We start from the raw sequence: 576,716 nt of genomic DNA on the forward strand, positions 1-576,716 counted from the left end.
TTTACGCAGGAGGACAAGTGACCATTGCAGTTTGCATTGCATAAATGCAATCTTTTATAGAGCTGGCATATATAACCGTGTTCAAATTTTATTTATATACACACACATTCATGAAAAAAACTGTAGGGAGCAATGAAAACCATCTACGTAACATTTTAGACTAAATTAATATTTTAATATTGATTATCAAATATAAAATTATAAATGTTAACATTTAACTTAAAATAATAAAGACATTCTTCCAAATCAAGCAAGAGGTTCTGAGCATGAAATACATTACAGTATAAAACGCTGCTGTGTCACTATAATGCATATACTGGGTGGCATTGCCTGTCCATTTTGTTCTGAATAACCGGATGGAAAGAAGGATGAGGAAGAAGGTGCTGATGGTAGTAGGGCAGTTCATTTGCCACAAAGTGGTAGGTGCTTTGCGGTGCGTCGTATCTGGGAAAGGAGAACCCAAACTGCACAGCAGGCATCGGGGTGAAAGGCAGGAGTCTCTGGTGCTGGGCAGCAAAGGGGTAGTGAAGACCATCCTGAAACAGAGCTGGTGAGGTCCCGGGGGCGTAGCTGTGGAATGGAACGGGGGACACGAGGCTGTGCTGGTGGTCCTGTATCTGTCTCTTCAGTTTCATCCTCCGGTTCTGAAACCAGGTCTTAATCTAAACAAGAAAAAGAAGGGGGGATGCAGGAGACAAATCAGGGACTTTGCCTAAGGATAATGTGCAAAGTAATGGCTTTTGCCGTTTTGCTTCAGATGGAATTGACACTACGGGACTGATGCTTCAGCCCTACTTAGCGAAAGGCAGAGGATCTGCGGGATGCAGAGGAAAGATTGGCTGCGTTCAGGGATTTTACAGTAATCAATTAGAGTCTTAAAGACCAGTTTTGAGCTCTGCATGGTGTACACGCAGATTGCCGTATATCCAGGACAGTTTATCTTACTAAGAAATAAAAACCTTGATAGCTTCCCGATAGAGAGTGCCGCAAATTTCCCGGAGTGGTAACTCGTTAATAATCCCCGAGGGATCCCACAGCCCCTACTAAACTCAAGAGTCTATTCACCGCAGGAAAGACAGATGTGGAGCCGCCGACCCTGGCTGCTGCCAAACGGGGCCGGGAAAGATCCGCTTCCTCCGGGACTAACCTGGATCTCCGAGAGGTGCAAGGCAGCCGCCAGCTTCCTCCGCTCCGTGGCGCCCAGGTACTTCTGTCTCTGGAAGGTCTTCTCCAGGCGGCAGACCTGCTCCGAGGTGAAGGCGGTGCGCGCCCGCCGCTGCCGCCCGCGGCTCCCGCCCGCCGCCGCGGCCCCGCCGCGCTCCGCGCCCGCGCTCTCGCTCTCGTAGCCCGAGGACTCGTCGGCGCTGAGCCAGCCGCCGTCGGGGGCTGCACGGGAGGAGGAGGAGCGGCGGTGAGGCCCCTGCCCCGGCTGGGGCAGTGCCTCCGCCGCCCCTCAGCCCTGCCAGGCCGCTGCAGCGGCGGGAGCCTGGATCCCGGCGTGTCCCCAGCCCGCTCCCCTCTTCTCTCGGCCCCCCAGTCTCGCTCCTCACCCACCTGTGTCCGACGGGCAGGGGTCGGTGATATCCCGGGAATCGCCTCGGCTCCGCTCCGCCGCGCAGGGCTCGCTGTCCGCGGGCTGGCCCGGCCGGGGGCTGCTCCGTCGGGGCTTGGCTCTGACCAGGAGGGTGGGGCTGCCCAAGGAGCTGGGGGCGCGGGGAGGGGGCGCACAGCAGATGTGGGGCCTGACCCCATTGGGCTTGGTTTCTGCCGAAGGGATCTGGGCCTGGTTCACCTGATCCATGGCGGAGAGGGGCTGGGCGACCCACGGCCGCGGCCCGCTCTTATATGGGCGCTCCGTGCCGGGAGGGGTCGTTTGTAAGTGCGAACACACATCAAAGTGGGAATCGAGCAGAGATAACAGCTAGCAGCGAGGAGGAAAGTTCACACGTCTGGCAAACGTCTACAGCCCTTGGCTCCAGCGTGTCTGCGGGCCCGGGGAGACCCCCTTGAAGTGCAAAGCTGCCCCTCTCCCCTGGAGGGCAGGGCACGGGCAGCCCCAGCCCTGCAAACGCTTCCAGAGACACCGTGGCTGCCGCTGGCAGCGCGGGTCTACCGCTCCCTTTTCAGTCGCGGCGTCCCACACGGCACAGATGCCTGAAACCCAGCCCCGAGACCCCCACCCACGGGCCCGGGCAGGGATGAGGGATAAGGAACCTCGAGTACAGCCTGCCAGTCCCGCCGTCCTTTTCCCTCCCTGGGAAAAGCCATGGGGGGCCAATGTCAAGAAGTCCCTATCCACGGGGCTCAACCCTCGCTCTCCGGGCCGGAGCCAGGCCGGGGGTGAGCAGAGCCTCGGGCCCTCTCAGCTTGAACTTGGCGCCGTCTGTCTAGCCAGAAAACGCAGCCCATCTCCCCAGTCGTTTAGCGATCAAAGCGCTGAGCGAGCAGCGGAGCTCGCACCTCATCAGCTTCATACTACCCCAATCCATATGCCGCTTCTAGAGAAGGACGGTGCCCTTGTAATGCAGGGAGGATACCAAGACACCTCCCAGCACAGCTTGGTTGGGGGAAAGGGGCATCTCAGCAGCTCAGCCTGTCTCCAGGTTCTTCTTTTGTTCCGCTTCACCGGGTTTTTGGTCACGATAGTAAAAAAAAAATCCCACACCGAGGACGAGCGCGCCGGCAGTAGCGATACTTGAATTACCCCATTCTAACCATCGCTTAAAGGAGGATGGAAGCGAGCGCAAATCCCTCTAACCGAGTAAATGCACTGATAGGACCTCAATTTCAATGACGATTCCAAAATCCTCAGAGTTCCTGCTCGGATGCACCACCGGAAGAAGTGGACACCATAAACCTGGGTCTAACGGGGAAGTAGTTTGTTTCTTTCTAAAACACAGAAATAGTCTAAGTTCCCACACACGTGCAATGTGAGAAGGAAAAAAGAAGTCAACCAAACCCCAACTAAACCACCTCCCCAGTTTATTATGAAAATCATTTTGGGAAAAAAAAAAAAAAACAAAAAAAACCAAAACAACAAAAACTCTTATTCGTGCTATTAATTTTCATTGTCTCAGGTGTTCCCGTAACTCCGTGGCCGCGGGAATGTGTAGAGGGTTATGAACCCTCCCGATCCCACAAAGTCGGCTTATCCCCGCACTGGCCCCGGGGGAGGGATAAAGGCCAGGCACCCGAGCAATGCAAACACCTTACCAAGCCCCCAGAGCCCAAGCGCTGCATGCCTCCTGAAGCTTTGCTTGCAACACCATCCCCTCAGGGCAGGGATGGGAAAGGCTGTTGTTGCCTCGGCACAGCCCCGACAGAGAGATCGCCCTGTTCTTTGAGGGGTGCTGGGCGCAGCCACTAAAGGAGTTTCACTTACTGCTGGCACAAGCCTCATTTTGGCTGATATGCACAAGCCAATGCAAAGGTCCAAGCACAGCTGGATCCCACTCTGGATCAGAACCGCACACCTGTGAGTGCCACTGACCCAGCCAAAACCACTGTAACACGAACCGTTAAATCCCAGACACACTGCGGTCAAGCAGGGATAGGCTTTGTTCCCCAAATGAACTAAGAGCCTGCACATTAATTTAAATAACTTCAGGGTTTAATAACTATTCCTTAACTATTCCACTCGTGTTTGGTCCCTCTTTTTCTGAAGCAAACACATCACTTTCTTATCTGTGATCTTATTTCAGAACAGCAATTTCTGAATAACCTCATATGTGGACAAATCCAAGCAGAAAAACCCATGTTCTGCCACGTAGAAACTCATGCACAGCAAGTTGTCCTTGGTAAAGCAGTGAGTGCTATCTGCAGATCCTGACCACCTCACCAAAAAGAAGTTCAGACACAAGACATGAAAACCAGTGGTATTCAGGGGCTCCTAAACGGAGCACACACCTACCCAGCAAGCAGCATGCACTCTGCTTCCAGCAGGGCAGCCTCCCCCACCGTTTCTCCAGCAGAAGAAATCTGTGCCAAGCCAGGCAGCCTTGGGTCCCCCATGCCCTGCAGGCCCCTCACCCAAGCACACAGAAACACGCAGGGACTGCCCTCTAGGAGAGACATTTCGTCCCCAAAACTGATTCAGACACGAGAGGACCACGCAATGCTGTGCCCAAAGAGACCAACATTTGCACTGATACATTATGTGTGTCTTATAGAAGGCAACTACTATTAACCCTGAAGAGCTGCTGCCATTTCCTCCCTCTCATTTGGCTGGGAATGCAGGGAAGCAGCTAACCTGTCACACAGTTTGCTGAAAGTCCACAAAAACTGTTTTTTTTAAAAATTAAACTCCAATCTGAATTGCCTATTTATCAGGATATTTAAACGAAACACTAGGAGCCCTCCAACTCCAGATGAAAGTAGCTGCATCTGTGGACCACAAAACCCTGGAACAGATGGGAAAAGTGTGGAAGGTGTTATGTGGCTATTGTAGTTCCCATCAGAAAGAGGTGGCAGCTTGAGAAACTTGAAAACTTTAACGACCCTGGGTGGACAGAGGTGCTGCATCTGCAGTTAAATCTTCCCTCACCTTGCAGTAATAAGGGGCTCATATGAGACACAAATTTACTTCCATTCAATTCTTTCCTGTAATGCAAAATTTTTACAGCATTCAATTGATTTGATATGTAAGCATGATGGAAAACAAAATCTAAATTCTCAGGGAAAATTTTGTATTTTCCTATAGAATTCTGCATACTCAGAACTTCAGACATTGTATAATATTGAAAAATTGATGGATTTTTCTTACATGTGTTATATTAAGAACATAGAGGACCCATTTCTCCAAATCACATCTCAAAATATTTATTGTTCTGCCTTTGTATGTAAGCCTTACAACCACAAGAAACATGCTTGCTGCTTCAGGAAATGTGCTGAAAGCTTATGCAGTCTCGTAACTTGGTATGATATCCCGAATGTCAGTGCAGAGGTTCGTGCCAGGATGTGATAATTACAGATACGGCTGTCAGGACAGAGTGCTCTTCCTATGTGAGCTCTACAAGGCTTCTAAGGACAAATGGTAGATTTCTCTCACCAGTATGCCTGGGAATATTTCATCTGGGGCTTTGTGCACACGTGGCACATGAACCCATGGGAACAGGCAGGACTGCAGCAGCTCTACAGCATGAAGGTATTGCCTGAGGAGGTCCAGCCCATCGTTTAGGCTGCAGCATCTCCTGCACAAGACACTAGATACTCATCCTTTGCCAGCTGCTGAAGCACTTTTGTTGCCCAGGGATGCTGTTGGTGTGCCAAGGCCACCTTCAGCAGATCATCACATCGATTTTGCATGAAATCATAAAGAAAAAGTGGACATATTTTGCCAACAGAAAAATAGTCCTTCTCAAGGGGAATGATAATTGCTAGCATAGTTGGGCAAATCTTCATGATGCAAACTTCCTACCTGCTAGCCATGTCTGTATGTAGACCATGAAAAAAAAAAAAACCAAAAAAACCAAAACAAATAAAAACCCCAAAACTATATACAGACTAAACTATCATAGCATTTATCATAGATTGAGAGTTGATGTGCTAGGCCACCAGATCTAGGATAGTAGCTCCATCATAGCCAGATCCTAATTACATTTATGTAAAGCACCGATTTTCAATGTATTATTGACAAAAGTGGAGGAGTGGAGATGATAGGAGGTGCAATGCCACCCACTCCACTATGAGAAAGCGAAAAACCCAACAAATCCAAAGCAAAAAGACTCTAACATTGGAACACCACAAAAACCCCCCATGTTAGTTGCACAAATGGGCTGGAGGAGAGAGCCTGGGGAAACGTATGAGCCCTTCAGAGGCAAGTAAACTTTTTAAGGAACGGGGTTTTAAAACGGTTAAAAGTGTTGTCAAGACAGGACAGCTTGTTCTGGTTCCGAAGGGGCCCCAGGAATGCCAGGCCCACAGGCAGCCGCAGGGCCCGGGCTGGGCTCCTGGCCGGTGGGACAGCTGATGGCTGTTTGTACCCTCCACTGCTCCCCTTTGGAAATGCTAACTTGGTTATTCAGCGTCCCCTTTGATGTCCTGATAGGTGCTATTAGAGAGTCAATTAGGCATCAACGAGATCGATTGTTTGGGAATAGATGCTTTTCTGTTTGAAGTACCCGTGAACACTAACAGTGCCATCACCCCGCCGCTCCTTCGCCCACGGGAACAATGCGGGCTAACACGCAATAAATGACAAATGCTACTGACTCAGCCGGCCGCGCTTCGCCCTCTTCCCTCCCGACTCACGCTGCAAGCCCAGATATCCCCATTCAGCGACTGTGGGAGCAAACACGCACTTTGCATTAAAAACGATTTATCGGGGAAATATTTCTGTGTGCTTTGCAAAACTAGCGGACAAAGTACCTAGATACGTTAAATACAAGTTAGCTCGAAACAAACTAGTACTTGAATTTCTACGCGCGCCATCGCCCCAGTGCCTGAGGACTTATGACACCTCCACAGTTGTTCAGAATTGCCCGGGCAGAATAACTTGGAGCTGAAATAAGTATTAAAGCACTTAGCCTACCTGAATACCGAAGAGACACTGGGATTATCTCCCTACTAGGTGCTATTAGAGGATAACACTAGGTCGAAGCCTAGGAGTTTAAGACAAAAATATGAAGAGTAATAAAATCTACACAAGGAACATGTCGAGACCAAGAAATCTCTCCTCTTTCTTCCCCCCTCCACTTCGGTGGGATTTATCAAGTTAATTGTCATCTAATTGAGTATCAAAGAGAGAGATAATGGGCAGCAATTAGATGTAATGGCCTAACAGTGCGAGATCTCTCTCGATTAGCACACAACGCCGAATAACTTCACCTAGTTTGTAAAGAGGTCCCTGGAGTGGCTCCACCATGTCTAGGAGCTGCAGGGGGTGATACACCCCGACCCTATTCCCCGTCCCCTGATGGCTGCTTTAGCCAAATTGGGACGGGCGGTTCCGAGTGCGGTTGCTGGCGGCTCCCCCGCCCCGCGGTGTCAATTCAATCAGCTTTCTCCCCCTCCGCGCACGCACTGCAGGGGAGAAGGTCTTTGAAGTGAGCGCTCTGGCAATTTTCCCCTCCCATCCCCTTTTCCTCCCCGGGGAGCCCAGTTTCCAGATTATACAGCCTCTTCCTCGAGAGCCGCCGGGCCGGGGGGTTCCGACAATTTCACCCCACGAGCATTAAACTACTCCTCCCCAGCTAATCGACCCAGCTTTTTTTTTTTTTTTTTTCCCTCTCTTTTCCCCCTTCCCATTTGTAGCTGACTTGCCCACACCGCTTTGTGCTGCCGGAGAGCGTTCCGGTGCTGGGTTATTGCGGTGCCATTGAAGGCACAAAGGCGGGGGCTCCCCGCCGCGCTGCCCGGGCATCGGCTGCGAGGCCGTGCGGCCGCTGCGGTGCCGGAGTCGGAGCGCTCTCGTCTCCTGCGAGGGGCTGGTACCGTGCAGGTATCACTGACGCTAGTGCCCCTTTACTGCTGACAGGGCTAAAACACAGTGAAGGAGAAATGCAAACAAGCAGGAATAAAGCATGAAGCCCGAGTTTCTTTCTCTCAGATCAAAGGAAAAACGTGCATTCCCGTTTTAATGCCACAGTTGGACAGCTTCAGCAAAAATGAAATTACTTCACATAAAGCTTTCTAGACAACTGGGAGTTTATTGTAATTGCCTTCTAGAGAAAGCCGATTTTTGCAGGTCGGAGAGAAATTATCATGTAGACATTAGGAGGAACCTGATATCATTAGGGACTCAGCCAAGTGAGCATCACCTCTCGCGTTCATTTGAGCAATTACCGGGAAACAGAAGAGTATTTGCCAGCTAGCCCAGCCAAAACACTGGCCAGGTATTTCATGTGCTTGCTGTGGCCAAGGAGTCATTATGTTAAGTGACCATTAGCACCCTTTCGAACAGAGATGGGCTTCTGCCTCGCCAGCCGCTCTGCATGCAGCTCGTACGCCCAGAGCTGGGATGCCCCGTTACTCCCGCGAACCAGCGCTCACACCTGGCACGAAAGCCGCCGGGCTCAGCCAGAGCAGGAGGGGAGCCGCACACACCCCCGGGCACGCTGAGCCTCCATCCCCGAGACCGCCCGGGGCTGGCGCCGCTCGGCCTCGCAGCCGCGCTTGTCCCAGGGCGGTCCCCACGAACCCCGCGGGCTAAAGTCACGGCAAGGACGGCAGCACCGCTCTCTGCCCGCCTCTAAACCTCTGCACGGAGGGGAAGCTGCTGCCCCGCTCCGGTGCCGCCGGACGCGGCGGAGCCGAGCCCGGGTGCGGGCAGGGTGCGGACAGAGCAGGACAGGGCCGGCAGGGCAGGGCAGGGCAGGCTGGGCCGGCAGGGCAGGGCAGGCAGGGCAGGGCAGGGCAGGCTGGGCCGGCTCCGAGCCGCTCGCCCCTCGGAATGGACAGCCCAGCCAAGCGGCTGCAGCCCCGCGGTACGAGCCCGGGAGCGGGGAGGGCAGACCCAGGGAATGAGGGCTCGTTCAGAGACTTCTCCACGGGGACATGGGGACCCGATAAGGGAGTGCTCCTGCCTCTCCCTTTTTAGCATTGGGGTGTGGGGGCACGATGACACCCTCCTCCCCTGCACAAACTCCATCCCCTCAGTTCCCCTTCCAGGAAGCAGCGCCCCTCGGCAGGCGGGAGCACTTTGTTCTCCCTCTCTCCTCCTGAGTCTTTCCATCTGTCTCTCACTTTCCCCGGGCCCAGGTGCGGCGCTGTCCATGCCCACTTCCCTTTCACCCTCCCCCATTTGGTCCGGGCTGGGGCGCTCCCGGAACGCTGCGGGTAGTCCCGGTGCCTTCAGAGCGCTGCGTCCCTTCACCCCCAGCTTCCCATACCGCCGCTCTGGCCTCTGAGAGCAGGAAGGGTTATTACCATTTATTCCTGTCGTACGAGCTGAGCAGAGCATTTGGAGGAGGGGTGGAGGCTCTCCTCCGTGGCCACACGAGATTATAAAGAGAACTCCTAACCCTTCAACCATTACTCCCTTGAAAACAGAATAGCCACATGGAGTCTGATGCCTATTTTTTTTTTTTTTTTTTACGGGAAGTTGTACTTTTATTGGCCTTGACTGTTTTGTTATTTTTAACATGACTGCTTTAGAGCAGAGGAAAATATTCACGCATGCAGCTCTTTCTGGAGACACCCCAGTTATCCAATGATGTTTGAAAGAGTCAGAAAGATTTCTTCAAATCACTATTACCGTTTAATGATGCCTGACTTTGAGAAATGAGCCTCCAGCGAATGGGAATTTTACTTACGTGTCAACAAACTTCCTTAATCCATAACTGCATGATGTTCCTGAGATGTCAGCAAGATTGATAGCACTCGAGCCCCTTTTAATTTAGCTGAAGCACTTGCATTAGAGACAGACAATTTGTGCAATTGCAGACAAATAATGCTATCTCAAAAGACTAGAAAAATACAGCATATTACAAAAAAATCAAGACTTGCAGAAGTGACTGCAAAGCCCACTGCCCACAGCAGCACATAATGTTGCTGTTCACCAGGCAAGGGTACTGGAGAGGGAGATTGGCCTCTGTATACAAAAGATATTCAAAGAGGCTGACAGAGAACCCTCAGACCATTCATTACAGGAGTTTAAATTACCAGTGTGCCGGAAATATCCTAGCAACCCCCCAGATCACCTCTAAACTAATGGAAATTTTTATTGCTCTTTTCATGTTAGTTGACAATTGACTTTGAAAGATTTATGTCAACTTACAGTCAAAGATCATTTCTCAAAGCCCTTTTCCTGGCCTGAAATCAGGCCGTTTTGATCATCAGTTTACTAGCTAATTATCCAAATTTTTAAAGTGCATAGCACAGTGGTAAGGAATTTTACTGCCACTTATGGAAAACCAGCTTTGGAATGTTAAAATTCTTTTGATCATCACCCTTTTACCCTGATGCATGTGAGATGACTAGATATTGTTTTGTAGATAAGAAATTTCAAGATCCTTTCTAGGATCTATTTAGGTAAGAGGTTCTTACTATTCTACTGAGGCAGCTCATAAAATCGTGAAGATATAGTATCATACTTATTTAGAAAGTAATTTTTTAAATCTTAGAAGCATCTATTCTTCTACTATAGCAAGCCCAGTATTAACTAACAGGTGTATCCACATATTTGACTAAAAGCCCAGTTCCATGACAGGGTTGGATACCTGCTTTAGAAGGCAGAGGGAAATTCATGCTTTTTTTAGCATTCAGCGGCAGAATACTTGCAGGTGGGGCAGAACAAATATAGATAAGAAGAAGTCTATGCTTCCTTCAGTGAAGAGGAGCTTTCTTTTGGGGCAGGATGAATAACTCTGCAATCCATGAGAAAGGAATTCACATGAAAGCTGGAAAAAAATTAGGTTTATTAAAAGATTCCATTTATATTATTGTTTGTCCCACCCCGTTTATATTTTACATTTATCAGTTGCCTATAAATGCAAGGGCCTGAAGTCCATGATTCAGATTGTCCAGCATGTCTTTGTAAATGTTTAGATCGGTGCTGCATCATAACTCCACCAAGCAGTTACGGACGAGGGCAGCCCAGCTGTCTGTCAGTAGTGCAAATCCTCTTTAGTCCTAGTTGGTATCGGAGGGTCAGACACCCAGCAGGAAGCCCCTGGGGTCCCGGTACCCCACGAAGCAGGGTGCTGCCCAAAAGCCAACTGGCTGTGCTCTGCAGGCGCTGCTGATGTCCAGGGCGGGTGCCGGCAGGGCCGCCAAAGGGAAGCCCTCAGGGGCGGCCCCTTGCCGGGGCAGAGGCGGTGGCCGGGCCACGTATGTGAGCGGCAGGGGCACCACAGCGCCCTGAGGTCCGTAAGGGAGAGCGGGGCTACAGAAGGGCTCCGTCCTCAACTCCTGCAGCTGCCGCTTGAGCTTCATCCGGCGGTTCTGAAACCAGGTCTTGATCTGGGGGAAGAGCATAGAGGAGGGAGAAAAGACGGGGTTACAACGCGACCCAGGCTTGATTATCTCGTTATTTAGAGCCGCGCCGCCGCCAGCACGCCCCGCTCACCTGCACCTCGGAGAGGCGCATCCTGCCCGCCAGCTGCCGGCGCTCGGCGGCGCCCAGGTACTGCTGCCGCTGGAAGGAGCTCTCCAGGGTGCTGATCTGCTCCGCGCTGAACGCCGTGCGCAGCCGCCGCCCGCCGCGCCCGCAGGGCTCCTCGGGACCCGCGCACTCGGCACCCTCTTCGGGCACCGCTCCCGATGGCCTCCCGCCTGCTCCTGGGGACAGGGACGACGAGGGGGAAAGGGTCAGCCAGGCCCGGGCACCGCGTGGGGAACCGCCGCCCCCTCCGCCCCCGCGCAGCGGTGCCTTCCCGGGCAGGCCCGGGGGTGTCCCAGACCCGCCGCCCCCGCCCGGGAGCCCCGGGCTGCCCCGCGGTACCTGCGGCGGGAGTGGCCGCCCCGCGCTCCCCGCTCCGGCCGCCTGCCCCGTCCCGCGGGCCTGCCGCCTGCTCCTGGCTCCGCTCGCTCGGGCCCACGCTGGAGCCGGAGCCGGGCCGGTGGCCCGCGGACGATGCTCGGTGTGGGGAGCCCTCGGAAGGGCTCTTGAGAGCTTGGCTGCTCTGGGACAACCATTCCACGGAGAAAGGGGCCTTGGTCATCGTGCCTTGTTCTGGAGACGCCGGGAAGGAGTGTTTCGGGGAGCACGGGCAACTCCCTTTATAGCGCAACTCCCGGAGGAAAACGTTGTTTGTGTAAATACACATCAAAGGGCCAGATAAGTATCATCTAATTGCTATCAGACCTCCCCCCCAACAAAAGATATCGTTCACACATTGCCCCAGCTCGTGGAGGCTCGGCTCCGCCGTGTCTGCCCCTGAGGAGTTCACTCCGCCGTCAGTGATTTACAGCTCTTGTTACATCCTATCCCCATGCAAATGGCATTTATGGAGCTGAGCAGCCTCAAACGGCGCTGGGGAATGTACCCCCGGGGGAGCGCAGCGTCCCCGGCCGCTGGAGGGAGAAGGGACGCTGCTACTTCCGATCTCCCTTCCCCTGGAGTTGCTTTTCCATTCCTTTTCAAGCACCAGGGCCACTGTTCTTCTCAAGCCTGCTCCTCTCTGGGCTGAGCACTGCGTTCCCGAGACAGCCTCAGCCAGGCTAGCGAAGAAACTCACTCACTGGGTTTTGCAGCATCACGTTATAAGCACCAGACACAGGCTGAGGAGTTTGGAGGAGAATGTTGTGAAACAGAAAACGGTAAATGTCAAGGTCATTGGATTCTAGGAATCGACCGACTCCTCGTCTTCTATATAAAATTATGGTTTCTGAACTAACGAATCAGAAAATGACAATCATTGCCTTAGAATTCACATTCTGCTGAGAGTTCTGCTGAAATTACAGAATTCGTGTCATATCTTCCCTCCCAGAACTCTTGCAGCTATGCAGGTCATCCAAATTTCTCTGCTATTTTTCCTTTTTCTTTTTACTACCTTATGTGCATCTTTCAGAAAGGTTCCCATTCATCTTTGGGTTTTGTGTGCCACAGGAACACTTGGCTGCTGCAGTAAAGCCTCTGTAGTAGTACACTGACAAAAGCCTCTTGGTGCTTTATGGGCACTTTTTCACCGCAGGGTAGCCATGAATTCCCTCCCCTTTTCACCCTCCTGTCCTGTGCAAGAACAGAGTGGGACTTGCACTGCATTGATAATTCCTGTCACAGCCCTGCTTGGTCTCAGTCTGTCTCCAGAGATCATGATTGCACATCTCATTCATCTGTCCTTGTTCTTGCCTGCTGCTTTACACTCACCCGCCACCTGCGCACAAACCCAGCGCTCTGCTGTCTGCCTACCCTGTGACTTGGCCAACCTGCTTTTCTGCCACTCTGGCTGCATTTCTCAGCCTTCACTTTCTCTGTGATAACAGTTACTGTAACCACAGTTCCAACTCTTTCTTAGACTGTTGGTGAGGCAGAAGACTGAAAACCCTCCTACTTAGTTTATGTCTTAATCTTCCAGTGTATTCAATTTTAATATTTTACCGATATATTTTTTCTTTATGTTAACCCAGTAAAGGTTTTATTGAAATCCTCTTTGTCAATCTTTTCCTAAACCAAATATTTCAACCTCTTGTCCACTCAAAATACAGTTGCTATATCCATGCATCAAGAAATCCTACAGTTTTTTGTTCACCAGAAAATTGTTTCATTTAAGTATATTCAAGTTTGACTTGTGAACCCATTTTAGGCTCTGTCGTTGATTGTTCATTTTCATGGCATAGTGTGAGTCCTACTTTGCTCTACCAGAGATGACACTGTTCAAGAGTTTGTCTCTAACCAAACAAAACCAAGAAACAAAATTGTCACCTTTATGTAAAGGTGTTAATAACCAATCTAGAACCACAACATACATGATCAGAGCCCTCCTGAAGCCCTTCGTTTCTGGCCTGTGCAGGTAGGGACTGACATTGCAGCCTGAGCCCACTAAACAAGCTTCCTGGAGGAAAAAAGGTGAAAAAATACGTAAATAAACATTCAAGCATTAATACCTCCCATATATCTATATCAAACATTTCTAGTATGGACAAAGCCTGTCAGACACACACTCACACAGACATATATATATATATATATATATATATATATGTGTGTGTGTGTGTGTGTGTGTGTGTTTTTACCAAACAAGTGTAATTGTTTGATATCTAATTACTTGAATCCTCGTCCATTTATCATTCCCTTTTTCTGATTAACAGTGGAAAGTTTAGAAAGTTTGTTTGACCTGACAGTACAAAATCGCTTATAAATTTCCTGTTTTATAACATACACCCCACCAATCCCCCTACCCCACCTTTAATATTTCAGGTTCTTAATTATTCTTTTCTTTGGGTAAATGTGAAGACTTCCCCCACCACAGACCTGAGGATAAATTTCAAAATCCCAGAACTTCTGAGCATTAGACAGTTCTGTTGGCAATATATCTCACAGAGCAGACCAAGCAGGCAGGAGATGGAGAGGAGACAGACAGGAATGTGCTCTGTTCACTGAATTACTGAAGGACAGGTCTCTTGACTCAGCTCTATTTAACTTGCCTGGCAGCAAGCTCTCCAGTCAGAACTGGGAATATCAGTGCCACTGCCTGCTTGCAGAGCCCTGCCAAGCCTCCCCTGCAGTCAGGCAAAATGCCATTCTCAAGGACTAATTCTCATGAACATCAGAAGAACAAAGTGTAACTTTTCTGCAAGGTTTCTTCTCAATTTAAGTATTTCTGATCACTGTAACCACATTCTGCATCACAGATGGGGCCCAATCCCATCCCAATGAGATAAATATGTCCCATGTGCCCAGAATTATTTCCAGTCTTAGTTCTTACTGAATATTATGCATAAGTATAAACAATAGACTGATATCCTACTTATGTTCTTCTATATAACATATATATATCTCTATACAAGTACTTCAAAAAATATGAGTCTATTTCTATGACATTACTTTTTCCAGCTTTATGTCAACAAATAAAGACACTTGGCAAGCTGTCATATAGGACAGAAAAGAATACACGACCTACGATGGAGCACTAAAAATAGAAAAGATTGAATTTTATCATCCACTGATACATCTGCCTTTACTGATTTGAAGACTTTTTACCATCTGAGCTGCAAATTACATCTTTATACACTGCTGGTTTATTAATTGCATTGCATTGAAGCAAATGGCACTGCAGAAAGATGGTGTCAAATGCTGAGCTCCCAGAGACACAAATTGATCATGGTGTGACAAGATTAACCCAAATCTCATTTCCATTACACATAAAATGTGTAAGTCTCCTGGACAGGTAGCAGATGACTTCTGAATGTAATGACTGCTACAATATTTAACAGCTGCTAGTTTCATTTTATCTAAAATTTTTAAGCTGCCTTCTTTCTGTTTCTATCTATTATTCATTAAATGCTTGCTTGAAAATCTCCTGCTAAACTGTGATTCAGAAATACCATGTTTGAAATCAAGTGATATTACCAACAGCATGCAAACCTGCTCACGCTAATGAAATTTGTCAGAGTAGGGCAGGGACAGGGACAGGCAGGGGCTTTTACTCTGCTGCTACAGGGGGCAGAGACAAAGAGCTCAGACATACCAACATGATTGCCACTAGCAGGAGTCTGGAGATCCATTACCATAGATAATGGCAATACTCTATGCAGATGTTTGCAGAATACACAGCTGCCTTCTCTGGGGAGGCAGAACCTTCCCCTTCAGCTTTGCAGAAATCTTCACGCACAACACTGGTCTCATGTTGAGGAGGTTCTGCACAACTTCCTACTTGGCTGCCTACTAGACAGTTGATAATATTTAGAAATATTGGATAATAGACAATAAATAGAAATATGTTTGGATTACATCTCAGCCTTTGAGAATTAATTGTGGCTCCACATCTTGCAGCCCAAAGCTCAGCTGTGCCCCAGAAAGCCAGCTCAGTGCCCTGCAGGGTGGCAGGATTGTGCTGAGATGTCCCCTCGCTGGTGGAGCTGCTGAGGAACTGAAGGGAGCAGCTGAGGGTGCGGCTGCCTCGGGTTCCCCTCGGGGACCAGGGAGAGCTGCCACACTTGGCCTTGCCACAGGCCACAGCGAGGGACTGTCGTTTTGTACCAGCAGGGGACCCTTTGCACTGGAGGGTCCTGGGAGACTAGAGCAGAGGGAATTTGTGGTTCTTAGGAGTAGCTAGCTGGTCATGCAACTCAAAGAGTAAAATCCATTTGAGCCACACAGGGGCCGTGTGCTCACCTGTGGACACAGATTTCCCATGCAGGTCTGCCCAGGGAAACGAGGCTGCTGGCATCTGCTATGCAATTTACACGGTCTGTGCCCTGATGTGCTCATCCAAACATTCCATTTCTGAGTAATCACTATTTAGGACTTAAAAGCATTACAAATGGCCTCCAACCAATCTCTTAATTATCAATTATTATCATTATCTTTCCTCTTTGACAAAATAAGAGCTACTTTTCCACGAGGCATTTAAAGACCATATGTGCATAAATACCAGGAGGGCCTGGTATAAACATAGTGACAATGCACAAATGAAAATTTAATGTCTCATCATGTTTGGAATTGATCTAAATCAACACAGCACTCAAAATGCCAAGAGCTCCCATGGCTCCTTAACACAAGGCTGCCACCAGCAGCTAAAAAGAATCAGTGAAATGTTTAAAAATATATATATTCTGCAGAGACATGCTGCAAATATTAATAAAGAAAACACTTGTTTCAATGGCTCCTTACCAAAATTTAAGCTTATTAAAGACAGGTCAAATTCAGTATGAAGCAGGACCACATTTAGAACATGTACTGCTCTTGTTACAGAAGCAAGGTACAGAAGCAGAGTCTTTTGTTTATTTATCTATTATTAGACAAACGATTACAGTTGGAAAACCATCCAAGTTGCAGGAATGTAAATCCTACTTCAGCACTCATTGCTATCATATTGCCAGAGGGAGATCTCTATGGATACTGCTCAAATGAAACTGCTCAGATATCTGTAGTTCCTTTAATTCTGTTTAGACTAGAAATTAGACTTTAAAAACAATTAGACACCCTTAGACACCTTGCAATCTTTTCAAAACCTAACAGAGAGTCTAACTTCACATTTTACATTAAGGACTTTGTCAGTCTTTGCTGAAAGATATTTTTTTTCATGATATTTACTTCTAAAGTTACATTTAGCAATATATGAGTGCATTCAATCAGAAATTTTCCATTACATTCATATTTCCCACAAATACTTTCTAAAGAAATTGAAAAAGAAATGAAAGAAATTATACTGACCAAAGCATTTATTATTCTTGAAAGCAGCTTTTCAATTTCAGTTATTAAAGAAGAAATAATTTCCCCCCTTGATTCTTGAGGTAGCATTTGAGCATGATGAGTCAGCCAGCAGGAGAATGAGCTATCACAGCTGGCAGCCCTGGGACATCTATCAGCTCTGTGCCCATCCTGGTCTGTGCCATACAATGCTGCTTTGAAATGCATTGGTCTCAGCAGTGTAAATGTTTTACTGTCTCTTCCTTCCCCCCTAACTTACACCTAAAATAAATCAAGTCTTTGTATTGCTCCAAAGCCAATCTGTTCAAATTAAATGGAAATAACCTTTATCTTTTTTTTTTTTTCTTTACTGACCTCAAAGGTCTTCTCCATTTCACATTTTTCGTTATGTTTCCCCTTCATCCATATTCCTCACTATACACAATTTCTTCCTATTTCCTTTATTTCAGTCACTTCCATCAAGTATCCTGCAAATGTTACTATTGCCTGGAGAACTTCGGCAGGATATAGAACTGTAGCAACAGAGCATAAATGACACTGTACATCTGCCTTTACTTATCCCAAACATGTCCACAGACACGTCCTGACATTCCCTTGGTTTACTAATAAGGGAAAAGCTGGGCTCAGTGGGTGAGGACAGGAATGGAGTTAGGTTAAGATGCTTAACACTGCCCCTGTAACCTGCAATTCGATGTTTACGTTTCCTCCAGACAGTGCAGTGTAATTCTTTAGCCAGGTTTTACAGAAATGAGTGTATTACACATGGCTAGAAGGTAAACAGCATTTAAGACTATGATGATGTATGTGCATGTTCTCTAAAAGATTAAAGGGAACAGCTGAACGCTGACTATAAATACATGTTCATTTTACAAATGGAATATTAAAAAAAACTCTGCCGTTTCGTGTTTGCATGTTTCTAATAGCCAATGTTTGGGCAGACATCCGAACAGCCGATGGTTTTTCAGCCTCCCTTTGCTCCCGGGGCAGCAGCAGCATCTAAAACACTGCAGACAGCCTCGTGTGCCATCTCCTGGTTGTGGAGAGACTTCACAGCCAGAAAGCTGCCACAGAAGGGAAGGGAAGCAGCAGAAGTTTGGTTGAGCAGTGATAGAATCAGGGAATCTTTCAGGTTGGAGAAAACCTCTAAGACCATCGAGTCCTGCCCTTAATTCAAGTTCACCACTGAAGCATGTCCCTGAGTGCCACATGTATGCAGGAACACTCCCGGGATGGTCACTCAGCTGCTGGCAGCTGAGAGGACTCACCCAGCACACTGATAGTGCACGGCAGGCTCGGCCTCTACTGCCCCTGCTGCTGCTTTTAGCATCAGGTCACTTTTCCACAGCGTTAGCATAGGCATAGAAAGGAAATTCAGCATCCCTCTATAACATCTCTGACATCAGTTCTAGTAACTCATCCCACAGCATCACCTACTTTTGGTATGTATCAGTGAAAGAATGTAAATAAAACCCCAAAAATTGAACTGACTGGAATACAATTAAAAATTAATAATCAAATTAATATAATTCCCTGATTGCAGGTAAGTATTTGAATTGGTGCCCAATTTACTTTACTGAAGATCCCTACTGAGTCCCTCTCTCTTCACAGGAACAAGGAGGCCTGTGCACTTACAGAGTTTTATCACACTTGTTCTTAAGAATTCACAGGAAAGCAGATCTCAGAGGTGTGTTACAGATGAGCAACCTATTCCAGTGCTTCACAGGAAACTTTTCAATGTAAAAATTGAAACAAAATCAGCCTTGTTTCAAAATCAAGTGCTTAAGCTTCACAGAACACCAAAAACCCCTCAAAACCCCCTGCAGCTACAAAAAAAATTTACAGCAACATTTTGCATTCACAGGTCTGCTCAATCCAATCTTGTCTATGTAAGTCCAATTCTTTCAGTCTTTCTCAGTTTATGTTTCTAAACATATACTTATTGTGGTCCACTACTCTCTCTCATTTTGGCTGTATGTATCCTAGCTGCAGTGCCCAAATGGTAAAGTATTCCTGCTGATGCTTCTCTATTGCCAAACAGAGCAAAATAATTACCTTCTGTCATGTGCAGTTCTCGTGTAGTACACCTCAGGTCTTCTCCCCCCACCTTCTTTTCTTTTTGCAAACTACACATGGATTCATATTCAGCTTGTGATCTGTTATGATCCCCAGAGATTTTAACTGAAGCTCTGTGCTGATTTTTCATTTAATATTTATCCTCCAAAACCGTAAGACTTGAAGGTGAAATTTAAACTATTATCATGATTCTTGTGAGTTCTAAGCTTGTATGTTGTATAAGTGTGCTTTCCATCCTACATTATATTTCAGCAGTAAAATTCACAGACATTCCTACATGTTCCATGCAGTGTAGGCTAGGAGAAGACTGCCTTATGGTAATCCTGGATAGTTTGCCTCCCTCATCAGAGTATGCAGAGTCCCAAGCAGGTCCTTTGTTACTGTGACAGTTCCTTTCTCACCACCCGAGTGTGTTGAGCACCAAGCATGTTTTACCTCATTACTGTAAGGCAGGATCGTTTGCTTCCCCCCATCTGCATGGGTGCCAAGGTGAAGGCCAGCTGCAGATCTTGGAATTCAAACAGCAGCACCTGCATTACATGGGGCAGCTAATGAGCAAAACAGGACATTGCATATGTATGAAACGTAATTAGCACAGATTTCTTTACTCACCCCCACAGCACTTTCCCTGGAGCTTCACTCCTGAGCAGGGCTCCAGTACCATGGGTCCTCGTTTGATTGCTGTTCCAGGATTCCCACCGTGGGAATGCTACACTTTTGATAAAGCCAAAGCTCTCACTTATTTTGTGCCTTGTCCCCGAGGGATCTGCACCTGCTTTTCACTCATAACATCTGCATAGTCCTAACCCCACTCAATTCACTTTCACAATTCAACAAGCATGTTAATTACCCTTTGAAATGATTTATTAACCAGTTGTGTATTCACCTTAGAGGCCCATCATCTGAATCTAAGCAACCAAATATATAATCAGGCCAGGAAGAGCTGTTGTCAAAGCATTTATTGACTCCAACGTACAACATGCTGGTTTTATCTCTTGGGACAGTTACCTTGACCATTAAGTCATTTAAAAATTACTTCATGGACAAAAACATGTCAGTCTTTTCAATTAGTTTCTACACTTGCAGATTTTCAGACAGCTTTTTCAGTAACCCTTCTAGTGCCAAAGTTTTCCTGGCTGATTCTCTGTCATTCCCTTTACCTTGCCTTTTCACTCATTCCTGTGGTCTTGCCCATTCTTAAAAAGTAGTATTATTTTCTGGTTCTCTGGGAACTCACTTATTCTTCTTCAATCAAAAATACAGTAATTCCAAGACTATTTAAATTTTCCTCCTTATTATTATAGAACAGATTTAATCAGAAGTTAATGTAATGGTACATCTAATTAGCTCGATAGCCTCTGACCTGCATTCCTGGTTAACTTTGATTATGACAAGCATTGTTTAGAGGGGAGGCAGTGGAACAGCAAGCACTCCAGGCTTTTGTACCATCTGATACTTACCTCTTCTGGTAAGCAGAGGGCTCTTATTGCATAGTAGAAAAATATTTAAAAATCCATTTTTATTGTTTTGCTTTTCCCTTGGTGATAAAATTTTTTTGTCTGTCCAGTTTTGTTCCCAACCTGCTGTGCTGTTCTTTTATATTTGTTCTTGATAATGTAGCTGTCTTGTTTCTATTTTTTTCCCAGTATTCTTTTTTGATTTTTTCAGGTAATTGATGAGCCCTAACGCAGCCACACTGCTCTCTGAGTTTTCTTTCCTTTGCATGTGGATAGACTGCTGTTACACTTAAATATGGCCCTAAAAACTCTTCTTAGAAACTCTTAGCTCTCTTGAACTTTTCTGTGTTTTGACTCCTTCCCCAGTACTTCAATTCAATTCCTTGAATTTGTTGAAGTTTGCTTTTTTGAAATCCAGTGTTATTATTCTGCTTCTTTCATCTTTTTTTGTCCTTCGAATAATGAACTCTGTTGTCCCATGGTTACTTTCATCTTGATTGTTTTCCACATGCAGATTTTCAACAGTTTATCTATTAAACACAGTAAAATCTTAAACAATAAGATTATTCCCTATGGTTCCAGCACTAGCTTATATACACAAAGCTGTATCTGAAGTGTGCTCACACCAGGCTCAGAGCAAATCGTATCCTGGCTGTCATCAGAGGGATAAGAAGGTGGTATGGGCAGGGATGTGAGCACAGTGTTCTTTGACACATCCCCTGGTCTGGAGAAACAATAAATGAGAGACTATTTGTGACATTTCAAATGCAATTTTCAGATGCAGCCTAGGATATTCAGTATTTCATCAGCTCAGTGGATTAAACATCAAAACACAGCTGTTTCGCACTCTATTGAGTTCTTCATATATTTCTCTAGGTTTCAGTCCATTATCTTTTATTTAAATAAAATAATTTTAGCAGATTTTTTATTCCCAACAGAGAATTATCCGACCTTTGACCTGTAGTTTACTGTCATGGAGAAAAGTTACTTTGCTCATGTCTGTGGATCTGTACTCTCATCTCAGGAATTATCTCCTCTTTTCCACCTTTTATTTTCAAGTCCTTTGCCCTTTCACTTCCTTGCATTAAGAAAATGAGAACTTGGAGATATCTTGAAGGGATATCAAGACACTTCTCCCTCAGAAAACCCAAACTTTTTCTCTGGGAAAACTTCTTCCCTTATCCCCAGACAATCCAATAATCCTAGTCTATGACTGTGCAGCTGGTTATCCTGAATTTTGCTAATTAGGTGAAGAATTGACTACTGTTATTGTTTATGAATTTTATCACATGTGACAGCAAATAAGCATCTATTTGCAGAGTTGTTGTCATTCATTGATGGATTAAAAACAGCCACATTAATAGTTTCTTCAAACTTGCTTGCTGCAGGAATTTTAAAGTAGGAATTCATAACACGAAATCGTTCATTCTCACATGTATTTTAGAGGGTTATCAGACTATGAAACCATATAAAAATCTCCAATGGAATATTCCACCACAAAATAGTAATTTATTGGTATGTAATAATTACAAGATCTCTTGGGGAGAAAAGACTCCCAAAACACCTTTATAGTCCAAACCATCATGAGGGCAGTGTCTTACATTTATACTAACTTATTGAAGGGAAAAACATTTATAGGTGAAGAGTATCTCCTAGTCAGTCAAATCCCAAAGATGACCTCTCAACTAAGTTTGATTTATAGGACTTTAGTTTCCAAATATTGTTCAAACCTGCATTTCCAATGCTTTGAGGGTCTGTCAAAGCTCAGCATTCATTTAAAACTAATTATTTATAAAGGATATTTCGAGACAAAAAGACTTTCTGAAAAAAAGATAAGCTAGCTCTAACAGAACACTTGGAATTTAAACAAGGTTATGCTTTGGATTGAATTTAAACAAGTATGAGGGAGAAAAATAATTTATCTGCACTCTTTCCACCATCAAAATATCAAGGATTGAAACAATCAACTGTATGTTTAACACTGAAAAAACTGATGGCTTCCACCCATTTCTAACTATAGTTTATTTATTTTTTAATTTACAAACTTTCCTCAAGTTTTAATCCTTTGCAAATCACATCAAGTACTCACAGAAATGCTGAGTCTCAGCAACACTTAGGAAACCAATCTAATACACAAAGCCCAGTCTAGAAGTGGTTGAAAATTTTCTAAGGAAATTAATTTGTCAGGATCATGAATCAGCATTGATTCATTAATTATATGTCAACTCCTTTGGTTTGGGATTCTACAGAATGGTTCATAGGCTCCAATTGAATTCTATCCCTGTTTCCTGGCAGGCTTCTTGAGGTACTGAAGCTGGAAACCCGATTTCTAATGGAGCTGGTGTAAAAAGGACACACTTCCCAGCTCTCTCAAAAGAGGAGTGAAAACCACAGGGATCCTGAAAGCAAACATATGCCTAGAGCACCAATACACAAAGCAGCTGTAAAGTCTCCCAAGGAGCAGACTTCATTTCAGAACTTTATGGCTTACTGTTTGAAAAATAAACCTAAAAGCAAGATGAGGGGAATGTGGGAAAAAAATGAGGAAGTGCTAGGACAGCTGGTGGGTATTGTGGCTTAAAGAACAAACTCAAATATTTTTCCCCAAAAATTCTGGTTTGGTATTGGAACAGAAGCACAGGGCCAGACTGCAAAGTCCCTCATTCATGCAGTATGGTTACTGATGCCAATAATATTTTGCCAACTAGATAAAAATAAGCTTTTTTCTTTGTTTTGTCCCATTTTTTTTCTTAAAGGACATTCCTCACAAAGAGAAAAAACTTTAGCTCAACCCTTACTGCTTGTTAGTAATAAATAATAAGCAGCATAGTTATATGCTAGATGCAACTTTCTTCTGAAATCTGCGTCATACAAGATGCACATACCTCAGTGTTCATAGACAAAACCAAACCAATTTCTTTGTAAAGGAGTGTTTTTTTTTTTTTTTTTTCATTACCTATTTGTTGCTGTTTTTGTTGTGGGGTGGTGCCTAAACACAAAATCTGAAATGTCTGATTGATGGAAACACCCCAAAGTAGTACCATGACTCAATACTATGCATTAATACCAATATAAAGTTTGATACACTGAAGCACTTACAGAGGACATGAGCTGATTTTTAAAATCTTGTATAGCACCAGTTATTGTCATAGAATAAACAATATTTTCTAGATGTAGCAACACAGAACTAAGAAATACATAAGCTAATTCTCATGAGTGCAAAATATAAATTATAAGAAAATTCACAAAAGCAATTTCAAAAGTCTCACTGGTAACTGTATAAAATGAATTTATTAAGATCATGTGATTAGCAAGTCTTGTGGAGTATTTTACATTAGTAAAACTTATGCTACTTAAAATTTTACTGTCATTCAAAGGCAAGGTGTGGGTTTAAGCAAATGGCAATTTTTAATTGACAAAACCCCAAATAACTACTAACAAAACCAATTATTTAAAATAAATGCATATAGATAAAATATGTGAAATGTATGTCTGAAGATAACATTATTAACATTCTTAAATCATAAAGGTAGAGGTAAATATTAAATGTTTTCACATTTGACAATCTTTAGAGAAATAGCAACACAATTTACTTCCCTAAGGGTAAGTCAGAATACTATAATTAATGACATGTTAAACCTACATATGGTAAATAACATAAATCATATTAAAAGTAGAACAAAAGCAAGAAAACCCTGTTGAGGACTGAGTTCTTCAGTGTTTAAACCAATAAGAGCCACAAGTTAGTGGTATTGTATTAGTAAGAAAATGTAACTGAGTATTTAAAGGAAAGTATGGACACACTGTATTTTTTCTGAGGAACATGAGAGAGGGTTGAGATGTTATATTGCTGTTACTAACAAAGAAAAGGAGAAGCCTTCCTCTTACACATTAAGAAAGCTACAGTTTAGCATGTGCACATGCATTTCTGTCAAACACAACAGTACAACTGCAAAACATCAGACATGTACACGCTCCCATTTCTGACATCATTATCCCTCTCCATCACTAACACCTGATGAAATACTTACTTCACATCTGCCCTTCACTTCTCCCAAAACATTTTCTTTTTAATTTTTAGAACAGTTCTAAGCAGACAGTTCTAAGCAAATCACTTTCAGAACAGTGTTTCAGTGTTTCTTGCCCTTCCCTACTTCTCATTCAGCACTACCATTGCTCCCTCTGGTAGAAATACTTGTATTTTTAACTAATTTTCAGCCTTAACATTCTGGCCCTGCATAAACCTGGGTAGCTCAACAAATTTTCTAGCAACAGCAACATATTTCATGGCCATTTAGAAGGTCTTGTAAGTATAAGCTCTATGAATAGGTTAGCACCACAGTTTTACAAGTTGCAGATCCATATTTCACATGGTTATCTCCTACTGGATGCTGCTGGAGCACTGTGATCTACAAAAACAATCTCAGGAGCAAAAGCCATACTCAAATGTGCAGACAGACATAAACTGGCAAAGTGACTTGTGCCAAATACAGATGAAAAGAGCAATTTCACATTTACTGTCTTCACAATGCCAGGAGTGCAAAGCAGAGCAACAAATTGGTAATACTTACATTCAGATCTTTCATTTAGAAACAGGTTAGTCTGATCATTTTAAAATCAAACTAAAAAAAATAGTTGAACGATAGCATTCCTCTCCTTCCTTGGTAGGAGAAATAGACAGCCAGTTATTTATGTCAGTTACAGTTTTCATAATACACAGCATAAAAGCAAGACACACCAACAGTTAATGAATAGCAGAGGATCTGTGTTTCTGAATTATATGCACAATGTGACAGGATATAAGTGTACCGTGTTTATATAAAAATAGATTCAACATTTAATGAACTATGTTTTGAACTCTCCTAGGCCAACTTGGCAACAGAAGCTGTAATTTTAACTTTTTTTTCCACAGTATTTTTTAGATATTGGTTTTCAGGCTTATTAATTATTTAGGCTAAAGAAGAGTAACAAAATTAATAAGGCTTTTCATCTATACTCTCTTAAATTTTATCTCTCTTTTTATTCTTTTGATCTGCCATTCAGTTGCCAGTGATTCAAATTTCATTAGTCAGCATTTTATAATTCCACGTTATGAAATATAATAATTTCAACTTGAGAAAGTATCATATGTTGCTTCATTTAAGTATTTTCTTGGAAGTAGATCCAGTAGATGAAGTCAACTTAATCCAGTTTTACAGTCTAGACCCAGAATAGAACAGATGAAACATAAATAATTACTGAAATGTTGCTTTCATCCTGCGCAGTGTGTCCTGAATTTTTCGAGAATGTTTTTCTGCTGGTATCTGATGGAAGTTGGCACAGTTGTCAGCTGCTAAGGCAGAAATGTCTGCATCTTTAAAACGAGTTATTCTTTGTCTGAGGTAAGACTGCAGCTTGAAATCTGGTGCATATGTATAAGGATTCTCTTGAAAGGCATGAACTTGGCTCACGACTTTTGCAATATTTCTTGTAAGAGAATATGGTAAAAAAGATTAGTTTGTTTTGCTGATGATAAAAACAAAAGCATAAACCAAAAAACAAACCTTAAAGGAAATTCAAAGGCATCCAGCACTTTATTCTATTGTTTATACACCTCTAGTTACATGTGTAAACAAATGGAACTATTTGAACTGTTAATTGTGAAATGCTGCATTAGCTCTCATTATCGCATTAGACAATAATAAAAAACATAGGTGATATATGCACATAATTAAAATAATTACCTAAGTTTAGTCCACTTGTGAGCTCCATTTGTCATTGTGAATCCTCCAGTTTCAAGTTGCTGGACATGCATAGCCAAAACATGGGCTGATGGAATTGTTGGAAGAGTTTTGAATCTGTCTCCTTCCATCAGACATAAGCTATCACTTTTTAAAAACACCTAGTTAAGAAATGCCCACAGATTAATCTCACATTAAGTCTTGGGCAAAGTTTTTCAAGTTCCCCATGTACTTAACACTACCTATTTATTTGTCATGAATATTAACTTCTGGCACTGAAGTTGAAGACAACACTATGAATTCATCTGGTGGCAAACTTTTTAAAGTACACAAATAAAGTAACTTTAATCAAAAGATATTTCATACATAATTTCTATTGTTCTAAATCACAGGCAAAACTGCATTTTAAAACCCCACTATGTTTCAAAATCATACAGATCAATAAAAGAATGCCTATAATAAAATAGGCACTTAAGATTTTTCAAAACACATTACAGCTGCGAAGCTTCTGCAGAAATCTTCTAATGCAGTGTAGCATATCTAATGTTTTAACTTGCTTTTGAAATTTTCATTTGTCACACAGGACAAATGTTAAAGAAATACAGAGACTAAAATTTATGTAAACTCTTGGATTAGGAGTAAAAGGTCTTCAATCAAATAAAACTCACAATTTAAAGTAATAATTATGGTTTTCACTCTGCAGAGACACCCATTTAAGCAGATCTTACACCTTCTCCAACCCCAAAGATGTAATTTTGCATTAAGAACTTTATACTATACCTCAACAGCCTTGAGCTCCTCCATTATCTCAGCTACTTTTGCAGGTAGAATTTTCCAGGCCTTACAATAAAATAGAATATATATATAGTTTTCACATTAGTTTCTATATTGGAACAAGATTATATTAAGCAAAATGGTTAGAGAACAGAGCCCCAAACTTACTGGCAACTGTCGTACAATAAGATTTTCCAAGCCTGCTAGTATTTGCATTGCAGTAGCAAAATTTCTTTGTTCATAGCAGCATTTTGCTATAAGAAGAAATTTTGATAACAAGCTCACCTGCCGCTGGAAAAAAAATGAAGATTATTATATATACATATACGTAATAAATCTACACAATAAAATTAAATGAGTAGGAAGAAGAGGTATTTCCTTTTCAATTTCTTATCAAAACTGCTGCCTGTAGAAACATCTCCCTTTACAATGTCGCTTCCTGTCACTCAGGTGTCCTTGAAGAAAGTTTGACCCATATTCCCCTCAGACAATCCATTTCTTACATTCTGTTAGATTTTGACACCTGCTACTAAATAGCATCCAAGACCCTCCTTGTGACAACAAACCAAATTGTTAACTGCCCACTCACAGGTGCATTTCAGACTATTGCTTGCAGGTGTGCTACATAACAAGTCATAGATAATGACAAGTACATAGCTGTTTTGTAGTTAATAGTACAATAAACAACAACAAACCTTAGTTGTGTGACATGTTACAATTTCAGCAGCAACCCAGGTGCTGATACTGTCTGCATTTTTCAATAATTTCAGAAGGTACTGGTCTTGTATGCACTTCGACAGAAAAAGATTACAGACTTTAAGGGAAACTGTCTCAGCAGAAACTGCCCTAAGGAAAATACAGAAAAAAAAGGCAAAAATAATTCTGGCTGATATTGGATTTTTAAAGAAAATCTTGATTGTGAAGATGTCAACTTCTAACCATTTAATATAATTTTGCATTGCTTGGCATCTTGATTTTATACTTCATGAACATGTAGTGAGCCATGTTACTTTTTCTTCCTTATAATTACAAGGTAAGTGTATCTGATCAAAAAAGTTAAGCATATACAGGATACATTTCTGTACATAAAAACACTTACACCTCTCATTAGTGCACAATAAAACCTCAGCCAATTTGACACAAAATAACAGCCAGAAACCCAAACTCAAGAACCACAGCCACATAAGAAATTGAGCCTGATACCGAGTGGCACCACTCATGTCCTTTCCCATGACTGAGCCCCAAAATCTGTATAAACCAGGTGATCTATCTTGGCCATTGAACAACCTGAGTTGCTTTAGATGTTCATTCCCTATCCTTAGAAGCAAAAATCTACCATAGGTAGTGCAATTAACAACACAACTACTAATTAGAAGCTAACTGACTCCACTGAGTATGTAAGAAGCAGACCATCATAAAAATAATTAGGTCTGTGTGGCTGGATGAAAACATTAATTACTGATGAGCAAATAATTTAGCTAGGTTGGTAATTACTCCAGTAATGACAGAAAAATTCCTGTATATCTCTAAATACCAATAATTCATCTCCCTAACATACAAACATACAGAAGGGAGATGAGTACAGAGAAGCATTGGAGTACATTGTACAGAGAAGGTGTGGAGTCTCCATCCACCTTGAAAACCCAACTACACAGAGCTCTGGGCAACCTGGTCCAGCCGACCTTGCTCTCAGCAGGGTGATTGGACTACATATCTTGAGAGGTCCCTTCCAACTTCAACTATTCTGTAAGACTATAAATGTCTTTGAGATTTTATGTACATAAACATATTCATGACCACAGATCTACTTCAGAATCCATGACATTTTTTCCCTGCCAAAAATGAAATCTTTCAAGCAACTCACAAAACAAGTTCTTAGAAATAAGAACTTTTGACCTGAACTCACTTCAGATTTCAAAGAAATCACCCGGCAAATGTGGCCTTCTACATACATGCATGTGCATAGGTACATACCTGTATCCACACCTGAAATCTCCTACAATTAAATAACCCATATAAACAGGCTATCTAGTCTGTAAAAAACATACTAAGTATTTAAGTAGTTTCTCTGTTTCTGGCTGTATTAAAAGTGTAACACTCTAAGTTATTGTGCATCAATAGAATCAAAGGGCAGTTAAAGCAAGCAACTTACTTTGGCACAGCAACACATTTGTCTTTAACGCCAAGTGCTCTGGAATTTAGGAAGTGTACTGGATGACATTTATTAAATACTTCCTAAAAAAAAAAAGCAAGATGTATCTGCTGTTAATTCTAACAGTTCTTTTAAAAAGCTCAGGAATAAAAATGACAGAGTATGGTCCTCCTCCCCCCACACCTGCATGAATTATGAGAGGGATCACAGCCTAAGAATAGCATTAGATATTCTAAATTTCACTGTGGAGATTTCAAGAGAAAAGTTTTAATTAAAAGTCTCATAAAATAGTATGAAATAAGCTTGAAACAAGGTTAGGAAATGATAAAGAAAGAAGAGAAAGAATAAGAATATAGATATTATTTGTACTTCCAAATAAGCATAGACCTTTGTACCTGTTGCAGTAGTGTCAGCTGCCAACAAAGCTGCTGGGCACTGCACTCAATCAAGAGAACTGGTCCCACTTCATCCACTCTGGCTAAGGAGACTGAGGATTCTTCTGTGAAACTGCTGCAGCAGGGCTTGGGCAAAACTGCTGAACCTGTGTGCAGTCGCTCTCTCTGATACTGTGCAATTGGTCCCACACCTTTGGATAGCTTCCAGTAGAAGTTCTGCAGAAAAAAATAAATGTAAGGTTACAACTTCTCTAAAACAAACACTAAATCTCCTCTTGATGTAACTTTCAAGAAAGTGTGAAGAGAAACACCTTTGTGTATGCAAAACTCTTCAGCTAACCTTCAAGATTAGCCCAGCACAAACTGGTTTACTCAACACTGCTATTTTAAGCTAATATAATATGCACAGTGGATGAGTCTAAGCAGGAGGCTGCCAGATCACAATCAACAATCAGTATTTAAAACAAACCTCTGTGTATTCAAGCTTGCTGCCATAAAATATTTTACTTCTTTTTGCTTAGAATCAAACATCCCTTTTCAAGAAAAACTTGGTTTTTCATTCTTTTCCCTTCTTCCATTGTCCATTATCATTATTGTGCAGTGACAATAAAAAAAGTCCATGTTCCTCTATTCTGTTTGCCCTTTCTTGGCTGAATCCCCAGTATACCCATGGAATTGTGCACCTTTATCACAAGGCTGATGTTTAATTCAGCTTGCAAATTATTGATACATTTGACTTCCACATGTTATTTTGGTCACTCTGTAAAGAGATCTGTTTTTTGGGAAAAGCCTGCAGTATGTTCTAGTTTCTGGGGCTGTAGAACACAATAAAATAATAAAGACAGACAAAAGTTCAGACAAGTTCTTGCTATAAGCTTTGAAGTTCCATCAGGGAACCTCGTAGCTCCTGCTGTTTTCTTGTATTTATAGTCTTACAAAGATGCCTAATAAAAAGCATTAATGGTTGACAAGAGGGCAAAAGTTTCCTAATAATTATGAGTCACATGCTAGTGTCAAGAATGAAGAATTCTACTCCCATAATTTTGATTATCTGATCTGTGATTACTGAAACAGCTGTCAGGAGTTAAAACAAGATTATTGTAATGGTTACAGAACTGTCTAAATCTTACATACTTTCAAAAGAAAATTTAAAATGCAGGTACATAATTCTTACTAAGTAGTTCTGGACTCCAAGTTGGACACTTCTGTTTTTGTCAAAACATAATATATGGAAATGTGCTCCATACACTGCAGTCTGAAGACAAGACACACCTTTCTGGAAACATCTTCTGAGAGCTTTTTACATAGGGAATGTAATGTTTTTCTGCCTTCCTCACTTTCCTCTTTACATTTATCCACACCAGAGCACAGATCAGCACTGCCACTTTTCCTGGCAGAGGCGTCCTCGAGCAGAGACAGCAAGCGCTCCCCGTAGCCATTTAATGAAGCAACCTGGGAATGCAAAAGAGGCTAACAGAACACAGAACTCAACTTCCCAGAAATTACAAGCAAGTTACAATACAGTTGTAAGATTCTTACCCGTCCAAAACCATACATACTGAACATAGCTGTCAAACATTGCATTATTTTCTTTTATTAACTTTAATTGTACTTAGGGCAGCTTTTTGTAATAACTATGTTACATATCCCATAACTGACTTAATTTTTCTTTTTCTTAAAGGATCTACTGAAATTCTGAATTACCTTAGAAGAAATAAATTCTTTTAGGGTACCCAGAAGATCAGTATTTGTTGCAAAGTCTACACTGTAACAGTCTTCAATCCATGCCTGCAGGATGTAGAAACTGCGGTTACATATTTTGGTAAGGGATGTGGATGGATCCAGGCTTGCACTAGTGAGAAGAAAAAGAAACTTATGACGCCAAAACTGATATCCAATTCCAATTTAAAAATAAGCATTGACAAAGCCCACAAGTTTTATTTGGTATTTAATGTAGTATCTTAAATTCCTATTTTTCATGTCTCTAGAATCCATGGCTCCGTGGAAACAAAGCTGAGGTTGTAATTACAACCCATTAGTGGATCACTGGTGAAAGTGAGAAGCAGAACTGAGAAGTAAGCACATTGTCAGATGCAGCTCATGCTCTCATTTTGCTCTCACTTCTTAAGAGAATCTTGCAAAAACAAACTTAAAAATTCATTTTAATTAAGTAGGACTTTTGAGAAACAGCTATTTGTTATTGGGAGGAAAGTCAATTGTGCTTTGATAATGTTTTTCACGAGAATTTACTGTACCTGGATAAAGTGCTGCTGATTCTATCAAGAAGAAACTGCAAAAATTCTTCTTGTGTGCAGAAATAGCGAAATGTGTAAAGAAACTGCTGTACGTAACCTTCTAAAAAGGCATTTCTGTAAAGCACAAGAAAAACTTCAGACAAGCCAGAATATATCTTCAACTTGCATTCAAGTACAGCAACAGCAAAAAAAATCCTCAAAATATCAAGAATAGGCATTTTGAATTCTCAACCTCTTCATAAAACTTTGGTTCTTTTGAAAATTATTTTTACACATCAAGTACTGTAATTGCCAGCCCTGAAAGCATAATTTGTTTTATAAAGAGTTTCTCTACTTTCAATCTTGTGAATAACCACTTTGACATTTCTATTATTAAGGCAAGTTGCAATGTAAATAGTATGGAAGAACTCATTACATTTTCTTTTTTCTATCATCTAACTTGATGCTGCTTTAAAGCATTTTTATTATAATGACAGCATAAGAAGTAGATACATTAAGCAAGAAAATATTCCCTGTAGCTCTAATTAGAGGAGTCATTACTTTAACAACAGAATATGCTTATTATACACACATTAAAAATGAGGGCATTTTATTTTTTTATACACACACACACTCTCAAGGTCTTAACACAGGTTAATTGTCTCTTCCCCCTACTGGCTTACAGCTGACCATGGAAATTTGGGTTTGATGAATGTGGAAAGTCTGATTCCAAAACATTGCCTTCACTTTGTGCAAAATGCTGGTAGTGACTAGGAAAAGCAGCACTCAGTGTAAATGGGTCTCAAGAGTCAGGATGAACTGGAAGAAGTAGTTGGGAGGAAGCTGCTCCCTCTAGAGAAGCACAAGTCTGATGGAGCTTCTGGCAATTTCCATCCTTCACACTATTACAGCCTAGGTACTTTAAAACCCTGCACTCTGCCCTCACCAGAGTTGAAGGACACCTCTGTTCCCATTTAAACCCTGAGATAAGCCTGCATCTTCATGAGGGCCAAGGACTGATTACTGGGGCAATAATCTGTAGAAACGAACCTAAACATTTTCACTTCCAGACCTTATTAGTAAGAATTACCAAATTATATGATTATATGATCATTTGAAGAATTGCTGTACTGCTGGCAGTAACTTAAAGCCTTGATTCCATGGCAACTATCAGAGAAAGCCTCAAGTAAGTCAAAGATGAAAAAGTTTAAAATTGCTAGTTTTTTATTTATTATCGAACACTTTTAATGAAAGCCAGCTGATCTTTTGACATTTTCATCTCCATTTCTGTAAATGAGTGTTCACAGAAATAACACAAACTTGATAGAAGAGAGGAGAATTTATTAAATGTTGAGTAACTAGGATTCATCACAGAAACAAGTTTTTCCTGATTTAGCAATTATGCTTCAACCGACTCCAAATTTATGCGTAAAATATATTATACCTAGAATATAAATAAGCCATTAAACCAAGGGGTGTACCAGCCTGCAGAACTCTCACTCCATTTTGATTGTTACACTGGTGTTTCTCTGTGTTATAGTAAAGCAGCAATGATGATTCATCCATGGGTGCCTTGTCCGTGGTGTCAGCTTTCCCATTGTGAATGACTGTAGGCAGCACATAGGATTCCACACCCCACTGCTCTGCATACATCATCTGCTCAAAGAATCAAGGCCATGATAAAACAAGAAATTAGAGAGGAAAAGTCACAAAAAATGCAACCAATTTAAAGACAAATTGCATTCTGTACAATTGATTTTTTTTCTTTTTAAGCAATACTAGTAGCAATTACCTTTAATAATTCTTTTGGATCTTAATGGCAGTTTGACACAAACCATTTCAAATTTCATATAGTGATCTGAGCAGCCAGTTACACTGATGCAGTAATGAAATGACAAAAGAAGCACAAGTGAAATAAAGTCTGACTTGCCTGCACATATTTCTTCACCAGTTCAAGAAACTGCACTTTTGATTTCATCTCCTGTAGCTGTCCTCTCAGTTTGGGCAACATAGATTTAGTTACAGGACCTTTAGATTTAAAATATATGGCATAGGAACATCAATGATTCAGATGTACAGAGCAAGTCCTTAAAAGTACCATGCAGCTATTTTATTACTGGCAAGTTGCTATAATCTTACCTTTGCTTCTTCTTTCTTTCTGCAATAGTTTCTGGTAAAACTTTATGGTCTTTCTGTAATTTTTTGTCTCCATCATTAGTAATTGTTCTAGTTCCTATTTAAAAAGAAATAGCATTCTGATCAGAATTGTAAGCAGAAGGCAGTTCAAGAAAGTGAGTTTTAGAAGAGAATTATTTTGTACGAAGAAAAAAGAACTTCCAAACAGACAAGAATATGTTATTAACAATGAAAAACTACCTTTCACATCTGTGTTTACAGGCAAGATACAGCAGGAGTTACCTGTTCCCAGAAAAGCATTATTGATGTCACAGTTCTACAAGTTAAGAACTGGAGCAGGTATGTGTATGATCCGACTGTGTGGAAGTTTGTCTGAATTTGTTCACATAAATATGCCTTTAGTTATAATTGCACTTATCTGGTTGTTTTCAAGAGCATTTTTAAAACTTAAAATCAGAAGTAATCCAGAATTCAAATTTGTATGTTCTGAATTTAGTGCAGGCCCTAGAAACACTTTAAGCAGCTGACCTACATCTGCAGCAAGAACTGAAAGTCTGACTGAAGTCAATGGCTTCCAAACAAGTATAATTACATGATATTAAACAACCAGGTCAGAAGGCAGACAAGAAAGCTGCTCTAGAAATAAAGGACATATAAATTTCAAAGTTCAACTTTCACATTTTCTATTTATGTATTTCACAAAATTGAAAAAATGGAACTAAATTTCTATAGAATTATGTAACTTAAGCAATGAGTAGAAATGAAAGTATGTCAGGCCCCTCAAAATACATAAATTTAAAAGTAAACATTTACATTTATGATTGCTTGCATATCAAAGGTTTCATTATTTTATCAGCCAGTAAAAATGGGCCATCCACTTTGGGTTCAGCTTCTGACTTATTATGAAACAACAAACATGATGTACATTGTGCTTTATAGAAGAGGTGACTTTTACATTTGGGTCCTAAGTTAACTACCAGTGACCCAGTTACATGAAACAGCATTTCAAATGCAGTAAGCTCATGGAATGCAGCAGACAACTCCCACAAGCAGAGTGATCGGAAAACACGCAGCTCAGAGCTAACATATCAAACAACAGATTGGTAAATAGGTTAGCTTTAATGGGATGGACTTGCTAGAAATTAATTTGAGCTTAAGAAAAACCTGTCAATGTTTTTCAGAAAAGCTCAAAAGGTTTAACAACATAGTTCATTAGCATAAAGCCATAAAAGTCCCCTGGATTTTTAAGAGGTACTCCTACAGAGGCATTACATGGAGAACAGGGAAAGCACAGGAAAGCTATTACTCAGATTCTAATTGGAAGCTGCTTGCTTTTACTTCCAAGGTCTGCTTTTGCTTCGTCAATTAAAACAAAATCAAGGTGATCAAGAGACTATGTAAACAGAAAGGGAATCAGAAGGAGTGACTATTTGGAATCTGGTGGACAAAGTAGTTTGTCCCCTAAAAAATCTGGGGTGACTAGTAATGAAGTCAGAGGAAAATTCCCTGTCTATTCCACAACATTTTCCAATTCAGGTAGGTCTAGAGTATAAAAACTTTTGATGAAGTTCTATGCCTGTGATGTGTTCCAGCACAGTCATTCTTAGCTCTTTCCTACAGTATCACCACCATGGGGCTGGTGCAAAGGGCAGACAGTGCTTTTCCAGTCAACTTTAAGAGCAGAAAATGGGTTGTAGATTGGTGATTGCACATTTGTGTCAGCGTGCTTTATTTTGGAATACTACACCTCTCCTGTGGTTTATCACCAAGACATTACAAATCCTGAGGACTTTAAACTGCTTAAGAGTCAATTTTTAAAAAAAGAAATGGTGTTTTGATTCACTATAACAGAACAAATTTTATCACACTTTTAACCAGCAAGATTTATCTTAATTATTTAAAATCAATGTACTCACCACTTTTTTAGCATCTATATTTTGTGACTCACTTGATTTCTGCTTTCCAAGGTTTTTCAAGTAACTATGAACTTCTGAATCGAAGCATTCAGCTCCATAAAATGCACTGCTCCAACCAGGACTACAGCCACAAAAGTCAGGTAGATTGGGAGATGCCAGGTGGCTGTTTCCAGCTGTCTTTATAATGGTCTGTTCCTCTGAATTTGTCTTTTCTTCTGCAAAGCCTGGACCACAGCCGTTACTTTGCAAATATTCTTGCTCTTTTGCTGTGGGGATTGTACTCTGCAGAGTCAATTCTTTTTTGATATTGTCCAAAGATGACTGATCAAAATCAATTTCAACTAATGATGTTTTTATCATAGGCTCAGCCTTCACATCGAAGTCTGCTTCCCCTTTTCCTAAAGAAGTTATGTAGGGGAAAAGAAATAATGGTCATGTGCTGTAATGCATGCTTTGTTGAACTTAAATATGACACATACAAAACACTATTATGAGAGCACACTACCCATGTGCTCTAACAGTGGGTTTAGATGCTTATTGTGACTTTGCATTTTTTTTCTCAACTACACATTGTAAAATGATAAAGGTCAAAAACATTTCAGAACTATTAAGCAATAGTTAAACAATAAATTTCTGAAAAGTACAAAATATTTTCCATTCATATGCAACAAGCATTTAAACAACACTGAGAAACCTTAAAACAGAAGTGAAATATGTCAGACTTAAGTGCACATTAGTAAAATGTTTAGCTTTTGAGGGTTTTTTCCATCCGTAAGTCTTGAAGGTTTTATTTCATACAGAGAGGACAAGAATACTTGATACAGCCAATAGATGTTAAACTTTCTACTCCTACAGGACTCCACTGAGTTATGATGGGACTTTTTTCAGTTGTAACAACTACTACCAGCCTTCAGAGGCTGAGGTGACAGTCAAAGGTTGGTATAATATTGACAGGAGCATTTATACCTGCCAGAAGTCCCCCTTTTCACTTGAGCAACCCACCAGGGCTTAGATATGCCACCTTGGAGTCAAACAAAGCTAATTTTCTGGTGCAAAGAAATCACACAGTCCATGGTAAAGTCTGGCTCTATGCTTGCAATCATTCTGAGCCAAAATGGAAAACTGCAATATTGAACAACAGCAGCCAAGTGAAAAATGACTAATTTATGTTTTGCTATAAAAATGAACAATACAAGTATATAAGCCCTTCTGTAAAGCACACACATTTTCACTTTACTCAAAACAGAGAAGTAACCAAGTTTAAATGCTGAAATTTGGATGAACTATCTTGAAAAAAACTTCACACTGGAAAAACAGCAACCAAATAGAAGCTGTCCATCAATGCACCAAGCCTAGAAAGGGTAATGGTTTTGTTATAATATTAGGATTCACTAGTCCCAGCTGAGTTTTGAGTTCAGTTACTGAAAGACAGATATTTTGTAAACTTTCAATCACAAAGTGTGTCAGGAGAAATGTAAAACCCAAACTGAAGAAGTATAAATAAACAATCCACTTTTATAGTAGATACTAGAATATCTACTCAAACACAAGAAAACCACACACAGCAGTTACCATCCTTAGGGTTTTCAACAGAGACATCTGTTTAAATAAAAGTAAGTAAAAGTAAATGACATCCCACAAAATAACATTGGGTCATATGTAAGCTTTATATAAAAGATATTTATGTCCTTAAGGCATTGATAATGTTCAGATTCAGTGAAAATGTCTGTAACTGTTTAAGCAGAGTGCTTTCCTGAAGACACAAGCAAAGTGTCTCAAAGCTTCTGACACTGACAGATTCCCAGCACTCACAAAGATCTAGAAACATGAAGTCCCTTCTCACCCTCTGTCTGATCACCGCTTGCCAAACAGCTTTCAGATTTCTTCACATCTTGGAATATATTGTTGCATTTTGTTTCATCTGCCTCAGTTATGCTGAAAATACAAGGAGACTAGGAAAAATTAATATTTCCTATACTTCTGTATTTACATCAGTAAAATGAGATCTTACAAGTGACTCTATGATGCACATAAAAAGGCTTCATAGCATTTATCTAATTCCTAAAGTTTTCATGTTCAGCTGCAGTTGTTATTTTATGAGAAAAAAATGTTCAAATGACTATTCAAGCACAGTAAGATAGAGATTTTCCTGTACAGCATTTGGCAAAACTTCAATGGAAGGATCAGAAGGATCAGAGCACGCACAGACAGAAGGCATAACTCTGGACTGCAAGTTACTGTAGTGGGGTTTTCACTCAGGATTCAACCTCTGGATAGAACTGACTCTAAGTCATCCCTAGTTAGAATCATAATCATAATCTTAAATCAGAGAAGCTAACACTGAAAAACTGCTATAGTCTTTGTCAAACTAATGTTCAGTAAGCAGCGTCTGAGAGATATTTTAAGACAGGCCTTGCAAGTGATGTAAAGCTAGACCTCCATTTTTGTCTGGATAATAAATTATGATCTCTCACTGTCAAAAACTACTTCGTAACAAAAGTTCATATACAGGATAACCCTTCATACATCTCAGTAATTCAGCTGCAACAGCTCAGGTGTCTCCTACCATATCACTGAACTTTGGGGAGCTAAGGGCCTAACTTCCAAGCAATTTTCAATAGTTCCTCAAAAATCCCAATTCAAATGGGAAATAGGCCAGCATACCAAGGTTGGGTATTTGGAAGTCATAATCTATTATCTATGAAATTTGCTGTAAGGATTACACACCTTTCAACAATGAAGTTTTTCTAAACTGTACCTACTAAGCTTCTTTGTCAAAACTTGAAATTTTTAGTTTCTAAAACCCCCAAATTAACTTTGACATAAATTGATTACATTTTTCAACAGTCTTCAGCAAGATGCTTTTAAAAAAGTGTGCTACATTTGGAGCTGCAGTAAAACAAGAATTTAAAAATTGTTTTTCAGGTAGATACATATGTCATTGAAAATTAAAAAGAAAAATGAGAAATAAATTTAGCTGTTTTTTGTCACTTAACAGGCTACTTATAAAACACTGCCAGGAGGAACACTGAGTCAAATTAAACCAGGTAAACAAAACATTTCTAGCAAAGCTAAATTAACTTCCTCTTTCTTGGATGTGATTAGAACACATGATGTGTAAAGAACTAATACCAAACAGAATAAACTGAACAGTAAGAACAATATACTTCCGATTAAACAGTCTCCTTCTAACAGGACTATGAAGCTTCCATCAATGGTTGTAATTGATCAGAATTGGGTTTCCATTATTCAGCTATCCTAAGACGGAGTTACAGAAAAGAGTGGTAGAAAATATTTTTGACTGAACCAATAAGCACTGTTTGCCATGGAAAAAGCTTTGAAAATCCTCAGACTGTGAAATGAACAGTTTACAGGAAACAAGTACAAATACATGAAGAGAAAACATAAATTCTTTCCTGCTTCTACAAAGTAGGGATAAAAACATTAAATTCAAATGTAAGAAGGTCAAAGTTGAAAAACACCTACCATAAATGTGAAGATCTTCCTCCATTTACTACCTGATAGAGATTCTCCAGTAACTTTTCATCCCAGTAGAGGTCACAAAACTTCTCACAAATTCTATCAGAGAACATACCAAACTTAATTCCCTTTAAGTTTAAAATGAAGTTCCCTTGTTTAAAATAAAAAGAACAGAAACAAATAAAAGAGGGAGAAAAAATTAATAACAATATTTTTACAAATCAATGATAATAACATACAGAAGAAAATGCACATACCCATATCAAAAACTTCAGCTCCATTCTCTAAATAACCATCAAATGCAAACTCCTCTTGTATAAGATGAATCACTTCCTGTAGGAAAGTGTCATTTGTTGTGTTCTGATGGGGCAGGACTTCATCACTGAAGAAATTATGGCTGTCTTTACTCACTGAAGTACATGGTGTGTGTTCTTGTTCAGTGAAAAAATTGCCTATGCTGGTTGCACACTCAGTTTCTTGGCAGTTGGTTTGAATAACAGAGCTACTCTTATCAAACTGCTTCTCTGTATTAGTAGTCTCATGACTTTGCACACTGCAAAGGGAGGCATAATTTTCTGCTTGCATGCTCATTTTATAACTTGCAATAGTACTTGAAAGTAGCACTGGCAAACTGTGATAGCAATCATAAGCAATTCTTGAGCGAAGAGGCTTATTTGGTATTTGCTCTGATACAGCCAAATGCACTGGTACAAATGTCAGAACTCTTTTCTCTGAGTCGTGTTTGAGAATGATGTTATTTATATGAAGAAAATTAGGAGAAGTAGGACAAGCTAAAGAGCTGGAGGCATCTTCAGATAAAAAGCTCTTCTCTTGTAGAGCATGTGAGGAATCAGATGGTGATGGTAATGTAACTGTAGAAGCAAACATATTGCCTGAGTTTTGCTCTTCTGAAGACATCTGGAATGAGTGGCTTGGAACTTGTAAATCACATTCAGGTGTTTCAGGAATAGTTTCAGTAACACGTGTATCCTCAATACCACAGCTTTTGGAGTCTTCTATATACCCTGATTTGTTGTGGTTCATATGTTTTTCTTTCCTTGTCTCTTCCTTGAATTTGTCAGAAACTGGTGTTTGAACTTCTCTGGAAAAAAAAAAAAAACCCAAAGAATTTTTAAAGGAAAATTCAAATAGCAAATTCAAATGTCATTTAACAATGACATTTAATCTTTAGCTTATTCTGCTTTAGGATATACTAACTTTGCTATATTTGCATCTTGTTGCAAAATAATAGGCTTAAAGTGAGTTGCAGGAGAGGTGAATGCAACAGGTAATGCTGCTTTCTCACAATTTAGTGGAATCTGGCATGGTACTGGTCCTTTAACTGCTACAAGTTTACTTTCACTGGTAAAAGGCACAAATCCTACAAGCAAAAACACAGAAAGATGATCAATATGTAAGACATAAACATAAAGTAAGTAACAATCAATTTAGGTAGAAAAAAATTGCATGTCAGACTGAGAAAATCTTAAGTGGAGAAATGAACTAGAGAATACTAAACCAGAGTAAACATGTCAGAGCCTGACTGCTTACCTAGACTTGACTCTGAAGGGTCCATTTCATATTTCTCATTTTTAAATTCAAAATGGACATGATCTTGAGACAAGACTTCTTCTTCAACAGCCTAACAATAAACATTGAAGCCCAAATTGATATTAGCATTTTCTTTTTTCAAATTCTGCTCAGCACATTACTTAAAAAAAGCCCAATCCTCATATACACCTTGAATATTGCAACAAGCTAGTCATGCTAAGGAGAGGAATTAAAAAAATACATACAGAACTCTAAGGAACTGGTAGAACTGTTTAGAAATCTTGATAACTTGGTACTCAAAGTTTTGAATAAACTCAGTTCCATGGATTGACTGAATCTGTGTGCATTATAGAAACACATTTGAAACACAAACAGAACCCAACAATTATATATTAATTTCTTCTGTGGGGTGCTAAATAAAAAGAGAGATTATGAAATTAGCTACTTGTTCTTCGCCCATATAGATTGTGGAGTCAGAGCATCACAATCTGTGATCACTCCAACAGCAAGAAGTAGGAAAAGCAACACTTACAGACTAGTTGAAAATACATTAAAAAAACCACAAAACAAAACAAAAAAAATCACACCAACAAAACCAAACCCAAAATCTAGCTACACTTGCAGACAACAAAATCTTACTGGAATACATTTACAAAATTATTGAAAAAACATACAAAATTAAAGAAAGGTGGCACTCTTACCTTAAAGATGGGTTTACCCAATAATGTCAAAATATCTTTGCTGTTTATACCTTGTTCAAGTAAATAATGATTGCATGTCTAAAAAAAATTGTAATTTTCAGTCAGTAAATAAGTTTTCAACCAAGTGAGGTATTCTTGGACAAGGACAAAGTCAAGATAAATAGTCAATTTATATAGTCAATTGCTTAGAAGCAATCTAAGTTTAGGAAGTCTTATGAAGCTTCTCCAAGTCCAAGCACCTTGATAATTTCAATATAAATTAAAAACACATCCCTCTGTCTCCCTAAGGAGGTAAGTTTAAAAACAAAACCCAAAGTGACTGGTTATGACTTAATTAGACATCAGTCTCTTACAAGTATCAAGTTATTATTTTGATCTTAAAAACAGTAAAATGAGGCCTTAGACACAACTAAATCTAATAACCTTAATTGCAGCAGTTAGAGAAGGTCTTTCTTCAGGGTTTTTTCTTGCCATATCCAGAAGTAGTTTTTTAAATTTTCTTGGCAGTATGACTTTGTGACTCAGTGGAACGCTGTATTTTGCAGCCATCCACAGAACTGCAGCAACACCATAAACACAGACCTATTGGTATAACGTAAGAGACAAGAAAGATTCAAACAGACTAAAAAAAGCCTCCACTTCAAAAACAATTCCAGCAAATTATCCAAAAATTCCCCCTACTTCCTGCCAAAAAGAAAAAAAAAATAGTAGAGCTTTTAAAGTACAGATTACATTTGGCTTTTGAGGGTGCTGATGAAAATCCCAGCCCACTTCTGAAATCTAGTTGTTATGCATGCAGGGCCAAAAACAGCAGCTATTTTTTACTGTTGGAGTAACAGGCATTAATTGTCTTATTCTTTACCTAAGAAAAATGTATTTTAGAACCATTTTGAAGAATTCCTTTCTCATGTAAAAAAATTGCTGCAAGCTTCAGTGTTCTATGCTAAAAATGTGGCCAGCTGCAATTTACTTAAAAAAGGTCATGATAATTCAGCAAGTAACAGTAATTACACACTAGCCAGCACAAGTCATATTTTATAGAGAAGATTACACCTGTCAGAAGAATGAGGCACTGCATATTTATTTTAGCAATTATTGTGCTACCTGCAGCTAGACCAATTGAAGTTGCCCCAATGAGGGACCTTGAAAAGGACTCGGTCTTTACCAGCTTTCTTGTTTCATTTGAAGAATTACAATTTTCAGAGTCAGATTTAGTCCACTTAGCGCTTAGTTTTCATATGTTACCATGTGCTATAAATGCAATTTTAAGAAATTTAAAGCACCATACTTTATGCTGCCTCTGAAAGATATTACAAAAGCTCAATGGACAGAACCCTAAGCACAGTAGAAAATAATGTGTTCTCATAGAACAATGTTTTCTGGCACTCTTTTGAGCAAAGTGAACAGCAATGAACATAACATAAAAAGTAAGTTCCCTATAAACAAAATAATCTTTTGAATAGTTCCATTGAGTCATTGAACAAAAGCTACTAATAAGTACAAAACCACCTGAAATGGAGAAAGCAGCTCAATCAAAACAAAAATAAGTTACTTCCCCTTAGGTTTAGAATTCCAAGATTACCCTAAATTTATTTATTTAGTAAAAACTTGCAATCCAGGCCATCAGAACCTTCAAAAAAAGTCCTTTTTACTGTTACTGTGACTGACACTACACAGTCTTCATTTCCAGACTATAAATTGAATTTATAACTAGAAAGTTACACAGCCATCAGGAAAAAGGCAAAAAACCCCATCAGCTTATTCTATATATAATAGAATAATTGTTGTAGAAAAACAAGGAAACAGATTACGTCTGATATTCTAAAGAAAACAAGGCACAAAGACTTTAGGATTGTTAATTTCTACTGGCTGGTGAAACTGCTGTATTATATTTCAGGGCTAGTTTAAGCTTCTGAAGCCTCTGAAAAACCTGCACATTGGATCAAAGCAGTTTAAGAAATTTATGAGAGATATAAAAATATTTTCTAATTACAGATAGCTTTACAGAAAATGAAATGTTTTTAGTAGATTTTTATGAACTTTTATTTTCTGATTCATGATTGATATGCCTAATTCCAAAGAACTGATGTGACAAAAGGCATTAATTAACCTCTTTTCTGTTACATAACAGAAAGGTACTGTAAATTCTGTTCCCCTGACTTTTAAGATCACTGTGGTACAGTTTGCAACTCAAAAGTAGTTGCAGTGGAGACACATTCACCAGCTTTTTGACATTTTTATTATCTTTGTTCTAAAAGCTCCTTATGGTTTTTATCTATAGGAAAAAGCTCTAAGAAAACGATATTGGAAAAAGACATCATTCATAATGTTTCCAAAGTAAAAGCATACTGATAATAATATTTTTATCCAGTCTTCTAAGTATGAATAATGCTTGGGCTTTTGCCCAGATAGTCTAAGTGAATGATCTTACTGTGACCTTCAGAATGTGAAAAAATGACTTAAAAGTCTGTCTTACTGCTAAAAAACTGAAAATTATTAAGTCTTATGGAAAACCATTGAATAGCAGATTTTTGGCAGTTATTCCAAGAATCCTGGAATGAAAAATTATAGAAGTAACTGATTTCATGAGAGATCAATATATCAAAACAAGCCTCACAGATAACCAAGAAACATTGGGAGAAATATTAACACAATCTTAGAAGAGTTTAGCTTTCTTCTCCAACTAGCAGAGGGATAAAACTGTCCTTTGATAAAGCACAAAGCAATCTACATAACCTACCACATTACCTTCTCAGTATCCACATCTTCTTCTTCAATTTCAGGAGGTAAATAAAATACATCACAAGATTCTGAATGAGAAAAGAAATCAGAAACAAAAGGTAAGATGTTTGCTTTCTTCTCCACTTCCCCTGAAAAGAAATAAAAGCTGAACATGCAGTCTCTTATTTTACCTTCAGCTTTTGGAGCAGCAAAGAGGATCCTTCCATGGCAGTCAATCAGCACAGAGTCCAAACATAAGACCCCTGCAAAAAAAAACCCAAAACCAAACACAAAAGGGCAAGGCATAATAAGTATCTCTTCTTGTAGCTATTAAGCACTAATAAAATAATTTTAACAAAGAATTTACAGTGTCAGAAATTACCCTAAAATAAATGATGCTTTAAATAACATTTACGCTAGAACAGACACTAGCCAATAAAGAGACAGTAGCTGTGTAATTACCCAAAGCAATTTCTGCAGAACAAAGACAAGAAACTGGAAGTTTATTCTCTTTATACCCAACATTGAAAAGGAAGGTCAGGAAAGAAACAAAACAAAAATAAATAAATACAATAGGTGGATATACTCTAGTCTTCTCACAAGGTACCAATAAAAGATGGTCAATTTATCTAAGAATTTAAGTCTCCTCCTCCTTCAACCCCACAAAAATAGAGGGTCATCATCTGGAGAAAGTTGACACACAAGAGGCCAGATCCAAAACTCCTCTAGGTGCAATAGGATATGAAGTCCAGTTTTTTACAACTAGTTATAATCACACTTTCTCAGTGAAGAAATGTTACATAGGTCAGTATTTGCAAGGCTATGAAATTTTCCATTGGTAAAAAAGAGATAATGGACTACTAAAACTATTTTAAATGATCTGAGGTCTTCAGGAACTTAAGATAAGGAGATCATGTCGTATAAATTTGAAAATCTTGTGGCAAAACTGTGTCTGTTTGCTAACTTCAAAGGATATTTTAATTTAACATGTTTTAATATATTAAGCCAATTGGCCAGTAAGTAGTTCTCTTGCAGTCCAGCTGTAGTCCTCTATTTCTAGACTACCATCAAATGCACTGTTTTCTTATAAAAAACAAAGTATTGGAAGAATAGATTCTTAAATTGAATAAGAGATTAAGACATTAAAAGTATTAATTATGAAATAAAATATTAAATATGTATAAGAGACACACAAATATTAATTAATATATAATTAATTGAAGTGGTCTAAGAGGGAAAAAAAGAAAGGAAAAAGGCAGTAACACTTTTCCTTTTTTTAGTTATCTGTACAAACCACACCTAAAATTAAATTACTCACTATTCTTAACATAAAGGCTTGTCTATTACCTTCAACAATATTTAAGTTGGACCTGAAGTATATGTCTTGAAAAGCAAAGCTTTCCCAAATGAGAACCTTTGCTGGTTATTTCTGCAGAGGCAGCTTCACACTCACTTGTCTTTGTTTGTCGGAAGTAAATTTCCCTCGCCCTGCTCACACAAACCAGATCTCAGCTTGTTCAGTACAACACAAGAATCCTCACCTGGGCTCCCTGAATCACCCACGAGCAACGTGTAAGCAACATCCTCTGATAAGAGGAGAGGAATTAAGTTAAGTCCCAAAGGAGGTTACAAACAACTTCTGTTTGAGTTGAATTAGCAAATACGTGAAGAAGAGGCTAGCTTTGGGATATGTTTTCTTAGCCAGGTAATTCCTGCTTAGGATAATGAAAAAAGTGTAATCAAGGAAGGATTTGGAGAAAAAGGCTGTCTACATGAATAAATAAAAAATAATCCGGCTTCATATATTTAACCATGGCTCATCAGCTACCAGTCTCACTGGTAACTCAAGACAAAGGATTTTTTTATGAGATGTATTCAAAATATGTATCAGCTTCACCTTTACTAAGTATTATTCAAAAGGAATGTCAGGAGAACTTTATATGTGTGTGTGGGGCAATGAAGCAGTAACACCACTATGAACCCTTCCACAATGCACCACTCCCCTCAGAACAGGCAGAGAGAATCCTCTTGCAGAAACATTCTGAATCTGAAACCAATATTCAACTTCAAGGTAGCTTTATTTGTCAAATACAGAATTTTTAAGTAAAGTGTCTTCTGTTTGGTGGTTTGTATCATTATGTTCCTTTCTACAGGCTACATAAGGTTCAGACGACAACTTCTAATATTTTTAAGACATGCATTCTTGAGACAGCAGTAACAGAGGCTGGCTAAGCATATTACATTAGGATCTGAGTCATTATGTGCAGTTATCTGAAACCTTCAGAAACATAAGGAACATGCTACAAGGCTGAAATAATCCTTTTGTTACAAGATACATTAAATACTAAGTTTTTTGGGTTACAATTCTTAAAGTGTTCAGAATATTCATTTATGGCTTATTTCCTTTTAAGCAGTTTTATATAATAAAATAACTGAAGCTGAAATCCAAAGAGATGCAGTAAGTTTTCTGTACATTACTATCCAGTTGTTTATATTCACTTAAAGGCTTCAAACTCATCCCTGCCCATACTCTCAAAAGCAAGTTTTTCTAAATCAAGGAAAAGAAAGGGTGGTGGTGGTGGAAACCTCTGCTCTATTTATCAGAACTGCTATAGGTTTATCATTAATATAAGCTAAACCATCATTCAGTCTAGGATGGTCTTCTGAGTTGCACACAACATATTCCAATTTTGTCAAAGGACAGTTCCCTCTCCCTCTCTCAGAAGTTTATTTCTGATAATTTGTCAATAAACTGAAGCATAGGGGATGTGGAAGGACTAACACCATGACAAGAACCTGGGTACTTCAAAATGACAAAGTACTGTACTGTAGAAAATAGGTTAGGAATCATTTGTCACAAAGAAATCAGGCAAAAGAGGAAGCTTTTTGTTTACACACACACACACATATATATATATGTAAAGCTTATTTCCTGCTGCTTGATACAAGTCACAAGTGTTTTTATTAAAAGTCGAAGTACAGATTCTCCATTCCCAAAAAGTCTAAAATTTGTTTCACTGCTTGAAGCCAAAGATTAATTTCTGCTGCAAAAGCCATCAAGATTCAGAATAAAAAAAAAAAACCACAAAAACAAACCTATATGAGACATTCACCTATATATGGAAGAAAACTCCAAATTGAGTTTTGTCACAATTTAAGGGAATCAACATAGAAATATCTGCACACAAAATAAAAGTCAAGATCCTTTCAATCAACAGAACAAAGGAAATATTAACACAGTGAACATAAATAACTAGGCAAAACACTTCATGATAATTAAGACTATACCTGGATAATCTATGCAAGTCTGCAGAGTACATAAACACTCATGACATAATGCCCAGAGTTCATAGTCTTTCAGAGGCCTACCATACCAGGACAACAGGAGTTTTAGAGAGATCCACTGAAAAAAACAGTGAGGATGCAGAAAGTTATAAAAATTATCACAAATTAAAAACATTTATTAATGCAAAAAAGTAAATCCTAATATAAAAAATACTCAACTTAAAAAGTAACAAGAAAATATATTTATTGCACTTACCAATACCAATTATTTAAATAGCATGGCACAGTCAGCTAATTGTATAAATGAATTAATTGTTTCTTAATTCCTTCAGGAAAAGTGAGCTGTCTGGAAGGTCTTTCTTACCATACTAAGAAAAGACTGTTAGAATGCTCATTGTATAATAGACATATGTTATGATGAAACATAATTACATAATTATACGGACAACACCTAGACTGACAAACATAAAAAATTCAAATGATTGCCATCTACAAAAGTGTCCCACATTCAAAACCTGATTTACCCTGACAGTTGCATTTCATGTCTTACCTTAAAGATTTCATCAACATTTCTTGTTCTTCTGTGAAAGATGTTAACAATATTGACAGAATTAATGACAGGTTTATTCGAGATCCCAGCACGTTGTTTTGTTTTTAATCACTGGCTGCTCAATTTGTAGTAACAGCATTTGTTTTTCTGACTAGCAATTTAGCTTTTGATATCTGGCATAATACCTTAATGTGACAAAGATACTGCTCCATGGAAATCTACTGTTCTTCAGAGACATGCTTTACATTTTCTAAGAATTGGAGATTTATAGTAGTGCACACACACCTTCCTGATCAAACCGTGCTAATGGAAAAGCTCATCTCTAGTAGTGGCTCTTGACATTGGCTGCACTTCATGATCTCCATTAATCTACCAAAGGAACACTAAAAAGTTCATTGTAGGCAGAAACCTCTGAGTGAGAGCAAACCCAAAAAACTCTTTTTCAAAAGAGCACAGCACATTTTCTCTTACATATGCAGTCATGAATGAGTCAATTTCAGGCCATGTTAGGGAAAAGAATTACCAGAAGTAATTCAGGATTAACTCTGCAAAAAACCCCTTTCACACTCAAAAAAACCCCCAAAGAAACAAAAATCAATTAAATAAAAAATGAACCAAACCAATCAAAACAAACCTAACTACAAAACTGAAGCACAGGAGACAAACAAAAACCCCTCTGAACTGTTTTGCTGCTTTTACAGACACCTTTATATCCCAATCAGTATTTGTAAAATCTACAGACTAAGGGTCTCTCCCACACATAGTGGCACTACATCATTAACTTTGACAAATCAGCCTCTGCACTGTCATTTACTAAAGTAAATTTTTCATCCTTTTACTGAGATGCTCTTTGGGTTTTATCATGAGATACATAATGAGCTGACTACTGCATTGAATTTTCATAAAGCTCAACAAATAGAAATAGCTTCAGTGCATTCTATGGAGAAAAGAAGGATGTTTCTGTAGCTGAAACTTGGTTAATAATTTGAACCAGAAGACCTTCTCAAAGAACACAATACTTTAGGCTCATATTGTTTAAATATTCTTTGAAGGTGAACCAGATGAGCTACATTTTTTAAAACAAAATATGTCAGGAAACACACCTTTTGATTTACTGAAAATGTTTCATATTCTGCCTATCTCCAACAGATAAAAATAAACTTGGTGCTATTCTTCTATCCTGAGGCACATTGCAAAAATTAGTAACTTCAGCATAGACAAATTTGAAGCCAGGTGATAAGATTCAGTTTCATTCTCCAATTTTGCTATCATCAGCACCCTGGAGAGCAAAATTCTTTCATCCATGTGTTCTTTTACTGTATCTAGAAAAGTAAGCTCTTGAACAGTGCGATAAAAAGCCATCAATCACACAGCAGGAAGGAAAAGGACAGACAGTCAAAAGAATGAGTTAGTCTAGAAAGCATTTAGGATAGAGCTTCATACTGTTGATAGATTACTATCCCTGAGCAGCACTGCTTCCCCCTCCAGAGCACTGTGGTTCTCACATGCCTCAAGTGTCTTTGCTCACAGACACTTTACAAAGAAAGGAGCACTCAAATCTTCAAATTAACCCTGCACAGCTGACATGAGTGAAGAGAAACCATAAGAGAAATTTCAGACTGACTAAAACATTAAGAAGGCTTTGGGATTTAGGAATTTTCTTCTAGTAAGTACACACTAATGCCACATGTTTCTCTGTAAGAGAATCTCTCCTCTTGTCTTTAGAGGCTCTAAAAGCTGCAGCAAAGAAAGACGGACTTCCTTTACTGCATATACAAATCACCTTTCACTTCAGGAGAAGGTGATGAATGGCTAGCCAGGGAAAGAAGAATCTCTCTGTGAACTGGAGACTGAAGTTTGTCGTACTGCAGAAAGCTGCAAAGTATTTCTCATCACCTCTGGGATATCCAAGCTCTTTAGAGTAAGAAAGAAATGACAGAAAGAAATTCAGGTGTGGCAGGAGAGTAGGAATAAATCCTAGGAGCAGCAGCAAAAGTTTATGATAAGACAGAAGTGTCAATGATAGATTAAAAAACAAAGGATGAAGAGGTACCAGAAAAACTCTATTTTGGAAGAAAAAGGTATGTAGGGAAAATAAATCTTAGCATAAATGAGAATTACTATCATTTATGGGATGGCCAAAACAAACTGAGTCAGGAAAAAGAAGGATGCTGTTTGGTTACAGTTTGGTGAACTTCAATTTACATGTATATCCTCATTGTTTTTCTGGCAATCATTCTAAAGAAACAAGATATAAAATATAATATTGTTAGCTGGTATTTGTGTGCTAGTTGGACTTCTGTCATGCTAATAAATACCTGCACTGCTATTGTCTCTTACTACAATTCACATCTCTCCTCACCTTGACCAAATCAATTTTATTCCTCAAAGAAACACCTGAGAAGGACATTCTTCTAGTGTCCTAATTATTCCAAATTCCCACCTTCCTCCACCAGAAAGAGAAATGTGGAAGACTTCAGATGAAAACTGAGGGTTCAGACTTGCTGGGGACTTCTAACTCGTGCATCTAACACCTTGCAAAAGTTACCCCATGTAGTGAAGGTACATGACAAGACATATTTCATCACACATTTGCATTTGTGGTGAAAAATGCATGCAGTCTGGTTCAAACGGTTTTGAAAGTAAAAACAATACACTTCTTAACCTACGGTTATGAGGCAACTTTTAGTTAAGCCTCAATCCTTAAACAAAGGTATTTAATGCAATGCTCCTGGTACCTCACCTCTGAGATATTTTAACATAATGCATATTCTAACTCCCCTGAACCTTGTTTTAGTAAACATGTAAGTGTAAAACTTCTTAATTAGGCATGTCTCAGGTCTGGCTGTTTTGGTTTTTAACAGGCAAGTCTGTGATTCATGGCTATTACTATTTCCTAAAGCTTAAGAATAAAATCCCCACGCAAACACCAAGAAAAAAAAATCTGAAGTACTGGAAAATGTACGATTAAATACTTTTAGTCAAACCATCTGTAGCATGCATTGTTACTTATCTATCTATTCACATATTTCAGCAAAGCAAGCTCAAGACAACTCTTCAGCATTTATAAGTCCATTTCATTTAAACCATTATTTTAATAATGCTATTAAACATTCATTAATATATTATCATCAGTGCACTAAAGAGGAAACAAAATTATAATCTAATGTCTCTTTCCAAATTTTTTTAATGTTATAAACCAGACCTTTTCATAACAGAAATTATATTACCCATTTTTTAAAGTAAGAAAATGTTTTCACAGCATTGAAATTTTGTCAGAAAATATAAAAAAGCCAAACAAACCATTATTGTCTATATCTACATCCTGGTGCCATTTTGGTTTATGCCCAAAGATTGCATTTTAAACCTTACTTCTGGAAAAGATGGGTTTTTTTGCAGTGCTGCAAAGATTGTTTAACAGATCTTCTACTTAATTCTTGGTACCAGAATTGTAACCCCCTAATTTAGTAAAGCATTCCAACTATGACAACAATCTATTTTATGAACATAATGCTGGCATGTTATAAATAGCCAAAGCAAGATTTTCATCATTCTTTTTTTAGCAAGTATTATTTTGGGAATTGACAACTTTTCTTTCCTTCATGTTATTTCCCCAGTGTTAAAGTGTCAGCTTCTAGCTACATGGCTTTTCACTTCTCTCATGCTTGACAGGGTATGAATGACCAACAAAACACAAACTTGCATTTGCCAGGTTTCCATTAACCCTTCCCAAGTAAAGGCCATAGCATTTAAATCACAGAGGAACATTTAAAAGGATTAGAGATGAGACACACCTGATTGGAATGAAACTGGTTAGAGAAATAAAAGATCCCCACTCAAACTTGAAGTGAAAAATATTTATTTATGGCATGCAAAACTATAAAAATTACTAGGAAAACCCTCACAAGATACATTGCAGTAGCCAGACAAAAGCAAGCAAGTATTTTTAGTAATGCTTACTAGCATTCAAGCACACAACAATAAGAAGCAGTGTTTGAGTATTAGAAAAATATTGTCCACTGGAGAAATACTGACAGGCAAGAAAAACTGTCTGTTCTCCAGAGTAGACAAGGTTGATCTTCAACCGGATGGGGCTGGTATTGCACCTTCTCTAAACAACATGAAAGGAATGCTGGAGATACAATTCTAAAAGCACTACTTGCTGCAATCATGCCAATCTGTTATTGAGAACTCAGGAAAGAGCAGCACTGCAAATCCTCTGAGGTGCTTTCTATTTACCCCACAAGGCAGAAATCACATTAGTTGGGACTTCAAACTTCTTGTGCTTTTGCAGTACATGAACAAACTCAGACTCAGGCTTTCTTAAAAAAAACGTATTTGGTAAAATTCTGGCTAATGGGAACTTGAGAGAGAGACAGCAGTTGTACTTTTGTCATGTAAGAGATAGCACAGTGTGACTTTTTTTTTTCTCAGTTGTCAGGAGATAACACAGGCAAAAACTGCTGTATTTTGGAAGCCTGAGGAATAAAATCTCTTCTCCAAAAGAAAACAAAAAAGCTGAAAACATTAACCCACTGCATTTCTCTAAGAAGACTCACAATAAAGTCTGCTATACAGTTCTTCAACTACTAGCTATGAATGACCTTCCTTCAGAAAACAAAGGATTACAAGGCTAGAAATTCAGCATTTCAGGAAACCATTTCAGAAGCCTAGGTGTTAATATACTTTAAGGGTTTTTTTTCTCCCTACAGCAGTTAAATAATGAAAGAACATCTTAGTATATTTGCTTTTTTTGTTTAAGACAAAAAAGATTTTTCTAAATAGCACATTTTTCTGTGGCAGGACCCGAACATTTGCTGGAATCATTTCCTAAAAAAAGAGAATGTAGAGCATGAGTCTATCAAGTGTTTCTTCTATTGAAAAGACAGTTATAAACCTCTGATATAACAAAGAACCACTACCCTGCTGTCTTCATTTCAGATGTTATGTATTACAACACTGCTTATTAGGGTACCTGGAATAAGAGTTACCTTTTCTAATTCACAGTGATTGTCCTGTGAGTTCAGTGAGAGCAGGATAATCTCACTGTTAATAAGAGCCAATTTGTTTGCAAGAATGAAATTCTGTTTAGGCTGAAAGGACACTTCATTTAAATTGACAATGAAATATTTGAAGAAAAAGAAGACTTCAGAAGAATGGCAGAATAAGATGAAAATATGTTTTGGTTTACTTTTCTGTGTGTCAGTCACAAGCACTGCCACAAAAAAGCAAATAAGATTTGTTACAGCTTTTAATTTCATGGAAGAATTTTGGAAAACCATAATTCTGGGGAAGATTATTTTCTTAAAACTACCTTCATGCATCCAGACTTAAACTTTTGCCCTGGTAATCTGGTAAGGACAGAATATAGGTCTTATTTCCACATTTTTTCCTTCTTAAAAAAGAACCCCTATCACTACACTCAACTTATGTTCCTAAGTAATGGCAAAAAAAAAAAAAAAAGATGCATGTACAATAAATGGATTATTTCTCAGAGTCTGAAGAATGCACTTGAAGGGTTTAAAACCATATTTACCATCCTCCTGAACTATGAATTTAATAAGCACACCTGTTGAGGGAGAAGAGAAAGGAAAGGGAAAAAGGGACAGATTCTTCAATTGCTCTAGTTTTTGAGCTATGATGAACCAAAGGCTCGTTACACATCTGACAATTCTAGGTTAGTGCTCCAAAGGAGGTGTTTGGGAAAGGTCAAAAGAGGGACGGACAGAGACTGAATATAACCCTAAGTGCCACTGAATAGGATGGCTGGTAGATGGGCTGACAGGCAAGGAGAAAAAGGCTGACTTGCCAGTAGACAAGCAAGGAAAAAACCAAACATCTTCACTTAAGAATAATTTCTGGAAACAAAATATGTGAGGTTTGTGCTGCTCATTTTTATTCTGCTGTATTCTAAAGCTGGAGAAGGATAAACAACCCTGCAGCTTTAGCCAGCAGCTCTCCTACCACCTGGATTGTTTACACCTCTGAGTGCGGCACAAAAGAAAACCATCTAGTCAGAGACCAAACTTGTCCACCCTGAGACATGTAATTTGAGCAGAGAAGAGACCATATTAAAATTATCTATCAACAAACTCTGGTAGATTCTCCCTCTGTTATTTGGCTGTTTATAAAGACTTAATGCATGAGACAACATATCCATCATATTGTGCACATATTTAAATTCTATAGTAAAACATACATAACAAACAGAGACAGCAATTTAAGAACACAGAACGAATATAGTATATGTACAATTTCCAAAAACTTAAATGTACATGGAAGTTAAAAAAAAAAATGCAGACTCTATCCTCCTGAAGCTGATGGGATATTGCCATTGATTTCAGTGAGATCAGGTTTACAGTCAGGAATTCTGCAATTTCCATAAGCACCTGGGAGGCTCACTGTAAGGTAGTGAAATTTATGCATTGACAGTAACAGAGAGTTAAAAATACATGTATGCTTTGGTTGTTCTCTTACAAATGCAATCAGCTATTAAAGAACGCTGCTCTAACACACTAACAAGTAGACGCCATTTGTTAAAAAATTAAAATGGAAGTTGATTCTGCAACAGCATAAATTTCACTGTAGCACTTCACTTTTTAATTTAAGAAGAAAAAAGGATCACCGTGTTTCCAATACTGACTCTTAAAGTGTGCAGACTAGCAAAATTCCATTTTCTGGGATGCTAAAGTGGACAAGGGGGAAAGAAATCACACAGTATTTAAGTCATCTCATCTCCACATAAGTGACTACAACAACTATATAATGAAGACTTTATTTTTACTACCTGCTCATTATTTTTGATTTCTGAACCTCTGCCTCCACAAAGATTATCTTCATTATTGTTTGCACTCATCACACCGTTGCTTAATTCCAGTGGCCTAATTAGGTTTGATCCATGTCTGCTCCCACTAGGTTTTGTTGTTAATACTGAATCCATCTTGTTAAAATGTGGTACATAATTTTCATTTGACCCTTGAAAAGTTTCAGAACAGTCTTCCAACACCATGTAGTTGTCTAGCATTTTTGCTCCAGCAATTGACTGGTTTGGGCCTTTTAGCATATCAGCTGTTTTTAGCACTTCAGAGGTAGCACCAGAAGAGTCTTCTTTGTGATCAGATGAAGAAAAACCTATCTTTTTACCATTGATAAGCGACATATGTTCTTCTAGATTTAAGCCAGACACTTGCGTGCATACACAGGGTGCTTCTAAATGATGATCATCAACTTGGTGATTCCTTGATTCTATTTCTGGTGGACTACTGACAGCAAATGAATTGAGATTTCCCTTTGAAAAAGTAACCTCATTATTATTGTCTAGAGGTAGTGACTCTTGTGTTACAAAGTGATTTTTCCTATCTAGTGGTCCACTGTTGGTTACAGATGTAAAAAAGTTATTTGTATCTGCAAGTTCCAGTGGTAGCTTTGGAAAGGTTTTCATTTTTCTCAAAGAACCTTTCTTAAAAAGGCAATCTCTCTCCAGGTCAATAACACATGATTTTATATCCAAAGCAACACTAGCAAAACTGTCAGTATACACTGCGTGTTTGTCCTCTTCTTTGCTCGCTTCAGTTTGAATTGCAAGTTGTGAATGTTGAGTTTTCTCATTATCTAGATCAATTTGCATTTCTTTTAAACCACTTTCTCTGTCAGTCACCATGGCAACTACAGAAGAGTTGTTATGACAGGCAGTCGTCACCTCTTCCACTGCAGACGAATCACCTGCAATGTTGTTTTTCTCATTTGAATATAATTTAGATCCCAAACTCCTCTGACACATTCTTCCCTTCCACATGTTATCACAGACATCTAGATACAAAAACAGATGCTTATATTAAATGTGTATTAAACTTCCTAATCTCTCCTTGTAAATCTTTACATTGCTTTTTCTGCCATTGCTGTTACATATCTCTAGTATGTTACACAAATTCTCAATTTCCAAATAAATCACTTTGAATCATAAGGGACACTTCAAACATATCATGTTAATTAGGAGTTGCGTGTCCCTGTTTCCCCATCACCAATCTACAAATATTTACTAATGATTTGTTGTAATCTAGAAAGGAATCTATAACGCGAGATCCCACAAACACAGTCTTGGAAAAATCATTAGATATGTCAGGCAATCTGAAGTTTTAGACTAAATACATTTTACTGTTACCTTGAGAAGCACCAAATGATTCAATTGAAAGAACTCTTCTTCCAACAGCAGACAAGCTTCGACAAATATTACTTGATGAAGCAATCTTCATTTTTTCTTCACATAATGACAAAATGCTCTGGAGAAAAAGAATGTTAAATACTTATTTAATAATGAATAGATTTGTGGATTTCAACTAACACGAATGATGTTAACTCCCACAGTACATCTGAATTTATATGATGCTACATTGGAGATCTTTCTTCTCCAATTCTTTATACTGTGTGTTTCTATTATGTGGTTGAGTTAATTTCTTGTTTTTACCATGGGCTATTATGAAGTCATTTAATACAATTCAAGTTTTAGCCTACAGTTAGAACATCAAGAAAACTGATAAAAATTATCTTAAATGTTATCCTTCATGAATAACATAGCGAAAATGCAAGAAGCTAGAGTGCTGATTACTTTTTTAAACAGCCAATGTTTCACTTGAATTCAGTGACACAGGCAGGATGATGAATGTTTTTATTACTGAAATTACATTAAAATTAAACCTTGAATCTTTTAAAAACTGCAAAATACAATTATCTAAAAAGCAATATTCCCAGTTAGAAAAAGCAATTATTATCACATCACAAAAAGTAACTGTACTTCATGTCTCTAATCTGCAGCCTGGGCACCATTTGATGGCATTAGCATTGGTCTCACACATAATTAACTACAGATATTCACACATTTAAAAACTGCCCCTTCAGGCAGGATGTAGAAGAGAACTGCCTTTCCAAATACATCCCACCATTTCCTCAGTAACTATTCCTAGATAAACTCTGGTGAGACCTCATACAGCTCTTAGGAGATGCTCTCACTTCCCCATTCAGCAGTTCCCACTCAACTCCTCCTCTGCTGCTGTGCATAGAAGGAAGAAATTGGCTCTGTTGGTTCACATATGGGATTGAGGAAGCACAGGAAAAAGGGAGACAGGTATCCAGCTGTGCTGAAATCTAGCACAATACCTAGAAAAGTCTAGGGGCTTTCCCTCCAAATAGCTCCCACAACTCTGTTCACCCTTTTCCAGTGGAAAAGGAACGGAAAGAACATACTCACAAAGTGACCCTCATATATTAACCAAGACTAATTATTTTTGGGATGACTTCAACAGTCAGCAACAGCTTTCAGGGTCTACAGACCACTCAGAGATGAGAGAGTGCTATACAATCCCTTCTCTGACAACAGTAAATGAATAGAAATAGAGCAGCTGACCAAGCAGGCTCTGTATCAGGTATGGCCTCCTGCCTGGGCAGTCCTCAGTCAGGGAGCCAATATTTTTTACTTTATAAAAATGAATCTGTTAATTCTTCTGTTGCAGCACTCTTCCTGCAAAATATTGATCATAGGTGGTATACCATTTAGAATATACACTATCAATTCAGGAAAATGAAACACTTATGCCCTCCCCATTCCACTGCCCCTCCCCACCCCCAGAAAAAAAAAAAAGTAGATAGCACTATTCTGAAGTAGGAGAACTGAATCCAAGAAAAGTCACATTGCACAACTGTTATTCTCTGGTTACATTCTCATAGCCTGCAAAAACATTAAAGTTAAATTTTGCACATTAATGTCAAATAACTCTATCAGGTAACCAACATTTAGAATGTAAATTCTTCGAAAACATCAGTACGGAAAATCCTATATAGTTTCAAATACTTTCTAACAGCTAAAGGTAAAATAAGAGGCTAAATGGAATAAAATACAAAATCCAGTAAAGATATCTAAGCCTTTATGTACTTACAGAAAAACTAGTTAGTAGTAATGCTTTGAACAACACTGCTTTGAACATGCCAAGGGACAGAGGCTTCCTGGGGCAGGGTCCCTACATCCCCTTCTTAAATGCATTCCCATTATCACACAAATTTCACAGCAGAATGCCTGTCCTTTTATTTCTAATGAAACTCTGTCTCTCTGTAAACCAAATATTTAATGGGAAGAAAACAGCTAAAGAGAAAATTTAGATACATCAGTGTATTCACACAATCCTCATAAAAATATAAGCACTGTCAAACACCTACATCTACTTTTCAGGTTGTATATCCATTAGAGTGGGTAAAAGGATGAATTTCTGCAGAGCCGGGAAAGACCTTGGCTTTCTTGCAAAACCTGAGCATACTGCTTATCAAGACCATCTTGATAATTACAGAGACTAATGAGATAAATAGAGACTAATGAGCAGACATACAGAAATATTAGTATCACCTTTTTTAAAACAAAGGTGATGTAAGGCTGTTTTACCTCAATATCTGGCCTATTTTCAGGATTCTCTTCTTGCATTTGTTCCAGTAGAGTGTGCAGATCTTGTCCGAATTCTGATTCTGTCTCAGGTTCTACAATATATTCTATTGCTGCTTTCAGTGTTGTACCCAAAGAGTAGATGTGTGCCTGCATGAATTAAAAAAAACCCCATATTAAGAATATGTTACCAATTCTTTCTGTCCTGACACAAAAGCTTCAAGATCATACAAGCCTACACTATTTTCAAATTTAAGGTAACAGTTTACTGGAAAGGTGGTTTAGTTTAAACATGATGAACAAAACCAGCTTCAGATCTGCTTTGGGGGATATACCTGCTGCAAACAAAAAGAAATCTTGTGGGGTCAAATTAGAACTCTTTTTTTCCCCTCATCAATAACCAGTACTACAAGTATTATACCGGGCTATAATTAAATATAAAGCTGAGAACCCTGTGTTTGTGTAAATATTGTTTAAGTTAGAAGCATGCTAAAAAGTTTGATTGAAGGGAGATTGAAGTGACATTCCTCGTAGAAGGGAAACAAAATATTATTTGAAAAAAACTCTTTTCTATATAGCCATATTTTTTGAATGCTATCAAGCATAAAGGAGCAGTGAAAATACAGCATAATACTACTTGTCACTGAAGACACTTATGAAAGAGTTTTTAAAAATACTCCATGTTTTCCACCTCTGCTTCTCTCAAAGCCCACATCCTCATGATGGGTTAGGGTTAAGTGAACCAGCAACTTTTTAGAATCTAATGCTAACGCAGTAGATTTCCCACACAACGCAGCTACCTCTTAATTTTATAACTATCTTGCTTCTTGAGGCAAAAAAGAAAAAAAAAATTAAATACTTTTTCAGATTTGCTTAAGCAATGTATTTTATCCATGATGGCCTGTATTTTATCTTCCATTCATAGAACATATTTATTAAATGTATAAAATTTATAAGCAAATATAAGTGCAAGTTTGGATAAACATTTCAATGGTGATGCAGTATAGCCAGGAATTCAAATGTACTGAACACTGCCCTCTGAGATTTACAGATACATACATAAATAGAATAATGACTGCACTTGTACATTAAATTGGTTTTAATGCCTTTGCGACATACTCTACCATCACTTATCTTAGAAAGAAGACTGACTTGAAGGTCAAAAGTAATTTCATTCCTCCACCCACCCCTAACTTTATCATTAAGGTGTGTTTTTGTCTCTAAATTGTATGAATTGTACTTGTTCCACAGGTAGCTTTTGGATTTACTTTTTAGTGAGGCGGGACACCTCCATGAAGGGAAACGTAACACCACCTATCAGAAAGAGCTGTGTATGCGAGACTGGACAATTCCTCTCCTCCCCTCTCCCCTCCATGCCATCCCCAAACCAAGAACACATAAACCAGTGCTGGCTGCTGGCTCGGAAGCTTTGATTTATTTTTGAGACACATCAAGATTAGGATAAGTGTCAGAAAAGCAGACTATATGCCACCTTATCTAGATAATAAAGATTTTTTTTTTTCCCCCGAAGCAGTAATTTCAGTCTCAAGTTCTTCACTGTTATACAACTTCATCATTAAGCAGAAGAGGTAACTGAAGAGTTTTGAGAATCTCAGAGGAACTAAGACAGGAACTGTTATGATTTTTATTTTGATTTAGCAGAAGAATGGAGGCCATTCATCTATTCCAAAAGTAAGGGTTACTTTCCCTACAGCCCTGCTCCCTGGGCCACATAAACTACCATAACCCACTCAGTGGCAGCAGGCCTACTGGACCACACCCTTGACGGACCAGAAGGATTTTTTTTTTTTTGTAAGATGAAACAAACCACGTTGGAAAAAGGATACAAAATTATCAAGCCTGAGCAAATAGTCCACTAACAAGATGATGGGAAAAAAACCCTGAAGTAAGATCTTTTTTCCCCAACACACTAAAAGTCACTCTGTTAAGGTAGAGGTCGCTCCTTTTCCTTTGATATGCAGGAAAACTAGTTTTGCAGATGGCCATTTTAAGCACCATAGCTTGTAACTAATTTCTGTGTTAACACATTTACAGGGAATGTGGACACCTTTTTAACTTGAAACTTTCTTTCATGTAAATCTCTCTTTTACCTTTCCCCTCTTCCAGCTCCCCAGAAACCACCACTGTCACCCCACAAGTGAAAGGGGAAAGAAAACCCAGCTATTTAATCAATTTCCCGAGCTGGCAGCAAAGACGGGTAATATTTAAGGTAATCCAACGTAACCTTGTGTCCTAATGGAGCAATGAGAAAATGCGCTTACGATCATCCACTAGGTGGGGCATTCCCCAAGTTAATGCACCAAAAAGCTTCTACTTAACTGCACAGCTGGGTTTAGGAAGAAAATTTCAATTCCTGGGAAAGAAGAGCAAGATGGGTATATGCAATAAATAAAGCAAATTCTTAAGTATAAAATACCTAATGATTACTAGAAGTGACTGCTCTCAATGAAAACAATCTCACAAGCAAGATAAAGACTTTTCAATCTGCTCTACGGAGAGTAACAAATAAGAAAGGGTGGCAAAAAACTTTTCTTCTGGGACTGAACTGGGCATTAGGAATTTTATTAAATAATTAAGAGGGCTTTTTTCCTTAATTTCTGAAAAAAAACCTCAAACAAAACCACTACCACAAAAAGAAACAAAAGCAAAATCCAACAAAACACTCCCCCCCAAGAAAAGCCCTCACACCCACTTGTTTTAAATGTAGATAAGGAGAAAAGCTTTTTGAATTATAAGCATTTTTCATTACAGGGTAATAATTTAATAGCTGATAAATAGCATGCATTTCCAGAGAGATCCAAAAGAAAAACCAAACAAGCCCTAAGCAATCTCTTCAAAATTCCTAAGGAGGCTCAGGAGTTAAAGACTAAATGTCACTTGTTACAAAAATATATAGACCATGCCAGCAAGACTGCACCACGTGTCAGCTTCAAAAAGGATGGGAGGAAAGGTACGAAGTCACATTAGGAAACCAACTCTCCAGATTTGGTCCCAGAGAGTACATACCCTCTTAGCCCAAAGCCAGCAAACATAAGAAGAATTGCAGGTAAACCATTATGTTATGCATTACTGGGAAGGCCATTATGAAAATAATATGCCCTTTAACAATCCCAATGGCAACACAAAAAAAAAAAAATGTTTGAAGAGAGTAATTGTGATTTGAGGTAATAGAAGTCCTTCTTCCAGCAACATGCTGAAACAAGGGAACTCACATATTTCAGAGAAAAATTTGAAGGTCATGATCATGCAAGTAGCTTCAAATCAAAATAACTTTTAATACTAGAGTGGTTTCCAAGACACAAAGGCATAAGAAGACAAAAAAACCCAAAAAGGTAATTCAAAAGGTGAAGCTACAACTTTTTTTTTTTTTTTTTTTTTTTTAATGATCAGGCTAAGTACTGGAAGCACTTACCAAGGGCAAGGAAAGCTTCTGCCATCATGCTATAATTCTATATCATGATTGGAATTTATTCCAAAAGGCATCTTAAAGTTCTATTCAAAAGTTACTTGTCTTGCTGCATGCCATTTTATAATCATTTAACACTACAGGAAGTGCAATCAGAACAATAATGATCTTCTCCAGTTTTAAAATCTGCCAATCAAAAGATTGAGGAGAGGAAGTAAAGGCTCCAAGTCTACACAGAGAGCATGACAGAGGCGTTGTTGTATTACTGCTTGACAGAGCTAAACTACTGAAAATCTCCAGAAACTCACATTTGCAGACAAACACTACAGGAAAAAGCTGACAAAAGAGCTTTTGAATAGTGACTGCACAAGCATGTAGCAATTACGAATAATGGCCATTTATATTCTGTACTGAGATTCCACTAAGTTCAGAATTGTAGGTCTTCCAGAGAACTGAAAAAGACAGGCCATAATACAACTAATACTTCCTGAAAAATATTTCTGACTAAATGACAAGTTATAGAAATTGTGTAATCGGTTTTGACATTATCTGACCCTTATTTCACTTTGCGTATTTTTCTCTTTTTTTACTGAGATTGCACAGATGTAGCTACTTCCACCCTTTCACAATTCAAAGCATTTAAGGGTTCCAAAAAAGAAAGCTTCAGTGTGATATTAAACCTCAAAGTTTTATAAAGAAATTCAAGGTAATGCTTGAGAAAATTACTAATGGGAGAAAACATTTAATATTTACCTATGTCATTTTTCTATGTAGTCACTCTAAAATGCACTATTTTTATGCAAAAGAAAGTCAGTAATATCACTTAATGAGAAAATTAGAGGGAAATAGCTCTATTATTTGCAATACTTTCCTTCATTACAAATGAACTAAATGCATTTCTGCATAATTGTAATTACTGGAAGTTGTTGTATTAAAAATTAGCTTTATGTTCATTTGGCACTCTAGATAAGTCTGCAGAGTGTGCTAGAAGTGCTCTGTAGCCACTGTAGACTATTCACAAAACATATAGTCCAGCCTGAAGTGGTTAACAAATACTGGAAGTGCAGTTCGTCCTTTCTAACTACAGTTAACCTTGCCTGAAAGAAACCTGCTCCCCAAAAGGCTTCTGAAAAAATGGGGCCCAAAATGCACCTACAGGTCTGATTTTCTCAGAGCCACAGTCTGCAGGTATTTTAACTCTCAAATTGTCTTTTAACTAATCTAACAAAAGTAAGTGAAAGCTTTCAAGTTTGTATATGTTGTTAGGCAAACATCAGGTCATCAGTTTATATTACAAGGCACAAGCAAGGCTTTGTTACCTAGTCCCTGTATTTTACTGGTTCTGCTTTCTGGTGACCTCTATTTGTATCATCCAGTTCGAACTGAGAAACACCATTTGGGAAATCAACCTAATCTCAGTTTTATAGTTGCAGGCTTCTTGTTTGTAACAGTTCATGCCAAGTGTTTTATTTCCATTAATTTGTCTAAGTGTTAGCCACATGCAACCTTTTTGCATTTATGTTTTGCAGCAAGAATTTCCACATTTTAAAGCATAAAAAGGCAGTATTTTTTTTGAATCCACCCATGTACCTCTCATTGTTGCCACCCACTTCTTCATTTCTGAGAGCTAACACTCACTCCATGGCTGCTGCCACAGCACACCTCACAAATTTCTAGCAGAGCTTCTCCCTCAGGGCATTGTCTTCCAGCTAAAGACTATCACATGAAGTAACTATTTCTTTTACAAATGCTGTTTCACCATCTGGTCCTGGAAATTTATGTTATTGCTAATTTTGTCCGGTTGGTCACTAGTCTATTTTGACACTCTTAATTGAGCCAAATTTTTGATAATTCTCTATAAAGAAGAGTTGCAATGTATGAAGCTACTGAAGGTCCTACAAGATTAAAACATGTTCAAAAAATTACATAGCTTTTTGGCTGTAGCTTTTTTTGAAAAACTCTTTTGTATCTTATACATTTGCAAACATTGCAGACTTCAGGTAGCATTTCTGTGTTTTGAGAGATTTGAAAAATATCAGGTTTTCATTCCTTTGTAAGTTTTTTTTCATACTTTTTGACTCACCTCAGGGATTTCTTTTCAGGTCTTCTTTGACAGGAGATTTTTTTTTGTAAATGAATCATAAGATTCATTACAACATACAACAGTCTCTGTGCACCTGCAAACATTATTTTAACAGCAACAGATTTGGCTTTCCATATGGCTCTGTTGATTGTTGTCCATAGAGCAATTTGCTAGCATCTATAGTAGAAATCACTTTGAAAAAAAATACTGTCAATTCAGAGCTATACCGAGAAATGAAGAAAAAAAACCCCCAAATTTTTCAAATGGACCTCAACACAGTTTCAAAAAGCTGTTGCTATTTTAAATACTGTACTAAAGACAGATGTATCTTAAGCCATTGACTGTTATCTTGGTAAAGATTCATTTTCTTCTTGGAAGTCACATGAAGATGAACATGCCCAGAATCTTGAGCAAATTTAAACCACGCTATTTATGTATTTGCAGAGTGAAGAAACAAATTAAGAACAGGTTTCTTACACTTCCATCCCACTTTAAGGCTCCCTTAATCATGAAGATCAGGCACCCCAACACGGATGAGTAGTGCACCAATTGACTCCTCTCCTGCATGACTGGATAAGTATAATTATGACAGGTAAGGAAGAATGCTGAAAAAAAAAAAACCCTGCTGAAGACCTCAGAGGTTTAGATAGCAAAAGTTACTCACATTTATCTCTAAAGCTTCTTGAACAATGGTATTTTTTAAAAACTCCCTTTGAAACGGAGTTTCATGTGTCACAGCTCTCCTTATGATTTATCAGCCATTAACCTCCTTACGTTTAAGTTATTTGCCATAGGTAATTAATTTGTCACTTAATTAAGGTAACACAACTTATTCCCTGTAGGCATAGAAATAAGGAAGCCTGAGAAACAGTTATATGCATACTGAGCAGACTGGCTCTGTCTTCTTTCAACTGTGAAGGATTTTTTTTTTAATATTTTATAGCAAATACAATGTTAGTCATAGTACTGAAGTATGTTATTAAAAAAACACAACAAACTACATTCTTTTAATCTTAAACCTAAGAGACAGTGCCTACTGATAAAGTCTGTCACTCTGAGTAATGCATTCACACCATTCTGTATTGAGGGATTCTTATTACAGCTTTTGGAAGTAAAAAACTGAATTGCAACACTTTCAGATGAGAACACTATGGGCCAATACACTAGAATAGCATCCCAGTTCTTTTATCATGACATGAATCAATGACATCCAGACTCTGACATGTAAAACATTCATTCCTGTACAATAACCAGTTAACTCTTCATTAACAAAATAATCTAGATTTCCATTTTTTTCCCTATCAGGATCATATATAAGATGAACTGCAAAATGTAAAAAGCTGGTCAGACACTTCTATATTTGCCTCTCTGCATAATATCTTGTTATGACAATATTCAAAGCACCAATTTTCACAGAACAGCTGGAGGTGACAGAAGCAGCCAAGGTAGGTAGCTCTCATTGTATATTACAGGAATGTAAACATTTGGTGAGGGAGGGTTGGGGGCTGATTTCAGACTGGTTATATTTTTATTTTGATTGTTTCACAGGGGAGTGTTTTCTGCAGAAGTAAACCTTGCTCCTTCTCTACTCAAGGATAGAAGCAGTATTACAGTTGAGAGAAAGGAGAGGTTTGTTTGGGGTTTTTTTTGGTTGCTTTAGGTTTTTTTGTTTGTTTGGGGATTTTTGTTTATTTGTTGGCTTGTGGTTTTGATGGTTTTTTTCATTTGGGTGGGTTTTTCCCTGTTTTTGTTTGTTTGTTTTATTTTTAAACTTGGTGAAAGGGCTGAAAAGTTCAAGAATCCTGGAGTATGCATATACAAAGAGATTAATTCACAACATGTTGCAAAGTTATCTAAGAAAACTTAAGTCACACTAAATACATTTCCCAAGAGACACTATCCTCAGCTTCAAAAGCATGTTTGCAGTTATTCTGCTAAGGTTTCCTGAAATGCTTTAACTAAGGACAGTGACATGTGAGTGACAACCATTTTGTCACAATCCTGAAGGCTCTGTTGACTAAATCTCAACAACCTAATTCTCTACAACCATCTAATTCACAGGAGAAACTGAACTAGTCTTGAAACTTTATCTGGAGATTAGGAAGGCATCTACCATCTACTTCTAAGTCAATCATTTCCTGAACCTTTCAGAAATAGTGGCATTTATAAGTGTTCTCATACACTGGTGAAATGGCTGTATTTTCAGTTTGTTCAAATGGTAAAAATTAATTGCCATTGTTTCAGGGAGTATAAATTATCCAGATCCAGAATAGTATATCTTTTAGTGACCTGAATATCCACATAAAACAGACATAAAATTAATGAAAGAGAAAGAGGAGTCTTTTGATCAAAAATAACGATAAGGAATAATTCCATGTTGCTGTTAAGGGTTTGGGATTACATTTCAACAGCATTGTTAACCATTCTAAGGAGTAAATGATGGAAATAAGCAGAAAGGACCAGAGAAAACTAAGTTCTGCAAGTAAGACCAGTATAATGATGGATCTATCAAAGAAATGAGTTTGAATGGGCAGCACCAGAAACTGACAGATAATGAAATGAGGACTAAAGAAGATAACTTCATCCATAGCTGAGAAAGTATCAGTACTAATGAGTTTACATGGAAGAGGTTGGAGACAAACAACTAATCCAAAACATTTGTGCATCTTTAGCATTAGGAAGCCCAGAAATTTATGACACTCTGCATATGTAACAGGAGAAAACAGCCTCTTCTCTTTGCCATAGTTTTTTGCCCATGATGGAAGCTATCCACAAATTTATCCAACACAACCCCTCAGGCTTCAAAAAAAGTAAATTCCAACAACAAAAACCACCTGTTTTAAGAGAGAACACAAAGTTCTCTCTTCGCTCCCAATATTTTCCAAACAAAAATTCTTAAATAAGATAATTTAAAAATTCTTTTGTACATCAGAGCATAATCTTCAGAAATCTTAGGGGAAAAATTATATCTCTTAACTTTAATAATGACAAGACCAATACGACAATTTTGCAACCCCAACTTCAGGACTAAGCAACAAGCTGTAGGTTTTTGAGGTAACCAAATTACAAACTTTAAGATAGCCTATGCATTAAAAGAAAAAAAAAAAAAAAGACTGACGTAAAAAAAAAAAAAATTCCACTGGCCTCATTCTTCCTTTTGTTAACTTCACGTAAAGCATCGAAAGGGTCTTTGCTCAGTCCTAAGTTCCTGAAAGGGACCTCAACTGGGGTAGTGATGTAAAAGCAAGAACAGGAAGATTCCATTTTCTCTTCAATAGCGCAGTAGAAGCAGACGTAACAAATGAAAGTAATTTATTTTTGTCACTGAAGGAAAAGACAGCTTTAAATAATGCTCAGAAGATTGAATGGTTTAGACTACAGGAGGAGATAAGTTACCATTTGCTGATGAGAAGCCTTGCTGCTGTTAGATAGAATTAGTCTCAAGGGGAGGCTACATGAAACTAAGGGAAACAGAATTGAAGAAAAAAGGCACTAGGTGTTTCAAAAGACTTGCTTCCCCCATCAGATAAACACAAAACCAAAAAACCCCTCTAGGAGAACATATAAAAGTTTTCTTTTTTCATCCTGCACTGAGAGCTAAAGAAAAATAGAACAATAGAGATAATCTCACAGTATTCAAAGCTACTGCTTTAAAAGACTAGCAAAGCCACAAAGACAAGACTTTCTTTATACTGTCTGCTGTTTGGATTTGGGAGAAAGATGAAGGCTTTCACATTTAGAGAGGGACCAACAGCTGAGACATGAGCACTAGGTTAGTAATGATCAGGTACTGAGAAATACTGCAGCATGAGACTGTCTGCTGAGTTTTCTTCAGTAGGTCTGACATAGATGTATACATACACACACACCCCCATAACCTTTATTTATCTATTCTTCAGAACACTATGTTTCATTTGGAACTTCAACCCATGCATTTATATGTACATAAAATATTCATATGTATACTGCATTTATCACTTCAACTGCCTTGTCACATTTCATAGGGATAAGCTATATGAATCTTAATAATGTAGTATTCAAAAACAATGTAATAACATTTAATTTTGTATCTTTTCTATTGCAGCATTTCTACCACTTCACGTACATTTGTTTATTTTTAAGGTTGCTGAAATACTTGGACTTTTTTTATATAATATAAATCAACTACAGCCCACTGAGAACTGCAAGTTGACAGTCATGACATTCAAACAAAGATAGCGACAGCATTCAGCCTCTTCCAGCTGTGATTCTCTCACAGGTGAGAGATCAGCACACCCCACTCCTGTCCTGATAGATAAAAGCAAGAACAAGCTCCAGATGAGAAAAAGAGGCAATGTGAACTTCACTTTCTTCCCCTTCACTAACCCATCCTTCTCTTCAAGGTAGTATTTAACTCTGTATCACTTTTTCAGTTCTTTTAATTTCTGAAGGTTTTAATCCTGCTACACACTGAGGCTTCTGAGCTACTGCATCTTATCACCTTCAAATACTGAAATAAGTCATTAACAGAAGTATTATCCAATCTCCCTTAGATGAAAAAAAATAGACAAGAGTGAAAATTCACTGATTTCTATTACAAAGGTTCACTAGAACAAGCAAAACTGAATAGCCACATTATGAAAAGATTATAAATGCAAGCTCACACATGGTGGACATCAGTCCTTCATCTCACTGAAAGCTCATATCTTAGAAATGTGGTGTTCCACATCAATGAACCTCTGTGTGAGACTCAATGGCAGTTTTGTGATGCAGACAAATAGCTATTTGAAACTGGTTTGAGACAGCCAATGTTTTTAACCTGAGGCAATCTTGTATTGTAGTGGTAGAAGTAAGGCTATTAATGAACTCAACAATATTTAACTATTCGTGTTGAGCCTCCCATTGGTCAAATTTCACAAGTCCAACACTGTACTGCTCAGGGCAAGAATGAAATAGGAACCATTTTCATCAGGAAAAAGGCTGAAGTCCTTCCTATTTAGAAGGCAAAATCAGGGCAAATTTTAGAAGAAGCCTCAAATATGTATTTTTGCATCTCAGCCTCTTCCTGTCTTTGAAGAACAGAAAAATTCACATTCTTTGCTGTTCTATACAGTATTCTATACAGTATGATGAGTAGAAAATTATAAAATTAGATGCTAGTCTTTCAAGTCCAGATGTCTCTAACAGACTTCTGCCTCGAGATTCAGTGAGAACAAAGATGTGGTCAATACTTGCAAATTCAGGTACAACTTCCAGCTTAGAGGAAAAGCAGAAACTGAGATTTCCATCAATGCAGGTAAGTGACAGCTTCAGTCATCTAAAAACTTACAGAGCACAGTTACATCACATGTCTGCATCTGCATTAAGAAAAGAAGTGCAATTGATAGTTAGCGTACTGTACAGAAATTCACCTTTTCAGGCAGTTACAGTATGGATCATAACTCTAAAGGGTAACTCCTATTCTCTCTCTCCCTCCTTTCAGCACCAATTCTTAACAGTACATTTACTAGAGTACAATGGTAATGAAAGTCTGTAAGGAGATAGCACAGTTAAAGGAAAAAAAATAATGTGAACAGATAGGCAGGAGATTCTCTGTTTTAGTTCAGCGCTATACTAGAGCCCAGCAGTACCTGCTTGGCTGCCTTTCTGTCCTTGTACTGCAACCACGCAAACACTGGGAAGAAGAGAACATTCCAGAACTGCCCTACTCAATGCCACTCCAACTACTTAGCAACACAGTGATTTCAAGGTCTCTTCAGTTGCTCAGAAACTGCAATCCTTCCCCCAAGCCCACAGGATGGAACTGTGGCAGCACTAAAGTCACCATGGAAAGTTCAGCTGCACTTCACTGTCAGCACCACAAGCCCCTTTCACAGCTAAATCCTTCTTAACCATGTTTCTCTCTAAAAAGTCTGTTTTACACTTGATACTGAAACTGAAAGGCTAGTTTTCACCTTCCAACTCTCAACAGTAACTAAAGCTGGTGCTATTATTCCCATTTAACAAATGGAGAGCAGGTCAAGAAAGAAGGCACGAGTCTAAAACCAACCACATGAAATCAATTACTTTTCAGTCTTGTGCATTGTCATTTGGACAAAGCTTTAGATCTCTAGCTATTTGAAATTCCAACTAGAAGATGACATCTTTTATAGTGTTGTTTCAGACACCAGGACAGTAATGCATTTCAATTTGTTTCCTGTGTCTATTACCCTTGTGTGCTTGTGAGTGCCAGCTAAGTTTAGCAACTAATTAGGCTGGAGTCACAATACCATTAGAGGTCTGGATCAGTAATTCACCAAGCAGGAAACAAAACATCTCTTGTTGAAATAACTGTAGCTTTAATTGAAGGATTTTTTAAAAAAGAGTTTAAGGGGAAGAAGTCATCCAGTAGCCATACAGATCTCATTGTGTGCATCCATTTTAGAAGCCACAAAATAGTTTGCACTCAAATCAAGCAAAAACTCCAGCTGACATAACTATTTTAAATCAGCCAAGGTTTGACACTATCAAATATCGAGATAGCTTTAACAGCTATCAAAGATCATCCTGAACATAATTAGTAGTTCCAAAACCATTTCTTTTCTCTTTATATTGAAATCAGACAGTACAAACATTACTTGCGGTTGTTCTAAACAATACAAATATTACTTGCTGTTGTTCTTAACAAGGCAGACCAAGCAGCTGCAAAACTCCAACAAAGAAGAACCAAGTCAGGTCATCACTAAGGAAGGAGCAAGCAGTAATGCAAGACACTTGACACCCCTGTATAAAGGGCAGCTTATTGTAATCAAAGAACTTCATAACACTGAGAAAGCACAATGGGCCAGGAGATGTATACAAAGCACTACAATCCTGCTATTGCAATAGCAAAAGATTATAATAGGAGTAAGAGGAGAGACAAAAGTCTCAATATTTTTGGAAAAGAGAAAAACCTGAAGTATTAACACCAAGAAGGAAATGGCCAACTTGGAAAGACTACAGTATTATAAAACCCTTGAAACAAGTATATAAGCATTAACCTACTGGAGGTCTTGGAATCTGCAAAAGTAAAAACAAGCAGAGATTACCATGGAACCCTTGGCACAAGTTGGTCTGGTAATAAAGCACTTAAAAATTCAACCAAACTCTACACATGGTAAGAGGTAAAGCTTTACAAGTTCCACAAACAGTCTGAATCCCATAGTTGGCTGACCAATCCCAGAGTAAAACAATACATTTCTGCCTTAATGCAGAGGAAAGCCCTCGCTTTTCCGCTTTGTGTATTGCTCTAGGGTGGTCAGTGAAAAACAGCTGAGGCAACAGGACACTGTCACAGCCCTGCTCTCCCTGCTTTGGAAGGCTTCCCAACTTGCTAGATGAAGAGATAGCAGCAACTTACAGGAATCAGTGCACTCAGCCCGTCACAAGAGACAAGGCAGAGCATGTCAACTTACTTCCACACAAATGTGTGCCTTCATGTATCTTCACTGACCTTTGCAAAAGAAGTAAAAGGGTCAACGTTCAGAGCCACTCCTGACTCAAACAGCTTTCACTGAAAGTTTAATTGATTGTGCTGTGCTTAGTATTGGGATTCACTGGGGCTTAACAGGCCTGTACATGCTGCTGAAAGAGAAGAGTTAAACAACAGATCTATATACAGATGTGTTTTGTCCAAAAGGAATACAATGGTTTTTTCTATCAGATGGAACTAAAATGTCAGGCCACTTAGTATTAGGACAGTCTTCCCAAATTCCTATTTCACCTTTTTCCATCTCCTTGGTCTTTGAACCTCTTTCAGTGTATCTATTTACTTTATGCAGATAAGTTCAGCAACTACTAGGCAAGGAAAAAGGATTGGGGGAAATCAGTTTGCCAAAGGAGCCAATAATTCCACAGACCTTGTGAGCATTTCTGTGCCAAGTCTTAGAAGCTTGTTAAGGGATGAAGAACACATTTATGTAAAATCCTTAGTACAGCTTCAGAAGCACAACAAAAAGAAATAAAAAAAAAAACCAGCCACCTTTGAGTCTCATTTTCCTCAACCACATCTGAATATAAAGGCTTCTACAGTCACCAAGTGTACAAGGAATGCAGGCCACCTCTTAACAATCCTTGTCCACAAAGAAAGACTCCCCAAAAACCATCATAGGATAAGGAGGAGAGTGAGCACAAAATCACTAGAACTCTGCTGGCATATGGAGATACATTAATAAAGCATAGCAACAACTGAATTTTTGCCTCTCTAACCTTCAAAGGCTGCACTATTTCATATTCTATTCTACCACCTTCCCTGCCTTATCATTCTCATTTAACATGTGGTGCTTCACACTTCCAAGGTTCACTTCTCCTCCTCCTCCTCCTTCCCACTTCCCCCCATCAAGAAACAGAACTATAAACATGACTATGAAGGCTGTAACTCTGAAAAGCAAAATATATTTGTTTCGAACTATAAAGAACCATATTTTTAAAATATACCTTGAATTAAATGTGTTGCTAATCAAAGCATTTGAATTATCTAAGAACACATGCCAGAAAAAATAGTGTATTAAGAAAAAGGATATTAAGCAAGCAAGTGCTCCTGTAGCAGGCAATGAGATGGTTGACTTGGGAGGCTAATGAATTAGTATAAACAATTTAAATCTAATTTAATTTAACAATGTAGAGCATTTGTGCATTGCAAAGCAACAGACAGTAATCTGTTTCTTCATTAAATCAAAGATAAAATTGCTGATTACCCTTCCCTGAATTATTTTATTGAAGAGGATAGCAAACAAATTTTATATTTAGTCATAAAAGTTCATGGCTAGTCCCCAAACAAGCCAATGTAACCAGTGAAGGATACCAGTGAACATAATATAGGCCAGCTGTGGTTTAGCTTAACACATTATTCAGCCAAAATAGATTCTCACATTTTAACAGTTAGTGAACAAATGTTTATGCCAAAAATTAATATGGCCTTGTAAGTTTACTTTTTATTTTCACAAAACATATCTAAACAGCACCATTTACTACTCACAATCTTTAGAAGTTCTAAAATTATATACTGAGAATGCTGAGCATTTGGCATTGCCAGAGATCTAAAACTGTTAACCTCCCCTCTATTTTACAGATAAATTTATGAACTTGCCTCAAAAGTGTTACCGGTGATATCAAATTCTGGTGGAACAAAGGCACCTTCTGGATCATCTTTGAAAACAAAAGGAAACATGCCAGATTAGAAATTAGTAGCCTTATTTACAAAAAACACAAACCAGCTGGATTATACAAATGTAATGATACACTCCTATCTGATACAAAAGAAACTTTGTATAGCAGTGTTTTGGTTCACTTCAATCCGCTGTACAAAGAACTTGTTATCCATGTTTATAGTGCTGGAAGTAAAATAAAGTGCTGTTCTCAAGCTGTCTCCAAGAAGGTATCATAACTTCCCTACTAAGAAACAAACAGATTAAACACCCACAAAGAAATACATTTAACATGTCTAACCACTTCTTGCCTTCAGGCATTTATGTTTGGACCCAGTTACCACCTAAGCTGGTGTGGCTCAGCTGTGGCTCAGAGGTTTGATTTGATTAACTGGACACTACTACTCACTATTTTCCATTACAAACCTGGGTGATAAGGGCTCAAGCAGCAAAGCCAGCCTGAACAGCTAATTGCTTCTTCATCTACAGGCCAGTTTCGAACTCTGACCTTTCTGCTTAGTTTGTTTTACTTATCATAAAAGACCAGAGGAAGTAAATTGCCCATGCATGTGCTGCTGAGCAGAGAACTGAGCTACTGCAGCAGCCAATTCTGAGTGAGGAGATGGAAAGAAGAAAAGAACATCTTGTGAGAATCTGATGCTGTTTCTGCATCCAAGCAGGTACACAGCATCACACTGCACTTATATCACACAAACCCAGTAAAGAACATCAAGGACTTCAACAGGAGCACAACTAAAAAGCCTACCCTCCACATACATATCCAACTCACCTAATCTATCCTTCTGGGAAGCCAGGATCATTGAGATGATTTACATGCAAAAAGTGTGTTTCCTTTCTCAACAAGAAGAAAAACATAGTATGTTCAGAGGCACAGCATAATCATCATAATTTTAGCTTTAATTCTAAATCATCATAACTTTAGCTTTTGTGCCTGTACTTTAGAAGTGAAATGCAAAGTTTTTATTAAACCCAGTTATATAGCACAGACTACTAGAGAGGACTTCAACATATTCATATATTGTAGCTAGGTGGCATGGCTGACTAGAAACAGTAACTGATTTACAGCTCCTTAGAACATTCCCAAATGTACTTTTCTACTGAAAAAGAGGGTTATGCAACCCCAATTTTGCATTTCTTACCAACCACCACATTTTCTCCTGATTTGGGGATGAGCAGAGGAGGCAGAAGGGGAAGGAAACCAACAGACAGATGCTTTGTTCTCCCCTCTCCCCTACCTGCAGACTACTTCCCCTTTTTATCTCCCCACTACCTTTTCCCTTTTTTTCCATAGAACATTTTAAAGACTGCACAAGTATTTAACTTATCACTGGTACAGCTCACTATATTCTTTTAATATAATGTTTACAATGGGAATGTGTGTGATCTGAAGAGACAAGAAGGTATCAGAGCCCTTGGCAGAACATCCTATTGAATGGTTGTCACTTTAGCAGTGCAGAACTTGCAGGAAGCAGAACTTGCTGCTAAAGCAGAGATGACAGCCTGCTCATTTTCTCTCACTGGAAAGCAAATCTAGAGGTTATCATTTTCTTCTGGAAGAATAAATCCATAGACAACAACTGCAGGGAAGCAAAAAGGAGAACCTCCTCAAGTGCCTACAACAAACTATCTTTTAACCAAACAGTAACAGAATCTGAGAGAAAGAGCCAAAGACACAGCGAAGCGTGAGAGAAATACAACGCAGGTCTCACTTATTTGCATTCCTGTGGAAAACATACCTTTCTTTAAAGAGAACTAATGAAAAGTCTTTTCCTTCGAGACTAACATGACTTCAGGGAACTAAATCTTTGTACATTTGCTTTGCACAGGAATTTGTTATCCCACATTTTAAGTACGTGAATTCAGCATTCCTGGATCAATTGCTTGCCAGCTATTCAATTAGACTAGAACATTTAAGAAGAAATTGATTTTTCTCTTCCCCAGCTACAAGCAAAGATCTTAGTTGAGGGGCATTTTTTATCCACTAGATTTATGCTCTTCAACAAGTCTTTCACACACCCTTGGCTTATACAAAGCCAGCTTCTTTTTCTTTTTTAATTTCTAGGTATGACAAGCTCCTTAAAATAAATGAAATTGATTCCACATTACCCTATTAATATGGAACTAAAATTTGTCTCATGTCTATTAAAATTTTAATTAAAAATATCACAACAATTATGAAGGTATATTTTCATATTTATTAATGATACTTTATGATGTTCCATTTATATGAAAGACTATCTTTAAATCTAAAGAGGCAAAAAAATCTTCATTTGTAGCAATGTTACCTTATCTCATTTTCATTCTGGTATTTTTTCTAAATACTGTGATCTAGATTTTGCATGAAAGCATTAACACTTATCCTGACAGAAATTTAAAAATAAATTGGGCTAAAGAAATCACAAAAAAACCTTGACTGGTGTGTATCTGGACTAATATGGTCCTCCTAGTTATGAGCCAACATAATTTTAAAAGTACCAGAGTAAGAGCTGTTTGTTTTTCTTAACTCTTCTTCTGTAAAATCATTAAGAGACTGAAGACCTATAATCTTGAGATGCATCACACGAGAAAGGAACAGCAACCATAACATGCTTTTTTGTCTAAGCTAAAACAAGAAGTTTTTTAAAGTCGGGCATCTCCCTGTTCATCTGCGATGATACCTGAACATCTTCCATGCTACTACATACTGGTTTTTAACATATTAAAATTCATTTCTTAATCAGTCCCAATACTTGGCAAGTCTGAAAATCATTACTTAAAAAGTAATAATTTTTTTATTCAAGAGAGAACTTTAAAAAAAACAAGGCCTTTATTTGAGAGAACTTTCCTTCTATTTTTATGGCCACAATCACCAAGATACTGACTATCAGACTTCTCTAGAAACAGAACATATCCACGAAATCAGAAGATCTGTAAGAGGTGAAGGACATGCCTTACAAAGGCACACACAGGTACACAATCCGTGGGTTTAAAATGGAAATAAAGAAGACTTAATCACCTGGATAAGGCTTAAAATAAATTTTAAAAGCAATTTTTAAGCAATTTAAGCAAAAAAAATATTTTCTAAGCGACTTCACAACAGCCTTTGTTCATCAAGTACAAAACTGAACACATAGTTTCACATGAAAATATACACACCCGTTCCCAAATAAGTTTTATTTTATCTTTATTTTGATTGTAAGTCTTAAAAATAGAATGTAATGTTTTACTGCAGTTTCTTGCCATGAGTTTCCACAGTTCTAAAACAAACGGCCTGGAAACATAAATACTCACCACTGAGCTGTTCCATGAAGCATACATTGCCATTGGTGTTAAAAGCCAAAGTGTCAGGAGTGATGCAGAGTGTCTGGAAGATTGCAGAATGGGCAATGCTCTTCAAAGAATGGCAACACTCCAGGCAAATTGCCCAAATATCTTGCTCGGTAAGACAGCTATCCCGCAGTGACAAAATATCAGCAAGGGACACATTCTCCTGCCAAGATATGAATTAATAAATTACCCTGGATTTCATGACACTACTTTCTGTATCATAGATTACATTTGACACAATTGGCTACAAGTAATGTTTCCAGCAAGTTCTCAGACTTTCTAGGACACTGATTAACATCCCAAGAAACACCAAGCGCATGACTTTGCTTTTAGCACAGAGATGTTTTAAGAAGCACAGTTAACCTGAACAAAGATATCACAGTATGCCAACATAAAAAAAAATACTATGGGAGATATGTAAGTTACACAAACACTACATCAAAGGAAACAGACCACTTGGAGGTAAAAGCAGAGAGACTAAATGAAAACATTTTGTTTCATCCGTGCCTTTCAAGCTTTCCCAGGTGTCTTTATATAAACTACTTAAAAATTCTCTTCATAGCACTTCTCCCTACCATTTGTGATCTGGGAAAAAGTACCTTTTAGATTAGCCCGTCTTAAAAATGATGCTGTTGTGAAGTTTAGTGGTGCAGACCATTTAATAAACTTTGAAAAGCCAAACATGTCATTGGAGAAGTTGTTATATTTGGACTTAAAATCAAACACTTTGGTTGTCCAAGGCCTCCCCATTACATCCAGAGCTTTTAGTGATCAAAACAGCTCATGGACTTGAGTTTCTAAGTTGCTGTCCTAAACTGTAGTCAACTCGTATTCACCCTATTATCACAGTAAGTCTATGAGTACATTCCCTAACAAATGTGTTTCTAATGTGGCTTTTCTGGTCAAGATGCTCAGAAACACTGCTTGGCTCAAAGCAAACAGCCTCTCTAAAGATATTTTTGGAAAACAAACCCAATACATTACCCACAGCTACAGAAGTAAAGTCTTCATGAACTTAAAGGAATGAGGAGAAAAAAAACCCAAACAAACGAAACATCAATTCAATCTATAAGGAAAAGTAAGGTAACAAAAATGAAAGGTAATCTACTGAAGTTACTTTGTATCAAAGCTATAACTACTATTAATTACACAGTGATATTAAATATAGCCTGAATGGAAGATGCAGATACACATTGCTCAGCATAGAGAAAAAATAAATTATGTCACAATCAGCAAAAGAGGATGTGAAGTATCTTACGGCTCAGAAAACTGCTATGGTTTGAACTGTTAATACCTTGGAGAACAGTTATCAATTTCTTTACCTACTCCAGCACTGGATAACATCAATGATACCTGGATTACCATATACAGAAGGGGTTAACAGTTTATTAACTTATCTTTCAGAGAATTAAGCATTGCTTTTATAATATCCTTCAAATAAGAACGAAACCTCAGTCGAAAAGTGTATTGTGCTTTTTAGTCCAAAGTATAATGATTAATAAATAAATATGAGGTAAGAAATAAAGCATACTCACTGCTATTTGGCAAACTTAACTTCTCTTCTCAATGGTCTTATTTTTCATAGGCATGGCCTAGACATGGATTGATTTACTAATGGCAGCATTATTACAGTGCCTTCTTGCACTAATCATGGATCCTGGTCTCATCAAATTCATTCCTACATAATAATGAACAGCAAAAGATCTCAGCACAAAATCTTATTTTCTCTGTGCTATGCTCAGTACAATTGTGTAATGCTACCATCAGAGTGTGAGGGTGGATAAGGAAGCTTTGCAAATTTCCATAGGGAAGTTGTTCCAAGCATGAAGAGCAGCACAGAGGTTCATCTATCTGCAAAAACACATGGCAAGAAGCTCTCCTACAAACATTAGGCTTTGAAACTGACCAAACTGAGTGGTGGGATAAGGATAGGCTTGGAAAGAGGAGATCCACTTCTTAGTCTATGGCCAGCAAAAAAGAGTTAAAAAAATAGAAACTCTATGATCAAAACAATGAATGAGCAATTACTTTTAGCTCTCCTAGAATCCTCCAGCTAGGTGACATGATGGCATTTGCCACAAGAGAGAAATAAAAGAAGATTCACTAATCAAGATGCAAAACTATGAGTTTCATCAGTGCATATGGACGTAAGAGGCTCAATTTAGAGTGTACATGAAAAAAATAAAACCTGCAATCTTTAAGACAGCCTCAGCATCACATTCCAGTCACAATAAAAACTTGAGGGAATTTTTAAGTTAAGCTTTGAGGCTGAACTCCACTGCAGATAACAATTATCAGCAATGATATCTACAGCACAAACCTAAAAAACACCTTTGTCTTGTGGTTATTTAGGAAGTAAACAAGAGGTAATGATCAAATGTCACATAAGCTGTTTATCTTACTTCCCAGGGATGAGAAAGTTATGTCATACAGAAAAAGAAAAAAAAAGGAAAAAGGAAAAAAGTCCTATGAATGTTCCATGGCTTCCATCAGCAGTGGTTGGCTGGATGAAGATAAAACTAACATAAAAAAAGATAAAGCTAAATACCACCACCACCATATTGCAGGCCTTTCTATTTCCAGCGCTCTAGGGCAGCAAGTTACTTACTTCACAGAAACCATGTATTTCCCAAATGAACTCTTCTTTGACCTTAATTATTAAAACTGCTGTTGCAGCTAAGCAAGGCCTTTGTAGAGAATGAAGCATTGAAAACACTGAGACTTGCATTTGACTAGCTTGTATCCCCAAAGCAACACAGACCAAAAGTTACCACTGTGGAAAAAACCATCCTTTTAACACTCTAACACAGGAGGTTCTGGCAAGCTGAAACTTCTGGTGAGCAACTGCTTCAGTACTTTGGACCACTGGAAGCTGCTTCATTCAATTGTGGTAAATATCAGAGATGCTGATGCCTCCTTTTCGTCTCTTTTAGCAAAAGACACTTGGGTCTGGTTTTAATATGAAAGTGTCTGGTTTTAACTAAGAACTACAAAAAGTAAACCTGTCAGGCAACCATGCTTAACTGCTCACTTTAGGGTTCAGCTTTTCCCTCAAATTTTGCTGAAGAGCAAGTACAAAACTGTTCAGTAGCATATAATTAAGCAGAGATAATTAAGAGAGAGTAGGAATAAAAAAATTAACTGGCCACAGGCAAGTTCTTAAAAATTTTGAAATCAAATATTAAGCAGTATGAAATGAATCAAGTTGTAGTAAAGAGAGGAAATTGAACCACATCCTCATACTTAGCATTTTCTACTCTTCAGGTCAGGCAGATTCCTGCTTCACATATTGGCAAAAAACCCACATGCAACAGACACCAACATCATTCTTAATACTTGGTACAATGACGAGAAGAGCAGACTCCACTAAATGACTAAGCAGCTCAGAGTTCAGTACAACAGCACTCACAGCCTTCTAACACCTTTCTGCCACAATAATTCACACAAACTTCAAAACAATCTATTCCAGAATCACAGAAAACGTGGCAAATGCCATCCATTAACTTCACCACATCTGAAGAAAAACACTGGATTACCTTAGTAAACTCTGAGTACTCTTCAAAGCAGCTCTTTTTTATTAACTTATCTAATCACCAGGTGATAAGTCATGCTCATTTTCCCAAGAAAAATACTGAAACTCTTTATGTTTCTGTAATAACTAAATAGATGGGACTCGTGGGAACCCACAATCAAAGTATACACTGAGCAGGTATGAAAAATGGGCCTCGTTCTTTCTTGTACAGAAGAGTTGACCCTTAGCCTTCTCCATTCCGAGAAAATACTCTAAGTATTTAAGCCAATGTGTAAAATAGAAGGCCATTACCACCTTCCTCCAAGATTTTGCATGGACCAGTCTGAGAGGGCCTACAGCACTGAACACTACAGACAGTGGAAAAGCCAAACTGCCAAGCCAAAGGGTGACTTAGGAAAACTGAAAGGGGCTTTGTGTTCTCATTTAACTCCTGATTCAGCATGGATTCTTGACACGGCAAGTTAGAAAGTTTGCAAGATTTGGTTTGGGGAATGGGCAGCTCACATAGAGTTCATCAAGCCTTTACTTATTCAAGGAAAGTATCTCCAAACATTTTGCCCCAACATTCACAAGGGGGTAAGAAACACACTTCATATGAAAAGATATAAAGATGAGCAAGAGCAACAAAAAGCAAGGGCAAAACCAATAATAGAGCCAGACAAATGCACTGACAAGAACTGGTTTAGCTACAGGTTTTTGGCATAACAACTGAAGAAATAGATTTAACAGTTTGGTATTTTTGGTTTTTATTTCCCAGTGTCAAAGGCCTTTTAGCACAGGGCAGCAATATACGGCTGTACAAAAAAAGTGGTTGACAGCTTCGGGAAATTACTCTGCCCATGTAAATTTCCCTTGATCGGGTGCGACAAGGACACGTACTTGCCGACTGCAGCATTAACCCACGGCTACGACAGCAGTGACGAGACACCCCGCACTCAAGGACCATGACTTTGCTGTTGTGTGGAGAAGGTGCACGGGAACGGGCTAAGCCCAGCTGGTGGCTGCGAGGCGCCGGCGGAGCACACGCGGAGAGCGAGCGGTGCCGTGGCCGCGGCCTGGCCGCTCCCGGGGGCCGGGCGCGCCCCCGGCCCGGCCGCCTCCCGCGGGCGGCCGCTGAGGCCGCTACACTACAGGTGAGCGCAAGGGCGGCGGCTCCATCCCGCACCTGCCTCACTCACCTCATCCTCCAGCAGCGTCGGCAGAGGCTCAAAGTCGTAGCAGTTCACTTCCTCCTCCTCCTCCTCATAAAACACGTCCTCTGCAGCGCCAAGAGTCTCCATCCCGCCCGGCGAGGGAGCAGAGGCTTCACCTCCGCAGCCTCCCTGTGCGCTCGGAGCACGGCCCTCGGCCCCCGCCGCGGCTCATCCTCACACCCGCCTGCGGGCTGCCCCCGGCAGCGACCCCCGCGGCGCCGCCCGCCCGCTTTAACCCCCTCCCCTCCCCTGCCGGGCCCGGCCCGGGGCGCCCCCGCCCTCCGCTCAGGCCCCGGCCCGGGGCAGCGCTGCCATGGCAACGGCCGCCGCCGCCTCGCCCGCGCGGCCTCACTGCGGCGGCTCCCGCCCTCCTGCGGCGCCGCCCGCCCCCGCCGCGCCCCGGGCGGCCCGGGAGTCGCCGGGGGACGGCCGCGCCCCGCGCTGTGTGCCCCGCGGACCCCGCCCCCGCTCGCCTCCGTGGGGTGGCGGTGCCGTGGCCCTGCGCCGCGAGGAGCGCGCCCGCCGCAGTGCGAGCTGCAGCCGCCGGGGCCCCGCGGGAGCAAGGGGCCGGTCCCTCTCGGCTGCGCTCTGAGGGCGAACGGCAGCGGCGGGGAGGGAGGGCTGGTGTCGGGCGAGAGGGTGCCTTGGGCCCGCGGTGGGATCGGCGCTGTGCCGGGGCGCTGCTGCCGCCGCCGATGATCCCCGCTCTGCCTGCCCGAGCCTCGGGCTCGCGTTGCCGCCACACCGGCTCTCCAAACCGCTGGGTTTGCTGCGTTAACCAGTGTTTCGAATTAAGACCGGTGGTCAAGTATTTGCACGCTCATGGCATAGCTCTTGACGCACTTCGAGCTGTAACAACCACAAACAAAACCAAGGCGCTGTCACCAGCTTGACGTTCATTAGCCCCTGCCAGTTTTTGCTATCCACGGGGCTTAGAGTGCCTCAAGGAAGTTAATTAAGGCTCCCCTTTGAAATCGACGGTTTACAATCAAGGATTCCTTCAAAACCACCACCTGCATAAGCCAGTTTTTAATTCAAGTAAACCCCATTGGAAAGTTCAAGTAGTTTTGAGTAAACAGGCTGTAGCCTGGGAATGGGAATCGACATTTGGTAATGGGCAAGTAACCCCTGACCAGGCGTCTCCTGATATAACTTTAAGCCACAACACAATCTTTTATCTTTCTTATAAAAACATGGTGGATGGAGAGAATACACTCTTTTCTCCTGTAATTAAATTTTAGAGCTACTGGAAAATAATGGTGCCAATTTCATTATTCTGTTTTCCTGTATATCTATAATTCTTTGTCAAAATGAAGTATGTTAATTAATTAATCTGCACAAAGTACAATCAAGCAAAGCAAGAGGTGGTTTTTTTTAATGTAGCGTTCTGTGGAAAAGATTAATACTCTATTAAAATATACGTTAACAAACACTGTGAAGCAAACAAAGGAATGTTGATTAACTGCCCTATAAAAGTCATCCTGCAGTTGTAAGATTTCTCCCAATTTAATGTTATTTGGATACATTCCACAGTCATGGCATGCTACTGAGAAAAAAGCCAAACTCAGACAGATTGCAGTCTTTCATATATGCTGTCTTCTTACTAACATTTTTGAGTTAAATTGATATGAACAATATATATACTTACAATCTGGTAACTCAGGCTTTTGTGAACAAGTGTTGAAGCATGGAAAACAGTGCCTGATATTTCTGAAAAAAAATGCCAACATGACAGCAACAGTAATTATAAAATATAAAAGTTTCCTTAACTGTATTTTACCAGCATTTTTGGCAAAATATTTTCCTCAGGCAGAACAATCTACCCAAGAAGAACCCAAGAATTCTGGACTTTTATGGGCATTATTAAAAAGAAAAAAATTAAAAAAGAGAGAGAGAAAACAGGAAAAGTTTCTCTGGTGCCTAAATCAGGCCTAAAATCTACACTCACCCATCATTATATCTTAGATGGCACTCCATTGCAATCACTGCTTGAGCATTCAAAAATATTTCTGAAAAAATATTTTTTAAGGTAAACCTGTGGTAGCTGTACAGAAATTCACATGCTACTTTTGAAAGCATCAATGTTTTTTGTTGACTAAGGAATTCCCTTTCTAGTAATTGAGTGATAGGGCATTTCCCTGTGAGGTTAGCAGGCTCAGGTTCAACACCAACCCTGCATGATTTGGACTTGCATTTTTTATTTATTGAATCTAGGCTTAGGTAAATTTGGTCAAAGTGCCTGACTGACTGTCTCCAAGTGATCCAGGATGCTTCAGACCTATCTCATGGTTCCTCTGGTTAACTTATTTGCTCTACTGAAGCTATTTATATGAAATGAAGTATGTACAAAATAGAAAACAAAATGAAAAAAACCCAGAACATTATTCTGTAAACAAAAACTTATAGTGGACTTAGACTTATCACAAGTGTCATGATGGGCAGGATAGAACAGTCCCTGGAACTGACATGGTTTGGTATATTTTTTCCCAGAAAAATTGCTATGCTAAGCCTTTGCTCTCATCAATAATAGTGTTGATTTGTTCTTTCCTCACAGCTTTTCTCACAGCTGAGGCAACTGTCAGAAAAAGCATTGCAACTTGTTTGATACATTCACGTGGCAATTCTCAGGCTAGAATATTCATTCTTATTAACTTCTGCAATTAGTCATGGCTCATGGGAATTGTTGGAGGATGTGCAACACTACACAGTTCAGCATTACAAAAAACCCCACATGTAGATGAAGCTGTCAGTTTGTCTGCAGTCATATTTTCTGGGATTTTTTTCCACAATCTTGCTTAGGGAAATGTAAGTTCCTAGGAGGTCTTTATTGGTAGGCATTTTTTGAAAAGCATTTTGATGGATGTATGTCTGTGGAAATTTATTTCTGAGTCTGAGATTGACTGAATATGCAGGTGAGTATCATATTAAACACAAATATATAGAAGACAAATCAGTTTCTCATAGGTGAGAGTTCTAAAAAGGCAGAAATAAAAATATTACTTTGCGCTAATAATAGTCTATAGCTGGAAAACAAATAAGAAATTTTAGCACTGATTAAATGAATATACTGTGATTAAAATTGTTTTGTTAAAGGATATTTGGGACAGGCTTTACTCTGAAAGTACCAAAGAGAGGTTTCAATTACCTGTGATAAGGTTTTGAATATGAACTGAGATCTCTTTAGCAATAATTACCCCAGGAATCACAATTACTAAAGGTTTTGTCTTAATACTAGGTTAGAGATGGAAAGCTAAGGAAAGGCAAACTCCAAATATAGCGTAGATATTATACATGAGAAAATTCTTGACCAAAAAGTCATGAAATCACATGGAGACTGTATGATCACAGACAATGAAGAGGGAATGGATCAAATACACCTGATTTTAGTTCTCCCAGTTTTAGCATGCTCCCCTTGATGCCTTAAGTTTTAGCTTTCATATTTTCCAGTTTCTGTACTGCTATAGTATATAACTCTGTTCAAGTTCTCCTCACAGTTTAGTCAGACAAAACTATCCTTTTCCAGCCAGAGAACCAAGGACACTGTTGCAGCTTCAGGCCCCAAAAGTGTAAACAGCAGTGAATTGAGGAGAGCAGTCTGGGAGGATGGGACTTCATAATCTGGAGATGTAATTGGACAATTAACCCCAATATGCAAATGGACCAAAAGTTATGAAAGTGTGAAAACTTGTGATCGGTTGCTCATCTTAGGTCCATCCTGGGTAGAGCCATGGCCCAGCTCTTGTACTGCCCAAGGTGTATCCTTTGAAGGTCTTTTTGATAAATACCTACTTCATTCCTTTAACAGTAGCTAGCCTCTGTTTCAGGTAGCCTCTCTAGGCATCACCCTTAAACTGTATCAAATTTTTAGGAAATGCATTAGAGTTAGGGAGGTTTGTAATTTTCACACAAGGAGCTTTTGCAGTGAAGCAGCTGACTTGATTTCTGTCTCTGACAGCAGTTGATAGCAGATGTCAAGAGAAGAGTGCAGGAACAAGGTAGTAGTGTACAATGTTCCCAGAACCTCCAGAGTGTCACAGTTCAGATAGTCCCTAAGGCAGTGGCGGTGTCTACTGGTTCAAGAGACACTTGAATATTTTTTCTTTAATGAATTTGTTCATTCACTTTTTGAGTCTGAATGGGTTTACTATCTACCATATCCTATTACAAAATTCCTCTGATGAACCACACATATAATAAATTCTTTGTTTCATTTGAGCCCCCTAACTTGTATTTAAAAAGGTGGTGGGTAGGTTCTTTATGTGTCATCTTTCTATCATCCGTGATACTGTAAAGTTTTTATGAGTTTTTATATCTCCCCTAGTTTCATCTTTTCCGGTTGAAAGGCCCTGCTCTAGTTGCTAATTTGTAGAATTGAAACTGTTCCATAACTTTGAGCATGCTTTAGAATTTCACAGTATTTTTTTCTAATTGTGTCATTATGTAATTAAAAAATAGGGAGGGAGGGAGGGAGGGAGGGAGGGAGGAAGGAAGGAAGGAAGGAAGGAAGGAAGGAAGGAAGGAAGGAAGGAAGGAAGGAAGGAAGGAAGGAAGGAAGGAAGGAAGGAAGGAAGGAAGGAAGGAAGGAAGGAAGGAAGGAAGGAAGGAAGGAAGGAAGGAAGGAAGGAAGGAAGGAAGGGATTTTTTGCAAATATATGAATGACCTGCAAAATAAAAGGAAGTACTTCTTTTAACTGTGATTTATTGATTTAGTTATGAACTGCATGCCTTTTACTTCCAGGTAGCTACATTCATGGAGTATCATAAAAATAATTCAGTGGGCACTGGGCATAAAGAATGCATTCCTGAGAATTCAGGAAGTGACTGCCAACACCCCTGTCTCTGCAATATAGTCTAAATACAGGCTACACGAGAAAGGAAGTTGTATATGGTACTACCGTTATGCCACTTTGAGCCGCTGGAGATGTCTTTCATGTTCTTTTGTAGGGTTTTACTTTTCATTATAGCACTTTGGTTATTCTTTTTAATAGATTATATAATCATAATTGACTATTATAATTTGGAGTACCAGCCTTGCAGATGAAAGGTACATATTTGTTACACTATAATTAGATTGTACATTCTCCTTTTAAGAGTTTTCGTTCAATGGCAATTTGCCTGAAGGTTCTCATTTTAATTTAGTTTGGGTGAAACTGAAGGAGCGGAAGGATTGCTGCATAAAGAATTTGTGGTTTTGTGTGTGTGACTTGTATCCTTTTCAATTGTTTGGGTTTTGTTAATCAGAGATCTCTTTATTGCCATGGGTTTTAATACTTTCACAGTCTATGAAACTACCATTCTTCCTTTAGCAGTTATTTGGATTTCAACACAGAGACAAGCTTTCTGCCAGTTGCCAACTGCTGCTGCCTTTGTGGCAGCAGTGAGAAAGCATTACAATAAAAAGCAAATTGTGTTGCTGCTACTGAAAAGCCTGAAAGAATTCAAAGGTGAGGAACTACAGTTTTAAAACTGGCCCCATTACTGCTATGACTCATAGAGAAGCATAACTCTGCTTGCCTGAAGTGGTAGGTTAGTTTGTATTCCAGGTACAGAATCTTACAAAGGCAATAGGGGTGAGTTAGCCTGAAGAAGATCAGAAAATTAATAGACTGCTTACGGTATTGGGAAACCCATATAGAGGCCTACTCTTTTCATGGGGTTGAATGGTAGAAGAATTAACTTCAGTCATGAAGCACAGTCTGCAGTCATTATAGACACCTGTCACATCATTCTTTTCAAAGAAATAATCAAACTCCACTTGCTCCTACATGTTAGGAACTTTTTAATTTCCAGCCTTTACTTCCATTCATTCACTTTTGCCCCAACATGGTCTTTTATTTTGTAATCTCAGTTCTAATTCTTTACCAATTACCATTTTATGTATACATCTGTTCTATTGCCTTTGACTTTGTTTTCATCCTTTCCTAACAGTGCATTTTCTTAAATACCATTCTAGTCGTGATTGCTTTTCTACTGCACTACACTTTTGTTGTATTTATAATACTGATAAAACTTAATTTCATAATTTCCTTAGGTGCTTAGGAGATCTGATCTTTTCCTCTTGTATCTCTCTTCTTCATGTATTTCTTTAGGTATATACTTTTATTCATCTTCATAATTTCTCACATGTCCACTATCTAAAGACTTTGATTTCATTGCATCTTTGAACAGTAGTTTCATTTGTTTTCATATGAAAGATGATAAAAGGATTCTTGACCCTTCTCCTCCTCAGGACATCTTTCAGCCATCTAATACATTTTCAAATGAACTGCAGTAGCCTCTCCAATTCCTGTATTCTTTTCACATGAAGTCTACTAGGTGGCACTCCAGGCATAGATAGCTCCCATCAGGAGCTACTTTAGAATAATGTGCTTTGCATTAAGGCATCTCCACTTTGTCATTCTTTAAATATCCTATGCTGTTGCAGTTGAATATTACCCTTCTCTACCAGCTGAGATAGACAGCAGAAGTAAAGAAACTTTGGCCCAAATTGAAGTAAAAGCAAAACTGTCATGGCATAATTTCCTTTGAAGAGAACTCACTGATATGCAAGATCAAAGATGAATTGTTTTTATTTGTATGCAAATGGACAAATAACCTACTAATCATCTGATATGCAAACACACCTGTTTTTTTCACCACTGGAAAATTAGGACTAGAGGAGGTATGTGTCCGAAGTGAATCTGGTGCTAATTCTGGTATTTGGGAATTTTCGAGTTGTTGTCTCATTAATTCAATTAGATTATTAGGTTTTTCATAGCAGTATCTATCCAGAAATATACATGTGTGTGTTTACACACATGGAAAGACTGATAATGGGATTCTTCCTATTGATATCACTCTGGAGTGTTATATGACTTCCTTTATCTCAATATCTTACAATAAGCTTGTATTGCAATTTAGTCCACTTTGCTTGTTTCACATGGTAAAGTGAGGCATCATGAAAATAACTTCCAGCATTACTCAGGAGTCTCATACCAAATGGAAATTTAAGCCATAAACCTGGGAAGCCAAATTTATACAATAATTGCAAAATATTCTGCAATTGATTCTGAACTGGTTTAGTTTTGACATTATAATATTGTCTTTATAACACAATATTGTCTTTATAACACCTATTGGTCCCTTTTAATTCATTTTAGTGATGTGCATTTGAAAACACAAGAAAAAGTTGCACGGAAGATAAATTTAAAAGAAAATGTGCATAACAAAATCTAATATGGTGCCTGTGGGAATTTCACATGGGAAAATAAGATACAGCATAGTACCAACCATCCTTCAGAGAAAATCTCATAATGATTAACTAAGACTTACATTCACATGAAAGAAATATAAAAATTAACTAATTGCATGCCACATTCTAAAGCTGAGAATGGTTTTATTTTTGATATTTGGCTATTTCCTTAAGCTTTCCTCTAGAGATTTATGAGATCATTATCAGCTGCTCATAAGGGAAAGGAGGACATTAACAGGACAAAGTAGTCTCCCATCTCTGGGTCAGTGAATCAAACTGAATTGTTTAAATTCTTCTTGAAGTTAATAAGCCAGCAGGAAAAGTCCATCCTGAAGACCTAAAGTCTCCAAAACGATCACTTGGTGTCCCAACCAGCTGACATGCAATCCATGAGTGTCTGTGTTCTGCTACTTTCCCCAAAGACGTGACCATGCTTGTTCTGGGAATCTTTCTCAATAAAACATAAAGACAAACTAGAACACAGATAACACTTTCTACTGAGGACAGAGGTAATAGACAATATTTACAATTTAATCTTTTTGATTTGCTGTGACTTCCTGTCTCCAGTGAGAATTTAGCTACTGTGTTTCACACTTGGGTCAATGCAGTTCATTCTTTCTGACACTGGACTGGAAAAGCATTAAGAAATTCCACCTGTGCAAGACACAACATCACAAATCTCCTGGGAGCATACCAGGTGCTGTCCTCCATATTCCTTACAGACCCTCCAAAAGAAAAGCATTGCTAATCCAGCAACCTGTTCTCCATTCTTACCCTAGGAAAAAACTGCTCTCCATGGAAGCCCAGAGACTGCAGTACTTCACTGTGAAGCACTCAGGAGCTGAGATCAGACTGTTCTTGGCAGAGAGCCCTATGCTGTGTTACTTTGTGCCAGAGCTGATTAGAATGAGTCTGATCCCAATCAATTTCAGATCACAATGCTGAACGTGATCTTTCTGCTGAGCCCTTCAATAGGTAACAAAGGTAGTCAGAGAAGCTTTCAAAGGTACAGATAGTCCAATAAAGTCACTTGACCTCAGAAGAGCAGAGGTTTTTTACATACAAACTGAGGCAAATCTCATACAGGGTATCTGAAAATGTTTGGTGAAAAACACAGCAGGAGCCATACTGATGCTATTAAAAATGTAAATTTAATTTCCAAAATAGTTCCAGGGAGACTTTTATTTTTCGCATAGCCACAACTGAAGAGGAAAAGGGCATTTGCTAAGGGTGACCTCTGCTATGAAAACTTTCAAATTATGTGAGTAGGGCATGCTCCTGGTAGATGGAAGAAGTAGTCCTTTATGCAGGCCTGCTTTTGGTTTGAAACCTGATGCCACACACAGCTGAATGTCCTCTTTGCAATCTGAGGAAAAAACCCCAACACTTCTATTTCCAGTCACCCTAAATTAAGACTCTTTTGTAACTTCTTAACTCAGCTCCTGCAGTGAAAAAAATCAATTAGTTTTACTACCAAATCTCAATTTTGTGACTGCTACCTAGATAATTTGCTGATGGATACATTAGTGATAACTATGTGTTGTCCCACTGGGGACTCCTTTATAATGGCAAATGCTTCTCTGACGACAAACAGTTGATACCCAGAATGTAGCCATAAAATTTATAAATACAACCTGAAAACATAGTTGAGACTGAATTTTGTACATTGCACACGTGGATTAGCAGGAGGAGAGACGATTTTACTAGAAGAGCTCCTCTTACCAAGAGATCTCATCAAGAGAAAGGAGAAAATATCTCCCCAACCTTCAAATGATACAGGCCCTGAAGGATTGATGTGCACTCTGTTTTACATTATTGTAGATTTTTAGACTTTTTAAGAACTAATTCCAGGGCAGAGGTGACTGATTTGCAAATACTCTTAAAGACACAATCATTAGCTGTGTATTATTGGAGCTCAAAATAGAGTTTAATGAGCCAGGAAGAAAGATAAATTGCTGAGTTCAGCTAAAAGACTATAGTAGCTACAGCAAGTATGTGTTTGAAACATTCATCATTAATTAAGGATCGTCAGTTACCTCCTGGATGAAGGCAAAACCATCATGGGCATCATAAAATCCATGAACTGCAGTCTATGTCTCCCAAACTTGATAATCCAAATTAATCAACTGGGCAAAAACTCTCTTCCAAACCATTAGAGCTATTGATTCATCTGAATCTATAACACGTTATTAAATTTTTCATTTTTAGTAAAGATAGTTGATTTATATTATGGAGGAAATAAAGGAAAAGATTGGGTATAGTAAGCAGTTAGGTGGAAGAATATCCAATAAAGAAAGTCTCTTAGCACACAGGGAGAAGCAGAAAGCATACAAGGTAGTTCTTCTATTCAGTATTGCATAGGATTTTACTGATTTCATGAAATTTTTGGTCTCTTCTTTGGTGTCTGCATGAACACACCTTTTGAGAGGGAGAAAAGAGACAATACACCCCAATTTTCATTGGGGTAAATTATTTAAGGTAAATTATTTACATTCAACTTCTTGAAATAAACCCCTATTATTTATAAGAGCATAGTCAGGAAAAGTAGTTAAAACAAACAAAAAAAAGTTCAGCTGCATGCAACCTTCCCTAGTTAGACTTCCCTACTTCCGTTCACTCTTTACTACTGCATGGAGTAAAGGGAAAACTCCTCTCACCATGACTTCTCTCTGAATACCCTCTTAAGATCTCTTCCACTTCGGGACCTAAAAATACAAGACTAGAATCACATATTCAATATAACAAATTTCAGTTGTCCTAATGCACCTAAAGTCTTCCAGGTCCCCCAGACAGTTGTTAGAGTGGCACATGACCGCTGGAATGTCTGGGGGTTTTTTACCTTGTGCAAAAGGCTCATGACCCAAGGATGGGGCCTCCAGGAATGTTCTGTTGAAGTCAGAATTTCTGTGGGACTGCTCTGACCCGTGTGAAGCCAAAGGACTGGATGTTTTGTTTGGTGTGAAGGAGAGCCTTCAGGTGGTACAGAACCAACACAGGAACATCCAGGCCATCAAGTGTCCTATGGCTTATTCTGTCCTGAGCTTGGGGTGGAACAGGATAAAACCTAGCAGCAGGCTGGTGTACCAGCTCCCCTTGGCTGTGCCAGACATACCTCAGCTGCAGCTGACAACCTGGCACAGGGGCTCAATTAATCAAGAGAGGTTATGTAACAAGCACAGAATTCCAGGCAGAAAAATTCAAACGTATCTGCACACAAAACCCTCATTGTCCAGTCCAGTCACTTCTGCTCTGCACCAGCTGCTTCTGTGAACAGTTTTTCAGCTTATCCTCAAATGTATCTGTCCTTGATCATTTAATCAGACTTTAAAGCTCTGTGATGTTATTGATCCCACTCGTGCCTCCAACATGTGTTTCCAATGGAAAATCCAGCAGAGAGGAAAAGTGCAGAATACCTTTTCATCATGTGCAAGAAGAAAAAGATGCATTTTTCTCCTTTCTGATTTTATAGTTTGTTGTATAATAGCAATAATCTCTTTTGCTTTCATATAGTTGCAATAAATGGCTTTTGAGATCGATGAAATGTCTGAGCTTCACTTTGGCTATTAATCATTCTTAGTAACATTTTATTGCTTCATATATTACAAATAACAGAAATTATTCCTTAAACCTACCCAGATAGCTGAGGACTGCAAATTTCAAACCTAACTCTGAGAGACAGATTCACTGATGGCAATCCCTGTGTTGTCTTTTATAAGAGTAAGTAATAATAACAGCACTATGCCTTCTACCTGCAGGCTTCAACCCCCACTATACAATGCATTAAGGAAAAATGAACCTTGCTTCTCTGTTTGAAAGAGGGGACAAGGTGAGTTTGTGGGTAAGAAATACCTGTGAAGACCTCTTGCCATTTTTTTTCCTCATCATCTGAGAAAGCAGTATTTCTAACCTGGCAGAGTTTGGAATACCTGCTCTTGGTGCCATCCTGCTAACAAAGCTCCTTGGAAGTCAACCCTCTGACCACAGTTATGGGTACACTGCCCTGCAAGAGCAGCAGTGTTGCTGTTCCCCATCAACATTGCATCATGCTTCTAAAACTTCATCCAGGTTAGCTACCTCAATACCCAGAGTTTTTTTTAGTGTTTTCTGCAATTTAATAATGATCCATCCTGCTGAGCCTAATTTTGCAGGCAAAATAGGTCCATACTATTAATGACAGCAATTTTATGTTATTGTACCACACAGTTGCAACAGGCAGTGTGTGAGAAGAGCGCTTGAAAAAGTCTACTTTAAAACTTCCCTGTTTTTCAACAAATCCCTTGTTGTATTGCATTTCCACTAGCCTAACATAACACAATCTGCTACCCTCTAAATTACCTATGTCTTAACAGTGCCTTGTATTCTATAGATTACTTCCCTTTGAATATTAGGAACCACATTTTGATAAGGGAAGCAGAGATGATTTGCTTTTTATTCTCTGTCTTGACAGAAGAGAATCAGAAAGGGAGAACTGGTTTCTGTTCCTTATGCATCACTAGCCAAATTGTTTCCACATTTCCAGTCTAATCTAAATTACACTTGTGTGATTCCAGACCATGAGAGAAGAGATGCAAGACTCAAACTGAGAGAGCTCTTGTACCCTGCTCTTGAAAGTTTCAAAAAGTAATATTGAACTCCTCCAGGCTCCCTTACTCTCCTACCCTCTTTTCCCAAAGACATTTGTTAGGGATGTAGGAGGTGGTTGTTCATACAGCTCAACAAGGTCTTGCCAGGCCTCCTCAGAACGGGTATATAACCTCCCTATAATCAATGAATGCATATTAATCATATTAATGCAATAACATTTTACCTTCACCTGCTTGAGGAGGAATATGAGGTCTCTTGCCTAATTATAAAAACTGATGACCATCTCAAATCAGAGGTCCAGTTAGTTCAGTTATTCTGTCTCTGCCACTGGTCAGCAGTATATGCTCAAACAAGACTATATCAGCACAGCATGTACAGAGTGATCCCTCCTCACTTTTAAAAATCAGCATTTTACTGTGATTACAAAAAGACCCTTGTTAACTAGTGAAGAGAGAGCAGGAGTCTGAAAAGATGAGCTCTCCAAATGACTCTTCCCCTGAATTGCTTTGTGCCCTCAGGCAATTCACAAAGGTTGTGACTCATTTACCAAGTCAGTATGAAAATATTCGTCAGACTTAGCAAGCTGGTAGGGTCTCAGTGCCCTTCTAAAGCTGTGTGTCAGTGCAGCAAAGCTTGTGAGACAACAGCTGCAAAATCTGCTGTGGCCAGTAAGGGAAAAATGGGCCTTAGAAATGCTCTCACATCTTGAAAACCAAATAGACAAATGAGTCTAGACAAGTTTTGCTTCATTTGAAATGCTAAGGTTTTTCTCAGGACTTGTTATGCCCAAAAGTCTTTACAGCATTTTAAAGGAGTATGCTATAAATTCTTTCTTACTAAATTTACAAGATTTATGAGTTTTTCTTTATTTGAAAATTGATTTCAGAAATCTCTAAGGTATACCACAGTTAGGTTTTGGGAACCTTATTTATCATTTTTCTATTTTGAAGATGCTATTGTGAATCCATCAGTATGCCTCTTGTTTCACAGTAGTTTCCCAAGATATTTTTTAAAGAGTTCTACAAAATTAGAAAAGAGTAATATAGTCCTACAGAAAGAACTGTACCTTATGTTCTCTTAATTTCTATTTATTCTTCCCTCTACAGGAAAAATAATAAAAAGGAAGAAAACTAATTTACACAGAGAATTGCACATATAAGTGGAAAAAATATGTATGTTTTCTTACTATATTCCAACAAATTGCCTATTATCCATCAATAATATTATCCAGTCATGTGGAATATTAAGTAATAGGTTGGCTGCCTTCCATAAATTTCATTGAATTTTCCTTTTATACCTAAAAAAGTTTTATAACTTCAGTGAGAAAAAGGTCAATCAGAAAAGTCAAATCATTTTCTTCACTGTGTCAGAGTAGAGATTTTACATATGTATCTTACATAGTGAAGTTCTGTCTTGCTTCATTTGATAGACTCTCCTCTTCTGCTTTGTCTGCTACTTAATATGGTGATATGTTTTCCTCTAAAACCTTCCAAGCATCTTTCAAATTATGAAAAATATATTTTGTTCTTTATAAAACTGTAATTTATCTAGTGACAAATTGTCATACAACCCTTAATGCATGTGTAGACTGGTATGTTTCCCTTGCTCTTTAGAGCATCATGATCAAAGCTTATAACTGCTACATTTGGTTTTGCTCAGAAAATGTAACAATTAATAGTAAAAATTAATTTTTTATAAAGGTTCCCCTTCAATGTCACCTGCCATATAAAGGTATATGCAAGTTTGTTTTTTTTTTTGCAAACCATTGCTTGATCAGCAAATTGCTTCCTATCAAAACCAGAGTGTTACTATATGGCAACAATCTCATCAGATGGGTTTGCTTGTACAGAAAAGCTGACCAGGAATGTTATTTTCCAAAATATATTTTTTCTAAAAAAGCCATTTTCCAAAGTAACAGTTTGCTTTTTGAGTGCAGTGTCAGAGGGAATGCATTCCATCAATTTTGTTGTATAAATTTCTCTGTGAAGAGCAGGACATGAAATCTGCTCTTTGCCTCAGACTTTTGAGAGCAGCATGAAAGTCCTTAAAAGAAGGACTTCTTTTAAGAAGAAGTCCTTCTTTTAAGAAGAAGTCCTTCTTTTAAGAAGAAGTCCTTTTAAGTCCTTAAAAGAAGGACATGCAGCTGTGGCATGTGGGATGCCTCCATCCACAGTAAATCATCAAGTCACCATATTGCATAGTCATAACAGATACTTCCCAGAATGTTATTTCTTGGCTCAATGGACTCATATGCTTTTGGTTATCTATTAGAAACTAGGGAATTTCACCTGCAAATCCATTCTCTAGGTGTAATTTCATTATAGCTTGCTTTGTGGATGGGACATAGTAACAGTCAAGTTAAAGAGAATGTTCTTATGGTTGTCAGGAAAGTGGTGCAGACCATGAGTAACCAAATCCAGAGAATAAATGTCAGGCAAACTATCTTATTACTCGGTCTCTAAAAGCAGAAAACCAATACAGTATAATAATGCTCAAACACAACATCAGCATAACTGGTAAACATCTACACGGGTATAACAAGAATGTCTGACATACTACAGCTGCATAAACTCAGTGCAGTTGCCAGCTGTTTCATGCCAACATCTGTACTAATGATGGACTATCAATACCATTCTTTCTTTTTAATTTAAAAAACCAAACTCTAAAAAACAAACAAACAAAAAGCCAACAAACGAAATTCTAGATTAATTTCTTAAATTTGCTTCACAGACTCAAACCTGTATTCCCAAAGCTATGAATTTACTTAGAATAAGAGCACGCCTAGGCAAACCAGAGAGAGTTTGACAGAGACACTTTTCTAACTTATGCTTATGCCAAAAACTATCCCTTTTTCTTCCAGTATGTGGTAAGGGATTAAGAATGCCTACTCATAGTTCCTACAGCACTCTGAGAAGTAGAAAAGCCAGATAAAGATTACATTTCATTTTGAATAATGTCCCAAAAGTAATTCTTGTTTTATTGTGCACATGCCTGCTCACCTGCAGAGGTCTGTGTATCTGGGAATGAAATTGAAATTTTGGTTGGACTCTTTTCCAGCTCTTTTCCAGCCTAGTCAATTTTGTGATTCAGTGATTACAGGACAGAAGAAGTGTTCTTTGGCTGAATTATATCATTACATTATATATTACATTTCTTCATACTATGGCAAATGGCAAGCGACATTGAAACATAGCTTTCATTAATGTCCATCTAAATTAATTGCAATGGGTGCTATGCTCTGCTGTCATGAGTTGTGTAAACATAATGCAGTCAGTGAAACTAACTCGAGTGATTCATCAGAAAATCAGGGCTACCAGCCTCCTTAGATACCCAGTGGGTTACTTAGTGTCAGAGTTGAATGTCCTGATATTGTTCAGGTGCTGAGGAGTGACTTGAATACAGTAGTGTTTCCCTCAAAGAACAGGTTAGGGTCAGGGCTCAGAAAACCACAAAGCCCAGAGTCCCAAGCACACTGCAGCTACAAAAGGCATGCCAAGGGGAAGAGAGCATAGCATCCAGCAGCTCACCTGAGCAGAAATGCTGCAGCTTGATTCTTCACTTCAAGGGAATGAGCTTTCCCACTCTAGGCTCTCTCCCTCCCAGGGCAGCCCAGTGCCAGGGCATTATCTCCCGCACTGAGGACACCATTTCACACATCATCACCTCCCTGGCCAAAGGTGGTAGGACAGCCCCACTTCCATTAAGCCCTGGTTGTTCCCCAAATACAGAAGAGGGGTTGCATTACAGAATGGATGAAGTGCCATGCATGCCAAGGATGACAAATTACCGTGGCACAATGAAGTAATATCAACCACCACAATAATAAAAGGATCAAATAGAATTTGTTTGTTGAAGGGGTGTGAGTGTACTGTTTGACCTGAGTTTTGTTGTGCACAAGCACCCTGAAACTCCCATCCTGCTCTTCCTGCTGACATTTACCTGCCCACCACAGCTGCAACCTGTGATAATAAGCAAATTGCCACTCAATCCTCATCAAATTGCTAAGTTCAGCCATCTGTATGTTCTGAACCCAGAATTCATGGCTGGGCTCTGAATTTCCTGGAACTTAATCAGATGATTCTAAGTAAAAGCGAGACATAGACACATGGAAATGTAAGGGGAAAATGCATTTATAAAGGTTGTTAAATGATTTATGTCACGTTAGTTGTTTTAATGCTTAACTTAGTGCATCTAGGGAACTATTTAATTAAGTTTTCTCTGAAAGTACCCAACTATTAGCATGTTATAACAGGACTGGGAAATGTAACTATATTCTCAGTTGAGGCTTTAATATAAATATGTAATATTGACCTGCCTGCCTCCAAGTAGGACACTAAGAATGAATTTATAATTGTCTTTTAAAAAAAAAATCAGCATAAAATTTCTGGAGAACTAGAAATTAAGATTTGTTGAACAAATATTCCTCATGATCCATTTTTGAACCACTCAGTCATTTTTTGGAAACTTCATATCAATTTGATTAGGAAGCATCAATAAAATTATTCCTTAGTGCTATTGTGTTTATTTATTTATTAATAATAAAAAGTCATGTTTCCTGGAACAGGACAGTAATTAAGTTACACCAAAATTTGGGATTCTCCTCATCCAATTCTGAGATGCTTTCTTGCAGTACCAAATGTTCTCTGTCCTCAATTTTCTTTAAAGTCTTGTTATGTGAACATTTTCCACTTTATCATGGATTATTTTATGCTTTATCTTTGCTTCCCTTCCTGTTAAGAAAGATATTGCTCAAAAAAAAAAACAAGACAGGCAGGCCTCATGTTCTTAGGCCAAACTTGCCATGAAATACCATGGTATTGCTTACTTCTACTGTTTTATGTAAAAACCACAGCACACATTCAGGTGCACGGAATGGTGCAAATGAACCAAGATAAAATTATGTACAGTTGCATACATTTCACTTACATTACCATTAGATTATTCTATTTCATTAAATTCAATTCAGATTTGTGAATAAGAGTTGGTAGATATTTTTGTGCTATTTTTGCAATGATAAATTTTAAAGAGACCACAGACCTTATAAAATCCTTGCAGTTCTGACCTGGGAAGCCTTTAGCCTTTGGCCAGCAAGACAGCAAACTCTCCTCATTGCCTTAACATCCAGTCTTGTCTTGCAGAAGTCTTTACTATTCATGGTAAATATGACAATCTTTTCAGTCTGTCTGGAGAAGGTAAAGGAAGAGGCTTTTTCTATCCTGAAAGCTGAAAAAAGATATCCAAGAGGTTGAAAAGAACAAAAATTATTCCATTATTCCTTGACCTTGATTTCAGCCAACTTATATTGCTCATGTACATCTATATTTATATAAAACCCCAATTGCTGGGGCTAAAAAGATAGAAATAATCTTTTCATACACTCACATGAAGTTATAAATGCACCTTTTGGTAATTTAAATGGACTAGGTTTCACATGTTATCCCCTAGGTCAGTTCTGAAGTCTGAACTTGATTTTTCCATCGACAGAGAATGTGTGTGTCATACCTGTGGCTATTTCAGCCCTTGGGAATGATTCCAGTCAGGTAATCACTTGGGAAGGGTGTGATTTACCAGAGGACTGTTTTTGCTTTAGTTCAAAGGTCTATTAGCAAATACAGAGGAAAATTGCAGCTTTGGAGGGACAATAATATAGAGGATTATAAAATGCTGTAATTCAAGGCACACAACTCCTTGAAGACATGAAGTGTTCCTTTCCTAAGTCCCATTAGCAGAATTAGAGTAATAAAATGGCCTTATTTTAGAATCTGATCCATCTGGCCCACCTTTGTTAATTAGTAAGAATATTACTAAATAAATAAAACTCCCAATTTCCTTCAAGAAAGAGCTTGCTAAGATCTGAAAAATCATGATTTAACAGGTTTCATTACAGTTATGACATATCAGAGAGATACAAGTTATACAACACATCTGATACATCAATTGCATCCTATGTCTGTAGACCAGACATGGGATACAAATTTCTAGTGGTGTGAGTGGGATGTTGAAGGATCTCTCATTAATGGCATTTGTGTGAAAAATATAAAGTGGTCTTTCCAGGGAAAAGAAAAAGATAAAACCCACAGCTTTTCATGAAAAACAATCTAATTGAAGCATTTTATTCAGTAAATCTCACAGAAGTTGCAGGTAGAATTTCTTGAATTACTAGAATTCCTGCTTCTGAAGGGCTCGCGTCTCAGAAATATGGAAGGTTGCCTCCCTGCTTTTACAAAAGACACAGCTGTGTGTTTCACTGCAAAGTGCATTAAGGCACAAGAGAAATATCTTTCCTTTAGTCTTGCAATGTGTTAAGCATACCCCAGGTATGTAACAAATAATAAATAAAATAACAGTGTCAGTGTGGCTGGGATTAGAATACTGTTACCATACTCTGGAGTCTCTGTCATGCTCTTTCATCTCACTCTTGACAGCTCACTTGCCAGTTCTCATCATAGTTTGAGAAAGATCTGCCAGAACATCAGCTACACATGAGAACAAGAAACCTAGGATCTATTTTTTATTAACTTGCTCTTTGCATTGGTGAATCTCAACAAGACCTTTGAATACAGCTTGTGAGTACTGACCAGTGCAGAAATGGAGTGTAGTGTCTAACATTCCTTTCCCATGAATTCTTAATCTGTCTTCTGAAGGAACTGGCAAAATACATATTCTCAAATTTTTCCTGCCCTATATCTGCTTTAATCCTTTGCTTATGTATGACTATGCTGCATAATTTAGAAAAGACTGGAGAGGAGATCTGCCTCTAACCACAATTCTCTGGGATGTAGCAATTTGGCACATACAGGAAGATGAATGCAAACTGTATCATAAATCCTGGGACTCACCTGGCATGGCACTGATGGAGTTAAACACAGTCCCAAGCACTGTGATTGCTCCACCTTTATATTTTATCTGACAGTTCTCTTTCTCTCCCTGGATTGTCATGTAGCCCTTTTGCTCTGTCTGTTCACATTACACAGTAACTCCTCTGGTGTCTCTTTCAATTTCTTCCATGCAAACGCATTCCCTGTCACACATTAAAATTTGCGCACAGAAGATTTCCTTAGGCTCACTGATGCTTTGGCACACCTACCTTTATTAATAAATACTTAATAACAAAAAATACTGATTAATAAATGTCTGGCCAAAATATCAGGAGCATCTACAAAAGTTGATTTTCATCATATAGGTCTTATACACTGCTAGCATAAAATTTCCCTGTGGAGGACTCCTGAATTCTTCCATGGCTGAATTGGTTTCAGTGTTTGCAGCAGCAAGCAGAGGAACCTCCAGCAACATAAAGTGATGGTGACAAAAGCATTGCTAAGGAAATAGATTCAGATTTGTGAGAAAAGACCATACCTGTCCTCAGGCAAGGGCAGACAAAGAAAACATTACCTCTAGAACTACAGGTTATATTGCTACATCCAGAAACACTTGGCGGATCTCTTAATCTCCAAGGAGAATTGGCAGGTAAGATTTGATATGAGGACGTTCACATTTTGAGACTGAGAAGTTAAGATATCCCTGAATAAGTCTTTAGTGCTCCTCCTCTTTCCCCAGATGACTTTGGATGTGATTTGAGCTGACACCCACAGTTGTGTGTTTGAACAGCTCTATTCAGTGCTAGGTTACAGTTTACACATCATCTTCCCAGACCTAAAAATCAGGAAACTCCTGATTATGTTTGTCAGCCCATCCTGAGTTTTTACTTTGTTATGAAATTTATTGAAAAAGAAATATTGAGCACTTCTTTCCCCCTTTCAGATCTTTTAAATGTACAGAAAAACTTACTGAATAATATACATTCCTCCCAGAGGATTTGTATCTCTGTATCAGCAATAGCTCATAAAACAGAAAAGCTTATTTTAAGAACTTTGCACAATTAAGTTCTTGCTTGTTAGTATATGGTTTTGTCCTTTTTGATTTTAAAACACATAAAGGCAACATTAATAAAAACACATATAAAAAGAACTCCATGATCCAAATACTTTCCACAGAAAATTTAAACATTTAAAATGAATGAATTCTGAAAGAAACAGCTTTGAGTGTTATTGACTGAAAAAGCAGATGGTACAAGGATACATTAGTGTCACAGAGCATTACCTTCATCCTTAGGAGCAGAGATGGCATCTCAATGATTAACTGGGCTTTTTTCAATGCTTTCTAGGTAGTTCAAGTCATAAAACATAAACCCCCCTGTTTCTTACTGAAGTTGTGTACCGAAGATATTAATGTATCTATTATTTACTCTTTGCATATAGATTACTTCTCTAAGGGGAAAATTCAGCTTAAAGTTGATAAGTCATTTAAATCTCAACTAAAACCTTAAAATAGGGTGTAAGTATGACTTAAATAATGCATGAACCTTAAGCTACCCTTTGCAGAAGGGTAAATTCAGCTTCTTTAACCCTAGCACACTAGAAATGTTTTCAATTATGGGGATGATGAAAGTTTGGCGTATGAAGATACCTACTTGTTTCTTTCAATTTACTCTCTTTCTAGAAGCCTGAATATTTTTCCATTGCATAGCCATGTGAAATATGCTAATAAAAATAATTCTTCAGTATTTTAAAACAATGTTTCCAATTATCCAAACATAACGTTTAAATCTGTGCCAGCTCCAGATTGCATTCTGTGAAAATTTGGTGCAATTAGACAATCTGGTGCTTTTGAGATCTTACCACTCTCTACAGCTCTCTGAAGGGGAGGTTGTGGCAAGGGCCCTTCTCGCAGGTTACAAGTGATAGGACAAAAGGAGATGGCCTCCAGTTGCACCAGATGAGGTTTAGATTAGAGATTAGGAAATATTTCTTCACTGAAAGGGTGGCCAGACACTGGAGCAGGCTGCCCAGGGAAGGGGTGGAATCACCATTGCTGGAAGTATAATAAAATGTGTGCACTTGAGGAATGGTTTGATGGTAATAGGGTGGTGCTGGGTTAAGAGCTGGCTTGATGATCTTGGAGGTCTTTGCCTGGCTTAAGACTCTGTTTTACTAAGGCTTACAGCATCTTACCCTAGGATCTACCATTCCCCAACCCAGAAAGCAGCAGCAGCCAGGATGAGGCAGGGAGGAATCTGCCCCTTCTCCCCCATACAGCCAACATTTTCACAAGAAAAACAAACTAGAAAAAAAACCCATGTAAGCAAACCAATTAAAGGAATCCTATTCATCACAGAAATACATTTCATGAAAATAAAATTATTTTTATTAAGCTCAGTTTACAGCAGTCTTAAGATATTTTGCTAGACAGACTGCAGGAATATTAAATACCTTTTTTTCTGGCTTCACTCTCAGGTCACCCTTTCCTTTTTCACCATTTCCCATCTTCTCAAACCCACAGGAATGGACAAGCCTGTGTCACTGTGTGACTGTGATGGAACCAGGAAGTGTTCCCACTTCAGTATGACACTTTAATCTTCATTAACTTTCACCTACTTTAAAAGAAACTCCTCGGGACAAAATTCAACACTCCAAGTGTGTGTAAGCGTCCCCCAGGGTTTGCAGTGCAGCCAGACATCAAACGTGTGTCTGGATAGCTCTGCACGGAGAGCAGCTGTGTGCCAGCAGGATGGAGGAGCTAGGTGACCATGTGAGTCTGTCTGCTGCCTCCCGATCAAGGTTAAAATAATTTATACTAAACTGCCATCTGAGACTGGGCCTTGATCCAAGCATGCACACCAGTCTGCAGTGTCCTTTTGCTTAAGAAGATGCTGAGAGCGCAGGGCCTTGCCCTCAGCACGGAGAAACAGTCTGTGTGCCTATGTCTAAATTTCTTATGCGTTTCAGATGAGAAGGTGGCATGAAGACATGCCCGTGGCAGCGCAATTGCCTTTGGAACTGGGGTGTACCTGCTGCCTCCAGGAACCCACTAATCACACCTCATAAACAAACAGCACAGCTATTCCTTAAAAATAAACACGGGAGATTCTGGAGATCTCTCCAGACTGCCCAGCCTTTCTCTGCCTTGCACCATTTATCTTGTGATAATTTCGAACTATTTACATAAGAACTTCCATGAAACCATGGAGAAAAAACACTTGTTCCTGTATATCTGTCACCCTGTCTTTCATATCACAACTGGAGGAACATACAGGAGCAATAGGGAACATTATTATGGGATGCTATTAAAAAAAAAAAAGAAAGAACTTATTTGCTTTAGTTCCAGAAGTGTTTTCTATTACTAATCTATTATTTTAAAAAATTATCATTATTTTTAAACTACACTCAAACTTCAGTAAAACTGATAAGAAACAATAAACTGAAATTAACCACACAAGAGCTCATTTTGTTCAAAATGGCCACCGGCGTAATTTACTTTGACAAAAATACTAAATAAGTATACAGACTTCAAATAAAGTTTACAGACTTCAATTATGCTGTTGTTTATGTACTACTATGCGTTTACAAGAAGACGGCAAAAGAGGATTTGCCTTTAAATGTTTAAGTTGGTAACAGAGGAAAAAGTTAAATGAGAAAGAGTTCCTACAATACCTTAACTAGTGGGTGCAAGATGATTCACACTTGACATGAGGGGCCCATGTGACAAAATGTGACTATAGCAATGCATATGGATAAAGGCATTACAGGCACCCACGGTGAGCGCATTTGGGTTCTCATCTCACTACTGTTCTGATGAATAGAACCAGAACAATCCCCTTCCAAGTGGCAAACATGCCTGCCTTGAATAATCCATTCAGCCCAGTCAAACTGTGTCGGAGTCTCCCCCAGGTCAGGGTGACCCCGAAAGGTGGAAAAGTCTCTGCTCCAACCCGTGCCTTGAAAGAAAGACTCAATAGTCCTCAGTTGTCCGGTCTCAAGGTTGTTTATTGCATGTTATCTAAAAGATTTTCTCCCTGAGCTGCTGCGGTCTGCTCAGCAGGTCAGCCAGAGGCACACACACTCTGCCCCTGAGGCTGGTGCTATCTTTTATACTAAAAAGCTACATGTACTATATTTGCAATTCTGTACCAATAGCTATCACCTATGTTAGACAGTCAGCTCCTATTCTAAACCAATCTAAAAGTGCCAACATCATCCAAATCATGGAGGCTATGAAGAAGAAAGAGGAAGGACAAGGCACGCCCAAATCCCTCCATCTTAGAACTTCTGACCCCCACGTACAAAACTTAGACCCCTGTGTACAAGGCCTAAAACCTCCCTGTACAGCACTCAAAAACTCTTTCCTTCACTTTGTGATTATTTCTACTGTACTACCTAAACTTTTGTGGCTTGTCATTCTTCATACAGAGTTGGTAATTTGCTCCATGGGCTAAGATCGAAACACCACGTGTCTTTGGCTGCATGCCAGGGGCTCAGGCCATCCAGAGCACCCAGAGGGGTGTCCTGGGTTCCGACAAAACTGTAGATGAGCTTTTGGAGTCTGTGAAGACAAGCTGAAAAAAGGAGCTTCTTGCTTATTTATTTAATATTGAAATGAGAAGAGACAAGCTAAAATGAGGTCACAAAAACCCATTTTTAATGGGTCCAGTTATGACTCAAAACTGTGATTTGCCAGTAAAAGAGGGAAGAGCCAGAGAAATGCCTTTTGAATAAACTCTTGGAGTATCTGATAAGCAGGGGCGGGACCAGGTAGGCACTACTTCCTTAAAGGTTGGATTTGTCTCACCCACTTCAGCCATCTGGAAGTCAGGCATGCGGTATGAGCCATTTGCTAGGTTGTGTTCAGAGACAGAGGAGACAACAAGGCTTTCAAAGAAGGTGATAAGTCCTGCCTGTCTCAGGAATGGACAAATTTTTGATTTAAAGTCTTTTGCTTGTAAGGTCCGTTGTGTCTCTCTGATAAGCTTGACTTAGATGCCTAACATTTAAATAGCTGTAATTAGTAAAGATTAGTACTTTAAATGCTCCAACTGCTTAATGAAATACAGACTCCTTCTCTTCTGAAAGCCAGGCTTGTCAGTGAAAGTAGGTGGTACGGATTTCAGCAGACGGTGAAAAAAGGTCAACATCCAACACTGCCTGTTCAATGTGAGACTCAGTTTAGGCACAAGGGGATGTTGAGCTCCAAAATATTGGTTAGTGATGGCGTCCTGACTCCTCCTCTATTGGTCAGTTCTGGAGATAGCATGGGACTTCCTTGTGACACAGCCTTATGTATCAAAAGAAAAAAAAAAGAAGCCTGTCACATTGAATATTTATAAACCTAATGTTTCAGGCTCATTTTTTTTTTCTTGTGACAGCTTAGACAAGTGGAAATAGGCTGGTTACTTGAGCAGAAATTAAATGAAACACAGTGAGAAGTGGCAGGTTTCCTCCTCTGTGTAGGTTAATGAGACTCTGTAGGACAGCAAGAAGGTGGTTTTAGCTGTTCTGATTAGCTTGACCTAAAAGCCACTTCATGATTCACACACAGAAAATGTGATTCAAAATGATCAAATTGATGTTCAAATAAAGACAATTTAACAATAGAAATTTTGAAATACCCTCTTCCCAGCATCTTTGTCTTCTTCCAACCCCATGCCAGGTTTTATTGAATATAATGTTCTGGAGTGTGAACAGCTCCCACCAGAAATCGTGTATGTTTTAACACACAGGAGAATTTTTCAGCACTCTTGCAAGTCACATCTTCAAATACACTGCCTCTAAATTCAGGACAACCACCCTTTCTTATGCGTCCTTGCTGAGCTCCACAGCATTTTGTTTGAGGGGCCCCTGTGCTTGGCTTGCTGGTGCAATCTGTCTGGGAAGGAGCTTGCTAGAAGCCTGCACTGCATGGCAGTGCACTGCTGAATGCCTGCTTTGGGGAAGCTGGCCTGGAAACCCACTGGGAATTCTCTTGTTAGAGCTGAACACTGTCCCTGCCAGGTTTTCTCCTACTGCTAGCTATTTTCATTGGTGGTGCAACTTCATTGCTGATAGAGAACTACTGCCATTTTAATCAGGGTCATTTCATTCTAATCTGACTGCTGGTGAAAAGGGCAAAAAAGGATGTATTTGATCCATCCTTCTAGCAAGGCAGAATTTTTCTTGTTGAATACTACAGAGCCAGAGAGGTAAGACTCTTCAGATGATTAGAAACTCCATTCTACAAACAGTGGTTTGAAATGAAACATAAGCTGCAGGCTCTGCTGTAATGAGAGCAACAGTTCAGACACGTGAAAGAAAGTTGAGACATATATATGTAATGCAAATCTGCACATTAAGTGCTCTTTTTAGTTGTAAAGAGTTCTCTTTCTGTGTGTTAGAAACATATTTGGACAAGGGATATCAAAAAAGCATAGGAGCCAGTTCCTTTTTTTCCCCCTCCCCCATTAGTACATAGCCTGAAGTCTTTTCTAGGCCAGAGAAAATGCATCTCCTTAATGTGGTCATTGTCCTATAGCAAATTAGTAGACATCATCAAATCATTCATTCTACTGAAGGCCATTTCCAATCTATCTCATTAGCACAATGTTCAATCCAGTTAAAGCTGAGTCAAACTAAAATGAGCAACTAATGGACTGAAACACTGAATTTTTTTTTTTGTATGAAAGGTCCTGAACTCAAAATACAATATCTCAGATACAAGATCAAATTATAGATTGCAGAATTTTCTTGAGAAGGACTTTAATAATAATTATAATGTATCTATGCCTGATTTCTTCTGGAAGAAAAAAATACTATAAAGGGATTATATTGACAAAATGCAACAAAGACCAACTTAAATTCCAAGTTAGATCTTGGAAAAGATTAATTTTTTTCTTGTATGTCTGAATATTATAAAAGTAGAGATTAAAGACAGCCCCACCAAACACCATCCAGGCCATATTTAAATTTGAAAGCAACAGTAAACAGCATGCAATCTATGCTGATTTTAAAACAATACAGGCTCTGACACACATTGCAATTTGTACCTACATAGCCAAACTTTCCAGTGTATGACTGGTGGGATTTGTATCTGTGTAAGGTTCACTTGTGTAAGGTATGTTCTAATACTCTCATGTGTAAAACAGCCAGAGAGTCTCACATTTCATTCTGGATATCACCCCTACAGCGCTCTTCTGAAATTCTGGCTACTAGTGCCTCTCCTGGTGTCACAGACAAGTGATTGCAGCCTGCAGGGTTCCCAGGCCATGCTCAGCACACATCTACACGCTCAGTTACAGGCAGACATTAGGTGGCTTTGCCAAGCCAGTGGGAAGCAAATGAAATCTCCCCAGACAAGCTGTCAATTTGCTTTGCCTGGGGTAATGGACTGTGCTGTTCATTCTGTGGGCTTATGCAGGGTGGACATATGCATGACCATATAATTTCTCATTTCAGAACTGTTGTTTAACTTAAATCGCTTTCACTAGGGGAGGGGGAAAAGCACGTCTGTGCAGTTCTCTTTAAAATGATCTTGAAGATTGGCTGGAACTGACCCTATAAATACAAGTTAATTAGTGTATAGGAACATGTGGGTTTTTTGAACCAGTAACTGCAATATGAAAGCAATACAAAATACTTTACAGCCCTGGTGCACAGCATAAAAAAAAAATGCCAAGAAACTGCAAAACCAGCATCACAACAACGATGGTAGAACCCTGAGAAATACCAAACAACAACTTAGCAAAACAAATTTGCTTAGCTAATCCAAAAGTTTGAAGTTTAATATGTTTATCTCTAAAGAGGAGAACATATGCTCACCAAGAACAGTTTTGGAAGGGATCAAAAATACTCACTGGAAGACAAGGTTTACATTAACAGACAACACTGGTTTTAAGATAAACTACTGAAATGAGTAATAATGAAAAGTGTCAATTTGCTTTCTGGAGAATATTTGTTAATCAAAAATGATCACTGGGCTTTGACATATCAGTCAGAGTAGGTGGTCACTTCTGGCCTCCAAAGCCCATGAAAATGAGTTATAAGGGGCTGGTCTCAGGAATGCATAATATAGCAAGACCAGAATTTCACTCCTCACTAAAAATGGTCAGAGATTTGAAATGCCACAGCAAAGAGGAGAAATGGTTATACCATCTATACTATCTCTTTGGCAAGTTTATGCAGATAAATTCTAACCCTATTTCATATTAATTTTATTCTACAAAATAGATTTATATTGAAATTTATTATATCAAGCTTTTTCTGGTTTATCAAAACAATTTTACTCATGGCTGAAATAAGAAAAATTGCACTCGCTTTGTCCATAAAACAAAATGAGAGCTTCACATAACAATTAGGCAGAGACCTAAAATTTCAGAGACATTTGGTACAATGTTTCTTGTCAGAATTATTTTTAATATACAACTGTAAAATTTTTATATAGCCATGATATGTCAACTATGGGGCCTTCCTAAGATCTTTGAAAGTATGAAACCATCGGTGTAGCTGCAGCTCAGTACAAGAGAACCCTTCATCCTCCCAAGAGCTAATTTTACTGTCATAGTTTACAACCTAGAGCTGTAATAAAATGTTTTTGTCCTTGAAAGACTGACAGTGAAAATTTGCTTCTCAATATAAGGTGATTTTTCTCACACATTTCTAAAACCAGAAATGGAATGTTTTCAGATTTCATTTGCCCATAGTATCTGCTCGGCAAATGTCTATCTTGTTAAAAAGTCTTAATTGTGAAAAATAAATCCTGTGAGAAAAGGGATCCTTTGGGAAGCTCTAGCTATAATAGCTATGCCTGTAACTTGTGTTCTTTTGTGTGTGTGTTTGTGATGGCTCGGTTTTCTTTTATTTTGAAGGAGAGATATCCTCTCTTTGTGACCAAGTTGTTTGTCTCCCTGTTCAGCTTACATTATTTGACGTTTCAGGGGGAATGACTTACAGTTCAGAGGCATTAGAGTTATGATCATCACATGCTTTTATTTTGGTGAAATAAACACATTTCTCTGTACATCCTCTTGCCTGTCAACACTGATGACAAAGGGGATGCTGAAAACTGTCAGTGCTATTAATGTGCACTGGGGAAAGAGAAGGGAAAAGATAGAGCAAGGAGCTTTTACTGTTATTGTTGGAAAATTTCTTAATCCAGTAACAAAATCCAACAGGCAAAAGCCCCAAATTTCATAGTTACAGTAAATCTATTATTCAAATCAAATTTTTGCCTCATGCTGGCACCCATCAAGAATCAGTGTAAAAACCCCCACACAGACTGATAGCATTTAGGAATGAAAATTTCCCTGTGTAGAATGGAATCTCTTGCAGTCTAGTGAAGTTCATGAAATTCAAGTAACTTTTGAATGACTCAGCCTCCTGGTCACTGTATCTGTTCCTTTCAGGAATCTCCAAAAGCCACTGTGCTGGAACCTCATGTTCAAATTTCATGCTTTCTCTGTATTGCCATCAATGTAACCTCACAACAGATTAACTGGCTTTGCATTACTGGGCAGCTACATCACTCTATACACACAAGAAAAAGGCAAACACTGTACCAATTATTAAAGAGAGTAGAAAGGAGGAACCCAGAAACTACCTGTAAGCCTTCTCTCTGTGCCTGGGAAGATCATGGAACAGATCCTCTCAGAAGCTGTGCTAAGGAACACGGAGGACAGGGAGGAGATTTGGGACAGCCAGCAGAGCTTCACCAGGGGCCAATCCTGCCTGCCCAACCCATGATGGAGAGATACATCAGTGGGCAAGGGAAAGGCTTCAGGTGGCATTTTTCTGTGTTTCTGTAAAGCCTTTGACACAGTCCCCCACAACATCCTTCTCTCTAAACTGGAGAGAGATGGGTTTGATAATTGGATTGTTCAGTGGACGAGGAATTGGTTGGACAGTCACATCCAGAGTGTTGTAGTCAATGGCTCAGAGGCCTGATGGAAACCACTGACAAGTGGTACCCCTCAGGGATCCATACAGAGGTGAAAATTGTTTAAAATCTTCATCCATGACAAAGACAGTGGGATTTAGTGCACCCTCAGAAAATTGGCAGGTGGCACCAAGCTGAGTGATGGTTTGGCACACCTGAAGGATGGGATGCCATCCAGAGGGACCTGGGCCTCATGAAGTTCAACAAAGCCGAGTGCAAGATGCTGCACTTGGATCAGGACAATCCCAGACATGAGTACAGACTGGGAGAAGAAATCATTGATAGCAGCCCCACAGAGAAGGACTTGGGGGAGTCCTGGAGTGCTGCATCCAGCTCTGGGGTTTTTGGCACAAGAAAGACAAGGATCCATTGGGCAAATCCAGAGGAAGGCGAGATAAATAATCAGGGGGCTGGGACAACTGTGCTATGAGAAAAGACTAAGAGGGTTGTGTTTGTTCAGCCTGGAGAAGAGAAAGCTCCAGGGAAATCTTATTGCAGCATTTCAGTGCTTTAGGAGGGTGTACAAGGCTTGTTGCTATTGCAATAGGACAAGGGCTAATGGTTTTAAATTAAAAGAAGCTAGATTCAGGCTACATATAAGGAAGAAATTATTTTACAATGAGGGTGGGGAAGCATTGGAACGGGTTTCTCATCCTGGAGACATTCAAGATCAGGTTGGATGGGGCTCTGAGCAGCCTGATCTTGAAGTTGTCCCTGATCTTGAAGTTGTCCCTGCTCTGTGCAGGGATTTGGACCAGACAGCCTTGAAAGGTCCCTTCCAGCCCAAACCATTCTGTGACTCTCAGATGCCTGCTTTTGTCCTTGTTGAGTTTTGCAGCAATGTTCTCTTCAACATTAACAACTTTTTTTTTTGCCCCCACTGTATTGCCAGGAAAAAATGGATGAAAGCAAAAATGACATTTCTGCGCCTGCAAGACAGACAGCACAGTTGACAAGACGCTGTGTTGGTGACAGACAGAAGAAATCTTGTCTGGATAGTGCAAGGCACAAAACAAGCCAATATTCACCCTTCAGAAATATATGATTTTTTTCCATACTCTACTCCTCATAGTTGTTACCTTAGTGCTTTGTTCTCTGCAGCAGTTAATGCTCATCTTGGTAAATTCTGACCTCTGCCATGTAAGAGGACCAGGAGCTTTTGTAATCCTGGAACAGGTCAGGTATCTGAGGGCAGAAAATAAAGGTCAATTGTCTCTTTACATCATTCTTGGAAACCGCAGCAGTATTACAGTGGTCTAGGTAGTTTTAACCAACCATAAGGAGAGACTCTGCCAGAAGTGCTGCTGCAATTCTGAATTTAGCTTCAGGAGACAAATAAATACAAACAAATCGGCATGTCAGGGGCAATACACAAAAAAGACTCTCTCTTATAATAGCAATCTATTAAAATACACATAAAATAAGAAAGGAAGAGGAATAAAACAAGAAAAAGAAGTTAATTTTTGGTGTAACTTCCTCTTTTTAACTTCAATTTTGCATTATCAAAATACAATTGAACTCATCATAACTAAAGAACCTTCAAAATACTCACACAATTTTCTTCTCCCCTGTAGTTTCCATGAAACAGATGCATGTGCCTATTAAGTTATATTTTATGATTCATCTGGGGCAACTTAGCTCAGACATATCTTTTTGTTTGATACAAGAACAGCCTAGATTGATTTTTTTTTGGCAAATTAATTCTTAGTGAATGACAGAGTAAGGACATTATTTCCCAAAGTCATAAAATTACTTATTCTACTGCATAGCAAGCTAAAGCAATGCATAGCTAGGTTTTTGTAAGCTATCAGGGTATAAAATTAAGGACAAATGTCCTGACTGCACTTAATGCATTAACAGAAAGCAGTCCCATAGTATGGAGCCAAAATAGGTTCAGCTGTGGGATGGCAGCTTTAATTGACAGTCTGCAGGTGGCTCTCTTTGGGTTATTGCTTCTCTCTAGTCACCAGCTCGTTTTTGTAGCCCTCCTAATGTGCCTGCATGCTTCACTTCTGCAAGGTGATGCTGAGAGGGCCCTGACAGCTATAGCTGATGCATTTAGCCCTGAGTTTTAGCAGTAAGGTGGTGGCTTCAATAAAAGTATGGAGGAGCTTCTGGGATCATGAGCCAGAACACGCTGTAAGGTCATCAATCCTGATCACTGCCTGGGAACACCTGGCACTAAGAGTGGGAGGTGGTTTTTGGTGAAGACAGAGTGTATGGCATTGCATTATATAACAGGGGATTATAGTTAGAGAAAACAAAGCCAGCTGAGAAGGACCAGGCTGGTTATCTTGATGCTTAAGTTGTTTCCCCCATCTCTAACATTAGGTTACGAGTCTTCACTAGCAGAGACTCCACTCCATTTCATTATATGTCTGCAAGATAAACAGTTCTATGTTCTAAGCAAATCTCCATCACACAGGTCATTAGGGGTTATTATGATCTAAAAAGGCAATAGCTTTAGACACTTTATCATATACCATAGTCAAAGTTATTTTTTGTATCGTATTATTTATGTAAAAAGTCCCAGGGTGCTTTATGAAACTTTAAGGCTCTTGCAGTTGATGTTTGAAATGCTAACCATACCATATATTTGGTAACTTTATTTCTGGCTTTTGCAGTCTGCCAGATAACTGTACCATAGTGGCTTAGTTCTCATGGAAAAATACTGACTTCTAGAGGAAAAGGTACCTGTAGTTATCATTGCTAGCAAAGTAAATAATTCAGAGATGTCCACTTGAATCTGCAGCCAGCAAGAATCACATATCTTGAACTTGAAAGGGAAATCATAAAATTGCAGAATCACAGCATATGCTGAGTTGGAAGGGACCCACAAAAATCATCAAGCCCAACCCCTGGCCCTGCACAGGAACATCCCCAAGAGTCACACTATGTGCCTGAGAGCACACACCATGTGCTTTGTCCAAAGACTTCTTGAGCTCTGTCAGGGTTGGTGCTGTGACCACTTCCCTGGGGAGCCTGTTCCAGTGCCCAGCTACCCCCTGGGTGAAGAGCCTTGTCCTGATACCCATCCTAAACCTCCCCTGACACAGCTTCAGGCCATTTCCCCAAGTCTTGTCACTGTCACCACAGAGAGGATATCAGTGCCTGTCCCTCCTCTTCCCCTCATGAGGAAGTTGTGACTGCAGTGAGGTCTCTGCTCAGCCCCCTCTTCTCCAGGCTGCACAAACCAAGCGACCTCAGGCCCTCCCCATGACTTCCCCTCAAGAGGGGTGTGTACTCATTTTAATTCCCTTTTATTATGTGACTATGAGAGTGTGCATCTATCTAACCAAATGCCTTTTATCTCTCAGTGCAACATACTGTATCTCCACAGTAACACAATATAAATAAAACCATTTAATTTGCGAAATAACAATTTTTCTCATTTTGCATTTTTCTTCTAAAAACACTCAAATAAATATATATAAAGAAAGCCCTGTAACTTAGTTATTGTAAGAGCACCATCCACTTAGTATTGTGGCACTATCCAAGTAAGTGACAAGGTATGTAAGATCAGGTAGCAATGAAAAGCAGTCACCTCACAACGAAATTGGAAATCACTCTTTTCTGTAAAGTATGCTAAATCTCAGGATAAAAGATCTCAGTTGTTCATTGGTGCCAATAACCAAAATCACCTCATGGCTCCTGGATGCAAGGATCACCTGAAATGACCACCTTAATTGTTAAATCACAGCTTTATAACTTCACTGTGTTCTTTGTCTTGGTATGTCTGAGAATTTAAATCTTCCAGTGATTAATGATCTTTATTCTATATTTGAATTAGCATAGGTCCAGTTGTTTTAACCAATGGTATCATTTATGCTTCAGTAATTCTTTTCCTTTTCTTGTGTTACTACCCCCTGAAGCACGGATTTATTTTCTCTAAACAAGCCAAGATCATCTTTTATCAAACTTTATTCTCCCTTCAAATGTTGTTATATATTGTCCTTTTGTAAGTACTTTTCAGGTCAAATAATAGAAGAGCTCTAACATCAAATTGCTATCAGAATGCATTTTTTTCTCTTTTTGATACAGCTAACCAGAACTGTTTATTGTGTTGCAGATAATCTTTAAATAGTGTCTAGCTTTTTTTTTTTTTTTCAGTTTGCCTGATGTATCTGAGAACAGTTTTTACTTTTTTCTTCCCTATTACATTAGTGACTCACAAATATGTTGTGACTGTTCAAATATTGAACTCCAAATGCATCATTATTACTTTCCTTCCTAAATGCATGGCTTTCTTATACCTCCTTTGTTCAGTGAAAATATCTTTCACTAACTATGGCTAGATATTCCTCCACTGTGCCATTATTAGTAATATTTGTTCTAAAGCCTATTTCTGGAAGGTCAAAATCTTCCATAAAGACAGTAAATCTTCCCTAATGCTAATATTTCTCTTTCTGATAACATTATGGAGATCTTTATCCAGCACAAATTAAACTCTAGGGACTAAAGCAGACAACATAATCCAAAGCTTTTTCTGCCCTAAATTGTTTTTTACTCAAATTTATCCATTTTATAATTTTATCACATTATCTTTTTTTTTTTTTAAGCCTAGCACATTATACATTTTAATACTCTTTCACTACCCTGCCTTTAATTTCTAGCTTGCCTGAACAATGTGTACTCTTCCTATTTATGTTGCACCCTATTATTATTAGTCTACCTCAGCTGTGCTACCCTAATTATATCTGGCTTGACACCTTGCATCATAATTCAGTTTAATTTCTTATGTTGCTCAGATGATTTTAATTCCTTTACTAATATTTCTACTACTTCTCAGTAGTCTCAGGTGAGCACTTAGATTAGGAATATTTCATTTAAGGCACTGCTCACCTGGCTACTGCTGTCACCAGCTTTTTCTGCTTCAAATTACTCAAATGACCCTTTCCCTGCAGCATCTTCACTGATTTGTGCCACTGCCTGTGGCAGCCTGAGCAGCCAGGGGTGGTGAAAAGCAGATTAGAAAGCAAATTCCCACTCCCTTCTAAGAGGGGAAATCCACAGGTGTGAAAGGACCCTAAGAAAGGAGGACAAGAAGAAAATATGTTGAAATTCAAAGTCAGTCATTTTGAAAGGGGGTTCAAAATGTGAGGAGAGAGCTGGGGGCTTCCTTCACCCCCTGGTAATTCACCTGCTGAGAGTTTCCATGGTCTCTGGAATTGGTTTCCCTTCATCCTACTCAGTAGAGGAGCTGTGGTTTTAGGATGATGGGGGTTTGACAGAGCACTGGCTTTGATGTGAGGAAGAACAGAGACTCAGATGTTTGCACAAATTTCTTTAACACAATGATCAAATATTGATCAGTTAATAAAGATATCTCTGAGAATACCAGGCTCTCAGAAATAAAGCTGCTGCCTTTGATGCTGCATAATTCCATAATAATGTGCTATTTTAAATTGTTGTCGGCAGGCAAAACCTTGTTCTGGCAGGAAAGTGGCAACATGTTCAACAGCTTTTTGCCTACTTAGCATCCACATTTCTACATTTGAAAATGTGAGAAAATTGTTTTATTACTTACAGATATTGCATCAGTTATAGAGGTAGGTGTTTGGGGTTTTTTATTATTGTTGCTGCTGATTATGTTTGAGCTTTTTTTAAATTCTGTAGAACTCCGTGACAAAAATACCTTGTTGTTCAAATGAAGAAATAATGTCTAAAAATTACAAAGATCTGACACTGGAATAGAATATAATTATTTAGAGAAGAAAGATTTCTTAAAGGGCTTGCATCCTAAGCAGAAAAAACCCTATGATGTCAGATGAAGGCAAATAGTGAAATCAGAGCTGCCAGTGAGTATAAAGATGGTAGGATGTATTATTTGTGCAAACAGTCAAGCAAGAAACATTGTTTTGGTAGGAAATGAATGGGACATATCTGACCTTCATTATGCCAGCTCCTCTGAAATATTAAATAGTTCAAGTACTGAAATAAGGATTAAGGCTATTTTTGCTGTCACTGGAGCAGCACAAAACAGTCTTAGTGGGGACTGAGATCCAGCTGTAGGACTCTGTTAATTAAAATAGCCACTATTAAGATATTTACTGTCCCTAATAATCATAGCTATGCAATTTGTACTAGAGTAAACAAATCATGCTTTAGAAGTTCCCAGTTGACTATTACAGCCTAGTCTGTCAGCTGTCATTTAGTTACAAAGCCAATTTTCCATGTAGTTTATTTGCATAAACAACAGTTTTTTCAAAGAGCTTCACAGAAAAAGAAATCACATTAAACAAAATTAAAATTAGGTTAAAGTAATGTTAATAAACTGACAAGCTCCCCAAAGCCCAACTAGTCAAAGATTTTTTTAAAAATTTCATGCTGAGTTTTTTTGATGTGTTCACCTCTCTAGGCAGACTTACACTGTGTTAAAAGAATGATCATTACTGCTTCTTGAATCCTGTTAATTATGCATGTGTGTGCAGGGTTATTTGTAATTGGTCCCTCTCCAGATATTCTCTCATCTCTCTCTGTTTTCATGAAAATTTAAGAAATATCTACACTATCATTTACTCACTAATATCTCTCTCTGTTTATGTATTTCAGACATCCTGTGCTGATGTGGGCCAGATTGGACAGATATTATCACATTAATTTTATTTGGATGGACGAGTTGCATCTGCCAGCTTGGTGGTATGGGGCCACGGACTGTTTCACCTCATTATAATCATAGGCAAGGTGCAATGAATTTTTAGTTCAAATACAGAACAGTTTTCATACCTGGCACGCACAGATCAATGTATTAAATCTACTTGAATAAAAAAGAGACCTCATACAAGGCATTCGAGGACTTTTCACAGGCTAGGAAGCCAGTGGGGTCATTCTGCAATGTAGGTGTTTGGTGAGCAAATCAGATGGTTCAACTTGCTCTGTACAGTCCACTGTAGCAGTTACAGTCTTCCCCTGGTCTTCATTAACATTGCCTGTGCCTTCCCACCTTGTAACATGTACCAGATAACTATATTTTCTAGGCAGAAGCAATATTTTAGTCTTTTGCACAAACTTATTTTGTTTTTAAATAATATAAGCTTTTTCTCTACATATTATCCCAGTATCTTACATGTACCCACATCAGAAAATTTTGCCCCTGAGATATTAATCTCACCAAAGACTGTAGGTTAGGCAACATTGCAGGGAATCCCATTAAAGGTGCAGTGGCTAAACCATGGTTTTCCACTGGAAAGTACTGAAGGATGGGCTTGCAAATCACCAGATTTCTGTGGAAACCTCTTTTAATGTCTACCAGCTGCCCTATGGGACTTTAAAGAGTTGTTAACAAGTGAGTTTTAGATAATATCTGATCTCTTCTATAAAATTTGCATTGCTCTACAGTCCCTAGTGAGCCTTTAGCTCTTGCATTTATGTCAGATGTGTTTTACTGGGAAAGGAAAATATTGAAGCTGCTGACTAAATAAATATAGCTAGATGCCCATGCACCTTTCTCTCGATGACACTGAGGCAATGAAAATTCACCAGCGCAGATGGCATTTGCAGGTATGGCAGAGTCACAAGAACAAGAAATGTCTTAAACTGCCATGAATGGCCTTACCTTTGGGGAAAGAGAGACTTCTCTGTTTTACAGGATATTATTGTTTTCACTTGTCATTCAGCATATGCTTATGCAACCAAAACTGGTCTTGTTATTTATATTTCACAATATTTCAGGCCAGGATTTTCTTTTCTTCCCCAGAGCTTCAGCTGAACTGCTCTTGCTTGGCTGCTTCTGAGCCTGCATCTGATTGCAGAATGACTGTGCTTTCACACTGCTCAGATAAAGGGCTTGCAATGCAGTCGTGACTTGCTTGGGCTTGGGTTTTAGACCTTTCTTACGTCTAGACTTACAGAGATGACGACATGCTGATTCATCCATGAATAATCAAAGTGAACTCCTAGACAGTCTCAAAAATAGGCTTCTTAGCTCATTTCTGTTAACCCCAAGCTTCCTGAACAATACTGAGATGCGGGGAAAAAATAATGTCATAATACTTGTTATGTGCTGAGATTATGAGGTGAGACATTAAAATAAGGAAGGGAATAAAGTTTAGTTAAACACTGTAGTCAAAAATAGAAGCTTACTTATTTTTTGAGCCAGTTGTGGCTTTCAGCTTGCAGTTGAACAGATCATCCTGCTGTTATTTTGATGCCCAGCTCACTGCTCATAGAATCGTATGAATTCAACTTTGTAGTATTAATTTCTCATTTAGACTACTTCACATGCATTAAAAAAATGCAGAATGTTTCCTTTTATTTTAAACCTCATTAATAAATATTTCCCTTTTCCCTGATTTTTTTTTCTTTTACTGAAATGAGGTGCTGGAGCATTGGCCAGTGAAGAGAGGGAGACTGGACACTTGCTGGCTTTTGTAGGGCAGTAACTTGTGGAAGGACACACCAGCTGGGCAAGTCTGAAACATCTATTTTCCCCTCATGTCTCTGTCCCAATGGAATGTGGAGAGTTTGAATTGAATGATATTTATTTCTGTAATGATTTCATTTCAGCATCAACAACTGTGGATAAACAGGCACAGTTTGTCTAGGAGACCAATTCATGCCTTTCCTTTAAAAATCAGTCTGAAGATATTTTATTTTCCCTATAACTCATAAGCAATGTGTCTACAGATTGATGTGTGTCCTTAGTTTTACAGAAAAAAGTCATATCAGGCAGCATCTGGAATTTATTGTTTATGCATTGGAAGATTTTATCAGTATTTGAGACCAAAAAAGTTAACTGTCACATTAATTTTGTTATTACTTCTCAGATGACTTATCTCATATTCTTCTAATATTCAGCCAAAATGATTGTTGTGTTTTTATTTGCTAACCGTTACCATTATTTTTAGAGTTTAGAAAAACATATTGTGTCCAGTACTCTTTTATACTAAATAAAAAATTACAATTACAGAAGTATTATAAATAATTTTGAAATAAAGAACTGGCCTCTGATTGAAATAATGGTTTCTGTGAGGCCTTTTGCACTGCTGATATTTTTGTTTGTTTTACAATTTACAGACACTAAAGTGAGGTGACCTTCCATCACATAAACTGCAATGAAGCTTAGGGGTGGCCTTGGGCTCTCCTATCAGCTGCACCTCAGTTCAGTAATCTTATTGTCTCTCTCAAAATTAGGTCATCTGAGAGCCAAGTCCTCGCTCTTGCCCGTGGGGATATTACATACCCTATCTCTCTATACAAAGAGATTTAAACAGAACTGGTCACCCAATATCTGAAGAAAAGACTCAGGTTAACACAAATCAATTTTTCTACAAATGCCAGGAAAGTGCATTATTACTTTTGATGAAATAATGTAGTATCTGGCTTATGATGAAAATCCATGCAGTGCCTGTGTATTGTCTTGTATACAAGAGAAAAATACAAAATTATTTTCTGCCCCCAGCTTTGTAATGAAGAGCCATGTGACATGTTCTATAAAAACTAGCATGTGTAAAGGATTGTGTCATTATATACAGCTGTTAAAGACCTAGAAAGTGAACAATGTGCTACTGACATATAAATAATACCTTCTGTGCACAGTTAAACATTGGTGCTATTTTTGCCAGATTTTAAGCTCTTTTGAGGCCAACTGGAACAGCTGAAATAGAACATTAAAAAATGTTTTGATGCTGGGGCACAGATGGCTATAGCCCAATGTGTCAAAATAAATGTTTCATTTTTGGTCTAATGTGCGAAAAATAGACCTTCTCAATTACGCCAATAATCACAGGAGCAATCAATAAGTGACTCTGTAGCTAAGAAGAGCTATTTCAGATGGGCATTTAGAGAAATTCTATGTATTCTATGTCCAACAGTATGAAAAGGTAAATTACCTTAGACCAATGACTTACTGTCTTTGAAAGGCTGCTAACAGCCACAATCAAGCCTGAAGCTTTAATCTTTTATTTGGCAACTGAATTTCACAAACACATGATTGCTCCTTATGATAGAGGTAGTTTGAGAAGATGCTGCAGACAGCAGATCTGTTAATTTTAAATCAATGACATATGTACGCTTATGAAATTCAGAATGGCTTGAACAAACTTCAGCACTTAAACGCTTGTCCAGACTTTTCTAGAAGGCTTTGATGAATAAACAGAAGAGTCAATCAAATACAGGTAAGTTGTTTTCACAGCCAACATCTGCCCAGACCTTACACATCACTGGAATTGGATGGCCACAACAAACCAGGTGCATCCACCAGTCTCTGCAGCAGCTAAGGAACAACCATCAGTCTCTTCACTGCTGTGGTTGAAGCTCAGAGGATGTCATTTCTCTGCTGAAAAGGGGCAACCCACCATGGCCAGAGCCACCTCACAGAAATAGTAAAGAGCTCTGAGGAGAAACTTCAAATAACCCAGAGAAAGCAGTGTGGGAGAAGATAGCAGCCAGGTAGGAGACAAATGGCTTCAGCTTCCAAAACTCAGGCTTGATTACAGCTACAGTGCTGGGCTTTGTTTGTGAGCTGGAGCCGCGTGAGAGAGGGGATAGCGATTGTTACGCTGCAGCACAATGGGAAAATCGTTCACGTTGCGTAACCAACATTTTACTTCCCATATGAAATTTAAATCTGCTCCAGCTGGTGCAGTGACAGTTCTCACAGCCTGCACAGACAGTGAGGGAGTGGGAGGGAGAGAGCAAAGCAAAGCAAGGCCAAGCCAAGCAGGCTCCCAGCTGAATCTGGAAGGCACCTCTCCTTCTCCTGAGACAGTGCCCTTCCAGGCCACTCTACGTGCTGCTGTTGCAGAACTGTGGCTTTGTATTATTTCATCTGCAGGGAGATGTCTGCTGAAATTTTCTGATTTTTCTGCTTCTGCATTTCTGCTGAAGATGCAGGATTGTCAGATTTCCCTGGGCACTGCAGGACGGAAGGCAAAGTGAAGTTCTTTTGTCTATAAGGGACCTGCAAGGATTGAAAAGCCTGAAAAAGCCTTTGAATATATTGCAGTATTCATTGGCTTGATCTAAACAACCTGATTTTTTTCATGCCTTTTATAATATGCTTACAATGTTCCATGTACCTCAAACATTACTTTTTCTAGGAAAAAATATATGGACGATAATAATGTATTTTTAAACAAGCACTAGGGCTGATCCTCTGCTTGAGAATGAAGTGCTTAGTGTGGGCTTGATATGGGTGACCCAAGAGAGGCTAGGAAGGGGAATGTGGTGCACACAAGAGGTAAAGAACTAAATCATGAACCTGCAGATTGAGTTTTGAGCTGCTAAAATGTTTTTCATAATGATAGCTAAAACTCTGCCCAATAAAGATATTCCAAGGAGAGGTATGATGTGTAAGAAGTCTGTGAAGATTCTTTACCACCTTCAGAGGGCCAGCAGCATAAAGAAAAGAAAGCAGCGAGATCAGTCAACACTCCCATCCCTTATGTCTGTGAGAAGGGGATTCTCCAGAGTAGCCAGAAACGTCAAAGTACTTCAGCTTCAGATGGTTATGATAGCTGGCATGCAATGGCAGCCACAGAATCAATTCTGTCTACATTCTGCCTCAATTCCAGATGGATAAATTAGGCCAGTAGGAAATGAAGCAGCAGACAATGACTGGTAAATGACCCAAAAAAACTAGGCCAACAAGATTTCTGAAGAGAGAGAATGTTGGAGCCACAAAACTTGCTGGAGGCATAGAGAAGTTTTTGAGTGAGATAATTGTCAGCATCCCTCAAGTTATTATAGAAAATTCTAAAGTTAAGGTTGAGCAATTCAACCTCTCATGTATGAGAAACACAGCACTTAGTTACTCAAGAAAATTACAGCACTTAATTCTGAGTACAGAATTCAATTTCCAAGGATTAATAAGTAAACACCTTAATTAATGTATGACTTTAAAATAATTAAAGTGAGTCCTTTAAGAGATTTAACATCTTTTTCAGACTTTTATTTGTCCTGAATGATCTTCAGAATAATAATTATGTGAGCATTTCCTATTTGCAATCTTCTACACCAGCCACAGTCAAAAGAGTAATTATAATTAAATTAAATTATTAATGATTTCTGCCTCTAATTGTTATGACTAGATAGACTGTGGTCTGACTCATTTAACTCTTAACTGGAGAAACTCATCAATATCTAATGGTTTATGGGGGAATTTCCATTTGCAAACTACATGCATCTGAAATAATTTGAATTAGAACCACGTGGCTTCAATTCTCTAAAAATAACACATGGTAGTATTCTTCGCTTGTAAATCGAGACATTTCCAAGGAAGAGAAATTTTGTAAAAGGAATTTAAAATTGCTAATGTATATCTGAAATATATAAAAGGTCTAACTTTGTCTAGCCTGTGCAAAATTGTGTTAAAAATATCACTAATATTATAACTCCCTTTACCTCTGGGGAGATACTTGCAAGTGAAAGAGCAATTACTGCTACTGAAAAACCTTCTGAGGTTTTAAATTGTTAAATCCTTTTATGAAGAGTTGGATTACCTTTAACACTTAGAAAATTGTAGGATCCATTATAAAGCCAGTAGGAAATACTAAAAATACTCAGAATATTTCAGCTTAGAAGACATAATCTGAAAACACGATCTGCCTGCTCAAAACAGAGGGAGGCAGTAATGAGCACGCAGCTGATATCTCTGTAATGCTAATTTATATATGTGTGTGTGTGTGAATCTCCACATGTACAAAATGTACACGTGCACAAACACACACACATATTCAGTGTAGGGCTGGGTAACTCCTAAGTGCCAGTGAAAGAAAAATGACCTTTTGTGCTGTGCACAGTCTTTTCAAGTCAGCCTCGTCCTCTGGTGAGTGACAGTGGTGAGGATTTTTCCAGAACAGGCTCACTTCAGGAAGAGACCATCTGGAAGCTGTCTGAGCCACACAGAGCAAAGAGTGAGAGGGAGGATGGAATCCAAGACATAGCAAAGAGCTTTAGGGGTAACACAGGAGTGAAAAAGGAAGAATTCAGATGGCTTAGCACAAAAATAAGAAATGATACTTCTCGGTAGATAAACCCATCTTTGGGAAATGTCATCAGAGGACATTTCCACTGGCTGTGGTGCTTATGTTGCAGTACTCATAAACAAGTGGTGACTGGGTAAATAGAATAATTATTAAAAGAAGGAGCAGAATAATTTCAATCCACTTTGCCACAGGTTTTTAATCAGAACAACCTCTCCGATATATGGATGTTTCAAAACAAATTACATAGAAAATCAAGCAGAGCTACATGCTGTACAGCAAAAGCATTTTCAGAAAGGAAGACTAAAGAAGAGGACACTGTGGATACCTGGAACTGAAGTTACACAACATGCCTGAGAAAGGACACAAGTGATCCTGTCATAGGACCCAGCACGCTGCAGCCGGCAGGAGAAACAGAGAGAGTGTGAGGACTGCAGCTTCATTATCTCCCAGGATAAATTCATATCTAGGAGGAGAGGGAAAAAGACAGCAAAGAGCATTTCAGATCACAGCTATGACCTACCCTGTCAGCACAAGACCTGGGGCTGTCAGGTAAGCTGAGGTCAGCACTGAACTCGAACTGCCTTTCTAAAAAGACAAGAAAAAGTGAGTGGAATAACAGCAATGTGAGCAGTCAGTGCACAAATCAAAGTCAGGTAATGAAAACCAGGAGGATATGAGAAAAAACATTGTGCATGAGCCTGGAAGGAGGGACAAAAAAGGACCATCTCCTAGTGTAGTCCAGGAACAGAAATCCTGTTCATCACAGTTTGAGGAGTACAGATATCCACAGGTACAAATTCTGGGACTTTGTGCAAAGAGTGAGTGCACAACCAGAGCTGTGTCCAGTGAGAAGATGCCAATCTCCCTGCAGTACTTTGGGATCCTGGCACGGGGCTGCTTTACCTTGTTCCCAATAGACTAAAGACTCAATCATTTTGCATCAATATCAAGTAAATATATAGAACAAAGAAGATGAAACATTGGACTTAAAAACTGGAATAATATTTTGTGAAACTTTTGAGATCTTCAATTCCTCTACTACTGTAAATATGAAATCTGTAATTATTTTATCAATTACCGGAAAGATAGATAAATAAAAGACTCTAAAGAATGTATTCGACTGTCAGCAATACTGAGAAGTTTGTAAGAAAGGAATTAAACTGGAAACATCAAATTCTTAATATAGCTAAAAATTAGGTCATTATGTGCTAGAGAGGAGATAGGGAAGAGTTTGGTTGAATGCAGACTGTTACAGGATATAGTGATAACATCTAGCTAAGCAAGCACTATTGTGGTTTTTGTCAGAAGTTAAGGGAGTTTTTAATTACAAACAGTAACTAGGAACTTTATTATGTTCCAGCATATAAAGACTTTCCATTCATATGTACAGCTTACAAAGAACCTGGAATAATAAACATTAAAATAACACTTAAACTAAACAGTGCCATGAAGGCCAAAGTCAAGGCTGTGGAATACAATCCATTTTCAATGGGGTTGAACCTCCATAAGCAGGTTGAGACATTGTCCTTCCTTTTCTACCTCACCTCAACAATACCTGTCTGAAAGGAGGATTATTTTTCTGAGGCTAAATCTAGTGAACATCAAATATAATGTAAACTGCCTGGAAAATTTTACCCTGTAGTTCTTATAGCACAAGGTCAAAAATTTGTGTTTGAAGGAAAAAATACATTGCTAAAAGATATGCTCTCTTGAGGTACAAATTTCAATATACCATATCACTAAGAAATTTTTATGAACTTAATTACTTCTGCAGATTAAAGGGGAAGTGCTACTTTCAGCTCCTAATCACTGGATCTATTCATACCTTTGCTGCTAGATTAAAGACCCTCGTTTGAAGTACTTTCTATGCATTTAGTTACATGTGGACAGTGATTAAACCACATAATTATTTTTTCCTCTCTTCCCTCTCTCTATAACATGAACACATTACATGCCTTGAACATATTTCCAGTTTTCAGCCCATCTTTGAGGCTACTGTCCAGACACCATCCAGTCTTTTGTCATCCTTACTGAGTGACCATCACAACAGAAGCAGGCTCACTGGTCCTGCTCAATATCCTCCTTTATTCATCCAGGGCTTGTGGTTACTTTTATGATCACACCATTTCAGCAAGCACTTGTGCTCCTTCAATAACCCATCACAACACCCTCCTCCCCTTTGTACTCCATTTGCCCCTCATTTCCACCCACTTTCCTCTGGATCCTTCCGTTTGTGAATGCATGCCAGGACATGTGACCCCATGCTATGACAGAAAGTCTCCATTTAATGGGGTCTGTAGTTTGTCAGTCTCCAGATTAGGTTTTAAAACATATGCTGAGCCTTTGCAGTTCACTGTGCATTTAAGTCTAAGACCTGGGGCAACCAAAGGAAAGGCTCCTGCTTATAATTTCAACTCCACATCTAAAAGAAAAAAAGTTTGACTAAGGACTGCATAAATTAAACATTTCCTTACATCCAGCAGTGGTTGCACAAGGAAGGAAAGCCTGTGCTGAGCTGTTCAAATGCCTCTTTGTTGGTCTCTTTCATTGTTTCACTGACTCAAATTCAAAACTCCTATTTCCTACATGGATATTTTCTTCTTACTTTGTCTAAGGAAAAAGACTTTTGCTAAAGATTTTTTTTCATCCTACAGCTCCAGGGCCTTTGAAATTATAACCCGTATGTTTTGTCTGTATCAGCAGTTTCCCCACATCAACCTACAATGAAATATGTAAACCACTTATTCCACAGACTCTTTGTCATTCCAGATTTGATTGGCATATTCTGATCTTCCTGGTTTTGTTAAGCAAGTTGAACCTTAATAACACACTGAGAAGATGAACAGGCTAATGAAGCAGATTGCATGATCTGAAATCATTCCCTTACAGATAAAATTGAGAACTGCTGATAGTAAGAAGATTTTTTTCGCTCTTCCTGTGGTTGTTTTTCACTTTTGGTGTAGTGCTCTGTTATGCAGCTCTCTGGCTCTGTGTGATCTACATACTGAAGAAAAAGAACATCTCAGTGTAACATTGATGACTGACTTTTTGTGTAATTAAAAAGAAAAAATAAGTAACTTTCCCTCTTTTCACTCCAATAGTACAAAAACATTTTAAGTGCATGTCCACACTAAGTGGGTCCTTAATCTAAGACAGCCCACCAGTGTATCAAAAGATGCAGAAAATTTTTCCATAGTACAACTGTGTAGAACTTATTTTTATCCAGGGGAAAAGCATTGTGTTTGAAGTGTAGTTACTTTGAATGTACTATAGCCCTTGACTGGGTGTCACGTTGCTTGTGCTGTGCTGTCAGATGGAATACAACGTTGTTATAATGCTGGAATTAAGGCTTCCATACTGACTCAGAATGGCTGGAGGTTTGTTTTGTTTGTTGCAGCACTTAAACTCTTCCCCTTATTATCCCAGCAGAGGTTAGCTGGTCATTTAACTCTCTCCTCCCTGTTTTTTTTGTTCTCATATATAGGAGCTCAGGGAAGGTTTCAGTATGTTTTATTCCAGGTGGAGGGGAACCACCCCTCCATGCTGATGTTGCATTCTCATGCCATCTTGTCAAGGGGACTGGGACTTTCCAGCTTCTGGTTTGGTAATGGGCTCAGGGTTAGCAAGGAAGTATGAGTTTGAAGGAGAGGGACCTTCCTGGAGCTCACAGCAGAATGACCTTTGTATAATGACCCAAGCCTGCAGTGAACCTCTCCTGGTGTGCAAGGTTAGCTGTTGGCTGGAGGAGGCCACTGCATAGTGCCAGAGACAAAAGTGTGTCCATCCCTCAGTGGCCAGAGCTGGCACATCCTGCAGGCTGGAGGGGCAGGGCATGTGATGCTCTTTTAGGCAGCCCCAGGGATCTACTCCATAGGAGGCTTTCCAGTATAGGCTCCATTGCAGGGAGGATGGGATTTACAGGCAGCCCATTTGTCAACACAAATTATCATCATTAAGGGACAGGCTTCCAACAGACTGCACAGGCAGGCAGGCACTTCCTGACTTCAGCCTGCTCCTTCTCCTGATAGCAGTGATAACACTTGGGACAATTATACAACTACTTCTGAAAAAAACCCAAACAAGCAGAAGCTCAATGGAAAGTCTTTCATTCCACTTCTTCCATTCTAGTATTCAGCACAGGGAAGATTTGAAAAGCAGAATTTGTGTTGCCAGAAAGTTTCAACATAATATTCTTCTAAGAACCCTTTCTCTAAAAGTTCCAGGGGGAAAAAAAAAAGATAGAAAAGAAAGCTTACAGTGAAATGACTCGCTTAGCTCTAGATGTACACAAAAGCACAAAAGCACATTTAAAGAACACTAAATGTGCAGCATCAAAGCCAAAGTGTTAGAAAGCAGCATGAACACAAATACTGAAAAACAACATCAAAAGACAGACTGAAGCTGTGAATGAAGGTTCCAAAGACAGCCTTAATTCTAACAGTTCCTCAATTTGGTGTGTTTGACTTTCAGCTTCATTCACACTGTTTGAAATCAGTTTTCTTTTTTGTGATAGCTTCTGGATTTCAAAAGACATTAAAAATACAGAGATTCTGTCATGTGGAACATGAAATATCTGGTTAATCAACAGCTTTGAGCATCTGTGATTCAATACCCAGATTTCTGACACATTACTGGAATAGCTGACAGCACTAATACAGTCATTTTGTATGAGGACAATATTATAAGTGAATAGCCATTTTGCTAGCAGGTTTTCAGATATTTACTGGTGGCAGAGGGGCCACAAAGCTTGGCTTTCATAATCAACATGAAAGAGTCATGGACATAATTGTTTCACCTTCCTCCTCCTCTATCCCAATGACCAATTTGGTCACAGTTTGTTTCCAGCCTCCAAGTCTCTCTTTTAAAGTTTTTCCTTTCCTTTCGTCCCCAAGTCATGTTGCAGCTCCCTACTCAACCTCTCTCCTACTGATCAGCTTGCTCCATTCAACTTGATCCAGGGCTAGAAGCTCAGTCTTGATTTCTTCCAGCCCAGCATTTGTCTCCCTCACAAACCAGTCAATTCTCTCTTCTATTCCATCATGGTGCCTCTGAAGGGGAGGTAAACTGGAGCATTTGGCAGAGAAGATAAGAACCAAGGCCCTCTCTTTTCAATCCTAATCCTAGCTGAGGGCAGCTGAAGTGAATAATTTGTATGGCTGGTCCTTTAGAGCCCCCAGGGCTTGTAGCACAAGATCAGTGAGTGTGGTCCCAGTTGGGGCATGCACAGACTACGAAGGGAGATATTTCACAGTAATATATTGTGATATTTTTAGTGGCTAAATTATCTGTACCAAACCACTTACTTTGTAGAAACAGCAAGAGATGCCCTTTTCTTATAATAGCCATACTGCTCAAGGTTTTCAAATAATTTGCCTTGAAGACAGAACTATTACAAAATCACTGAAAGGTGGTATTGTGGACAGACATTCTTTCATCAAGCCTCTTTGTTGAAAACAGTGCAGCTGCTTTGGCTGAACTCTGTAAAATCATCCATCTGAGGGCAGTAATTACTGAGGGCATAAATCAAGCTAAAAGCTTAACTTTCAGCTATGTTCTAATTAGTGGAGAACAAGGTCTTGCAATGGAAAGAATCAGGGAATAAGTGACTGTAACTGCTTACAGCTCACTAACAAATGGGCTAACAAAAGTAGTGTGAGAAGAATATGAATAATGTGTTTTATTGCTTTCTCTTCTCCCAGAAATTCCCCCTAGTCCCCAAATAAACTCTTCCTGCTGCTTTCCTCAGGTGTTATTGAGTACCTGGGAAACAAATCTAGGAATGAATGAAAGCACTGACTATGCTGGAGAATATTGCCTGGCAGTGTGCTGCAGGTTAAGGCAAACAGCTGGAGCAGAGGGATGGGCTGATGGGAACAGTCAGTCATTCTGTTGTTCAGACTGCAAGGCACTACACAACTCAAACAGATCAAAATGGAAAGAGACAGCAGTACCTATAGGGTATGCAGACACCATGTTTACAAAGAACCCCTTACCTCAGAGGCATGGCCAGCTGCACAACTTCAAGGCGGGATATTTGTTTGAGGTTGAATTGCTGTAGAGTTTGCAAATTTCAACCCTCCTTGCAGAGAAGTGAGCCCTCTTATATTGACCTGAATTCACTGATACTTGCTTGTTTGGTTCCCTAAAAAACTCAGGTAACAGACTGGTTAGGTAAGGGAATAGGGACTCACTTGCACCTTCACAGACTTTGGTCCCCTAAAAGGGACCAAAAATCCACGGCTTATAGTTAAGGTAATTTGCAGAGTAAGTTTTCTTCTTAGCTATTCAATTGCCAATTAGAAAATAGTTAACTGGGCACAGCAAAAGAAAAAAACAAACCAAACAAAAACCCAAAAAGCCAACCCAAAAGCTCCTTTCCTTGTGGAGTTAACTAAGCAAGTAAAAGCTGCCTAGAGCACCAAGTTACTACTGAAATTGCTCAGCTGAAGTCAGCCAGCCAGCCTTTAAACTCAGCCAATGAATTCTGATTGATCCAGCTGCGTTCTACAGCTTCTTTCTGAATTGGAGGATGCTGCTACAGGAACTTGAATTTATGATCTGGCAAGGAAGCTGCTGAGCTGCCAACGTCTTCATCAGCCTGACATTTCTTTTCATAGGCAACAAAAACTCAGTGGGAGTAGAGGTGGTCTCCTTTTTCTTGTTTCCATGCAAGGAATATCCTATGATAAAAAGGTTACTAGCCTGATTGTGATGACAACTTTCTTTTTCCCAAATAGTGAAATGTCAGATTTACAGTGGAAGCTACCTCTGAATTTGTAGAGTTGAAATCAACTTTGTAAGCCTTAATAGTGCCTGCACAAGAGCAATTCCAGATCTTCAGGCATGATTTAGTTCCATGTCTTCACACATAACCAACCTGAAGCATCTTTGTAAGAGAGCATCCAAAGAGGTTTTCTCCAGTTTGGGCTTCTCTGATTGTTAACTAGCTTGTGCTGTTTCACTCATTTCAGCTAACCAGGAATTTTAGGTCAGCTGCCTAATTTTGCCTGGGTTTGTTTGGATTTGGTAGCTATCTGTAGGCAGTAGACTTACGAGGTAGGCACTTTAGAGAGATGGAGGGAGGAGGACTTAAAACTGCTTAAATCCACTTCCATTACATATTTCTGCATTCATTGCTTAGTGCTCAAGTGGAGGCTGCCCAATTGCCTGCGTTGTCCATCAAAGGTGGCCCTGACTTTGCTTTAAGCACAGACTTTGCTTTGGTTCATACAGGATGAATGCTTTACAGGCCCAGTGAAGTTCCTGTGATGGGCTAACATGTGGATAGGGTGCTCACGGGGCAGCTGGCAGGCAGCTGTGGTGAAGGAGAACAGCTGTCTATGGCCACTGACAGTGACTGCTCAGTCCCATCAGCGCAGACACAATCAACAGATTCCTGGGAACAACACATATGACCAGACATAATGTGCAAAACTGTACGCTTTATTTTGACACCCAAATTCATTATATGAGGCTGGGTAGGAATTTTTCTCATAAACAGCCTATGTGACTTCAAATTCGGTCATGAAAACTGGAATTTCTATATGCAGAGAACAACACTACACAAGAGCATATTTTTATTCTGGTAGCAGCTATTCAGATTTCTGTTGACTGCATCATTCTCCAAAAATTATCTTTTTTTTTGGAAGAAATTCCTCTTGCTTGATCTCGGACAGAAAGTGAACAGTGAAATCTGTTCAACCATTTTATTATCATCAATCAATCACCAAAACTAAAACTGATTTTAAAATATGTTATGTGCGTCCGTGAGGAATTTACTAGGACAATATATCTCATACTCTGATTATTTCATTGACTTTATTTTTATAGGGAAGAAAATCAGGTAAAGTAGTAATGGTTCACTGACTATAATTGACCAAAACCCCACAATAAATCAAAACCAGACTTCCAAAGCATTGAAATTATCTCATTTATCTTAAGGAAAAAAAAAAAAAAGTTAAAAGCACAAAAAGCATTTTGGTCAAATTTGATGTTACAAAACATTTTTATATTTATTTAATATCATGTCTCCTACTCTGTAGATATACTGTATATTTTCTGAAAAAATAATATGCAGATTATTGCATAACACATCTCTTCCAAATTAACCCAGAAATATTCACTAAATTAATTTTTCACACAATAAGAAAAGTGTTTTAATATTTTCCGTTTGAATTCCAGAGAGTTTTATCACATAAGATATTCTGTGGAAAGCAGCACCTATTTAATTTTTTGTAAGCCATTATGAAGACGGAATTGGCCTCAGACAAAATAACAGAGGTGATTAAAACACAAGCTGAATAAAGGAGCTTACTGAGTGGATTCTTTCAGAGTGAGTATTTCATCTAGACTCTGTGTGTGTGTGTGTGTGTGTGTGTGTGTGTGATATTTTGCATAATGGTCTACAGACTTCCTACAATTTTACTGTTACAGAATATACATATACAGAGTGCTGAGACACAGAGAAGTGGATTTCACATTATGTCTAGGCTTATTTAGGGTCACTGTCTATGTGGAATGAGTAAAAGTAATATTAAAAGAAAACAAATTATGAAACAGAAAATATTTCAGTATGCAAACAAAGAAAAATACTGTATTTTAGTTTAGAGACAGTTCAAGCATATACAGCATATACATCATAAAGCTCAGTGTTTTGTTGGTGTTTTTTTTTTTGTATTAGCTAAAGAAGCAGTCATGAAATTGTTGAATTGCCTTAAAACTTGACAACCACCTAGTGCATTCTTCTTGCTCACCTTTTAAAAATACACAATCTGAGATGGATACATTGCACTGCTGGAGTTTACAATATATTTCAAATTTACAAAAATACAGAAAAACAAGATTTCTTGCACTCAGATACTGAGCATTAACCCTTTGAGTACTAATTCCCACCTGCAACACTGCAGAACACATTCATCTGACTTACATGTTTTTATAACATTCTAACAATTATAATTGTCATCTTTATGTACACTATTAGGAAATTTATTCCTACATATTAAAAAAAATGAAGGTATAGTCTAATAAACTGCTAAAACCAGAGAAATATGGAGCTTAAATATAGTGAAGATTTCTGCCACATATACACAGAGAATTGCAAACTGATGGTCTCTCAATGGAATTTTCTATTTTCTCTCTGAAGCAATTACATAAGTCTGTGTGAAGACATCACAGCAAACTTTCTTGTGTGGCTGTACAGAATTGTGCTTTTTCTCTCATTTCTGGATCCAGTGTTCACTTTCCACTGTAGACATTCTTCTCACAGCTCTATGCTCCCATTCATTTTCTGAAATTTATTATTATTCTGCACCCTTCCTATTTGTAAAAAGCAGTTTTATTTCATATAGGGATCATTCTGATGCAGTTCTGTACTGTGAGTCGATGCTTTGTGTCCAGATGTTAATGGAAACATGAAAAAATCTTGCCAAGAGCCTTGTTAATAGAGAATGCTACTGACCCTGGAATGCCCTACAATTCAGCAGAAATCATGAACATAAAGAACTTCTCTGAAGGTCAAATTTGCATTAAAGGATTAAGACAATCTGAAATTTGCTAGGGGAGGAAATGGGTTTTCAGAAAGCAAGTGGTGAAATTAATAGATGGGTTCTAAGAAGGTGTTTTTAGAAAATTACTGAACTTCATTTTTCTTGAGGACTCGGGACTACATTGATCATGTAACTTAATAGACAATATCATATACACAGTATCTCTGAACTAGAAGAAGCTACTTTAAGAAAATAACTGTAGTCCTCAAAGAGTTAATGATAAAACGGCTCTACCTTAACAGATGTGGAAAGGTTACCATGGAACAGCTTACAGGTTTGTTTAAAAGGCATACTTTACAAAGAAGTGAAAATCTGTTGAGACAATTGCTATTACACTGCACAGTGCCACATACGATGAGTAGTGCATGCTCTGTAAAGACATTAGAGTGGACCCTTATCAAAGCTATCATATAACCTTATACAAAGGATTGTGCCACTTAAACTAGTGCAGAGTGATTTTTTTTCCTGTAGATTTATAATGCTCTAGATTAATATCAATAGGGTTTGTCACAGCCTTGTACCACACTTTTTTTTGTTCTTTTTTTTAAACACATGTAACACTATAAAACAGCAAATGGTATATCCTGACATATGTCATGCAAAATACAACCAATACAGCACCAAAGATGTAACAGAGACATTACCTAGCACTTCTCTCCAACAAGAAAAAGGACAGAACAGAGACTGTACATTACATGACTTTACAGGCCATATGCTACAGAAGGTTTTTAGAGGCAGTATCACTTTTGTATATCTAAAAAGCTGCAATTTTATAAAATCCTGTTTATCATTTCTACCATAGCCACTTCTGATTAAAATCCATGGCACAGTAATAATATTTTTCTACAAAAATAAATAAGTAAAAGTTTAAGATGCTGATATGTTTATAAAAAGTGTCTGAAGTTACTACAGAAAAAAAGTGAAAACAATGAATGAAAATGATGTTTCTAAAGAAATGTCATTCTGTATAACAAAAGGATATTGCCTCTCTTATTCAATTTTCTAGACTTAATTTTCTCACTATCTTTCAGAATAATTTTATAACTTTCTTTTAAAAATAATTTCACTTTTAAACTGTCACTATCCCTCTTTCTTTGACACTTTCAAAGAAAATGAAAAGCTGTACAATTTACTGATGAGCTACGCAAATATATCACCATATTTATTTTGGAATAAAAACAAAGAGGATGGTTTAGGGCAAAAAACACATTATGATGGCCCGTGAACTACACAGTAGTTTCATTTTTCCAAGGGCCAGTTTTGATATTTCCTGTACTATCTGAGCTGTATATCATGGCTTCATGCATGTTTCCCTTGAGAATTCCATTGTGATTTGTTGTATTAAATGGCAATGACTGTGTCCGTGGGTGCATTTCAAAGTGAGCTGGGTGGTGCACAGTGTCACTGTCTGGCATTTTACCACAGCTGTATATTACAGTACTGGCGTCGCTGCTTTCGGGCTGGTTGACGGTAGGGTATGGATCGCTCTTGGAGCAGCAGGCCCGTCTGTGACCCGACTGGCTCTCGTGTGTGCTGTGGGGACTGTCTGTGTGGGAGCTGTGAATGCTGCCGTCAATGCTCGAGGGGATGTGGTAGGCGTACTCCCTTTCCCCCGCAGACCTGTGCCGACTGAAGTAACGTGGCTTAGTTCTGCTTTTCAGACATCTGTGAATGTGCATGTTGGGTCTGAAGGTTCCCTCGTTGTGGACATGAATGTGAGCATCATCATCAAGCAGCTGATCACAGTGCATTTTTGCACAGCACGGTGTCACGGGCGACAGGCAGTTAACATGGTTCTGAACTGCTTGCAGGTTAGTGAGTTTGCAGTGGCTCGCTGCTGGGTGATTGAACACAGCTGACTTGTTGGGACACGGAGATTCCTGCAGACAAGGTGCGTGAACTTGGGTGTCACCATTGACGTTGACATTTGGGCGCACATTAACTTGCACAGAGTAGGTGTTTCTTTTGGATGGGCAACAGGACCACCAGCAATGCCACACGTCATCTCGCTTTGCACAGTGATGGATCAGGATGAAAAGCCCCAAGGTCACACAGAAGGCTCCATAAAGACAGCTAAATATCATATCCAAGAAATGCCCTTGAGACACTGCAAGTGCTCCAAAAGTCCAAGTGGCAGTAAACAGGAACAAAGTGAATGCTGCGGCTCGAAGCTGAGCCTTAAACGAATGCTCATTTTCCAATAAGGAAGAAGAAATCATGGGGCAGGTTGCCTGGGGAACGGAGACAGGGTCTGTAATGTGACCATGGCCCATGTCAGCGCTTGGCATTCTCTGCGGATCTTCTGTCTTTTCCTTCAGCTCATACTTGCGTTCGGGATGGCGCTTCAGCTGCACGTACGTGCAGAGAAAGTAAACACAGGTCACCAGCACAATGAATGCCACCGGCCCGTAAAAAGCACCAAGGCTGGGCTCCCAGGCCATCCAGCAACTGAAAACAATAACAAGAGAGAGTCAAGAACATTTCAGAGCCCACATTAGATGTGATGGACAACTGATTGTTGTCAGCGTAGTATACACAACAGTATCTCAGAAGTTCAGCTTGTGGAGAGAGGGAGCCTGTTTTTAATATTAATTAAGCTGAGGCATCACTTTCTAATTTTTTAATAGAATAGAATATATGGTATAATTTACAGATTATTAAAACTGAAAATTTCCAAGAAATGTAGGTCAGTTTAGACTCCAGAATTGCAGTGAAGTGTAAGACCATTTATGTCAATCCTTTTTAGTACTATTAAAAATGTCAGCACTAATACTTTGATTAAAAAGCAAATGAGGCATAGTTTATACATTCTATGTGAGCAATAGGAATGTACAGATTTCAGTGGTTTGTATCAATGAACATGGCTACAAATTCTTAAGCCTGAAGATTGCTCTTACAGAATTTTCTTCTCGTGAGAGAACAGTCTGAGTACCAAGAGAGGATGAAAAGACTTCCAGTTGAACTGTAACCACTTTTTGCAGTGAGCAGACCTCAAAGATATATGCCATTTCTGAATTCTGCACTGTTTCTAGCGTTCCTTGGAGTTCACCCATGTCAATTTGAATGTTCTCAGAAAAATTAGGGAAACTGATCTCTTTGCGAATTGTTAGTAGCACTGTATCATTGTAGCATGATCATGGTTTGCTAGTCTTTAAATAATATAACCATAACTGTTCTAGGGCAGCTTAAAGCAGCTCACAGGCCAGCATGAGTCTGAGAGGACTGTCTTAAGTACGAATGATCTGATCAAACAAACATGGGAGAAGAAAACACTAATGAAATCCTAGATGGAAACTGGCAGAACATGGGTTAGAGGGAGAAGGAATATTTGCCTTGTTTTGACTCTTCTCTATGATCTGCTTTTAGCCAAGGTTACAGACAGAGATCTGAGCAGGCAGTATAGCCTAGTACAGCTGCTACTAAGTTCTTATATCCTAAATATTGCATGGATTTCTGGAAAGAGGAATAAGTTACTTTATCTCTTGGACTTGGACACAAAGTAATGGGTTTAAACTGCAGCAAGAAAGATCTAAATTAGATTTTTAAAAAAGTTTCCAGCTGTTAGGACAATTAGGATAATACGCTGTTGGAATGAAATGTGGTCTATCCATTATGGGAGCATTTAAAGTACCTCAGATAAATAACTGTCAGGAATGGTTTGGATATAGCTAATTTCCCAGTGGGTCAGAAAGACAGACCAGGTGATCTGTCATGATGATTCCAGCTCTAGAAGTGACACTGTGTGACACTTCATATTCATTTAGGCATGTGTGATTAGTTGCAGTTCCTCCAGTTCCAGTGAGGAAACTTCTGATATCAGATTCTTGTCGAGCCAGGAATTATCTACAAGTTACTATAAAAAGGACAGAATGACTTTTTTCTCCCAGGCTGAGAACTTCTCAGCTAAATAGAGACAGTCCCACTGGACTTTACAGCAAGAAACTGCAGAATAATGACTTTGAATTTTTAAAATCTGAATCTTAAACAGAAACATACATACGTGTACTAATGAACTTAGAAACACTCCAAAGAGTATACAATTTACTGTTAGACAGGCACAAGAAAAAAGCCCCTGAAAGATATTTGTGAAAACACAGGTAAATAACCACCTACATTTAATTGGGTAAGCAGAGAAGACAAAGCTAGGTGAATACTTGAAATACATTTGAACCCTGTGTATTTGATGCAAAGTGTAGAGTGGAATGCTCCCAAGTGGAACAGTCTCATGGGATGCTGCTATTTCAAGTAGAATCTCACTGTGGATCACTTACAAAATCTATTTAGTAAAAAAAGTTCAAGTTTGTGCATCTACATTTACTTTACTAATACCATAAAAATGAATAAGGCATATAACTCACTATGCTGCCATTGAATTAGAAGCTTTTTACTCAATCTTATAACCATTCCTCATCTGTCCCTTGTTTTCTGTGCACACTGTAGCACCAGGTATTGATTTGCTACATTAACATGATGAAAGAAGTATAACCCCAGTAACTGCACCAAAATGAAAAATGTCTCATATTTATTAAAATAAATAATAGAGCTTTATAATACACTGTTGATTATAAACTGGCTGTTTAATTGGATAAATTTGAATAAATATATAAATATGTGTTGGGCCCTAGGTAGAGCATTCAGTTAGCCATGGTATGCCCTGATTTCTTATTGGAATTTAAATTTCAATTACATATAAAAATGTCTTTAAGGAGCCAGATGCTCACTTATGAACCGTTCTCCTTGGTTGCCACTTCTCATGCCCAGAACATAACCAGTTTCAAATGTGTTACAATAGATGCTCAAAGCAGTAACTAAGAGTGATGTCCTCTGGAGTATTGGTGCTGCCAGAGTACTAAAATATCCATTAGTGTGCCAGTCACTGCCATGCTGATCTGTTACACACTGTATTTAACTTTGCAGTCTAATTCACTTTCTGCTATGCTTTTATGGAAAGATTGAATGTACTTATGGATACCTCATGCTTCATGCCAAGAATTAGGAATTAATAACAATGTGATGCCTGGTGAGCTTGTGGAGGTCTACTGAACCCCTCCCTACACACAAGGACATGAAAGGATTATGACAGGATTGCCAGACATTGTGACTGCAACATTTCCAGGTGGTGAAAATCCAAAATAATTGGGTTTTAATGGAGGAATGGGAGTGAAGGAAATGGGGAAGGGATTTTTACTTGTCCTTTTCTTACATAATTATTTTTAAATTGCTTTAAGTTGCCAGAAGGATATCAAATCAAGGTAGATAATGAAATGAAAATATTTAAATAAATAATAGCTGCATTAGATATGATATTCATTAGGTATTTTAATATATTTCACTTATTCAGATGTAAATGAAGAGTAATTCTGTAAATGAAAGGTGATTGTATTGCTAGTAATGGAGTCAAATTGCTGGAGGTGAAGCAGCAAGCTCCAGATTAAGACATTGTTCTTTCACAGCTAATATTTAATAAAATTTTGTAACAGATATCATCCCAAATTGCATGCCTATACCCTTTTACCCTTTATGAAGTCAGGTACATTTATTTGGATAAGAAACAGAATCTGTTTTCCTTAAAAGTTTTATGATAGTGGTTTATACTTACTATGGTGCATTGCCTTCAATCCCATAATTATTGATATTGGTTGCTGCTGTAATCCCACATATAATGAATGGAACTCCACCACTAATTAGGTAAAATCTGTGGAGGGATAATAACGGATATTTTAATTTACCTGATCTGTAGTTGAAAATACTTTCTAAATAACTGTACCTTCTTAAAGTATTTTGGGAATAAAATATTGCTGAAATATTTAACAAGTCCCTAAAACCAGAAAAGCAAAGAATGAAGTACTATCACAATAAGAACTGTACTCTGTGAAGCAAAGAGCAGAAAGCTTAATATTTAATATTTATATGGAGCTAGTTTTAACAAACACTTGATTTATAATCTCAGTAAATGTAGCTACTATTGAAGCAATATGAAAAACAAAACATTGTCTAATGACAAAACCTAAATCCTAAATAAAGTTATTCCCCTCACCTAGATATTTATATTTAATAGTTATTAAATATGCAAGCATTATAAATTAAAAATATTCAGGCAAAGCACCTTTATTCACTTTAACATACAAATGCTACCAGGGAAATTCAGTGAAATGACAGAAACTTTTTCTTATCTTCCACATGACAAAAGAAAGGAAGCTCAGTTAGCCAAAAAGAAAAGGGGCAGTCCACTTGCTAAAATGTTTTGGTTTATTTCTTCACAGGAAAAAACTGAAGAAATCGAAAGGATTTTGCATATACCTAATTTTTCTTCATTCTTTCCAGCCTTGCAGATGCATTAAAACATGAGCACTTTCAAAGCTTCAGTAAGATCTGAAAAGTGTTAGTCTTTCTGTAAAGACTTGTATTGTGAGACAGAGAGCAGAGAGTTTCACTCTCTAACTGGTTAAATGCCATTGAACTACGTGGATGTCATTACAGAGCAGGATCATTAGGCTACCTTGAAATCCCAGGGGATCTCACTGAATTTGCCATCCTTCATGCCTATGTCCAAATTCAGCAAAATGAACCATCATCACATTTTCCATTTATATTACCAAAACACAGAATTATGCCTGGAGCACAGCACTTCCACCCTGTGGTCTCTGAGGTGGAGAGCACCAGCCCCCATTCCTGCAGCTGGAAGTGACCATGCTCAGAGCCAAAGGGAAAATGTTCCACTGCACCCAGGAGTTCAGCTGGTTCTCTGAAATCCTGACTCATCTCCTGGCTTTACCAATGCTCCTCAGTCACCAGACAAAATGAGTTTCTTTTCAAGCCACTTTGGTGTGGAAACAGTGTGCAGGGATGCAGACACTTCCCACTCACTGCTGCAGTGTCCCTCGGGTCTAAGAGGAACCTGGTAACCTGTGGGGCACATTCTGACCACAATCCAGCCACTAGGTTTACTATAAGGTATTATAAATATTAGGAAATGACACACTCATTGCAAGGTAGGATTTTTACAGAAAAAGAGCAACAGTAAGATTAATTAAATCAGCATTTAATTCAAGCCCAGAATTAGTGTTAGAATTTCTTAACCTCTTTTCCCACCTCCTTCCAAAGCAGAATTATGGGTCAGGCCTCAGAAAATTTCATGTTAGTATTTACAGTCAATCTTTGTCCTAATGGTCTAAACTGTAAACAGACCAGAGAAAATCATATTTTGCACTCATCAGGAAGCCCTTCAGATTTTATAAATACAAAGTCACTGAGTATATATTTTTTCTTCAACTTGGCTTATTCTGAAGAGCTTAACAAATTCCAATGAACAAGCTGTCTTCCTACAAAATCCATTCATTCACTGCAGTTTAATGATTGTAAATATCTTTTGACTTGAGCATGGTGAATAAGCTAGCTTAATAGCTTTTTATTATTTTTAACAAAGACATTTTCAATGGCATTTTTGAAATTCAGGAAATTACTAGGGTACAGAAATGAGGCATGGAAAAACTAATCCTAATTTATCTAAGAAATAGTAAGGAGCAGAAAAAATAGGAATACAGAAGGAAGTACAGGAAACTGCACTTCGAACTCATTTGAAGTGATTACACCACAAAATTTACCTCAAATGCAACCTATAATTTCATTTTTTGCAGTGCCACCACTTTTTACAGATTGGATACATACATATAAATCAATTCTTATCTAAAGTTTCAGACAAGCCAGTATTTGGGTGTTAGATAATCTGCTTCACAGCTCACTTTCAGCAGGCTGTTGAACACAACAGTAGCAACAGATGTTCTGGAAGCACTTTAGCTACACAGTGCTGCAAAAATGTAGCAAAATCCAGCCAAATTCCTATTGTGGCTTACAGCTAAGAGCAAGAAAATACATTCTAGAAACGACATAAAGGGAAGTCAAATGTTTCAGTGTACCTGAGGTGCACTGTACTGATACCCAGCACATCACATTGCACACACATCCCCCCCGTCTCACTGGGAGGGGAAAAAAATGAAAATAGCAAATAGAAATGACAGTGTATACAAATGATTCTTCAGTGGTGGGCTCAGGATTCTTGAAGGGTGAAGTGAAATAAAAGCTGTCGAATAGAAGAAAAGTCAGCAAGAGAGGAATAGGATTAAAATAGACTGGATAGAAAATATATAATCAAAGATACAGAAGTTAAATTAATTGTAAGAGCAGAAGTGCATGCTCTTGTCCATTTGTGTAAGCTTGTGGATACCTAAAATAGTGCATAAAAAAGAAAAGACCATATTGCAAAGTCACCAAAGAAAAGACATTGATCAAGAAGTTTCATATACACGTTAATTGTGAGGAAGTACACTTGAAATTATTAAATTTAGACCAGACTTTTCAAACATTACTTTTTATGCCATCATGAGTTGTTATCAATTTCTTCTTCATGCACATGAGATAAAGCAAATAATTCTAAAGAAAAAGCTTCAGTAGAATTGATAAGGCATAAATAAAAAGTGACAAAAACGTAGATAATAAATTGCTAAATTTCATACTTCTAGAAAACCTTTTATCTAAGAGAATCAAAGGGGTTTTAACATTAATTAATTTACCCTTACAGCCCCCTGTGTGGTCAATAAACAGTATTGTTCCTGTTGTACAGATGAGGAAACAAGGAGAGATTAGGTGTTCAAGGTCATGCAGGAAATGAGACTCCTTAACTCCCATCCTATGTTGACACTCAAGGCACCTCTCTGCTACTGTATATGAAGGGACTGGGCAAACCAAGGCATCTAGGATTTTGTCTCCAAGCCCAAGAAACCCAACTGCCCCTCTCTCAGTTCAGGCAGGAGCAAGATGAATATAATGTCATCTGAATGATCCCCTGGCCAGGGTGGTGCCTTCCCAGTACTCACTAAGCCAATGCCTGACTTGTGCAGGAGAGCAGGAGCCTGTGTGTGCTCTTCCCTGCACAGCCCCAATACCAATATTCACTGATATTTGGAATAGCACCACCTGGGCTTGTTCAGAGAACAGGTTTTCTAGCCCAGTTAAAGCAGTCCAAGTGTAAGGGTTGTAACTGGAGAGATGCTGTTCTGCTTCTTATGCTGCTGCAGCCAACTTTTGGTGTCTTTCAGCCACACAAGAGGAAAAGTAAGGGGCGATGCTCCTGTCCTGTGATGCTTGTTCACAGAATAAAGGAGTAATAAAGCTGTACCAGAAGCGTGAACCTTGTAGACTGAGCAAATACATGCTTTTCAACCATCTTTGCCCCCACCCCAAGAATATTTTCCTATTTTAAAAAAATCAATCTTTTTTCTATACTGTTTGCCTACCTTTTATTTACTATTTCCTGTTATGACTATCTTAGAATTTTAAAGCTTTAAAGGTCTATGTCCTTTGGTTCAGTCGACAGCTTTTGTCTTCCAATTACCTTTCCTACGTCTGAATTGATTTTCTAATTTTTCTCATTACACCAGCGGGGTGTCTCCTCTTCAAAAGAGAACATGCAGTAACCCAGAGTCAATTTCATCTGCTTGTGTTACTCTTCCTACCATTCAAGAACACAAACAAGCGAGACTCAGCCTACCAGTACTGGAGCCCTGTATGCAGCAGTAAGAAGAGCAATGTGACTGCTATGGTGAAGGCACACAAGACAGACAGATTGGCTGTAGTCATGATAGCCATGTATGCAAATCTTTAAAGACTAGGAAACCCCAGGGAGAAAATGAAATTTTTTTTTCCAGCTATAATTTTGCCTTGACAAGCAGTTAACTTATATAATATTTTCAAATTGTTTTACAGGGAAAACTATGAATTATCAGTGGGATGATTTGGGGCTTTGAAGCAACTGCCAAGCCATTGCTTCAATAGCCCTTGGGAAGAGGTTTTCAAATTTGTACATTGTTGTTGCTGGCCACCAGGGATGTCCTGATGATTCCTAGCAGGCTTTTACATCAGCATACATTTATTTACTGAAGCTCATTCCATCACATCTTCACTAACATTGTTATCCAAGCTAATTAGATTAAAACCAGCCTGGAAGGCCTGGAAAGCCTGGAAGGCCTCAGCAGGAGTGCAGCAACACCTAGGGCCTGAACACTGGGCTGTGCAGACACGAGCAATGGTGGGCAGAGATCTGCAGGAATCACTTTCCTTGAACATCACAGGGAACTCCGAAGTTTCTGCTGCAGAGACTGCCTGAGACCAGCAAGTACAATATTTTTTATTACATGCACTGACACAAACACAACCCCCCCCAACAGAGCAGCAGACACTGCTGGAGGAGATGCCCCTCTGTTGACATCCTGCCTTACTGTTCTCCAGCTTCCCTTCGGCAAGAACTCCTCTTGTAAGGCCAACTCTACCACAAAATACTGGGAGCTACACAGCCAATCTGATAGAAACAGGATCTTGTCAGCAGCAATGACTGCAATGGCCTGCAGGCAGCATCCATTCTGATAACTTAACATACAGTGTATTCTGCTAAGTTTATTTTCATAAATGTTACTCAGTAAGTCAGCAAGTAAAAGGAGAGTTCTACCCAGTAGTAAATTTCTTGCTTGAGTGTCTGGATATTCTCTAGCCCCAATTTTTTCCAGACTAAGAACCTTGACTCTGAATTTTCCCAAAAAGAGACCAGACCCTGGCTTTATGGGTGTAATGCAAGACTGACTATAAGGGGTTTTTTTCTGCAGAGGTTGGCAAAATGGCAATGTATCAGGAAGTAATTTATAAGGCTTCAAATAGTCCTATCCTACTTGATTAAGATGTACATATATTTAACTTTATTCCTCTTTGCATGCACAAATCTAGAAATGTACATGTTAGATATATATAAAGAAACCACTGAAGCATTAATTTTTTTTTCTGCCCGTAGCACCAAAAAAAAAAACAACCAACCAAACCAACCCAAAAAACCAAAAAAAACCCCCACCAAACAAAAACAAACCCCAAAAAACCAAAATGAAACAAACCCCATCAGTTTAGCTCTGCTTATATTTAGGGCACAGCTCATATAGGAAAACTAGACACTTGCAAAATAAACATCAAAATAAAAGAACAGTCACAGCAAGATGACTTTCCCTTTTCTTTTTCCTTGAGCTTGGATTTTGTTTTAACATCTTTGTGAAAATAATTCATATAGAAAATGGTCATTAACTTCAGAGCTAACCAGATGCCACTGTTCAAGTACCCAGGAGGCAGGCAGACAGATACGTAGCTGCTCTGTAGAACGCTGAATTTATGAGCCTGATTTTCAAATTATTCTTCCTGAATCTTTCATGCATCACATCATTTTGTGGTCCTTTTTCCTGGGAATTTTGATAAAATAAAAACAAGACTTTTAGAAATTATGGGATTCTGAGAATATACTTTTCCTTTATGAAAAAGACCCAACAATTTTAAATCCTAGACCCAGATACTGTTGACTTACAAACATATTTACAAATACTATGTTTGTTTTTCTCAATGACCTTTTTGAAGAGAAACAACCTGTTTCCTTCAGTGCTTTTCTCCTGTCTGCAAAGGAGATCTAAAGATGGAGAATACAGATTAAAAACAAAAAAAAAGAAAAATAATCTACTAACAGTGCTAAAATAAAGTCAAGCTTTAAATGGTAAATAACAGCAGAAGTAAGGGTTGTGTGAAAATCATATTTATCACCTTTTATGTGCCACTATTGTTATTCTCTTTAGCTGCCTATTCAGAGTCCACTTTTTTTTCCATAAGACATTTCACTCAGCACAGAAGAAACAAAGGTCATTGGACATGTAGTTATTAATTTATTTTACATGTACTGCTTCTTTCTAGATCTTATTGCAACTTATGATCTTTGCAAACAATAATTAATTAATTGTCAAAATGTCCTTCTGAGAATATGTATAATCTTTTCCATTGAGAGGCAGACACTAAACCACAGAAAGATGAATTTAAAAAATTGATTAAGAAAAGTCTCTGCAGACTTGTTTGCTCAGCTTAAGATGTCCAGGCCTCTATTAGACAAAACTAGCCTCTGTTTTTTTATTAAAATTGGACATGAGAATGGAGTTTAAATACCCTTCTTCATCTGTCCTTAAAGAGTCACAGGCACCTGGGCAATAAAGTGGGACAATGTTAGTCAGTGTCAGAAGATCTAAAACCTCACCTAACAAATGCCTTCAAACCCATTTGCTTCTTGTCACCTTTGAGTCATGAACAAGGATAGTGACACACTCCATCCACAATCAGAAGGCAAAAAAGGTACCTTTATTACAGTCTCACAATATTTATAACCAACATCATCCACCCAGAACCTGACTGGTTCTCAATAACACCTATAACCCAATTGGTTAATTAAGGAACCACCCTTCGGTAAAGACCTTAGGAGAAAAACAGCTTGTTCAAAAACACCAGCTGCCGATTGTTTACCATTTGTTTACCATTCTTTCTTTCTGCCTCCCTAAAACCTTCCAGACCAATTCATGGGAAAGCTTACCTGGCTTTCTCTCTCTCTGACCAGACTGTCCTATCCACAGCTTCCCTGCTTTGAGCCCACTGCCTGAGGTATTCACTCTGTGTCTCTGCCCTTCCATCCAGGGCAGACCATGACTCAAGCTCTGCCAGGCAGGGTGAGAGTTTAGGTCCTGCTGGTGGAGGCAGCCAAGAGGCTTCACTGAAGTGATTTATATTCACCTTCCTTGGTTAACACCCTCCATGGAGAGTGTGGCCATTATGACTTATCCAGAATTTTGCAGAGGAAAAGGAATTTACAGGCTGACAGTACAGTTGCAGTTTGCTTTACCAGGACCATATGAGACAGTCTAAGCCAGCAGAGAGGACAGAAAAATAAAAATGCATGTAACAAAAAGATACAAGATTAATTCAGGAACTTAAAAAAAAATTCAGAGAAAATTTAGAAGAGAAAGGAGATTAATTGACATAGAGATAACTGTATTGTCTCTTGGTGAACTAGACTAATTGAAGACCTATTGTATCTAAGAAGCAAGAGACACCTTGACTTTTTCACGTGCTTTATTGGAGAATGCCTTAGGGGCTGTTGGAAATCAGACAGAGATGATTCTTACAGTGTATTCCATGCTGTAGTATAACTCTATTGACTTCTATTCCTGCTCATTTTAATGAATAAATAACTTAGGGTAAGTAGGAATCCATTAGGAATGCACTTGTGAAGGGAAGAAGTAAGTAAAATATTAAGCATCATGTTGATGAAAAAGAAAATACATTTATTAGTATTTCTTAAAGATTCAGTATTTGAAAAAGTTCAAAGGTATGATGCTTATAGGGAGAACACTGTTTATAGTAGTGCTTGGAGAGAAATCATGGGAGGAGAAATAATACTTATGCATTGAGTATTTTTTATTTACACAATTATTTTATCCCTAGAGAACAAAGCAGCCCTTTCAATTCTGTTTCCACAGTTAATTTCTAGCAGTAAAATGGCTGATACCTTTGTTTGGAGGTATTCATTGCTACCTCATTTTTCCAGGCATTTGACTACTCTGGCATGGAGCTGTTAGCTGAAATCACTTTGCAGTTCCAGTCTACTGAATCAAACACAACTGCTTCAGCGAGCATTGCAGTACACCTCTAGAAAGTCAATTACCACCAGGACGTCCTTCTGCCTTTCAAAGGGGAGGAAAGAACCATTAACTATCAACCCTCATCAAGACAAGAAATTCTGATGGCACCCTGTATGTGACAATGGCATTTTATATAAAATGAAAGTGAAATGAAAAGAAAAGCGTGTAAAGATAATAAGTGCTGTACTCCTATATTGTCACATATTTAATACTCAGATCACTTTATATTAGTATCAATGTCCTATGACTGTCAGTAGAACCACCTTGCATCTTAAACAGAAAATATGGATTTCTCTGGTTTTACTTGAGCTAGTATTTCATTAAGGCTGCCAAAGGAACCAAATAAAATTACTATCATGAGGACATATATTTTAATTTGGTTTGACTGTGAAAGTCACTGACAAGGGGTTCTGGTCTATGTTCTCCTAAGACTAAATTTTTAAATCATATTTTTAAAAAGAAATTTATGTCAATCTTGTATTTTATTACGGCAGTGACCAAAATAACTTCCTGAATTCCCCTATGTTTCATGCATTTTAAGTTTTTGACACTCACTTGCTTTTTAGGCAATGTTTTTTTCTCAAGAAGAATGTTATTTCTTCTGCAGTAATTTTTAAAAAGTTTAAGCAGACCATTCAAGTCCTTGTTTTGAAATTCTGTAATTCTCAGATGACCTGAAAATGCAGTATTTTTAACTTTCATAGAATGAGAAGCTTTGAGAGTTGATTCAGAGGTTATTTATTCACTACTTGATATATTTTTGGATTCAGCTATGAAGCATATTTGTTGTATTAAAAAAGATATTCTGAAGCATTAATTTTTATTATGAGCTATAATGCCAAGTTAGAGCAAAATAATTTCGATTGCATGAGATTCACTGGTAACATAGGTGTAATACTCTCAGTTTTGTTTTCTGTTAAACTCTTTCACTGTACACACAGAGAATCATTCAGAAAATATTAATGACCAAGCAATCAATGTCACAAAGATGGGGAATGGTAGACCCAGCAGCTTTGTTCTTAGATTTGCTCAGCTGAGCATTTAAGACAGATATGTGCAAACAGACAATGAAAAGAGAATACAGGAACTCATGAGAAATAGCTCCAGAGAGATCATGCTAATTCTATTCTTCTAAATTCATGTATTCTTTTCCTTTTTCTCTGATATAAGTCAATGATCTTATATGAAGGGCAAGATCTTTGCCCAAAGTGCCAGGGGGAGTTAAAATTATTTAGAAGAAAGTGAAATATATGAGAAACATTTCAAAGATGTGCATTTCCAAAGAAACTTCATTGTTAATTTGCACACTTTTGGCAAGCCTTGTATCTTTTGATGCAAAAGTAAGCCCCTGTTCCAGAGGGCAGGTGATAAAGAATCTTAGCTTTCTAAGCTGAACTTTTATGTGGGAAAAACTGAAATCTGATTTTCTACAAATTTTACATTTGTCTTTGGTGTTTAAAACATTGCAAGGTCCCTTTGAGATCTTTCCCACAGTTATGCCATCTCTCTGTAACTTCAGCCCTCCCTTATGAAGAGGTATTTATCTTTGTTATTCACCTGCCCAGCCAGTCATGTGGAACCTAGAGAAGTTTAATGATCTCTATCGATCTCAGACCAACTACTGCTGAGTTATTAGACATGAAAAGCCTCAAGAACAGACACATCCTTAAACAAACTTTCTTTAACGAGATCAAAATAAAAATAAGAATGAATTTCCATTTTTCCATTACAGATAATTATAGGTGAAATGTGAAAATGTGAGCTTTAATGGTTCAAAGCTTAGCAAACAGGAATCTTAAATTCAGTCTTCAAAAATATCCTGCTTTTCTATATTAATATCACAATTTTTACTTTAGTTTAATAATTCCTGAATGATGAATGTTAGTGTAACTACTCACAGAGAGAATATAGTAGTGAGAAAGCTAAAAAGCATATTTATCTCTTCAGCTGGCTCTGAAACATTTCAAGCATCTTTTACAGCCTGTTTGATTGATACAAGCCATTAAAGTAATCAGTTTAGGAAATTTAACGTTGCACCGGGAAATCTGCCATTTCTGCAAAAAACTCCAAACTGTCCTTCTTCAATGAAAATGAAAATTACAGCTTCAGACATAATTGTATGTAAAACTGCTGAATGCATCAGCTGGTTTCTCTCACATAGCAGCGACTGGGTTGTTTGAGTCCTCTCAAAAAGATTTTAAAATTACACACGTTACGGCCACCGTGCAACATACATATTTTTAATATTTGATAAAGTCAGGTTTGATAGGTTGATATGTCCTCAAAAAGTGTTTTCCTATGAAGTGCACAGTGTAAGAACAGTGGTAAATTTCATCCCTCTAGAGTTGTTCAGTATATCCTATGCATATTCTTAAATGAAACCCATACACCATACTGAAGACATATTTAGACTGTGTATAAAAAATATATGGAAGTATCTCCATTGGCTTTTAAATATTAATACTTCAAAGTATTAAAGCATTCTTACTGTTTCTGAGAATTTTAATAATAAGGTAATAAATGCCTCATCTTCAAAGTATTGTTAATGATTAGGCACTGCATCCCCAAATTTAAACATTTGGTGTTTCAAACTTCTGCATCTCTTTACAATGTACAATTGTGAAGTTTAAAATTATGTGCTAATCACAATTTACTGCTACCTTCCATTTAGTTAGGTAATTTGGTTTATTTTCAACTGCATGTATCTAAAATCTAATCACACAGCTATAGCAAGATGTATCCTCAGGCAAAGTGAGAGGACAAACAGTCTTGTTTAAGACATGAAGAAACCACACACTAAATAAAAATAATATAATTTGGATTATTAAATCTTCCTGGTCTACAAGAAGTATTCAGTCACAAACCCAGAGGGCCATTTAAAATTGAAAAGCATTTACACAGAAGATCCATGGAAACCACAAAATCCTTTCTGCTGAATCTTTTCAGCTACCAAGCTTTCAGCTATCAGACCCACATCTTTTGAGAAGAGATCAAACAGTTTCCCAAAAGGAATTTTTTCAGACATGAAAAGCATACATGCAGGTTTCGAATTCCTCTTAAGACCTCTGTGGTAAAGAAAGGAACTCTGTGTTTTAATTTGGTTCCCATTTTAAAATATTTTTATTTTTTTAATAGTTCTAGTATTTTTAGGGTTTCCCACAGGTCATGACTTGAGGAGAGAGCATCTCTTAAAGTTAAGAAAAAGGAGTAGACATGATGTTCATTCACACTGATGCTGCTTTCAGTCATACAGAAAACCATCTGGAAACAGTCAGATAAAGCCAGGGCAAGGCACAGATGTTAAAATCCTGAAATATAACCTCAGTGCTTTGACATAAAGATCCCGAAGGCACACATTTTTCTTTTATTTACCAAGATTGCACAAGGAAATATTGCAAATAAACTATTATGTACAAGGTGCCTGTATAAGTTAGACATGTACCTTTTTGGTTTTGGGCTGTTTTTCTTTTTACACTTATATTGTCTTTGTTCATAATTACTTCCTGAGGGGAAAAAAACTACAGTCCTTATACAGAGCAGCAGGGCAGAATAGAATGCTTCCCTCAACAATTAAATTGCAGTCCACAAAGACTAGAGTCTGAAAATTTATGAACCAGAAATTTAAAATGTGAGGCTGCAAAATATAGGTCAGGTAAAAAATTCAAAATGCAAAGATAAGACATTTCAATTTTTTTTCAATAATATTTTTTTCTGCATCTCTCTTGCATAATTACTTCTAAATCTTAAGTTTATTTTCCTTTTCAGAATAAGAAGACATCGCAAAAAAGTTGTCATCTTCCATGAAGGAAAATCCAGTTTTACAGCTGGCAACATTTGGAACATGCAACTATTCTACATGCAACCACTACTTACACCTTAATAAACTAATACAAAAAGAAAATAGTGGAAATCCAAAATCTATTAATTTGATTAATTGTGAATAACTTCTCTCCTTGACTTTTTTTGGTGGTGTCCAAAGCACATTTTATTTTTAAGCACATTTCATTACCTCCTTTTTTCCCTCAGGAATCCTTAGTAATGATAGCTTTGTTTCCATGTATTTCAATTTGTAACATGCTCCTGAATTTTGATGGGATTGGGTGATTTTTTTGTTTGGGTGATTTATTGGATGATAAATTTGATGGGATTGGGTGATTTATTTATTTTTATTGGGTGATTTATTTCAGGCCTTACATTTCATGTTTGTGGTCCATCCAATGTGAAAGCTAAAAGGATACAGAGCCAGAACAAGAGGAAGAAGTCCTTGCAGATTTTAAAAACTGACCCAGGTGAGAACCTGAGCTCACTTTTAAGTTGGATCTGCTTTGAAAGGAGAGTTAAACTCGACGACTTAGAGATGTTTCTGCCAATCTTATTTTTTTATGACACTATAATTAACTTATTATTCATTGTTATGTTTTCAGGCTTATGAGGGTCCATCCATACAGGCTGTCAATGCTGAGAGAAGGCTTCTTTAACCACTTCTGGTATATATTAATATATAATTTGAAACATATGTACAACTCAGAGTGGACTAATTCACAGGTGAATGAGCATAGCTTCAACATTCCTAAATTTTCAAATTTATTCTGAATATTTTTCAATATAAACATATTTCAAACATATTCAAACCTCAAATATACTTGCAATATAAATTTTCAAATAAATTCTGAGTTCTTAAGAAATAAGAATAAGGTCTGAGTTCTTTAGAACAGTGCAATGTATTATCAAAATGTAACCAAAATTCAAGACAATGAAACTCAAAGGGTGAACTCGCTCCACATCCCACCAACAATGTTTACACCTGTGGCTGTAGCCAGCCAACAGCAGCTGAAACCAAGGAGAAATTCATGCTATGTATAAACCCCATTACTGTGTTTAATAGGTTGTTCATCCATTACTTATCTACGTGCCTTATCTTCACTTGCTTCGATCAAACTCGTGACATGCAGACTTGCTCGATTTTGTCCTACACAACTGCATTATTCTTTTTCAGAAATGAATCTACCCTGTAAAGGACCTTAGTGAAGTTTCGTCCCTAAAGTTTGCAAAAACGAAAAAGCCAACTTTTTGGTTTTTTGTGGAGAAAATATTACATTAGGATTTATGCAATATTATCCATTTCTACAACTTCAGAATTTTCATCTTGACAGAAATGCAGGTAGCCAAGAATTTAAAACTTAGCAAGAAGTTTTTATTAAATGTAACAAGCAGCAGGGAAGCATTAGAACATGCTGAAAATAACTTATTTTTAGATGGTTTTAAGACTTCTGGCTTCTTTCTGGAACACTTTCTCTTTCACAGTCCATAGGATGTAATTTGATCTGCTAATCTAGAGGCAGCAAGGAGTATTCTTTTTTAATGTTATATTAGAAAAAAAAATTATGGATTAGCCTGCTATTAACTTGAACTCCACAAAACCATGGAGATTTATATTTATTGACAAAAATTCAGGTTGACATTTTGTCCTTAATTCACCCTATTGAAAAGTAAGAAACAAAGGTACAATTGCATGAGTTCATGAATGTCAACCCTGATTTTTAACTTTAATGTTGAGGGGTTTTGCTCTTGTCGGTCCTCGTATTACTAAGGTGAGCTATGGAAAATCTTTTGTGTATGATGATGGCATGAACATTTGCTTTTTCCTATTTTTAAAAAGCTGACATACACAGAAATCTATTTCTGGTGATCCCTATCCCAGATTTTAACCTGAAGCAAAAAGAAAGGTTTTCCATCATTTATAAAAAGTTCAAAAGGTAAGTTTTAAAAAAAATCATAGGGTTTTTTTGCGCACTCAACCAGAAGTGATCATGAAACTTTGAAAGAAAAGAAAAGCAGAGATAAAGTTATTTTTATAAACATTAATAGATAAATATTAAACAACAAAAGCTAGAAACGATGTGTCATTTCCAGAAAGTTATGAACATGGAAACAATAGATTTGAAAAGGAATAAACAGCCATCTTCAAAAAACTGTAAGAGCATCTCATTGCTCAGCTTTCTGGGTCAAAAGGCTGCCTAGCTTTGCTAGGTACAATAATTATTTGATTTAGCAGTGCCAGAACCTCAGAAGGGAATGTTCTCTCTAGTTGGAAAACACTCTCTTAGAAGCATGAAGAGGAAATATGGATAATTGTTTGCTTCTTCAACATCTCTAATGGAAGACTGAGATACACAAGTAGACAAGTTTAACACCATCTTGAGTATGATAATCCATGTTAAACAGCCAAAAATGCCTTACCTATAAATAATGGCCACCATGGGTTAGATATTCTGCAAATAACAGAGGTTGTGATTTGCCCACAATTCCTGCTCCTTATCTTTTGGATTCATGAGAAAGAGTTTTAGAGACATCAGTAATTCCAGATTTAGAATTCCAGAGTGGAAATGAACTTTCCCTGTAGAGGTACTTTTTTTTTCTGGCAATGTCTACAAGTTCATCCAACATAAAGAGGCAGCAAGATCATGTGACTGACCACTCATGACTTTTTCTTGACATTGATCACAAATATTGAAAAATAAACACAAATGGTCTTCTGTAATCATAGTTCTCTTACCTCATAATTAATAGGTAAAACAATACTAGGTATCTCTTATTATCAATAGATATATAAGTCAGGTATCTCATGTGCTCAAGTTTTCTTTCACAGAAAACCTTACTTTCTGATAAACTTAAAATCCTGAATGATTCTCTGAGTACTAATTACCCCTTTGTCTGAAGGAGTATTCAATTAATACAGGCATAAAGTTTAACCTGGACATTCTATTTTACTAAGGTATATTAGATATTATATATTGAAATTTTTTTAATCTGCATCATTAAAATTACAGAATATTTACCAAAATTTATTTTTAAGTAGCAATGAGCAGTATTTTCAACCTGTGAGCCAAAATATTCTTGTGACTAAATACGTGTAACTCCCACTGAAAACCCAATGTGAGTGCATGTGTTTCAGAGCAGAAGGTGGCCTAATTTTTTGTTATGTTTTTATATAGTAAAGTGGTACCTGAATAAAAATACCTGCAGGATCAGCAGCCAGTTTCTACAAGACTCATAATATTTCCAAGCACTGAAGGCATATTTGGAACACATTAGTTTCAAAGTGTCTTCTGTCAGAATTTGCTTGCATAACGAAACACAGGAGTTTCTTATGAGACCAATGAGGCTGTAGAAATTCAGCAGCAAATGAGGGTTGAAAAATGGAAATAATTTTAGGAAAAATCCTTGGTTTACTAGTAACAGAGCTGTAAGGCAGGAATGAATATCAGGAGATCATCTTGTCCAGCAAAAGCTCTGAGTCAGGGTCACATTAAACATCTGTCATGACTGGCTTAGCTTTATCTAATCTATGTTAACAAATTGCTTGGGACAAGTTCCCACAGCCTTCCAGGTAAGCTGTTTTAATTGTCAACTATTTTCATAAGTTGAAATATTTTTCTAATACTAACCTATTGACCCCTTGCTGCAATTTAAGCTTATTATTTGTCACATAATTTTCTCTTTAGTGCCTTTTCATTTGGAATTTTCAATGAACACTAACTTGAGTCATCCACATTTCCAGTGATGGGTTTCAACTACTTAGGAAGTACAATGTCAGGGAGATCAGTGCAACTTTATGTATAATTTTCCATGGTGTCTCAACTCAAAACCAAGTGAATTAATCTAATGCAGCTTTTCCTCCCAAGACTTTTTAGCCCTCCTTCCAAACAGGCGTAAACCAGAGATTATCACACATATTTGACAGGAAGCATGCATAGAATAAGCCAGGTCTGAAACTGAATTTGCAACAGTTATACATAAATATGCTCCAACATATTTAATGTAATATGCATATCTGTGGACTTCACCAATTTTGTTTGTCCAAGGAATATAATTTAATTTCCTTGAATTTTGCCATTCATTAATAAAGAAAAATATTATTAAACATAAAAATTTTGTATTTAAAACTACCACTGCTAATATACATACATATATGCATAATATATATATATTTGTTAGTTTATTATTAGTTAGTTATTGCTAGTTTATTTCAAGACAAGGCATATTTTAAGATAAACATTTTTTTTGGTTCAGCATTTACTCTTGGAATCTGATAATATCTTTTGGCCAAAATTACTTTATGGAATAGTGACCATTTATTGGCAAATGCAACACCTGCTATGTCCTATACCACGCTATAATTTAAAAGCACAGTGATTGTACTGTACCGCAGTTATTATCAGACTATTTATTGCACAATCCTATATTACACTTAGTTGGCTGCCTGCAGCATTCTCATTTCTGTGACATTGCAGTTTATCAGTCTGCACAACATGCTTCATAAATCTTCATGACTTATGTTTTCTTGCAACATCAGGGTTTTCATTACAGTTAAGCTGGATGTATACAGATGCCCACTTAAGACAGGTGTCCTGTAACAAACTTTAACTTCTATCTTTCTCACAGAATAATTTTTGTAAGAAAGAATTTGTATCTAATGTGACTAGTTTTTCTCACTAATTAATGAGTACAATCATCTACTATTAAAAGTCAGATATTCTTTTCTGTAATTGTGGTGAATATAATTTCATGCAGATGGGAATGCTTAGTTCTTTGTCCATACAATTACAATAAGCACACTTGAAAAGATCTTATGCATTTATCTTTACAGCATTTTTGCATAATCAAGTTTAATCTATATGACACCAGAGAATCATCTGAGAAAATATTTAGTTCTTTCAAATCTGATAAAGTTTCCTACAAAGCCCCCATTGGAGTCTGAATATATTATCTTCTAAAAATCCTTGAACTTGTAAAATTTCCAATCAGCATTTTACATTTTGCCTGGAGCAGCATATCAAAGCACGGAACATTTTATCAAGCTTACCCACCCTCTAACTTACCCTCTACAATTATGTATATGAGGAGCTCAAGTGCTAAAAGCTACTGAGGCAAGGGACAGTGTGACAAGAATTCTGAATCTCCAGGAAATACCTAGATGTGAACTCAGGATAAAAGCAGCCAAAAATTCAATCTAGTACATAGTTCTGCAGATCAGCATGTTGCAGTTCAAGCCTTTCAAAGCTGAAAATATAATAGAATTTATTTTAAGTCTTCAGGAAGTTCACAATTTTGAAAGCTTGCAATTGCCATAACTACATAACTCATGTAGTTAAAATTTCTATCCCAAACCCATCATTTCTTCATTAAATGCCCAGGTATCACTCAGGTGTGGTAATTTTCTTTTTTTGGCTACATTTGTCAATAGCCATAGCATGGAAGAGAGTTTCAGTTGATTGGATCGAAGTGACTTGCTATGCTGTTTAATATCTTGCTTACAAAGTAGTAAGCTGACACATGTTTCTTTTGCAATAATCATAACCCATTCCTTTTCATCTATAGTAAGTAGCTCAGACACTGTTCTTTAAAAAAAAGAGGAAAAAAACTTCACCTTTCCTCGATATCTCTCAAAGATCTGGTATTATTGTATTTCTACTCTGAAAAGTGTCAATACCTTGCCTGTACCTTAGTTAATGAAGTTATGACAGCAACAAAATCCTTTTTCTACCTTGATTTTGACATGCTCTTGAAACCAGTTCACATCAAGGAGGATCCTATCCCCTGGGGATCATTCACTTTAAGTATTTGGTAATGCATTCAAATTGACTTAAAGTATTTGGTAGTGCTTTGAGGTCAGTTTTGAAGAGTGGTATTGCCAACTTCTCCATGAGAAGGAACTTTTGGAATTTGGATTCATAAGCCAGATGAAGTGGAACTACAAGCAAAGCAGGCAGCTCTGTTACCGTCTTTGTGTTAAGTGACTCCATAATTCAATCACTCACATTGAAGGTGGAGAAGAAAAGCTCTGATCACTTCTCCTGTTTGATTAAGAGTTGGCAGGAAAATACCTCCATGCTACGGCACCATACCCTGGCAATCCAATGCTGTCAGCAATGAATATTTATATGGCCTTTACAAATACAAATTTACATAAATATATAAATTTATATTTATATGCAAAGTGCAACAACTTTCTCAGGATACCAATGACAATATATTGCTACGGTGGACCTCAATACTATTTTAATATTTTCATTTTACTGGAAATTTTCTTGTGTAGAACAATTAGTCCAAACCTGAATTAAATGTTGTCCGTGACCAAAGATAATTTTATCCCCATCTGATGGAAATAAAATTGGCTTCAAGTTAAAATTCACTAAAAAAGAATTAATGAAAATGCTTCCCTCATTGCAATTTTACACCCTTTTCCACTGCAGACCTTTCAGTTACATCCTTCACGCCATCTGAGCATATATCAGCATTTAGAAGTGATCATGCTAAATAGCACATAATATCAGTATGTCCTTGAAGTATCAAACCAAATTCCAAGCACCCTTAGGTTCTGCAATCCTGTCTCTCCCTTTAATCTGTGATATACAGACTTAAACTTCTTGTTTTGTTTTTAAGCTTCTCTTTTTTGTTATCTCTAGCTTTTATACCTCAAGGGGCAGAATTGTTCTGTTTGTTCTGGCTAAGGTTCCTTCCAGCATTTTAATTCTTTTTGTTTGAGTGGGGTTTTTTGGTTGATTTTGTTTGGTTGGTTTGGGGTGTTTTTTGGGTTTTTTTGAGAACTTGCCTAAGTTGGTGGGCTGATAAGACAGAGCAAAATCTGTCTACAATGATCAGCATTTCTGTATTACTTGTGTTGTGTCATCTTTGAATGACAGTTGTTAAAATTGTCTTCAGAAGCAATGTAGCAATGTTCAAAATATTAGCTCTATAATTAAATCAAACTAAAATTTTGAAAAGGCTGTTACCTTTAGATTATTTTAATATCCAATATAACGATATAATAACTTATTTTGATGTTGTGAATATAAGCCTTACTTTGGTGAATAAAATGAACACAATAGCTGGAAGGGAAACATGGCTTTTTCTTACATTCAATTGTAATTAATTAAATGCAAAAAATTTAGAAAAGCTATTTCAGCAATATGGCCTTTCTCCTTCCTGGGAATATAAGAAACATGGGAATAGTGTTTTGCAGATATCTGAGAAATATCACTAGATTATCTTTAAGGTCCCTCCCAACCCAAGCCATTTGATAAAAACAGTTGTTACACACTTTTTTCTTTTTAGGAACTTATAGTATGGAGGTGATAAGCAGCCTTGAGAATACATGAGGATTGCAAAAAATTACTGCACAATTTTAAAATTATCTAATAATATACATTTCTAGTCTTAACTTCGCATATCTAAAATAAGAAATGTTGATTATAATATCAGAAGTGTGAGATAGACTTCTTGATTACTGACCCTCCCCACATCAAAATATTCTGTCCTGTATGCAAAGGATATGATCAAGTACTTAAATTATAGCCAGCTTCCTGGAGCAGATTCTCAGAGAGACTGTTGGCTCACCATGCCATGGTTCATCCAGCTGGTGAAAACCTTACTTGCAGGGAGACATCATTTTCACTTACTCTGCAATGACACAACTGGGTCTATGCTAATAGTAAAGAGTGAACTAGAGAGATCTCCTCAAGGCTCCTGAGAATTCTGCCCTGTGGCAGTTCCCATTTAATTCAACATACTCAAACCATAGAGAATTTTTAAGAAAAAGACAGATGATCCCTTGGGATTATCAGGTCTAAATTTATACTTTATAGAGGAAGTTTGATATGTTCTCTGTGGGAAGGAAAGATGGGCTTTCCTGGATCAAAACTCTATGAGTTAATTTTTAAGAGCATATCACACAGAGGAAAACAATGGATTGCAAATGATACTTTTCATCTGACCTCTTTCTCTCTCCCTCTCTCTCAATCACTGCTTCGTACTAGAAGACATGAATTCATGAGAGCCAGCACTAATGAAAAATGCACTAGAATTTAACTGCATTTCAGAGCTGCTGGTGTCAAGGGGACAAGTAATGTCTCTGTCTGTCACAACATAAATTATGTTGCTTCATATGATTCAGTCTGAAGATTCAGAAAAGGGCATGGCCAAAAAAATAGCATATTTGCCAAACTTGATGTTTAATAAAGTATTTCTGATCGTAGTCAAATGTTGATCCCCCATTACACCGCTATCATGCTGCAATAAATTGTAGCCAGCTTGTTATAAATGATAGGCAACATTAACAAAGATCATTTTCTGAAGACTCTTTCAGCCTCAGGAATAATAGAAAGCACTAGGGTTTTTTTTTTTTTTCTAGGGTTTTTCTCTGGGCATAATAATTCTTTAAAACTAAATATAAGAAGTCTTTCGTCTTTATAACTGGAATGTTTTTAGTATCTCCATTATGGTGCAAAAATATCACATGACAATTTCTAATGACATAATGAAGATTGCTGTGTGCAACTCATATTCAAGACACAGCCTGCTTTATTGGTAAGTTACTCAGTAAAAATTTCCCTATAATCAATTTGCGATGGAAGTCACAACATTTCCTGCCAGGCTCTCTCAGGACTCTCTCAGCAGTTAGGCAAACACTGCAATAGATCCATTTGTGCCCATGTGTTGGTTTCCAGCTTGTCAGAATTCAGATCAAGCAGATAAATGTTCATCCTGAGAAAAGCAGGGTTAACACTGTGAACAAAGCACTAAGTGGGTGCCATGACCCCTGTGGTATCATGCAAGTCTGTAAAATCCCCTCACTGCAAGGCAAGAGCCTCATCGCAGGACTAGCCGACAATAACAGAAGGAGAGGATTTTCCTGTATTTGAAAGTTTTGTGTGGTTTCTCCTTTTTGCAGTGAAAGGATTTAGCATAATTCAGTGTCTCAAAGATACTTAGCTACTGTTTAGCTGGGTGCTGCTGATTAAAGTTTAGGTAGCTGACAGAAATAACGAGCTTGGGAATGAACACGAAGAGCTGCTGCCACACTCCCAAGGAGAGGGGGAGGATGCCAGTGCAGCACTACTGCACCTTGCAGGAGCTCAGGGCAGAGGCTGTTAGTCACCACTACACCACAAACACACCTCACTAGTAAGACCCCTTTCGTTGCTGCTCTGTACTCTAGAAGTGTATGGATGATGTACAGAAACTTGCCCATATACAACCTCATCTAGAATAGCAGACACGCAGACACGTATCTGCATGTAAACATCCATTAGAAGATTAGTAGAGTTTGACCAAACTACCCCCTTCCTCCATGACTGTACTTCTAGGTCTACTCTAGGTGTGCAGGTTTAAAGGACAGTTAAGACATTTCAAAATATGTGAATTAGGAAGTCAGCTTTCTCATTCTAAAAATTATTCCTAACTCTTATTTAAGGTCATTTAAGGTTGAAACCAGTAAGATAAGGGAATTGAAGCCAGTGGTATTGACTGTAGGTACTCTGTGTGTGCTGCTGAAAACTGTTTCAGTTTGCCTCAGTTACGATTTTTTAGCTATATTACTAAGGCTACAACTTTGAATAGAAAGCAAAGGGCACAATCCATTCTGAAATTGCTACTACAGCTAGATACAGAATTTTTCTGAAGAACTGTGTGAGGTACATTTCCTAACAGCCCCACAATTTTAGAAAGAACATTTTAAAAAGCTTATCAAAATATGTTACATAAAAATAAGATGAAGTTCAACAGAGACAGCGACATCAACTGTTATCTGTTTTGCTGTTGCTTCTGCAACCTTATTTATGCACATCAATATTTTTTCATGACAGATATGGGATATTGGAGTCTGTAATCTGAAGACTGCCATATTAGTTATCTTGCAAGACATTCATTGAATAAAAGAGGTGGGAGAACATTAGGAGATATATTTGTACCTAACCTTGAGATAAAACTTAATTATCTGTCTCCTTATCACCAATCTCTGGCCCAGCTAGCAGCTTATTTATTTTTATTTTAAATGTTTAGAATGCAATTGTGCTCACTAGTTACTTTATTAAAAATGAAAGCAATCTGTTTTTTTTTTTTTATGTCACTCTAGAAAGAAATTATTTTACCAGAATGTCTTTCAGAAGTATTTTCTGCTGGTCTGTACTTCTGTCTAATCTGTATGGGCACAGAGCATCACATGAAAAATGCATGCACATAGCAGGCACAAAACCTAACACTACCTGTGCCTCAGCTTGGGCTGATAAGAAGTTCTGTACATTGCAGTAATAGCTGAATCTTGCATGCCCCTTTGCCTTTGCTGGCAAAATCTGCCTTCAGATGAGTCAGAAGCTAAACTCTGCCAGGTTTAACAAATGTCCACAGAGGATGAACAGATAGAATTATTTATTTCTATTAAGAATACCACAGAGTATATTTTACAGGAAGTAATTTCATTATCTGTTGAAGTGCTAAGGTTCAGAATTTCAATACACAAAACGCAATGATGCATTAATTTGATCCACCTCATTAGCATCCAGGCACATTTAGAGAAAAATGCCAGAATTGTTACAGTTGGTTCCAGTCATCAAAGTGATAGGCCCTCAGGGGTTTAACTCTGTAATTAACAGATAATATATATTTCATGAATAATATATATAATAAAATATATATACTGTATGATGTACAGTGTACATAATGTATCTCATAATACATGATTAACATATAAAAAGAGGCAATATTTAAAATCATATTGCCATGAAGTCAAATTAGACTGCAAAAACGTTCCAAATTTGATCACTCTATCTAGAAGAGAGAAAACTTATAAAGAACCACAGCTTTACATAATAGGGTACTTATTGCTACAGCTCAAAGAAAAGTAGGAGAAAAAGATCAAGGGCACCTCATTTGTCTTGCTTCTGCAAATGAATATGCAAACAGCAGGCAGAGAAACAGCAGCAACTCTTATTAACCCACATCCTTTTCTACTAACAGGTAAGGTCTCCTTTCAGATATTCTATTCTACTTGTTTTCACTATTTCAGTTACTTTTTAGAATGGACCAAGCTTTGTGAAACAAATGTGGTGAGACAATTTTTATGATTTCTTGGTAAATTCCACATGATAGATTTATGCGCTGATTTTTGGCATTAGATCCCACTTACTGACTCACAAAAGATACCTCTTTGTCTCCTACAGCAAGTGCATATATAAGGAATACAAAACCACTCACATGTGAACTGGAAACATCTTCTATCAAATACAACCTTTATCAAAGAAAACTGAAGGACAACAGCTGAGCACAGAGTTCTTGCCAAACACATCCACATATTTGTATTGTATACTTCTCTAAGTCTATAGAGAAGGATCACTGGAAAACGACCTCTTGTTTAAAAGTGTCTTGTAAACTGTATCACTGGCTTCCTATCACTGACAGTCCTGACATATAAAAAAGCCTAACTCCATCTCCATTTGAATAAACTTTGTACTATTTAGCTATCTACTGATGTCAAATGGAGACAAATTAACACACCCTCACCCAAACTCAGATGTTTTCCTTTAAGTACCTGAGGAACAATAGGTATAAAGGCTGGCATTAGCTTATAGACACCAAGAACACTGACTAGTTAAAACATTTCTTATAAATTACTGCCTTGAAATGTAGGCATCCTAAATGGATTTAATGGAAATATTATGACAATGAATAATTAAGATTTTATTTTTTTTTAAAATCAGGAAAGGTGAAATGCCCCCCAAAATGATCATTATCATTCTAAAGGAACAAACAACTTCTAATTATGAGTTTAGTATTTTCTTGCTTAAAGTGATTCTTAGTTTTACATATACTATGCCTATTTTCTACATGAAGTGAAACTGATCCTTACTATTTTGATTCTAGTGCTAACCATTGTGAAATTGTATTAGACATTTCAGTGCCTGTGTCTCTAAGATACATGGTGCCCTGTGGGAGAAAAATAGCTTAGAATAATTTTACTTAGCTATTAAACAATTATACCCATGTTCTCTTACAGCTAGAAGGTGGTTTATCATTTCTATTGCTAAACTTAAAATAGCTACTATTTATTTTCACTGTCTGGGAACCTCGACATGACTGGTACAACAAAGATTCTAATTAGAGTCATCTTTCCTGTAACCTGACTGTCTATTGTTTTCCAACTCAAACAAGATTTGAATTTGAAGAACATACACTATGCTGGGTCTTTGTAACTTGTAACAATTTTCTACCTTAATAGTCACACTGCAGCTTTTGAAAATTGGCAATTATTCATTTTGCCATGAGCTGGTAACTGAAGGAGTGAAATTCTCATCTCTGAAGAATGGTGTAGTAAATCATGGATTAGCAAAGTCAGGCACCCTCAGTGAAAGACTACCCTCTTGCTTATACCTAACAAAGCTAAGGATCAATATAGCACTCCTTCTCATCACAATACACATTTTATGTTAACTTTAATCAATTTCATCTCTAGAAATAAAGCATTTTAAAAAGAAGAAAACTAGCTAGTTTTCTAACTAAAATCATGTTAGTAAAAATCTGACTCCGAAGAATCAGACAGAAAAACTCAATTCATCTTCCTACAAAGTTTTAACAAGTTGTGACATTATCACAACTATAAATGCAGTCATCTATAAATGCTACTTGCTAAAAATTTTGTGTTTACAATAAAATAATCTTCATCTGTTTAAAAGAAAACACTGTGAATTTTTCACAGAAAATACATAAAAAGTAGAATTTGTATTTCCTCACCTCCACTATAAAACTGAGGTCTTTAGGCTAAATTGACCATTCAGACTTGTCCATGATCTGTGGGAAATGAGAGGCACCTCCACAAGGCAATTCATCCTGTCCTCACACAAACATTCAAGATGGACAGGAGGAATTGTTCTCTGGAAGTTCTTTTTCTGCCTCCCTCCAAAATCTGTATAGGGACAATAAATACCTTTGGCTAATACGTAATTTTTGATAGCTAAGCTTAAAAAAGATGAATTAATCTTCTCCCGCCTTTGGCTTGAAATCCTGGTTTTGTGGTAAGGTTTTGGTAGGGTTTAAATTTTTTTTTTAATTTTTATTTTTTTTGTGCAGACTGACAATTTTGCCTTGGAGTTTCAGCACCTCAGAGGCATCTGGCAAGAACTCCCACTGTCTTACACCTGCAATGCCATCAGAGACACATTTGAGTCTGCTCCAGCGAGAGCTGCTAGGGAGTGCAGACTTCCAGCCTCCTGTAACAGCATTACATCTCTGATGGGGAATGAGGAAGGCTGCTATCAGGCTATTAGGCTTTCAGTACAAGTGTGAGCAAGAAGTAGAGCAGAAGAGATAAAGGTAAAGGGTCATGACAACACAGTTTCTGATGATTAAATAGGGCTCGGAATCAAGCCAGTTTCTGGTTTGGGGGATTTTTTTCCCTCCACAAGAAATCAATGGAAACATTTCAATTCTTCCCGTTCAGACAAAGGTATCTGAACTTAGCCAATACCAATTCTACATATCTCCATCTTCTGAGTTAAGTATCAGCATACAATAAATACTCAGATTTTTGTACACACCTAGGTGGCTCAATTCTTTATGGATGCTATTTATAGTCCATAAAAAGTAAAAAATACAGAAATAAGAATGAGAGTTTGCTTATAATTGATATTTTCTAGGAAGAAATTAAAAATTAAAATAACTAATATTCCATACCTGAGTAGAGGTTGCTTTGGATAAGAAGGTTGGTCGCTGTTTTGGCAAGGCTGAGGTTTTTTTGTGACTTGCTTATAAATATTCCTGGCAGTTACTCCAATCCATAGCATAGTAGAGAGTGTAGAATAATGCAGTACAATGCCAACCTAAAAAAAAGAGTGGACAATTAAATAACTCAATAAATGGATCAGTAAAACAAGAGTTTTACAAGAATCTTAATTCATAAGGGCACGGACAAAGAGATTTTTAAATTGAATTTATAAATGCATCTAACAGCTGCACATAAAACCAGTTATTTAATCTACCACAGGCAGCATTATCTGCAATACCAGAAATAATGTTAGGAAATAGATACATAAAAACATTTGTTTTCTAAGAATCTGTTCTATGAAAACATTTTACACTTGGATTTAAAGTGATGTGACTCCTAGTTAGTGTTGCACTCTTTGTTAGCCTATCATGAAAATGCAATTTAAAATGTAATAAGAGGCCAACATTGTTGCTTGCTATTATGTTATTTCCTTTAACTTTTCAGGAATGTCCTGCTGTAGCTCCTTTTCTGCTATACACAGGCAAGGCTGGCTTCTGGAAATGGCATCAGTGCTATTTGCACTGATAAATCCAGATTATTTTCAGACATATTTTAAGCAAATTATAAACTTGTCTACAGAATTAAAAAAAAACCGAACCAGACAACTCTTGGCATCCCCCCTTAAAAAGAATTAAGAACTCTAATAATGTTATTATCACTTTTTCCCCAAGAAACTGGTGCATTTATCATTGAAAGGAAAACAAAGTACAAACACCTCTAAAATGCTAACATCTTTGTTATGTTAGTAATTGTTATTCATTACTATGGAAGCAGTAATTGGAATTTTATCCAATCTCCAGTGCTTTATTACATCAGCTAAGTCTGCATCTGATTATATAAAATGAGGTTACCTTTGAAGCAATAACCTGACATTTTGCAGTGACAAGTAAAATATTGCTATAATTGGAAAGAACATAAAAGTTTAAGGAATACAGAGAATTGTTGAAAAAGCTAACACAAATCTATTATAATGATTTATTTGAACCAGTGTTCATTTTTGCTCCACTTAAAACAAAATAATTGATGGGTAAAGGAAAAAAAAAAACCTCCATGCATTTTGTTTCTATTTAGTATTATAGCTCAAAACTTGAAGGTAGCAGCAAATATCATCAACAGAAAACCCTTTGTCATTTTCTCTGGGACTTGTCTGTCACATTAGACAAGGGAGGATAAAGCCTTTATCACTGCTACTGCTTGAGGTAAAAGAAGCAGAAATAAGAGAATGAGACAATTGTGTATTATGAGCTGGCAGACGCTGCCAGTTCAGGGACTGGTGCTGGCTGGACTTGGTTCACAGGCAGCTTGCAGAGTTTCTGTAGGGATGCCCTGAACAGAACCATGAGCAGGGAGAGGAGGCAGGAGGATGAGAAAGCGGGAAGAAAAAGGAGTCAGAAATAATGAGAAAGAACTGGAAAAAAATCTAGATATTTAGCCTCTAACCTCTTTCTCATTGCAACATAGCCCTGCTGCTACATATTCTGTTTTTCACACAAGTACATGCAATAATAGGAACAGTTGAAATGAATTCCAGGTCAAAAGGCACCTACATGTGAAATTCTGAAAGCATATATGACCATACTGATAGAAATCATCAGCCACTTAAATGAATGTAAGACCTAAAAATAGTACAACAAAACAATTTTATTGAACTTTGAAGCAGGCAACTGAAATGACTGAAAACATCACGGCTATGCCACACCTGCATCACACTGCTGTTTTCACAGTGTGCTCATGTTTCAGCAACTGAGTTATTTCTGATATATGGAGAAATTGAGCAAACAGGGAGAAGGCAAAAATGTTATCAACCTCTGTACTAACTCCTTAATGATCCACATCTCTCTCTCAAATAAAACCCCAAACAAAGCAAAACAAACAAAAAAAACCCCACAAAACAAACTCTCAACCATTTGCATTTCTTGCTTGAAGGAAACAAGGATTTATTCTGAAGATACAGGTCCTCCTTATAACTAACGGATTTGACATGACACAGCAGAAGTGTGGAATTTGGAAGGGTGCATGGAGCTGTTACACTAAATTCTAGAATTTTTGCTATTATTCATCCACTAATAATTAGTAAAGAAATGCTTGTTGCACTTCCCATTGAAAGTTCAGTGTTTCAAAGTGCTGGGTTTTGCTCTCTGCCTCTTCCCTCCCCTTGCCTCCCCACCGACATCAGTTATGTCACAGAGATGCATCGTCCTCATTGTTGTGCTTGGGGACTGTGACTGCAAGTTCTTTTGTCCCCTCCAGTGGGATCACCTCTTTCTAACTCTGTCAGGCTAGGAAGACACTTGGGCCCTACAGTAGAAATACATGAGGCAGCAGCTCATGACACGGGAGGGAAGGATGAGGCTCAATAGAAACACCAAGGTGGCTTTGCCCGGTAAATTCTTTCTTGACTCTCTTAGCAAATGCAAACTTGAGTTATGCATGAAAAGTCCAGGGTACAAATTTAGCTGTGTGTATCTTGTTACTGGATTTCTACCTCTGTAAAGCTTCAGAGGTCAAAAACTATATACAAATTAAACACCAAAGTGATAACTTAAAACTATTTTCACTATTAGCAGAACTTTTGTATTTCACATAAAATTGTATGGAAAGGGTGAGTTTTTCACACACAATAAAGGATTATGATTGGAAATATTGAAGTGATGACCCCTATTTTAAGAAGGCTTTCCACTGACAGGCAAAATGGTGCAGAAAAAACTGCCAGAATATATGCATTGAAAAGAGCACTGTACCTAAAGCTCTTTAATAACCACAGTTATATGGTAAATTTTTTCTTGTTTTCTTGGATTCATTTTTAACATGTCCTATGTTCTCAGGACTCTTATCTTTGGGAATAAGCACTAGCCTTTTGAATAGAAGATTATACTTTTCTTGAGTAAGAAGATGCTGTCTGTTTGTGCTCCTTCAATAAATTTCAGTACCCTAGAGATAAGTTAAGTTCCATATGATGCAGTTACCATGGTAATGACCAGAATACACATTTATGCAAAGCATTTTGGCACAATAAGGTCTCTTGATCAGCTTTAAGTTGCACACAACTTTCTTTATTTCCCCAAATTTTTAATTTAATTTCTTTTTTTTCCTAATTGTAATCATATTTCAGATAAGATTGTACTTCTTAATTCAGTTTTATTTAAAAAGGACACAGATATGCATGAACATTCTGATTAAACTTTTAATCCTGCAAGGAAAATTATTCTTTTCTGTGAGATGAAGGGGCTAAGGAATTTCTCTGCAGTCTGTAACACCAATGGATGTGAATATTTCATGATATTTAAACATTTAGCATTAGCAAAACCCCATGCTCCCTTCACAGGTAGAAAATTTAGAGCAAGAAGTTCAACTTTCTGAGTTGAACTTGTAGGCTGCTGGCTAGTATGGAACGAGCTTTGCCTTTCTTGCTGAAGATCAACTGCCTTACAGCAACAAATTCACAAGCAGCTTCTCATATGACATTCATCAGAGAGAAGGAGATCTGAGCTTTGCCAAAATTTACATGGAAGCTTTTATTTTATACACCACATAGAGGTTCTTGGAGATGTGATTGGAGCGATCATGGAACAAAAAACCAAGATTCTGTCTCTCTCCATAAGTTTTCTGCCTCCTGAATCTTGTGCCCAGAAGTCCATTCTTCATGCTTCAACATATTTAACTGATGATTTCAACCCTTAGCATCCATAAACTCATGGCTATCATCCTTTCCTCTTCGTGTAGAAGCCACAAAACAGAAATCTTTGATTGTACAGAATTGATGCCTCCCACACATGGGGAGTGCTCCAGCAACAGCTGTGTCTCCTTCTCTCTCATGCTTTACGTGAAAGGAGTGAGCTTCCTTCTGCCTTCTGAAGCAAACTAATCTGAGGCTGGGAGATGGAAGGGCTCACTGGCTGGCTCAAGCACCTTTCTGGTAGTGTACTGCCTCTGATTTATCCCTGCTGCTCCTAAGACAACCTCTGACTTGCATGAAAGATTTTGCCAGTAAACTCAACAGTCTGGATTCTACCACAGCCAACATTCAGTGACACCCAGAATGAGACTCAAGGGTAATCTACCCAGAGTCTGTAGATTCATTCACTCAGGAAATGTACAAAGATGCAATCAACTCTTCTAGAGCAGCATTCTAACATCAGGTTCTTTGTAAATCATAAAGACTGTAGGGCACGTATGCAAGTGAAAGGCCTATACAAAATCCTCTCTGAAACAGATATGCAGGTTTAAAAGGAAATTTAAAATTTTTAGATTCCACATAAAAATAAATGTCTGACCATTTCTGAAAAGACTTTTTTTGGGTGGCTGTTTCACCTTGAAGGGGATTTGAAGGTCCTTCCAGCTATTACAGAAAATGGGGCCATTTCCATAGTATTAATTCCTGATATTTAAAAATAACCTGTAACTATGCATTTATAGACAGAGGGTGATCCAAATGAAGCTAATTTAGAACCATTCTTTTAGGTTAAATTTGAAGGATAAAAGTGAACTTAGTCTCTTATTTCACATTGATAAGTATGCTGCAGTGAATTTTTTGTAGAAGTTTTAGGGATAATTACAATAGGAAAGAGGGTGGTTGACTGGCTATTTACAACATTTCAGTGATTGGGACAAAAAATACTTGCACTTGGAATCTTTCTCTATGCACTTGGGAAATAAAAAGTGAAAATTGCATTGCTGCAGGTTGAAGTTGTGCTTTGAATTTTAGCAGAATGAAGGATACCTCTGGAATGGCAACTGATGGTGTTACACCTGTGGTATAAACCAGTATTTTTGTGCTGCTTGAAGCAGTAACATTTGCACAAATATATTTTAAGCCCCAGTATCAGAGCTTTGGCACATTGGATATTAAATCACAGAGTAATTGTCTCAGGGTTATCACAGGACACAGGCACTAGGACTCAGAATTTTGAAAACCTTGCTGTCAGAAAGCAAGAAAGGATCTGTGGCTGAGTACGATGTTCTCAAAGTGAACAGTTTTTCAGCCTCTGTTAGTAGCTATTGGAGCCTTGTCCTAGTTTGCTTGGACTATTTCATCCATTAGCTCTGTCTAATTACATCAGACAATTTCTACCAGGAAATAGAGGACACTCTTTGTCACTTGTATCTTTCCTATATTGTAACTACTGGTGATATTATCTGTTATGTAGCATATTATCAGGTAAATAAATAACTTAATGAGAGTGGTTAGCAGACATATAGAGATGGTTCAATTCAGTTTCTCTAAGTCTGCACATTTCTCAGCAGCTCAGGATCTGGCCCTGTCCCACAGCAAGAGACAGATGCCACTGATAATGCACTTTATTAAGATACCCCTGTAGTTTATGTACTACTTATAAAAGGCTATTAATAACACATTTATCTCAATCAATTTTTCATTATAGCTGTTAATACCACGTTGCTACCATGCAAGCTGCAAAGTAAATAATCAGACAACGACTGAAACAACAGATGGTCATTTGTGACCACATAATTACATGGCCATGGCTGCCCTACAAACTAATCTGCTACTATCACTTGCAAACTGCACACAAAGACAATGGTAAGTGATATTTCAATTTGCTAGAACTTACAAATTAATTATGACACAATACACTAGATATTGTGAGGTATTTCTCTCTATCTGGTGGATGACTGTGTTATATAAATGAGTATCATGTAACACACTTAGGCAGACTTCTCAGGAAGAACAGCACAGTGCTTGCAGACCCACATGTGCTGTTTACTGATGGTCATGCACAAGGATACACAAAGGGCTTCCAAAGCACCTCACTGAACACTGTAAGAATAATAACTCTTACACTAACTATGCAAGCTTTGCAGTGACTCTGCTGATGGCTCCCGACTTGCTATTTACACCCATTCAAGGCAATCAGAAGGACTGGATTTAGTGTCAGGCAAAAAATCTGGGAGAACATTGGCTAAAAAAAGTGCTTTACTACAGGAAAATACCAACAACATTCATGAGACCTGGTGCACTTCTACAAAATCTGAGAGGAAGAAATGTTCAAGGCAAACAAATTGCAACAAGCCCTCATCAGACATTACTCAGACTGAAGTTACTCTTTTCACACATTGGACAGACTCAGCCTTTATATTCAGAGCAGCTGAATCCATCCCTGTCTGTGCATCTCACCACACTATTGCCCCAAAAATACTGAGGCAAGAAATGTGAAACAGTCCAGCAGTGCAAACAAGCGTCCATAAATCACAAGTATGCTGGTCTGCTGTGTCTCCTTATGGATCATCCAGTGAAGCCTGGGCCACCCCCAGGCAAACAGTGTATGTGTTACAAAAGTGAAGCAGCAACTTTAGTCCCACACATTCAATCCAAAATACAGGAAGGACAGAAGTATTCTGGATTCGTAATTTTCAACTATCCTGTACAGCAGAGAAATATCAAGATTTTCAATGCTTTTCTAAAAAAACCCCAAAACAACAAGAATGAGGCAATCTGAGCCTCCAAGAAGTTAATGCATTGATCGCCCTCTTAGAGAAACTCATGTGACAACCAGACACTGAACATTCCCAGTACTGGCCTTTAAAAGACACACTCATAACAGTTTATTTTGAAAACCTTAGGATCCAGGAGCAATATAAGAAAAGAAGGAGAACTGTTAATATTATGTAAAGAACTCATTTGCAAGTTTCAATTCCATTAGAAAGAATTACTGAGACAGATACTTACAGCTTGACATATAATTGGATATTTAATGCGATTGATTCCACCAGCAAAAACAGCAAATGTAAGAGCAGTATGGAAACAAAAGTTGAGAAGCATGTGCCATCCTTTTCTGCTTATTCGGATTGTGCTGTTGAAAAAAAAAAAAAAAAAAAGGTCACATTTTAAAATTAAAACCCCCAACATATTTATTATAAAGATTACTATTTGGGAAAATCACTTAATTTAATAGAATAAAATTCTCAGATTCTGAGAATATGTATGAATAGCAATCTACCCATGGGACAGAGTCTGACCTATAAAGCATTGAAATAAATGATTAAAAGGTAAAATAAATAGTAAAAATCATAAAATACTACTGATTTAAAGTTTCCTCTACCAAATCAAGCATTTAAAGTAGAGTACTAAAAGCAAAAGGCTTATTGCATAGCTTCACACATGCAGAACTTTAACAAGAGAACTTTAACATCTCTAAAGGAGACGTCTCTAAATGGAAGCTGAAGATCAGAAGACATTGCATTAACTCCACGTAATTAATATTTAGCAGCTTCTACAGCACAATACATTCCTACTCGTTTAAATTGCTAATGGTCTTTAACCAGAAGTATGTAGTTAAAATGGCATTTATATAAATTTTTCATATCAAAGAAAACACAAGTTTTCTAAACCCAAAATTTAGAAGCCAAAGAAAGTTCCTTTAATCCAGTGATAGTTACCAGTCTTCCAACCTGACTTGATCTTAAAAGCCATTACGGCAAGTGTAGCTGACCAAAGGGCTGCTCGACTGGAATTTGCCAGAAAGCAACTTAATAATGTTCATGGTTTTATATGTTGAGTTTGTTGAGTTAGAAATCTTAGGAAAAGTGTACAGAAAATTTAAATATATATGTCAGGAAAGCTCAGAAACAGCTTAAGAGAGGTTGACATAAACTTTGTTTTGATTTCTCTGGTATAAAATCACATTGCTGCTGTTATTATCAAACAGTAACTCAAATAATTTTAATTTATCTTTACAGTAAAGATTATAAAAATTCAAGTATCATGCTGACCATTTAATATATGCTAAAAATGAAATTCTTACCTGTGATGGACAATGTAGGTGATAATGGAAGCAAACAGGCACAACAACATAACTGCAGTACATGCATAAACCACAGGGTGCAGAAACTCCCCTGGGTACTGGGGGAAAGACAGCACTGTCTTAAAATCCTGTGGAAAGAGCAAAATGATTTAACATTGTTAGGCATGTGTGAAACTGAGACTTCATTCCAATATGTCCTGTCATTTCTAGCTGTTCCCTTTCAAGGGCAGGAAAAAAAAATGAACTTTTAATGTAGATATAGTTCATGAATTTGCAATAACAAACTGCTCCTTCCTCATCTGCATACAGTTTGCTAGACAGAAATTAACCTTTTTGTACAAGCAGACATATCCTAATTAAAAAAAAATCTGAAAAAATACACAGAATTTTACATTTTCCCAGCATTAGCAGTATCTGGTCCTTCTGATAACATGAACTTTATGAGCTTATTTTATTAAGATATTAAGCACAAAATTTCAAATTACCATAAAGGTCTCTAAATGGCATATATATGGCCGCAGAAGAACCACTCAAAGTAAAAAAACCAGCCACGAGAATACACCCAAATTATCAACTCACTCCAATATAATTACCAGCTGATACAACTCCTGTAACCCAGTGACCTTCACACTTAGTTGGAATTACTCTACTCCCTATAGTAATTCAAAAGTAACTTGGACAGCTGTATTACAGGAAAGATCCATGTGTTCCTTTTGAACATGTTAGTGCCTAGTGACACAATTCTTCACGAAAAATAATGAAAAACTATTGATATCTTTGTAAAATTAACCTTATCAAATTCCCATTTTAAATCACACATTTAGGAGAGCTAAATCTGGAGGTGTGATGGATGGAAAGCAAAAGGAGCCCATTACATAAAACAGAATATCTTCAGACTATCTGAATTAAATTTGGACTATCTGAATTACAGCAAACATTGCGTTCCCTGTAATGCATTAAGCTACATTTGCTTGTGGCACTACATTTCTGCACACAGATACTAAAATTTATACACAAAACCTATCACCTGAGTGCAAACACAGTGTCATCTACATGCCACTTCTCATGTGCAGAGGCACTACCTCTGCACATAGAAATGAATATACATCCCAGCAGACAAACCTAAAATCTGAAATAGTACCGAATATGACAATCCAGCAAACTCTAACTTTTAAAATATTGGGAAACATTTAAAATACTTTTTTTCTTATTTGTCAGTTTTAGGTTCCCTGAGAAAAAGATTCAATACATTATTTTCCAGAGGTGAAATCTCCCCTTAGGAAACTGGGACTGCGATGCTAATATCTCTGTTTAATTGCATTTGCATGCAGAGAGCTGATTTCTAGCACCATTATTTATGAATATGAATTTGTCCACGTACAAGCAGATAATGTTCGTGAGTATATGCAATAACTAAATGGTGAGAATACAATTTACCTTCTAGAATGATCCTCTCAAGTAACTGATGCCCTGGTAGTTATTATTTTCCTTCATTATTAGCTTTAAAGTTTCTAAGATTGGTGGTACCAGTTTCTCCAGACACATATGAATGTCAGTTCTAAACAGAGCAGCTCACACCATATATAAAAAGGACCTTCAAAATGAAAAAATAACTTACGAACAAAATGCCAACTATATGTTATCATATCCTATTTCTCTTCAGGTACTTCTTCAGCTTGCATGTTAAACCTCAGACAAACCTGCTCTGTCACTCCTGTCCTTCACACAAGTTTTCTCTCTGCCCTGCCCATTCACCAATACCCAGGGTGAGAGGTGGAGTCACTTCTCATGGAGGAACTCAACTTATGCTGTCTGACCTAGAGGTGTCAGTTCTTGCTACTCTTCCCTCAATCACAAAAGGAAAAGAAGAGAAAAAGAACTCTGTCTTTTGATGTGCCAGTTTTTTAACATGATGGACCTAGGCTCTTAAGGCCTTCTCGTTCTTGTTTTCTTCCAGTGTGCATGAATAAACACAGGATATCGTGACTTCATAACTTTCAAACAATTATTTAAAAGTCTGTTGGTTCAGAACTGTCTCTGAATGTCCACTCAAACACCCTTTTTCACCCTGATCATCTTTTTCACCCATGTTTTTATTTGCATCATCTTGCCAATAATTCTTTTATAGAGTTAAGTCTCTCGAGGTAGATGAATGAGTATTTAACAGGAATGTTCAATACAATTTTAGCTAATATTGTGAGTAGTAATGCAAACAACTGGACAATTCAAACAGAAATACTCTGCTGAAAATGATAAAACATTACTTCTAGCTCTTACTGATGTAATTACACTTTCATATACTATAGTACTCTTTGCCATAAATTTAGGTACATAATTTCTCTGCATTCAGATATGTGTTACTGTAACTATACAGTAGTAACAGCACTGTTATTTAAAGAAATAAGTAAGTTTGATATCACTGTGAAAAGTTAAAGTTGTGAAAAAGGAAGCACAGTGAAGTTACACATTTGAAATGTGTAGCTACACATTTGAAAAAAATGAAAGCAATTTTACTTGAGTACCACCACTGTGTACTAAAGAACTAGTTTTTAATAGTGTAAATGCAAGGTTCAACATCTCCCTGTGTTTGATCATCAGTATAAAAGCAAATGCCATGTGTCCTACAGGAATATAACCATTTTGCCTGCAGAAGAATGAAGAACAATCAGCATCTTAAAGCTAATTCCATTTTTAAGTATGAGTTTTATCTCTTATCTAATCTTCTACAGTAAATAAATGGCAAATTTTTGAGTATGAAAATCATTAATGCCAAAGTAGAATATCCTTTTTAGAAGTTTTGTATATTGAAAACTGATTTCATTATAGATATGTAACAGATGTATCTTGTCTGCTCTCTGATGATAATTAAACCTTATTGATCCATCAACTTCCCTTGAGTAATCTTCTGGGGAAGACAACACGCAGAAAAGAAGCATTTTTTTAAATGCTGTATGCAAAGCAGCAAAATTGTATGCTACATTTTAAAAGTTAGGTTTGATTTTATTACCTAGAGGGGATTAAAATCATTATGATACTGAAAAATCACAGCAATTCTCCCAGGAAAATGAATACTTAAAGACTTTGACATTGCAAGCTGGTGTCTACAACTACGAGGCCCGTTAGGTGTTGTCTAATAAGAAACTCATTCACCCTTTTAAGATGGTGTGTAACAAACCAAGACAGTGGTGAGCTCTTGGGGCACATGAGGTGAATCCCATATTGGGCCATATTACCAAGACTGCACACAGAGGAGGGAAATGATTATTCCCTTCTATTCACCACCTGTGAGCCAAATCTCAACTATTGTGTCTCGTTTTGGGCACTTCAGTACAAGAATGACATTGCTGAATTGAAACGAGACCAGTAGAAGCCACCAAGACAATAAAATGTCCCAAAGCCTGGATTCCAGGCCTTTAATTTCCATCTATCTTCCAATAGTTGGCATATTTTACTGAGCTTTACAATCTGAATCCATTTACCTGCTGGCTGAAGTTGCACTACAATGAGTGCAAGATCCATTAAGCCAAAAGAAAGGAAAAACAAACTGAAAGAAAGAACTTCAGCCAGAGATCTGATTTGTGATAAAATCACTGCATTTTGGAGGAGACAAGCCTGGAATTTTGAGCCCAGTACCAAATCAGTTTATGCTTTTTACAGAACAAATAATACATATTATTAAATGCAATTTAACAAAATGTACATGGAAGGAAAAAGAAATAAAAAGCAGATCTCGTTCTTAAGAGTACTCTAATTCCAAGGCTTTGTGCAAAAGGATGCCAGTCAGCAACATTCTTAAAAAAGCAGCCTTTTCTGGGGGCTGGACTCAATGCCGTCCATATGGGCTAAGCATTCTCTGATGAGCATGAGCATTACATGAGCAGTGAGCAGTACATGCCAGCTGAGGACTGACGTGAGGAGCACGTGCCTCCTTGCAGGCTCTTCACACTGGGAAACATCTATTCATGTGCAGAGTACTCTAATTCCAGGGAAATCTGCAGTTCCCACTACAACAAATTTTAATTTTGCATATAGCAGGTAAAGTTTCTGGATCACTTTCACAATCTTTGGTGCATAAACTCTGCTAAGGTCTATCCTATAGGTGCTTAACTTCATGTTTACACATTAATAAGACTTGAAATGTTCGTTCTTAAGCCTCTTGTTATAGGCAGTCTGATTTTTCAAAGTACAGAACAATGTTTCCACAGCCTGTTATGAGAAAACCCTGTGTTCTCTATGGGGAAAAGTCAAATACTGTAATTATGTCAACCTTCTAAATGACATCTCTGTAATACTTCCCCGACTCATGAATTAATTTCTCAAAAGGCTTAGACAGGCTGCTTAATTTGCAGAAGACCTGAAAGATGGAAGTTTAGAATTCTGTGTTCAGAACTGAACTGAACAGGCTTAAGAAATTCTGCAATTGTCTCCAGTAACCATGAAAATGTTGAAAAAGTAGCTTTTTCATACCAGATTGGAAAGACTACATAGAATGGGGGGATGCTTGCAAAACAACAAGAGAAAAATGCCCTAACTCCTACTGTGATCCATTCCTAGTGTCCTGCCTCTTCTCAGTTTCTCATTCACACCATTTTCCAAAGTTTGCTTCCAGAACAGTTTCAAATATGCTCTGGTTTTGTCAGCTCAGTCTCCTCAGCCCTAATTACCTCATATAAGCATCCGCTGAATGTATGCTGCTTCTACAAATAATTACTCCTTATGCACATAAAGCAAACCCAAAAAACCCAACAAAATCCACACCTATGTTGGTTGGAATAATATGACAAATTGTGACAAAACAGGAAAGGAGCGGCTTATGATTTTGTGTTGATTTAACCTACTTTAAGGATTACAATTAGAAGTGCTAAGAATATTTATTAATCCATTTTATGTTAATTGAGAAGTATCATACTTAGATTTAATAATTTTATTTGTGTTTATTTGGCAGATTTGAGGAAATTACTATTGACAAAGCAGTCTAAGGGGGAAAGGAAATGCTGTATACAATTACAGTAATATCCATCACTATTGAATTTCTATTGTGTTCTAAGAAAAATGAAAGGAAGAACAGAGGACAATGTATGCCAAAATGTATTTAGCAAATTTTGAAATTCATTGTTGCTATTGGATATTTTTGTAATCTCCTGAAGAGTTATTACTCAGATATAGAGATCTCTGGATTTGTCATAACATGACACACATCGTCCTGAAAAATTAAAATACTGATAGACAACTTCGGTCACACAACAGCATAAATATTCAGTATTTAAGAAGCAAATACTTATCATTAGCTATGACAAAGCTTCAAAGTATATAAATTCATGATTTTACTCTAAAATAGAAAATCGTATTGCAGAGTTGGGGACCTTAGAGGGCTTTGGACACCTCCAAAAGAAACTAGAGTGTAACCAACTCTCTTCCTCCTATAGATAACAGAAGAAAAATAGAGGACTAGTCTAAGCACACAGTACATGAAGTAAAAGGCAGGAATATAATGTGGGAGTTAGTTGACATTATTTTACTCTCACCTCTAGGGCACACTACTCAAAACCTGATCAGAAAAAGATAATGCTCTGTTATGTCTGACTATTATTTTACTTTCATTTGCCAGCCCAACCCAGAGCAAAGCGAAAGTGTGAGGCCACGTGAGGGAAGGAACATGTACCTCCTTCTCAACCCAACCTCCAAACTAAACTTTCTCTCTCACTGACATCACTTGAACAACTGTCACAGAGAGAAATCAAAGGGCTCTACATGACTCCTCTCACTTGAAGTATGCTTATTAATTATCAATCCTAGTTGATAAATCCTTGATTGCTGACTTTCTAAAAAAAGGACTCTAGAAAACCTTTATTTTAACCCTTTTATGTTACATAGGCATAAACAACTTCTATGAAAGCACCTTAGGAAACTTTGTCTTACTATTTAAAAAGGTGCCAAACCAGAATATGTGCTGTGCTAACCATAAAATGGACAGTTGGATTGACTGAGGCTTCTGCTTCAGCTTAATCTACAGCAGGATGTACATGATTCTGATGGCAATGTAAAGCTTTAGTGCTGCTTTTTAGTTTACAGATACTACTTCATTTTTCTGCAATTACCCCAAACCATAATAATCAATTATGAATTTTTGGTTTTTAACAGATTAGAGAATTACAGATTAATGACATGTATCATGATATTGTAGCTAATTTCATTAGCTACACACCATATGCCAGGTATCTTGAATTTGCTGATGGTTTGTTAGTATTTTAAAATACGTTAGGCATATAGATATAAATTAATAAGGTAACATAAGCTCTTTATACTGTTCATTTTATAAATTAGTAACAATGCAGAACAATGAAGTATCTTTCATTTCTGGTACAAGAATTGAACTGCCCAGAAAATCATCGTTTCTATCAAATAAAATAATCCTTGACATCACGCCACAAAACAGTGATTAAGAAATAATACTCGAATGAAAATGTTTGGACATAATGAAGCTACAAAAATTTTCCGTTATCTGTTTAGAAAGACAATGACTGGAAAATGGATTTGTGTGTGTGCATGTGTGTGCATATTTATATAAGCATATTTTAAAATTACTTTTCCTTTAAGTTTTCCTTAAAACTTTCCCTAAAATCTTTTTCCTTAAAAGTTACTGTGAAACATGAGCCAAGAAACATATCCCATTGTTTGCTACCATAGAAATTGCAAAGCAAGGGTGATTCTAAGATTCTTCTTTCTCGTCTTGCAGATAAAATTGGAAGATGCACACATGAAATAAAGCACAGTCAAATTCTCATAACCAAACAAACACAAGGCCTAAAGCAGAATTACATACCAGATACAGAAGCTCTAGTAAAAAGTGCCTGAGTTGCCTTTACAGTTGTAGAAAAACCCATCTCCTACATCTTATAAGAGATAAATGGGCTTTACAACCCAAAAATTAACTGCAGCCCTTGTATCAGTATTCAGCTTTTCAAACAAAAAAGAAACTGTAGAACTGGTTGATTGCAAACAGTTAGTTAACATTTAGTAACTGCTCAAAGTTTAAGAGCAACATGCTGAACTCAAGCAGTTGAAGAAGGAGGAAGCCATTTTGGGTGTGGCACCTGCAAAGTCAACAGGTGCTTTCTTTAATTAATTTAGAAAAACACCCTCAAAGCAAAATTATGATTCACATTCTGGGAAACAAGAGACTGGGGGAAAAGGGAACTCACAGCAGCTGTAGAAAATGAGGTATATTTGATGTCATCAAATCTGAGGAACAGCTCTTAAATTCTGAACAATTCTATAATGGGTAAAAAATGTTCAACTAAGTCTGAGGGAAATCAGTTCTTACGAAGTGGACAATATTATCTGCATTTAACTCGTGGGCACTAGAGCTTTGTGCTATGATTGGCTGCCATCTGGGCTCCATCTGACAGCAGCAGATTGGTATTCTCTGCACACGTCCTCGCAATTCCTGTCGCCTGTGTTTGCTGTCCCTTACACATACATACAATACATTATTTACTCAACTATAAACATTTCTGTAATGTACACAAGCAGCATCTACAGTGCAATCATGCATCAGCATTCAAGAGCAATCTAGTATTAATAGTACACACATCTACTCTTTTTACAACTGGTTAATAATAAATATTTTTAAGGGTGCGAAGATTTTCTAAAGCTTAGAAACCTTTCAATTTTTTGTTCGCTTTCCTCTAGTCCCTGAATAATAACAGCTTATTATTGTGTGCATAATATTTTTGCTTTCATAAAGGTAACTTTCTGTTAAGCTGGTTAGTTAAATAACTGCAATGGGAACTGTAAGTGTGGCAGAACAGAGCAAAGCAGCAGATGTGTTAGCACTGCCCAGGAATATTTTTCTTCACAAACAGCAATTTTATAAGTAGGCTATCGGCATTGGTGCACAAACCAAAACTCCCACAGAATCAACAAGGACCACTCTGTCCATACTTAAAAGAGCAGAAGATGTTATTCCTCTCCATTTATTAAATGATTCAACATTGCGGTATGCCTGCAACTAATTAGTATGATCAACACAGTGCAGGGCAGGAACAAAAGCAGACCAGCCTCTGAGATGTGCTGATGTAAAAGCACACAGGAGTATACATTTTTAAACCCTGTCATATAATTTATAACCATTATGTACTAATCATTCCTTGATGGAACTTTCATTTATAAGACTGAAGTTAATGTCATTTCTGATTAGACCTGTCTCAGGATATTAAAACTGACCACCAGGTTTATTCACTTACTAGCAGTTAAGTAACTTACTTTCTTTTAGACTGTTTTATACTAAACATTATAAAAACCCAGAAGGTCAGCGACTGACAAGTCAGGATGAAACAGATGCATGTAAATAAAACATAAATGTATGGCAAAAGAGAGAGAGAGGGAGAAATATTGGTATATTTGCTAAGTCATATACTTACCATTAGCACTGCAAAGTTACTGAAGTGTGTACTCTGAATGGTGGTAATATTGCCTGCAGAACTAATTATGTGGCACCCTTCTCCCCACCAGCCTCCATGTCCATCTAGAAGGTCAAAATCCCAGAAGGCTGCAATGGGGTCTATACCCCGTGCAAAGTGCCTCAATCCTATAGTAAGAGGGCTGGTGAGGTTTCCAAAACTGCACCCATCTGCAAAAGGAAAAAACTGAATCAGAGAGACGGAGTGGAATACCCTTTAGTGATGAATGCTCTGTAAAGAGACCAGATACACTAAACTATGGGGAAAAAAAGCCAGTGGACATAAAATCTTAATGGTCAAAATCAAAGGTAGTGCTCACATCGGAGAAGTTTGCAATGGTATAAATAAATCTGAGCATTTCAATCACATATTGTGTCAAAATGATCTAATCATTCCTCACAAAAGAGATCTTTTTCATTGTTTCAGTTTCTTCATTTATGACCAGTATTACACTCTTGCCCACGTAACTGCAGAAACGGCTCCGTTTCATGGCATGATTATTAGCTGAGACAATGGTGCACTTTGAAAGTAACATTCAAACATTTTAAAATGTTAATAGAAATGAGAGCACTATTCAGTGTAGGGCAAAACTAGTAAAATTGCATGGCTGAGTAATTAATCAAAATACTGATTCACTAGCACATACAATGTATGTCATTTAGATAAAAGTCTTTAACAACACCTGTTTTACATCCATCGCATCAGAAAGTATACTGCTGAGTATTGATACATGCAACAGGGCACTACTCCCACTCCAAAAGCCTTATTTTTACCAGTGCCTAGGACATTAACATTGCAACTGTAAAGAGTAAAACAAGGATCCTTCTGATAGCTTTAAGAAGCAAGCATCTGTAACAGCACAGCCAACAAACAGTAGCCCAGAATTTGCATTCTTATCGTAGCACAAGGGCATTTCTTTATTTGCAGGACAATCTGAATAAAATCATGCAGACAGGAACAATTGCAAACATTGTACTAAAGACAGAGACTGTTTCCAGCCTCCCAGCACACTGCATACTCTACCCCTCTATTCTCTGCACAAGCAAGTACACCGTAGCTTTTAGATGAAAGAAAATAATGCATAACAGCTTCTCACCTATTTTAGCAAAAACAGCTGGTGTGGCAACCGTCCTACGTTTCCCATCATCTGCGAGATTTGATGAGTTTCCCGTGCTAGGAAAGAGTTTTCCATTCCGAAAGACAATAAACTGTAGCTTGCAAGTGGAGTTATCAACAGATTGCCAGGCTGAAGACTGAGAGAAGACAGACTGTGGCAAATGAACTGAAGCTACTGCTACAGCATTCTGTACAATGAGAAAAAAAAAGAAACATTTAAAATGCAAATCACAACAGGGTTGCTTTCATGATGTTTTAAACTCCTGTACAAGAAATGTATGCTGCCTTCCTTTTCCAACAGTCTGGAAGCAACCAAAGAAGCACGGGCTGTAACCATGGGAATAGGATTGGTACAGTGCATATTAAAAGGGAAAACGTTTTGATTGAATGTGAGAGTCTATATGGTCAAGCTCCCTGCTGCAGAGGTGAGAATGGTTCTTACCGTGCCTGCTAGAGGGTCCATCAACACTGCAGATCTGATTTAAAGAGACAACCTCTACCAGGTTTTCTCCTTCGCTTAAAACAGAATCAGACAACTTACATTAAAACATTTCTCCGAAAGGGTACTTAAAGGGTATAAAAATAATTTTATTATTAAAACAAATTACATCTGCAGAGAACTGCAAGTGCAGTAAACAACACAGCTTAGGAATATGTTTTTCTTGCTTCATATAAGGAAAATCAGTTAACTATGTTTTAGTCATTCAGGATTAAAAAATATTACAAATACTAATGTAAAAGAAGAAAATAAGACAACACTGGGAGAAAATGAATGAAGACTGTCAGATCACTATAATGGCTTTGAGTCGTGTGTTACATACCCTTTTACAAGCAGATAAGTCCCTTACAGCAGAGCTATAAAATACACCAAGCATTGTATTTTGAGGACTTCACTCATCAAGCATTTTTTTCCTGCCAAAGTAGCAAACTAATCATTAAAGACTGAGATATTTACAAGGAATAACAAATGATGAGCAACGGGAAAATAAACAGGGAGTCTGTCCTGAGCCTTGATGTGAAAAGTGTATGTATTTAAAAACAAACAAACTACAAAATGTTCTAATTTGCATTTCCCCCAAGGGCAGAGTATGGCTCTGTGCACATAATTTACATAGATTACCACAGTTTGCTCATAGCACATGTGCACTACCTATTTCAGAAGTAAAACAATGATCTTCACAACAATATAAAGAAACATGACATTTAATATACATCCATGTGCTGGGAGAAATACACATGTGAGAGATAAAAGGCATAACAGAGATCAGCAAACTAAAATGAGTATGAGAAGCATCTAGTGACCACAGAATAGGTATGGAAGGAAGGCATGAGTAGTCTGTGATGTCATTTGAATGCTTAAATAAAGAGATAAAGACTTCTGTACACTATTTTCCTTTTACCATATATATTTTAGGAAGGTTTTCAGATTTTAACAGTAAAAATGCAAAAATGTCCTTTTTAAAATAAGTATTCGATCTAGGTGATGCTGCTCATTAAAAGTACGCAGAAAAAAAAAGAGCAAATAGCAACAGAACATTTCTACATTAGAATTTTAAATTATTATGAAGGCTTTAATTGGTATTAACTGAGCTAAACATCAAGCACTCATCCTGAGATTGTTTCCACTGTCTAATTCACTAAAGCTGTTATAATTGGCTTTATTTCATGCTTCTGAAAAAGACATGTTTTACTCTATGATATCCCAAGTATCTGCATATGCTGAACCTCTGATGATACCACTTTGGTCTTAAAATTGCTATCAAAAAGTATGCAGAGAGTTTTTTAAAAGTGTCATTTATCAAACCCCAGATCACTATTGAGGACTTATGTGGAGATGTACAGACATGTAAGAGAGGTTACAGTGCGATTAAATTTATATTTATGCTGGATTTTTGTTATTATTCTGTGCTGGAAAAAGCAACAATGATGACATATTAAATGACACTAATTACTCATTACACACAAAAAGACAAAGATAGAAGCATATGTATAAGCTTATGATAATGAAACCGACAGCTAAAGGCACTGGGTTAAGCAACAATGCGCTATGACTTGACAAAAGCAGCCCTACACAATCCAGAGAAAACAACAGGTTTATAGCACTTTTGCTAAGAGGGCAAATAATTTAATTTATTGTGGTTCTCTAATTGCTTCTCCATTGGGACTTACTGATACTAATAGGAAAAAGAGTAATGGTGTAGACAGAGCTTGCCTGTGGGACTGGGGAGGTGCAGAGTGGAAGCTGCTCCCACCTGAAGCACAGGGACCTGGGGCTGGTGGCATTCCCCAGGCTGGGCAGGACCAGCTGCCCCCAGCCCTTCCCTTCCCTCCTCACCAGTGCCCAAGCAGGGCTGGGCAGTCTCCCGGGCTGGGCAGGACCAGCTGCCCCCGGCCCTTCCCTGCCCACAGAGACCCTTCAGCACCCAGCAGGGAGGGAGGATCCTGCCCACGGTGCCCCAGCCTTACCCACGGACTGCAGCTTCACATCACAGGGCCAAGGTTGAAGGCCAGGAAGAAAAGCTGCACACAGCCCACAGTGGAATTAGTGTGGACTGGTTGTACCGCTCGGGCTGACTGAGCAAATCTCAAACATGCAGCAACATCAAATTATTTACTTGACAAAAAGACACATCTACAGAAAACGTTTTCCCGATCGGACATCAGGAAAGCATTTTTCCCTTGTTGCCTGCTCAAAATGAATATGAATACCCATAACACAAACTATTTAATAAACTTCACTAAATTGCCTACAGTTACTTCCTTGAGTCCAGTTTTACTGTGACTACTGCCCATTTATACTACCTGTTACTTCAATATTTTTGTGTGTGCAGGCGGTCTGGTGGAGTGAAGGGCAAAGGGACAGGGTATTCCTTAACTGGACAAATGTACACATAAAGTCAAACTACTTGCTGCACAGCAAATATTTACTTAGCAATTCCTCAAAATTAAACATCCAACTGTCTGCTACAGCGACATGCCTGCCAACAAGATCCTGTAGTAGGATATTAATGAAAAATGCACACAGTGAGAAGGCCCACACATTCACGGAGCTGTTTAAAAATATGAATAAATACATTATTTTCATCTAAGATGTGTGAGAATTTTCAATAGTATTACTTATTATTCACATGAGGGGGAGGATCTGAGTGCTGAGGTAGTTCCTGTTATTGTGGTAGAGGATGGAGGGAAGCCGACTGAAGGTTTAGCCTTGTGTTCTGCTAATCTTGTGTGAAGTGAAGCATGAGTCAGTTCCCCACTCTTGCCTCAGTTTCCCTCTCACTTAAGTGAGATTAAAATGATGGCATTTATTTTGCCCTGTAAGATGCTCCAGAGTTCAGAGATGAAATACAATACTGGAACACATATTACTAAAATCAATGACAGCAACATCAAGTTTTGAGGGAATTATTGTGCTTCAGATGCTTCAAAATTCACATAAATCATCTAATTTAGTTGTTTTTTTTTCTTAATTTGAGCACCATATCACCACATCACATAAGGACTAAAGTATCTGAGCATGCTAGTGGCAAAAAGCTGTGTGCACCTCTGAGAAGAGAGAAAGAGCAATACAGACCCACCACAGGAGCCACAGCTTTACAGTGACAGCACTGGCACCTCATATTTTCCTGGAAAAGCTTACCGTTTGTGTCAGCATTTCACCAGTCAGGATTTAGACATTCTGTGAGTGTTTTCAAAACAGAATGTCAATAATCCCATCATGACTCCATTTCAGTTTCAGTCCTATTAACTGGATTGTACTGGCATTGATTAGAAAAAGGGAATCCTGAACATAGTGTAGATTCTTCTAAGGAGCATTTTTCTTCTAGAAAATGCTTGTATTTTAAAATGAAAGCTATTAATAGACATCTGCCAATTTGTACACAAATATGATAGAAATTATGCCATTTTCAAACCCTCTGAAGTGTCTTCCATGTCATCTGCCCAGCTATCTGAAAATCTGCTGTGTGACCTGCAGCCAGGGAAAGAGGGTTTATCAACTCTAAACCAGCTCTTAGAATTTTCTGAGAGGCCTCTTAGGACTCCTGGCTCCTAGGACTTCTTGGAACCTGGTCAACTTTCCAAAAAGCAGAATGAAAGGTTATTTTAAACACTCTGAAGCATAATTTGGACAGTACAGTTTTATAAGTACTTTTGAAGTTCTGTTTCCATTTTAGACCTATTTTTGTGTGTGTGTGTGTGTGTGTGTGTGTAATTTTTCAAAATATCTGAGGCACCAAAACAGAACAAATAAATCCAACTGCATTCCAAAAGTTTTAAATTTGAATTAAAAATCTCATTCTAAAGCAGAAATGGTCCTCAGGATATTGAGAGCTACAGACTCTTGCAACCCGTGCATGTGTGGCCCTTATTAAAAATGTTTTAAGGGAAAAATGAGAGATTTAAAGTGAAGTTTTTCCCTAGGCATTTTTATTCTGGTAGCAGTCCATTCCTTATAATGAATGCTAGCATTTACAAGGAGTTTTTAAGTGTTTAGGAAAGACAGCCTCTTGCCTTAGGTGACTTTGTGATATGTTGGCCCTTCTACTTTCATAATTCCTTTAAGAGACCTGCTCCCATTTACTCTTGAAGCTTTGTTTTCCCATTACAGTGTTCAGCTTGCCTAAAATTTAGCATAATGCTGAGAGACCATACACATTATCAAACAATCATTATCAAAAAATCTACTTGGTAACCACTGTGGAATGACAAAAATCAAACTATTTTCAGCAACTCTTCCTTGTGTATGCCTTAATACTAGATTGACTTTTGAGTTCAGGCACAGTATTTCTGTTTAAGATAAAATTTATTTCATAGGAAACCATCCAATTCTTAGTCCTCAGAACAGTCATAAGTATATTTTTTCAGTCAGCAGTTTCGTTAATTTAAAAACCAGCACCTTAACAACAGGTCAGAGGAAGTCTGAAGGGAAAAAAAAAAAAGAAGAGTAAATGAAGTCACCTAAATCCTGGAGGAGAACTGGAAAAGCATCTTCACTGTTTCCAGATTTCAAAGAATCTGATAAAGTGGTGTAGAGATTCAGATGCAAGACACCATATATTAAATTATTAAAGATATAAAGGTGCTGCCAAAATAGGCACAAGCTATTTAAAGTTACAGTAAAAGAAGTAGAAACTAAGCTCTATAGGTAAGAGCTCTATTATTAAATATGTACTGAGCTAACAGTGTGATCATCATAATAAAATCAAGAAAATAAATTATTTATACATATATAATAGATAGTATTTAGTCCCTCAAAGAAGACAGCAGATCCTTAGAAGCAATGGAAAATTTCAGTTTGTGGTTTATGTTAAATATTTAGTTATTAACAAATAGAAAGAGGCACAACTGGCTTTTTCAACTGTCTCTCCTGGTAGGTATTTAAACAACACTCCTTTGGAATTATTTCAGCACAAAATACATGATATTTATATAAGGACAGGCATTTGGCCCACTGCTGTAAGGCTCTAGGTAGTCTGTGCATGAGTTCTGATCTCTTTTTCTGGCGTGAAAAGTATCAACAAAAAGCCCCAAAAATTTAGACCAGGTGGGAAAATACCAAATAAGAGGTTTGCAAAAACAATGAAAACAATGCCAGTTTGAAAATGCTTATACAAAGCAAGCAACTGACTAGATGCTAAAAGAAACAGGATTTTGTTTTTTATTTTTTAATGGGATGATACCAAACAAGGAAAGTAGGAGTTCCCCAGCCATGCTAATTTACCTACACAATCTTGCTACTAATTTGTCGTAGTTTACCTGCGCTTTCTGGAGCACTGTTTAAACACAAGTCAGGAAGGGCTCAGGGATGACTAGCAGGTGAAAAGCAAAGTTTATATAGATTCCCAGGATGAAACGAAGCAGTACTTCCAAAAATGCAACATGAAATCACCTGGCTACTGAGACGAAATTGCCAAGCGTGTTGGGATTATTATGTGATAAAGTCATTATGTAGTAATTCTGCCGTGTGCATCCATCTCAATTTCTGGAAAACTAAGTATGGAGTCCAAGATAGCTTTGTTCTAGCCAGGCACAGAAGGTGGTTTGATGCACAGTGAAATTGTGGCATCAATAATAAATATATGCAAATTGCATCAAAAGAGCAAAAAAAAAATAAAAACCTTAAAGTTTTCCCCAATTAATGATAAAAAGTTTTCTGGAAAATCTGTTTCTGTAAAAACAGATACAACAAACAGCACTGAAATTTTAGAAAAGATGATAATGTAAAATAATCTGGAAATCTGATTGTCAGTAGCCCTTTTTCAATAACAGTAAAAACCAAAAGTCTCCAAATTAGGACTTTATATTTCATATCTGAACATCTTGCAAACTTTCTAAGAAAATGAATATATGTGCAAATCTGCAAGCAACAACTGACCTGTTAATGAGCTATTGTCTATTGTGAAGGAAAAAGTGACCAAAAAAAAAAAAAAAAAAGAAATTAAAGAATTAAGAAAAAGACCGTGAAAGGAGACAGAGTAGGATTACCAAAGGTCAATAATGCCAGACCCAAATGATAATTCTCCTAAGTATTTTTCCAGACAGGGCAATACAATTCACCTGGTTTCTTTTGAGACATTAAGAACTGGTAGCAATTAGTTTCAGATGAATAAGGAACAAGCTACAATTGATAATACAATTATTTACTTTGAAAGGAGAAGACAGGCTGGAGTGACTATATCCAAAGTTTGTATGAAAATCAGTTTAAAGACTTCCAATTTTTGTTTGATGACCTTGAAACAAAGAGGAATGTCATCTAAGACAATGTTCTAAATCACATTTTACATATTTATAATGAGATTGTCTATTATAAGCTGGTGAAACAAGCCACTTTGGAAAGCAAAAGATAAGGACAAGGATGTGAAAGCACTGGTTGATCACAGGATGACTCAGAGCCTCTATGATTTAACAATTAAAAAAAAGACTACAAATACAATCCAGAACATACAAGATGACTCATTTCCATCTAAATATTCTGATTTTAAAGGCCTAATCAGAAATATAATACACAATTTTGATCAGTTAGGCTGAGGAAAAGTCAGTTCAGAATAGAATGGATGTAGAGGATGGTTATTAGGGTCACCCTTAGAATGAATAATTTCTTTCACAAATGGAAAATAAAGGAGCTTAGCTTTGCTAGCCTGGCAAAATGAAAGCCATGTAAGCAAATGGCCAGCATGAGCACAAGGACAAATAGGACATTAGCCAAGAGCAGAAATACAGACTTAAAATATGCAAATATTTCCTAGCTTTTATAACAGAGAGGGTGGGATACTTTTCAGGCATTATGGACACAAAAAATTATCCACACTTGAGAGAATATTTGAAAGCTCTATGACAGAATTACAAAATGAAGTTAAAAAGTTTTGATTTATTTGCCTGTTTTATGAGAAGTGTTTAAAATTCCTTCTAAGAACTCTTGAATTTCCCGATTAAAGGAATTTTTGAACATTCTACTTATGTCCCCAATATACAGCTAATAGAGCTCATAAAAATCTCACTGAGAAGAAAAAGAATTAAAAAACTATACAGACATGGTAGGAAAAAAGTGTGACTAAAAAAAAGTGTGAAAATTATATTATTATTTTTTTGAGAAACAAGTTTTTTGAAAACATGCTGGACACATGTAAGAGCTGCTGGCAACAAACTTTTTCAGGCAGCACTAAATGACTGCTCCAATTCAGGGTCCACAACTGACTTGCTATATTGCTAAAAGTTATACTACAGAATGGATAAAATTCACCTTCCTGAGAATTTAAGAGTTCTTAAGGGTGGTCTCTGAGTTTTCAACTACAATTTATTGGGGTTTTGGGGAAGATCACTGATGTCTTAAAGGATTTTAGACTCACTCCAACATTCACACTGTGAGCTGTGGACCTACAGAGACTCACTGCAGCTTCATTTTTGAAAAGGATGGCTTCTGGCAGTGCATTCTGCAGGAAAACTCATCCTCTCAGGAGTTTGGTTCACTGGGCCTTTCAGGGGTGAATTAGCTCCTAGAAATGCTGCACTTTCCTCTAAACAGCCTGTGATGAAATAGTATTTTTCCTTTTTATTTAGAAGCTCAATTAATCTTCAGGCATTAAATGTATGAGTTTTTTCTGGAAAGATCATAAGAATATTCAAGTTTATTACATTGATACTGTAGTTTTAGTTGTTACAGATGCACTCAGAGGATGGGATGGACTTCTGCTAGAATTTTAAAATAGAAGGACAATAAAAAATTTCATGAGCTCCCTATGTGGAACTTTCAGCTACATATTTGCAAAGCTATCTCCATGGATTGTAGGAGGGACAACATAATTATAAAGAATACCTAACTAACCAAAATATCTTCTACAGCTCATTGACCACCAAATTCAATTACACATAAATATTACCAGCTTAGAAAAAGGAATCATGTGAATTCTGACTTAACTGCATACATAAGTTTTTTTGCCATGGTAACTTTTAATTTATTTTTTACCTAGGTGAATTGTGTTAATGTAGACCTCATAACAGTATTTCTGCATAGCTTAGTAATTATCATTTATAACAAAATATTATGAATGAGAGTGAAGAGAATATTTCCCAACAGTCAGACAAAAAGTGTTACCAAAGTTATTTCTAAATTTGGAGAAGCACAATTTAATTAAAAGGAGATGGGCTACTCAGTGGCTTCTATGCATGAGAAAATTTCCTTAGTACTATACAAACAAAATTCCTATGCATTTTAGTGGAGTGCAACACATACCATTACAGATATGATGATTTTTCGAAAGATTTAGATAATTTGTATAGATACATTTATGAGTAGAGAGTGATGCAACCATTAGGTAATGAAGTAATTCAAAACTCAACTCAATGACTGCATACTGCAATTATTTAATCATATACTATAGGACATGATGATAGGACTTCTGATTCACTGATGTGACATTCACACTTAGTTAAGTTAGATAAATAGTAGTTCATCTAGTAATACAAGTGGGAATATAGTGAAAAAGCTTAGTTCAGAAATTTTTAATAAACTATTTTGATATAATTTTCCTGAGGCAAAGTGGTCTTCTACATTGCCTACGATGTGCAGAAGTCCAAGTGTTTTTCTGATGCTGCCTTTTCATAAAAATGACTGCAATGAAATGCTGACATTGCTGCTTGATGACTACTGAAACACTGTCCCTCTCTGATACTGGAGGAAAGCTGAAACTGCTGAAAATAATGTTAGCATTTTGGATCTTTAAGAAAGTGAATTTAAAATTTCCACACCATGATGATTCAATATTCTGATTTTGAATCATTTGGATATTATCATCAAGAATGATTTCTGTTGCCTGTAGTCATTAAACAATTCAGACCCAACATTACTCTTGCAAGGCACACATTTCTAGAAGCAGATGCAAAATCACTACATTCCTTTGCTTTGTTTTATAGAGACAGTTAAGTATGAGAAAAAGAAAAGCAGAAGATGTCTTTTCCTTTAGTTCCTTTTTATGCACAGTCACACCTTCCTTCCCTCAGTTACAGGATACAAGTTCACTATCCTCACAACAATCAAGAAATTACACCTCCTCAAGAGGAGCAAATATGATTTCTTCCCTCCTGTTCCAAAACTAATTTTTCAATTTTGAAAAACTGATATATTTTTATTTCCAATTTGCCAAAATAATAATTTCCTTTCTGAGTTTCAGCCATGTAGCCAATTTATCAGTACAGTCAGAAAGCACATGTCATAGAAAGAAATGTAAAAAAAAGGAAGTGAAGTGAGTGACATCAGCAGGAGAGAGGTTCTGTGTCACAGAGGTATTTTAGTATTTGGATGAAAGTACTCAAGGGCCTTAAGCTGCATGGAGCTAAAGCACACGTGTATCAGTTTTAGCAAATGACATTTTCAGAGAATTCTTGTAACTGAGCTGTTGAGTGTGAAGGAGGGGATGCACCCCACTACTGCCAGTGCCTGCAGCCATCAGTAGCTGCTATTCCCCAAAGCTCCCATGCAGAATCCCATATCCTGCTCTGTAAGTCCCACACACATCTTCAGCATTCTGATGCACCCAGTGTGGACACAAAATACAAGATTTTGAGTTCAGTATGACAGCGAAATCTTAGTCAAAATTTCACCTCTGAAATTCAGTTCTGGACAAATACCATGCATGCTGATACATCCACAGGCACATTGTGTCTGTAGCTCATGTGAAACTCTGGTGTCAGTCCTTTAGCTCAGCCAGAAAACTTTCAGAGCCAAAGAGAACACTTTTACCTCCAGCTGAATCACTCTCATTGTACTCATCGCAGACCACTAGTTTATCTGGGCACATTTCTGTTCTAATAAGAGCTTAGAGACTATCTATCTAGCTTGATTGGTTATGCTATGTTTTTCCAAGAGTTTTGTCACGGAATTATGGGAAAATCAAAAATATTTGCTAGCATTTTCCACTGTAAAATCCAAACCCAGCCATAATGGAAGTGAAGTCTGAGGGAACTTTCCATCAGACCAGATCTCCTCCACCTTTCTGATCACTTTATACAGTCCTGTTAGTTTAAGAAGGTTGGAAGAAACTAAACTCTTATTTATTAATCTCTTACCTCTTATTTACTAATTTTTAGATGCTAAGAAAACACCTAGGCATCTGTAAAATTTCTTTTGTTTGTTACCACATAATCACTTGACACAGTCTATGTCATTTTAGTTCTAAAAGCTGACTGAATTAAAATCTTAATCCTTTAGTCAAATCAAGTTTTGTATCTCAGCTGCTTGCGAAATAGTGATAATGTTCCCCTGATTAAGACTTTAAAATATTGCACACATTATCAGTACTTGTCATCTCTCATCACTTGAAAACTCCTAGTTTAAATTGGGTGAGAATGGTATAATATTTCTGGGGCAGAATGCACTCTATCACTCTCAGTCAAGCAAGTCCCTAGGATTTCAGACACCAAAGGTCACTTGATACTTCTTATAAGTGACTGAATCCAGGTGAGGTCTGAACTAAGCCCTGGAGGAGAATCTACTCATTCCCATTCAGTGACTGTTGAGAATGAGGATTCCTAATATAATGCAAGAGATTTGTGATAGAAGAGGTTCCTTGAAATACTCAGACAGGTGCTAGCCCAGCTAAAGTTACATGGGATGAGACCTATATAATAATAACTAAGAACTCAGCTCAGTCTTCTCTCCCCATTTCTTAGATCAAAAAGAGGGGAAAATAATGATCTTAATTGTTCCAAATGTAAAGCTGCTTCCAGTTTTCAGTGTACTACAGGAGTGAACAGGAAAACATAGCCTTTTTGTCTTGCTCATGGCTTTTGAATTAATATTTTTCAAGTATTAGTGCTGCAGGGCCTGCATACTAAATAAGCAACGGCAACATTTTCATTTAAATAGTGGTGTATATTCCATGAAGTGTTCACTTTTAAAGTCTTGTAAATTAATTATATAAGCACCAAGTTTTCAATTTAATCAGTAGAAAAATTAATTGGTTTACATTGTTATATTGCAAGTATTCACAATGGTTTGAATATTCCTGGTCTTTCCCTCTTGCTCTACTGATTTTCTAATCTTTTTCCGTAAAGGTCAATTCTTCTGGCATCAGTGTATTTAATGCGTTCAAAAGTTTTTACCAGAGGCCTTTATTTTAAAGGACTTTATTTTACCAATCAGGCACATCAACAGTGTGTATAATTAGGAGATTCTCAAGGACTTCCACTGCCACATTTGATGGATTTTTTTTTAATGTGTTATCATTCTTGCTGAATCACTTCCAGTCTCCTATTAAACTGATATGCCTTTATTTTGGACAGTAGCAATGTTCATTTTCTAACATAAAAACTTAATATGTTCACCATTTCACTACCTTTTCCTTCTGGACTTCCCAGTTTTACTTTCTGCATTAAATCAGATGGGAGTACTTTGGTGAATCCTACACATGCACTTCTGGACTTTCACTACTGCTATACCAGATGCTGACATGAGTACCTGAGAGTATGAATTAATTATTTAGAGCAAGGATCTGAAAGAAATGTGCTCAAGTAGGAAAAGGGGGGTAAAAAAAATTGATACAGAAAAAAGCTGAGTCTCCCATGCCATGTGAAGGACTAACATCGTGTACAAAATTAGTAACTAACATTATTAGCTGAAAGACAGTGTATTTTTTAAAAACTGGCAGAGTCACAAATTGTCTATCTCAGCAATGAGAAATACTTTTATCATCAGGAGTTCTGAGTCCTGGAAGCTCTATATATCCACAGTGAAATGGAAACACTGATGCCAAGTGCACAGACTCTACTTAAATTTGTATTCTCATTCTTCTCTATTTTGTAACATAAAGAAAAAGTGTTTTTATAGTAATTATGAGGGTCTAGAAAAGAGTATTTCATAAACTAAGGAATGGATTTTGATCCTATTTCCCCAACTACACCTAGAGTTATTGTCTTTTGTTTCTTTCACATAGGACACATTACCAGAACAGCAAAGGTGTTCATTTAAGCACAGCACTAAGTGAATATCTCAGCTTTAACAAAATAAAATAACTTCAGTTAAGGTCCTATTTTCTTCCACAAATAAATACAAAAATAAAACCTGATTTGCTGTTTTGTGCTCTTCTGCCGCCCTAAATTTTTATAATCCAGCATTTCTTCAATAGACACACATTAAAAATGCAGTGACAAACAGTCATAAGGAAACAAAATCATATTCACTGGCCATGGATATTTAACTGTCTGTCTCCTAATTTTATCCCCTTGTTGGGGCTCTTTGAGGGCCACACCAAAACCATATTCTGCATATGGTTTTGATATCTAGATTTTTAGATACACTTTTTAAATGCCCTTGTTGAAAAGCAATAAGCCAGAAATGATGCAGTACATATCTATCTGAACAAAGCATTTTCTTGGTCTGTAACACCGACATGGAGAATTCAAGATACTTGTACTTGCTAAGCCATGGTCTATTCAGCAACATTGTGTTAGCATTACTCACCAAGTGGAATTAAAAACTGCACTACAGTTACCATGACAACCAGCTGTCTCCCACATACAGCATCAGTTTGAATTTGTGCAGACCATTTCTAACAATGATTTAAGTCAACAAATTCAGCATTACCCTAAGGTAAAAATCTGGTTTAAGAACAAATAAATATTTTCAGTTTCATAATATTACTTATCTCACTACATTAATTCCAAGTAGGACTTGGGAGATTTTCAGAGAGCTGCAGTGACTTTTCTTCAAAATTAAAGGTGAATAGTAATCTTCTGCTCAATACAAAGTTGAGGACCATTAAAATTCCTAATCCCCTGAACATGCAGAAAGCATATGGAGAAGAGACATTCATAGAAGAGCTTGTGAAGAAAATGCATTTGAATATTTATTTAATCATTTTTTTAAATTTACATTTGAATGATGCTGTTGATTACCTTGGGTAGTATCACTAACATCATCAGTGTACGCTCACTATACAGATTCTTACTAGAAAAGAAAGCTTAACCCATGTTCATCAAAAGTATCAACCAGCAATTCTCCACTGGGAAAATAACCTGAAACTTGGAATATCATTTCTGGGGAATTCTAAAATAAATGCCTTTTCTAGTAAACTACTGGATTTGCTGAGTTTTGGTTGGCTGTTAGATTGGTTTTGCTTTTATTTTCAATAATTAATTTACATGGGAAGAGTTGCTTTTGAAACAGCCAAGCAACAAGAAGTAACAGGAATGCACCATATTTACAATGTCTGGTACAACTTCACACAGTTGCATGTCTGGTCATCAGCATGAAGGAGCCACCTGGCTACTTCAGATCCTTTTGATTGCCAGGCATTCTTGCAGTAAATGGGCAGATTTGACTGTGGTTGTTCAGCCTGGAGAAAAAGGAGACTCTGGGGAGACCTTACTGCTTTCTACAGGTACCTGAAAGGCGCTTGGGTGAAGAAGGTTGGTCTCTTCTCCCAGGTAATAAGTTACAGGATAAGGCAAAATGGCATCAGCCAGGGGAGGCTTAAACTGGATATCAGAATAAAGTCTTGACAGAAAGGGTTGTCAAGCACTGGAACAGGCTGCCCAGGGAAGTGGTTGCATCACCATCCCTGGAGGTATTTAAGAGACATGTTAGATGTGGCAATTAAAGACATGGTTTAGTAATGGAATTGGCAGTGCTTGCTTAATGGCTCAACTCAATGATTTTTGAGCCCCTATCCAACCTAAATTATTCTATATCTTCATGATGGTCATTGGACAAACACATAATGGCAATGATGAACCAATCTGCTTTGGAACAGTAGGATATATAGCTCTGAGGGAAAAGAGGAACCTCCACAACAACATCAAACACACTTCTCAATTGTGCATTTGTACACTGACAGTGGGGACAGAGAGCAATCTAAATGCCTAAAAAAGGTGGCTAAGCTATTAAAAATGTAATGTAGAGTCAAACTAAAGGTAACAAATTAAAACCACTATTTTTATGCAAGCAACTAAAAAAAAATCAAAGGCAGAAAAAAATAGAGTCTGTATTTACTAAAGATACTGTAAATATTTCATACTGAACTACACACATATTAATGATGCATTCTACACTCATTTTTGTGGGAGGAAGAGCCACAACAAAACATTACTGCAGATTTCCCATTTGGTACACGGTATAGCACTTGTTGCATTACAGACCTTAAAAACACTTCAGGAAAGAAAAAAGATCAAATAGGTTGAAAAATCAAAACATTCAGAGGCTGTAAGGAATCTAATGCTATGAAAAACATTTTTAAATCTATGCTTGAGGATTTTTGAATGCTAAACCTCAGGAAAATACATGCAATAAAAAGTTTTAGTTTCAATATAATGCTTTCAGTTTTAAATTTCATTTATGGGAGAATGCTGGTCAGAGGACAAAGTCAGAAAAATAACTATAATCATAATATAATATCTAAGAGATTGAGGAAGGAAATAGCACAGACATTCATTCAGCTCTGGATCACTGTGGACACATTTGTTATCAGTGACAGGCAATGTGAAATCAAGCACAGACTGAAATCAAACCCTTCTTTAAGGTTACACTAAACTGAACTGACAGGAACACTACATGCAAGAAAGAAAAAGAAATGGATTTTCTATATAGCACCTTCGATCTTCAACAATGGGAGCACATAATGTTTAAATGTTAAAACAGATGACTTCAAGGGAGAAAAGAGGTAGAAAGCAAGAGAAGGAATAAAATATAACCTGGGGCTCCAAATCCACAAACTCAGACAGGAACAATTATTTTTTTTACCAGCAAAAAGGCTGCACAGGCAAAGGTAAATGACAATGGGAAAACAATTTACTGAATCGTTACTGAATTTCAACAGACTAGTAATAACCCATTAACTCCTAGATTAAGCTGTTGTGTAATATCATAAAATAAAATACAAATTAAAAGTAAATCAAGATGATAATATAGGCAGATGTGAATCATTTTGCCTTGAAGCTGCATCTATACCCTTGTGTCAAACATCCTTAATAGGGTTCAAGTAGCATTGTTAACATCAAAGGATATTTTCTTGTTACATTTCAAAAAAGTATTTACAGCACAGTTTAAAAAAATATGGTTCTATGATTATAAATTCAGGCAAAAGGTCTTTCTGATAGCAATTTAAAAATAAGAAAAATTATTCAGTTTCACAGGTGCATTCCTCTAAAACAGGTCTCACCAAAATTTTTTAATAAACCTGTCATATATATGCTTTTTGAATACAGTTGACTTATGGGTGTGTCTGTATTAAAATTTTAGATTAGACTGGGAAAACTGGTCTGATATTCTGGAATTATTTTCATTCTATCACATTCATATCTGAATGGCAATCTTCCAATGAGATCTCGACTGTCATGATTCCACAAAGCCCTCTCACAGTGCACAACGTGGATGCCATTCCAATGAAACAGTCTCAAAACATAACTGATGAGTTACATGGGAGAGGACAAGACCTAATCTGAAAGAACTTCAAATACACGATATTGCTGTTGGATTCTCAGTTATGCTCCACAGATTTGGACCTGTTGCATTGCCAACTAAAGTGGGATTAATCAGTTTTCACTTTTTACAAATTCCTTCCTCCCTTCTGTGATTCAGGCCTCTCCTGGTTCTCTTCCACTTAAGAGTCTATTCCTAAGCCTCAAAACCAACTAAGATGGAGCTCTTTTCTCTTCTCTACAGTCTAACCCTCTTTTTCTCCTTCTTTATAAAATTGTGGATAGCTCTGCAATAGCCACAATCATTTCAGCCTGCACATACCATTGGACTATGGTCAAATCATTGCAGCTTACAACAGGCAACCTCACCTATTGTCTCATTGAAGGACAGCCAGCTGAACCAGAATTGAATGGCTTTTTCAAATTAAAGGCAGTCCACAAAGCTAAATTGAGATGAGAATCTTCATCTCTAGACATTAATTGCTATCAGTAAATCCCCTTGAAACAGATGTCAATCAGGCAATTAGAACCTAATGAAAAAGATAGGAGAAAGAAAGAGGGAGAAGCACGAAACAAGGAACCTGTGGTTCCCCAGATGATTATAGGGACAGCTGATCTGAACTTGCAAGTGATTTTCTCAGAATAATGGTATAGTGGCACAGAATCTTGCACCTTATATATTCAGGTGACTAATGCAACACGAGCTCATTTAAGAAAAATGCCCCCATTTGTGGAGTCCTGAAATGTGCTGTGACTGCTACATTTACAGCAGTTCCACATCTTCCACATATATGGAAGAACTCACATGGGGGAAGGGAACCCAAGCTCACCACTCTCCAGAAGTAACCTCGTGCTCTGGCTCTAAGGTATCTGCAGGACAGCATTTGAAAAGGTCAGGTTAAAAGCTGGAGCAAATCAGAAAAAGAAGCTTCACTCTAACTCCTGAATCAGGTCTGCAAAAAGCCAGAAAACACAGCTCAACAAGATGGAAATACCATTAATTTGTTTGGTTGATAAGGACAGGAAAGCTAATGCCTGGCATGCCAGTATTTTTTCACCTCATCGGAAAGTCCTAGGATTTGTTTCTGAGATCTAAGTGAACTTCAGCCACCCTTTTTAAACCCAACAACTGAAGAGACTTGGGATGACTTGAGATTTTGTCATTGCTCTCTTTCCATCACTATTTTTATAGCAGTTTTGGCAAGCAGAGATTTGGATTACATGCTTTATCTAGAGAGGCTGGCATTTCCTCGTCGAATATAAATATTCTAACAATAATATGTTGCTATTCCCATTGCTGATTAACTGCTGAAGGTAGACAGAGCAACTCAATTTTACAATCAGTCCCATATTCCTTAGAAAAACCGACCTTTTTAATGTTTTAAAGTATGTGTTTATTTGATCACATTTTAATCTAATCCTGATATATATTTTCCTCTGAAGCAAGGGAAAGGCATTAATTTAAAATGAACATTTTGAAAGACATTTTGATGTCTGACTAGTTAGTGGATTGAATCAATGAACTGAAAAAATAAAAATGATTATTTTCTTCTGAGCAGTTAACCTCTTTTCAGACATACATAAAGGAATTGATACCATTTTGATTGGCATTTCCAGTCATACACTGAAAATAAGATTTCCTGTTATGGAGATAATCAAATAGGATATGTCTAGAAAAGGCTGACTGTAACAATTAAGCCAATTCAAAGGTTGTGTTTGAGATAGGAGAGTACATAATGAACTGTGAGTTCCTGAGAGAAGCCCATAATTATGTAAGGTGGGGAGAAGTGGACAGTAAGATTGAGTCTGCAGGTAAGAGTTGTTGTATGTACCAATTTGAATATCTAAAGCAAAACTTTGGAATTTATTATATTGGAGAATTTCACAGATGATTTAGAACAGAATGCTAATAAGGGTACAAAGGGTTTTAAAATGTGTGTGAGGTTTTTTTTCCCCTGCTTAAGCTTACATATCCATTTTTCATTCATGATTTTAAGAAAATATACCAGAATTTGAAAGATTCTGTATATATAAGGCATGTGCAATATGCATTTTGCAGTAACTTGATATCCTGCTGAAAATGTATCATAAGCCTTAGTCCAGCAATATAGTTGGATTGGCTCTGGCAGAGTCCACTTCAAAAAAACCCTTTAATTTTGTAGTTTGATGTATAGTACATATCCTTTTCCTCAGATGTGTAGGACAGTTTGCAATTTCACACCGTGAACATTAATTATCACTTGCTGTACATACCTTGTAGAAACAAACCCATCTCACAAAACAAACAGAAAGAGTGCAAGTCAGTATCTGCCCATTTTTCTAAAGAAAGAGAGAACAGGTTCTCTTCATGCAGGAAATATTGATAAATGGCACCTCAATAATATCAACAGTTCAAGAAAGAATGCAGCAGATCACCAGCCATGCAACTCTACACTGCTATGCTAATTTACAGCAGTTCAGGGTGTGCTGCAGTCTCTTCTCTGCATCTCAGTGAACATATGGGAGTTAGTAAAAATATTGCATAATTTCAAATCAAGACTCTGTGTTTTCATTTGTTGTAATTTTCAGCAACCAGCAAGATTGCTTATACTAAACATTGAAGGTCTTTCCTGGCTAGTCAATGAAAAACTTAACACTGGTATTGAAACAGACAGAAGCACTGAGTGTAGGCCAATGTTTGTCTAAAATAGAATCACTTATTGCTGAAAACCAAATTTCTTCACTTTGACAAAGCAGTGATGGAGAGGATGTCTACATAAAGCATGACAGGCTAGAGAATAGATTTATTATGTTTGTTTCAAACCAGAAGAACCTCTAGTATGTGTCCTTTTGCTCACATGGTAAATGACCAATTGATTTTCTTGTCTCTGTTCAGCAGTAAATAACCTCATAAGCATGGCAAGGTAAGGGCAGACATCCAAAAACTCCCAATTTTGTGCAGCTATTTGTGTCTTCCAGGTATCAGAGACACACCACGAGAAGCTGAAACAAATCAGGAGTGCAGGCTTCCTTTCACCAGGGTACAAAATGTCTCTAATATGATATAACTTGCCTTTGAAATTGTTTTTCCACAGATCTGAAAGGGTCATTTTCATGTAATTACACTCTGTTGTATTTGATACACACATTAACTCTGCAAACCTCTGAACTGGCATTACATCAATTCACTGCAGATCACACCAGTGTTTGTCCAGTGTTAGAGAGGTTCAGGCCCTTTGGTAAATTCCTAATCCCATCATCCTTTAGCTCCACAAGTCCAACAACTGAAATTCATCAAGAAACCCTCACACACTCTGAATTTGTTGAAAGTTCAAAACCACAATTTTAAAGTCCTTTCTTAAAACCTATGATCCTGACAACAAGCTACAGTCCACCAGCTCTTTAACAATGGACCAGTTAAAAGGGGAAACTGCTTCTATACTTACATGTTGTCTCACAATTCTCTGATTTTCTGAAAACATGAATTAAAAGGATCACCACTGTCATAGGAATAAACAATATTGAAGTTCCAACCAATGGGGTAGATGTCAGAGAAAAATTTTCCCCTCTGCTCTGTGAAGAGTATTTAATGTGTTGCATGGAGAATTATATGACAAGAGATAAAAGAGAGAGATCATCTCTATGGAAACAGTGTGGTCTACATCATCGGTAATGGATAGTGCAGAAATGAGCTATCCAAATGTTACAAGGCAGTCCAGTAATATAATTATTTGAACTAGTGCCTACATAACCAAAATGGAACTATAAAATAGTTCACACTTATTGCCTGAGAGATTTTACCAGCCTTAACCACCAGAGATGAGATTAAACCTTTAATTGTTTTGGCCTTGCAGTGCGGAAAGTCCTTGAAGTTCCTACACTATACTATCTGTTTCAACAATTAGAATTAAACTGCTACAGCATAATTTTTCACAGATTAATTTTATAAATTTAGTACAGTCTTAGTAACTGACTGGCTAAGTTCAGCCTTAAATCATAAGTCTTTGAAATTAAATTACACTCAAAAAACCCCAAGCCAAAATGGACTATGCTAAAATGCCATTTTAAAAATTTTAATAATGTTTATTCATGATGCAATTTTTTTTTTTTTGGTTTGGTACAAGTATGTCTGATTTTATTTTCTTCAGCCCAGATGTAGTACAGCAAGAGACAGAGCAAAGTGGCTTCTGCTTTTACTTGTGCATCACCCCTGCACTGTAGGGTCCAGTCAGTCCAAACTAAAACAAATCCATTGAAGACAGCAGTGTAAGAAGTGGCCTAATCTATGCTGTTAAAAAAAAAAGGTTTTGATTTAAATATGCAAACTCATACTTTGAAGTACATCGTAACTGGTAAGTGCTTAATTCAGAATAAAACCTTTTTTCACTGGTACAGATTCAAAATGCTGCACAAGACCATGTTAACTGGTCCTTATTTTTATAAGGATTAGGTAACATACCTGAAAATTGGGATAAGTTAAAACAACAGAACTGGAAAAAGTTCACCCAGCAGACAGAAGTTGGCCTAGGCAAATTCATAGAGGAAATAAGAGCTGAGAAGAGACAAAGTATATTCAATTACAATCTTTGGCTGCATTAATTTTGGTCTTGTCCCCGTATCTCTTCTGTCTGTCTGCTGCATTCAGTGCTGGGTTCTATAACTGATATAATGCATAATGGTTTTATAGCCCCCAGCAAAGATGCTGATTATAGTGTGCACAATTATCTTAAATCCATTCCAAAATTTAGCATGACTAAATTTTACTTTAAATATTAACTACATTATTCCCTTTTTGTTTAGCTACATCAAATATTTTACAGGTCTGCAGTTTTGGGATAATGCTACATTGGCGTGCCAAACATGAGAGCTTTTACCCTTCCTTGTATTTGTGTGGTGCATTGAAGGTTGAATGAATTTATATATTGACAGATTTTATTAAAACAAACACAGCAGAAGAAATCCTGACTATACTGAAGTGCACATGAATTTTACTTTGACTTCACTAAGACTAGTATTTAATCCATTCTTCTCCTGTTTCTCGAGGTTTAGGAATGCTGTTTCATAGTTATCTTTCTTCTAACGTGAGTTCAAAGCACATTTTTCATGTTCGAAAACATCTCTGTTGTGTACAATAATGAGTTGATATGAAGTTATTGGAACATTATTTCTTTGTAAAATAATTACTGTATTTTTTCTGAAAAAGTCTGAATGCCTCTCTTTATATATTAAGTCTGATAGTAAACTTGAGCTATATGCACCTCAATAATGTTTCAGTCTCTTGCACTATTCACTCCAGACTACATAGGGGTTTTAGGTCTGATACAAACATGACAAGGCAGATTTCTTTGGAGCCTCCAAATAAGTATACAGTGCATTGGGGAAAATTATACTCTTAGCACAACTGAACATTTTCTTGTCAAATTAACAGCTTAAGTGTTTCCATTCTAGAATTTATGAGGAATTAAAAAGCATTTTATGAAACACACAGCATTCAAGACAACGAAAATAACAGTGTGAAAAATCATGTTCAAACCTTCCATCAAATCTAATAATTAGGCCCATAAATATGGCATTTTTAAAGAAAAATTGTAAAGCTGACTAAAACCATCACTAAGAGAAATATTTTCTACTACACTACTGATGAGTACTTGGTATCCAAGCGTTCTTAGCTATACTGAAGCATAGAATGAGTGTTGGGAAAAGTTCAATTGCTTGAATTTCAACTGCAAAATTTTGGAAAAAAAACAAAACTCTGATCTGCAGCTGTATACCTTGTTTCAAGAACATCTAAATTGACACCCATACAGATAGCTGGTGCTTAAAAATACAAAACTCTATTAAACCAAATTCTATTTAAGGCCCACATGAGATGCAGTTTGACTTTGCCCATCACATTTACATCATGCCAAATTAATGGGCATGGACTGGATTCTAAGCTTTGCAGATGCAGATTTAGACCTATATTTATGCTATTATTTGAATTTATCCAATAGGCTGTATCAAAGAAGCAGTAAGTTGCATTGGGAACTGGTGCTTTCTAAGGGTACTAAATTTGTAACATCTGGGTCAGAAAGAATCGTGTGTGTCTTAGGTCTTTCTGTATGTGGTATTTTTTCAATAATTGCTTTTTAAAAAATTTTAGTATGAAAACTGGATGCCATGAAACATTTTTGCTTCTATTACTTTTGCTGTTACTTATATGATTTTAAAAGTTTTTATTATAGTTTCCATGTTTGTACCTAGTTGATATGGTACTTGCAGGTATAACCAGTCTATGCAGACTTTGTGTTTTCCATGAAGCAGCATAACTAAAGTAATCCCCAAATGTCTGAGAGACAAAAGTTATAGCACCTACATGGGATTTTAATCAGGCAGGGTGGCAGATAGTCTGCTATGTGCTTGACCAGTTATCCTCTCCCTATGCCCACTGTAAAAGAGAGGATCTGCTTTCTGATTGACTCTCCATACCAGGTACCCTGCACAGCCCTGGCACTCAACACTGTCAGCACTTCTGCAAGCAAAAGCACGCTAGAGGCCTCAAAAGTTGTGCAGGATAAATAGCAATCTCAAACTTTCCCAGGCTTAAGCAAAGATGAAAGCTTTCATACTTTGAAAAAATTCACATCCCATTTATGTATATCCTTAAAAGACCAATAACTCATTTAATAAAAATGTTTCTGGTTTATTTCTGCCAAAAAATGGCATTGACTTCAGTGCCATTCAGAGAGGCATTTGTTAACATTTGTTAAGCGAAGACCTACTCCAACATCCACTGTGTGCAAGCTTTGGATCAGGAAGAATTTAAAATGAACTGGATTTTGTAGATAGTTAAATCATCAGTACCCAGACCTGCCTTGAAGCATATAAAATCTAATTATTTTCATTCCTGAGCAGTCAAAATGGAAGTGTTTAAAATGGACTTCAGTGCATAGACCTGATAATAATGGTGGTGTTTGTTGAATAAATATGTGCTGCATTACAAGCCTCAAAACATCACTGGCACACTTCCATCAAGTAAGAGAGTATCTTATTTGCTTATGGTATATTTAAAATATTAATATAATTGTTACTTCCCTGTTTGTACTTCAGACATCATTTTGAGGAATAAACACTAAGTTTATATAATAAATTTATAATCAAATTAAATAATGTTTCATTACAAACATAATTACCAATATTCAGCCATCATTCAGCAAATGTTAGCTGTGATAAACAAACAAACACAGCAAACACAGATATTTTAAAAAGTAATTTTCTACTCTGCGCTGTACCAAAAATTGAAATTTCTGATCTTGGTTTCTTAGCTACTAGTAACAGCCAACTGCATCCAGAGGCATTAGTGTTAAAACAACCTTTTTACTTGATATGTGACTGGCAGATAAAATCCTAATTGAACACACTGACATGTCTTTCTCTTCATGCAGTATGATTTTGTGAAAAAGTATAGCATATAAACTACTGTGGCTTTCAACATACTCCAGAAGCATTTCTCACCCTATTTTGGTCAAGTGATGAGCTGTAATTTATGCAAACTGACTGCAGATATTTTTCATCTGCTATTTGGATCATTTTGATATTCACTAATGAATACAAATACTGAAGAAAAAGACAATAAGACTTACTTGGTTGGGGCCTTTTTTCAGATTTTATGAATAAGATGAGAAGTATTCTATTAATTTATTTGGTCAAATCATCATTTTGTTGGGCATGATGGTGAATAGCAGCTTTTATGACTGGGATCATATGGTATTAGATATATAAAAATACTCAAATACCTTAAGAATAGGTTGAAGAAAAGAACCATGTTACCAATAACAAGATACAGCTCAATCATATAGCTAATTTGAACCACCATGCAATAACACAAGGAATGAAGCCATAGCAGGACCATTTTTTTTCCATATATATTTATACATATACATACACTTAAACAATGCTTTGACCTGGATTTTAACTCAGAACTGCAAACTAGCTTAGACTTACAAATAATATTGTTTTGGAAAATATATGATCTGTATGGAAAAATAATCAGTTTAATGCTGATTTACCAGACCTTTCTCAACAATGCAGCCAAATTCAGTAACCTCCTGAAACTCAGAAAAAAAGGTGAAAAGACATAGCTGAGGGTGCAGATATATGGATTATGGATACAGGAATTCCTTTCTGCTTCACAAAACCACAAATTGTTTTCTGCAGATTAGTCCTCAAGATGGGAGGACAACACCACACTGTGAATATGCCAAGTCTGATATTTTGTAAGCTTATGTGCTTTATGGCAAAGAATATGGTTTTGCCAATTTGTTTGCATATTATGCTGAGTTTTTGTGTGTTGATGTACCTAATTACTCCCACAGAAACAACAAAAACATCTCTAGTAATTAATCTTATTAGAAACAGCTGCATTCATATACTACAGATAATGACACAATTGTAGAATTGTGCTCTTTTAAAATGTTAATAGAGAAGAGAAATGACAGGTGAAACTAAGTGATGGGCTTGGCAAGCAATGCTGGCCTTTGCCTATTGACAAAAGCAAAGTCAGAGATCAAAGCATCAATTTCAAGCTGTGAATTTTGCCATGCTCTCTTTTCTAGCAGGAAACAAAGCCAGTTAAATTTCGTAAGTTCTACTTACTGGATATTTTGGCATTTCAAAAATTCTCTGTCAAAGGAGTTATGTTTTCTTCCTTTTTTAAGGATCATCCAAACTAAACAGTGGTCAGAGCAGCTACGAATTGTATGAAGATGAAAAAGATTCAGGACAAGATGCAGAAAAAGCAGTGATGAAATGGCTGCTCAAGTGAGAACAAATGCACAGTTCACATGTGGAGTCGAAGAAATTATATAATTGTGAAGAGCCAGAAAGCCAATCTACAAATGGATCTTTATGGCAGCAGCTTTAATCCTGCTCCTTCTCCTTAGTGCTCACATGGAGTAGCTGTTAAAGAAATACATGAAGCACCTCATGATGATATCTCCCAAACAATTCCAAAAGCACAGAGGGAGAAGAGAGAAGCCAAACTTCAGAATTTACATCATTGTGTTACATCACCTCTCAGCTACAAGAGAACAAGAAAGAGAACAATCTTTCTTGGGGCAGGAAATCAGTAATTTTTCTTCAATCTCCTAACAACACTTAAAACCCCCTCAAATTTCAATTGCTCAAAGATAGAACAACTATTATGAAATTAGAATTTTGAGAAAAAAAATGAACTCACATAGAAGACTCAGAGTAACCAAGTTGATTAGTTAATTAGAAATCCCCCAACTTCTATATCTAAATAAGGAAAATTAACAACACCATTCTTTTCCCCAAGGATATGATATAGAGGACTATAGGGCCTATAGGGGGATATATAAGGATATAGTGCTTTCATGGGGACTAGCAGTGTATACATTTTAATATGAGAGGAAGAGTTTACGCTTTTGATTTCCAGAGGATCTTAATGCAATTTAAGACCCATTTACAAGATATCACAAGGTAAGTGTAGCTTAAATGTGATTTCAAGATGCCAGATTTACAGTACTGTGAAAAAATAGTCATGAGGCTGGATTTCAGAATGATTTCACAGTTTGTCTACACCATTTTACTCATTAGAGCATTTTTGAGGCAAGCATTATAGGGAGACTCAGACAAGTTCCTGGGCATTTGGCCAGGTAACGTGCCTACCTGCCTCACAATATTCCAGCTGTCTTTTTGCTTACATTCCAAGAGTAACATCACAGATAGCAATTCTGGCACTGGCAGTCAGAGCAGAACAGTTAGAATAACACTGCTTTTACAAAACATAGGATAAGGAAATCTGTACTAAGTACCAGAATTCTATTGATACTTCAAGCAGAAATATCCCCAAAATATGTCCTGATATTCAAGACACAAAACTGTAGGTTTAGAAAAAGCAAAAAATAATCCTAAAGGTCAAGGAAGACCAAAAGCTCTTTGTGGGATTCAGTCTGAGAAGGATGTATTTACCCTAATGCAGGAATGTGCAAAGAAAATTCTAGAGTGACTATATAATAATAGTTGTTCTTTGCTGAGCAAGGCTTATACTCTTTCAATTCACACTTTTGACTGGAGAGAATCTGCAACTTGCAATCTCATATTTAATTAAATTCAGGCAAAGTAATGCACACCCCTATATACTGCTATCTAAAGAAAACCACTAGCAACAGCACTTGAGCAAAAAAAATCATACAAATTTGGCTCAGGACAAACTAAATTTAATGTAGTTTGTATACTCTAGAAACAAGAGTTGCACAAATAGAAACAGAAAACATTTCCTCACCTGACAAAAAAGTGATCAAGTAGGAATGCAAAATTTCTGCCTATACAAAAATATATGCCTAATGGTTTCCCTTGAAATCTTGCACTTGTCAGAGAGCATAACTTTATGTAATTATTTTAATTACTGTAGTTGTTCTTACAGCAACAATCAAAAAGTTTGTATTATGTATTCTGAAGTTAAATTATTTACAGAGTTTTACAAAGTTTTGCCAGATTAGCAAGCATGACCATGTAAATTGCTTTATAGAAATATTTATCAGTCATGAATTCATAGATTTGTTCAGCTTCCCAGTGAATTAATTTACAGTCAAATGCAACAGGAACTGAATATTGTAGTAAACTCCAGCAAAAGAAAAATTATTGTTAATAAAATAAAACTTTTAACCCCTATAGAATTTTCTATTTAAACATTTGAAAGCACTTCATAAACATTTTATATAAACATACAAGATACTAATTATCTTGTAATTGCTCAGGTTGTAGAACTGAGTCTCAAAGAAATCAGATTATTTAAGTAAGAACCATGATGCAGAAAGTGGTGTGCAGGCAAAAATACAACCCACCTCACCCGTGTCCTAGTCTGAAGCCTTATGCAAAAGATAACATTTGTATTATCCTGTGCCTGGGCTTAACTAAACAGCTGAGGTACCCAAAGCCACCTCCCCACACAGCTCTCTACAGGGGCCATGGGAACTGCTGCTCCATCGCTGCATATCTTTTCCACATCCAGTCTCTGATCCACCTTCGTGGCCCTTTGCTGACTTGCAATGCCCATGTTGTCCCTGTGCTGGAGAGCTACACCTGGGAGCAGCACTCCAGCTGTGTTCCTACCACTTCTGGGTATCTATGGGAGGCAGACAGCCTGCAGTACCAAGCTGGGGCATTCATGGCCTCTCATACAGCCCATGATCCTGGTCCTGCTGGAGTGCAGAGCACACAGAGTCCTTCTAAAAGCCTCCTCGGGGAGGTGGCTGACCAGACAATGGAAAATTTAGAAGGCAAATGCAACTAATGTCACAAAATAGGACCAGTATTCAAGCACTAAACATTGTACCTTCTTCACAGAATAGCATGGAATGGATCTCAAGGCTGTTTCTATTTGAAAGGCTGCAAACTTCTACTCCCTTAATTAAGTTGTCATAGTAGGATTCAGTGGTATTTCTGTCATTCATCTTTTAAATGAATGTAGATCAAAGACCACAATCAGTCCTCATACTCTGGAAGCTTGGAATGAATCTGCAAGAACTATCAAATATAAATGCAGATCTGAAGGAAAATGGATGATTACATACATACTTTTTACAAGCTTCCACTCAGTTCCAGAAGTTTAGGAACACATACCCTCTTATTCCTTTGCTGTCCACCAATGTCTACCCACACTTCAGTGCTATTTGTTAGTGTTGCTTAAACCAGAATGTTAAAATGTTATGAAATGAGAGCTGCACAATTAAAAGAAGTCATAACATATGAGATGGAAGAATATCGAAATATTTACTAGTTATTTTTAAGACACAGATATTTTGTTAATTCTAACATACATTTTCATAATTATTTGTCTCATATGACATTTACACTCAAAAGGCTCTAAAATGTCCAGAAACTCTGGTGTGGAAGTCTGTTTTAATTCAACAACTACGTTTTTGAATGTAGGAGTACGAAGACTCCTACAGAAGGTGGTATGGATATGTAATGGCAGGATGGCCTCTAATGCAAAGAAAACAACATAAAATTCCCCAGGACTGAAAATTATTTTTAGCAAGTCCCGGTAGATGAAAAACCAAGGAAGTGGAGAATGGTAGCACTCAGGACATTCAAGTCCTCTATAAAATTGAAGTGTATGCTTTGTATTTACTATCTAAAGAAAGAACAGTAACCAAAAAAATCTACAATCTGATGAGATGCACTAGATATTGATTATGTGATGCTGCCGGTGTCATTCCTGAACAAGAAGTTTTGTGTTGAGAGATTTTCACAGACTAGGTAACAACATAAAGTAGCATACCTGTTATTATGTAACAAGCCCCCAAACCCTCGTTGCTACAGAGACCTGTAATTCTTAGGAAGCACTTCAGAAAAAAAAGTAATGAAGGCAGTAAAAAGTTAGTCTCTACACCACAGTAAAACCTTACATATTGGTTTCAGAGAGATTAAATAAAACCATATATAAACTATAAAAAAGTCCCTTTATGAGCTTATGAAACAGATGTTTACACTCCACAGACTATTTTTGGAAAGATACTACCACTGATATAACCAAATAAATAATTCTGAATGCCTACAACAAATGTATGATATGCACATGACCACATAGAAGTTCTTGAGTTAATTTTCTGGAGAGAAATTTCATTTTGAAGTAAGTATTCAGAAGCAAACTCTACACAGCCTTGCAATGCAAAGTAAATTAGCTCTACATACTGCAGAGTAAAAGGAGAGAGCAAATTCCTCCCCTAGGCTTCCCAGCAGCAGAGCAGCCATTCTGCAATCATTACTGTGGTCCATCGGCAGGAGCAGCCCCTGCTGTTATACATTACCCTGAACAGGAACCTTGGACAGGAGATTCCTGTGACCAAAGGTTCCCCTTTGAACTCATTAACTGCTTCTACTTGCTGTTATGGGGCAGGGGGAGGGAACACTTAGAACAAGAAATTTCTTGTGGACAAGAAATGCAGATTTCCTTGCATGCTACGCAATGGCAAAAATTCTGTTTTGTACTGTCATGTGCATACAGAGGAAATTTGCCTTTTAAGCAGCATCTTTAGTCCATATCATCTTCATTTTCCCTTTATTTTTCTGTATAAGTAAAAATAGTTTTTGATGTCTACATGCTTTTCCCTATATTTTGTCCATGTATTTGAAATGTGCTCTCAATAAATGGAATATTTAGCTAATCTTATTGCTAATCTGCACAAGCCATTCATAGCCAGTTCTATTCAAAATTTCTGTCAACAAAGCAGTTCTCTTTCAGATTTCAATCCTATTTTTCAATTATTCATTCTAAGAGTTTCCAATCACTTCATACCCTATACTCAGACTTGTTAGACTTTTTCTAGCTGATCTTGTAATTCATAGGAAGTATCTTGGAAAATTTTGGGTTGCTGCCCTTTTATCAGTATTGGGCATGCCCTTAGAAGAATAATGTTCTTTTTTTCTCATTCAGGCTTCTATGCTTTTTCTTCCTCCTGTCATAAATGCTGTACTCAATACATCGATCATGACATACTTCCCAGTCATTTAGCACAGTTCACTCAAGTCACTAGGTTTAGTTTATGAGCTCAGATTTTATTCTTTTAAATAAAAGGTAGTATCCATCTACCATTATGTATAGTACTGTGATAGAGTGTCCTCTCCTCAAGCTATGAAACACTGCCTAAGAAAGAACATACAAGTGAAAAATGGAGGGAGAGATGCAGCTGTGATGAATATATTTTCCTGCTATTCTAGAACAGGTGAGAGTTAGGACCTAACAGAGACCATTACCCTTGGGTAAGGATAAAACCAAAGAAAAAATGAGCCAATGCCACAGTAGGGATCAGTGATATATCCAATGCAGGCAGCAGGTGAATGACTCTTTTCCAGAGCAATTAACAAAAGCAGCCAAGGGCTTGGAAGTGGGGATGATGGCAAACAAACTACCCTAACGCTGTTATGTAAGAAATGGAGGATGTGGATTGTCTAACAAGTTTTTCTGCAAATAGCCTCAGACAGATAAACAAGTGGGTAAGCACTGGTCAGGACTGCTGTTGCAGTTAGTTCCTACTTGTACAGAGAACTTGGTCAAGAGTCAAGAATTTGAGTGAAATTTGCCTTAAAACAGAGTTCTCAAATACTACAAAAGGAAAGAATTGCCACAGCTCATTAAGAACAATGACATTCCAAAACCAGACTTGAACAAATTGAGGAAACAAAAGACAGGATCTCCTGGGCAAACAGTCAAGTTTTTGTTCCTGAAAAAAACCTCAAAACTGAGACCTAGTTCTGGAGGCAGAAAAATAACTCATTCCAAACAGGAAGAAAAAATTAAGTGTATGAAGACACTTAAGAGTCTAAATTGAGATCTCTTGACTGACATTTTAAAAAGGGATAGCACCAAGAGTGCAAACAATATCACTGATAACAGAATTTGATCAATTTCTTAGGGAGATGATAAGAAATGACAAGTAAGGTGCATTAAGCAAATCAAGAAAATATTAAAAGCTGCAAGCAAAAGAGGCACAAAAGGGTCTTTCATTGCAACAAAAAAAGTGGAATCACTAATAACACAGAAGTCTGAAACAATTTGGAAATTTTTTCTTTTGTCTTCAGAAAGCAACTACTTGTGACCAAGCATTGGGGATAATTTTAATAAAATGAATATCAGAGTAGACAAAAAAAAAGAGTGGAAGGGAAAGAATAAAACCATATTTAGATTTGCATTTCAGCAGGACTTGGCAATCTGCTAGAGCTGTCATCAGCTGAAACAAGATTTTTATCTGTTAGGCCTGACAACATGTGGAAAAGAGGGAGGGTTAGAATCAAGGCAGCAAAACCAGTACTTGCACTTCATTTCCCTCCTTCTTATATGCATCTTGGGATTCACAGAATAGTTGACTAAGCTGGGATAGCTGAAAATTTACAAAAAAAAAAATTCAAAAATCAACTTTCAAGCACCTAGGGATAACATGATAATAAACAGACAACACAGATTTGCCAAGAAGAAATCATATTAAATCATCCTAATTTAATTTTTTTTGGTTAGAGTAATTAGACTAGTGGATAAGAATGAAGAAATATTTGCAATATATCTTAATCTAAGCACATAAGAGAAATACAATTTTGCTGAAAGTGCTAAAAAATGAGCTCACATGGGCTCAAAATAAGGAATGCAAAAAGCAGATTTTGACAGAAGATTATAGCAGAGAAGATTTCTGCTTGGATGCCAGAAGGCTTGATTGGGTCAGTCATCACTACATATTGTCATGAATGATTAAGACATAACAGACATTGATACTCTAAATCATTTAAGAGTAGCTTATTCTAAAACATATAAAATTATTTTGATAAGTTCTGGAACAAGAAGTGAAAAATTTCAGGAACAGAAACACTATCAGAGTTTAAAAGAAAACATTCAAACATGAAAGTGAGATGTGTGAAAGTGGTTAATTCAACAGAAACAGAAAATTGTAAAATTTTGAATAAAGCATATGTCTGAAATTTCAAGAAGCGGAGCTGTTGTCAAAATATTTGAAGGTCTTTGTTTAGGAAATTGCAGAGGGCCTGTATCAGACAAACATTAAAAAGCCTTTGGTTGGATTTAGGCTTATTAGATGGTCTGATGACTTCAAGACATCTCAGCATCTTCCCCCAAAGCTCTCACAGGTCTTCATTAAAAGTGCTTAATATTGTTCTGTTAACCTTTGAAAATTATCTCTGATTTTGAACATAAACAGACCTACCATTTTATAGCCATCATTCTATTGCATGAATAAACTATCTGTATTCTCACCATAAAATATTTCATCCACTCAAAAAATAAATTCAATTTATCCCAGTTGCGGTGCAGGCGTTTACAAATTTGTGGCAGCTTGTGCACAAGTCTGCTCTAGAACAAAAAACCTAACAAATTCAGAAGCAAAGATTATATATATTACAGATTTTGTTTCAATATTTTGATAACTTAGTTACAGCTCCAAAGAATATCTTAATGTTTCAAGGGGCATGTTCCACATAATGTTGAATAGCCTGCACATGGGAAAATGGTTCATACATCATTACTTTGCCAAAAAAATGGACTAGTTTTAATACAGACAATTCTAATGAAGACCTTTTATTCACATCAAATTTATGTATTTCCTGGCTACATTTTATAATCTTACAGGTCTATCTTTCAAATGGTGACAGCCCAAATCAGCCTATGCCTCACTTTCTGAGTACACACTGCTCAGGAAAGAGTTAGCAGGGAGAGGAACATTATTCCTACAAGGTAATAACACCCCAATCAACCATTTCTGAATAGCTAGTAAATACACTTTATTTCAGAAGCTTTATAATTCCTTTATTGCAAACCCCATATTTATCAAAACCTGAAATACTTGCCTTTAAGAGGATAATACATATATTTATATTGTTTTAACTCAAGGAAGAAGCATTATTCAACAAGTGGTAGTTTAAAAAAGGATGTTTGTCAATTTTTGAAAATATCTTCATAGGATTAGCTGCGCACTAGCTACATTTTAAGTTCTTAACCTCTATAAAGTGCTGCTTGTGTCTTTGATTACATTACTGATAGGAATCATCCTACAGGCCTTCTGAATTGTCCAAAGGCACATCCTTGCCTCACTGGACTGAGATTAGAAAATAGTTTTTTTTAGCTAAAAAACCCCATATTTTTTCTCTGGTTCCTCGTGACTTGAGATTTAGTTTTGGTGCTAACTTAATTCAATTTTTATTTATATATTTAAATGAAAACTGTGTTTGAAAATCTATGTTTAATAATTATAGCAGAGAAGCAGCAAAAAAATTCTTCTGAAAGTACATATCTCTGCAAAAAGTGTAGCACAAGACCTAGATCTTGCTAAAACGTAGTGTCTCTGTTCCAGCTAACAAACCAGTCTGGGAATTAAGAAGAGTTCCACTGGACAGACTGAAATTCTCCTATTACTGAAAAAGACAACAGAATACAGAATTAAAAATTCCTTAACTTGAGATAAAAAGTAAGTAAAAGATAATTGAGAAGAAACTCTGCAACATCCACACAGTTTGGCAGTTAGGGTACATTTTAACAAATCTTGAACCCAGCCGATGTTCCCATCATACCATATGGGTCTCAGAGCTGGAAATTCACCAGCAGTGCCAACAGATGTCAAAAAGCTTTCAAAGTTAACAGAGTTAGAAAAGATTGTATGTATTAACTTAAATCAATGTATAAACATGCCAAAATTTCTGAGTTCATGAGCTTTCTCTCTTCTCCCTGCACTTGCCCTAAAGACTGTGAAAGTATTCTGAAGCCCACATAAAAAATGAAGCCTGGGTATTTTCCATTGCAGGGCAGGAAAATGAAGATGCAACATGCTAAATTAAATCCTCTCTAAATGAGAGCTCTTGGAATAGAAAAAGAGAAGGGGATTTAGCAGCACCATTAAAAAAGCAACACAAAATCAACAGTACAGTGGTGGCATAACCTTAGTTCCCTAAGCCGCATTTGATTCTGTGGGAAAGATTAAATGGAACAAAAAATGTTGCATAAACACTAACATTACATTAGGGGAATCTGAACTTTTCAACCTTTCCAACAAATCTTTCTGAAGAGGGGTGTATTCAGGCTGAGAAAAAAAGCACTGATTTCTCTCTTTTTTGGCAAACATCCAGGAATGTTCCTCTTCATTCTTTTATAAACATTCCTTCCCATCCATGCCATGCAGCATGCAGACAAAACACATTCTGACCACTTTAGTGGCCTCAGATGGAAGGGAATGGATTTGACACCAAATTAAAGAAGATAGAAACAGTCCATCTCTCCAATCTGTTCATTAAAATGTGGCTTGTTGGCTTTACCATGAGAAAATATGGGAAGTTTGCCTGAAATAATATTATTTCTAAAGACAGTATTCTTGTTTACAGCATAAATCATGTGAAAGTAAAATGTAACAATGAGATACAGTGATTAAGCTAAAGTCATTAATTCTTTGGCATTTCTTTTTAGAATGGAAAAAAATTACCTGTCATAATAAAATAATAAAAATATGTAATAAATATATAATAACTATAGAAATACAATATATAATAAAACTAAAAATCCCATAATAAAATAAAATGAAGGAAATACCTGTCTACATGGAAAATCAACACCGAAGTCATTGCAGTGGTTTTATTTTTTCCCTTCTTTTGTGAAATGATTTTGCTATCTTCTCAAGCAAATGAGATAAACACCAATATTATCAGGGGAAATTTTATTTACAAAAAATGGATGCCTTTTGTTCCCAGTCTTCTGTATATGGGACACTTGAGGTTTAGAATTCGTTACTATTACAGAGTGGAAGACAATATGGTCAATAAGTAAAGTCTTCCAGTATCAAAATCTACATTTTACTCAAAAAGCTAAAATACTTTTATTAAATAATCAGTTATATAGAATGAAGCAATTGTGCTTTTCTTTTTTCCTTTCAGATGCAATTTAGAAGATTCAGCAGATGACCATTAGAGAGAACATTAAGGCTCTGCTACATAAAACACATTTTCTAGTAACAATTTCTAAGCAGGACTTTTAGATATTGTTTACTGGGACACTTTTCCTGGATACAAAAGACCACTGTCAGAGTATTCCAACCACATATACATAACTTATGGCCTACCAGAGTGAAGTGCAGTACTTTGCAGTTGCTTCTAAAATGAATTTGTCACAGGGTATAAAGAAAAACTTAGTCCACTTTTATAGAATAGCAATTGTGTTTTACAAAATGTTGAAGTAGCCATGTATCTGATACAAAACACATCACTTTCATAAAAGGCAAGCTAGAGAACTGAAAGCACTGCACCTTTATAAAAGCAATATCAGTGCTGTGAGTCAAGAGAAATAAAAATGAAGAGAGCTCATTTTGTCTCTTCCCTCTGGGACTGCTACACAGGTAAAAAGCCAATAACCCAAGTTTCATCACCTGGCTAACTGGCAAATTATGTCAATACTACTTAGTCAACAGATTTCAACACATGGACTATAGAACCTGGAGAATCTGTGGACTAATTTCAAGAGGTCTATAAAAAAGTGTTAAGAAAAACCTGATCATAGATACTGTATGTGATTAGTTGAAGTTTCTAGTGACCAGTGAAACTCTACTAATGTCTCAGGAACAAGAACAGCTGAACAACCTCTGGTACTTGAACCTGAAGGATCACACAGGATTGCATATTGATGATTCTACATTAAATTGCATTAAAATTAATTTCTGAATGAACAACTAGTAATGTAAATAAATTAGCCTACGCTTTTCATTTTCTGATCTACTGAAGGAGAGCTGCAGTGCACTCTAAACTTATCTCTAACATGCTACCCAAATAAAATCACATAGTCAGATTATACAAAAGAGTAGGACCTCAGTTCCAAACAAATCATAATGAAATATCAGTGGAGTAAGCAATAATTCTTACCTTCAATAGACCATGACAGCAGTGTTCCTTAACCATGAAGCTGTTCAGGAAGATATTCAGCAATAGTCAAGACTAAGCATAAATTTTTATACTTTTTGTGTCATCATATTTATATAGATATTTAAGTGTGTATATACCTGGGTTTTATGTACATATATATATATATATATTTGAAAGATATTCGGTAAAATTTCTCAGGGACAGCTACAAAAAGCAAGAAAATTTCTACAGAACTCAGAAAAGTGTTTCACTGAATCTTTACCATATATTGTTTTAGAGAGTAAGCGTAGCAAGTTCAAATCCGGTGCAGCTATTTTGCAGTATTTGAAAGATTATTTTTAGCTACTTATGTAAAGTAGTCATTTCCAGGAGTCCACAAGAATTACACAATTATTTATGATTTAACATCTAACTGATAAGAAATTCTTAAGTTAATTTCTCACACAGGATCACTATAAGCTTTAATTCCTAAAGTGAGGGAAAGTAAAGTAAGTATGAGAGGCAGCTCCTTTGACATGCTTGTAAATACTCATGACAGAACTAAGGCAGTGCATATCATGCCTTTCAGTCAAGTATCACAAAAGATGCTGAATATCAGATCTCAAGTATACTATTTTGGCAGAATATGCACTACGCAATACTGAAAGTGCTGTAATTTTCATTAGTAACAATAAGACTTTCAGAACTCTCCTAATTGTCTATTCAGGTAAAGTTTCTCAGCTGTCATGTACTTAAAACTCATTTAACATCTGAATTTCACAGAAGTCCAGAGTTCCACTATATTTTCTAGTTGAGCTGTTAGTAGTACAAAAACACACAGTAGTACGCCTGGCAGTCAGAGATCAAATTCATGGTTTAAAGTTTTGTTTAAGTTACAATTCTGCCTTTTTCTCTAAGAATAAAGCCCCTAATAACAAATTATAAGGTGTTCCCCTAGTTAAGACTGCACAAGAAAACCCAGAGCTGCAAACTGGAGTAGGCTGGGACCCTTTCTCTTCAGGTCCGCCCTCTTCAAACACCCTTTCCAAATCCCTTGCTTTTAGCCACTGCCAAAGACTCCGTAACAAATTGATTAGTCTTCAGTGTCTATATTCTTCATCTTTCACTGATGTGTCCTAGGTTCAGCATCACTTAGTTAAGGATGAGATTTATACAGTTGAAACACTTCAACAAGTATCTTTACAGAGGCCTTGGAAACTCATGGGCTAAAACCTACATGGAGAAATGAGAACAGGACACTTAAAAGATCTCTCTCCTCCCACAGTGTATGTACAGGGTATGTTCTCAAGACATTCAGGAGGATATTCTGTTGTGAAGGAGTTGAGGCTGTTTTCACTTCAGGCTGTTCTGGTTTCACTGTCAGCCCTGTCCAGTGAAGATAAACATGCCCAGACCATGGCTGTGACACTCAGGCACATTCCCATTTGACTGACATCATTATAGTGCTCTGGACTGCATTTGAGGAAGGATGTAGATATAAACACAGTATCTCCAAATAATTTCTGAGTGAAATGTGGATGTGGTAACCATATGCAAAAATTGCAAAGAAGATAGCAGGTAGATTTAATTTTTTGGAAGAAAACTAATGTTGGTATATTTAGTCTATGGCATTAAACACGAAACCCTTACTTTTCTTTTGCTCTTACTGACAACCTGTTACTGCTTTGATTGCCATTTCCTTCCCTAGACATAGAACCACATGCTCCAGTCAGCAGTATTTTTACAAAAGTGCTTAGAGTCCAGGAAAGAGTTCAGCTTCTAGCTACATTTAAAATGTGTGTAAGCCTGCACTTGACTTTCTCACCATTGACTTCTGCAGCTCTTTCTTTTGAAGACTTGATCAGTCTGAACCTCCAGGTAAATATAGTATGCATTTAACTTCCTAACCATTCAAATATGTGACTGAAGGTCAAGCCTATTAGACTTGCTTCAACTCATACCAATTATCCTCCCTATTGAAGGTGATGTAACTATGATTCCAGCTAATTAAGTCCGTAATATTGAGATTAAGTGCTTAATAAGGCTCAACACAGGCAAATCAAGTTAACTCTGTCAATCTTCTTTGCTTTAATGCATTTTGTTACACAAACATTTCAGCAGCCTAAGATTTGCAGATTTGCATTTGGGTGCTTTTTTTTCTGATAGAGAGAGGAAAATTTCCTCCTCTTGTAAAGGTAAAATATCCTTCAGTGGCATTCAATGGCATTAAACTAAATATATCCTAATATTGAAAAAGGCAAAGCCTATTTTACATTCCAGAGAAAATTTATCACTTGTAAATGAGAAAACCAGAGAAATATCCTCCAAGCAGCATCTGGTTAATAACTGCAAACAGAGAAATATCTATTGAGTCATTCTTAGCAATCAGTATTAATTTTTACTGTCTCTGCATAGCTGTAGATAATCACATTCCTGTTAATTTACAGCTGTGTTCTTCCTTAATTTAAAATTCTACTGAGATTTTTCTTTTAGTACCTGAACAATCATCTGACAATGTGTGAAGTGGCAGAAGAGCAGTAGTAAACCTGAGACCTAGGTTTTGTCCAAGGGTGCATATTCAAAGTAGAAAAGCAAGGAAAATTCCTAACTAAAGGGGCATCCAAACAACGCCTCCATTGGAGGGTGGCAGGTCACGCCTTAGCCGGTTGTCATGCAATCCTCCTCCATCCTCCTGGTCTCTGGTCACACCCTCTAAAAGGATATAAATGCTGACATTTGGAAAAGCTGGGAATGCTTTTGTTCCTTTCAGGAGACAATGTGGAAAACTTTTTCTTTGTTTCAAATCACAGAAAGAGCAAAGCCAACTTACTGAGGTAATTGCAAACAGCATCAGCTCTGCTTGAAATACAGAGCAGACCACAGCACAAATCTGTGTCTTATACACCTGTCAGAGTTTTAAAGCTGGACTACACTACATTGTCTTACACTACAGTTAAAGCTTTTTGAGATGTAAATGGAAACTTTGAATTAGGAAAAAAATTCAGAATAAACCTCGATTTAATATACAGTGTAAACACAGAGATGGTATTTTTAATCTTTGCCAGTGGAACCTCCAATGGTAAAAACTGATTAATTACCAGTATATGCAAGTTAGAGTTGTGATTCTAAAAAATCTACAATGAACATATATCTTACACTGGTAATTCTCTTCACATAAAAAGTAATAATTTAAACATCACTAGGACAAGTATTTTCATATATTTTCATATGTCTGCACAACAAAAATAATGTTAAATATTACTATTCTGGTAATTTCTAACTGACAAGGCAGGACTCCATGCTGTCTTACCCATTAGGGACGTTATTTGGCTGATGTTAAAGATTAAATTATAGAATAAATATAAATAAATAAATAAATATAAAATAATTAATCTTCTAAACATAAATGTACTGCTACAGTGGCCTTCAGTTAACGTACAAGGAGTGCAAACCCCTTCTATCAAGATTTCTATGCCAAATTAGCATTCAACCCTTGCCACTAGGACAGTGCCATTAATTACTCTTGGACAGCACAACAAAGACAACAGGTGCTTGTAAGGAAGGTCATAGAAAAGGCTTCACGTGGAACTGAGAAGCAATTGCTACAATAGTACAAAGCAATATACAGTCTGAAGAAGTATTTCTTGAAAATTACTGATGCTTCTAAAGAAGGGAAAATTAGCCAGTGTCCCCAAGAACATCTTAGGCTTTTAGATTAAATGTACTGTAAGAAAAATAAAAGCAAAGATGTGATAAGCTGATCCAGCTCCAGGAAATGAAATTATTTATTATAGATAACTCAACTTTGACTTTTTAAACTGGCTTTAAGCATATTTTTATGTACAGAAGACAAACTAAAGAAGGAGAACACCTCCCTGATTTCCTAAGCAGTGAGACTAGCTAATGACAGCACCAACTACTACATAGTATGGGCTGCAAAAATTCTAACATTACCTCAATCTCTGAGTGTAAAAAAAGAAAAAAAGAAAAAGCAAAGACAGAATATCTTATAACAAGTAAACAAACCTCTTCTCCTTTATATACAAAATAATATCCTTACAATTGTGTTTGCTGCCCTCCTCAAGGCAAACCACTTCAAAAAACAGTAATATTCAAGTGTGAAGTTCAGTTGATTTCAGCAGATAAGTATTTTTAAAAGTAAAATATGCTTTTCCTAGTCTAGATGAGTTTCTAAGTTTGAACCAAAGCATTACACCTTTCCTCAAGGCCCCTGGGACTCCTGAGATGGGAGAGCCACTAAAAAATCCAAGTCTATCATGTGCAAAAGTACAGATGTCCTTACAGAAGGAGCCCTTATTAAGATCTGGTAAACCCTTCTTCATTTGAAATCTTGATCATTCTGTGAATTAATGTGATTCAGGTCACAGCAAAGGAAATCAAAGGAGCTGTGATGGTAGCAATGGAAAAATACAGACTTGAAGAGTAAATGATGTGACCCAAGATTCACATTCTGTGGTAGCATTTGTCTTAATTACTTTCTCTTGTGGTACAATCCAACGTTTTAAGAGGATAATATTTAAGGTTCCTGTACTTTAAAACAAGAGTCAAGCACAGCAGTGATCCCTAGACATTTCTGTGATTTATCTACTACACTATTTAAGTTCTTGCTCTGGGCATTTAAAATAACCATGATAAAGTCACGATCAATATAATATGTGTTTTTATCCTTCATGTCTATATCAATATTAAACTTCTGGTTTTATGCAGTGATAATAATCCCCAAAGCATTATTTTTTAGTGAAATATTAAGATATTTTTAAAAAATCAGTAAAAAGACTGACATAATATATGTATCACAAAAGATCCACAAAAACATATTTAGGATTTCACTCTCTTTCACTGGGATAGTAAATGGTAACTAATTCTCTCAGTAGAGTAAAAGACGTGTAAGTTTGACTGAATATATACTAAATATTCAGTTCCTCTAGAAGACATGTGAAAGGTACCATCAGAATATATAAATCAGGGTCTGTACATCTTGTCAATTAAAAAACCCCCAAGGATAAATAGTACTTATTAGCCTCCCAGAGGTATTTTGAGAGTAGGTGGTTAACCCTTAAAGAATGTGTGAATAATTAATGTACTATTATGTGTTCCCTTAGTATATATAATCACCGCACACATTTGAGGTTTTGTCCACTGGAAAAATAGATTTATTTCTATATTTAATGGAAGGTTACGTGAAACCAAGCAAATGCATAAGCATCCATTTAAAGAAAATTTGAAGTAACTCCAATAAAGACTGGAATTGCAAGTCAGTGATTCCCCCTACTTATTTAATTTTAATCCCCTTTTAAAGCACACTCTACAAGAAAGGAAGCCCTTACTCCTGTGGGAGATAAGTGTAAGAGCAAAAATGGAACAGATCCTGGAAACATTAAAATTAATGATGTCTGAAAAATCGTTATGGTTAAAAACCTTGAGCCTGACAGTTTTAATTCAAAGCTCACAAAAACTGAGAAACAGTTAAATAAACTGAAGGACCAGATGGTCTCAGCCTTTAGGGAATTCACTATAGACAGATAAATTGGGAAACAAGAGTCAACAGTCAGAAACTAAAGATATTCTGAAGTGTTTTGAAGGGTCTGATTTCTGAAGAAAAACTTGAGAAGATAATTTTTTAAAGAAAAGCTAAAAATAAGCAGTATTCCTGAAGACTGTTTTTCTAAGAGATTTTTCAACACTTACATTCCAGAAGGTTCAGATTTGGTATCTCTATGCCCAAGTCGAGATCACTGAAATTAATTATTTCCTAAGAACAGACATCAGTACTTAGATTTAGAATAACAGAATGGTTAGGGTTATAAGGAATCTTAATTTCTGTTGTGTATCACTTGTATTTCTATGACCTATGATCATTCTTAAAATTCTTTCAAATTTATATAGCAGGAATTAAAACAAAACCAAACTCAAATCCCTTGATCTTTGCCTTAGTGCCTTAGACTGAGGAGGGAAGGGAAAAGGGAAGAGTAATGTCCTCTCTGCTTGAGTATCTCTCATTAGTCTTCACTGGAAGCAACTTGCATCTTAGAGATCATCAAGCTCCAACCCCTTTGCCATAGGCAGGGATGCAATTTTTCAAAGGAGGAAGAAAATTTGCCCCCTCTTTGGTTGGACTTGTAGCTTTAAATTGTTTGATAAATAACTTTAAGGGATAAGTGTTCAGAGAGCCAAGTAAAAGGATTGAAAGACTGAAGATCTAAATTAATTGCAGTGCATTTTCCCTTAAGTTCTGTACATACAGTGAAGGACAAGCACAGGAATTACCCCAAACTCTTTAGCCTTTGTGGCTTTCACAAGAGAAAAGAATTTCTTTCCATATTTGTCTGCTGGAAATGTAATTATTCAGGAATTTTCATGTTTACAGTACCAGACTGACTCTAGATTTAAAGGTAGTAGTCAAACATCTTATATCACAAGTAGATCTGGAAACCATACTGTCCCTCTTGCCAGAAAAAAAAAAAAAGAACAAAGATGAAAAGGATATGAAAACTGCATTGTCACATCAGTCTTCAGGGGTCTCTCTTTAAGTCAAAACTTAATATACTCAGACAAATAATAATTGCTGGTTCCTTCTTCTCTTATTCCAGTATCTTTCTCAAAAGGTCTTTGTACATTATGGCAAATGCTGAAGCATTAAAATTTCAAGCTTTTGAAAAAGCCATGGAAATAATCTACACATGTGGAAGAAAGAGAAGCAGTAAAATTCCCTGCTCTGACTTTTTAGCTGCTCACCATGTGAAAGAAGGTAGGGCATATTTTTATTAGTGGTATATAAAGATTTCATATCAAACCTATGCCAACTACAACAGAAAATAAATTATTTACATAAAACTTAAGATAAATAGCAATGCTTTCTTTTCTGGGAACAGACTTCAATTTTATTTGCATCTCAATTACTCACACCTTTCAAAACTTACACTTTTGATGCATCATTTACAGGCTAACAATTGCAAGCATATTTTAAAGTCTCAACTCCTATTTTCTGTTATTGTAGACTAATTTTCTGTAAGTAGGCTTGAAAACAGCCATCTGCCATCAGACTGGTCTAGGCCAAGTACAGAAATACACAATTCCACAGTAACGGATCTGCTCACCCCCGAGCCCATAGATTCTTAATACGGAAAGGTGGCTATTTCTAGAGACAAACAGCAGTGATACATCTGTCACTTCTCTTATAACAAAAGCACAGATTTATTTCTCTGATAAGAATTGGTAACACTGAGGCTTTAAGAGAGGTTGTATTTTCCTTGATGATTTTGTCCATCACTTGGCCTTACTCATAGTAAATCTCTTTGATCCTCCTAAGGTCAATATGGAATACATCAGCCACACCAAATAAATAATTATTTATTTCAGCCTCCCCATCTAAATTCAGTCCAGTGAACATTTCAGGAACATACCTAAAAACTCAATCAGATTACATCTAACAAGAATAATGACATCGCAGACCTCTATTTTCTATGATCTGCAGAAGTAAGAAAGCAGAGAGCACTTTCATTGAGTTACTGCTTGCTCATCATGCCAAAATTAACAGTGCAAAGGTGGGCACACCTTCCTTAATCACAGTCCTTTGCAGAAAAGGACCTGTGGTCTGCAATCCTGGTAACATGAGTCAGTTCCCCCCACATATTACCATACTGTCAGTAATCAGGAAAATAAAAGTTTCTCTTTGGCTGACTCCCATGACTATTTAACAATTGGAAGTTATTACTTCCAATTGATAGGAACTAACTTTGTTAAAGAAAAGGTGAAAAATTAAGCAAGTGCTGATTAATATAGTTTACCACAATTAGATTGAATTGCTGCAAATAATCAGAGATCACAGATTTTACAGAAGGACTATTAAATTTAAAACTCATAATAATGAAGAACTATTCTATTGTTTAAATTCACAACTCTGGAAGACATGACTGTCAGAGCGACTGAACAGGTACTTTTCAATAGGTGTGCAGTATGTGAATCTTTGCTCAGATGATCAGTTGTTGCTAGTGACTCTGCAGTGCTTTTATGATTGTTTTCTAGTAAGCTATGCACAATGACTGCACTGTGAATGTGCACATCTATTATCCTATTTTATTATAATTATTAAATTAAACATTTAGTTTGATCAATTTGCATATTTAGGACTGAAACATGTTATTAAAAACTGAAATATAATGACTAAAGTTTAGAGAAGCTGGATAAAACCTATGTTAGTAGTCACTATTTTAATTTAGGTATTTACAAAAAGTTCGTGGAGCAGTAGCTGAGCTATTTTTACATGGTTTGTATTGCACATATTTAACAGAAAAACTATGCCAAGGAAAAAGATTCTATGGCAAATAGACAATATAAATAATATATAGCTTGATGTGCACTATTTGTCACTTTTTTCCAATTATCTAATTTAGTTGTTTTCTAATTATCTGTCTAGCTGTTACAGGGATGGTCTCCAGGGAGTTTGTCTAATGATCATTCATTGAATTTCTTTAATTTGAAGGAAAATAATTAATGCTTTCACAACAAGAAACATCAGTGATGTAAAGTCAAACAGGTGAATACTAAGTACATGAATTGAAGGCTGCTTAGTTAATGTTGGACATGACACAGGAGTGATATTTTGATTGGTTTTCCAAGTTTGCTGTAAAATTTCAATAGAAGCTGAAGAATTTTTTACACTGTGAAGTCTGAAGGTTTTACCTGCACATTGTTATCTTGGCTGAACAGTTAGGGTTAGGAAAAAAGAAAATAAATAAAGCTTTCCCAAAAGCAAATTAATTTCATTAATTTTTTTTTTATTATTACCAAAATATACTTTGCATATGGCTCTTAACTCTCAAATTCTATCAGAGCATGTGGAAATAATACTTGCTATGTCTTGAAATCCTTCCCATGAATTCCTGGTAAGGTGTGTAACTGGTAAACATCCATAATCATTCTTTCCCATTATGCTACACATGCATATTTTGAATTATAATTTCTCATAATAGTGAGGCTCCAAGTCAATATTTCTATAAAATTTCTAGAGCAGAGTTAGTAGGTTACACTCTTAACTATTTTGCTAGGACATTGTACTATTCCTCTCCCAAGCATCTAAAATCAGAATGACATCCCATTGCCCTGAAATAGTGAGAACTCTTGCCTTGTATTAGAAGCCAGCTTTTAACCTAAGATTGTTTAACAGGGTCTGTTAAAACACAATGATTAATTTTTTGACAGAGCATTATCCAGTAACTTAACTAATAAAATGCTCCTTTTTCACAACATTGTGTGTTACCTGTAAAAAACCCACTAAGTTGCATCTCCATTACTCCAGGCTTACATGAGATTTATCAGGGTAAAAATGGACCCATCCCCTTGAGGCAGAATACTTCCCTCGTGTCCTTCAAGCAATTTTTATCTCAGCATCAATCTGTTTTCAATTCACTTGACAAAACCACTTTTCTCTATTTTACATGCATTATGCAGCACATGTACAATTTTAAAAGCATGCATACATTTCTGAGTAGAATGCTAATAAAGATATTGCTGCGTTCAGAGTTAATGCCATTATTTTTCAAAGCTACTGGTCACTTATTGTAATACCTGACCCTGTACACTTTCAACATTTTAGTAACATTTTTAATGTTATGCTGACCTTTGTCAATGTCTTCTACTGGGCTACCTTTGTAATGGAACTCGTGGCAAGAATTTGTCCCTAGCAATGTGAATCAGGTTTTCACTGTATTTGCAAAAAAAAAAAAAAAAAAAGAAAAAGAAGAAGAATAATAGTATCAATAGTATCAATACTAAGTATATGCTTCCCTAATTCCTGTCCTTTGAAAACTGAGATCAGAGACACTGCAAAATATTCTGCCATGTGAGAAACCTTTGTTGGCTTCCTTGAAGTAAAAGAAAAACATGCAAATGTTTAGGCAATAAATATGTCTAAAAATCTTTCTCCAACTTGTTTGCTTATAGTTTCATCAAGCAGGTGCATAGACTGCCGCTATTATTGCTGTGGCAGATGTAATTTGGAATATTTGTAAAACATCTTATCTAAATGGAGGAATGTAAGCATTACCATCAATATTCATAAAAGTTTAGAATGACAGGTATATTTTGATGAAAATTCCAGAGAGAAGTCACATCCATCAGTTATCACCATTAATTAGGTTTTTCTGAGCTACACTGCTTTGGAGCATAGCTGCAAGAGCAGAGACCATATGAAACCACTGGATCTAAGTAACAAAACTTTCCCAGAAATGACATTTTTTATTTTGATTGTGTGCTAAGTAAATATAGAAAGAAAAACTCAAATTGCCTGCTTTTTCTCCAGCAAACAGATATATTTTTAAATTTATCAAATACAATCATGATACAGAGTCTGCCTCCTATTTTGTACAGTTTTATATTTGTATTGTATTTTGCTCAGAAAATCATGGGAAGACTATTCAAACAATTAAGGCTAACTGGAACAATTCAGTATTATTTATCATGTCCAAAATTCCCACTGGATTTGTTTTTTAGATTTTAATTGAAGAATCTAACATTCAAAATAATTTTAACTTTAGGCAATCATAACACTCATTTTTCTAGTTACTGAAAATAAAATCCCTCTACCAAATATTCAGTTAGGAATACAAAAAATATCCCAAAAAAGCCTCAATAACAGACTTCTAAAACCTTTTTCCAGTGTGAGCAGCACACCACTTAAGAGATGACATTCTCCCTTGATTTGATAATAAACCCCAATTTCTTGAAAACCTGCACAGTAAAAGGGGACCTGTGTATTCAGTCCCTACCCAGACCTCCTCTACAGAGAGTTTTCCTGCCTGTTACAGAATGGCAGTCACCTTTCCTGCAAAGCCTAAGCAGAAGCATCACAAGCAGCCAAAGGGCAAGATGTGCCTGACAGCTTATTTTGCCAAGAGATGAGAAGGGAAAAAAAATCAAAAATAGCCCAAAAGAGCTAAATACCAGCTGAAGTGATAATCAGTGCATTAGGACATTATTGAAAAAAACCCCACAAATTACCTAATCAGTTTCTCATGTACTGCCTTCCTCTAGAGGAATCAGAATCAATGGGAGAACTAAATCCTAAAAAAAAGGACATAAAGAACAGCACAATAAAAGAAAGGGAAATAAAAATGTCATAGAAGAAGCTGAAAAATTAGTGGAAGAGAAATAGGTGAAAACAGATCTGATTGTCTTAATTTGTAGTCATTATTCAAGACTTGCTCAATTAAGTTCTAAGGAATTCTTAAGCAAGGATTTAAAGAAAAAAGGAAAAGCCATAGATTTTCTTAAAAAAAATAATTTTTCAAAGATGATGTAGCATTTAGAAAACAAAGAGGATGGCACTGTGACAGTGTCAGAGCACATGAAATTCACAGAGTAGCTGATCTTAAAACAAATTGTAACTCCTTCATAGAGGGCTCTTTTAGTAGGGATTTGTGTGTATTAATGCTCTGGGAAGTCAATCAGAAAGAAAATGGCCTGTCATGTCAATAATCACTGAAGCAGGATTTACTACTGGAAAGTTCCTGTACTTGGACTGGTAACAGGTACAGCTAAGATGGATTCACTACTCTGACTCATCCTATTCTGCAAGCTCACAACCTGTTGGAATACAAGAAATCCCAAGTTTGTCTGAACATAGTTAGGTATTATGAACCTGAAAATGCAGACACTTCTTTCAAAGAGTATGAGATTTGTGAGTCCTTATAAAACAGCCACGGAGCCCGCAAAGCTTCCTGCAATTCGGCAGTGAGGAGCAGGATTTATTCCAACAAACGGTCTAACTGAATCAGCTCTAAGCATTTATCTTGCTGCTTAAGGGTTATAATGTGCTTGTACTACAAAATATGTACTCAGGAGCCAATACTATAGGAAAATATAAACAGATATAAGATGACAAAAGCAGCTGGCTGTCTTGACATGCTCTCTCAGCAGATTTATGAAAATGTTATGTACCTGAGGCTCCTCACAGAGAAGTTTCCCTTCATTCAGCTTCATTCACGATTTGCATGCTTGTTTACTTTTTTTTGAGACAAAATCTGAGGAATTAATTTGTATATGAACTAAATTTTAGATCGTGCTTTGCCTGGGTTGTCTGCATGACCCTGTTATGTAAGCTAACTGCAGTAAATTTATATTTACTGCATTTTCATTTTGTTGCCAGCCATAGCTCATAAAAAATCTACCCTGGAATATTTTCTTTTATCCTTTCATGGTATTTCTTAAAATTAATGTCAATACAAGGGAGCAAGGGACTGTAAAAGGGCCTGCTAAGACAACTACTGTTACGTAACAGTATGAAACTGTTGATAATGACATCTCAAAGATGTTACTGCCAAGCAAATCACCTTGAGCATGTGTTTAGGCTCTGGAGCCTCACCAGTAATTTCTGCACATTGCATTTTCCAAATGTCCACTTCAGGTTGCTAAGTAGCTTTTTGAGCTATAACGATGCCATGGGAGAAAAAGCATACAGCCCTTTTCAGTATGCAGTTCCACAACAAAAACTGACTACATACTAATTTCTTACTGGGACAATGACAGGTCAGTCCTTCCTGCATGGATTAACAGATGAAAACATGACTAGCATGAATAACAGGGTGAGATGGAGAAAGAGGAAAAGGAAAAATATGTTTTCAATACCGATTAAGCAAAGACAGACAAAGTTGTTCTACATGGCAGAAGTATTATAGAATGAGCCTCTGACACTCCACAGGAAAATCTTTGGGAAAATCTGGAGAATGTACCTGTGTTAAGAATGATCAAGATCACTTACCTGTGTAAGTGATGATCAAGAAAAGTTAGAACAAGTTATTAAAATCTTAAAGTTAATAAACTGTACTTAGACGTCCCTGTTGATACCTTCCTTCATAACTAAGTGGCCTTAATTCAATTTAGCTGAATTCATTTCTGAATTAATTCAATTCAGCTGAACTGAGTCAAAACTACTTTGATTCTGGATAAGGGTGCCTACTTAAAGTTTCATTTAAACACTTTCAAAATTCATTCAGATTCATTTTTCTCTGTGTCTGCATGTAGGAAAAACCTTCAAACTGATTACAAAGGGAACAGAAGAAATCATGCATAGAAACTTATTTCCAAGATAATAACTTCAGCAGCTCAGAACTTATTACTTTTTACCACATTTTTGGCATTATTTCAATATCTACATGTTGACACCTACAGAGGAGAGAGGCTTGTCCTCTTTCAAACCCTTTCAACTGCTATGTAAAATGGAGTTCATATCATTAGTTCTTCTTTGTAAATAAGCATGGTATGCTTTCACAGCAGCACAGAAGAACCTACTAGCAAAGCTAATGACAACAGGAGAAAAAGAGTTTTAGTCCCAGAAGAATTTTCCTACACTTTTTTCTTCTTCATAGTTGCATGAAAACATCACCATAGCTGTATGTGAAAGCTGTAGCCTGTTCCTTTCTGGCACTGAAGATGTTTAATTTAGTGTCCTAAAGTTTTGAACCTCACTCCAGTACTTGTTCACTGAGCTGAATAAACATCTCCTCCCTGACTCTTCAGGTTATATAACAACTTCACATGACACATCTGCACATTTTGCCTACAGAAGGTATATTTCATTTTTGATTCTCCTACCCATTTCCCAATTGCAGAACACCCATTTCATTTTAAAGGAAGCTTATTCTCAGGTCCTAATAATTATTAAAAACTTCCATTACCCATTAGACTGAAATATAAGGCAAATCAGATTTGCTTGTACCACTTTCAAGGATACTGAGAAATCAGCAAGTACATGGTAGTTTTTATTGACTGTACAAATGTCCTGAAAACAGAAAGCATATTGAAAGAAAATCAGCATCATCTATGTATCTTATTCTTACTAGTAGCAAGAGTGGTGTAGAGGAAACAGGATTGCCAGAGCAATTGCAGGTAGAGAAACTGGTACTAGCACAAACCTGAACAAATATGTTACCATATATCAAGGATTAGCAGATAATTACAAAAAGCAGCTGGTTACCAGTTCATGCTTATAGGGTCTGAGTTATCTAACTTTGGCTGATGGTTGAAGTTTGATTTATTTTAGAGTATACCTGAGTTTAATGCTAAATGAAAAAGGTAACCTATTAGTGTTTTTTAAATGAAAATAAATAATAGTGTCCTAGTCACTTTATGTTTGCTTTTTTGGGTTTTTAAGTGCTAACAAACAAGATAAGATGTTTTCAGGAATACACACACTGTTAGCCAAAATAAATATAGACTTCAGTGCACTGATTTCATTGGGATTATACAAGGGTAAATCAGGCCCAAAGAGTACAGCAGTAGGCTTTCTGAGTATTTATTGCAGAAAGTTAATTACCAATAGATTGTAACATTCACTGCTAGTTTTCAACTATGTCTAGAGTGATTTCCCACATTTTAATGAATTCTCAATGGAGAAGAACTGTAGCAAAAGGTACCCAGTGGGTCTGATTCTCTTTGAAAATTCCTTCCTTACAGAAATTCTTGTAGATGCACTGTGGAGAAAAACTTACTGCTGAAGCTCGATGCTGCCCTCTGATTGGATTTGTAATTTGACAGAATTAAACTCAACTCTAAGGGTAAAATGAACTTTAAATATACTACATACATTCTGATATATACTAACGTTAGACATTTATTTACTACAGACTTCACTAAAATCAGACATGAAATTTCTGAAAAGTAAGAATTAAAATATAGATGCCAAATCAGTGAAATACTCTGAAAGTGCACAAGACTGAAAACCACAGTTCTGCTGAACAGGAGTTTTACAATAGTTTGGAATATGTATTTAATTCTATTCTATGTGGAAATTGGGAATTTACACATTTAAATGATCAGTACCACTTAGATAGTATGTTTGATATTTGGTGGCATTTCTGTAGATGACTGCTATCATCAGAAGTGCAGTGATAAAGGCTGAAGAAACACAGCATAGCTGTAAATAACCCTCCAGTTCAATGACTCTGATAATTACATGCAACTTTGCTAGACTATATTTAGTAAGAGTTTTGAATCTGTTAAGACACTTTACACAGTACTGATCAGAGCTTATGAAATATAGGAGGCTTTCTGCAATAAAATGTCACAGAAATGCAATTTTTTTCTTCAAGTGTCAAGTCCTAAGATTACTCTTTTCCTTTAAAATAGCAGCATATGCTGGTCAGTGAAGCATACACTACACAGCTGTTACATCTACTGTATGACCTGTACATATCGAATTAGCCATGGTGTTTTTTAGTTCTGGTTCATCAGAGTTCTGGTCTGAAGGGCTTTAACCTACATTTAGGAGAAGAATTGTTATCTTGTCTATCCTAATTCATAGCCTACAGCCTGTTTTGAGCTAAAACAATTGGCCAATTTATTTTTCCTCTTTTTTTTTTTTTTTTTATTCTTAGCAGTAATGCAGTGTGTATGAAAAAAATCAGTACAAGGATTAATGACAAAAAAACTCCAGGACTGTAGTTTGATATTGCATAAATATGTATTCCCATGCACACAGAGAGGATGTGGACTTTCAAACAATTATCACCACTCCTGTTCTCAGGTTTGTACATGTGCATTCTTGGCACATTAAGAAAAATAACTTTCTACACAGAATAACAAACATAACATAGCTTAGTGAACACATAAATCCAAGTGTGGTTGGATAAGACCTAAACCACTAAGATGGTTTAGACCATTAAGACTATAAGACCTAAACCATTAAGATGTATCAAAAGTTGAGAAATTTTTTTCCCAAAAAAGGAACAAATTTCCTGTATTGACCATCTTCTGGATACAGTCTGTTGAGGAAATCCATGAGGTATACAAGGTGCATATAAGAGAGATGTACCACTACATTTCCATCTCTATATACACTTCTGTCCCAAAGCTTCCAACCTACTAGACTCCTACCAGAGGTAAGAAACAAGTCAAAATGGAATTTTAGACCGACCCTTTTCAGCTTTTCTTATATCCCTAAATTCAACACTTCTCACTAGCATTTGAAAAAACATCAGATTCAAGATTCCTACTGAAGTACTGAATATTTCTAGCTATTTTAGGTACAATTTAACTTTTGGTTAGTACTGTTTTAAATTATGCTTTAGTTACTCATTGATGCCAAGACAAGAAAGCAGTAAAAAGCCTGGATGAAGAATCATTTAAACCCATTTGTGTTTCTCAAATTCATTAAGGAAATCCCTCTATATTTCATCGTGAAGTTTTCCCGGAAACTAAAGAAACCTGTGTATGAGTTTGATTCACTAAAACAAGATTATGAAGCCAATTAACTTCACAAAGAATGACTGTCCATTTATGAAATCAAACAATGAATATCTGTGTAGAATTCCTTTCTCTGTAAAGCAGAGCATACATGTTTCATAACAAACTGACCTGGTATTAAAAACAGTAAGTTCCTTCACTGATGATTTGGAAACTCAATTAACACCTGTAAATTCCTCCACTTTCTGTGACATTATGGGAGCCCAATAACAATAATTTAGAATAATGAACTACGTCTTATGCAGAACCAGGAAAGTTGAAAAATGGGATTCTTATAACTCACAGTCAGGAAATAATGGTATGATCTGATCTGTACTACATTCAATTATAGTTCAACAAATTTACAAGCTTTCCTTGATATAGTTGATATATAGAATGCCAACCATACATCAATCAATAATGCAGAAAGAGCTCACAGCATAAACATGAATCAGCATATCAATATTAATTTAGCTAAAAAATAAATTTTTCATTGAGATGGGCTCAAGAAATACTATGCACATCTTTGTGAGATGCCCGCGGGGACAGCAGTCATGTGCTTTTACATCCTATTTTCAAAGTGTAGCACATGACAGTCTAAAATGACAGACAAGAATGAATCATTATAGTCACAGTCAACTCTCCTAGTATCACAAGTCTTGTCAAAGTTTTTTTTTGTTAAAAAAAGCCCAAGTAAACAACTTACTCCTCCTCCCTCACCATGAAAATCTCTCCCTCTTCCCACACACTCCAACACTAGATGTTATAGCAGGGAATGATCTCATGAGAACTGTAAACTCAGGAAATTGATTCTAGTAAGTTTACTACTTCTGAAACACCCTCCTGCCCCTTGCCTCACTCTCTTCACTTTATTTCCCACTGTATTATTTTTAGGAGATATTTTCAAAGTTCAGAAAATAGATTAATCTCAAATACCTACTAGGCACCATAAACACGTATTATTACCTGTCCATGTGCACTATCCTTCCAGAACAACTGTTGCTAACCCCATGTACACAGAAAGCAGGATTCCAGTCCTCAAAACCATGAAACAGAAACATGGAATTGTTAAGTTTGGAAAAGGCCTCTAAAAATCACCAAGTCCAACAGTTAACACAGCACTGCCATGTTCACTGCTAAACCATTTCCCCAAATGATGTGCACATGTTTTTTGAGCTTTTTTTTAATGTTTTGAACACATTTTTTGAGTCACCTGAGTGACTTCACCACTTCCCTGGGCAGCCTGCTCCTTCTAACAACCTAACAACCTTCTCCATGGGGAAATTTTTCTTAATATCTAATCTAAACTTCCCCTGCTGCAGCTTGAGGCCATTTTCTCTTGTTACCTGAGAGAAAAGACTGAACCTCGCCTGACTACAATCTTCTTTCAGGTGTTGTAAAGTAATAAGGTCCTCCCAAGCCTCCTTTTTCTCCAGGATAAACACTCCCAGCTCCCTCAGCTGCTTCTCACAGGACTTGTGCTCCACTTCCCTTCTCTGGACTCACTCCAGCACCTCAATGTCCTCCTTGTAGTGAGAGCCCCAAAACTGAACACTGAGGCCTGACCAGAGCCAAGCACAGCAGGACAATTCCTGCTCAGCTCCTGCTGGCCCCACTGTTTCTGACACCAACCAGCTACAATTCCATAATAAAGTTATCTCACAGACTCACAAAATACACTGAGTTTGAAGGGACCCACAAGGCTCATCGAGTCCAACTCTGAGCCCTTTATAGAACACCCCAGGAGTCACACCACGTACCTAAAAATGTTCTTCAAACACTTGAGCTCTGTCAGCCTTGATGCTGTGACCACTTCCCCAGGGAGCTGTTCCAGTGCCCAAACATCCCCTGGATAAAGAACCTTTTCCTAATATCTGATCAAAATCTCCCCTGACACAACTTCAGGCCATTCCTTCAGGTCATTTGTATAAACATCTGTGTATATGCAAGTATGCTCATAGATGACTACAAGTTTATCACTCTTTTCATACAGGAAAAAATGACAGAGTTTTACATTGGGTTTTAAAATAATAAAAAAAAATTCTTATAGATTAATTAATCTACATATTTTTAGTGAACACCACTTTATTACATCATCAACAATTACTGCAAGATTTTTTTACTTGAAAGAATTTTATATATATTTTTAGGGACAAGACAGTCTATGCAAAGTACTTCTGAATTCACTGTGACACAGAACACATCTCACAATTTCTACAAAGCGGTAACAGTCAATTAAATAAGGAAATATTAAATCCTTCAACCCAAAAAGAAATGTTAGAGATTTTTACTAGTATGTAATTTTTTTTTTGGAACTAAAAAAGAAATCAAGGGTGAACTCCTTCTCCCAGCTAAGCCCTCCAAAACCACAGAAACAACACCACCCAATTAAAAAAGTTCTTCAGCAAACAACAAGGCAATGTTTGCAGAAATATTTTAACTGAAATTTCAGTTCCTTTGTCACAAAGACAGTTCTGAACTGTTCTAGTCCTTCCATGAATCAACTTGATGGTACAGTCATCTCTTCATAAGTCACTTTAGAAGAGGTATTCTACCTAATTACACCCCTAGGACTACACTGTGCATAAAACATGGAGATAACACACCCACTTGATGCAAAACTTGCATTCCATTGCTGACTTCGACTTCATACTCAATAGTGACTCTCTGTCTGGAGATACACACATATACATATCCTTTGGACAGTTCCTACAACACAGCAGTTAGAGTGCCCTAACTACTACACAGAAAATCACACAGATTAATTCCTCTATGTACATAAAACCAAAACCCACTCCAAAAACTTTGATACATGACCTCATACACTGCTGCATTTTTCTGAAGAGAAGTTCCAGCCAATATGGAAACTTTCACAATGAGAAAAGCTCTACTCTTGCTTGAGCACCTTTATACCATGTAGAGGGTTTGACTCCTCCTAAGCAGCCTCCTCACCTGTGTGCTATTGATCATTTCCTCAGATTATCACATATAGCTGGGGACAAAAAAAAGTCAGGAAACAATTAAGAATTTCTAGGAAAAGAATCCACATTCAGGAAAAAAAAAATCCAGCCATATCACTCCTAATAATCTATTTTAGTGAACTCTTTGCTACCACTGGTCTATTTGTGGACCAATATAAGCCAACAAACCAACACTGAAGAAAAACTAGAAATAAAAAAATGGAAGAAAGAAAGAAGAAGCATCTAAACGCACTTCCACAGTTACTAAAATTATCAGTTTAGAAATTGGAAATGCCTTCTCTAAAATAAGCAACAATCAATTACCTAAGCAACCATGTAGTGAAAAATATTTTGAGAAACAAAATGTAATTACTTATTGGATACTGATGCATGTTCTACTATGTAGCATCAATCATTCTCTGAGAAAATAAAACAAACATTAAAAAAGAAGAGTTTAAAAAAGAACAGTTGCAAATACTTAACTCACACAGGGAGTTCTATAAAAATGTTAAAAGTTTATTGTTTATACCATGAGAAAATTATGGGCATTTTATTTTACATAATGAGAAAATTGGGGGTAAAGTCCTCAAAAATCAATGCAGAACGGGGACTTGCATTTGTACTCAGTATTGTACATGGTCATTATTACCTTTGTACCATCAAGTTAACATAAAATACATTCCAACAATTGATGCTCTGTGTTATTAATTGTTACGGTGTCAATGGGGTTCTGTTATGTGGTTTATCTTAATTAGTGTACAAACTATTATTTAACAGCAGAATGCACATGAAGGAGTCTGATAGCTTATAACAAGGAAACTAATCTTATAATGCCCTTTGGGAAATCCCAAAGATAACTTTTCTGTAACAAGAGCAATGGTGCTGAAAATCAGAAGTCTGTTTTTTACTCAGCCATTGTGGATTAGAGAGTGGCAGCACATCTCTCAGATATATATTGACAGCATATATAAAATCATGTATTCAGGAACAGAAGTTTGTTTCACAAGAAAGCAAATGTGAGTTCAAATAACACAATTTTACATCAATTTTACAAGTTGCTAATTCTCCCAGTCTCTTTGTTCTTGTATTTATTAACTTCAAGCTATTCATATTTCTTTTCACTTCTTCAGACGTACAAGCTTGGGCTCCAAACTGTACATGGCACTAAGGGAGAATGACTACTAAGTGGCTAGATGAATTTAAGTTATACACAAAATACATGTTTCTGAAACATCAACAAAATTTAAAAAACACACTGATGGTTGGTGTTATTTGCAGAATAAGCTTTTTATCTGCTAAAAGAGAGGTGGCAAAGGACAAAAAAATACCAAACCAAAAGGGCACGAGCATGTAGTTACATATATTAAAGTTCTCTCTAAGCACCCATTAAACAGAAAAAAGTGTTAAATTTTTTCTACTTCTAAAAAACATAATGTTCATTAATTTTTATATGTTAAAATACATGATAAACCGATACAAGAATTAGAGAAACACTTCTGTATACCTAAGATAATTGACATTTTTCACACATGCATTAATAATATTTGGGCACTGTTCCATTTTTCTCAATCTTCAGAAAGATCTGTAAGTGCAGGATGACCATCCACATTGTAAAAGGCCACAGAAGCATGTACAGAGAAAACAAAAAAGAAGGTATATTGAACACAGAACACCAAACTGCAAACGTTGCAGGTGTCATGGTAGGCACAATATATGAAGTCATTATTTGAGAAGGAATGGTAGCAAGTGGTATCAATTAAAAAATGTGATTTGAGCATACTGGAAAGAGAGTTGCAGTTTTTCTTGTCTGGTTTTGATTTTGAAATTAAACCCTCTAATTACCTGAATGACAGATATTTCAACTTTTTCCATAGCTAATACTCAGTGTATAATCTGAACCCACCTGTAAGCAAATTCATGCTTCCACAGAAAATACTAGTTTATATATCATACTGCTAAATGTTTTTACTTAGTTTGAAATTTATTTTAAAACAAGGATTCCATGGCTGTAATAAGAGAGATATCAACAGCTATTTTTTGATAACTCTTAGACATTATGTCTAAGAATAAAGACGAAAATAAAAAAAAATCCTTTTTTGAACGCAAAAACTAGTATGAAGGTGATTATTTAGAATATTGAATAAATAGATATTATATGTCTGGATATATTCTAAATCACTATTAAACCCACTACAAGATTAAATTAAAACTATATATAAAAGATCTTTTAAAAAGTAGAATAAATGTAAAAGGATGAAGCGGGTAAAATATAACAAACTTTAAAATGCCTACATCACATTAAGGTATACCTTTGTGATATTACCCACCTAATCACAGAGAAAAGAGAAACAGTCCTAGATTAGTTATTGTAAAACCAATTTATAAATTTACATCCAAGCAAACTCTCTTGTAAGTTACCAGGACAAATTTTCAAATAATATCATTATCCAAGAGAGGAAGAGCAAAATGCTTCGGGCACTAAGAGTTAGAAAGAAAATTGAGAAAAGAGAAAAATGGGCAAAAATTTTTTCCCAAAGGGAAGGGAAGAAGACAAATTCTGATGTATAACATGATATGCCTTCATCTGGATGTTTAATCTGGACCTGTTTGTAAAATATTTTGAAACAAAATAGGCTTTGACATCAGGTATTCCAGCATTTTGCCCAGCGCTACTCTGTAATATGCCTTACATATAAAACTGAGAAACTAAGTTTTGTTTGCTGGTGTCCTGCTTACTTGGCAATTTTTTCTTTATTTTATGTTTTCTGCAGTTGTGAATATTAAAGCATGAGGAAAAAAAAGAAAAATTATAATCTTGTACTAATGTGTATGATACAACATACTCAAAGTTCATCATATTTGATGAGGAAAGGACTGCAATAATCTCTCAAAAGCAATGTGTGCTGGGAAATTAGAGGCCATCACAATGGAAATGATGATGTCAACATAATTCATGCTACATTTATGATGTCTATCAATCTACTGGTTATTACACGCTAGGAAAAAATACAGAATTATCCCAACAATATACTGTGACATACCGTAGGATAAAAGTATTTTGTTGGCTATGTTGGAGGGTAGTTCCTTAACATAATGTATGTGGTTATTGAATATTTCAACATGAATATTCTCAACAAAAGTCTAAAAAGTATTTGTTTTTAATGTAGCATGGAATGAAAGAAGATCTGGAGTGGGGAACATTTAGTCTGACAGACTGAACCAGAAAAATCAATAATAGCTATTTTCTGAGCAAATTACAGGAAGTATATTCACTTTGTATTACATTTTTCACAAATTCTGTACACTATATGAATTCTGAATTTCCTGAGCTGATCTTTATGCACTGAAAAACTTCTGCACACATGCATTCTGAAACTGGGAAAAGGTATCCTAAAATGGATGAGCAACCTCATGATATCAGTAACAATAACTTTCCCATTCACAATTCCTCTTTGGATTTTTAATTCTGTGTTTTACCCTACTCTGATCACTTGGTGGAAATCTTTAAGTTCTTTTCTCCATTCCTGATAACTTACCTGTGAATTTACCATTACATACACATTACATCTATAGTCTGACAATCAAAATTTATTTTATGCAAGACAAAACCTTTTCTTACATAGATTGTATATTTTTCAGTACGTATCTGAGACAAGAATATTTCTAAAATTGTGTAATATCTCAACATGGTACATGCAAGTAATCATAGGATTTTTTCAGTGCACTTTAGAATTTGTTTTTGTGGTTAGCATGTCTGGTACCAATTTAACTTTTACCATTTCTTCACATGGACACTACCTGTAATACAACCTGACAAATCCAAAGGTCAGTCTGGCTCAGGGCATAGAAAAAATAAACAAAATTGAAAAGTTGAATGGCATGCATGGAGACTATCATGAAGAACTCAGAAGTCAGGGATTATATGTGAAATACACATTATTGAAATTTCAAAACCTCACTTCCAATTCACTTGTGTGTCAGAAGAATAATTAAGATAGGAATAGACTTCTCATTTGACAAGGATTTTCAATGAAGCTGAAAGTATAAATTATGTTAAGAAAATACTTTCTTCAAAGTCGAAGCACAAATACCAAACTTATAGTCCCCCATAAACTGCACATTTCGTTGCCATGGTACAGGAAGTTTAAAGGTTCATTCTGTACTGAAGGAATTTTACTGAGTCAGAGGGTGGGTTAACTGTACAAGTGATTGTCTTTGCACACTGGAGATATTTTGCAGAATTGGGTTGGAACAGGGATCAGGTTCCAAGTATGCTTCAGGTCTGGTATCAAACGAGAGCCAGATGCTGAATTCATACTGAATGGCACTAAAATTTCATCAACTGTTCTCACATTGTCCGAGTTCAAATGTTACAGCAGCCTGGTTGGTGTGTGATCATCATCTCATTATTCTGATATCCTCAGACCACAGACAGCTCATGGGACAGAACTGTGCCTCAGGAGTATTCCTGTGACAGGATCTCAGTCTGGAGACCCAGGGTGGGAGGATCCCATTAAAGCTTCTTAAACAGAGAGGAAAACAACCAGTGTGTCAAAATACTGTAACAAAAATTCAGAATATATATTTGAGCTTTTTTTCCCCACCCAGTAGAGCCCAGTCAGGCAACAAAAGCCCCCTACAAACAGCAAAAATGGGATCTAATGGAAGGCATTTGGGTCTAAGTCCTACCACACAAAACTTCTGAAATTATTCTTTTCAAACTCACACATGGCTACAGAGTCAGAATTAGATTTAAAGATAAAAATTTGTGTATCAAACTGCAATAATATTTTAATTTAGGGTATCTGAAAACGCTGCAAGTTGGTCTATAAACATATTTGAACCATAAGTGGATACAGATGTATTTTAACAGATAAGTCCTGAACTTCTCTAAATAGTGAACCTCTTTCAGCATCTTTTAAATTATTTAATTTTCAAAGTCTATTATTTTAAAACTTTTTTTTACTTATCTATTTAAATTTTGGTATTTCTTAACATTTTTGGGGCATTCTATACCATAACAACCAGATCAGGTTAATTTATGCACAGAAAACCACTGTCTAAATATGTATCAATTTCCTACCATTGCCAGGGAAGATCACTATGAATAGCTACGAAAGCTTTGATGGTGCTCACAAGAAAGCTTGAGCTCACCTATTTCAGCCTTCTCCTTGCTACTGCCCACACTTTGCTTCCTGAGGATTCACTCTTTTAATTGATTAGTAAAATTTCTTAACAACAGAAAACATAAACTATTGTTTTGCTTACTGAGCAGATGATTTACAGTACTATAAATTTGAAGAGGGCTACATTTTCTAGCACAAAAACATATGTATGTTCTCTTTTAGTAAGCTTCTTAAGCAAATTTTCACATTTTTATTAGAAGTTAATTAAATTTGTGATTGCTACATCTAATTGGTGATTTTAATTAGATGTTTTTTCTTCTTCATTATTAATCCTATGCTAAATAGAGGTAGACTGTAAGAGTAATCTCAGCATCTAAGATGAAGTTCTAAAGGTCAGATATAATAAAAGAAGCAATTCTGACCTTAGAACAAATTCTCTTTTTTCCTAAACTTTGCACAGCACAATCAAGTAGGTTTACCTCCAATGAGCAAATATAGAAATAATTTTGCTAGTGGATGATGATAAAGAATCCCATTTTCTGTTATCAGTTACAATTCTACATATCATTCCCTTCAACAGTGAAGAAATGTAACCAATTTCAGAATAAATTAAGGGAGTGGTTAGCCTAAAACTTTCAGAGAGCAGTGAATTCAAACTTCTTGCTTTTCAGGATAAAGTTAAAGGAATATATCCAGTCTGCTTATTCCCCTGCCACATTTAAAGCCTGAGTACACCTTCATGTTAAAACCTAAAGCCATGTAACAAACATTCAGCTGAGGCAATAATCTCCTCTATCGTGCCCTTACAATCTTTACAAATTCATATACAGGAGATAGCTGGAGATCCACCTAATAAAGTCACTTCTATCCGAATATATATTACATACATCAAAGTGGCTTTGCATGGGAATAAGTTCATTTTCTCCTGGCTTCTTTGTACCATCAGTAGAATTTCCCTTCTCTATATTGTATGAAGTCAGGTAGGTTCACAGTATGCAAGGAAAGATTTTACTGAGATCATTGTGGTGACATTCTGACAACATTTTAGGAAGGGTCTTCAAATAACGGGTGTAACTTACTCTACATATTTGACAAATATGCTGATAGAAGAGATGAGAAATTTGAAATTATGGAAGGATTTTTATAAAAGGAGAGACACACCAGTGCTTGACCATTTAACTATAAAGAGACTAATTTACTATAAATGCTGGTAGTCAGTTTTTAAGGAAGTACAAAATATATTGGTGGAGCTAATAAAGAAAACTTTCCAATTCCTGCAATCCCATATATATTTATATATCAATAATACTATCCCATACAATTTAGAGTATTCCAGGGTTTCTCCTTGAAGAAATCTTGTGTCTTTTAGATCGCTGACATTTGGTTTTCACCTTATGGATGGCAAACTCATTGCTTTCCAGAGACACCTTCCTTTTTCCTATACACAGGCATGTTAAAAGTGTTCAGAGGAAAAAAATTATCTCCATTAAAGGAAACAAATTTAACCTATTCTTCCATTATTAAGATGACTCCTTTTAGCAGAAGATCATGGGAACACAAAGTACCATATAACTGACTGTATAGTCTATACAGATTAAAATGCACCAAACTTCAATAAAAATATTTTCAAGTTCAATAAACCAGTAATTTTTTTTCAGAGAAGCATCATTTTGTCATAGTAAATAATTCAAGAAATAATCCTATTAAACTGAGATTCAGTTGGAGGATAACTAAAATTCAACACTAATACTTAAATTTAATAACATGCTCAGCCAAATACAAAATTACATTTCCTGCTAGATCAAAATTTAATTGTTACACTTCATTATTTGATAACAACAGTGTATTCTATTAAAAGGCTTATTTACTATTTTCTTCAGCTACTACTCAAAAATCCAGCAAAACACTCTCCCACAGCATAAAGTGCGGAAGATAGTGCAGTATTATTTATGAAAGTAAAGGTAATTTCCCTAAAAAAATACATCTCTGCAATGTAAAACCCTGTGAGAGTGCCTCACTAAAACAAGCATTTCCAAATTAATTTAAGAGATTGTTTACACATAGAAAAGTTTGCACAACTGGACTCAGAGATAGAAAGAACAAGACATTCACTCATCTCTATTCACATCCTGCATTCTGCCTGACTATATTAATGGAATATTCATTAGCACAACAAAATATGCTACACCCAATACACCAGTTTAAGCCCACTTACATGCTGAAATTAATAACAAGTTTACACTGCTAACAACACATAAAATATTCACTTTACAAATCAGTATTCTGCCTAAAGGTGCTACTGAAAACACGAAATAAATAAAATACATAACTTATATTCATAATAGTACTGACTTACCCTGGTAGAAGAATTCACCAAAGAACCATCCAGATTGCCAGTGTTGCATTTGAAATTCAAATATAGATCAGGATTTTGATTTGCTTCCCATCTTCCCAAATCAGGAGTCACTGTCTTGTCTGAGTTTGCAGAAGTTTTCTGGTAGGCAGTGCAAGTCATTCCTGTGAAACTGGATGGCTTGATCATGAAGGCTTCCAGAGCAATATTACGAGATACCTGTGAAAACATCGAGAATAGTTGTCACAAACCCATTCACCATACTCGCAATTGTATGCGCATTGTGTGCTTACTGCATAAACTCAATAAAGGATTGTGCATGTAGACACACATACACACAGACATATGTGTATATATATATATTCTCTTGGGTGAGAGAGAAAATAGAACTATTTAAAAATATGATACAGGATTCTAAAACAGCATAGTGGGTTTGCTTCCATCTTTCCTTCTGAGATATATATATATATATATATATATATATATATGTGTGTGTGTGTGTGTGTGTATATATATATATCTGTTTCTATCAGTTACACTAGTTATTATTATATCAGTTTTGCAATTCCATCATTATCAGCTTCAATGGAATCTGGAATTAATAAACTGAACCAGCAACACTAGGCTTAAGAACTATTTAAAAAATGAATAAGGATGTGCTTTTACCAAAGAATTGAAACAGGAACCCTCTTAGCTATTTAGTGGCTGAGTCTTTTCACACATCTTATTCCATGAGAGCACTGAACATCAATAAATGGCTCAAAGCAACACCATGTTACAGGTACATTTGTGACCTACCCTTCAGCAAAGTGATGTGTATGGAGATGGAGACTGCAGCAGAGTGCAGAGATGCATCTCCACCCTTAAACTAGTATTTTTATTTCATCACAGGCCTGTGCATGGGACAAACAGCTCGTGTTATAACAGGTGGGCTACCTTAGACTGGTTCCACACTGATAGGACTATATGGTTTCTGCTTCCAGACACAGATTGTTTCATGATCTGTGGACCTGGCAGTGCTGAATTAACGGCAGGACTCAATGATCTTAAAGGTCTTTGACCACCTAAATGATTCCATGATTCAATGTTATATAGCTGACACAGTTTATAGAGTTTCTCTTTTTTTTCTTCGTAATTGTACTAGAAGCAATTGGCTACCTAAGCTGTGGGTGTTTTATTTGCTGTTTTCTAAAATAAAGAAAGCAGATGCAATTTCTGTGAGACAGTTTCCTGGCTGGCCTCCCAAAGGAACAGACATGTTTGGTATTGCATAAGATGACACCAGAAATACTCCGCAGCTTTTGTTTATTTACAAATTGCACGCAACAGTAAACTACTTCTCCTACTGAAAACCATAAGAACCTAAAAGATAAAGCAAGGCAAAACAGTTAGTGACACATATCGAAGTCTGAGTACATAGAATTATTCTTTTCAGTAATGTCAACATCTTCCTGAAGCAGTGAAGAGGAAAAAAACTTAACTTTTGTCACTTGACATTTAAGAAAGGCAAGTATAAAACAGGAGCCCTCCTAGCTGTCACATTGCAAAATACTTCTGAAAGTTACATTGTTGTCACTACACAGTTAATACAAATACTTTTAGCAAATTTGATCCTTTTATGCAAATGAGAATTAAATAAAAAACTTCCTTTAAGAAACAGTCCAATATATTCTTGTCTCTGTTTGAAAGACTGCTTTTTCTAAAAACACAAACTAAGGCTATTATACTATTTGGCTTCCTCTATAATTCACTTCAGTCTATAATTTATTTTTTTTTTGGTTGCTTTTATTTTTATACATTTTTGCTGTGATTGACTCTGTACCTGAACTCACATTTAAATAGTGGTTTTGTGTAGATGCAGTGGACAATTGAGAAAAGAATAAAGGTTGTTTAAAAGCAAGCAAGCAAACTAACTCAAGGAATGATAAGGCTTTTAAGTGTTTATCTAACTTCCAAAAGGATAACTTTCAAGCTTCTGATTTAGATGTATTTCTGCTATTTAGATGTTGAAGCTGACAAGAAGACAATGTCTTAGTCTCCAAATGAGAGCCTCTCAGTACCCAAGTGACACACTTGTGTAGATGGAGGACAAGGAGTAAAAAAATTATTTCTAACAGGTACAGTTTGCCTCTAAAAAAACTAAAACTATCCCCAAATTGGTAATGTTTAGGACATGCTAGACCTTTGTTGATAATCTTCCAAATACTTTAATCAACAGTTGTCCAGAAGCCTTTTGGTAAGGCATATTAAAATCTTCCAACTACAAAGGATCTTGTTGTCTTTTATGGTCTGACATGTTTCTGTCAGTCACTCACTCAACTTGGACCTTCCAAAATAAAACAATATACTATAGTGGCTTTAAAAATAGAAACTGAATGAACAGTAAGAATATTAGAAAGATGTTATGAACACTATATTGTCACAATAAATAAAACTGATCAAAGAAAACCACTTTTTAATACCATTGGTTATATTTAAAAGATATTTTTGTCTTGCAAATAGAATTCAAGAGAAAAAATCTTACAAAATATTTTTTTAATTTTTTAAAATACCTTTGATATCACTTGAATCTTGCTGGTCAGTATTTGACTTGCAATCTGTTCCACACATCGTACAATCCTGGTGCAGGCTTTGTCTTCTTTTTGAGCCATCCACAACACATGGTCATCCACCAACATTATATTGCTGGCAATCTCAATAAGAGCATCCCCAATCTGGAAGAGGAAAAAAACCAATCAAAAAGGTATTGTCTGTAAAACTCGATAACTAAGAAAAAAACAGATAAGAGTACAAATGAAGACAGGCACCTTATTTCTCTTGGTAACCGCCATTGAAAAACAGTTTTGATTTTATAAAAAATTTAAATAGACTGAAAAAGAAAAACCAAGAAAGGAAAAGTGCAACTCACATCAAGAAAGAGCTTTTTAATTCACAACTTTAAAGCTTATCTTCTAGATAAACCAGACAAATTGAGTCATGTCATCTCAATGAACAGAATTCCAGAATTATCACCCTCTTTCTTAAACTAATTAAAATTTGCCATGCCCTTCTAAAGAACTGCTTCATGTTCAATCAAAGGACCTTGAGGGGGAGGCTTGGGGGGGAAGGAAAAAAAAAGAGAGGAAAAATATATTTGAAAGACATCTTTGTTACAGACATAGTGGAGTAAATTTGAGATATAGCTCAGGCGCTGATATAAACTTAGATCATCTCACAAGCCATAGCTTTGGTAGTTTTAATTCACACTTGTGCCTAATCCAAAACAACAGATCTTTGTTTTGCCAGGTGACATTTTACAGATTTTGGTAACTGTGTGTTTGAAATTTTATTAGTAGTTACATTTAGAAAGAATAAATATCACTGTGAATATTTTCTGTAATTATTTCAAGTTGGAATAAAAACATTTGCTTTTTAAAATTCAAAAACTTAGTTTGAGTAAAATTTCAAAATTAACATGACCACGTTACCAATATATTTGAAGCCAAAGATATGGAAAAGATAGATCCATTTGTCACAAGTAAACCTGAATAAAAAGGTATATAGAAGAGAAAAACAACTGAGAAATATTGCTAAAGAAAAGATCAAGAAGCCAAAAAGTCACACTAATAGAAACAGAAACATAAGACAAATACACAGATGATTCAGTGGAAAGCAAAATAGAAATCCAGCAATGGTGAAAAAAAATTAAAAGATGGCTGAGGTTATGAAGTTAGTGCTGCATTTTCAATAAAAACAAGATAAATTTCCCATGCATTGCAAAGGAAACAAATAATGAGACTACATGTGAAATTTTATGTGACTGTTCCTGAAATATTTAATCTATTTTTGAGAACATAATTACTAGATAATTCTAGATGGCTTTTGACAATGTGACAGAGTTATTGATAAAATGAATAATAATGAATCACATTAAGAGTCTGGAGTGATTTATGAGAAACTATAAAAGCAAACACCAATCAGCTAGGCAGTAACTTACTGAGGGCAGAACAATAGTCTATAAATATACAAAAGGAGAGAAATGAGAAAAGGAAGTAATTTATACTATAATTAAATGCATTAATGAAGAGTAAAGTCATGTCATTGAAAATACAAAAATCTGGGCTATTATGCATGTTCTTGACAAAAATTGTAGTGTGTTGCAAATATGTCCCTTGTGCAGGTGTTGAACCTCTCTTGTTTGAGATGCAAACCACCAGATGGGACAAAGCACCTTTATCTTGTATAAAAATGAAAAATCCCCTGTGGAATGGGATGCACATCCCGGAAAAGAGGTACAGAAACTGTATTAGTTTAGCAAGAATGTTTTTGAAAATATTTTGAAAAATTGCATTTAAATTGATTTCTAATGGATTTATGTGATTCTAGTTTCAGCTGCTAGTCAATTCCAAACTAATTGCATTGTATGAAATAAAGTTCAGTCCTATTTATAATTACGAGTGCAGTGAAGCTATTGATACTTAAATTTCATAGGTGCTTTTGTACCTTGTGAATGAGAGTTAAGAAATGGGTACTAGTTGAGAGCTCAATGGATGAGGACTCTATCTAGCAAACTTGAGAGAGAGGTAAATGAAAAGAGAGAAAAATTAGGAGAAATGTTATAAATTAAGAAAATAAGGGATGACTAAATCAGAGATGTAGACATGAGTGATGGAGATAGAGATGTTTTGATATCAAAAAAAAGCAGAAATTAAAACCTATTTGAAAGGTAGAAGAAGTCAAAATATCAGAGACGGTGCTCAGCTTCAATGGAAAATACATCAGCTGCTAGAAAAACAGAGGCTTTATGGCAAATCCAGCTGTTTCTTTTGAATGTCAAATTTTTGTTTTGTCAGAAAGTAGTAAGATCTTATCATGATTCCGAGCTGAAATAAAGTTGCAGCTTTGAAACATGATTCTTGGAGAGCACTTAATAATATACTTTAGACCTAGTGTATTACGGTGAAATTGAAGTTGGAGACTTTCTCAAATTGGCACTAAAATGTTAACTGTTACAATTCCCAGAGCCAGAATTGAATGAACATTGCCAAACCAAAATAAAACATAATGTGGTCAAAAGTCACAGTTTATCAAATGTTTACGCAAGCAGTTACTATGAAAATTAACAGTAAAAAAAATTTGATGAACATTTATGTTCTCTGTAAAAACCTACTTTTCCCATAGGGTTTGCATAATTCTGATTAGATTTTGCTTCAAAAATGGCATACATAATGCTAAAATTTTCTGTATGAAGTTGCACATAAAGACATGTTATCTTTTCTTTACAGGTGACAGCTCCTTTCAAAATTCAGTGAAAACATTCTGATAAAATAGAGAAAACAAAAGAAGCATGCGTAGCTCCAGCAGCCAACCAGAGTCCATTCTAACACGTAAGACATGATAGAAAATAAACTTAAAAAGAAATTTAATTAAGTGGCTCATTAAAAACAGGTTTTATTCCTAAGCAGCAATGCCCTTGTCATCAGCAAAGAAGACTTAGTTTCCTTTTTGGCACAAAGAGACACATCACAGTTTATGCAGAACATTTGCAATCAGCAATCAGTTTTAGAAGCTACTCTTCACTGTGTGCCCGCATACATTAAGAGCAGGGCCATATGAGAAGACTTCACTTCTAAGTGAAACTTTCTTTCAGCATAGAGGAGATATCTTACATCTTCAACTTCATCCACGAAGACAATTAACTTTTCCATTATATAAGCCAAATATATTACATCCATTTTATCCGCAAAGAGGGAAGCACCCCTTGTGTAGGCTGTCAGCTGGCGGGAAAACTCCAGCACAGTTGTCAAATTGATGTGCATCTGAAAATACAATAGAGTTGTTAGCCTTAATAAATCAGCTAGCTTCATTCTCTTTAAAAACTGGAGATCACATCCATTGGCATAATGCCTGCCATACTTTCACATGGATTTATATGCATCAGTATGCCATGGATATACATTTCGGGGGAATATTCAGGCATATGAAAGTATTTTCAGCCTTAGATCTTAGATTTCATTGCTGTTATCTGAAGACATCACCACAACAGACCAACAAATTTTGAAGATTTTTGTCTACTTTTTTTTAGATTGTAACTATCTGGCCTCATAAAATATACCAAGCTACTTACATTGCTTTGCCTCTATCTCTAGACCTTCATGAAAATAACAGTGTCAGCAAGGGTTCCTATACTCAGTGGCACATGGTGGGAGAACAAGAGGAGTTCAGACTGGCTGTGAAGAAAATCTTTCCTGTTGTATAGTCAGGCATTTGAACAGGTTAACCCCAAGAAATTGTGCAGCCTCAGAGGTTATAAAGTCCTGAGTGTCTAAGGCTCTGAGAAACCCAACCTTACCTCCTTGCCTACAAGAGAATAGATTGGATTCTAGGCATCTCCCTAATCATTGTATTACCCTGTAATTGCAATGGCTCTCTTAATATATTAATTACTCTTATTTATGAACCCATTTGAAAACAAACTTTCTGTGGTCTTATCTAGCACTACTGATACTACCAGGGAAGAAATGGTCAAGGAAACAAAGTTGTAGAATCAGCATGGCAGTTACACATCTGGGCCATCCTCCACAGTGTTTCCTGTTACATTCTTTTTTTTTCTCATTAATTTCTATCCGTCTACTTTTTCATCTCATTCTTTTACTTATCAATAAGAAACAATTTAAGTACTGATTTTTTTGAAGACATCAAAAAGGCATTCTAAAGAGGAAAGGCACTTCAGCTGATGAACCTCTGATATGGGACTCCACAAGAAATTAACGTTTTTCTGGAAAACTGGATGAGGGGAAGGAAAGTCAAGCACTGATCACCCTGCCAGCGTTACTACTAATCATCTAGACTCTAAGCACCTTATGGAAAAAAGTATTAAGATAAAAGTAATGCTGTGTACTTGTTCCTACTACAACTTCCAATTACCAAAGAAACAAATGGTTGTCTTTCAAGTAGAGCATTTGTTAAAAGTCCATCTATCCCAAACTTGTGGCTGAACTGACATTTCTTGCAAGCTATTCAACAAGATCAGTACCAGAGAAGAGGAGCCTTGGATTTCAAAATGTTACCTGACTAAAAGCATGAAGAACTTGAGTTATTTCTTGTGAATAAGGACATTCAGAGTAGTTTTCTTCATCCCAGCGTCCAGTTCGGTTACATTTACGCCACGCCTTGGCCTCTTCTGCGCCATTGTGAAATGCAACGGAGTTAAAGGAATACTGGAGGCAGGGCTGGTAAGCAGTTATCCCAGCCAAAGTTTTGGGCCACCTAGAAACAGCACGGTAGTAAAAATTAAAATGCAAAAGGCAACTTACAATATAGAGATACATATAACAATATATGACCATATACAACAACACAAAGTGGTATATGAGAAAAAAAGGCTATTTTAACTTTTAATTCAAAATGTTTTATAATGAATTACTTTGTTTCCTTGGAAATTGTTGGAAGTACCCAGGTTCAAGTCTGGCTGGTCACACATTCATTCTGTGTTAATTCCAGGAAGGTGTTTAGTGTTAAGGAAAAAGACATGATTGATGTTTTCACTACATTTATGTCTGCAGACTGCAAAAAGCAGAGCAGAATGTCCATGAAGAAAAAAAAAAATTAAAAAACCTCAAAAAACCAAACTCTATTACTAAATGCTCTTAAAAACTAAGCGCTCAAAATGTACCTGACAATCTCTGCTTTGCATTCTGACCCACCAATAAAAAGCCTTGAAAAAACAAAAAGTCATGAATGTCTCAGAAAACAGTGTACAAGATTTCAGCAGAGGTCATGTGTCATGAAGGAGGAAGGAACTAGCCCTCAAAAGTTACCTATTTATACATACATGATTTATGTAGTATGATTTCAAAACAGTGTTTGAAAACAAACTAAATCAAGAGCAGCAAGAATTCTTCTATCTAGCCGATTGGTCTGTTATAAAACACACTTTCTGTGTATAGAAAGTGTTTTTCTGCTGCATTCTCTAGAATGGCACAACTGGATCTATTTCTGTAGATATCAAATCTAGTGTCACTTACAGCCTAGTGTGGACATAGCAGGATCAGGTAATTGGCAGAAATCTAAGGAAGCCATAAGCATATTATCAGCGAGTCAGCAGGTGCTGGAAGGATATGGTTCTTTAATTGCACTGATCTAATGAGTGAACCAAATAAATCACAAAAATATTCTGCCTTTCAATGAAATTACAGCTTGGCAATCAACCTTTCCTCAAACAAATATATTAGCTCCTCTAGTTACATGTTCAATTGTACATTGTTACATAATATACTGAAAGGTTTTGGACTACAAAAGTTTTCTTCATTTCAAAGAAAAGCTAAGAAGAAAAATACTTTTATTTTTCACAGCTGTCACCGAAAAAATTCAATGTGTGATGTAAAAACAGTTGATAAAAAAACGAATCATGAAAAAAGCTTTCCCAAAAAATCAAAATATGTAAAGCAGTATGTAGAGCATATAGTATCATAGAGGACTTTTGCCTCTGGGATGCAATATTATTTTTAGTAAAAAATTTGCATTAATGCAATTGGGCCACACTTATTGGCAACTTACTTCAAAAGTGAAACTAAAGAGATAATTCTGAGCCTAGCATTGTCACAGTGAGCAGAATCTGGCCTTTGTGACTAAGAATGATAGCATGTAACAACATAATCATTTGCCTTTTAGAATAAGCTTACAGCATTCTGTAAAACAACAACCAAAAAAAAAGGTAAAATATGGCCATGATAGAGAAAACCTCTTAGAAAAGCCCAGTTCATTCTGACTCTCAGTGCCTAATTCTTGCTGCAGTTACACAATTATAAATACCACCTAGGCTGGACCACTGAAATAGCCACACTCCCCTAACAGTTGATGCTTTTCCCCCCTTTCTTTTGCCCAATAAAAGAACAGTTCTTTCTAGTTTTGCCTTTGTGGTTCAATTCTTTCTACTTCCATACTTGTTATGCTACCAAAACTTCAAAGACCTTTGTAAGAAAACTTGCTGGTGTGAAAGCTCCATCTCTGAGGATAAACCTTTGAACAATTTCAAGCATTAACGCTGAGTTGGAACCTCGTAAATTCTCTATGATTTTAAATTCGTTCCCTCAAATGCCAAAAGAACCTATGGACTCAGCATCCTTTTGATGTACATTTAAAAAATAAATTTATATGGATTTCTAGGAAGATGATCAATAGGTTGAGAAATGTCCACTCTTGTTCTTGTGATTTATGTAAAATGACAAAAATGCCCCTGGTGTTAGTTTGTGCAGCACAAAGATTTATATATATTTATTTATGAAGAAAAGGATGTCATTTTAAGGCAAGAACATGAACTTCACAGAGTTGCCATCTAATAGATTCAGTATGAGTTTTCTGATAGGGAGTCTATATTTTTTAAAGATCTAATGAAAACCTATTTCAGCATATCCTCTATGAAGAAACAAAATTCCAGTTATTGTGATGACAAAAAAAAAAATCTATAGCTAAGATTGTCAAAGGTCTCTAATGAAATTTAATCCATATATATGCATTGCCTCAGCAATTTTTCCTCACTGAAAGAGGCAAACTCTCTGGTGTTGAGGTTAACACATAATAAAATAGCTTTCTAGTAAATAGAAAACAGATTATTTGAGTAGGTTTTTATTTCCACTTCTTTCTAATTCAATCCCTTACTTTTATTCAAACACAAGAAATAGTACAAAATGCCTTTGGGCTTTTAAGTTTCAAAGGTAACTTAAAAATAAATAGAGGCTTTCAGGTCAGAAATATTCACAGAAAGTTCTGCTATTTAAGAAAGGCACCTTTCCTCATCTACTTTCCTTTCATTAACTATTCAAGCTGAATTATCACTATAATTCATTTGGTAACAAATTACTGTCTTGATTTCTCAATGGGATTGCCATCATACATCAGTCTTATTGTCAAGCAGGTTTTGTTTAAGAGCTTTTTGCATATCATTGGTGTATTTTAGAGATGACTGAAAACAATACCAAATTCCACAGGAACCTTTTCTTCTGATTAAAATTATTACAATTTTAAAAAGCCCCACCAGCATATGTAGATAAAAGTAATGATGGAGCAGAAGCTACATTTAGTCTACAAAATTTTGCAGACTCCTAAGATTCAGATAGCAGGACAGATGTATTATGTAAGCATGTGATATATTGATAAAACTCTGTGTCCTTAAGCTCACCTCATACAATCTATTTGTTTTACTAAATAGTTTTACTTTCTATTTTGATCCTTTTCATGAAACATTTTACTAACAGTCTCATGTAATTTGTTACCTCTAATCTCAGTTGAACAAAGCTATCAGAACCAGAACAGATTTTAAAAAGTAAAGCACTGAAGATTTAATCTTCTAATGATTTAATGCAGTGTTATCTTCTTCTACAAAGACTAAGAAAAATTTTGAACCTTCTCTAATTTACCTAATTTCTTAAAAATTTTCCATAATGCATACTGAGGAATTAGAAGATTTCCTGACTTTCACAAACCACTGCTTCTCTTGAAGCACTAGGTCCCGTTTCCCATCAAAATCATACAATGCTCCTCCCTCCTACCATATTATATGAAAATGACAACTAAAATAAGTGATTTGTAACTGACACTGAAGTGCCATGTAAGCATGAATATAGTCTGTACCTCCATTAATAAATGAAACACACTCCAAACCCAGAAAGTCATACCTGAAATCTCCTTTGTTGTTAATAATTCTTTCTGCAGGGCAGTAGGGAGCAGCTGTTTCAAGCACCACAATTTCTACTTGTTTAGTGCTATTTCCATAGGAGTTCTTGACTAGACACTCCCAATCTCCAGTTGCATCAATGTCAATACTGGATAGGATAAGTTCACTAAAAAATAAAAGATAAATCATTGTATACACTTAATTATACAGATATCAAGTCACTGGTTTTCTGACATTAACTTATTTTTTATGAAAATATCATAATGGGGTTTGTTCTATGATATCAAGGGACAGACAGTATGGGAGTGGCAGTAAGCTCTTGGCAGCACCAATTTGTATTGACTACTCAGGTTGTAACAGGCTATAACACAAATCACAAATTGGCACAAAAGAATATAAATTATTTATCAAAGCCCATTCTGCTTTCCCCAGGTATTACAGAATGTTTGGGTTGTTGCCTAACCAAGCACTTGGAAGTCACAAAGGCATTTCAAGTTGACCACACAACCAACCCACAGAGAATGGGTTTGCCTTCAGCTGTGATTACAGCTCCTCTGGCATTTCAGCACCAGAATCTGGCACTCTGCTATCAGGGGTAGAATGCTATTCAATTACTCCAACTCTACAGACGTCATAGACCAAAAATAATGCTACTACATTTTAAGAGGGTAACACATTATATCTTAAATCTGCCATGGGACAGAAATAAATTTTGCTACAGTTTTAAACAAATTACAGCTTTTGAAAGTAGTTGGGAGAGGAAAAAAAGTAGCATTTATCTGAAATATTTACTTTGCTTTACAGAAATGGCTTGTCTTTGAATACACCTTGTGGTTTAGACAATTAGAAATTATGTGGGAAGAAATGCAGAAGTGTGAGAGAGAGTGTACTTTATAAAAATTGAAGGGCTGAATTAACAGTTAATAAATTTATTTGAAATCTGTATTTAAAATAAAATCTAAAAATTTTTACTTGTTACCTTTAGCACTTTTTTTTTGTAGAGCCTGAAATTTTGAAAGATGATTTTCTCAAGAACCTACTACAGGACTGCTATCTAGGCCCTCAGAAAACAAGTAAACCACAATAAATAGCCTTTGATTTAAGATAGTTGTTTCAGAATTTTGGATATTGCTCCAGATATTGAGTGAAATTTATTATTAAAGAGTAACTTTAAAAATATTACATTATTCCTATTTATGACAGCTTTGAACTCCAAGTGCCTTGTAACCCCCTATTTCATTTTTACAATGAATTCTAACATAGTTTTATAGCAAAAAATCTAGAAAAAGCATTACTAGCTGTTCTCAGAGAGTACCTCAGTATTTTAATGTCAAAAGAAGCAATTGTTCTCTTAAGTAGTCTCAGGTGAATAGCCCAGTAACAGCAGCCTCTCAGCTAATTCTTAATACATCTTTTTGCATTCAGGTAGAAGTACTTCAGTGAAATTAGCCAGTTTAACAACACTTTAATTAAATATTATATTTCATACATCACAACAATCTCACATTATCTTTATAGACAGTTAAGAAAGATCATATTCCTAGAGCTTATAAAAACAATTATGCATAAAGCTTTTTCACTGAAAGAAAAGGCAGAAGATATTTCACTTGTGGCATCAAGATGTGGAGACTTCTCAAATGAACAGAATGTGTTGTGCTGATCTTCTGATATATTTTCTAGAAAATAGCTGCAATCATTGTTAACAATAAAAATGTGAAAAAATTGGAAACCATGATGATGGTGATGGTAGGTAAATACCATATTTCAGCTTATAAATTTTACAAGTAATAAGTATGCAGATAAATAAATATAAAGGGTGTATTTTCCATTTATTTAAACTGCTGAAATGTGTTCTGACTTAAATGTATCTGCTGCTTAACAGGTCTCCCCTCAGTAGATGAAGTTTCCTAGACTCAGAGACAAATATTTACTGATACACCAACCTTGTTTCTGATAGAAATGCAATATTTGAACACTGGTTCAAATTATCTCAAAAGACAAGTAACTCCTCATATTCACACTTTTAATCTTCTATTGCCCTTTCTTCAGATGGTGATAAAAGACAAGCCAGAATAGGTTTATGCAATATAGTGACTAGATTATGAAATTGTCTTCTGAATTGCCATCTGGCCACTGTAAATGATGCATTCATTTATATTCCTCTTGGAATATTTTGATAGCAAGCCCAATGGTGAAACTGTTCATTTACTTACCATCTGGGTATGACAAATGATAAATTGATCTTATATCTCTGGAGAATTTGGGGGACTGAATTAAAAAAAAAAAAAACCTGTCTTTTAATACTCAAAAAAAAAGCAGTCAACTTGATCCTTTAGCATTCTCTCTGCTTATAATCCTTGGAGACTTCAACTTCACAGTCCTGGCAAATCAGCAGGAAGGGGTGGGCCTTTCCTGGTCATAGAATTTTAAAACTCTATTTCACAAAGTTTTCTAGTAGGTCAGTTACATAGTTTAAGTCTTGGCATGGTTGCATAAGCACGCCCAGAGACTCTCACTCATAGCCAAAAGGCATTCTTGATCTCTCTTGGCAACGGCAACGAATCTTGGTTAAAGGCAAGAATTCTCCAATAACCTGAGAACATGGCAAGACTCTGATTTAGGAGCTTGACAAAACCTCAAAAGAATTAAGAGAGGATGGCTCCTTTGGCCGTATTCTTTTCTTGACTATCCTATCTCACAGGAGCTAACAAACATCAGGCCACAAGTGCCAACAATCTTGCCCCTGCTATGCAGCTTTCCTAAGGATGGAATATGAGTCAACAAGCATTCCTACACCCTCTGCATTAGCAATCACATCCCACTCCTCAGCAGTGTGACAGCTGCCACTTTTCAAGGAAATTTTGACTTTCGGGATGAGAAGAAATGGCCTTAAGTTGCAGCAGGGGGAAGGTTTAGATCAGATATTATGAAAAGGGTGGTCTGGCATTGGAACAGGCTGCCCAGCAGAATTGTGGAATCACCTCCCAGGAAGTATTCAAAATACCATGTGGATGCAGTACTTGGGGATATGGTTTAGTGCTAAACACTTGGACTTGATGATCTTAGAGGATTTTTCAAGCCTTAACAATTCTGTGATATTCTATCATGATAAAATGAAGTCAGATATGCATGAGATGGTATCAAGGCTAACTGAATAGGAAGACTGCTGCCTAATGAGAAAAGGATGACTAGCAGGCTTTTCTCAACTTTCCTTTCGAAATTACAGTGACCTTCTCATTAAAAACATTGAAAAGAGGAAAGAGAATATACATGATTCTTTTTTGTACTGGGAAATTTCATGCATGGTAGAATTCCTTTTTACAAATGTGATGATTGACATATTGAAAAATTAATTAAAATGTACAGCTGATGCAATTGCATGAAAAAGTTGTTCTGATATTCAACTGAAGCCCATGGCATTTGTCATTATAAAGAGAGGAACCATAATACACGTGGAAGCCATAGCCATGTAATCAAGTAACCTATGACAATAGAGTTCTATTTGAGGCATAGTTTTGCATTGCTACAGCGATGCATAACTAATTAGACAATCAGAAGTAGGTCTCATTATGCAAAGTTACTCAGCCATGTCCTGAAGAAGTACTATAGCGACATTTACTGTACGCCCCAGCAGTCATTTGCATGCCAGGAAACAAAGTAACAAATAAAGAAGAGACTTCAACACCATATTTTGATTGGCTTTCCACAGTAAATACTTTAAAGTCTGACTTGAGTTTCTGTAAGATTTAGAAAGAACCAACTGGTCTTCCAGCAGGAAAATAAAAATTATTTACTTTAACTCAGGAGACATTTAGGTTTTCTCATATTCTTCTTCAGACAGATAAATAGCTAATGTGTTCCCACAGTTCAGGCAGAAGGTCTGCACAACATGCCTCCAACCCATACCACCTTAAATTATTAATACTAACATGCAATTTAAAAAATGAGTGTTGGTCTCCAGAGTACATTGCTGCTCGGAATACAGCCTTTCACAGGGGACATAAGGTTAAAACATGGAAAATGAAGAGAGAATCTGTAAATCAAGGCACTTGTCTGAACTCAAATTGCTAGCCTGATCTCTCTGACAAAATTAGTTATTTACCCTTGAAAGAAACAGCTTTAGAAGGCTGATGGCCTTTGAAGTAAACTTGTGTCCAGGCAACAGCAAGAAAAAAAGGAAGATGAAAGTTGGTATTCGTTTTATGCACGATGTCTAGCAAGTATTTTCAGGTGTAATCAATTTCTCATACACAGAGGTAATGCAACACACATCTTTTTTTTTTTTTTTCTTTTGATTGTATATAAAGACAAAGCTTAACTTACATTTAATACCATCTGTGGGTACCCAAGAAATGTAATGTGCTATAACACACTTTTTTCTATAATTTATCTATTAGCTAACTTGTTCACATTCTAGAACCACGACAAGAGTTGGAAAGGACCTAGATTTAATAAAAATATATTGACAGAAAAAAAAACCCCAGGGAAAAACCCCAACAAACCAAATGAAAACCTACTTTCAAAACAAGAGAAAAGAGCTGTATGTCAGTGAGTAAAACCATCTCACTTTATTTCCTTTGTACTGCTCAAAGTACTTCAATTGAAATGCAAATGTTCAAAAATACTGTCACAGGATAATATCCATTTGCTGCCCAACAGTTAACAGTGAGATGTGTTTTCTATAGGTGGATATCAAAGTACCTGTGACTTACATATATTCCATTAATTTCTTTCATAAAATGGAGAAAACTAACACTATTAATATTAGACTAACTCTTCCACATCACCTTCAGAAAACTAAACATCTCTACATCATATCACAAGATGTTTGGTTTGTTGCATGAGCTCATTCTCACCCATTGAGCTTCTCAGGTAGAAACAATCAGCTACTGCTCTGCACTGAAAGGTGTTCTTAAAGATTTTTGTATTTATTTTCAAACTCCTTCAGTCCTGGAGTCAACACATGCCAGTCTAGCTAGCTGAGAATGTAAGTGGGGAGACGAAAAAAAGGATTACAGCCCTAGAGACCCAAAAGTTTCTCCTGCTGGATAAACCTTCAGACAGCTGGCAGGTCTGTGGTAGCACAGTGGTGCCATAAAGCTATCTGAAAGGAGTACACCTGGGCCAGGGCTTATTTAAAGTACTTCATGAATCAGTTGTCTGTCACTGAGCTGCTCTGTCTGAGCTAGTGAAAGGCTTTGGGATGCTCAGATGTGTTTATTGTTATTAATTTTGTTCTACCAGCAAGCTGATGGACTGCAGGATGGATACAACTTTTTAGGGAAATGGTGCTACACCTCCTGTATGCCCTTCATCTCCCCTTAGGTATCCTGTATGCTGCAATGTTATATTCAGAGGAAGATTTGTTTCATTAGCATAACTCCTGTCATCTGTACACTATCAGTGATTCTTAGACATAAATAACACCAATCAAACCAATAGCCAAAATTGTGTAAAAAGCTTTTAAAGTAAAATATATCCCAGATGACTCAGAAGTGTTAACCTGCTTATGACAATTCTTGATTATTTGATTACACACCACTAGGACCAGCAAAAAAACCCCAAACCAGTCAACACAAAACCCCCAAACAACACACAAAAGGAAACCAAGCAAAAACCCTACTAAATTAATTTTACAATTTCAAATAATTTGTCAAATGCATATTACTTTAACATGATACAAATGCAGAAATTAATTATCTAATGAATATGGGCTGATTGACATATTAGGGTTTGAATACTGACCTGTTTTACTTGTCCAATTGCAAGAAATTTCAAAAGATTTAAAATGAAGGTAGGACAGCAGTTTCCTATGTAAGAACTTCAGGAACAATCTCTATTCTTTCTCAGTATTTGGTGTATCTCTTACAGTGTAAACTTTATTTTGTAACGGCTAGGAGCCACTCAATCACAATACTATAAACAATTAAGTATAGAGGGGTTTTATCCCACCAGGAGAAAAAGTAGGGGAGATAAGCTATTTTCATGGAATTCCACCATATTAATGTGAATATGCCCTACAATACATTCTCAATGTTGAGCAGATTGAAATACATGAAAATTAAAAAGTAATTCAGTTGTTTTAATATTTCTAACAAGTGTTTCTTTGTAGAAATGGTTTGTCTTACTAGGATTTAGGGTGGTTTACCTGGCATTGGATTCTGGATGCGTGTCATAAATACTCTGATATGCTCACATTTGGTTCACAGATTTACAAACTACTGCCTGGACTCAGAGAAAATGTATAATTATATCTAACATTGATGTTGACAGGAAAAGTACTTTAGAAAAAGCCAGCCCTGAGATGTTGACTCTCGACTGCTGCTACAGTGCAGCATGTCCTCAGCTGTGTAGCTGCAGCTGTTTGAAGGGCCACATTAAAATCATTCTGGCCTTAAAAAGTCAAAGCAAAACCTCTGATTCTCCCTTGTGGGGCATAAAGCGTCAATTTTTGTTCTTACTACTGAACATTTCAGAGTTGTGGCTGGATAGACCCATATATAGCTGCTGGATATAAGTAGAGACAGAAGTGAGAGGTCAAAATTTAGTGCAAGGCATCTTAATCTGGTCTCAAGACCAAAGAAGGTATATTTTTGTAACATTCTTCAAGGATGCCATCAAAATGTTTTATAGTGCTGACTTACTATTTTTCTAGGGTATTTAAATTCTAGCAGCCAAAATACTTATATATATTTTTTGTGAAAATACCCATTTTTTCAATCATGTTTCAATAAGCACTTAGCCAAATTAGGCCCACAGGTTTTATGACACAGCAGAACTCTTAGGTAATGGTCTATTACTTTAATGACAGAGGGTATCATGGTTGCTGCTTTTGCTTTTCATTGTATCAGTCTCTCCACAGATTATATTTTAAAATATTCCCCACACTGATTAGTAATAAGACTGTCATTGATTTTATTCAGGTAATTGAAATATTTTTAGATAAAACACCTAAGTTTAATAAATCTTCCAAATTAATTCACATGTAGGTACTCTTAATCTCACATAATGAAACCCTTACCCTGGGCATTTAATAATATTCTGCAATAATTTAAAGTATTATCTTCCTCTCTGATATATGAGAAGACTGCTGGTGAAGTCACATCTGTCAGTAGTCCTTTTCTGACTCCAGTGCCTGAAATGAGTTGTAGACTATTGCCTACAGGGTTTAAAGTGACTTCAAAATAATACAAGAATATTGATTTATAAATTAATCTGTTATTTTGCTTCATTTGTTTCCAAACTCCTTGACAGCTAAAGGTCAAACTGGGTCAATTAGGTAAAGCAAAAAATATCAGCACTGAACAATTTCTGCTTATCTCCCTGGATTTCTCAGTATGACCCATAGCTGCTCATCTCCAAAATACCCATGCAGTAGAAACCAAAGTGATTATATCTGCATTTCTGAATCAAGTTACTTGGATATGTTCTAATCTTGTTAATCCTGTGCAATCTCCAATATTCTGCCATGTTTTGGTACATATCTGATCTTTCAGTCAAGTATCCAACCTATCAACATCCTTATCAGGGATTTTCAGGCTTTTTTTTTACCTAGGACCAGTTCAAACCACTGCTGCTTGCATCATGTCTTTTCCAGATGTATTCCTGTCCAAACCCTTAACAAAGTTTAGGGATCATCTGGGTCATTACACGCCTTGAATTTCTGCCTTTCACACAGAGGTTCTGGAAGCATTTTGTTCTTTCTTACAGGAAGCATCTGCCTGGATCTCAAACTTGCCATGATACCACCTGTCTACTCCTGGAATCAATTTCCTTTCTCTAATCATATCTTAAACAAACTTTATTCTTCCAGTGAAACTGTCTCAGTCAAACTCCTAATTCTTTACTAATATCTGCAGTGATAATTTCAAACAGTAAAAAAGTATTAATTTGACTCAACCTCCTGTTTGGATAACATAAATTATGATCAAAAGTTTCAACCCACAACATTTAATTTGTTTGAATTATTTTTTTGTACCTTTGCTATTACAAGTGGACCTTGATTTGAAATTCTTCCTTTCTTCCTCATATTTTTGAGATTTTCACTTAATCAGGTGACTCTCATCTCAAACATTACTAATTATTTCATTATTTACTTGGCAGTGGCTAATGTCACAATGTAAAGAAGCACTTAGAGGATTTAAACAACAGATTCTTAGGCTTAATTTTTTTTGTCATTAAAAACCCCCACAAAATAAAGTGGCTTTGTCAACCATTTTTAGAAGACTGAGATACTTAGGACAAAGTATAATAGAAAAAAATACAATTTTCAGGGGATCGAAATTCAGTCCTAAGAGACTGTATTTCCAGTGGCAAATCCATCTACACGACAAAAATTACATCTGAAAATAACTTTTGATCCTAGCACCTGTTAGCCTAGGTTTAGTTGAGAGCATGTTGGTTTCTCCAGCTGTAGCTCTCCTTTTTATGGGTTCTTAACGTTCTTCACAGTTTAATGTTTTCAGAAGGAGCACTTGTGAACTGTAATGGTCCCAGAGCAGCTATTACAGCTGTCGGGGCATAAGCACTGTTAAACACTCTACACAAGCATTTGCAGAATAGAAGTAAAAAGACTTCCAAATTGTCATTATATTCTTTGTGGTAAATAACATAGTTCTTGAAAATTAAAGTATCTCTGCCACTCTGGAGTTTCTTGGTTCATAGAACTAAAATAGTTTCCCTTTCTAGTTTAATATTCTAATAACTGTCCTGCTAGCGTCTCCAAACACTGAAAGGGAAGAGTGGGGAAGCTGGGAAAGATGCTGTGCTGAAGAGAATTCTACATGACCTTCCTTCTTTGTGGCTTCAGGGATATCAGAGAACCAGAATGTGTTGAGTTAGAATTGCTGCTTATTATTAAACTGATATAATATTCCAGGCCAAAGAAATTAGGCTCTCTTCATGGAAGCCCCATTAACAAATTCATCTAGATCCATTCACAAATGATAGGAAATTAGTCCCACATCATATGTATATTTTCATATATGACTATGACATTTACACACAGGCATAATGACAGCAAATTAAACACCAGCAAAATCAAATATTATTATCATTGGCAGGAAACGATAAATGCAAGCTAGCAGCAGAATTGAAAACACCTTTTCAAGATCTCCTGTAAGGGAATACTCCTTGCCAAGAAAAATGTCACAGACCGGAATACAGTTCAAAACTTTAGTTTAATTATTGTAACAAAAATATTTATTTTAGTTTATTCTGCTTTATCATAGGAGACAAAAAATACACATTTGGATATTTTATCCTTCTACTGTGCCAGTTAATAAAACAGAAGGGTTTAGCATGATATTTGTGTTGTAAATCCACGTCCAGAAATATCTGGAATTACTCAATAAAATAACCACCTAAAAATGTTTGAATAAGCAGCTTTTGGAACATGACTACACCTCTTTGTTCAAAACCAGCTATAGAAATCTTTAAATTGCTAAGTAGCACAGGCCAAAGTCTGTCCTTCAGTGCAATTACAGAAAGCCACAGACAGTGGACATTTGGTGTAAAGACTAGGTATGCAAAGGCAAAATATGATACTGTAAGAACTGATCTCAAGTTACCTTTATTTTTAGTCCAAATCATATACTTAACATTTGATAGCTTCAGGGAGGCATAGTCTATCTGATGTTTCAGTGCCATGGTTGTACATGATTTAGCCTTAAGAACTATCAAAATCAGTGTGTAATAGCATGTAACAAGCATACTAATACATGCTATTGTAACATGCAACAAGCATGCTATTATATATTATTTCAAATTTTAATGATAATAATTATATCAATTAGGATATAGTATACACGGTCATAAACTTGGGATTAATATTAAGAAACGCTGAAGATAATTTTGACACTCACAACATGGCCAATCTTTTATTATTTTGAACAATACATGTCTTTAAGTTTTAAAAAAATTGACTTTAAAATAGTACAGTTTTTAAAAGTAGGTTTGAAAGTATTTCTTTAATAAGTTAATTCTGATCAGCACCTAGATCAAGGCAGAGGCACAACTGCTTGAGTATTAGCATTTTTGGCTGGATAAGGATTATGCTCTATGGTCAATGCCCCTCTATCTTACAAAGTGTCATGTATAGTGCAAATACATGAGGAATTAAAATGTTGAATGCCTTTAAACAGCTGTTTAAGGACTTAGTGTTTTTATTCAAAAATATTTTGTCTTATTTTAACAGCCTATACCACATAACTTGGGCACGTCACAGTATTTTTCCAGTCTATAACAGCAAATGTGATGATCTACTTAAAGAACATTTTTTTCTGAATAGATGTGCATATTGCACATTCCAGTGCATACTGCACCATCAGCATCAAGGTCACCTATTGAATGGCACAGTAAACGAGGTAGGCAGGAGATCAACCATCCTTATTAAAATATGCTATGGCAGACAATGGTTTTTATTTTACAGTCTGGCAAAAAAAGAAGTAATGTAAGTTAAAAATCAGTCAAGCTACTTACAGCTCTTTAAAAAAGATAGCTATTTTGGAAACAATTTTAGACCATTTATTTTAGTTTATTAGTATGCTTTAAAAATTACTTATACAGTGCAAAATATAACTCAGTTGAAAAAATTAATGAGGTGATTAACAGCATGTATTTTAATTTTGATATAATGGAAATAGGAAGAACATGCTTTAATTTAAGTGACTTGGCAGTTATATAATAGCTCATGCACGTGGCATTACTGTACTAATTGGTCTAATAGTCCTTTTCATTGATATTAGAAGAAAGTCAGGAGCTCTGAGAACAGGTCAGATCTATGCCTCTAGATCTACAGGATTCCAAAAGGGGTCAAAGAATCAGTGGGTAGATGAAATTAATAAAGCCAAAAGTCCCCAGTGCACAGGATTTAATTTGACTCCCTTCATAACTTCTATTTGATAGTTCAAGAAGCATTTCAGGTCAATTATATTAATAGAAACTGTTTGAGTGAAAAGATGTTAATGATTATCCAGAGCTAATTAGCATAGTTATTTTCTTCTACAAAGAGAAAGGGAGAACATGCACACAGAATCAGACTCTCTTTTTGATCAGTGATGGAAACTGGCAGAGGACAAAAGGATGTGTGCAACAACTTAGCAACTTTTAGCGACAAGCCAATACTCTGTGATGAAACCCAAAAATAAACACTGAAATAATGTTTAACAGGAAAACTCAAGCAAAACTGGAACATTACAGTCACTGCCAAATATTAGTTTTTGCTTCTTTTATATAAGCCTACTCTACTTCACTCCTCTTGCACTTTTCACATCAACAAATGCATCTGTAGATCTCTGTATCTCTCAAGCACACAGGCACAGAGATGGTAAAAGTCACAGAAAATTCAGAAATATCTAATAAGAAACAAAAATGAGATTACTTAACTAAAGAATATGGGATCTAGTGCATTGGAACCTGCAAAAACCAATCCAAGCCCTTTCAATTAATAGTCCTTCATAAGTCCATCACTCAGACTTCTAGATGGTGTCATGAAGAAGCAGTTTGGCTGTAAGTCACTCATATGCTACTGAAGCGTTTCTTCTTTTCTTGTTTTTTCATGCTTCTTCTCATGGTTTACTGTATAAGAAACTGTCTTTATCTGGTTCAAACCCATATCTGATCAAATCTGGATACTTAGACACAAAAAGTACAATTTGGAACCACGGCCAATCATAGCCATGAAAAATTTCTATCTCTGTGCTCAGATTCAAGCACGCAATTGAGTTGCTTCAAATTAAATAACTCCTGATGCATGTTTTAATGAGGCTTGTTGCAAGTGTCAAATCTGTTCCCCTTGCCTGCAAGCCTGACTATGACAAGAGGTGTGTGTTACCGTGTAATCAGGCAGCAGTCATGAATGATGCTGTCCTCCACGAAGATGCCGCTCTCCTCATCGGTTTCTATCAGGCGGCCCGCATGGTACCACTGCACCTGGGTGCTGTTGTCCACGTAAGTTGCGGTACACTGGAAAGGCAAGCGGTCTCCATGGAAAACCACTTGTCTTTGTGATGGGATCAGCTCAAAGAGAGGAAGTTCCAGAGGCCCAGCTGCAGGGAAAACAAAACAAAACAAAACAAAAAAATAGGAAAACAAAGTCACAATTAATTCCTCTCTTATGAATATTGTAACATGAACTAATTGTATACCATTCTAGCTTCTTATATCTTCACATGAAAATGCTAACATAAGAGACGTGACCACTAACTACCCACTCACTGCAGTCTGGCCATGTTGTGAGTTCTAGAGATCACTTTTTTTTTTCACTGGTGCGAGCCCAGATAAACACAGGATTACCAGAATATCTACAGAAAATGAGTTTCATAAAACAGGTCACAGTATGGTTGAGGTTGGAAGAGATCTTTTGAGATGCTCCAACCCAGCCTCCTGCTCAAGGCAGGATGCTTTACTACACAAGTGTACAGAATAAAAAAGTGTCAGTAGAGGAAATTCCCACTTTGCTCCAGAACAAAACTTACGATCTAGAGAGCCTAAGCTACTTCATATGCCTGGTATTTGGATAACAATAAGACTAATAATAGCTAAACTTTCCTCTTAAGTTCAACTGTCCCCATGACTTTTCATTTCCTGTTCCTTCTGCCAATTCCACAAGTCATCTCTACTCTCTAGATAATTACTTAACATTAAATATTTATCTAAGTAGCTCTTTTTATCTATTTAAAGATGAATATTTTTTACCATATTTTTAAAATGAACTTTATCTCTTGAAGCTCTCTCCCAGAAACACCCCAATAATGAGAACACTGCACATTCTAAGCAGGCTATTACAAAAAACAGCTCTTGTAATCACAAATCCAAATGTCCAAACACAGTGTAAAAAAACGCAGATAAGGAAGGTATGTACATTTTTTGCCCTGATGAAAGTCTGCTATTTCATAGATTTGAGAGTAATTGAAGATTATTTTCCTCAGTCCTAAAGTCTCATGAACATCATGCTCAACAGCTCATACAATAGAGCCTTTTCACCTCAGGCTCCAACACCAAATCAATTCACTGAGCCTGGATTGCTTTTAACCTCAATCTCACCTTAGACAAAAGACCTATAGTCTTGCACCTTGGTTATCATTCTACCTTGATGAGGAAAGAGAATTTTAAAGCTAGATCTTATCCCTTCTTTTTCTTCTGTTTTCATTTAAAGGCCTCTCATCATTAATATCAATCCATCCTACAGAGCTGTCAGCTGAAAGGTCACCCTTCCACCATTTGCACCACTAGTAACTACCTCAAACATCTATTTTTCTGACAAGTACCTTTTTTATTTTTTCCATTTCACTGCTTGCCATTTTATCTTCCTTAAACTTGCTCCTCAAAACCCTCCATTGCCCCTAACAAATACAGATGAGCTTAGCCATGCCTATTCAGGTTGCAAGCCATAATCACTGGTTCTACAACTGCTAAAATTTGTTGACAGCCAAAAGTGTTCTTCCTCTTACTCAGCATTCCACCCTAACACACTTCTGTATGTCATTCAGGGGCTGTCTTTGGAACTCTTAAATTGTGAGAAGTTGCACTTAAAAGCCAACTTTGGGCCCCTGTTACTATTTTGTTAAACAGTAACAAAAACAAGTATCCATCACCTGCTTTGAGTAAACTTCTACTTTTATACAAAGAAGAATGCCGGCCAGCACAGCATGCAAAATTGGTACAACTGAATATGTGCTACTGTTGTTTGGGAGAAGCACACAGAGGATTTAGGGATTAGCTGCTCTCTACTGAAATGTTTTAAGTCAGCTTTGACTATAAAGTGCAGCCTTCAGAAAGCACCCCTTACCTGTGTACATATCCTGTAATTTACCTTTTGATTGCACCTGTTATATGGAGACCATGATGTGATACTAAAATTCCTTGAAATACGTACAGTATTTTTATATGACTTTTGGCTTCTAATCAGGAGAAGAGAAGGTAAACCAGATTAATGCCTCATTCCTAATAGCTGCAGCCTTAGTCTCAGTCATTTGTATTAAATGTCTTTAACTAGCAAATGGAAAGATTCCCTCTCTCCAAAAAGTTGGGATTTTTGTGTTGCATTATGAAGTCAATTATAAAATATAAGAAAATACATGGACTACAAATTTATCCAAAAATTAATTAAACAACTACCAAAATGTAGAAAACAAGCATACTGTGACACCTACAACAGCAATAGATACTACTCACAAAAACAAAATATTTCTCATCGACACAGTAGTTTTTAACAGAGGATGTTGTATCTGGTCAAATGGTTTTGGTCATGCAGTGACTGACACATTGTGTCGTGAGGCTATGAAGTAGGAAGAGTGTGAACTAGAATATCAATATCTTTAAGTCAAGTTAAATAAGCTGCTGAGCATTTGGATGAAGTGTAACACTATCACTCTGAATTTATCTCTGTCTTGAGCGTTGGTGTCCAAGGTTCTCCCATAACCCCTTCTGTTGTTCAGCCTTGGGGATCACCACACCCAGAAATGCAGTGGGAATGAGGTGTTCTCTACACGTTTTGTCAATGCATGATCAGAAGTGAATGAAAACTTTTCTTTCCTTCAGCATGTCAAAAAATTATTAGTTCTATCAACAGTGAACTCTTTTTCTTTTTCTTTGCAAATCCTTTTAAGTGCCAACAAAGACGCAAAATGAATTAAATATACCCTTGGATTTAAACATACCATTATGCTAGGATATCCTCCTGACCAGCTTTGAGAATGTACCTATTTGAGTTGGCCAAATTGATAAATAATGCTGAAAACTAATTTTCAAATTAAAAATAATAAAATTTCAATGGATTATGACATTTGCAGACCGTGGAAGGTAAACATAAGTACTCCTGGAAAACATCTGCTTTTAATCTCTGTGACCTCCACATAAAAATATTAATACCAGAGCTAATCTTCAGTTGTTTTCCAGGGATAGTAATGATTTAAATGTCTGAGGGTGGTTCTGCAACCATTGCTCATGCAGAAGTTCCAGCTAACTTCTGTGACACAGCTCACAGTTATGAGGATTAATCGCACCAATAAGAGTTTCAGAATTAGGACCAATACCTTTTATCCCAAATGGCTATAAAATTATTGTAGTTACATCAGCATCAGCTGGAAATACTTATTTTAAATCCATAATCCAACAATCTTTCAAATTCAGAATAAAAATAAAAGTACCTATTAATGCTGTACACACATTTTCAAGCTTGACTTCGAGAACAAATTAAGAAGTACGAAATTCTGAAAGTATTTGGAATTATTTTGGTATTGATTTGACAGCACTTTAAATATAACAGCTCTGGCAAGCATAGCCCTATACAACTGATTTTTATTTCTTTGATTATGTGGGTAATAAAGACTAAATTAGGATTACTAAATATATATAATCTCTGATGCTCATATTTATGCATGTGTGTGTGTCTATGGCAGACACAACAGCCTCATAAAATCAAAATGTTTACTATTGTGTGTTGAGAAGGGAGGGAGCAATTTACAGGGATTTTATTTACTTTTTATACACTTGAAAAATATTCCAAGATGCTCCTTCCAAGACAATTCACTGTGCTGGCCTTGATCTTGGAGGCAGCACCCCTATCTGCAAATGAGAGGTGTGACTCCTCTCGAGGTATTCAGATCAAGAGCTGATGGAGTGTTTTACAGTCTTTACCTGTCTTGTCTCTCCAGTCAGCACTAAACCATGATTGCAGCAGAGCACCACAGGAATCACTGATTGCAGCATGAATCTAAAGGTCTAACCCGTCATTACAGTAATTACATCTTTTTTGTTATCTTTCACTTCTCAGAAGAAAAGGGTTTTGTTGACTGAAGGCCAGACTCTCTATGCCATCTAGTCTTGTATTTCAGATTAGATCTAGCCTAGAACACTGAGAACATACAGAGAAGGAATCAGGTTACACAAAAACCACTGAATTAATATGATCACTTGTGTCCTTTTCCACAATATATTGGAGCATATTCCTGCGTATTTTAATGCACACAGTGTCCCAAAATGTTGAAAAAAAAAATAGAAATTATTTTTAAAACAATTAGCAAAAATAGAAAAATAGCAATGTACACTGAAGTTCTATGGAAATGTTCCAATGCATATGCCCTTAATATATTTATAGAAGAATTTGCCTCACACACATGTACACACATCATGTATTTCCTGGTTATCCTTACAATTCAGTTCTTGAGATTTTAAAAGTATTTCAATTTTCCATCTAATTCTGGCCTTCTATTTTGTTTTACAAGTTGGAAAGGAGAAGAGTATGAAGGAAATACTGCTGTTTCTTCACATACATGGAACAAAAATGCTTGTAAAGAAGATAACAAAGTGCATCTTTACCCATACTTTAATTACATTTTTAAGCACCGTATTACTATCTTTAGATAATATTCACTTCCAATGAGTGCACACTCCTGTCTTCTGGGGGAATGGCTGAAAGCAAACCTGTAAGTACAAAACCTGGCCCATGCAACAGATCTGTCTAAACACTACAGAAAGTTGGCAAGTCATTAACCAACATGACCAGCACAAGGTATTGGAGAAACTGTCCTACCTCCACAGCCAGCTTTGTTGCATTTCCTGCTGCATAACCTTCAATCTGGGCAGCTCAGCTCAACAGCTCAACTTAGTGCATAAACATGTACTACACCAGCACCTTCTGCTGTTCAGTCTACCAGAAACAGTTTTCTGCTATACTTTTTCTGGTCCTCATTAACTGGCTTTGTTTGCTATCAACAGTTTTCCCATAGCCAGAAATAGGAAAATCCACAGGTTTCTCCAGGCTGCCCATACATCAGTTCAGCACTACAGTGCTCACATCTCAGGATACACCTTTGACTTTAGACTATTGGTAGAAAATTCAGTTTTCTACAGTGTACCACAAGCTTCTGGGACAGAAAAAAAGCCAGAGGTTGGCATTTTGCTTCTTGTTAATCACTTGATTTATTGTATTGCCAATGGGCTTTTTATTTGAACTGAGTGTGCCTACAGAGTGCGGCACATCCTGCTGACAAAAGTGTGAGTTAGAGCTCTAATATTTGTATACAGTCTCAGTGGGAAAGAAATGTGCATGGAAAGCACAGTGGGGGAAAGCTGGAAGTGAGGACAAAGCAAAGGAACCAATCCAAGAAAAAGGACAAATGAAAATGAGGAAAAACAAATTGAAATACATTAGTTAAAAATCTGAATTGCTGACAGTGCAAATTATATCTGATATTTACCAAATGGAACTGGAGAAAAGAGCGTGATCTGAATTGCTCCAACAGCCAGCTCTGCCAAAAAAGGAGGTGCCAGCACACCAACGCCAGTTTCTGTGTTGCAAAATTTGCTGGCAGTAACGAAACGTTTGGAGTAGAAGGTCACAGACCACAACACGTGCCAAGGAAGTCAAGAATGAATACAGAACCGAGGCCAAGCTTCAGTTTTAATAAAAGCTGTGCCTGGCTCCAATTTCAACATAATATCAAGAAAATACAGATGCCAACATGTATTAAACAGCAGAATAAGGTAAGTCTCTTGGGCTTGGGACAAGAAAGCTTTGTATCACATTCATTTACCACTCACTGCAGGAAAAGCAGAGCTTTTGTTCATGTAACAGCTTCTTATTTCCACCAGCTTCATAACGCTGGCATGGCAAGAGATATTCCACACCATTTTATCAGTCCCTTTCCCTCTCATACATGCTTTTCAAACAGGAATATCAAGCACTGGTTTTGCTTTGGTTGGTTTGTTGTTGGGTTTTTTTTTCTTCCCAGCATCTTATAATTAAATAATGGGGTTGTGTTTGTTTTGTAACACTAAGTGCTGCACTGAAATGGTAGCCACCAACCACAGAGCAAGATTTCTGACACGCATGCTGTTTTACCTAAAGCTACAAGATCTTTATTGCAATTTTACTCCTGTAAACTTCTACAAAGCCATCAAAGATCAGCAGTAGTAAACAGGATTTATCATAAGTTAGAAGGACAATGAGCCCAGGCTGTCACAGTCCATTGCTACTGGTGCTGCAGTCAGCTGTGTCAGCTGACCTCATAGAGGTATTCTGCAGACACAAAACAGAAGCTAAAATTCAGAGTAAATATGCTAAGATGAGCTACAGTCATAGCTTTGAATGAGTCTTCAAGATTCACTCGGATTATATAATCTGATTTATTTACTTAAAATAATTTACAGCTAGATAGAAAATAAGAAAGCTAGGGAACGTACAATTCAAATCTAGTCACTTTTGGCAAATCCAAGTAATACAGGTTTCATCCAGCACTCAGCAGATGGATGACATTCCCAGCCATGACAAAGTTATTTAACCTGTCTTTGTCTACTGGAGTTTCCTCCAAATTTAGAAGTCCCAGTAAAACTAAATTATTCTTTTTGCACCAGTTCTAGGAACTGATGTGTCTTGAGAGGGAGCACAAGGCAAAGCCCTTTCTTATTTACTGATGATAGCAGTGATTTACTTGATAGGAAATCAAGTGGCAGTGAAAAACTGAGGTAACAGGTTTCACTTATTTAAGAATAGATTTGATTTGTTTAATAAAAATGGCAAATACCATAATATTTTAATTTGTAAAATGTTAACAGTTACTTGAAAGATTTCCACAATATGAAATTCAAGGTTTTGTTCCAGTTAAACAATTAAAAAGTTGCATTGTTGTTTCTATGCACTGGCATAGAAATCTAAAAGAATAGGCAAATAGTTTTAGCATCACTGATTTCTTTCATATCAAATAAAATGCTGCAACTTTTCAATTTTTTAATTTCAAATTGTCCCAGAACTCTGTTTCAGAAGCTGGGGAGCATTTGATTATTTGCCATAGGCTGAAATTGACATATTGACAGCTATGGTACTGGAAGATTCATCAACGCAAATTTCTTCCTAGCACCAGCCAGAAACCCACTGTTAAAAAGCTGATTTTGATTACTGAAATTACCCTTATGGCAACTGAACTGGCTGGCTCATGGCTTTGCATACTCATTACAGCTTGCAGTTAATAAAAATGGCTGAGCAGTGGAAAGGTAAAGCACCCAGCTCTACAAAATCACAGAATCATAGAACGGTTTGGGCTGCAATGGACCTTTAAACGTCGCCTTTAAACTGCCCCCCAGAATGAGCAGGAACATTTGCTCCCCAGGTTTGCTCAGAGTCCCACACAGCTTGACCTTGAATGTTTCCAAGAGTGGTGCATCCAGCACGTCTCTGGGTAACCGTTGCCAGTGTCTCACCATCCTTATTGTAAAAAACTTCTTCCTTATATTTAATGTAAATAGATCCTCTTTTAGTTTAAAAGCATTACTCCTAACTCTATTGCTATAGGCTCTACTAAAAAGTCTGCCTCCATTTTTATTTTATAAACACTCTCTAGGTACTGAAAGGATGCACTGAGGTCTTGGAGCCTTCACCTCTACACCTGAGCAACCACAACTCCCTCAGCCTTTCCTCACAGGAAAGATGTTCCATGTCTTCAGTCATCCTTGTGGCTCTCCTCTGGACCCACTCCAGTAGGTCCAACAGGTATAATCAAATACACTGATTATTAGCTTTATCTAACTGGGAAGTGCAGTGGTAGTACTCATCTTTCCAAACCTTAAACATTTTTCATTTTCAAATCATAACTGCACACTCGGATCACAGAAAGATGGTGGCAGGAAGGTCCAAAGAGTGTCAGTGATTGCCCCTAATTGCCCAGAGTCCAGAAGGCTGCATGAGTTCTCATCTATGCCAGAATGTAAAAGAAAAAAGAAAAAAAAGTTTTTTTATTTAAAGAAATGCTGAACAAGCAACAGTTGAAGTATTATTCCATTCTAAACTCATTTCAGCCCAGCTGACAGTGTCAGAAGCTCTCAACAGCCATTTTTATACAAACATCAAAGAAAGTGCAGTATGTTGACATGTGCTATAAAAATGTGAAATGCCACTATGGTATAGTCCACTTAATTGAAAGAGAGATTCTTTAAAAAAGGTGTTTTAATGTTCATGTTACCATAATAAATAAAGAATATACCTTCAGAGATACCCAATGGGTTGTAATCAAGACTGTTTAACATTTTTCTGTTCATAAGCAACTAGCTTTTGAATGGCCAGCTAAGTGTTCAAGAGCAGGAGTTTGAAGATTAAAAAGGCCTCCTTTCACTGCTATTCTCACTCCACCTTGGTCAAATTTTCCTTCAGCCATTTTGCATTGTCAAAGACAATATAGAAAATAACACACAAGTGTACACTAGAAACCTCTAATATATAGCATATAAGTAATGCTAATATGCAGTATATAAGAGCAAGCTACGGAAAAAAAACCAGCAAACAACTGGGTTTATTTCCTGTATCTAAATCAGCAAGATTTCAGGGATGAAAATTTCTGTTGAACTGAATTTTCATGTGTGAGCACAAATGCAACAAAATATGGTAGTAAAATTTCATACTCAAATGAACGTTTTATTATTTCTGCTATTTCACATTTATAAGATTTAACCGTTACAAATTTTATGCCCCCAATCTTGCAGCAGTGTTCTACACTGCCACTAAAGAAATTAGATAATAATGTTTAATATTAAATTTAGGGCAACATAGTCCTTTTCTCCCCATTTTGAGACTGATAATATTGGATGAGAAATCTGAAATTTGGAGACAAAAGTCTTCATGAAATTGTTCATTTCATACTACCAAATGATAGTATGGAAACCAATTTTGATATACAATTGGCCACTTAGCTCTAACATAAAATGAACTTACCCCATATATGTTTGAAAGAACAAAATATTATATTATCTGATTTATATACATTCTGTTAATAGGTGTATTTTCTTATTAAAGAAAATCCTGAATAGCTAATATTGTAAAACAAAAGTAATTTGAAGAGGATTTAAATACTGCTAATTGTATCACTACCCATATCTTGCAAAACTTAATCCTGTGAAAAGTTATTAGTGTGAATATTCCTATTTTAACATAATTAAACCTACTCATGTGATTAGGCACTCCCTGCAGAATTAGAGCTGAAGTCTTGATCCTGCATATTCTGGAAGACAATGATGCTCTGCATGAATGCAGCAAGCTACCTGTGAACTGCCAAGAAACTGCAGGACTGAAATCTAAATCTGGATAATTAATCCATCATTCTTCCTGCTTGAGGTTTTGACTTTAGTCAGTTACTACATCCTGAAACCCACCCACAGTTCAATATTTACACTGTATTAATGCAGTAAGAATGACTTGTAAATTAATAAAGAAATGATTGAAACAATAATCTCAAACCTGTCCCTAAGTTTAAGTAACAAATGTTACCAAAAATATGTTTTGTGCACACTGAAAAAAACAAAGAAAAAACACTCCTGGGTAATTTTAAGATAGTGTTTTTTCTTGCAATATATTTCACGTAGAAAAGGAAGCTTTTAACAATAATTTATGTGCAAATATACATATTTATAATTTTAAGACTTGAATGGGAATGTAGATATTTAATTTTTGGCACCACATGAAAAACGGAATTTCAAATCTCACTTAACTATATCCCTAACACAAGATAGTTGACAGTATTCTTAAAAACTGACACAGATCAAGGCTGATTGTATTCGCTGATTTCAGCTTAAATTTAAATGTTGAAAAAGTTCTTTCAAAGACAAAATTCCCCGGTATCTAGTTTTTTTTCCCTCTTCAGCATTTTAAAAGTATGTATTTCTTTCAAAGTTCTTACTACAGGACAGTGGATACTAACTTACTCTGCTAGGAATGATGGGGAAACAATGTGCAATTACATCGGGTAAAATGATAAAGACATTTCAACAAATACAGCATCTGAAACAACACTATTCCATCATTGCTGAGAAGGCATTAAAAGCCACACTCTTTTAACAATCTGTGTCAATGAAAAAAAAACTGCTTCAAAAAAATAAAAGTCTTTATAGAGGAAGTGTAGAAAAGAAAATGTTCTCTTTTTTCCCAATGGTATTACTATAATTGATTTTAAATGTCTCGAATGTTTCAAACTTTTTTGTATTTTAGGTAAGACTGCAAAAAAATAAAAAATTACTTATAAAAATAAGCTAGGGAGTGGCATGTGTCCTGAGAGAAATATACCTTAATTTTCTCCTGATATTTAAGCATGAAAAATGCAGATTAGAAAATGTGACAGCAGATAGCTAATGAAGAAAGTACTTCCTTTGTAAGAAATTGAATCTTAAAATGGACAAGAAATCTCTAATAACACAAGTAGAATGAATGTATAAAGCATATAATTGTGTTATTTTCTTTTTTTGCTTTGCACAAGTTCTAATGTGAACAGGTATGGAGCATCAGAGCAAAAAGCACCTACATTTTAGCCTGACTCTGCTCCTTTGGGGGAACAGATACTCTGATTCTCAGTGAAGTGAAGCAAACTACAAAAGACAAGGTGCTGGTTAAGTACAAACAATTCCCTAACAACTTTATCTCCTCCCTTCCAATAAATTATTCACATTTGCTATGAAACATTTAAAGAATTTTATTGCAGAATACAGAAGTCAGAAAAGGATTTAGCCCTTTGATTTTTATTCCTCCCTTTGAAGTGTCCGTCCTAAGTACGGAGTCTATCATTCCCCAAACCCCACATTTCAATAATATTTTATGAGTCAGAACTTGCTAATTTAATTCATGAGTTAACAGTTTAAACTAAGGTAGTTTACAGAATTCAGAGACTGAGTAATAATTCAAACACTGTTGGACACTCACGGCTCACAACTATTATCTTCTTTTCTCATCTCTATTTTCAAGAGGATGGATTTTTATTCTACTGCAGTGTTAACACTTTTCTCAGCAGACAGCCCCCGAAGGCATGGCAGCAGCCTCACCATACAGATCCTACACAGACAAAACTCCAGTTCTATTTTGAGTGTTCACTCCTTGCCAACCCCAGTGAAAGTCCAAATGGACTACGAAAGCTTTTAGTAAATTATGAACCGACCCAAAGAATTTGTCATTGTAAGTTTGATGTAAATACTTACAGTTCTATGGATCACAGCCAACAGGTACACCACCCATGGACAGAACACACATTCTTGCATAATACATACTTTCAAAATAATTTACTGTAATAACCCCTCTGTGAAACATCCTACAGTTGATTTTCATGAATGTGAAGCACACAGAGCAACAATTCAAACCAAGCTTCTGGGTACTGAAGGTCAGGGTACCCCACCTCTGTAAAACAGGCTCCTGTGACTCAGGAAGCATTTATGGTAGATGAGATGGTACCTAAAACCAGATGCGATCTCATCTATGTCAATACAAGAAAGGAAAATTACTAATCTAAGATATTTATCTCATAATTTTCTATTACACTGTGCTTTCCAAGTTCTATTTCTACCATATTTTCCCCTGAGACTGTGTCCTCAATGAATGTATCTAACATTTGTGCTTATAAGTGTTTCTTTTACCTTTGAAGTTTCTTTACTGAGGATGGTATAAGGAGAACATGTATTAATACTAGCTTTGTTAATTGTCTCCATTTCCTAGTTGTAATTATTGCAACAGCATGGGTTTTTCAGAGATGTGCAGACTATAGGTGAATAAGCAACCCTGTATCTTAGAACTTCTTGTAACTCTTATCCTACAGTCCTGTGTTGAAGCAGTTCAACATGGAAAGAGATTTTCACCCATTCAATTCACACAGATAATAAGGAAGTGGGAAACAGAAACATTCAATGCAGAAGCATAATAATGAGAGAAGCAATTGATTTGTTTCTTCCAAGGAAAAGACCTGTGCAGAGTTTCACATCAACACAGAGAAAAAGGGCAAACACAGTATTTGGGGATTACCTTTAGCCAGCATCTCATATGGGGGGTCAGATGCAAAGAGCCAGAGCAAGCTTGTGCATTTAAATTTCCTGAGAATCAAGATACTACCTCTAGTTCTTTGAACCTGTCCGCTTTATAGGTTCATGTAACCATATCACAACCAAGATTAGACTACAGAAACCAGGAAAGCTACTGACACCAAAAAAGAACAAAACTTATTTACTAACTGCATGAAAAAAATCCATAATGATAAAGAATAAAAATATAATTTATTATGTATTAATGCAATAAACTCTAAGCAAAAAACCAGATTTCTCAATATCCTTTTATATGTTTTTAAGCAGTTTCTTTTTTAATTAACAGAAGGGAATAATACGTTCTCAATTAATTATTTATGAACATCAGTAGAGCATATATATATATTCAAAACCCAAGATTTTAATTTGTAGATCTGTATGAGGAACAGCACTCTGTCCCAAGAGAATTAGAAAATTTTCTTTGTGGTATAAATAAACAAATAAATAAATAAATACACAAAAAATGTCTTAAGGCAACATAAAATTATTTTTGTACTTTGACCTTTGCAATATTTTTGGTAACATTTAGTAAATGTTTTCAGCATTTTAGTCAAAACATTTATTTAAATAATATTGATATTATGTCAACCACTTTCTAACTTTTAAATAAAATCTAATTGGAGGAAAAAGAAAGTCAGCACTTTTGCAAACATCTGTTTTGATGAGTCAACATTTTTTAACAGAACAGCACTCCATCACAGTTACATGTCAATTGTAATTTGCAGAACAACTGAATTTTTACTCACTCATGCTGTTCAGTAACATCAATACAGTTTTGAGACTGAGAAACTAAATTCTCGTATCTCATTCATCAGTATAAATAATCAAAACCCAGCTTCAAGAGCAACCTTTCATAATCCCCTTAAGACAAAAACACATACGGGTCTTTCCTGAGTGAAGAATTTGGCTTAGAGAATCCATCTCTGCTGGTGATGTGAGCCAGAGAAAATCTCAGACTCCTATCAGACCTCAGCACTTGTATTTAGGAAAATTAGAAATTTATAGCACTTGTATTCAGGAAAATACAATTTTCCTCCTGGAAATTGAGTAACTTGTACTTGGAGTCATGGAGAAAGAGTAACAAGGCACTGCATGAAGCCAATTTCACAACAATTTTTCAGAAAGATACTCTGTCCATACCATTATGAATTCACCACAGTCCCTCATCATTAACACAGAAGACAAGGGCAATACCATACTTCATCATCCAACTAGCTTTTCAGCTTATTTCCAACATTGTGAAGAACTGTTTTATAACCAAACATTTCTGACAGCTGGGGAGTTTTGTTTAAGAGCATTTAAGTAGCTCTTAAAAGCTGTTAGTGAAATATGCAAGCAGAACCTTGGGAATTCTAAAACTGTGCAGTTACATAGCTCCTAAAACCCCTAAGCCTTGGGAATTCTAAAACTGTGCAGTTACATAGCTCCTAAAACCCCTAAGGCACATTTTTAACTGTTTCCAACAGGCAACTTACTACTTTGGCTATCATGAGTAAGTAGATGTATGAGAAAGATTTGCCAGGAATAAATCTAAAATATTAATTTTTTTTCTCACCTCAACATACAAAATAGTCTAAAAAGCTGATGGCAAGCTGCTCCCTGTGGCCATTCAGAGTCCACATACTTTGACTTTTTGGTTCATTCCCTAACCCCCCTGCAAAACTCTTTGCCTGTTTCTCTCCTTTTTTAATTTTTTCCCCTTTCATTCTTCTTTTTTTGCTCATCTTGTCACGGTGATAGCTCATGACATCTTTTAGCATGTAGAAGGAAGATCAGTACCTATAAATGTCTGACAGTATGGACGATGTTCACATGAAGGAGTTTTTAATTTTTAAGCCACTCAATATTTTCTTTAAGATTTGTTTAATTTAATCAGCTCTGTGCGTATTTCAACACATCTTATTTATAAATCATTCTCAATAGCTATTATTATTTTGGTGCCAGACAGCCTTCTATTATGCCTAAGCTCAAATTAACTTACTGAGAATGAAATTGCTAAATGTTCTGGGCACTGTGAGCTACCCAGCAGATACTCTGAGCACCATGAAATACCTGGCAGATATTACAGAGCTGGTGGAAGGCTCAGCAATTAGAACCACTGTAAAACTCTCTGTGGATATTGGAAGCAAAGCCAAGCTACTGGCAGTCATTACAGCTCTTGATTGTAAATAGGAGTGAGAACTAGAGGGGCATTATAAATTCTGTATCAAAGGTCTGATAGGGAGTCCTATTAGGAATTAAATGATGAAATTCTGAGAAATTGCTTTCATTTCCTCTGCAGAATTCAGAGATTTATATTCACTTGTTACCTGGAAATACCGATTAACAGTCCTTAATCACTCTTCTGATCATTCCAGCACTTTTAGAAGATGTACTTTTCCTGCTGGGAAATAGATCTCTATGAAGATGCCCATGCTGGCTCTCCATAAAATGGGAGTTTAATATTTGAAGAGCATTGCAGAATTTCAAATGTTTGGTAACACAGGCTACTGGAAATGTCTCTGCCTTGCACTCACAAGAGCTCATTCCATATTTCCCTCCAGACACCTATCTGTGTTTCCTTAACAATTCACCTGATGGACCATCTGTAGGTAGCATTCAAATCCTTTCACATTTCTTCCAACCTATAAACATATGTATTTGTTGTTAAAACAAATTTTCTATATCATTCCAGGCAATTTTACATCTCCCTCCTGCTATTAATATGTTTTGTTACAACATGCATCAACATGCATCACTCTTCTTGTAGTTATTAGGAGAAATGTGTGACTCTCCTTTTGTTTGCAAAAGACATTAGCAAAGCCACAGTCTCAGCATTTTTCTGTCATTCAAGCATGTCAAAGATTCAAAGATTCTGAAATTCATCAATCATGTGTGAAATTGGACTTTTGATTCTGGAACCCCCTGGCATCATCTCAGGCAGCGATCTTTTCTCTGCAGTGTGATACTTTGAAAAATCTCTGGTTTAATCTGCTCATTGCTAGACAATGCCCAGTGTGAAATGAGCTTCCTTTACCTTTTTGCTTTCTCCCTCACACCACATCTATCATGTTTGTTATGGTGGAAAATATCCAAAAAACATTTCACTTCTAGATCTTCAAATACAGAATTCACCTAACTGAAGCTCACTGTAAGAATTCTACTTATCCCCAAGAAGCAGTGATAAAATGTATAGTTACAGATTGATAACAATAAAAAATACAAGAAATAAATTTTACATTAATATGACACTGTCAGATACATACCTTGAAAGAAACATTATATAAACTCCTGTAGGAATCCTCAGTTTCATGAGGAATACAATGTAGAACTATCATCATAGTTAAATGTTCTATGTCATAATTGCATATTACTGAATGCATTGCAGAACAGTGATATTCTTGAGATATGAAATCAGAAATTTCTATTTTTTTCTGTTCTCTTTCATTCTCAGGTGTATCTTCTATGTCACACACCTGTCAAATTTATTAATTTTTATTTTGCTTTTTGGAACAATTCTGGCTTTTTTATATTTTCTCTGGATTCTACTTCAATTTGTAATGCTAAATGAGAGTACAACTCACCACAGACCAGCTGGTTTTCCTTCAGGTTATAAAGTGACAGTCCATGTAAAGCACTGGGGTAAGCACAAACTGTTTCCTCTGCTATTCGGACTGAAGCATTCCTGGCCCATTGCAAGACCCATTTCAGGTTACAGTCACAAATCAGTGAATCAGTGTTGAAATGTCTAGAAAGGCAAAGAATGACCACAGTTGGTAAACATGCAGTTTCCATGAACATATTTTCTTCTGCTAGATTCAGATTATCTAATTCCAAAGAGAATTCTAGATAAAAGCATAACTATGGATGCATGAATTCAAAGATAGTCTGAGACAACCAATACAAGTTGTCCCACTGTTTATTACTTTCATAATATTGTGCAAAAATTCTGAGTTTGGTTCCAGGACAACATCACTGACTACTGAAATAATTTTGAGTCTCTGTTACTGTAGGAAATCAAACTATAACATACTTTCAACTACTAAAAGCCCCTCTAAGTAGAAACATTCAGTATACACTTTGAAATCTTAGGCAGGTACAATTAATATCAAGAACTGGGAAATGTTAGTATAATTCCAGGAAAAATATTTAACATTACTGGTTTTGTGCAATTAGAGGCCTAATAAAATGTAATGCATGAAACCATGGAAAAGTATAAGATTATAAAGTAAAAAGAAAAAAAAAAAAGGCATTCTAGTCAGGAGGACCAGACTGGGCTAGTCAGGAATGGGGTTGAATTATCAGCACTATCCATTTCCCTGCAACAGGTAAAGATGGCAGCTCATCAACAATGAGCCAGACACGGATAACAAAATAATGCAGATTTTATTTTCAGAATGCATCTCTAGTAACAATCCTGCTTCAATTCATATTCAATTCTGTTATGTTTATTCTAATGTGTTTCTGAAGTAATTCAGATTACAAACAAAAGGAATGATACTCACAGGGCTTTCAGAGCTAGCAGCTCAGAAAAAAGTCCATTCATGAGACTTGAAAAAATATTCCCTGACAAATTCCTAGGGAAAAAAGAAAGCAATTTACTGTTGGTTATAACAAATACAAGAAGAAAAGAAAATTGTTATAGAATATAATTTTCCCAATGCTAATTAAAAGGTTTTGCTTCCGTGACAACAGTAAAAACATATTTAAATTTGGTAGATTGCTTTTTGTTTTTGGTAGGTGACAGTAATATTTAAATCAATTCACACACTCCTATTTGTTTTATTTTCACAGCAGAAATACATACAATGTACTTGGTCTCATAAAGAGGAACACTTCTACATATTTAAAAGTACAGAATTTGAGAAGAGACTATTCTAGAATTTAAGTGGAGACTATTCTAGAATTTGAATGAAAATATTAATAAAATAATTAGTCAGTGAGACCTATGTTGTATTTTTATTGTATAGAACGAATGTCACTTCAAGTTAAAGAAACAAAAACAGTGTCTTAATTTAGTAATGTTCCAAAGAAGTCAAGCAATTCCTTAAAACAGTAATGGCATTTTTCAAAGTGACTACACAAATCGTTTTATTACAAAGGACTTTAAACACACCAATTTTTCCCATCCTTAAATTAGGTAATTTCCATTTTAATTACTGCTCTACTCTTTCTTGTCTTGATGGCTGAATGGCTCAGGCTGAATACTTGCAAACAGAGGCAATTCACTTTTACATAGTTTAACAGTATTGCTCTGCCAGTGCCTTAGTAGTACAAAAATTAAATGCTTAATTGTCAAGTAATAATGTCTTTTTCTATACCCATAAACTTAAAAATTAGTGCATATCCAAGACTAACATTTCAGAGCATATGAAATACCTACTTATGAACTACTGATATATATTCCTTTCTGTCCAGTGCCTGAACACTATGTGTTTGAATTCCAAGTTGGTTACAAAAATTCAGTTGTCAGGAAAATTTCAGAGCTCTTCACTGGAGATACATTGCAGATATAGGAAAAAAAATAGTAGACTGGCAAAGAAAATACTTTTATTACTTTTTCTTTGAAAAGGATGTTGTTATAATTATTATACTTCTCTTTTGTCTACAAAGTAAGGAATGTAAGCTAAATTGAAGAGTGAGATTCAGATCAGGAGCAATGTGCTTGCAGTGAGGGATCTGTCAAGTTGCAAGAGATCTGAATCAGGTAAGGAACCAAAGTAAGAAACTTGAGAACCCTGCTGTCTGCTGAAACCTGTCCAGAAGTCTGTGGATCAACAGATTCAAGTAAGAAGAGAAAATGCTGCTAATTTATAAATTAGTTTAAGACACTCTTGAAGCAATAACTAACTTAATTTTTGCATACAACTGAACACTTTAAAATTTCTTTGTAGTTTAAAACAAAATTCTGGTAATAGAGTATAAAAATAAACTCACTCAGCAACATAAAACGAAATTATTGAGTGATGATGAGATGTGTTGATATAAATGAACTAATTTTTAAGATTTTATTTAACAATGCACCTCTACACAGTTATGGTACAAAGCTCTGGGAAGAACTTTCAGGTACTTCTTCAAGTGTGGATATGTCTGAAGGTGGAAATGAATGTTTGCTTGTAGATACATATTTCTCTACCTTTAATATTTTCGATTTGTCAACAGAAAACTAAAAATAATGAGCATTTCCCAAACATATTTAACCTCTTTACTTAAAATTAGATGGACCTACCTATTTTTTTCTTTTTGGATGTAAGGCCTGACAAGGCATATGCTGCAGCAGCTCGGTCAACTGAGACATTAAAAAGACTAAATCAGAAACTGATAATCCTGATATTTACAGTGAAGTAAATCAGAAGTGGTTCCAGCAATATGAAAGCAGTTGCATGAGCATAAACTCACTGACAGAGGACAGTCAGTAAGTCCTGAACTGATGGATGGGGAAAGCAGTCTGCCCAGTCCTGTCCTTTGCCTTGACCCCTGCAGTGCAGGAAGTTTTCCAATCTGATGCAAATCCCAGGCTCTCCCTTGAACAGCTTGCCAGGTTCATATGGCAAAACAAACAGAGCACCAAGACTGAAGTTTGGTAATTCCATTTGGGCTGAAGGAAAGTTTCATGTCTGGTCAATATTTTAGGAACTGGGGACAAACTGCAAGTTACTTGCACAGTGTACTTAGCAGGGTTCAGCAGAGGTACCTGAGCACCTGCCAGAGGTCCTCATTTGGTGGGGACTGAATCCATGAGCTTTTAGGTCCCACCAAATTCACCAAGACATTGAGCCAGAACTGACCTACACTGCCCTAACCTAAAAATTCTTGACTTGTGTTCCATTTACAGAAGATTGTAGAATTCCTATAGAATTCCTTTTTACCAAGTGCTGGAATAATTGAGTTCCTGACAGTGACATCAGCAGAAAGCCAGCTATTCAACTTCTCATATTCTTCTGGCAATGACCTGGTTTGAAGTTTCCATATTACTACTAATAATTAGCAGACTAGGATCATGTTCACAGGGCTGTGTAAATCAAAATGCAACACATTTCTATGTCCAAGAAAGATAATTACAATATTTGGATATCCACCAGTGGAAACAGATTGTTCTTTAACAAAAATTTTGGAAATCTTCTCAAATCACCCAAATAACTCATGCATTTGTGAGCTGATGCAGCACTCTGTAAATACCTATTTTTTTAGAGCACATAATTTACATTATATATTAAAATATTGTCAAATATATACTGTTGTAAAATTTCTCCATTTCAGATATCCTAAAACCCCACTCTAGCTTGATTTAAAAGGGTATTTATTCTAAAAACATCTGTAACATCTCATTTGCAAATATTTCAAATACAACAAATTAATGCACTCCAAAGCTCATAGCACTTACTATGCCATTAACTCAGTCCATTAATAGAAAGATGTGCTTTCAGTTTTATCAGAGATAAAACATTTCAGTCTTACTTAGAAAGTCCTAAACTTGATTTTCCATATACCAATACTTGTGCTTTTACAGAAATTAACAAAGCACTTCAGCCAAAAGTTTCAATATAAATGACAAATGCCACAAAACATTCAAAAAGAGTTTCATGTGTCAAAGTACCATTTGAGGCAGAATATAGATAGAAGCAGAAGTATATGAATATGAAGAATGCTTCTCTCTTAAGTGCAGCATTAAAAAGCAAAAGTCGAATGCAACGGTAACTGATTGATCTGTGCAAAAAAAAAAAAAGGAAAAGTGGGATAGGAGGTGAAAAAAATGACAACAGAAATACAGGGAGGGCAGGCTACATTTTGTATTTCCTTATTTGCTGAAATGGGGTCTGTTTGATTAACTGAGTTAGTGTTTTTTATTTGATTTCTGGCACCATACAAAGTGATTAGTTGGTGCAATGACATCAAGTCACAGCAGATTTTGCAGTATAATATTATCACAAAGCTAACTGCTGATGATGATTCAGAGACAGGATGAAGAGTAAATCAAATATAGTTTAATCAAACAATTGGAAGCAATGATAAAGTTTGGGGTTGAATCTCCAAAGGGAAGAACCAGCAGTAGCTACTTGTTGAAACAGATTTCAGGCTGCAACATTTTGAAACCTGAAAAGATAATTTATGAGGGACTAAATACATGAAGTCTGGTATATCAGCACAGTGGCATCATCCCAGTATGCCACAGCTCTTAATCTTAGATTAAATATAAACAGAATTAACATAGATAGCAGCTCCATTACCTAGCCAAAATATATTTGCATACTTAATTCTGCAACAAAGCACTAAAACCTTGGGTCCAAAGGAGATTTGGAAGATGTGTTGCATTCAATTATGTCATTCCTAGTTAGAATACATGCACCTCATTACAGCATAAACACAGCCAAAGGGTAATATATTAGCCAAAAGAGGTAAACTAGTATCTTAGAAGATGTAATAAATCTACTCTCATACTGAGGCACTGCCAGCTGCATCTGTCCTATGATGCCAAAGCATTTTGAAATCATTTTACAGAGTAAAAGTCATCAAATCCAAGAGAGTGTAAAAATTAGATCAATCTTAACGAACATAATCAGAAGTCACTGGCTGCAGTAATTTCAGGGCCTCTGTGAAATTTAAGATTTCATTAGTAACTTTGAATTCAATTTCTGTTCCCTAACATACATCTTCTGACCGCAATGGAGTAAAAGTCTTTTCTACATCATCAAGAGGCTGACCATTTCTTGTGGTTTCTGTGTGTCTGCCTGTTTAAAAACAATACCAGATGATACTACTAATTCAGTTTTTCTTTAATCAATACTTCTGTAGGTTGTCCTCTTCTAAACCTGAGTGCACAAAACCACCAAGCCCACTGAAGGGCGTCTACATTATCCCTGAAAGCCCAGGCAATCCTCATCCTTTTAGTGAAGTATTTTACAGTACTTTACTGCACTCAGTTTAGATTTATGCATCACATCATTGGGCTGAATCACACTGCGTTAGTTTGGGCCTAGAGCTGATTTTTCAGCTCTAACTCAGTTTTTTTTTCAAACTGAATTAGATTTACAAGATTGAGTGAAACACGTTATTTTGTTTCACCTGGCATTTGTGCTTGTAAACAGCACAAGAAAATCCCATATTTGTACTTCACAGAAGGCACATGAAAAGATTTATGTCCTTTGCTCCTTCCAGCGGACTCACGGCTCTCCCTACTGGTTTTGATAACAGCCTGCAAAAGATGCTCCTTTATTTCATCTCTGCTAACATAACACGGGAGAGCTCTAATTACCAAATCAAAAACCACATAAATCAACACATATCTATACACCATTATATTTATCCTTCAGTAAATGGCTATGAAACCAGTTCTATGTTTAAGAACTTGTCATCTTTTCCTTGTTACAAACACTGATGCTGCACTGAGTAAATGCTTCTCCATAACCTTTCCAGAGAACAGGTTTCTCATACCCATCAAATGGCAAGTAAACACAATTCAGAGGTATCAGTAGGAACAGAAAGGTGACCTATTGTCTTTTAAACATGTTTAAAAAGTATGGTTCTTCATAAACTTCCAAGGCAAACAAAGCTACAGTGTTAGACAAGTACCAGGCAGCATCAGCTTGCAGTCCACTAACAATGACCACTTCTTACACCACAGGCAAATTGAGATCTCAGTCCAAATAATTACTATCAGCATTAGGGCATTACATGAGATTCCTGAGATCAAGGAACATGTGATACTCTGAATGGCAGGGGACAGTTCCTCCTGACTGGCATTGTGGCTGTCTTATACTCAGTGACCCAGCAAGAGTGGTGGTACCCTTGACTTTGACTTGGTAAGGAGGACAATCCCTGCAAGGCAGCTGTAGCTTCTGACATAGCAATCGGGAAATGATTCACTTCAGATGAAAGGATAAGGCAGACTAAACTATTACTAAGCTTCTGATTTCCAAAGGACAGATTTTTGAAATACTACTAATAATAAAACAAATAAAGTAATTAATAAAGCACTAGGCCACACAGACCACAATGCAGGGTGGACCTATTTATTAGGTCAGTGATAGAAAGGCAATTTAAAACCCAAATAAGAAAAATGGAAGACAGACTAAAAGGATTAACAACCAAGTCTTAAATCTTGAAAAAAATAATTCAAGTTTTTAAAAGATCAAAGAACTGGAGAGAAGATAACAGGAAAAGCTTAGCAAAGTGACAGGAAGAATTTAGAATTTGGAAAGTATGCTAAGACATGGTGCAAAAGATGCTTCAAGAATACTACTCTATTACAACTAAGAGATTATTAAAGAGTAGGTATTGTATACAGCCTAAATATATCAGATTACTATGATTTTTTAAGATTAAAGATCTCTTTTTATGATAACATGATATACCATCTATAGCCACATACTGATTTTTTTACTAATTTCTGATTTGCCAACTTTTTTTTTACTTTTTTTTTTCTTTCAAAACTCACTTATAAAATAGAAAGAGGCCAGACTAAGAGGTCTCCAGTCACCAGAATCATAATTTTTTCACTGAAGCATAGACATGACATCCACAAAAGCGTGAAGGACCTGATGTTAAGTGCATTTACTGTAAAGCAAAGTAAGATAATGGACAAGATAGAAGGGAGGGGGGTAAGACTTTACTGATGCTCTGCCAAAATGGTCTTCTGAGTGGTTGCATTTAGAGCTTTCAACAATGACTCTGCCTCACCCCATTAATAGAATGTGAATATGAAATCTGGCAATAACAAAACCAATGTTTGGTCAAAATTAGGAGAACAAGAAGAGATTAACCTTCTTAAACATGAAAGGACTTGTAATTCATTAAATAACATTATTCGAAGTTAAAAATGTTACTAGACTGCACCTTGGGAGCTACACTTAAGAAATGTCTTATTCAAATTTCTGCTATAAACTGGGGCCTCGGAAGGAAAATGATACAGCAAGATCTGGAAACTCAGCCATTTCAAAATGAAAGTTAGACCCACAAAAAGAGTGGATGCAAGAAAATACAATGTTAATGACTGTGTAGAGGGAACTGGTGAGTCTCTCTGGTCCTTACAGCTCAGGAAAAAATTGCCACTGCTGGGACAGATATTCAGGCTACCAGAAACAGCAGGTATATGGCAAATCTGTACAAAAGGAAACTGTAATGTTGTGGTTTGATCAGACCAGTGACCACAGGCAGTCAGCCTGCACATTGTGCCTTTTCCCAACATCTCTGGCATCGGTGAAGGGTGTGGAGATATACTGCCACATTCTTTCCTGGGCTTCAGAGAAAAGGGGTGGTACAGCCAAACACTGTCACAGACCAGCTGCTGTGCACTCTCTGGGAATAAATTTCTGTTCTTTGCCACCAAGAGACCAATGTTCTGTACTGAACTTCTAATTAACTTTTAAGACGGGGTCTTGTAGATTTGTAAATGGAAATTTCAGATCTTTCTGAGAGAGCATGGATTTGAACAGTTTCTATTGAGTCTGTTCCTAGCAACTAGAAACATATTCCATTTAATAACTTGACTTCACCATTTTGAATTAAACTTACCTTCTAAGGCAATCTGGTTTTATAGCCACAGTCATGCTCACTGTGCACAACAAAAGCAGAGATAGAAACCCTCAACGGGTGAGTTGGGCTTGCCTAATTTGGCACATCATCTGAGATGAGTAAAAAGAGGGGCAGGTTGCACCTGTTCATTATGTGCTATCAAGGCTCTTCCCATCTGTTCTCATTTGTTTTTATCAGAGAAGACCTGGCATAGTTACTGTCATTAATGGGATCTGTAAGCGTGCCAGACTTCAGCCTTTTACCTGGTGTTATCGTGACCTCATGGCACATCTTTCTAGAAAGATTTCCCTGTTTGCCCAAGGAAATGCCATAACTGGCTGGAGAGGACAAAAAGAAAGTATGAGATTTGTCACATTCTGTAGGAATGACTATACTATAGGATGCAGTATAGGAATTTATTTCTCATTCAGGAATGAAGACAGATCTGAATGAAGATACAGGGCCCTCCTGGTCTCAGCCAAATGGCCATTTAAACCAGGATTCTTCCTATGAATTTTCTCTTTTCCAGCCAGGAAATTTACAGCCAACTTACTTTAATTGTTTCTTAGACATGCAAACAGAAATTTCATGTTTAGCCTCTTTTTAATGTGGAAATGAAATTTAATTCTTTGCATTTCTAATAGATTTTACAATTGAAATAGAGAAAAAATATTTAAAATATCAACTCATCACAATCAAAGGGTCAGGACAGAGGCCTTTTAGTACAAAACCCACAACTTTCTTATAATGTAATTTTCTTGCCAACTATACTCAGTAATGTGACAGTTGAAATTTCTTCTGTTTAAAACAAAACTGGTGTTATACTCACAATTTGTGAAGGTTATTAAGTCCAACGAACATTTCTGGCGTTAGGCAACCAATTCTGTTATTTGAAAGATCCCTGAAACAAATAAAATCCCATGAAATATTGAGTCTGTCTTATTTATATACACAACTACGTAATCACACAAAGCATCTATATTTTTAATACTTAAGGAGTTAGAGACAAATGAGAAATAAAACCTTTTCCCACAATGTAACATAACTGAATTAAATAGATTAAATAATTTTATATTAACATTATTGAGCAATATTCCACAAATCATACTGTGACTCCTAATTGCATTGAAATGGGGTTTTATATATATGTAGTAAATAAAAGCAAAACAATATTACAAATATACAGAATTTTCCTCATCTAAGTTATTAGCACCTGCAGTTTTTAACTTAGGAAGAATGCTATGTATTATACAATAATACTATGTATTATGCAATATTCAGCTAAAACTGACTTTTTTTTTTTACTGTTTACTCATGTTTCATCTCATTAACAGCAGCCTTTCTTGCTGAAATCACAGAAACCAGAAGGCAATTAATTTTTGAGCTAGCGAGGTCAGTTTTGATAAGCACTTGGCAAGCTCTTTTAAGAGTAATAGTGTGGCTTTCTCAGAGCACAAAAAGTAAAAGGCATTTCATTCAATAACTTTTGCCTGCAGAAAGTGAAGAAATGTTTTCTGTATAAGCCATACATGCAACATAGTGTACAGGATGCTCGCAGGAAGGAGACAAAAGCAGGTATAAACAATCACATTGTGGTAAAACCATGAATAATACCCCTTGGTAGATTAGAATTTGATTTTTATGTATTTGGTTTTCAACCTTGACCCAAATTTTCCTTCTCACCAAGTACATTTTAAAAAAAATAATTGCAATTACGTAAGGATTTCAAGTGATCACGCAGCCAAGAAAAATGTTGACATTGATCTGACTGTATTTTTTGTTTTAGAATTAGAGGTAGTTTTCTGATTCCTTTAATACATTGTGCAGATTCCATATTTTTCTACTGATACATGAGAACATTAAAGTAATCAAATGGAAGACTAAAGGTTGCAGTTTGACAAATCCAGTTACTGCTTTCATTGGAACACATTCAATTAGCTGGAAAATGAAGGCAATCTCTTTAGAGTTCACTATGAATTCGTTTTCTATCAGACAAAGAATATATTGTTGTGCAAGTATATGATGAAACTTCATATTAGTATGAAAATATTTCTTAAATGCTTGTCAAGGATATTAAGTAGAGAACAGCTGAGATAATGCTGAGGATACACTATAGTGCATTAATTTCATGTTGGCATTATTCTTTAAGTTCTTCTAATAAAAAGCTACATAGGAACTCTAAAAATGTAAGTTCAAGACAAATATATATATGCATCTACATATCTTTCTATGAGAAGATATAAAAACAGAACCCACCCAGAATTCTTGGTTGGGTAATGCTTTGTTTTTGTCTAGGCAAAGTCTGAACACAGATGGAAGAACTGCATCACAATGTGGGGCATAATCTGGGTAGCAAAAGCAGATTTTGTCTATACTAATCAATACGGGTGCCTATTTCTTAAACAGAGGCACACACTAAAATCTTATTTTTACCAAAATGAAAAATAAAGACTTTACTTCAATAAGTGTTATTTTCATAAGAAGTTATATAGCAGTGACTGAAATTTCTGTATTGAAAAATATGTTTTCCAAAAAAAAAAAAACCTAGCAAAAAGAAAAAGCAACTTGCTACACTTTTCCCAGACTAATACCTGTTACATTAAACACAATTCAGTCCATAATCTACAAATAATAATCTACTTGTGCTCCTTTTCAGAATTTAAACATTTAACTTACTAATGCTGACTCACAAAGTTGATTTTAGAGAAAAGAACTCTTCTGTGTTGAATAACCAAATGCCATAATTTTAATGATTCATAAATTTTCAATTTCCATTAATTTTGTGTGTACCTTTTTTGAGTAAACCCTGGAAATAATTCAATTTGTCATTCAAATACAAATAATAACAGTTCTCCAAATCATTCACAGAAAACATTCTGACAGCTTGTGGCTTGTCTGTCTGACTTGCCATAGCCATTTCTCTTGCAGTTGCCCACATTACCTCACCTTCTACTTTTCTCAGCATCATTTATATTTTACACAGGAAATAAAAAGACGTGAATGTGTAGTCTTAAAGTAATGACTGTATTCAACAGGAGTTTGCACTATTTATTCCTTTTGCTCTACTGTCTCCTTCCCAACAGCTGTACACTGAAGGAGGGAAGATATTTTCTTGTTTACCGTGGAACCACACAGATTTGTATCAATGTGGTAGTCCAGCAATTAAACAATTCCTTCTCTAGAATGCTCCCAGTGTTACTTGCTCATCTCAGCAATAGGTTTTTTTGAGATTCGGCATGACAAAACTCAACAGTGCAAATTCTACTGTGCTGAAGAGTCTTTTCTTGTCCAATGCCTGATGAGTTCCTTGTCCAATGCCTGATGAGTTCCTCTCCCTTTATTCCTTTCTCCTGGTTGACCTAAAGGCTCCACCTGTGCAGTCTGTGGATGTGCAGCCCATGACTTGCACAGGTTTCCTGGTTTTCCCACAAGAGGTCAGGGTTGTGTTATTAGAGTGCGTGGCCAAAGCAACAATTAGCGCTCATTTTTATTGTTGCATTCTACCTTTACCCCTGCACACAGAGCCAGCAAGAAAGCTTCAAACCTAATGCTCTTATTTGTGTTAAAAAGGTATATGCTACTCTGACTTCATCATTATTATGCAACTAGCTCTCTCCCCATACACACTAGCCCTGAGAGGCTGGTATTAGAAAACACAGCTACAGCATGATCAGAGAGAGAAACCTTCTGCAGTGCTCCCAGCACACAGCGGCTCGAGACTACCACACAGCAGAAAAGCAGAGGGTTTGTAAAATTATTTTTCTGTGGATTTGCAATCCTTCTCCTTCTCATCTAAATCCTCCCATCCCACTAAAATAATCCCTGTTTTCTCATAGGTTTTCTCATAAGATAGCATACATGATGGCTTGGAAAATGCCTGGCATGTGCTGATGGCCTAGTTAGCCAGTGCATGGACATTTGGAAGCTGTCACTTGGAAAATTATAATTAAAAAAGGGTTCATCTCACTTTTCCTTAGGCTGAGTACAACTAAGGAGGGTCTGCAGTCCTTGTTAATTAAAAGAAAAATGTCCAGCTGTAGAATCCTACTAACTTAGATATTTTTATCCTCTAAAATGTAGTTTAGAAATCAGCCAGTGTTTTTGAAAGTACTATGAGAACCTTTTCCAAGACAGGTTTCCAAGAATGATGGACAGGGAATATCATGTGTAAGATCATGTTTCCTTAGAAAACCATTATGAAAGTAAAAAATATCAAGCAAAGTCAAGGTCAATGGTATGGAAAATGGTAGACAAACTCTACAGTATGACAAAGTTTCCTTTCTAATAATGTATTTGATAGGGCTGATAGAAGTAAAAAAAAAAAAAAGTTAGCATAGCACAAACCATTGTTCACACACCTCTGAACTGTTTAGTTTTATTTCTGACTAATGTCTACAGTGATATATCATTTGCTTAGTCATTAATTAGGCATGTTTTTTACTTTTATAGGTGTATTTGTTAGGACACTTACTAGAGATTAAACTAATGATTTTAAATGGAAAAAGGTAAAAAAGAAAAGGAAAAGGAAGAAAGAAGGGGAAGAAGGGAAAAAAGGCATGGTAAATGTAAAAAGCATAGTGTGTGATTTTCTATTTTACAGCCAGTGCCCTAATTTGATTATTGCTTGGTGGCATATTTGAGTTGCCCAAGGATAGAAATGTCGATACAAACACAATTTTCAGAATAATTCAAATGGAATTAATACTTACAGGCGCTTCAGTTCTGAAAGCCCGTAGAAGGCCCCTGGCTCAATTGTGCTGATCAAATTATTCTTCAGATCTCTAGAGAGACATAATAGGAGGAGCAGTTAATTATAATTTTACCTACTTTACCACTGTCATACATGTGGAGTGTGAAATGCAATGCAATTTAAACCTGTATCTGTCTTAGCTAAAACTAAGAATTTAAGTAGTAGCATCAAAAACAGTACATCATCCGCAGTTTATAAAAACATATTTTTCCGAGTAAGATGGTTAAGATTAGATGCTTAATAAAAAATCTGTTTGCTTTAATTCTACTTTTCCTATTTATACTTCTCAAAACAAGCTTACCAGCCATTCTCGCCCCAAGAAAAAATGTTTTAATCAATGAGTGAATGAAATAATTAGTCAGCAAAGCAAGAGCCTTTTAGCTTGCTCATTCATTGTACTGTGTACTTTACACTTAATAAATTTCTCGTTTCCACCTAGTGTAGGCAAAGCAGTTGGCATGTGAGACAAACAGGTCAAGTTTCTGTTCTGAAATACAGGCAGTTTCTCCTATTTGGCAGATTGGTGCTTCATTTTGCACTTGCTGACAATCCAGAGGATTGGCTGTTTTACAGATAAAGAATATTTCACTGGCATTAGTAATCTCATCTGCTCTTGACACAGAGCTTGGGGCCATGACACTGCTCTCAGCTCAGTCCCCACAGAGATTCACTACTGAACTGTCTCAAAGACTTTTGTGATGTGAACCCTGAGGAAGTGCCTTCAGTGCAACTAGATAAGCAGGCCTAGGAGACAAATGCTGTAAATTCTTGTAGGCAGTGTTCATCTTCTGACAATTTGCAATTCATAGGCAGCAACTGGTGCTCACTAATTTCAGTGCTGATTCTCAGGCTGGCCACTTTCAGAAATCACAGCACATACACTGCTTGACCCTGCCAAAGCATGGATGGATCAACAGCCAGAGGAATAATCTTATTTATGACTTTTTATTTTACTGCAGATAAAATGCACTCTAGATGAAAGCTTGAGTTCACTAGCTGTGATTGGCCTGAATATGGCAAGATTTCACCCCAAACATTTATTTCACAGAAGGATATATTTTATTTTCAAATTCAAAATCATAAATAATATTTCTGCACTTTTCTAGTCTTTTTTGCACATCTCTTGAATGCAGTTCCTAAAACTTGTGTCTCACACCCATTCCATTATAGTGATGATGCCGATGAGTGATTTGTCCCTGACTAAGATCTGAGTTAGACTCTTTAAGAGTCAAGTTCAGCTTTCAGCCTGCAACACTAACAGTCTTTAAGAAGTCTTTAAGAACTGGAAGATGATTTAGAGGTTTTTTTAATATATTTTGTGGTCAAACATTTTCGTCTTAGTTCCCTAAGATCAGCAGCAGCTACTAGATTTATCTTTCTTTGTCTTCATTTGCTCAAGAAGTTCTGACCATTTCTTAAACTGGGAGTTTTCCGCATCTTATAACAAATAAAACTGTTTAAACAAAAGTTCTGCACCCCCTTCTCCAGAGTCAACTTGCAAGGACGAGTCTTTTGTTTGGCAAAAAATAATCTACACAAGTGTTTATCCCTTTGATGCTTTAGGGTTTTTGTTCTGTGAGTGAGTCAAAGCCTCGTTTTTTTTAACATTCAAATATTCAATACTAAACATTTGTGTCTACTCCTTTTGCTTGTACAGTATGTTAAATATGTAACTACACAGGTCAAAGAAGTTATTTAACTTGCCGAAGTAAATCCATATAAAAAAGACTGGAAGAGTACTGTTTTCATCATGGAACAGCCATATTCTTATAACTCCTAAGACAAAGCAAAAACTTATCTCAAGCTTTACACTGAAGTGTTTACACACTTGTAAACAATTTAAGAGGCATAGTACATAAGCAAATATGTACATTTTAGGCAGGGGAAACTGCCAGTTTTAATAATTAATCTTTATATCAATTACATACATTCTGTTTTAACTGCCAACTCATCTAAATGGTCTGAAAGTTGCATTCAGGCAAAGAGATCAGCTCTTGTAGCCAACAGTGGGAACAGCTCAGAACAAATATAAAATAGTCAGGGTAAGTGACAAACTGTTGACAGGTGAGTTTTAACGACAGTCAAAATAACGTAGTAGACAAAATGCCTTCCATTTACTGAAATCTTCTATGCTCTCATTTATGGAAACTCTGCCTTGTTTCCCCATAACTTGTAACCACATTGGAAAAACCAGCATAACCCTCAACTATCACCTACATGAAGAAAAAAGTTCATTTAATGTTAGTAGAAGGTAGATCATTACATGGAAAAGTGTCCATCACTTACACTGTCACAAACAAGACATCTGGCTTCCTTATTTTGGAAATTACACTTAAAATAGGTAGGTCATTTTTGTAAGGATGTTCTCAGAAAATTGTAGATAATTACACTGCCCACAGTTCTGGCACTTTCTTAGCAATTAGTATTATTGCATAATGTTTCCATACAATTCTGGCCCAACAAAATAGGTGTTTTATTCCTTGTGATACTTGAACACTTCTTTTAATGTCATTAAAATTAATAAATAAAATTATTAAAACTGCTAAACACCTAAAATTTGTACTTCTGCATTAGGAGATCCCATTTTCGTCCCAGCTACTTGTATTCTTTACTAAATTACTATAATTAAAATATTAAATTTGCTTCTCCCATTTTCTGATTTAGGAAAAAAAAGTCATATTGTCATATTGAAGCCTTATAGCAGTTAGAATTAACTTGCACTAAGCTAAATAAAGAAACCAGAGTAAATTTGGTTATATGTTTACATTTTTTCCCCAAGAGCTACTGCTGAGGTTTGGCAAAAGGTCATGATCCAAGACAAGCCAAAGAGCAGCCCAGGCTGGACCACACACATGCACATATGCCAGACAAGTGATTTTATCATCAACCAAATGCAAGAGAGAAGGGAAAGAACCCCAGTATCATAATATGGAATGACCACAGCGTGACCCAGTTGAAGCCCAAAAAGAAAGCATTTTCTAACTAAGAGTTATGATTTTCCATCATTTCTGATGCTACATTCTAACTTTAAAGTATCTATTCTGAATCTGAATGATGTGTCATTAGTGGTGTGGGAGTATAGATCTGAAAATAAATCAAAACCAAGTGCCATGTACAAGTACAGATAGAGGGAAGCTACATGAAGTTAGCCATAGTCATAAAAACTGCAGCACTTATATCCAGGCTGCAGAGCTGCACAAAATCAAAATGGGACAATATTTATTGAACCATATTTCCCCTAATATCATTAAAGTTGCTAGATAAACTTCCTGCAGGGTACTCTGATCTTAACTTGACATAAATAGGTAGAAGAACAATATAGAATGGACTGTGTTATCATTAAAAAACAATCTCAAATGGTTACAGAGGAGACTTTCCTTTTCATCTGCAAGACTGAACTTACATAAATTACATATAACAACCATTAAGAACTGTCTTCTTATTTGTAGGTATTTGCAAATAATAGGCCCACAGGTAAATACATCAAGGATTCCTTTACAAAGAACCACAAGCTGCTGGAAGTTTATCAACTTACACATTAAGCTTTCAAATGACTTTTACTTTCTTAAGAGAAACTTTAAGAAAAATAGCTGACTTGAGGAGGGGGAATTTGTGTTGAAATATTCACTTCCTGATGGCTTAGCTGAGAGGTAAATGAAACAAGAGGAACAGGCTACTAATGGGACATCACAAGAACATTTAGTAACTTCTCCAGGCCTCTCAGCTATTAGAGATCTGTGGCCGAACCCCTGATTATATGAATGTATTCCTGAGATTCTTGATGCTTCAAGGTCACTGTGTGCACTTACACAGTATGGAACATAGTGGGCAAAAGTTCAGTGAAGTATAGACAGTCCATTAACAAAGGAATCACTTTATCTTAAACTACACTCTGATGTTTTGTACCAACATCTTTGCCTTCAGACATTGCATATCCTTTCTCCAACTTACAATAGAATTACTGTAGATATTTTGAATACATATTCATAACAAGAATATTCAACTAATTCCAGAACTTTGTTCAAATTCCTGACATCGATACATCCTTCATAAAAAATTATAGGTTGTACCAAGAGGACATCTGTGTTTAGAAAGCTGTCATTATGGTGCTGCAAACTTTCCAAAAAAGCTCTGAGAAGAGCAATCAGTTGTTGAGCAGATGCCAAATGCCAATGAAATATGACTGACTTTCCACATTTTGCATACTACTATGAAACAACAACAACAGACCAAAAAACACAAAAAGTCACACCTCCCACTTCTTTCTCATGTGAAATATTACAGCTAAAGAAAATGTCACCTTTGCCCAAGAAATGAATGCAGACTTGAGATCTTTGAAGAAAAGATTATGGTCACTGCAGTAGGAAAGAGGCATAGCCAGCAATGACAGACAAGAGTTAGCACCTATTCTGCCATCATGACAGCGACAGTCAGGGCTGGCATTCTTGAATACAAGAAACAAGAATTAACTTGATATTGGCAAAATGTGTTTTGAAGACATTTCAAAGGTACCCAACTGTACAGAAGCCAGTAAACTGCTGTACTCTGGTGGTATAGATATAATCAAAACTTATTTTCATCTCCATTGTTGGTAAATGCATTGTTGAAAAAACACATCAGGTTAAACAGGCAGATTAAGTAACATCAGTTACCTGGTACCATCACCAGTAACTAAATTAACTAAGGTGCTCCCATGGAACTCCAGAGCTCATTTGTTGTCTTAATTTTAATTTTTTTTTAAATTATGAGAGTAGATATTTAACCTACTTTCCAGAATCAGAAAAATTATGGTTACATCTCAGTTAAGTTCCAAGAGATGAAGACAAAACTCTTTTCAGTTAGAAACATCAGATAATAAACATAAACATGCACACAAATATGGACAATAACTGTCCAATAACGGTCTGTCTTTCCAGACACAGAGGCTATAGGTCTTTTGTTTGCTTAGCATGCTGAGGATGCATTTTCCTTTAATTTCCCCTTTTTAATCCAAGCCATTATTGGTTGGATTCCCTAAAACAATAGATCCTAAGAACTAGACAAAAATATGACTGCTGTCTGCTCAAGGTGCTAATGACTGATCCGAGGTTTCAGACCCATCACTTGATGGCAATTATGACATGCAGAACAACAGAAAGGTCATCACACTTTGGTTTTTAATTTAAGGCTGGTGACTCATTCACATCAAATGTGTTGTGGTAATTTGGCAGTTATTCATTATTTAGGAACATGCCTAAAAGTGTAAAACAAAGTACTAATAATGGCAGCTGAGACAAAACAGAGAGAGGCTTTATGGTAGTTTACTTTCTCAAAGAATCCCATAGAATCTTATAAGTAATTTAATTTTCACAGTAATAGTCATAGAGCAAGAATGTAAGACTCAGGGTATTGGAACTGAAGGAGCAGCACGCCAAGTAAGAAAAAATGACTAAAAAGCTTGGTAAAAAAAGATAAAAAAAGATAGACTTGCAGTACAAATTTGTTGATACATTTTTATAAATGTCTATGATAGAAAATAACATTTTAAAAGATTAATTAATGCAGTTTCATTCTAAATATAGCATTGACCAACCAGAATAGAAGTGCAAAGATATTTGGCACCTGCCTCTACTTTCAGCATTTTGTTATTGATAGCTCAAAATTAAATGCATTTTCAAATAAAGAAAAACCATCTACACTTTCCAGACTCTTCTCCTTTGGCATGTTTTTAAGAAATAAAAATTCAGACTTCCAAACATATGCAACTGCTGCTATATGTTTTCTTTTTTATGCCACAGACCCAGACATATGTGGTGAGATCACATTAGGCACAAAAGCAGATGCTTGGCACTTGTAGCCTGGGGACTGAAGACAGAGTGGCTGTGCCACCCTGCCCCCAAGGAGGGGTCACTTGGAGCAGTTGTACGGGGCTAAAACAAGACTGAAAGGTCAGAAGAAATAAATGCTGAGAGCAGATCAAGTGAGTTTCAGTGTCCACAATTCTGCAATGCCAGCAGAAAATGCCTCCCTGCTGGCAACAAGGCCCTGGTGTACAGTGACAGATCTGGCATTATGCTGATTACAATGGCAGAACTTGTGTCTGTCCATAACTGTGGAGAGACATGAGGAACACCGAAACCTTTGGTAGCTGCAAAGAGCCAGAGGCTTCCTTAAATTCCACACCTACTGGGACTTCTCTCTGTAGTCATGCCTAGAAGGTAGTTCAGCATGGCTTACGTTTCCTGACATGTGCCCCACACCACTTGAAAAAAGACTTAATCGTTGGGGAAAGAAAGAAAAAAAAAAAAGAAAAAAAAAAAAGAGTCTAGAGATTAATTCCAGCCTGTGAGAAAACTGTAAAAAAAATTTAAAAGTCTGGGGAAAAGTATCCTCAACCTTTTTTTTTTCAAGCAAAACACACAGACCAAATAAAATGTAAAACAGACACATAGAAAGTGGGTAAAACAAGTAAAAAGGAGTAGTTATTCCTCATCATGAGACTGCATTGCTTTGGCTGTTACAGATTTCCAGCACTGTGTATTCAACATTCCTAGGTCAAATTTCAAACTCTGGAATTATAGTACAAAAATAACATGAAATACTGGAAATTTATCCAGAATTTTCAAAAGTGCATCTGAATTTATCTTTCATAATAAAATATGGAGATTTTCATTTTTTTTCAATTTTTCAAATTATCAGAGGTATCAGTGTAATGAAAATGTGTTTTGTTAGATATGAGAACCATAAAATATACATTCAGCATATCATGGAGTTTTGGGTGGGGCTTTTTTTAAGGAAATATTTGATTCTTTTTCTGTTACTGTATCAAGATTGAGTCGGAAAACCACAAGTGATTCCTTATTGAATTTCAATTTGAGATTTCATGACTTAAAACATCCAAAGAAAAGAGGAATGAATTTTAGCCTGAGGTATAAAGGGAAGATAAGTACCTGCAGATGGTACACAGATTAATCTAGGAGTACTTTTGAGCCAAAACTAAGATCGTTTATTATTCAGTGTAGATCAAGAAAATAGGAATCATGTTTCCTACAACATTTATTCCATTGTACTGTTTTCGTAAGAGAGAAGTAGAACACTTTGAAACCCAAGGCAAATCACTAAAAAATGTCAAGGAGCAACTCCATCTTTCTTCCTACTTACTTTTACTTCAGAGTTTCATTAAAAGAGTAAGAACCTTAATTAACAATATGACAAAGAAATGGACATTGACACAGACACTGAGTCCAGGGACCTGCAGTAATTATTCAGCTCATGATGGAAGGTGGACAAGGGAACACTGCAGTAATCTCCACCCAACTCCAGGAACCATCATACTCAAAGCAGTTCTTCCTGTTTACCTGGGAACATGGCAGTGCCCAGATACATTCCAGCATCATCTAGAGAAAGAAGCCCTTTCCAGAATAGGAGGGGCGAAACAAATACAGAAACCATTTGAACACTTCATTTGGTCAGTGTTAGAGGCAACATTAACTGCACAGAAATCCTGTCAATTTAAACCGCCAGTAAGTAGTTTAAGGATAACAGGCAAGAATTGCCTATAAGCAGTTTAACTCAGAGGAATTAAATCTTGCTGGAAGACTGGTCTGAGCTCCTTCTCCAGAAGGCCCTGGTTTATATAAACTGGGTCTTTAGTAATACCATAGACAAATTTTAGTTTTTAAAAAAACAGCCACACGTGCTAATGAGAAGGCATGCAGAATTGTCCTCTGCAGAAATGAGGGTTAATGTGAGCCCTCTGCAGAACCTCCTTGAGTACTTTCAGTGCACAGTTTACAAATCTGCACTTTCCTCCAGGTAAATGTCAGAATTTTAAAATCCTTTTTGCTAAGATTTCATGTAAAATACAGATGAGCAAACTACACATGAGCTGAAAAATAAGACCAGAGGTTCTATGTGAATGTATAATTTCTACCCATTATTTAAACTCATTGCCATATACTTTATATTCTATACAATGTGTATGTTGAGATTTTCAAGAGAAAAATATTTTAAAGAAACTAAAAATCTTATTTCTTCTATCTCAGAACTGCCAATATTAATTTCAAGGCAAAATATATTATATTATATTATATTATATTATATTATATTATATTATATTATATTATATTATATTATTATATAATAATAAGTTGGCACATACTTAACATGTCTCTGTTGGTCCCACTTGAAATGTTCTTTTTCAATGATTTTCATGCCTTGTTTCATCACTTGTGTTTTAGGCAAAATCATAGGGTTTAAAAAAAAATTATTTAGCTATATAAAAGTTTCAGTTATTCAGCCTTAAGATAGCAAAGATTATTGAAAAACCAAACAAAAATCAACACAGACATAATAACATAAAATAGTAGCTGGGGCCACAGGAACACCCACAGGTCTTCATAGCCTGAAAGAATACCAAAAAAATGGAGAAAACAGGAAAGGAAACACAAAAAAAAGGATGCAGGGAAAGAAGGAGTATGTTATTGTTGGAGATCATTATTGCTGAAAGCTGTTGGCATGTTTTGTTCAGTGAGGCATCCCTTCCTTATCAATCCTTCTCACCACACAGAGTAACAGAACTTTTCCCAGCTTATTTACTCATACCTTATTTCATGGCATCTCTTCTGCTTTCATCACATTGCCTCTCCCTCAGGCCCTCAGAAATAGCGCTTTATTTCCACATGTTTCCTAGGTCAGGCCTGGGATCCAGCTATTCTCTCACAGAAATAATTCAGTTAACTCATCAAACCCTCCTCCAGGCGTTTGGGGCACACAAAAACTGGTGGTTAGGTATGAACAGCCCTGTTAACACCTCCCAGGGCTGTTGGAGCTCTGGGAGAGCTACATTACTGAGCAAGAATCTGGTGGAAGAAAAGGGACTTTGTGGTGGCTACTTTAACACGTGTATTTATAAATCTGCTCTTGCCACATCTTCTTAAAGGATGACAGCATCTGACACAAATCATGTGTTATCTTAATGACATCACTATATAAAATTTCAGATGGATATATCATTGTGGTGGGCTGACCTTGGCTGACTGCACATCAGACTAAGAGAACTATTTGTGGTCCTAAAGGGAAACAGAAGCCGAGATATTCATAAATTTAACTAAGTGATGTGCTGAAATATAGCTAAACCATGTTACGCAAATTAAAAAAAAAATCCCAGGAAAAAGAAATCGATCATGATTTAGACAGCCCTATAAACGAACTTTACAAGTGAGTTTATTTTATATTTCTGTCATCATAATATTTAATTTTTATATAGAACATCTTTTATATTTTTCCTAATATACAATGCCCTGATAAAACTCTTAATGTTTGTGCTAAGGCAAGAACAATTTTGGTGTCTAATGAACTGTTTTGTAAAGTCAAAAATTTATACTGCAGGAAAACTATGACTCAACAACAAGAGTTCAACCAAAACTCCTAAGAAACACTGCCAAGTAGTCTTACATACCTGCATTTTAAGAGGCATATAAAAATAATTACTTGGAATAACAACTCTTACATCAAATAAATGTATCTAAACCCATACACCATCAGACTGCTCTGGGTCAGGAATGCAGCTACAGCTGACCCTGAGGAACTGGCATTTTATTTAATTGTACAAGTGCTTTGCACTAACAACAGGAAAGATGCTTTTAATTCTAAATTGACACCCAAAGTGATCTGCAAATTATAACCTTTCATTCAGACTGCAGTTGTCTAACACAACTTTCTTTCATTCTGTTTCTAATCAATTCTCTCACTTTTAACCACTAGTAATTTGCCCTGTATTTCATTCCCTTTGCTTACATTCCTATCCTCTCAATTTCAAGAAGAAATTCCTGGCTTTTGTCATGTTCTGACTGTTTCCTGTTCATGCAACAACTGTAATAATTTTGAAGATGTATTTCCACTAAACATTTTCCCTGGGAGTACATTTAACAAAAATATGTGTCTTATATTCATTCCTCCCATTTTGAAACATTTTAATCTTTTACACCTGAAAAGAAACACACCATGTTTTGCCCTTTTAAAAGGTGGTGGATCCAGTGCCTACTCATAAAACACTTCACAGCACTAGACTGGGACCTAAATGTTTTTAGACAAAAAAACCCAAAAAAAACAGCTTCTTGACATTATTGTCCAGTGAAATGAATTATTGAATTATGACTTATGATCATCACTTACAAATTTCATTCTTACTAAAAAATGTCATTATATTAATTCTTCTATAGTCTTCTTATGAAACATTTAGACATTAGGATAATTATTGTGATATCTAAAGATATATATTATTATTAAAGTCATAATATATTAAATCATGTATTTAAAAGCAAAAATATATTGATTATATGAGACATATGGAGCACAAAGATAATGACCATTGTACCAGCTAAATACAGTAGCATAGAGAACACATCAAAGTATTTAAATTACATAATACATACAATTTTAATAATTTTATATAATAACAGTAGTAGTAGTAGTAGTAAATATGTAAGTAATAATTAATGATCAATCTTGTATTTAAAATATCTCCTGCATCTCTTAATGAAGGAAACTTGCACAGATGAGGCTTCAATAGTCTTTCATAAACTAAGCTTTATATTGCTAAACATCAGTAGGTTACACTTTGTTATTCCTCCAAATATCCAAGACTCTGATAGGATGGCCAACAGAACAACATCCACCTATGGAAAAACTACAAAGCACTATAGCTTTTATTACTCTCTATTGCTTTAATAACAAAACTATGTTCTTTTATTTGAAACAATATTAACTGCTCAGTATGCAGTTTGGGTTGTGGTACATCAGCCTCTAAACTGATCTTCTGCAAAAGCAACTCTATTCATCTATTATACTTCAGGAAAATTAAACTTAACGCTGGACCCTGCCATGTCCTCTTATTCAAAACCATTAAAATATTTCTCCCTTTAGATGACATTTATTAATGGGAAAACAATGCTGTTTCAAAGTGACATTTCCTTTCTACATTGTCGTTTCTTTCAAGTGATCTCAAACCTTCTCAGCTGAGCACTAGCTCTGTGATGCTGATTTCAATTCCAGGTAATTGTGAATTAAAGTTCTTTATAGCTATTTGTACACTAGCAGAATCCAACCGTTTTATTAAAAGATGACTGCAAATCTCCCTAAGAGATGGCCTGATGTAAAACTGGCTTGCTGGGGAGCAGGTCACTCCAACTTTCCTATTTTGAATTTAATTTCTATTTTGAAATTTTGAGAGAGAATTCCTGAGAATTGTTACTATAACTCACCTCAACAGATTAGCAACAGTTGGCATAGAGCTCCATAAATAATGCACATGTTATTTAGAGAGTCTTCCTTTTCTAGGTTATTTTCATTTAGCCAATATTGAGACATAAAATAATACAAGCAGTATCAGTAAAGAATGCTGGGGCACAGCCAGTCAAGCCGTGCAAAGCATTCACAAACTGGCACACAAACATTACTGAAATGAAAAGCAGGACTGGATAATCTCTTCTTCAAATCAATTGCCCTGAATGGCAGAAATAATTTTCAACACTTTCAAGTACTCAAAGCATATCAAACTCAGAAAGGACTTAATGCCTAGCAGGGCCATGACAATATACACTGGTCACCCTGAGCACAGCAGGGGAAGTGTTGGCCTGGGTCCAAAAAAGCACTTAGACAACTAAAGTAAAACTTGAGTGGAGCATTGGTTCTAAGTCCCAGAGTGTAATTCACAGCCCCCACTTCACCTCCTACGTGTCCCAATGGCTGTAGCTACTTCAGCCTCTACTTTTCAACTCCCCAAATTTCAGAAAGGGTGCTGGGCATGCCCAACACCTCAGAGCTTGGTGACACACAAGAGCCCTTATGGGATTTGCAGGCAAGACGTGCAGACACCATGGCTCTCTGCAGGGCCAAGAGGCTGAGAGGCTGCCATCAGCAAAGCCATGAAAGCAAAGCACAGCCCAGCATCGAAGGGAACAGCAAAATATTGCCATGCATAATTCCTACAAGAACCAATTACAGCTGGAGAAATGGAAGACACTGTTTTGGTACCATCCTCGCCCAGAAGGGATGAATAACTATGCTTGAAATACAGAGGAGCTAAAGAAACTGGCTGGGATCTCTGTTCCTTAAACCAGTGTTTTTATATGTTATTGAACAATTGTTTACAGCAAAACCCATTATCTACTTGTTGAAGAAATACCCTTGGCACTTGTCTGCTTCTGTTCTTTTCTTTCTGGCCCCATAAATCTTGAACACTTGAATACATACTGGCACAGCTCCATTTCAACAAGATCTACATCCTGGTTAAGGCCTTTCCCACAGAGGCAAGTGAATGTGTGATGTGCTCAGGCTGAAGAGGCTGAACCTGAGTCCTTCTCTTCCAAAGTAGATACTCCAGCCAGCAGGCCAGTACAGAAAGCAGAATTACCTTCTTTTATGACCACATTTCAAATAAAATATGGAGTCAGTTATGCCTATAAAGAGGAATGGCTTCAGTAGAAGTATTAGATTGCAAATCGCAGTCCCAGGAAAAAAACTTGTCAGGCTTCAGCACTTCTGAAAGGCTCAATGCCTGTTCAGTCCCTCAGCCATGATGGCTGGTTTAGATTCTCTTCTCACAGACCTAATTCTCCCTGTTCACTGTATAAAGAGCTTAGGCTCCAAAGAATAGCTGAGAACTGTATTTTGAAGGCCAAGTATCTGTTCTACACATGACAGTGCTGAGAAGCACTAAGTCTACTATATCTGGTTGCTGATGGGAGCCTTAGCAACTTCCTCAGCTAGAAAGCTGCTAAATTTTCGGTTTAAGGGCTGTATATATTATTTACTACCCATTTGGCTGGGTTTAGTTTGTTTTTAGCTGTTTTCAGATGGCTTCAAAATAGGCCAAGACAAGAATCAACTTTCTTTTCAATCCAGCAAGAAAACCCAAGCAAGACAGGAGTGGGAAAGCAGAGCAGGGAGCATAATTAATGTGACACTTGCTCCTTTCCAACGCAGAGAGCTAAGGTACATTCTTGGGACTGCAACTCCAATTTCTAAAAAATGGCACAGTGCAATACCCATAAGAAACACTGCAGGCAATACTTCTAAAACCAATTTATAATTTCATAAAGACATGGAACATGAGGCTAAATATAATTTTGCATTTCTTTTTCCATATAGAGCACTTTTAAAAGGGTCAATTCTGAAGATCAGCATTTTCCTCTGGAACAATACATACTATGCACATATTCCATTCTTATCCCTTCCCCTCTGCTGATAAAGTGGTGGGAAAGGGCAACTCAGAAAAAATGTCATCCCATATCTGTCTCCCACTCAGCACACACTAACCCAATTCTCAAAAACCTCATCAGTGTTCAGCTCATTAAATTCAGGATGGGAAGGATGAGAACGAAGCTGCACCACTAACTGTGCACAGTTTGTGTTTACCAGCAAGAACACTGTATGCAGTGTTGCTTACAACGTACCCTGTCGTTAGGAAGCATTCTTGTTGGCAGCTTTGACAATTTATCTATTCATATCAAAGTGAAAGAGAGGCTGCTTTAAAACTGGTGCTCCTTGCCCTAATGGGAAAAGAAGAATATTAAAAACGATTACAGTGAAATCTCTGTTGCCATCAAAAGGTCGTTGATTCGACAGACAAACAACCTAGTGTTAATGATTTAACAAAACATTTTTCACACAGATTACATGCTCATCTGTCAATATATAGTATTTTTCAAATCAAGAAACTAAAGAGAATTTGTTTTTAAAATGTCAATTACAAAAAATTGTGTCAAAATCAAATACAATGCCGAAGTAATTATGCTCTTACCTAGGCAATGTAATTAAAAACACAAAGAAAATAAATGTTGCCATTGTTTGTACACAGACTCATTAACAAGAGGACTGTCCTAAAAGGAAAAGTCTTGCTGTGAAATTTCTTCAGCAGTCTTTTGATTTGAAAAGACATATATTAAGGCAAGCACATAGGCCCAAATTTCATCACTCACTTGTCTCTGTTTTGAGCACGTTCAAGCACAAGGGAGAGAAGATAAGAGGCTGATTTTGACTTTGTGAAAGTAACTACACCAACACATTCCTGCCAAATAGTGTATGAAATAAGATAAACATTACACAGTATTTCAATCATCCTAAACGCAAGAAAAATAGAACTCATACAATAATCAAAAGAGTAGAGAGCAGTTAAGACTCTTTCACTTACTTTGAAAATAAGTTTTTCAGCTCAAGAAAAGGATATTAAAAATATCTTGATTTTGAAATTGTCAGCATACTAAAAAAAAAGATGCGGACATCTATTGCACAGAGGACCAAAAAATGAGAAGCTTATTGCCCTCTCTAATGGCAAGCTCTCCTGATCACTTACAATATTCGATATGGTTTTCAAGAAATTCAAATGCAAATTATTTATCAAAACATTAATAGTCAACAATGAAAGTGATAATGGAATTTTTATGCAGGTTTCAAAAATATTTTGCAGATAAAGTCAAAATCTACAAGTTAAAAATGCAGCAAAAGCCATCATCATTAGACAAATTCAGCAGTTTTAGTTGCAATTATGTTTGTATTTCTCCATAACTAATGATGACAACACACTGGCTTTTTATGTATGAAATAGAAAATGTATTGTATTTATACAATAGAAAATGTATTTAACTATTCATTTTATTGCTTTTAAGTGTTGACTTTGTGAATACTACTATTACAAAAATATGAGTGTTGGAAATGTTGACAGTTGACAGGTAGGGGTTTTTTGGCTTTGTTTTGAATGAAGGCTCCTCTTGTTGAGCTAAATGCAGTCACTCTAACTTTGACTCTATGCAATGTGTGGGTGACTGATCCAAAGCCACATTATATAGGTAGCATGAATTAAAATTTTTCCATGACACAGTACCTACAAGTGCAGAGAACAAAAGAGAACTAGGTAATTCAAAAAAGCAATTTTCATATACCAGTAGATTCTGAGAGACTATCTACCGAACTGTGCACACATTTTAGTAGGGATTTGAACTGTTTCATGGCAAGATATTAGAAATTAAACATATGTATGGGTGATTAATTTGCCACTTTTGTAATTTTACTGTATCTTCAATGTTGGAGTTTGTCAGAAGCTACAGTACTGCAATTCATCTAGAAATCTGGTAAACATTTAGATTAAGTTGTTACTCTTGATTCACTAAGAGGCTGGGGTAGTACAGTACATGTTAACTATCTGGAACCACAGGGTTGTAGAACCACTAGCCATGACCAAGTACTGCTACATTCCACTAAGCTGATAAATCTGGCCATTTACATGTTAAATAAAATACAGAAGCTGATATCCAGGGTTGCATCAACTAGAACTAAAAGTATTCTTGTACTTTTGTATATTTTTGGCTGAATTGCTTGTTTCCAGGAACAACAACAACAACAGCAAAAGAAACTACAGAATACTCCAGAAGGCCCCAGTCAAGGCTAGAGCTCTTTTGTGCTATGCAAACACATTTTTTCCTATTCTGGATATATATAGAATGACAGGTCATAAGCTCACCCATATACAATCATCTGCAGGATCAGCCAAAAATGTTATGTTCCCTGCCCTAAAGAGATCAGAATAAAATTCATCCAAGTCTTGTCACTGACCTCTGAGAGACTAAAATGAAGTCAAAGAAATTCTTGTCTTACAATTATTTCTAACACAACAGAAATACAAGGTAGAAGCTGAAACAAAACTTAAATAATACATGATTTACATAAATGAATGTGTCCCAGATTGCTCTGATGTTGGAGTTCATTTTAAGCTAATTCTATAAACTGTGAGCATTTTTGGGCACAGTCTCTTCATGATACTGATTACACCAAAAAACCTGCTTCCTAACTAATGTGTTCATTTTGACTTAACTAATGTGTATGTGACACCAGTGTTAAGGATCTGCACAAGATTTATAAGCTACCACAGTATGAACTCATGCCAGTAGAGTCTTAATTACTTTCAGAAAAATGGGGACTGTGATGACCATGTTTATTGTTATAACCTTTTTTTCTTTTGAACTAATCAAACACAGCTTAAATAATTCAAAGACAAAAGACAAAATATTCATAAAAGCTCTACAGGACAGTAATTCTTGATGGAAATATCAGAAATCTGCAGCTTTCTGAGTAGCAGAAAAAGGCTGTCCCATTGCTGAAAAAACCTCACCAAAACCTAAACTCAACAACCCAAACCTGGCATAGGCCAGCATTTCTGCTATTTATAAATGTCCGCTGTGTCACCCCGAAAACAGATAACTACTGTGCAGTGTATTAAGATCCTTAGTCCAGCTGATCCATTTTTTTCTAAGCTTTAAAAACCATTTCAAAAAATACAAAGTATTTTTAATGGATTTCAATGGTCCCTTTCCTCTTTTACACAAAATCACTCAGAAGAAGGATGTTTTCTTAAAAACAATCTGCTATCCAGGTCCACCCTCCCAGGCATGTCCCTTGGAGCTGTTCCCAAACTATCCCCAAAGCACTAGCATTTCAGCAACTGCAATGACAACTTCTTTTTAATTGTTTGAGATCCTGCAGGCTTCTATCTGAGAACAAAGCATGCACATAAAGCACATTCTATGGCCACGATTCAAGTTCTTTTGAAAATAAATGATATATTGAAACAATGCTATGTTACATAAAGCGGTCTGACATTGGATGCTCAGCATTACACCAAATCCCAGCCAAGTTCAATTCCCACCCTTGCAACTGGACATATACGAAGCACAATAAAACTTACATAAAGCAGCTTTGCATTATGGGGAACCTAAAGCATTTGGTTGATGTCTGAAGGGACTTTGCCATGAAGAACAGATAAAGTTCATCTAGCAACAAACAAATAATGAAACCAACACAAAAGTCTACTTGATGGTTTGGCAATGATACATTTTTATCTTACAAGAACATGGGAATATCTAATGAAGTACAAAAGCAATACATTTAAAGCTGACAGAAGGAAGTCTTCTAACACAATATGCAATTAACCTACAGTCTCATTACTGAAACGCATCACTTACGTCAAGAGCTTAGTAAGATTCACTAAAAGAATTAGGAGTTATATGCCTCATGAGGACATTCACGTACCCATCAGGCAGGGTTTCTGAAGACACATTACAAGAAAAGAAAGGTTTTTGATGACCGATTATTCTTTTCTGAAGATTTGATAATTTTACTATCTATCTGAGCTAAAATATGACTCAACAACATGGGTAACAAAGCCACTCACTTTAGTAGAGTAAGATGCTCACCTCGGGTACTGGCAATGGGCAAAATACTGGAGAAATTGCACAAATGGTTTGATTTACAGCATGATGACATAAATTCTTCTAATTAAGCCAGTAAAAGCAACAATGCAAATACTTTCAGAGCACTTTAAAGCAGCGTAACTATATGTAAATTTGCTCCTAATTTAGAGAATTAAGCTAAGCAAATTTAAACAATCTGTAAATTAAGTTTGTGTATTTAGAAATAGACAGCATTTTTCCACTCAGCCCTTCAACAACAACACCGAAGCACAACTCTTCTGTCTTTTGCTCGTTTTTAGTTCTTATCAACCTGTCAATTATTAATACTTTTTACAGATCAAATGGCTCAGCTATAATATAAACTTGATGACAATTGATTTTGTAATTTAAAGCAAGGGTTTCGGCTGGTTTTTTTTCCCCTCAGAGTCAGCATTCATTTCCCAACCAATACAGAGAATATCACATTTATTAAATTAAGCCTTGGACTTTCAGAAGACTTCACGAAAGGATGTGTTTGTAATCTTCAGTGTTTATTTTACTATGAAACCAACACATTCAGCAATAAGTCAGATTTATTGTGAAAATAAACACATTAGGACCTTATAAATAGCTGTTAGAAAAGTTCCGTATGGTCTGCCAAAAGCCCCAAATGATTGGTTCATGAACTTTTCCTCTGTATGTTCTAATGGCTTGAAAAAATTGTTTATTTTTGACTGGTTATGAATAGATGAGGATTATATTTCATCTACAGTCTCCATTAAAGTATCAGGATTTAGAAAACTTCCAAACTTTTCAGAAACTCCCATTAAAAAAAATAAACTGTTGACAGCAGATATACATAATGGAATGGCAAAGCAGAGTGTTATTTTAAAGCTGCATTTACGCAATGAGTTTCTCAATTTACCTAATTATATCCCCCAAAAAGAAAAGAATAAATCATTGCTCAAAGATACTGCAAGACTTTACGGGTTTATCTAAATGCCTGTAGCAATTTCTGCAGCATGAGTTAATGCAAAGAACTGTCTGCTCCAGTAAGAAGGCTCTTACACTGCCCTGTACCTGCAGCAAATAATCTTGAACAAGCACGGAAGCCTTTTTGCGAGAGACTGCACATACACTTACTTGTACATGATCCCTGCATCCTTTCGTATCCAGTGCCCTCCCAAATTAACCCCCTGGGAATTATAACACTTTCACCACTTTCACACCAAGGAGCCAGCATCAATTTCCAAATCACTCATATCTTTTCAGATCTCCCCAACACACAGAGACCAAGATGCTGTCTCATAAAACCAGGACGGAGAAGTATTCCTCCAAAATGCAGCAGATCTTCCTAAATATGCAGAAAGATCAAGTCCTCATTCTCAAACCTTAAAAGAGTAAAGAATATCTGCAAAATTATACACCAGTGTGTCTGTGAGTATGAAACCAGATGTCACTACTTTAATGAAAAACATATCTAGGTGGACACTGTGTTAGGGAATCTCTTCTCAGTAGTGATAACCAATATTGTAATAACAGGAAGGGCCAGAAAACATTTCAATTTCATGAAAACTGGAGGCTTGGTATTATTTGCTCATTCAACACTAATAAAAGAAATCACTTTCTTAGTGGTTTTGAAGGAAATAGGAGAGTGGCTGAGAGCCCAGCAAGCAGATGTCTTGTGACAGGGAATGGCCATCATTGCACAATATGGAGCAAACATTTAAATCTCAGCAAATGCCTTGGTCAGTTTTAATTCTCAAAACTGTTCTTTTTTGAAAGTATAAAATAAGAACTACCTGGTTCAACAGAAAACACTGTCAAGTGCCTTAGTAAGGGTACAGCAATGAGCCCCAGAAAGCCCGTGAGTTCCAGCCACCCCTCCCACTGAAAGCATCACCAATGCATTAACACAAAAATTTTCAGCTTTGAATTAGAGAAAATACCCCTCCCCCTGTTTTTAAAACAAATGTAGGACTCTAATGTCACCTGATATCCATCAGAAATTAGATGACATTCCAGCTGTGGAAAAAAATATGCAGCAGAATTCCTCTTAAGTGAGTAGAATTACCTCCTCCTAAGTAAAAATCTTTTTCTTTTCTATAGTTACTTTTACGTGCTACAGCAGATGTGCCACGTTTTGTATTAGTTTCTGCTTGAATGAATAATGGAGACATGAGCACTTGTATAAACAGGGAAAAGTATTTAATGAACATATTGTACATACTAAAGAGGCTGCTTTCTGTTGGAAGCACATGAAATACATTCTTCCAAGTGCATGAAAATCCCACATTATTGATGCATGAGTTTTCTACGAACTGGGCCAGGCATAAACTTTCAACTGTATTTAAAACACTGAACGAAATGTGAGAATTGGGCATTTCCCCACCAAAAAAAAAAAAAAAAATTAAAAATGTATAAAAATCCAACCCCTCATGGTAAACAGAACATCCTAAAGCGACAGTATTATTTTTACATAATTTTCTCATTAGAGATCATTTGTCTATATTTCTATTTTGAAAATTCTGCCTCCTGGTCCCAGATGAGTGTGTTCCTCTAGAACTGCAATTTGTTTCATTGTGTTCTCATTCATTTTCACTCTCTTCATGAGCAACAGTGACATTTGAAAAACCAAAAGCAAAAGACAGAGGAGTTGGAACCTCGTATTTACAGCATATTTATAGCATTTGGCATGCTGGACACAGTTTTCTGAAAGATATTATTAGATTTGCCAGCAAACGTCCTCCTGCTTTTTCAGGACCTTGTGGGTTTGATCTACGAAGGCAAATGCTGAGGCTGTAAAAGCCTGGCTGCAGCCAGAGTCTCAAGTGAGCTCTTTGGCTTCCTACATATTAGAAGCACAGGAACTACCAGACCAGACTAAAACTCCATCCAGCCAAGAGTCCTGTAGCCAGCTGTGGCCAGCAGTGGAAACTCACAATAAATGCTTCTGAGGAACAGTGTGATACCTCCCTCACGTTCTCTCCCACAAGCTGGATGCACCACGGGTATTTCATCATCATGTAATCCCTGGGAGGAGACAGCAGCAGGGCCTGACACGGGCATCCCACAGACAGAATGCTGACACCACGGAACAGAGCAGGCTGATGCAATGCCAGGCTGCTTTGGCTTTTGTCAGGGGCCCTGGGAGGTCAGAGGTGTGGCAGCAGCCAAAGCAGATAGAAGCTACATTGCCCCACCAAAATGGTCATCAGCATTTCAGACGTCCCATAAACATGAAGCCGCAAAAGGAGCTTCTCCAGCTCTCAAGTACCAGGTTCACAGATAAGAGTGGCTTTAGCAGTTCTTCAAAGGCATTTTTTGCAACCTGCTGGCAAGGGCTACCCAAAACCAGTGACCTAAATTTGACCCAGTAGTTTGACTCTAGCAAATCAGACACCAGGTGTTGACATATTTGGGTGACAATTGCTTCTGGATTTCAATCATAGTGAAAAGTGAGGAAATCTTCACACAACCCTCTGTACAAGATTCCTCAAAAGTCTGCTTGTACAGAGGACAAATACTTTGATTATTTAGAAATAATGCCATTTACTATTATGACACTCTTTCTTCACACAGGAAAGGTACTTCCTCCATTTGTGGCCTTTAATGCAGAGCTTTCTCCAAAGGAAAGATGGGGACAGTGATGACCTCTCATCCTCATTTAGGAAACTGACACCTATTTCCGATATGTAAGATCTCAATTGTCACCAACCTTCCAAATGTCCTCCTGAGCCAGGTATTTGTTATCCTCCATATTGACTTCCTAGATCCCTGACACTGAAGTTATTCTCTCCAGAATTAAGCAACTCTTCATCAAATTGAAAATAAATAAGTCACACCTATATTTGTGATGTATTCAACAGCATTTCTTGACTTGCACAAACCAAAGTCTTAAGGTTATAGATTGCTGCTATTTTGCAACAGAGTATCTCTAAAACCAGAAAAAAGCTCAGAAATAATTGTTAATATTTGACTGCCTTTTTATATTGCAAAGTACATGACAAGCACATTTATCTTACAGCAGATTCTCCATCAACTGGCTCAACAGTGCTGTAATTCATTAATATGAATCTGTGTTTCAAAGAATGGTTTGGGTTGAAAGGGACCCTAAAGGTTATCTCATTCCAGCCACCCTGCCATGAGCAGGGACATCCATCACTAGACCACATTGCTCAAAGCCCCATCCCACCTGGCTTTGAATGCTTTCAGGAATGGGGCATCCACAACTTCTCTGGGCAACCTGTGCCAGTGCCTCACTGGCACATAATGAAGAATTTCTCCTTTTATATAACCTACCCTCTTTAAGTTTGAAGTAATTTTTCTATGCTCTATCACTACGTGCCCTTGTAAGAATTCCCTCTCCAGCTTTCTTGCATGCCCCTTTAGGTACTGGAAGATCCTCTAAGAACTCTCCAGAGCCCTCTCTTTTGCAGGCATTCATTTTAAATCTTTAAAGGAAGTTATTAGAATTTTTAATTTGGTTGGGTATTTTTTGGTTTTTTGGTGTTTTTTTGTAAGCTGAAAATATTTCATTGCAGAAAGCTGAAACTAGCACTAAAACTAGCTCTAGTTGCTGGTTAATATAAAATTGAAAATATAAGCAAAAAGTTATATATATCCAAACCATATCCCCATATCCAACACGAATGAGGAAGCAGCATCAGTGTGTATATAGATATATATAGTTATGAATTAAATCTAAAAATATATAAATCTAAATGTAATTATAAAAATGGATACTTTCTCAAGATGAGAAACAGCTAACTAGCCTAACTCAGCAAGGAGATAATTTTTGTTTCCACATTAGTCAAGACACTATCGCAAATATTTAATGGATACTCTCAACTAAGTTGCATATTTAGGCAAAATAAAATGTAGTCAAAAATACAAGATTTTAGGCACATAGGCACAGGAACGATAAACACATGATTTATAACAAGAGTTTAAAGCTCTCTTTTTTTCCTTTCTCCCTCAAGAACCTCTTTAAACTCATCTGCTCAAACAAATCTCACAAAACCAAAAATTTTTGTATCTCACTTGTCACAGACATGTTGGTAGGATAGGAAATTCTTTGAATTAACATCTCCTTGTTGATGGTTGTACATATCAAACTTGCACATGGCTTGGGAAAATATAACCCTTACCTAATACAACCCATGAAGAGGAAACAAAAGCAACCAGAGAGCCCAGCACAGCAACTCTGACTTCGTTATTTCCCTTGAACTGTACTTTTCTCTTTGTTCCTAAAACCACTGTTCATTATTTTTGTACAGAAACTTGTTCTCTATTTTCAAAATCTGTAATACGAAGTATTTATACAACAGGCCTGTAACATTTATCACTGTGACATAGAAAAAGAAGCAAATAAGTTCATCACAGTAATTGAAGGGCAGCAAATGAGCTTTGTTTAATTCAGATGTTTTATTGGAAGGAATAGGCTTCAGTGCCTCAGTCATGCAGCAGCAGTGTCTAGGGAATAAACTGCTAGAGGCCAATTAATTAAACAGCTATGAAGGGATAACATGACCTTTTATTTTCCAAGTATTTATAATCACTTTTTAAAAGACTGAATAATAATATATTTATATACAAATGTATGGAAGATGATCAATTATAAATACTTTATCATAATAGAAGAGCAGAAAAAAATGATCTAAATTTTCTATTGCTGTCTTTGATAGCCAGTTATGGGCTTTCAGCTGAGAGTAAAAGACTGTCATCATCAACTGAATTCAATTTCACATTGTCGAAATTGATCCTATTAAAATAAACCTACTGGTACAAAAAGACAACATTCATTGTTTCTTTCCAGCCAGCCATGAGAGAAAGGGAAAGGGGGCTCAAACTATTTCTGCTTTAATCAATAATGTCTTTAGATGGCATCCTCTGTGCTCCTTACCAACACTGCCCTCTGAAGAGCCTTCTAGACTGTCACTCAGTCAGAGCCCAAAAGAAAGCCACAGAGGGCTGTGTGATTGCCTCTTCTGTGCCACTTCCACTCAGACCTCACCAGTATGAGCACAAACCAGATATGCACTTACACACCTCTGAGTTTTTTGTTAATAGTGAAAGTAGTGGAATTGTTCTGCTCAAATATATCAGTAACATCAAAACAGATTCAGAATTTAGGCTAGTTAGGAGAGACTAAAGGTTAAACACTGATTGACAAGAAGCTATTGAATTGAAATGTTTTCATTGACAACATCTCATCTCTATGAGCTGAGCAATCTGAAGTCATGCACCTACAAACAGTAATTCTGCTGTGTCCAAAACCTTAGCAAGCAGCAGATTGGAACCATATCAGGACCAGAAAGTGATTTACACAGCTGGTCCCTGCAGTGGCTCTGCCTAGGGAGGCACACTCTAAGGCTTGGATCTCTTTTCTAGAATGATACACAATAGTGCACCACATCTAAGTGCTGCACATAATTTTCAAGAACCAGCTGTCTAAAATGAAAGTCTACACGTCTCAAATAGAATGGCACACTATGCACATCTTCTCAATTTTAGTTAATTTGAAAGAGCCAAGCAGGCTATTCTACAACAGAAAACTGAACATTTACATAGCAAGCTTGACATATATCTATTGACTAGTTAGTGGGTGTTTTCACAGTAACACCACTAAAAAGTACCCAAAGCATTCAAAGTATTGTGGTTCCAGGCATTTTTGTAAGCTCACATAATAGAGAGGGTCACACCCTGCAGACCTATGAAATTTTTACAGATGTTCTCACTTCTTTTTATTTAATCAGGTCATGCCTATTACTTAGCAGAAAAGATAATTTGAAAGTATTTTCATGCCTTAATCACATTAGCTGGTTTCAAATTAATTGCTACCTTTAGGCATTACTATTAGTCACAGGCAACACAGTTTGTTTGGCTTATCTTTCTTTCTTTCTCAACATGATCCAATAATATGTATCAAAATATTAGTTTATTAATAAAATTAATGCATTATAATTTATAATTTATAAAGCACTTATGCTAAATAATTTTTATAAATACATTTAGATCAGTACAAAGTTAAATGCAAAATCTAATAGGCAGTAGAGTGGATATATGGCACATCTAATGCAATGTCTGCTGTTGTCACAGGTATTGTGACACAGATCTATCACCTTATTCACAGATATTTACAGATGTTACTGCTATTTCCTAACTCCATGGTGTTTCTCAGCTTGTTTGTGGACTTGAGAATTTTCTATATTAGTGTACATTTACATAGCAGAATGATTTTTGTATGCCATTTTCTCATTGAAAACTATCATTTTACATAGTAGAAAATTAATATTTCACTGGTATTCTTGACAGCCACCATGCACAGTGTTGAGACATTCAGGATTATACTACAACTATTATTAATCAAAATAAAACACTGGTAAATGTTTCTCCATTAATTCCCATTCAGATGTGGCTGAACATGACTTAGACAAGCCATGACACCTGTGGCATTCAGTGCAAAAACAACACTGCCCTTGGCCTTGACCTTTTATATCTCTGCTGTAATCACAGGAGGAAAACATTTCAAATCTATTTTATTTTTTATTTTAGAAAAACCAAAGGCAAATTTAAAATCCAAAAAATATATAGTACGGATGAAAATCACAGTGTTAGAGAAACTACTGCTTAGTCAAGTTTTTAAAAAGGAAGCAACACAAAGAGTGTTGCATGAACCACTGGACTGTGTAGTTCTTTATATGATCTGAAAACCGATGTGCTGAAGGTTATTAAAGCCAAGATACAGAAAACATAACCTCAATTGAAAGGCTGCATCCACATAGGAAAACTAGCAGCTGCCCTTCAGTTTGTCTGAAAATGTGCAGGCATAAAATGATTATCTAAAGTGAAAGGAGTTGAATCCAAATTTCCCAAAAGAAGAGTGGACTGGAAGTGAAGGAAGAGTTTTCTAAGTAGAGATTTAAGAGGAGAAGGTAAATAAACATTACCCAGCTAGCATCAGGTTGTCAACTTTAAATGAGTTAAATCAGTGAGATGCAGTAAGTCTGAACCACAGTCAAAAGATTAAAATTCAAAAGCCTGAAATATTCTGTATTACCATAGAGCATAATGAATTCATATCTGTCACTACCAGGAAATGGGATACAAAGTTGTATAAAGGTCAGGAAGCACAAATCAGTCTAATAGCACTTTTGTAATACTTTCCATATTACATACTATCGAGAATTATTTCCCACACAGTTTTTCTTCTTTACTTTAACAACCCATGTATACACAGTTTCCTGACACAATGGAAAACCTGGCATCTACAACACCTCAATAAGATTAGAGCGAGTGAATGGCAAAAAAAAAAAAAAAATTTCCAATCTCTTAGAAGAGTTTAGCTCCAGAATAAATTTATAGCTCTGTTTTAGGCTCAATGATAGCTGCCCTCAATGCACGTAGATGAGATGTATTGCCACGCTGAGCACTGTATTTAAGGTCTACTTCTATAACTTTTTTTTCCCTGGTCAATCAGAGAATACAAATAGTTGTTGAAAATTTCATAAAGATGAGAGAAACAGAAGACAGACAAGAAACACTTCAATTATTTTAGCCTGACCATGTCATTGTCTAGAATATTATTTTGTCACAAGTGTTCTGACACCTGTGGGTGCACCCAAAGGAGATGGCACTGCAGGGACACACTGAGCCCGGCCGTGTTTGGCTTGCAGAGAAGTCAGTCTGTGTGCAGAAACCTGGCCCATTGGATCTACTGCACAAGACACAGACCAAAAACAAAGCCCTTGCCCATCCAGTGCATGGATCCATATTTTTCCCTACCAGAAAAAAATTACAGAGCCATACAATGTTGCCCTAGTAGTGCATCTTTTCCAAAGTGCTCACTGAGGCTTTGGTCACTCTAAAGTTTTCCAGAAAGCCGCCCAACCCCCAATTATGGCATCTGTGGCAATGGTATTTGACACAAAAGTGGATAAAGCTACACTAAATACAATACAACTGTACTATGTCAACTTGCATGAAATAAAATACTGGCTGAATTTTACTTATTGGGGGGGAGGGGGGGAAAGCCACAAATCACATCTTTGTTTCTTACGTTGACATTGTTTTAACTTCTAAAAGCAATAATGACCATAAAACAGACCATATAATCTGACCTTTGCATTGTCTTCCTCTACTTTTAGAGTTTTAAAATACTAATTTTATATGAATGGAATTACTTTTTTTAAAGAAATCTTGTTAACTGTTCTCAGCAGCATGTTTCAATACATCTTTTTAAGGGACTGCTCAAATATGCATCTCCACTGCTTTACTACTGTGCATGCACACCATGGAGAAAACAACCCCGTACCTTAACTAGTAACCTACTTGCTTTTCTTCCATTTGGGTCAACTGAGAAAAAACATATATTGAAACCATCAGGAGTATTCTAGACTAACTATGACATTACCTTCATCAGCTGAAACACTCCAAGAATTTTTAATTTTTTTTTTATACTTACAATCCTAAACTGTGTATCAATGGGCTGTAAAATATACAAAAGTTTTCATACGTTTTTGGAAAACATCAGGAATTCCTGTCCATATGAAAAACAGAATATGTGATACATTTTAAAAGTAAACTGCAGCTTGGTCTAACAGGAAGATTTCCTGGGCATACATTCACTAGAACAGAAAGACTTGCTATCAAGCAAAATCATCTCTAAGAAAGGATGGGTTTGTATAGGCTGCCACATCCCATCCCCTCTCCTGTAAATATCCATATGACCCCCAAGGCTCATCAAATCCAGTGCAGTCTCTAATCCAGGCCAAGGGGGACAGCAGAGCCTATGTGATAGGAAATTTTGGTTAATAAGTGAGGTAATGTGTAGTTCATACAAAGAAATCCAGTTCCCTTAAGTTGGATTGGACTGTCCTTGTAACATCCTTCCCAGGACACTGGTTTTCAGAGGAGCCTATGTGCAGTACTGTACCCATCCCTGTGTGCATTTACTTTGTTGTCACTCACCTAAAAATTCATTATCTCACATTTCTGAGTGCTCCCAGGTCAAGCACAGGTCCAGCACACATTTTGAACTCCAGCCCTGTGCCACACAAAACTCTTCTTGTACTGCTTCTGAATTCCCAGCTGTCAGAGCCATACACAGGTACACTGCTCTGATCAAACTACTGTGTACTGTAGAAAGAATCTGCAACTCAGATTATCTATGTGCAAACAAAAGTTGCCCATATTTGAAGGGAGGAGCATTTTCAGGGATTAATAAATTCCACAGAAGTCCCAAAGAAGGAAAAAAGGAATTCAATTGACAAAAAGTCTCAAATTTAAAATATTTAAAATGGAAAAGGCTGAAAGACAAGAACAACTATTTTCTCATTTCCTTAAACATCCATAGTATGCATTTGAAGTAGCATTTTCTGGAAATGCAGGAAGCAGAATATACCTTTTTTTTTGTTAAAGGTAGGGATTTCCATTATAGATTAGACAGCAGCCCAGTGAACAGGGTGACTGTTACACTGTTTCTTTACAGAAGTGGGGAACCTACCTTAAAGCAATACTTGGTGCCTTTTTTACCTATGTAGGCTTTTGAAAAACTCAATTCCTTTTCCCTAAAATTATTTTGTTTTTTTAAGATATAACTTTCTCAAGGGATGGAAGTACACTGACACTGAAGATTTATTTCTTTAAGGAATAGGAGGAGGAACAGGGAGGTTCCCCCTCCAGTTGCAAGGTAACATGACAGATTTCATAAATTGAGGAAATGAGCATAAAATTCAATCTGTTTTCCCATATAAAATACTAACAATGATACATTAACTTACATAACCAGGACTATCTCAATAAACTTTCTAATTATATGTAGGAAGTATTCTTTGAGATTGACATCATTAATACCAATGAAAATTAATGTGAATACCACAATGTTCCTTAATGCATCAACAAAGGAACATTCCCCAAGGGAATTAATAAGGAATACCTATACTTAGCAGCAATGCAAAATAAAATAGTTAGAGTAAAGCTGGCATTACAGCAGCCCTTCTTAATGCCAGAAGTTTAGTTTTCTTTAAAGACTGAGTAGAAGAAAAGTAAAGGACAAACTTTTAATTGTTAACATGGCAACTATAAATCTGATTTGGAATACGTGATGCTAGGAGAGTTGGCTGCAACAAAACAGAATCAGCAAAAGAACAGATTATATACATTGCTTCAGTAAATAATGCTTTCCTGTGGTTTGAGTATGGCTGGGGCAGAAGAATCTTTCAGCGACTTTAACTAAAACTCTATCTGCATTACATTCATCACCCCACTGGTGACTACAGGAAAACAGGCACACACTTGTTCAGGTCTGAGGTTCTGTGAAGAGACTTTCCCTTCTTTCCCTCTCCTAATTTAGGACAGAATCTTTTCCATGACTTCCAAATTAAATTTGACCAGTAAAACAACATAAGATTGTGCAGTGCAAAATCTATCCAAAGTGGTAATTTCACTATCATGTGAAGCAATACCAGCAGGTTTTCCTCATTTTCAAGCTGAGAAACCTTTGACTTTTTCTCCCCTGGGACTACAATTAGAAGGTGCATGCAGCGAGAGATAAAAGAGGGTGGCTGGGAGCACAAAGGTGGTACAAACTTTGCCACACCCTCTCTTCCCATATGCTTCTCCGGTTACATTCTTTTGTGGGTCTGCACATATAGCTGGCTAGGACTAATTTAAAATTCCTCACTTGAACAATGCATTCCTGCCTGAGCAGTACACAGCTGCTTCCATCATTCAGAATATTTTGCAGGAGGTTGGTTTTGCTTGTAAGTGAACATCTCTCCTAATGTCTGCTATAAATTAACCCATGAGTGCAAATAAAGGGATTTTTTATTGCATTATGATTGGTGAATTTCCTTGTGAGAAAATGCAAAACAGAAAAAAACCCAGCCCTATGATAACATTTTAAGTGTATATATTTCTGGGAATTGTATTTGCAAGTTTAATAATGAACAGCAGTCTTTGTCAGCAGTCTTTGTCAGTGGAAATCTTGCTTCTGTCGGGAAACCAGGGAAAGGGAAATGGTAGGCGAAAGGGAAATGGTGGGTTGGTGTATTTTGTCTATAAAACCATAGCCTCATAGGCATTTACAGGCATTGTTAGACAATATTACATATTGAGTTTTATATATTACATTCTCTATCATTTATAAAAGGAATGCTATTAATAATTTTATATAACTTTACTAGATGTGTACCTGAAAGCTGTAGCCAGGCGGTTTAGTGCTCATATCATCAAAACTTATACAATTAACTTTTAAAGACGTGTTTGACTGCAATGTTTTGAACAGTTAAACAGCTGCTTGAATGGGAAAACATGTAACTTCCTGTTACAGTGGTTCAGAAATTCCTGATTTTGTTGCCTTGAATTCAGAGCACAACCACGACCCTTTAAAAGAAGAAAAAAATCCAAAGCGAATTATTTCTTAAGACAGGGTCTTTTTTTAAATTTTCACCTTATAAAAATGCACTGTAATAGAGCATATATGCGGATGAGAAACTATCTTGGCAAGTTAACTATTCAAATTCCTTTTTGCCAAGGCAATTCAAAAGTGTTCAATATCATGCCAGTTGATACCAACATAGCTGTGGGGCTCATAAGTAACAAAAAACCCAAATTGGATATAAAGCCACCCACTAAGCTGAAAATATTTAGAATTACAACCTTAGCATGCCATAATGAAGGATTTCACAAGCTTCCTATTCACAACTCAATTGCAAACAGCTCCGTACATTAAACATTTGATGATGTGAGAAAAACAAGACACTGTCTGAGCAAAGACCTTCTGTCTAGCATAGCAACAAAAATAAATATTTCCCTCAAAAACCCTTAAAACTGTAAGTGAAGCACTTTTATTACTTATACAGGATGGACTTTATCTTCTGGCCAAGTATGCACTAGCAAACGAAAATGAAAAAGTTTTGTAAAAAAAAAACTTTCTCAAACCTTTGTGGAGGACTATGTGGAATATTAAATCTTTCCTGAATTCTGAGTTATAGTTCAACAGATTGTAAAACACTGCATACAAACTGGCACAACACACAGTTGAGAGAGTTTGTGACATGCCAAACTCTGGCATTTCAAAATAGTTAAAAGACAACCTAGTGACATATGACAAATTTCCACAGACAGCAGCAGCTGCATGGCCTGGTGGTTTTTCCACGATTAGCCTCAGTTACAATTCGATGACTGAATTAAGTTATCTGCTGGCACTTCCAGCTGGCACATTACATTACTTTGGTAATGTGGTGTCATGTTGTTTGTCCATGGCCAGTATTATGACATGACAAGCTCCATGTCTACCCTTTTATAAATCCTGGAACTTTATGCAAAGTACTGATTTCTTCATGTCATAGTCAATCCAGACCTTATCAATTCTAGTTTTACATAAATTTCATCAAAATAAACATATAAGGAAATTAAATTCTCTCATCCCTCCACATTGTGGTACTGTACATGACAAGACTTGGGGAAAAGATGGTCCAAAGATGCAGCTAAATGGCACCTGGGGGGCAAATGAAGTTCCATGTCTTTATATTTCCTAGCTTTCAGATTGCTGCAAGAACTGAAATAATCCCTGGAAGATCAGTAGAAACTCAGGGTAGCCTCCCAAGAGCATTTCTTTGGATGCCACCTAATCATAATTCCACAAAGACATACAATCCTGTCCCACATCCAGCCTCCCTGTGTCCTGGATCCTAAGTGCTACTCAATGATGCATTTGCAGGATACCAAAGAAAATATAATATCATCAGAGGCAAGCATACATATAAAGGAACAAAGGTTGTTACTTTGCCAAGGCCCACCCTTTTAAAGCCAAGGTGCCCCCTTACCTCCCACGTGCACAAGCAGCCCACCCCTGGTGTCCTGACTGCTGAGGTGGGTCCCTGCAGACAGGGTCAGGCTGCAGATCTCCTCATCCCATTGTCACAATAACAAAACTGGCCTGCTTCCCCCTGTTATCATTCAATAGATATCTGCTGTACCAGAAATGGGAGACTTGTAAACCCAGTGTGTTCATAAGCTGCATTGCTCCTGATATTGTATTTCCTCCTAAAACACTGAAGTTTGAAACGGTATGCATACAGCTGGCCTCAGATTCCTGAATCTGATTTTAAAAATAGTGATAGAGGAGCAATTCCATTTTCAAGACTCATTTTGAGACACCGGGAATAATTCACAGTGGTACTTTGACAAACAAGTACTTGTGAAACAACCATTTCTTATCCTCTCTGGTGTTTAAAGAAAGCTTAAGGGGTTTTTTCTTTACATTCCACTTTTGTATTGTATCTCCATCTTCACAAACGCTACTAGGTTTATTGCTGTGAAGCCTTACTTAGGACAAAAAACTCCCACAAACTAAAACATGTTTCTTGTTCCATTTCAAAATATTAATTCTTTATTCAGTTTCCTTTTCTTAAAAGCAGAAACATAATTTAAGGTGAATAACTTCTCAAAATGTAGACAAGGAAGCAAGGACAACCTTCCTGAGAAAGCAAATTAATAGAAAGGATGGGACTTTATACAGTCCTATGAGTGTTGACTGATGTCACCCCATACTTCTGAAAACAAGGATAAACCATTCATCAATATTTTACTAAACTCACAACTAAGCCACGTTTAGTAGGTTTTGAGATTCTCCTGCTAGGCAAGCTTTTCACTCATACACCACTTTTAATGGCATTGACCTTTATTATTTCCAACAGTGCATCAAAACTAGGTGGCTGCTACATGGAGTCTCACACGGAGTCACAGATTCTCACCTGCCATGCCACTGAGTTTTGAGGATGAGACTCAACTTCTTGCCAAGGACCGAAGCTCCTCTTGCTTGCTCTGAGACTGGCCTCACTTCCCCCTGCCCCAATTACAGCAGCAACTCTAATGGAGCACAGTAACATTGCTGCCCAGATCCACCACAACACAGCACATGACCACTTCCAAAAGGTTTCCCTCTTTGCAGTTATAAAAGTAATTCTGTTCCCCAGCCCATAATAAAAACTGAAAATAATCAAGGAAAAAAAAAACAAAACCATCCTCTTTTCTGAGATCAAAATGATTTTGCAATGGAATTTTGGTTTTGTTATGTGGGTTTTGGGGGGAGGAAGGAGGTGATGGTCTTTCAATTAATGTGAAAGTGAGTCTTTCCGGAGCAAGCAAAATGTGTAAGGAATGCAGAACGGAGCCCTTGAGGTATTTGGGGGATGGTGAAGGAACAAAATTAAAAGTGACTGAGGTGCCTCTGTTAAAACCATCTACTTTGTACTCACATGAACATTTACTCATTAAAGATTCATAAGACCTTTATAGTTTTAATGCACATGTGGCCAGTGTTACAGTTCAATAGCCAGAACTCTTAAAAAGGAAACAAAAAAATGAAGGAAAAAAAAAAGAACAAAAGAAGAAGATATTTTATTTTTTTTAAACTGGCTTTCTTTTCAAGGGAGATAGAAACCTCCTTTTTAAACACCAAAGCACAGTTGCTGCAAAAGCCTATAATTCTAAAAAAAGGTCTGAAGAAATGAAAACCAAATAAATATTTCTGTTGTAATTCATATTCACAACCACTGCCCTTTTCCTACTTCTGCATTCCTGCATTTTCTGGCCCCAAAAAGGGATGAAATCATGTCCCTTTTTAACAATCAGTAAGATGTCGATGAGGAGCACCTTGAATGGCTCCTTAGCTACAAAGGATAATAAGGCAGAAAAATTGAGAAAAGAAATAGGGAAGGGAAAGAAGAGCCCTCTCTGTATTAAGTTGAAGGCTTGAACATGGAGAACTCAGCTTTGGACTTCTGTAGGTCAGACCAGGATCTGACAACTTCAGCAGGATCTACTCACTGTTTAAGAATTAATTGATTTTTTTTCCTTTGTGATCAGTTTTTCTGGTGCAGGTTATACTCCAGATTTGCTAGAGGCTGTTGTATTTCGAAGGTGGAGGCATCTCTTTCAGAGCAGGCGTAATGGGGATGTCTCAAAAACTAGGTGATGTTGGCATCTCCCATTCTATTACTTTATTTTCACTGGAAAGGTGAAGGGCTTTTTGCTGCTCTTTTCTTTTTCATTTTCTTCTGTGGTCAGAAAGACCCACTTGACTTTCCAGGGATTCCTATATTTCTCCCTTTGCCTGGCAAAAATCACAGATTTTTATACAGAAGACAGACAGCCATCAGCAAACCCTCAGCAAACTACCTACCCAGGCTGGTATCAGACTGAGGGAGGACTGAGCTACGTGTATCAGTATGTAAGACATACCTCTGGCATAGTTGTGCAAAAGAAATGTTTTGCACTGAAGCAGCAAATTGTGTAAGCTTTATCCTGCAGAGCAATTACAGTTTTTAGCTTGATTTTTTGCCCCCAAGACACTCCTTAAATAATTTTTTCCAATAGGACACAGACCATTCACTCATTGCCAGTTTCCCCCTACAGTGCCCTGCAATGTGTAGCTGAAGGATGTTATTTTTAAGCAATGTGAATTATTCCTTCTTCCTCCTCACTGTGATGAGCACGTGACTCCCTCTGCAGAATTCACCAGCCATTCCAGGGATAAGGAACACAAAACATACACCTAAACACAGGTGTCCACCAGTGTCCTCAGCCAGGCCTAGCCAGCCCTGCCAAGTAACACCACATGCCTGATGGTTTGAGCAGGTCAGAGCAATGAATTTTCCTCCTTTTTCAGCAGCTCTTTGGTACTCCACCTTCCCTGTGCAAGTGTCACCATCCCAGCACTTGGTCACATCTGTACAACTCTACGGAGCTGATGTATTTGCATCTTCCCAACTCATTGTCCACTGCGGTGCCAACAGAAATTTTCCAACGCTGCTTTCTCCACCTGGATTTTTATTTAATTTTATACTCCATTTTTCCTTCTCCTACGTTCATATTCTTTTTTACCATTTCCAATAATCTTTTTTAGAAGCAGGGACCTTAGCCAGAGAGCTGTGTTATTATTACCATCTACAAAGATCACCTTCATCTCCAGTTCAGCTGAGCACGCACGGCTCCCTCACATTGGTTAATGTGCTGCATGGCTCAGCGCTGTGACAGTTCAGTGCAGCTGAGAAGCTCAGAAGGTATTGCTCTGCAAACCCTGATAAAATAGGCAGTCTTCCTATACATTCATTTCTAACTCTGTCAAGCTTATTATAATAAATCCAAAGCTAGTGTCCCTTTATTAGTAAAATATTTCGTGTTCTCTGTTTGACTTTCATTCCTCAGAACTGTCTGTCAAGAAAGTTCTCTGCATCCTTAGATAATTACCTCACTATTGGCCTCAGGAAGATAGAAATTTTTTACCAAATGACCACATATGTGCCATGTCAGGCTTAGTTAGAGATTCATAATGGGTATGATGAATCTGCCTACAAATGTTCACACTCACAGTATCTTACAGCTACACTGAGATTGACCATACACAATAAATATCAGTCTCAAAGCATGCAACTTAGCAGCAACAGGGAAGACAGGCAAAATGCAAATTGGACCAATTTAAGTTTGTTCAATAATACATCTCAAATTCTGACTCAGTATGAGCTTACTTTGCTCCATATTCTATTGTCTCATTAAGTATTCCACAGGATTATACAAAATTTATTGGCATGCTCATGCCCACATCTAACATGTGCAAAGACCATCAAGTTGACAGCTATACTGGAAGCATTCTGAAAACAGTAAGAGCAATGCCCATAATGACATCTGGATTTCTGAGAAAAAGAAGGGAGCATATTTGGTATTTTTCAGTATCACGTATTTGATACACCACCATAAGGAAAATGTCTGGATTCTTAATGGTGGCATTCTATAGCCTACAGCCATGGTAACCCTTAAAACATTATTGCTTAAAGAGTTTTTTAACAAGTAAAATCAATATGAAAAGGCAGTTAATTCTGTAATCCAATGATCAATTTTTTTTTCTCTCAGCTAATGCACAGTATTTTTCAATTCATTCCACTAAGATCACCTAATCTGACTTGCTTGTAGTAAAATAATTATTTTAGCACATAATCCTTGTATTGCTAAGCCCTAATAGGTCATTCAGGACTGAAACAGAAACTTTTGTCATTCCACAGGACCAAAATCTGACATACAACATTATTTTATTTTTCTGGTTTTTTACCTTTTTGTCCTCATTTTTATAAATTTTAAGAACAATTATTTTCGGCCTGATTGACTAGATTCAGAGGGGTTTTTTTATTTTGCAAAATTACCCTTTTTTTACGTGACACTAACATATTAGCATTTCAGGTGAAACTTTTTTGTTGTTTTATATTTAGTTCACTGTACAGCCTTTAGATAATTCCTTTTAGGCATACTAAGCCACTGATACTGTAACTCCATCATCATGAACACAGACAAGGTGATCGGAATTCTCATACTCAGCCCCCAATGAATGCAATTAAAATTCTTCCATCCATGATTTCATTCACTTGGACTATGTTAATTATGATCCTGAGCCCTGTAAATATCTTTGAACTCCTTTCTCTCGCTTTCTTTATCCACATGAATCCAGCAAGGTACTGAGATAAAGACTTTTACTGGGAATTTTCACAGTTTATATATCATACACACACAAATAATGTACCAAGTGCACTTTGTTTAAAAACTTGCATCTCAGCCAGATGGAAACAGATTACTGAACTGTGCAAGACCCTGTCTGAAACAGGGACAAATTTCTGCCAGATTTCAAGTCTGAATATTTCAAATCTTAACGTAAGTGTTCAGGGAAGAGAGGGGAATGGATGAAAATCCCAATTTTGCATGATTTCTTTAAAATCTTGGCCAGAGCACATTTGTCCTCAGATAGAACCCATCTGCTTTTTAACGAACCTCTGTAAGAAGTTAACCCCTGGCTTAACCTAAAATGAATCACGCAATAACCAAAAGATCTGATGAAACTATTCACACCAGAGATTAAAAACACAGAATTAGAACAAATCTGTACTAAGCTCTAAGAAGACACTTCAGCTTATGGCAAGAGAAGAAAAATCACAAAATTAAACTTTCAACCTTTTAAGTGTTTCATTGGAGAAGTCCACATTTTAGAAGACTTTAAAGAAAAATTTTGTATAAATAATCTTTATGATGCAACATTTGCCTGAAGTGGCAATGGTACTATTTAAATGACAATATCTATTCCATTCCAGGAAAATAAAATATACAATTCTATCAAACCGCCATAAAAATAGGGCATAAAACATATTTAGAAAGAGTTCTGTGGTGCAGCAAATGAGATCATTTTTCCTCAAAAAAAATTTACAACCTGTACTCATCTTTCAACCAAAAAAACCAAGAATGGGTACTCAGATTTATAACGGTTCAAATTATCTAAAAAAAAAACCAGAAAAAAAAGAAAAGTAATCCAAAAGTATGGGAGATGTGTAGAAACTGAACTGCTGAGCATTATTCCAAGAAAAATCATGCAGATCAAATGATTCCTGATGCACTTGTTGCTGATGAAAATCATGTTATATCAAGAATAGAGTGGACTCCAGAGAAGTTTCTTTAGGATAAAAAAAAAGAAAAAAAAAAAGATAATTCTTTGGGTCTGGCCACAGTTAATCAATTTCATGATGACAATCACTATTTAAAGGTTATCTGCAAACAACCTGGAAACAGGCAGCCAAAATCAGTATAGGGATATTTTCCTTAGCAGAACTGTAACCTTCCTGTGCAAGGCATGGAAAGCTCAAATCACTTCCTTTGCCTCCGTCTCTGAGAGTAGAGAAGAGAGTGAAGAGGGGACAGAGGATAAAGACCTGCAGCAGTGCCTCATATTCTGTTTCTATCAGTCCTTTCTTACATTGTTCCCTGAAGTCCTTTCTGTGATGTGGTTAGGATGAAAAAGCAAGAAGCAAGGCAGCCACATTCAATTTAATTGCATAAAGTCTTCTTTAAAGTTAGAATAAAGCTAAATGGGTACACTTCACTATAACAGTACTAACACCTAGAAATTCTTTGTTTTCAGTAATATAATAAAATGAAATAAATATATGTTTAGGAAAATACAAGCAAATAAGCCAGAAAATAAAGCTTATGCAATCCTAAATTTAACATACAAAAAAAGCACAAAATAGCTGACATGCAAAAGAGAAAGGTCAGTAAAGAACAAAACCAAATTGCTTTGCCTTTTAGCACTGGAGGATGTAGATAGCTTGCTGGGTAATTGGCTGATTGACTGTTCTGCTAACTTTCTGGGTGAGTGGTGGAGCAGCAAGGCTGCTTTCCTTCAGGCTCACTGCTGGCATATTGGCACTGATATTATACATACTTGCACATGCGCTCTCTCTTTTAATTTCTTTGAACCCATACTCTCTGTCTCACACAGGAGCTTGAAAATTCAATGGGAAATGAAAGGTAATTGCACGTAGAACCAACACTGCCAAACTGCCAGTATTGTTCTGATCTATCAGTTCATACTTATGTGAATTTATCCTAGCAACTGATATAAACAGTGCTGATATAAACTGATATAAACTCGTGTAGCACTACTATCTCAATATTGAAACAAGAGAAATACCATTTCTAGTTTCACTTCAGCCTGATTGAAGCAGCAGCTGCTCTCACAGTTTACTTTTCTAACATTAGCCCAGTACTAAAGTTTGACAGTAAAATCTGTAACTAGCATAAAAGGTTCATTCAGTCATTCTGCAAGACCAGTAATACTGTGCACGATCCCGTCGGTTTTTTCTGGCTCACCACACTTCATTAGGGTTTGTTTTTCATATATCATCTTTTAAATGTTGAACTACACAATTACTTAATAGGTCATTAGAAAAGTTTTCGTTTCAGAAAATGTGCATTTCATGGAAATCTGAGGATCACAAAATAGTGTAAATGTTATTTACCCTTCCCAGCAATTTTGTAAATAGTAAGTTTTCTTTAAACCCAGTTAATGAAAACAGTATCCATATCTGCTTTTAGATGCAGCTAACATACCAAGAAAATGGAGCAATCAAAGGGACTTCATAGTGTACCACCAGTGGCACCCATAGCACACTACAGCAACATATGCAAAAATTCTAAAACATGCATGCATTTAAATAAATAAATAGAAATCACACAGCTAATGCTCTACAGTTCATTAAAAATGCTAGGGTTTTAGCCAACTGAACCTCAACCTGAGTATGACACACCAAGTATTTAAAGAAATGAATTCTCCAGGTTCATTTAGCAAAAGAAAGCCTGGCACACCCCAAGTTACGTGAGCTGTAGCAAGAGCAGCAACAATGACATACCTGTACCAGCTTTTGTGTAATTTGGCCTGAGCCCAGAGCCCCGAAGCGCTCACGCTCGCTGCTGGTGTATGCTCGGCTCCATGTGTCCAGCACACAGCCTTCATAAATTATGGCTCTACATTCTTTGTAGGCATCAGGCTGAGTTTCATTTCCAGCATGTACCTACTTTTCCCCTAAAATGCCTGCTAATGAAATAGCTGCTCAGTGGCATGCTGTACCTTCTCAAGAGACACTGGCTGCTCCTGTGAAAAAGAGTTGAACATCGGGGAACAGCACCTCTATAACAACATGGAGACACAGCAGAGCCACAAGTGCTGCTGAGAGACATTAGGTGGGCTGAAGAAATGAAACTTGGCTTAGCTCACCTTTGTGAGCAGTAAACCCTGGTTCTTTTACTGAGAAATTGTCATATGAAAAAGCTTTTACAGATTGACAAATGGAAATGGATTGACAAAGGGAAATGGACCAAAAGTAAGTAAGAACATAGGACTTCATGCACACTTATGGAGCTGTTTAAGTAAGTATTCAGGTACAGAATGCTCGACATAAAAAACAAAGTGCCTATGTTGTGGTATAACACAGGCAACACAATAAGAGTAAGAATGATGAAAGAACACACATACAACAACAAAGGACAGAAATATATATTTTCTATGATGCAATTCATACAAAAATAGAGAACTTTTTGGACTTTTCAAAGGAAAGAGACCTAAAATGAGAAAACAAGAGTTTAGAACATGCACCCATTAGCACAGCAACTCAACACAGAGGTTGGAAGACCAGAAATTTCATTATGGAAGGATGAACAATAGAAGAAGTTCTGCATAAAGACCGTTTCCATCCAACGTCCTACTGATGACCCCTTACAAATACTTGACCTTCCACCTCTGTACTAGTACTTACTATTTTATAAGACCATTTTTCTACTTTTGTTCTGTTTTTCCTTTCATTGTCGCTGCTTATCAAAGATTTGAGCAAGGCAAGTAGAAAGGCAGGAAATTAATGAATGAAGAAGTTATGTCAGAGCTATTAGCTAAGATGAATTTTCTCATCTTACAGTAATACAGAGTCTGAATTCATGAGTAGATAGCTCTATGAAACCAGGGAGCAGCTGTTGTGCAATAATATAGTCAATAGGGAAAAATGAGTGAAATGTCTCATTTCTGTTCCAAGTGAAAGACATTTCATTTGACTTACACAAATAAACTACAAAGTAATCATCACAGACTGCTATGCAAACACCTGAATGCAAGGAAATCAGGAGAGAAGCCCTGTAACAAAATGTCTGTATTTTACTCTCTGTGCAGATGACTGAGCTTCGAAAAAACAAGGAAAAAAAAAGTTCAATTTACTGAATTGTCAGTTCTCAAGAGGGCAAAATAAAAAGGAACACCCCCACCCATCCAGCACTCAACCTGAAAATAGGGACAACAAAAATAAAAATAGGATGGAAAGTAGGAATCGATTTAATGTCCTCAGCAGGGAGCTTTAAATTTTCACTGGTTTCTTTAAGTAACCTTTTGGTCAGCACTAGCTTGTTATGCAAGAGCAGAGAAAGCAGCTTTGCACAGACCTCCTAAGCTTTAAAGTCACAGTGAGTTTCCCAAGGATATTTATTTACTGCATGTAAAGGGGTGCAGAGGGGTCTTTTCTATATTTGACTGTATTAGTTTTGCAACATGAACATAATTTCTGAATGCTAAACTAAGCTGAAATTGTGCTTATCTGAGTATGCAATTAACTGGATTAAAATCAATTTTTTAGACTATAAAGAGAGTACATTGCCGTTATGTATAAAACAAATCTTTGCAGATAATAATCTTACTTTTAGATACTTCAGGCATTGCACTCATAATTTTTTTAAAAATATGTACAATTCATGGTTATTTTCATGATGTCACTAAGAGATTATCATGTTTTTGGCTTGCTTAGATGAGGAAAGTGAGTATTACATCACTGTTTATAAATGGTGAACCCTACAAAGAGAAAAGGATTAGTATAAGTTAAAGGATAACAATACTATAAAATCATATGGATAAAAATAGGCTATGAGTACATTTAGATCACAGATAAGAAAAAGTAGAAATAAATATTTGGAGCAGCCTTAAAATGTTTGTTCAGTTTGATATTGTTTATGCATGAATATAACTTACTAGAGTTCGAAACTGCAGCTTGTGACATGAATTTTTGCATATCCAGAGCTGGATCCTCCCCAGGCATCTTCCAGGACCAGCAACATTTATTTATTTATTTATTTATTTATTTATTTATTTATTTATTGTTTGATGCAGAATATGGCTTCAGGAGTTTCCCCTGCTACTCCTGTTTCACTAAAACAGGCTAAAGGAGGGTGTATTGGACAGTTTACACTGGTAACCTCAGTCCAGTACTGAAAAGTCAGTGCCTGTGTTGGTGTACCTTGCTGGCACAGTCGTGGCTAAGGAAACTGTCAGAATGCTGATGAGGATTTACTGGTTACAGCGGCAAAGACGCGTAAAAGAAAAAGTAAAAAACCCAACCTGTGGCCCGTTACAATTTCTTCCTTTGTGACACATTATAAGTTTTAGAGCCATTATATTGAACCGAAGTTCCAGGGTTCTTAATGGAGAGCTGGAAAGCTGTTAATGGACTGACTCATTTATGGTGGATATGATGAGAGGGAGAGCTGAACAAATTTTCTTTTTATCCCTGGAAGTTCAGGGTGGCTGCAACCCATTCTGGTCTTACATTCCTAAATATTTTTGTAAGTTCACATAACTCTGTACAGTAGGAAAGCTTAATACAGTATTTAAACTTCACTGAAATGGGAGAATTGTCCCTGGTGGGGCACTCGAACTTCTCAGAAGTACCTAAAAGCAATTAATCAATGGCACAAAGGGGAAAAAAGCATCAAATTCTCAATTTAGCTGCTGACATAGTACATAAAACACTGTTTTGTTCTGAACACAATGTACTTTAAACTGCCCTTTCAGCTGAAAAGCAGGTCTTTAAGGTCTTTAAAAAAGTATTAACTTACTTTGCATGAACAAACAAATGGGAATACTGAATGCAAAAAAAAAAGGTAAAACAAGCTTGGTGAAAGTATTAAATGCACCATGCCTCTGAGTACATACATTAGCTGTAAAACTTTCTTTCATTGGTCATTAATTATAGCATCATGGCAGAAGTGTTACAGTTATGGCTGAGGGTATGCCTTTTGGTAAATTTGGCTTTCACAGGCACCTACAGCTAACATTTTTCCTGATTTAACATCTTTCATATTTTTTCATAGACGGAGATTAATTGACTTTAAGAGATTCAAGTGGCCCCTTTGGCAGTTTCCTGGGTTATAAAGGCATGATAAAAACATTTTACTTCTGCTTCAACAAGTTTCTTGCATTATGCTAACTCAAGTGGCTTATTTTGAACTTAAACCACTTATTTTTATCAGATGAATCTCATTACCATTGCATATAGCAATTTTATTTCATTTTTTCAAGTTAACAAGCAAACAAAAATATGCACTTAATTTCAGCACAATGTTTCTCTCTGTATTCTCCTCAGCAAAACACTTTCTAAAGCAGCACATAGTGGAATTTTGTAATTCTTTTTTTTTTTTCCACAGAATATGTGCATAGCTCAGACTATACAAACATCCTCTATAGCTCTCCCAGTCACTTTCCATTTCAAGAACGAGGCAATTTGTGTTAACACAAGACAGCTTATCATGTGCTAAGTCTGCATGCAATTTTCTCGTGAGAACAACCATTTTGTACCTACTTGACACACGCAGCACTGCACTACACCCAACTAATCAATTCTGTCTATATTAAGAAGTGGGGAGAAAAACTGCCCACAGCTGTTATATTACATCAGCTTTACTAACTACTTCAGACAACTCATTTTGGGGATTTTTTTTCTTTAAACTAAACTGGCATAAACCATAGCCCTTCTTTCCATTCCTTTTCAATTCTACTCTTTTTTTTTTTTTTTGCCTTCTCAGAGATTATTGGCAAAGCACAAGCGTCCAGAGAACAGGCTGTGCTTTCTGCAGGCATCCCCAGAAGTTTTGAGGGCAGCAAGCTCCCAGGGTCATTGGTACCCTTGGAGCATTTACAGGCTAGCATGATATGAATGAGTAATAGCACGTTTTCATCTGAGATCTCCCAGCCTAGTCTACAGACATGCACTTTTGGCAGACAATAACTTATATACACACGGGGTTTTGTCCTTATAAGTAAGCAATTGAGAAATGTCTGTTAAATGATATCAAGCCAGAGGTGGAGACAAAAAAAAAGAAGTTATCAGTAGGGTCCAGAAAACTCTCTGAGAGGGAAGGATTGAGTTTGGAGCTTCTCTTTGGATCCTCACTGTCACCCAACACCACCATGATTTTGAGATGTCCCTAGTCAGAACTTGAGGTGTCTCACATTTTATGTATGGATACTACCAAGCGAGACAACTTTTTGGTCTTCTTCAAAGTAAACATGTTAAAGACCACATTGTATCTGAATACAACTAATATACAGTATTTTCTGGAGTTTGAGAGGGTTATTCCATCAACAGCCTACAGCTGAGGAATCAAAACCACATCCTGAATAAAAGGCTTCAGCTACCAATTCACCTCACAGTTCCTGTCACAAGATTAGCTCAGGTGCTGATGAACTAACACTAATTTTTATCAGCTTGGCTTCCCAGAATGCTTCTCTCTGACTTCATACAAACTGTCCTAAAACCACATTTCTGTTTTTCCTACTGTTTCAACCAGTCTGCATTTCTTTATAGAAACAACAGCTTGCATAATTCCTAAGTGGTATAGTGCAGCTTTGTCAACCAAAAAAAGATTCTATATTTTGTGACTATAAAGCAGTTTAAATGAAACACTGGTGTCTATGATAAAAATGATCCTGTGAAACTGCTGTGTCCCCTACTGAGCATTTTTATTTTGCCATGCTCATATTTCCAAGAGAAATCTATTTTGCAAATAGTTACACTCCAAAGTCCATCGATGCAGCCTGGCAAACCACTGACATCTTAAAACGCTGCTGCTACACCACGTCTGTGCCAGCAGTTGGCAATTTTGTGCCCAAGCTGAAAGCACAGCTCCATGTCAGGAGCAGAGGAAGGTGATCCCAGCAGCGCATTCAGAATGACACAAAGGCCTGTCACCCCATGAGCAGCACCTGAGAGGGAAGGCAGCACTGAGCAGCTCTCAGATCTCACTACAAACCATGGAAATAAGAGCAAAGACATGGCCTGGTAGCCCATGCTGTTTCCAGGGGAAACAAGTGACCAGACAAATGAATGTGGCAGTTCAGGAGGCAAACAAAAAACAGGCTTAAGGGATAAAGAAAAGATGAAAATCATACTTGGTTCTGGACCCTTGCACTAGGAACAATGGGATTGATTTACTAACCTGTCTTTTAGAGTTAATTACTGCTATTTTTAAACAGCACTGTAATATCCCAGAGGAAAGATCCTCTTTTTCTAAAATTACTGGGGTTTTTTGCACATTACAGCATAGCAACTCTACAGCAACAGACATACAGGTTATTTTCCTGTTGTCTCATCCTGTAAAATATAATGTATGTGACGTCTAATAGTCTGTATTGTGACTTTGTACTGGTAAATAACAAATGAATAGAGGAAAAAAATGCATTACCTTTCTGTCACACTGCATTACAAGTGCTTTGATAGATACTTCATGGTTGTAAGACTTGCAGTAAGTATAACAGGTTAGAAAGAGGGTAATGTAATTTTACTTTTAATTTCTAACTCCTCTCTTTCTGACAGTCACATTAAGAACAGCAAAAGTTTTACAATTCCTGATAGAATGCTACATCTCTCTTTGATACTGCATGTGAGAACATAATGGATTCTGGCATTTAGAGAGTCTGAGGAGGTTGGTTTTTTTGGTTGGTGGTTTTTTTTTTTACTTGCTTTTAGGGAGAGCAGTGTCAAAAAATACTCAGCTTTTGCACTATTAAATGAGTAACTTACTGTTAGTCATAGGGCAGAATAAAGAGATCCATTAAGGGCCACAGAATTAAAATGAAAAGGCAATTTTTAATTAAGTTTGCCCAGTTTGACTTGACGTTGATCCTGCCTCTTTCTCCTTCTCTGGTTTCTCAAAATTTCTATGCAATGATAGCAAATTAGATACTGTCCTCCTGTGCAATTCATTAAAACACTGCCTGCAGCAAAATGATACTTACTTTGAAAAGCAATTCACCCTGTACTCCTTCACCAACAGTAAGGAACAAGAGTGGCTTTTCCAAGTCCAGATCCATGATATTTTCCAAGGTTCTTTAGGTTGCTGCTGCCTTTTGCTGTCTTTACCTGCTTATGGGCATGTATTTTCAAAAAGCATCAGTAACCTCTGTCTGCACTTTTGCATTTGTGCCCATTAAGGTTTCTTCCTACTCAGGGCAGGAACGTACAAAAATGACTCCACATAAGGTAGAAATGTAAAATAACTCACATTACACAAACACCAATGTACTTTTTCTTGCTTTCTCTTTCCTGATAAGCTGAGATCTCCCAGTATCACTAGATTTTTTTTGAGATATTAAATAAGCAATACAGATAAAAAAACAGAGAGGTAGAGAAAGATCAAGTGATGAGACAAAAACTGAATGAAAATTTAAAAAAAGCTCTAAAATGATACAGTCCTTGATTTCCAATCAGTTCTCTCAAATAAAAGCCTCTTCGTTTATAGATTTTCTTCTTTCAAAAGACTCTCTTGCTTAGCATCAACATATAAATATTGTATTACCTAACCATTACATATGTGCTACAGTATGCATACAATTCCCTATTTATAGAAAGTCCTTTATGATTAAGAAGAATTGTTTTCAAGTAAAAGACATAGAAGCTAAAAAGCTGTATTTTTAATTGAATGCAATGCCTAAAATATAACACCTTATCTTTGTCATCAGATAATGACAAATGAAATCTGTCAATAAATAAATATGGTTGGGTAAAAACTTTGCTCAACTTAAACAGTCAGTTGGAAATAATTAGATAATTCTAGCTAATTAAGTGATAAGGGAGACTTCGCATTGTAACATTAAATTTTATTTGCAATTACTAAATTTGTGGTTTTGAATGATTTACAAGATATAATTCAAATATTGTAAATGTCAATGAGGAACTCTGGTTTGATGCTAAAAAAAAAAGGCCTGGTAGTGAGGAACTGAAGGTACTGTGGTGCTATGAGGATCATTTTCCTATCTCCTTTCAGTCTCATATCAGCCTCATCCCAATCTCACCAATCCATGCCATTAATATTTTAAAATACTAAAATTATTTTATAGAAAATGTATTTTGTAGAAATAATTTGATTTTATGGGAAAATACTCTTTTTTGACATGCATTTAATTATTTTTCAGTAATTCAGTAATACATTACAATCTTCATTGACAGGTACATGAAGTCAGATATTTAGAGAGCACATTCATTTAAGTGAACATCTCTATCTTCTGTCTGCACCAGAATATATCTGACATTGACATTATTAAGTAACATGACCAAAATTATCACAATGTCAAAGAACCAAGCACCAAAGAGAGGCAAAATCCCTGGGCTGCAGCCACCACAAAGACAGACTGGTGTAAGGAAATGCAGGAGTCCCAGGATGGGTAAAGAATCTGGTTCTAACTCAGGGATACGATAAAAAAAAGCAGGGGAAAAAAACAGCTTACAGCAGCTGACCATGGCATTTACTACCAATGAAAAAATGAGATGGCTAAGGAGGTGCGTGTATTAAGCTCTGAATAATACAGTCCAATTCACTAGCTTAACACTCATTTTATTGTTAGAAATTGTTTTTCTCCATGCTCCAGAATGAGCCTTAAAAACCATTCATTTCACAGGAAGCTATTCTAATTTTAGGTGATAAGTGATTATTATATGCATAACTATTTTCTTTCCTCCTTCTGATCTGTCCAAATTAACTGGTTTTGTTTTCCCTTCAGCATTTGTAAAGCTCTTTATCTCCTGAGTATCTCCAACCCTCCAAACCAATTATCTGCAATAGACACGTCTCTGAACGAACAGGTACCTTCACTTCAGTAATTCATTAATTTTCAGAACTTTGTTTTTAAGTTCAGTATGTACAAGTGCCTTTGTACAGACCATAGTGCAGGCAAATATATCTATCAATTAATATCAACCTGCCAGCTACATCAGCTGTGTTTAGGACTGACAAAGGGAACTCCCCTACCTCATGCAAATACTGGCATCATGATAATTAAAAAGACAAACCCTTCCTCTGACACCGAAAGCAAAAGGGTAACTCAAAGTTCAATGACTGCCAAGAGGAACATTAATTGTCTTCAGTATATTTTAGAGTACAGGCACAAAGCACTGGAGAAGAATCCTTGCTCCTGGAGAAAAATCCTTCCCCATGACTATTCCCATCCTTCTGCATCTAGCAGAATATGATCAATCATTTCAAACACTAATGCAGCATAATGAGCTTTTATAAACAATTATAAGCCAACACAGTAAAAAATTTTACATGTAAAACTGCTTGGAATTCCTCAAGTGTCCTAGACATATTACTAAACAAGAAAAAATAATGGATGCAGGATCTGTACTTTTGTTCTTTGAGAATAAAGAAATAACTTGTTTGCTATCATTATTAACTGGACCTAGAAAATTTACTACATCCATGCAGGATTTCAAGTGCAAGAAAAAGTTGCAAGACAACTTCAGATGCTTGAGAGTTTTCTTTCTCAATATTTCTCCAAATACAACCACCAGATAAAATGGAATAGTTTTATTCATACTATGACTATTTACACAACAAACAGCCCTAAGAAACAGATTTTTAGGTTGCCCTTTCCTTGAATACCATCACAGCATTTCTCTAAACACTCAGCTCAGTGGCATTTGAGGTCTCCAAGCTTATCAATTCATTTTCTGTTAAAAGTGCTTGCACAAAGTTAGGGGCCCACTCCTCAGCTGCAAGATCTTCAAGGGAAAAAAAAAAAGCCAAAACTGTTGCACAGCTGGATCCTGGCTGTCAGTCAGAAATATTGTGAGCTCATAATAACCAGTATTTTTCTATTTTTACAACAATCCAAAAAAGAACGCATGTTCTAAATTTAATCTATGAAGTTTCTAACTTTAAAGATGTCATACACAATGTGTTGAAAGTAAAATTGTTAACAGTTTTTTTCAGCATATTTCCAATTCTTCACAGTACCTAGGAAGAACATTTGTTTCTTCATGTGTGCGTGCACATGCACATTTCAAATGTATGGGCAGGGAAAAAATGAAGAGGACAGTAATTTAGAAAATATAAATTGCATGTTAAAAATGTCAAACCTTTATGTTTTACACTTCCATCACTTGAATTTTGCTAAAGAAATTCTAAATATCATATTTTTGTAACAACTGCTTAACAGCATGTTTTTTCTATGGTCTAATTTTTTATGCTTGTCTTTTTATCCTTTTCATCCCTCAAATTAGTGTGTTATTACTTCTGTTGCACACCACAACACATAACTGCAGAATGTCCCACTGAAATCTATTGGAAGCAGCTTTTAGGCAATCTTGCCTGATAATAACTGAGGACAACATGTGGCTGTGCAGCACTGACATGTGACTGGAACTTGATGGTACACCAGTACTTAATAAAAATACATACAATCTAAGTGAGGCCTGGTACAGTAAAACTCATGTATAGTGCTAAAAAAATAAAATAAAAACAAAAAATAAGCTCATTGCTAAATTCTTATATATTTTAGTACTATTTTTCTTTGTCTAGAAAACGTAACAAAGCAAGTTTCTGTAAAACAGTCACTGTTGCTTATTAGTGCCTGGCATGCTTTTCTTCTGGCTCAACTGGGAAAAAATATGTGTAATCTTGCTTAGTGATCTTTCATCCTGATTTCCCAAGGAAACTGCTTATGCAACCATGGTCTGTTTGTGTATGTTTCTTTATTCGTATTTGCTGGTTCCTTCCCAATAGCTTCTGAACCCGTTAGAGGTTCAGTCACTGGGACAAAGAGCAACAGTCTCAGAGGTATAATGCTCCTATAAACCTAATGAAAAAGTACATTTGGTTATGAAAGAGAAAGAGAGAGTAACCTCATACACCCACTTCTGCAAATCCCGAGCACACAATCAATCCCGGAGCACCAGGAGCCCAGGGCAGGGAAGCCACCACAGGCTGCCCCAGGGAGGGGTAACCTGGGGAGGGAGCTCAGGGCAGGGCTGTCCAGGCAACTGTGGTGCAGTGGCTGCTGTGCAAAGCAAGAAAATTAGCACTGTGGACAATAGCTGCAGGACATAGTGGTTTGTGCCAGCTGGCACCAGGCTGAGGGCAAAAGATTTCTTTTCCTAGTCTGGATCTTGGCTTTAGGTCCAGCACAGCTGGAGCATCTGGCCCAGTCACCTCAGTATTTGTCCCCAGAAGCATCCCATGGACTATGGCTGGCCAAATATCCTCAGGCATAAAAAGCCTTGCCACAGCTGGCACGATACTCTCACCGCTGCACGCTGAGGGGGATGGCAGTGCTTCACAGCAGCATCCATACCACATCCTGCTATGACAAGGCATCTACAAGTAACTTGGTAACCTGCACTAGCCTATGATTCTCTGGGTAATAGCATGCTCAACCCCATGTCCAGAAAATAAAAATAAATAAACAAAAATTATTCTTAAAGAAGGAAACTGTCACAGATTTTCCCATGTAATATACTGTTCCAATTTATGCAATTAATTACACCAAATTACACAGACAATTCAGTTGTTCATATCCCTCCAAATACTTCAATAAATGAGAACTTTCAGACTGCTGAGACTTATTTGAAAGGGCTACTTCACTCTTTCATTTTCCTTTCTTTTATGGTACCCAGAGCATAGGTAAAACTTATTTAAATCTCTGTTATAACTCCTGCTGTTCTGGGAAGGCAGAACACTGACTGCAGACAGGGAATGCACTGAAACTGAAATCATTACAAGCTGTCAAGTCTTTGCCCTCAGCTTCAGACCCAAACTGAATTCTCAGCCTCCTGAATGTGAAGCCAGCCATCTCCACAGGGTGTATCACAGAAATGTGTTCAAGGTGTGCATTCTCATTTAAAGAATTTATGGCCTGTAGATCTCTTCTGGTTAAATTCCACATAGCTCTTCATATTTTAACAAACAATTCCTTTACCACACTTGCTTCAAAAAAAGCTTATTTATATTCTTACCTACACTTCAGATTTTATTCCAACTCAAGGATCATATAACTGGACAGCATATAATATCTAAGTTTACAGAAAACTTTTGTTCTCTCACGGTATTTAAGTTATGATCTTCACTTCCAAATGCCTTTTGTCTCCACAGTGTAAGCTCAGTGGCACAGGGCACATCATGATCCAGATGCCATGTCACATTAGTGAGCCAGCCTTTCCAAACCAGCACATAGCAATTTCTTAATTTCAGAAAACTGTAACTGTGGAGAGGGATTGCCACATCTACAGACCACTCATGAGTCACTGTTCATACATATACATAACACTGAAAGTCCACCTTTGTGAGTCAGTGTTTTTCAAAGCATTTGTACAAAATGCCCAGTAAAAAATATTAGTATTTCACACATGTCTTTTGATCATTATTTTTAATAGACATTATTACATTTCATTTTTAATATTAATGGATTATTATTAAATAAAGTAATATCTTTAAATTATTAAAAAGGAAGATATTTTTCCCTGGTTTGTTGGCTCTGTAATCTGAAAATGTACTATCAGGTTTCCTATAGCAGCAAGACAGTTTGAGAAAATCTGAAATGCTAACCTTGTTATTCTTACATTATGGTTGAAAAAAATTGCAATTTTCCGAAAAACATTTGGAAAAAAAATATTCAATGTATAATATTAGAATTATACAACAGCCTTAGTTTTAGAGAAATGAATTTTGTCTTACTCTTAGAATAGACAGTTAAGGCATAAATAACTTTTCTTGATTTGCTTGATAGAATGAGAGTCCCACTTTGAGACAAGTGCTCAGTGAGGGACCTCACTTGTGTTACATGCTCTTGAGAAATCACCAGAACCTGAGAAGACTGGCACTTCTGTAATCCAATTCCTGTTGTGACACGCATTGAAAAACAAAATAATAGGGGGAAAGTTGTCACTCACTTATTGGAGTAGTGCTTCAAACCGTTCTTTACCCAAAACGAGGGTTTAAGCACTCCAGAACAGGGAAGAGCCAGAATATACAAGTCATTCAACTCCACCTAAAATTTTACTTCTCTAATCTTTTCCAGTTTGACATTGAATAATTTCATTTTCCATGTAAGCTTACACTCTTCGAAGCTCATGATCTCATGGTAACTGTAAAAAAAAATAAAATTACTGACTTACATGATTCTTTCCTCTATGGCATTCACACTACTTTATTCTGAACAGGACCACAAAGAGTGCAAAGTCAAATTAAGTGAGTAATGCATAACTCCAGCACACCCGTGCTCCTAAGCACCTAATCTTGTAAACTTAACATTATTTTAAGGGAAGCTGGATTTTCCTTCTACAGTACTTCCTTTCAGACAAGGAATGAAAGTTCTTGGTCCGTTTTCATAAGTCATGAACATGAACAGCAGTTGCTGCCACAGTTCTCCATTTTGAGCACCTGAAGTACTGCTCTGAATTAGGTTCTGTCCAAAAGGCAAAGCTGGGAAACCTTTGTCCAAGAGCAAGGAGCGCTCATCCAGCTGTAATTCATTCACACTCACCTCCTAGTAGACTATTCCAGCTGTTCTCGCCCCTACAGCTGAAACTGGCATTTCACAGATATTGATAAGAGGCATATGGGGCCAGAGTGGCCCCAAATGAAACAGAAACAGAGCAGCTGAATCCTGAGATTGTCATCACTTGAATTCCAGTCTTCAATTCACGGACCACTCATGGATTTTGTATTAACACCATAGCCAAACAGAATTATAAACAGAGGAGATGATATTCATTATATCAGTACTGTTGTGAAAAATCAGTACAGGAAAATGAAATGGTTTGGATTTTAATGGTACTTGAGGCTATACACCTAAGGCAGTTTTTCTGTTTTCCCACTGCTCTTAGTTTTGTTTGTAAAGTCTTTTCAGGTTGAAGTATTTGTCTTACTACTTAACTAATAAAATTCTTAAAACTACATGCTCAGTGTAATTCTCCAATGTAAATTAAACCTTCAGAAAAGCCTCAGAGGAAACATTTTCCTTTAGTTCTAAACACTAACTTAATTATATTTACTTGCATTACATGAGAATCTAACTTACTAAGTTCCCTTGCAATAAATTTGTAATTCTATTCTGTGTTCTAAATTGTTTTGTTTAAAATATTTGTAGACTTCTTCATATCATTGTTAATCCTAATATTAAACCAGTTAGTAAATAATACCTCACTCTCCATTCCATACAACTTAACATTCCATATTATTTAATACATTAGTATTTAACATTAATGAAAGTATTTGAAACAACTATAACTGTGTGCAGAGAAAATGAAATGTCACTTAGCATAAATGTTCTGACAGTCACTTTACCCAAATCCTTCAAATGGGTTGCTGTAGACCTTGAAATAAGTTGTTTATTTTTAAGCCACATTTAGGATATTCAAACAACTCAGTATGGTATACTTACCCACTTTGTTCCACAACGATGAACAGCATGCATATCACACACATCTACAGTAAAAGTATTAGCTAAGGTTGATCTTAATACATAAATTTTTTGTATATGGAAATATTCACGCCCCACAGAATACATTCATGCATTCATGAATGTAGCAACAATTTTATATCAACAGTTCTACATAATAAAGCTACTCTTACAAAGCAGTATAAAGGTAATTTAGCTTAAGCTGCAGGAGATATTCTAAGATAGGCATGACATAATTACCATTTTAGATGTAGTATAGATATAAAAAATAGCCTTTTAGGCTTATTAACAATTATTCTCAAATGACTGATATATATATATAAAGAAGTAAATATATATAGTAAAGCTATTACTATTTATTTATTTCCATTGAAGTTTCCAAATATTTTATTCCTAACTCATTAGCTGCTCCTGAGCGCCTCTTCCCCCTTCAAATATTGGCTAGAAATACATGGCCATGGAGCTTTATCAAAGTCATTGTTTGGTCCCAAGACAAATGCTGTCCAAGTTGTTGATATTATAATTGAAATATAGAAAAAAATTTAAATTATATAGATCTAAAATAGAAGTATTGGAGATCAACGAGTTAAATAACCCAAACTACATGTCAGGTATATTAGTGTTACCATTACATATTGCAGTCTTCACTGTGATAGTGTACATAGTGTAGTACAAGGCTTTGACTGGATGTTTATTTTAGTTCCAAATTGATGGCAGGGCTTTCCTGCATGTTCCACATCCATCCCCATGCACTCATTTTTATGCTGATTTTTAACATGATGACTGCCTAGAAACTCTACTGTGCAATACAGCTCAGAACATCTCAACTTCCTTATCTGACGTTTGTTTCTATATTTAAAGTACAAAGACTTTTAATTGAAGGTGGAGCAAGGCTGATCAGTTACTCACAGTCTCTCCAGGGATCTCAGCCCGAAGAAAGAGCCATTCTTCAACCCCAAGATCTTGTTGTTACTCAGAATCCTACAAGGAGTCAGGAAAAAATCTGGTTAATAGAACATGATAATTCCACTGATCTAAAACATATAATTATAGTAAGTGACTGCTCTGTAAAACACTAATCACAAAATTCACCGCCTCATTTGCATTTTCCCATCATAGCCATAAATAAAGATTACCATTTCCCAAAGTGCATGGTTTCTTCTTCATTAAGTGAAAGCACTGTCAATAAATATGTCAAGAATTTTGACTCCAGCTTGAAAATTCTAACAGTGCTAAATGCCCACACTTTACCAGTGGATTCTAAATTACCACTAAAGTACTTGTTGGTCTTCCTAGTCTACAAAAGGCTGGTAAAGCAAAGGACATGTTAAAAACTGTTCCATAGATTAGAGGACAATAAAATCACTTTGCAGTGGCTACTGTAGCAGGGAAGTACAAGCCATCATACCATGGATAGCTCACATATACAGACAAAGTATTTAGTTTCATGTAGGAGAGACAAACAAAAATGTTTTCCTGTTGCAACCTTTGCATAGTAGAAATTCAGTAATTAAGATATGCCTGACCCATCAAGCACCACCACCACCACACACTTGCAAACTGCCCCTGCATGCAAGCCATTGAAAAAGTTGTTTATTCTTCCTCTTTAGGGTACTGTGCATTTCACAAGTGATCCTTTCTAGTTTAGTGATTTTCCATCACTGTTCCCAGCTATTTCAGAAGCAATACAATATGAACATGCACTTATTCTGAAGATGTTACCCCTTAAAAACTTTTCAATATGCAAAAGAAATGGTTTGTTTTAGAAGCTGGAGAAATTGGGTTTTTAATCTAATGATTATGCAATGTGCATAAAAAACATTTGTCTCTGAAAAAGCCTAATTCCAACTGCCTGAGAAATGAGTCTTTTAATGTAACATTTACAATAAATTATACTTCTCTAGTGCACAAAAGTACATTTCAAAATAAGATAAGCAGTTTGCAAAAAGATAAAAAGAAGACAAAAATATTTCAAAATAAATTTAATATTCTTAACTAGCAAACTTGAGATTTTTTGATCAATTTTTTATTTTTGTAAAGTTTTAAAACAATCTATTGCACAAGACAAGACAGTCTTGCTCTTAGCACTTGCCATTGTATATAAACAGTAAGTTCTTTGCCCTCACACAAACCTACCACATAAAATCTCACATCTAGGTGCAAATGTAATGACAGTGACCCCAGAAAAAAAAAAAGAAATGTAGCAAAGTTAAAATACTGCAATGTTAGTAAGATCTGGAGATTTCTGCAAATCTAAAATTCATAAATAAATGCATATTTTGATGTGAGTTGATGGCCCACTGTGGGCCATGCACATGGAGAAGAGAGATGATCAGATCTGACCTATCCTACACTATGCCTCTCGTCAATACATGTGTGCAGCAGCATCATTCCTCACCCAGAACCAGACAGTGGGACCCACAAGTGGCAATTTGGCATTGATGATGATCCATACACCCATGTATCTGAAAGCACACAAAACCCTAAGTTTGGAAAAAGTTAAATATGCTCCAATATAGACACAGTTTATTTCCATTAATTAAGAAACTCCACATCTCACAAGTTCCTCCTCCTACTTTTCAGATTAAAAATCATGCATAAGATAATATTATTTATCTAATTTACCAACTCTTCTTTACCATTTTAGGAATACATTTCAGCAGTGACATGATGAATGACTTGTTTAAAATTCAAAATATCTAAACTAGAAAATGTAAATATATAAAATGCTCTAGTATTCTATTTTCAGTGTTCTATTACTTTATTATTTTATTCAACTTGTCATTTGAGGCTGCACAGAACTGGAGTTAGTCAAGAAAAAATGAAGACCCAAAATTAAAATTGGCAAGGCTTGGAAAGACTAACATAAATTAGTCCATTTCATATTGGGTCATTTTTTTTTTAATAAGCCTTGTTACAGAGAGACTATCTTTGAGGTCTGTTACAATGACATTAGATACAAAGATGATATTTGGACCATTGCATAGTCTGATTGCAAAGATACATTACTTCAAAACTCACAGCTGCCTTGGATACAAGTACTCCTGTCTTTAAAAAATTTTCATTGTGCCAATTGTTTTTCCAGCCTTCTATTTGTTCTGCCCAGAAAAGGAGGCCAGTCTGAACTTTGCTGGCAGTCCATGAAAATGCAGCACAAGTCAGGTGGTCTCCTACTCTACCTCCATGTCCCGCTCTGTACAGCCCTACACACGTAGATTGAAACCAGCATCATTAACCCACAGAAAACCAACTCCTATTAATTAAAGAGAACTATCAAACTAGTAATAAATCACAAGATTCAGCAGATCATTTAGTTCATAAATGGAGTACTCAGGAAACACAGCTCATGATCCTTCAATAATGCTATCTCATTCGTTTTTGTGAAAGATAAAATGAGTCTTGAAAAACGTGACGCCACAAAATTAAAAAAACAAAAACCCAACAAAACTTAGCTATGAGGATTTGAGTTTCTAAATGAAACCCTTCAAATCTTTATCCCAGAGTTTCACAGAGACTTTCACACAGAGATCAGGTTTCAAAAACTAAATTTCCTTCAGGGTTTCCTCTTCTCTACAGCGCCAACTTAAATTCAAGTTTTATGAACAAAGTAATATGGGTATCATAGTTAAAATATGATTCTTCTTCTGCTCAGAAATGCAGCTTTAGAGAATCCTAGCATTCCAGTATGGTCCCTAAGGAAAACAACATCCTCTCTGACAATTCATACAAGTTATCTTCATTTCATTTAGCTGGGTGGTACTTCTACATGGGAAGAATCCACCTGTTTTTAATTAGTTTTAGTGATGTACAAGAACTCGCAACAGGCTGTTATCAAGAAGGATTTGATTTGCACTGAAGATCAATTCTGTGAATAAAATTAGCAACTTCACTGGCAAACATAAATCACATTATTTTTCATACAGTAATAAATCACTTACTGAACTTTTGATGCAACTTGTAACATCCTTCCCTTCTGAGAACATTTGCTGTGGGGATGAGGATGGAAGGGAGGAAAGTTTTGGTTACAATGTTCAAAATCCTAACAGAGAAATGAGGCTAAACTACAGAAAATGAGAAATCCTTTAAAATAATTAATGCTAGGAAAAAATGTGGCTCTTACTACTGATGCTGAAATAACATTGAAAAATTTTTGTTCAAATTTCTTTAGACAAGTAACAGAACGGAAATAAAAGGTGTCAAGTATGGCCAAGATAGGTAAGTTTCTCTTTTCCCTTGAATACAGTCATCTGCTTACAGGGAAATACTTCTAATTAAAGACCTGCAGAAATTTTGCAGTGATAAGCATCCTTTTCTTATACTTACAGATGCAATGGTTTGGTGAATAAGCACATTTTAAAAAGTGCTACTCATGTATTTTATTTTGGAAAGATAATAACAAATTTATTTATGTCAGATCTAACAGAAACTGACTCATTCTAATCAAACTTCAAATAGAGGTTGCATTTTTTAAAAATAAACCAACACCATGCATCCACTGTGAATAAGTACTTCTCACATTTAATCTATCCATAGCATTTTCACTTGGTTGCTTTTTGGGATTTTTTTTCTGATGTGTTAGTGAATCACAGTGATGAATCTCACTATACACTGCAACTAGGCAGCTGGTTTAAATAATTATCAGTTTCTAGCCATGTGCTAAGAATCTCACATTTTAAATATTTTATTCCAGCAGAAGAAACACTATGAAAAATGAGCACACTTTATTTCAATGATCGTATTTTCCAAAACCAAAATCCACCTAAAGAAGTTTTTTGTTTTGATTTGGTTTTTGGGGGGGTTTTGGGTTGGTTTGGGGGTTGGCTTTTTTGGTGGTGGCAGTGGGGTTTTTTCCTTTGCTTTTTTTTTTTTTTTTTTTTTTTTTTTTTTTTTTTTTTTTTTTTTTGGTTAAGGAAGAAGTTTCCCAGAGAAGCCTTCTAATAAGCATTTATTTTAAAGCAGTTTGCAAACTGTCTTTGCACAATATATTAATGATTTAAGCCCAAGTAACTGAAAATCCAAGTCAAGGTACTTTCAGTCCCAGTTCTGACAGGATACAACTAAAATAGTGCTGGGGAGCAATTTACTTGTCAGTACCACTCTGCTGATCAGACATGTTATGAACCACTTTGTTACTGCAGTTGACCCTCTGAAATCTTATGTCCCTGCCACTCCTTCTCCCAAGACACTCTGGGGTTCAGTTTACCCCAGGGAGGCTGTTCAGAAGATATTAACACCAGGTCTGTCCTTTCCTGGCCCTGTGCAGCCCGCCAGCACTGTTCCTGTCCTGAAGGGATATCATTCAAACACCCTCTCTCAACTTGCACTGACATCCTAAAGCATTTAATTCATGCACGTAGTTTCTGGCACAAATGTACTTCCCTGGGGGGCTGCAGCACAGGCTGAACACAATTTCCTTCACCCTGCGCTGCAAACAAACCAACTAACCAACCTCAATACACACCAGGACCAAAATCATGCCAAGAAGATGCTAACAACGGAGAAGCATGGACAGTCCATGAGCCATTGCTTCCACTCTCTCCTGGATGCCCTTGCTTTACAGGACAGACATCTAAAAGAATAAATAGTTCTAATGGATAAAAGTAATTCCTCTGATTTTTTTTCTGATTCCTCTGTTTGAATTAAACAAGACACAAATCACAGTTTGCTTAAAATGATGCTGTGATTTTTGGTTTTGTGAAACCATAGAAAGTACAGGATGATGAGACACTGTGCAACAGAGTCTCATTGAAGTATAAAAAATGCCCAGCATAAGAGAACTTACTACTGTATTTTAAAAGTATCAAATAAAGAGCTCTCAATCACAATGCAAACAAACTTCAACTTCCTATAACCTCTCAGAGAAAAGGAATCTTTTTAGTAAGCCTCCAAAGTCAATGACATTACAGAGTAAACAAATTCCACAGCTGAGGCTTCTTCAGTGGGATGGGGCTGCATCCCACCCAGTAAAGCCTAAAGCCTGTGAGCTCACACAGCAGTGCACCCACAGAGAAAGCACAGCTCAGATAATCAAATCCATGGAGGACAAGGCATGTAGATGAAGACTGCTATTCCCAAATGCATAGTGAACACAGAAGGAAGTGTGACCCATTAATGAAAATATGTATTTCCTCTGATAATACTCACAGGGGAAAATACACAAAAACCACAAGCAAAAAAATCCCACCCAAACTTGATGACAATCAGTAAAATGTCAACTTTCACCTGATTTTCTGCTGAACAGCCCACTAGTACAGATCAGGCTTGACCCAGGCCTGTGTCTAGGCTGCTAGACCATGTCTAGAAAATTGAAACCTCCAGAATCCTTCCTTTAAGCCCCACGCAGGGGCTTAAGCCCCACGCTGAAGGGACACAAGTGCTACAGGAAACACACCCCAGACCCCCAGCCACACCTGCCCCTGCTGTGCACTTCCTCTTAATCCCTATTCAGTTTTCCACTTCTCAAGGAGAAAGGCATGCTAGGCAGACATCCATGAGAATTTGAAAAAAGACAAAACCTGGTCCACTAAGATTGTACATCTGGAACGACTGTGTAGGGGTTCTGTCCAGAAATTGTGTTTTGAGTTCTGCAGTTTCTCTTACATACTAACTTAAAATCAAGCAACTTGAAGTATCTTTTATTTCAAAATAACAATTTAAGTACAAATAGCAGTTAATCATTTTTCATGGAAGTCTGATAACAGCTGACATATTGAAGTAGAAGATGTTCATTCTCTTTACATGTGGTATGTGGTTAGATACAAAGGGAGTGTGAGCAGACGTCCTGTGAAATTCCCTAAAACACTGGTAGGGAAAATTAATTTGATTTCTTTATGGTATCAGAATAAGACTGGAATAATTCATATTGAAATCCTATAGTGTAAAAGGAAAACCTAAGTTTTTCTAAATTTTTTTAACGTTTTAAAATCCTTCCTGGTAAACCAGACTGTTGTTTATTCCCCACGACATCCATAATTCATTGAAAGCTGCACCACAGAAACAAATTAAGGAGTTTTCCCAGAAACATGGCAGAAATAGAAAAATAGATTTTAAAAAGGATACCTGCTTTTTGTGCCACACATAGAGAGATACATGGAGCTATCATAAAATACAGGTACTAACTGCACTTTTTTCTTCCCCTCTCCCAACTGAAAACCTCAGCCTAACTACTGAGCTACTACCTAAGACTTCAACAGATAATATTAGAACTGTACAGACAGACTGGGAGGGAAGTCACAGAACAATAACAAAACTGATTGAACAAGTGAAAAGAGAAAAAGGACTGAAAACACTACTGACAGCTCACGAGATGAATGGGGTGTGGTGGACATCTACATAGTCTGATACCCAAACACATGGAAAGAAAAGTTGTAAAGATATGGGAAGTATTCATTAATTTATTATATATCAGTATCTGTGTACAGTAATTCAGTGCCTGCCTCTCTTTCTGACTTTGAGAACATCGAAACTTTAAAGAGCATAAAGCTAATTATCAGAAGAGTAAAGATGCATAAAATGGCCTAAAGTGACACCTCTCTTCCTGAAGGGGATTGGGGCCCACTGTATTGTCTTTTCAAACTAAACAAAGCGTGTGGTCAGCATTATTTAAAAGAATCATATAAAAATCCAGTAGAAAGCAATAAAACCCAGTCTCTCAGCACCTCCAATTCCAGCTGGTTTCATCATTATCTTTCACATATACCAGCTTTTGTTAAACTCATTCACTTGCAGCAATACCAAGCAATAGTGAAAATAGAAAAATACTCCAAAAAGTGCCTACTATTGTACATAGTATGTTCATATGGCAGAAACAACCCCCAAACAGCTACAGTCTAAGAGGCAGTAACGAGTGCTAATTATCATTCTTATTTGTACAGTACCAACAGAATGGCAGCTTCCAGATCTTGACACTATTTGATGATAGCAAAAGAAAGCATAAGCATCAAGAAATTTCCTTTTAGGTAATTAGTTATTTAAATGGAAGTCCTTCTAAAAGTGCAAATTAACTCTAATAGTCTGTCATAAATTTAATGGAATGTGGGAGAAACTGTAGTATGAAAACAGAACATTGCTTTTGTGGAAAAACACTGTTCAATAGCCCCACTATCAGTAATTTAAAGTAAAAGGCAAAACTCTTATTCTTTTGTCTGTGGTGTTCATACTGGTGGCTTTTCATCAAGAGTCCTCTTGGATGATATAAGGGACTGCTAGGTCACATTCAAAATACCAAACCCAGAGAATTCTTGTATTAATTACCACATCAACTGATTTAATTAGGTAAAGTCTTATTTAAGAGCCCTTTTTTTTTGGTAAGCAACATCACAATTCAAGCAGCAAAACAAAATATTATCATCACTAGCAGGATGCACAACTCATCTCTCCCCAATAGTGGTTTAGTGGTATTAATGTATCAACAAAAGGAAGCAGCAAGGTCACTCTCAAATAGAAATTTTAATATGATTTCCTAACAGTGGGGGAGTTAAAAGAGTTTTCAGCTTTTGAACAAACCCACTCCACTACAGAATGATATTAATTAACTGAACAGGACAAGTAGCAGTAGGAATCAAAGCATTACTCATAGGACTCCAAGTACTTCTGAAAAGAAATGTGCTTGTCTATTTTATGACTTTTGTCAAGCATTAGAGAATTTATGAACAAGATGATCCTATTAAGTAAAAATTTCTTTTTTCCACAAGAACTTGAGGTCTAAAGGTTATTTCTAAAGATCACTGAACACCCGAGGTGTCACACAGGATTCTGTTCTACAGAATACAAGTTTAATCAATTGTATTCAAGAAAGTCAGCACCTGGAAAACTTACATCATGAGTGGATGATTGTAGAAAAGGTTTGACAATAGCAATATAGCACTGCAATAGTAAACTGGAATTACGCAGTGATATTTCCTAAAATCACATAATACTGAACATAAAATATGAGGATATAAAAATGTGATAAATCATTACTATTTCACTACAACACGGACACTTATAACACCATTCAGCTGTCTAGATAAATCTTGCTTTTACAAGATTTGAACTTGAGTGCATGTCATTTTTTTTCAAAAGTTAGTTAAAAAAATCCACATGATCTTTTGATAAGACAGCATTTTCTTTACATCTTTTGAAGAGAGAACTTTATCTAAGTGAACTTTTGGACTATATCACTATATCTACCATGTACATGGTCTTTACTTGAGACATAGTTATGCATGTTTAACTTCCTGTGATGGGTCTTACTGAGTCTAGCAGAATTATTTACATGAATTAAATTTGTCACGTGCATTAGTTTTTGAAGATCAAAGATCCTATTGTCAACATTTTCTTTGGAGAAAGAGAGGAATCATTCAAAGCTCTCTCTACAATGAAAAGCAAATCCTTATGTCTGACCTTGCAATAAAACACTATTTCTAAAAGCATATGTAGCCAACTGGTGACAGCATGGGTCTGCATGCCCTGTGTTCTTGCTTTTGCTTTGAATCACTGCACATGCTTCCATCAATATGTATTTAAAATCCATTTTTAGTGGGAAAAATGAGACTCATACAGAATATTAAAAAAATAAAAGTTCTCCACTGAGTAAGCCTGTGCAATTCTCAAATGGATTTACTGAAGTGATTGTCTACAGGAGGATTAGCTTTTGACATGGTTTCCATTCAACTCAGTTGACATTGTGGGAAGATTACATCCTCTTGTTTGTTTCTCATTCACACCTTTATAAAATTCAGCACCAGCAATGGTGCAAACACCGCCAGGAGTTGCAGAGAAGCTGAGAGAACAATGCACTGGAGCAATGTGCAGATTGAGCATTTCAGCTCAGCACCAACCAGACAGACAAGAGCTGAGAAACATCTTTTTTTCCTACAGGATATGAATTTTTACACTCAATGCAGTGGGAATAAGAAGTTCATTTAGGTTCCTCACTTCAAAATGGTTTCTGCAAGCAATTCACCACGGTGATTCATGGCAAGGTCAGCCTAACCCTTACTCTCTCCTGGGCTGACACTCCACTGGCTCAGCCAAATAATCACAAGCACCCCAAAATGCCTTGCACCTCCACAGGTGGGCCAAACCTGGTTTTCACACTACATACAATACAGTCAGGAGGCTTTGTTCTATAAATAAATTTTGATTTTTTTAAGTTCAAGGACTACAACAAGACTAACAAATAAATTATTACCATTTAATTAAAATTTTGTAAGAAAGAATTCACCTTTCCTAATTCAGATTTTACTATAACTTACTTCTAAGTAAGGTAGTTACTTACTATGTTAGTTAGTAGTAACTTACTTCTTAGTAAGTATTTTGTACAAAGAGTAAAATTTCCTGAGTCACAATTCCTTTTTTATTACACTTCTTATATTACCTTTTGTTTCCTTTCTAAGATCTTTTCAGCACTTCTCATATTCAGCTCACTTCTCTTAAATCTTGAAACACTCATTTAGCTTTCCCCAGTTTTGCTAATCTTTTATGTATTTCTAAAAGAACATTATAAAGTTTCCATTTTATTTCTGAAAACTATGCTCAGAATTGTCTTCAAAATGCTCATGTCTCTCAGTCACTAAAACAGTTAAGCAGTAACAATTGCTGACTATAAATCCAGAAAAATACTGAAAAGTTTTCATTGTAGTAATTTATTTTGATTTTCCCACAAATTGGTTTGTTGTTTTTATAATGTTTATAGCTTAACTTGCAAGTTCTGCTGGGACAATAAATATATTTTGCGAAAGAGCTATCTGCAGTAATATTTTTTTTTAATGGCAATGCACACCTTTTGATAATTCAATGAAATACAGAACTCATTGTACATCCTTTGGGTAATATATATGAAAACTGAAAGCCTGACAAAAAAACTTGGTCTGGCGTCATTAAATAATTCCTTGCTGAATTTGAAAAGAAAATCTTTTCTCATAAGGATATATTTAAAGACCTAGGTTAGGAAATCTAAATTGTTTTTTCTATTTTGCCTCAACCAGTAAGACTGCATGTCAGAATGGTCCTCAGCCTTCCCTTTGGTCAAAGACTGAGAGGAACAGAGTTTCAGCTGTCAATAAGGAGTGACAAAGAAGTTTTTCTAAGGCACTTGAGACAGCTACTGATACACACTCTAGCAGAGTGACAGCCCAAAGTTTTAAACAGTTAGTGATTATTCTTACTTGATTCAGAGGGCAAGTGAACCCAGCACAATGCATCCAGTCCATCATACAAGTTTAGAGTTCTTTTTGGAGGTTCTTCAAGTCTGTAAAATGGTTTTAAAAATCTGGTTTTTAAAACCAGATTTGGGTTAGTGTCCATTTGAGGGAGAAAATGCAAGATGACAGATAATGTGATTCTCTCAGTCATCTGGATTGGAAGGGACCTCTTGAGGTCATCCAGGCCCATCTCCTGCCTAAAGCAGACCCAGGTAGATCAGAGCACTGCTCAGAGTGGTAAAATAGGGACAATTTTGTGTAATTGTGTAATCCACAATACAATTTTGTAGATTGTGTAATCCACAATAGCTGTTGTGCATTATTTTGGCCTTGAGCACCACTTATAAAATGGACTACAACAGCTTGAACAATCGCTAAAAATTTGAAATTTAGACAGCACAGAGATCATCTGCTCTAAACTTACTGCACAAAGCAGACATTTATGCAAGAGGTTGTCACAGTAAGCGTCAGACTGAGAAACTCCAAAGATGAGGATGCAGACCTTGAGCTTTTCCAGAAACTCCTTTTGCTTTACCCAACATGGGTCCCTAACTAAACAATTAATAATTAATTATTGTAGGCAGAAGACTCCACTTACTTGGTTGAAAGTACTAATTTTAAGCCTAAGCAATATCCTTGTGTCTTATCACTCAGAGATTTTGCACTGGTGAGCGGAAATGTGGTTACCTTAAGAAAACTGGCTTTAAGAAAATTCTCCTAGGACATTTGAGAAGGCAGTTTTCACCCCATGTGATGAATGTAACACAGCAATTTTCTCCGAGTCCATCTACTTCCCAGTTTCCAAGCTAAAGTGGTCAATGACAGTCTCAGTTGTGATTTCTCTTTTTTTTAATCTCAGTCTCAAACGCTGCATCTATCAGCTCAGGTACTTAAAATTATCTTCCTAAGGCTGTGTTGTTCAATATTTGATGTTCTTTCCATTTTAACTATAGCTGCAATCTCTGAAATAAAGCTTTCAGCACAACTGTTCAAAACACTGGTATAAATAATACAAAGACACCCATCATTTGATTCAACTTCCATTACACAACTCACTTCTCCCTACCTTGTTTTGTATCTGTTTCTTTCACATCAGTCAATGTTCAGCTCACTCAACCACCTTTTGTTTGATACTCAATTGCAAATATTCAGCTTTACCTCACAGTGTGCATTTCTGCCAAATGGCTCCTAAAACATTTAGTTATACAATAACTGTAGCTGAATGCATTGCTTTTAAAATAATAAACTCTGGCAGCAATATCCACAAGGAATTCCAGAGCCTTTGTAGGGAATCACATCCTGAAATGATCACAGCTATGTTAAATGAAGCTTGGTTATTCATAATGGTTTCCCAATTCATTTCTTTCAGAGGTTTTAAAAGTTTTCCTAAACTAATGATGACAGAATAATTTATTCTTTTTTTCAGAAGTGTCTTCAGATCCTTGAATAAATAATGAGAGTGATAGCACCTTTCAGGGATGCCTGAAATGGCATGAAAGGATAAGTAAGACCAGTCACACTTATTTATTTTTTAAAAACAGAGACTGTCTTCAGAAAGAATTGAAGAAATAAAAGACACAAAAGAAATAAAAGCAGGGTTAGGGAAGAGAGTATAGCTATGAATACTAATGAAGAAAAACAAGTAAAGAAAAATAAGATAAAGATTGTCTTTTCTAGTACACATATAATTACAAGCTATTTACTAAACTGATCTACAAGCAATACACAATTTTTGTTCTTTAGAAAATCAGCACAACCTGCTTGAAGAATGACAAAAAAAATACTCTGTCCTTAAATAATTCCTAAAATAAATACCTGAGACATTCATTCTTTGGGCAAGCCACTATTAGAGTAATGGGCAGTTGGGTGCACCAATGTGGAAGATCCATCATCCATCAAAGACAAGAAAGTACAGGGCACAACAGATAATTCTTGTAACAGCCAAAATCAGCATGGGCACCCATGCATCTCTTTTCCATTGAAATGCCATTTCATCATTCATAACTGCACTTCATGCAACACACGCAGTTGTTATTTCTTTGCTGCTCATAAACTTATTACTTTGTGCTCACTGAGTTGACATAGGAGATGGTTAATGTACAGAATTTAGGGCAGCAAGTTCCTAGTACAAGTATTTCACACTATTACTGAATTTTGACTGAAACTATGTAACAGATCTTAAAGACTACCAAGTGCCAGCAGATGATAACAAAAAAAACTCCCTTAACCTGTATTAGAAAAAAATACATACACTCTCTGGATTATCAAATAGGATTTCCAACATTAAACCTGAATATTTCAATGATGTTTCAATCAGTTTCACCCTCATAATATGAAAGACTAAACTAAGAGCAAAAATAATTTTCCTTCAAACTTCATTTAAATATCTATTTCTGCTGTGTTTCTGGTATTGAATGACGCTAACTTTGGTATTCCTTGCTTGTTAGGTCCCTTTCTCTAAAATTTGTTTACTTCCCTCCACCAGACTCCAAGCTCTTATAGAATATCAGCAAGGCACTCAGAGAAATATAGAAACTGTGCCAGAAATTAGCCCCAGTAAATGCCACAGAATATTTAGAAGGCATCAGAAGTCCTTCTTTACCAGGTTTTCTGAAAGCTTTGTGTATTAAAGATTAGGTAAAAGCAGGAATTTTATTTCCAAAAATAAACTATTTCAAGATGGTAACACAAAACCCAATACATACTTTAAATGTATCTCTTCACTGTAATCTTTGTATTAGGCACTTTTAGACTAAACAGACACATTTTCATTCCAAGTCCTTCACATAAGCCAAGCAATCTGACCTGATTGCTTCAGTGCAAAATCAGTTATATTCAGTATAGACTAGGGAAAATATTAATAAGAATGGCTCAACATCTTAATTATATATGATTCTGGTCTTACCAATTTGAATATTTATGTAGAATAATAGATTACCTTAAAGCATTTCATGGCAGGATAAGCACACACTCCCATAAGAAAATACTGAAGTGAACCTTCACACATCCACATCGGTTGTCTACCTACAGCAATATTATCTAATGTGTCATGCTCTGATTTGCTTTTTCTTTCATTTCAAAAATGCTTCTATACCTATAAAATGCATCTTATTACAAGATGACAGCTCTGGAATTAGTTTTTGAGGGATTTGGCACTTTTTAAAGTCTCCCTTTCTGAGAAGTCTGGTTGCCAACTTTCTTTAAAACAAGAAGTTTCTAGATACTGTGGACACAAAACCAATAACAAATGAAGAAAAAAAACTGGCCCAAGGGTACCATCTGGGCACACTAGAGGAATCCTTTAAAAATCAGGCCTTTTTTTCCCCAAAAAAACCCAGCCCTGAGTCACAACTTCTGCAATGCTTCCTTCCTACCCTTCAGAGTCTGACATGCTAACGTACTCGGCTATAGCAGACCCTGAAGTCCCAAAAAGCAGGGACTGGCCCGGCAGAGCAGGAAGCCTCACACTCCCCTGCCACAGCACTTACCCCTGCAGAAACTCCATTTTGCCCCTCTGGAGCCCACAGTAAACTTTTGGGATTGCCATCTATTTTGAGAAGGGGAAGAGGTCAGGGTTCCCCAAGCGGCACCGCAGACCTCGGCACAGCCACCGCAGCATGCACGGGACAGGGAAAAGGCTGCTGGTGACTGAGCCCATGTGCACAGGACATTCAAGCTCACCCAGAGCTCCTTCCAGGTACCAGTAAGTCAGGAGGAGAGTAAGAATTTGGGAATCTCACCAAGCAGCTTCATTTTGAGTGTCCATGGCTCCCTGAGGGCTCTTTTCACAGCACAATATTCAGACTGTCAGCCCTGAAGCGCTTCTAAACTAAAAGCTATTTAGCTGCTGCTGAATAATCAGATCCTCAACTCAAGCATGCCTTAAGAATCCTATACTAAATAAAGAGGAAAATCTGTTTTCTAGATGTTATTTTCACATTTCTATCTAAAAAGTCTCTATCCATAAATTTACTTCATTTCAGAGTTACAGATGCTGGAGATAGACCACTCAGACATGTTTCCTTCATCAGACTAACCATTTCTAGAGAGGGGATGTGCTACCTTTCAGACACTGCTGTGCAGACACTCAGACATTATCTTATGATTCAGCAGAGCCAAGATAAGTGGAATTTTAAATTGCTTTTGATGTGTCTTACGTCTACAGTAATGAATGACACAACAGCTATCTTTTGTGATACGTGTGCATCTGCAGATCATTATCATGCTGTATGTACTGAAAAAATTTATTAAATGTTAAAGTACTACCTAAAGCAGTTTCATATAGCCAAGACCAAAAGTGAATTGCAGAAAAGCAAAAGGCAGTTATCTTCTGGGTCCTTTTTTATTGCTACAACACACATACTAGAGGATATATAAATATATTGTTTCTTACTCTGAAAGGTATATTCCTTGGACAATAGCATTTTTATAACCTTTTCTAAGGGATCAGATTTTCAGATATTTGAAATAGAAAACTGTTTTATGAATTATGCTAAGTTTCAAAGGTTATTTTTCATTGCAAAATCTTCTCTCACTGGTTGCAGCAGAACGGAACCAAGACTGTATTTATTTTGCAATAATCTTTCTTGATAATAGCACAGGACATGAATAAACACAGAATTTCAAGCTCCCTTTGCTTCCAGTGCAAAATAAAATAGGTATTGAGAACAGTTAGATCAGAAGCAAAGGAATAGTGGAAAAATATTTAAACTTTCACACAGCCTTTATGATCAAAGACAAAATCCAGAGCGATCTACTAGAAGCAAAAATTAAATGAACTTCATTAGGTCCCTACCACTGAAAGCTCTGTTCTTTGTTTTATAAAGCACATCTGAGTATTCTCTACCCTTAAAATTACACCCATTTCTCTAAGTATTATTATTTCACAGAAAGTGAGTCTAAGTACCAGAAAGAGAATAATTCATGTGGCTTTGGACTTCTGGGTGAGTTGGCAACAAAATCAAATTTCCGGCGTCTCAGGCTGCAACTCTGAGCAAGCAACTCTCCCCCTCACTTCACTGATTTCAACCTGAGCATTGGGATGAATAAGAATTGCATTGCTGAGAAATACCAGTAGAACAAAAACTGTGAGCAAGAATTAACTGAGATACATTAGTCAACTTCAGACAGCTTAAGAAAACTCCAGCTGCATTGTTTAGGCAAAGCTAATTTCACCCCTAAGACTGAGCTTCTTATTAAATCACTGAGTATGAAAACCAACATACAAGTACATATTCATTTTACAGATTCCATTAAATCGGTTGGGTCTCAGCAAAGCACAACTACCTCACCTCTGTGATGTCACTCTCTTGGTGCTTTTCTATTAATGTGAAACAGGAAAAACATTCAGTTCAGCTATGAAACCCATCTGAGCAGAAGGGCAGTGCAAGCAGTGGTTCCTCCCAGGGATACCCAGAGCCCAGGGAAAGGACAGGAAGGGGATCTTCTGAGCAGAGACAGAAAACCTCCAAGCAAAGTCTGAGTTCACTGCATGCCACCACTGAACATGAAAAACAATTACTCATCTTTGTGAGAGATATACTCAGGAATTTTCTCAGAGGATACACCTCAGAGAATAACACTGTCAATGCCAGAGAACAAGGGTTTTGCAGGTCTCTTTGGAAAACCAGTAGCTTCTTTATGTTGCCAAATCCTCAGGAATATTACATTAAGCCCTTAAGGGGCATTCCTAGTTTGAACCAGTATGACTTGATAGAAATTCAGGGACAAAATGGCACAATTTGATCAAACAAGATTAAAAGAATTAGAATATGGCACACAGAGTATTGACTTTGCAAAGTCAAGCTGTAAAGCCTGAAATCACTTCCACTTAGCAGATGCAGTGTACCAAGACTTAAAATCCAGTACAAGGAAGTCTGGCTACTGATCCACAGAGTTCACCATAAACTTAAAGGCATCAGCAAACAACTCCTGCTTCAGAACACATCTCCAGAACTCCATCAAGATGTCAGATGTCTGCTGTACTCTCAGCTCCCTCTACAGTGTAGAGAATAAATCAAAAAGATTGCTGGGCTGCTTGGCACCTTTACAGACTGCTCTAAGTACCTGGGTTAGAAAAAAAGATTTTGACTGTCAAAATTTCTTTACGTGTAATCTCCATACCTATCCGAAGGGCAGAGGTTTTGAAAATTTACAGCCGTTCTTGTAGATTAAGAAGACAACTGAACCCAGCCATTCCATTTAACAAATGTCACAGCTCACAGCAGTGACACAGCTGCATTCAAAACTGGTGAAGGAAGGGTTAAATCAGTTGTCACTTGGTGAAATTCTGACATTGACTTTCATGTAGATACTTGGCTACCCAGGGCAATGAAAAACTGTGGTGGCATTCATTGACCTTTCCTCCACACCTAATGCTGTCTCACAGAAAGACTGAACTTAGTCTGTCAATTATAAATTGCCACTCTGCTCTCACTCTGATCAACTAAATCATCTGAGATATTAAAAACAAAACCTCCCCTATACCTGACTTGGCAATAAGTCTCATGAAAACATTCATTGTTGGATAAGTTTTTGAGCTTGCACCAATCTTTTACAGCTGTGATAAATCACTGTTACTACAGTTTGTGTGACTGCAAATTTATCTTAAAGTAGAAGAAATCACATTTCCAGTTATGGCTTGTACTACAAAATAAAATGGTTACTCTTGTAAACCTTTTAAAGGCTATTTCTAGAACCAATTTCAGAATTTTAAGGACCTACTGCTGGCCCTAGAGCCTGAAATCAGATACTTGCACAGCTATAGCATCTGTTTAAGTTCAGCTGAGAAGAAAGAGGAGAGGAGTAGAATAATATTAATAAAATAGCAACGTTAATGCATAACAACTTCCTGAAGTGACTTGGAGTTGAACTCAGTAAGAGAGTCAACTACCAACCTCATTTGGAGAATGTCAACAGAATATAAAAATCACTGAGGATGCAGTTAACACCACGTGACCCAGCAACACACGTGTCCTCAACATTTTATAGATTTCACCACAAACACTGATTCTGTCTATAAAAATTAGTGCTTTTCAGAATGCCAAACCCAGAGTTATAGTTTCTTCAATTTATCTCTATTTTATAGGTTTACAAAGCTTGTGACATTATTAAAGCAAGTCACAACATTCTCTTGCATGTGAGTTTAGAACAACTATCACAGGGCTGCTCTGTACATTGTACTTTGCTTTTTTTTTTGGGACACCTCTTTCATCTTAGGTATTTTTTATGCTTTTATACATTTACAGATTGAAAATAGTACTTTTAAAAGAGGTTTTAAAAACACAAGACTGTCTTCATACCTGAGCCTGAGACTTTCAATCATGTTAAATTATACTGATCTAATACTAGAGTCTCACTGAAATCTAGATCAGTTTAGAAATCTCTTTACACATTTCTAGGCAATTGCTCACCACAATAAACTCTTTGCTCAGAGATAAAATATTCTCAGAGTATCCATTTTACCAATGTAGAATATCTACATACGAGCTTTGGAAACCATCATCAGGATAAGCTCAGCTCAGCACCTGAGGAAAGTCTCTCACGACCTACGTGAAACGTGGAAGCGAGGTCCTGGACTACAGGCAACAGCCAGAAGAGGGCAAGAGAAGAAGATCCAGGACAGAAGCACTGAGGCAAATAACAGGATTAGATTGAAATTATAAAAGTGAATTCACTTTTCATCACTTTCTCACACTTTTTAGTTTTAAGTATTCTCTGCAGAGATGCCCAAGAGACAGATGTTCTAATGAATGCCCCAGCAAGTTTCACCATACTCACCACAGTCAAATAAAGAACAGCTGTAGTAACCTACCAAGAGGTACCTCACTTTAACTACTTGATCACCCTTCTTCTGAAGCATCCATGGTTGCAATTTTATCCAAATGATACACCAGAACTATAAAAACCTCCTTGGCCTGCAATCTGGATCATCTCACTCCCATCTGTAAATCATCAGCTAACCACTGACTAATCAGCAGTTACATGCTTTAGGTAGCAATTTATTTCATAATTTTGAAAAAAATATATACAAAATTATTGTGGGCTTTAAGAGGCATGCAGGAATAAGATTAACAGATTTCTTATTTAGCTCGAATATAACTTAAATGATGTTGTCTGTATCAACAAGCTTATAGAGCACATGTGACACTAGTTTATTTATATTTCTTTAAGTTTGCCACCAGATTTTATAAGCTGTATTAGCCCAAGACATGTAACATTCATAAGACAAGTAAAATTTCTGGCCACATAGTTTATATTCCATAATTCTGCAGCTACATAGTTCAGAAAGAATGAGTAGTGAAAATAACTACAAACCACAACTAGCCTCGTTCATTCCCAAATGCATTATCACTTAAAGAAGTGAAAATTCCAGTATTTTACTTTCTAACACGCAGCATACCTTAAAAAAATAAAAAAAAATACACCCCACTAAATTTGCATTCCAAGTGGACTTGGTTCTTCCCAACATTCACTCTGTTCCCAGAGAGGGCTATCAAGCTCCTAATAATTCGATAAGCTCAAAATAAAGGCAGAGCTCTTTGCCATACTACTTTGGAATGTTAAGTCTGTAAACCAGGCAAAGTATTTTATATACTTACAGGTGGTTTTGATTTTATAATAAAAGGAATTTAAATTCCTAAATCCTACAGTGTTATTATGAAACTTTAAGACAGTTTGCTAAACTTCAACAATGTGCCTTTATCTTTAAATTCTTTCAGATTTCCTACTATGTTTAAAGAGAAAGAACTTTCATAAGGCTGATTAAAAGTTTTCCTAAGCTTTATAGTTTCATAAATATGTATTCATGAAGAAAGAAGAGCTCTTGAACTTGAGATGGGCAGCTTTTGAATCCAGAAATTCAATTTCCTCAGAGAATATCCGAAAGCCACATTACAGGAAGCTATGGTTCCTGAGTTAAGGGAAGTGGAGGGAAGGAAAAAGTAAAATAACAAAATGTGCAGCTGACCTGAACCTGCCAAAAAAATCAAAATAAATATTACCCTGCATTTATTGTCCTGAGCACATGTTGCATTATAAACAGCAGCTGGCAGGCACCAATAAATAAAAAGGGTATGAACTTTGTTTAATATGTCTACACTTAGCAAATTATCAAAACAAAACCAGCAGCATGAACTATTCTATCAGCATTCATAAGGGTTCTCTTGCATTTTCCTTACATTTCAAATTCATTTCTGATTGCTTCTGCTAGTAAACAATACACAAATATAGGAATTATCTTAATGATAATATTGTACATTGACAAATCTGTCTCTACTATGTGAAGTACTGCAGACTTTAAAGACATTGCTTAAAGTCTGTCCTCAGTAAACTTGTTACACCAAAGCATCAATTAATATACCTGAAACCCTTTTAATCTACTCCAGTGAAAACACATGTTCTAATTGTACATTTCTTGTTCCAAATTTCCTTTTAAAGCAGTATATTATCTGCTCTGACGGTGTCACTCTCTGCATTCAGATATAGTTTATGAAAGTATACTAATTTGTCTTTCATATCAACTAAACTTACTGCTTTGTTGAGGTATTTCTATTTCAATCAAGAAACTTTGTCTCAGCATGTTAAACTTGGTTTTATTTATTTTACTGCAGTGAGTGGTAAACACTTTTGAAAATAGTATTTTTCATAAGTTGAACATGTGCCGTACTTAAATTTCACTTCCTTTACTTCAACTCCATTCCAATTTCACTAAAGGCCCCCTCTTAAGTTTACTGCTCATGAGATCCTGTTAATGCATTTTTTGCTCTTTATGTCCACGTATCCATGTTCCTCCCTCTTTGTTTACTGGGATGATGTCATTATTCAGTCATCAAAGTTCAGAGTATTGAATTTTTCCAGGTTCATTCAAATATTATTTGAGCAGCATGGAAAAGGAAAAACAGAAGCTTGGTCTTTCATAATTAACTGATTAAGAAAAATTATTTAAATGGTTGTTGTTGTTTTTTACAATGAGAAACATTGCTACATTACAAAATACGTATATTAAAAGAAATAAAGTAAAAATTGTGGGGTTTATTCCAAGAGTACCTAACAGGCAAATAGTGATTTTTCATCAGAACTCAGCAGATACAAGTGCAAATGCAAAGAGTGGACAAAATCCTGATGATCTTTATGCCTGCCAAGGATAACATTTGGTCCTACCTCTTCTCTCCTGAGAAATAAAATAAAAATGTTACTTTTTCTGGGTTAAATGCATAATAAAAATACCAAAAAATAATGATTTATGGGAATTACTTGTGTGTAAAAAAACTACCCTGCCACTAAAGTATTTTAAAATATGTTCTTCCTTTAATTCTCTTCTCTCCTAACATACACAGTTAAAATCCATGTTCTACAACTACATGAAAATAAAATTCAAGATAATTTTGATATATCAGCATCTAAGAGGTTTCTTATTTCTTTATACTTGGAATCTCTCTTTGAAGGTTAATTCATTGGAACTATTGGTTTCCTTCTGGGAATCATTTTTTCTGCTCTCCAGACTTTCAAAATATTATTACTGTAATTAACATGTATTTGAAGACTTGATATTACTGCATTGCTTTCAAAGTCTTCTGAATACCTTGTACCAATCAACTTTTTCATGGAATAAAATGACAGAGGCAAACCTAGGACCATCCAACAGTTATCACATATAAATGCACCTTAAAAAGTTATGATTTTAGTTTTTTTGTAAGAACTGAAGCAGTATGTAAAACTCCTTGATAATTTTAGCATCTTTGGCCTCCCCATCTACTTCTCAGATCATTTATGAAACCCAGCACATCTTCATGGTACTTCATAAATAAACAATAATGACAACTTTTCATGCAGAAAGACTCGAATCACCAGAGCATATTTGTTCGCATCCATCACATTCTTATCCTTAACTGACATTGAGGTCTGTACCTGTAATTTTTAATTCATAACTCACCATCTGAAAACATCGCTGTCACTCCCCTTATGCTTCTTTTCCTCATCAGAACCTCTGTCTCCAGATCAACATCTTGATCCAGAGAAAGAAGCTTCTTTTTTCAGCTTGGATTCAGACAGACAGGAATGGACACCAAAGCTGACCACGAAGGTCCCAAAACCTCACTAAAATGGGATGTGATCCCAGCTTCCTCTGAAGCTGAGAACAACTAGCTAGCAAGCACAGGAAGTGGATAGGAACTTCACAAAAGCAAAGCAGTGCACAAATATTTGTCTTAAGTGTGTTACACATATTCTAAGGCACAATTTCTAAGCACTCCTGTGGCTGCCTGGTTTACTTTTAGGCTTACCTTGTTGCAGGTAGTAGGCCAGACTTACTGGGGCGGGTGCTAGCTACAGCTAGAAATCCATCTGGAAGTGTTAGCTTACAACTAAAACCACTCCCATAGAAAAAGAAAAAGATGGGAAAAAATTCCCTTCCTACCATCTTCTACGAAATATAATTCTTCTAGAAACAAATACATCAGCTCTTCTTCCAAGCTAAGGAAATCTTGCAAGAAAAGCAGCTTTGACAACATAAAAAATTAATGCATTTATTTGAAGTTGATGCATTCAGAACATTTAACCCTAAAGATAAAGGGCCTACTTCAATGGGGCCCCACAGGGCTGGTTGAAAGGCAATAGCTCACTTTTGAAACTCAAGTCTGAGACCCATGTCCCCATTGCTTAAAAAAACATGACAAATCTAATCCCCTAAATTCTGACCGGGAACAGTACAAGACTTGGATTATCTGATGACACAATGTTGCTCACAATAATTTCTTTTTTTAATAGAAAGATTTTTAAACTGTATTTTTCAGTTCAAATGCGCCACATATCTTGTATCTGACATAACATGATGTTATTGTCATTGTAGCAAATGTGAATGAAACTGTCCTAAGAATCAGAAAAAGTCAGAAATTCAGAAGTTTTCAAAGGTTTTAAATAACAGCTGTGATGAAGTTGTTTCTTTTTTTGCTGTTCCTTTTTACCCACACAGCTTTTTAGTTTATGTCCTCGTCATCAGCTGAAGTAATAGCAAATAATATTGCAAGATACAAAGTAAAGCAATTTGAAAATAGAACCTGTTCCTCCCTTTTCAAAGACCTTAGCGACTTCAAAATGCACTACCCATAATACTGACAAACAAAAATTACTTAGTCGAATTTTTTTAACACTTCCGAATGACTCTCACTGCTGCTATTTCATATTATATTCAACAAAACTTTCAGTGAGTATTTCACAGGTGATCCCAGTAAACACACAAAATCATTCCACCCTGACACTACAAGATGTAGAATTAGTTCACCTTCATGAGCTCAGTCATGCCATAGACAGACAAAAATACTACACACAGAGACACAGGGCTACCAAGATGCGGTGCATTGACCTTGGCTGGACACCAGGTGCTCACCAAGCCACTCAATCCCTCCCTTTTTCAGCTGGACAGGGGAGAGAAAATAAGATGGGAAATGGCTTGTAGGTTGAGATAAGGCACTTCACTGAAGCAAAAGTGAAAGTTCATGTATGTAAAAGCAAAGAGGGGGAAAAAAAGGTTTATTCCCTACTTCCTAGGTGATGTTCAGCCACTTCCTGGGAAGCAGGGCTTCAGCATGGGTAGCAGTTGCTCCAGAAAGCCAACAATGCAAATAACAAATGCTCCCCTTTCTTCTCCTTTCCTTAGAATTTACATCTGAGCTGATGTCACATAGTATAGAACATCCCTTTGGTTAATTTGGGTCAGCTGTCCCAGTTGTGTCCCCCGCCAGGATCTTGCCTACCCCCAGCCTCCTGATGGGGGGAATGTTGGAGAGTCAGCACCAATGCTGTGCCAGCCCTGCTCAGCAGGAGCCAAAACACTGAGGTGTTCTCAACACCTTCCTAGATACCAATGCAAAGCACAGCACTGGGAGGGCTGCCATGGGAAAATGAACTCCATCTCAGCCAGACCCCCATACACAGGAACACTGAGGAGTGTTGTGTACAGAGATAACACAGAATCCCTCTGAATTTTCTAACTTATAAATAAAAGTATGTCAAGTAATCTTTATACATGTAACAGGGCTGCAAGGTGGCCAGAGCTCTGAGGATGTGCTGGTCCCTTTGCTCCCAGACAGAACTCAAAGGTCTCTCTATTATGGAAGACAAACCAGGAGTAAGAAAGGGTTAATGCAGACCTCCCCATGTCACTGCTTTCATACAGTTAGAGGGAGAATTTGATGAAAGTATTTTTTGCTGTTTAACAATTGGTTTTTGAAAATTAATTGTATTTTATTTGTATCAAAATCTCCACCACCATTTCTGGTCTTTTGGCAACCCCCACAGTGTCCCCATGCTGGTGTCTCATTGAGTTCAGGACACAAGCGTGCTTTGAATGGAATCCTGTTCATTCCTCCTTCTGTGCTTGGGTTTGTGGCACAACGCTGCCTCCAAGCCTGCTGATGGGATTTCTTGTGGGTGAAATCAAGTTCAAGCTCTGCTCCAGGAATGCATCTAATGCCTTTCAGAAGGAGAGGAGCACTCAGTCTGCAAGACCAGACTAGAGCTAGTCTGAAATTAAATACAAACATGCATTCCCCTTCATACCCAAAGTATGTAAAAAGGAGTTCTACAGCAGCATTTAATACTCCAGAAGCCTCTCTGGGATGGACACCCACTCCTCATCACCAGCTCCTTCACTCCACAGATCCACAGCATTGGCTGTGTTGGAGCCCTGAACAAATGCCCTGGTCAGCCAGGCACCTGCTCACCATCTGCCCTCCTGCTGGCTGACAGGTACCTGGAAACCCCAGATGAATGGCCAGCTTTACCCCAGGCAAAATCTTCAGGCAGAATAAGGCACTGTACCTTCTTGCCTTCAAACATCATCACAGAAGCTTCTATATTTTATGTTGTGATGAGGACAGGGAAATATTTCCTTCTGATCACTCTCATCCTCATCCCAGGGGATGTCAGATGAAAATACAGGCAATAAACACAAGAGAAGCTCAATTAATTTACTTGCAGATTACTGAGCTTCCATTCTTGGCTGGAATGCCTTGGAAATACTGAAAACCCATGACAAATGACCTCCCCCAAACCCCATCCTCTCACACCTGCACCACAAGTCCCACTGACCCACCATTCAGTCAGGCCTGGAAAAACAATGCACGGATGCTTTTGTTTATCATCAGGAGCTACTGCCATTTTATCACATTATCTGTGACCTCTTACACATAAAAAGAAGAAATTTTTTGGTATTTCCATTACAGTATATGCAAGAAACCCAGCACAACCATTCTTCTTTGTACCACTGTAACGGGAGAAAATGGCAATGGCATGACAGGAAGAAGTGAAAATGCAGTAAGATTGAAAGGAAGTACAGATTATCATCAAACCATACCTCTGACAACTAAAGAGGTATCCAGTATTTACCTGAAGGATGGTGTTTCACTGTATTGACAATGGTCATCTGAATCTGTGCAATATTTAGCAGTTTACGCTTTCCTACAAGATATGCATCACCATTGCTCCCTCTATTTTTTCTTTTTCTTTCTATCATCTCAAAAATAATAATCTTGCAACCTAAATTCATATTTTTCAAATGACTGAAATCAGAGACATATTTGTTTAGAGGACCAACACTCTGACTCCCTAAGGTGCTTTGTTTTGCGAGGATTTTTAACTGTTCCTAAATATTGAATGTCATTTATGAACACCACCAACATGTGTCTTAACAGAACCAAAAATGACAGAGTTAGCTATCAAAGTACAACATCTATCATTTGTATCATAAATAAAACAAAATGTTCCCTTGCTTTCAACTGCACTTTCTGAAAACAAATACTACAGATAAAAGTATAAATTTAGCTTTAGACAAACCTACAGATTTTGGTAAATGCTAAAATTAAGCCAATGTGTACATTGTGTAGAGTACTCAAAACAGAAAGCAAATACTGTAATATTGCATTTCTGTCACAGACTATACATTTCTTACAGTAAACTTAAAATTTGTATTTTGATTATCTTTAAAAATAGCAAAGCAAGGAACATTCTTTTATAACATGGATCTTGACTTGGATGTTGAACCCATTACAAAGAGCTGATTTCTCACTACAGAAAATGGGAATTTATCTCTCTCACAAACATGATTAAAATGAATCAAGTACCTTGCTATCGTCTTGCACAAAAGGAACTATTGATGTATTTCTGTCAGACCGGTACGAGCAAGTTTCCCCATTCTATATTCATTAAAGTAAAGTAAGATCTTAGTCACCTTGAAAGAACACAGAACATGTTCTGCACTCTCTGTTCTTGACAAAAATCCCAGAAACTGCAACTATCACTCTCACCAGGCTCATAATGTAAATGCCTAAATATACAATTGATGTGTCCTGGGAAGAATTAAATTCAGAAAAAGCTTGTTTTAAGTCATTCAATATCCTTTTATTTTATTAGAAATCCCCAAAGCATAACTTTTGCTACTCATGTGCCAGCTCCTATTGTCAGTTTGTATTTTCTCAGCTTGGCTATTGTCAAGATTTATTGACAATAACATTTGCACACATACTCCATCAAAATGCTGTATAAATACATACTGTATTAAGTAAGTTTTGCAATCTTTGATCACGCATGCTGTACCATAAGCCCTTTCCATACAGACCTCATTAATGGTGCCATAAACTGACGTGACTTTAAAAAGTTTTTCCTGTGAAAATGGTACCTGTTTGCAGAAATGGGCAGCAGCAATAATTTTTACCAACACCAGAGAATCAGGGTAGCATCTGGAGAGACTACACATGAAGTGAAGAGCTCTGAACAGTGGAAGGGAGCAGCAGCCTCCTTTAATGCCTGCAGCATGGATGCCATAAAAACATTTCAAGATCCTGCTACCGAATTCTGGCAAAGGACTTTGCTCTTGAATACTTTTATAATGGTTTGCACATTGTCTTAGAAAGCCAGTTTTAAGTTACAGAGGAGAAAAAAAGCTTGCTGGCTTCAAGTGTTATAAATGGTTGGGGGGGGGGAGGGTTATTTTTTTCATTTTTAAACATAACCTTCCACCCAGCATATGTATCATATCTCAATTTAATTCCAAATTATTAGTAGCTGTTTTGCACAGCAGAAAGCTGAAATCTAGCTGCATCATGAAACCCCCTCCCTATATTTTTACTTTAAAAATTGAAACAGCAGTAATTTAATTGTCTAGAAAGCATTTTTGATTAAAGAACTGCCAGCATTAAGATTTCTCCTTTAATACCTTGGATTACTCCTGTGGCATTAGAAGTTTGGTATAATATAATGTATATATTTATACCTGTTACACAAGAGATCATCCATCAATAATACAAAAATAATTCTAGATTACAAAGAATTTACTAGAGTTTACCAGTGAATCTTCAGGGTGATTTATATGTTCTTTTAAACAGTTGTCATTTGAGTAAGTAAAATACACTAATTTTGCACACATGTGATGTAACTGTAGGTTCTCCAACTAGCTGTAAGCTTGATTGAAAGTGATATGAAAAAACAGACATTTACCTTGTTCAGCCTATGTTTATAAATTATAACATACTACTTTCATTGTGGCATAAATTATTTTTAAAAGTACTAAGAAAGTCTAAGAGGAAATCTTTTTAATACGGCTAAAAGGTCGCATTTCCTAGTACAGGAAAGGAACAGTGCCAGATTACAGAAATAACTTATTTTTTTAAATTTAAAATACAAGGCACAGAAGAAGACCTTCAAAACAGTAGCTACTGAAACATTAAACTTAATGAGTAACTTCAAGATCAAAGGATGGTAACATTCAAATCACAAAGCTCTTCATGACTTTCATCTCTGCAATAAAGCTGCTATACACTGACTTAGAGCTATACTGGGTTTTAGTAGAATCCCCTTTACCAACAACCACCACTCAATAAAAAAACTAATGGCAGCAACAGACAGGGAAAGCAGAAATACAGTTCATTACAGAAGAACGCAGACACAGTGATTACCTTTAAACTTCAACTTCTTATGCCGATATCTTTTTTGTGGTCAGTATGTTTTAGGTAAAGTGGCAAGGATTAAATTTGATGGAGAAACTGAATTAGTTGTGCACCATCAAATAATAAACAAACACCATTAAAATCACTGGGTTTGACATCTCAAGAGTTAAATTAGAGCCAGAGTATTTGGCAGAATTCAAAGCAGAACTATTCACAGATGAAGTACACCTGGTGAATACGTTTGCCTGTGTCAAGCCAAAAGACACTTGGAAAGTATCCAGTGTTGAGTACTTCCAAATACACAGTGTACTACTGTACAGTCAACAACACTATTTTGATACTAGCAGGACTCTACTTCTGTATTAGAAACAATGAGTCACATGTTTACAAGTACTACACTAGACTGGCAGCTTCTACCACACAGAAAGAAACATTGCAGAGATTGCCTTGGTATTTCCATACCCAAAACCACTGAAATCATGGGTTTGGTAGTATTCACATAACTACATGTGAATACATACTAGAAGTAGATTTTCACCAGGTCATTTATTTTAATGCCCAGAAGAGACAATGTGATCACAAAGCCAAGAAGCCCTCCCAGTAAAAACATGTCAAACCACTAACTTGTTGAAGTTTTACAATATTCAGTCTTAATTTAAGAAGGTAAAAAGTTTCCATTACAGTTCCTGTGTCTTCCAAAGATTAATTATTCTCACGGAGATTTTAATTTGCATTTTTATTCTGAATTCATTTGGTTTGAGTTCCCAATAACAGTATCTTTTTATTTCCCAAATAAAAATACCTTCCACATCAGGCATCTCTTTTTTTCTGATGATCAGAAAAATTATCCAAAACCTCCTAACTGCAAACAAGTAAAACAGATTTATGAGAACACATTCAAGGATGCAGCACAGATTTTGTAGTTCTTAAATCATGCTTAAAACTAAAATGTAACACCTTTTTCTGGTCATCTTTTTCTTGGTAGCAGCAAACAAAAGTAACACTCCTTAATTCTACTTTTTATTCCTCACTTTTGGATCCAAGATGATGTTATCACTGCACTTTTAGTAATACCACACCAGGAACAGATGTTTAACTGATTATGCACCATTATAATTAACTGCTTTTCAGTGACACAATTTTGGAACTGTTTTCTGGAACATGCAAGTGCAAACTATTTTCTTTATTCTGGACATATGACAACATTCTTGGCCATGTAAAAATGAATGCTGATCTATCGAGTCCAGCGCGCCAAGTGATCCGTGTAACTCCACAGAGCTACCCCAGGCTGTAATCATTTCACCTGACCTGAGAACTTGGTGTGTTCCATCTGGATCATGCATAAATACAGCAACAAGCCATCAGGAGCAGCTCAGAGAGGAATCCTTGTAACTCTGTCCTGTCTCTGACAGTGGTCAAGAGAAGATATGTGAATACAAAAACCACAGCAAGAAGCTCTGAAGATAACCTACTTTCGATTTCTTATGAAAATTCAAAAATCTGTTGCATCTTCAGTCCCATAATATAGAAAACAGTGAATAATGTTCCCTATTTACTTTTAACACACTTTCGAGGTTTTCAGGATAAAAGCCCCTCGGCTATTCATCATTCCTCACACACAAGCTTCCTCACAACTCTGCATATTTCTATACCTTTCCTCGTCCTGATATGCCATTTTGAGATGGAAGAATCAGAGCTGTGTCAGAATCAGTGTCCAAGATGCAGGTGCACCACACAGTGAGAACAAGATGTTTTATTCTGTCATGCATGTTGACTGCTCTGAGTTTTCCTCTTCACAGGGTGTATCCTCCAGAGCATCACTCCTGAAGCTACAAAGTGCCTCGTTCACAGCCAACCAAAGTGTAAGCACAGTTTAAATGTTCCAAACACCCCTTTTCATTTAACATTTATAGATGCTGAATTTAATCTGGATTCTATAGGACCCTTTGTCCTGATCACTTAAATTTACAGAAAATCACAGAAAATCAGAGGAGGAGAAGACTTGGACAGTTAATGGAATATTCATAAGTTCAAGTCATCAACTAGTATTTTTACCCCCATTCATTTATACACGAGAAAACTAACCTCAATAAAACATTCCTTGTTCAGTGATCTATATGTCTTTTTCTGCAGAGTTACTGCCATTAAATACAGCACAAAAAACAGACAATAAATATTACTTTAACACAACATTGCAAGCTCAAAGTGAGTACACAATCCCCTATAACCACTCAGGGCTGGGAACCCATCAGGATCCCGCAGCATCCTGCACTGCTGCAGGACAGCCTTCAACTCTGACTCACTGTCCACAGCAGGCACATTTCTCCAGACCTGTACAAAGACCTTGGCAGAAGAGATCTGCCTCTGATGACTGGGCAGGATGTCCTCTGTGCAATCTGTAAGTCTCCAAACCATGCAGGCAGACTGATACACTGAGGAAATTATCTAAATTTTAAGCATTTTCCCCTGCTGTAAAAAGCACTCAGTTGATGGGGTGTAAGCATGTGATAAATCTGTCCCTAAACATCTCGTTTTTCAGGGTTAATCTGGCAGACAACAGGCACTCTGAATAGTCAAAACTGGCAAAGGCTTTCCTGCTGAAGGCTCAAGGAGAGGACTCTCCTACTCCTCAGTTACAGGAAGGTGCCCCCCCATAGTTTACAAGTTAAAAAGCACACCTGAAACAGCCTCTCCCCGAAAAAGCATAGCCAAGACAGCCAGCAGTACAGCACAAAATCAGGAAAATGGTGCAGAAAAAAGTAAAAAAAACAAAGGTAAAAGCCAAGAGACAGGGATGAATCACAGGTTTTGTGGCCATACGTTCAGAGAGGATCAGCCTCATGCACGTCCCACAGAAATAATGGGGAGAGACTATACCAAGAAGTGGGCATTACAGAGGGACTTCTAGACTGGCTAAGAAATACAACCCTAAATAAAATAAAATTGTCAATGTTTTTACCTTTGTTTCCCCCCAGTCAAAAAATTCAGGCTCAAAATCAGAATTTTTCCACTTCCAGTTTCATTCATTTTCTTCCAGTCTCAGATAAATAGTGTTGTGGCCCATATCCAGTAAATAACAAAATCTACTCAACTTCTTTCAGGATATAATAACTATAAATACAGTGAAAGACAAAAGTGAAGCATAACTCAGTGTTATCAATCAGCAGAGTCATGCTGCAGCCTTTCTGAACAAATACAGTGCCAGCCCCAAAAACCAAAGAAACTTATTTTTAACAGCTGAAAAATGAAATTAAAAAGGACCAATGGCCAGCACTCTGCACCTTCTGAAGGCATTCACCTCCTCCAAAACCTTTTTTCACTGGCATGCTGTTATTGTAATTTAGCAGGTTTTTTCTTGGTCAGACCATCTCCCTCTCCACTTTCTGCAGTGCCAACAACTAAACAAAGCACAAAATATTGGTCTCAAAACACAAGGAAAATTAAAGATGCTCTTATTGTTCAGGAACACAGAGGGAAGCAGGAAAATCTATCAATCTGACACAAGAAAACTAGGCCAACCAATGAGAAAGCTGACTTTGAACTTTTATTCATTTTTCCTTAATCCAAAATTTTAAAAGCAGGAATAGAGCTTCTTTTATTTTTTTCCTAGAAGACCAACACATTTTCCCATGGATTGATTTATGCATAATGATTTTGTTATAAAAAGAAGTTTTATCACTGTTCTCTCTTTACACTGTTGAAAACAGAAGAAAGCATACTGTTAGTAGAATAAACTAACTTCAATGACATTGTGACATTTCATCACCCCCTTACCGTTCAGCTGAGGGTGACTAACTGATAGTAAGACAAAAGCAGAGAGACACAAAGTCCCCTGCTGAGGACCAAACCTGGTCCATTCTCCCAGGTTTGAGAACCATATCAGCCCTGACTGAAACAAACTGGAATTAGGAAATAAACAAAAGCAGGATGGTTCCTTGCCAGCAGGCAGCTGGGCTGTGGTACTTCTTGCCATGGGATGCTCCAAATGCAGGGTACTGTCATGGGATCTGCAGGGGGGCTGGATCAGGCTGTGGAAAACCAATCCATTTTGGTAAATCAAATGCACAGGAACTACAGCTCTGAGCAGTGACGCAGACGAGAAGATCCTTTTGGAAAATATCACAATGTTACTTTACTGTAGGCACCTGCTTTAAAAACTTTTATTCTGGAGACAAGATACTGGGATAATCCACAGCTCTTCAGCCTGGTCCAGGGCAGCTACATGTATTTTTATTAATTGTCCAGACTGGAGAAAATGAAAAGCTGCGTAACCATAAACATTTTAAAAGTCCATTTTTCATACCTTCACTTATTTGAGAACAGTATTATTAATGGACAATTCACACAAAACAGCAAAGCATCAAGTAAAAAACAGCCAGGAAACCCAGCTGCCACAGTTCTTCCCACTAAAGCTTCTTCCAAAGCTTTACTACCTATTCCCATTTCAGAAAGGAAACACCAGCCAATCAAAAAGGCTAATAGATTAACTAATCATATGGAAAGACTGGCTCAACACGTAATTCAGTGCCACCATTTTGACAGAAACTTTCAGAGAAAAAAAAACAAACCAACTTGACTTAAGTGCTATTAAATAAATGATTACTTGAGGGATTTTATTTGTTTAAAACAATCACTCTGCTTCAGCTAAAGAAGTACTTTGGAAAGCTAGCATTAAAAAATTATTTGCTCTAATCTTTTCCAAACTAAAGCTTGGCATCTAATCCCTCTTCATTACCAAATAGCTTAGTAACCAAGTATTCCATTTGTAAAGTAGTCACAATAACAACACCAAAATAGTTGACCCGAGTTCTTCAACGGTAACTACAGGAAACAAAAACTCAAACAGCAGTTAGTTACACAGAGAGTCAGGCAATGAACTCCCTTAGTCTTATTAAAAATATATGAAAATATATGGAGGGTATTTTCATATGAAGCAATTTCATCCAATTAGCAATACTGCTGTATTACTTATTTAAAAAAGAGATGCTGTCCTAGTCAGCAAGTTACTGTTCAACTGTGTAAAGCTGTTATGAAGGTCATTTCATACATCAATTCACTAATGGACTTGTTATTAAATATAGGCACAAATGAATTATTTAGAATTGTTTTTAAAATAACAGTTTATTAGAAACAAATTTATAATGATAATCAATAATCATGAAGTACTTTACAGCGGTAACTTCATTTACTCGAAATGCAGAAGATTATAATTTATTACACTTATTTAGCTCAGAGTTATTTTTTTGCTTCATCAATCTATATTGCTGACTCTTTATATTGTTATTTATAACTTTTAATTGTGCAGAAAGGGTAGAGAATTATGAATAGTACAACCATAAACGATAAAGTATGTTTTTTCCCCCACAATTTAAGTCTCAGGAATTTCCTTTTTCATCCTTTTATTATGGAAGGGAAAGACAAAGGAAAGTGATAGAAAATTTACTTTCTCTTATTCTGCAAATCTCTTTATTTTAAACAGAAAAAGAAGCAAAGACAGCAGAACCAGAATATCTGCTAGAGCTCTATAAGGACTAGCAAGTACACGAATGTGCCAGGTAACTTTTAATTTAACAAGAACAACAGCTGGCATTAGTTTTGTACACATTAAGACATAGAAATAAATACCAAACATCCATGATTGACATCAGATCACTTTCTGATGTTCATATCTCAAATGTTGTCCTCTTCTGTTCTCTCTCAGGTATACTTGGGGTCTACAAAAAACAGGTCCTCAAACCCTAAAAGCTTTATGTGACCCTACCAGCACTGGTGCTAAAGAAAGGAAAGGAAAGCTAAGGAAAGCATGATTCACAGAAAAAGAACCCGTAAAACCACAACTGATGCCTTACTGCTCCCACTGTACAGACTTAATACTCTTACCAGTCTCCCAGCATTAGAGGAAAGAAGTATTGAAGTTCCCTCCACAAGACCTTTACATGCTACAGCCCAGGCAAAGAGCAGATTAACTTTCCAAGAGCCTATTGTTTACCAAACATGGAGGGATAAAGAAACAAACCTCAGATATGATTCTCACATGCACCAGCAGTTTAACAGCTACCTGAATATCTGGTGTCATAACTCCCACAGCTTGACTGTGTTTTCTAAGCACCATGAGATCCAAATTCCCTTAAAAGTTGCAATACCGTACTTTGAAGAGTTACTTGAAGCATAATGTGACCAAATTTTGCTATTCTCCCTTTACCACAGGTGAGATGTGTGACTGCATCAGGGACTCCAGTAAAACAAAACTCTAATGATGAAAATGTTGTTACAACAGAATTCATGAATGCCTTCCCAATAAAAAAGCTGTATAATGATGACATCAGTTACTGAGAGATTAATATGTTTTATTCCAGCAGAGAGCAGGTTTCCATTCATGCATTTTGACTGCTTCCTTTTCTGCATCCCCTGTGCAGTATGGATAGAAAAATATGTCTTTTCCAAAATTAGCACATATTTGTCAACTGTTACCTCAGCTGACAAACAGCCATATTTCTCAGCCATAGCAGAGAAATTAACCTGATCTAATTTAAGATAAAGATTTATGATAATGATGTGAATAATACTAGCTGTGTCACAGAATAAATGGATACAACCCCTTAAGCTCAGATTTGCTAATGTAGACTTTAGTTTTATGGCTCAAGAACTGCATAGAGAGTAATAGCAAACATTAAGATTTCATCTTTACCACTATAATTATTTGTGTTACACAAATTTCACAGTTTTTCATGGGCAGTTGCAATACTGTTTGAATGTTGCCACAAAGGTGTACAGAAAACTGGAAATTAGACTTTTCCCTTCTATACAATACACAACGCTGAGGATGGAAAACAATTTTGATCATTGTGGCTGTTCCCTCTGATCAGCAGTGGCATGTCTGGTGGGTCAATAAAAAAATCACTGCTTGACACTACCACATTCAGACCTCTCTACTCCACTAGCTGCAGTTTTAATGATAAGATCTAAGGAGGGAGAGTTAGAGATAAAAAGATTTTTCTTGTTTCTAAGTTGTCTAATAGGATCAACTCCATCTGCCTGGCCCCAATTCCAGGCACGGCTGAACTCCAGGACTTAATTCAGATCTCTCTAAGGACCCATGTCCTCGCTTATTTCAGTTCCACTCAAGGAGTTCAGAAGAGAAGGGTAAAATGAGTCAAGGATCAAAGGTGATGAGGGAAGATGTAACAGAGGGTTTTAGAAAAGCAAAAGAAACTGGGAAGTCATGCAAGACTAAAGAAGTGGTGGAGACCGTGAGCTGAAAGCAGAGGCTGCAGCACACAGCAGTGAAATTGCAGAGACTGGCACAGAAGTGCAGCACAGCAGAGGACCAAGAGCAGAGCTGATGAGGAGGGAGATGGGCTTTTTACTTTTTTAGAAATGCACTGGCAGTCTGCAATTCATATAATCAGTGAACAAAAACAAGATGCAGATGAGAAGAAAAAACAGGCAGAAGTATCAACAACAACAGGAGTTAAAAAGGAAAGCATAGAATTGAAAGATTCTGAGAATGCGACAGATGGGACAAAGTAAAAGAGGATGGACCACAGAAAACAAAGAACTAAGCATTTTTCTTAGCAGTGCAAAGTTCCCCAGATAGGACACAGGTTAATATATAAAAATTCATGAGTTAGGAATTCACAGGAGTTAGGAGTGCTGGCAAATTTTATTCCTCAGAATTGATAATACTTTTGTTTTGCTTCTCCCTCTCTCTCAAATGCTTGTGGGTTTCCTGTTGCACCAGATTGTGCCAGCACATTTATTAGAGAACTCTTACCTGACACTTCAGTATACTTCCTGTGAGAATTCTACGAAAACTAATCTGGTAATAAAGTTGCTCACCAACAGATTATGATCTCCTTCCACCCCTCCGCTCTCAAAGAAATTGGTACCATGCACATTAATTTCTAATGCAAATATAAACACAAATGTTGCCAAGGAACTATGAATATACAATAACGTTATGTTCAATTCTTCCATTATGTTTTTCTTCACATTTTCCAGGCTTGATTTTGTTATTACTAGTTTTAACCTTATTTTCCATTCTATGATGCAGTTTGTTCTTTCCTCAAGTCACAGTACACATAAAACCTTTACCCTCACAATTCATACTTTTGATTATAAAATATGAGTTCTCTGGGACAGGCAATCTCATAACATAAAGAGAAAGGTTTTATGAAGAGACATCATCTTGATTGCTATTAATTCTTCAATAAACAAGGAGAATCACAAGTGTTCATAATTTAGAGACCTTAACTTACCAGGTTACTTGAAAGCCATAATGATACCTTAATAACATAGAAAATCCATTAAACCCCATTGTGTGGTTGTACCAAGCCTACAGTAGAAATGCTAAAAACATTGACCGGTGTCCTTCCATCCTCTTAAGTTTTGATGAACAGCCACTCAGCAAAGGCAAGCATAAAATACAAGTTTAAAATTTTTATTTGTTAATTTATGCACAGCTATCAACAAATCCAGATTCTATATGATCTAGGAATCAATCTCAGGTTTTTGCAAAGACTTACAGGTCTGTGAGCATAACACCCATAAACCCCTGTGTGCTTGTGTTATTGGCAGAACTGTTTATGCATTTGACAAACTGCTGTTCAGATAAGATGATATCCAACTAAGTACAGAAAAGAAACTGTCAGCAGCTCTGCAAGACTGTAACTGAAATTGCAACACCAGAGCCTTCATGACTAACCATAACTTCAGAATAGTCTCAAATCAGTCCCAGGCATGAAAACACAGTTGGAACTGATTTTAAGAGAAGGGTGAAGAATGGCATGTTGCCACAAGAATAAGAACAAAGCCTAAACTGTGTTCCCTGTATTACTTAATTGCTAAAGTAGAGGGAAAAATGTTAATATTACAGATAATACAGAGGTTTTAGCCAAATTATATTTGACAAGTCTAGGACTAGACAGCAAACTTGTAACTGATAGAAAATAATCACAGTTGACTGGATAAGTACATACTCAAACTTTTCATGGTTTGTATGCTGTTATTGCTGTGAGGGTTTGGATATTCCATTAGAAACATGGAAAGGGAGGAAGCTTAGAATCAATAGGCTATTTTTCCACAAAAATCTAAATCAAATGGCATAAATAGCAATTCTTGAAAACATGCATCAATTGAGTAATGAAAACCAAGCTGGTGAAAGCCCTGGCTCTCAGATGTGCATGAGCAAAGGGTGTAAGGTGCAGATATACAAATGTGTGATTCCTATTGGCTGCTAAAGCAGAAGTTCTGCCTTGGTAAGGGTACTCTGCCCTTTAACTTTCAGATTTATGGCAGCTCTGTATTATAAAACCAAGGCAAAAGACATCAGTGAGGAAAGCAGGATGGATAAGCTGGAACATGGGTGAATCCAACAGTGGCAAAATTTGTGATGACAGAGTGTCTCAAATGGGGAGAAACTTTTCCCAAAAGCAATTTTACTTCAGCTGTTTCTGCCCAGAAAATTTCTGGGTCTGTTTTAACAGCAAGTAATAAATGGGCTTCGAGCATCACAGGGGTTAATGTTATTCTGTCAGTATAAAGCATCTATCATTGAAATATTTGTGATTTTAAAACACTGAGGATGCAGAAAAAGGACAACATATATAAAATTCTAAACCTTTGGAATTTCCTTTTAATAACACTGTTTAGACCTCTTCTTTCTGAAACTTCCCTAACCACTTCACCACTCCCCACTCTTCACCTCACCTCGTATTTTATTATACTGTCAGGATATTTAGAAGGGGACAAGGAAAGAAAAATATACTTTGAGAAATGTTCCAGAATGCCTTAAAATAAAACCTAAAAAAAAAACCCTAAAAAAAAAACCAAAAAAAAAAAAAAAAAACCACACCAAAAAACCACCAAAAAACCCTAAAAAAAAAAGGCATCACATTTTCAAATCTTTTAAGAACAATCCATTTTAAGGGATGACAGCACTTTGGTCCCAAGAGCCAGCAACTCATGCAGCTTCATACAAAGGCAGATTCCATATACACAAATCACCTTCTCCCTGGCACCAACTCACAGCAAAAGATGCAAATACATACACTTCATAAACTAATTCCTGTGGCACATATCTTTAGGTCAATAAAATTAAATAGATTTTATGAATATTAGGTGAACATAAAAAAAAAAAAAGATAGGAGAGCCAATAAGATATACTAAATCTCTTCCTGTTTAAGGCAAACAAGGTCAGTAGCCAGACAACTGACAAATTATACTGTATCATAAAACCTCAGCTTCATTTAGAACTTCTCAATAGGTATCAGATCATATACTTACATGATAAAACTCTCTTCCCACATGCATTGCTCTCCCCCTGCCTATCCTCACCAGTTACTTTTTACCTCTGGAATGAAACTAAGTGAAAGATCACAATACTGCAAATTTCCTAGTATGCAACAAAAATAGGACTTGATTTCTACATTAAATTACCAAATTAATGAGCTGTTTGATATTGAGAAATAACTTTGTCTGTTTCCAGATATTATCCCATTCTCTTACACAAACTGCTTTCCTCAAAGAACGTCACACTCAAGGATGTAAAAGCATCAGGATGATGTATGGCAGTGTTTTAACTCAAGGCCTTCACAGTTTAATAATAATAGAGAAAGAAACTTCAGGATGACTCGTATACTTTAAAAAGTTATGGTATGTGGTAACTATTAAAGTCACATTTATTGTATTTTGAACATTATTTGCTACAGCAGAATTTTTTCACACTCCTCTTGGGTTACATTTCCAATGATGACAAATGTGTCAGTTTCATCCAAAAGAGTCATCATTTGGAAGTGGTCACCCTACTAATACGTCTCAGGTGCAAGTATATCCTTGTCAGAAAAAAACAAAAAGAAAACAAAATATGATATAGCAACTCTAGATTAATATATAAAAGGTATTATCAAGGAGGGTCAGACTAACATTTTAGTAATATTTGAAGACTTTCCATCACTAGAACCTTTATCTTCTCCATACTTTGCACTCCCCAACCATCTGTCCCAGACCTTCCAAATCTTTTGTGTATTTTATGTAGGCTTCCCTATTAGGAGTTTCTTCCACAAACTGTTTTTTTCCTTTTTCTTTATTTAAGAGTTTCGGAGAAAGCATGTATAAATATGTATATACATATAAATAATGAAGCAGGAAACCTGTTTCTTTTTCTTTTTTTCCTACCACTTAGAGTGAACACAGTAAGCTAACCAAGGTGAAAACATTTGCAAAAACCTTTATAACAAGAATCACCCTAAGTTCTTTAATAATGCTCTTATTTACAAATTTGCAATGCTATGTTATGTCTCAAATCAATAAAGAAGAATATGTGAGTTTCAAGACATGGAAATAAAACTACTGAATAATATTTTTGTTGAGTCTTTCTTCAATTCTTTGTTTGCTTTGGCTAGCTTAAGCACTGAACTCTTTGGGACATAACATTTTTGTGATCTATTTTTAAAACAAGATGCTTATATCAAATAAACCATATTGATATATCCTAAACTGAATATAGGTGTGTAAAAGACCAGACTAGACATGACAAAAACACAGTAATGTAATAACTCTGAAAAAATTCCAGTGGACATGATATAAATGAATGTGACATAAAAGTAATTTTGGGACAGAGAAAAGTGGGGCAATGCTACTTTCAGAAGAGTATTGAATGTTTGTGAAGTGCTTTGAAGATGAACACCCTTCATACCTATTATGGCTATGGCTTACCATTGGAGTCTTGTAGCCTTACTCTGAAATTGAGAACCTGAGGAATTTGAGACAACCTCCAATTCAAAGTCAGAAGAAAGGCTTAGACATAAAAAGTATGAAGAATCCTATATGATAAAGAATTTATATAAGCCATACGCTACCATAAATTTTCTTCATTTCTATTATGACAGTTTAAAATTACACCTTTCAATAGGTGTATCTGTGGGTAAAATTTGTAAAAATATCAACCATTGGTATACATCTTAGACTTTCTTTGAATTGAGGGAGGGAAAAAAAAAAGTGATGCTACTATCAGAAACTGATGGCATTTATAACTTCAAAGTTATAGATATTCTGCCCAGTGATACGTATTGAACTGAGAACTTCCAAGATTAAAAGCATGAAGTTTTTAACACCACTTGACCTGAAAGAAAAATGTATGTAAGTTACCTACATATATACTGTCCTGTAGAGAATCCAATCTCCTAATTCCCAAAATTTCAAACTGCAGAAGTTTCACATTGTAAAAAGCAGCAAAACAACTTTTCCATATAGCCCAAATTTCAGCAACTCAGTCACAAAGTTTACAACTACTCTTTTCAGTCAACATAGAAGAGACGGAAGATTGCAAATAGTCTCATTCCCTAGAGTTACATTTTAACAACCCAATCACACTGATTTTAAAAAATGTAAAGTATTGGTTTCATACAAGAATTCTCAAGTATTCAACCACAGAGTTTAAAATGAGAACACTACATTATCCTGAAGTGATATGACTCCTCCTTGTTGGGTCTACACTTCAATGCCTACTGAGAGTGAAATGGTGAGAGTAGATCCCATAAATTAGTGATTCAACAGCTGCATTCTTCATGGAAAAAAAAAAAAAAAATAGGTAATTCCCTTTCTCCACCCTGTCCCAAAATACAAAGCAAGAGATGCATGCTGCAAATCCATAAGGACTAGAATCACTTTTAACAAGATACATGCGAATACTTTGAGAAGCTACAGCTAAGTTTTTACTTTTGATCCACATCAAGCTCATGAATCCTGTTTCCAAAGCAGTAAAATACTAAATAAAGACAGTGAAACAGTTCACAACAAGGGTTTTTTTTGTTTGTTTGATTTGGATTTTAATACAAAATAAAGAGGAGAGAATAGGTGCTTTATCAGCTTATATTTTGATTTTATTTCTAGTGTGATTATCATCGGGAGCATTTAGACAGTACTGAATAGCTCTAGTGTTCAAATGATTTCAAAGAAACTCTGCAGACTTCCTCACCTCATAATCTGAAAATAATTGGTCCAAACATGTCAAGAATAAGCATTTCTTCAGTGACTTCACACTAGTCACTGTGTGTGATTGTGTCAGAAGTATTCCTAGTAGCAATAGCTCAGTACATAGATACCATAGAGCCTAAACTGTCAAACTCAGACAAGACCCACGGTCACTTAGGTCAAAGAACCTAAGCCACCAAACTCAAGCTTCAATTAAGCTTCAAAATCCTAACTTCCAAATTTGCTGATAGGTACCACTACTGAGCATGTAAATGAGATGTTACATATCTGAATGGCTTAAGAGATAAAGCAGAGGTAATTCTCTTCCACCTCTGCAGAGCAGTTACCAGAGTTTGGCTTTGATCTTGCCTTCCAAAAGATCATAGCACTAGGGAAATAACCTCCCTATATAATGAATAATCTGCCCCAAACTCCACAAAATGTTTATCACATTGTTTCATTACAGTATTATTGCATCTGAACATATATTCTTTTATTCACCTCTATATTTCTTAATTGTTAACGCAATCCAAAAGGTTATGTTCCATATGTTAAAGCTCTCTTTCTCTCTGTGGGCCCATAAAACTGAATGGAAGCAGGCAGCATGTACCAGAATATTCTCTTTTGCCTGCATCTCTTATTCAACTACAAAAACAAATGTAAAAGCACTAATACTTGAGCTCATTATCATTATTTTCTACAGCTGGCCAAATCCCACAAGTGTAATTTAATTCATAAAAACCAGTTTCGCCTGGAAAATCTTTGACACATTCAATCAAATTTTCACGTACATGTTCTAGCTACTGAAAACTTCTAATACAGATTTTTTTTTTCTTTTTTACCTTCAATATTTAACCTTAAATTTACTTCTGGGAAAGAAAAAAAAATTCTCAAAAATGAGATGAGAGACTGTAAGAGGAAAAGGGATACGTTTATGTGATACAAGTACTATACTTGTCCATATGAAATACAAAAAAAAACCCAAAATGTATCTTTTATATCAACTAAGGCCAACTAATCAGCTCTCAGGTGAAGAGGTATTTGCTATTAAGTTTTTAAAAACTAGCACAGTATCCTTCTAATGAGTCTTGAGCAAGTATTACCTGAAATGAATGTGTTTAGGTTGATAGGATCAAGTTTGCTACTGGTGCCTTAAATCATATGTATAAGCGAGCAAATCTTCCCACCTACCACTTCAAACACACCACCTCCCCTGTTCATCTTTTCTCACTTCTGTTTCCAATTCAATTTCTTTTCATTGCAGTGAATACATACTTCTGTTGATCTCATGGTCAGCTGGATTCATTGACTGGTACTTACCTCAGCAAAAGTTTCTTAAAAACCTAAATAAGACTCTGCGAGTCAATTCTTAAGAGGAAAAACCTTTGCAGACATGCTGAGTGTGAGAGTTTCTATAGCTCTTTAACCAAGAGGGAAAAATAGTTCCTGCCTCCCCAAGACATCGACATTTTATAATTCTGGGGAGTACCACATCTAACTACATAGCCAGTTATACAAAATATAAAAGTAGCAGTGAATTTATCACTGAGGTTAAAGCTCATGTTGGTAAGTAATGTAATATTCTAAACCAGCCTATTAAAATTTAGGAGGAAGTGCAATTATTGTCTCTTGTATAGAAGCAGAAGTTTCCTAAATAAATAATCAGCATACAGATAATCAGCATCAAGTCACTCAACAGTTATAGCTAAAACTGAACTGGAGCATACACAGCACATCTGTACATTTACAAGCACAAGCTCCCCAGATGTTATGAATTACTATCTTCACCAGTTGCCTCCTGAAAGTGTTGACTTAAAGAAAATGCACGGAACAGTGGAGATGTTCATAGCAGGAACTGTCAACAGAACTAAATTCAACAGTAAAAGATCTGTTGATATGTGTATGATCTAAAGGGTAAATGTCACAGAGCTATTACTGCTTGAGTGCATTACAGGGACATTACTTTCAGCTTTACTTGAGGATACAATCACAGAAAGTTCTACTACCTGACTTACAACACACTATTTATTCCAGTTTAGCTATGTGCAACAGGCAACAAAGTATCATAATCTAATTCCTAGCTAAAAAAAAAAAAAAAAAAAAAGCAAACACCATATCCCGAGTCATTTTAAATTACCAGACAACTCTGAAAGATATTGGAAGATTTGAGAGTTTCATATGGTTGTACAGAAACTCATCTTTAAAAAGGAGACATCAAATTCCAAACTTTATTTAGAGAAGACGAAACAGAAAGGGAAAACCAGTTAATGACACAGCACTCCAGGAGGCAGTTCAGCATTACCGGGACCATTCATTTATTGCCCGGACATGTGAGCCCGTCCCGCCGCTGCCGGAGAGGTACACCAGAGAGCTCCATCAGTTCTGCTACCACTGACATTTCCCAAACCGCCGCCCGCAGCAGCGTGCAATTTACACCAGGGAGAGCCCGGCTCCCCCACTTGGACCCGAACGCCAGCAGGAGTTTCCCAACTGACCACGAATAAATAATAAATAAATAAACGAGCACCCCGAAACTCTCACAGAGTTTTTAAGAGCAGGGTCAGGGCTGCAGCGGGCACGGAGCGGTTCTGCGGGCTCCGGAGCGGCGGGCGCGGGGTCCCCCGCAGCCCCGCGTGTGCCCCGCGCCCCTCTCCCCGGGGCTCCCCCCGCCCGCCCGCGCCAGGTGCGCGCCGCCCGCGGGCCGTACTCACAGGGACACGGTGCGGTTGGGCAGCACGGCGGGCTGCAAAGTTTCCACCAAGTCCCCGCCGGTGCAGACCACTTTGATGCGGAGGGCCGGGCGGCCGGGCCCCTTGGCGCGCTCGGCGGCGCAGAGGCAGCGGTCCACGATGAGGTCGGGGCAGTTCCTGCTGCCCCCGCAGAGCCCCAGCGCGGCGGCCAGCAGGCAGAGGCGGGGGCACAGCCCGCGCATGCTGAGCCAGCGAGCGGGAGCCGCCGGCTGCCGCGCCGCGCATGGCACGCGCCCGTCCGCGCCGCTCCGCGGGCCCCTCCACGCCTCCTGCGCCCACCCCGCCCCGCCTCTCTCGCTGCGGCCGGCTCCGCTCCGAGGGACCCCCCCTTCCTCCTCCTCCTTCTCCTTCTCCGAGGAGCCGCCGCTCCTTTCCTGCCGCAGCCCGTGCAGCCGCGGCGCTGGGCGGACCCCGCGGCGCTCAGCGGGCCCCCCCTCCCGCCGCCGCCCACCGGGCGCGCCCCCCCCGGGCCGGCGGCCGCGGCCCCGGAGCGCCCGGAGCGCCGCTACCTGCGCTCGGTGCCCCGCGGCGTGCCAGCCCCCGGCGGGGGTCCGCGCCCTGGGGGAAACCGGACAGATGCGCCAAGGACGCGCCGCAGACCGAAGAGGGGCGGCCAGCCCGGGCACGGGGCAGGAAATCGGGATCTGGGAAAATTGTGTGGGTCGGGAATCTAGTTTTGAAAATAGCCACCTTTGCTACCGCTCCTTTGCTCTTCGCACCTATGGCTGTGGGAAAGGAGCTTCAGGACTCCTTTCCCACTGACCCTTCAGGCAAGGGTCAGTGTAGACCAAGAGACGGGATAGTCCAGCCACTGCCACCGGGAAGGGTCCGTACGGTTAGCTGACTTCAGACACCTCAGATAATGTTGTGAACATGACCTAAAGCAAAGGTTTGATCAGTAGTCAAAGACACTTCATCATCCAGGTCAATGAGCACGTTTCTTTTCTACTCGTATTTCTCTGTCATTTATGGCACTCGGTGGCTTTGAAGCACTCCCAGTAGTATTTTGTGATCTGACTAGTAACTTCTAGGGTAGATTTTCAGCATTAACTGCAACCTACCCTGTTGGGGATTTTTTTGCTGGAAGTCAACAAAAAAATTCTGCGTTGTAACAGCGACTTCCATTTTTAATGGCCTTTTACTAAAAGAGCAGGTTCCTTGCCTTCACTTACTGGATGGAGACTCACAACGCACATCTTCACTGCAGGATCTAGGCCAAAGTTAGTAATAGTCTGCCATAGCTATAAAGCTATTTTAAGAAATTACTTGGGTTTTATAAAACAATATTTTATTATAGTCCCTTAGGGAAGATTTGTCTTGCACATTTACACTGCCTGTTATCACTGTTCTAATACCTAATTGGAGCCTTCAGGCACTATGGTATTAATAAGTGATAGAAGGGGTAGTGGCCTTGTGAAATTCAAGGGTAATAGGAAATTTTTCAGGAACAATCTTTTTCTGCACAGTTGTTGATTTAAAGAATCATAAATATTACAACCTCTGCTCTTTTATTTTTAAAAGCAAAGTTGTGTAAGGCTTACTGGCAGGCAGCAAAATGGATTGTATTTCATGAGACCACTCAACATTGCTATGGTTGCATGATGTTATTTATCATAAAGAAACCCAATGTATTTAATTTTGAAAATGCTCTTTTAGCTTTGAAAAATTCTGTCTTATCTACACTGTTTTTGAAAGTGCAAGTGAACAATACGCATTTATTAAGATGGTAGCATAGATTTTGTTCAGAGTTAACCTTGCTGAGAAGAAATGGAATTTTTCAGTCATACTCAGCCCTTAAACATATGCTACCAGAATTTTAACGTTTTTTCCTACCTCGCTGATGCTGAAAGGTTTTTTTTTAAATACTGTTTCATTAGAGAATAAGGTTTGCATTCACATTGAAGCCATCTATCAAATTCTAGAGTAAAGGCAGAAAAGGAATTATTCAAAACATTAGAGGCAAACAATAAGAGGAAACTCCCCGCCACTTCCTAATGCATCTTTTTGCTTGCTTTATTTCACATAAAGACAAAAAGTTCAGCCATCTTCACTTTTCCTCACTGGCATCAACAAATATCAAGAACGTCAAAATTTTAGGTGATTTAAAAGCACAGATGATGGTTCCTGCCCTGAGATCTCACAGCCTAAACAATTCCCCAGTCAACTAAAAAAGGACTGGAGCGCCTAGAGAGCTCAATGCTGCTTCAGTTGTCACCAGCCAGCACAGCAGAACATTTAATGCAGGCAGTAGATAGTCATTTTCACAGGCTCTGAAAGATACCACTTCCACCCACCCATGATATGCAAACAACTAAATTTCCCATGTCTTAGGACAGCATTACAATCCTTGTAAGAAGGGAAGAAAGAAACTTGTGGTGCTGTGGTATGAAAAGCAGCCAACATTGCACTGTGTTTGGGTTCCAAAGTGCCAGTTGTAGACAAACTGTGTGCCTACTGCTTGGGTACCACCTTTGGACACTGACACAGCAGATAGCATGGGAGAGGTCATGAGTTCCTTAGCTGGGGGGTGGTGTGTGCAGGGAGAGAATGACGAGTTTATTGTGAAGTCAAAGATACTTGGAGAATTTAGGTGTCTGTGCTGTTAAACAGAACGGAGAAATTTTTCTAATTCATATTTGAACTTATACCCTTTAATTTCTCCTTAATCTTTCTAAATCTAGCCCAAAATTATTGCCCACATATGTTGAAAGGACACACTTTAGGATATCTCTCCTTAGAGTTTTCTCTCTTGGTTTGGTAAGAAATCAAAATGGGATATGTGCTGGTCTACTTTTTCACACAAAGCCAAAACAGGATCTTAAGAAACACTTGAGAAGTCCTAAAATGCCAAGTTCTGATTACATGAAGTTTGTGGCTGACAGAAACAAGACCAGAGATTCACTTGAAACATGAAAAAAATTTCTAATTTTAACATTTATTTACAGTAAAATTCTTGCTTTAGTTATTTGATTAAATCATAGAACTGAGGGACACATTTTCTTATATCAGGGAAGTAAGAAAATTACTTAATGTGCCTATTTTCTTTATATTCTTATTTCCAAGCATCAAAAGCTTGAAGCTTTTTTAGTACATCTATCTGTATATCCACACACCAGGACCTTATTACAGTACTTGAGACAAATTTTATCCTGTGGCTATATGTGTGTTAAAAAGGGGATGTAAATTAATTTAGGAATAAAATGCTAAAATAATATTAGTCTCAATGAATATGAACAATATAAAAAGGAATCAAAGGTTAGAGATACAGGTGATTCACTGAACTACAGGTTTACATTTCATTTAGATCACGTTCCCTAGCACAAAACAGCAGCAGCACCTGCTCAGCATCACAGGACATTGCACAGCAATTAAGGAACAAGAATGTGTTATACCATAATAGGAAATATGGGGAGGCAGAATGTAAATAAGTGAATTTGAATTTTGTCAGGATTTCAAAATTGCATGTTAGTATTGGAACAGAGCCATGGAAACTTAATAACCACAAACAGGTTTTGGTCGTGGCTTTTGTTTCATTTCTTATCCAGAAGTTGGCATTCTATCAGCCTTCTAATTCCTTGAACATTGACTCTTTATTGATAGTAGTAAAACAATGCATCATTTACTCCATTCCCTCCATCACCTCAGTATTCCATCACTTTTATTCCATCATGACTGTACCTCATGCTACTCATCACATCAGCATAGCACAAGTGTCTGTGAGCCTTTGCAATAGAATGATTAAAAAAACAAACCAAGAAATTATTTGTTGTAGAAAAAAGACAGGTAAAGTAACTGAGAGAAAAACAATCCAAAGTGTGTTTCCACTGGGATGCTTGGAATCCTATAAACAGATATCATTTGAAAGGTGATAGAGAAAAGACAGAAGAATGGATAAAAATATGCAGTACAACATTCATGTAGAAAGGACCCAAGAATTCTTACCTTCAATCACAATGAACTAATAATACTAATCAGTATTAGAGGTGAGATAGTCCTGGTCCATAAATAGGCTCATGTAAGGCACTGGTGATACCAAAACACAGAGAATAAAACAACAGAAGCAAAGTTGTTCAGGTTTGCTACCAATCACTGGATAAAACTGAGTGCAGAAACAGACTCTCAGCAAAACCATCCTGGTGTTATTTAATAGACTGAGTGATCTCTTAAGGAAATGTGGAAACTGAGTCATTCAGGACTGGAGTAATTAGAGCTGGGAATCATATACTGGAGGAACAAGGTTGTGTTAGAAAGAACTGACAAAACAGGACTCCCATATCTGTTATTCTGCATCAGCACAATCACAAACACTTCTGTACTGGTTTTATATGAAGAAATTGTACTGTAAGAAACCTTCAAATATCATTGCATTGCTTCCCTACTGCTTACATTTTTTCAGCATATATTATAACATATTCAGCATATTATATATAATATCTGAAATCAAAAGGGGTTTGAGCACTTCAGTCCTCACAGGACACCAAGTTTCCAAAAAGTTGCATTGAACTATTCATCGAAGTAAGGAAGTCCTTGAAGTTAGAGACCTCTTATAAAAAACGTGGCTTTATTTGCTATTAGCAAACACCAATGTAAAATTTTGATCAAAACTAAGACTATTGCTCTGAAATCACAAGCAAATAATAGTAAGCTATCAATGGGGAGTAGAACAATTATCACAAAAATATCAACAGAGAAATAAATGATATTTGAAGGGAAAAAAACTCAAGTGTTTGATATTTCTCAATACTGAGCCAAGTTTTCCTCCAACAAATACTTCAGGGTTATTGCCAAATAATACAAAGTCCCCTTCCCCCAGAAATATCATACCTACAGGGGTGTATATGTCAGTGTAAATTTCTGATGACCACCAAAGACAGCTCCAGCTGTTGCCAGGTCCCTTTGCTGCTTCAGAGAACATATTGAAATTGTTCAGAAATCCTGTTGATGGCACATATATTTTAATGTTCTAGCCTTCATCTCTTCATGCTGTTTTATTTACTTGTGCAGTAGCAGAATAACAATACTTTTGAATGGTCAGCCAAAGGAGAAGCAGCTTTTTCTTTAACTTTGTACCTTCTGAGGTCTCACAAGGGGCAAGGTTCAGACTGCAAAACCATGCTGAAAATTGATGCTGTCCTGCAGAAGTCAGAGCAGAAAGTGCAGAAGGGATGGCAGCTGCCTTCTGTCCCACAGACCCAGGCATCCATTCCTGCAGGGATGCAGGGCTTTCAGGAACCACCCTCTTTCTCACACACGTTGTTCCAAAATACACTGGGAGGACATATTTTTGGATGTTGATGTACACATGCCAGTGCTTCTCAGTGTTTTTCATTCCTTAGACACATGAGAATGCTGACTGATTTACCAGCATGCCTTGCATCAGGGAAAAAAGGAGAGAAAAAAGAAAAATGTAGCACCCTGAAAACAGACTTTTTCAGGTAGAGAGATAGTTCAAGTTTTACTTTCCTATCATAGAAAAATATTTTTTCTCTCTGTCATCTCCCTGCATCAAAAAGGTCAAATGAGTCTTTTCCACACCTTCCTGAGTTATAAAGATCTCTTAATACCCTCCTCTGTGCTTCTAGAGGTGTCAGATTAGTCACTCTCTTCATTGCAGATGAGACAAAATGGTGAGTGGATGTTCTAAAGTCAGAAGATGGCAAGGGTCAGATATGAGCAGCAAAAGCAACATGTACTTGTGCCCATGACAGAGGGGTTAGAACTGAATGATCTTTAAAGTCCCTTCCAACCATAACCCTTCTATGACTGTATGATTCTGTAACTTCATTAATGGACTTTAAATACACTTTATAGTAGTCATTAATGGAGTTTAGGGTTGTATAATGCCAGGATGATTTCTGTCTGACAGAAGCTCTGGACATCACCTGGTCCAAGTTCCAAATTAAAACAGCTTCAAAAGTACATTTGGTTGCCCAGGGCTTGTCCAGTGGTATTTTGAGTCACTGCACTGAAGAGGGTTTCCCTTTAGTTTGGCCATCCTTGCAGCAAAGGACTGTTTTTTCCTTGTTCTTAGAATAATTTCCCTTGCTGCAGATTGTATCTATTCCCTCTTCTTCTTTTGCTGTGGACCTCTGAAAAAAAAGTTTATCTTTCCCATCTGCTCTCCAGCTACCCATGAGATAATTGAAGACAGCATTAAGATCCTCCCTTTGCCTCCTCTTCCCCAGGCAGAACAAACCCTGCTCTTTCCTTTATAAGTCAGGTGTGGCAGCCCCCCAGCAATCTTGATGATGCTCCAACAAGGTAAAACCAGTTCATCAATGCATTTTTCTGCATGACTCTCCCATCTTGTGACAATATATGGATGGTGCGAAATCAAAGTAGTTATTGCTTTATTATTTCCCTTATTAATCAACTTAATGGCGAGGATTTCCAGCAAGCTGACGGGTTATGTGCTATCATTCGGGCAGTGAATTAAAAAGACATAATAACCTAACCCATATTTCATTGCTCAGGAGTTTATTTCCTTGTAGCAAAAAAGGAAAATAGTGATTTATAATCTGAAAGACAATGATTAAAGTAAGAATCTCATTATACAATAGATGCTTAAAACAGACAAATATTGCTTTGCCTCCTACATTTCATCCCTATCACTCACTCATATGGAATCCAGTCGGAGTGCCAACAGTAGCCTGATAGAGAAGGTTCCATGAATAGCTAGTGATTCTAGTTAGTTATTAACTTGTATTTAAATGGCCAATTCCCTGTCTTTACAGGGAAAAAAAATCCAAATACTAAATGAGAACTTTTTTCTTACATGAACACTGATTTAAAAAATAAACTATACAGTGGCTTGAACTAATTTAAGTGAAGGATTTAAGAGAAGTCATATTTTGTGGCCAAGATAGAAAGTCCATTGGTAGAAATACTAACATGAAGAGCCAACAAATTCAATTATCACTAACAGCTGTGTAATATTCTTCTAATATCAATAATCCTGCAGTTCACACTTCCATCTTTTTCCTGAATTCCTTCTGTAAAAACAAATTTCTGTCCTTGTTGTCTTACAAGCAGAAAGTTGCATCTATTATTTTCTGTCCCCTTATTCCCACTTTAATTTCATTTCCCACTTCAACCACTTGAAATTTTTGTGTCATTTACTATTATGTATCCTTAAAGATCCTTTGGAGAGCTCATGTCTTCCTCCAACTTAAAAGTGTTTTAGAAACTGATCTTCTCTTCTGTCAGGTAGATGCCTTCTTCCCTCTGTTTCTAATGTCTTTGGTTTTTCCAGTAATTCTGGACTTTGTTTTTATACTTCCTATGCATTCTTAGTGCTCATCATGTTTGTAAGACGTCAGGCCCATTTATATCATCTGTCTTGGTATTTTTGGAAAGAAAAACCTTCAGTGTTAAATTGAAGTGCTATGTAACTAAAGTACCATATGCAGCAACAGCAGCAAATGTCAATAAAGAAAACATTTTAAAGCAGTAGAATTACAGGAATGCAAAATAAAAATTATATGTATTTGCAAAGTTTACTTGCTCTTAAGCATAGCAGAAATTATTCAAGAATATATTAGTGCTTTTAAAGGGCCCCACCTACTTCTGAATCTTATGGTATCAGGTCTGAAAGCAGAGAATGTAGCGGCTTCCTTAAAACTCAGAAATGCCAATGTCCAAAAAGCCTATTGTGAAAAGAATTATTTTTAAAATCCTTTTAAAACTATTATTCTTTATGCTTTTCTTGTAATTTGTACTGTTTTCCCAGCCTTTCCTAACCTCCTCTCTTGATATGGAAGCACAATTGGAATACTGAATCACACTCCAGAATGGCAGCGATTGGTGTGTATGTGGTGTTAATTGAGTTGGGAGACATTCCTTACCAGATGGATATGGATGTTTGTGAATGCATAATGGCCCTTTAAGAAGCTTAAGAGAAAAGTATGAAACCTTTTACAAGCAGCATTCCAAAGCAGGACTGCCAAAAGCAAGTGCACATAAATAGCTCTGATAATTGGAGCCGTATTCCTGCACTCAATCCTGCAGCAGAGCCGGGCGCTGACCACACACCATGGCTGGATTAGCCACCTGGGCTGGGCTGGGACTCAAGTTGCCCTCATCTTCTACCAAACACCAGGAACTCAGGGCTGTCCTCTCAGCCAGAGCTTTGATATTCGTTTGTCGCTGAACATAACTTCCCACTTTCTGCACACAAGTGGATTTTTAGATCCTGCGCTTGTTTTAAAAACAGCTGCCAGTTGGTGCAAAGACCTGGCCCCACCAGATACACATCTTCTCCAGGCACCACAAGTCCTGTCCCCAAATAAAAAAAAAATGGGGGAGATGATATTAAACCCATCAGAACAGAAGTAACTCAAGGAGCTGACACCCGAGTTTTACATTCTTCTGATCCTATGTTGCAATGGCAGTTTTGATGAGTCTCTGGTGAAGAGCCATCCACGTAATACTACTCATTATCTATTTTCTTTATCTAAATTTTAAAAAACATGTGTATGGCATATGTTTCTCATCGTTAACTATGACCTTTGTTTATTTATAGTTTTAGAACCTCTGACTACTGCCAGACACTATTAAAAATAAACATTTTAATTGTTTTCATGTTTTATCCTCCCCTCCCCTTTCCACCCAAATCTGACAGGATGAAACATTGTTTTTGCTTGGGATATAGCTGCTTCTACCACAACAAGAAAAAGGACTAGAAGGAAGTTGTATACATATTATCAGAATAGTTTTATATTCAACAGTCTGGAAACAAAGCAAGTGCAATCTCCCAGCCCTCTTTAAGATAAATCTCCCCATTCCCAGGCTCTGCCTTCAGCAGAAATGAGAACTGAATTGCTCTTCTGCCTTTCACTCAGCCAAACTTAGCTCTTTCTTCCCAGCAACACGGCTGCAATGTGAGAGGCCATCTTCATTTCCCACATAAACAAATAGCTGGACTGTTCAGTGAAAGGTGGGTTTTGTTTCTACAGGCCTATGAAAAGCCTTCTGCATCAAAAATTAATTGCTTTAACAACTTTAAGCTTTTTGAGTTTGTTTGCTTTTTGCCATTTGTGTTTTTGTCTGTTTTGGTTTGTGGTTTTTGCACAGGTTTCAGCATTTAATTACAGGCCAAATGCAAAGAGGTACAAAATACCAGAGAAAAGTTAAACCACAACTTTTTCCAGTCATTCTGATCAGCTGGCTTTTGTGCTCCATTCCACAGACCAATCTTTTTTGTTTTAGGGGTGCAAAGCCCCATGTTCAGGGAATCTTCTTGGCGCCATGCTTGAATTCTGTCACTTTACCAGCATTGCAGAGTCTAAATCTCTTAGGTGAGGTGCTGGGAAAAAGGATAATTAAAGGTGCTAATTAAAGGTGCTTCTAACCCTCCTGCAATATTATCTGCAATTCTAGGTGTACATACCAGAAGAAGCAAGTTCTTTTTTTCATACTTGATATACCTTCTTTTCTGGAGTGTTTTTCTTTCTCAGCCAACAGCTATGACCAACGTTTGAGAGAAACTGATTCAAGAACTGATTTGGCTGAATCAGTTTCCTAGTTTGAAAAGGGAATATGTGTCACAGTTTTCCTTTATTCCATTTGTCTTTGTTTGAAATTAAATCTCCTTAGGCAAAGCCATTCTTAGTAGGTGTGCCTGGCACAAGGGACCCCAAACAGTTGAGTGCAGTTTTTGCCGAGCAGGATAGGAGCAGCATCACATAACATAACATGCTCAGAAACTAAAAACAAAGGACACCAAAGAACTCTCTCATCTTTGGGGGAAAGGAAAAAAAGCTTATAAAAGGACAAAGGATGTAGCCAACCCTCATCCTCCATTCCTGTGAGGGTTCCCAGCTCTTCCTTCTTCTGCCTTTCATTGTCATGATGAGGTAAAATATCTCCATAGTTAAAAGTAGCAGATGAAGGAAAAACAGACATACAAGTAGGATATTTAGGGACAGCTTGTCAGATGGTGAATCAATACAGTTCTGATTAAAAAAGGCTACTAAAATGCATCTTCTCTTTAAAGATTAATCCTATTTTTCCCAGACAAAGAGGGCAAAAAAATATTCTCAGCCCTTGGTAAAAACTAATGATTAGTGAGTGTATGTGTCTGTCTGGGGCAGTGGAGGTATCCAGAGAAGCTGGGAATGGAGATTTTCACATTGTTCCTGGCATGACTGTGAAACAGGTAGAAAACAGGGAGGGAACAGTTAAAAACAGAGTGATCACATGTTCTTTCTTTGCCCACCTTTTCTTTGGTTAGGATGATTACTGTTCTTTGAACATAAATTCCTTGTGAATATATTAATTTACTTCTCTGATCTTATTTGTGCTCTCTGTGTTAGATCTCTTCATTCAACAGGCTGCAGGTGGAATTTCTGATTCCTCCTCTAACAGTCTCCAGTTGTGTCTTGATGACAGAGTTCAATCAACCTTCCTTGCAGGTAGGGAACTCAAAGTCCATGGCCTAAATGAGAAGTCTGTGATTCAGATGTGTGTTCCTCCATCCTATCCCAACAGGTGCCACTGCACCTCGTGCCTCATTCCCTCCAGGCACAGCAGTTGCACAGTGCTGATGGAGCCAGAGACCTGTCCAAGCTGACTGAAAAGTGACAGTCACACCTCAGGGGGAAGAGTGATGGAAAATCTGACTGCAGAAGTTTCCAGCCTATGGTAACCTCACTTCCACTGTGCTTGGGAGCTGCTGCTATGTTGAGGTAAGAGAAAAGCTTTCCATTTCCAGGGAAACTGCAAAAATCAGGTGTCTTCATGTGCTGATGCTACTGTTCACAGTCCCTGTCCCAAATGCACTGAGTGGATGTACTGAACCATGCACAGCTGGAAAACCAGCGAGGCTCAATGCAGCCTCCTGATTCCCTGTTCACAGATGAGTAAAGCTCTTCTTTTGTCTCCTGACTATACCATCATAATTTACAATCCCAATTCATAACCCAGAATTACTACTGAGTATTTAAATCACCCAGGCAAATAAAATATTTCTAAGTTATGGTATAATTTAAATTAGTGACAGTATTTCCACTGAACTTGCATAGCCAGGCTTTCACCCACTAAATCTTGCCAAAATTAATAATCAGCCATAACAAGTAATCACTTATTAGTAATCAGGGACTTCACTGATGTCCTGACAGCCGTTTTTTTTGCAGAAGAGAGACTCTAAGGGTTTCCTGAATTGTGCCCAAAATAGAAATAAAATGCCATAGCCATTCAGAAAAATAAATATCCAAATTGGATATGGATTTTTGGTAGTGGAAATCTACTGCAGTCTTTACTAAAATCATCCTAAAGGTAACTACTGCCATTTCTATGTAATCTGCATCTTGTCTCCATGAGAATTTGCTTAGCTCATCGCTGCAGACATATTTGTTATCAATTAGAAAAAAACACCTTTAGCCTGAAGATGATAAAGTGAAGGGATTAAACTTCTTGAGGTTCTGCAGTAAGTTTTACATCCTCTTCTCATTCTTATGATTCCTGTTCTGACCATTCCAACATTTTCCTGCAGGAATCAGGAACCTGATATTCAAGCAGCTACTCACAAGCTGATACTGCTCCTCCTTGAAACCACACACATTTCCAGTAACTTTGGTGCAAGTTTGTAGCAAACTGGGTTGAGAGATTAAGCAGATTTTACAGAAGTAAACCTCGGGGAAAAACAAAAACAAACCAAAAAGAAGAGAAGGAAAAAGAAAAAGAAAAAAAAAGGAAAAAAAAAAACCCTGAAAGCTTAAACAAAAATTAGGCTATTGTAATGATACTTCACTGTGCTTTATTGAACAAGGTAGGCAAATGCTATTTATTCTGTCAAAAAAAAAAAAACCAAAAACTGAGTGACATTAAATGTGATATATTCTGGAAAATTTATCAAGAGGAAGAGGAAAAAAAGAGGCTCAAACATTATTCAACTATAAAATAAGATTTCTCATTTAAATCAAAATCTGATTGTCTTGTGATGCTTCGACTGCAGTTAGAATTATATAACTGAAGTAAACAATTAGATTCCCAGACTCTAGTTTTGTGTATTGGGGGAGGGACCTAATATTTGTCAGAAGCCTAAGAAAATAACATTGGATGTTTAATACTTCAATTCTCATTAGTTTCACATAAATCAGTTAGTTATGAACAGCTCTGAGTCTCCTTGTAAATAGCCTAGAAGCTACACATACTGATTTTTAGAGCCAGGGTAAAAGTTCTCCCACTTTATTTATAGAGGTGGAGGGAGACAAGGATATCCTTTGGACTACTGCAGCTCAAAACTCAAAAAGAGTTTCCTGCTTCCAACTGTGTCACTAGGAAACAGGAAAATCAAAAAAGAATATTTAGCAAAAAAATATTCCTCTGGTTTGTATATATTATATCAAACTGCTATTAATGCTGGCCATGAGAAAAAAAGCTTAACAGCTAGTCTTTCTTGACTTTAGGCTATTTATTATCATAGATTTACACTTCTGAAATCATAGTTAACAGCAAAATTCCTCTGTGTTCGAAGCACAGTTATAGTCTAGGAATAGCTATTGCCAGAGGAAATAAGCAAGAGGGTCAGGGGACAAGCAAATTAAAAACAAACCCAAAATAACCCAAGGATGTACTGCTTTGGTAAATATAAACTTATTTTCAGTGTTGTTTTTGCAAAAAGGATGTCTATATTGGATCAATAATAATGTATTTATTGAAACTTACAGGAATCCATGAGGTATTTGTTTTCACGTCAAACAAAGCCCTGAAATCCGTGAAGGTGACAAGGAGACTTAATAATGCATTCCCCACCCCCCAATGTGTGTTAATCCTGATTAATCCCAATTTTAATGATATTTTACAGCCTGTATTTTTAAATTTGTTACCACAACACACAGAAAATACTTAGCATGGCTGCCAAATTGATCTAATCCTTCACTTTAAGTAAAACAAAATAATAGTAGCCAGTGTTTTCTTCTACTAGAGGAAAAAACCTCCTAGCTACCTTTTCTGAAGATGCACATCTGCATTACAGCTCTTTAGGACAGTCACCCTCTTGCTTGTTTTTTTCAGCATAAGCCATGCATGTGGTATCAGATGGTTTTCAGAAATCCTTTCATTCTGTCATTCCAAAGGGTACCACAGTATAAATGCCTGTGGATGTTGCTGAACACCATACACATTTCCATACACATGGAAAGACAAGTCTTATGGAGAGTTGTGGAAATGTGCAGCATTCTTAAACAAAACAAAACAAACAAACAAATAAATAAATACAACTTCCCCCCACAAAACCAACAGCAAACCACAAACCAACCTTTCCTGTGAAATATCGCAATACACAACACAAAAAATAAGAAAATCAGTATTATCATTTGCAGGAAGTCAAGTGACAGAAAAAAATAAGAAAACATTGCTTAGCTGAGGCCTGATCTGCAAGCTTCATAGAGCATTTGAAAAAGTCATTATACAGGAACATGTCAGTCAAGAGAGCAGCTCTCTTGTAGTCTCAGTTTCAGAAACAAGTACATTGCCACTGCAAGGGTGTCAGATAAGCTCATCTCAGCTGGAAGTGAGTCACAGCATTACAGCTTTTCTCCATTTCTCAGTTTGTCCTCTGTAAAGGCCTAACCTTTCACATTTCAGACAAATCTTCAAAGGCATGTTACTGCCATCAGTATTGGGGCCAAATTTCACCCAATGGGTTGATTCTCCTGTCCAGGCTTTCAGTCTGGTACAGAAAAGTATGATCTCAAATAAGTCAAGTGATCCAACCTTCTCTGAATGGAGTAAGTAAACAGTACTTCCTTATCAGGCCATGCTAGGTAGAAAACAGTTTTGTTTGACATTTATAATTATTGGACACCTAAGTAAACTAATGGTTGGCTGTGAATACTGATCATGAATAAGTTCAAATATTGTCATAGCTGATAAAACTTTTAGATGGTTGTATGGCTAAGTTCTGCTACAATAACAGCTGACCTTAAATAATCATACATTTTTTAATAATCTCTTCATCTAATGTCCGTTTCCTCCTCAGCCCAAGTACTTGTATATTTCAGAGAATGGTTTAAGCATTAGGAAAGTGTTTTGAAGCCAATTGTCTTGGGTTTATTTTCATTCTTAAAAAAAAAAAAAACAACCACACAAAACCAGAAGAAACTACCACTTTTAAAGGGGACAACTTCAGTGTATTATTTCTCCTCTTGTATAATGGATATTTTTACTGAAGTACTGAAAATTAAGTCAGTGCTGATTTTGCTGGTATCCCAATAGCCTGAGAAATGTCTTTGAAGGCTCAGAGGTTGAAAGGCAGCGACTGGGCTGGCAAAGGCTTGTGTTGGGCACCCTCTGCTTCAGCAGAGTTGCAGTGAAATGCAGAGCATAAAACAGCACAAGATTCTCCTCCTGAGTTGTTTCAGCCTATTCCCCAACATGAAACACAACATCCAGCATATGCAAGAATTTCCCTTAAGCCTACCAAAAGACTTTTAGAATTTAATAAACTTCCACAGAAGTTCATAGTTGCATTTCCCCACACTACTTAAGAATCCATTAAAGAGTAAAATTTAAAATTGATCCAGCACTCAATTTAAAAGTAAGTGAAATAAAATGGGAGGAATAACTTTTAAAACTTGCACATTTTTCCTCAGTGTTCTTGACGTAGTTACAAAAGCGAGACTAAAACCATCAAGAATAGTAATTAAGCCTTTCTTCTCCCTTTTATGTTTTCTGTGATCATTTGAAAGACAGGGTCCATAGAAAAATAAAGGCTTTTCCCTTTCATCTACATAACCTGAACAAACAGGCTTTGCCTTAACTCACATGATTTTAATAAATTTGTGCTTTTGTTATTTTAAAATAGTGGCCTTGTGTACAACATGTGTATACCAAACACATGCTTACAACTGCATAGTGGAGGCTTTGCTGTCAATTATCAAAATTCTGCAGGCGGATTATGCAAGCTGGAGACATCTGATGCTCCTGTTCATAAGAATTTCTTCACAGGATTAGCCAGGAACAGCTCAGAGAGGCCCAAACAGCCCTAGCACATTTAATATTCAGGCAGCAACTTTGTGAAGTTCCTATCTGTGTAATGTCCCAAGGCAGCCTGGTGTTCTGCTGGTTACCAGAAATTTCTTTTAGAAAAGGGAAGGGAAAAAAACTACACTGTGGAAGCCAGAGAAGCAAATGGAAGTTAGTGCTCACGGAGGCCTCAATGGGAATTAAAATAAATGCTCCTTGTCATTCCACTTACAACAAGGACTTAAAGTCTGGAAGTAAATCAGCAAGAAAATCTTGTCCTTTGCCTGTATTTTTACTTTTTGCTCCTTCTTACCAAAATGAATGATTTCTGAGTATCTAAATTGGTCTGAAGAAAGAAAATATTTATAATACATGGGGTGTTTGTAATAAAAAAGGATTAGTGAATATTTAAACATATAAATCACAAATGCACTGTAACTATGACACATATGGTCTCCCTTACTAGTATCCAGTGACTTCCTCAGTGCTGTGACAGGTGGGATAAGACAGATTCCTGCTGTCCCCAGCCCATTTATTTATCAATGCAAACAACATTAGACAACTTGCCCTTGTTACCATTACTCTGATGGTAAATAGCTTCATAAGCTCACTAGCTACACAGAGATCATCTTCTTAGATTAGATTACATTTTAAAAAGTTTTTTTGGAGGATCCAATTTTCCACTTTTTCTTTTAATAGAGTAACCTTTTAAAGATTATCAAATCAAGATTATTTGAACACCAGCAAAATCAAAATCTAGCCATTGTAATTTCAGTTCACATTGCCCTTCACTGTTATCTCTACTTGCACTAGGCTTCCTTGAATTTGTGCAGGATATGAAAAGAGAAAGCTTTCTGGTACCAGCTGGAAGTAGTTAACTGTTAATGTAAGAAAATAAATTTTATTCCTAAAGAAATTTAGAACTGGAGTTCATGCAGTTGTAGAATCACTGGGAAAACCAAAATGGTCAGACTGAGCTGTCTTCTCCAACTTGTCCCCTTACCTTCCATATCACTCAGAGGATGTATATGCAATTGTATCACACCTCTGTCCATTCTCCAGGCCAGACTATTAACACTAACATATAAAACATCATAAACCCCGGAGTTATAACCCTGTAAAATTATTATTATTATATATTATCTTATTGATGGTATCATACATTTAGGATATTATGATGAAAATAATTTACCAAGAAACAACTGGTCAATTTAGATGTGTGAACTTCTACACTAAACCCTTCTCAAAATAGGTTAAGGGATTTGTTAAATAAATGAAGGATGAAAAATAAAATTGCTTTGCTTTGTTAATTCTTTGCAGAAATTACTTTGGGGAAATATACATCCAGATGTTTTACAGATAAATGTATTAAAGCACCTCGACAGGACTTGAAAGAGCTGCAATCTATCCCTGGCTTACTAGGAAACCTTGCCACAGAGCCTTCTGCATCTATTACTCAGTTCTCTTAGAGATCAAATTCCTATTAATCACTTTGAAATTTACTAGGAAAAATATATAAAATAGTTAGTTCTGTTGCATGCTTCATGATCTTAATGCTAACCCTTCTTTCAGCTTGCATATAAAGTTCTCATTGATCTCAGCAGCAGCAGGATCAAGGCTTCTGGTAACAATTTTGGAAAGCTGAGGATTTTTTCTGACACCCAGGTAGAAAAGCTTCCAGAAGAGCTGACGTGGGAAAGACCAGATGGATATTTGTCAATGGCTCTTTCTACATGAGTTGTAAGATTGAGGCTAGTAGATGGAGCAGGGTGGTGGATTTATTTTGTTTGGTGGTTTGTTTTCTTTTTAAACACATTGCTCTATTGGTGTAGAAGATTCACAGTTTTACTTCTTCCTATCCAGTGTCAACCACCAGCAGAGATAGCAACTACTTAACCTACTCTCCTTTAGCATCCTGAAAACTAATATTTTACATGTTGTCTGCCAGCTGAGCCAAACCTATTTCAAAGTGGATCAAGCGATTTCAGAAGCAGGCAGTGATACCTCATTCTATCCTTGGTAATTGGTTGCAAGACTTCTTGTACAAACTACAGCTTGTTCTATACTGTGAAAATGGCAATGTATTACTTAATTTTGACCTGGTGTTTGTATAATAGTCCAATGAAAATCCTACCTCCCTTATCAACAAAGTCTGCCTGGAGCATCACTTTCCTTCTGTGGTATAGCACAGTTGGTCTATCCTGCTTCTCAGTGACAAACCCCACAACTTTCCAAGAAATAAAGCCTACTTATAAATTAGTTTGGCTTTCCTTTGGTTAAGTAGTAGAAGGAAAAAACTTGAAGATGCAAATGTAAAATATCTGAAAAAATAATATAGACTAGAATTAAACTATTAGAGCTTTTTGACTCCTGGGATATGCAGGTATCTCCTGACAGTCATGGGTGGCACTACAGAAGTTGTTAAAGCCCTTGGACATGTCAATAGCAGTCAGTTGTATAACAAAGACACAGGTGGGAAAAGCAGGATGGGAAAGAGAAATCCTTCAAACATTCAAGCTACTTTCTGCTCATTCCAACAGCTCTCCCTGCTCATGACCCATAGATCTTTAAAATGTCTTATTAAAATATCCTCTAATTTATTTTTTTTTAAAAAAGAGCTGTCAGCTGGCCACAGACCACACATTCCAGAACTGAAGTAGAAAGGAATGTGAATGGGTGGGTGGGGGAGAGGAAGGAAATCAGATTTAGTATTGAAAACAAGACTAAACTGAGAAGCAATGATGTGCACTCAAGCAGTTGCAGTGTGCAAGACTATTTTTGTTTAGAGTACCTCATGTTCAGAAAAAGAAGTGGAGAACAGCTAGTTATGTATTTACACACACACCCTTACACACTCACAGCATTGTAGGTTCAGCTGTTATCTTAGCCATGATCATTTCTTCTGCTCAAGAAATGTAAGCAGATGTCAGCATTTTCTCTCCAAAGTGAAGGTAACTGCTGTGGAGATTACTGCTGAGGGCACTGCATATCTCCTCTGCAATCGGCACATTAAAGCAAAATCTAGAAAGTGTTACATAAAATTTTCCAGTAGAGGCTGAATGCATATTAGATGCTGTTAAATGTCAGTTAGCAATACAGTGTGCATTCTACTGCATGAGCTATCACTGGAGGCAATGCCTTTCACCATCAATCTAAAAATGGTTGTGGTGATAAGATAAAGCTAATACTTACACGTGTAGGTCTGGATTCAGGGCTCCCTTTTATTTACATGGGGAAACAAATGGTCTCAGCACGTGTGTAAATTTCAGACAAGCAAAGAGAAATCTCTTTTCCAGTCCTTGCAGTGAGGCTGGGTTTGTTCTTATTAAGAAATGACCCTACAGCACACGCCAGTGAAATCACATTGATTTTTAATTCAGTCAAAAAGGCAGTACTTGTCTTTCAGAATGCAGATATTTTTGCAGACATAGACAGAACTAGATTAGTTATCTAGGGACTTATGGAAAATGAAATGTCCTTTAAAATGTGTATTAAGTACCACAGAGAGAATGTAATCGTAATGACTCACAGCTATTGCTGGTGATAACTCCACAGTGCCATTAGATGAAGAAAAGGAGTTGATAGTGCTCTGGCATATCTTGAGAGAATGAACATGCATATGTTCAGATTGCTGTTATTATTCCCATAACTATCACTCTAGGGCTGAGTAGCCATAACCATTTTGTGCTAATCATTGTACAAACACACACACAAATCTTTAACAAAAAAAGCAACTATCTTAAGTAGAAAAAAAAAGCATCAAGAAAAAATTTAAAAGCAGTGAAGCAGAAAGACATAAAGTACAAGGGTGACAAGACAACTCAGCACTGCAAGGTATTTGTTTCAGGACATCACCAGCATAATTATTTTCAAGTACCTATTTTTTTTAAGACAAGAGACAAGCAGCAAATTACTTGTCACCTACCGTACTTTATGGAACAAATGGAGATGCATTTGCTCTTGTGAGACCTCCTCTGGAACTTGAAAAAGTTTCTTGTCACCAATGCTGAAGATTATCCTGAGGATAATCAAGGGAAAAGATCCCATTTCATGGAACAGATTAAAAGATTTAGATTTTTGGTTGTTTTGCCTAATAAAATGTGGGGGTTTATAATTGCTGTTATAAATATATTGTGGATAAAGGCCCAAGGAGAGGGGAGAGTTTTACAATACTAGACAATGTTGGTGTAGAAATAAATAGTTGCAGCACTGATGTGCAGCCTCTAGCCATGAGTGAAAAAAAATTCTGAAATATTTCCCAAAAACTTCCCAAAATAAGTTTTGTTGGAGACTGAACTAATTCTTTTTAAGATTGCATTCAATCCATTTTATATAACATGACTTCTATAGCAATTTAGTTGCCTATATATAATAATCCAAAGTACCTTTCCTTCACTTCTTGTGGTTTGTTTATTGGTCCAGTTTTAGTCAGCTGAGGTTGGGTGAAATGAAGTCCCTAATCTCTTTTTCTTAGGTATATAGAATTTTATCATCATAGGAACAGTAGGAAAACTGTACTGTAATTAGACACAAGCAGGCATCAGCCACTAAAATCAGTGTGGCTCCATGGGAAATAAATATCTGCTTACATGGATTAAAGTGTCATTCAGGATTACAGATTACAGTCTCCAACATGTTTATAGGGGGAAAAAAAAGCTTACAATATATCCTGCACTTCCATGGAATTAGTGAGGCTAATGTTAGGCTTCCACAGACAGTAATTCATCATTTTTCCTCGTGAATGAATGGGTTATATATGAGTAATGAAGCTTACAGATGACCCACAATCCATGTTACATAACACAAGGTCCCAGTGATTGACAAAATCAATCATTTCACTTGTCTTCATTACTGCTAATAGGTTTATAACCACCTTCAAAAGATGTGAAGTCGTAAGAGATAAATTTTCAGCTTGATATAATGCTTTAATAATTTTAGAACATATATTTACCCTTGCCTTCCAAATAGGCAAGTTTATAATTTAGCACATTTTTAAGTGTTTTTCTTCTGCTATGTAATTTTTATACCTCAGCTTTTACACTTTCTCCTAATTTTTAGGAGCCTATAACACATGCCAATTCAAGAATCATGCTTTACCATTAAAATTTTATTTTAAACAGTTTTTTTAAAAAAATCATAAATTAAAAAAATTGGTTACTCAAGTTGCTTTTTCTTTTTCTTCTGATTTTATGAATTATTGTAGGTACCTAACAAACAAAGCTGCATATAACAATAAAGTAAAACTTAATTCATATTTCCAGCAGAGCAGAAGTAATTCTGTACCTTTTAATAACTTGAAATAAGGTTTTCATTATTATTCCATGGGAACAGAAATGACTGAGATAAAAAAACTTTTATAATTTTTTAGATATAAGAGATTATTCAGATCAAAATTACTTACTTGTGTTCAGAAGGTGGTTGTGTTTTGTTCTTTGGTCTTGGTTTGAGTCTGTGTTCTATTAATGATCAGATAGAGAAGTGAATTTCTTGCTCTAGATAAGTCACTTACCAAGAACCCTGATTCATTTGTGCTGAGGCAGCTAGGAACTTTTCCTACAATTGTTGAAGAAAAAGAAAGTTATTACTGAGAAAAAAAAAACTAAGAAAAAATGAATGCATGGAGTGGATGAGGATAATTTTGAAGAAAACACTGGATGATTCATTGATGGTATTTACTGGTTAATGTTCATTTCTGGAGTGGAGGCTGGCTCTCTGCTTCACTCACTGACTGAAATGGCTTCATTAGTTTGACATTTATGACACTGTGGTGCTCAAAAGGCAGGTTCTGAGGCTGAACTCTCAACTCCACATAATGACAATGGCCCAAATGGCATCAGAGTTGACAGCTTATCCCTTGTCCCATGTGTTACAAGGCCTCTGTGAGTGGATTTTTGAGTTGATAAACTGAGCTGTCTTTTACAATTACTAATTCTTCCCTATTGTACTGTTGATTCATGTCTGAAATTCCTAATTCTTCCCTATTTTACTGTCAATTCATGTCTGGAATTTATCCTTGTGCTCCTCTATCAGACTGGATCCAGCTTCTAAAGAAAAGTGATTTCAGTTTCTGGGATGTGCACAAAAACATTAAGATTTTTAGTTTAATACTGTTTTCCCTTTCATAACCTCTGCTTATTAGATATTTTTGGACGTTTTGTGTCAATTCTGTTACAGATTATGACCAAGATAATTCATAAAGTCCAGAGGATGACTTTTAAATTAAACATCTTAGGGAAGCCTCTCTGAGGGTGCCGTCTGTTAACAGAGATGTTTTATTTCTGAGTAGATTGTTAATCACTTTTTCATTTGGATGTTTACTTTTCAGATTGAAATTCAGAAGAGGAAGTTTGAGAGTATGGCTCAGTCTGAGTCCTAAACTGAAGACAAAATGGATGTTTCCTTCCTCTGAGTTTTGGATTTAAAAAACACAGCATATGATTGATGGAATTACTGACCAAGCACAATGGCTCAAAAAAATTTTAAAACCCCCAAAACTTGTCTTTTAAGTTTCTGTTACATCAGTGTTTTTCTAGGGACTGCCAACTTTTCACCTGGAGTTTTATTATGAATCTATTTGTCCAAAACCTGTTACTTGATTGATGTGTCTGTGACATCTGTTGTTTTACATCAGAACCCTGTGCCAGCTCTCCAGCTGCTTGTAATGCTATTAAACATAGTTGAATGTAATGCAGAGAAAGAAAGAGAAGAAAAAAGTAAGAGTTAAGTCATATATGAAGAAATATTCTTGGAAGATTTCTGAAATTATGCAAAATTCTCAAGGAAATGGTGTCTTAATGTCCAGGAATGGGTTTTTTACCCCTCTCTGACATATTCAGTTTATTACTTTAATGCTGTGCTTTGCTGACTTTTTTTTTTTTAACTCAGTGAGAAATTTCTATTAAGAATCTCACCATTAGCAAGTGAGAGGTTGGAGGGGTGTTGATAGCAAACAGGCTTGCAGAGGCCACTTGTGTCTCCTGATCTCTGATAAAAAGCCTCCAAGCAGCTCCAGGAGCCTTTTCCAGTAATGTCCACATGAACTATGTAACAACAGAGATAAGGAATTTTGAGAACTAACACCAGTGTGTTAAGCAAAAAAAAAACCAAAACCCAAAACAAAAACAAAACAAAAACAAAAACTCAAACAAAAACAAAACCACAAAAAACCAAACAAACAAAAAAACCCCACCAAAGTGGGTTCTCAAGAGAGAAATACAGAAATAGCAAAAGCACTTGACAGAGTAAAAAATTTACTGATTAGTCTCATAATTTATCCACAATCCTTTTCATGTTACCAGGGAAGTGACAGCTGGAAAATGACCTTAGGTGTTACTTTCTGTCAAAGCATGAAAGAAATTCTGGTACCTGCAGGATCCCATTAGATCCAACCAAGCTTTCCCTATATACACATACCCTGGATACTCTTTATGTTTGGAAACTGCCAGTTTTTAAGAGAAAAATCAATCTCCATAAATCAACAAAGCAATTAGATACAGTAAGGGATAAAATTAATTTTAATGAATTTAAATCATCACTGATTTGCAAAACATCGGGGCTCTTACAATCCTGCATAAAATGCTGTCTGAAAAGGCAATGCATCACAAAGGGCAAAAGCCATTTTGCATTTGCTGAGGAAATGCTTCCAAATGGCAGAGACTGTGGATGCCCTTCTGTGCATGAAAATAAGTCTGAAGACTGGATCTCATATAGGAGAATGCCAAAATAGCAATACAGCAAAACATGTTTTGCAAGAGTTCCAAGTTGTGGTTTAACTGTTGTGTAATTGTATGGAATTTTGTTTGAGACCTTGGTCTCTGGTGTCCTGTGAATACATGAGTGCTCAGACCAGTGCCTCGTCCTGACCTGAACAGTGATGTTTGAAACTGTGGACTCTGACAGTGCTGGGATAAGACTGAGTTAGATACTGGGATCATAAAATTAAATAGTGAAAAACAAATCAAAATATCATAATCTTAGATTACACTTATTATTGACTTATTATAGTCATGAGTTTGATTGGTTCTGATTACTCTAGAACTCAAAAGATTGAGTGAATAAAGAACATAATAACTGATTCAGAGCAAGAAATGGTCTTTTGCCTATTATAGTCTTCAATGCTCTTGAAAAAAAGAAAAAAAATATATGGGTTTTACCCCTAATCAACCCAGATTAGATTTCTGTTATTGAGATAAAATGTAATAAATCTTAGCACATACCTACTCTGCAAGTTCTGGAGGTCTTGCATGCTTCTATATGCTAAACATCCACCTTTTCATTTTTATGGAGCTCTGCCACAGCCCTAGTAATGAAAAAATGCCACTTCCTTGGGGATAGGAAGAACTGAGAAAAAGTAAACTGTCTGGTAAGATGCTGTCGCTAGCACCAATCCCTCCTGGGGAATTTTGCAGTTCCTTTTTTCACTTAACAATAAGTTACAAGGCTCATTAGGTTGTTAGGACACAAATGCAGCTTTCGGCCTGGATGTCCAAGATGCCTTCATTTCCCTAATGAGACTTTAGTTGATGTCTCCTTTTCTCAGTTCTTTCTCTTCTGAAATCAATTTTTTAGTAGCAAAAGGGAGCATAATGCACTCATAGGGAATTACATTGTTTTATGAATCATTAAATGAGAATGGCAGAGATTGAGGTTTATTAACTGAGACAGCAACTGCCTCTGATAGTAAATATTTACAACTATAGTGAGTGGCAACAAGCTGAAGGAAAAAGAATCCCAATAACCTTCTGTCCATTTCTTGCAAGCAGAGATACCAGCCTAGCCTCAGTCCGTGTGTCCTTCCTGAGTACAGGCATGGAGATAATAATCCTTTAGCACAAGTACATTAGGGGTGGCAGTGGGGAAAGGAATGACTGGACAAAGTCAAAGTCATGGCTTTGTTTCACATCCACAGTGATCTGCAGAGTCAGGGCAGAGCTGAGGAGAAAAGCTTTTGTCCTCCTACAGCTTATTCCTGACACTCTTGAAGGCACTATTAAGGCTTATTGCATGAACATTTCCTTCCTAAATGTTCATTTGACTGGTCATTCTAAATTAAGACCACAGAATCCTTTTCAAAGAGTAGTATATCTGAGTTTCCACTAACAGGTTTTTAAATACCCACTTGGAAATAGTCTTCATTATTCATGCTAACCATTCCTGCTGAGAAGAAAAACACACATTATGGGTGCAATACACTTAAAATGCTATGGTTAGATCTCTTTTAAAAACATTCTTTAAAGGATATGTATAATTTCATATCCTATATGAAGGATATGTATAATTTCATATCCTTTATATGAAGTTACAAATAGAAACTTTCAAAAATCAAACACGGTCAAGATTGCTATAGCATTTATCTATCTATATAACAAAACTATTTTTAATCATAAAACAATTTCTTTTTTTTATTCCTGCAATCTTATCCACGAAGTGAAATCCAAACAACAACAAAAAAAATCTGAAATCGATGTGCATCATTTCCCATTAGAGATCTGCTGCATGTCTTACTTAGTTTTAGTTATTTTGGAGTCAGAAGCAATCATTTAATTCTCCTTTTGTGATAACTGCCCACAGGCCATCTCTGTGAGTAAGCCAAATGGGTAACTTAAATCAGAACAATGACAAAGAGGGCAAGGTGAATAGTGAAACTGCTACAGAAGCAAAAGGTAGATTTTTGCATGCCAAGTGGTAATATGTAAGATTCTGTAGCAGATCCAATGCCTTCAAAAACGGGCCACAAAAAAGGGGTCACATTAGCATCTTTTATAAATGTTAAAAACAGGTCATGGATAAGTCATTGTAAAGGAAGTCTTGTTGCCAGATGTCAGAGGGGAGGAAGGTGGCAAAGCATGGTGTTTATGTGGGATTCAGCAATAAAGACAGATCTTTCCAAAACACCTGCAAAGTCTGATACTTCCAAACAGCTCCTTAAGTGATATTTTTCTCTATTGTCTTTGAAAGTTGAATGATGACACACAAATCTGACATATCTTCTGATTAAGCATCAGAGCAGACTATCCACCAGGTAATTTGTGTGACTTATTTAATAATACAAACCCACCCAGAGTGCAAATGGAGAAGAGAAGAAGGTAAGACTACAGGATTCAAAAATTTCTGGCTACTATAAGATTTAAAAGCCAAACTTTAGGTATGCAGAATTTTAATAAATTGTTTTTCTGCCAGCCAGTGGAAAAAAAAAAAAAGTTTGCTCTTTTTTAGTGCCCTGTAAGTTGAACTTCCTATGTGAATTATTCTGCCTAAGTGATTTAAGCACTTTTGGGTCTTAGCCAATAGGATTAAAGGTGTTTAGTCTCTTTAACCTGCAAACACCAGAAGATTCAACAATGAATGAGGATGAGGTTCAGGACCTTGTATATTCACACAAATGTCTTGATTTTACCAGGACTCTTTGTAAGCAGTAGACCTAGCACACCCCATCTTCCTTAGGGCTTTCTGTCCTTTGGTCTTACACTTCCTGGCCTTTCCCATAATTCTAGCTTGCCTTCTCATTTCTGCTTCTGCGTCACCATCTCCAATATCCACCACCTCTCTGGGAATACCCCAGCTCTCTGCACCTTCTTGACTCCTATCTCCTCAAGAAGCAATTTATGCTGCAGCTGTTTCTGAGACATCAGCCAGAGTTTTGCTTCACTGGTGTGTGCCAGAAAGAAGAGAACGGTGCTGAGCCTTGCACTACATGATTTTCCAATGTGGAGGTACTAACTCAAATGTCCTTTTAATGCAGGGACTACCCAGTTTTCACAAAACTCACTGAAACTTTTTCATGTCTGAACATTTTCTTTTTACCTTAAACATGTTTGAAATCAGACAACACATTGCAACGTTTTTTAGAAAAACAGACAGAAGGAATACATAAGGCATCATCCCATTCAGAAACAAAACTTCAAAAAATGAAAGAAAAGATATCCAGATTTCAATTTCTCCTCCCTGTAAAGCTCTGCTGGGGTGAGTTGCAAGTATTCAAAACCAGGGATATTCTTTGGAAACCCATTGTCCCATCCATCATAAGTGAATGAAGTTTCTGAACCTCATTCTGGACCTGAAGGAGAGAGGGAATGTTAAGGCAGGAGTGTTTTCACCACCCATAAATATCTTCAAATTGAGAGAGCTCAGCTCATGGCACCAGGGTGATAAATGAGCATATATGGTTGGAAAGTGTTGTCAGTGAGATGGATAAGCAGTTCAATGAGACTAATAAACATTTCATATTGTCATTTAGAGTAAAGTGTGACAGATGTAGATGGGACTAATGCTGGTTTTCACTTTTATGTTATGATTAATTAGATAGACAACCTATTGGTGTAGTAGTACTAATAAATTCACAGTAAATAAATAAGATACTGATTCAGAGCTGTTGCTTAAGCTTTTGGCTTGGAAAACTACCAATAACTTCAGTAACAGTGTAAAGGAAGAACTGAATAAAGTACAAAGAAGATGTAGGTTTCCCTTCTCCTACTCACTGGGTGTCTAAATCTGTAGGAAAGGGGTACTCAAAAAACAAAGTATCTTTTTGCTTCTCCTGAGTCTGTGAAAACCCTTCTCTGTGATGTCTGCATATTTTAAAGAAGAAGAGCAAGAGCCAGAAGAAGCAGACAGGTTTGCTGTAAATTCTGGGGAGGAAAAAAGATGTTTAATAATGTATAAAGATCTGTTAGTTCCCAGTGGTTTGGATCTCTGAATACAGGTTTCTCTGGAGGCTCCTCGTACAGTAGGTACCTCAGTTAGCTTTAACAACACAGTCCCATCCACCTTGATGCCAAACAGAGAGGGTGTGAGAAGTTGAGAGAAGGGCTTTCCTAAGTGAATTGGGAACCTTCATGTATCCCTGCTTTGTTTCTCATGTCTAGGGTTAACTTTTTTGTCTCTCCATGTGTAGATTATTCCAATGTAGGAGAGATCAAAATTATTATTCTGTCAGTCACTACGTTAACTAAGTTCAGGACTTTTTGTTAAGTTATAACTCAATTTAATAAAAGTTTTGAAAGTGCTTATTTCAGCAAAAGTATTGGATCTCCCCTCTTATAGAATGGCAGCATTTAATGCCTCTACATGCTGAGCAGTAGTCAATGTTTAATCATTACTAAGCCAGTAAATACTGTTAAATTCCCTTACATTTACTATTTTATATATGCTTGATTGAAATGTCCCATGTTCTAAAATAGAAATCATTAGTGAATCTGTTAGCTCCTCTGACCTTAATAATGTGTAACCAGAATTAATTATCACATTGAAGTATTTGCTTTAACTTGCCATTAAGTGATTATTGCAGAGCAAGAATGCAGAATCTCAGTGAATTAATCAGTGACCTATATTTTCTGGTGCTTCTGCTTGAATTTAGCCTTGGTCAGAATGACGGAAGATCTGTCCAATTGCATTCTTGTTAAATGTTCTCAACTGAACAAGTCTGGCCACTGTCACCCAGCGAATAAAGGAGCGCATTCTTCACAATGCTGTCACACATGGATTGTTATATTGATGGGAACTTTTAATTCATTCAGCTGTGTCCACACCAGAGTCTCCCCATAGTCTGTGTAGGAAGCAGGACACTGCTGTCTGCAGGCAACGAGAGGTTTGCCCTGACTATGCTGGAAGCAAGTTTGAAACATAAATTATTAATCTACTTTTACTTTAGAGCCCTCAGCAATGGGAAAGATGTTTTTCTTCAAACCCATTTGAATACTGTGATAGACACCAGTAATTCAGCAGTTTAGGATCAATGTGCTGCAGCAATTTACTTGTACCATGATGTATGCCCAGGAGGATGGAAAAAGTGATAACCTCGTGGCAAATGGCAGACTCTGACAATAAACAAAAGTGCTATGGTTATTTTAAGAGAGAACTTTTTCCTCACCCACATTTAAATATGCAACCTAAGTAATTTTTAAATAAAAAACACTGAACTAGTATGGAATTAGTACTATATAAATATATTTCCAGAAAATGAAAAAAAAAATCTTCAATAGTGAGATACATTTTGAATAGTGAAGTATAACGTTTAAGATGAAATAAACATTTATTTGGATCCATGTTGTGTTTGAAAAGGAAAAAGGATGTGGGAAGAATTAAACATGTTGTGAAAGTGTAGACTACATATCAAGGCGAGCAATTCTAAAACAAATATGTACTGCTGGCTGTTTGACCAATATACTGCAGAGTTACTGCTAAAGAGAGGACAAAAACATAGTTTTTTTAATATAGATCATAGATTCAAGGATGGAGAATAAAATGGACAGGCTGAGGCTGAAATGGAAAAATTGAGGGTCAGGTTTAGAGGAGCAAGAAAAGTGATTTTTCTTCTTTAACTTATTGATCTGGAAACAAGAAAATATATTATTTGAGACCATCTGGCAAAGTGGGGCAAGAACATTTTTTCTAATAGGATTACTAACCTAATGAGCAAGGCTTTGATCTTTAGGGTTTGATTTCATTTTGAAATGCCAGTACACACACGGCCACAGTGTGGGAGACAAACAGGAGTTAGAAATCTGCGTGTGGCCGCATAGCTCAGTGTTTCTGGAAGCAGAAGGATGTCATACTCTGATGGAAAGACACAGGCCTTATATCTAAAACCCAAAGCACAGTGAAATTAGGATTCAGTCAGGGAACTAGCAGACAGGATCTCTCAGGGGGGTACCCTGAAGGGCCAAGGGGCCAGGTGATCTGACTGATCTTTAAGGACAACCTCTTTAAAGCAGACAGAGGATCCTGAAGGAAGGAAGCCAAGTCTGGTAAAGGAGATGAGGAACTCCTGAGTAGGCTCCAGCACAACAGGAACATACAGGGAGCAAACATGGGGACAGGCTACCCAGAAGAAGCACAGAAATATATACTGGGCATGCAGGGCCAGAACCAGGCATGCCAAATATCCACCAGCATCAAAACTGGTGAGGAATGTGGAAGGCAGCAAGGAAGACTCATACAGAGTCACTGGAACAAGAGGAAGGCTAAGGAAAGCGAGGCTGCTTTGTCCTAGTGACCAAGGATACAGAGAAACCTGAACTGCTCAGCATCTTCTGCGTGTCAGTCTTCATGGCCAAGGTTTTCTCTTGGACCTTCCAGCCCTGACTCTCTTGCAGCAGAGTTCCTACAGAAAATAAAACTTGAGTTGTGGATCACTTGAGCCAACTGAACAGAACACAAGTCTGTGAAGCTGGTAGGATACATCCTAGGTGCTGAGGGAGCTGGTTGCCATGGCCACAGAGTGACTTTCTGTCATCTTTGGCAGCTTGTGGCAGTCAGGGAGATCCCTGGTGATGGGATACAAGAAGATGTCACTCACATTTGAGAAGAGCGAAGGGAAATCCTGGAAACCACATGTTTGCTGTCCTGTACTTGTTCATTGCTGCTGAGCAAAAATTCAATTTAAAGTTTAACCAAACTATCTTTGCTCTTTAGGAGTTAAAATGAAATCAGTGTTTTCTTTCATAGACTACATGTGAGAAAACTCTGTCACCAATTGAATTCTGCCTTCGAAGTCTCTGTAGAAACGTTTCAATATTCTGCACATTAACACAGAATTAATTCTCATCTCCTATATTCATATACAACAGCCAAATATTTGTGCATCTTGCACACTGGATCACATAATAATTGCACAAAACAGTAATCTTTTTCCTGCAGATACTGAAAAAAGCCATTGAGTAAAAAAGAGTGCAGAATGAAGAAAGAAGTTTGTCTCCTCACCTCAGAGCATACAGTTTACATACTATATATTTTTACCATTTTCCCCAGCAAGTCTGTTTTATGTTTTGCTTCATACTTATCTGGTTTGTTGAAACAGCTGTATCTTCCCAACACAGTATGAGTGAAGATCACAAATAATATTTGTACAGCAATTTTTAACTACTGTACAAAAAGAAATAATCTCCTTCTTAACTGTCTTTTTCTTTCTATACATAGAGTACATTCTTTATTTTTAAAAGGGGTGATGACACTCTGAAAGCTCACCAGAGTGAAAATGTACATCTTCTATTGTTAATTGCGTGAAGAGTCTTGCAATGATTTTTCTTGCACTTGAAAGTATAAAAAGCTCTTATTGTTTTATAACAAAGCACCATTGGTACCATCATTTCTGCAAATCTGGGCATATCTTCCACTAACTGGAGTGCCTGGAACACAAGAGCAGTTGAGATGGGTCAAAACTCTTAAGAACCACCCAGGACTTAGTCTTGTCTTCAGTCGTGGTCACTTCAGATACTTTGAAAATGGTGCCACTTGAGAGTTATTATTCTTGCAATACATACTCCCAGCTTTCATTTATCTATGGTTTAGAGACTTTCTGAGTTGAAGGTTGCATTACTATAATTTTGCTTTATAGCTTTGGTGTGTTTTCTTTCATCACTGTATTAACTACTTTATGAACCCATTAAAAATTTACAATTACTAAGTGCAGTAATGATGAGTTCCAAAGTTAAATTACATGTTATGAGAAACAGAGTCTTTTTTGTCCATTTTGGATCTTCTGACAGACAATTTTATCAGGCCTCCCTGAAGGTCAGTATTTATTACTACTCCTCTTGTCACTTTCTTCTCAAAGCAGTCCTATGGACACTGCAATCTGTTAGCTCCTCACACATAATACTCCTGTATTCAGAACTTCCTCAAGCTCCTTTTTTATAAGCACCAATAAAAAAAAAAAAGATTAATTTACCTATTTTTCTCTCATACTTATTTATTTTTTGTGCACATGAGATGCCTGCATTCATTAATCCTTGCCATCCTTCCCACATCCCCAGCAGATGTGCTGCCTTGTCACCATTCCCAGCTGGGTCATATAGTACTGTTATTATACTTTTTGTCTGTTGGTATGGAATTTCAGTCCACAGGGATGGTGCATAACTGATGGACAAATTTTAAAGACATGCCACTTTTGTTACTTCATATAATATGTACACATCACTGATATGATCCACTGCTATTATGGTAATGCTTCCATGCATACAGTATTTCACACAGATGACAGAGGCCTACTAATCAAAATAACATCTATTCTAAGGATGAAAACCCACTGTAAATCCATTTGCACATTTCCTGTTAACATCAGTAAATTATGCAAAGAAATAATTATTTTATGGCCTTTGCTATAGAAACAGACATAATTGCTTTCTTGGAGTAATTTAAAGCTTCTCTCTACTACCAAAGTAATACAGGGTCCCACTTGGTAGCGTGGGACAGTAGTTTGCTTTTTGCAACCTCTGATGTAGAAGGAAATATTTTATATGGGTTGAAAGAGACTGCACAAGTTAATGAAAGGGAAAATGAAAAAAAGAAACTGTGAAGTCCATCGAGGATTACTAAACAGATAGATCTGATGTCTGCTTCAGAAAGGCCCTGAGCTGCAAGCAGCTAGAGACTCTGAGAGGGAAATCTCCTCCATGCTTGCCTTGTCTGACATTGTGTTCTGGGCATCTGCTTGCCCTGGGCAGTGTGAGACAGCTGTGGAACCTTGATCTGACCTAATGCAACTGCTCTCATGTCCATGGATTTAGTGACAACCTGAAATAAGGCCAACCAGTTTCTAAAACATATACAGTTGTATAAAATATGACTTCAAATCCTACTAGCAGGTATAATCTAAAGTGTGTTTTTGTGGGACTCTAAGTGGTGGTTATAGTTACTTTGAGTTTGCAAATACATGTGATTTACTTGCATATTTTTTCATCTTTCCATCCCAGGATTGCTTCCACAGACTTCCATTGTCCTCTAACTTTTTCCAGGAACATGATGCTTTCACAGTTGTAGAAAAAGAATTTACTGTTGGGCTAATGCCAGATGGAGCTTGGAAAGTCCTGAGTCTTAAACATCTGCTCTTTTAAAGTAAAATTGGATATATTTTTAGCTTAATGAGCTGAAAGATAGATTTGTGATAGATTTGCAGTATCTATCACAACATGACAATAGAGAGTGTATCTGATGAGAAGGTGCTGGAACTCAATCTTTTTGATCCCAAGCCTCATCAGAATAGAGGGAAAATATCTTAATAAGATGGAAAGATACCTGTGAGAGAGGATGAAGAAATTCAAACCTGTTACCTTATTCTAAATTTATAACTGAAAATATCAAAGGGTTACATAAATATATATTTAATCTCACAAAAGCTAATGAACATGATTATAGCTGTTCTGCAGATGGGTGGAAGGCTTGTGCTGTGAGTGGGATGTATGTTAAAAAATCCCAGCTGTTGCTTCTGTATTTCACATGAGACTATGAAAGCTTATAAAAAAACTAAGTCTGTTTTAGCTTCAGTGTGTATGTGTATTTACTTTTCTTAACCAAAGGGTTATGTGACAGTTCAGTGCTCATTTTGTGGAAACCTGTGGCTGTAGCAGAAGGAAGAATTCAAAAATAATTTTCACAGAGGAAAGTAACTTATTAGAGTTTAATTAATATAGGTCCCCAGCTTATGGGTAAAGAAAAATATTGGATTCAAGAAGGGATGTGTAATGTCTCTTAATGACATCTGATATGTCACTTGTGTATACGTCCATTTATTTGTGTAAACATTCATTCATTTGATTCAGAACTTCTTTAGACAAACATATGGCTCATCATACATACTTACAGTTTTGTACTTGACTTAATGAATTCATACAGATTTAATTCTCTCTTTGAGCAAATAACTTGTGATGTTTCTAAGAAATGGCACATCTGCACTGGAGATCTGAAAATCACATAACAGGATACAATTTTGCACCAGGAGTGCAGCTGAGGGACTTGGTCCAAAACCTGAGAAAAGTGTTAGCCATAGAAATACATCTTTATAAGCTTTCTTTTATGGCTTTTTTTTTTCCAAATTCATTTGACATTTCTGTTACCTGATGGAGAAAGGTACAGTCTTTCCCAAATACTTTAAGCAATTGCTGTGCAAACATAATATTCTTTGTAGCTGCTTGTCTGCAGCACACAAGTGCCAGCTACAAAATAAGTTTAATTTAGCTGACAAGAATCCACTCCAGACCACTATAACATATTTAAACAAAGCAGTTTTAAAACACAGAGAGAACAAAACATACCTCTGTTTAGTGCCCCATTCACATTTTGAATTATTTTTATACATAAGGAGAAATTTCTTAGTTGCGCTGGAAATGTTACTTTAAACAAACACCAAAAAACCCCCAACAGCACTGCCCCAGAAATACTTCACTTGATATTTTAGACAGGTCTAAGAAAATTCAGGATTTCATGTATTGCTGTACAAAATATTACTGTTCTGTTTGTGTTGTGCTGCCTGGTTTGTGGCTGATCCTCAGAAGATATAACCATACATGGTTCTGCAGTATCCATGGATGTCAGGTGCTACTCAAAAACAGAATGAGAAAGTGTCTGCACCTTACAGTCTCCAGAAAGTGACATCAACTTTCTGCTAAATTGGTGTTACACAATGTGTTAAAAAGGAGACAACTATAGATTCATTTAATAAATTATCTCTTCATAGCACTCTGAAGAGTTCTATCCTTTGTTTTAAAATGTATAATCCTGGTGACAGGCAGAAACTGAAGTGAAGCTCAATAAAAACTCAATGTAAGAAGCAGCAAAAAATGGTACTGATTCTCAGATGACTTACATTCTGAATTTTATTCACAATAAGCATATAAACTAAATTTCAAATAAAACATACCTTAGCAATAAGAGACCTAACTTGAGCTACAAATGACATTATTTGCTGATCTAAACAAATAAGGAGAAATTTTCCCTGAACATCTATACCATAGGCCCTTTCCCATTATGCCCAGGAGCCAGGACATCTATTTGAGTTTAGTTTGAGGAAGCTGATAGAAAATTTGCCTGTCTTTTTTCTTGTGAAGGAAAAATAAGCAAGGATCCCTATAGGTGTGTGTAACCCCTATGATCCCAGGGCACTTTCTTCCTCTGCAGGTTGCTTTGTCTCTGCTGTAGCGCTGTGATGCTCCCACTGTGTGCTTTGCTCTCTGCGTGTCCTGCTTGCACTCCCTTGCTTCCCAGGCAAGGAAGGGAGTCCAGTTCAGAGCACCATCCAGTCCAGCCTTGAATTTTTCCAAGGATGAAGCTCCCACCACCTCTCTGGGCAACCTGTGCCAGTGTTTCACCACCCTTCTCATAAAAAATATTCTTCCTTTTATCTACTCTGGATCTACCCTCTGTTAGTTCAAAACCATTATCCTTGGTCCTATTTCAACAGGCCCTACTAAAAATTCTGTCCCTGTCTTTCTTATAAACCTCCTTTAGTTATTGGAAGGAAATATCTAGATATTATCTAGGAAGAAAGATTTAAGGTAAAGCTTTGCTCCTCTGTCTTTATGCAACTCAGTCCATTGAAGCTCAGATTTTAGTCTTCTCCAAGGAAGAGAGGCCAGAAAAGGAGCTACTCTGGGCTGCAGGATAATTGCTCCCAGGAAGGAAAGACAGAGCACAGACAGGTTGGAACATTTCTTTTGCGTCTGCTTCTGTAGTACAAATAAACATAAACAGAAAAAACAACAACAAGAGGAAGTAAAACCAAAATGAAAAACTCTTACAATCTTTTCTTCCCCTGGGGAGGCACTGAGTGTACAAACAACATAAGACAGAAGTGGGCATGCTGGATCTTTCACACCCCCCTCCCTGTGGCTCAGAAAGGATTTTCTTAAGTTATGATCCCAAGCATGGTATAGGAAACCATACAGAAAATAACAGAGGATAAACAGCTTCCTGCCTGTATAACTGCATTTCACCGCCAATTTTGTACTGAATAGTTATACACAGATGCTGCAAGAATTTGGACCAGAAAGCAGTTTTTTGTAACAACTGAAGAATTAGATCAACTTCTGTACCGTGCCATAAAATTAACAATGACATTTGTAATACTGTATCTTACAGATTCTTCCATGTGTTCATTATTTTTTGAGGGATGAATGTAAATATTAAAACGTTGAGATATTTTTAAACTTGGCTTTAGAATACTGGAGTGGCTCTGTGGGAAAATAATTTGTCCCTGGCTGTGTAACAATCACTTTCCACCAGTCAAAGCTCTGGCTACAATCTGTTTCTAATTAATCAGGAAGACAAGACAGGGCGAGTCTTGTACTGAGACAATATCATACATAGTGGACTGACTGTAAAGCATGCCAGATGAGGATGTGTTTAGTGCACTAAAAGGAACAATCTAATTATCAGTTTAGTGCTTGAGTCTTAAATTCTTCTGAAATAACAATGCACATTAAAACGGCGCAAATTATCTGGATACAGTGAAACCATGTAATATAAAACAGTGATGCCTAGGCCAAACCTGAATATTTAGAATTTTAACATAAAATTTCTAATTCTTCCAGAAGCCCTGCAGAGTACAGGAAATTCAAAAATGTTGACACTCTAACACCTTTTTCAAAGCTAGATGTTTGACAATTCGCCTTCAATAATTCTTAGAGATGACAAGAATGAAAATAATTTTTACAATATATGGAGTAAAATATATAAGGCTCCAAAATATAATGAAAATAAAGATTTTTTTTAAAAATAGCTTGTGAAAGCCACTTCTATTTTTTAGCCAGCAGTAGTTCTTAGTTGCTGAATAGAGCTCTCTCTTGCAAGCCTTACTGACACAGATGGTTCATCTAAAGTAAGGGGAAGCATTCATCTACCAGCTATGTGCAGGGGCAGATCATAAGAGAGAAAAATGGTTTACTTTAGAAAATGGGAGTAATGGAAAGTCTGTCCATGTTCACTTTCATTTTGCTCTTGTTCCTTTTATTTCTGATGTAAGGAGCATTGTAGTGAGTGCTGTGTGTCATTGCTCTTTGAGATGCTGGAAATAGAATAGGAATTGTTCCAGCAACGGAGCTGAGAAATTATAGTGAGTGTGTTTGTGAAAGAGGAGTTATGTCTGTTTATTATTCTGTCTTCTTTTGAAGAAGAACAGAGCTGTCCTATAATCTCTTAAAGTCAAACTATTTTCAAGCTCTTTCCAGAAAAGTATTTCTGATTTTATTGTAAATATGAAGTTCCAGGGTACTGTTTCTGTACTTAAAACAAAATAATGGTCTGTTATTTCTAGATGGAGAAAGTAGTGAAATAACCTGTAGGCTTGTTTAATTTCTGTCTGTGCTATAACTCAGCGGTGTCTGACAAAGCAATGTTCCGAGTGCGCGGGCTTAGCTGAATGGTTGATATTACATTGCAGATTAAAATCACAGATGACAGGAAGACTTACAGGCTGCTCTGTGTACCAGCAACAGTCAGAGACTTCAGCTGATTTTTACATATTAAGTAGTTCTTGTGAGTGGGTGGGCTTTGTGGGCAGAAACTCTCCCAGGGCTGAGATCTCACTTGATAATCAGACTCCGGATATAAAAATGTTAGCCATTGGAAACTTAATCCAGCAAGGGACTTTTAATTTTCTTTCTAGCCTTCCATCTGTGAAGCACATACCCTTTTCCTCCCATCCCTCATGGTCTCACTTGTTATCAGCATAATTCACAAAACAGATTTGTTGCATATTTGTTTTGCAAGATTCCCATAATTGACATGAGCAAAGGAACAATAAATATCTTAATTAGGCCACTCTGATCTGTTTGAAGTTTTGGTCTGCATTAACTTCCAATTTTGCTGCACTCTGACCAGAATTAGTCTCTATTTTCTTTCGGGAAAGGAATTTTTGTGGAAATTCTCATTGCATTGCAAGATAGTTTTATGCTGTGGGATTTTACTACTTGTTCCTCAACCTCTAGTGCAAGGTACCTATAGGTACTTTTATAGGTCCACATTGGAGCAATAAAAGTGTGAAGAATAGTAATAGTAATTCAGAGGGAAAAAGTACTTGTATCTGAACAAGGCAAGTAAAACCATAATCAAGTCTGCTGAGGCTAAACTAAATAACATGAGCCATTTCTCAGCAGGGACTCTGTGATGTATGCTGAGCATGAGGATGCCCCAGCCAAGAAAGCTTGTTGAAAATACCTGGGCTTAGAACTGTTGCAAGACAAACCTTCACTGAATATATCATGAGTTAAAAAATAGCAAGACAAAGCAGCACCATCAAGCAATGCAAACCAAGGAAGCAGAATGATGACTGGTAAGTGTCCTCATCAGGCATTCTCAGCTGTGGTATTGGAGGTTCATGAAAATACTTTGGTCACCTGGGGCTGGATTTTTGGTTTTCAGCTTCTAAACTCAATTAAAATAGAATAAAAACGAGAGGAAATATGGCCTTGTTGCTCTGATTCTGGCAGCTGACAGCACAGCCAGCAGGGAGAGGAGGGAGCAGACAGGTCACACCAGGCTGTGTCAGACAGCCCTGTGCCATGATGGGTGCAGGAGCTCTGGTTGTGGTCTGCAACATTCTGGGGTAGGGACAGAGCTGAATGTGTTTGCTACCTCTGAAAAGCTTGCCTGTTTTAAAAACCAATGGTATCAAGTGACAAGATCCCATTGCAAAAAAATATTTATGCCACTTACATTTTATACACAATTCCTACGAGTATTTTTATGGCTGTTGTAATTATATACAAATATAATAAATATTTTCCTTGAAATGAGGAGGTTTTTTTAATCAGAACTACATGTCCTTCTGATGTATATGCAATAAAATTAATTAATATTGACAGTAAATTTGGTATTGAAGATAAAGTTTAAAAAAAACCCAACTAATGCAAGAAAATTTATGGGTTTGTATTTGATAGAGGGGTAGTGCAATAAAACAGGTGCCTATTTGAATAGTTAATGAGACCAATAAAAAGGAAACAACAGCTCCACAGAATCCTGCCAAATAAAAATAACATAGAACTCTAATGCTGTACAAGAAGTTCACTGTGAAAAAAAAAATTGCTGTTCTTTCTATAGGAATTGAACTGAGCATCTACAGCTTGAACTTTAGTTATGTGGACAACCAGTCCTGAAATAGCACCAATAGACAGCACACAGGGGTGGGTGCTTTGTACTTATGGATTTATCACATATGCGAATTTGTCTTTTTTGTTAAGAGAATTGAATCGAGGAAGAAAAACAACACATGAGGATAGACTGAACATGAAGAAATTTTGGGTTATTCTTATCTTTATCATGCATTTTCTGTGGGCCTCAAGGCACAGATAAATTTCAGCAGCTCTGCTGTGACTGCCCAGTAACAAATACAAGGTTATTTGAGATAGTGGAAGCATTTTAAGGAGAGAAACTCTGTGAGATCTTCTTTCCACCCACATTAACTATACTCCTGTATAAGCTAATTCGTGGAAAATTATAGTTACCAAGTGCTGGGTAAATTTTTCCCAGATGTATGGATTTAAAGTCACATCTCAGCCTTAAAACAAATTTATAAAAGTCCCTGAAATTAATCTTATCTTTAAAATTTATCAGTAGTGTACGTAAAAACAAAGTGGTTCTGTAAATTCATTAGGCTATACTGGTATAAGTACTACTATGTATGATAATCTGTTGTTTATGTGAATAGAAAAGAGATTTCATAGCTTATTTTTACTCTGTCCTTTAAAGTAGAGATAAAAATAATCATTTCAGGGATTCTGAATTCACTCACAGAGGCCCAAGGACATCCTGTGATGTGCTATCATTGCCTTCCTTGAAAATCTAGAGTAGATTCTGGTGTCTTCTCAATAAAGTTTCTGACCAAACATGGTAGGGATTCCGTAATGCAAAAAAAAAAAAAAAAAAAAAAAAAGAACATGTCTGTAATGAATTAATCATGAGCATTATAAGCTAAAATCTTTGTTTTTAGTGTGAACCAATTGTACCTGCTCCTGAAGACCACACACACCCTGCAAACTGGTGTTTGAGCACACTACAAATAGTATTTTTGGTCTATATCTTCTTTCCATCTGAATAGTCCAGCTAAAGGAGAAGTGACATGATACCTCAAGCCCTTCTTACATGCACACAACAGTGAATCACTTGAAGACTGAACTCTGAGCTAGATTCCTTCAAGCCTTTGTAAGCAGTGATCGTGTGTTGCTCGCAGAGCACCCATTGTGGACTCCTTTGCAGGAAAGTTGAACACTAATGCCATGTGAAAACCCACAGACCTATGGGGTAATGTCCCATTAAACTAAATGACATCACAAACATGATTAATACCCACACTGCCTAAAGCCATCAAGATACTGGCCATTTGGGAAAACCAGAAGTTAGTCAATTCTGCTGAACTTTCAAGTTCTTATTTTTGATTATGGCAAGATACTAAAACATTTTGAGTCTCTAAATTATTTCATGAGAATCATATATCTATAAAACATGCTATAATTAGATTTTCATGTCTAATTGCAGAAGAAAGAATGTGTTAAACCTATGGATGTGCAGACTCTGAAAGGGGTGCCTTAACTCATATCCCTTTACCTTTTGATGCAAGGCTACCTGGATTTTCCAATCCATCAGCAAACGTCACTGCATTGTTGCTTATCCTTTTCAAGTTCCAAGGGCTAAATCCAAGGAATTAAGGTGAAACTTTGCCTTAATGATATTTCTGCCAGCCTGAGCAGGTCCAAGAAATGGAAGGATTTCATACGTTCCAAGCTCAAGCAGGCAGGAATATACTCTTCCTCTAGATGCTCAGTTATAAAGCTTTTGCTTTATATTCAGTTATACATGCAGAGTTGTCTAAATGCTACTTCCCAGTGTCTATCAGAACTGAAAAAATGCTTCACAAGTTTGATTTCCTCAGTGAGTTAATCAGCATTTGGAGACTAACAGACATTTAGCAGTGGAACACAGTATTGGGGTAAAAACCAGCTATTTCTTTTGGCACAGAGGCAAAGAATGACAGAACCTGAGTACAGAAGAATGGTAAATAGTATTTCAACCACTACTAATAAGACTGGGTAAAAGACAGACAACAGAAGAGTTTCAGAACCAGTGGGATGTGTAGTACTCACTCTCAATGTCAACAGATTCATGTGCCATAATTAAAAAGTGATAAACCCAGGTCTATGAAGCTTTCTGTTGAGAACATTTCACATTCAGTGGTGCATTTGGGGAATAAATTCAGAGAAAGCCATGCATGGAAGTCTTCAGGGCATGCAGAATGATTTACAGGGGCTGTCCTCATGTCAGTCTCTGCACATGGACAAAAATGGTGCTCAGCCCACCTTCCTCAGTTGTGTTTAGATGCAATTGGTAAATAATCCTCACATGCCTAGTCTTGTTTTGCAAACCTAGTTACTATGAAAATAGGTTTTAGCTCAGGATAATGTTTTGCTACTCTCACTCCTAATTGCCATGATTTGTAACTCAATACACAAATTACAAGTAGTGGAAAATATATCTCCCTCTATACTGGAGGATGTTCAAATTTATGTTCTCAAATCACTGTTATCCATCTGGAAAACAATTAAAATCTGATCTGTCCATCAGACGTATTTAATAACATCTGTTTGTTACAGACATTTCAGATCATACGAAGTTTAGGCAAGAGTTTGCTCATACAAATTAACACACTCCTTTCCCACTGGTTAATTTGCCTGGAGGCTTGAGAGTCTGACAAAACTTCAATTGAAGTCAAACAAAAATTTTTCCTTACCTCCATTGGAAAATTAATCAGGTACTTGGTCTGCAAATAACATGGATCTAGACATAATCAGTCATATTTTTCTTCAAATTGCTATTTACCATGTTCTGTGACTAACTTTCAAATTATTTGAGAAACAATATTTGAAAAGGTTGTGATATAATAAGGCAGATTATTGACATTTTTCTGGAATGTTATTGAGCTCAGTGGTTTTCAATTAAGAGTAGGATCTACACCAGCTCAGTAAATACACTGATACATTAGGAGATTATTTAAGTAGAATGCAGTGAACACCCCATAGAAAGGGTCTTCTTAACACCAAAATGGAGAAATAGTTGCATGTGGGCCGAAAGTACATTTTAAACTCACATTACTGTTCATCTTCAAATAAAGCATCTAAGCACAGGAAGGTGTGAAGCAGGACCTGAAACAGGGACATTTGTGGTCTGGGACAGAATTGCATACTCCCTTTCTTTCCTTGAAGCTTTGCCTAGCTAGATAAAGCTAGGGGGGATAAAGAAGCAGGGGGATAACACAAAATAAAAATTATTAAGAGGTATTGAGCCAAGATATACATACATACAAATATATATATATATATATGTATACACAAACACATATGAGCAGTACTTTAGAAAGAAGAAAAAAACATATCCAAACTTTTAGGTGGAATAACTGTATTTTGTTTATTTGTGTTGGAGCATTTTGTGTTAGTTCTCTGGCAGACATCTCACAAGTGTAACTCTTGGGGAAAGGCTGAGAGAAAGATGATGCTGTGGGGATTTCAGTCTTACTGATTTATAATTTTCGTTATGCTGCTTGGTTAGTGGACCATGTGTTATTTTTTCCAAATGACAAGCTGCAGAAGCAGGTGATATTTTTCTCTGCGTTTCAATATTGACGTGGAATGCATGACGGTTTAATACTGTTTGTTGTTAATGATTTAATTGACAGTATTAAAACATAAATAAAACCCTACCAACAACAAACAACTATGGATTGTATGCAACCGATCCCATTTGGTAAGTTCCAGTTTGGAGATGGATGCATGTTACACTGCAGCTAACTAACTGGTCAGGGAGAGGGCTGCACTAGACAAAAAACCCATCTTCCCACAGGCCTTTTCTCAGATGTTAGCGACCAGACTTCAAGTCTTGCTTCACACCTGATTACAGAAATTATTTCCCTTGATAAAAATAAAATTGTAAAAAAATCATCCCTTATTCTAATGGTTCATTTTCCAAAGCATCCAACTCACGTGCAACTCATATATCAGGGCTGAAGAAAGGGAGAGGAAGGAACTGGAGATTGGTAGCCAATACATAAATGTAATGAAAAGTCTTTTTGCCACTTGTGCAAATATTAAATATAACTCAATAATCTTAAATTAATTTAATATTAATTCTGTAGGGTCTCAAACAGTGATAACAGCTGAATGGCTTCTTTTCAAACTCTTTAAATTTTAACTCTTTGCTTCCAGAGGCATTATCAGTATTAGATACTGGTTTTACTAGCAAAAGTACTTGCTGGTTTTACAGCAAGGTAGCACTTCTTTTACCTGGCACTAGACTCAGGCTCAGCTCTCTCAGTGGCAGGATTTCAGGAGCATTTGCATGTGGGCAGAAAGTAGGTTTTAAACTCACATTACTGTTCATCTTCAAATAAAGCACCTAAGCACAGGAATCAGCCTTCAATCCTCCACTTAGACAAAATTCCCCAAAGTGCATCATGTAGAGGTTTTCAAGTCTCTGTAAAGTCAGTGTTAAAAGCATACACTTTAAACATCTCAAATGTGAAAATGAAGGACATATGTACTGTTAAATACAGGACTGTTGGAAAGTTTTATAGACAAAATAACTTAACTGATGAAGAGATCCCCAAAATAATCCCATTAAAAGCTGAAATCTCTGTGTCAGTGTAGAGCGGGATTTTGCAAGCCTTCCTTCAGTCATTTATTCCTTATCCTCCAGCTGTGATAATTCTGAAAAGGATTGAATTCACATGGTACTGAATAGTTCTCTGTCCTATAGAAATGTCTGTGGGTTATCTGAAGCAATACAATTACAGTCATTGCAATGAGGAAATAACTTTGTGGTTCTTTATACACAAATGAACTTTAACTGTAAAACATGCATTACATTTTTTGTTGTCATTGGAGAAAAGAAAATCAGCTTTTACAAATGCTTGTTAAAAATCAAGACCCAGCTGCTGCTGGTTTTATTTTCATTTCCCCTAATTTATAAAATATGAGATGAAACCCCACAGATTTATCAACAAGGGGTAAAAGATGCATAATCAGTCGTATATCCTTTGCTTTAGTTTTATTGCAGAAATCCATCCTGATTTTTTTATTTTTTTTAACATATATGATAATTTGAAGTCCATTCAGGATTTCTGTATTTTTCTTGCTTGTGTTTTCCTCAGAGGTCCAAAATTGCCCTGGTAAACCCTCATGCTGGCTATTCAAAGAAGCAGGAGACATTCTAGCTGTTGTGTTGATACCTCACCTGCAGTAAAGTGGTAGTCACTCAGAAGCAGGTGATTAACAATTGGTTGAAAAGTAGAATCCAGGAAATACATACACTAGTGGTCCTTTTTTTAATGTCATTGCAAATAATTGGAGGCAAGTTGGCTTAGCAACAGCTTTCAGAGCCTGGCTCTTTATGAATAGTAAAAATATTTAGCAGTAAACAATAAAAGCTATTCAAAAATTGCAGGAGATTAAATCATTAGCTGAATAGCAATTGCCAGCAAATAGAGATCTGCATTGTACCTGTAATCAGCTCAGGTTTTCAGGGACAGCCAAAATAAGAATACATGCCAAAACAAAAAAGAGAATATTCAAAAATATGCACATCCATAGCAATTTACAACTTGGTGCTCCCTCAGATAGTGGAGCTACAGGAGCAACTATTTACAGTTCATCTGCTAGCTCTGAATGTCCTCGTGAAGTTAAAGCCAAACCAAGACAGAAACATTGAATATAAATTCTTTGTTGTGACATATAAAAAACAACCCATTGCTCTTTGAAATTTTCAGTAGTGAAATGATTCAGATCACTCTTTGTAGGCTGAGGCATCAAACAGAGAAAATGCTATGATGACTTCTTGTGAAAAGCAATCTCTTTCCACTGAAGTAGAAAAACTAGAGATTTTTGGAACATTTTATTTAACTTTGCTTAAAAACAAGGTAGTTTTTATTGCAAATAGTTTGCATATAATTCTTTTATGTAATGTATACTCATGTTTGTTAGCCCTACACATCCAAAAAGCTGTGATTCAGAGCTCATAAGGATAAACTGTCTGCTTTTGATTAACACTGTTTTTATTAAGAAATATTTCAAATCTAGGCAGTTATCTTCACTGTATGACTTATCACATGTCTTTGTGCCTGCCCTTGCCCTGACAATAAAGGTCATCATAGAGACAAAGAAACGAGGACTAGAAGATACCCCAAAATCCAGTACTCCTCCCTTTTCTGTAATCCAGGAGAGTAGGTTGCCCAAAGTCCTACTCAAAATCTGTTCTCTTAATTAAATAGTAGTATGTAAGTGCTGACAACAGTTTGGTTTATTAGAAAGAGCACTTTTATGTGAAATGTCAGTAAGAGAGGAGTTTCTAGCTGTAAAAGACACCAACAGAGCTGGGACTATCACTAAAGTCTCAGAAAATCTCAAGCCAGTGCTCTGTGACACTACAGTGCTCCTTTTGCTGGTTTGTCAGTGGGAAGTAAAATCTATAGAAAATCAAACCTTCAGACTCCTCTTTTGTTCAGCTTACACCTCAATGAATGCAAAGGCAATCAGACAGGGAAATTGCGGTGTTCTGGGATGGGATTGTCTATCCCCTTTCTTACTGCAGTACCCCCATTTTGGGTAGAAAGTTCTCTTGGAAACAGGTGAAATAGATTGATACTTTTCATAGTGTCATTTTATAGGGCTCTCATTACACTTCTGCCAGTTTTCTTCCAGGCATTTAGAAACGGAGAGATTGTTGCTAATATCATTTTTCCCTCAGCCAAATCTGACTGAATTTGCCAGGCAGCAAAGGAAGCAGCCTGTTACCAGCTCTCGGGTCATGCTTTACACATATTTGTATCTGTAATACTTGCTAGATCTTAAGGGCAAAACTGTTCTCCTGTCTGCAATGCAGTGTTTTAGCTGCAGTGCAGATCATTTATATCTGTGCTCCCTGTCCAAGTCTCAGAGAGGTCAGCTGTGATTTTGTGAACATCCCTCTGCAATTTCTTTCTACATTTTAGTGTCTCTTTCACAATCAGTGTGATTAGAGGGTGTGTGTGGCCTTTCTGTCTGTGCTGGCTTGTTGCTGACCTGATGGCTCTGTTCCTGCTTTTTCCTAGGACTCCTTAATGCACACTCATTGCTGACCCTCCAGACACTCTCCCAGCCTAAGTAGCTGCAAGGGTGACCTGTGGTCTCTGCCTTCACTCCTTCAGTATGCTTTGGATATCAAATAATTCATGTTTTATTCTCTAAAACGCCTTTGGTTCCCACTTTATAACTAAACATATGAGGCCAGAAATGAGCTTCTCTCCTGACAGCTGGGACAGTGCTGCCCAGGGTTCCTTCATTTTTTACCTGTCATGTTGAGGAGTGCAGGGACAACAGGAACCTGGATGGAAATTGTTAGAATAGCAGCGACATCTTACTTCCTTGTAACATGGTGCTTTCAGATAAACTTTACATGAGAAAACTGATCTTTTTTGTGTGTTTTTTAACTTTGATTTCATCCCTTTCTTCTGTAAGAAAATGAAAGTGTAAACCTATGTCAAAAATGGTGGAAGATAGGTTTTCCTTACTTAGAGTCCTAGCAAACTTCAGCCACTTTTCCCCACGTGAAAACAGACACGGTGAGGCAGGGATGCTGTTCTTCCCTCTGCTCACTTTCTTTTTTCCAAAAAGCCACTCTCATGAGGAGCTCCTCTCTGCACATGGACCTGCAGGAGCCCTGTTTATTACTTGGTTTGATGTTTGACCTGACCATTGATGCACATAATTGAAAAGCAGTGTCTAAAGTGCAGAAGGAATCCATTAATAAAATCATTCCTTTTCAGGACACATTTATACAACTCATATACAGACATATATAGATATATGTACAGGCACATTAGACATAGATAAATATATATACACAGGCACAAAGAGTGAGAATCCTTTTGCAATCCATTCCAATCACTGCTGTTCAATACAAGAAGCACGACTCTCCCCCTCCAGGCAGTTTTGGTCTGTGCTGATAAAAGATGGCTACACAGGACTTTATTTAAGTACTAGAAAAAGTGCAATAGTGGGGAATCAGAGTCAGAGAGATTTCTTCCATGAGCGGGCTGGACCAGAGCTAAATGCTGCATTGCACCAACTAAAAGACAGTGCCTTCCTTCTGCCTGAATGTACCCTGTGCTTCACCACTTCAGACAAGGAAAGAGTCTGCAAACACCCAGGATTATAGCCATCACTTATTCTTGTGTTCTAGTGCTATGTGCACAGCACAGCTTCATCACCTTTAAAGACTGGTGATCCAAAAAATGGAAAAACTGCGCCCATATATCAACTAACTTTTAAAAGGCTTATTTTTATCCATGACATCAGCACTGCTTTAATAAAACTTAACAAATGTCAGGTATTTTCTGATGTATCATGCTCCCTGAAGTGAACTCTGTGATCAAATGCTTTGCTGAAAATCTCATTGGCAGCACTAAGTTTTTATTAAATTGTTCTCTAAAGATCAACTAATAAATTTTTTTGTGAATACTTAGACATGGGGGATGTTTCAATCATTGGAAATTGATCACTGAAGCTATACATTATTGTTTCTTTTTCATGCCTGGTTAAAAATGCAACTGATATTGGAATGAATTGCTGTTCTTGCAATTTTTAAAGTTTTTCACAGCACTCAGTCATAGGTGTTAGGAAATCAGTTCCTGTAAATGCTGATTTCAACAGAGTGTGACTGCATGAGAACATAAACCTAACATACAAAATAGTGGGAGCCCAGACACAATGCTCATTGCGAAATGGCTTCAGCTAATACTACAGAAAGGTTTCTAAAACATACAGAAAAATCTAGAATCAAAACCTTGAGCCCATATTTTGCACATGGTGCAGTAAGAAGACCAATCTATTTAGTGAAAAATCCCAGAAAATATATTACAAAGACACCTTTTATTAATGTCAACAAAGAGAAAAGAAAATTCTGCTGAATTCCACCAAAATGTTCAAAAGAACATGAGCTGAGAGCACCCTCTTCTGATCATTATTTTGTTCTTCAAATTCTAGGTAAAATACCTTCTGCATATGTTGTAAAATTCCACTGATCTGCTCTCTATCAGAATCACAAATACATCATCTTCTTGGGAGATGAATACAATAAATTTGTTTCAGCTACCAACTGATATTCTTACTTTAGTTTTTCTTTTTTTTTCTTTTTTTTCTTTTTTTTTTTTTTTTTTTATTGTGCAAACTTGAGGCCCGTTCTTCCAGTAACTCTTCTCCCTTGTATGTTCCAGTTTGATTTCCATAAGGCCACCCAGGGCCAGAGGTGCAAGGGTCAGGCTGATTTTTGTCTAATTCATGCCACCGACAGAGATTTAAATTCAGGTTAAAAAAAATCTGATTCTAAAAGAAAGTGTTTATAAAGATTTATAAAGATGAAAGAAGGAGCAGAGGATGGGGGGAAAGTAAGAGCAAGAGGAATATTAGGAATATAAATATTTTTCTATAGCTGTACCAGCATTATTTTCATGGTATTCTCACAGGACCAAGCTGAAGAAGTAAATTCTAAATCCCACTGCCATTCAGAGGAAAAAAGAGGAAAGAGAGCAGTGTCTCTGACCTTGTACCTCACTTTCAGTCTCTGAGGACTGAGGAGAGAAGTAACTCATGAATATTAGAGCTAATGAAGCTTGATTTTCTCCAGATTTTTGGTTCAGTGTTGATTGACTCTCACGTCTGGAAGATGTAAATTGTGACTGAAGCTTGTTCTGCATTTGAGACATTTCGATGTGCCCTCTTCAGTGTGTATTCTCTGGGACTTAAAAAGATTCCAGCTCTTACTGTACTGTTTTTCTCAGTGGGTACCTCTCAGATGTCTCTCTGACCTGGACATCTATTTACATAAATCTGGTAGGAATGTCCTGTCTCTGAGATTTCTGTTTCTTTATCATATTTCATAAAAACAAAACAGTGGCTTCAAAAAATTAGATAGAGTGGACTAGTGGGCAGATCTATATTGAAACATCTAACTGCTAATTAACTCTCTGAAGATTTTCACTAGAGAGCCCTTGATAGGCAGAGGTGTGGAGAGTGGTTCCCCTTGGTGTAAGGAGTGATTCAAATCAGAAGTGAAGCCCAAAGAGGCAAAGGGAGTGATCAGCCATGCCAGGAGCTTCCTGCAGTGCGGATGAGGCATTTCGGGGTGAGTGATCCCATCTCAGCAGGAGAGGCTGATGGACCAGCATGCACTCCCAGCATCCCACAGATTGGAAACCAATAGAAATGAAATTGGAAGATACAGGCACAATCCTATTATGTGATAAGGAAACCGGGGTGGATAGAGACAGCACAGAGATAAGAGGGTCATGAAAACTAACGGAGCAATTTGGATGCGGGAAAGTGGATGCACTATTAACCAGATGCACTCAGCCTCACTGGATTGCCAGATGAGGCTTGTCCTTGTCAAAATACAATAAATTGGCCGCTTCAGCTTTCTCCACATTTAAAGTTCTGGCATGAACCACTTCAGACAAACAGAGATTGATGGCTGAAGTATACACAGGAATGACACAGGACCAGGATGATGCTGAAATATCATTAAAATTGATGATTTTGGCTTGTTTGTCTGTCATCTTTAGTACAGCATGGCAGTGCATCTGGAGACCTGACATTATCACAGAACAATGTAGAGCCTTCTGGGAAGGGAAATGCTAGAGCTGGAAAAAAGGCATGTGCAGACATGCAAAACATCCAGGAACAGCTTTTGATCCTGCTGGTAAAGAGCTGTGCTGTGATTCCAGGTGTCTGACAGGAATGAAATCCAGCTCAGGCCATTGTGTGCACTTACTTACAGAAACAGAAACCTACAGTTGGGCTGTGGAAAAAAAGGGTCAGGCACTGTCCAAGTCTCCTTAAAAGGTAATGTGTGGCAGCCCAAGGCAAATGCAACTGTGAGTTATTGGCCCAGGAGTGGCAATTTAGAAACTGGGAATTTAGGTTATTAGAGTAGAATTAAAGGAACTGGCTTTTCTTCCTTTTGGCTTTTTACAGGCCTTAAAGATGACAGAATATTCAGTTGGAGCTGCATACTAGGAATGATCAACCAAAGAAAATATTTACCATTACCCAGCAGCTGGAATGTGTTGGTAAGGACAGTAACAGAATAAGGAATTTGCATTTTTTAGTCTGGCCATTTGAAACACCTGAAATAAGAACAGTAGCATACATAAGAATATGTGGGTTTGAAATGATGCGGGGTCAGCCATGTAGTTGGCATCCCTAAGGAGTCCTGTATGGAAATTATGGAAGTCTCCAGAGCTATCAGTTCCTATTATCAGGCTTCACAAAATGTGGACTAGCACTACATGAAAAGGTTGTTCAGTAGAATTAAAATTATCCTGGGGCATAGGAAGCCTCAGACTTCAAAGTTTCTAGTTATTTGCACATCATACTTTAGTTTTTTATTTTAATGAAAAAAAAAACTACAAGGCTCTCAGAATCTTTCATTATGAAAGAACCTCAAAAAGTAATGATACTTGAGCCAAATACTTATACAAAGATGATAAAGGGGAAAGATAAAATAATGCTCAATATCTTATCTTCCTGATAAAGAAGCAGAGAGCAAGGTTTGATTTATATTTGCTTAGTTAAAACATTTCTTCAGACTTAATCTGCCATATTATTATTTTGAGGTCAACACTCTCAGTTCAAAATGCACTTAAGGGTTATCAAGGCAAGCGAGGATTGGATTGGATCCCAGCAGCCAACTCATACATTGAGCATAGGCTGGAAGCTTTTCCTGCAGATCTTTTCTTCACAAGCATGGAAAATACCATCAAAAAACAAATAAACAAAACAAACAAACAAACAAAAAGCAACACCCCCCCCCCCCCAAAAAAAAAAAAAGACAGCTGTATTCATTAGATATCCAAAATATACTGCTGTGAATGGAAAGCACTTTGATTAGGACTGACATAAACATGCACAGTGTGGCTCGGCACATGAATCCAATGGCTCAGCATTCAAATGCACATCATGAACAGATGGTTCCTGTAGAAGAGACTAATGCAGCATTTTTGGTCACCTTGTACTGGCACTCTTTCAAAGCAGGTGCTGGATAAATAACAAAACTGGGACATAGAAAAGGAGGAGACAATCCCTTCTCTCTTTTCCAAGAATATATGAGCGCATGCAACGCCAGCTTTGCCCATGGTGACCAATCTCACATGTTTGTTACTCTTTCTGAGATGTAACATCCATAACTTTAACATGAGGACCAGGGGCACTGACAAGCTGAGTATGTCAGCACATAATTCAGTTTTGAACTCCATTTTATACTCTTGTTAATTTTTTTCTAATTTTGTCAGCTTGTTCTGCATCCAAAGTGGCCAAGCCCCAACTAGAACCAAAGCTGCTATTCTGAATCCATTCCTGATCCGATTTTGAAGCAGAAAGATTAAATTCCTTGCCTTTAGGAGAAATCAAATAAACCTGGCATTAAACCCTTTCACTGTCTAGGTTCCAAAACTACCTGCTACAGCAAGGAAACCAACAGTAGTGGAGATATTTGTGTGTTTTTACAGATTAAGTTATCCAGTGGTTAAATCTGGATTAAACTTCAGAGCAGAATTTCAAAATGAATCAGGGTCATGGTTTGTGCACACATGTGATGGTGCTAAAATCTTCTGGGGTTTCTTGTCTTCTGCAGTTTTGTCTGTGTTTGATCTGGAATAGGAAAATAGGGTCCATTCCAATTTGGAAAGAAACCCAGAACCCAAATTACATGAGTAAACTCACATCATGAGACTGAATTGCCCCCGAATACCCCTTATCCTTTCTGAGGATGGAAAGTTTGACAGTCAGATGGGACCAGGGACGAAAGATGTCTCCAGATGGAAAATGATGAAAAGCTGAATTTGGCAATATTATTAAAGTGGACCCCTGGTTTTAATTATAAAGCTATAGAACAAGTGATGGCAAATCCATTACACAGTTTGAAATTATGTCCAGCTTAGCTGCTTTAAGCACTGTCAAGCACTCACTACTCTAGAAGAATTCACTCTAGTTTTCAGCTCTCAGGTTGAGATGGCTTATTCTTGCAGTGACTTATTAATCCACCCAGAAGACTCTCACAGCTCATCTTCCCACCTTTGCAACCAGGGAATTTCCCTCTTTCAAGGGAAATTTTCTTGACTGAAACTGGCTTTTAAAATTATCTTGATCTTTGTGAAACTGTTAGCAGCACGCCAGTGAACTGCCTGAGAACATCTCTTTAGGATTTATAAATCTTTATAGGGAAACTGTTAATAGAGCCACTATTCTGCCTGCCTTGAAATATTGAGGTGCTTTGATTTGAAACATTATAACCTGCAGGAGAAAACCTTGCCAGAAGGATGGAAAATTCATGCTTTAAACTCAAGGTGTTGCAGTCATGAAGTTACTTTGTGGAACTGGCAGAATATGTTCGATATCAGAGGCTAAATGGTGGAAACAACAATCAGGGCTTGAGAAGCCTGAACTTCAGTGTGAGAAATAGTCCACCTGACAGTGCTGTCCTGCCTGACTTTAATTAATCTGTCACTACAATCATGACCTAGTTACCACAGTACAAATGTCAGCTTGTAATTGCTTTTCCCTAGAGTCCTCCTTAACTAGCATTTGCCATTTACATTCGCTCGTTCAGTGATGAAGAGCAGTTAATGAGCTCCATCTACTGCTGCACGGAGTGAATTGTTCCAGCAGCTCCAGTTCCCCAGCACCTCCCCAGGCTGCACTGGGAGAGGTGTTCCAGGCACTCTGCTGCACCACGCCACTGGCAAGGGCTCTTAGCAGCACATTCACCTCTTTGTATTTCTTGTTCTGTTCTTCTGTCATCAACTTTACTGTACGTGGGTTTTCTTTAATCTATAATATTTTAGGTAATTTCATTTTGAATTACAGGGTGACAACGTGGGGCACCTTTTAATCTTTTTTTTTTTAATGTATTTTCCCATGCAAAAAGGCATAACAGTTCTCTTAAAATAATTAGCACAAAAAACCGGAGGCTTACAAGGCGGGAAAATTTTTTAAAGTTACTGTTGCAGTCTTAATAAACAAGGCCACTGTGCCAATAATGGGCACTCAGATCAACAGATGGATGCCCTTCTCTTCTGCTTGCCACATGTGTTGACTGGAGTATTCAGATGGAATATTTAGTTGTTCATGTCTCAAAAGAAATTATCAGATAGTGACTTAAAATGCCTTCTAAGCTTATGAGAGGGCTAATGAATACCTGATCTAAAATATCACCTTCCTTAGTATTTCCCTCTTGATTTAGGTAATATATTTCAAATACTCTCAAAGTATCACAACTGGAGCCACAGTAAGCAGGCTGCAGGAGATACTTACCTATAGTACAGGTGGATCAGAAGAACACCAGATAACTGATGAAGAGGAAAGGCAGTAAGTATTAATACCTGCAAATCTCTAAAATCTAAAAAAAAAAAAAACCTACATCTGATTAAATACCTCTCACTCATAGGATTTTATTTTCATAATACTTTTCCATTTAGTAAGAAAATAATATCAAAGATCTTGCTGAGGAAAGAGGTGTTTTTCTAGTCTGCACAATGCTTAAACAGCTATGTGATGGCTGCTCAATCAATTAAAAGACGAGGCTTGGAGACAGTGCACAAAGGAAGGAAAGTTATTCCTCAGGCTGGCTGCTGCTTTCAGACCCATGGAAAGCAGGGCATGTCCTGCTAAGAGCAAAGCAAACTGCATGAGCATGCATCACCAGCTCCTGTTGTAACCCCCTTCACCTGCCTCGGGTCCCTCATTGCACATCTGCCTCAAGTGGTCTCAAAATCCAACATTTCTGAATGAGTCTGATTGGAAAACATTAAAATCAAAATAAGAAACTCAAATATCAACCAGAAAACGGTTGCCAAAAGTCCAAGGTATTTTCATCAGATATGAAACAGACATAATTTTCATACCCTCACCTCAACTTTGGCCCCTGATCTTAGCACTGAAAGAGACTTCTCCCTCTCTAACTTCCCTCTGAGTGGAAGCATTCAGTGAATTGTTCATGAATGCTCCTTACTCAGGGGAGCCTTTATAACTAACTCCAAGGGATTTGGGAGTTTCTAGGGACAGAAGCTATGTTTGAACAGGATAATTCAAATGATCTTCTTCATTCTTCATACATCACACTGGAAATCCATTGGGAACATCTTTTACAATAAATTCACATTGAACCAGGTTTTATTTTTCAAATTAGCAGTTAATGCAGAATTATGCAAAGCAAAATAATGAATAATCTGGCTGTGCAGTCAATTCTTTCATGAAAACATGGGGGACTTCATTGTATAACACTACTTACAATTAGCACATCAGTGGGAAAAAAGACCCTGTTTTCAGCTAGTGCATTTTAAATAAAGATTCTCAGACTTTCAACAGCTTTTAAAAATAATATTTAAGGTGAATTGTCTCCAAATTAATTGGAAGCTAAAAAACTCTAAATGCTTACTTTATGCTTGCAGTAAGTGTTAATCCCAAATTTAGTGTTAACATGACAGGTAACTGCTTGAAAAGATTCAGGAACAAAGTAAGCTTCAAATTTAAGAAAAGTACCAAAATATATTTGTCTTCTGTGAATTTTATGGGAGTAAGAATTGGAAAGAGTCCAGTTTTGGAATTGGAAACCGAGAGTCCAGTTTTACACCTCCAAGAAAAAATGTCATACAGCCTGTTCCTGAATAATGGGTTTCAGTTTAAATATTCAGTAGCAGAATGTTAAATGAAAGAATAGATTTTTTTTTTGGTTGCTCATTAACACAAGCAGCACTAATTTGATTTCTTGAATGTATTTACTTTCATATGAAAGCCAGAACAGCCACAAGGTACCAAGAGGCACTGGACTGTTCTTGAAGCTGCATTGCCCCATAAGCTTTGCAAAAGGCATTACTAATAACAGCAGAGAAATAAATTTTCAGTAGTTAACCCTTAGAAAATAAAAATACTGAGGGGATTTTAGTGACCTAATAATTGTCTACCAGTGTGCAACGATTTTTATGGATTTAGATGGGAGCAAGGGCAAATCTATCTCACACTGGTATTTTGCACTTTCTTCCTTCATGTAATGATGTTCTTCACAGGCAGCACCCTGGTGATCAGGTGTGTCCAAGACTGTTCATGTTAAGGGAGCTTTTTAATGCGTTTGCATGTCTGCAGTGAGTCAGATCACCAGAAATGGCAAGATACACAGTGCATAAAAGCACATGCACACATTTCTACCTATATATGCAACAGATACATACATTATGGTCAGGAAAATGTATAATAATAAGCACCTTTCAACTCCCATGCTCGCAGTATAGGAGACAGGCTTGTAGTATCTGCCAGTGAAGTAACAGCTTAGAAAGACTGTTACGGTTTTTCATCACCTGTAACCATTCTCTCATGTGAGACATCATTTTATCTGTGTAAAACTTCTCTGATCTTATCAAGAGCTATCACACATACAGGGCTTTCTTTTCTATTCAAGAAGTTTTTCCACCTTTATGTGAAATTTTTTTAACTGCATGTAGTTCAAGAGGATTTACTAAGCTGAAAATTAAGCACATCAAATTTTTCCTCTACATAGTAGTTACCCAGACAGTTGTGACTGAGCAGAGTACAGAGTATAAATGTCAGGATAAATTACCATTTTCCATTAAGGATTGGTGAACAACTAAATCCTCACTCAGAGAAATACATCTCTCTGGATTTAAACCTTTTGGCTCCAGTCCATTTCTGTAGTCTGCCCTGCACTTACTGAGAAAAGCCATTGATGACTATGGGAGTTGTGTCTAAAGATGTAGAGAGAGCTTAATACATATTTGTGACCTTACAGAGATGAACAGGTTATTTGTTTGTGTTGGTAGCTCATGTCTTCAGAACTGTTTCTTGCCACATAGCAAAACCACTTTGATCTGCAATTAAACATTTTCTTACATAATCTGGAAAATGTATGCATAATTGGCAAAACTAGAAGGAACTGAGTACAGAAAGCAGTAAAGGAAAACAACACTTCATTTCATTTTTACATTTATTCAATGGAGTTCAGAAACAAGTATAATATAACTCTTATTTTACATAGTTGAGCATTAAATATTAAAAAAAAAGGACTTATTGGCCTTTGATAAGTAGCTTGGGACATGCATGCATGCATGCATCCAGTTTTGGATGACAGACATTTAAATGCAGAAAAGTGAGTTAACAAAATTTTCAGACACACTTGAAAAGGTGGCATATCCTTTTATATCCCTTTATCCAAATGTAATTTCTCCATTTTTCCGCAACTTCCCCTCCCATGTCCACTTTCTAAACTTTAAACTAATATTACAAAATAAAATATTTAGAAATACAAATAATACACCCAATAAAGAACATTAATTATGATGAATGATAACGGGAAAGAGAATCTGGCGTAGTTGTCTATGTGGTAAGGATTTTTAACATGGAAGCAGTCAAAGATACAGAAAAGTCTTTTCATTACTGACATTGCTGAACTACACACACTGTGTTGATTTCTCTCCCTTTTTCCGTCAATGCTGGTTTGTTTGCTTTTGTTTGAATCAGTCTTGTTCATATTGTCAGGGGCACTGCAACTGTTTGTCACTGCTGCCAGGACTCCATTCTTCTCTTCTTCATCATCATCATCATCAATAATCTGATAGGGAACACAACAGCAGGTACTTAAGTGCATGTTTCATCACCTGTTTATTTAGAGCTGCAGCAAATGGGATTTTTCTTCTGACTCCCCTGTGTCTCACTCCTCGACTTCAAGGACAAGCACTTGCATGCACCAGGCAGCTCCTTTCAGCTCTCAAAGCCTCCATTTATGGGGAAAACATTGACTTAAGCAACGCTATACAGCAAAAACTTCTGAAGCACTGTCAAGCGAATTTGTTCAAATATGGACAAGGAACTTTACTTAAGATAGCAACAAATCCCTGAAAGGCACAACAGTAAACTGTCTTCTGCTCAGGGCAAGTACTGGCAAAGGTTAGTGCCCAGAAAGTGTGAAGGCAAAGCCCCAGCCTGGAGATGGAGAGGGTCAGGGAGCTGCCAGACCAGCCAGTTGAGCTGGCTGCACCCCAAATTAAGCACCCCAGGATACAAGACACTCTCCTTGTGAGCAACTGGCTACCTCATTCTGGTGCTTTGAGATAAAAATCAAGTGACTTTAAAAATAAAGAGGGACAAGCCCTACCCACAGCTGACTTAATACTAAATAGCTTGTAATACTTTCTGTCAAGTCCTGAAACCCGTGCTTTAAGTTCAAAGTTATGCTAGGGCTAAGAATATTTTTATGTGCTTCACTGCAGCAAGACAGGTCTTTGGAGAATGTTGTATAAGCCTTCTGGTGGGTTTTGTTTCTTTGATTAGAAATGGCTCAGAGCCATAGAGTTCATGTATGAAATTTTCACCCTTTGAAGTCAGCGGGTTTTGTGTTACTGACTCAGAGGACAGAGGATTAGACATCAGCTGCAGCTTCAGCTCTAAAACTTCCTTGGAATTTCTGGGGTATTCAGTTTGGCTTGGGATATTGTAGAGACACCAGCAGAAACAAGCTACAAAGACTCGCTCCAATTTTGTATATCTAAACTAAACCTTATAATGTATACTTTGAGGAGGGGTCATTTTAATTCAGGTAGGCATATATATAATTTTTCTTTTCTTCTGATAGTTTTATTACCCCCCAAATCAGTAGGTGGCATAAATGTAAGACAAGTAAAAAAAATTATTTGTGAAGTGTAGAATGCAGAGTCTCTTTCTTCTGACCAACTTGCTTTTTCTCCATTTGCATCATGCAAAGAAACAGTTTACACAAGGACAAACTTTTGAAAGGTTAAGATGTACATCCCCATGTGCAGCCAGACAAAAAGCTCATTTAGGTATAACCCAGCTGTTAAAGGCAAAGAAAGCCAATTAAGCCACCTAAGTGGTTTCCATGTAGGTACAGAATTGCTCTTCTGCCCAGGGTGCATGTGTACAGCGCTAGCCCTGTCTTCTTCATCTAAAATTACTGACACCCTTGAAAATTAAAGTGGAGTCTGGACAACGTCCTCAAACTGCTGTGAATCAGTGAAGCAGAACAAATGGCAGTAGAAAAGGGATTAATGCAGCTTTCCACTTTCAATTAAAAAAAAAAAAAGAAAGGGATATTTTATTTGAGAGATAAACGTAGCTCAACACACGTATCATCCTAAAAATACAATGACCAAAAAAACCTTGGTCATCTTCCACCTGGCCTCCCACACCTCTGTGAAAGGCTGGGACAAAAATCTGCCTATAAAGCATTAAGAGGATCAATCCATAAAACTCCAGTCTGAACCTTAAATAATCCCCAGGGTAGTACTAAAATTCAAAGCTCAAGTTTTCACTGGAGGCCTGACTCTGTTATAAATATCTCTCTCTTCTGCTTCAAAAAGTCCAGGCAGCTGAGGGGAGTGCTGGGGATGGCAGAGGAGCCTTTGTCAGCAGTGCCTGGCACTTGAAATGAGGCACTGGAGCAACAGCCTAATGAATGCACTCAGCACTTCAAAAGTTAATAAAATAAAGGAAGCTGACAGAAGAGTCCCAACTTTCTTCCTGTGCTTTCATTTTTCATTTTGACATCTGTACTTCAAAACAATCAGGATTTGGGGCATTGCTCAGTTTAAGAGTCTATTTTTCTCTCAGGTAGGGCTGGCTATCAGTTGCTCAGAATTAGTTTTATTTCAGAGCATGAAAGGACATTGTGTACGTGCCACTTCTCCTTTCTCACAACTGCATGTGAGCAATTACCAGGAGGCTGATGTGTTATGAGGCTGTTCTTGACTCCTTTCAGCTCCCCAAGGGGCAGTTCTCACTTAAGCAGAAAATATAATAAACAGTGCATATGTACAGTGTATCTGCAGTGCAACAAGGCAGAGCTCTTGCAAAACAGAGGGGAGTTCACAGCAAAAGTGCTGTATCACATAGCTTGGAAAGGAGAGAGCTAGTCTAGAGAACCATACCTGCTAATTTATAAAAAACTGCAGTCCTATAGAGTGGGTTTATCAAGGGACATTTCCAGACTGTTATAAAGAACGGAGCATGATGAAAGACTGAGCCGGTTTACACTGTATCAAAAGAAGAAATTGTGCTGTGAGTGTTCAGCTGTGGCTCCACTTTTAAATGTCATACTAGGTTTTTTTCTGGATGCCAGCTGTCAATGAGGAAATGGCAGCTGGCACTAAGGAGGACTCTGTTTAGATACCAAATCGGTACCATTCAGGAAAGATGCTGTACATCACCCAAAAAGCACTGTCTATGACACCTGATCCTGGGACTGCTGTTTACACTGAGTGAAGTGTTTGCTGACATCCAAGAGCCAACAGAATTGAGGAAAGTTGTCACTTTCACTGGGTAATAAAGCTGCTCAAGCTTAAAAATATTTCAACCCGGAGTGTTGCACACCTGGAGCTTATGTGCTGCTCATAAAGACTGCATGAGGCTTGCACAGGAATACCACAGAGGCTGAACATCACACTTATAAAATTATTTAAACAGTTTTCAAACTGTTCTCTGTTCTGCCTTAATGGTGGAGGTTTAGGTAAAAGACAGAAGAAACCCAAGGAATATTTCTGTGCTTTATAAGGGGGCACAATTAATGCCTTTGTACAAAAGAGAAGAAACTAAGGAGGGCAACCTCTCCTTTGAAGCAGCCTGTTGTTCTGGAGCTGATGTGAATGGTACATTCTGCCTGACCTCCCTTGCAGCAGGTGGTTCCTCTGCTTTTGCTATTAGCTTTGAAGGTGTCTCTGTGAGTCCTGGTTCACATGATGTGAAACATTGCAAGAGCATGGCTATGATGAGCTCTTCACCAGTTTATGTTCTAAACTGGAGATCTCAGGGGCTTCAGAAGGGTTTGATATGCCAGTGCCCAACTTCTTCAAAGAGCAAAGCGAGAAGCGAGTGAGTACAACTAATTTCTATACAAGAGAGAGGGTGACATTTCCATTTCACCTCCTACATTTATTTACATAATTCTGAGTGCAAATTTTCTATCAGCTCACATAAGGGAATAACAAACTGGGATGTGAGATTTCCAATTAACCTGTGTCCACAAGAGAATATGATAATGAGGACAACACATTTACAGTGACGATACTCACACATAAATTGCTAAGTACCTGCTAGACAGTGACATGAGATTTGAGCTGGTATTTTTGCCCTTGTGATGTTATTGTTTTTACAACAAGAAATGAGAAATACGAGTCAGGTGTGCTCTCCATGACACCCAGATCAGTAAGCTGTGCTTGCCCTTGGCTGCAGTAGGAGAAGAACATGACAAGCATTTTCCTTATTCTATAGAGTCAAAAGCTGATCTAGGACCAAAAATCTGTTCCTTCTCTTATACCCCTATTTTGTGTGGGCAAGAAGTGCATTTGGCTTGCATGCTCACTCCTGATGCCCAGCAAAAAGCAGGAAACAAGCCTGAAGTGAAAGACTATTTCTTTTGGTCATTAAGTTTATCACAAAACTTTCCTTTCTCATTTTACAGCTGTACCTCCACGTACTTCCATGCACATTTTTGAAGTCTACAAGTTCCCATGTCCACCCCATCTGCAAGCATGAGTACCTGCTCCAGATGAAAGGGAATCTGACAGAGGCAGGTGAAGGCAAGGACAGCATAAGTGCCCTTCACAGATCCAAAGATGCTTAATCATACAAGCACAGAAACACTTTACTTTCTTACCCGAACCTCCCAGCAGCTTTTTTTTTCGGTACACTATGAGCAAAATGACAACCACTTACTTCACAAGATGGATATGCTCACAGGGAATTGTCACTGGTGTTACCTTGCCAATAAAAATTACTTATAGGCTTTCCACTCAAATCCTCACTCGAAATGAGTGTTTGCCCATTTGCAGACAATCCCCAATAGACATTATCTCATAAAACCCACTGGGGTGGCTCAGCTTTGTGTCCATTTGGCATTCTTTCTCCACACACCTAGACACAACAACAGCTTTTAACATATTCTTGCGCATTTGCAGAACCTTTCATCCAAACAGCCAAGACTTCATATTAATTGATGAACTATCTAGACATCGTATTGCCCAATCTTCAGAAGGTTTTGAAGCTTCTCCACTTGAGCTCAATATCCCATTTCTTGAGTATATTGAGGAGCTTTGTTTAGGCATTTGTGATGCTCTGTCCTAATTTGGCTTAAACAGTTAACAATCTTTCTGTTTCTGGACATTTATCCCTACAGCACTCAACCAAACTTCTTTCTGCCTTTTTTTTTACTTCCTGTTATTCTCATTTTCCATGTTTTACTTTTTTCTATTAATCCAGAAATTTCATAAGCTGCTTAAAATTTTCTTTATCATGCATATTAGGTTCAGTTCCATAATTAAAAGCTGCAAGACAATCATCTTTCAGCTTCCTTGTGAATTATTTTTCCTTGCTTATGAAAGCACTGCTATACTCTGGAGATGGAAGATGTGACAAAACCTCTTCATGAACCTGTAAGCACAGTATATTAATGATGCAGAAGGGAAAATGGATTCCAGTCTGACTTCAGGTGCAGCTGTTGAAAGAGAAGGTGAGAGCAGAAAGCTACAGGGGCCTGATACACCCAGCACATGAAGACATCTGCCAGGAGACTGACTCATGCTCCATGCATGTGCAGGTTTCATAAATGGAATGCTATAAACTCTTTTTTTTTTCCATATTGCAGTAGGATCAAGTCACCAAGGTCAGTCCAATGTTGAACTGTGAGTAAATGCTATAGCCTGGGAGACAAGAAGTGCCTGTGATTTTTGTGAGACATTCAGAACATTTTATAAGTGGCCATAAAGCCCATACCAAAAGAGAGAAAAAAGAGTGCTTCAGTTTGTTTGGTCTCTTCCAGAAAAGCTCCAGGTATACAAATATTTTTTCTTTTTCTCAAGATTATTATGTTTCCCTGCCCTAATTCTAAAAAAGAAACTACCTTAAATGCATTTACCATTAGTGCTAAGATAATTCATTCTTTTTAGCAAATGTAATTTAAATCCAGTTCGTAGGACAACACCAAATAATTAATTTACCTTTGGAAGCTCCTTTGAGCTGAGTTGGTGCAGAGTGCAGAAATGAGTCACAGCATACTCTAACAATGCTCCAAAGATGAAGCTGAAGCAGATACCAAGGTACACATCAATTGCCTTAATAAAGCAATTAGCATTTGGGAGTGAAGTCCTGGCTCCCATCATCAGTGTTGTCATCGTAAGGACTGTGGTGACACCTGTGGAATGGAAAAATACATGTTCTAGTATAACACAGATGGCACTGAGGGCCTCTACTGAAAGGGCTCTACTGCAGGAGAGTTTTCCCTGGACCTGAAACTCCTAGGATGCCACAGCATTAAATGGGTCATGTTTTAGGAAGAAGACTTTAAAATTAACTTGTGACTCTTCAGTTAAATGCTTAAAAAGAGTAACAGAAAATGTTAGCACAGCTGAGAAGACTAGAAATTAAAATGAGAGAGATTTTAGTGTCATGGAATGTATAATTATGATTAACACATTATTATTGCAAATCTATGCAAAAGGTCTCTTTAAAATATTCAGATATCATTTTTCTCAGTGTAGTTGCCCACTGGCCTCATTCAATGTGAAATCCTTTATTCCCTGTTCTGTAGGAGTATTTTTTCCATCCCACCTGCAGCCTGATCAAACCTGATTTGCATTCTTTCCCTTTCAGAATATCCTTTCTTTGAAATTAATTATATTTAATCTCTTATAATTCTCTTGTTATTCATGTGTTAATTAGTATGTATCGTGAGACCTCACAAAAGCCTCACAATTGTCTGTGCATGCCATGTATTTGAATATGTTTAAATTATTTCCAAAATGACAGTTTTTTGCTTTGCTTTCAGGCGTCTCCTGCCTATAAGTCTCCTTCCTGTAGCTGCCAAAGGCATTTTTCTTTGTTAAAGAATAGCAAGGCTTTAAGGGGAATCCACATGATGCACTGAATGTGGCAAACCCAAAAAGTAATCCCATAAAACTCAGAAGTGTTTGCAACTTTAGGACATGGATGCCAAATACGTGCAATGGAGAAGGCGTCCCAATGATCCAGCCCCTGGTTTGGGTCGGTTTATCAGCTCCTCACCTATGCAGATTCTGGCTGGAACCGATGACTGGCTTATCCAAAATGACACCCAGGAGAGCACAACCAGAAGGATTGATGGTACATATGTCTCCAATATGAAATACAAGATGTTTCTCTTGAGTTCAAAGTGAAACACAAGTTTGGGGTAACGTCCTGTGGAAGGAGCAGGGAAAAAAACATTGTGAAGGTGCAGTTATTGAAAAGATCCTTGAAATAACAACCTGTATTACTTTGGTGTGCTACAGTGTGGAAAAAGCTTAACAAAGAAGCTTGTAAAAATAAAACATAGCACTTAAAAATTCATATTGAAGACTCTGAACTGAAAGAAACAATCAAATATGTAACATTCAGGCACCATATCCAGAGTTTTATTAGAGACACCTTGAATCAGAAGTTAAATGAGGATTAGTGAAGGAAAAAATAAATCCATCAATGCATGAAGATGATGTTTCATCATGTAACACAAGGCAAGGAAATTTGAAATTGCATACGGATTTAGCTGCTGTTATTCATAACAATGAGTGAGCTACTGTACAAACTAGAGCAGTAAGGATTGTCATTTCATGAAGGTGTCACAGGCTCTTACTTTTAACTATCTCACATATCCAGTTTGTTTTTCTTTTCATTTACTATTGCTCAAGATGTGGATTGAGGGTACCTGCTCTGAAATTGCTGACCTACCTCTTACATTCCACTTAAACCCAAGCAGCATTGTTGCATCCTCATGATCTACTTTTCCTTTGTTTTAGTGCATTAGAGTCTTTGTGTTGCTCTTAGCAGCGTCACTGTTGTGGCTCAAATTATTTACTTCTAAGTCAGTGATTTCCAGAAGATGAACTTTTGGGATCACAGAGTCAAATACAGAACTGTGTTTCATGAGGGGACAGCACACTCATAAGGAAAGCCTGAATTTCTTATCCAGCTCCCTAACTGAGCAAAAATTGGCCATGTTGAAGCACATAACCTGAAATCATTACCAGTTCAATGCATTATGGGAAAACAAAATCTTGCTTTTAAAATGGGCAGAAAAGACTTCTTGTTCTGAAGCTCCAGGTTACAAATTAAGTGCTATTAAGCTTTTACAAAATGATTTTAACATTTGCATGCCAGTAAAATATCAGTGAGAGACTAATGCTCTGTATTGGCTTCCGCTATTTTAATACAAAACCTATTCTCTGGCATCAATATCTGCTTCCAATGCTGCCTGCTGTGAGTCAGGACAGAACTACAGAACAGTGAATTCACTTCAGCAACAGCAATATAGGCACAGACAAGCTATTTGGGCATCCCTCAGGTGTGCTGTGAGACATAAAGAAGAGCACTTTTAAAAGCCTGAAGTGCAAGCAGTGGATGCCAAGAAATGTCTTATTGCTCCCAGATGAGAAAATGGATGGCTAAATTTCAATTTTTAAAAGCATTGTATATATTGCATCAAGAGAACAATAACAGGATTTTTAAAACAGAAAGAATTGCATTATGTAGTCTGACCCTAATCACAAACCACTACATTTCCTTAATCATCTCTTGCTTTAAAGTAAATAATTTTGGTTGGAATAGAGCCCACCTTTCACACAGACATGAAGACTTAGTCTGAGGATATCTAGACACACACCATTTCTCTTGGTAAATAATTCTGTTTGCTAAGAACCAATGCCTAATTTCTAATATTAATTTGTTTTCAGTTTTCTGCCGAATTGACCAACTCTTCCCTACTAAACTAAATAGTCCTCTGGTAGTCAGTTCTTTCTCGTTCCAAAGGAAAAAATACACTGTATTTAGGGTTTTTCTCTGTAAATTCAGTATATTGAAATCCTCAAGTGTCCAACTGAAAGGAGGGGTACAAACATTACAGTTAAATTATCTCCATGAGCCAAGAGGTACAAACATGTTTTACACCATTATCACATTTTTATGTGAAAAATTGGGACATTACACCAGTGTACCTCTACCAAGGCTGTGACTTTTACCAATACATTTGTTGCAATAAATGTCATTTTGCTCACCAAAACTGATTTTGAGTGTATGGAGACCAAAGTAAAGCACCCAGAACTCAGGGAGTGAAAAACTTACAGATGACTGTGCGACCTTGCTTTGTCTGTCTGCAGCCACTGTGCTCTGAAATGAGCACAGTGCAAAGGGAAAGCCCTGAGTCTGTGCAACAAAAGGCTGCAGCACAAAGCACTTGTAGGAAAAGACAACCAGATACTCCACAGAAGCTGTTTGTGTTGTGCTTCTGTGCTGACCACAGGGAAGGATGTGCCCAGCAAAGGGGAGTGAAGAGACCAGACCATCCTTCCTGCAGAGTGCCACAGGCACCTGGGGATTTCCTGTGGTTCAGCCTTAGAAGAACTCGTTGTTAGGAAGGAAAACTCTGAAACAACCAATACAGCCATACAATAACACCCTCTCCTGGTTAGCGCCCTACAACTGTATCTTTGTTCACCTCAGTATAAAAGTTAAGTGCATACATGTGAAGTTAGTTCAAAATATCAAATTTAAAAGCCACAGTTCACAATTTCCAAGTTTAGACAAGTCCTTTGAACATTCTGGTGTTATAATTTTTTCTGATGCCAGAAATTTCTGAAGTAATGTGAACAAAGAGAAATAGAGATGTAACAGCTTATAGCCAAGTGGCTTTTTGGGGAACAAGAGACATTTCTCTAACATTAAGGCTTTCTTCTTGCCAGAATCCAAAGACATATCATGGACGTGATAATAATAGTGTCAGCATTTCTCTAAAGAGTTCAGAAGAGCTTTTATAATGGAAATTTTGAAGCAACCTACATATAGAAATCATCAGAGCTCCTCCTGTAATAAACTGAAGGAATCAGTAGTCAAGAAGAAGCTTCAGTGCACGCTCATCATGCTAAAGAAATGAGCAATGGGATAAAATGAAGATAGGGAAATATTGCAGTCCCTTTTTCATCTACACCACACATGTACCAAAAGTTATCATCTTTAAAAAGAACAGATTTGCCGCTCCTGTTGCGTGAGCTGCATATGAGAGAGTAATGCTGTATCTCATTGCCTTTGACTGGCGCATCTGAGACCATGGTGCCATCAGCCAGAACAAAATTGAAACAGGTTCATGAAATCCTAGTCCTGACTTTACTAGAGTTAACTCAAGTACAGCTCAAATTAACTCCTCAAAACTGTCACGTTTGCCACTTGCTTGACAACAAAATACTTGCATTAAAATGAAAATATGTTTTTTCTTTCAAGTTTCTGGCCCATGATGAATGTCACTGCAGTGTGAGACTGCTCTGATTTAAATTTGTTAACATGATGGAAATAATTTCTGTGCAGCTATCTAACTGCAGCAAAGGCACAGCATTAGCACTTATCAAAGTATTGAATTGCTCTGTGTAACAGTTTCTCAGATGAACCTGAACTTAAATGACTGTCAATATATACACTCTGAACACACCTCAAGGTGAGGTATTCTACTTAGGTGACCCCACAGCAAGAGAACATTGAGCTGAGTAATGCAGGCTTCATAGAATTTATGAGACAGCAGAAGTACAGAAGTAGACAGTAGCTCTAACTTGTAGATGGAAGAACAAATCCAAACAGCAGATGACAGTCTCCATACCTACTCTAACCCTCTCTACTGCCAAGTACCCTAAAAGGAGAAGGTCCAGCTGACCACTGTTGTTAAAGTCTCATAAAATTTATACCTGCACAGGCTTCTCTCAGTAGCTGAGCAGGCCTAGGCCTAGGTGTGAGTCAGATCTTTCTGAAGGCAATAAAAACTAAGTTATGTCATTTTATAACATGGTATTGAAGTTTGGCTTTTGGCTTTTAAAATTATATTCCAATTTACAGTTCTGATTATCAGACACTTTGTATAGACTTGCCACTGATGATTCTATCAACAATGACTATTGCTGCACTGCGTGAGAAATATATAAACCTAAACAAGCCTCCTTTTCACCCTAGGTCACCCTAGGTCATGTTCTGATTATCCCATTTTACTGTGGCATCTGTTCCCAGCTGATGGCAGAATGCTGCATTTTGATCTTTTCTGCAGCATTTCTGACCAGTGAGTGGTCCCAGCAGAGGTAACTAAGGAAGGACAGATTCTCTATAAATACTGGCAGCAGTTCCTAATTTCCACTTTAAGCATTTTGGGATGGGACCATCTTCCCCACAACCACTTCCTGTGGACTTTCTGCTGAACTCTACTCCAGTAAAAGACTGCTCCACGTCATTCTTTATGTAAGAAGCACTTTGGTGCCCTGCACAGAGGTGTGCAGCCAGGCACAAAGAGCATCCTTTTCTCTCTCATGAATTATTTATGCTAACCCCTTGGGTGTCTACTAAAATGTGTGATGTACAACTCACACAAGCACGTCAGTGTAGTTCTACCAATATTTCCTTCTCATCTTGCATCTTTTAAGGGCACAGGACAGGACAGCTTAAAATAGATTATACTGGTTCAACACTGAAAATGTAGTTTTCAGTATGCAATTTTGTTATTGCTTGTTTACAATGAACATAGGCAGTGAATAATCAGAATGTCCCCACTTTTACATGACAAATAAGTTGTCCAACTGAAATACAATTCTCTGACAGCTGCAGGATGCTAAGGGTGCCAATATAAATTGCAAAAATGCTATTACAGCTTCCTTGGCCCTCCCTCTGAGAAAAAACAGTCTTCTGTCCCTCATAGTCTAGATCTTACAAACTACCCCTTTTCTTACTTGCTTTTCAGAGGTGAACTAAAGGAAATAAAAGTTCAGGCCAGGCTTCTGGCTTCAACAAGTGTTTCATCTTCAACACTTCAACAAGTGTTTCATCTTAATGAAAATGCTTTACAAAAAATAAGTTTGAAATTCAGATTTCCTAAGACTGAAACAAACCCTTTCATGTAGTGTATATGTGTACATATATTTATCAATTTATCTTACCTAACAAAACAACAACAACAAAAAACCAGAAAAAAAGATGATGCCACCAGAAGTTTTCCAAGTGTTGAGGTTCATTTATGTCTGTGCTATTAAGAACTTCAGAGGAGTTAATAAAAGAATGCCTCCTAATATCCTTGATATTCTTTCCATTCATTGCATTTCTATATGAGTTTCTGTTACCGTAACTTTTTCAAAATTTCCAAAATTGTTTTCTTTCTAAACTGTTCTACATTGCAGAAGTATCTCAGAAACAACTCATGATGGAAAACATCAACCCAAGTGGAAAAGCTTGTTTACCAAGAGGGATGCTATGAGCTCAGAGAAGTAAATTGAACATAACATGATAATAGATAGACATGCATAGGTAATTGTTTGAATCTTAGGTGAGGCTGACTGAAGACTCACCAGGTAAGATTATTGCTAAATACCTCTGGGATTCTTTGTGAGCCCTGTATGGCAAAGAATATGTTCTCAGAAGTAACAACAGGAGAGCAATTACAGACAATAAAAGAACTGATAAAGGGAACAGGGGAAGTTATTCAGCACACCATACCTCAAAAGGAAAAGTACTGAAAAACCTAGAAAAACTTGATTATTAACTAAATAATCTCCTGAACCTTGGGAAATTGCAGATGAGCCTGTAGGACAAAGTAAGCAGTGCTTCCATTTAGAAAGAGACCATGACTGATGAACATACACTCTTATACAGACTTTATATAATCTATATATATTTTGTATAAACTTTGATTTCAGATCACTAATTATAAATGAGAGCAACTCCTCACTGGCTTAGCTGTGACATCCTCCTGAGAAGCTGATAATAGGCAGTGGCCAGGGGACCACAGAGCCTCAGCCCTGCACAGCCACACAAGGGCTGACGGGCCTCTAGCCCAAGGAGGCTGAAGCAGGGCTTGAGACAGACATCAAAACCCTGGCAGCGACTGCAGACAAGAACAGCAGCCAGCTCCTTTTGCAGCCTTTTTAACAGAGCAAATATCTTGTCTTTTTGCATCAAGGAGCAAAGATTTAATTTATGCTTCTGTCTCTTCTTTCCTTCTGTTCTGCCAAATAATACCATTTGAATATGCCAGTTTGTTGACTTGACATTTTCCAAGTGGGGACGTGCACCGAGAGCCCTGCCTGCCTGCCATGCCTCTCCCTGAATACTCAGCATTAGACTTGACCTGAGCAAGCTGAGCCTCTTCATTCCTGCGGCTGCCAAGGACTTGACACGAGGGCTGAGCAGTGGGTGCAAGACTTAAAGAAAGATGCTGGGGAAAAAAAAGCTATCGACAGCCAATTAGCATGAAGTTTTAAATTATGTTTTTGCTTTTGTCTCCGACTAAAAATGGAAATTGAGATTAATTAGCTATTGCTTGCTGTGAAAATAGAAGCATTCATCAAGTGGTAACACATAGGGTCTGTCCTGTGCCCAAAACTATTCCCTAGCATGATGACATACCTTGAGTGTGTTAGGAGTGGAATTAGCACATCGGAGAACAGGACTGGAGTTCAAAAATGTCTCACCAACTATTATAACACAAGCAAAACAAGGGAATTCAGCAAATATGAAGTCCTGCTCTCAGATGGGAATGACCAGCTCCCAGAGCTCAGGCAACATGTGGTTACAGGGCAAAAAAGGAGTCAGAGAACGAGGAGGATCCACTAGCTGAACAAGGTCAAAAATCCATGATAATTTTCAGCAGAAAAAGGCAAATACCAGCCTAGAATGCATAAAGAGGAACAAATTTCATGGAACACATTAAGTAAACCCTTCCATCCTCAGAGGATATTTAATGGGAACCCATTTTTGGGTGCTGCATAGCAGCAAAGAGATAAAAATTCAATGGGTGAACAATAGCAAAGACAGTATATCTAGAAAATTGCTTGTATGAATTAAAAAAGAAGAAAATTGTTGGTCTGAGAAAAGATATATCAGTCTTGATACAGTTTAAAGGCTGCTGAAAAAAAAGCAGGATATTTGTCTTCAATATCCACATAATGGGTTTGAAATGCAGCAAGGGAGATCAAGATTAGACATGAGGAAAATATGCGTGTAATAAACACCAGGAAAAAAATCATCTAGGGAGGCTGTGAAGCAGACACTTTGGAGGTTTGTCTGACTTACTCCTAGAAACATCTGTCAGGAAGTAGGCTGCAGATATAGATGACCTTGCCTTGTGACACAAGAATAGATTAAATGAATTTTTAAAATGTATTTCAGCTTTATTTCTATGATCATTTATACAAAAAAAACTACACTGTAACAGTTCTTCATTGCTTTTATGTTTTTCCAGTAAGAAAAGCAGGCTTTTTATGTTCGTATTTATTACTCTGAGAATGCAGGTGGTGTTGGCTGGACAGCTAAAATGATGCAGATAATATGGTTTGGGAGTCCAAGAGTTTATCAGTGTACAAAGAATGAGGACTATAGTTAAAGACATGTAGGAAATGGTTCTAACAATTAAATTACCCATGTCCAAAATGAAATTGTTCTGTACCAAAACAAAATTAACACCAAACCCTAGCCAGAAATCTAGCTAACATTATTCAAAGTGACTTACTATTATGTGATTACAGTAATGTGATTACTATTATGTGATACATGCTGTTCTACAAACAAGATTAATCCTCAGTGTCCTTTTCTTAAATTTACTGAAGTTACTTATGCAGGAATTTTGCTGACTGCATTTTAAAATTGGCTCTGTCAGTGGCTGTACGTGAACTTGGGTTTTGCACTGCTGTACAATATTTCACTTGCGCAGCAGCTGTACTGCCTGTTCATGTTCACAGAGTATCAAACCCTGATTGCTTTTTTTGCTGTGTTAGGAAATACTGCACACAGCTCTTCTCTCATAACTTTAGCTTTAGCCCTTTGAATTGTTGTGGTTATAAATAGCTGTTATTTATAACGTTATTGTTATTTATAAGCTACTCTCATATCTATTAATGGTACTGAGGAAATGCAAAACATCATTTTTCATTTTAAAATTGATTACACAGCTCCATAATCTCGTTGCTTTTTTCTTTTAATATGGCCCACAGCAGGCACTGCTTTCCAAAAAACTGTAGAAAATAGCACCTAGTTCAGAATGACTCGGTAGAAAATTAAGAGGATTCAGAGATTAAATTTTAAAAGCACTTGATAACATGGCTGTCTTGAGAACTGGAACAAGCAGGTGTGAGAAATTTTAATTGAATTGATTTGTGTGTCTTAAAATGTGTAATTAAAACAAAAAGTGGCTTTTGACTTCACACATACGATTCCTGCCAAGACAAAGGGAGGAAGACAGCATCATTTACTGGAAGAAGAGCACAGTTCATCTGATCATACCTCCTCAACTCTAACTGAAAATTGGTTTTAGTCGATATAGTTAAACAACAAACAAAACCAAAAACCAACCAACCAAAACAAACAAACAAACCAACTTTTTTTGTTGTCTTTAAACTCCTGATTCTGTGATAGAATGTGATAGGAATTAAGCAGGTTTCCTCTTCCACTTTCCTGTATGGTGAACAGGTCCTAATACCCTTCTGGGCAGAACAGCAGTAAATGATTATTCTTTGATTGAACCTGATGCTGCTTACCCAGAAGCTGTAGAGAGGAAGGCAAGCAGATGTCACTTCCATAAGTAGCAAGAAACTCTGTGATCCTCAAGCCTGCTGGTATGTATTTAATTTATACTTTTACATCCATTTAGAGAACTTCCATATTTTAGCCTGAATTAATACCTGAAATTAGATCACAAGTTTCTCTGTGTTGTATTATTAAAGCAGAAATACCCAATAATGGAATAGAGAAAGTATATTTCTGTGATTCAGAATTAGAAACATGTCCTCTGGTGAAACAGCAGTTTTGAAGGATGTGTGTGTCTTGATTTAAAGATCACACCCTCGTGTGGGTGCGCTAACTTGAACAGAAGAGAAACTGGGTCCACAGTGAAGAGCAGCAATGAAGGACCTGAGAGTAACTCAAAGAACAAAAAGGTTTGGCAGGTCTTGAACTCTCTGGAATCCCTCTCAAAATCTCTGGAAAATAATCAAGAGCACACTGTTCCCTGAGGTTAAGTCCTGCAGTTAGAGGAAACTTTCTACAGCAGTTTCCTGAGCTCGGCAGAGGAGCAGGTCTGGGGAAATGCTCCTGACCCTTCCCTGGGCACAGGAACCTCAGGTCGAGCAATCTCCTTCCTGCTGCCCACCAGGCTGGGCAGAGGCTGCCACAGAAACAGAGCAACTCCTACAAGCAGTGGCCATGAAACTCAAATTCCTGCAGCTGTGAAAGCACACAGCATATTCTTGGAATTTCCACAGATGAATAGAGGCTTTTGACTTGCCTTGTAAAGCCAGAATGGCTGATCTGAGCTGGGTACCCTGAGGTCCCTGGTCTGTCTCCAATTTAAATGCCCAATTGCATGCTCCTCTTCCTTCATGAGAGCTCTCCCTGACATATGGAAGGAGCAGTAGTTTCTTGTTTGTAATTCTTTAGATAATGTGTAGCCTCCAGGAAAATGCTCAGTCTTTACATTAGCTTGGTCTCTGCTTGTAACTTGAAAAGTATTTACGGCTTCAAGAATGTAATTATTAGAACATGAAAACTGCCATCCTAACAGAAAGCAGTGTGCTCAGGTCCTTAAGCTGCTCTGTTTCCAAAGCTGTAGTTCAAACTGCACCCAGAAAGTGTTTTAGGGGCGTTTTACCTGTCTCATACACAGCTTCAGTTACAGAGGTAAAGTGGTCTTCCACTGTGTACTGTGCCAGCTGGAGTGTGTCCAAACCTCGAACTGAATCATTTCCTCTGGTCCAGTAAAACATGACATCATTGATGTTATAACCCCCTGTAGTGAGACACAAGCCAACAACAGTGTTTATTTTGCACAATAATTAATTTGTGTTGAGCACACTTACGGTTCAGCTGTTTCTTATTTCTGGAAGTACAATTAGACATAAACAATGATGGGTTTTGGCAGATTGTAATGCCTGTTCACTACAAAATTTCCAATACCATGCAAAGTCTTGTAAGTTAAAAGCTGATGTTTTTGGAGGTGGTCTTTATATATCTTCTATTTCAGTATAAATGACAAACTAATAAAATAGATTAGTACCACCTGGTATTCTAAAGGCAAAAGCTATTAGGCTCTAGGAAAATGGAGCTTTTATGAATTACTGCACTTGCCAGCATTTTGACTGGACATGAAATGTGCCGTGTGTTGCATCCCAAATGCTGTTTCTTGATGCGGGTCGGTCCTCATTCCCATAGAGATGAGGGGATGAGGAGAGCAGCACAGCTGCTGCTCACTGGTGCTGTGCTCCAACCTGAGCTTGAATCATCACTTGGGACAAGGTTTTGGCTGAGAAGCTCGGATACTTGCCAAGGACACCAGCTTAGAAGCTGATGTTTCTGCAGGCTCAACAGCGTGGCATGCTTCAGGGGCCCCAGGAGGTTCCCTCTTAACCTTCAAGCAGTAATTAGGAGCTGGATGAATCATCTATCAGAAGGCAACTGTGTTTTGCACACACTTGTCAATGTGCAGCACAGTAACAGCTAAAATACCTCTGTAGCTTTTCCCCTTTATATAAAAGGCAGCCACTTTACAGACTAGTGTATATGATTAATTCAAGATTATGTTAATGTAATTTACATGTTAACAGGGAGCATTTGAACATCTTTTTTCTTTAGCTTACTTAGATCAATCACACTTGTATTTGACAGATTTATATTGTGCAAGTTAATAGCTCAGTTTAGGGAACAGAAACATGAGCTGAGGATTATTTTTAGACTTCAGTCAACTGTAAATAAATTACAGTGAGACAATAATGCAATACATTGCACAAGGGTATATGCTGCAAAAAGAACAAAGCTCTAGAATCACAGGAAAAAAAAGAGATGTATTAAAATAAAAACAAAACCAAAGTGCCTTTTAGTATTTTTAAGTTATTGGGATTTTTTCTTGCAATGACAAAACAGAACTGATTTATCCAGCCATCTTATGCAGGGGAAAAAAAAAGGAGTTCATAAATTTGACTGTAAGGAAACACTGGGCTGGTTATCTATTAAATGACAATTTCACCTGAAATTTTTTTCTCTGCTCATTCTTTAAATGTAGATTTTGTTTTCACTATCACTGGCAGTCATATGAAAAGGTATCATGGCCTGGAATCTCTGCTCACGTTATCACATTTATAGCAATTAAAGCCAAAACAATTTTGTGTCAAAAGACTAAGCCAAAAGCATATGCATCCAAGCAAAGTTTTCAATTCCCTAAAACCACATTCTGGGAAATTTCCCAGATTTGTGAGATGTAAAATAGAAGTAACAATTTCTATAAACAAATGATTGCATTGTCCTTAGTCAAAACAAGGAGGCTCATATAACCAGTTTTTATGCATGATTCCGGTCATGGATTCGTTTTACTTCCTTTCAGTATAAATGAACTGCAGACATTTAAATAAAGTCCAAAGAACTACAGAGTATCACAGAAAATTCCTTTTTGTTTTTATAAGATATTCAGCCTTCCAAGTTGTGTGAGACAGGAGAAGTTCTTGGTGCCCACATGAATGATAACAAGCATATTTTGAAACAGAGGTTATTTTGCCTTTGTTCCAAAATATTCTCATTAGTGGAACAATTAGTAAGTTTGGGTGATCCTTCATATGAAAATTCTTTGAGTATAATAATTCCAAAACTCTTAAGAAGAATTTTTACTGAGAGAGCCTTCCCAATAGTCAGTAAAGTTAAATAGTACAGTGCTCCCTCTGTGCAAAGTTCTTCTTTATTCAAGGGATTAACATTTTACTAATTATAAAACATTTCATGAGTTTATAGAGACAAAATCCTTAAGCCCATGTTATTTGGCTTTTACAAGTAATCTCTATTCTCTTTATGTGACACTGAGTTTTTATCCTAGCTAATTCCTCAAGCCCAGAATGTCTCATTCCTGTACATTGTTGATAGAGTATGAGCTCCTAATGTCAATAGGGTTAACTACAGGAATAGTAAATTTGGGATTAAACATTCATAATGCCTAATACAAATTAGTTTCTTTACCTTTCTGTTGCTAATTTTAATTTTCACTGATTGTCAAGCACGAGTTAAGTGCCTTCACATGGCTCTTCACTGAATAAATGGTAAAGGACAAGTTCAAAAAGAAATAAAATTTCAGAGATGGGCCCAAGACATGAATATGTATTTGGACTGGGGGTCTGTGTGAGGGAAATGTGAGGACAAACCCTTCAGCCCAGCAAGGATGAATGGTGGTGTCCCCTGCCACATGGCAGAGAGCAGGAACCCCCCCTTGGCAGCACCAACCAAGGCAGGAACCCTCCACTCTCCCAAATGTCACAGCACTCATATGAAGGGACTCAGAGGGCCAAGTCTCTGTTTCCTAACAAATGCCAGCATTACCTTCTAAAGTGTTGCAATAAGGAGGGAAAAATACAATAATATGTTGGCCAAAATGTGTTTTGCTATGTAGAAAGTACAAGTAAATTAAAGTTGCTAACTAGCAATAGCAGAAAAATATGTTGGAAAGGTCACAGGGGATGTTTTACGGTGTAAAGGCATTACTTCATAATATCATGACATATTTGTCCTTATATTAATAATCACTAAATAAAAGCCTAACTCTTTGTTTCAGTTCAAATATTGCTATGGATTTTACATTTTATTTACAAGCATCAATATCTGTGCAGATGAGTGTGTATGTCTGCATTCACAGACCTTAAACCCAGGTAATGGTCTTGGCAAGCAGTGTGCCAGGAGGATGATGACATTATTCATCTGTAAATTAACACAGCTTAACACATGGGGAAACAAACCCCATTTCCAGCCTACCCAGAAGAAAGGACTGCAGTGCATTGATGAGAAAAGGCCACAGCCCAAGGTACACTCTTTCCTTTTTGAATTTGTTGCTTCTATCTGTTTTCCTCAAAACTAAACACCAATGTAATGGGAGCATTTGTTGTGACACAGCTGGGATTTCCCCTCGGACAGGAGACACTTGTGTGCTGTTGAAAAAGCAGATGGGATCAATCTGAAAAAAGCTTGGTTTTAATTATATGGGGAATTCTCCTTTTTTTTTTTTTTTTTTTTTTTTTAATCCTGTCAAATAAATTGTAAATTCCTGTGGGATATATATTTCATTCTGGAACTAGAGAAAATACTAAATGACTCATTAGGCAGGGCTGTTGATTTAAATCTATGTACATTGATTTACTAATATGCTCTTCCAAAGGAAAATAAAGACAAATCCCAATTCCAATTCAAATTGCTGTTTGTTAAACAGATCTCATAAAGCTGCTTGTTCTAGAGGGATGCCTGTGTGAAGAAGGTTTTGTGTTCATTTCCTTTGTGTCTAAAATGAAACTTTGTGGCAATCTGGTTGGTCATTAACAACAAGAGATGAACAACACACACTTCTGAAAAGATACAGAATAAAACTTGACAAGTGCTGAAAAGCCTTCCAAAAGATTCTGAGCATGTATTGACACATATTTAAAATATATTTTTTCTTAAATATCTTACAGAACTGGTTATTAGTCTATGTTATCCCATACAAAAATTATTTTCTAGAGTCTTGTCATATGAATAATAGCAAACATTTAATTTAAAAAGTGCAAGTGTGTGTGTTTGCAAAGTAACCATGCCTACAAAGTATTAGAGAACCTATTTCAAAGAAAATATGAGGATATTGATTGATAAAATGAAAAAAATATATTTACTCTTGTTCATTAATTGATCACATTTTTTACCAGGGCACTGACACAGAGACAATGAAATAAGTCAGAGCAAGATCTGAAAATGGTAAATTATTAAATATTAACTACATGCCTTACATATAAGCCTTATTCTGATTTCTTTCTTTCCTACAGGAATTTTATCTCAGGGGGAAAACATTACATACTCTCTGAAAGGGAAAAAGAAATTATCTCATGTGTGCTAGAAAATGCCTGCTCACAGAACTCCCTCTGAAGACCAAGACAGTAACTGCAGGATGCACTGCAAAACCAAGCCGGTGAGAACCTCCCAGGATTTTGCTCAATCATTAATTAGCACTGCAGCAGTTCAGTACTGCCATGCTATTTTCAGTGATGCCATCTGCACATAGGTGCACACATCTTTGCACACAGATACCACTGCAATTCAGCAGGGACTGGCCACATAATGTCCCTTGCCTTTTATGAAAATTCCAGCCACTCTGGTAATATCTAGAAGAAATTGATCACAGACATTTTTCTAATTATATAAAACAATAAGGATTAAGTGTCTTACAGCTCTCCAGTTGCAAAGTACATGTCTGCTTATCCATTGGATATTTAGTCAGATCCATGCTGCATGAAACAGTTGTGGTGATCCTTGGGGAAAAAAAAGTTTTCTAAGTATTAATGGAACAAAAATGTTCATCAGTAAAATTAAAAACCACCATGTATCCTTCTTGAAATAATATTTTCAGCCTAGTATCTATTGTGAGGAAAAAAAAATGTATTATTTACTGGTATCTAATGTACAAGAGTAATACAATCCCAAACAGAAACCACTGCAGAACAGCTGAGTTCAGTGACAGTCTAAAAAGGCCACCCTTTGCTCCCTTCTCACTAACAGTGCACATTTTCCTTTGTTATTTGCAATATATTTTAAGATTTTGTTATATTTATCAAAACATTTTACAAAGGGTAATTCGCAATAAATCATGCAAATCCATCATCACAGCTTGTTTTCCCTGGTAATGGCTTCACTGCAGACTGGAATGGCAACATGCAATTCCTGTGTTCAGCCTGCATGAAAGCAAAAGGGTCTGTTTAGGGAAGATCTATTACTAAATTTACGAATTTATTCATATTGATCAAGAATATTACGTATTCATGAAACTACAAGACCCTACTTTTACAAACAGACCCATTTTGTTAAGCAGAACCTGGGAAGTTTCAAACGTAAGTAGACACAATCATAAAGGCTGCCGTGGTATTTACATACCTTATGGCATACAAGACTGTTCCGTTAGGGTATATCCTTATAAGGCGATTCTCAACAGTGACATCATGAAGAAAAGACTTTTTTGAATCAACTATAAAGGTATCTGGTACCCAAAGCATTTCCACAAGTCGACCATCTAAGCTCAAGCTCTTATTACCATCGAAACAAAGCCTCTCATCAGTCCATCGCTGCCTGAGAAATATGGTAGCTGTGTAGTCCTGAAAGAGAAAATCAAAATTATCCTACAAAGGGAGCCTGTGCTGTATTCACTTTTACAGAAGTATATGGAAACAGCTGCTGGGCACAAACTGTGATTCTCCATGTCCCTGGCACTCCAAAAGCAGCTGTACTGAATTCTGCCAAATTTTCTAGCACTCCATGACAGGTTGGTAGATTTTGCTCTAATGGTCATTTACAGTAAAAGCTGCTGGCCTTAGTCTGGGGCTATGAATCAGCTGAAGTCATCAGAGCTTTCTAAGCAGATAATCTGGCTCTGGAAACCTTGAAGTTTTAGAATGATTTATGTAAGTGGTTCCAAATCTCATTTTGTTCACATAAGCTAATAAATAAAGAATTTTTTTTAAGAGCACATGGCAAAAAGTTGAATAAATTCATACAGACAAAAAAAGTTAGTGAAGCAGGAAAGGAATCTTTTAGCACAATTTCTCCTTGTAGCATCACAAAGGAAACAGTGGTACCAAATTTATTAAGACCTTGAACACAGCGCTCGGTCCAATTCCCCTTCAATTTAGATAAGCCTTGCAGTCCTACATTAAGATCACATTATCTCTTAACACTTTTAAAACAACTTTTGATTTTATGGTGTGTTTTTATCAATATTAAAAAGTCATCTGAAGTTCTGACCTTATTTCCCCTTTCTAAATAGTAACTAATAATTACTAATTACTAATACACTCATATTTAATTACTTTTTCCTTTTATTTCTGTGTACCAATGGAGGATCTTTAAGTAGAAAAGTACATTCCATTGCATAGTTTGTTCAAGAACAAATGATACAAATTAAATGAAACACAGCTGGAATAAATTAATGCGTGACAGCAACAACAGAAGAGAAAAACAGCCTGAGTTCAGCTGTATCTAATCATAGGGAGAGTGGCTTCAAAAGCACATGAATACATCTTCATTTTTCTAAAATCCATAAAGATTTAGACATTTCAGCTGGAAAATAACTGATCCACATGCTTCTCATCAAGATTAATACTCAGTAGCAGCTTTCTGTTTGTATCTGTGAAAGGTGGGATTCACAGCTGCATTTCTGTGCTTATTATAGTGTTATAAACACTATGTGTCGTGAAGAAGAGAATTCCACCTCCTATACCATCCTGACTTCACAAGGAGACCAGCCCAAAATCATATTGCCAGCAGCTGTAAGGACAAGATATCAGCTTATCAACAAGCAAAAAAAGACTGCAAAAACTACTTTACCATATTTATTTCTGATATTGTATCAATGCTTGCAATATCCATACTCATTCCAACTGACACAGGACCATCTGCAAAAAAAAAATTCAGAACTTTGCTCGTAATTCTTTAATATTCAGTGTTCATGAGAACTGTCTACAAAATCTTTCCATTTCTTTCCTAAATATTTAGAAGCTATCTTCAATATTCCTCGAACGCAGATTATGCAAGAATTTTCACATTCCTAACTGAAAAATGTCATACTTTTCAGCTAAAACTATTTTAGTTTTCAGAAATAGGCTTTACTTCTTAAATACTCCCTGGTTTATAATATTTTTTCCCCTGAAAAAGAAAACGTGCTGGGGAAAATGTTACAAAATAAGGTGTGGAAGGCACAATCCCCATAGTACATCACACTCTTCTGCTCGGAGATGCAGGGCAGTGGAAAGAATTCTTCCAGTTGCAACATCTGGTCCATCAGATGTGGGTGAAGTAAGAAGTTTCACCTGGCAATGTCGCATGGTTAATATCCAGATGGCACAGCTGAGTGACTTCCATTTAAGAATTTATGGTATATATTGTATCACTGCAATTTAATATCTTGCCTTTGACCACTAGCAGGAAACTTGTGATTTAAATACTTGCTTTTATAAAGGAAAACTTGTCATAGGCTGCCAGCTTATTCAATGTAGTTAAACACCTTACCCAAGTAGTTGTTATTGTAATGTCAGTATGCTCCGACTCCCATTTCCTCCTGAATGTGCATTTCACACTGTTGGAAGGAAGATCACCAGCTGTGCATTTTAAAATGCAGAATTTTTGCAGAGCTTTAATGAAAACAACGACGTTATTCCTGGTTGAATATGTGCAGAATAATTAACAGAGTGCTTGTACAAAGAAATTAATATTAAATCAGTGCATCTTTCCAAGCAATTGAGAAGAAGAGAACACAGCACTGAGAAATGCAGAAATATTTTAGGTAAGATCTCTGCAGCTGGTAGTGCCCCTATCTCACAGGCACATGGTTGAAAGCCCTTCTTGGCTCCTTGCAATATATTTAATAGAAATCTCCTATATGGCCCCAAATGGCATCCAGAGGAACATGGAGTCCAATTCCACCCTCCTGAATAACACTAAAGAAAAAAATGTGTCATTCTAAGATGTGTAAATTTATTAGCATTTTTTTCCCAAATATTTTCTATTTCTAATGCATGTGCTAAAACCCTTATACATCTGTCAGTCCTGAAAAAAATCTGTTAGTCCTTTCTTCTGGACTCAGTTGAAAGTTTAAACATAAAGCTCCAGCTTAAAACAGGACTGCAGGTTTGCAGCATGCCCTGCTGTTAATATGCATGTTTATTATATGCTATTAAATGATACACTGGCTTTAGAAACTATTGTTCATATATTGGAAAAAGACATTGGAGGTAAACTTTGAAATGAAATTGACTGAATAACTCTCAGATCATTGACAGGTTTTTCTTCTGTTTCTCTCCATTCTTTTCATGTTTTGATACTCCATGAATAAATTCCTTTTTTTCCTCCCTCCAGGATTAAAAACTCAACCCCTAAGAAACTCATCCCAGCTACGTGGGGTACAACAATTAATACTTATACTTACCATTGTACTATATCACAATTGTAGGTACAACATTGCCAGCCTCAAAAGATATGGCAGACCCTCAAAAACCATTACATTTTAAAATAATTTGATTTATAATCCATATTCTGGATTTTTTTATGTCTTCCTCAAAATTCCCTCCCATGTATGACTGTACCAGAGCATATCATTGCCAACTATCACATGATCATTTGGGGAGAACCCCATCCCTCAAGGCACATGTTTAATGATGGACCACCCCAAGGAGAGGACAATGCAGTGTTCAGATGATTTTGCAGGAATCATGGCTGGGAATAATCAGACTCTTCCTATTTTATCATGAATTATTATCACCCTGTCCTTGCCCAGTAAAGTGGTACAGATTAGTGAAAATGTCCCTTAGCAGCACTTCAGTATCATCAGTGCTAGGCTGTTACACATTTGAGGGGAAAAGCTGACTTTCCAGAAAGATTACTGAAATTAAGCAGGGGGTAATTTCTCTGGAATTGGACAAACGGGACTTCGTAGATCCTTTTTCTTTCCTGCTGAAGTATTTTTCAAAATATTACTGAGTAACACAACAGCACTGCAATGTTGGGTGACTCCCAAGCACCTAGCTAGCTCAGGTTGAGACGTACTTCCAGCTCAAACTGACTGAGCACAGACCTGCCTTGGGGCTCAAGTGCCAAGGAGTGGCAGCACAGTCATGACAAAACCATCCTGTTCCACTCACTCCAGCCAACAGCTCTCACTGCCCAAGTGCACCCAGCCTGCCCAGCCCAGCACCCACAAAAACTCAGCAGAAAATTACATCACCCCAGAAACAGCAATGTGCTATATGGGAGGAGTTGTGCGGGAAAACAAATTATGGAAAGGATCTTTATTAACACAATACAAGATGCTGAGAACAGCTTTGCTCCAGCAGTTAATTAAATCAGAACAACATTAATACTTAAATGCTGATTTCTTTTCTGCATGTGAGGATAAATGTTTATTTAGTAAGGCACCATAAATTGTTAAGTACTAATAACAGAATAAGTCTGCTCGTAATAATTCACCAGGGTTTCCTCTGAACTTCCTCTGAAAGGTCTTCTGTTGACAGTGTCAAAAACTGGGCAGCAAACCAGACGAGGCAGTCAGTTCCTACACTTCCATATGTTTGGCAGAAGTTCTATGTATAATGACAACATCAGAAGAAATCTAGCGATCTTCAGAAGAAAACTGAAGTCACTCTGTCCTGCACAATTGAAGGGAATCTTCAAAGCATGGCAGAGCATGGCCAAAGGGAGTGCCTTGTTACAGCACTGGCTGAGCAGCCCAAGCAACACAACGTTCCAATTTTACGGCAATTTATGTAAACTGTTCCTGTGTGCCCTCTATAGATATTCACAGTGATCCCAAATGGAAAAGCAGCCAGAAGAGTGGCAGATAGCATACCTAAAAATTAAGTTTGGATCACTCACTGCAATGACCCTGGTCTGTAGCACCAAAATTAACCACCACTGTGCCATGTGTGTACCTACTACTGCAATGGATCAGCACTATCAACAATTTCCAGTGCTGAGCTGTTAGCATGAGCCCTTTTTCATTTAGTTTAAGAAAAGTCAAAACAATTCTGACATTCAGAAAGGCCTCAAAAGGCTTTTTGGAAGAATTCCTCTTCTTTTCAGCAATACTGGATAAAATACTGCATGTAAACAAAAAATTAGGAGGAAAATTATCGCTAGAATAATTCATTATAGCTTCCTAAAAAAACTCATTTTGTCCCTCTGATTATCAGCTTTGCTTTGGAGTATTACAGAATTCTTACATAATGCTTAGATTTTTTTTCAGTGCATTTAACTTCCTGCCACAAGACATCCTTCTTGACAAATAGTTACATGAAGAAAGTGGACAGGTTAAGACAGGCCTTCTGACAGATCTCAGCTGTAAGTCTTGATTTGAAGGCATCAGAAGACAGACCCATTTCTAGCACAAATAAGTTTCAATCCTATTTGTTTACATCAATAATTTTTAGACATTGATGTTGCTTTGCTGGTACAGTTTGTGGACAAGACAAAAAATTGGTGGGGACCATGTTAACAACAGTTTGTTAAATCATTTGTCGAAACCCCCATGTTTCCATATAGCCAAATGCAAGCAATTCATGTGGGGACAAATAAGACAGGCAGCACACACAGGATAGGAAACCATCTTGGCAAGCAGTGCCTTCGAAAAGGATTTAGAGGCTGTCACAGATAATCATTTTAACATGCTCTTTCCATCTTATGCTTTGGCAGCAGCATTATTACAATGGGGAGTAATGCACAGAATTAAGTTATCTTGCTATCTATTCTGTATTGGCAAGACTGTTATGACTGTGACAAGATTCGTTTTCCACATTTAAATAAAATGTGCAAACAGCAGACACAGTTTGGTTGAGAGAAAAAGAAATATTCCAAAAGACAAAAAAATCTGGAAGTTTAATATCAAATCTTGTAACATAAGAATCAAGGAGCATTGTTTACTCAGCTTCTCAAAGAGAAGTTGGAAAGGTGACTTGTCCATTGTCAGAAAATGCATGCAGTAGTTAGTTGTGCACGTTGTTTGGCAAAGCAAATTAAGATCCCAGTTTATGGATGCTAGAGACATCAGGAAACTTCAAATAAATAAATTGATCTTTTTACTATCTGAACATAACCACTGTTTATAATTTAGAGTCTCTGGAGCTAGGCCTTTGGAGGGGTTGGAGAGGCATAGGAGAACCCAAAAACCAAAACCCAAACTGTCCTCCATGCAGGAACCTGGGTTTGGTGGCAATCAGATGCTCTTTGTGGGTCTTCTGGGAAAAGAAGAAAAATCTCCATTACCATGTGTATGCTAAAGTTTACATGTTCTGGGCTTTTTGCTGTTCTCTAAAGGATTAGATATTGGCTAGCTGGGACTTAAAATACTCTTTGGATGGTGTTTATTTGGTATTTCCTTCTCACGTACCCTGTGAGTTTGCCTCACTAAATCGAAGGGTGTTAGACACAGCTAACACTCTGATGTCTCGTTTGTACACTTCTGAAGACTAAAATGCTTTCATCTAATTAAATTTATAGAACTTAATATAAACAACATTTGAGGGGAAAAAACCCATGATGACAGGTCTTAGACAGAAGGTTGGACCCAAAAATTCTATTTGCTTTAATTTAAAACTTATGTCTGTGAAATGTATTACTCATTAGGAAGTGAAGGAAAATAATCTTTTAAATGTGATTTAGAATAACTGATTTAAGCATGACACTTTTCTGTACCACTTGAAAGCAGCTTCCATATTCAAATATACTTAGCTGTGACCTTTTCCTAGCATCTCTCTTTTTAATTAGAACACTTAAATTATCACATTTAATCACAGAACAAAATCTATTTGTATAAAATTATTTACAAGATTTTATGCATCCCTTAACAACCCTATGAACCTAATCCAAGGCTCACTGAAGTCTGCGGGAACTGCTCATTAATTCAGAGAGTTTGGCACAGCACATAAAGTTATAAAACTGATCTACATAGTTCCAGCAGAAAACCTGAGGTGAAAATCAACTTGTATTGCTGAGATACAGGTAATGTAGCACATTTAAGGGAAACAACTGTTGATTTTTAAATCCCTTATGCCAGCTTTTCTACAGAAGTATTCCATATATATCTGTATGGGTAGGATAGATATTATATTGAGGAGTAATATCTACCTACGTCAGTATAGGAGCATTTCATATTCCAGTCCAAAGAATGGTTAAAGTCAATCCAGATTAGGGTCTTGAGGGTTTTTTAATTCCTAATTGCACCTCTCTGCTTAATTAAAGACTTGTTTGATGAACCAGCTCAAAGAGGAACATTGAAGTGCTACAGATAAGGAAAGAGAACATTCTTAATAGCAACATTCAGATGAGGGCAGAGCCAAATAACCAGTCCAGCTGAGATTCCTCTGTGCTAACAGTGTGTGAAGTACCCTCACAATGTGGACACGGGTCCGTGCCACCCACCATGGACAAACATAGAGCACTCAGCCAGTTTTAGTTGTCTGCAGACACACACTAAGGCTGGCTTCAACTAATCCAACTTTGGGCACCCAATTTAGGTGCTCATAAATGGGAAGGACATTTTTGTTACACAAAAATGGCAATGTTTGTGCAGCCAGGGTCTGGAGGTGTGACTGTGCAGGAGGAGATGACCAAAGTAAGGTGAGATAAATCCAGAATTAAAATCTAGAAAAGCAGGAGATTCAGTCCATGCAAGGAGAAGACAGTTTTTATGTTCTTATGCAGTCATTGGACTCAAATGAAAAAGATATTCATATTCCCCTTGTTAATGACACTATTGGAGTTGGGGTATGTGGTTGGGACATTCCCAGTCATCTGCCAGCCCTAGCAGAAAGACCAAACACAAATTAATAAGCAAATGGAGGGCTTATTAAACTAAAAAAAAAATATGAGCTGCCATAAATTTCACTTATCTAGTAAATATTTCTGGGTTTTCTGGCTTTAGGAGAACAGTATAAACAAATGTTCATAAAATGACAGTTCCTAACTTTCTTCTCAGGACTAAAACCCCATTTTGTTAAATATTAAGGAGCTCAATGCCACTTGAGTAAAGCTAGTTACCAAGAACAGACACAAGGTACACCAGCTGCAGGCAAAAAAACACCATGCAAACCAGGAAAATATTACATGGAACAAAGCTAGCATAGCTGTGGTCACAAAGATTAATCAATTCCACAGGTTGTTAAGCTGACGATTTAGGTCAGCTTAGGTCAGGTCTAGGTGGTTTGCTAGCTCTGCTTCTGAGAAGAGCAATAGCTTCTCCTCGGCCTGACCCTCATGCAAAGTGTAGCCCACCCTGCCAGTAACAGACAGGGGTCAGGACTAGGCTGATACCACTCCCCAGCCCAAGCACACCTTCCTCTGTAACAGGGAAAGTGATCCCCATTGATCTCACAAAAAGCTCCAGGTTCAAAAATCAGGAGAAGCATTGCCTGAGTCATCCTAACTCAAATTATTCGTACAAAAAAAGTCATTTCTCACAAAACCATCAGCCCTGCATTTAGAAGTGGCATCAATAAAATGTATTTTTTTCAGAGTGTCATCTCATTCCTTCAGCACTAGAGCTAATAAAGATCCGTCAAAGGTTTCTGGGGCAGAGTTTGCATGCCTGAGCTGTAGTGAGCATATGCAGCGATGCCGGCGCTGTCTGGAGGTGTGAGACTGGCTTTGCGTGCGACAGACTCGACCCGTGCCCGAGCTCCTCTGGGATTGCTAGGCACACCCAGAGTGCCCTTAGCATCCCTCTGAACAAAACACCCCGACAAAAAAAATAACTATAGCCTTGCTGCAATACAGCAGCCGAGGAAAAAGACGGAGAAAAGGGAGATTTGTAACTCAAATATGCTTTACGGTAGGTCTTAATTGCTATTACAGGATTTTGAAATGAGACTCTGTTGTCTACCCGAGTACACTCATCATGGCAGTGCCAACATATCTCTAGTACTATCATGAGGTAATGAATAAAATATATTAATGGCCACTGAACACAGTTATTTTACATTATGCATCATCTCCAATGAGGAAGGGTTAGTTTATTTATTAAAGTTACTTTTATTTTGCTGTCAGCCTCCTTAGAGCATTAAATATTTTATAGCAGTTTTATCATCAGCTAAGATAATTACAATAAAAACAAACTGATGAAATAGTTTTCCCCTTTTTCTTCAATCTAAAACACAGATATATCTTAAAATTATTATATATGGATCCAGAAACAGCACATGATGTGGAGCATCCATACTGAACCAGGTATTTGGATGGCAAGAGGTAACAGTATGGTCTTAGAAACTCATTAGTCAATAATTTTTTAAGTAGGATATAAAGGCATATAAAATATTTCATTTGCACTCATACCTCTAACATTTCCAAACATCCAGCTTAAGATCTATTTCCTAGCATTCACACTACAAGCTTATTTCCTGACAGATACATGATGCTGAGCTTCTTTTCAACATTCAGAATATTTTCTTTTTCAGTGTTGTGTACTTTCTCAAGGACAAGTTCTTCATGCCACTTCATAACTCCTCAGTACTTCTGATACATCCAAAAGCCTGACTCAAATAAGAAGGTTTTTCACTGAGATTTCAGGTGTCTGACTGCTCTGCAGGGCAGTAAAATCAGCCTTGATGCAGAAGACTACATGGCTCTTCCAATCTGGTGACCATTGGTTTCTGATGCAGAGAACTGACATTTTTGATTCATTTTCTCTTTTCAATTCATTTCCCCCCCACAATTTTCAGTAAATCTTTTCAGTGACCTTTAAGACCTGAGGCAAGAAACATTTATTAAAGAATTCTCTTGCAATCTTATAGCTGAGGCACACAGTACTTTGCACAGTAACAAGATTTGCCTGTGCTGTTATGAACAGCTTGATATATAAAGCTTTCAAATCTTTAATCAAAGCTTTTTATAGTTATTATTTAGGAAATTAGAGGAAATTACACTTTTAAATAGGTAAGATGTTACAGTTCATTTCATGAAGACACATACAGTGATAGTCAAGCTTTCTAACAGTCTGGAAGTTTAGCTTGCAAATACTTGGAAAATACAAGTTTCACCTTGGGCCACAAAAGCTATTAAACTCTATCTTATTATATCACAGAACATATATAATCAGATCAGTGGCTGTCAGATATCAGAGGAAAAAAGTACAGAAAAACCCATTTGCTCTCACTGCTGAATTTTAGACACCACATTATGTTATGAGTCATCTTATTGAAAGAGCTTTTCTACTTACTATCAAAAAATGGGCGTAGATACTTGTTGTACCCTTTTATTATTTTTTGTATTGTTGGAGGTAGAATTTCACCTTTTCCTTCAGCTTCAGGAATTTGCATTGACCTAAAAGAAATTGAAAATGAGGATGTTTTTAAAGGGCATAATAAAAAAAATACATTTCAAAAAATATCAGGTTTCATAATCTGTGTTTGTCTCTTCTTGGAAAAAAACCCTCTTTTATACCTTAAAGTTTATTATTTCTTTTTTATACCTTAAAGTCTATGTCTATTTCTTTTTATACCTTAAAGTCTATTATTTCTTAACATTCCATCTGAGAAACAATCTTCTTTAATACTTTATCTGTAAACAGGGCATTATGGTTATAATCTAGGAATGTGGAAGGGATGCTGGTTGTTTGTTTCATCATTTAAAATAAAGCTTCTTTTTACATAATGAAATACATTATATTTAGGTCTCAGAGACAGAAACCAACCTCAGAGACTAGTGCATAAAAACACTCTTAAAATCCTGCTTTCACAACACAATTTTTAAACAGGCTACAGAAATAATCCTGTTGAGCAAAATCAGTGAAGCATAATGAGAATTCAAGTACTTCCTCTGCTCAGAAACAGCTACACATACACTCCATAGAATTTATATATAAATAATTACAAACCCTTTCTGCCTAACCCCAAAGATGAGCACCCTAAGACCATGAGCAGAGTGTGCTCTTCAGAAATTACAGCACAGATGGTAGCAACTACTTGTTCACAATGATTTCAGAAAGGTGGGGTATGAATTATGAAGGTGAGAAGCAAATAATTAAATGCATTAGTGAGCCTAGCTGGCAGAGGCATTGTCTCTGCTGATGGAGAACAGACACCTATATAAACACCAGGAGAAGGGGCTGTAGCTTTTAATCCTTGCTCTGGGAATTACTGGCCCCTAAAAGTGACCAGCCCTCCTACAGGAGGTGCAAGAGCTGTAGCTGTGGTGATTTGCTCCTAGGGAGAAGAATCAAAGCATAAACCATTAGGTAAGGAGCTACCAGTGTTTTGTGGTCTTCCCTTATAGTGCTAAATCCTCACCGAATTTCTTAGTCTCAGTTCTTTCTGGAGCTGCTCCTGAAAACTCTGCTTTCTCTTCTGCATTATATTTCTGGGTCTCTTGGAGCTTTCCAAAGCTCGATATTTTCATTTTAATGTTGCTGTTTCCGAGAAAGCTTGAGTTGTTTTGTCAGGACACTGAGACACTAGGAATAATCCAGTATCTTAAACTGGAAAAGCTTAAAGGCTAAGACGATCTCACTGAATGCACATGGCCGAATCACACTGTGGTTTTAAATGTGGTGTCCACTGGCTTGAAAAGCTGCTATTGCTGCATAATTTTTTATTCACCAGACCCTATTGCCACAGAAGTAGCTGTTTTTCATTAGCTGCCTTATAACACAAATATCTTAGCTATTTGAATGATCTGGGTTTTTTTCCTTTATTTTTCCCTGGTTTTTATTTCTGTATTGCCAAAGAATGATGTTGTTATTTAAGTATACCCTTGAGTAATACCAGCACTGAAATAAGGGAAGTTTCTCCTCTAAGTTTTTTCCTAAAGGAACAAAAAGGGTCATGTTGAGTTGAGATGTGACTATAAATAAGAAGGCCAGTTTTATGTTGCATAGAAGTGTTAAAATTGGAAATGCATTTGAATGTAATTAATTTCTTAAATACTGTACTTGGAATAGATATCTCTCCTTTTGTAATTTACATATAAATTTTAGCTAAGTGTTCAATGAGCTGCATGAGCTTAATTTCACAGCTTTACTGGATTGTTCTTGAATAAGTTTTACACGTTGTGAAATGTTAAAGCAAAACTTGTTTCTTTTCTACTGCTAGGGTATATCATTACTCTGCCAATCAATATGCAATTGCAGAGTGGTCTGGTTCATTATCATTAACTCTATTTTCCAAAATATATCTTCAAAATTTTTATGGAAGTCCTTCCCTTAAATTACTTGTGGTAATTCATTAATTCATAATTTTCCTCATTAACACATGATGTGTAGCCTCGTATCACTGGTCTTTGGAGATTGATGGTTAAGTAAGCCTGGGAAAGCTGTTGTGCTGTAATTGAGGCTGTGAATTAATGAGGCGTGGTCCCCCGTGTGCTGTTTGGCCACTAAACCTTAGAGAAGTCCTAGCACAGCAAGCCAACAAGTGAAAGGAACCTGAGGCCTCCTAAATGTGAGCGTGTGCTGTTAGCAGCCTGCGGTGAAAGATAAGGAACCTACGGAGGTTCCGTGCCCTAAGCAGTTTGGGGTTTCTCTGTTTTAAGGGATGATGCCCTGTTACCTTTACAGTGCTCTTTGATTCACATGCTCTATTCCCAGCTCAGGCTCGGTGAGCTCGCAGCTGGACACATTCACAAAGGAAAATATGAGACTCATTCCACTTACGCATCTGCATCTTCTCATTGATGCATCTAAGCTTCGCTTCTAACCAATATTTGTGTTATATTTATGTTTCATAGTTAAGGGGAGCTGTTTAAGTTCCTCCATTTTCTTAACCTATGTGAAATACCTTGGCATGCATTTAAGTATGGAATTGCCTTGCAGCAGGTGTTCCAGCAACTGAGGCGTGAACAGGCTTTTACAGAAAAAAAACCTGAGTATATAATTATTTTTCAGCTGAGAATATCTATCTGTTCTGGGCTGTCAATGCAAAATAAATGCTTTAACTCATCAGGTTCAATGTCCTCTAGTTGTTTTTATAAAAGCAGAGTTTTAATTATTCATTTTCCTAAGTCATTCTTATGCTCAAAAACTGAGAATTTTTATGGGTTTGGCTAAACTTGAAAGGTGCAACAACTGTTTGTTATTTAAGGTACTTTCAAGTTAGTGTCTCAACAAAATGGGGTAACTGGAAGGGAAAAAGGGAAGATTTGCCCTAAACAGTAGTATATATCATTTATTTAGGCATAAGTACAGTCTAGACACATGTATGAGAATATTTTTTCTGGCTGTTTTTTGTCAGAAGATATGGATCACGAAATCATGAAAGAGACAGAAACACCTTAGAACTGCAAGAAGATAAACAAAATGCCAGATACAGTTTGAACAAGCTTTTGAAACACTCCCCCAGGAAAACAAGAATAAAAAAAGCTTTTTTTTCAGGCAATTCACTGACAGGCAAAGGGCTTACAGATGCAAATAAAGTTGTTATTTCTGGTTTCATACCTTTGCTCAATGATATGGGGGTTTATATGGTCTTTGCAGATAAACTGTAGCAAAATCTACGTCACTGATTAATTCTCTGCTTTGAAACAGACAGTACTGTCACCATTTTTTTTCCCTTAAATGGTGAGGTTGAAATTAGCATCATGTTACCAGGCACAAGAACAAACAGTGAAATATCATAAATGCTCTTGAGTTCAGGCAAAAAAAAAAGAAGAATATTTCATAGAATTCTGATTCCATGAACCTAGGCTAACATTCTTTATGTTAAAAAGACCCTATCTGAAACAAATGGGAACCCTTCTTCAGACCAAATAGCATGCATTTACTTAAGCTGATTCCTGATAATGATCAATTTGCATCAATTTTTTCATTACTATTAAAAAAAAAAAATCTGGGAAAGAAATCATCCAGGCAACTCCCCACATATAGATTTTAATACTAAAAAGCAGGCCATGTTCTGATTGTAATGTTAAGTGAAGTGAAGAAGTGCCATTCAGGCAGGGACAGATAGAAAGGAAAACAACAACCCCATACCATTACTGACTGTAAATTATTCAGTAAAAGAAACTCTCTTCACACATTCGGCAGAGCTTTTCCAAGTGGAATTTCTAAGGTACCGCTTGGCGAAAAATCACAGGCCTTGCTTTGGGTGCACCTCAGCCCTTGGGTTTTGTTTAGAAATATTTCTCTGGTTCAGTGCCAAGCAGGATAGTTTTTGTTTTAAACAGCACTTTCACAAACCCCTCCTGATTTTTGCACTGGAAAAATGCATTTTTGTAACCAATCTTGTCTGCGAGATAACCAAGGGCCAGAGCTGCTTCTCAGCCTGTGTCTGGATTTGGGTACCCCAGACAGATCAGCTCAATGCTGTGCACTTGTACCCAGGCACTCACACAGGTGCTGTGCGTGCACTCAACCCCATGGATGAGCTCAGGAATGAACTGCCTGTTCTTCTGGACACTCACAGCCAGATGAAGCTGTAAGAGGGTTCACAAAGTCTGTCTGATATTAATGAAATGTGTATCACAGGCTGAGCCCCTGGGGGAATTTTGCCTCCTTGTTATTTAGGTGCTTCTGAAATTGTTGGTCTTTTAGCAGTGTTTTATTATGGCTAAGCCATGAGTCATCTACTCATTATATTGTGGCAAGTCACAGCTGATGAGGAAAGAAGGTGGAATTAGAGCAAGTGCATGTTTTGGAGAAAGACCTCTCCATAGGAATGGAGAAGGTGGGGGAGGTGGATGCTTTAAACTTATTTTCAGGGGACTTTTCCACCTGTTCCCACCACTAAGAGAAAGCTTTATCTAAAGGAGTGTTTGCACACCCACCTGAGTTAAAGCTCAGCTAGAACTGTATCCTGGGGAATCTGCTGTGAGATGAAGTAGGTTAGGCAATTCTAGATAAAGAATTGGCTCACAGACTTTAAATACTTCTGATGAAAGTAGTGATGAGAATATTTAACCTGTCCATGCTTGCGTTTTCTTATTGGAATTACTTAAAGAATATTTTTGCCCATTTTTATAGAAGGAATATATTTTAAGTGCTCTATTTCTATATTTTTGTCATGGCAGCTGTATTGTTAGAAGGGCTATGTGTAGTCAGAGGGGATCATTTTCACTTTCCAGTGTAAAGCAACTCAGATTTCCTAAAGACTTCACGATTTCATAACAGAGAATAAGAAAAGAGTGTTTAAAACAGGCAATTCTTTTTAAGATACTCTGCTTTTAGTTCACAATGATGATTTTACTATCTCAAACTTGTAGTAAATCTAGGTGGACTGTGTCCTTCTGTCCTAGGGCAAGGCACTATGCTCCAGGCAAGGACCATGTGCCCATCTGAATTTGTTAAGCATCTGATACAATACTCACTTTGTACCCAGTAATCTTTTATTTGAGGGTTCATATGATTAATAAATTCCATGCTTTTCTCCCTCATCAATCTTTCCAATTAAAAAAATCTGTTGATCAAGGCAGCTGAGATTCATGAAGCTCAGTCCTGTGTTTCTTTTAGTACCCAAGTTCTTTAATTTTTGTAAGAGGCAAGATTCAAATGCCAAGATTCTCCTGTTACCTCATCAGATATGTCTCTAATTGTAAGTTGATTATAAACCAACTGATATAATATATTGAAGAAATATTATTTTTAGCAAATACTTCTTACCTATAGAGCAGCAATAGAAAAAGGGCTCTGAGACTGCAGCACTTAAGACTGCACATTGTCACAAATTCTTTCAGGGTTTCTTGTAGCTCCTAAAAAAAAAAGGTGCAGAGTTAATGTTTTGCAGCACATATGCATTTCTAATACATGAGTTTTTCCAAAGGTTTTAAACATGAAAGATATTGTATCTTGAATAGCTTCTTCTAATGTATTAGTAAATATCTACATCAATTTTAAAAAAATCTCAAAGCTTTAAAAAAAAAAAAAAAGGTGGCATCAGGATTAATTTAACTAACCAACAGAAGCTGCATTCCAGTGCACTACAGCTCTTTCGTTTTAACCTCTGTCCTTTAAATATTAGGAAAAGTAATTGCTATGAAAAATAATGTAATCCTGTGCAGGAGAATTACAAACACTGAGTTTTGTCTCTGCTATTCATGCTTGTGAGTGCATCTCTGGCATACCAGTGTCCCTTCTAAAGGGACAATACATGACCCCATCTTAGAACACAGAGCTATTTAAGAGCAACCTCTCTGGTACATGCATAGCATCAATACCAACTTGGTACGTAACTTTGGTAGTCCTTTTGTTAATGACAAAAATGAAATTTTAGGCTTCTATGCCTAGCAATTTAAAAAATCCTTTGTGTATAAATCATATATAACCATCCACATTCATGAGAATGTTTGGCTGAGGCAAGATGTCTTTTCTGAATGGGATTTCTTTGCTTTTGTCAGTATGATTCACATCCCTAATGGTTATTTTAAGAAATCTGTCAGCTCTGTAATCCGTTTCTGGATGAAAAGCGTACCAATCCATAGTGTAATGCTGTCATGCAACAGATCTGAAATGCACAGACTGTGCACACTTTTGCTGTATTTCAACAGAGTACACAAACCTTATTTGTAAGACTTGCTTCAAAACTCTAAAAAAACCCTACATGTCAGGAATGCTACCTACCCAGAATCTGCAAGACAACTGTTAAATGTTAATAAATGCAAGTGAAATACCTTTTTTAGGTTTCAGGAAAGGACAATCAAACATATTTTCAGTGTCCAGAATGAGTTTTTCAGGAGTATCTTGCATTTTAATTTCCCGGTAAATTGCTAATAGAAAAGAACTTCAAGTTTCACAGCCTGAAACTTTGTTTCACTGTTCTTCAGTGACCAATGTAAAATGCCAGCAAGCTTTTTAAAAAACAAAGTAATTTTTCTTTCAGTCTACAGCTCTAGTAAGAGCAAAACTAGTGGTATTTACCTAAATGAATGCCACATGAATGGGATATGAATTTTATGTAACAGTGAAGTGACAAAATAACTTGTTAATGTCTCCAAAGAAAAAGGAAAACCATTTCAATGGCTTTTTAAACGAGCAAACATCCTCAGCATCTTGGCTACTTTAAGCATACACCAGCCTGGTAAATATTAATGTCAAAATAAATCATACACTCCTCCTGACTTCCACAGAAAATCATGCATGAGACATTAAGAGAGCTGGTAATAGGAAAAAACAGCACAAATGAGCAGATGGTGTTGTCAGAACATTGCTCTCTACATGCTGATTCTGTAACACTCCTGGTGCAGATCGTGGGATCTCTTTTGCGTATCTCATTTTGGGTTTGGATGCTTTCTACATTCATTATCTTTATCTCACAGGAAAATATGCTAAAAATAAAAAGCCTCTTACTGACTTTATAAGTACTTCAAAAAGCTGCTTTTATATTTAGCTTTTGAATTGCTACTATGAGCTCCTAATATGACTAAAGATCCTTTATAAAGAGATTAAGGAAACCTATGGATATTTCTGTACTTGTTTGGGTTTCATTTTTACAGTACTGAAGATGAAAAGGAGTGGGCTTATTACTGATTTCTTTCTAAAGCAACTGGTTTACCTTCAGTTCTTAACCAACGTCCAAGGTAGCAATTTTATGGGAGGGTGGGGTGGAGAATTTTGATCTTTCACAGATCAAAGGTCAAATCCATCCTATGGTACATGGATTATTTTTGTATGCTTGGGACAAGAGAGCATGGAAGTAATAGAAGGGAGAAGATCTCTTACTGCTGTGCAAGAAACACGAATCAAGAGTTGTAATTGCCATGCCAGCTGGCTTGCCCTCACTGCAAAGGGACACTGCCTGCCAGCCAAGGAATAGAACTGGGTAACTACTGGAGTCTTAAGCTGTTTCACAGATAATACTTAAGTTGGATATATAAATCTCTGTTGCGTGTGTGTACATGCTTGCATGCACGCACACGTTTTCCCTGCTGCCCCTTTCTTAGGGGGCTCACTGAGCTGGTTTGTTCTGCTGAAAAGCCTGCCTCTTGGCATGTTTGCACATCTGGACCTCTCCTGTCACACATTTCTTTATCAAATGCTACACATTCACAGCAAAGTTCCTTCCTGCATGTGCGTACATATGGAACTACTGGTATTTAACTCTAGTTCAGCAGAACCCATAATATTTTCCTCCCACCCAAGAAAAATAAGCATAACCTGTTTTCTGCATAGAATATTGAGCCATTTGGTTTAACTAGACAGATTGCACGCTGTCCAGATTATTGTGCATATATTGACACATTTTGTTCCAAACATTTAATTCAGGTGAAGGTAACAAATCTGCCCCATATACTCATGAAAAATGATAACATTTTTCTACTTTTATGCAGATCAGATTAAGACTGTAAAATGTCATCCAGTGTTTTGACATTTCTCATGGGAATTCAGTTATTTATTATCTTCAGCATGACAGGAAAAGGGAATTATGCAAGTTTCACAAACCTTTGAGGCTGAAATGGGGTGAGGCAGACAGCTGGCAGAGGTAGTAGAAATATCCAAAGATTTCACTGCAAGTGAATTGTGTGTGAATGAATTAAAGGATAAGATGCCTATTATGTTGGAGTACCTTATGCACAAGTGGACACATGAGAAAGGCTAGAAATTATTAGATAATACACTTTGTCATATGGTAGTGGCCATATGCCTGAATTCCCATGGCTGCTACTGCAGGCAACTAAAACTGCATGTAGAATTATCTTAAAATAAAAAGCAGATGGTGGGTTTTAGAGTATAAACTGAATTAGCATTACAGTTGCATTTTACTTCCATATCCAAACTGTTGAATGACAGTGTCTTTAAGTGCTTGACTAAAAGACAGAGAGAAAATCAGGAGGGATTCACCCAGAGTGCCAGAGAAGTAAAGCTGCCTCCCCTGCTCTGGATTCTCTGCTTGCATTGTCTATTAGAACTGCAAAGTAACCTGTGAGCTTATCTGTTCTTGACTTCATCCTCTGTTTGTTAGATCAAAATGAACCAGTTGGAGGGGAAACGATGGAAAGCTGGAAACACTAAGGACTCCATGGGAGAAAGGGAGCGGGTATATGGAAGGCAGTCACAAGATAAGATTTGGAAGTAGAGGGGATATACCCCTTGGGTCAGCTGGGATTACCTGTTCCAGCTGTGTCCCCCCCCCCCCGTTTCTTTTGCAACACCAGCCTCCTCACTGGTGGGCTGATAGAAGAAGCACAAAAGGCCTTGACCCTGTGCAAGCTCTGCTCAGCAGTAACTAAAACATCCCTGAAATGCCAACACTTGTGTTTGTAGCACAAATCCAAAACACAGCCCCATTCTAGCCACTGTGAAGAAAATTTACTCTACTTCAGCCAAAACCACCACAGCTTGGAAAAGTCAACTGTATACTACAGATTGACAGTAGCCACCGACAAAGCACTTGGTGGAATAAAGTGATATCTGATACCCCTTATATCTGTCCTTGGGTTAATCTGGATGCCTGCCTATAATGGCTGTAGTTCCATGGTACTTCCTAACACTCCCTGAAAGAGAAAGAAATGCAAAATTTTCACACATTCAAACTTTTTTTTTCATGTTAGGATTAATACTGCAGAGACTGCCGTGTGAGTGAAAAGTATCAAGAAGGGGTCTTTTAATGCAGCAAATTAAAAGGGAGGAATAAAACCCAGTGGCAGCAAAACTCCAGGTCTAACTGGGGAATTGACTGATGAAAGTGGACAAATGCACGTGTCTGCATCCTGTTATAAGGGGCACCCTCTTATGTGGCTGACAACTGGCTTTTGGCACACCAGCTCGCTTGTTTTTAAACCCTAGGCACATCTGATCTTGCCTAGCATGGGCAAAACCATGCAAGTCTCCTTGGGCAAGTCATCAGAGTTGGATGTACGTGGCCCATGGAAAGTAGCTGTCTTGTCATGTTTTCTCTGCAGACAGGCAGCACAGGGGCCATCTGTTATGACAGTGTTATGGCAGCAACTGAAGGGCTCCTCGGCCTCTACTGCTGCTGTACCTGGCAATAGTTGAAAGTGAAACACTGGAGTCCAGTTATGCTATGATCTTCTGATCAACAGTTGTCACGTGTGCCAGGCAAGGGAAGGGTCATTTTCTCAATGAAAAACTTGGGAAGTTGCTCCAGTCTGAAAGCATCTTCTCAAGTTCTGTACCCTGAGATGTTTTTGTCAAAGATATTTTTCAGCAATAGAAGCTCACACTGTTAAATAAGTAGAATGAATTTAAGATGCACCAGAAATGGAAACTGCTTCTCTGGTATAGCAAAATGAGCTTTAATTGAAACTTCCTAATTAGAAATTTTTATAGGTATAGGCATTACATGAGAGTCTTTAAAATTATCCCAAACATATGGGAATCAGTATGACAAATATATTAATTTTAAAAATATGACCATAGCATGATTTCAGACTATTTAAGCCACAACTCAGTGATTTACTTCAATGTCCCAAATAATATACAATTTATATGTAAAATCACTGTCCTCAAAATACACTGGAAGGTCAGAATCAAAGTCAAACAAATCTATTGTTACAACCTTACAAATTTTTAGTATCAGCACTTCTAGCCACCAAAGGAGTAGGGACAAGCAGTATGCTGCTAATACTTACATAATTAAGTCTATGAGAGACATTTGGTGCCCTGGATTGAGGTCTTTATTTCTCACCAAGTTCCCTGTATTATCAGTTTCATGAACATCAAAGCCTTAGAGTAAGTTACATAACCCATGATAGGATTATTTTATATGTTTATCTGTTGTTGTTTTCACTCTGTGCATTTTAAATACACTACATATTGTGGATTAACTGCAAAATAACTGGCAAGGATGCTGTTAGCATTATACTGTTTTTCTGGAAAATTAATTTCAGATTTATAAAAACTGAGTGCTTAGGAGGACAATACAATTCTAGGAGTTACTTTCATGGAGCAAGTGCCAGATGTCCTGCTCCCAGCCAGCCTAACACTGAACTGAAAGGTTTCAGCAATGTACAGAAATGGATGCAGTAATAAACATTCACAGAATAGATTATAAGAAATGAACATGTTCATGTGACTGCTTAAATGTAGTGCTCATTACAAGCTCTGCTTATATCTACTGAGAAATCTACAGAAAATGTGCCCCACAGAATATTTTCTTGTTTTAAAAGGAAGATAACTAAGTCACTTATCTCCATCTTGTTCCTAAATATGAATTTAGATAGCTGACACTCAAAAGTCCGGCGTATTAGTGGTGTTTGAGTCATGGCTGACGATTACTACCATTTGTAATTACCCAAAGAAATCAGAGTTTTATGGGGTTATTAATGGTTGGGTTTATGTGCATACAGACTTGATAAAACTTTTTGCTCTGTGCATCTCAGTTCTGCTACCTGGGCAGCTGGACCTCCACGTAAGTCTGCAAATGTTTGAGTCCTCTTGTACCAAAATCCAAATCTCAAATCTCAGACCTTTACTGGCTTTTTAAGGCGCTTGTCAACACTCCAAAGCCCTCCCACACCCAATCCCACAGACAAGTGGGGATTACCTTCTGCCACACCAGTTTTACAGTCAGAATTCACAGCCCACCCCTGTGGCTTCAAGAGGCCCTCAGTTTCTGTGCAAATTAAACAGTGAATGTGTTTGAGTTGGGTCAGAGAGATTGGTAACCTTCTGAGGCTGCCACTCAAAGGCACCTTTGGGAAGGTTCTGACTGTGCAGGAAGGTGCAAACAGCTGAAGGGTGGCAAATACTGATGGCTTGGGTCATCTCACATCGACCATCTGAGACCTGACAGCTGCCTGGGTGAGCACTTCAGGTCACCAGGATTTTACAGGGCACCCACAAGTGTGGGCTGAAGGCAGACACAGTGCTCCTGCAGCACTGAAACCTTCACTATTTACACAGACCAGGATAAATAATGTGGTTTACACCTGATTTAGACCAGGATAAATAATGTGGTTTTATTGCCTATAGCAAAATGAGGACAGTTTTGTTCGGGCACTATCAGCCTAGATAGGATTAAGAGAAATAATTGAAAACCCAAAAAGTTGGACAGGATATGCTGGTTAAGATTAAGAAAATAACAACTTGATTTGGAAAGACAAATGAAATCCTGTCTTTGTTGTGCCAGTTTCAATCACTGTTCCTTATGAGAGTTAGCAGATCTAGAATCTTCCAGCCATTAACCCTGGGCCAAGTCTCCCCACACAGACCATGATGACTGTGAGCTTTGCGCAGCATTCTCACGTAGAGAGAGCATTCTCTCTCTACCCAGGACCCAACTAATGTTCCTGCAGCTTCCCTCCATGCAGCCTCCGGCCTGGGAGAATGAGGGACATCTCACTCTGTCCCTGAACACACGTTGGAGGCTGTGAGGGAAAAACAAGGGCCCTGCAGGAGAAGATTAGGGTCAGTCATATCCATCTTCTCTCCTCAGTGAATGTTGTGCAACGTGCCTTTGAAATTAATGACAGAAACAGCCCCTTGGCCTGCAATTCATTTTGTTTTCAGTTGCAAGTTCAGGTTAGTTTAGGAGTAAAGTGGAAGAAGGAAGAGAATATAGCCCAGCTGAGCCCCTTATTTTCCATCCAAGTTATGAATTTGAATCATAGACTTTTCTATTGTTATGCATATCTGAAACCTTCCAGAGAACACTCTATTTTTCTTAGTCACCAAATACCTACTTCTCAGTTTGAGTCCAAGGTCTTCAAGTTCTTTAGTGAATTGTTAAGTGCCTGTAACCAGGTGATTTACAAACTAACTAATTTGAGCACTGCAACAGGATGAAAGACTGGGAAGGAAAAAATCAGTTTTCAGAGCAATTTCAGTTTTTTTTAAATTCTATTAAGCTTTTGTATTCAAAAATAACTGGCACAAATAAAATTAAAATTACTCAGTAGAATTACATATTTTTGCAAATAATAATCACAGGATATAATGCTTTTAATTGTACAGCCATGCAAAAATGTGAATGTTGTCTAAGTTGAGTGTCCTGGACTCAGCTGTAAGCTTTTGTACCTGCTAAGGTTGAGGTCAGAGGAGTTATTCCAACTGAGATGGGAAACTGAGCTCAAAGTAATCAGGAATTTGGTCTAAGAGGAAATCACACAAGGGGCTTTGAAAGCAAGAGGCTTTTTTCCAATAAAATATATATTGCAGATCTTTTCCACAGCTACCACGTAGGAAGATTAGTTAAATCTGTAAGTGTGTGCCTGTTGCAGGATCCTCCTTTTCCTTCAGCACAAACTGCTTTAGCTTTATCCTACGACAGGTTATTAGAATTACCTGGAGTGTTCAGGATCAAGCGCAACCTTTAAGAATCCTGTTTATAAAGTTTGAATAGTCATTGAAATTGTGTATATAGGACTTTTCTTAATAACTAGAAAAAAGAGCCTCCTAGAGAAATAAAATGCTTTCATTAAATTCAAATATTCCGTTTCTTCATTACTCAGTGCTCAATAACAGGTTTAACCAATGTGATCTACTTTAAATTTTGTACACTTTTTTAAGTACTAGTGCATTGTTCACCTCTGTATTCATATGAGATAGGATGCAGATTTGATGAGGAATTGGGGTGGAAAATGGAAAATGGGAGTGGGCTCTTACATTATCTTTCTTGGAGAAGTTTCTCCACGAGCCACTCGCTGTTTTTAAAAGCAAGGTTTTGCAGCCTTTTAGGGGAGACACTCACATCTTCGATTTGACTTATTGATTGAAATTTGAGTTATTCCGAGCTATTTTAATCCAGCAGCACAATGATACCTCCGAGAGGAAACGCTAATATTTCTTTTTAAAAGCAATTTAAAAGCCACCAGAGCGGAGGGGGAGGGATCAGGAGGGAGGGAGCGGTGCGGGGCGCGCTCCCGGCGGGAAGGAGCCGCGGGGCCCGAGGCGGGCGCGCCTTACCTGGAGCCGCGGCGGGCGGGCGCGGAGCCGCTGCTGGCAGCCGGGCAGCCGGCCGAGCTCTGCCACGGCCGCGCCGCGGGTTCGAGCCCGCCCACGGCCGGGCGGGGGCGGCACACGAGGAGGATGCTCCCCTGCTGCCGCTCGCTCGAGCCCCCACAGGAGCCTCTCAGCCCCTGCCCTGCCGCTCCTCCTTTGCTGAATCTCGCTTTTCAGTTTCAAGTGTGTCCGGGGGAAAGGATGCTAGACAGAGAAGTGGCGAGGGATTCCTGACAGACAAAAGTCGGGGCAGCACTTCCCTTGGCTTCCTCTGCCATACCTCTGTAACAGAGCTTGCATGACGCTTCCCGCTGATTCCCTCGGTTTTTCTTCTTGCAGTCGTCACACCCCAGCTACCCCGGGTAGAAACTTGCACCCTTGTTCTCTATTTGATGTGGAAATGTTCTGGGTGCCTTTGAGCAACATTGTCCAAGTCTTTGCAGAAGTCAAAGGTGTTTGTTTTGCAGTTGTTTTCCTGTCTGCCCTCTCACTTCAGGACCTGTTGGCAGTTTTTGGAGAGACGAGGGCGGCACTTTCTCTGGGGAAACACCATCCTACAAAATTCAGGATAAGGGAAACCACTTAGGGAATGTGATTACCAACAAAGGTTGCATTAGGAAAAACCACTTCAGACAGAATTTAACATCTGCGGTCAGAAATCATTTCCTGTGACTTCAGTATTGTGGATGAGAGGGATAAACAGGAACACACCATACCCTTCCTGATGCTGTCACCAATAGTAAAATATGGTGGTACAGGAACAAGGTGTGAAGCAGGGGAAAGAAGATTATTTTGACTATTTCAGTTTCAAATCCTGGTGCTATTTTTGGGGATTAAAGAGTTGATAACTTCTGAGGAAGGCAAAGGGTAAGAGGTTTCAATCCTGTATCTTCCAGTAGTAAAACCCCTGGTTTTTCCTCCTAGAACATGCTAGTCTCAGCTCATATCAGAAGTAAGCACATGTTGTTTGCTTTTCCACAGAATTATAGAACTATTTTGGTTGGAAAAGGTCTGAAAAGGTCATCAAGTCCAACCCCCTGCCCTGGGCAGGGACATCATCTGTGGTGTTAGGTTGCTCAGAGCTCCATCCAGCCTGGCCTTGGGCATTTCCAGGGATGGGGCATCCAAAGCTTCTCTGGGCAACCTGTGCCAATGTTTCACCAATGCCATAAAGGCGTTGTCTTTAAAACCTTTACCCCATGTCCTTTTTCTTAACTGTCTTAAAGCTAGTTACAAACATGTTGCCCTAAGAGGCTATTTGATATCACTTTTCTGCTGTGGCTCCACTGGAAGCTCCCCCCAGGCTACAGAACATGGGAAAATCTGAGGCTCAGACGAGGAGAGGAAAACACATCTCTGCATGGCAAAAAAATAGAGAAGATTTCTCTACTGTTGTTTGCTTTTCTGTTGTTATTGCTAAAGCTCTTATTTGTTACTGCATCTGTAGGAGGGAGAAATTAAAGAAATCTAAAAACCATCCTTTCCTGCACATGTTGAATGTTGATCCAATTAAAAGTCAAGAATGTGTGCTGAGTGTGCCTGCTCTGGGACAGTTCCCCCCGTATCTCATTTGAACAGTCTGTCTAACTGCATAAAGTATGTAGTGTTTATCTTCCAGTCATCGGTCAAGCAGAAAGAAGCTGGAAACCTAGTGGGAAAAAAAAATCCCTGGCTGTTTCTATTACAGAACAGCTGGAAGTGGGAGAATAAGCAAGTTTGGTCTCATGTGGCCTATTGTAGCATTAGAACTGAGAAAATAGCTTTAAATTAAATTCTGTGAGCAACTGGCACAGAAACAGTGCTGATTGTTATTCCCAATAGAACTCCAAGCATAAGTTTAGCTAATGCACAATATCAGAAATCCTCAAATTTCTAGGGATCTCTTCCTATTTACTTCTTAAAAACCTTTTTCAAGTTCCCACTAATTGCAGGTCATAATTTAATCAGAATGAAAATATTCTGTTTGAAAATGCAAAGCATCAATGTGATGTTGCCTGTTTCAGTTCACAGTGCCCCGCTGGAGAACATTAAATTCCCACTTTAAGACCTTATTTTTCAGCACCTGTCTGCATTTCAAGGCTCTAAGGCGGCTGTGATGCATTTGAAAGTGTGGGGCAGGGCATATTCTTCTCTTCTTACCAGAGCCCTTGAGCAGCAGTGGTCACTGGGATTTCAGATCACCTGAAGCAACACCTTGCCTGTGACTGCAGGAGACAAGCAAGTAAATGGCAACACTCAAAATTAATTGCTGTGGCCTGTAATGTAAAGGCTGTCAGCAAAACCTGTTAACATAAAATTTAAACTTATGCTGGTTGATAGTAAAGCTTGTACTGGTCCTTCAGAATGCCTATGGGTCTCTGTTTATTAATTTTCCCCTGGGGCTGTTGCAGCCTCAGCAAGGGCTGTGCTAATTCAGGAGCCACTGGCTGGTATGATTCTGTCCCCATGCACAGACCTGCCCTGTCACCTCAAGAGTCAGCCCTCGTCCCCTTTGTGCTTGCTGCAGCAGTGGGACCTCTGAGGCATCAAACCATGTCCTGCCCTTAAGCTACTCCCAGAAGGGAACAGCTCAGTTATTAACCCAAAGCTTGAGTCTTTCAATAGAGCCATTCATCAGCTGGGAAAATCAGCTGACTCCATCCTCGGGCTGGTAGAGAGTCATGAAATTGTTTTAGAGAACAGCTTGCAGAAAATACTCCTTGAACACAAAAATCTAGATGCCCACAGTGAGAAATTATTTAACTCCTCTGTGCACTTAGTCCTCTGCATCTGTATTGGAGCCCATGTTGGGTAAGTTGGGTTTTTTAGTAGATTTTTCTTACCTTTTGTAACCTCAGAGGGTGGTTGTAACATTTGCAGCACTGATTAAACAACACTGTAATCCGTAATGGCTTTCAGCAGCTGTAATGCCAAGAGTAAAAGAAAACACATTGAGTTTTTGGTATTCCAGGGATTCCTGGACGTGTGTTAAATTCTGATCAGCAGTCTGGGTGTGAGATTTTTTTGATGCTTGAATTGCTTGTCCAATAACACATAACCCTTACAAATAAACCAACATTAGCATTACCACTTAAGTAATGTATTGACACATGAAATGGGGTGCAGCATTAATCAAAATGTCTCCATTTTTAACTTGATTACATTCACACTTATTAGATATTATTTTGGACATATTAAAGTAATTGGAAATGCTTGGAATGCTAATCAAATGAGTGCAGAATAAATGCAGTATTGAGTGAGGACCTGAAAATTAGACCAAATAGTACAATATGCATCTAAGCAAAAGGCAAAGAAAGAGTGAGAAAACACCCACTGGTCTCTTGTATTGATTTAATTTCTCCCATTTTAATGAGGTAACAGGTGAGGCTACTTTTCAGGGCTTTTAAAATCCACTAGTAGTAGAGTATTGATTTGAAATTGCTGTAACAATTCTGTTTCATTAATCTGTGTCCCAGAGGATTTAATTGAAAGAATGAAACTAACACCATAAAATGTGTTCCACCTTTAGAATTCTTCAGGAAATAAAGTTTTCCAATTACTATAAATTGTGTGAAGCAGAGGATGAATCAATTAGCATTCTAATACAAGGTCTACTTTCTAATAGAAATGTCTACTTTCTTATACTGAATGAATAGTTGCATTTTAAATTATTGCAGTAATTCTCAGTGACCTGGGGGCTGCATACTCTGCAGCTCTTACAGATTATTTGAGTGGGAAATAATGAGCATATAAAATGGCTCAAATTTAAGGTTGCCTTTTCTTTTTGCATCCTGTTTCCCAGTCACATAACATTACCTGTATCAAGAGTCACACATAAAACATAATCAATTATTATTAAGTATTTCATGGTTTTGTTTTGGTTTAGACCCATCCTGGACTAAAATCTTGTCACCTCTTGATAAGCCTTTACTTGTCAATAAGCTTTTCTTATTTCGCTGCTTGCTGCTTTTTTCACGGCAGTAACTGAAACTTAATGAGTTATTTTAATGTTCATCTGGCATCTGGTAGGATTACTCATGCCAAGATCAAAGCATATTGTTGTTGACACTGGGGTGTCCTACCCTCTGTCAGTCTGAGCACTCTGGCTGTGTTGCCTCCAGGATCGCTGCTGCAGCAGCCAGGCTGCGCCTTTAACCTGAGCCTCTTCAGCTCAGGCTGTGCTCAAGGCTCAACTTTACCCTTTCCATGGGGTGACAAAGCACTCCAGGATGAAACCTCCCTGGGAGCGAGGCACCTTCACCTGAAACCACCATTCCTTTAGAGGTTGTTTTGAGAAGCACATATTTGTGGTTGTACCACTCGTCAGTTTATTTTTAACAGCACGGCTGCATTTGTCAGAGCTTTGTTAGCTCTTGCTGCGCTATTGAACATGTCCAGGTGCTGCCTTTGATGAAGCACTTTTGTTCCCATTATGCCTGCAATAATGTCAATACTCGAGAATTAGATTAAATGGATGAGAGAGCTGAGGGGAAGACACTGGATTTGATTATCTCGGGTAATTGATTTTCTTTGCATGATGCTGTCAGTGTCTGAAAGGCCAGGTGGATTAACTGTCAAGAACAGGCAGGTTTGTGCTAGTCCTGCACCATATACAATTTTTCAGTTTATTTTCCATAAGGTTGTGGAAATGTGAAATCCTATGGCTGGGATGTCTCCCAGTGTTTAAAAAAACCTTGGTTTGATAGGATTTGGATTTGGGTTTTTTACTCACCTGGGATGTCTCTTTTTCACCATGTTCAGCTATCAATAAAAGAAGCCTTCCAGAAGTGAGCTACTGAGACACCAAGAAGCAGTTTGGACAATGCCCTTGTCACGGGGAGCTGTACAGACATTAATGATGAGTTGTGAGAGTATCACATGTGGGTATTACATGGAGCAAGAAAAATACATTTGGAACAGTGGGCAAACCCCACTATAGTTTTAAGCAGGACCCAAAAAAGCTGTGAGGCACCAAGCTCCCTCTAACCGCCCAGCCAAACCAATTTGAGTTGCTGTTGTGTTTATCCTAGAGATAAACCTGAAATGCTGGGAGAAGACTGACTTGTTTTCCTCAAAGATAAGCTGGTGAGGTGATTGTACCTTTCCCATGTTTCCTCAGGAAAGAAGTGGTTCTTGGAAAAATGCCACTTTGTCCTGTCCATGTTCAGTTTGCCTGAAGATGCCACCAGAATTCATGAATGTAATGATTATCTTTTCTTCATCAACTCTGTGATATATTAATTCCTCTGTATATCACAGTTTTGTTTCCTACACCCTACCTGCAGTCTGAGCAAGACTAAAATAATTGATGATAGATTACTAAAACTCTGCTTTGATAGAAAAGATGATTTTTCCAGCCCAAATGGAGTTGTGTTGTGGGAATGTGTACCACATGGCTACATCTGTTTATGGGTTAGTTTGTTCTGCTATTCTCTATATCAATATATTACGTGACATTAGAGAGCCAAAGTTTAGAGATGTTGTAAAACAAACAAATCTATTTTGTTTGTAGAAGGAAATAATTTATTTTGCTTCCTCCTTGAATTTTAAACACTGCCTTCTTTACACAAGAGGGTTTCTGCTAGTAAGGTACTCTTATCTGTTTTCAAAGCTTACTGAAGAAATTAGGAAAAAATCTGTTTCTGTAGCTGGCTGTGCACTACCCCACAATCTGACTCCTGCTTGTACTAAATGTGGGCTTCAGTAGTAGCAATGATATTTGTTAAAGCTTACCAGCTACTTATAAATCAAAAAAGAAAAAATTGGCCGGTATTTATTTTACATTTTGAATTTAGGTGCAAGCATGGAGAAAGCATTTCTAATAGACACTTACCAGGCTTTCACTTACTGTAAAATTATATAAGGAGAACAATAGCAAGGGATAGCAGTCTTAATGCCACTTAAATTAAGATGTCTTAAATTTAACCAATTAAAATGTAATATCCTCTTCTGCCTTATAAATATACTGTGTATGAACATCACTATGTAGAAATATTAACCCATAAGTATTTATGCAGTAAGCTGGTGAAGTTAAAATTTCTACAACTCATTCTAAGTACGTGATGACGGTGTTGGTTTTTGATTGGAAACACCTCTTTGTAAGGCTGTCATATTTGGAGGAAAAATTTACAGAAAAAAAGGATTTTTGCTCTGTGTAACTACACACTCACTACAAGCTAAGTGGCTTTTTCTGGGAGTATTACAAGGGGGAAATTGGAAGTATCTGGGTGAAATTAGTGGTGTGCATTTTCTAGTGGCTGCCTCAGCAGTTCTTTGGAGGACACAAGCAATCCACTCAGCATTAAAAGCCTGCTGTAGCTTGCAGTAAGCAGGGACATAGTCCAGGCAGGGCTGGGGAAACACAGCAGTGGCAAAACCCTCAGATTCCTATAAAGAAATGGGTATCCTGATGTTCTGGCCCTCCTCAGCTGACTCTTGTGTAATAGGTGCAGGTCATGAGTCTCAGTGCCTGTGATTTTGACTTTGGAATTGCAGATTACAGAGCTAATTGGTAAGAGAATAAAATAAATACAGAATATTGAACGAGGTTTCCAGGCCTAAGCCTAAATAGCCATGTCCTAAAAACTTCAAAAGAAGCCAAGAAAGCTGTCATATATTAACATATCTGCAATGTGGGGTCAGGAAAAAGATTTTCTCATGTTCCTATTGAAGTCAGAAGTAAAATTCTAATCTGTGCAAGACCAGACCTTAATTTACCAGACCTTATCTACATTATTCCAGGGGCTAAAAACTTTTAAATTGCAAAAAGACTATGTGAGAAGTGTGTGGTAAGGCTCAAAGCATTTTTCATTTTCCTCAGCAGTGCATGGGGAGTTGTTTTAATTCAAAAGACATAATATAATCTTTCTGATCTATTAAACTAGAAGAAAAAAATAAATCTGAGAAAGAGAATGCCAAAGGCAGTTAAGGAAGTTGTAGATATATGCAACATAGAAATCTAGCAAAAGTTAATGCAAGTCAACATCAACAGTGGTCTCAAATGCCACATTGATTCAAAATCACACAGAAATTGATGGAATGGGAATGGACTATCTTCAATGTCTCTTTTAATTAACTCATCAAAGAGTTTTGTTCAAATGGTCCTTGGGATATGAAGTTCTGAGGCTCAGAGCCTCATAAACCTACTGGTTTTTAAAGTGTGTCTGTATGTTTAGAGTAGTCCAAATGCTAGTTTTCCTTATTTTGTTTTTGCTGTTGTTCTTATAGTACTGATGCTGCTCTGCATTCTTCTCTTCTGCTCTTTCAATGTATTATACTGAGGTCTTGATATTTAGGTTAGAAATCATCCTTTGATACTTGAAGTTATGCAATTATTGACCTCCTGGTCTGATTTGTGTTACTTTATGTTCAGAGTAGTGAAGTTGTACACAGTCATTTTACAATTTAATTATCAGGCTAGAGGAATGCTCTGACCCTGCATTGAAGGAAAAGCCTGGAAATCCAATGTAGTTGGGCAAAATCTTCTACCCTTGCCTCTGGGCTGGCAGTAAACAGCTGGAACAAAAGAATTGTGTCACATGTTTCACTTAGGAGGAACAGGATTGTGAGAACACAGTTCTTTTATTTGGCCCATGGCTGTAATCTCTGGTGTCTAAAAAGATGTCTGGGCTGATGCTTTCTCCTATGACTGGAGTATCATCAACTATCAACTATTTAAGGGCCAGAGAAGGTTTGGATTCTGCCTTTCCTCTGGAGCAAAAATAGCTCATCTCATCTAAAACATATGCTCTCTTTCTATGTTTTTTTGCATGAAAATTTGGTTAATTCAATATATTTGAGAATAATTATTAAACCTGAGGCAAATTAAGGAATGGTCCTTGGCCAGTTCCAATGCCTCAAGAAAAATTAGGTGGGAGCTAATCGATATCAGCAAATAGATAACTTTATTTCTTTAAGCAAGTAGATTGAAAACAAATTCAAAGCTGCAGAAATAGTAATTTCAATTTCAACAGCGAAATAGCAGTTAAGGTTTTGTCAGCTCTGTAATGGCAGTATGATTGCACAATGTCTAGAATTAAGTGTGGCAGCTTTAATAGCAAAAGTGCTGACGTTTTTGAAGAGGCATTAGGTTTATCTCTGAAGTAAAAAGCTTTCCAGGAATTTTAGTAAAATGCAAACAAAGAGAAAGTTATCAATTTTTGTACAGCTAGAATTTAAGAGAAGGCTAACTTTTTGAATTTTAGGAAAACAGTTCTGCAATAGATGTTCTGTAGTTTAATTATTAAAATATATACCAACTTTTAAAAAATTGGGTAGCTGTGAGCCAAGAAAATTGAAGTTTTGAGGAGTTGAGTATGGGACACTGTCTACTTTCTGTAAATAAAAATGACTTTAACTAGTTCATCTACTGCCATCATATAAAATAGCAAGCTTTAAGAAAAAACACCACTAAGAGTATATTAATATATTTTAGGTTTGGAGTACAACGCCAGCATGAAATGAGGGAGGGCTGGCTCAAGCTGCAACTCTAGTTTACTCTCTTCTGCGACTCTAGTTACTCTCTTCTCGTTTTCTTACTGCCTGGTTATTGCTCACTGAAAGCAAATTAAAATTCCTTTGATCCTTGTGCTTTGGAAGAAGGGCGGTACTTGGTTCCTGCAGAGGGTGGCAGTGTGGTACCATCCTCGCACTCCGGGATCGCCTCTGCTGCTCCAGCAGCCTCCTGGCTTTGGGGGTAAACGAGCATCGTCCTGCCCGCCCCAGCCCGGGGCTCTCTGTCCGGACACACCCATGGGAGAAAGGCTGCTCAGGTGAGCTGCATGCAGCAGGATCTGCGAATCACCATTAAAAATAATAATAATAATAATAATTGTTTAATGAAAGATTGGCCGAGGCAGGTGCTGTGGGTATTTTCATTATCAGGGATGGTCATTCCAGCCCCAGAAAAAGTCCAGCTGTGTTGGTTTCTAAAGAAAGCACCTTTGCTGTGGAGCTGCTGGGAAGGTTCGGCTGGCTGGGCAGCCCTGGGTGAGCAGCTGCAGGTCGGCGGCTGGCACACGGACCCTGCCCGGGGCTGGGCACGGCTCCTGCAGCCGCCCCACCTCCCTCAAAACGGTGTGGAATTCATCAATGGAATTCATTCACCTGCGGGCGTGGCACAGGGGACAAGTTACTGAAGCAAAGTTGTTTCATACCCATGGGCTGATGTTGAAAATGTGCAGAGCAAGGTAAAACTTGATTCTTTCCCCACAGTGTTGGATGCTGAGGTGACAGTGTGACAGATGTAATGGCTTGTTTCAGGCAGCAGCTTTATGTAACTACAACTATTTCCTTGTCTTTAGATATCTCTTATCTAATCAGATCTCTGTATTGCATAAATAATCCTGCTTGTCTAAGTGTTCAGGTAGTTCAGAGTGAGATTTCTATCTTTGTAAAGGCTATAACACTGGCTTAGTTACGCTGTGCAAGCAGTTAACTTGTTGCTAAAACTTTAACTCAGGTTAATTTAATTTTTTTTCATTCTTTCTGCCTGTAATAATGAAAAGATTACCTAAGCTGCATGGAAAACTAATTCTGTTATTTAGATTTTAGATTTAGATTTTTCATGTGAAATGAAGCTGCTCATTACAGAAACTCCACCACAAAATTAGCTTTATTTCAGAGTAATTTATTTCCATTATAAAATTTCCATGAAGTAATAAAGTTAGGTTCTTTTCTAATATATCCTTCTGAGACTTCATATGGAATGAAATAGTGCTGAAATTTGCACTGGTTTATTTTGAAAAGAATTTGAGACAATTATTAATATTGGGAATAGGGAAATTAGTATAATTAACATGAGTAGGGAAAATGCATATTCAGGGCAAGAGACTCGTGTCCTCCCTGATGTTGCTGTGGTGACCAGCATGGAGGAATGTCTGCTGCTTTGCCATGGGACTTGGAGCAAGAGCTCATCAGATAGTGTTTACACATCAAAACACCTGGGGAATATTTACATGGGGCAGTTCCTTTGGAAGCAGGCAACAGCACAAACTAAGACACAATGTCTGGATAGATGTCTCCATGCATTTCTGACCCTTTGCCCTGCTTGCATGGCTGGCGCCGTACAGCCTGCAGGGCAGCCCTCAGCCCAGGGGGTTTTGCAGCTTAGAGATGCCCAAGGACATGGGACAAACTGCTCCAGGGACACTTAAGCTCTGCCAAGCCTGGGAGATAGCCACAGTGCAGTAAAGCAGTGAGCTGGCACTGCCTGTTACCCCCAGATCTTCCTGACCAAGAATGAAGCCTACGTGTGGTGAGGGGCACAGTGCAGGAGCCACGGGGCCCTGGCCAGCACAGCTCACACCATGGCACCATGGGGATGCCTCAGGGTTTAGCTTTTATATTTCTCAGATTCTGTTCTGCTTTAGTGTGTAAGTCTAGGCTTCATATTAGGGGACAGTAAACTCTCTCCACAGAATAGGTTGACAAAACAATTCCTTCTCTAGATGGGGACCCAAGGACAGCCGATCCAGATCTCAGGGCCAAGAGCAGAAACAACAGTGGACCGAAGAGAGAAAACAAGGATGGGACTTCATGGGCTAAAGCTGTAATTGGACAATTAGCTCCAATATGCTAATGGACCAAAACTTATAAAAATGTGACACCCTGGGACCTGTAAATGTGACACCCTGGGACCTGTCATCCATTTTGTGGCCATTTGGGGTTGTGCTGCCCAAGGTGGATCTACTTCAGGCCTCTTAATAAATACCTACTTTATTCTTTACCTCCATCTAGTCTCTGCTTTAGGTCAGGCTTCACAAGGCACAGCTCTTCATCCTTGCTCAGCCCCTGCAAGGCCCAGTCGCTGAGTTCCTCCCACAAGTCACTGACATTCTAATGGGACATAGGTTTCTTTCCAAGTAATTGCAAAGATGCTGATCATATATCACAGCATTCCACTGCACCAAATGGGCCAGGCCTTTCCTTGTATTTATTTATCTTTTCTACAGAGAAAATAAAAAAGGCCTATATACACCCTGAATTAGAAGACTAAAGAAAAGGCAATCAAAGAAACAGCTTAATCCTGGCTTGTTCAGGTTTTTTGGGGTTTTTGTCAGGTTTTTTTGTTTTTGTTTTTGGGGGTTTTTTTTGCTACAGCTAAGAATCTTGATTACAGCAGGGATTTTTCATTTTGGTTTTATTTTATTTTACACAAATGACGTCTTAATGAATCTCACTGCTTCAAAAAGCTTGTTTCAGCAGTGATCTGGGCACAGCTGCCTAGTCTCCCCAGTGGCCAAGTGGCAACACAGTTGATGCATCAGTGACTTAACATGGTGGTACCCACAGAGGCGGCTGGGCTGCCATTTGTTTTGAGTTTCCAGCTCCAGCCTGAATGACCAGCACTATTTTATTCTTGTGCTAAATATTGGCTGAAGTCCTAATTTGCTCTTGAAGTCAGTTTTCTTGAATTGCAGTCGAGGGCATTAAGATCAGGACTCAGGGAGCAGTGCCTGAGGGATGGCTTTGACTAGTTGGCATCAGAATTTGGTGTTGCAGGACTTTTGATCCTTACCTTATCCTTGCCCTTTTTTTTTTTTTTTTGTAGTCATGTAACAGTTTCTTAGAGTGTAAGGTAGACCTATAGATGTCCTCATTAAAAGGGAAATTGAGGGAAAGACTCAAGGAAGATGGTTTATTGCAGAGTAGCTTGGCTGATGGATTCATGAGGATGCTGAAGGTACAGAAGATTACCTGGAAAGGGGTGAAATGAGATCAAGAAGGCAAAGGAATAGAGAGCAGAACTGGGTGAGCCTGGAGAGGTGATAATTACTAGACAGGGCACTTGTCCTTCCTCCCTATAAATTAATGGTAAGGTTAAATTGCCTTATTAAATCAAGCTTAAGGGACGGACCATAAATATCCAAATTCCACTAGAAAGATGAAAACTACCTGGAAAAATCTTGGTGGAGTTATCATTTATTGGGAGACTTGTACAGATGTATGTTTAAATAAAATAATTTTAATGTAAGTCCTGCACTCCTGTATTTTGCTACTCCTGTACCCCAGAGTGTAAGCTGGATAGGGAATCAATCTTATGTAACTTTTGGATTCATATCTAGAGGTGTTAAAAAAAAGAAAGAGGAAAAAAATAGGGGGGAAAAAATCAACAGCTGCAGTTGTCTTCTGGAGCTTAAATGAGTGCAGTTTTTCAAATGCTCCCAAATACTCTACAAACTAAAGATTTTAAGTATCATCTTTCTGCAAGTGACAAGTCAAAGTAGCTATTATTTTTATTGTAAATCTTACTACATAAGAAACGCAAGCAAACAACATTTTCATAAATGGGTCATTGTCCTGCCAATACTCAACTCTTTATCCATGGCTTCAGTAAGGAATTGTTTTTGTTTTATTTGAGATACTTCAGCATTCCACTAGAAACAGATAGAAATGCTGCAGATTTTATTTTCTTCTTAGTAATTGATCAGATGGAATGGAGGTAGCTCTACAAAAAATAAAAACAGAAAAAATGGAGGTAGCTCTACTACTGCATTATGCAGTAGATCTTCAGCTTGTCATAGATGTCCACTTCTGTTACCATTATTGTGTTCCAAAAATAAGTGTATTAAATATCTGCAGGACATTTGCTAGGTCTCTGTTATTGGCAGTCATTCAGAGCAGTGATGACAGACTACTACAGAAATTATGCAACCCTAGTACACAGTATATGCTGTCAAATTTAACTTACTCTTATAGACTACATCTGGAAATCATTTAAAGGAATGTTATTACAGTTTTTTCTAAAGTAAAACAAGTATTTGTGCTTTAAACTTAGTTTAGCAGCATTTCATTCAGAATTTCTTAGGAATAAAAGCACATCAATGGTAAGAAATGGAAGACACCAAATCCTCTCCACAGAAAAGAAACAGATTAAAACCTTAGGTGAAAAAGTCTGAGGTAAAAATATGAAAGGAGAAAATATTTTTAGGAGAAAAGGAGAAATGAGAGAAGAGAACACTTAAAAGAGAGAAACCAATAGATGGGGGAAGGGTGCAAAGGAAAGTGAAACATTACAAAATCAAAGAAAAAATATTGCTGAGGCAGGAGCTGAAAGATGGGAATGGGAACTATGCAAAAAATACTAACAGCCTGAGGTTGGCAGGGTTTGTGTTTGTACATGCTCATGTAGCCCACCCAGGCCCCCGCCCCCTCCTGAAATTCCAGGAGCTTGAATTTTAAGCGAAAGGTTACTCTGGGAAAATGCATTTTCCTATTTCATACTGCTAAGCAGGCCTGTGTCACAGCAGTAGGTAATGCTTGTCCCTGAATTCCAGACTGTTCTTTGAAACAGAATATTTAAAAAAAAAATAGTAATGATGAAAAGCACACCAAGCAAAAGAGAAGCAAAATAGACCGGGGCTAATCTGCCAGCACTCAGAGAAAAAAAACATTTTTCCCTACCACAAAGAACGCTATTGTTCCCATGTTAAGTATTTGATTTTGCCTGCATTTAAACCAAGCTGTCTTAAATTCCGTTTTCTTACGATGGGAAAGCATGTGCCAGTTACTGCAGCAGTGTTCAGGGGCTCCAGGGAAGAGTCGACCTCTGTGATTTCCAGGGCCGTTCAGTTTTTCTCAGCCTGCTCAAATCGATTTTTGGTAGAGAGGGTGACCTGTCCTTTATGGCTGGGAGATCACACCACCTGTTCAGCTTGTAAAAATTAAAGTTAAATCAGGGAAAGAAGCCTATGAGGAATCTGAGCTCTTTGGGAAATGTTGGGTGTAATGACTGTTACCCACATGTGTCCTTCTGGTAAATCTTATTAATGAACCTCCAGCACATACACTTTCACATAGGCCTTGTCACTGTGTTGAAACTCAAATTTTCTTTTGTTCTGAGCTAGGAAATTTTTGTGTGCATTCTTCACATAGCTAACAAAAATCAGGCAAATATCACTATGCAGTGCATTTCCCTGGTAGGGTGTCAAGTCAGGGAGAATCTCTTTCAATATTAGAAGAAATTCTCCTTTATTTAGCAGAAATGAGGATGCTATTAATAAAAGCAAGCTGTTATTAACAGATAGTTACTCACACAGTACTTTCAATTATTTCCTCCTACAGTCACATTCACTCACACTTGTTACCCAGCGAGGATATGGAGAGGGTTGGCATGCTACTGTGTTTGCTCAGGCAGTTTGGCATGTTCCTAAGAGAAGAAATGGAGAGAGGAGCATGGGTGGGATTGTCACTACACAAACATTTTTAACAGGACCAAATAATGTGATTGTTGTTGCCATAGCACTCCTGCACAGCACTTCTGCCTGTGGCTGCAACCTAAGCACTTCTAAGTAATGAGGAGCATACAAAAAACCCACAGCACCCAGAAAAATTATTTCAGTTGTCTTCAAGTTTAGGTCACCACTTGAAACTTCTGCTCTCTGTGTTGCAAATTATTTAAAGCAGTGAGTGTTGTCTTGAAAGCAAGTGAAAAACTCTGTTTTTAATGAGCCAAGCTCAGTTTGTAAGAATGATATGCCTAAAATTCCTGTACATCTTCACGTGTCTGTGTAATTTCTTTGGTCATATGGAGTAAAAATTTTTGAGGACAAAATTGTTCCAGAGTAATACAGTTTAAATGTATTGTAGTTTAGACCATAAGAGGATAAAACATCTGAAATCTCCAAAGTGTACTGACCTGGTATATTTTTACACTGTGTTGCTTGGAGAAGTTCCTTGATGCTAAAAATAATAATTTCTAACACTGTTTTCCATCTCCAAGGTTACTAAATCTTTTTAACCTGAACGTAATTAAGATTATACCTACAAAACATATTTTTAGCCTGTTAGATTTTCTGTGATGTAATATTCTAGTAGATGCAGCTGAGTTAGAGGAAGTCTGCTCAATAGGAGAGAGAACAGTAGAAGTGAAATCAGTAGTTTGTACAGGCAGTTGTTCTTTCTGTGGCTTTTTGCATGGGTACAAAAATTTTAGTTAATGACTCACAGGTCTTCAAAGACCAGCAACCAATTTAGAAAAAGAAACTCCATGTACACCGTCAAGAAATTCGAAATCTGTATAGGATGTCTGAAATATGACATTTTCTAATCAGTTTGAAACTAGAACTATTCACTGGGTTCACTTTTTTTGGTACTATTTTCTTGCTCCAGTGTCTTTTAAGAAATAGACTGGAAATGAAAAAAGGTAATTGAACAGAAGTGCCTGTTAGATAATTTCAGAGGGCTAAATTTTTTTTTTCTTTTTCTTCATGCTGTATTTTAATGTCTAAGTAAGTAATGGGTTGGTGACATGAGCACCTGCTGAAAGCTTGTGATCCACACAACAGAACCACTCTCCTAAAAGCCTGACAGCCATCCTGCAGAGTGTTTAAATGAATATCTGCTCACAAATGACAGCCTTTGATTTCCCATTCCTCACGGGGCCTTGCTGGGCACAGCAGGGCTGGAGCTCCAAGGGCTGGCACAGAACCCCTTCCCAAGGCAGGCTGGTCCTGCTGCAGCTCCACCATCCCTCCCCACCTAAATGTAACCCAGGGCTGTATACAACTTTTTGTTTCTTTAATGCATTTGCTGCCATACAATGAAATCTTGGCTGGAAATATCACCAGATATCACCAGGAGAGTCTCAGTGGGTGGATAAACCCTGATTCCAAGTGTGGTGAGCACACCTGGGAAAGGGTAGCGCCTTACGAGTAGGGTTTTGTATGCAAATGAGAATGATTTCAGAGCCTGCTAATTTGTAACTGAGATAGTTAAGGTATCTCATTTGTGATGGGAAGAAAAAAAAAGCAAACCACTGTGCCAGAAAGTGTGTTGTGTAAAATCTTTGGAAATGTGACAGTTTCCTTGGAAAAGAAACTTCTGTGCAGGAATTCCTTAAAAAGACAGTCAAGCATATTTGTCTAGTCTTTCCTGAATCTTTTCAGTTGGGAATATTTTTTCATACCTAAATCTTTCCTTTATAGGAAAAGATACCATAGGTGTTCCTGTGAATACCTATTCATATCATGGCGTTCCCTTTGTAACTTTCTTTTTTGCCAAAGAACGCTTGGGAGAAATACTGACATAACTCTCACACATACTAAAATAATGCTGAAAAATATTGAAATTTCCTACTGTAGGAAAAAGCTTACTAAATGGAGAGTTGAGTTAATAGAATTTATTTCATTGGTGCTGTCAGACAGGTGAGAGGTTTGAAGAGTTAATGATTTAATGACTGAGTGGGAGAAACAGGGATATTTAACTTAAGAAAAAATGCTTTCAACTTGAAAAGGCTCAGCCATCTGATGTAGCTGAGAGATGTAGAAAGGCTATTTCTAGAACCAAGATTGTTGGACAAGAATATACTTACACATTTAAGTAGGTGAAGACACTGCTGAGTTTATATGGGGAAAATACTGACAATACAAATGTCAGTTTAAACTGGATGCCAAGTTGGAGATGTGTTCATGGGAAAAGTGGATGAAGGATGCTTCCTGCATGCTGAATGATGAAAGCACACATTTTGGTACACAGAACAGCTCAAGGAGAAAATGTGCTTTGAAACGATCTGCGTATATTTAGTAAGGAGGCAGATCTGTGAGTACGACACAGTGATGTAGCTAATAGCTCGTAGTCAGTGGGGGGAAAAGGGAAAACCACTAAGGGAAATAGAAGGATTGAAAAGCCATTTATATCATGTAGTCAATATGCATGAATTTATGGATCTCAAACCAATCCTCCTTTATAAATACATGCACAAAGACTGCATTTCATAAATTAGGTCTCTCAATTTAGAATTGAGCATGAAGCTTGACACAACTACAACTGACCAATCTTAACCTTTTTCCCAAAATTTTTAATTCCGTGCAAAGACTAAAAAATAAATAATTGCTTGCTTTAAACATGTGGTTTCTTATTTTTTTCAGTTAATTCAAAGAGAACTGAAATGGGATGAAGAAGACTTTATATAAAGCAAGAGTACTAAAACCTGTGGAACTAATAAATATCAATCACCACTGAACTTGAGATATATTATTTCCTAAAATTTGGGACTCCATTGAGGTCTCCTTTCTCAGTCTCTTGAAGTGCAAAATTAAAGAGCAGGAAACCTCTCAGAGACTAAATGAAGATGACCACACTGAAATGCATGTAAAATGAAGTCATGTAAAATGTACGTAAACCCACAGGGAGAAAAATCTGGCAGTGAGACTCCAAAAGCAAGTGTGAAAATATCCAAGAGCTCTCATCTCTATAGATAGTTCTCCATGGTGCTCATGGGCTTGCAAAAGCTCAGCACAGGCACACAGTGAAGTGAGGTGGGATGTAAAGAGGGCAGCAGGTTTTTACAGTTGTGAAGATTTTGATCAAGGATGGTAAATAAGCAATTTCATTATCTTCCAAAGCAAAGTTTACATCTGAGGCTTTCTTAGAAGGGAGAACATTTTATGCTTCTAGAACACAGAAAAGCAGGTGGGTGATTTATCATGGTTTATTTATGGCTGTGGTTAACAAACAAATGCAAATCAGAGATCATTGGGGGTTTTGAGATCTCTCCCTTTTTGCCACTGTCTTCAGGTGGTCCTTCTGGATGGACACAGTCAAATTCTCTTCTGCTATTAATTGAGTGACATCTGATGGACAATGCATCACCACGCTGCTGCTGGTTTCATCTGTGGATGCTCACTTAATAAAGACCAAATCACTTAACAGAGGGTGAGTGGGCAGTCAAGCTGAATTCCGACATTTAAAAAGCATTTATTTTAAAGTTATTCTTTTTCATTTTACGTATGTTTTCCACGTTATGTCTACTTTTATTCCTTTGAAGAAATACTAAGGTTGAGTGACAATCTGGTCTAAATATGTACAGTTCATGTTTTGGAAATATCTGTTTTGAGATGATTTGTGTATTTATTTTTGCCTTAACTACCAAGGTGCTGCATGATAAATTCAGATTGGTCAAAAAAACACTGAGATGAGCTGGTAATAAAATGGTCTCCTTTCTTCAGTCTTAAGGCAGCAGTTATTCAAGGCCCACATCCATGCTGCTAATTCACATTTTCTTATTTTCTGTCTTTAATTTGCCAAGTTTGGGAGGTACCCTGCATGTTAGATGGGACAACTGACACTCACTATCTTCCCTTATCAATTTATTATATAATTATCACTTATTGTTCTGACACTCCCTATTGTTTGGGGTTTTTTTCTTGTTATATTCTCTTAGAGCTTTGATGATATTTTTTCAGTGTTTTCCTTCCCTTTTTCTTTCTTCTACTGGAGTACCTTTTCCTAAACCTCAGCTATTTCTTTTTATAGAGCTCCTTTCTCTTCTCGATATTGGTGACCCCATAATATTGAACATCAGACTAATGGTATTACTAGTTGCTCCCATGGGCTTTCTACCCTGGGAGCATTGGAATGCGGGAAATTTTTGCTTCTGTGAGCCATTATTAGGGATTTTCTGCTGTTCCTGCCAGATAAAATAGTAGGAAGAGACAAAGAGATGCAAACTGTAAGAATAAAAGATAAAAAGACTTGGAAATACCACTAGCACTTGTGCATTTGCTAAAAACCAATGATAGTATCTATGCCTAGCTCTGTTTGCCGTTGCTTGGAAAGAAAAACAAGAGCTTTGTTGCCAGCAGGGGAGTATCCATGTCCTGGATAAATACAATGACTAACAATCTGAGCAGCAGACTTGTGGGGCAGGGTGTTGCTTATGATTGGGACTGTGACGGTTTTGTTAAAATTACCCAGCAAAATGAAGACTCTGTAAATTTGGTTTATCATATTTAGAGTGGCATGGCTAAAGTACCAATAACCTGAACAGAAAGAGCAACTGGGATTTTGTAACCCAGTTAATGAGCAGTAACATGTTCATTTTCAGGACATACTTTTTTTACGCTAATTTGTAGAGCATAAAAAGACTAATCGTTTTTACTTTTAGTATGTTAACGTGTCTTTGTAAGGTTAAATAAAGTTAGTAATATAATCTTTAATGATATTATGAGACTTGTATTGAAAGTATATTGAGCCTATAGAATAAGGCACTGCAAGCATGTTAAAGAGTTTCACCTAATAGATAATTTGCTAATGAATATGAAAGCTAGGGGGGCAGTTCAAGGTGTTAAGAGAGTGGGACTTTGGTACTGCTCCTTTCAAATCATGTGTCAGTGCCCATCATTCATACTGAGGCTGAGCATGGGAGATGTCTGCATGTTTTGATGAAGTTTTGTGATTTTTTTAACAGTAAGAGTGGTAACTTATTTCATTTATTGTGTAAAAATACAATTTTTCTTCAATGGTAAAATAAACCTAGCAGAATAACTAGAAAATTGATTCACCTCTACAAAGGCACAGCAACCTTTTTTGCCAGTTTCTATGAGCATCATTAATTCTGTGCTATCAGTTTTGTAGAAATCATACAAACACAGCTGAACACTTGCTCTGCAGATGTCATCTGAGCACTCTTATCCCTATATCACAAAAACAATAAACATAGATGGGCAAATCTCCATGCAGGGACCAAACCCACAACCTTAGTGTTTTCAGTACCATGCTCCAAGCAGCAGAGCCAATCTCAAGGTGATGAAGGTGATACACAGGTTTTGGGTGACAATGCCTGTGAACAGTGGTATTAATACAGCATAGAGGCATTTTCTGAAAGGAAAATTACAAATATTTAAACCAAGACAAGGAAGTAAGATGATGGAAAGGATCTTAAATGCTTTTAATAGATAGTGCATTTCATAAGTTTAAGGCTAAAGAGCAAGACTTGTTTGCAGCAAGATGAAGCTGAACGTCATCTCATCTTTTTACCTAAATGCCAAAAGCAAATTATTTTTCTTTTCTGAGAATTGCATTCTTAAAAGGTAATGTTCAGTGCACACAGATAGTGTATGGCTCATTGCTTGTTTGTCTGTTTCCTCAAGAGTCATTCAAGAGGTTTGCTTTACACAAAGGAAGTGTTTGGGGAATCTAAATTAAGCATTTGAACTTCAGCTATTCAGAGGAACCCGGAGATGTGGGGAGGACTTGGCCTACTGTGTTGTGAAAACTGTCAAGTCTGAGGTGATTGCAATGTGGGATGAGTGGGCCAAGGAGCTGGAAGCTGTAAAAAAAAAAAAAAAAGAATCTGGCACCAGAAATGGTTTTGGTTATGTGTCCTTTTTTAATGCCTGGCCCCTCTTCTCTGCCTTTCTTCCCAGAAGGAAGTTGTTCTAAACTCTCGGATTACTGTCCCATTGCAGAGCATTCTGCTCCTTCTGGTCCCGGAAACTTCATATGTTCACTGTTTTTCTGGAGAGCTTCATCTTTTATAGCGTTTCAGAGACGCTGAGGAAGGAGGCCTGTGTACCTTTGCTGTCCCTTTTCCCAGGGCTGCCGGCTGCTCAGTGGTGACACGAGCCAGCACACTGGGACTAAATGCCTGGGAAAGCCCAAGGCCTGTTCAGCCTATCCCTCACTCAATGTTTGCATTTCTTGAAGCTGCCACTCCCCCCTGTCACTTAAACATACAGAGTGATAAATTGTAATCCAAACATATACCCTCAGACCCCTAAGCAAACAGAGACTTCAATATTGTTGAGCTTGGTGATGGGATGGCCTGTTTTCATTTAAAATATTTCAGATTCTTTCATACCAATTCTTTCTGTAGAAACAAGCTACTTGTGCATCTAATGCCTATAGGTTTGTTTTCAGGCTCCCTGACTCTTTTCCTATGGATGTTCCTTTCACCCATCCCAAAGATGAGAGGTTCTGGCCCTGGATTCCAGTATTATTATTTCAACCCCATCTCCTGTTTTCTGGAAAGGACACTGGTCTTCAGTCACTCTTGCTCCTTTCCTTAGTCCCAAAATCAGCATAATTCATCTGCAAAATAGAAAATTCTAAAGATCTAGGAAGTTGCATAATTTTAGCCACAAACCAACACATACAACTTGTGTAAACTTAGAGCAAAATTAAATAAGTTCTTACTATGGCTAAGAAGAATATATATTAAGGATAATAATAAGGATATTTAAGATGTGTTTTGCTCCTCCAGATTTGCTCAGGTTGCTCTGTTTTGTCCTGGGAATAGAAAACTGGCATTCTGGGTTTTTTGCTATTCTTACCCTCTGCTCAAGATATGTGGAAACTACATCCTGAGTTCTCTGGTTTCCTCTTTTTATTTGTGCTTCAAGCTTCCTCCTCAGCTGTCTGGAGCCTTATCTGAGTACAAATGCTGGCCTCCGGGCCTCCCTTCGGGGCTGTTCCCTTTTTTCCTCATTTTGTTTTCTTATGGAAATGACTGCGACAAAGAATCTGCTGTTGCCTTCTGCTGGTTTGTGTATTGCAGGCAGAGGTTTGCCCGAAGGCAGGAGGAGCAGCAGACAGAACCAAACTGCTCTAGCAAACGTGCATCTGACCCTCTGTGGAAGGGGAACTCTGCCTCTCATGTCACATGAGGCTAAAAAGTCCACTCTTCCCTTTGGGCTGTGACAGAGGTGGGGAAGGTTTCATCACTGTCTCTTACACCTAAACTGAATGGCTGCAGGAGCTGTAATGCCACCATTTCCTGACCTTGCATCTGTGGAGTACTACTCACAAGTAGTATCAGTCCATCCAGTTAGAGTAGATCATCCTACTACAGAACACAGAAACCTCTTCCCTGTGGCTCTGTGAATGACCTGGATATTTTTAGGTGTAGTAGACCATCACTGTTCACAGCAATTCTTCCCCACGGGGGTTCATGTTCCAGGTAAAAACTTCCTCTTGTGTGAAAACACTGCTGTGTGCTTCATGGTCGCTGACTGGTAATGTATCAGCCTTCCCCATAGAAGTTTCATGTGTCTCAGTTTGAAAGTGAACTTTCCTAAGGGGAAAAAATAAACAAAAACCTGTCACTGGCAGACTGCTATAAAAAAGCTTATTGTGGTTTGTCAGGTGCATTTAAAGGACTTGAAATACACGGCTCTGGGCATCCTAAGAGCTGTTCAACATGGTGTGAAATCGTATCTATTTTTCTCTGAGGAGAGCTTGTACATATCTTCCACTTGTTAAATTTGGACTTCTCAGCTCACAGGTGAGCTCAGCTGACTGAGTTTATTGAGTTTCTGCCTGTAGAGACAACGTGTCTAACCCAGCATTTGAAAAATCAGTCTTAAATTCCAACTATTTTTTAAAACTACTGGTTGGTTGAGTTAATTTATTCAATGTATGGCATTTTTTGTATATATTTGATTTATTTCCTGTCATGATACTCTGCCAGCAAGTATTCTTTAGGGAAGTCAGTGTGTAAGCTGGCACATAAAGACTCATACTTTTTCCAAGGTTTTGGGGATTTTTTTAAATGTATTTCTTACTGATACATCTGTGCAGTTGATATTTATTACAGTGAATAGTTTTAAATTTTCATTTATTAACTAAGCATTGCATCAGCTACACTCCTATTTTTTAAAAAAACTGATGTTCAAGGGGACCGACAAAATTACTTCTGCCATGCTAAACCATCTAAATATGTTGCTGACCTATCACTGGAAGTAAGATCAGATCTCTCTTGCACTTCCCAGGCCAATTTTTCTCATTAAGATGACACTCAGTGTCTACCTTCATCTCATGAAACACTCCTCCTTGAGCCTTAGAACCAACAGTGACAGTAATTCACAAAGAATCTAATCACTAAAACCTAAATTATCACAGAATGACCAGGTTGGAAGAGACCTTTAAGATCATCGAGTCCAACCCATGCCCTAACACCACAACTAAGCCATGGCACCGAGTGCCGTAGCCAGTCTTGTTTTAAACACATCCAGGGATGGTGACTCTACCACCTCCCCAGGCAGGCCATTCCAGAACTTTATCACTCATCCCATGAAAAACTTTTTCCTAATAGTCAACCTATATTTCTCTTGATGCAGCTTGAGACTGTGTCCTCTGGTTCTGTCAGTTGCTGCTTGGTGAGAGACCAACCCCTACCTGACTACAGCCACCTTTCAGGAAGTTGTAGAGCATGACAAGGCCACATATATTGTTTTATTTGATCCTCATTTTCATGTTCCCAGGAAGATTATAAATGGGAGTGTTGCCTTACCAGCTGGAGTAATACAGAGCAGGTCAATGTTTGTTTGTGAAGGAGAAGGAACTGATTATTGTTTGTGATGGGCTGCAGTAACGAAAGGGATTTGAAACCCCATGTCCAGAAGTCGTTCTCCAGGTCCTGGCATCAGGATCCTGCTTTTCCTGTCTCTCCTAGGGGCAAGAACTCTGGAAGCTGGTGGCAGGTGCAGAGCTGGATGGTGCCCAGCCACAGAGAGAAAGTAAAAGTGGCAGCTCTGAGAGGGGAGCAGGCTCTGGCCCAGTCAGGGTGGAGCAGATGGCTGCACGTTCTGGTGGCCTGTGCTGCTGGTGACTTCTCCCCCTGGGTGACCAGTAGGGAAGATGCTGGGACGTTGATGTCCACTTCTCTGAAAAGAAAGTGAAAGAGCCAGGTTGGTTCACAACTTCCTTTGCAGTGGGAGGCTGACAGCTCTGGAGGCAGTAGTGTGGATGCACTTGTGGTGCCTGGAAGGGGACTGTCATAAGCTATGGAGAAAAGTTGCTGGGACCCCTCCAGCACTACCCGGTATTTCTTATTTGTGTGACTCAGGATTAAAAAGTGGTGGAGGGTAGGATTCCTTCAGGCCTTACAGGCAAGAAATCTAAAATTGGCTCTTTCACAAAGCTTCCCAGGAGACGCAGCCAGCGGTGTGAGTTCACTCTATGGGACAAGGAGGTGCAGGAAATTACTTTTCAGCAGTTATTGCGACTTTGTCTCCTTTCATTATTTGGTTGAGGTTTTTTCCTGTGGGCTGGACCTCAGATCTAGAAATGAGGAAGGTGATCTCTTCTCTGGACACTTCCTTTCGTGTACCTCGCTGGTGTGGAGGGTATCTTCTCAGTCTCGTGTGACTTAAGAAAAAACAAAAACCACCAAAAAAACCCTACTCTAACAAAATACTTTCTCTCTGTAGCCACGATGCCCTTCTGCCCCCCGAGCCAGGGATGCAGTCTTGCTCCAGCGCCCTGGTTCCCTCGGGGAGCCCCGGGCACGCACCGCTGCCCCCGGCCGTGCGGGACCCTCCTGCCCGGTGGAGAAGTCCGAGGCGCCGGTAACGTGGCAGCTCTGAGGCGATCCGTGCTCTGAGAAAAACAGGAGGTCAGCCTGCAAGTTACATGGATTGAGTCATGTAGAGTTAAACTAACCCCTCCCACAGCTATGGACCACTAAAGCGCCCGTTTTCATGAGCACCTCTCACTAAGGCAGCTCGGAGCCGGCAGAGGCTGAGAGAGGAAGGAGGGGGGAGCGCGGGAGGAGGGAGCGAGCACCGGCACTGATGGACGAGCCAAAGGGTAAGGACAGAAGCGAACCGCCGCTCTCCGAAGGCAGCCCTCATCCCCGGCGAGGGGCGCGGGGCTCGGCGGGGAGCCCCCAGGGTGGCGGCATCCCGCGGCCGGCGCTCGGGGGAGGCTGTGCATATTCATGAGGAGCTCCTTCGGGATGTGCCAGTCAGGCGGGAGCTGCGGCTGCGGCATCCCCGAGCGGCGCGTCCCTCCCTCCGCGCCCGCGGAGCGCTGCCGCCGGTGGGCGAGGGCTCCGCGGCGGGGGCTCGCCGGGGTGGGCGCAGCCTTGCCGCAGTCCGCCCCCGGCTGACATCATCTTCCAGCCCCTGGACTCCCGGTCGCTCCCGAGGGGACGATGCCGAGTTGCGCCTGGGGAGCCCGGGCGGGGGGCCGCGGCTGCTCGCGGGGAGCCGGCGGCGGCCGCGGGCCGGCGGTGCCCGGGCGGTGCGGCGGGGCGGGCGGCAGCGGGGGCTCCGCGCCGGCCGCCGCCAGGAGTTTGTCCGCGTCAGAGCCAGGGATCCCCTCCCGCGGCGGGCAGGAGCCCGCGGCGAGTCCCGGCTGCCGCCGGCGCTGTCCCCGGGGCTGGCGCCGCGCTCCAAGGGCGAAGGGGGCGGGGAGGGCAGAGCGAAAACTCGGTGGAAGTGTTGGCTGTGAGGAGAGAAACCTCGGTGGGAAACAATGGCTCTGGGGCTGGAAGCGGTGCCGTGCTGGGGGCGAGGGGCTCTCGGTGCATGGGCTCGGAAGAGGAGGATTCCCCAGCCGGCAGCCTGGCAGCCCTCCGGCCTTAACTGCGGTCCTGAGGAGCGGGGCAGGGACCCGGCAATTGCTGCAGATGCTTATTGCACCGTGATTTTTCTACAAGATACATGTCTTGTACTTGGCTTTGCCTTTTATAATCAGCTGACACGGTGCACGTAGCAGCACTAGTCACAACGTTTGGCAGAAACATTTCCTAGTTTAGTATCAGCTTTTTTTTCTATCTGGGTGCCTTACCCTCTGTTTACAGCGCCTTCTGCAACACGCTCCGTCTTTCCGTGCTGCTGACAGCACCGGCTCTGTGCGGGGCTTTCAAACACAAAGCAGGAACTCGGACAAATACACAAGAGGCAGTAAACAGGGAAAATATTTGAGCAGATAGTTTCTTGTTCAGTACCAGGTGGAAGTCTCTCATTTATCATTGTTATGACAACGGGGAAACAAAATGTGATTTCTTTTTCCCCCTAGAATAAACAAAATGGTAAACTGGACCTTTCCAACGTTTTGTCTTCATAGAATGTAATAAATGGCATTTGAGGGGAAGGAGCATTTTCTCAGTCTGACATATATCAAAATTTAAAGCAAAGACTGGCAGAAGGAGAAGGTTAGCTCATTAGTTTATGCAGTCATGACTGAAGCTGGAAATATTTGGAGATAATTTGCCTCTGTTGAGGAGGGAGATAAGAATAGCTTTGAAACCAGTCTTTTAAAAGTTTCATTCCAAAAATGAAATATAATGCTTGAACAGAGATGTCTTTTCTGGTGGATGAGGAATCACAGGGTAGAAATTTGGATAATGAGAACTGATTTAGGAAAAACGACCACGTAAGCCTTCTTTTAGAAAGTGGAATTTTAAAGAGACAGAAAGAAACTAAAGGAAACTGAGAGTGCTCAAGCCAGTTGCAGATGAGGCAATGATGGTTCTATAACAGGCTGACCCAGAGCAAGGTTGCAAGTCTTGCAAGACCCTATAGAAAATTAATGCAATAAATAGCAAGGAATTGCATTTCATCTCTGTGGGAGAAGAAAACACCACACTGTTTCTGAGAATGCCTCTCGCAGTATTTTTTCCAGAGGCAGTAGTCAATGGGCTCAACACAGGGCAATCTGGGACAGGTGGTATTCATCAAGAATTAGTAAGGTTCCACCTTGAAATGAGGCACAAATGCACACCAAGGGCATGTCCTTTCATCAGAAAGGAATTATTAAGAAGTGTGTCAGTAAGACACCTGTTTCCTGTGAGCCATGTCCACAGGGACTGTAATAAGTGCCTTTGGAACACTACTCTTCAGTTTTAGGAAGCTTGTTTTTAAACACTGACACCATCAGCTCTGCTTTGAAATTGGCTAAAATGGCCAAAAAATAAATTCTGTTTGGGGTGTTACATAGCAACAGGTTATATCATTGATCACTGAATACTTTCTTGGGCAGAAAGCATGACAACCTAAAAAATACATGTTACTGGAAGACAATGGGTGTGCTTCAGTCTGGCAAGAGCATGACACTGATCTCATGTAGACAGCAGTGAAAAGAAATAAGCCTTATAAAATTTATCTATTTTAGCATAAGAGGTACTGATATAGTAACTCTGATTTGGAGGTCTCTATATAGACAGAAATTAATTAATTGCTGTCTGATGACTGCTCTCTATAGATCATTCCAGCATGGAAGAGTAATAAAGCAAAATCTGCCTGGGGGAAAAAAAAGTAAAGGAATGTGAATGGGAAGATCACAAGTTTAAAGAAGACATATTGAGCAGCACATCAAAACCAAGAATGAAGATGACTTTGATGTGTTCATTCAAGCATTGAAGGCAGCAAATAGAAGTTAAAACAAGTAAATTAAAAGGAAATGGAGAAAGAGGAAGTGGAGAACATCTGATGGAAAACATAGACTCTGAATTGGGGAAGATTATTTAGAGAAAGTAAAGATGTCAGGGGAATATCTAAATTTATTAGGACCAGGCACAATTCAAAGGAGGCATTTAGTATGTCTTAGGAACAAAATAATGAGTACAGGGCAAAATTTTAATGACAATGCAGGACAAAACCAGAAAAGTGTTGGCTAAATGCTTTTCCAAAACTGGGGGAGGAGGGCAATGAATCAGGCAACGAATTCTGATATGAAGGAATATTTCATGGATGTTCATGGAAGTAGTTTGTTTTGTAGATTAATGTTTTGGGGTCAATAAAGTTTAAAAACAATTTGAAATGAAATGTGCCTAATACTTACTGGGAAGGTCTATAAGCAATGATGTTCATTTTCAGCAAGCTGGAGCACTATGGATCTCCCTGGCAATGGGAAGAATGCTGTTGTCCACCCAATAGCCCAGCAGTATGGTGGTGGGTATTCTGGAGAGCTACGGCCAATATAGTCTGACGTTAGTTTTATATAAATTACTGGATAGATCTCCTCAGTAACCGTTAATGGCTGGTTTGATTATATTCTTTTGGTTTTGTAGAGAATGAAACTTATCAAGTAACTTTCAGAATAGTATTGTAGCATTGGGTAACACTGTCAAAATGGATAACAGAATGAATGCATAGAAAAGGAAATTACTCATCCCAGACAGAAGCAAATTTATGAGTTCATGTGGCCCCCTCAAGTGAGCAGGTTGGTTTGCATCCTAGGATGGAGATAGTCCCACTCACAGGAGTCTGCAGCAAGAACTTCAAGGAATATGTTTCTTTTGGGTTTGGAACTTGGCTGGAGAATGCACTTAAAAAAAGGAGTGGTGGGAAGTATTTAAAGTACTGGTAGATCTTTTAATCTGTCTTTGCTTTCTTGAAAGCTCTTTTGTTTACACAGTAAGTCAGCTGACTTTAAAAAGTAGCTGTCACACAAGCCTGGTGGGATTCCCATTTGGAAAAAAAAACAGGCTGTATTTTATCTTATGCATGTGAACACTCACTGAAGTTCAAGGAAAAAAAATAAGTATTCTTAAAAGCTGAGTGGCTGTTGAATAAATCTGGGCTGTAAGTTAAGGAACTTCCAAAGCCTGACTCTCCGGATAGTAAGAACCACTACACAAAGGGAGAACTGGAAGAACTGAATTCCCTGGCTGGTATTTGACAGCCATGGTCTGGATTATAAGTGTGGGACTGGGAAGGCACTGGTCCTTTATTATCAAACTAATTATTGGCACTTGTTTTATTTTCCAGAGGAAAAAAATGTGGTTGAAAAGATTAAATATGAATACCTTCCATGTTTAAACTCCTTCACAACAGATACACTTCCAATGTTGCTCTGATTGCAAAAGTCTCCCTGTGACTCTCTAGCAAAGAATGAACTAATGGATTAAGACCTGGGTAACAATAGACCTCAAAAATAGTTATCAAAGGAAATAATCATGAAACAGCTGTGTTTTCAGAGGTATTCTGCAAGAGGCCTGATGGCATTAGACATTTCCAATAATGGTCTACAAAGCATAAAATCACTGCTGATTTGCAGATGGAGTTTGTCAATGCTAGGAGGACCAGCACAAATGCCAATTAAGTCAGAGGAAAAAGTCTAAAGAAGCCAAGAGTGGTTGGAAAGATAAAGAGCAAACAAAAGGCTTTAAGCCAAGCCTGTAAAAGCACAGCTAATGTGACTTTGTGAGGAAAATTGGACATTCAAACATTGAATAGACCAGAAAGATTTCCAGACAATGTTGTTCAGAAAAAAATATGTAGAGGTGTGTGCCTGTATGTGTATGTCTATAAATATATATATGTCTGGGACAGACATAACTCAGAGGTTTTGGGTTCTTCGTTACCATGGAGGGAGAAGGTTGTCCTCTAGTCAACCTTATTGTGACCACTGCAATCTGTTTGCCCCTTGACTTGTAATCACCAGAAACATATAGAATGCCCTTGAGGAATTTCTAGAGGAGAAAGAATAAATTTAAGAGGCTGAACACCTGAAAAGCAAAGGGTTACAGAAGCTATAATAATTTATAATCTTTTTGGTTTTACCTAAGTTGCAAAACTGGCATTGTGTGGTGCAGAAGTATCAAGCTCAGTTACATTCCTTCTCTTCCTAAGACATCTTTTCACCTGTGGGTTTGAGAGCAGCTAGGAAATTAAACTTTTGGGTTACTACCCTCTGGTACGTATTTTATACCTTCTTACTAGCCCAATGCCCAATAACAGTGTTCCACAGAGCTGGATGTGGTTGGAAGTGTGTTGAGACAGGAGCTGAGTTCTCAGCTTAGAAATCATCTGTTCAAGGTGGTTAAGATTAGGATAGAGACAGAAGTGTTTGGGCTGAACTTTGGGATGAAGTAGGTGATACTGAAATTACTTTGGAGAGTCAACTCCTAAGGGATTAGTATTGCTTGAGACTGATCAAATTTAAATTGTAAAATTTTGGATCATGTTCACAAGGGAAGCACCCCAGTTGGTTTTCTGAAAGCCGAGTTAGATGGGGCTTACTTATAAAACTCTATTATTATTTTGTTGTCTAGGTGTGAGAACTGGCTTTAAGTTTCAACTCATTGGAAACCTCCCTCTGAGCAGAGCTTAAGGTTTATGGCAGGCACTTCCATCAGAGTCTCTTAGTCACAGAGCTGTTGCCAGAATGCTCACAATGGAGAACAGCAGAGCCTAATACTTTTTATCATTTCCTATAAATCTTGCTGCTGAAAGAGAAAAGGCACCTGTCCTTGTCTCTAGCCTTTTTCTTTTTACTCTGTGATAACTTTCAGCTTGTCCAACTTGAAAGTCAACGCCGGCCCAAGTTGGAGAACAGAAGGAGGGTAAGGGTAAAAGTCACTTTCATGAAAGTTATTGGGAGGTGCAGGACAAAAATCTTCACTGCAACACAAGGAGAGACACAAAACAAGCCCTGTGCTCTGAAACACTGCATTAGCAATACAAATTAAGAAAAGGGGAAAAGTGTGAGAGACCAGATGGAAGAGAACAGAGTCGGCTAAGTGCACACTGAACAAATTCATCTGCTCACATCATCTCATGTATTCCCTGCCCCCAAATGTGGAAAATGCTGCAAAGATCTGTTTCCCAGGCTGCTCTTTGGGCTCCTTGTCCCTCTGTCCCTACTGCTGCACTGGCTGTTCACACTCAAGGGTGATGCAGGCAGTGTAATGGTCAGTGCTGTCTCTGTCCTGTTGGTGTTTAGCCACCACCAGCAGTGCCACAACTCTGCCTGTTGTGGTTCTTGTCTGAAACCTTTGGGGCCCATACTTGTCCATTGCAGCTTGGGAAGAGCTTTCAGTGAGGATCTGCAGAGCCACTTCACTGCCTTCCTTCACACTGCTTTTCAAATTCCCCTTGGGCTGTCAACACAGGGATTAAGTTTCTGGTATGAGGAGCCACGCATCCATCAGTCTGACCTGTGCTGTTCTGTGCTCCCTTGTGACCTTCACCCAGCTGAATACTACATCTCTTCTGAATAAAAAGCAACCCTCACAGGGTAACTGACTGATTTACAGGCTGGGACTTGCACCTTTAAGCAAACGTTTTCATGTGCTTAAGTAGAAGTTAAAGGCTCTTAGTTTGATTTGTATTCTCCCCTTTGATTTGTATTCTCCTCCTGAGAATCTTGGCCCCGATCACAAATCATGGTGAATGCCAGAGCGTTCTTGATGGAGAGGATGCAAAGAAAAAGGACGTATTTTTACAAAGGAATGAGATTTAGTTTGTTTTTTTATCGACTGTCTGCAACCTCTCAACCAAAGCTCAAACCATCCCTGGCTTTTGAGCTCTGTGTGCTGACTGGAAAAGGTGAGTCAGCAGCTCAGGACTCAGAAACCACTTCAACCTCTCAGCTGGTTCACAGCACTGTCACAATCTGCTTGTAGGGCTCCCGAGACAGAGGAGACACAGGAGGGGCTGGTTCAGCTGCTGTGGTTTCTAACGTTCACCACAAGTCCCACTGCAGCTGGGGGCAGGGGAAGCAGCAGCATCTCCACCTTCCTCTCTGGGCTTAGCAAGAAGGGGTAGACTCCTCCAAAAGTGAGGAATGGAGGGAACTTGGAGTCACTTCAGTACAGCTGATGGATGGAAACATCCAGAGTGCATGGCAGAGCCCAGGGAGCAGGCATGCAGTGGGAGGAAAGGTGGAGCTGCTTTGTGGAGGGTGGGTTTGGTGGTGCGGACAGGTAACAGAATGGGATTTGTTCCTCTGCTGAGAACTGTCCCTCCCTGCTCTTTGCCAGAATGGGAGTGGGCAGCTCCTGCCAGGGAGAGCATCTGCTCTTTGCCACAATCAGCCCCTAGCTGCTGGCTCCAGATTCTTTTGGGAAATGTACAGGAAATCTGCAATTTTGTCTTGAATTTAATGTGCAAAATAAGTTGATCTAAAGCTTCTATATATTTAGTCTCACTTCATTGAAATAATGTAGGAAGCTTACTGTTTGTCAGCTTTGTTTGAGACTGCAGTAAACATGAACACAGTGGAATCCAAAAAGAACTTTATTCTGGTAAATCTAGTGGTCAGGCTCTTGTTTACAATACTTAGAAATACTGCTGTGACCAAAAGCATGAAAGCCATACAGAAAAGAAGAAAAAAATGCTCCAGCACGGTTCTTTAGAATTTATTCTGTCATTAACTAAAGAGAATTAGGACCATATTTGAAAGGTGGAACTATGGCATAAGACAGAGGTAGGATAGTCCCTTTTTGTGGCAGAGCAAACAGAGCAGTTAAGCAAACTGTGAAACTAAACCTCTGCACTTCATCTTAAAAATAGTGGTTTACAATAGAACCTGGCCCCATGCTATGAACTCCTTGTTGAAGACAGTAATTTCACTGCTGCTTTTTAGGTTACAAAGCGTGTCTCAGCTACAGAGACCAGTAATTTCTCTACCAATTTAAGAATCTTCAGTCCTGTGGCCACTTGGCACCTAAGAATGTTAACTGGATCCCATAGGCCTTGCTGGGAATAGATGCCCTTCTGTAAATAGGGATTTGGAGGACTTCTTTTGCCTCTCTGTTTCTCAGGAGATTGTAACAATAAATTTACATATCTCAGGAATTTTTGGTGTGGTGTAGCAGTTAGTCTTTAGTTTATTGGCATCTTCATAATGTAGTAATAAATTCTTTTAACTCTGCTGGTTTCTCCTTCCTCCATCCCTGAAGTCTGCAGGAAGGAGACACAGGGAATGCCTTCATTCCTCCATGGGACTCTGATGCCTTTGTTTCTCTTTTCCATCCTGTTTCTTCTAACCTAAATGACATTTTCAATTTCTATTCCCTGTTTTTAAAGTTGTAGCCAAACTGCATAGAAATTGTAGCATGAGTCATGTGTGTACTTTACTGGACCATTAATCTTCAAATTGTTGTTAGTCTGGCAGAACATCAGAGAATATATCAAAATGACAGAAGATAAATTTAAGAGTAGCTGTAACCAAAGTGTGCTGCTCTTTCCCTAGACCTTGGGAATCCTGCCTCTCTGCAGGAGAGAGTGTGCTGCAACCCCTGGTCCATGAGAGCTACCCAGACAAGTGGATGAGGGCAGAGCACTGGGATGTCTGCTGCTCTCTTATGCTTTTTCATAAACCAGGGAAATATGGCTAATGGTGCTGACCTCTGTAAAGTCCTTGGAAATGTATGAGTGAAAAGCACTGTGTCAAATTTAAGTGTTATGAGTTGTTATTAGGGAAAGGCTGACAGAACTGTGATGGGGCCTCCAGCATTACCTGCTTTGTATTAGTTTCCCATATGATGTGGGCAGACGGCACTGCTGAGAGCTGGAGTCAGCTGTGAAAGCCACAGAGCCAAAGGGAGCCTGGCAATATTGAGAGAGTAGTGAGAGAGTCCTGAACTTGCTAGGTGTCTGTGTGCTGGGAGAAGGTTGGATTCATAAGACTGTGACATGAAAACTGTGAGTGCAAAAAGCCTCCTTGTGGGTGCTGTGGCTCTGCTCTGGGATAACTGCAGCTGTCCTGTCTCACAGGAGCTTTATGGGAGAAGCTGAGGTTAATGCCAGCCTTGCCCTGCAAGCCTGGATATAGGAACAGTACCAGGTCTCAGCTACATTGGTGACAATGGTCTCTCTCTGTACTGTCACAGGCAGCTGCTTGGCAGGTGACAAGCTCTAAACAGCTCCAGCTCTAACATTGCTGGTGAGATCTTGGTTGAAAACTGTTTTAAATGCTCTGTGGTGAGCCTGGTAGTCACACCTGGTAGTGAAGCCTGGTAGGGACAGGCTTCAGTGTTGCTCTGCAAGATTTCAGCATCCTCTAACTTCTCAAAGACTGCCACTGCTGCTGTGCTCGTGCTGTGCCACAAGCTCCGAGCAGGAGACCTGGCTGCATCTGAGCAGCAGAACTGCATGGTAACCACAGCAGCCCTAAAACCTACTTCCTTTGCTGCTGTCATAACCTAACCAAACCGAGGAGACCCTCTCCAGCTGCAATGATGGCCTGTGAAAACACATTGTGCATAAGGTGGGCATGCAGCTGGAGGTGCAGGAATACTCCAGCTGGCCTGGAGGAAATGTGAATGGAAATATGTGTGTGTGAGAGAGAAGAAGCAACAGATCAAGGAGGAACAGAATGGTCTGTATTGATAACCAAGGACGTAACTGACTGCACTAAAACTGGATAAGTGCTGAAAAATGTGCTTGCAACAAGTCTGGCTGCCTGTGCCCTGATAACCTCACATGGATGGCTTGTCGGGAAAAGGCCAGGGTGCTGATAAAGTGCAGGCTAGTCCTTGGGGAACAAAACTGCTCAAATGACGGAGGGATCACAGTAAACTCACAGCACATCCTCTGTGCAAGTTGTCCTTCTCCTCTCAGCGCAAGCAGACAGACAGTGGGAGCTAAGGTACCCAATATGTTCTAGATAAAAGGGCTTTCCAGGCAAAAGGATTACCCTGCGGTAACCATTAACTCCTGAAGATGGCAAAAGACCTGCTCAAGAATTTGTAGTTTGTCACTGAAGAGGAACCCAAGAGGTGCAGTGAGGATTTGGCACTTGGCACGCTCGGTCTCATCTCACAGAGGATCCTGCTGGAGCTTGGTGCCTGTGAGTACGGGGGGAGTAAGAAAGAGTGGGTGAGAAAATGGGACCAGGATGATTTTTCAAAACGAACATCGTCTTCCTGTTTTGTAAGGTCATGTGCTGTTGCTGCATTAATTTGCTGTATCATAGCTACATTAAAAACTTCTCCATTCTTAAACAAAGCTTTCACATCTTTTTTCATTTGTAACTGCTAAGACCATCAGAGTTTAAGAAGCTTTTGTTTAGTGTAGCAAAAATATAATCAGGCCTATGTTGAGCTGTAAGAGGCTCTAAGGGCTGAAAAACACTGGATAAAAATATCAGACAAAACAGGAGGGCAAGGAAAATTCTCAGATGCTTTCAGTGATAGCAAGTGCAAAACTGAAACTACTCCCAAGCACTTTGACTTCACCGTTCCCACCCAAAGTAAGTTGACTTCCCACATGCCTGCGTAAAGGATGAGCAGGTCATGGCCCAGGAAGAGACCTACTGCTGAGAGTCCTCTGAATAAGACTGCTGTGGGAGCCCAGCCAGTTTATAAATGGATTCAAGACTGGTGTTCCCACATCTTCTCTGAGGAGACAGCCCCAAAGAGTTACTGTACAGCTCCTATTTCTCCTTCAGCTGCTAGCCTTCATTTTCATATTTCACATCTCTTTAAGTGAGCCCCATGTCTTTGGGATCAAATCCTGCTTTCAATTAGTGTTGTTTGCCTTATGAGCATCTGAAGTTTGAGTTATTTTTCTCTTGTTTGTATTTTTCTGAGTTTAATTGTTTCCTGTATAAGATGGTGGTTTCCATAGATACCTTGGACATCATTTATCACTCCTTCCTGGATATACAGTTCCTCCCAATGAATTACACAACAATTTGCCATATCTGCTTGAGACCTTGGTTTCTTCATCCATATCACTGCTACGCTGAGCACTTTAACACTGTTGTTCTAACATGTCATCTTGATAAGCTGCCTTGTTCTCTTTACACAGCTTTCAATCCACATGATGGAACTCTCGTCCAGCCAGTTTTAAATTCAAAAATGGTACACTGCATGTCTATTTTAGGATTTTGTACTGATAATTGTTGGAAACTTTAGCTCAGCTTTTCTCTGCTATGGGTAACTGTCAAACAGAACAGTGTTTTGTTATTTTTGTTCCCCTCCCCCCCGCCCCCTTGAGAAATGTTATCAAAGAACAAAGTCTGGCAAAGTATTCGGGATTGGTATGCTCCTAAATGAGAGCTGAGATAGCAATGACGTTGTTCTTTCAGACAGCTCTAGCGTGAGTTTTCTCCCTTTGTCCTGTCTCCACCTTGTCCCAGAAGAAAGCATTTGTCCTGGATTGCAGATGTGGATGCTGATGTGAGTCACTGCTTGGTATTTAGTGGTGAGAAATTAGAGCACTAGCAGTCTCCCCAAATCCTAACAGAAACAAAGAAAAATCTGGACATGGTGTAAGTTAGTGCTTTCTTGGGTGTATTTTGCTCTTATCAGGCTATTCAAAGCACAAGTGGGATTGTTCTGCTGATTCAGCATCACAACAAACGATGCCAGGGCAGCTCCAGGCCACACTTAAGGAATTACAAAGGAGACCATTAGAGTCACAAGTTTTCTCTTTAGCTGATTTATAAATGGATTTGTTTTTTTTCTTGCTCATTTGTCCCAGAGTTGTTAATAAATAACCTTTTCAATGTCCCTGCTCCTGCAGGAGATGTGAGAAGAATGTGTGCTCATGTGAACTGCTGCAAGCTCTGCAGCTGGGCTGGAGATCCTGTGGCTGGAAGGTTGGCTCTGGCTTGAGCTTGGTACCTCCCATCCCAAACCAGAGGGAGAATGGTGCTGAAAGAGGCTGGGAAACACAGTGGCTCCAGGGAAGCAGCAGACCTGTAGTTCCTTTTTGCATAGGCCTAGGGTTTCTGGACAGAAGGGTGGGCAACTGTGACTGTCCCCCTGTACCCATGCTGCCTTATCCAGAATATTTCATGTTTGTATTTTGAAATATTTGAGGCAACAATAGTGGGGAGAGGGAAGATAATGGAGATACACAAATTGAAGGTCAAACTATGGCTTGATTACAAATGGGTTTCTTTCCCTGAGCCTAATTCTTCTTTCAGGATTCACTGCACATCCCAGAAATAAGTAATCTGAACTTTAGAGATTAATAGCACCCTGTGCCAGCCCATTCATCCAGCAAAATACTTTTGCTGCTTTGTTACATGTCAGCGTGAGGCTCCAGCCTTTTCAAAGTGCTCCTCTGACTACGAAAATTTGGATTCATATTTACCTTATTACCTTCGTAACTTCCAAGAAGTATTTCTTCTCTTACGCTCAGGAACTTTGTCAAGGTCTGTGCCCCGCAATAGCCTTTGATCCCATGTTCCTTACCATTGGTTGTCACTAAAAATACCACAGGGTAATTTGTTTCCTGCTATTTGAAATGGAAATTGTAGCAGCATGAGGAACAGAGAATTATATTCATGCCAAATATCATGAGCTGAATTCTCCTCATGGTTTGTGGGAATCCTAGTAATTAAAGCTGACCTCTGAGAAATCAGTATATTCTTCCACAAGGCCTAGACAGTGGATGTGCTCCTCAGCAAGAAAAAGAAACTATTCCAGCTGTTTCTTGTCCTGTGTTCTGCAGAGAGGACTGGAGATTACAGTGCTGACAGCTGAAGGTAAAGGGGTGAGTTGGGAAGTGTTTAAGCAGAGTGCTGTCTTTTTTTATGTATGCAGCCCTAGCTCTGGCCTGCTGAAAGGAGGCAGCAGGGCTCCTGCCCTGCCTGAATTGCAAGGGGTCTTTGCTTCTTCTGCTGGGATTAGTTGCAAAGGGAAGGTGCCTACAGTGTTCTCTGCTGCAAATGGATGCTATGCATGTTAAGGGAGGAAAAACTCACTGGGTACCTTATAGGACTGACAAATGCTCATCTAAGACAGCAAACAGATGTGCTGAAAATCACAATGCTAAGGGGTGGCACAACCTGGGTATAGGCAAAATCCCAGGCACAGTTAGGCACTGCCGCATGTGGGACTGCTGTGCAATGGGCATCACCCCCAGGGGCCTTGCCAGTGGCTCTGCTGATGCTGCACCAACTTGGAACAGTGTTTGTGTGTCTGTGATCAGTCTCCAATGGTTTTTGGTCCTGAATGGGAAGTGAAACTTCAGGAGAAATTCTGGTTGCTTTTCTGTGCAGAAATCGTCGGGCAGCACAGGCAGCGGCTGCGCTGACATGTGGCGCTTTGGGCAGCTGTGCTGTTTATTTTGGAAAGCAGGGAAGTGAGCCCCCGAAGGCAGTAATGTTATTCAACACACCAGGTGATCCCAAGAGTCTACAGTTCAGAGAAAAACATCCTTGAGGTGTGGTGAGAGGCTTGGTGGCCTCAGCCCCTTCAGGGCAGGGAAGGCTGTCAGTGGAGAGGGCTCACAGGAAGACTGGGGACTGCTGGGGTGGTGTTTTGCCAGCACTGGGAGTCAAAGCGTGCTGGGTGCAGGGCAAGCTGAGGGTGAAGGGGTGTTTGGATCTCCTTCCTCTGCAGTCATTCCCCATCAGAACCTCCTGTGGGGCGTTGCAGCATTTACAAAGCTCAGGACGTTTTGTTCTCCAGGAAGTTTCTGAACTTGCTGGCCCAACGTGGGTGTTGAAGGGGGGAGTGGTTGTTCTGGAGGCTGTTTCCTCTCTTTTTTTCATAATAACTTGTACATCCCCCTCATGTGTGGGTGGCTGATGGGACACAGGAAAGGGTGGGCTGTACTGGGCTGGTGATGTGACTCACACATCACCCATCTCCCAGCATAAGCAGTGGTCCTGCTGTCTTCAGCAGCAACCATAATTAAATATTTATACACAGTAGCTGCCCAGGGCTGAACTGGCAGCAAGAGACCAAAGCAACTGAAGATCAGTGTCTGTCACCAGCCAGGATGCTGGGGACAGAGACAGGCACGGGTTTCTATTTAGGGACAAGAAAAGCTGATATGATGGTGGATTTTAGTGAAAGACAAGGCAATTTCTCAGAACTAAGGGACTGCCATTACTTCTAGCTCAAGAGAAATGTTTGTTGACCCCAGTCACAAGAGAAAAAGAGGGATTTCTATGAGAGTTTCAAATTATTATGAAAGTAATGCACACTTATTCTGTGTCAACAATGTCTAGTCGCTCTTAAAAGAAGTAACATCACAAAATAAAAAATCCTTGAGCTGAATCAGCAGAGTATTTAAAATGTGGAATGCTAATAAGAAGCAGCCCATTCTCGTCTTATTTCATTCCACAAAAGCCATATCCAACTGTTGAAAGTTATGTTAATTTGAAAATAATAAAATCTCTCAAAGATGCATATTCAGAGGCAATAAAGGAAGATAAAACTAGTGCAAATTTAAAGTTGAAAAGTGTAAAAGATGGTCAAAACAAGCATAGGGAAAAAATCATGGCCAGAGAATTAAGAAGAGAAAGAAGAATGTAAGATCTTGAGCTGACAAGCTGAAAGGTGTCAATGCTTGGTGCACCTTTTATTTTTTTTCCCAAAAAGACAAACAAATGCCTTCACATCATGTGATAATCAAGCATATTCAAGCAATAATTTAGCTGGTAAGCTGGGGAGGAGGGGAAGCCCCCTTGAGCTCACTGGATATTTTCTGATGAAACTTCAAGCTTTGTGGATAATGGCAATAAATCTTCTCCAGTTAAAATATAGCTTTGATGGCTAGTAGGAAATTATTGCCAGAGGTTTCCTGACAGGAAACTGATGTAACTGATAACAGTTTTCTCTTCTGATTTGAAAAACCTCTTTGATGTGAGAATCGTAAAGAAATGAGTATGAGTACAAGAAGGATACAGGCTTAAAAGTCCATTAACCATCATATAAATGTGAAAAAAAACTATCTAAAGGTCATTGTGTCAGCAGCATTCTGACACTTGCTGGTTGTATTTAAGAATATTGAGTGTCTGGGTCTGCTGTGATGCAAGCTAGAGAGATATCTTTGTGCAGAGAGATTATTTAATGAGCAGGCATTGGGAAGACTTGGTGGGGGCAGTGTATAACACCAGGGAGATGGGCTGTGAGTCCAAGGTGGGAGGGGGTGTCAGTGCCTCGCAGAGAGCTGGAGAGGCTGAGCACCATCCCCAGCCCTGCACCGTGGGAAGGTCTCTGACAGGGGAACCTGCTTCGTGCACGGTGAATGGGGCACTTGTTGGTGTGGCAGTCTGGGTCACTGGGGCTCATGGCCAGAACCCCTGGCCGTCACCTCTCCAGCAGTAACTGCACTGCAGGGCCAGGGGCTGCCTGGGCACAAAGCTCCTCTGTGCCGCGGGCAGCTGTTGTGGGGAGAGAAATGTGTGCTGCCTGCTCCTTTGTATCCATCTCCTGCTATTATTGCTCAGCTTTTTCTGCCTCCAGCACCCACCAGCTCTCCAGGATTTCCACGTGCTTTTCTTTCTTCCAGGAAAAGAGGGCTCATTCCATGTGTCCTGCACAATTTCCCAGGGCTGTATCCCAGCCACAACACTAAAAGCAGCAAAAGGATGAGGAACTCCCACACCAAGCAGTGCTGCCCACATGGATAGCACCCATCAGGGTGGCTGCCATGGCTGAATTACGTCTGAATGAATCCTGGGGCTTTGTTGGGCAAAGGAGGGAGCACCTTTGTACAGCTGCATATGTATCCCACAGGGAGAGCATATGCACTGCATTGGCTTTGCTGACAGCATAACTTATGAGTGCATTGTCCCCTTTTTGCTGATTCCCCTCCTTCTGAACCAAGGAAACGGAACTGGGAGAAAATCCAGGAGCCACCCTCATCCTGAGGCGGGATTGGCTACACCAGTGCTGGCAGACAGAAATGTCATTTGTCTGAAGACAATTAATGAGCCTTCTTTACTCTTCTTTTTTTGCAAACTTGACAATTCAATTCCTTCAATCTTTCCTCATAGGTCAAGCTTTTAGGCTTGTGATCTTTCTTGTTCTTTTCTGGAGTTTCTCCAAGTGGTCTATATCTTTCCTGAAAGGCAGTGCCCAAAATTGGTCATAGAACCTCACAGGAGGATTTACCAGCTTTAGATGGAGGAAAAGATTACTATAAACTGCTATAAAAACTATAAATTGCTATAGCTGCAATAACTTTTTCTCTGGAAAAACTACTTAACAGATTGCTCAACACACTGTCCTTGGGTGATGGCTCTTACCTAAATGCCATATTTGCTTTTGTCCTTAAGTGAGTTAGATGTTTTCACCAGGCTCTCCTATTTGTCGGATTTACTTTCAGTTCTGGCCCTATGTGTCAGTGTGCTTTGCTCCCAGCTTGGTGTTGTCTCAGATACAGGCACACTCTTTATCTTCCAGCTCAGTAATGCACAGGTATGTGTGCACATGGAACAGTTCAAGCTGCCAAGCTGTATAGCCCAAATTCATAGGACTCTGTGGGTTTTGAAACATGTAGGGATGCATGATTTCAGTATCAAATGTCTCTGAGAGACAGCACACAAAAAACCCATTATACTGTTTGGACTATCAGTTTCACTGACATTTCAATGTTTGTACTTCAGCACTTACAAGCATTTCATCTGGAAAAATATAACCCAGTAAATGTGTATTTATTATTCTGCATAGCCCTACAAGGAGGGGCAGAGATCACACTAGTATTTAGGCCACAGCTTTTGCCATATGAATAATTAAAACTGGGAGCAGAGTCTCCCACACTGTTCCATGTATAGTTGTAAAAAGTGATGTAAAAGCCTGATCTGGAGCTTGAATTCTAATTCCAGCATGCTGAGTGTCTTGTCCTGATACTTTGAAATAAAGCCCCTAAAACCAAAGCCATTGACTTACTGTATATGTGCTTGTATGTAAATTCTAAGACAAACCTGAACCTCTTGACAAAAGACTAAGAAAAGTCTTTTCCAATATGCTGGCCTGAAACAGGTGGTTTAAATTACTTTGCAGCAAAGTCTTCCTAGGTAGCTTGGATACAAGCATGTTTAAATGAAAAAGGCAGATGAAGAATGAGTAAGAAGTCAGTTGGGGACAGGAAAAATTTCATAAAAGGGTTGATAAATGAAGCAGTGTGGCTCTTCTGAGTGTTTATGCTCTCAGATTTTTGGTTGTGGTGAGTGAAGACAGGAGGGCCTTTTGGGTAATGTGCATCAAACCCTGAATCCTGCAAGTTCAGCAACCTCACAGAGTAATCAGTGAGGTAATTTCAGGCAATTCAGCCTGAAAAACTCCATGACTACTGAAATCTCACTCACCAGGAAGATGATGTGTGTGTCTCCTCTCCACGTTGAATAGCAGCACTGATTGCTCCCATGCCCTTTCCCTACCTTCACTGCCAGCAGAACTCCACAGACACGAACTCCTGCAGTTAGAAAATGTGCACAGACCGCATCACCAGAGCCCCTCTCTCCTGGGTGGGTTTGCTGAGTTCACATGAGAGGTTCTGGGTTGACTTAGCATAGCCTGTGCTGGTGGATGGCCAGGTTTCTAGGTAGTACAAGTCCCCACCTCACTTCATTTAGGCTGGGACTGTATCATCTCCTGTGGAATGGGTTCACTGCTGTACAAGGCCAGTCTCCTTGCAGCTCTGGTGAGAATGCTCAAGAAAAATATAAGCAAGTAATTCTACATGTAGAGAAGTGATGCTAGACACTTCAGGTACACAGAAAAGACAAAAAAAAAAAAAAAACAACCAACCAAACAAACAAAAACCAAAACAAAAAACAACCAAGAAAGAGAGAAACAAAAATACAGAAAGAGAGAGACAAAAAAAATCCAGAAAGGATCACTTCTTACAAATTGACTACGAGAATGAATTCTCTTAGGACTGGGCATTTCAGAAGTTGTGAGATAGAAGTGGAAGACAGGCAGAGAGAACAGACTGACAATAAATAAATTAAGGCTGAAATGGGAACGTTTCTGACCACAGAGAGGAGAGCTGAGAGGACAGAGGTGATGGTGGGAACTGTCTCTGTCAGTGTGGCACTTGTGCAGTGGAAGAGGGATGGCTTTGCAGTACAACTTCTTGTGATCCCTCCTATAACAGACTAAGCATGAACATCCAAATGAAAGATCAAACATCAGCTGTGTGCGAAGTCAGAGCTTACAAAAACATTAAAGATGATGGGTCACAGTGAGATTGTCTGAACCGAGCATGGCTTTGGTCTATGTACAGCATCTTTTCTGCTTGATAATCCTAATGTCACTCCTTAAACAAGCCTTAGTCTCTGATTATTGCACGTCTAAAAGCAGCTGGTTGCCTGATTCCCTTTAGCGTTTGTTAGTAAGTCTTGTTTGGTGAGAAGGGAGTTAAGGGTGGGCAGCCTTGGCTGTGAGTGACATCTCCTGGCATGCAGAGGTGCTGTTGATTTAGTGTACTTTGGCTGGAGGAGCCACTTCCTATTTGTCTTGAGCTCTGGAAGACACAAGAGTCAAATCTGCTTCCTTGCCTTCACACAGAGCTGCCTCCCACGCTGGTGTGGTCCTTCCTGGTTATTCACTAAGAGCAACAGGATTTCCACAGCAAAATTGCAGCTCCCTGGAGTGACTGGCAACATCCTCCCAATTCTCTGTCTTGGAGACAGAAAGGATGTTAGATCTGTTCATGTTTTGGGGCCATCACTGGATGGAACCAGTGGTAGCTCCTACAAAAAAGCGAAGAGACCAAAATTGGAAACAGACAGAGATGCCTGAGCAGCTGGGCTGTGCTCCAGCATCTGGAGAGTGCTCAGTGCCCGCGCAGCTGGGCAGGGCTCCAGCATCAAGCAGCTCTGAGCTCCGAGAGGAGACAAGCAGCATCATTTCTATGCCTTCCTATGGCCCTATGGGATGTTTTAGTCACTGCACACAGTGGGCAGTGTGAGAGAAAGAGGAGAGATCTGTGCCTGCTTGGACTCTGACTGGGCACAGTCAGATCGTGTCTGCTTAATCTTGAGCTGAGGAAAACTGCTAGTGGAAGGAAAACCCTGGGGCCTGGCAATCAGTCAAGTACTGGTCCACTTGGGGAGTGTTTGCATGGCATTCAGCAGCGTGAATGTGAAACTCCAAGGAGCTGCAGGAAGCTGGAATAGCTTAATTCTTTAGCCCCTGCAGAACCTGCAATTCCACCTACAGCTGATGGAGGTAACCAAGTGCACAGAAAAGGGAACTTATTGAAATACCTCACCTTTCTGAACAAACAGCAAGTGAATTTTAACTACATTGAATTTCTTTAGATAGAGTTGCAGTGTTGGTTTTTGTGTGGATTTTTAAAACTAAGTTTGTCTTTTTTAAACAAGTCTGTCAAGTATTCAAGTCTGCACACTTTGAGTGCTCTTTGGAAGGTTATTACATTGTTACACTACCTTCTGGATTATGCTTATCACCTTGTACCTTTTCTTGTATAAAACATTTCAATAAAATGCTTCTTGGTAGCATTAGAGCTCACAGAGATGGATGGTCTGGAATGGGATACAGCAACGAAGTCACTTATCTACAAGCCCGAGTCCTGAAACGTGTTTATGATACTGAACTAAAATTCAGGCAAAAGTCATATTCAGGGTTAATAAAATAACTTGCCTTGGCAAAGAAATTACTAATCTCAGGCCACAGGTGAGATGCAGACAATTATCATTATGTCTCTGCTTTCAGACAAGGGATTTGTAGTCCATAATTGGGATGGTCCATTACAGTGAGAACAATGCTCCTGCTTTGCTGCCAATGCTGGCACTTTCAGAGTGCAGCTGCTGAAAAGATACAGCAGTCTGACAATACCCATCACAACAGGAAATCTGAAAATCTTAGAACCTGTGCAAAGTCACATATCCTTCATTCTTATGACTGCAAACACATAACAAATTTGTTCATGGTTGCCTCTGGGCAAGATCTCAGAGGAAGGGTGGCAACAATTACGTGGATGTGCTGTGCAACTGTCAGCAGCACTTTCAGTTTTCAGGCACGCTAATTTCGTATCTATACTGTGCAGCTAATTTTACATTACAGCATCTGCTTTAATTCACTTTTCTAGGGTTAAAATAATTTTTGTTCAACAGACATGTACAGTGCTATCATAACCTGAGCCAACTACTCTCTCCAATAAGAAGGAAGGTCTCCCAGCTGTCATGCTCTGCTGTTTCTAATCACTTCAAGCCCTGAGTTCTGGGCGTTTTTGAATAGAGTTGGATAAAATACATCCTTACTTCCTGCTGTCTGGTATGTGCACTAGGTTATTTTTTTAAGCTGCATTCTTGGAGATATTGGCAAGCATGCTGGCCCTCTAACAGGCAGTCACAAAGTGAGTGAGAGCGTTACAAACTTCCAGATTTCACAGTTACCCTCAGCAGATTTACACAGAGGGGACACAGAGCTCCAGGTCAGTGTTATATTCCCAATGGGCCTGTCTGGGCCATCTTCAAAGCTAGCTCCACTGGCACTTTTAGGTTCCATTTTCTCTAAGAAGATAAGAAGGTGTTCTTTGTCTATAGTTAGAGATTTCCAGAGGTGTGTTGCTTCATTTCATTTGGGCTAACTTTTGAGAATAACTTGAGGATTTAGAGTCATTTGTAAGATCAGGTAACATTACATAGTTCTGGAACCTGAGACTGCCTCTCACATAAAACCAGAGCAGTTAGAAGCTGTCCCTGTTCAGAACTTGAATGCTTTTCATATTTGCATGGATGATATGAAGTGCCAGGATGGATTTGGTGCATTAATCTGGGTCTGGAGGTCTGGAGACCTCTGGAACACGAGTTCTGGCATACAGGCACAGAGCAGGTTCTCCCAGAGTGTGACAATAGTTGATGTGGTTGCCTGCACTGAGGTATTGCCATCCTGAATGACTGTAATGTACTTCTAAACATCTCCTGGAGCATTTGTGTAAAAGGACAACAGAAACAATTTCCCATGCGAGTCAGATGATCAGTGCTTTAGAGTATGGAGCATCACTATTGGTGGAAATGGATTTCATGTCATAGTGGGAGCACATATATCCCCTGGAGTTATTTGTTTTTTCAAATGATGACTTTACATCAAAGTTATAAATCTGGAAATGATGCTGATATCCTCTCTAGAGCCCTGTGTAGTAAGATGGTACTTTATTAAACAGTGGCAAAACTGGTCAAGTCTAAGTTGTGAAATGAGGTTTTGACTGTGGGATACATGAAGGATTATCCAAAGCAGAAAAATGTGAAAGACGGCATCATGCTAGCCACTAACAAGTGCAACTATATGTATATTGGTTCTGAAAGCTCAGATGACATTGGTTTTGAATGATTTTCATCAGCAATAAGTGGCCTTTTTTACAGAATTCTATTGATAACCATGTATAGTAAACCACAAAGATCTTAATTTGTTAGATAGGTTATCCCAAATATGCCTGTAACATTTAAGGAATTAGAGTGGCACAAGTCTGCAAAGTGTGTGATTTATCATACTGTACCAATTCTGCAAACACAGGCCAATCATAACCTGGTGGGCAAAGGCAGATATTCATAGGGATAAAGGACTACAGGAACATGCCAAAAGACATGCCTTTGGGGTGTGAGGAAAGATAGGCTACTGGGATACTAACATCCTTTTTCTGTTCTAGTCACAGGTACCAAACCAAAGATGTCCTCAACAAGAACGATTCTACTCATCCTGGGATTCCTCTCTACTTTGGCTGTAATTGCTTTAATTGCTGTAGCAGTGACCCAAAACCAGCCACTTCCGAAGAATATTAAGGTATTACAAGCTCGTACCCTTAGAGGAAAACAAGCTGGGGGGTTAAGTGTCCATGTGCTCACGGACATGTTGCTGCCCTTGCTGGCTCTGGCTAACCTCAGTTTCTGGCTCCATGCGCCTCAACATCTTGTTTTACATCTTTGTGGTAAAACCAGTTACAGCTTCACAGGGACTCATCTCTTAAGTAACCAGTCCCGGCTTCGCGGTTTCTCCGCTCCTGTTTCCTTTGCCGGGAGTTTTGCACTGAAGCTCTGCTGAGAGGAGCAATGCCCCACGCTCCCACAGCTGCCAGGCAGAGGGGCTGTGTGTGCCTGGTCCCCCGTGTGGGGAGGCCAGCACACAGCATGTCTGGCTCGGTGCCTCGGGTGTGACATGGGCTCTGCTTTGCCCGCAGTATGGGATCGTGCTGGATGCGGGATCATCCCACACCAACCTCTACGTGTACGAGTGGCCAGCAGAGAAGGAGAACGACACCGGGGTGGTGAAGCAGGTGGAGGTGTGTAAAGTTGAAGGTAAGAGGAGAAAAAGGAGCTGGGGAAGGGGCATGGGATGAAGAAGAGATAATGTAATAAAAGGGTGAGGGAGGAGAATTCTAGGAGACCAATAGTAGAAACAGCGTTACACCTGTGAGATAAAGCATCTCACTGCTTTCCATGGGAAGCTGTATGTGCCTGACCTTCCTGGAGAAAAATATGGATCCGCTTTTTCCTTTGTTTTCAGGACGCTTGGAATTAACTGCTTTTTGGAAAGAACTACACCAAAGAATGTGCTCAAATAAATAAAATGTCTGCATGCACCCTTGCTAAAGTGCTGATGAAAGCAATGAGAGGGGAGAGCATGGTTTGCTCTTTTCCAAGGCTTCTGTGCAAGATTGTGGCTTCTGCACAGGACTTATGCCTCAAGGTTGCTCAACTTATGCGTGTCATGACACTTTTTAAATTCTATTTAATTACTGTATGGATACTGTGTGGTTTAGGAAGGCATAAATGAAGCCAAGGGGTGCACACAACAAGGAACAGCACAGACCATCATGGATCGCTGCATTCTGAGATGTTGTCAGACCTGTCTGGGGTCTTTTCAGGCCTCCGCAGTGCAGAAGCAAGCCCTACTGTTATCAAGCTGCTGCGATAGCTGCTCAGTGCTGCAGCATCCCACGTCACAAGCAGCACACTGAGCATACAGCAAGCTGGAGCAAATGGGGCTTCACTGCTGCCATGCAGGCACTGGTCCTGGGGCAGTCCAGGGAACCAGGGGACACATGGCAGAGAGGGACAACGATTTTTTCCTTGGGTTAGCATGAGACACAATAGCTGCAGAACACCCAGTGTTTTAGTGTGAGTAGAAAGTACACAAACAAATGACAGCATCTGCCCCCAGAGGAGCCAGCATGGAAGGGTCAGGGATTTTCAGGCGCAGATCCAGGGTACACCCAGGCAGACTCAGAGAAGAGACTGCAGATGTTCAGGGCATGCTAAGAAATGGCTTGTCTCAGCCCTCATCGCTAGTTCATACTCTGCTTTGCAGAGAAAGGGTGGCAGATGCTGGGCACTGTGACCACCCACTACATGCACTGGGCTTAGCTGGTGCTGTAGGATTTCCAAAGCTCCTCAGGAATGGGATGGTTGAATCCGATTCTGCTGCCTGTGATAAGGTTTAACACCCCCGCTCATGACAGCATTCTGGGGTTATGCTTGGAGTCTGAACTATAAAGTGTCTGTACTTCTTGCAGGCCCTGGGATCTCAGGTTACTCCCATGCCACAGAGAAGGCAGGTCCCTCTCTGGCACAGTGCCTACAACAAGCAAAAGAGGTGATTCCCTCAGCACAGCACAAAGAGACACCCGTCTACCTCGGAGCAACTGCTGGCATGCGGCTTCTCAGGTACTGCAGGGCTTGTCCCCTCTCCTGCAGCACTGCACCTGGGATGGCCATGGGTGTGCAGTGGGGGCTTCTGGGGGACAGTCCTTGGACACACTGCCAGCTCACACTGTGCCCAGATATCCTCCTCTGCTGCTGCCCTCTCTGAGCCCTGAGGCTCCTGAACTTCTCCATTGCTTCCCCACTCACTCCAACTCTCCATCATCTCCTGCATCCACATGCAGCACAGAGACACCAGGAGATCAGCAGTGCCCAAGCTGATGCCCTGACATCCCCATAGTAAGGGGATGCTCAAACATCCCCACAGTCTGGTATTAGGCCCAGATTTTTGAGCCCAAATATGTTGCAACTCCCCACAGAGGGCCATCAGAGGCTAAGGTAATTTTATAATCACAGCCTCCTTTAATTACAATTTGTGATTTTCAGGAGGGTGACCCAGACCTCTCCTGGCTAGGACAGGGAACTGATCTTTGGTATATATTGCCTGGGAAATCTTCCTGGGGATATCTTCTGGATTTCCTCTCTAATGGTGACAGTAAAGATGAGTCTCCACAGTGCAATTCCTGTCAGAATACATGCTACAGAACAAGAGCTCTGGTCTCTGCTCCAAGTACCTACCACTCCCAGCTGCAGGGTCTGTAAGTGTCAGAGTTGGTGGCAGCTGTGCTGTCAAGGTGAGACAGAGAGGACCATAGCCAGTTAGATGACTCACATGAATGACCGACCTCTGATCATTGACACTGCCTACTCAGAATAAAGCACATAGAGAGCTGTCAGCCAGAGTTACTCCTTCCTTTCTTCCGTTCATCCAGGTTGCAGAATGAAAGTGCAGCAGACAAAGTCTTGTCCTCCGTAGGAAACACACTACGCTCAGCTCCCTTCAACTTCCAGGGTGCCAGAATCATCACTGGTCAGGAAGAAGGAGCCTATGGATGGATCACCATTAACTACCTTCTGGGCAATTTCAAGCAGGTAGTATATCTATAGCAGGACATTTGAATCGTTGGCTTGCAGCACTTTGTAAGTCCTGCCTTGCAAGAAGGTATCACAGGCCCTCTCTTCCCTTGTAAGCCATTTACCAGGGATCAGGAGGCTGCACATCTTGCCTCAGCAGTTGCTGTGAGTACATCCTGATACTTAGTGGTATCAGGATGCACCACTATAATTAGGCTTCAAACACTGAAATAAAACACCAGCATCTTCAATAATTTTGCTTGGGTACAGCATCCTTTTCACTTCCTGATCTAAAATAAGGAATAAAATAAGTTTCTGAAAAGTTTGACTATAGTTCTTTCCTGTTGAGCTTAAAAATCTTCTGAGAGCTGAAACAGTAAGTGGACTGTTTTTTCTCACAACAATAGTATTAGATTTCATATTCTTTGCCCTCCTGCAAACATTTGGACATGATCCATCTTCTGTATTTACAAGCTTGCATTTTTCTTATGTCTTGTTCCAGCTCTCATCTCATGCCCCCTCCAGGACTTCCCATGTTTCCTGTGTTCTGTGCCTCTGCTTCTCTCCTCATAGTTCTTTCTCTTTTTTATTTCTCCAAAATAAATCTTCTCCATGCCAAATATATCTGGTTTACTTTGATTTTTTTTTTCCCCAAGTCTGGCTGGAAAAAGCTTCTACACTCCCTGAAATCCTTAAGTGAGACATCAGGAGCACTAGACCTTGGAGGAGCCTCCACACAGATTACCTTTGTATCAAAGGACCTCACTTCTGAGTCCCCAGAGAACCAGCTCTACTTCCGTCTCTATGGCAAGGATTACCAAGTGTACACGCACAGCTTTCTCTGCTATGGGAAGGACCAGGCTCTGCAGCAGAAACTGGCCAGGGATCTACAGGCAAGTACATCTCCGTCTGTAATTGAACAATCCTGCACTCTGCCAGCTTTGGGACACTGGTGCTGTAAAAGTTATGCAGCGTCCCAGCTCACCTCTTAGTCTGGATTAGGGAAATGTCATTGTTCTCCATACAGACTGGGCATGAGGTGCCCAAAGAGGTGACAGTCGATACTTTCAAAAGTACTACCAATTTGAGATGCCTTGATTCTTGGACATGGGGTAGCAAGAGAACAGCATTTAACTGAAGTACTCAGGGGAGCCAACATTTTACCATCTCTGAGAAACCCAAATCAACAGCACAGCTTCACAAAGTGTGACTTAAAATAATTTGCCTAGGGTCCTACAGGGAGGCTGTGGCAGTACCCACATCTTCCCCTATACAGCCAGTGCCTTAATCCATCCTTATCCCTTTGACCTCATGTGTGCATCTGGATGTGATGTACTGTGACAAGTGCCACCCTTCCTTGTGGCTCTTTCCCAGGGTGTTATTCTAGAGCAAAGTGTAACAATTTGGATTGATTTTTACTTTCAGACCGTGGAGAGCAACAGTCTACCCGACCCATGCTTTCACAAGGGTTATGAGAGGACTATAAATATTAGTGACTTCTTCAAAAACCCTTGCACATCAGACAAGAAAAAGCAATTATCTTTCAGCCAGCTGTACATAAAGGGAGAGGGGGACTATCAAAAGTGCCGAGAAAACATCCAGAAACTCTTCAACAAAAGCAATTGTCCTTACTCCAGTTGCTCCTTCAATGGGATATACCTACCTCCATTACAAGGGGATTTTGGGGTGAGTCTTCACTCATTCTTCAACTATCTGTGATCCAGAATGTCGAAGAGCAGAAACTCAGAGTAAAGCTAGAACGCATTCTTCATGACTGAGGCAGGAAATCATTTACAAGAGGCTTTTTGGACATGTAACTACGAAAGCAGTGCTGCACTTGCTGTGAGGACAGACATGTTAAGAGCTACCCCAGTAAATACTGGCCTAGTAGTACTGCACTGTTCCCATTCTAATCTCCTTGGGCTGCTGTGTTTACTCACTTTTTAAGCTGTCCAGCACCAGAGGCAGGAGACCCTGCTGCAGGCAGGAACACTGCTCCTACAAACCTTGTCTCCTGAGGTCAGTGGTGCCACCAGACCTGAAATTCAACCAGCAGTGTCTGAGTGCTACTGAAACCAGTCAGCTCACCCATCTGCTTCCCAGACATGATAAGGAGACAGTGCACACTCTGAACACACATTATGTGTGACACCATGCTGACCATCGGTCCTAGAGCTGCAAAGAGCTGCTCAGTGATTGTGAGGCTTTCCAGGGAACTGCTAATACAATCTTGCCCTGTTCCTAAGCTGCCTCCTACCTATCAGCTACTGGCCATGGTCAGAGATGGGGTTTCTGGACCTTGGGTTATATGATGGGGCTCTGTACAATCCTTTCAGACCATCACCTCTGCTCTTTGTGGTGATATTGGTTGTGAACTCATCTCACTCAGTTGCCAAAATGGGATCATGGTTGTGATGGCAATCAGCATTCCCTGTGTGCCACTGGCACACATAAAGGAGAGAGCTCACAGAAGTTCTGCAGGATATCATAATTCCTACCTCCATCTCTCAGCAGCTCTGAGCTGTATGCCTCAAAATGACATCACTCTTGAAAACATTCCTGCTTTTGTGTGTGTGATGTTGCTTCTTATATTTCTCTGTCTATAAACAAACTCATTTTCTTTTGTGGGATTTGTGACTTAGTCAGCTTAAAAGAATCTTTCTCCTTCAGGCTTTTTCTGCTTTCTATTTTGTGATGAACTTTTTGAACCTGACCAGTGAACCAAACCCCCTTGCCCTGAACAAAGTGACCAGCACCATTGAGAGCTTCTGTGCCCGGCCTTGGCAAGAGGTGAGCTGTGCTTGTTGCAGTAAACTGGGGCTGCTGATACTTTCCTGTGGGATAAATGGCTGGGATTAATTTCCAGAGCAAGATGGGGAAGATCCCCCTAGCACCGGCAGTGGATGCTCGGGCACAAGCTGGAGTAGTGGGAAGGTGTGTTTAACAGTCTGGTGATTGCCTCCTTCCCTAGGTGAAGACAGCTTATCACCACATCAAAGAAAAGTACCTGAGTGAATATTGCTTCTCTGGAGCCTACATCCTCTCTCTCCTGGAAAATGGCTATGAGTTCACTGAAGACAACTGGCAAATGATCCACTTTCTTGGAAAGGTGTGTTTTGTGTTTGGGAGGGCTCTACCCCAGCAGTTCTCCTCAGCCTCTGCCACATGGCCTGGCCCTTGATCCCAAGGGGTGCCACTGCTCAGGCAATGACATAGGCAGCCTCCCAGCACTGATTCTGCTCCTCTGTTTCAGATTGGCAGCAGTGATGCAGGTTGGACCCTGGGCTACATGCTGAACCTGACCAACATGATCCCTGCAGAGGAGCCAGCCGGGCCCCCTCTCTCCCACGGCAGCTACGTGGGGCTGATGGTGCTGTGCTCCCTCGTGCTGGTGTCTGTGCTCCTGTTTGCCTGGCTTCTCTTCCACAAGCCCAAGTGCCTGCAGAAGGGGATTGTTTAGGAAGAACCTGAAGGCGAGAGGAGCCATGTCATCCTGGCTGCTCAGGGCTAGGAGACCCCAGCAGAGCAGGCTGTACTGCAGAGTCCCTCTCACTGAAGCTTCTGACTGTACAACAAGGGCATTTATTTCTTCTGAATCACACTTGCACTGACAGATGTTGGGACATGAGGCTCGCCACCTTCTCTGCCAAGGACAGACAAGCTCGTGTCCCCTCCTTGAGTGGGTCGTACTTTCATTCAAGGAAACTTTGCTGCTTGTTGGTTTCTGCCTTGTGCAGAGCATTATAAAGAGAAAAGTGGCAGCAATCTTTGGGAGCCAGTGCTCCTGCAAGGGTTATCTCAGGGTCACACATCCCACTGAGCTCTTGGGAGCCATCACATACAGGGTGATCCTGCTCCTTCTCTGCTGAAGCTGTTCCCAAGAGCCCTTTCTGCACCAGCACGCCTCTGCTCACCTCCCTGCGCCCTGAGCTCTAGCAGCCCTACAGCTGGGTACAGCTCTTGCACCTGGCTGGCCCCTGAAGGTGGGTCAGGCTCCCAAATGCCACTCTGGGAAAAGAAGGGATAAGGATGAAGAGACTGAGCATGCTTGTAGTCATCAGCCTTTAGCTGGGCTCTGTCAGCTGTCAGCTCCTTTTGTAGGTGGCAAAATGCCTTTTCCCCACGTCTTCCTGATGTTGTTGCTGGACCAAAGCTGGCTCACTGTTGCACTGAGCCATTCTCGTGTCCCTAAGGTACATCAAGCCACAGGTTCCCAACCAGGCATTGCTGCTTTTTGTAGGAAGAGCTTGTATTGGCCCAGGTTCCTTGGCCAGTAGTGATTTTCTATGCCTGCAGGGACTCTGGTGTGATCAGTGTGCCCTCAGGTATAACCCACTAAAGCAATCCAGGGTCACTGTGCTGATAACACAGCAGTCTCCAATCTAGGGAAAGTGTTTATTAGTTAATGTTCCTGTAGGCAGCTGGCAGCAGTTAACCAGCATGAGTATGCACAGATTGAACCACCCCTTCCACCAGCAAAATTAGTGAAGATTTGCCTTTCCTTTCCTCATAGCACAGGCTTATCCTATGGCCACAAGACCCAGGGCTTGTGAGTGCACATACTGCAGCCCACACAACTAGGAGGATGCCACTGATTAAGTTTATGAATCACTTTCTTCCATTTTTCCATTTCTTGGTCCAAAAAAAAGAGAGGTAAGTCAGAAATCAATTTTTGTAAAAACACTCGGAAACCACTGGTGCCTGTCTACCTCCCACAAAATCTCAGAAATCTCTTCTCCTAATGACTTGTAAATGTGGAGGCAAAAAGAAAGCAGAAATTGTAGAGAGGAAGGCATAGCAAAGACACATCTCTTTCCCCAAGCAGAGGTGTAGGCAGTGTGGAGGGGTCAGGATGTGCAATGCCAACAATGCCTTCTCCTTTAGGCAAGTACAGACACAGAGCTCTCCCAGTCTGTCCCTCTGCATAGTCCAGGCTGGAAAATGTCACCCAGTTATTTCTACTTCATACCTGGAAGTAGAAGCCCTAATATATTGAAGGTCCTAAACGCAAGGGAAAAATCTACCCTGTCCTAAGATCCTTGGGCAGATCATTGTTCTTCCAAAAACCTGTGTCTTATTTTTGCTCTGAATGAGGTGGCTTCAGCTTCTGTTGGATCTTGTTCTGCCCATTTCCAAAAGACTGAGTAACTCTGCTATTAAAATCCCTTTTTCCTTGGTGGTGCTTGCAAGTTGTCATTATATCATATTAAATAGATTGGTTTTCAATCTGTAAAGTGGTCTCTGCTGACCTCACTTGCAGCTCTCAACTCCACTTCTTTTAAGAGTTTTACATCTTTCTGAAACTTGGACACCAAAGTTTTCAGCAGGTAGTTGAGTCACTAATGGTGTATATATCTGGTTTTGATCTATGCTTTATGTTTCCCATTCATATATCTCTGGTCCAGGTCTGTTCACTTAACAGAAAGTTTTTAGGCTTTTGAGTCCAGCTGGACTGTTGCAACTTGGTCTTTTTTCCCAGTCGCAGCATTTCAGAACAGCCTCTGTCTCACATCCTACATCACTGTCTCTCAATATGCTTCTGTGTGGCTCCACTGAAACACATATTATTCAAAGAATATTGCCCCAAGCAGATTATCCAGTTCAATCTGCAAATGACCTTTCACCAGCAGTGAGTCCGCTGACCAGTTTTTGTTTATCTGCAAACACACTGCAATGTCGGTATTCAGCTAGGGATGCAGCCTTCCTTCTCTTTGCAGCAACAATAGTAGATGAGAGATGAACAACAGGTTTTGTCTGGAAGGCATGCAGGAGAAACGTGTGATCAGAGCTGCTTCTGCTGCCCAGACAGCCTCATCTGCAGCACACGCCATCACATGCCACCTTCCTTGCATACGGAGCCCTTGCAGCAGAGCAGATGCCCTGGAGAAGCTCCCCAGGTGAGCTGGTGCATCCGTCCTTCCTGTGAACAGCATGGAAACCTACAGAGTGGCAATCCCTCTCCTGAGACCTCCTTGGGGATCTGGCAGCTGCTCAGTTGTGTCTATGATGAGAACTGGCAGATCCATTAGGACATGTCATGAATTGATGCAAAAACTTCATTAGAAGTTAGTGTGGAAAGAAAGCTTCCAGTCTGCTCTTCTTGTCCCTGCTAAGGATTTATGTCAAAGGAAAATGTCAAATATCTGGGAGAAGAGCTTTTACAATGTTTTGTATCTTCAATGCAAGTCCCATAGTATTAATACTGTTAGCTCCTGATTCTGGAGCCAGGTGAGCAGGTGGCATCTTCACTTGCTCCTGCGATCTTAATTATATCACTTCTTGGTTTGAGTTTTGGGGGTTTTTAATCTTTAAATATGACTTGAGTGCAACCAAAAGGGCCCAAACTATTATAAATGCAAAATATGTTACAATATTTTTAAACCTTATGACTTTTAGACCCCATTCATAAATCAATCTCTCCAGGATAAGAACTTCTAAGGTGACAACATGCCGGTTGAGCAGTCTGAGGCTTCAAGTATCAGTTGACTGAAGGCATCCTGTCAGGGTGAGACTATTGCATGTCACTGCCTGGTAGTGAACGTTCACAGAATGGCCTATGATTGTTTTCTCTACATTTCTCCTGTTATTGCAGGACTTTTTTTCATTAAGACTACTCAAAATCCTTGGTCAAAGAGCTGAAGTTTATGAACATTCATTTCTTTGCTTCTGTGTTGCATCCGATCCAGCTGTATTCAAGTCAAATGTGTGTTCCAGAGCCACCCAACATAGACATGAAGACCATTAATGATAGTGGAGGGAGTTTCCAAACATACCAGTAATAATGTATCATTTCTCTTGTTAATACAGTTGATCTGCCTCACTGATAATTATCTGTGCCTTATTTCTAATTTGATAGCTTCTGGCTTTAATTTCTAGACACCTCCGGCTTTTCCATTTTGCTTTTCCTGGGTAAAGCATCTTTTAACATCACATGTTCCGTCTGTCACATATTTACTCACTATTCAGCTCTGCTGCACTGCCAAGACTCCAGACCTTGGTCTCTCCTGAAGAGAGAGCTCTCCTGGGCTCCTAGGAAGCTCTGAGATGTGCTGCAGCAAGGTGGGATGAGCGTCTCTGATTTGGGTTCAAATGTTGATTGGTCAATTTTTGGGGAGGTTTTTGCAGAGGGAGTTGATAGCTTTGCAGAGTGCAAGAGTAGCCTGGTCTCACTGCGACTGATGACCTCTGTGAGCTCTGCCATGTTCAGCCGAGTGTCATGTGCGGGGCAAAGCTATTGGAACTTGTCAGAAGAGAGAGCCCAGGGACCTGCAGTGCCCTCACCTCTGGCAGGAAAACTGCTCCCCATCACAGGCTCTAAGTACCTTTCACTCTTCTCCCTGATAAAGTTGCCTCTCCTCTGTGCACAGGCTACAGCAGATTTCTCCAGCCCTACAGCAAAGTGCAGTGGGGGCTCCACTTGGAAGAAAGCTCTCAGAAGTGGAGCCATCACCTCTGCAGTGGAAGGCTGATTTGAAGTGTTGGCGCTGGCCGGGGCTTTCCAGTTTCTCCCAGAGCAGTTCTGGGCCGGATGTGTGCCCCTTCCTTCTCCACCCCAATTCTTCCCATGCTCTGTGCCAGGCAGGATGTGCAGGCTCTGCAGGGCTGCCAGCTTTGACACAGGCTCAACAGCCTGTTCAGGAGGGACTGGGGAGAGCACACTGAGGACAACAGCCCCTGCCACCCAGGCCATGTGTTTTCTTTCCGGGGCCCAACCCTGAAGAAATGGATCTTTGTTTTGATGCACACACAAGCCTCTGTATGCTTATCATAATAAAGACTTCTGAACTGACGCCAGAAAAGTTTTCATGCTGTTTTCCAGAAGATGGGAGTTTGCCAGTAGTAGAATGGAGCTTCTGGCACTAAACATGGAAAAGTCCTGAGATGTGATTTCCCCTCTTGCCAGTTCCCTGATGCTCTCCTAGGTCAGCTCTCAAGATCCTAGTGGATGGGTAGCATCCCCTCCTGGTAGAGAAATGCACAGTGGTCTTTCCCAGGCTCTGGGCACCTCACACAGGTTGCCTCAGTCCTGGGAGGGCTGCTAGTGCCCAAACCACATCTTGCTTTGCCTTAGCTTCATCCTGACCTCCTCAAAGCAGTTTGTTCTCCCAAGCTGGGAACTGGACAGAAGCAGTCCTCTGTTCTCATCTTCTCTCTCCCTCCCCCAGGCAGCCCCACTGGCACCATGCTGGCACTGCAGCCCACCTTCCCAGCCCCCCCAACAGGTGAAGGACAATGGGCCTGTGCCCCTTGCTCACAGGGCTGCCTGTCTCCATGTGCAGCCACAGCCATAGCTCTGCCAAGGCAAACAATGCTTGTCACAGTTGTTATTTTTCTTTCAGCATGAACTCCCCACAGTTTGCTCATTCTTATGGTTATTAGCTTGAACTTTCCTCAATTTTTCCAATCTTCCTCTGTTAACAATATGTCCAGAACTAAAGTGAACCCATCAGATGCAGTCTTTCCATGGCCAGTTCCAGCAGAATCAGCTCCTTGCTTCCTGTGTCCATCAGCAATGAAACGGTGGGGAGACAGGGGAGACATTTACATTCCTCTTACTCTCACCACAGTGGCACAGAGCATTCCTTCTCCCCTTCTTTCTCCCACTGCCTCAAGGTCTCTCCGTTTTTGACCATCTGGGTGGGGGGCAGGGGAGTGTATGATCCATCCCAGATGTATTAGCCATATTTTCCAAATGAAGTTTTTATTTACTTCCTTCACTGTTTCTAAGTCCTAACATCTTCTGTTATTTGTTTCTGCTTTCATCAGTGTTTTCAAACATGTCCAAATTTATTACTGTCATTTTCCCAGAATGTGTAAAAGCCATGCTAGGTCAGATCAAACAGGCAGCGTATTGGCACTCATCTCCAGCTGTGTGGTGGGTGAGGATTTAGAGGGATAGTTAGGGAAACAGCAGAATCCTTTTCTTCTACGCATCAGAGGCTTAGGAAATTTGTGATCAAATGATTACTTCAAGATCTGATAACTGTGGGTGACCCTGTTCTCTATGAATTCATCTTATCCTCTCTAACTCATTTAACTTTCAGCTTTGATGATGTAATTTCATTGTGTCTTTTGTGCAAAATTATTTCCTTTTGTATGCTTTAAACCTGCTGCCTGATGACAGGCTGCCTCCATCCCTGTGCTATGGATAACGCTGACTAACTCTCCAGACCTAGTAGTGTGTGAGATGTGTTCTCCACCCACATGAGAATTTACCCATGGCTCCTTTTTAGGCTCTAATGCTCTGGCGTTTCTTTTTTTACTGTTGTTTCTCATATCGGTGTTGCTTGCCTCCATAGGAAAGTGAGAGTTTTCCTCAAGTGTCCCTTGGCAGCACTGCAGTTCCAACTCTGCACTACTGTCCCAGGCTACTGAAAGCAGCCTAGGAAGGGCAAGGAGAGGGTGAAACTGGCCAAACATGGGGTTTGCACTCTTTTACTATAGCCCTGCCTAGCACTCTCTGGCTGCCAAGTAACACTGGGTAGTGCTGGAAACCTGCCCATGACTCTTTCACATGGCCTTCATTGCTGAAGCCTGGGGAAAGAGCAGCTCCACGGGAACCCAGCAGCCCTGGGAGCGGGGATGTGAAGGAGGTGAAGGCATTTCCCACCGCTGTTGCGGGCTGCCAGCTTTGCAAAATACCACTAGACATGTCTTGCTGTAGAGAAAAGAACTGTCCTACCATACCCATGCTCTCCATGCCACAGCTTCAGCTACTTTGCCTTGGTTTCTGGCATGTGCTGGGAGAAGCTATCACCTCCAGCACTGATGGGTGCAATGCCATCCCTGTTCCTGAACGTGTGTTGCTTTCAGACTGGCTGACAAGCAGGGATGTGGGAGGATGGGGCTTACCTAGGAGAAGGTATCAAATGGTTACTGCTATCTCTATGTATGTGTAATATTTTTCTTTTTCTGTTCATGTCTTCAAAAGGGTATTTTTTTTCAAAAACAGGGGTTAAGAGGGAACTGTGCAGGTGGGGCAGAAGACCAAGAAGGCAGAGGTTCAAGGAGAGAAATGACCACTGTGATGGTGCTGGGGCAGAAGAATGTTGGACATGGGAAAGTCTGAGTAAGGCAAGTCATAAGCAGGCAATCCATGTGCCTTGACCACTAGCCTGTACCATTTGCATGAGAGGCTATCAACAGCAGTTAGAGGCTATAAACAGGGACTCCTTGGTTTTACCAAAGCTCTTCCTGGAAAACTGAGGTAGAAAGACAGAAGCCCAAGCAGATGTGGAGAACAAGTAGGAAAGCACTGGGAAAGAATGCTTTGCTGGGTGAAGCAAGCCTTGACACAGAAATTAGAGCAATGCAGCACAGATCCACCTCAAGGCTGAAGGGAAAGCAAATGTTTGGCATGGCACTGAGTATCCTGGGCAGCCCATTACTGGTGGCCAGAGGAGCTCCACTCTAGCATAGCCTGGATAGAGCAAAATAGCATGCTCATGTTACTAAAGGGAGCCTTTGTCTTGGCCTGTCCAGCTATGATGGTAAATTTTTCAGCTGTTTGTGTTCATGTTGGGTCTCTGTGTCAGGGTTGTCCAAGTAAATACCTCTGTCAGAGCCACTAGGCTACTGGAGTTTTAGCCTTGTGGGGCAAGGCTGCCTCTGGCAGTGGGCAGACAGCAGGGACCATGAGGTGTCTGCTGCCCACTGGGATAAGCATGGCAGAGGGGTGGAGAGGAACCAGCTTCCCCTATCCAGAAACAGTTTGTAATCCTTTGTTAGCAGGCAGCAGGACATTTTCATTTGTCTATATGCAGTTAAGCAATGTCCTCCTGCCCAGCGCCTGTCAGAGCTCTTTCTCATGCCCCCTCCCGGAGCAGGGCGGGATGATACCAGACTGTTCGAGCTCCGTGATGGTTCCTGCTCGGCAGACAACTCCTGCATCACATCCCACGCTGCTCTTCCCTCCCCCTGCACCGTCCCAGCTCGGCAGTTCGGGCAGCCGGCTGTGGCGAGGGCCATGCAGTCCCTGCCTCTGTTTATCCCGAGAGCAATGGGATCGCGGGGTGAGCAGGGCCGGGCAGAGGGGCCGACTGACCCGCGGACTCCGCGGCGGTGCCTCCTCTGTTTCCCCAGGGGATGGGGCAGGAGAGGAGGCGCGGCGCGGAGCCGGGACCGGACTCCGGGGAGGAGCGGTGGGAGCTGCCCGCGCCGGGCAGGGCTGCGGGAATCGTGCGGGCAGCGAGGCCGCCCCGGCGCTATCCCCATCCCCCTCGGCTCTCGCCCCACGAGAGGGTGACGGGCAGCCCCCCGCCCGCCGGCCCCCTCTCCTCTCCGTTCCCCCGCCCGCCGCTCCCCGAGCGCTTGGCAGCCCCGACGCCCTCCGCAGCCAGTTTTCCAGCCCTGCGCTTCTTCTGCGGTGACAGCCAGTGGCTGCGGGGCCCTGTTTGCTGTCCAGTTAATAAGTGAGCTGGAGAGGGGGGAAACTTCTCCGGCGGAGGAGAGCGGGCTCGCCGGGGGCCGGGCGGGCGGGCGGGGGGAGCATTCCTGCGCCGCGGGGCCCCGGCGCGCCCCGCTCCCGCCGCCCCCCGCCCGCAGGTGCAGGGGGCTGGCACTCGGCAGCTGGAAAGAGCTGGTTGGAGTTTGCACTTTAAGCTCCCGGCGGCGAGGGAGCCGAGGCTGGGAGCTGGTCCGGGCGCCCAGCGCCGCGGGAGGATGGCGCGGTGGCTGCGGCCCCTGGTGGGAGCCCTGCTCCTGCTCGAGGGGGCGGCCGCCCTCAGCTTCCTCCACCATCGCTACGAGGAGCTGGTGCAGGCCCTGTTCCGCGTGCAGAGCCAGTGCCCCTACGTCACCCGCATCTACAGCATCGGCCGCAGCGTCGAGGGCCGGCACCTCTACGTGCTGGAGTTCAGCGACTACCCGGGCATCCACGAGCCCCGTGAGTACGGGGGAAGGGGACAGCGGCCCCGAGAGGACGGGCTTCGTTGGCGCGCTCCCTGCCACGCGGCACGGTTGGGGCGCTGGGTGGGGGTATCTCCCTTTCCAGGCAGGACTCCTGGCAATGCCCAGGTGCCAGGCGGCGCGGTCTCCGGCAGGCTCCCCCCAGCCGGCCCGGGGACGCGCCCGCCCAGCCCGCACACATGCACCGTGCCATGCACTGAGCTTGCGAGAGCTGCAGCGCGGCCCAGGCGCGTACTTTGGACGGAGCTCTGAGTTTTCAGCTCAGGCTAATGCGAGAACGCAGGCGAGTCCATCCCAGCACCCCGCCTGCCCTACCACACTCTCCCTCCCAAAACAGGGTTGTTCAGGCGAGGCGAGCGGCATCCACCCTCTGCCCTGGGCTGCTGGTAGTGACAGGACAGAAAGTGTTCGGCCCTCCCTCGGGCAGACGGCAAACCCAGGCGGACAGCGAGCGGGGACCCCGGCAGAGAGGGCGCTGGGCTTCTGCAGCCCTCGCAGCCCCGTGGGCAGTGCAGCCCCAGTGACAGGCTGGTCTCAGGGATCTCCACCTGCTGCCACGTGGCCCTGTGGAACCTTGGCAGCAATGGCCCCTGGAGCTGCTGCCTGTGCAGCTCGGAGATGCTGCCGAGCCAGACCTTGCTGGCAGCCAGGTGCCCTGGGGGGGCTGAGGAGAGCAGCTGCCTCTGCAGGCTGGGGGCTGCACACTGGGCTCCCTCGCATCCCTGCCTTGTGTCCCTGAACTGCAGGTAAGGACAGAGCTTTCTGCAGGATCTTTTGCCTTTTCAAGTCCTGGTTGATGTAGTTAAACTCAGGGTCTGGTAAGTGCAGGCAGCCTAGTCACCTGGAAAACTGCCAGCAGGGCTGCAGGGGTGTGCAGAACCTGTGCCCCCCTCAGAGGAGCAGCCCCCACAAACCCCACAGCACCCCATGTCTGGCAGCACTGCTCTGGGGGCATACTGCTCCACTCCTGTGCCCATAGTATCATTTTCAGAGGTGCCAGGAGGTGGGATGGGAGGCTTCCCACCTTGACTACCTCTGTGACAGCCCTGTTCAGCACTGGGAAACCTGTGTGGCACTGAGGGCATCTGGGGTACCTCCACAGTGCATCAAGGGCTGATTCAAAGCACGGAGTGAGCGAAGGGCACTGGCAGTGCACCACTGGATTTTAGACTTGCAGAACCACATGAAAGCAGATGGAAAGGCTGTAGGAGATGACTCAGATCTCCCCTGCCCCAGGCAGGCAGCATGGACACGTGGCCCTGCTTGTAGCATGGGCCACTGTCAGGCTGGCACTTTCAGCTTGTAGCATGAGGAATTTGGGAAACTGTGGATTTCCTTGAAGGACATGAAAAGTAACTCTGAAAAGCAACCTCAGAGTCAATGGGCTCATAGGCAGTAATTAGAGTTTGTGTGTCCATATACATAAAGTTTAGGGGTTTGCGTACTGAAAAAGGCTGACAAATCCTGCTGCAGACTCAAACAAAGCAGAGAATCCTTGCTGAAACCTTATTTTTTTAAAGGCTGCACATATGCCCAAGATTTTTCTGTATTTTCAATAACTGGATTATCTAACTAAACCAGGTCTTATGTCCCTGAAATCTAACAAGATCAAAATATGTTGCTCACCTCTGGTGTCTTGCACTGAGACACAGCAACCAAAAAACATGGAAAAGCAAAATCTTTAGCTTGAATTAGACCTTTTTTTCTTTTTTTTTTATGCAGTAAAGGCACAGGGGCTTTTGCAAGCAGCAGCTCACACTATAGGGATGTGATGCCTTTTACCCCAGGATCCTGATAGACATCCTACCTGGCAGCAGGGCTGCACGCTGCCACTGCAAGTCTGATCTCTGCTGGTGCCCAGAAAGCTCACAGTGCAATGGGAGTCTCAAGATCTGGCAAGCCAGAGTTTGTAACAACACCCTTTTTTTCCCTGACTCTTTCATGTGACAGTCAGGCTCCCTTTTTAACTTAATTCCCTTGTTGTCTTTCGTTCTACCAATGCTGGCTCCAGCCTGCAGTGTGACATTTTATTTTCCCACAAGTAACTGCTTTAAAAGGCCTCTGGGAAAGCACAACCTGTCCCTCACATGTCCTGCCTCTCCTTCAGCAAAGCAGCAAGTCCTGTTCCAGGCACTGTCTGCCTGTGGTCTCCGAGTCTGTATTTTGAGACCTTATTTTAGAAAAGTCAGTGGCAAGAGACCTTTTTGGTCATACTGGAGCTGCTTGAGGGGCAGTTTGATCCATATTCAGCTCAGCTGCTAAAGGTTTCTCCAGGCTCTTTTCCCTTGAGGGTGAGGAGGGCCTTAACCTTGATCTTGGAGGCAGGTAAAGGGGAAGGAGAGATGCAGAGCTGGGAATGGGCCATGCTGGTGAGAGGCACTGAGAGCAAATGTAGAAGAGCAGAGGTGGGAAACAGTCTGTCCCCTCCACTGCCACCTAGCCCAGAGCTGTGAGGCCCTGGCAGCCTGGGGCAATCCTGCCAGTGCTCCCTGGTCCTTTTGTGCTGCCTTTCACCAACCCAAGACCGAACCACCAGCAAATACTCTTCCTGTGTGCTCAGAAGGCCCAAAGCAACCTGGAGGAGAGTCTGAGCTGCTCCCAGAGTGCTGTGCAAAATGAAGCAGAGCCCATATGAGAACTGTGCCACTCTCCCTCACTGAGGTTTACATTTTCCAAGGGAAAGGGTCATTTTGGACCATTTACTGGGTGTCCCTTGAGCTTGCCTGGGGCTCCCTGTGGTAGGCATTTGCTCTTTCCCCCTGTTCCAGCCCTGGCTGATGGCATCACTCTCTTGCTCTCTCCAGTGGAGCCAGAGTTCAAGTATGTTGGGAACATGCACGGGAACGAGGTGCTGGGCCGTGAGCTGCTGCTGCAGCTCTCAGAGTTCCTGTGCGAGGAGTACCGCCGGGGCAACGAGCGGATCACGCGCCTCATCCATGACACGCGCATCCACATCATGCCCTCCATGAACCCCGACGGGTATGAAGTGGCTGCCAAGCAGGTACCAGGCAGTGATCACCTTCTCCAGACGGGTAGGGGCAGAAAGCCCTTCAGATCACTTTGGGATCCTCTTCACTGCAGCTAGAAGGAGGGGGAATCCTTTCTTTTCATGCCCTGCCAAATTTGTCCCTGTCAACTGCTGTTGCTCCTTGTCACCTCCTTACCAAGGGTTCATGCTGTGTGTCCTGTTACAGGTGACCTTGGCAGATGATGGAGAAGACTTCCTATACCTGTCTTACTCTCCTTAGAAGTTACTTGTCACGGAAGGGTCACTGCAAATCCCCTGCCCTAGACTGGGAAAGTGACATCTGAATGCCATTGTCATAAGCAGGCAGGGACATGAGAGATTGGGGGGGGGGGGGTGGAAATAAGGCCCCCAGTCCTTCTGAAAAAAAAATTCACCCATTTCTTTGTGCTTCTAGACTTCAAGGAGATATTTGTGGCTCTTTCAGCTAAAGCAAATTGTTTATTTGTCTTGTGGCTTACTGTCACCCTGAAAAATAAAGATATTGTTATTTATTTTCCCTGTCAGTACCAATGCTCTTTATTGCCCTGCCAGCAATAACACACGTTGTAACTCATAGGCATTGAAGTGCTTTTACAGTGGGCGGTCTCTGCTTCTCTGATGCCCAACCTGACTGCACCCAGCCTGGACTCACCCCTGTGATGCACCTTTGCCCCACAGGGCCCCGACAGCAACGGGTACCTGACAGGGAGGAACAATGCCAATGGAGTGGACTTGAACCGCAACTTCCCTGACCTCAACACACTCATGTACTACAGCAGGGAAATCAGTGGGCCAAATCACCACATCCCACTGCCTGACAACTGGAAAAGCCAGGTACCAATCTGGGATACCATGAGGGCTACAGCATCCTCTTAGAGTGTCTCAGCATGCAAGCAAATACACTGCCCTTTGGCTTGCACAGTGCTTGTTTCCTTCTGTGAGCCTTCTGCCTGCAGAGAAATGTTGCAATCCTGGTCCCATACCACAGCTTGCCCCTCTGCCAGGAGAGGCTGACATCACAACCAGCTTGGGGGAGCAGGCTGCAATGCACAGGGCAGAGGAGGTGGCACATGCTGGCTAACACCTGTGCCTCAGGTTTTGGGGTTGTGCTGGGGGAGCTGCTTTGTGTATCAGGGCAGTTGGTGGAGAACAAAGGAAGCTGCAAGAGCTGCTGCAGACACATTGCAGGACCGGTCTGACATGGGCAATCACACCACAGCCTGACATGGAGCAGCAGCTGGCACGGAGGTCTCTTCTCCCTGTCTCCTTCTCTCTTCTCCTTACAGGTGGAGCCAGAGACATTGGCTGTGATCCAGTGGATCAGCAGCTACAACTTTGTGCTCTCGGCCAATCTGCACGGTGGAGCAGTGGTGGCAAATTACCCCTATGACAAGTCCCAGGATCAGCGGTTCAGGAGCCACCGGCGCACGGTCAACACGCCTACCCCTGATGATAAGTTGTTTCAGAAGGTAAGCACGGCTACGCTGGGCAAGGACGTTTCTTGGCAGGGTGCAGAGTGAGAGCTGGTCGGGAGCTCTGGTCACTGCGTCACGCAGGAGCTGAGCCAAGAAACGTGTTGGAAATAAACATTAGCAGACTACAGCATTTCTGCCAGCCACTGCCTTAGGAGCCAGGTCAGGACAGTCCCACCCTGTGAGCCAGTCCCACCACAGGGACAGGCCATGTTTAACCCTCAGGGGCCCCCTCCTTGTCCATGCTTGTTTTTCCCATAACCCAAATACCACTGGTGTACTCAATAATAACCTGCTCTTCCAAAGCTGGAAGCTGCACTCAGCTTTGCCACACCATCTTAGAATGCATAGGGTTTTTTTTTCCTAGAGAGGTGACTGGGGGTCTGTCTGCTGATACCAGGATAAGGGAGGTGGGTGCCCAGCAGGGGCTTATGGATGGCGAAGAACAAGAACTACAACAAACAGCAAGAGCTCCAGGAGCATAAGCAGACATCAGGGAAGGCATCAGTCTGTGCTGTTGATCCTGTTAGTGCTAGCTGAAGCTCATGGTTTTTCTTCATTATCCCAGAAAACCATGCCTTCAGTCACTGCTTCCATTAGGAAATACCCAGCACAAGAAAAAAGTAAGTCTGCCTCAGAACAGTTAATGAGAAAAATAAGTCCAAGCTGGAGTCCAGCCTTCTCTGGAAGCAGAATCTGCAGGGGCTTGTCAGGACCTCCTGGGATCACGGCTGTGCTCAGACCCAGATGTAGAGAGGCTGCAGTCTGGGGCGTAGGCTAATGATACCCACATGGCCTCAGGACTCAGAAATGTAGAGAAGTAACTGTTTTCCTGCCGACAGAATGATATTGCACTGGAATGTGAACCATAATACAAGGGTATAGAGTTTGCCTTAGAAAATGCAAATGCTAGTCTCTCTTAAACTGTGTCTTATGCAAAGGACTGGCTTTGGATGAGCAGCCCAGTTTTAGCCCTGCCTTCATGTCTAAAAATATACAGTAATCTTAATAAGGGCAACAAACAAGTCGTTGCTAGAACCAGAAGTTGCCCAAACTCTTTCCTAATCGAAATTCCCCTGATATGTATCTGGTATTTGCCAGGACTGATACTGGTTACTTTTCTTCATATATCTTTTTCCTCCATTAGGGTCATTTGCTGTGTGGGGCTAAGTGTCCCTGCAAAGTCCAGTGCCCTCTGCTCCCTCTCTTCTCAGTACGAGCAGGGCAGAAGCCCTTTTGCTATCAACAAGCTTCCAGCTTGCCAGGTTGCTGCCGTTCCTCCTTCACCTTTATCTGTATACGTCTTGTAGAGGTCCTGGACACCTTGTGTTGTATTTTGTGGCAGTAAAATGCAGGAACTCTCTCCTGTCTGACTTCTCTCCTGTGCTCCTCAGCAAAGGAGGGAGCATGTTTTGTCCAGAGCCAGGCAGGTTCTCCAGCCGTGTGGGGCTGGAGCGGTGACCACTGGCTGCTCTCCCTCTAGCTGGCCAAGACCTACTCGTATGCCCACAGCTGGATGCACCGGGGCTGGAACTGTGGGGACTACTTTGCTGATGGCATCACAAATGGGGCATCCTGGTACTCGCTCAGCAAAGGTAAGGGCTGGGCTGGTGAGCACCTCCCGCAGCAAGAAGAGGTGAAGGGATAGACAAGAAACTCAGGACAGGATGGGTTGGGGAAGGACTATGGCAATAGGATTGTGCCCATTACTAGACACCATTCTGGTGTTTTGTATCTCAGACCAGGAAATGTCTTGGGAAAGAGTCACAGAAAAAGCCAAGGTCTGTGGAGACCTTCGTCCTATGTGCTTCTAGACAAAGAAAACATTGATTTGCTAGTGTATTTGAAAAGCCTATGGTGTAATTCCATCAAAACCCAAAACTGTGACCAAAGGGAAGGCAGCTGCTAGTTCCTGAAAAATCTCATTAAAAAAGGCACAATGAAGAAACTAAAACTCAATGCATAAGACTAGACAAAAGATTGAAGAGGAACTGGAAGAGATATGTAGCCCCCTGTGGTACCCAACCTCCCTGGGCTTCTAAAGGCAGGTTAATGAATGATCCAGCTGAAAGAGAGAGTTGGCAGCTACAAGGAGAGGGCTGCATGGGTGGAGAAGGCTCTAGTTGCACTGTCATGCAGGGAGGAGGCTGCACCTGTGGTGCAGAGAAAGAGAGTGAGACGGTTCTGGTCAAAGAAAGATGGGCTAGGATGACTGGGACATAGGAATAGGAAGGGAACCATGCCCTGGCCATAGGGTTTTCTTATCTTCCAGGCATGCAGGACTTCAATTACCTCTACACCAACTGCTTTGAAATCACCCTGGAGCTAAGCTGCAATAAGTTTCCCCCTGAGGAGGACCTGGAGAGGCAGTGGATGGCCAACCGGGAGGCTCTTGTTGCTTTCATTGAAGAGGTAAAGGGACAGTCCTGAGACCTACATCTTTCTCCTGCAGATCCCCATGGGCCCTGGTGGTAGGGGACCAGTAGGCACCAGGAGTGGAAGAGAGTTGGTTATGGAGATCATGGGGTGCTCTTGTTGGTGGTCTTTGGGGAAGCAGTTGTATCCTAGACTGGCTCTGGTGGGGACAACCAGGATCACCAAGGGTACAGGGAAAGGTAGGGTTGTCCCCAAAGCTCTGCCCTTCTCGGCAATACCCTCTTGAGCAAAGGAGGGGCTTTGACCCATCCATCTGTCTCCCTCCCTGCAGGTTCACCAGGGCATCAAAGGGATGGTGTCAGATGAGAACAACAATGGCATTGCAGGAGCAGTGATTTCTGTCCAGGGAATCAGCCATGACATCACCTCTGGTAGGTTGTCTATCCGCTTACATGTCTGAATATGTGAGTGAAGCTAGCAGGCAAGGCTATAATATGGGAGGCCATCATGGTTTGCTTCCCAAAGACACTAGAGAAGTATGACATCACAAGAGAAATATGGCTTATCCTTATCCTTAACCATGGTGGGCTTAGGAAAGCCTAGGAAGGACAGAGGTGAGAACTGGAATGCAAACCTTATTGTAAAGGACTTCAGAAGCTCCTATTTTAGCAGGGAGGAATAATTGAGAGGATAATTACTCAAGCATGTACATATCTGCAAAGAGTTGAAACAGAAGATAGCAAAAAACAAGATGAAAAAAGAAAGAATAAGATGAAAGACTGAAAGTTCACACCAGACAAGTTTAGGCTGAGAATTAAGTGCCACTTTACGTTACCCGAGTTGCCGTTTTTTCTCCCTTGCTGGCCAATTTTAACCTCCTTTCCATGAACACCCTCTTCCAAGCAGAACGAACACTACAGACTGCCTGCAGAAAATAGCTGATATTACAGCTCTTCATAGGTCAGACTATGAAATCATTAAAGCTCCTCCTGGCTATAGATCTGTGAGTCAGTAACACTAATACTTGGCACTTACTATGCCAGCCTGCATAGGAAAGGGGACTGTGGCAGAAATCACGGAAGAGCTGGCTGTCAAGGGCCTTCTGAATTCTTCTGTCCAGCTTGGAGCAAGATTTTCCCCAGCGTTGGCTCTGATCAGCCACTGCTCCCTCCAGCCAATTCTCATTGACCCCAAGGATGGATATTTCACAGCCTAACTGCTGTCCTGTGCCAGGGCTCTACCACATTCAGGTGAAGCTGCACTCCCAGCTCCACCCTGAAGCAATTTGCAATACCCATCTGGTTACATAGATGGGATTATACTCAGATTTCCCAAGTAATCCATAATGTGGTGTTACCTCACTGTTGGTCATGCCCTGTCCCTAAGCACACCAGAGCACAGTCTGTCAGAGTGCTTCTGGGGCTTTCTAATGCAGGGAATCAGGGAGCAGCTGAGCTAATGAGCAACTAAAACCTGCTAACCTAAACGTGGCAAAATTGTGTATGGCAGCAGTTAGATTGTGTTATGCATAAGGAGTCAGATTGGAGCTGTGATTGTCCTTAGGTCTGCTGTCATCTGATTGGTGAGTGCTCAGCTTTGCAGCCCCCCTACACAGGCACAGCCAATGCTGCTGTACAGGCCCCTTTCATTTGGTTTTTACTTGCAGACTGACTTCTCCATGGCACTAATGAGACATCACTTGCAGTATGCCAGTGTGAATCCAGCCTTGAGGTAGCCAGCAGATTTGGGGGAAAAAAATCTGGGTTTTGAAGGCTACACATCCTCGAGGAAACAACTCGGCAAGAATTACTGGTATGTCTTTGGCTTTGCTCCCTGAGCATCCTGAATGCTTTCTTTTCCTACCTTGTGTTCCAGGTGATATGGGGGATTATTTCCGGCTGCTGCTGCCTGGCACTTACACTGTCACAGCCTCTGCAGAGGGGTACCAGCCCATGACAGTCACAACAACAGTGGGCCCAGCTGCACCTTCACTGGTGAGTCAGGCTGCATAGTCACAAGGGTTTCTCAAAATATCTTCACCCCAGTGAGAAAGAAATGTGGTGGGGGATGTCTAGTGAGCAGCAGAGAAAGGAGATAGGATGTAGAGCATTTCCAGTGGCTATAGGTTATCTGTTTTGGCAGACAAGGCTCCACAAAGCTCACAGCAGTGAGCAGAGTGAAGACAATGCCATGTGCATTTCAATTCCTTACTGAGGCCTTGCAGCTGCACTGGGCTCCCATACCAGCTCCTGTGTCCTTCTGCTTCTTGGCCATGGGAGAGCTCCTGGATGGCTGAGACTGCTGCTATTCAGCTCTCCCTCCAGCCTCTTCACTCTCCAGGATGAGATGATGTGGAGACAGCATCTGTTCCCTGAGGTTCAATTATGCCCCCAGCTTTCTGGATTTCAGCACTCTGCTATCATCTGCATTCTGCCTGGGACCAAACATGTTATCAAACTCATAGCAAGAGGCTGAAGTCTGCCTTTCTTTTTGCTGAGAGCGCCAAAGACAAATGAGAACTGAGTGCCAGCAAAGAGCAGCCAAGCATCTTTGGGAAATGAAGTGCACTTGACACTGGTGCGTCTCCCACAGCACCTTTCTGAGGGCTGGCTGGACAACTAGAAATTGATTGTAAAAACACTGGGGTGCTGATCCCTGCCCCTGCTGTTGCCTTGTGAACATGGTGAAACCACAGATGCAGGCTCCTCAAGAGATCAGCAGGACCACCCCAACCCCCCCCCCCCCCCATCTGCAGCATCCTGGCACATCATTTGCTTCACTGTATGTACACTGGTCAGGCTCTGCTGTAAATACACTGTGGTTGTTCTCCCACCTTCCATCACTTCATCCCACCCTGCCCAGCCTCTGAAGTTCTTCCAGGGCTACCCTCTTCTCAGGATTAGAAACCTTCTAATTTTCGTACTAAATTTATTTATGGTCAGTTTATGCCTATTTGTTCTTATGCCAGTGTTGTGCTTTAAATAGCTCCTTTTTCTTCCCTGGTGTTTATTCCCTCATATATTTATAGGGAGCTGTCAAGCCCAGTCCTTTGTTTTGCTAGGTTAAGCACCCAGCTCTTTGGGTTTCCTTTTTAAAACAGATTTTCTTTTTACGGTGTTACTGTAGAAGACTGGTCTGTTCCCTGATGGTCTGATTTTTGCATATCTCCTCTCACAGCAGCCCTCCTATTCCCATATCTGCAACACCTCCCATACCCACTCTTCACCCCATCTCTCCACCAAGAAGCCCATGCAGCCCCATTCCAGTTTCACCTTTCTGTCTGGCCTCCCTATTCCCCATTTATCTGATGTTATGTTTTGCACATTCCCTGTCCCTTTCTCCCTCTTGTCCTGCTTGTGTGGCTGTAGCGGTGGTGGATGGAGGTTTCTTTCCCAGAATTTTTTTTCTTGGATCCACTGGAAGGACTGATTGCTGAAAGACTGATTAAGCTAACAAGATGCAATTGAAAAAGAACTGTCTTAAACCATCCTGTATATTAAATGTTCACAGAGATGCAAAGCAATGCTATGTGTCCACTCTCCGGTGAGAAAAGGAGAATAAAGAACATAGCTCAGTCCCTTGCCGTTCACAGCTCATCTTCCAAACCATCCTAGGACATCTGATTGCCACAGGAGCAACTCTGCATAAGAAACATAGTTCATTGTTAATACATTTTCCACAAGAGGAAAAAAATTTACAGCTGCTTTAAGAACTGATTTCCTTTAACAATGGCTGAGACCTCTTATTGTTTGACTTGGTCCTAGAGTCAGCTTGTAAGGCAGAGACAGGTCCCAAGAGCACACACACGGTGTTAAATGCAGTCACCTTTGTTCTTTCTCAAGGTGCATTTCCAGCTCAAACAAGAAGTGGTGAGGAAGCCTGCAGACCGTAAAGCCTCAGGCACACGGATGAACAACAAAGCACTTCAGAAGAAGGTGGTGCCAAGAGCCACCCGCCGGGGGACCCAAAGATGAGGACAGCTGATTTGGCTGAGAGCTGGGGAAGCCATTTGGCTGAGAGCTGGGGAAGCCGTTTACACGAGGCCGAGCTGATGACTGCAGCCAGTGACCTTTCCAACAGTCCAGCATGAAATTAGCCCAAATTGTTAAACAAGGAAATATTTAATCCCTGAGCAAATTGTGAAGTCATTCACAACAAAGTGGGCTTGGGCTACAGTTCCCTGGGAAGTGTTTCTCTGTGTGCTTAGTTCTGCTCCCGCACTTGCTCCATCTCAGAGAGCTTTGCTCCCTTTATTCTCGGACTATTGCTACAACCCACATGAAATGCCACGAGTATATAGTAACAATAATGAATCCAAGCTTTGGTATAAGCTACACACACAAACTGGGGAAATGAACATTAGTCCTCTCGGGGGAAGTGTCATCCTTGTCCCTCAGGTAAGGACACTTGCAAAGGCTGCTTTTACTGCTCTGCCTAGGGTTAGGGTTCCACCTAGGGTTAGGGTTCTGAAAACCACAAAGCCCAGAGCTCCAGGCACACTACAAAAGGCATCCCAAGGGGAACACAAAACTGCCACAGAGTGGCTTCTTCCACAGCTTTTTCCTCAGAACCAGCCTTAGCCCAAGGCTGCTTTTACTGCTTTGCCTGCTTTGCTTTGGTTTTGCTTTACGTGCATGCAGACCCCATAGTTAGGGGAAGGTCAGATTTAAAGCAGGCTGTCATGTGATGAGGTCTGTACACAGCTTGAACCATATGCAGCACAGCTATTCCGGACTGGTTACTCTAGGAGGTGATTGTTCTGGGTCATCTACTTATCTTGATGTGCAGATGGGACTTTCTAGTAGCTGGTTTTAATTATTTGTAGACAGAAAGGCTGAAATTATTCCTGCTAGCAAAAGCCAAATATTATCTTGTCCCTTAAGTCTTCAAACCCAAACCAGATGGCTTGCTGAGGGGTCTGCTCTATCCAGCCCAAACAATTACTCTGGGCACAGAAGCAACTAGGTGAGATCTGACTAGTGGTGATGAGTAGAAGTTCAAGCCAGGTTATTTGGATGTTCCCTTGAGACAAATACCCTGAACCTTGGTTCAATATGCAATAGGGAAGTGTGGATATTTGATGCCAGCAGTGTGCTTTGCAGGTACAGCATAAGCTGTGCGAGTTTTAATTGGGGTAGGGGAGAAGGGATCCATAGTTCAGTGAGGCAGGCTCAAAATGATGCTTAGGCTGTGTGGGCAGGTTTGGAGTGGAAGCAAGAGTAGAAACAAAGCTGGTTATTTCCATGATAAAAATATCTTAGCAGGCAAAACCTTTCTAGCATTCTTCATTGAAAACAAATAACTCCAGAGGGGTAAACCGTATGCCCCAGCAATTTCTTTTTGCTTTGGGTGGTTATCCCAATACATATCCCAATAGATCTCCACCATACAGCCATTGGTTTCACTGTTTCTCTCCCTGTCTAAAGCCCTAAAAAAGTGTCCCCCAAACATTCCTTTGCTTCCCCTCTTTTGTAAACATCATTTCTTGTGAGCAACCTGTACAACCCTACTGCAGAAGCAATGTCCTGCACTTCACCCCTCACCGTCACATCCTCCTTGGTCTCTGATACAAGATGCTGGTGGCATCTCCAGCATTAGCAGGACACACAGACTCTTGTAGCTCTGCCTGTTAACAGAAGGTCTTTCTCTGTCATGCCTTTTCTTGTAAAGGCAGAGGAAGCTGTCTCTTGCAGGTTAATTATGCAGTCTGTTGCAAAAAAAGTACCCAGAATGGTAATACTCTTAACAGTGGCTGTGAGGGATTTTGGTCTGCAGAAACCAGTAGGAGCTGGAGGCACTGGCTAGTTCAGCAGTCACAGCCAAAGCTGAATTCCAATTCTTTTTTTCCTTTTTTTTTTTTCTGAGGCAGAAGGAAATGAAAAAGGTTGGCAAGGCTGAGATGCTCCAACTTCTGTGTGGTTTAACACCTCTTCACTGGCCAAGCCCAGCAGCATCACTGCAGATGCTGGACCCTCCTGTTGGAAGACACATACCAGTGCACATTCACCCAAGAGATTTTGTGGTGGATATGCAGGCAGGACGAGGGAGGGCACCCTGCATCCCACGGCCTGGCCACATGCAGCACTTAGAAGGGTCTGCTGTCACCAAGTGTCCGGCCCATGTGCAGGAAGATATTACTGCCCCAAACTGCAGTCACCCTGCTGGCTGAGCTGACTGCTGACTTCTGAGGATTTGTATGAAGCCGAGAGCAAGGCAAGAGCTCCCAGGGAGCAGCCTTCAGCTGGCTAATTCAGCTGGGTGGTCTCCGGACAGGGTGATGCTGAGAGCTGCCCATGCTACCTGCATCCCAGCAGTGTCGCAGGCCGTCTTGCTGAGCCTGCTGGCTGCAGGGTGCTCTCATGTTGCCCTCTTGTGGTCCTAGAAAATGTGGGACTGTCTCAATTCCACTCTCCAGGGCAGAGTCAGAAGAAGGAGACTCCTTCCCTAGATCCAGCCCAGGAGGCCACATCACTCACCCTTGCAGGCTGCTGTGGGGTTGGCAGCACAGCAGAAAAATTAGAGTCTCAGTCACAAGCGTTTTCCCCTACAAAAGGTTTCCTGCAAGATACAACCCTCTGGAGGTCTCTCTCTCTCTGGGCTGGGATTTGTCCAGCGCATTCTCCTCCCAGCTCTGAATATTTTTGTGTTGAACAATTTGGTAGAGCTCCATTTGGCCGTGGCTGAGCTCTCCACGTGAAAACATGGTTACAAAATGTTTCTGAGGCCGGATTTTTAAGCACATCCCTCAAAAGCTTGCCATGAGCTTCGCCCCCAGTGTTGCAAGAAGCGTGAGCTAAAAAGGGCACAACCTTTGGATGCAACATCTGCCAGATAGGGATTTCTTAGGCTTTTGAAGCTTCAGTCAAGGCAAAAACAGTTGAGAGGTTTGTGTCAGAAGACATAGCTAACAAAGCTTAGACACAGCTAAGTCAATCCTCCCCATCTTCTCTGGGCCACTCATGATTTTGTAGACTTCTTCCCCACTGTATGTCCTTCTACCAAGCTGAAGAGTCCCAGCCTACAGTTTTTCACTGTACAGTCTGTTCCCATGTCTCTGAGCATCCTTACCGCCTGCCTCCAAACCTTCTTCCCTCTATTACCCTTTCTGAGATGAAAGGACCAGAACTGTATGCAGACACTGAAAAACATTTAAACAAAGTGAAGCCAGGCCCGGGAAAGTGAACCGAAATTCTTATAAGCAAAACCGTGAGGATCTTGAGAGAACCAGGAGGGCAGAGAGAACTCTGCATGCAATGCCTTCTCATTTCTGTATCTCGTATGGAGGAGGCAGAAAATAGAAAATACAAATAAGCGAACTCAAAGAAAAATTAAGCAGCTTGGATGGGGATGTCAGCAGAGGACAGTTGGTCATGGCAGTGACCTGAAAGGCTGCAGGGGGGATTGAGATGATGAAAAAGGCTCAAAGCCTTCTTTGGCAGGCAAGAACAGAAATTTTGGGTCAGAGAACATGTAGAGCCCTGTGGCAGGGGCTGGTGTCCACTCTTCAGCACCAGGAAACTGTCTACAAGCATCCACACCTGCAGGGGATAGAGCACCTGTGCAGCTTCAGGCCCCCTGCCCACGGCATCGTGCCAAGGCAGCAATGTGGGTCCCCACCTCAGGAGAACAGACGGGAATCAGCACCCAGCCTGTGCACGTACTAACACGACTCTGAGAGCCAGCGTGCGACGCGTTCCGCTCACCCGCTCCCGGCTGGTGGCAAGTCAAGCTGAGATCTGGGTGGTTGCTATGGGGAACTGTAGTTAAATGCACAAACAAGTGCCAAACAGTGGTAACTGCTCAGGAGGACTTAGAGACTCCGGGCTTTACCACGTGTTGCTGAGGGATGATATCCCTTGGGGCATGGAGGCTTTTTTTAGCCTGCCAGGAAATCCAGCGCGGGACCTACTATACTTGGTATGCCAGATCCTCTGTGATGCACAAATTGGCCCTCTCCGTCATGGAGTTCTGCTAGGGAGCTATTTGTTTTTCTCCATCTTAATGCTTTGGCATGATCTTAGAGTGTATCTAAGCAGCCCGGGAGACTGCTAGCGGCGAAGCTGAGACTGCACCAGATGGACAGCGTAGACCCACTCGCTGCTGCCAAAGCCAAAGCCGAGAAGGCAGCGAGATTCCCACACGGCAGCAGCGGGGAAGGGGAGCCCCGGCAGTGTGTGCGAGGCGGCACCGCTCCGTGGGGAAGCGGAAGAGGGTTTGCACAGGCAGCTGCCTGCCGTGCTCCGCGCCGGGCTCTCGGGTGCTCTGCCAGCAGCCCGGCCCGGTGCATGGCGCACGAGTGCCGTGTCCCGCCCGGGGAGGGCTGGCCCGGCGCGGACACCCGGCTGGGCGCCGTGTCCCGCGGCGGGCTGGCCCCGTGGGCCGCCGGGGGGAGTGCCTGGCAGCCCGGGGCCGTGCGGTGCTGCAAAGGGCGAAGTCCCCACGTCACTGGGGCCCCGGGCTCCCCGGGCTGCGGGCCAGCCCCGCGGAGCAGCTCCGCCTTCCAGCGGCACCACGCCGGGCCGGGCCGGGCGGAGGCAGCCGGGCGGCGGGGCGGGCGCTGGGGGCCGGGCCGGCCGGGGCCCGGGCGGGGCTGGGCGGCCGCGGGCGGGCAGAGGCGGGAGCGGGACCCCCAGGGCCGGAGCGGCCGCAGCGCCCGAAGCGGGCCGGGAAAAGGTAGGGACCCGCCGGAGCGGCCGGGGGGAGCCGGGCGCTCCCCGCCCGTAGCTGCCCGGCTTGGCCGCTGCCCCGCCGGCCTCCCCCCGTCCCGCGGCCGCCCCCGGCCTGCGCCTCCGCCGGGCCCCGGCGCGGCCCGGCCCCCGCCGCGCCGGCTCCTCCCGCACTCCGCAGCGGGCCCCGCTGGCCGCGGGCATGGGGGCTGCCTGTGCCGGGGGCTGCCCTGGGCCGCGCTGCCCGGCGGCGGGTGCCCCAGGCTGCGGTGCTGCGAGCTCGGGTGGGTGCGCTCCCCTCGTGCCGGCCGCGCCAGGACAGCGTGTGGCCCTCCAGCCCTGCGTGCCCAGCTGGATGCTCGCTGTGCCCCGGCTCACGGCACACACGCTGCCCTGGGAGCACTTCGGGCACCTGGGCGGCGTGGAGCAGCTGTGCGATACCGAGGGAGCCGCCCGTCTTCTCCCCACATTGCGCTTTGGGATTGTGGTCTCTTAAGCCGTGTCTGTTCAGGCAGTGGTAAACCGGGTGGTCACCACTGGCAGGCAGGCAGCTGATGGTAGCTGGTGTTGCCTGGACAGCTTGTTGCAGGAGAGCACCTGGCCCTTTAGAAATTATGTGGCCGTCCCACAGTGGTTTGGCACCGGGAGTCTGGAGTTGTTGCATCTGTGAGGGTGGCACAAGTGGGTGTACACAGAGAGCAGAAGCTCAAGGCTGCAGCACTGTGCCTTTCCCAGGTACTCCTCCGAGGGCATTCATTCGGTTCAAGGCAGCCTGAAAAGAGAAACTTAAAAGAATTCCCTGTTTGTTTTCACTCTCGCAAACACAAATCCCTCTTGCAACACTGGCAGCCTGGTCCCATTGCCTTGTACTTATCAGAGATGAACTGGAGGTGTCTCCTCCTGTGGCCTTGCCAAGGGATGTAGGCTTGGGTCACCCTCAGAATACTCTGAGAGGCAGCTGCTGCTCCTCTGCTGTCCCTTTGCTGACCTTAGGTGGTACCTCAGCTGATCCTGTCCTTGATGTAATTTGGCCTTTGGGTTCAGACATCTCTGCTGCTGTTCCTGCCGTTTGAAATTCTCTCTCCACTTCTGGCCTTTCATTCTCCTTGCTGTAGTACCTAGGAAGCCTCTAGTTGTGTCATATGCATAAACGTCTGCTTTGACGTTTTTCATGATTCCATAACTTTCAGTTTCTTCTGAAAAGGCTTTATTTCCCCTTGCCTCTGCTTCCACTGAGATTTTATCTCTTCGTCTGAAAGAGTTCATAGATACAAACTTGCAGTTTTGCAGATGGTTTGCCAAATACAGCGTCTGTACGGTGCTACAAGACGTCACTATCATCCCCCTCATCTTGACTCACTCTGGCTGTGAGTCGTGCTGGGCAGTGTCTAAATGCGTCCTGCTTGTGTGTGAGGCCTCCATAGCGCCGAGAGTGCCCACGTCTCTGAGCTGGCCTCCACTTTCTGTTCGTGAGATCCTCTCTTCTGTCAGGGCCAAAGGTTTCAGTTGTCTCTCCTGCTGCTCTGCTTAGAATTAGCAGTGACATTAAAAACTAGCTTGAATATACGACAGTTTTAAAGCACTGTTGGTAATGGGATGGGAGGAGCTGAGCAGTAGGGGCAGAGGAAAGGAGTGATTCTCAGAGATTTACAGGGCACTACCTCTGCCAGCTGTCAGGGGAACCATGGCTGTGTGACATCTTGGGATTCTGAGTGCAGTTGAGGTGTCCTTGCATTTGGTGACCTCAGACGGACTTTGTGACAGTGGTGATGTAAGCATAGGTGGGACAGCCTGACTTGTGCTTACCTCAGCACTTCACTGCCTTAACTGATAATTTCCCATCAACCTCCAGCAAAAGTATATTTCTAATCACATTACTCAACCCCGCTTCTGAGTGACACAATTTTTACTTTGTCTCATTTTTAGAACCTTTCTGTGGGGAGATAAAATTTATTGCTTCCTTCTCAGGAGCACCTAGGGACTCTAAAAGGAAGAGGTCCAGGTAGCAGCAGAGTCCCTGCTGAGGATTGAGGTTCTTTGGAGATACAGTGCAGAACAGGAATGGTGGTGAGCAAAGAACAGAGTTTCCAAGTCAAACTCAAGTAATTTCCAGATTTCTGGACTTCCCACCCAGCAGCCAAAGCATCCTAATGGGCTTCTGTCCAAAAGTTATCTTGAAGAATATTGTTCAGGGTGCAAAATCAAGTGCTACAGTGTTAAGGAATGTCCTTGTAGTCCCAGTTCGACTTGTTTTGGATATGTACTCAAGGTGTAATGACTAATTTTGTAATTGTATGCTACTTACCACCTGTAGCCCAGCCACAGGTACTGCACATCAATGGTGATTCTGCTGTTGGGATTTTGTCTGTTCCTTGTTTTAAGCTGTATAATTTTAGCCTGTCTGCAAAACTGGGAAGAGACACAGCCATGTACCTTGGGGTGGGAGAAGACAGGACTTTGTAACACAGTCTGTAAAGTGTCTGCTGCCACAGCATACAGAATTTGGGAAACTCTTGTCTCCCAAGCTGGCATTCTGGCCTTTGCATGCTTGGCACCCCACTGCCAAGAGATTAAATATCCATTGCAGTCATTTTGCTCACATGTTGTGTTCTGCTTTGCATTAAAAATTGATGCTGTGCTCTAGTTTCCAGATGACTTTCGTTTGCTTGCTGTCTGGCTCAGCACAAGCTCCTCTTGCTTGCTTGCCACGCCACTCTTAACCCACACAAACACCAGCAGCCTGCCCTCAGACACGTCCTGCAACAGAGCAGGTGAGAACACTGACAGCCAGAGCCCAGCTGGACAGAAGTAGTGGTTTGAATGACTTGTTTGGTACGCTGCAGAGCTCCTGTGCCACACAGGTGTGGTGGGAGGCCAGAGCTTGCCTAAGCAGCCCTTTTCTTGATATCCTGGTTCTTCAGGGGTCGGTGATACAACCAAAAATGTATTCATATCAATGATTTTTGATATATCCGGTCACAGACAAAGCAAAAGAAGCTATTTCTTTTTAGACCAAGAAGGTTCCTCTTCCTCCTGGGAGCTGTGTGGCATTAGGAGGTGGAGGGCAGAAGAGCTCTCATGTTTCCCACTTTGTGAAGCTCAGCGGGGGGACTCTGGGATCTGCTGAGACAAGCAGCATGTCCTATCAAGAAGCTGCAGTGATCAGCATTCCCTAGTGGGAGAAGGCTCCTCTCCTCAGCACCATTAGTTGGGGGTTTGCCCTGCTTGTTGCGTTGTCCATTCTGTTGGGATTCACAGGATCAGCTCTGCATTTGCTGGAGCCACAGTCCCTGCGTTGGCACCATCTCCAGCTGGGGCCCAGGCAGCCTGGCTCAACGGGGTATTGTTTATTCCACCCAGGAATGTGCAGGCGAGCAGGACCTCGGGGAGCTTTACAGAGCAACATGTTCTGCTCTGAGCAGGGAGAGGGAGTGTGGGTGCCCACAGCTCTGAAGGCCGGTGGGAGCAGTCAGGGCGTGCTGGTGTGCGGGTAATGGCCTCTCCTAGAAGTGTGAATGAGGACAGTGCAGGCTGTGCAGATGCATTGGGGTATGGAGGAGGGAAGGAGGGCTGTCCAGATCTGGAGAGCACAGGGAGGAACAGAGGAAAAAGGTAGAAATGTCTCAGTATGTAGTTAGTTAGTAAGCTTCTGTTCTTGACACAATGGTGTGAGAAGCCAAGCATAACTGCTGGTTCCTCCCACTGTGTGCTGGGTACTAATCCTGCAGCCTAGAGCACAGCAAGAGCTGTAGCAGATCTCTTGTCAAATCCAGTCCTCCAGCAGCTGAAGGATGCACTGAACTGAGGGGTATGTATCTCTGTCACTGGGGGTGGGTTGTGTTTTCAGTGAGCAGACATTGAGCTACAATGAGTGGAAGGAGGTACGAAAAGACCTAGGTGAAATGCAAGGTGTTTTTCAATTTTTAAGAAGATCACTGACAGCATTTGTTTAATATTTTTAATATTAATTTCTCTTATAATTTTGTGACAAACTTGTCTTTGTACATTTCTGGGAATATGACCATTCCTGGTCTACTGCTGCAGGTTCTAAAGTTCTTACAGAGACTGAGACATCCACTGGACAAGAATCCACTTGTCCCTCTTGTGCAAATCCTGCATGCCTGTGGAAGCCCACATGGCATATTTTGGTCTGTTTGGTGAAATGTTATTTTTTCAGTTACAGTGCAGTCACACTCTCCATAGTCAGTACTAACAGTGCTGCTTCTTGAGTGAGAAGCTGGAATGTATTATTTAGTGGAGAAACAAGTGGCAATAGCACCTGTTAAGTTTGGTTTCCTTGCTGCTTAATTTGTGGCATCCATCCGTTACTGATTTTTATCTCATGTTCTGAGCAGTGCTTTGGGATAGGAGTGGATTAGCTGCCCTCAAACCCTTTGGGTCTCTCTTTTTACTGGGGCTGTTAATACTTCTTGTAATCAGCCTAAATGGCCTCTTCACAATGCTGCCTTATCTCTTAAGTGCTTAAAATCCTTGCTTCAGCATCTTTAGTAGTCCTGCCTCCATCTAAGTGATGGTACTTCTAGCAAGTGCCTGACAATTACATTTGATGCTGGTGAGTCCATAATTTGGGATTTCTTACCCTGCACAGTTTCAGCTGCAAGAAGACGAGGGATAGGAGAAGTTGTCAGAGTCTATGTGCAAATGCCATTTCTTGGCTGATCCGGTCTGTGCTGAAGATCTCAAAACAATATTGTAACAGAGTTAATAGCTATCATTTCATTCTGGTCCCTGCTTCCATCAGCCCACGCTGGACCAGACACACTCCAGAGCTAATAGCAAAATGGGATAAGCAGTCTTCCATGAAGGTAATGGTAGTGTGTGCTGAGCATGCATGCATGCGGACTGGGGGGAGTGATTAATGCCCTGGGAATCCACTCTCTGCCTTGCTGCACAATGCTGTTGTGTCAGGCCCAGAGCTTGGCACCAGGCAGGCTGTGGTCAGGCGCCAGGAACACGTTACCTGGTTTGTGCAGGATCAGACAGCGAGACAGAGCCTGTGTGTTCTCAGCAGGGCGAGTTCCTGCTGCGCCACAGCCTCATACTTGCACAGTGAGGCTCTCTTTGGATGCGGGTCTGCTGCTGGGCGGGGGCAGGAGCCCTGCGATCCGCAGTCCTGACCTCCCCCAGCCTGAAATCCCTGAGTTTGCTCAGTTGTGGCAGAGCTCTCCCTCCTTCCCTCTGGCAGGCAAGGATCACCCATCCTTGAGGTGAGAGGTGCTTGGCCAGCTGTCAGGAGCCATGACTCACAGGGGATCACAGGCGGAGCCCTGCTCTCCCTGCAGCCTGCTTTTCCTTCTGGAGCCTCTTCGTGAGCTGTTCCTGAATGCTTGTTTTCTAGGGTGGATCTGGAAGAAGCTCGGGTCCACTATTAAGCCTGAAGAGTTGGACTCAGTAAGTTTCCAGTCTGGAATATGCTGGGAGGCTTCCTTCTCTAGGTGGGGATTTGTAGAAAATGTTGGCAGGCAGCACTACAGGGAGTAAGACAAGGCCAAGGCCCTGGAAAATGTAATATTTTGTGTTCAATTCATGTCATGGAGCAGGCAAGCTCCACAAAACTGATTCGCTACTTGCAAATACAGGAGCATGCTCTCTATACTCCAAAGGAGTCAGGGAGTGATCTTGCTCTTTTTGGTACTGCTGAGGGAACATGAGCCTGTTGGGATTCTTTATTTGGCAGTTTTAGAAGTTGCTTCACACTTTCTTACAAGTTTACAAGTTGCCTCTCAGGGATTGCTTTGGACATGACTAGGTTAGTAGTTTATTATAACTGTAATTAATATATACATGCTGGAACTGTTGCAGTCCTGCCTGTCCCTCTCTATCTTTGTCTCACTGGAAAATCTTGCGCATTTTAATGATGAGTCCCCAGAGCTGCACGTGTGTTAAAGGAAGTGACACTCCAGTTCTCATGGGTGGGATCAGTGGCAGGGCTGTATTCTCAGTGCCAGAGACTGTAGCAAAGCCAGGTTTGGGTCTGCAGCACACTTACTGTAATCTTTGCATACCTCTGCCCATTCTTACATTACACCTTTGACAGAAGACATACAAGAAATCTCACTTGTACCATCGTGTGCTGCCCCAGAAACTACCCCAAGGCAGCAATTATGCCTGCAATATGCTTTTCCCTCTTTGTCTAGTGCTGCTGTGAAGTTTGAATATTCAGAGTATGGCGAGGGTTCCTGGGAGCCTGATCTCAGCCTGCAGCCTGTCTGGGGGTGGAGGGCAGCCTGGGTGCCTGCAAGGGGCTGCTGCTGCTGCTGCTCCTGTTCCCATGAGAACATGCAGCAGCATGCCCCAGGCACCCCACCTCAAACAGCACGAGGATCCTTACTTGTCTTTAGTATTTTTAAGTTAATTGATAGCTCTTCCATCTTTTTCCTCGCTCCACATGGTCATGTTTTTAATACTGTTACTCCTTCTGCCTCAGTGGGTTTCTGCTATCCTGAACTGCAGCTCTTTGTGCTCCTGATTCACTCCAGTCCATTCATCTCTTTTTGGTGGCAGAGTGCTGTCTGCTGCTGGATATTGGGCTCTTTGTTTGTACAGCCAGCACAAAGCTGGTAACAAAGGGACAGCCTGTGTCCCAAGGAGCCCACGTGCGATGGGGAAGGCAGTGGAGAGCAATGGGAATGACAGACAGACAGGATGGCAGAGGTGAGGGCGGCCAGGGGCACAGCGTGCTGGCTGCTGCAGAGGAATGGCTGGGGGCGGGAAGAGACGTGATGAGGAAGCTGTTCCTGCTGAGTACAAACCCGCTTTGTTCCCAGGAGGTGAGTCGGACTGGATAAACAGAATGGTCCCGTCAGCAGAAAGCCTTTCCCTGCCTGGACCCCCCGCTGGCACTCTCACTGGAAGTTGGCTGCACCTCATTAGCGGGGACGTATTTCTCCTGCCTGTGTTCGCTTCCCCTCTTCCTGACTCTCCGGGGCTCAGGTGGGCTGGGTGTGGCTGTACGGGCAAAGGCTGCCCTTGGGGGGGCCGTGTGTTTGTGTTTTGTTGAGTTGTCACTGCTCTCTTTCTGCCCTTAGCTGGGCAGGGGGGTGACGAGCCGTGCTGACACGGGACGGGTGTCGCGGCTGGGCGGCGCTTGGAGCGGCTCTGCTCGCTGTGCGCTTGGAGCCGCTCTGGGGAGGGAGGAGAACGGGTCCCACGGCAGGGAAGGTGTGTCCGAACGGACAGAACGGGGGCTGGTTGTGATGCGGGACGAAAGCAGCCTGTGCCAAGGGCGCTGCTGGGGAGGACGCTGATGTCCCAGCGTCGCAGAGGACAGGGCTCTGAAAGCACCGCGGAGAAGTGTTGGCGGTACTGTCCATGCCTGTATTTGCAGGCGGTCTGAAAGTGAAAGCAAACTCACTGGTCTGAGGTGAAGGTGAGGAATTCTGGTTGCTTTGGATGGATGAACGTTTCTGTTCCCTTCCTGAGGAATTTGGGAGGAGGCAAAGGGCAGCTTAAGCTGCAGGACTGCTGCTGCCTTGGGGCACTGTATTTCCTTGACAGTGAGGCTGAAAAGCAGAAATTATACAGAAGAGTGTCCCCAACAGCCACTTCCAGAGTAAGGGGAAATCCAGGACATAGCCCTTAACAAGGAGGTCTTTGCCTGCTTTCAAGTCTCCTGCCAGGAGGAATTTTAGCCTTGGCTCCCAGAGCCTTGAACGGGGTCTGCACCCTCACCTCAGTCTGGCTTCTGCCAAGGACCATGGTGGGGCCACTCAGGGAATGTCTGAGCCAGGCACCTGGAAGGCAGAAAGGATATTTCCAGTCAGGTCTGAGAATGAGGATGGTGGTATGAGCTTGCCTGGGTGGACTTTATGCCTCTTCTCTTGCTGGGCCAGAATTGTGGTGTGGGTTGAGCATGCAGTTCCTGTGGCCCTGAGTGCTGGCATGGGGAGGGGGATTCCTGTGCCCATCCTGCCAGAGAATGTGTGGTGGGACGTGCAGGTGGGTGGTGCTGGCTGCCCACCAGGCCCTGTCAAGCTGAGCTGTGCCCCACATGTTAGGGAAATGCTGAGCTTCCTCCCCTCCTCTTGCTTCCTTCCTGACGGGAATTCACTTCCAATTTTCTTGCTGCTTGTCCCCCCTCTTGCAACACAAACACATGATCCTACAGAGATAGCCACAGGGGTGGGACAAGGCAGGTTAGACCGTGGGGGCTGCATTGCTGCAGCCCCTTGGCTCCTGCGGCATGTGGCGAAGGGTTGGCAGGGAGCTCAGGACAGGATCTCCCCACATCTGCCTCTGTGCTCAGGAAGGGCTTTACTTCCTGGGCCTAGCTCTGGTAATTTCAGGTGTTCCTGAGTGCTGACAAATTTCTCACTGTCTCAGCCTTAGGCACTGACCTGCCTTCAGACCCTGCACAATGGAGGCTGGCTCCGTGGTGCGGGCAGTCTTTGATTTCTGTCCCAGCGTCTCTGAAGAGCTGCCCCTCTTCGTGGGAGATGTCATCGAGGTGCTGGCTGTGGTGGACGAGTTCTGGCTCCTTGGCAAGAAGGAAGGTGTCACAGGTAAGAGCTGGCAGTGCCTGCACCTGGGTCTGTACAAGTGCCAGCTAAATGTGCACTCCATGAGCACATCTTCCCTTGGTGGGGAAGGACCTGATTTGATTTACTAAATCTTTCATGGGCTTTGATTGGGACTGAGAGTGCAAGTTGCCACTGGTTTCCTGCCAGCTTTTGTGTCAACTATTCAGACAAGCTTGTGAGTTGTTTTTTGAGAGAGGTTAGTGGAGAGTCAGTTCTCGAGGAGATAGGAGCTTCACAGTACTGGTTGTTCCAGTCTTTGTGGAGAGACTGCCCATTTCCTGGCTAATTTATGTGCTGACCTGCTGTGGCAGGGGAAGGGGAGAAAGGAAACAGATGCACTCAGAGTGGAAATGTATCCACTCTGGAAACCAGCCCAAATGACCTTGTCAGTGGAGACAGAACAACAGTGACCATGTGTCCCCCCCAAGCCCTCTGACTCAGCCCCACTTCTTCCCTTCTGCTTCAAAGCATCTTCCTGCACAAATTGCCATCAATATCTAGATGCCTGCAGTGGTGTGCAAGTCTCTTAAACTTTTAGGTGAGAAACCTCTGAAGCAGCAGAATGCTCTTAGTGAAACAATAAGAGTCTCATAGTCTCTGTTTAGGCAGCTCTTTCTCATCTTAATCCTGATGTTGAGAAGATGTGGGAGCTCTTAAGGAGATGAAAGCCAGACCATTTCAAAGCATAAGCCTGTCTCTGTCTTCAGCATGAGGGTGGGACTGATTTCATCCCTGGCTATAGAGATGGGGTTGCTATTGTAGCAGCAGTCTGGTCTCTCCTAACAGCTACAACCTGTGTACTGTCTGAAACAAAGGTGGCTAGGAGCACTTGCCTCCTGTGCTCCATGTGACTGATAAGTGGCATTGAATGAGCATGTGCCTGATCCTGAAGTCACTGGGCAAGGATTGCTGCTGCTGAAGTCACTGGGCAAGGATTATGTGTACGGTTTTCAACAGTTTTGTCTCCCAGCATAACTGGTAAGGTTGTTATATAGAAGATAAAGTTGTTAAGGAATAACAAACAGATGTGTGTCATAGCTCAAAGATAAAAAACATGCTGAAGTCAAACTGAATGTTTTTAATGACCTTTAACTCAAAACCCAATTGCATTCCTGCTTTCCCTTGGAACAGCTGTTGTAGTTTTCTGCCCAGCTTTCTAAGTTAAAGTTATAGGGAATTGAAAAAGCACTTTAGAATAGAAGCTGTGGAGGTGTTGCAGCCTAGTACTCATTACTCTGTAGAATAATTACTGTAACTCCATGTACAGTGATTTCTTTCTTACAGCATTATGTTGTTTCCAAGTAAAAAGCAGGAAACTAAGATAAGGAAAAAGAGAGTTGGTTAAAACTGTGAAGGAAGCAGCAGAGAATGGCAAGTGTCAAATTGCCTAAACACAGTGTAAAGCTCTGAGTATCTAGGATATAGTGTTTCCAGGTTTTATTAGAAAATATTTGGTCACCCAGAGGCAATGCTGGGTGTGGTACTAGCCCATACTTCATCATATCCCCTTGCCTCAAATTATATAAGAAAGACATTTTTAGTGGCCTTTGCAGTGGGCTCTGCCGTGTCATGTCTGTCAGGACTGAAATTAGTATCTGATGGGTATCATCTGGTGGCCAACAAATGTGCCATGGTGAAACAGATACACAGAATGACAGTGGGGAAGGTTCCTGGAGTCGCAGCAGTGCTGCAGCTGTGACAGAGCCTGTGACTCACAGGTGTGGCCATCCCAAGGGTGGCAGCCTGAATTCTGTGCTGGGACTGCACAATGGCCAACCCTATGGAGGAAGGAGCACCAAGTGTATATGCCCAGTTAGAAGACACCACTCCCATGATCCAGCACTACTGGATTCCTTAGTCCTCACCGTGGCTCTGAGTTGGGAAGGAAGCAGTAAGGGCAGAGAAAACCCAGTATGACTGTTCCTGGAAGCTCCATGCTGATGGCACAGTCCCAGTAATGCACACAGCCTGTGGTTGCCTGGAGTGAGCCAAGGGCTCAAAGCTTTTTGTTCTCTGTTAGCTCTTAAGTACTTAAAACCCCAGGAATTTCTGGCTCCCAAACTCGTTCTTCTTCCACCAGGCTATTGAGGCACCCAGGGTAACTGGGTATTTTCCTTTAGCAAGAGATGAATGGATCCCAAAGTCTGGAAGGAGGGTGGAAATGTGGTGGGTCACAGGAAAGACTCATTGCTGACAACTCATTCTCCTTTTAGGGCAGTTTCCTAGCAGCTTTGTTGAACCTGTGGATATTCCCCCTTTGAAGCAGGGAGAAAAACTGTTTGTTTGTACCAATGACTTCACATCTCAAGAGCCAGGGAGCTTGTCATTGCAGAGAGGTAATCTCCATTCCCTTCCTTTGCTTTGCACCTCAAAAGCCTCACCTGTCCTTCCGGATGGATGAACCTAGTCACAGCATCCTGCCTAGAGTGACAGAAGAAAGAGGTGAATCTCCTAATTCCTCATGACATGGGTCATGTCAAATCCACTGTGGTCCTCTAGGCTTCTGCCACTTTGATACAATTTTCTCATGATCTGTCATTATTCATGAAACTCCAAAAATTGGCATCACCTGATCATAGTAAATTTACAATTGCCTTTTAACTGACCTCTAATCTCCAAATCTTAGACTTGCATTTGGGGGAGAATGAAAGCTTCAGTGCACCTGCACGGCTTTGCAGCCAAACTGTGTATCTTAGATGTACAAGAGGTTGCTGATACTTCATGCCTTAATCCCATCCTGGGCTTGTGTGCATCCCCAGCATGCCCTGTTGTATAACAGAGTGCCAGTCCTCACCCACAGCCAGGAGGGAACACGGGGAGGCAGGAATAAGAGGTGGGAAGCAATAATGAGAGCAGTTTTGAACTGTTGTGTCTCATTCTCTGCAGGAGACTTGGTGATCCTGGGAGGGTCCCTGGCCTCCAGCTGGCTCCAGGGCCGAAGCAGCTGGGGTTCCAAGGGCTTTTTCCCCTCATCATGTGTGAGGGAGCTGTGCCTTTCAGTTCGGAGACGTCAGCTGTCCCAGAGCCCTCT

The 576,716-nt window shown here is 38.5% G+C and overlaps 8 protein-coding genes across 26 annotated transcripts in view; 3 read left to right on the plus strand and 5 right to left on the minus strand.

Annotated features, from left to right (window-relative positions):
• Window positions 1-302: 302 nt before the first annotated feature.
• VENTX (VENT homeobox) lies at window positions 303-1,801 on the minus strand. The gene is made up of 3 exons (XM_038140869.1): window positions 1,616-1,801; window positions 1,148-1,441; window positions 303-662 (listed from the first exon to the last, which is right to left on the minus strand). The coding sequence occupies exons 1-3, from the start codon at window positions 1,799-1,801 to the stop codon at window positions 303-305; spliced, it is 840 nt and encodes a 279-aa protein (XP_037996797.1).
• Window positions 1,802-10,587: 8,786 nt separating this feature from the next.
• On the minus strand, window positions 10,588-11,611 carry LOC119702730 (homeobox protein goosecoid-2-like). The gene is given in 3 exon segments (XM_038141275.1): window positions 10,588-10,899; window positions 11,006-11,286; window positions 11,289-11,611. Coding segments are annotated over 3 exon segments (879 nt in total). The 5' UTR covers window positions 11,575-11,611.
• An 11,944-nt stretch (window positions 11,612-23,555) lies between these two features.
• Window positions 23,556-81,285, minus strand: KNDC1 (kinase non-catalytic C-lobe domain containing 1). 6 transcript variants are annotated; one of them, XM_038140902.1, is made up of 30 exons: window positions 81,012-81,285; window positions 76,266-76,464; window positions 72,917-72,975; window positions 58,325-58,471; window positions 56,060-56,177; window positions 54,686-55,620; window positions 47,352-47,466; window positions 44,255-44,326; window positions 44,091-44,152; window positions 41,766-41,924; window positions 41,343-41,420; window positions 40,642-40,732; window positions 40,309-40,471; window positions 39,348-40,192; window positions 39,097-39,241; window positions 37,454-37,545; window positions 35,611-36,008; window positions 33,698-33,791; window positions 33,489-33,586; window positions 33,003-33,214; window positions 31,580-31,693; window positions 31,029-31,176; window positions 30,597-30,776; window positions 29,325-29,540; window positions 28,930-29,012; window positions 27,473-27,623; window positions 26,946-27,068; window positions 26,784-26,843; window positions 26,007-26,164; window positions 23,556-25,749 (listed from the first exon to the last, which is right to left on the minus strand). In XM_038140902.1, exons 1-30 carry the CDS (start codon window positions 81,111-81,113, stop codon window positions 25,518-25,520), a joined length of 5,649 nt encoding a protein of 1,882 aa, XP_037996830.1. In that variant the 5' UTR covers window positions 81,114-81,285; the 3' UTR covers window positions 23,556-25,517. The 6 variants fall into 6 exon arrangements, 3 of the variants coding, with proteins under 3 accessions (XP_037996830.1, XP_037996829.1, XP_037996831.1); XM_038140901.1 differs by having other exon boundaries at window positions 54,686-55,707; XM_038140903.1 differs by lacking the exons at window positions 72,917-72,975; window positions 81,012-81,285 and having other exon boundaries at window positions 54,686-55,707; window positions 76,266-76,438.
• Window positions 81,286-129,931: 48,646 nt separating this feature from the next.
• On the minus strand, window positions 129,932-389,481 carry ADGRA1 (adhesion G protein-coupled receptor A1). 2 transcript variants are annotated; one of them, XM_038141334.1, is made up of 19 exons: window positions 389,062-389,481; window positions 346,162-346,233; window positions 293,144-293,215; window positions 289,264-289,335; window positions 281,429-281,500; window positions 280,508-280,671; window positions 264,958-265,171; window positions 253,126-253,290; window positions 249,520-249,718; window positions 248,119-248,268; window positions 245,023-245,184; window positions 242,474-242,689; window positions 180,502-180,709; window positions 179,367-179,575; window positions 170,944-171,071; window positions 169,869-169,992; window positions 163,093-163,238; window positions 137,649-137,744; window positions 129,932-134,497 (listed from the first exon to the last, which is right to left on the minus strand). In XM_038141334.1, the coding sequence occupies exons 1-19, from the start codon at window positions 389,280-389,282 to the stop codon at window positions 133,276-133,278; spliced, it is 3,912 nt and encodes a 1,303-aa protein (XP_037997262.1). In that variant the 5' UTR covers window positions 389,283-389,481; the 3' UTR covers window positions 129,932-133,275. The 2 variants fall into 2 exon arrangements, with proteins under 2 accessions (XP_037997262.1, XP_037997263.1); XM_038141335.1 differs by lacking the exons at window positions 242,474-242,689; window positions 245,023-245,184; window positions 248,119-248,268; ... (7 more) ...; window positions 346,162-346,233; window positions 389,062-389,481 and adding an exon at window positions 180,964-185,658.
• A 54,349-nt stretch (window positions 389,482-443,830) lies between these two features.
• LOC119702784 (gamma-aminobutyric acid receptor subunit pi-like) lies at window positions 443,831-489,551 on the minus strand. 2 transcript variants are annotated; one of them, XM_038141384.1, is made up of 10 exons: window positions 489,509-489,551; window positions 480,994-481,082; window positions 475,624-475,727; window positions 467,253-467,320; window positions 465,807-466,024; window positions 465,105-465,187; window positions 460,534-460,671; window positions 450,927-451,079; window positions 449,864-450,057; window positions 443,831-444,468 (listed from the first exon to the last, which is right to left on the minus strand). In XM_038141384.1, exons 2-10 carry the CDS (start codon window positions 481,047-481,049, stop codon window positions 444,154-444,156), a joined length of 1,329 nt encoding a protein of 442 aa, XP_037997312.1. In that variant the 5' UTR covers window positions 481,050-481,082; window positions 489,509-489,551; the 3' UTR covers window positions 443,831-444,153. The 2 variants fall into 2 exon arrangements, with proteins under 2 accessions (XP_037997312.1, XP_037997311.1); XM_038141383.1 differs by lacking the exon at window positions 489,509-489,551 and adding an exon at window positions 489,193-489,462.
• Window positions 489,552-491,915: 2,364 nt separating this feature from the next.
• On the plus strand, window positions 491,916-545,516 carry ENTPD1 (ectonucleoside triphosphate diphosphohydrolase 1). 7 transcript variants are annotated; one of them, XM_038140876.1, is made up of 11 exons: window positions 491,928-492,018; window positions 506,725-506,862; window positions 534,753-534,886; window positions 535,281-535,398; window positions 536,616-536,766; window positions 537,576-537,735; window positions 538,374-538,610; window positions 539,143-539,403; window positions 540,388-540,507; window positions 540,689-540,826; window positions 540,971-545,516. In XM_038140876.1, the coding sequence occupies exons 3-11, from the start codon at window positions 534,773-534,775 to the stop codon at window positions 541,175-541,177; spliced, it is 1,506 nt and encodes a 501-aa protein (XP_037996804.1). In that variant the 5' UTR covers window positions 491,928-492,018; window positions 506,725-506,862; window positions 534,753-534,772; the 3' UTR covers window positions 541,178-545,516. The 7 variants fall into 7 exon arrangements, 6 of the variants coding, with proteins under 6 accessions (XP_037996802.1, XP_037996804.1, XP_037996801.1 ...); XR_005257385.1 differs by lacking the exons at window positions 491,928-492,018; window positions 506,725-506,862 and adding an exon at window positions 523,248-525,882 and having other exon boundaries at window positions 540,971-542,370; window positions 543,435-545,516; XM_038140874.1 differs by lacking the exon at window positions 506,725-506,862 and having other exon boundaries at window positions 491,916-492,018.
• Window positions 545,517-548,717: 3,201 nt separating this feature from the next.
• On the plus strand, window positions 548,718-560,611 carry CPN1 (carboxypeptidase N subunit 1). Its single transcript, XM_038141371.1, has 9 exons — window positions 548,718-549,601; window positions 552,429-552,625; window positions 553,310-553,465; window positions 553,918-554,100; window positions 555,587-555,698; window positions 556,376-556,515; window positions 556,811-556,910; window positions 558,355-558,473; window positions 560,322-560,611. Exons 1-9 carry the CDS (start codon window positions 549,379-549,381, stop codon window positions 560,451-560,453), a joined length of 1,362 nt encoding a protein of 453 aa, XP_037997299.1. The 5' UTR covers window positions 548,718-549,378; the 3' UTR covers window positions 560,454-560,611.
• A 4,433-nt stretch (window positions 560,612-565,044) lies between these two features.
• Window positions 565,045-576,716, plus strand: part of LOC119702694 (dynamin binding protein) — a 34,067-nt gene continuing 22,395 nt past the window's right edge. The window contains exons 1-5 of one of the 6 annotated variants that reach the window (XM_038141161.1): window positions 565,291-570,557; window positions 571,934-572,099; window positions 573,489-573,667; window positions 575,899-576,021; window positions 576,572-576,716. The exon at window positions 576,572-576,716 is cut by the window's right edge and continues 1,793 nt beyond it. In XM_038141161.1, coding sequence (XP_037997089.1) covers window positions 573,523-573,667; window positions 575,899-576,021; window positions 576,572-576,716 — 413 coding nt within the window. In that variant the 5' untranslated portion in view covers window positions 565,291-570,557; window positions 571,934-572,099; window positions 573,489-573,522. Of the gene's footprint in view, window positions 565,153-565,290; window positions 570,558-571,933; window positions 573,668-575,898; window positions 576,128-576,571 lie in introns of those variants that run through there. The other 5 variants (XM_038141160.1, XM_038141162.1, XM_038141159.1 and 2 more) reach the window with 5 other exon arrangements.

The sequence above is a fragment of the Motacilla alba genome, chromosome 6 (genome assembly GCF_015832195.1).
Source record: "Motacilla alba alba isolate MOTALB_02 chromosome 6, Motacilla_alba_V1.0_pri, whole genome shotgun sequence".
In the NCBI taxonomy this organism is placed as follows: Eukaryota; Metazoa; Chordata; class Aves; order Passeriformes; family Motacillidae; genus Motacilla; species Motacilla alba.

What these genes read in the sequence shown, in the direction of transcription:
- KNDC1 (XM_038140901.1), bottom strand. Translation starts at nt 81,113, where the DNA reads ATGGAGACTCTTGGCGCTGCAGAGGACGTGTTTTATGAGGAGGAGGAG. An exon ending in ATCAGCAGCACTTTATCCAG is followed by an intron (nt 31,177 to 31,579) that starts GTACAGTAAATT and finishes TCTTCTCACTAG; the next exon opens with TGCAAGCCTGGATCCATCCA. An exon ending in TAACATGTCACACAACTAAG is followed by an intron (nt 27,069 to 27,472) that starts GTTTGTTGTTGT and finishes TTTTTTTTCCAG; the next exon opens with CGGCAGGTGAGCTTGTTATC.
- CPN1 (XM_038141371.1), top strand. Translation starts at nt 549,379, where the DNA reads ATGGCGCGGTGGCTGCGGCCCCTGGTGGGAGCCCTGCTCCTGCTCGAG. An exon ending in CTGACAACTGGAAAAGCCAG is followed by an intron (nt 553,466 to 553,917) that starts GTACCAATCTGG and finishes TTCTCCTTACAG; the next exon opens with GTGGAGCCAGAGACATTGGC. An exon ending in CTGGTACTCGCTCAGCAAAG is followed by an intron (nt 555,699 to 556,375) that starts GTAAGGGCTGGG and finishes CTTATCTTCCAG; the next exon opens with GCATGCAGGACTTCAATTAC.
- ADGRA1 (XM_038141334.1), bottom strand. Translation starts at nt 389,282, where the DNA reads ATGCGCGGGCTGTGCCCCCGCCTCTGCCTGCTGGCCGCCGCGCTGGGG. An exon ending in CTGCTAGCTCTGAAAGCCCT is followed by an intron (nt 280,672 to 281,428) that starts GTGAGTATCATT and finishes TTGCCTTTCTAG; the next exon opens with ACATTTCAACACTGATTCAC. An exon ending in GGAAAACCAGCTGGTCTGTG is followed by an intron (nt 265,172 to 280,507) that starts GTGAGTTGTACT and finishes TTTTCCCTGCAG; the next exon opens with CTGGGCCTCTGGAACTTCCT.
- VENTX (XM_038140869.1), bottom strand. Translation starts at nt 1,801, where the DNA reads ATGGATCAGGTGAACCAGGCCCAGATCCCTTCGGCAGAAACCAAGCCC. An exon ending in CCGCGGACAGCGAGCCCTGC is followed by an intron (nt 1,442 to 1,615) that starts GCGGCGGAGCGG and finishes GGGGCGGCGGAG; the next exon opens with GCACTGCCCCAGCCGGGGCA. An exon ending in TGCACCTCTCGGAGATCCAG is followed by an intron (nt 663 to 1,147) that starts GTTAGTCCCGGA and finishes TTTCTTGTTTAG; the next exon opens with ATTAAGACCTGGTTTCAGAA.
- ENTPD1 (XM_038140872.1), top strand. Translation starts at nt 525,789, where the DNA reads ATGTGCTCCTCAGCAAGAAAAAGAAACTATTCCAGCTGTTTCTTGTCC. An exon ending in GGAGGTGTGTAAAGTTGAAG is followed by an intron (nt 535,399 to 536,615) that starts GTAAGAGGAGAA and finishes TACTTCTTGCAG; the next exon opens with GCCCTGGGATCTCAGGTTAC. An exon ending in CATTACAAGGGGATTTTGGG is followed by an intron (nt 539,404 to 540,387) that starts GTGAGTCTTCAC and finishes TTTCTCCTTCAG; the next exon opens with GCTTTTTCTGCTTTCTATTT.
- LOC119702784 (XM_038141384.1), bottom strand. Translation starts at nt 481,049, where the DNA reads ATGTGCAGTCTTAAGTGCTGCAGTCTCAGAGCCCTTTTTCTATTGCTG. An exon ending in CAATATCAGAAATAAATATG is followed by an intron (nt 466,025 to 467,252) that starts GTAAAGTAGTTT and finishes TTTCTCTTTCAG; the next exon opens with GACTACACAGCTACCATATT. An exon ending in GCTCAAAGGAGCTTCCAAAG is followed by an intron (nt 444,469 to 449,863) that starts GTAAATTAATTA and finishes GTTCCCTATCAG; the next exon opens with ATTATTGATGATGATGATGA.